This window comes from Balaenoptera borealis (assembly GCF_965194805.1).
Source record: "Balaenoptera borealis genome assembly, chromosome: 4".
NCBI classification, from domain to species: domain Eukaryota; kingdom Metazoa; phylum Chordata; class Mammalia; order Artiodactyla; family Balaenopteridae; genus Balaenoptera; species Balaenoptera borealis.
In genome coordinates, this window is record NC_138861.1 from 20,899,166 (window position 1) to 21,475,881 (window position 576,716).

At 46.3% G+C, this 576,716-nt stretch overlaps 1 long non-coding RNA gene across 2 annotated transcripts; it reads left to right on the forward strand.

Annotated features, from left to right (window-relative positions):
- Positions 1 to 7,278: 7,278 nt before the first annotated feature.
- On the forward strand, positions 7,279 to 428,543 carry LOC309628131. 2 transcript variants are annotated; one of them, XR_014244192.1, is made up of 2 exons: positions 7,279 to 7,463; positions 428,481 to 428,543. It is a non-coding gene; the product is annotated as an uncharacterized lncRNA (long non-coding RNA). The 2 variants fall into 2 exon arrangements; XR_014244193.1 differs by lacking the exon at positions 7,279 to 7,463 and adding an exon at positions 398,449 to 398,563.
- The last annotated feature ends 148,173 nt before the right edge of the window (positions 428,544 to 576,716 follow it).

Sequence of the window (576,716 nt, forward strand, 5' to 3'; positions counted from 1 at the left end):
CCCGTACCCTAAACCGAGCCCTAACCCTAACCCTAACCCTAACCCTAACCCATACCCTACGCCGTACCCGAACCCCTCCCCGAATCCGTACCCTAAGCTGTACCCTAAGCCTAACCCTCAGCCTAACCCTAACCCTAGGCTACCCTTGACTGCTTCTGCCTCCAATAGATTTCCTAAGCACTAGTGTTTTAAGGAACAGCTGAAAAAGAGAATCCTAATGTTATTTCTTTATAATGGGTGTGTTCCTTATCTTATCCTAGTGTCTAAACTCTTCTCCATGGCTGGACCCCCAAATAATATTCCTTTACGTGCTAAGGGGTATCTAGAGAGTGGGATAGGTTTAAGAACTACCCTAACCCTAACGCGTACCCTAACCCTAACCCCTACCCTAACCCTAACACGTACCCTAATCCTAACCCGTACCCTAAACCGAGCCCTAACCCTAACACTAACCCTAACCCTAACCCATACCCTACGCCGTACCCGAACCCCTCCCCGAACCCGTACCCGAAGCCGTACCCTCAGCCTAACCCTAACCCTAGGCTACCCTTGACTGCTTCTGCCTCCAATAGATTTCCTAAGCACTAGTGTTTTAAGGAACAGCTGAAAAAGAGAATCCTAATGTGATTTCTTTATAATGGGTGTGTTCCTTATCTTATCCTAGTGTCTAAACTCTTCTCCATGGCTGGACCCCCAAATAATATTCCTTTACGTGCTAAGGGGTATCTAGAGAGTGGGATAGGTTTAATAACTACCCTAACCCTAACGCGTACCCTAACCCTAACCCCTACCCTAACCCTACCACGTACCCTTATCCTAACCCGTACCCTAAACCGAGCCCTAACCCTAACCCTAACCCTAACCCTAACCCATACCCTACGCCGTACCCGAACCCCTCCCCGAACCCGTACCCTAAGCTGTACCCTAAGCCTAACCCTCAGCCTAACCCTAACCCTAGGCTACCCTTGACTGCTTCTGCCTCCAATAGATTTCCTAAGCACTAGTGTTTTAAGGAACAGCTGAAAAAGAGAATCCTAATGTGATTTCTTCATAATGGGTGTGTTCCTTATCTTATCCTAGTGTCTAAACTCTTCTCCATGGCTGGACCCCCAAATAATATTCCTTTACGTGCTAAGGGGTATCTAGAGAGTGGGATAGGTTTAATAACTAACCTAAACCTAACGCGTACCCTAACCCTAACCCCTACCCTAACCCTAACACGTACCCTAATCCTAACCCGTACCCTAAACCGAGCCCTAACCCTAACACTAACCCTAAACCTAACCCTAACCCATACCCTACGCCGTACCCGAACCCCTCCCCGAACCCGTACCCTAAGCCGTACCCTAAGCCTAACCCTAAGCCTAACCCTAACCCTAGGCTACCCTTGACTGCTTCTGCCTCCAATAGATTTCCTAAGCACTAGTGTTTTAAGGAACAGCTGAAAAAGAGAATCCTAATGTAATTTCTTTATAATGGGTGTGTTCCTTATCTTATCCTAGTGTCTAAACTCTTCTCCATGGCTGGACCCCCAAATACTATTCCTTTACGTGCTAAGGGGTATCTAGAGAGTGGGATAGGTTTAATAACTACCCTAACCCTAACGCGTACCCTAACCCTAACCCCTACCCTAACCGTAACACGTACCCTAATCCTAACCCGTAACCTAAACCGAGCCCTAACCCTAACACTAACCCTAACCCTAACCCTAACCCATACCCTACGCCGTACCCGACCCCCTCCCCGAAGCCGTACCCTAAGCCGTACCCTAAGCCTAACCCTAAGCCTAACCCTAACCCTAGGCTACCGTTGACTGCTTCTGCCTCCAATAGGTTTCGTAAGCACTAGTGTTTTAAGGAACAGCTTAAAAAGAGAATCCTAAAGTGATTTCTTTATAATGGGTGTGTTCCTTATTTATCCTAGTGTCTAAACTCTTCTCCATGGCTGCACCCCCAAATAATATTCCTTTACGTGCTAAGGGGTATCTAGAGAGTGGGATAGGTTTAATAACTACCCTAACCCTAACGCGTACCCTAACCCTAACGCCTACCCTAACCCTAACACGTACCCTAAACCTAACCCGTAACCTAAACCGAGCCCTAACCCTAACACGAACCCTAACCCTAACAGTAACCCATACCCTACGCTGTACCCGAACCCCTCCCCGATCCCGTACCCTAAGCCGTACCCTAAGCCTAACCCTCAGCCTAACCCTAACCCTAGGCTACCCTTGACTGCTTCTGCCTCCAATAGATTTCCTAAGCACTAGTGTTTTAAGGAACAGCTTAAAAAGAGAATCCTAATGTGATTTCTTTATAATGGGTGTGTTCCTTATCTTATCCTAGTGTCTAAACTCTTCTCCATGGCTGGACCCCCATATAATATTCCTTTACGTGCTAAGGGGTATCTAGAGAGTGGGATAGGTTTAATAACTACCCTAACCCTAACGCGTACCCTAACCCTAACTCCTACCCTAACCGTAACACGTACCCTAATCCTAAACCATACCCTAAACCGAGCCCTAACCCTAACACTAACCCTAACCCTAACCCTAACCCATACCCTACGCCGTACCCGACCCCCTCCCCGAAGCCGTACCCTAAGCCGTACCCTAAGCCTAACCCTAAGCCTAACCCTAACCCTAGGCTTCCGTTGACTGCTTCTGCCTCCTATAGGTTTCCTAAGCACTAGTGTTTTAAGGAACAGCTTAAAAAGAGAATCCTAATGTGATTCCTTTATAATGGGTGTGTTCCTTATCTTATCCTAGTGTCTAAACTCTTCTCCATGGCTGGACCCCCAAATAATATTCCTTTACGTGCTAAGGGGTATCTAGAGAGTGGGATAGGTTTAATAACTACCCTAACCCTAACGCGTACCCTAACCCTAACCCCTACCCTAACCCTACCACGTACCCTTATCCTAACCCGTACCCTAAACCGAGCCCTAACCCTAACCCTAACCCTAACCCTAACCCTAACCCATACCCTACGCCGTACCCGAACCCCTCCCCGAACCCGTACCCTAAGCTGTACCCTAAGCCTAACCCTCAGCCTAACCCTAACCCTAGGCTACCCTTGACTGCTTCTGCCTCCAATAGATTTCCTAAGCACTAGTGTTTTAAGGAACAGCTGAAAAAGAGAATCCTAATGTTATTTCTTTATAATGGGTGTGTTCCTTATCTTATCCTAGTGTCTAAACTCTTCTCCATGGCTGGACCCCCAAATAATATTCCTTTACGTGCTAAGGGGTATCTAGAGAGTGGGATAGGTTTAAGAACTACCCTAACCCTAACGCGTACCCTAACCCTAACCCCTACCCTAACCCTAACACGTACCCTAATCCTAACCCGTACCCTAAACCGAGCCCTAACCCTAACACTAACCCTAACCCTAACCCATACCCTACGCCGTACCCGAACCCCTATCCGAACCCGTACCCGAAGCCGTACCCTCAGCCTAACCCTAACCCTAGGCTACCCTTGACTGCTTCTGCCTCCAATAGATTTCCTAAGCACTAGTGTTTTAAGGAACAGCTTAAAAAGAGAATCCTAATGTGATTTCTTTATAATGGGTGTGTTCCTTATCTTATCCTAGTGTCTAAACTCTTCTCCATGGCTGGACCCCCAAATAATATTCCTTTACGTGCTAAGGGGTATCTAGAGAGTGGGATAGGTTTAATAACTACCCTAACCTTAACGCGTACCCTAACCCTAACCCCTACCCTAACCCTAACACGTTCCCTTATCCTAACCCGTACCCTAAACCGAGCCCTAACCCTAACCCTAACCCTAACCCTAACCCTAACGGTAACCCATACCCTACGCCGTACCAGAACCCCTCCCCGAACCCGTACCCTAAGCTGTACCCTAAGCCTAACCCTCAGCCTAACCCTAACCCTAGGCTACCCTTGACTGCTTCTGCCTCCAATAGATTTCCTGAGCACTAGTGTTTTAAGGAACAGCTGAAAAAGAGAATCCTAATGTGATTTCTTCATAATGGGTGTGTTCCTTATCTTATCCTAGTGTCTAAACTCTTCTCCATGGCTGGACCCCCAAATAATATTCCTTTACGTGCTAAGGGGTATCTAGAGAGTGGGATAGGTTTAATAACTAACCTAAACCTAACGCGTACCCTAACCCTAACCCCTACCCTAACCCTAACACGTACCCTAATCCTAACCCGTACCCTAAACCGAGCCCTAACCCTAACACTAACCCTAAACCTAACCCTAACCCATACCGTACGCCGTACCCGAACCCCTCCCCGAACCCGTACCCTAAGCCGTACCCTAAGCCTAACCCTAAGCCTAACCCTAACCCTAGGCTACCCTTGACTGCTTCTGCCTCCCATAGATTTCCTAAGCACTAGTGTTTTAAGGAACAGCTTAAAAACAGAATCCTAATGTGATTTCTTTATAATGGGTGTGTTCCTTATCTTATCCTAGTGTCTAAACTCTTCTCCATGGCTGGACCCCCAAATAATATTCCTTTACGTGCTAAGGGGTATCTAGAGAGTGGGATAGGTTTAATAACTACCCTAACCCTAACGCGTACCCTAACCCTAACACGTACCCTAACCCTAACACATACCCTAAACCTAACCCATAACCTAAACCGAGCCCTAACCCTAACACTAACCCTAACCCTAACCCTAACCCATACCCTATGCCGTACCTGAACCCCTCCCCAAACCCGTACCCTAAGCCGTACCCTAAGCCTAACCCTAAGCCTAACCCTAACCCTAACCCTAGGCTACCCTTGACTGCTTCTGCCTCCAATAGATTTCCTAAGCACTAGTGTTTTAAGGAACAGCTGAAAAAGAGAATCGTAATGTGATTTCTTTATAATGGGTGTGTTCCTTATCTTATGCTAGTGTCTAAACTCTTCTCCATGGCTGGACCCCCAAATAATATTCCTTTACGTGCTAAGGGGTATCTAGAGAGTGGGATAGGTTTAATAACTACCCTAACCCTAACGCGTACCCTAACCCTAACCCCTACCCTAACCGTAACACGTACCCTAATCCTAACCCGTAACCTAAACCGAGCCCTAACCCTAACACTAACCCTAACCCTAACCCTAACCCATACCCTACGCCGTACCCGACCCCCTCCCCGAAGCCGTACCCTAAGCCGTACCCTAAGCCTAACCCTAAGCCTAACCCTAACCCTAGGCTACCGTTGACTGCTTCTGCCTCCAATAGGTTTCGTAAGCACTAGTGTTTTAAGGAACAGCTTAAAAAGAGAATCCTAAAGTGATTTCTTTATAATGGGTGTGTTCCTTATCTTATCCTAGTGTCTAAACTCTTCTCCATGGCTGCACCCCCAAATAATATTCCTTTACGTGCGAAGGGGTATCTAGAGAGTGGGATAGGTTTAATAACTACCCTAACCCTAACGCGTACCCTAACCCTAACGCCTACCCTAACCCTAACACGTACCCTAAACCTAACCCGTAACCTAAACCGAGCCCTAACCCTAACACGAACCCTAACCCTAACAGTAACCCATACCCTACGCTGTACCCGAACCCCTCCCCGATCCCGTACCCTAAGCCGTACCCTAAGCCTAACCCTCAGCCTAACCCTAACCCTAGGCTACCCTTGACTGCTTCTGCCTCCAATAGATTTCCTAAGCACTAGTGTTTTAAGGAACAGCTTAAAAAGAGAATCCTAATGTGATTTCTTTATAATGGGTGTGTTCCTTATCTTATCCTAGTGTCTAAACTCTTCTCCATGGCTGGACCCCCATATAATATTCCTTTACGTGCTAAGGGGTATCTAGAGAGTGGGATAGGTTTAATAACTACCCTAACCCTAACGCGTACCCTAACCCTAACACGTACCCTAACCCTAACACATACCCTAAACCTAACCCATAACCTAAACCGAGCCCTAACCCTAACACTAACCCTAACCCTAACCCTAACCCATACCCTATGCCGTACCTGAACCCCTCCCCAAACCCGTACCCTAAGCCGTACCCTAAGCCTAACCCTAAGCCTAACCCTAACCCTAGGCTACCCTTGACTGCTTCTGCCTCCAATAGATTTCCTAAGCACTAGTGTTTTAAGGAACAGCTGAAAAAGAGAATCGTAATGTGATTTCTTTATAATGGGTGTGTTCCTTATCTTATGCTAGTGTCTAAACTCTTCTCCATGGCTGGACCCCCAAATAATATTCCTTTACGTGCTAAGGGGTATCTAGAGAGTGGGATAGGTTTAATAACTACCCTAACCCTAACGCGTACCCTAACCCTAACCCCTACCCTAACCGTAACACGTACCCTAATCCTAACCCGTAACCTAAACCGAGCCCTAACCCTAACACTAACCCTAACCCTAACCCTAACCCATACCCTACGCCGTACCCGACCCCCTCCCCGAAGCCGTACCCTAAGCCGTACCCTAAGCCTAACCCTAAGCCTAACCCTAACCCTAGGCTACCGTTGACTGCTTCTGCCTCCAATAGGTTTCGTAAGCACTAGTGTTTTAAGGAACAGCTTAAAAAGAGAATCCTAAAGTGATTTCTTTATAATGGGTGTGTTCCTTATCTTATCCTAGTGTCTAAACTCTTCTCCATGGCTGCACCCCCAAATAATATTCCTTTACGTGCGAAGGGGTATCTAGAGAGTGGGATAGGTTTAATAACTACCCTAACCCTAACGCGTACCCTAACCCTAACGCCTACCCTAACCCTAACACGTACCCTAAACCTAACCCGTAACCTAAACCGAGCCCTAACCCTAACACGAACCCTAACCCTAACAGTAACCCATACCCTACGCTGTACACGAACCCCTCCCCGATCCCGTACCCTAAGCCGTACCCTAAGCCTAACCCTCAGCCTAACCCTAACCCTAGGCTACCCTTGACTGCTTCTGCCTCCAATAGATTTCCTAAGCACTAGTGTTTTAAGGAACAGCTTAAAAAGAGAATCCTAATGTGATTTCTTTATAATGGGTGTGTTCCTTATCTTATCCTAGTGTCTAAACTCTTCTCCATGGCTGGACCCCCATATAATATTCCTTTACGTGCTAAGGGGTATCTAGAGAGTGGGATAGGTTTAATAACTACCCTAACCCTAACGCGTACCCTAACCCTAACACGTACCCTAATCCTAACCCGTACCCTAAACCGAGCCCTAACCCTAACACTAACCGTAACCCTAACCCTAACCCATACCCTACGCCGTACCCGAACCCCTCCCCGAACCCGTACCCGAAGCCGTACCCTAAGCCTAACCCTAAGCCTAACTCTAACCCTAGGCTACCCTTGACTGCTTCTGCCTCCAATAGATTTCCTAAGCACTAGTGTTTTAAGGAACAGCTGAAAAAGAGAATCCTAATGTGATTTCTTTATAATGGGTGTGATCCTTATCTTATCCTAGTGTCTAAACTCTTCTCCATGGCTGGACCCCCAAATAATATTCCTTTACGTGCTAAGGGGTATCTAGAGAGAGGGATAGGTTTAATAACTACCCTAACCCTAACGCGTACCCTAACCCTAACTCCTACCCTAAACCTAACATGTACCCTAATCCTAAACCATACCCTAAACCGAGCCCTAACCCTAACACTAACCCTAACCCTAACCCTAACCCATACCCTACGCCGTACCCGACCCCCTCCCCGAAGCCGTACCCTAAGCCGTACCCTAAGCCTAACCCTAAGCCTAACACTAACCCTAGGCTTCCGTTGACTGCTTCTGCCTCCTATAGGTTTCCTTAGCACTAGTGTTTTAAGGAACAGCTTAAAAAGAGAATCCTAATGTGATTTCTTTATAATGGGTGTGTTCCTTATCTTATCCTAGTGTCTAAACTCTTCTCCATGGCTGGACCCCCAAATAATATTCCTTTACGTGCTAAGGGGTATCTAGAGAGTGGGATAGGTTTAATAACTACCCTAACCCTAACGCGTACCCTAACCCTAACCCCTACCCTAACCCTAACACGTACCCTTATCCTAACCCGTACCCTAAACCGAGCCCTAACCCTAACCCTAACCCTAACCCTAACCCTAACCCATACCTTACGCCGTACCCGAACCCCTCCCCGAACCCGAACCCTAAGCTGTACCCTAAGCCCAACTCTCAGCCTAACCCTAACCCTAGGATACCCTTGACTGCTTCTGCCTCCAATAGATTTCCTAAGCACTAGTGTTTTAAGGAACAGCTGAAAAAGAGAATCCTAATGTTATTTCTTTATAATGGGTGTGTTCCTTATCTTATCCTAGTGTCTAAACTCTTCTCCATGGCTGGACCCCCAAATAATATTCCTTTACGTGCTAAGGGGTATCTAGAGAGTGGGATAGGTTTAAGAACTACCCTAACCCTAACGCGTACCCTAACCCTAACCCCTACCCTAACCCTAACACGTACCCTAATCCTAACCCGTACCCTAAACCGAGCCCTAACCCTAACACTAACCCTAACCCTAACCCTAACCCATACCCTACGCCGTACCCGACCCCCTCCCCGAAGCCGTACCCTAAGCCGTACCCTAAGCCTAACCCTAAGCCTAACCCTAACCCTAGGCTTCCGTTGACTGCTTCTGCCTCCTATAGGTTTCCTAAGCACTAGTGTTTTAAGGAACAGCTTAAAAAGAGAATCCTAATGTGATTTCTTTATAATGGGTGTGTTCCTTATCTTATCCTAGTGTCTAAACTCTTCTCCATGGCTGGACCCCCAAATAATATTCCTTTACGTGCTAAGGGGTATCTAGAGAGTGGGATAGGTTTAATAACTACCCTAACCCTAACGCGTACCCTAACCCTAACCCCTACCCTAACCCTAACACGTACCCTTATCCTAACCCGTACCCTAAACCGAGCCCTAACCCTAACCCTAACCCTAACCCTAACCCTAACCCATACCCTACGCCGTACCCGAACCCCTCCCCGAACCCGTACCCTAAGCTGTACCCTAAGCCTAACCCTCAGCCTAACCCTAACCCTAGGCTACCCTTGACTGCTTCTGCCTCCAATAGATTTCCTAAGCACTAGTGTTTTAAGGAACAGCTGAAAAAGAGAATCCTAATGTTATTTCTTTATAATGGGTGTGTTCCTTATCTTATCCTAGTGTCTAAACTCTTCTCCATGGCTGGACCCCCAAATAATATTCCTTTACGTGCTAAGGGGTATCTAGAGAGTGGGATAGGTTTAAGAACTACCCTAACCCTAACGCGTACCCTAACCCTAACCCCTACCCTAACCCTAACACGTACCCTAATCCTAACCCGTACCCTAAACCGAGCCCTAACCCTAACACTAACCCTACCCCTAACCCATACCCTACGCCGTACCCGAACCCCTCCCCGAACCCGTACCCGAAGCCGTACCCTCAGCCTAACCCTAACCCTAGGCTACCCTTGACTGCTTCTGCCTCCAATAGATTTCCTAAGCACTAGTGTTTTAAGGAACAGCTGAAAAAGAGAATCCTAATGTGATTTCTTTATAATGGGTGTGTTCCTTATCTTATCCTAGTGTCTAAACTCTTCTCCATGGCTGGACCCCCAAATAATATTCCTTTACGTGCTAAGGGGTATCTAGAGAGTGGGATAGGTTTAATAACTACCCTAACCCTAACGCGTACCCTAACCCTAACCCCTACCCTAACCCTACCACGTACCCTTATCCTAACCCGTACCCTAAACCGAGCCCTAACCCTAACCCTAACCCTAACCCTAACCCTAACCCATACCCTACGCCGTACCCGAACCCCTCCCCGAACCCGTACCCTAAGCTGTACCCTAAGCCTAACCCTCAGCCTAACCCTAACCCTAGGCTACCCTTGACTGCTTCTGCCTCCAATAGATTTCCTAAGCACTAGTGTTTTAAGGAACAGCTGAAAAAGAGAATCCTAATGTGATTTCTTCATAATGGGTGTGTTCCTTATCTTATCCTAGTGTCTAAACTCTTCTCCATGGCTGGACCCCCAAATAATATTCCTTTACGTGCTAAGGGGTATCTAGAGAGTGGGATAGGTTTAATAACTAACCTAAACCTAACGCGTACCCTAACCCTAACCCCTACCCTAACCCTAACACGTACCCTAATCCTAACCCGTACCCTAAACCGAGCCCTAACCCTAACACTAACCCTAAACCTAACCCTAACCCATACCGTACGCCGTACCCGAACCCCTCCCCGAACCCGTACCCTAAGCCGTACCCTAAGCCTAACCCTAAGCCTAACCCTAACCCTAGGCTACCCTTGACTGCTTCTGCCTCCCATAGATTTCCTAAGCACTAGTGTTTTAAGGAACAGCTTAAAAACAGAATCCTAATGTGATTTCTTTATAATGGGTGTGTTCCTTATCTTATCCTAGTGTCTAAACTCTTCTCCATGGCTGGACCCCCAAATAATATTCCTTTACGTGCTAAGGGGTATCTAGAGAGTGGGATAGGTTTAATAACTACCCTAACCCTAACGCGTACCCTAACCCTAACACGTACCCTAATCCTAACCCGTACTTTAAACCGAGCCCTAACCCTAACACTAACCGTATCCCTAACCCTAACCCATACCCTACGCCGTACCCGAACCCCTCCCCGAACGCGTACCCGAAGCCGTACCCTAAGCTTAACCCTAAGCCTAACCCTAACCCTAGGCTACCCTTGACTGCTTCTGTCTCCAATACATTTCCTAAGCACTAGTGTTTTAAGGAACAGCTGAAAAAGAGAATCCTAATGTGATTTCTTTATAATGGGTGTGTTCCTTATCTTATCCTAGTGTCTAAACTCTTCTCCATGGCTGGACCCCCAAATAATATTCCTTTACGTGCTAAGGGGTATCTAGAGAGTGGGATAGGTTTAATAACTACTCTAACGCTAACGCGTACCCTAACCCTAACCCCTACCCTAACCCTAACACGTACCCTAATCCTAACCCGTACCCTAAACTGAGCCCTAACCCTAACACTAACCCTAACCCTAACACATACCCTACGCCGTACCCGAACCCCTCCCCGAACCCGTACCCGAAGCCGTACCCTAAGCCTAACCCTAAGCCTAACCCTAACCCTAGGCTACCCTTGACTGCTTCTGCCTCCAATAGATTTCCTAAGCACTAGTGTTTTAAGGAACAGCTTAAAAAGAGAATCCTAATGTGATTTCTTAATAGTGGGTGTGTTCCTTATCTTATTCTAGTGTCTAAACTCTTCTCCATGGCTGGACCCCCAAATAATATTCCTTTACGTGCTAAGGGGTATCTAGAGAGTGGGATAGGTTTAATAACTACCCTAAACCTAAAGCGTACCCTAACCCTAACCCCTACCCTAACCCTAACACGTACCCTAATCCTAACCCGTACCCTAAACCGAGCCCTAACCCTAACACTAACCCTAACCCTAACACTAACCCATACCCTACGCCGTACCCGAACCCCTCCCCGAACCCGTACCCGAAGCCGTACCCTAAGCCTAACCCTAAGCCTAACCCTAACCCTAGGCTACCCTTGACTGCTTCTGCCTCCAATAGATTTCCTAAGCACTAGTGTTTTAAGGAACAGCTTAAAAAGAGAATCCTAATGTGATTTCTTTATAATGGGTGTGTTCCTTATCTTATCCTAATGTCTAAACTCTTCTCCATGGCTGGACCCCCAAATAATATTCCTTTACGTGCTAAGGGGTATCTAGAGAGTGGGATAGGTTTAATAACTACCCTAACCCTAACGCGTACCCTAACCCTAACCCCTACCCTAACACTAACACGTACCATAACCATAACCTGTTCCGTAAACCGAGCCCTAACCCTAACACTAACCCTAACCCTAACCCATACCCTACGCCGTACCCGAACCCCTCCCCGAACCCATACCGTAAGCCGTACCCTAAGCCTAACCCTAAGCCTAACCCTAACCATAGGCTACCCTTGACTGCTTCTGTCTCCAATATATTTCCTAAGCACTAGTGTTTTAAAGACCAGCTTAAAAAGAGAATCCTATTGTGATTTCTTTATAATGGGTGTGTTCCTTATCTTATCCTAGTGTCTAAACTCTTCCCCATGGCTGAACGCCCAAATAATATTCCTTTACCTGCTAAGGGGTATCTAGAGAGTGGGATAGGTTTAATAACTACCCTAACTCTAACGCGTACCCTAACCCTAACCCCTACCCTAACCCTAACACGTACCCTAATCCTAACCCGTAACCTAAACCGAGCCCTAGCCCTAACACTAACCCTAACCCTAACCCTAACCCATACCCTACGCCGTACCGGAACCCCTCCCCGAACCCGTACCCTAAGCCGTACCCTAAGCCTAACCCTAAGCCTAACCATAACCCTAGGCTACCCTTGTCTGCTTCTGCCTCCAATAGATTTCCTAAGCACTAGTGTTTTAAGGAACAGCTGAAAAACAGAATCCTAATGTGATTTCTTTATAATGGGTGTGTTCCTTATCTTATCCTAGTGTCTAAACTCTTCTCCATGGCTGGACCCCCAAATAATATTCCTTTACGTGCTAAGGGGTATCTAGAGAGTGGGATAGGTTTAATAACTACCCTAAACCTAACGCGTACCCTAACCCTAACCCCTACCCTAACCCTAACACGTACCCTAATCCTAACCCGTACCCTAAACCGAGCCCTAACCCTAACACTAACCCTAACCCTAACAGTAACCCATACCCTACGCTGTACCCGAACCCCTCCCCGAACCCGTACCCTAAGCCTAACCCTAAGCCTAACCCTAACCCTAGGCTACCCTTGACTACTTCTGCCTCCCATAGATTTCCTAAGCACTAGTGTTTTAAGGAACAGCTTAAAAAGAGAATCCTAATGTGATTTCTTTATAATGGGTGTGTTCCTTATCTTATCCTAGTGTCTAAACTCTTCTCCATGGCTGGACCACGAAATAATATTCCTTTACGTGCTAAGGGGTATCTAGAGAGTGGGATAGGTTTAATAACTACCCTAACCCCAACGCGTACCCTAACCCTAACCCCTACCCTAACCCTAACACGTACCCTAATCCTAACCCGTACCCTAAACCGAACCCTAACCCTAACACTAACCCTAACCCTAACCCATACCCTACTCCGTACCCGAACCCCTCCCCAAACCCGTACCCTAAGCCGTACCCTAAGCCTAACCCTAAGCCTAACCCTAACCCTAGGCTACCCTTGACTGCTTCTGCCTCCAATAGATTTCCTAAGCACTAGTGTTTTAAGGAACAGCTGAAAAAGAGAATCCTAATGTGATTTCTTTATAATGGGTGTGTTCCTTATCTTATCCTAGTGTCTAAACTCTTCTCCATGGCTGGACCCCCAAATAATATTCCTTTACGTGCTAAGGGGTATCTAGAGAGTGGGATAGGTTTAATAACTACCCTAACCCTAACGCGTACCCTAACCCTAACCCCTACCCTAACACTAACACGTACCATAACCATAACCTGTTCCGTAAACCGAGCCCTAACCCTAACACTAACCCTAACCCTAACCCATACCCTACGCCGTATCCGAACCCCTCCCCGAACCCATACCGTAAGCCGTACCCTAAGCCTAACCCTAAGCCTAACCCTAACCCTAGGCTACCCTTGACTGCTTCTGTCTCCAATATATTTCCTAAGCACTAGTGTTTTAAAGAACAGCTTAAAAAGAGAATCCTATTGTGATTTCTTTATAATGGGTGTGTTCCTTATCTTATCCTAGTGTCTAAACTCTTCCCCATGGCTGAACGCCCAAATAATATTCCTTTACCTGCTAAGGGGTATCTAGAGAGTGGGATAGGTTTAATAACTACCCTAAACCTAACGCGTACCCTAAACCTAACCCCTACCCTAACCCTAACACGTACCCTAATCCTAACCCGTAACCTAAACCGAGCCCTAGCCCTAACACTAACCCTAACCCTAACCCTAACCCATACCCTACGCCGTACCCGAACCCCTCCCCGAACCCGTACCCTAAGCCGTACCCTAAGCCTAACCCTAAGCCTAACCCTAACCCTAGGCTACCCTTGTCTGCTTCTGCCTCCAATAGATTTCCTAAGCACTAGTGTTTTAAGGAACAGCTGAAAAACAGAATCCTAATGTGATTTCTTTATAATGGGTGTGTTCCTTATCTTATCCTAGTGTCTAAACTCTTCTCCATGGCTGGACCCCCAAATAATATTCCTTTACGTGCTAAGGGGTATCTAGAGAGTGGGATAGGTTTAATAACTACCCTAACCCTAACGCGTACCCTAACCCTAACCCCTACCCTAACCCTAACACGTACCCTAATCCTAACCCGTACCCTAAACCGAGCCCTAACCCTAACACTAACCCTAACCCTAACAGTAACCCATACCCTACGCTGTACCCGAACCCCTCCCCGAACCCGTACCCTAAGCCTAACCCTAAGCCTAACCCTAACCCTAGGCTACCCTTGACTACTTCTGCCTCCCATAGATTTCCTAAGCACTAGTGTTTTAAGGAACAGCTTAAAAAGAGAATCCTAATGTGATTTCTTTATAATGGGTGTGTTCCTTATCTTATCCTAGTGTCTAAACTCTTCTCCATGGCTGGACCACGAAATAATATTCCTTTACGTGCTAAGGGGTATCTAGAGAGTGGGATAGGTTTAATAACTACCCTAACCCCAACGCGTACCCTAACCCTAACCCCTAACCTAACCCTAACACGTACCCTAATCCTAACCCGTACCCTAAACCGAGCCCTAACCCTAACACTAACCCTAACCCTAACCCTAACCCATACCCTACGCCATACCCGAACCCCTCCCCGAACCCGTACCCTAAGCCGTACCCTAAGCCTAACCCTAAGCCTAACCCTAACCCTAGGCTACCCTTGACTGCTTCTGCCTCCCATAGATTTCCTAAGCACTAGTGTTTTAAGGAACAGCTGAAAAAGAGAATCCTAATGTGATTTCTTTATAATGGATGTGTTCCTTATCTTATCCTAGTGTCTAAACTCTACTCCATGGCTGGACCCCCAAATAATATTCCTTTACGTGCTAAGGGGTATCTAGAGAGTGGGATAGGTTTAATAACTACCCTAACCCTAATGCGTACCCTAACCCTAACCCCTACCCTAACCCTAACACGTACCCTAATCCTAACCCGTACCCTAAACCGAGCCCTAACCCTAACACTAACCCTAACCCTAACCCTAACCCATACCCTCTGCCGTACCCGAACCCCTCCCCGAACCCATACACTAAGCGGTACCCTAAGCCTAACACCAAGCCTAACACTTACCCTAGGCTACCCTTGACTGCTTCGGCCTCCCATAGATTTCCTAAGCACTAGTGTTTTAAGGAACAGCTTAAAAAGAGAATCCTAATGTGATTTCTTTATAATGGGTGTGTTCCTTATCTTATCCTAGTGTCTAAACTCTTCTCCATGGCTGGACCACGAAATAATATTCCTTTACGTGCTAAGGGGTATCTAGAGAGTGGGATAGGTTTAATAACTACCCTAACCCCAACGCGTACCCTAACCCTAACCCCTAACCTAACCCTAACACGTACCCTAATCCTAACCCGTAACCTAAACCGAGCCCTAACCCTAACACTAACCCTAACCCTAACCCTAACCCATACCCTACGCCATACCCGAAACCCTCCCCGAACCCGTACCCTAAGCCGTACCCTAAGCCTAACCCTAAGCCTAACCCTAACCCTAGGCTACCCTTGACTGCTTCTGTCTCCAATAGATTTCCTAAGCACTAGTGTTTTAAAGAACAGCTTAAAAAGAGAATCCTATTGTGATTTCTTTATAATGGGTGTGTTCCTTATCTTATCCTAGTGTCTAAACTCTTCTCCATGGCTGAACCCCCAAATAATATTCCTTAACGTGCTAAGGGGTATCTAGAGAATGGGATAGGTTTAATAACTACCCAGCCCTAACGCGTACCCTAACCCTAACCCCTACCCTAACCCTAACACGTACCCTAATCCTAACCCGTACCCTAAACCGACCCCTAACCCTAACACTAACCCTAACCCTAACCCTAACCCATACCCTACGCCGTACCCGAACCCCTCCCCGAACCCGTACCCGAAGCCGTACCCTAAGCCTAACCCTAAGCCTAACCCCAACCCTAGGCTACCCTTGACTGCTTCTGCCTCCAATAGATTTCCTAAGCACTAGTGTTTTAAGGAACAGCTTAAAAAGAGAATCCTAATGTGATTTCTTTATAATGGGTGTGTTCCTTATCTTATCCTAGTGTCTAAACTCTTCTCCATGGCTGAACGCCCAAATAATATTCCTTTACCTGCTAAGGGGTATCTAGAGAGTGGGATAGGTTTAATAACTACCCTAAACCTAACGCGTACCCTAAACCTAACCCCTACCCTAACCCTAACACGTACCCTAATCCTAACCCGTAACCTAAACCGAGCCCTAGCCCTAACACTAACCCTAACCCTAACCCTAACCCATACCCTACGCCGTACCCGAACCCTTCCCCGAACCCGTACCCTAAGCCGTACCCTAAGCCTAACCCTAAGCCTAACCCTAACCCTAGGCTACCCTTGTCTGCTTCTGCCTCCAATAGATTTCCTAAGCACTAGTGTTTTAAGGAACAGCTGAAAAACAGAATCCTAATGTGATTTCTTTATAATGGGTGTGTTCCTTATCTTATCCTAGTGTCTAAACTCTTCTCCATGGCTGGACCCCCAAATAATATTCCTTTACGTGCTAAGGGGTATCTAGAGAGTGGGATAGGTTTAATAACTACCCTAAACCTAAAGCGTACCCTAACCCTAACCCCTACCCTAACCCTAACACGTACCCTAATCCTAACCCGTACCCTAAACCGAGCCCTAACCCTAACACTAACCCTAACCCTAACACTAACCCATACCCTACGCCGTACCCGAACCCCTCCCCGAACCCGTACCCGAAGCCGTACCCTAAGCCTAACCCTAAGCCTAACCCTAACCCTAGGCTACCCTTGACTGCTTCTGCCTCCAATAGATTTCCTAAGCACTAGTGTTTTAAGGAACAGCTTAAAAAGAGAATCCTAATGTGATTTCTTTATAATGGGTGTGTTCCTTATCTTATCCTAATGTCTAAACTCTTCTCCATGGCTGGACCCCCAAATAATATTCCTTTACGTGCTAAGGGGTATCTAGAGAGTGGGATAGGTTTAATAACTACCCTAACCCTAACGCGTACCCTAACCCTAACCCCTACCCTAACACTAACACGTACCATAACCATAACCTGTTCCGTAAACCGAGCCCTAACCCTAACACTAACCCTAACCCTAACCCATACCCTACGCCGTACCCGAACCCCTCCCCGAACCCATACCGTAAGCCGTACCCTAAGCCTAACCCTAAGCCTAACCCTAACCATAGGCTACCCTTGACTGCTTCTGTCTCCAATATATTTCCTAAGCACTAGTGTTTTAAAGAACAGCTTAAAAAGAGAATCCTATTGTGATTTCTTTATAATGGGTGTGTTCCTTATCTTATCCTAGTGTCTAAACTCTTCCCCATGGCTGAACGCCCAAATAATATTCCTTTACCTGCTAAGGGGTATCTAGAGAGTGGGATAGGTTTAATAACTACCCTAAACCTAACGCGTACCCTAACCCTAACCCCTACCCTAACCCTAACACGTACCCTAATCCTAACCCGTAACCTAAACCGAGCCCTAGCCCTAACACTAACCCTAACCCTAACCCTAACCCATACCCTACGCCGTACCCGAACCCCTCCCCGAACCCGTACCCTAAGCCGTAACCTAAGCCTAACCCTAAGCCTAACCATAACCCTAGGCTACCCTTGTCTGCTTCTGCCTCCAATAGATTTCCTAAGCACTAGTGTTTTAAGGAACAGCTGAAAAACAGAATCCTAATGTGATTTCTTTATAATGGGTGTGTTCCTTATCTTATCCTAGTGTCTAAACTCTTCTCCATGGCTGGACCCCCAAATAATATTCCTTTACGTGCTAAGGGGTATCTAGAGAGTGGGATAGGTTTAATAACTACCCTAACCCTAACGCGTACCCTAACCCTAACCCCTACCCTAACCCTAACACGTACCCTAATCCTAACCCGTACCCTAAACCGAGCCCTAACCCTAACACTAACCCTAACCCTAACAGTAACCCATACCCTACGCTGTACCCGAACCCCTCCCCGAACCCGTACCCTAAGCCTAACCCTAAGCCTAACCCTAACCCTAGGCTACCCTTGACTACTTCTGCCTCCCATAGATTTCCTAAGCACTAGTGTTTTAAGGAACAGCTTAAAAAGAGAATCCTAATGTGATTTCTTTATAATGGGTGTGTTCCTTATCTTATCCTAGTGTCTAAACTCTTCTCCATGGCTGGACCACGAAATAATATTCCTTTACGTGCTAAGGGGTATCTAGAGAGTGGGATAGGTTTAATAACTACCCTAACCCCAACGCGTACCCTAACCCTAACCCCTAACCTAACCCTAACACGTACCCTAATCCTAACCCGTACCCTAAACCGAGCCCTAACCCTAACACTAACCCTAACCCTAACCCTAACCCATACCCTACGCCATACCCGAACCCCTCCCCGAACCCGTACCCTAAGCCGTACCCTAAGCCTAACCCTAAGCCTAACCCTAACCCTAGGCTACCCTTGACTGCTTCTGCCTCCCATAGATTTCCTAAGCACTAGTGTTTTAAGGAACAGCTGAAAAAGAGAATCCTAATGTGATTTCTTTATAATGGATGTGTTCCTTATCTTATCCTAGTGTCTAAACTCTACTCCATGGCTGGACCCCCAAATAATATTCCTTTACGTGCTAAGGGGTATCTAGAGAGTGGGATAGGTTTAATAACTACCCTAACCCTAATGCGTACCCTAACCCTAACCCCTACCCTAACCCTAACACGTACCCTAATCCTAACCCGTACCCTAAACCGAGCCCTAACCCTAACACTAACCCTAACCCTAACCCTAACCCATACCCTCTGCCGTACCCGAACCCCTCCCCGAACCCATACACTAAGCGGTACCCTAAGCCTAACACCAAGCCTAACACTTACCCTAGGCTACCCTTGACTGCTTCGGCCTCCCATAGATTTCCTAAGCACTAGTGTTTTAAGGAACAGCTTAAAAAGAGAATCCTAATGTGATTTCTTTATAATGGGTGTGTTCCTTATCTTATCCTAGTGTCTAAACTCTTCTCCATGGCTGGACCACGAAATAATATTCCTTTACGTGCTAAGGGGTATCTAGAGAGTGGGATAGGTTTAATAACTACCCTAACCCCAACGCGTACCCTAACCCTAACCCCTAACCTAACCCTAACACGTACCCTAATCCTAACCCGTAACCTAAACCGAGCCCTAACCCTAACACTAACCCTAACCCTAACCCTAACCCATACCCTACGCCATACCCGAAACCCTCCCCGAACCCGTACCCTAAGCCGTACCCTAAGCCTAACCCTAAGCCTAACCCTAACCCTAGGCTACCCTTGACTGCTTCTGTCTCCAATAGATTTCCTAAGCACTAGTGTTTTAAAGAACAGCTTAAAAAGAGAATCCTATTGTGATTTCTTTATAATGGGTGTGTTCCTTATCTTATCCTAGTGTCTAAACTCTTCTCCATGGCTGAACCCCCAAATAATATTCCTTAACGTGCTAAGGGGTATCTAGAGAATGGGATAGGTTTAATAACTACCCAGCCCTAACGCGTACCCTAACCCTAACCCCTACCCTAACCCTAACACGTACCCTAATCCTAACCCGTACCCTAAACCGACCCCTAACCCTAACACTAACCCTAACCCTAACCCTAACCCATACCCTACGCCGTACCCGAACCCCTCCCCGAACCCGTACCCGAAGCCGTACCCTAAGCCTAACCCTAAGCCTAACCCCAACCCTAGGCTACCCTTGACTGCTTCTGCCTCCAATAGATTTCCTAAGCACTAGTGTTTTAAGGAACAGCTTAAAAAGAGAATCCTAATGTGATTTCTTTATAATGGGTGTGTTCCTTATCTTATCCTAGTGTCTAAACTCTTCTCCATGGCTGAACGCCCAAATAATATTCCTTTACCTGCTAAGGGGTATCTAGAGAGTGGGATAGGTTTAATAACTACCCTAAACCTAACGCGTACCCTAAACCTAACCCCTACCCTAACCCTAACACGTACCCTAATCCTAACCCGTAACCTAAACCAAGCCCTAGCCCTAACACTAACCCTAACCCTAACCCTAACCCATACCCTACGCCGTACCCGAACCCCTCCCCGAACCCGTACCCTAAGCCGTACCCTAAGCCTAACCCTAAGCCTAACCCTAACCCTAGGCTACCCTTGTCTGCTTCTGCCTCCAATAGATTTCCTAAGCACTAGTGTTTTAAGGAACAGCTGAAAAACAGAATCCTAATGTGATTTCTTTATAATGGGTGTGTTCCTTATCTTATCCTAGTGTCTAAACTCTTCTCCATGGCTGGACCCCCAAATAATATTCCTTTACGTGCTAAGGGGTATCTAGAGAGTGGGATAGGTTTAATAACTACCCTAAACCTAAAGCGTACCCTAACCCTAACCCCTACCCTAACCCTAACACGTACCCTAATCCTAACCCGTACCCTAAACCGAGCCCTAACCCTAACACTAACCCTAACCCTAACACTAACCCATACCCTACGCCGTACCCGAACCCCTCCCCGAACCCGTACCCGAAGCCGTACCCTAAGCCTAACCCTAAGCCTAACCCTAACCCTAGGCTACCCTTGACTGCTTCTGCCTCCAATAGATTTCCTAAGCACTAGTGTTTTAAGGAACAGCTTAAAAAGAGAATCCTAATGTGATTTCTTTATAATGGGTGTGTTCCTTATCTTATCCTAATGTCTAAACTCTTCTCCATGGCTGGACCCCCAAATAATATTCCTTTACGTGCTAAGGGGTATCTAGAGAGTGGGATAGGTTTAATAACTACCCTAACCCTAACGCGTACCCTAACCCTAACCCCTACCCTAACACTAACACGTACCATAACCATAACCTGTTCCGTAAACCGAGCCCTAACCCTAACACTAACCCTAACCCTAACCCATACCCTACGCCGTACCCGAACCCCTCCCCGAACCCATACCGTAAGCCGTACCCTAAGCCTAACCCTAAGCCTAACCCTAACCATAGGCTACCCTTGACTGCTTCTGTCTCCAATATATTTCCTAAGCACTAGTGTTTTAAAGAACAGCTTAAAAAGAGAATCCTATTGTGATTTCTTTATAATGGGTGTGTTCCTTATCTTATCCTAGTGTCTAAACTCTTCCCCATGGCTGAACGCCCAAATAATATTCCTTTACCTGCTAAGGGGTATCTAGAGAGTGGGATAGGTTTAATAACTACCCTAAACCTAACGCGTACCCTAACCCTAACCCCTACCCTAACCCTAACACGTACCCTAATCCTAACCCGTAACCTAAACCGAGCCCTAGCCCTAACACTAACCCTAACCCTAACCCTAACCCATACCCTACGCCGTACCCGAACCCCTCCCCGAACCCGTACCCTAAGCCGTAACCTAAGCCTAACCCTAAGCCTAACCATAACCCTAGGCTACCCTTGTCTGCTTCTGCCTCCAATAGATTTCCTAAGCACTAGTGTTTTAAGGAACAGCTGAAAAACAGAATCCTAATGTGATTTCTTTATAATGGGTGTGTTCCTTATCTTATCCTAGTGTCTAAACTCTTCTCCATGGCTGGACCCCCAAATAATATTCCTTTACGTGCTAAGGGGTATCTAGAGAGTGGGATAGGTTTAATAACTACCCTAACCCTAACGCGTACCCTAACCCTAACCCCTACCCTAACCCTAACACGTACCCTAATCCTAACCCGTACCCTAAACCGAGCCCTAACCCTAACACTAACCCTAACCCTAACAGTAACCCATACCCTACGCTGTACCCGAACCCCTCCCCGAACCCGTACCCTAAGCCTAACCCTAAGCCTAACCCTAAGCCTAACCCTAACCCTAGGCTACCCTTGACTGCTTCTGCCTCCCATAGATTTCCTAAGCACTAGTGTTTTAAGGAACAGCTGAAAAAGAGAATCCTAATGTGATTTCTTTATAATGGGTGTGTTCCTTATCTTATCCTAGTGTCTAAACTCTTCTCCATGGCTGGACCACGAAATAATATTCCTTTACGTGCTAAGGGGTATCTAGAGAGTGGGATAGGTTTAATAACTACCCTAACCCCAACGCGTACCCTAACCCTAACCCCTAACCTAACCCTAACACGTACCCTAATCCTAACCCGTACCCTAAACCGAGCCCTAACCCTAACACTAACCCTAACCCTAACCCTAACCCATACCCTACGCCATACCCGAACCCCTCCCCGAACCCGTACCCTAAGCCGTACCCTAAGCCTAACCCTAAGCCTAACCCTAACCCTAGGCTACCCTTGACTGCTTCTGCCTCCCATAGATTTCCTAAGCACTAGTGTTTTAAGGAACAGCTGAAAAAGAGAATCCTAATGTGATTTCTTTATAATGGATGTGTTCCTTATCTTATCCTAGTGTCTAAACTCTACTCCATGGCTGGACCCCCAAATAATATTCCTTTACGTGCTAAGGGGTATCTAGAGAGTGGGATAGGTTTAATAACTACCCTAACCCTAATGCGTACCCTAACCCTAACCCCTACCCTAACCCTAACACGTACCCTAATCCTAACCCGTACCCTAAACCGAGCCCTAACCCTAACACTAACCCTAACCCTAACACTAACCCATACCCTACGCCGTACCCGAACCCCTCCCCGAACCCGTACCCGAAGCCGTACCCTAAGCCTAACACCAAGCCTAACACTTACCCTAGGCTACCCTTGACTGCTTCGGCCTCCCATAGATTTCCTAAGCACTAGTGTTTTAAGGAACAGCTTAAAAAGAGAATCCTAATGTGATTTCTTTATAATGGGTGTGTTCCTTATCTTATCCTAGTGTCTAAACTCTTCTCCATGGCTGGACCACGAAATAATATTCCTTTACGTGCTAAGGGGTATCTAGAGAGTGGGATAGGTTTAATAACTACCCTAACCCCAACGCGTACCCTAACCCTAACCCCTAACCTAACCCTAACACGTACCCTAATCCTAACCCGTAACCTAAACCGAGCCCTAACCCTAACACTAACCCTAACCCTAACCCTAACCCATACCCTACGCCATACCCGAAACCCTCCCCGAACCCGTACCCTAAGCCGTACCCTAAGCCTAACCCTAAGCCTAACCCTAACCCTAGGCTACCCTTGACTGCTTCTGTCTCCAATAGATTTCCTAAGCACTAGTGTTTTAAAGAACAGCTTAAAAAGAGAATCCTATTGTGATTTCTTTATAATGGGTGTGTTCCTTATCTTATCCTAGTGTCTAAACTCTTCTCCATGGCTGAACCCCCAAATAATATTCCTTAACGTGCTAAGGGGTATCTAGAGAATGGGATAGGTTTAATAACTACCCAGCCCTAACGCGTACCCTAACCCTAACCCCTACCCTAACCCTAACACGTACCCTAATCCTAACCCGTACCCTAAACCGACCCCTAACCCTAACACTAACCCTAACCCTAACCCTAACCCATACCCTACGCCGTACCCGAACCCCTCCCCGAACCCGTACCCGAAGCCGTACCCTAAGCCTAACCCTAAGCCTAACCCCAACCCTAGGCTACCCTTGACTGCTTCTGCCTCCAATAGATTTCCTAAGCACTAGTGTTTTAAGGAACAGCTTAAAAAGAGAATCCTAATGTGATTTCTTTATAATGGGTGTGTTCCTTATCTTATCCTAGTGTCTAAACTCTTCTCCATGGCTGGACCACGAAATAATATTCCTTTACGTGCTAAGGGGTATCTAGAGAGTGGGATAGGTTTAATAACTACCCTAACCCCAACGCGTACCCTAACCCTAACCCCTACCCTAACCCTAACACGTAACCTAACCATAACCCGTTCCCTAAACCGAGCCCTAACCCTAACACTAACCCTAACCCTAACCCATACCCTACGCCGTACCCGAACCCCTCCCCGAACCCGTTCCCTAAGCCATACCCTAAGCCTAACCCTAAGCCTAACCCTAAACCTAGGCTACCCTTGACTGCTTCTGCCTCCAATAGGTTTCCTAAGCACTAGTGTTTTAAGGAACAGCTTAAAAAGAGAATCCTAATGTGATTTCTTTAAAATGGGTGTGTTCCTTATCTTATCCTAGTGTCTAAACTCTTCTCCATGGTTGGACCCCCAAATAATATTCCTTTACGTGCTAAGGGGTATCTAGAGAGTGGGATAGGTTTAATAACTACCCTAACGCTAACGCGTACCCTAACCCTAACCCCTACCCTAACCCTAACACGTACCCTAAACCTAACCCGTACCCTAAACCGAGCCCTAACCCTAACACTAACCCTAACCCTAACAGTAACCCATACCCTACGCTGTACCCGAACCCCTCCCCGAACCCGTACCCTAAGCCGTACCCTAAGCCTAACCCTAAGCCTAACCCTAACCCTAGGCTACCCTTGACTACTTCTGCCTCCCATAGATTTCCTAAGCACTAGTGTTTTAAGGAACAGCTTAAAAAGAGAATCCTAATGTGATTTCTTTATAATGGGTGTGTTCCTTATCTTATCCTAGTGTCTAAACTCTTCTCCATGGCTGGACCACGAAATAATATTCCTTTACGTGCTAAGGGGTATCTAGAGAGTGGGATAGGTTTAATAACTACCCTAACCCCAACGCGTACCCTAACCCTAACCCCTAACCTAACCCTAACACGTACCCTAATCCTAACCCGTACCCTAAACCGAGCCCTAACCCTAACACTAACCCTAACCCTAACCCTAACCCATACCCTACGCCATACCCGAACCCCTCCCCGAACCCGTACCCTAAGCCGTACCCTAAGCCTAACCCTAAGCCTAACCCTAACCCTAGGCTACCCTTGACTGCTTCTGCCTCCCATAGATTTCCTAAGCACTAGTGTTTTAAGGAACAGCTGAAAAAGAGAATCCTAATGTGATTTCTTTATAATGGATGTGTTCCTTATCTTATCCTAGTGTCTAAACTCTTCTCCATGGCTGGACCCCCAAATAATATTCCTTTACGTGCTAAGGGGTATCTAGAGAGTGGGATAGGTTTAATAACTACCCTAACCCTAACGCGTACCCTAACCCTAACCCCTACCCTAACACTAACACGTACCATAACCATAACCTGTTCCGTAAACCGAGCCCTAACCCTAACACTAACCCTAACCCTAACAGTAACCCATACCCTACGCTGTACCCGAACCCCTCCCCGAACCCGTACCCTAAGCCTAACCCTAAGCCTAACCCTAACCCTAGGCTACCCTTGACTACTTCTGCCTCCCATAGATTTCCTAAGCACTAGTGTTTTAAGGAACAGCTTAAAAAGAGAATCCTAATGTGATTTCTTTATAATGGGTGTGTTCCTTATCTTATCCTAGTGTCTAAACTCTTCTCCATGGCTGGACCACGAAATAATATTCCTTTACGTGCTAAGGGGTATCTAGAGAGTGGGATAGGTTTAATAACTACCCTAACCCCAACGCGTACCCTAACCCTAACCCCTACCCTAACCCTAACACGTACCCTAATCCTAACCCGTACCCTAAACCGAACCCTAACCCTAACACTAACCCTAACCCTAACCCATACCCTACTCCGTACCCGAACCCCTCCCCAAACCCGTACCCTAAGCCGTACCCTAAGCCTAACCCTAAGCCTAACCCTAACCCTAGGCTACCCTTGACTGCTTCTGCCTCCAATAGATTTCCTAAGCACTAGTGTTTTAAGGAACAGCTGAAAAAGAGAATCCTAATGTGATTTCTTTATAATGGGTGTGTTCCTTATCTTATCCTAGTGTCTAAACTCTTCTCCATGGCTGGACCCCCAAATAATATTCCTTTACGTGCTAAGGGGTATCTAGAGAGTGGGATAGGTTTAATAACTACCCTAACCCTAACGCGTACCCTAACCCTAACCCCTACCCTAACACTAACACGTACCATAACCATAACCTGTTCCGTAAACCGAGCCCTAACCCTAACACTAACCCTAACCCTAACCCATACCCTACGCCGTATCCGAACCCCTCCCCGAACCCATACCGTAAGCCGTACCCTAAGCCTAACCCTAAGCCTAACCCTAACCCTAGGCTACCCTTGACTGCTTCTGTCTCCAATATATTTCCTAAGCACTAGTGTTTTAAAGAACAGCTTAAAAAGAGAATCCTATTGTGATTTCTTTATAATGGGTGTGTTCCTTATCTTATCCTAGTGTCTAAACTCTTCCCCATGGCTGAACGCCCAAATAATATTCCTTTACCTGCTAAGGGGTATCTAGAGAGTGGGATAGGTTTAATAACTACCCTAAACCTAACGCGTACCCTAAACCTAACCCCTACCCTAACCCTAACACGTACCCTAATCCTAACCCGTAACCTAAACCGAGCCCTAGCCCTAACACTAACCCTAACCCTAACCCTAACCCATACCCTACGCCGTACCCGAACCCCTCCCCGAACCCGTACCCTAAGCCGTACCCTAAGCCTAACCCTAAGCCTAACCCTAACCCTAGGCTACCCTTGTCTGCTTCTGCCTCCAATAGATTTCCTAAGCACTAGTGTTTTAAGGAACAGCTGAAAAACAGAATCCTAATGTGATTTCTTTATAATGGGTGTGTTCCTTATCTTATCCTAGTGTCTAAACTCTTCTCCATGGCTGGACCCCCAAATAATATTCCTTTACGTGCTAAGGGGTATCTAGAGAGTGGGATAGGTTTAATAACTACCCTAAACCTAAAGCGTACCCTAACCCTAACCCCTACCCTAACCCTAACACGTACCCTAATCCTAACCCGTACCCTAAACCGAGCCCTAACCCTAACACTAACCCTAACCCTAACACTAACCCATACCCTACGCCGTACCCGAACCCCTCCCCGAACCCGTACCCGAAGCCGTACCCTAAGCCTAACCCTAAGCCTAACCCTAACCCTAGGCTACCCTTGACTGCTTCTGCCTCCAATAGATTTCCTAAGCACTAGTGTTTTAAGGAACAGCTTAAAAAGAGAATCCTAATGTGATTTCTTTATAATGGGTGTGTTCCTTATCTTATCCTAATGTCTAAACTCTTCTCCATGGCTGGACCCCCAAATAATATTCCTTTACGTGCTAAGGGGTATCTAGAGAGTGGGATAGGTTTAATAACTACCCTAACCCTAACGCGTACCCTAACCCTAACCCCTACCCTAACACTAACACGTACCATAACCATAACCTGTTCCGTAAACCGAGCCCTAACCCTAACACTAACCCTAACCCTAACCCATACCCTACGCCGTACCCGAACCCCTCCCCGAACCCATACCGTAAGCCGTACCCTAAGCCTAACCCTAAGCCTAACCCTAACCATAGGCTACCCTTGACTGCTTCTGTCTCCAATATATTTCCTAAGCACTAGTGTTTTAAAGAACAGCTTAAAAAGAGAATCCTATTGTGATTTCTTTATAATGGGTGTGTTCCTTATCTTATCCTAGTGTCTAAACTCTTCCCCATGGCTGAACGCCCAAATAATATTCCTTTACCTGCTAAGGGGTATCTAGAGAGTGGGATAGGTTTAATAACTACCCTAAACCTAACGCGTACCCTAACCCTAACCCCTACCCTAACCCTAACACGTACCCTAATCCTAACCCGTAACCTAAACCGAGCCCTAGCCCTAACACTAACCCTAACCCTAACCCTAACCCATACCCTACGCCGTACCCGAACCCCTCCCCGAACCCGTACCCTAAGCCGTAACCTAAGCCTAACCCTAAGCCTAACCATAACCCTAGGCTACCCTTGTCTGCTTCTGCCTCCAATAGATTTCCTAAGCACTAGTGTTTTAAGGAACAGCTGAAAAACAGAATCCTAATGTGATTTCTTTATAATGGGTGTGTTCCTTATCTTATCCTAGTGTCTAAACTCTTCTCCATGGCTGGACCCCCAAATAATATTCCTTTACGTGCTAAGGGGTATCTAGAGAGTGGGATAGGTTTAATAACTACCCTAACCCTAACGCGTACCCTAACCCTAACCCCTACCCTAACCCTAACACGTACCCTAATCCTAACCCGTACCCTAAACCGAGCCCTAACCCTAACACTAACCCTAACCCTAACAGTAACCCATACCCTACGCTGTACCCGAACCCCTCCCCGAACCCGTACCCTAAGCCTAACCCTAAGCCTAACCCTAACCCTAGGCTACCCTTGACTACTTCTGCCTCCCATAGATTTCCTAAGCACTAGTGTTTTAAGGAACAGCTTAAAAAGAGAATCCTAATGTGATTTCTTTATAATGGGTGTGTTCCTTATCTTATCCTAGTGTCTAAACTCTTCTCCATGGCTGGACCACGAAATAATATTCCTTTACGTGCTAAGGGGTATCTAGAGAGTGGGATAGGTTTAATAACTACCCTAACCCCAACGCGTACCCTAACCCTAACCCCTAACCTAACCCTAACACGTACCCTAATCCTAACCCGTACCCTAAACCGAGCCCTAACCCTAACACTAACCCTAACCCTAACCCTAACCCATACCCTACGCCATACCCGAACCCCTCCCCGAACCCGTACCCTAAGCCGTACCCTAAGCCTAACCCTAAGCCTAACCCTAACCCTAGGCTACCCTTGACTGCTTCTGCCTCCCATAGATTTCCTAAGCACTAGTGTTTTAAGGAACAGCTGAAAAAGAGAATCCTAATGTGATTTCTTTATAATGGATGTGTTCCTTATCTTATCCTAGTGTCTAAACTCTACTCCATGGCTGGACCCCCAAATAATATTCCTTTACGTGCTAAGGGGTATCTAGAGAGTGGGATAGGTTTAATAACTACCCTAACCCTAATGCGTACCCTAACCCTAACCCCTACCCTAACCCTAACACGTACCCTAATCCTAACCCGTACCCTAAACCGAGCCCTAACCCTAACACTAACCCTAACCCTAACCCTAACCCATACCCTCTGCCGTACCCGAACCCCTCCCCGAACCCATACACTAAGCGGTACCCTAAGCCTAACACCAAGCCTAACACTTACCCTAGGCTACCCTTGACTGCTTCGGCCTCCCATAGATTTCCTAAGCACTAGTGTTTTAAGGAACAGCTTAAAAAGAGAATCCTAATGTGATTTCTTTATAATGGGTGTGTTCCTTATCTTATCCTAGTGTCTAAACTCTTCTCCATGGCTGGACCACGAAATAATATTCCTTTACGTGCTAAGGGGTATCTAGAGAGTGGGATAGGTTTAATAACTACCCTAACCCCAACGCGTACCCTAACCCTAACCCCTAACCTAACCCTAACACGTACCCTAATCCTAACCCGTAACCTAAACCGAGCCCTAACCCTAACACTAACCCTAACCCTAACCCTAACCCATACCCTACGCCATACCCGAAACCCTCCCCGAACCCGTACCCTAAGCCGTACCCTAAGCCTAACCCTAAGCCTAACCCTAACCCTAGGCTACCCTTGACTGCTTCTGTCTCCAATAGATTTCCTAAGCACTAGTGTTTTAAAGAACAGCTTAAAAAGAGAATCCTATTGTGATTTCTTTATAATGGGTGTGTTCCTTATCTTATCCTAGTGTCTAAACTCTTCTCCATGGCTGAACCCCCAAATAATATTCCTTAACGTGCTAAGGGGTATCTAGAGAATGGGATAGGTTTAATAACTACCCAGCCCTAACGCGTACCCTAACCCTAACCCCTACCCTAACCCTAACACGTACCCTAATCCTAACCCGTACCCTAAACCGACCCCTAACCCTAACACTAACCCTAACCCTAACCCTAACCCATACCCTACGCCGTACCCGAACCCCTCCCCGAACCCGTACCCGAAGCCGTACCCTAAGCCTAACCCTAAGCCTAACCCCAACCCTAGGCTACCCTTGACTGCTTCTGCCTCCAATAGATTTCCTAAGCACTAGTGTTTTAAGGAACAGCTTAAAAAGAGAATCCTAATGTGATTTCTTTATAATGGGTGTGTTCCTTATCTTATCCTAGTGTCTAAACTCTTCTCCATGGCTGGACCACGAAATAATATTCCTTTACGTGCTAAGGGGTATCTAGAGAGTGGGATAGGTTTAATAACTACCCTAACCCCAACGCGTACCCTAACCCTAACCCCTACCCTAACCCTAACACGTAACCTAACCATAACCCGTTCCCTAAACCGAGCCCTAACCCTAACACTAACCCTAACCCTAACCCATACCCTACGCCGTACCCGAACCCCTCCCCGAACCCGTTCCCTAAGCCATACCCTAAGCCTAACCCTAAGCCTAACCCTAAACCTAGGCTACCCTTGACTGCTTCTGCCTCCAATAGATTTCCTAAGCACTAGTGTTTTAAGGAACAGCTTAAAAAGAGAATCCTAATGTGATTTCTTTAAAATGGGTGTGTTCCTTATCTTATCCTAGTGTCTAAACTCTTCTCCATGGTTGGACCCCCAAATAATATTCCTTTACGTGCTAAGGGGTATCTAGAGAGTGGGATAGGTTTAATAACTACCCTAACGCTAACGCGTACCCTAACCCTAACCCCTACCCTAACCCTAACACGTACCCTAAACCTAACCCGTACCCTAAACCGAGCCCTAACCCTAACACTAACCCTAACCCTAACAGTAACCCATACCCTACGCTGTACCCGAACCCCTCCCCGAACCCGTACCCTAAGCCGTACCCTAAGCCTAACCCTAAGCCTAACCCTAACCCTAGGCTACCCTTGACTACTTCTGCCTCCCATAGATTTCCTAAGCACTAGTGTTTTAAGGAACAGCTTAAAAAGAGAATCCTAATGTGATTTCTTTATAATGGGTGTGTTCCTTATCTTATCCTAGTGTCTAAACTCTTCTCCATGGCTGGACCACGAAATAATATTCCTTTACGTGCTAAGGGGTATCTAGAGAGTGGGATAGGTTTAATAACTACCCTAACCCCAACGCGTACCCTAACCCTAACCCCTAACCTAACCCTAACACGTACCCTAATCCTAACCCGTACCCTAAACCGAGCCCTAACCCTAACACTAACCCTAACCCTAACCCTAACCCATACCCTACGCCATACCCGAACCCCTCCCCGAACCCGTACCCTAAGCCGTACCCTAAGCCTAACCCTAAGCCTAACCCTAACCCTAGGCTACCCTTGACTGCTTCTGCCTCCCATAGATTTCCTAAGCACTAGTGTTTTAAGGAACAGCTGAAAAAGAGAATCCTAATGTGATTTCTTTATAATGGATGTGTTCCTTATCTTATCCTAGTGTCTAAACTCTTCTCCATGGCTGGACCCCCAAATAATATTCCTTTACGTGCTAAGGGGTATCTAGAGAGTGGGATAGGTTTAATAACTACCCTAACCCTAACGCGTACCCTAACCCTAACCCCTACCCTAACACTAACACGTACCATAACCATAACCTGTTCCGTAAACCGAGCCCTAACCCTAACACTAACCCTAACCCTAACAGTAACCCATACCCTACGCTGTACCCGAACCCCTCCCCGAACCCGTACCCTAAGCCTAACCCTAAGCCTAACCCTAACCCTAGGCTACCCTTGACTACTTCTGCCTCCCATAGATTTCCTAAGCACTAGTGTTTTAAGGAACAGCTTAAAAAGAGAATCCTAATGTGATTTCTTTATAATGGGTGTGTTCCTTATCTTATCCTAGTGTCTAAACTCTTCTCCATGGCTGGACCACGAAATAATATTCCTTTACGTGCTAAGGGGTATCTAGAGAGTGGGATAGGTTTAATAACTACCCTAACCCCAACGCGTACCCTAACCCTAACCCCTACCCTAACCCTAACACGTACCCTAATCCTAACCCGTACCCTAAACCGAACCCTAACCCTAACACTAACCCTAACCCTAACCCATACCCTACTCCGTACCCGAACCCCTCCCCAAACCCGTACCCTAAGCCGTACCCTAAGCCTAACCCTAAGCCTAACCCTAACCCTAGGCTACCCTTGACTGCTTCTGCCTCCAATAGATTTCCTAAGCACTAGTGTTTTAAGGAACAGCTGAAAAAGAGAATCCTAATGTGATTTCTTTATAATGGGTGTGTTCCTTATCTTATCCTAGTGTCTAAACTCTTCTCCATGGCTGGACCCCCAAATAATATTCCTTTACGTGCTAAGGGGTATCTAGAGAGTGGGATAGGTTTAATAACTACCCTAACCCTAACGCGTACCCTAACCCTAACCCCTACCCTAACACTAACACGTACCATAACCATAACCTGTTCCGTAAACCGAGCCCTAACCCTAACACTAACCCTAACCCTAACCCATACCCTACGCCGTATCCGAACCCCTCCCCGAACCCATACCATAAGCCGTACCCTAAGCCTAACCCTAAGCCTAACCCTAACCCTAGGCTACCCTTGACTGCTTCTGTCTCCAATATATTTCCTAAGCACTAGTGTTTTAAAGAACAGCTTAAAAAGAGAATCCTATTGTGATTTCTTTATAATGGGTGTGTTCCTTATCTTATCCTAGTGACTAAACTCTTCCCCATGGCTGAACGCCCAAATGATATTCCTTTACGTGCTAAGGGGTATCTAGAGAGTGGGATAGGTTTAATAACTACCCTAACCCTAACGCGTACCCTAACCCTAACCCCTAACCTAACCCTAACACGTACCCTAATCCTAACCCGTAACCTAAACCGAGCCCTAGCCCTAACACTAACCCTAACCCTAACCCTAACCCATACCCTACGCCGTACCCGAACCCCTCCCCGAACCCGTACCCTAAGCCGTACCCTAAGCCTAACCCTAAGCCTAACCATAACCCTAGGCTACCCTTGTCTGCTTCTGCCTCCAATAGATTTCCTAAGCACTAGTGTTTTAAGGAACAGCTGAAAAACAGAATCCTAATGTGATTTCTTTATAATGGGTGTGTTCCTTATCTTATCCTAGTGTCTAAACTCTTCTCCATGGCTGGACCCCCAAATAATATTCCTTTACGTGCTAAGGGGTATCTAGAGAGTGGGATAGGTTTAATAACTACCCTAAACCTAAAGCGTACCCTAACCCTAACCCCTACCCTAACCCTAACACGTACCCTAATCCTAACCCGTACCCTAAACCGAGCCCTAACCCTAACACTAACCCTAACCCTAACACTAACCCATACCCTACGCCGTACCCGAACCCCTCCCCGAACCCGTACCCGAAGCCGTACCCTAAGCCTAACCCTAAGCCTAACCCTAACCCTAGGCTACCCTTGACTGCTTCTGCCTCCAATAGATTTCCTAAGCACTAGTGTTTTAAGGAACAGCTTAAAAAGAGAATCCTAATGTGATTTCTTTATAATGGGTGTGTTCCTTATCTTATCCTAATGTCTAAACTCTTCTCCATGGCTGGACCCCCAAATAATATTCCTTTACGTGCTAAGGGGTATCTAGAGAGTGGGATAGGTTTAATAACTACCCTAACCCTAACGCGTACCCTAACCCTAACCCCTACCCTAACACTAACACGTACCATAACCATAACCTGTTCCGTAAACCGAGCCCTAACCCTAACACTAACCCTAACCCTAACCCATACCCTACGCCGTACCCGAACCCCTCCCCGAACCCATACCGTAAGCCGTACCCTAAGCCTAACCCTAAGCCTAACCCTAACCATAGGCTACCCTTGACTGCTTCTGTCTCCAATATATTTCCTAAGCACTAGTGTTTTAAAGACCAGCTTAAAAAGAGAATCCTATTGTGATTTCTTTATAATGGGTGTGTTCCTTATCTTATCCTAGTGTCTAAACTCTTCCCCATGGCTGAACGCCCAAATAATATTCCTTTACCTGCTAAGGGGTATCTAGAGAGTGGGATAGGTTTAATAACTACCCTAACCCTAACGCGTACCCTAACCCTAACCCCTACCCTAACCCTAACACGTACCCTAATCCTAACCCGTACCCTAAACCAAGCCCTAACCCTAACACTAACCCTAACCCTAACCCATACCCTACGCCGTACCCGAACCCCTCCCCGAACCCGTACCCTAAGCCGTACCCTAAGCCTTACCCTAAGCCTAACCCTAAACCTAGGCTACCCTTGACTGCTTCTGCCTCCAATAGATTTCCTAAGCACTAGTGTTTTAAGGAACAGCTGAAAAAGAGAATCGTAATGTGATTTCTTTATAATGGGTGTGTTCCTTATCTTATCCTAGTGTCTAAACTCTTCTCCATGGCTGGACCACCAAATAATATTCCTTTACGTGCTAAGGGGTATCTAGAGAGTGGGATAGGTTTAATAACTACCCTAACCCCAACGCGTACCCTAACCCTAACCCCTAACCTAACCCTAACACGTACCCTAATCCTAACCCGTAACCTAAACCGAGCCCTAACCCTAACACTAACCCTAACCCTAACTCTATCCCATACCCTACGCCATACCCGAACCCCTCCCCGAACCCGTACCCTAAGCCGTACCCTAATCCTAACCCTAAGCCTAACCCTAACCCTAGGCTACCCTTGACTGCTTCTGTCTCCAATAGATTTCCTAAGCACTAGTGTTTTAAAGAACAGCTTAAAAAGAGAATCCTATTGTGATTTCTTTATAATGGGTGTGTTCCTTATCTTATCCTAGTGTCTAAACTCTTCCCCATGGCTGAACCCCCAAATAATATTCCTTTACGTGCTAAGGGGTATCTAGAGAATGGGATAGGTTTAATAACTACCCTAACCCTAACGCGTACCCTAACCCTAACCCCTACCCTAACCCTAACACGTACCCTAATCCTAACCCGTACCCTAAACCGAACCCTAACCCTAACACTAACCCTAACCCTAACCCATACCCTACTCCGTACCCGAACCCCTCCCCAAACCCGTACCCTAAGCCGTACCCTAAGCCTAACCCTAAGCCTAACCCTAACCCTAGGCTACCCTTGACTGCTTCTGCCTCCAATAGATTTCCTAAGCACTAGTGTTTTAAGGAACAGCTGAAAAAGAGAATCCTAATGTGATTTCTTTATAATGGGTGTGTTCCTTATCTTATCCTAGTGTCTAAACTCTTCTCCATGGCTGGACCCCAAAATAATATTCCTTTACGTGCTAAGGGGTATCTAGAGAGTGGGATAGGTTTAATAACTACCCTAACCCTAACGCGTACCCTAACCCTAACCCCTACCCTAACACTAACACGTACCATAACCATAACCTGTTCCCTAAACCGAGCCCTAACCCTAACACTAACCCTAACCCTAACCCATACCCTACGCCGTATCCGAACCCCTCCCCGAACCCATACCGTAAGCCGTACCCTAAGCCTAACCCTAAGCCTAACCCTAACCCTAGGCTACCCTTGACTGCTTCTGTCTCCAATATATTTCCTAAGCACTAGTGTTTTAAAGAACAGCTTAAAAAGAGAATCCTATTGTGATTTCTTTATAATGGGTGTGTTCCTTATCTTATCCTAGTGTCTAAACTCTTCCCCATGGCTGAACGCCCAAATAATATACCTTTACGTGCTAAGGGGTATCTAGAGAGTGGGATAGGTTTAATAACTACCCTAACCCTAACGCGTACCCTAACCCTAACCCCTACCCTAACCCTAACACGTACCCTAATCCTAACCCGTAACCTAAACCGAGCCCTAGCCCTAACACTAACCCTAACCCTAACCCTAACCCATACCCTACGCCGTACCCGAACCCCTCCCCGAACCCGTACCCTAAGCCGTACCCTAAGCCTAACCCTAAGCCTAACCATAACCCTAGGCTACCCTTGTCTGCTTCTGCCTCCAATAGATTTCCTAAGCACTAGTGTTTTAAGGAACAGCTGAAAAACAGAATCCTAATGTGATTTCTTTATAATGGGTGTGTTCCTTATCTTATCCTAGTGTCTAAACTCTTCTCCATGGCTGGACCCCCAAATAATATTCCTTTACGTGCTAAGGGGTATCTAGAGAGTGGGATAGGTTTAATAACTATCCTAAACCTAAAGCGTACCCTAACCCTAACCCCTACCCTAACCCTAACACGTACCCTAATCCTAACCCGTACCCTAAACCGAGCCCTAACCCTAACACTAACCCTAACCCTAACACTAAACCATACCCTACGCCGTACCCGAACCCCTCCCCGAACCCATACCGTAAGCCGTACCCTAAGCCTAACCCTAAGCCTAACCCTAACCATAGGCTACCCTTGACTGCTTCTGTCTCCAATATATTTCCTAAGCACTAGTGTTTTAAAGACCAGCTTAAAAAGAGAATCCTATTGTGATTTCTTTATAATGGGTGTGTTCCTTATCTTATCCTAGTGTCTAAACTCTTCCCCATGGCTGAACGCCCAAATAATATTCCTTTACCTGATAAGGGGTATCTAGAGAGTGGGATAGGTTTAATAACTACCCTAACCCTAACGCGTACCCTAACCCTAACCCCTACCCTAACCCTAACACGTACCCTAATCCTAACCCGTAACCTAAACCGAGCCCTAGCCCTAACACTAACCCTAACCCTAACCCTAACCCATACCCTACGCCGTACCCGAACCCCTCCCCGAACCCGTACCCTAAGCCGTAACCTAAGCCTAACCCTAAGCCTAACCATAACCCTAGGCTACCCTTGTCTGCTTCTGCCTCCAATAGATTTCCTAAGCACTAGTGTTTTAAGGAACAGCTGAAAAACAGAATCCTAATGTGATTTCTTTATAATGGGTGTGTTCCTTATCTTATCCTAGTGTCTAAACTCTTCTCCATGGCTGGACCCCCAAATAATATTCCTTTACGTGCTAAGGGGTATCTAGAGAGTGGGATAGGTTTAATAACTACCCTAACCCTAACGCGTACCCTAACCCTAACCCCTACCCTAACCCTAACACGTACCCTAATCCTAACCCCTTACCCTAAACCGAACCCTAACCCTAACACTAACCCTAACCCTAACCCATACCCTACACCGTACCCGAACCCCTCCCCGAACCCGTACCCGAAGCCGTACCCTAAGCCTAACCCTAAGCCTAACCCTAACCCTAGGCTACCCTTGACTGCATCTGCCTCCAATAGATATCCTAAGCACTAGTGTTTTAAGGAACAGCTGAAAAAGAGAATCCTAATGTGATTTCTTTATAATGGGTGTGTTCCTTATCTTATCTTAGTGTCTAAACTCTTCTCCATGGCTGGACCCCCAAATAATATTCCTTTACGTGCTAAGGGGTATCTAGAGAGTGGGATAGGTTTAATAACTACCCTAACCCTAATGCGTACCCTAACCCTAACCCCTACCCTAACCCTAACACGTACCCTAATCCTAACCCGTACCCTAAACCGAGCCCTAACCCTAACACTAACCCTAACCCTAACCCATACCCTACGCCGTACCCGAACCCCTCCCCGAACCCGTACCCTAAGCCGTACCCTAAGCCTTACCCTAAGCCTAACCCTAAACCTAGGCTACCCTTGACTGCTTCTGCCTCCAATAGATTTCCTAAGCACTAGTGTTTTAAGGAACAGCTGAAAAAGAGAATCGTAATGTGATTTCTTTATAATGGGTGTGTTCCTTATCTTATCCTAGTGTCTAAACTCTTCTCCATGGCTGGACCACCAAATAATATTCCTTTACGTGCTAAGGGGTATCTAGAGAGTGGGATAGGTTTAATAACTACCCTAACCCCAACGCGTACCCTAACCCTAACCCCTAACCTAACCCTAACACGTACCCTAATCCTAACCCGTAACCTAAACCGAGCCCTAACCCTAACACTAACCCTAACCCTAACTCTATCCCATACCCTACGCCATACCCGAACCCCTCCCCGAACCCGTACCCTAAGCCGTACCCTAATCCTAACCCTAAGCCTAACCCTAACCCTAGGCTACCCTTGACTGCTTCTGTCTCCAATAGATTTCCTAAGCACTAGTGTTTTAAAGAACAGCTTAAAAAGAGAATCCTATTGTGATTTCTTTATAATGGGTGTGTTCCTTATCTTATCCTAGTGTCTAAACTCTTCCCCATGGCTGAACCCCCAAATAATATTCCTTTACGTGCTAAGGGGTATCTAGAGAATGGGATAGGTTTAATAACTACCCTAACCCTAACGCGTACCCTAACCCTAACCCCTACCCTAACCCTAACACGTACCCTAATCCTAACCCGTACCCTAAACCGAACCCTAACCCTAACACTAACCCTAACCCTAACCCATACCCTACTCCGTACCCGAACCCCTCCCCAAACCCGTACCCTAAGCCGTACCCTAAGCCTAACCCTAAGCCTAACCCTAACCCTAGGCTACCCTTGACTGCTTCTGCCTCCAATAGATTTCCTAAGCACTAGTGTTTTAAGGAACAGCTGAAAAAGAGAATCCTAATGTGATTTCTTTATAATGGGTGTGTTCCTTATCTTATCCTAGTGTCTAAACTCTTCTCCATGGCTGGACCCCCAAATAATATTCCTTTACGTGCTAAGGGGTATCTAGAGAGTGGGATAGGTTTAATAACTACCCTAACCCTAACGCGTACCCTAACCCTAACCCCTACCCTAACACTAACACGTACCATAACCATAACCTGTTCCGTAAACCGAGCCCTAACCCTAACACTAACCCTAACCCTAACCCATACCCTACGCCGTATCCGAACCCCTCCCCGAACCCATACCGTAAGCCGTACCCTAAGCCTAACCCTAAGCCTAACCCTAACCCTAGGCTACCCTTGACTGCTTCTGTCTCCAATATATTTCCTAAGCACTAGTGTTTTAAAGAACAGCTTAAAAAGAGAATCCTATTGTGATTTCTTTATAATGGGTGTGTTCCTTATCTTATCCTAGTGTCTAAACTCTTCCCCATGGCTGAACGCCCAAATAATATTCCTTTACGTGCTAAGGGGTATCTAGAGAGTGGGATAGGTTTAATAACTACCCTAACCCTAACGCGTACCCTAACCCTAACCCCTACCCTAACCCTAACACGTACCCTAATCCTAACCCGTAACCTAAACCGAGCCCTAGCCCTAACACTAACCCTAACCCTAACCCTAACCCATACCCTACGCCGTACCCGAACCCCTCCCCGAACCCGTACCCTAAGCCGTACCCTAAGCCTAACCCTAAGCCTAACCATAACCCTAGGCTACCCTTGTCTGCTTCTGCCTCCAATAGATTTCCTAAGCACTAGTGTTTTAAGGAACAGCTGAAAAACAGAATCCTAATGTGATTTCTTTATAATGGGTGTGTTCCTTATCTTATCCTAGTGTCTAAACTCTTCTCCATGGCTGGACCCCCAAATAATATTCCTTTACGTGCTAAGGGGTATCTAGAGAGTGGGATAGGTTTAATAACTACCCTAAACCTAAAGCGTACCCTAACCCTAACCCCTACCCTAACCCTAACACGTACCCTAATCCTAACCCGTACCCTAAACCGAGCCCTAACCCTAACACTAACCCTAACCCTAACACTAACCCATACCCTACGCCGTACCCGAACCCCTCCCCGAACCCGTACCCGAAGCCGTACCCTAAGCCTAACCCTAAGCCTAACCCTAACCCTAGGCTACCCTTGACTGCTTCTGCCTCCAATAGATTTCCTAAGCACTAGTGTTTTAAGGAACAGCTTAAAAAGAGAATCCTAATGTGATTTCTTTATAATGGGTGTGTTCCTTATCTTATCCTAATGTCTAAACTCTTCTCCATGGCTGGACCCCCAAATAATATTCCTTTACGTGCTAAGGGGTATCTAGAGAGTGGGATAGGTTTAATAACTACCCTAACCCTAACGCGTACCCTAACCCTAACCCCTACCCTAACACTAACACGTACCATAACCATAACCTGTTCCGTAAACCGAGCCCTAACCCTAACACTAACCCTAACCCTAACCCCTACCCTAACCCTAACACGTACCCTAATCCTAACCCGTACCCTAAACCGAGCCCTAACCCTAACACTAACCCTAACCCTAACAGTAACCCATACCCTACGCTGTACCCGAACCCCTCCCCGAACCCGTACCCTAAGCGTAACCCTAAGCCTAACCCTAACCCTAGGCTACCCTTGACTACTTCTGCCTCCCATAGATTTCCTAAGCACTAGTGTTTTAAGGAACAGCTTAAAAAGAGAATCCTAATGTGATTTCTTTATAATGGGTGTGTTCCTTATCTTATCCTAGTGTCTAAACTCTTCTCCATGGCTGGACCACGAAATAATATTCCTTTACGTGCTAAGGGGTATCTAGAGAGTGGGATAGGTTTAATAACTACCCTAACCCCAACGCATACCCTAACCCTAACCCCTACCCTAACCCTAACACGTACCCTAATCCTAACCCGTACCCTAAACCGAACCCTAACCCTAACACTAACCCTAACCCTAACCCATACCCTACTCCGTACCCGAACCCCTCCCCAAACCCGTACCCTAAGCCGTACCCTAAGCCTAACCCTAAGCCTAACCCTAACCCTAGGCTACCCTTGACTGCTTCTGCCTCCAATAGATTTCCTAAGCACTAGTGTTTTAAGGAACAGCTGAAAAAGAGAATCCTAATGTGATTTCTTTATAATGGGTGTGTTCCTTATCTTATCCTAGTGTCTAAACTCTTCTCCATGGCTGGACCCCCAAATAATATTCCTTTACGTGCTAAGGGGTATCTAGAGAGTGGGATAGGTTTAATAACTACCCTAACCCTAACGCGTACCCTAACCCTAACCCCTACCCTAACACTAACACGTACCATAACCATAACCTGTTCCGTAAACCGAGCCCTAACCCTAACACTAACCCTAACCCTAACCCATACCCTACGCCGTATCCGAACCCCTCCCCGAACCCATACCGTAAGCCGTACCCTAAGCCTAACCCTAAGCCTAACCCTAACCCTAGGCTACCCTTGACTGCTTCTGTCTCCAATATATTTCCTAAGCACTAGTGTTTTAAAGAACAGCTTAAAAAGAGAATCCTATTGTGATTTCTTTATAATGGGTGTGTTCCTTATCTTATCCTAGTGTCTAAACTCTTCCCCATGGCTGAACGCCCAAATAATATTCCTTTACGTGCTAAGGGGTATCTAGAGAGTGGGATAGGTTTAATAACTACCCTAACCCCAACGCGTACCCTAACCCTAACCCCTACCCTAACCCTAACACGTACCCTAATCCTAACCCGTACCCTAAACCGAGCCCTAACCCTAACACTAACCCTAACCCTAACACTAACCCATACCCTACGCCGTACCCGAACCCCTCCCCGAACCCGTACCCGAAGCCGTACCCTAAGCCTAACCCTAAGCCTAACCCTAACCCTAGGCTACCCTTGACTGCTTCTGCCTCCAATAGATTTCCTAAGCACTAGTGTTTTAAGGAACAGCTTAAAAAGAGAATCCTAATGTGATTTCTTTATAATGGGTGTGTTCCTTATCTTATCCTAATGTCTAAACTCTTCTCCATGGCTGGACCCCCAAATAATATTCCTTTACGTGCTAAGGGGTATCTAGAGAGTGGGATAGGTTTAATAACTACCCTAACCCTAACGCGTACCCTAACCCTAACCCCTACCCTAACACTAACACGTACCATAACCATAACCTGTTCCGTAAACCGAGCCCTAACCCTAACACTAACCCTAACCCTAACCCATACCCTACGCCGTACCCGAACCCCTCCCCGAACCCATACCGTAAGCCGTACCCTAAGCCTAACCCTAAGCCTAACCCTAACCATAGGCTACCCTTGACTGCTTCTGTCTCCAATATATTTCCTAAGCACTAGTGTTTTAAAGAACAGCTTAAAAAGAGAATCCTATTGTGATTTCTTTATAATGGGTGTGTTCCTTATCTTATCCTAGTGTCTAAACTCTTCCCCATGGCTGAACGCCCAAATAATATTCCTTTACCTGCTAAGGGGTATCTAGAGAGTGGGATAGGTTTAATAACTACCCTAAACCTAACGCGTACCCTAACCCTAACCCCTACCCTAACCCTAACACGTACCCTAATCCTAACCCGTAACCTAAACCGAGCCCTAGCCCTAACACTAACCCTAACCCTAACCCTAACCCATACCCTACGCCGTACCCGAACCCCTCCCCGAACCCGTACCCTAAGCCGTAACCTAAGCCTAACCCTAAGCCTAACCATAACCCTATGCTACCCTTGTCTGCTTCTGCCTCCAATAGATTTCCTAAGCACTAGTGTTTTAAGGAACAGCTGAAAAACAGAATCCTAATGTGATTTCTTTATAATGGGTGTGTTCCTTATCTTATCCTAGTGTCTAAACTCTTCTCCATGGCTGGACCCCCAAATAATATTCCTTTACGTGCTAAGGGGTATCTAGAGAGTGGGATAGGTTTAATAACTACCCTAACCCTAACGCGTACCCTAACCCTAACCCCTACCCTAACCCTAACACGTACCCTAATCCTAACCCGTACCCTAAACCGAGCCCTAACCCTAACACTAACCCTAACCCTAACAGTAACCCATACCCTACGCTGTACCCGAACCCCTCCCCGAACCCGTACCCTAAGCCTAACCCTAAGCCTAACCCTAACCCTAGGCTACCCTTGACTACTTCTGCCTCCCATAGATTTCCTAAGCACTAGTGTTTTAAGGAACAGCTTAAAAAGAGAATCCTAATGTGATTTCTTTATAATGGGTGTGTTCCTTATCTTATCCTAGTGTCTAAACTCTTCTCCATGGCTGGACCACGAAATAATATTCCTTTACGTGCTAAGGGGTATCTAGAGAGTGGGATAGGTTTAGTAACTACCCTAACCCCAACGCGTACCCTAACCCTAACCCCTAACCTAACCCTAACACGTACCCTAATCCTAACCCGTACCCTAAACCGAGCCCTAACCCTAACACTAACCCTAACCCTAACCCTAACCCATACCCTACGCCATACCCGAACCCCTCCCCGAACCCGTACCCTAAGCCGTACCCTAAGCCTAACCCTAAGCCTAACCCTAACCCTAGGCTACCCTTGACTGCTTCTGCCTCCCATAGATTTCCTAAGCACTAGTGTTTTAAGGAACAGCTGAAAAAGAGAATCCTAATGTGATTTCTTTATAATGGATGTGTTCCTTATCTTATCCTAGTGTCTAAACTCTTCTCCATGGCTGGACCCCCAAATAATATTCCTTTACGTGCTAAGGGGTATCTAGAGAGTGGGATAGGTTTAATAACTACCCTAACCCTAATGCGTACCCTAACCCTAACCCCTACCCTAACCCTAACACGTACCCTAATCCTAACCCGTACCCTAAACCGAGCCCTAACCCTAACACTAACCCTAACCCTAACCCTAACCCATACCCTCTGCCGTACCCGAACCCCTCCCCGAACCCATACACTAAGCGGTACCCTAAGCCTAACACCAAGCCTAACACTTACCCTAGGCTACCCTTGACTGCTTCGGCCTCCCATAGATTTCCTAAGCACTAGTGTTTTAAGGAACAGCTTAAAAAGAGAATCCTAATGTGATTTCTTTATAATGGGTGTGTTCCTTATCTTATCCTAGTGTCTAAACTCTTCTCCATGGCTGGACCACGAAATAATATTCCTTTACGTGCTAAGGGGTATCTAGAGAGTGGGATAGGTTTAATAACTACCGTAACCCCAACGCGTACCCTAACCCTAACCCCTAACCTAACCCTAACACGTACCCTAATCCTAACCCGTAACCTAAATCGAGCCCTAACCCTAACACTAACCCTAACCCTAACCCTAACCCATACCCTACGCCATACCCGAAACCCTCCCCGAACCCGTACCCTAAGCCGTACCCTAAGCCTAACCCTAAGCCTAACCCTAACCCTAGGCTACCCTTGACTGCTTCTGTCTCCAATAGATTTCCTAAGCACTAGTGTTTTAAAGAACAGCTTAAAAAGAGAATCCTATTGTGATTTCTTTATAATGGGTGTGTTCCTTATCTTATCCTAGTGTCTAAACTCTTCTCCATGGCTGAACCCCCAAATAATATTCCTTAACGTGCTAAGCGGTATCTAGAGAATGGGATAGGTTTAATAACTACCCTAACCCTAACGCGTACCCTAACCCTAACCCCTACCCTAACCCTAACACGTACCCTAATCCTAACCCGTACCCTAAACCGACCCCTAACCCTAACACTAACCCTAACCCTAACCCTAACCCATACCCTACGCCGTACCCGAACCCCTCCCCGAACCCGTACCCGAAGCCGTACCCTAAGCCTAACCCTAAGCCTAACCCCAACCCTAGGCTACCCTTGACTGCTTCTGCCTCCAATAGATTTCCTAAGCACTAGTGTTTTAAGGAACAGCTTAAAAAGAGAATCCTAATTTGATTTCTTTATAATGGGTGTGTTCCTTATCTTATCCTAGTGTCTAAACTCTTCTCCATGGCTGGACCACGAAATAATATTCCTTTACGTGCTAAGGGGTATCTAGAGAGTGGGATAGGTTTAATAACTACCCTAACCCCAACGCGTACCCTAACCCTAACCCCTACCCTAACCCTAACACGTAACCTAACCATAACCCGTTCCCTAAACCGAGCCCTAACCCTAACACTAACCCTAACCCTAACCCATACCCTACGCCGTACCCGAACCCCTCCCCGAACCCGTTCCCTAAGCCATACCCTAAGCCTAACCCTAAGCCTAACCCTAAACCTAGGCTACCCTTGACTGCTTCTGCCTCCAATAGATTTCCTAAGCACTAGTGTTTTAAGGAACAGCTTAAAAAGAGAATCCTAATGTGATTTCTTTAAAATGGGTGTGTTCCTTATCTTATCCTAGTGTCTAAACTCTTCTCCATGGTTGGACCCCCAAATAATATTCCTTTACGTGCTAAGGGGTATCTAGAGAGTGGGATAGGTTTAATAACTACCCTAACGCTAACGCGTACCCTAACCCTAACCCCTACCCTAACCCTAACACGTACCCTAAACCTAACCCGTACCCTAAACCGAGCCCTAACCCTAACACTAACCCTAACCCTAACAGTAACCCATACCCTACGCTGTACCCGAACCCCTCCCCGAACCCGTACCCTAAGCCATACCCTAAGCCTAACCCTAAGCCTAACCCTAACCCTAGGCTACCCTTGACTACTTCTGCCTCCCATAGATTTCCTAAGCACTAGTGTTTTAAGGAACAGCTTAAAAAGAGAATCCTAATGTGATTTCTTTATAATGGGTGTGTTCCTTATCTTATCCTAGTGTCTAAACTCTTCTCCATGGCTGGACCACGAAATAATATTCCTTTACGTGCTAAGGGGTATCTAGAGAGTGGGATAGGTTTAATAACTACCCTAACCCCAACGCGTACCCTAACCCTAACCCCTAACCTAACCCTAACACGTACCCTAATCCTAACCCGTACCCTAAACCGAGCCCTAACCCTAACACTAACCCTAACCCTAACCCTAACCCATACCCTACGCCATACCCGAACCCCTCCCCGAACCCGTACCCTAAGCCGTACCCTAATCCTAACCCTAAGCCTAACCCTAACCCTAGGCTACCCTTGACTGCTTCTGTCTCCAATAGATTTCCTAAGCACTAGTGTTTTAAAGAACAGCTTAAAAAGAGAATCCTATTGTGATTTCTTTATAATGGGTGTGTTCCTTATCTTATCCTAGTGTCTAAACTCTTCCCCATGGCTGAACCCCCAAATAATATTCCTTTACGTGCTAAGGGGTATCTAGAGAATGGGATAGGTTTAATAACTACCCTAACCCTAACGCGTACCCTAACCCTAACCCCTACCCTAACCCTAACACGTACCCTAATCCTAACCCGTACCCTAAACCGAACCCTAACCCTAACACTAACCCTAACCCTAACCCATACCCTACTCCGTACCCGAACCCCTCCCCAAGCCCGTACCCTAAGCCGTACCCTAAGCCTAACCCTAAGCCTAACCCTAACCCTAGGCTGCCCTTGACTGCTTCTGCCTCCAATAGATTTCCTAAGCACTAGTGTTTTAAGGAACAGCTGAAAAAGAGAATCCTAATGTGATTTCTTTATAATGGGTGTGTTCCTTATCTTATCCTAGTGTCTAAACTCTTCTCCATGGCTGGACCCCCAAATAATATTCCTTTACGTGCTAAGGGGTATCTAGAGAGTGGGATAGGTTTAATAACTACCCTAACCCTAACGCGTACCCTAACCCTAACCCCTACCCTAACACTAACACGTAACATAACCATAACCTGTTCCGTAAACCGAGCCCTAACCCTAACACTAACCCTAACCCTAATCCATACCCTACGCCGTATCCGAACCCCTCCCCGAACCCATACCGTAAGCCGTACCCTAAGCCTAACCCTAAGCCTAACCCTAACCCTAGGCTACCCTTGACTGCTTCTGTCTCCAATATATTTCCTAAGCACTAGTGTTTTAAAGAACAGCTTAAAAAGAGAATCCTATTGTGATTTCTTTATAATGGGTGTGTTCCTTATCTTATCCTAGTGTCTAAACTCTTCCCCATGGCTGAACGCCCAAATAATATTCCTTTACGTGCTAAGGGGTATCTAGAGAGTGGGATAGGTTTAATAACTACCCTAACCCTAACGCGTACCCTAACCCTAACCCCTACCCTAACCCTAACACGTACCCTAATCCTAACCCGTAACCTAAACCGAGCCCTAGCCCTAACACTAACCCTAACCCTAACCCTAACCCATACCCTACGCCGTACCCGAACCCCTCCCCGAACCCGTACCCTAAGCCGTACCCTAAGCCTAACCCTAAGCCTAACCATAACCCTAGGCTACCCTTGTCTGCTTCTGCCTCCAATAGATTTCCTAAGCACTAGTGTTTTAAGGAACAGCTGAAAAACAGAATCCTAATGTGATTTCTTTATAATGGGTGTGTTCCTTATCTTATCCTAGTGTCTAAACTCTTCTCCATGGCTGGACCCCCAAATAATATTCCTTTACGTGCTAAGGGGTATCTAGAGAGTGGGATAGGTTTAATAACTACCCTAAACCTAAAGCGTACCCTAACCCTAACCCCTACCCTAACCCTAACACGTACCCTAATCCTAACCCGTACCCTAAACCGAGCCCTAACCCTAACACTAACCCTAACCCTAACACTAACCCATACCCTACGCCGTACCCGAACCCCTCCCCGAACCCGTACCCGAAGCCGTACCCTAAGCCTAACCCTAAGCCTAACCCTAACCCTAGGCTACCCTTGACTGCTTCTGCCTCCAATAGATTTCCTAAGCACTAGTGTTTTAAGGAACAGCTTAAAAAGAGAATCCTAATGTGATTTCTTTATAATGGGTGTGTTCCTTATCTTATCCTAATGTCTAAACTCTTCTCCATGGCTGGACCCCCAAATAATATTCCTTTACGTGCTAAGGGGTATCTAGAGAGTGGGATAGGTTTAATAACTACCCTAACCCTAACGCGTACCCTAACCCTAACCCCTACCCTAACACTAACACGTACCATAACCATAACCTGTTCCGTAAACCGAGCCCTAACCCTAAAACTAACCCTAACCCTAACCCATACCCTACGCCGTACCCGAACCCCTCCCCGAACCCATACCGTAAGCCGTACCCTAAGCCTAACCCTAAGCCTAACCCTAACCATAGGCTACCCTTGACTGCTTCTGTCTCCAATATATTTCCTAAGCACTAGTGTTTTAAAGAACAGCTTAAAAAGAGAATCCTATTGTGATTTCTTTATAATGGGTGTGTTCCTTATCTTATCCTAGTGTCTAAACTCTTCCCCATGGCTGAACGCCCAAATAATATTCCTTTACCTGCTAAGGGGTATCTAGAGAGTGGGATAGGTTTAATAACTACCCTAACTCTAACGCGTACCCTAACCCTAACCCCTACCCTAACCCTAACACGTACCCTAATCCTAACCCGTAACCTAAACCGAGCCCTAGCCCTAACACTAACCCTAACCCTAACCCTAACCCATACCCTACGCCGTACCCGAACCCCTCCCCGAACCCGTACCCTAAGCCGTACCCTAAGCCTAACCCTAAGCCTAACCATAACCCTAGGCTACCCTTGTCTGCTTCTGCCTCCAATAGATTTCCTAAGCACTAGTGTTTTAAGGAACAGCTGAAAAACAGAATCCTAATGTGATTTCTTTATAATGGGTGTGTTCCTTATCTTATCCTAGTGTCTAAACTCTTCTCCATGGCTGGACCCCCAAATGATATTCCTTTACGTGCTAAGGGGTATCTAGAGAGTGGGATAGGTTTAATAACTACCCTAAACCTAACGCGTACCCTAACCCTAACCCCTACCCTAACCCTAACACGTACCCTAATCCTAACCCGTACCCTAAACCGAGCCCTAACCCTAACACTAACCCTAACCCTAACAGTAACCCATACCCTATGCTGTACCCGAACCCCTCCCCGAACCCGTACCCTAAGCCTAACCCTAAGCCTAACCCTAACCCTAGGCTACCCTTGACTACTTCTGCCTCCCATAGATTTCCTAAGCACTAGTGTTTTAAGGAACAGCTTAAAAAGAGAATCCTAATGTGATTTCTTTATAATGGGTGTGTTCCTTATCTTATCCTAGTGTCTAAACTCTTCTCCATGGCTGGACCACGAAATAATATTCCTTTACGTGCTAAGGGGTATCTAGAGAGTGGGATAGGTTTAATAACTACCCTAACCCCAACGCGTACCCTAACCCTAACCCCTACCCTAACCCTAACACGTACCCTAATCCTAACCCGTACCCTAAACCGAGCCCTAACCCTAACACTAACCCTAACCCTAACACTAACCCATACCCTACGCCGTACCCGAACCCCTCCCCGAACCCGTACCCGAAGCCGTACCCTAAGCCTAACCCTAAGCCTAACCCTAACCCTAGGCTACCCTTGACTGCTTCTGCCTCCAATAGATTTCCTAAGCACTAGTGTTTTAAGGAACAGCTTAAAAAGAGAATCCTAATGTGATTTCTTTATAATGGGTGTGTTCCTTATCTTATCCTAATGTCTAAACTCTTCTCCATGGCTGGACCCCCAAATAATATTCCTTTACGTGCTAAGGGGTATCTAGAGAGTGGGATAGGTTTAATAACTACCCTAACCCTAACGCGTACCCTAACCCTAACCCCTACCCTAACACTAACACGTACCATAACCATAACCTGTTCCGTAAACCGAGCCCTAACCCTAACACTAACCCTAACCCTAACCCATACCCTACGCCGTACCCGAACCCCTCCCCGAACCCATACCGTAAGCCGTACCCTAAGCCTAACCCTAAGCCTAACCCTAACCATAGGCTACCCTTGACTGCTTCTGTCTCCAATATATTTCCTAAGCACTAGTGTTTTAAAGACCAGCTTAAAAAGAGAATCCTATTGTGATTTCTTTATAATGGGTGTGTTCCTTATCTTATCCTAGTGTCTAAACTCTTCCCCATGGCTGAACGCCCAAATAATATTCCTTTACCTGCTAAGGGGTATCTAGAGAGTGGGATAGGTTTAATAACTACCCTAACTCTAACGCGTACCCTAACCCTAACCCCTACCCTAACCCTAACACGTACCCTAATCCTAACCCGTAACCTAAACCGAGCCCTAGCCCTAACACTAACCCTAACCCTAACCCTAACCCATACCCTACGCCGTACCCGAACCCCTCCCCGAACCCGTACCCTAAGCCGTACCCTAAGCCTAACCCTAAGCCTAACCATAACCCTAGGCTACCCTTGTCTGCTTCTGCCTCCAATAGATTTCCTAAGCACTAGTGTTTTAAGGAACAGCTGAAAAACAGAATCCTAATGTGATTTCTTTATAATGGGTGTGTTCCTTATCTTATCCTAGTGTCTAAACTCTTCTCCATGGCTGGACCCCCAAATGATATTCCTTTACGTGCTAAGGGGTATCTAGAGAGTGGGATAGGTTTAATAACTACCCTAAACCTAACGCGTACCCTAACCCTAACCCCTACCCTAACCCTAACACGTACCCTAATCCTAACCCGTACCCTAAACCGAGCCCTAACCCTAACACTAACCCTAACCCTAACAGTAACCCATACCCTACGCTGTACCCGAACCCCTCCCCGAACCCGTACCCTAAGCCTAACCCTAAGCCTAACCCTAACCCTAGGCTACCCTTGACTACTTCTGCCTCCCATAGATTTCCTAAGCACTAGTGTTTTAAGGAACAGCTTAAAAAGAGAATCCTAATGTGATTTCTTTATAATGGGTGTGTTCCTTATCTTATCCTAGTGTCTAAACTCTTCTCCATGGCTGGACCACGAAATAATATTCCTTTACGTGCTAAGGGGTATCTAGAGAGTGGGATAGGTTTAATAACTACCCTAACCCCAACGCGTACCCTAACCCTAACCCCTACCCTAACCCTAACACGTACCCTAATCCTAACCCGTACCCTAAACCGAACCCTAACCCTAACACTAACCCTAACCCTAACCCATACCCTACTCCGTACCCGAACCCCTCCCCAAACCCGTACCCTAAGCCGTACCCTAAGCCTAACCCTAAGCCTAACCCTAACCCTAGGCTACCCTTGACTGCTTCTGCCTCCAATAGATTTCCTAAGCACTAGTGTTTTAAGGAACAGCTGAAAAAGAGAATCCTAATGTGATTTCTTTATAATGGGTGTGTTCCTTATCTTATCCTAGTGTCTAAACTCTTCTCCATGGCTGGACCCGCAAATAATATTCCTTTACGTGCTAAGGGGTATCTAGAGAGTGGGATAGGTTTAATAACTACCCTAACCCTAACGCGTACCCTAACCCTAACCCCTACCCTAACACTAACACGTACCATAACCATAACCTGTTCCGTAAACCGAGCCCTAACCCTAACACTAACCCTAACCCTAACCCATACCCTACGCCGTATCCGAACCCCTCCCCGAACCCATACCGTAAGCCGTACCCTAAGCCTAACCCTAAGCCTAACCCTAACCCTAGGCTACCCTTGACTGCTTCTGTCTCCAATATATTTCCTAAGCACTAGTGTTTTAAAGAACAGCTTAAAAAGAGAATCCTATTGTGATTTCTTTATAATGGGTGTGTTCCTTATCTTATCCTAGTGTCTAAACTCTTCCCCATGGCTGAACGCCCAAATAATATTCCTTTACCTGCTAAGGGGTATCTAGAGAGTGGGATAGGTTTAATAACTACCCTAACCCTAACGCGTACCCTAACCCTAACCCCTACCCTAACCCTAACACGTACCCTAATCCTAACCCGTACCCTAAACCGAGCCCTAACCCTAACACTAACCCTAACCCTAACACTAACCCATACCCTACGCCGTACCCGAACCCCTCCCCGAACCCGTACCCGAAGCCGTACCCTAAGCCTAACCCTAAGCCTAACCCTAACCCTAGGCTACCCTTGACTGCTTCTGCCTCCAATAGATTTCCTAAGCACTAGTGTTTTAAGGAACAGCTTAAAAAGAGAATCCTAATGTGATTTCTTTATAATGGGTGTGTTCCTTATCTTATCCTAATGTCTAAACTCTTCTCCATGGCTGGACCCCCAAATAATATTCCTTTACGTGCTAAGGGGTATCTAGAGAGTGGGATAGGTTTAATAACTACCCTAACCCTAACGCGTACCCTAACCCTAACCCCTACCCTAACACTAACACGTACCATAACCATAACCTGTTCCGTAAACCGAGCCCTAACCCTAACACTAACCCTAACCCTAACCCATACCCTACGCCGTACCCGAACCCCTCCCCGAACCCATACCGTAAGCCGTACCCTAAGCCTAACCCTAAGCCTAACCCTAACCCTAGGCTACCCTTGACTGCTTCTGCCTCCAATATATTTCCTAAGCACTAGTGTTTTAAAGACCAGCTTAAAAAGAGAATCCTATTGTGATTTCTTTATAATGGGTGTGTTCCTTATCTTATCCTAGTGTCTAAACTCTTCCCCATGGCTGAACGCCCAAATAATATTCCTTTACCTGCTAAGGGGTATCTAGAGAGTGGGATAGGTTTAATAACTACCCTAACTCTAACGCGTACCCTAACCCTAACCCCTACCCTAACCCTAACACGTACCCTAATCCTAACCCGTAACCTAAACCGAGCCCTAGCCCTAACACTAACCCTAACCCTAACCCTAACCCATACCCTACGCCGTACCCGAACCCCTCCCCGAACCCGTACCCTAAGCCGTACCCTAAGCCTAACCCTAAGCCTAACCATAACCCTAGGCTACCCTTGTCTGCTTCTGCCTCCAATAGATTTCCTAAGCACTAGTGTTTTAAGGAACAGCTGAAAAACAGAATCCTAATGTGATTTCTTTATAATGGGTGTGTTCCTTATCTTATCCTAGTGTCTAAACTCTTCTCCATGGCTGGACCCCCAAATGATATTCCTTTACGTGCTAAGGGGTATCTAGAGAGTGGGATAGGTTTAATAACTACCCTAAACCTAACGCGTACCCTAACCCTAACCCCTACCCTAACCCTAACACGTACCCTAATCCTAACCCGTACCCTAAACCGAGCCCTAACCCTAACACTAACCCTAACCCTAACAGTAACCCATACCCTACGCTGTACCCGAACCCCTCCCCGAACCCGTACCCTAAGCCTAACCCTAAGCCTAACCCTAACCCTAGGCTACCCTTGACTACTTCTGCCTCCCATAGATTTCCTAAGCACTAGTGTTTTAAGGAACAGCTTAAAAAGAGAATCCTAATGTGATTTCTTTATAATGGGTGTGTTCCTTATCTTATCCTAGTGTCTAAACTCTTCTCCATGGCTGGACCACGAAATAATATTCCTTTACGTGCTAAGGGGTATCTAGAGAGTGGGATAGGTTTAATAACTACCCTAACCCCAACGCGTACCCTAACCCTAACCCCTACCCTAACCCTAACACGTACCCTAATCCTAACCCGTACCCTAAACCGAACCCTAACCCTAACACTAACCCTAACCCTAACCCATACCCTACTCCGTACCCGAACCCCTCCCCAAACCCGTACCCTAAGCCGTACCCTAAGCCTAACCCTAAGCCTAACCCTAACCCTAGGCTACCCTTGACTGCTTCTGCCTCCAATAGATTTCCTAAGCACTAGTGTTTTAAGGAACAGCTGAAAAAGAGAATCCTAATGTGATTTCTTTATAATGGGTGTGTTCCTTATCTTATCCTAGTGTCTAAACTCTTCTCCATGGCTGGACCCGCAAATAATATTCCTTTACGTGCTAAGGGGTATCTAGAGAGTGGGATAGGTTTAATAACTACCCTAACCCTAACGCGTACCCTAACCCTAACCCCTACCCTAACACTAACACGTACCATAACCATAACCTGTTCCGTAAACCGAGCCCTAACCCTAACACTAACCCTAACCCTAACCCATACCCTACGCCGTATCCGAACCCCTCCCCGAACCCATACCGTAAGCCGTACCCTAAGCCTAACCCTAAGCCTAACCCTAACCCTAGGCTACCCTTGACTGCTTCTGTCTCCAATATATTTCCTAAGCACTAGTGTTTTAAAGAACAGCTTAAAAAGAGAATCCTATTGTGATTTCTTTATAATGGGTGTGTTCCTTATCTTATCCTAGTGTCTAAACTCTTCCCCATGGCTGAACGCCCAAATAATATTCCTTTACCTGCTAAGGGGTATCTAGAGAGTGGGATAGGTTTAATAACTACCCTAACCCTAACGCGTACCCTAACCCTAACCCCTACCCTAACCCTAACACGTACCCTAATCCTAACCCGTAACCTAAACCGAGCCCTAGCCCTAACACTAACCCTAACCCTAACCCTAACCCATACCCTACGCCGTACCCGAACCCCTCCCCGAACCCGTACCCTAAGCCGTACCCTAAGCCTAACCCTAAGCCTAACCCTAACCCTAGGCTACCCTTGTCTGCTTCTGCCTCCAATAGATTTCCTAAGCACTAGTGTTTTAAGGAACAGCTGAAAAACAGAATCCTAATGTGATTTCTTTATAATGGGTGTGTTCCTTATCTTATCCTAGTGTCTAAACTCTTCTCCATGGCTGGACCCCCAAATAATATTCCTTTACGTGCTAAGGGGTATCTAGAGAGTGGGATAGGTTTAATAACTACCCTAAACCTAAAGCGTACCCTAACCCTAACCCCTACCCTAACCCTAACACGTACCCTAATCCTAACCCGTACCCTAAACCGAGCCCTAACCCTAACACTAACCCTAACCCTAACACTAACCCATACCCTACGCCGTACCCGAACCCCTCCCCGAACCCGTACCCGAAGCCGTACCCTAAGCCTAACCCTAAGCCTAACCCTAACCCTAGGCTACCCTTGACTGCTTCTGCCTCCAATAGATTTCCTAAGCACTAGTGTTTTAAGGAACAGCTTAAAAAGAGAATCCTAATGTGATTTCTTTATAATGGGTGTGTTCCTTATCTTATCCTAATGTCTAAACTCTTCTCCATGGCTGGACCCCCAAATAATATTCCTTTACGTGCTAAGGGGTATCTGGAGAGTGGGATAGGTTTAATAACTACCCTAACCCTAACGCGTACCCTAACCCTAACCCCTACCCTAACACTAACACGTACCATAACCATAACCTGTTCCGTAAACCGAGCCCTAACCCTAACACTAACCCTAACCCTAACCCATACCCTACGCCGTACCCGAACCCCTCCCCGAACCCATACCGTAAGCCGTACCCTAAGCCTAACCCTAAGCCTAACCCTAACCATAGGCTACCCTTGACTGCTTCTGTCTCCAATATATTTCCTAAGCACTAGTGTTTTAAAGAACAGCTTAAAAAGAGAATCCTATTGTGATTTCTTTATAATGGGTGTGTTCCTTATCTTATCCTAGTGTCTAAACTCTTCCCCATGGCTGAACGCCCAAATAATATTCCTTTACCTGCTAAGGGGTATCTAGAGAGTGGGATAGGTTTAATAACTACCCTAACTCTAACGCGTACCCTAACCCTAACCCCTACCCTAACCCTAACACGTACCCTAATCCTAACCCGTAACCTAAACCGAGCCCTAGCCCTAACACTAACCCTAACCCTAACCCTAACCCATACCCTACGCCGTACCCGAACCCCTCCCCGAACCCGTACCCTAAGCCGTACCCTAAGCCTAACCCTAAGCCTAACCATAACCCTAGGCTACCCTTGTCTGCTTCTGCCTCCAATAGATTTCCTAAGCACTAGTGTTTTAAGGAACAGATGAAAAACAGAATCCTAATGTGATTTCTTTATAATGGGTGTGTTCCTTATCTTATCCTAGTGTCTAAACTCTTCTCCATGGCTGGACCCCCAAATGATATTCCTTTACGTGCTAAGGGGTATCTAGAGAGTGGGATAGGTTTAATAACTACCCTAAACCTAACGCGTACCCTAACCCTAACCCCTACCCTAACCCTAACACGTACCCTAATCCTAACCCGTACCCTAAACCGAGCCCTAACCCTAACACTAACCCTAACCCTAACAGTAACCCATACCCTACGCTGTACCCGAACCCCTCCCCGAACCCGTACCCTAAGCCTAACCCTAAGCCTAACCCTAACCCTAGGCTACCCTTGACTACTTCTGCCTCCCATAGATTTCCTAAGCACTAGTGTTTTAAGGAACAGCTTAAAAAGAGAATCCTAATGTGATTTCTTTATAATGGGTGTGTTCCTTATCTTATCCTAGTGTCTAAACTCTTCTCCATGGCTGGACCACGAAATAATATTCCTTTACGTGCTAAGGGGTATCTAGAGAGTGGGATAGGTTTAATAACTACCCTAACCCCAACGCGTACCCTAACCCTAACCCCTACCCTAACCCTAACACGTACCCTAATCCTAACCCGTACCCTAAACCGAACCCTAACCCTAACACTAACCCTAACCCTAACCCATACCCTACTCCGTACCCGAACCCCTCCCCAAACCCGTACCCTAAGCCGTACCCTAAGCCTAACCCTAAGCCTAACCCTAACCCTAGGCTACCCTTGACTGCTTCTGCCTCCAATAGATTTCCTAAGCACTAGTGTTTTAAGGAACAGCTGAAAAAGAGAATCCTAATGTGATTTCTTTATAATGGGTGTGTTCCTTATCTTATCCTAGTGTCTAAACTCTTCTCCATGGCTGGACCCGCAAATAATATTCCTTTACGTGCTAAGGGGTATCTAGAGAGTGGGATAGGTTTAATAACTACCCTAACCCTAACGCGTACCCTAACCCTAACCCCTACCCTAACACTAACACGTACCATAACCATAACCTGTTCCGTAAACCGAGCCCTAACCCTAACACTAACCCTAACCCTAACCCATACCCTACGCCGTATCCGAACCCCTCCCCGAACCCATACCGTAAGCCGTACCCTAAGCCTAACCCTAAGCCTAACCCTAACCCTAGGCTACCCTTGACTGCTTCTGTCTCCAATATATTTCCTAAGCACTAGTGTTTTAAAGAACAGCTTAAAAAGAGAATCCTATTGTGATTTCTTTATAATGGGTGTGTTCCTTATCTTATCCTAGTGTCTAAACTCTTCCCCATGGCTGAACGCCCAAATAATATTCCTTTACGTGCTAAGGGGTATCTAGAGAGTGGGATAGGTTTAATAACTACCCTAACCCTAACGCGTACCCTAACCCTAACCCCTACCCTAACCCTAACACGTACCCTAATCCTAACCCGTAACCTAAACCGAGCCCTAGCCCTAACACTAACCCTAACCCTAACCCTAACCCATACCCTACGCCGTACCCGAACCCCTCCCCGAACCCGTACCCTAAGCCGTACCCTAAGCCTAACCCTAAGCCTAACCCTAACCCTAGGCTACCCTTGTCTGCTTCTGCCTCCAATAGATTTCCTAAGCACTAGTGTTTTAAGGAACAGCTGAAAAACAGAATCCTAATGTGATTTCTTTATAATGGGTGTGTTCCTTATCTTATCCTAGTGTCTAAACTCTTCTCCATGGCTGGACCCCCAAATAATATTCCTTTACGTGCTAAGGGGTATCTAGAGAGTGGGATAGGTTTAATAACTACCCTAAACCTAAAGCGTACCCTAACCCTAACCCCTACCCTAACCCTAACACGTACCCTAATCCTAACCCGTACCCTAAACCGAGCCCTAACCCTAACACTAACCCTAACCCTAACACTAACCCATACCCTACGCCGTAACCGAACCCCTCCCCGAACCCGTACCCGAAGCCGTACCCTAAGCCTAACCCTAAGCCTAACCCTAACCCTAGGCTACCCTTGACTGCTTCTGCCTCCAATAGATTTCCTAAGCACTAGTGTTTTAAGGAACAGCTTAAAAAGAGAATCCTAATGTGATTTCTTTATAATGGGTGTGTTCCTTATCTTATCCTAATGTCTAAACTCTTCTCCATGGCTGGACCCCCAAATAATATTCCTTTACGTGCTAAGGGGTATCTGGAGAGTGGGATAGGTTTAATAACTACCCTAACCCTAACGCGTACCCTAACCCTAACCCCTACCCTAACACTAACACGTACCATAACCATAACCTGTTCCGTAAACCGAGCCCTAACCCTAACACTAACCCTAACCCTAACCCATACCCTACGCCGTACCCGAACCCCTCCCCGAACCCATACCGTAAGCCGTACCCTAAGCCTAACCCTAAGCCTAACCCTAACCATAGGCTACCCTTGACTGCTTCTGTCTCCAATATATTTCCTAAGCACTAGTGTTTTAAAGAACAGCTTAAAAAGAGAATCCTATTGTGATTTCTTTATAATGGGTGTGTTCCTTATCTTATCCTAGTGTCTAAACTCTTCCCCATGGCTGAACGCCCAAATAATATTCCTTTACCTGCTAAGGGGTATCTAGAGAGTGGGATAGGTTTAATAACTACCCTAACTCTAACGCGTACCCTAACCCTAACCCCTACCCTAACCCTAACACGTACCCTAATCCTAACCCGTAACCTAAACCGAGCCCTAGCCCTAACACTAACCCTAACCCTAACCCTAACCCATACCCTACGCCGTACCCGAACCCCTCCCCGAACCCGTACCCTAAGCCGTACCCTAAGCCTAACCCTAAGCCTAACCATAACCCTAGGCTACCCTTGTCTGCTTCTGCCTCCAATAGATTTCCTAAGCACTAGTGTTTTAAGGAACAGATGAAAAACAGAATCCTAATGTGATTTCTTTATAATGGGTGTGTTCCTTATCTTATCCTAGTGTCTAAACTCTTCTCCATGGCTGGACCCCCAAATGATATTCCTTTACGTGCTAAGGGGTATCTAGAGAGTGGGATAGGTTTAATAACTACCCTAAACCTAACGCGTACCCTAACCCTAACCCCTACCCTAACCCTAACACGTACCCTAATCCTAACCCGTACCCTAAACCGAGCCCTAACCCTAACACTAACCCTAACCCTAACAGTAACCCATACCCTACGCTGTACCCGAACCCCTCCCCGAACCCGTACCCTAAGCCTAACCCTAAGCCTAACCCTAACCCTAGGCTACCCTTGACTACTTCTGCCTCCCATAGATTTCCTAAGCACTAGTGTTTTAAGGAACAGCTTAAAAAGAGAATCCTAATGTGATTTCTTTATAATGGGTGTGTTCCTTATCTTATCCTAGTGTCTAAACTCTTCTCCATGGCTGGACCACGAAATAATATTCCTTTACGTGCTAAGGGGTATCTAGAGAGTGGGATAGGTTTAATAACTACCCTAACCCCAACGCGTACCCTAACCCTAACCCCTACCCTAACCCTAACACGTACCCTAATCCTAACCCGTACCCTAAACCGAACCCTAACCCTAACACTAACCCTAACCCTAACCCATACCCTACTCCGTACCCGAACCCCTCCCCAAACCCGTACCCTAAGCCGTACCCTAAGCCTAACCCTAAGCCTAACCCTAACCCTAGGCTACCCTTGACTGCTTCTGCCTCCAATAGATTTCCTAAGCACTAGTGTTTTAAGGAACAGCTGAAAAATAGAATCCTAATGTGATTTCTTTATAATGGGTGTGTTCCTTATCTTATCCTAGTGTCTAAACACTTCTCCATGGCTGGACCCCCAAATAATATTCCTTTACGTGCTAAGGGGTATCTAGAGAGTGGGATAGGTTTAATAACTACCCTAACCCTAACGCGTACCCTAACCCTAACCCCTACCCTAACACTAACACGTACCATAACCATAACCTGTTCCGTAAACCGAGCCCTAACCCTAACACTAACCCTAACCCTAACCCATACCCTACGCCGTATCCGAACCCCTCCCCAAACCCGTACCCTAAGCCGTACCCTAAGCCTAACCCTAAGCCTAACCCTAACCCTAGGCTACCCTTGACTGCTTCTGTCTCCAATATATTTCCTAAGCACTAGTGTTTTAAAGAACAGCTTAAAAAGAGAATCCTATTGTGATTTCTTTATAATGGGTGTGTTCCTTATCTTATCCTAGTGTCTAAACTCTTCCCCATGGCTGAACGCCCAAATAATATTCCTTTACCTGCTAAGGGGTATCTAGAGAGTGGGATAGGTTTAATAACTACCCTAACCCTAACGCGTACCCTAACCCTAACCCCTACCCTAACCCTAACACGTACCCTAATCCTAACCCGTAACCTAAACCGAGCCCTAGCCCTAACACTAACCCTAACCCTAACCCTAACCCATACCCTACGCCGTACCCGAACCCCTCCCCGAACCCGTACCCTAAGCCGTACCCTAAGCCTAACCCTAAGCCTAACCATAACCCTAGGCTACCCTTGTCTGCTTCTGCCTCCAATAGATTTCCTAAGCACTAGTGTTTTAAGGAACAGCTGAAAAACAGAATCCTAATGTGATTTCTTTATAATGGGTGTGTTCCTTATCTTATCCTAGTGTCTAAACTCTTCTCCATGGCTGGACCCCCAAATAATATTCCTTTACGTGCTAAGGGGTATCTAGAGAGTGGGATAGGTTTAATAACTACCCTAAACCTAAAGCGTACCCTAACCCTAACCCCTACCCTAACCCTAACACGTACCCTAATCCTAACCCGTACCCTAAACCGAGCCCTAACCCTAACACTAACCCTAACCCTAACACTAACCCATACCCTACGCCGTACCCGAACCCCTCCCCGAACCCGTACCCGAAGCCGTACCCTAAGCCTAACCCTAAGCCTAACCCTAACCCTAGGCTACCCTTGACTGCTTCTGCCTCCAATAGATTTCCTAAGCACTAGTGTTTTAAGGAACAGCTTAAAAAGAGAATCCTAATGTGATTTCTTTATAATGGGTGTGTTCCTTATCTTATCCTAATGTCTAAACTCTTCTCCATGGCTGGACCCCCAAATAATATTCCTTTACGTGCTAAGGGGTATCTAGAGAGTGGGATAGGTTTAATAACTACCCTAACCCTAACGCGTACCCTAACCCTAACCCCTACCCTAACACTAACACGTACCATAACCATAACCTGTTCCGTAAACCGAGCCCTAACCCTAACACTAACCCTAACCCTAACCCATACCCTACGCCGTACCCGAACCCCTCCCCGAACCCATACCGTAAGCCGTACCCTAAGCCTAACCCTAAGCCTAACCCTAACCATAGGCTACCCTTGACTGCTTCTGTCTCCAATATATTTCCTAAGCACTAGTGTTTTAAAGAACAGCTTAAAAAGAGAATCCTATTGTGATTTCTTTATAATGGGTGTGTTCCTTATCTTATCCTAGTGTCTAAACTCTTCCCCATGGCTGAACGCCCAAATAATATTCCTTTACCTGCTAAGGGGTATCTAGAGAGTGGGATAGGTTTAATAACTACCCTAACTCTAACGCGTACCCTAACCCTAACCCCTACCCTAACCCTAACACGTACCCTAATCCTAACCCGTAACCTAAACTGAGCCCTAGCCCTAACACTAACCCTAACCCTAACCCTAACCCATACCCTACGCCGTACCCGAACCCCTCCCCGAACCCGTACCCTAAGCCGTACCCTAAGCCTAACCCTAAGCCTAACCATAACCCTAGGCTACCCTTGTCTGCTTCTGCCTCCAATAGATTTCCTAAGCACTAGTGTTTTAAGGAACAGCTGAAAAACAGAATCCTAATGTGATTTCTTTATAATGGGTGTGTTCCTTATCTTATCCTAGTGTCTAAACTCTTCTCCATGGCTGGACCCCCAAATAATATTCCTTTACGTGCTAAGGGGTATCTAGAGAGTGGGATAGGTTTAATAACTACCCTAAACCTAACGCGTACCCTAACCCTAACCCCTACCCTAACCCTAACACGTACCCTAATCCTAACCCGTACCCTAAACCGAGCCCTAACCCTAACACTAACCCTAACCCTAACAGTAACCCATACCCTACGCTGTACCCGAACCCCTCCCCGAACCCGTACCCTAAGCCTAACCCTAAGCCTAACCCTAACCCTAGGCTACCCTTGACTACTTCTGCCTCCCATAGATTTCCTAAGCACTAGTGTTTTAAGGAACAGCTTAAAAAGAGAATCCTAATGTGATTTCTTTATAATGGGTGTGTTCCTTATCTTATCCTAGTGTCTAAACTCTTCTCCATGGCTGGACCACGAAATAATATTCCTTTACGTGCTAAGGGGTATCTAGAGAGTGGGATAGGTTTAATAACTACCCTAACCCCAACGCGTACCCTAACCCTAACCCCTACCCTAACCCTAACACGTACCCTAATCCTAACCCGTACCCTAAACCGAACCCTAACCCTAACACTAACCCTAACCCTAACCCATACCCTACTCCGTACCCGAACCCCTCCCCAAACCCGTACCCTAAGCCGTACCCTAAGCCTAACCCTAAGCCTAACCCTAACCCTAGGCTACCCTTGACTGCTTCTGCCTCCAATAGATTTCCTAAGCACTAGTGTTTTAAGGAACAGCTGAAAAAGAGAATCCTAATGTGATTTCTTTATAATGGGTGTGTTCCTTATCTTATCCTAGTGTCTAAACTCTTCTCCATGGCTGGACCCGCAAATAATATTCCTTTACGTGCTAAGGGGTATCTAGAGAGTGGGATAGGTTTAATAACTACCCTAACCCTAACGCGTACCCTAACCCTAACCCCTACCCTAACCCTAACACGTACCCTAATCCTAACCCGTAACCTAAACCGAGCCCTAGCCCTAACACTAACCCTAACCCTAACCCTAACCCATACCCTACGCCGTACCCGAACCCCTCCCCGAACCCGTACCCTAAGCCGTACCCTAAGCCTAACCCTAAGCCTAACCATAACCCTAGGCTACCCTTGTCTGCTTCTGCCTCCAATAGATTTCCTAAGCACTAGTGTTTTAAGGAACAGCTGAAAAACAGAATCCTAATGTGATTTCTTTATAATGGGTGTGTTCCTTATCTTATCCTAGTGTCTAAACTCTTCTCCATGGCTGGACCCCCAAATAATATTCCTTTACGTGCTAAGGGGTATCTAGAGAGTGGGATAGGTTTAATAACTACCCTAAACCTAAAGCGTACCCTCACCCTAACCCCTACCCTAACCCTAACACGTACCCTAATCCTAACCCGTACCCTAAACCGAGCCCTAACCCTAACACTAACCCTAACCCTAACACTAACCCATACCCTACGCCGTACCCGAACCCCTCCCCGAACCCGTACCCGAAGCCGTACCCTAAGCCTAACCCTAAGCCTAACCCTAACCCTAGGCTACCCTTGACTGCTTCTGCCTCCAATAGATTTCCTAAGCACTAGTGTTTTAAGGAACAGCTTAAAAAGAGAATCCTAATGTGATTTCTTTATAATGGGTGTGTTCCTTATCTTATCCTAATGTCTAAACTCTTCTCCATGGCTGGACCCCCAAATAATATTCCTTTACGTGCTAAGGGGTATCTAGAGAGTGGGATAGGTTTAATAACTACCCTAACCCTAACGCGTACCCTAACCCTAACCCCTACCCTAACACTAACACGTACCATAACCATAACCTGTTCCGTAAACCGAGCCCTAACCCTAACACTAACCCTAACCCTAACCCATACCCTACGCCGTACCCGAACCCCTCCCCGAACCCATACCGTAAGCCGTACCCTAAGCCTAACCCTAAGCCTAACCCTAACCATAGGCTACCCTTGACTGCTTCTGTCTCCAATATATTTCCTAAGCACTAGTGTTTTAAAGAACAGCTTAAAAAGAGAATCCTATTGTGATTTCTTTATAATGGGTGTGTTCCTTATCTTATCCTAGTGTCTAAACTCTTCCCCATGGCTGAACGCCCAAATAATATTCCTTTACCTGCTAAGGGGTATCTAGAGAGTGGGATAGGTTTAATAACTACCCTAACTCTAACGCGTACCCTAACCCTAACCCCTACCCTAACCCTAACACGTACCCTAATCCTAACCCGTAACCTAAACCGAGCCCTAGCCCTAACACTAACCCTAACCCTAACCCTAACCCATACCCTACGCCGTACCCGAACCCCTCCCCGAACCCGTACCCTAAGCCGTACCCTAAGCCTAACCCTAAGCCTAACCATAACCCTAGGCTACCCTTGTCTGCTTCTGCCTCCAATAGATTTCCTAAGCACTAGTGTTTTAAGGAACAGCTGAAAAACAGAATCCTAATGTGATTTCTTTATAATGGGTGTGTTCCTTATCTTATCCTAGTGTCTAAACTCTTCTCCATGGCTGGACCCCCAAATGATATTCCTTTACGTGCTAAGGGGTATCTAGAGAGTGGGATAGGTTTAATAACTACCCTAAACCTAACGCGTACCCTAACCCTAACCCCTACCCTAACCCTAACACGTACCCTAATCCTAACCCGTACCCTAAACCGAGCCCTAACCCTAACACTAACCCTAACCCTAACAGTAACCCATACCCTATGCTGTACCCGAACCCCTCCCCGAACCCGTACCCTAAGCCTAACCCTAAGCCTAACCCTAACCCTAGGCTACCCTTGACTACTTCTGCCTCCCATAGATTTCCTAAGCACTAGTGTTTTAAGGAACAGCTTAAAAAGAGAATCCTAATGTGATTTCTTTATAATGGGTGTGTTCCTTATCTTATCCTAGTGTCTAAACTCTTCTCCATGGCTGGACCACGAAATAATATTCCTTTACGTGCTAAGGGGTATCTAGAGAGTGGGATAGGTTTAATAACTACCCTAACCCCAACGCGTACCCTAACCCTAACCCCTACCCTAACCCTAACACGTACCCTAATCCTAACCCGTACCCTAAACCGAGCCCTAACCCTAACACTAACCCTAACCCTAACACTAACCCATACCCTACGCCGTACCCGAACCCCTCCCCGAACCCGTACCCGAAGCCGTACCCTAAGCCTAACCCTAAGCCTAACCCTAACCCTAGGCTACCCTTGACTGCTTCTGCCTCCAATAGATTTCCTAAGCACTAGTGTTTTAAGGAACAGCTTAAAAAGAGAATCCTAATGTGATTTCTTTATAATGGGTGTGTTCCTTATCTTATCCTAATGTCTAAACTCTTCTCCATGGCTGGACCCCCAAATAATATTCCTTTACGTGCTAAGGGGTATCTAGAGAGTGGGATAGGTTTAATAACTACCCTAACCCTAACGCGTACCCTAACCCTAACCCCTACCCTAACACTAACACGTACCATAACCATAACCTGTTCCGTAAACCGAGCCCTAACCCTAACACTAACCCTAACCCTAACCCATACCCTACGCCGTACCCGAACCCCTCCCCGAACCCATACCGTAAGCCGTACCCTAAGCCTAACCCTAAGCCTAACCCTAACCATAGGCTACCCTTGACTGCTTCTGTCTCCAATATATTTCCTAAGCACTAGTGTTTTAAAGACCAGCTTAAAAAGAGAATCCTATTGTGATTTCTTTATAATGGGTGTGTTCCTTATCTTATCCTAGTGTCTAAACTCTTCCCCATGGCTGAACGCCCAAATAATATTCCTTTACCTGCTAAGGGGTATCTAGAGAGTGGGATAGGTTTAATAACTACCCTAACTCTAACGCGTACCCTAACCCTAACCCCTACCCTAACCCTAACACGTACCCTAATCCTAACCCGTAACCTAAACCGAGCCCTAGCCCTAACACTAACCCTAACCCTAACCCTAACCCATACCCTACGCCGTACCCGAACCCCTCCCCGAACCCGTACCCTAAGCCGTACCCTAAGCCTAACCCTAAGCCTAACCATAACCCTAGGCTACCCTTGTCTGCTTCTGCCTCCAATAGATTTCCTAAGCACTAGTGTTTTAAGGAACAGCTGAAAAACAGAATCCTAATGTGATTTCTTTATAATGGGTGTGTTCCTTATCTTATCCTAGTGTCTAAACTCTTCTCCATGGCTGGACCCCCAAATGATATTCCTTTACGTGCTAAGGGGTATCTAGAGAGTGGGATAGGTTTAATAACTACCCTAAACCTAACGCGTACCCTAACCCTAACCCCTACCCTAACCCTAACACGTACCCTAATCCTAACCCGTACCCTAAACCGAGCCCTAACCCTAACACTAACCCTAACCCTAACAGTAACCCATACCCTACGCTGTACCCGAACCCCTCCCCGAACCCGTACCCTAAGCCTAACCCTAAGCCTAACCCTAACCCTAGGCTACCCTTGACTACTTCTGCCTCCCATAGATTTCCTAAGCACTAGTGTTTTAAGGAACAGCTTAAAAAGAGAATCCTAATGTGATTTCTTTATAATGGGTGTGTTCCTTATCTTATCCTAGTGTCTAAACTCTTCTCCATGGCTGGACCACGAAATAATATTCCTTTACGTGCTAAGGGGTATCTAGAGAGTGGGATAGGTTTAATAACTACCCTAACCCCAACGCGTACCCTAACCCTAACCCCTACCCTAACCCTAACACGTACCCTAATCCTAACCCGTACCCTAAACCGAACCCTAACCCTAACACTAACCCTAACCCTAACCCATACCCTACTCCGTACCCGAACCCCTCCCCAAACCCGTACCCTAAGCCGTACCCTAAGCCTAACCCTAAGCCTAACCCTAACCCTAGGCTACCCTTGACTGCTTCTGCCTCCAATAGATTTCCTAAGCACTAGTGTTTTAAGGAACAGCTGAAAAAGAGAATCCTAATGTGATTTCTTTATAATGGGTGTGTTCCTTATCTTATCCTAGTGTCTAAACTCTTCTCCATGGCTGGACCCGCAAATAATATTCCTTTACGTGCTAAGGGGTATCTAGAGAGTGGGATAGGTTTAATAACTACCCTAACCCTAATGCGTACCCTAACCCTAACCCCTACCCTAACCCTAACACGTACCCTAATCCTAACCCGTACCCTAAACCGAGCCCTAACCCTAACACTAACCCTAACCCTAACACTAACCCATACCCTACGCCGTACCCGAACCCCTCCCCGAACCCGTACCCGAAGCCGTACCCTAAGCCTAACCCTAAGCCTAACCCTAACCCTAGGCTACCCTTGACTGCTTCTGCCTCCAATAGATTTCCTAAGCACTAGTGTTTTAAGGAACAGCTTAAAAAGAGAATCCTAATGTGATTTCTTTATAATGGGTGTGTTCCTTATCTTATCCTAATGTCTAAACTCTTCTCCATGGCTGGACCCCCAAATAATATTCCTTTACGTGCTAAGGGGTATCTAGAGAGTGGGATAGGTTTAATAACTACCCTAACCCTAACGCGTACCCTAACCCTAACCCCTACCCTAACACTAACACGTACCATAACCATAACCTGTTCCGTAAACCGAGCCCTAACCCTAACACTAACCCTAACCCTAACCCATACCCTACGCCGTACCCGAACCCCTCCCCGAACCCATACCGTAAGCCGTACCCTAAGCCTAACCCTAAGCCTAACCCTAACCATAGGCTACCCTTGACTGCTTCTGTCTCCAATATATTTCCTAAGCACTAGTGTTTTAAAGACCAGCTTAAAAAGAGAATCCTATTGTGATTTCTTTATAATGGGTGTGTTCCTTATCTTATCCTAGTGTCTAAACTCTTCCCCATGGCTGAACGCCCAAATAATATTCCTTTACCTGCTAAGGGGTATCTAGAGAGTGGGATAGGTTTAATAACTACCCTAACTCTAACGCGTACCCTAACCCTAACCCCTACCCTAACCCTAACACGTACCCTAATCCTAACCCGTAACCTAAACCGAGCCCTAGCCCTAACACTAACCCTAACCCTAACCCTAACCCATACCCTACGCCGTACCCGAACCCCTCCCCGAACCCGTACCCTAAGCCGTACCCTAAGCCTAACCCTAAGCCTAACCATAACCCTAGGCTACCCTTGTCTGCTTCTGCCTCCAATAGATTTCCTAAGCACTAGTGTTTTAAGGAACAGCTGAAAAACAGAATCCTAATGTGATTTCTTTATAATGGGTGTGTTCCTTATCTTATCCTAGTGTCTAAACTCTTCTCCATGGCTGGACCCCCAAATGATATTCCTTTACGTGCTAAGGGGTATCTAGAGAGTGGGATAGGTTTAATAACTACCCTAAACCTAACGCGTACCCTAACCCTAACCCCTACCCTAACCCTAACACGTACCCTAATCCTAACCTGTACCCTAAACCGAGCCCTAACCCTAACACTAACCCTAACCCTAACAGTAACCCATACCCTACGCTGTACCCGAACCCCTCCCCGAACCCGTACCCTAAGCCTAACCCTAAGCCTAACCCTAACCCTAGGCTACCCTTGACTACTTCTGCCTCCCATAGATTTCCTAAGCACTAGTGTTTTAAGGAACAGCTTAAAAAGAGAATCCTAATGTGATTTCTTTATAATGGGTGTGTTCCTTATCTTATCCTAGTGTCTAAACTCTTCTCCATGGCTGGACCACGAAATAATATTCCTTTACGTGCTAAGGGGTATCTAGAGAGTGGGATAGGTTTAATAACTACCCTAACCCCAACGCGTACCCTAACCCTAACCCCTACCCTAACCCTAACACGTACCCTAATCCTAACCCGTACCCTAAACCGAACCCTAACCCTAACACTAACCCTAACCCTAACCCATACCCTACTCCGTACCCGAACCCCTCCCCAAACCCGTACCCTAAGCCGTACCCTAAGCCTAACCCTAAGCCTAACCCTAACCCTAGGCTACCCTTGACTGCTTCTGCCTCCAATAGATTTCCTAAGCACTAGTGTTTTAAGGAACAGCTGAAAAAGAGAATCCTAATGTGATTTCTTTATAATGGGTGTGTTCCTTATCTTATCCTAGTGTCTAAACTCTTCCCCATGGCTGAACCCGCAAATAATATTCCTTTACGTGCTAAGGGGTATCTAGAGAGTGGGATAGGTTTAATAACTACCCTAACCCTAACGCGTACCCTAACCCTAACCCCTACCCTAACCCTAACACGTACCCTAATCCTAACCCGTAACCTAAACCGAGCCCTAGCCCTAACACTAACCCTAACCCTAACCCTAACCCATACCCTACGCCGTACCCGAACCCCTCCCCGAACCCGTACCCTAAGCCGTACCCTAAGCCTAACCCTAAGCCTAACCCTAACCCTAGGCTACCCTTGTCTGCTTCTGCCTCCAATAGATTTCCTAAGCACTAGTGTTTTAAGGAACAGCTGAAAAACAGAATCCTAATGTGATTTCTTTATAATGGGTGTGTTCCTTATCTTATCCTAGTGTCTAAACTCTTCTCCATGGCTGGACCCCCAAATAATATTCCTTTACGTGCTAAGGGGTATCTAGAGAGTGGGATAGGTTTAATAACTACCCTAAACCTAAAGCGTACCCTAACCCTAACCCCTACCCTAACCCTAACACGTACCCTAATCCTAACCCGTACCCTAAACCGAGCCCTAACCCTAACACTAACCCTAACCCTAACACTAACCCATACCCTACGCCGTACCCGAACCCCTCCCCGAACCCGTACCCGAAGCCGTACCCTAAGCCTAACCCTAAGCCTAACCCTAACCCTAGGCTACCCTTGACTGCTTCTGCCTCCAATAGATTTCCTAAGCACTAGTGTTTTAAGGAACAGCTTAAAAAGAGAATCCTAATGTGATTTCTTTATAATGGGTGTGTTCCTTATCTTATCCTAATGTCTAAACTCTTCTCCATGGCTGGACCCCCAAATAATATTCCTTTACGTGCTAAGGGGTATCTAGAGAGTGGGATAGGTTTAATAACTACCCTAACCCTAACGCGTACCCTAACCCTAACCCCTACCCTAACACTAACACGTACCATAACCATAACCTGTTCCGTAAACCGAGCCCTAACCCTAACACTAACCCTAACCCTAACCCATACCCTACGCCGTACCCGAACCCCTCCCCGAACCCATACCGTAAGCCGTACCCTAAGCCTAACCCTAAGCCTAACCCTAACCATAGGCTACCCTTGACTGCTTCTGTCTCCAATATATTTCCTAAGCACTAGTGTTTTAAAGAACAGCTTAAAAAGAGAATCCTATTGTGATTTCTTTATAATGGGTGTGTTCCTTATCTTATCCTAGTGTCTAAACTCTTCCCCATGGCTGAACGCCCAAATAATATTCCTTTACCTGCTAAGGGGTATCTAGAGAGTGGGATAGGTTTAATAACTACCCTAACTCTAACGCGTACCCTAACCCTAACCCCTACCCTAACCCTAACACGTACCCTAATCCTAACCCGTAACCTAAACCGAGCCCTAGCCCTAACACTAACCCTAACCCTAACCCTAACCCATACCCTACGCCGTACCCGAACCCCTCCCCGAACCCGTACCCTAAGCCGTACCCTAAGCCTAACCCTAAGCCTAACCATAACCCCAGGCTACCCTTGTCTGCTTCTGCCTCCAATAGATTTCCTAAGCACTAGTGTTTTAAGGAACAGATGAAAAACAGAATCCTAATGTGATTTCTTTATAATGGGTGTGTTCCTTATCTTATCCTAGTGTCTAAACTCTTCTCCATGGCTGGACCCCCAAATGATATTCCTTTACGTGCTAAGGGGTATCTAGAGAGTGGGATAGGTTTAATAACTACCCTAAACCTAACGCGTACCCTAACCCTAACCCCTACCCTAACCCTAACACGTACCCTAATCCTAACCCGTACCCTAAACCGAGCCCTAACCCTAACACTAACCCTAACCCTAACAGTAACCCATACCCTACGCTGTACCCGAACCCCTCCCCGAACCCGTACCCTAAGCCTAACCCTAAGCCTAACCCTAACCCTAGGCTACCCTTGACTACTTCTGCCTCCCATAGATTTCCTAAGCACTAGTGTTTTAAGGAACAGCTTAAAAAGAGAATCCTAATGTGATTTCTTTATAATGGGTGTGTTCCTTATCTTATCCTAGTGTCTAAACTCTTCTCCATGGCTGGACCACGAAATAATATTCCTTTACGTGCTAAGGGGTATCTAGAGAGTGGGATAGGTTTAATAACTACCCTAACCCCAACGCGTACCCTAACCCTAACCCCTACCCTAACCCTAACACGTACCCTAATCCTAACCCGTACCCTAAACCGAACCCTAACCCTAACACTAACCCTAACCCTAACCCATACCCTACTCCGTACCCGAACCCCTCCCCAAACCCGTACCCTAAGCCGTACCCTAAGCCTAACCCTAAGCCTAACCCTAACCCTAGGCTACCCTTGACTGCTTCTGCCTCCAATAGATTTCCTAAGCACTAGTGTTTTAAGGAACAGCTGAAAAAGAGAATCCTAATGTGATTTCTTTATAATGGGTGTGTTCCTTATCTTATCCTAGTGTCTAAACTCTTCTCCATGGCTGGACCCCCAAATAATATTCCTTTACGTGCTAAGGGGTATCTAGAGAGTGGGATAGGTTTAATAACTACCCTAACCCTAACGCGTACCCTAACCCTAACCCCTACCCTAACACTAACACGTACCATAACCATAACCTGTTCCGTAAACCGAGCCCTAACCCTAACACTAACCCTAACCCTAACCCATACCCTACGCCGTATCCGAACCCCTCCCCAAACCCGTACCCTAAGCCGTACCCTAAGCCTAACCCTAAGCCTAACCCTAACCCTAGGCTACCCTTGACTGCTTCTGTCTCCAATATATTTCCTAAGCACTAGTGTTTTAAAGAACAGCTTAAAAAGAGAATCCTATTGTGATTTCTTTATAATGGGTGTGTTCCTTATCTTATCCTAGTGTCTAAACTCTTCCCCATGGCTGAACGCCCAAATAATATTCCTTTACCTGCTAAGGGGTATCTAGAGAGTGGGATAGGTTTAATAACTACCCTAAACCTAACGCGTACCCTAACCCTAACCCCTACCCTAACCCTAACACGTACCCTAATCCTAACCCGTAACCTAAACCGAGCCCTAGCCCTAACACTAACCCTAACCCTAACCCTAACCCATACCCTACGCCGTACCCGAACCCCTCCCCGAACCCGTACCCTAAGCCGTACCCTAAGCCTAACCCTAAGCCTAACCCTAACCCTAGGCTACCCTTGTCTGCTTCTGCCTCCAATAGATTTCCTAAGCACTAGTGTTTTAAGGAACAGCTGAAAAACAGAATCCTAATGTGATTTCTTTATAATGGGTGTGTTCCTTATCTTATCCTAGTGTCTAAACTCTTCTCCATGGCTGGACCCCCAAATAATATTCCTTTACGTGCTAAGGGGTATCTAGAGAGTGGGATAGGTTTAATAACTACCCTAAACCTAAAGCGTACCCTAACCCTAACCCCTACCCTAACCCTAACACGTACCCTAATCCTAACCCGTACCCTAAACCGAGCCCTAACCCTAACACTAACCCTAACCCTAACACTAACCCATACCCTACGCCGTACCCGAACCCCTCCCCGAACCCGTACCCGAAGCCGTACCCTAAGCCTAACCCTAAGCCTAACCCTAACCCTAGGCTACCCTTGACTGCTTCTGCCTCCAATAGATTTCCTAAGCACTAGTGTTTTAAGGAACAGCTTAAAAAGAGAATCCTAATGTGATTTCTTTATAATGGGTGTGTTCCTTATCTTATCCTAATGTCTAAACTCTTCTCCATGGCTGGACCCCCAAATAATATTCCTTTACGTGCTAAGGGGTATCTAGAGAGTGGGATAGGTTTAATAACTACCCTAACCCTAACGCGTACCCTAACCCTAACCCCTACCCTAACACTAACACGTACCATAACCATAACCTGTTCCGTAAACCGAGCCCTAACCCTAACACTAACCCTAACCCTAACCCATACCCTACGCCGTACCCGAACCCCTCCCCGAACCCATACCGTAAGCCGTACCCTAAGCCTAACCCTAAGCCTAACCCTAACCATAGGCTACCCTTGACTGCTTCTGTCTCCAATATATTTCCTAAGCACTAGTGTTTTAAAGAACAGCTTAAAAAGAAAATCCTATTGTGATTTCTTTATAATGGGTGTGTTCCTTATCTTATCCTAGTGTCTAAACTCTTCCCCATGGCTGAACGCCCAAATAATATTCCTTTACCTGCTAAGGGGTATCTAGAGAGTGGGATAGGTTTAATAACTTCCCTAAACCTAACGCGTACCCTAACCCTAACCCCTACCCTAACCCTAACACGTACCCTAATCCTAACCCGTAACCTAAACCGAGCCCTAGCCCTAACACTAACCCTAACCCTAACCCTAACCCATACCCTACGCCGTACCCGAACCCCTCCCCGAACCCGTACCCTAAGCCGTACCCTAAGCCTAACCCTAAGCCTAACCATAACCCTAGGCTACCCTTGTCTGCTTCTGCCTCCAATAGATTTCCTAAGCACTAGTGTTTTAAGGAACAGCTGAAAAACAGAATCCTAATGTGATTTCTTTATAATGGGTGTGTTCCTTATCTTATCCTAGTGTCTAAACTCTTCTCCATGGCTGGACCCCCAAATAATATTCCTTTACGTGCTAAGGGGTATCTAGAGAGTGGGATAGGTTTAATAACTACCCTAACCCTAACGCGTACCCTAACCCTAACCCCTACCCTAACCCTAACACGTACCCTAATCCTAACCCGTACCCTAAACCGAGCCCTAACCCTAACACTAACCCTAACCCTAACAGTAACCCATACCCTACGCTGTACCCGAACCCCTCCCCGAACCCGTACCCTAAGCCTAACCCTAAGCCTAACCCTAACCCTAGGCTACCCTTGACTACTTCTGCCTCCCATAGATTTCCTAAGCACTAGTGTTTTAAGGAACAGCTTAAAAAGAGAATCCTAATGTGATTTCTTTATAATGGGTGTGTTCCTTATCTTATCCTAGTGTCTAAACTCTTCTCCATGGCTGGACCACGAAATAATATTCCTTTACGTGCTAAGGGGTATCTAGAGAGTGGGATAGGTTTAATAACTACCCTAACCCCAACGCGTACCCTAACCCTAACCCCTAACCTAACCCTAACACGTACCCTAATCCTAACCCGTACCCTAAACCGAGCCCTAACCCTAACACTAACCCTAACCCTAACCCTAACCCATACCCTACGCCATACCCGAACCCCTCCCCGAACCCGTACCCTAAGCCGTACCCTAAGCCTAACCCTAAGCCTAACCCTAACCCTAGGCTACCCTTGACTGCTTCTGCCTCCCATAGATTTCCTAAGCACTAGTGTTTTAAGGAACAGCTTAAAAAGAGAATCCTAATGTGATTTCTTTATAATGGATGTGTTCCTTATCTTATCCTAGTGTCTAAACTCTACTCCATGGCTGGACCCCCAAATAATATTCCTTTACGTGCTAAGGGGTATCTAGAGAGTGGGATAGGTTTAATAACTACCCTAACCCTAATGCGTACCCTAACCCTAACCCCTACCCTAACCCTAACACGTACCCTAATCCTAACCCGTACCCTAAACCGAGCCCTAACCCTAACACTAACCCTAACCCTAACCCTAACCCATACCCTCTGCCGTACCCGAACCCCTCCCCGAACCCATACACTAAGCGGTACCCTAAGCCTAACACCAAGCCTAACACTTACCCTAGGCTACCCTTGACTGCTTCGGCCTCCCATAGATTTCCTAAGCACTAGTGTTTTAAGGAACAGCTTAAAAAGAGAATCCTAATGTGATTTCTTTATAATGGGTGTGTTCCTTATCTTATCCTAGTGTCTAAACTCTTCTCCATGGCTGGACCACGAAATAATATTCCTTTACGTGCTAAGGGGTATCTAGAGAGTGGGATAGGTTTAATAACTACCCTAACCCCAACGCGTACCCTAACCCTAACCCCTAACCTAACCCTAACACGTACCCTAATCCTAACCCGTAACCTAAACCGAGCCCTAACCCTAACACTAACCCTAACCCTAACCCTAACCCATACCCTACGCCATACCCGAAACCCTCCCCGAACCCGTACCCTAAGCCGTACCCTAAGCCTAACCCTAAGCCTAACCCTAACCCTAGGCTACCCTTGACTGCTTCTGTCTCCAATAGATTTCCTAAGCACTAGTGTTTTAAAGAACAGCTTAAAAAGAGAATCCTATTGTGATTTCTTTATAATGGGTGTGTTCCTTATCTTATCCTAGTGTCTAAACTCTTCTCCATGGCTGAACCCCCAAATAATATTCCTTAACGTGCTAAGGGGTATCTAGAGAATGGGATAGGTTTAATAACTACCCAGCCCTAACGCGTACCCTAACCCTAACCCCTACCCTAACCCTAACACGTACCCTAATCCTAACCCGTACCCTAAACCGACCCCTAACCCTAACACTAACCCTAAACCTAACCCTAACCCATACCCTACGCCGTACCCGAACCCCTCCCCGAACCCGTACCCGAAGCCGTACCCTAAGCCTAACCCTAAGCCTAACCCCAACCCTAGGCTACCCTTGACTGCTTCTGCCTCCAATAGATTTCCTAAGCACTAGTGTTTTAAGGAACAGCTTAAAAAGAGAATCCTAATGTGATTTCTTTATAATGGGTGTGTTCCTTATCTTATCCTAGTGTCTAAACTCTTCTCCATGGCTGGACCACGAAATAATATTCCTTTACGTGCTAAGGGGTATCTAGAGAGTGGGATAGGTTTAATAACTACCCTAACCCCAACGCGTACCCTAACCCTAACCCCTACCCTAACCCTAACACGTAACCTAACCATAACCCGTTCCCTAAACCGAGCCCTAACCCTAACACTAACCCTAACCCTAACCCATACCCTACGCCGTACCCGAACCCCTCCCCGAACCCGTTCCCTAAGCCATACCCTAAGCCTAACCCTAAGCCTAACCCTAAACCTAGGCTACCCTTGACTGCTTCTGCCTCCAATAGATTTCCTAAGCACTAGTGTTTTAAGGAACAGCTGAAAAAGAGAATCCTAATGTGATTTCTTTAAAATGGGTGTGTTCCTTATCTTATCCTAGTGTCTACACTCTTCTCCATGGTTGGACCCCCAAATAATATTCCTTTACGTGCTAAGGGGTATCTAGAGAGTGGGATAGGTTTAATAACTACCCTAACGCTAACGCGTACCCTAACCCTAACCCCTACCCTAACCCTAACACGTACCCTAAACCTAACCCGTACCCTAAACCGAGCCCTAACCCTAACACTAACCCTAACCCTAACAGTAACCCATACCCTACGCTGTACCCGAACCCCTCCCCGAACCCGTACCCTAAGCCGTACCCTAAGCCTAACCCTAAGCCTAACCATAACCCTAGGCTACCCTTGACTACTTCTGCCTCCCATAGATTTCCTAAGCACTAGTGTTTTAAGGAACAGCTTAAAAAGAGAATCCTAATGTGATTTCTTTATAATGGGTGTGTTCCTTATCTTATCCTAGTGTCTAAACTCTTCTCCATGGCTGGACCACGAAATAATATTCCTTTACGTGCTAAGGGGTATCTAGAGAGTGGGATAGGTTTAATAACTACCCTAACCCCAACGCGTACCCTAACCCTAACCCCTAACCTAACCCTAACACGTACCCTAATCCTAACCCGTACCCTAAACCGAGCCCTAACCCTAACACTAACCCTAACCCTAACCCTAACCCATACCCTACGCCATACCCGAACCCCTCCCCGAACCCGTACCCTAAGCCGTACCCTAAGCCTAACCCTAAGCCTAACCCTAACCCTAGGCTACCCTTGACTGCTTCTGCCTCCCATAGATTTCCTAAGCACTAGTGTTTTAAGGAACAGCTGAAAAAGAGAATCCTAATGTGATTTCTTTATAATGGATGTGTTCCTTATCTTATCCTAGTGTCTAAACTCTTCTCCATGGCTGGACCCCCAAATAATATTCCTTTACGTGCTAAGGGGTATCTAGAGAGTGGGATAGGTTTAATAACTACCCTAACCCTAACGCGTACCCCAACCCTAACCCCTACCCTAACACTAACACGTACCATAACCATAACCTGTTCCGTAAACCGAGCCCTAACCCTAACACTAACCCTAACCCTAACCCATACCCTACGCCGTACCCGAACCCCTCCCCGAACCCATACCGTAAGCCGTAACCTAAGCCTAACCCTAAGCCTAACCCTAACCATAGGCTACCCTTGACTGCTTCTGTCTCCAATATATTTCCTAAGCACTAGTGTTTTAAAGAACAGCTTAAAAAGAGAATCCTATTGTGATTTCTTTATAATGGGTGTGTTCCTTATCTTATCCTAGTGTCTAAACTCTTCCCCATGGCTGAACGCCCAAATAATATTCCTTTACCTGCTAAGGGGTATCTAGAGAGTGGGATAGGTTTAATAACTACCCTAACTCTAACGCGTACCCTAACCCTAACCCCTACCCTAACCCTAACACGTACCCTAATCCTAACCCGTAACCTAAACCGAGCCCTAGCCCTAACACTAACCCTAACCCTAACCCTAACCCATACCCTACGCCGTACCCGAACCCCTCCCCGAACCCGTACCCTAAGCCGTACCCTAAGCCTAACCCTAAGCCTAACCATAACCCCAGGCTACCCTTGTCTGCTTCTGCCTCCAATAGATTTCCTAAGCACTAGTGTTTTAAGGAACAGCTGAAAAACAGAATCCTAATGTGATTTCTTTATAATGGGTGTGTTCCTTATCTTATCCTAGTGTCTAAACTCTTCTCCATGGCTGGACCCCCAAATGATATTCCTTTACGTGCTAAGGGGTATCTAGAGAGTGGGATAGGTTTAATAACTACCCTAAACCTAACGCGTACCCTAACCCTAACCCCTACCCTAACCCTAACACGTACCCTAATCCTAACCCGTACCCTAAACCGAGCCCTAACCCTAACACTAACCCTAACCCTAACAGTAACCCATACCCTACGCTGTACCCGAACCCCTCCCCGAACCCGTACCCTAAGCCGTACCCTAAGCCTAACCCTAAGCCTAACCCTAACCCTAGGCTACCCTTGACTACTTCTGCCTCCCATAGATTTCCTAAGCACTAGTGGTTTAAGGAACAGCTTAAAAAGAGAATCCTAATGTGATTTCTTTATAATGGGTGTGTTCCTTATCTTATCCTAGTGTCTAAACTCTTCTCCATGGCTGGACCACGAAATAATATTCCTTTACGTGCTAAGGGGTATCTAGAGAGTGGGATAGGTTTAATAACTACCCTAACCCCAACGCGTACCCTAACCCTAACCCCTACCCTAACCCTAACACGTACCCTAATCCTAACCCGTACCCTAAACCGAACCCTAACCCTAACACTAACCCTAACCCTAACCCATACCCTACTCCGTACCCGAACCCCTCCCCAAACCCGTACCCTAAGCCGTACCCTAAGCCTAACCCTAAGCCTAACCCTAACCCTAGGCTACCCTTGACTGCTTCTGCCTCCAATAGATTTCCTAAGCACTAGTGTTTTAAGGAACAGCTGAAAAAGAGAATCCTAATGTGATTTCTTTATAATGGGTGTGTTCCTTAACTTATCCTAGTGTCTAAACTCTTCTCCATGGCTGGACCCCCAAATAATATTCCTTTACGTGCTAACGGGTATCTAGAGAGTGGGATAGGTTTAATAACTACCCTAACCCTAACGCGTACCCTAACCCTAACCCCTACCCTAACACTAACACGTACCATAACCATAACCTGTTCCGTAAACCGAGCCCTAACCCTAACACTAACCCTAACCCTAACCCATACCCTACGCCGTATCCGAACCCCTCCCCGAACCCATACCGTAAGCCGTACCCTAAGCCTAACCCTAAGCCTAACCCTAACCCTAGGCTACCCTTGACTGCTTCTGTCTCCAATATATTTCCTAAGCACTAGTGTTTTAAAGAACAGCTTAAAAAGAGAATCCTATTGTGATTTCTTTATAATGGGTGTGTTCCTTATCTTATCCTAGTGTCTAAACTCTTCCCCATGGCTGAACGCCCAAATAATATTCCTTTACGTGCTAAGGGGTATCTAGAGAGTGGGATAGGTTTAATAACTACCCTAACCCTAACGCGTACCCTAACCCTAACCCCTACCCTAACCCTAACACGTACCCTAATCCTAACCCGTAACCTAAACCGAGCCCTAGCCCTAACCCTAACCCTAACCCTAACCCATACCCTACGCCGTACCCGAACCCCTCCCCGAACCCGTACCCTAAGCCGTACCCTAAGCCTAACCCTAAGCCTAACCATAACCCTAGGCTACCCTTGTCTGCTTCTGCCTCCAATAGATTTCCTAAGCACTAGTGTTTTAAGGAACAGCTGAAAAACAGAATCCTAATGTGATTTCTTTATAATGGGTGTGTTCCTTATCTTATCCTAGTGTCTAAACTCTTCTCCATGGCTGGACCCCCAAATAATATTCCTTTACGTGCTAAGGGGTATCTAGAGAGTGGGATAGGTTTAATAACTACCCTAAACCTAAAGCGTACCCTAACCCTAACCCCTACCCTAACCCTAACACGTACCCTAATTCTAACCCGTACCCTAAACCGAGCCCTAACCCTAACACTAACCCTAACCCTAACACTAACCCATACCCTACGCCGTACCCGAACCCCTCCCCGAACCCGTACCCGAAGCCGTACCCTAAGCCTAACCCTAAGCCTAACCCTAACCCTAGGCTACCCTTGACTGCTTCTGCCTCCAATAGATTTCCTAAGCACTAGTGTTTTAAGGAACAGCTTAAAAAGAGAATCCTAATGTGATTTCTTTATAATGGGTGTGTTCCTTATCTTATCCTAATGTCTAAACTCTTCTCCATGGCTGGACCCCCAAATAATATTCCTTTACGTGCTAAGGGGTATCTAGAGAGTGGGATAGGTTTAATAACTACCCTAACCCTAACGCGTACCCTAACCCTAACCCCTACCCTAACACTAACACGTACCATAACCATAACCTGTTCCGTAAACCGAGCCCTAACCCTAACACTAACCCTAACCCTAACCCATACCCTACGCCGTACCCGAACCCCTCCCCGAACCCATACCGTAAGCCGTACCCTAAGCCTAACCCTAAGCCTAACCCTAACCATAGGCTACCCTTGACTGCTTCTGTCTCCAATATATTTCCTAAGCACTAGTGTTTTAAAGAACAGCTTAAAAAGAGAATCCTATTGTGATTTCTTTATAATGGGTGTGTTCCTTATCTTATCCTAGTGTCTAAACTCTTCCCCATGGCTGAACGCCCAAATAATATTCCTTTACCTGCTAAGGGGTATCTAGAGAGTGGGATAGGTTTAATAACTACCCTAACCCTAACGCGTACCCTAACCCTAACCCCTACCCTAACCCTAACACGTACCCTAATCCTAACACGTAACCTAAACCGAGCCCTAGCCCTAACACTAACCCTAACCCTAACCCTAACCCATACCCTACGCCGTACCCGAACCCCTCCCCGAACCCGTACCCTAAGCCGTAACCTAAGCCTAACCCTAAGCCTAACCATAACCCTAGGCTACCCTTGTCTGCTTCTGCCTCCAATAGATTTCCTAAGCACTAGTGTTTTAAGGAACAGCTGAAAAACAGAATCCTAATGTGATTTCTTTATAATGGGTGTGTTCCTTATCTTATCCTAGTGTCTAAACTCTTCTCCATGGCTGGACCCCCAAATAATATTCCTTTACGTGCTAAGGGGTATCTAGAGAGTGGGATAGGTTTAATAACTACCCTAACCCTAACGCGTACCCTAACCCTAACCCCTACCCTAACCCTAACACGTACCCTAATCCTAACCCGTACCCTAAACCGAACCCTAACCCTAACACTAACCCTAACCCTAACCCATACCCTACACCGTACCCGAACCCCTCCCCGAACCCGTACCCGAAGCCGTACCCTAAGCCTAACCCTAAGCCTAACCCTAACCCTAGGCTACCCTTGACTGCTTCTGCCTCCAATAGGTATCCTAAGCACTAGTGTTTTAAGGAACAGCTGAAAAAGAGAATCCTAATGTGATTTCTTTATAATGGGTGTGTTCCTTATCTTATCTTAGTGTCTAAACTCTTCTCCATGGCTGGACCCCCAAATAATATTCCTTTACGTGCTAAGGGGTATCTAGAGAGTGGGATAGGTTTAATAACTACCCTAACCCTAACACGTACCCTAACCCTAACCCCTACCCTAACCCTAACACGTACCCTAATCCTAACCCGTACCCTAAACCAAGCCCTAACCCTAACACTAACCCTAACCCTAACCCATACCCTACGCCGTACCCGAACCCCTCCCCGAACCCGTACCCTAAGCCGTACCCTAAGCCTTACCCTAAGCCTAACCCTAAACCTAGGCTACCCTTGACTGCTTCTGCCTCCAATAGATTTCCTAAGCACTAGTGTTTTAAGGAACAGCTGAAAAAGAGAATCGTAATGTGATTTCTTTATAATGGGTGTGTTCCTTATCTTATCCTAGTGTCTAAACTCTTCTCCATGGCTGGACCACCAAATAATATTCCTTTACGTGCTAAGGGGTATCTAGAGAGTGGGATAGGTTTAATAACTACCCTAACCCCAACGCGTACCCTAACCCTAACCCCTAACCTAACCCTAACACGTACCCTAATCCTAACCCGTAACCTAAACCGAGCCCTAACCCTAACACTAACCCTAACCCTAACTCTATCCCATACCCTACGCCATACCCGAACCCCTCCCCGAACCCGTACCCTAAGCCATACCCTAATCCTAACCCTAAGCCTAACCCTAACCCTAGGCTACCCTTGACTGCTTCTGTCTCCAATAGATTTCCTAAGCACTAGTGTTTTAAAGAACAGCTTAAAAAGAGAATCCTATTGTGATTTCTTTATAATGGGTGTGTTCCTTATCTTATCCTAGTGTCTAAACTCTTCCCCATGGCTGAACCCCCAAATAATATTCCTTTACGTGCTAAGGGGTATCTAGAGAATGGGATAGGTTTAATAACTACCCTAACCCTAACGCGTACCCTAACCCTAACCCCTACCCTAACCCTAACACGTACCCTAATCCTAACCCGTACCCCAAACCGAACCCTAACCCTAACACTAACCCTAACCCTAACCCATACCCTACTCCGTACCCGAACCCCTCCCCAAACCCGTACCCTAAGCCGTACCCTAAGCCTAACCCTAAGCCTAACCCTAACCCTAGGCTACCGTTGACTGCTTCTGCCTCCAATAGATTTCCTAAGCACTAGTGTTTTAAGGAACAGCTGAAAAAGAGAATCCTAATGTGATTTCTTTATAATGGGTGTGTTCCTTATCTTATCCTAGTGTCTAAACTCTTCTCCATGGCTGGACCCCCAAATAATATTCCTTTACGTGCTAAGGGGTATCTAGAGAGTGGGATAGGTTTAATAACTACCCTAACCCTAACGCGTACCCTAACCCTAACCCCTACCCTAACACTAACACGTACCATAACCATAACCTGTTCCGTAAACCGAGCCCTAACCCTAACACTAACCCTAACCCTAACCCTAACCCATACCCTACGCCGTATCCGAACCCCTCCCCGAACCCATACCGTAAGCCGTACCCTAAGCCTAACCCTAAGCCTAACCCTAACCCTAGGCTACCCTTGACTGCTTCTGTCTCCAATATCTTTCCTAAGCACTAGTGTTTTAAAGAACAGCTTAAAAAGAGAATCCTATTGTGATTTCTTTATAATGGGTGTGTTCCTTATCTTATCCTAGTGTCTAAACTCTTCCCCATGGCTGAACGCCCAAATAATATTCCTTTACGTGCTAAGGGGTATCTAGAGAGTGGGATAGGTTTAATAACTACCCTAACCCTAACGCGTACCCTAACCCTAAGCCCTACCCTAACCCTAACACGTACCCTAATCCTAACCCGTAACCTAAACCGAGCCCTAGCCCTAACACTAACCCTAACCCTAACCCTAACCCATACCCTACGCCGTACCCGAACCCCTCCCCGAACCCGTACCCTAAGCCGTACCCTAAGCCTAACCCTAAGCCTAACCATAACCCTAGGCTACCCTTGTCTGCTTCTGCCTCCAATAGATTTCCTAAGCACTAGTGTTTTAAGGAACAGCTGAAAAACAGAATCCTAATGTGATTTCTTTATAATGGGTGTGTTCCTTATCTTATCCTAGGGTCTAAACTCTTCTCCATGGCTGGACCCCCAAATAATATTCCTTTACGTGCTAAGGGGTATCTACAGAGTGGGATAGGTTTAATAACTACCCTAAACCTAAAGCGTACCCTAACCCTAACCCCTACCCTAACCCTAACACGTACCCTAATCCTAACCCGTACCCTAAACCGAGCCCTAACCCTAACACTAACCCTAACCCTAACACTAACCCATACCCTACGCCGTACCCGAACCCCTCCCCGAACCCGTACCCGAAGCCGTACCCTAAGCCTAACCCTAAGCCTAACCCTAACCCTAGGCTACCCTTGACTGCTTCTGCCTCCAATAGATTTCCTAAGCACTAGTGTTTTAAGGAACAGCTTAAAAAGAGAATCCTAATGTGATTTCTTTATAATGGGTGTGTTCCTTATCTTATCCTAATGTCTAAACTCTTCTCCATGGCTGGACCCCCAAATAATATTCCTTTACGTGCTAAGGGGTATCTAGAGAGTGGGATAGGTTTAATAACTACCCTAACCCTAACGCGTACCCTAACCCTAACCCCTACCCTAACACTAACACGTACCATAACCATAACCTGTTCCGTAAACCGAGCCCTAACCCTAACACTAACCCTAACCCTAACCCATACCCTACGCCGTACCCGAACCCCTCCCCGAACCCATACCGTAAGCCATACCCTAAGCCTAACCCTAAGCCTAACCCTAACCATAGGCTACCCTTGACTGCTTCTGTCTCCAATATATTTCCTAAGCACTAGTGTTTTAAAGAACAGCTTAAAAAGAGAATCCTATTGTGATTTCTTTATAATGGGTGTGTTCCTTATCTTATCCTAGTGTCTAAACTCTTCCCCATGGCTGAACGCCCAAATAATATTCCTTTACCTGCTAAGGGGTATCTAGAGAGTGGGATAGGTTTAATAACTACCCTAACTCTAACGCGTACCCTAACCCTAACCCCTACCCTAACCCTAACACGTACCCTAATCCTAACCCGTAACCGAAACCGAGCCCTAGCCCTAACACTAACCCTAACCCTAACCCTAACCCATACCCTACGCCGTACCCGAACCCCTCCCCGAACCCGTACCCTAAGCCGTACCCTAAGCCTAACCCTAAGCCTAACCCTAACCCTAGGCTACCCTTGTCTGCTTCTGCCTCCAATAGATTTCCTAAGCACTAGTGTTTTAAGGAACAGCTGAAAAACAGAATCCTAATGTGATTTCTTTATAATGGGTGTGTTCCTTATCTTATCCTAGTGTCTAAACTCTTCTCCATGGCTGGACCCCCAAATAATATTCCTTTACGTGCTAAGGGGTATCTAGAGAGTGGGATAGGTTTAATAACTACCCTAAACCTAACGCGTACCCTAACCCTAACCCCTACCCTAACCCTAACACGTACCCTAATCCTATCCCGTACCCTAAACCGAGCCCTAACCCTAACACTAACCCTAACCCTAACAGTAACCCATACCCTACGCTGTACCCGAACCCCTCCCCGAACCCGTACCCTAAGCCTAACCCTAAGCCTAACCCTAACCCTAGGCTACCCTTGACTACTTCTGCCTCCCATAGATTTCCTAAGCACTAGTGTTTTAAGGAACAGCTTAAAAAGAGAATCGTAATGTGATTTCTTTATAATGGGTGTGTTCCTTATCTTATCCTAGTGTCTAAACTCTTCTCCATGGCTGGACCCCCAAATAATATTCCTTTACGTGCTAAGGGGTATCTAGAGAGTGGGATAGGTTTAATAACTACCCTAACCCTAACGCGTACCCTAACCCTAACCCCTACCCTAACACTAACACGTACCATAACCATAACCTGTTCCGTAAACCGAGCCCTAACCCTAACACTAACCCTAACCCTAACCCATACCCTACGCCGTATCCGAACCCCTCCCCGAACCCATACCGTAAGCCGTACCCTAAGCCTAACCCTAAGCCTAACCCTAACCCTAGGCTACCCTTGACTGCTTCTGTCTCCAATATATTTCCTAAGCACTAGTGTTTTAAAGAACAGCTTAAAAAGAGAATCCTATTGTGATTTCTTTATAATGGGTGTGTTCCTTATCTTATCCTAGTGTCTAAACTCTTCCCCATGGCTGAACGCCCAAATAATATTCCTTTACGTGCTAAGGGGTATCTAGAGAGTGGGATAGGTTTAATAACTACCCTAACCCTAACGCGTACCCTAACCCTAACCCCTACCCTAACCCTAACACGTACCCTAATCCTAACCCGTAACCTAAACCGAGCCCTAGCCCTAACACTAACCCTAACCCTAACCCTAACCCATACCCTACGCCGTACCCGAACCCCTCCCCGAACCCGTACCCTAAGCCGTACCCTAAGCCTAACCCTAAGCCTAACCATAACCCTAGGCTACCCTTGTCTGCTTCTGCCTCCAATAGATTTCCTAAGCACTAGTGTTTTAAGGAACAGCTGAAAAACAGAATCCTAATGTGATTTCTTTATAATGGGTGTGTTCCTTATCTTATCCTAGTGTCTAAACTCTTCTCCATGGCTGGACCCCCAAATAATATTCCTTTACGTGCTAAGGGGTATCTAGAGAGTGGGATAGGTTTAATAACTACCCTAAACCTAAAGCGTACCCTAACCCTAACCCCTACCCTAACCCTAACACGTACCCTAATCCTAACCCGTACCCTAAACCGAGCCCTAACCCTAACACTAACCCTAACCCTAACACTAACCCATACCCTACGCCGTACCCGAACCCCTCCCCGAACCCGTACCCGAAGCCGTACCCTAAGCCTAACCCTAAGCCTAACCCTAACCCTAGGCTACCCTTGACTGCTTCTGCCTCCAATAGATTTCCTAAGCACTAGTGTTTTAAGGAACAGCTTAAAAAGAGAATCCTAATGTGATTTCTTTATAATGGGTGTGTTCCTTATCTTATCCTAATGTCTAAACTCTTCTCCATGGCTGGACCCCCAAATAATATTCCTTTACGTGCTAAGGGGTATCTAGAGAGTGGGATAGGTTTAATAACTACCCTAACCCTAACGCGTACCCTAACCCTAACCCCTACCCTAACACTAACACGTACCATAACCATAACCTGTTCCGTAAACCGAGCCCTAACCCTAACACTAACCCTAACCCTAACCCATACCCTACGCCGTACCCGAACCCCTCCCCGAACCCATACCGTAAGCCGTACCCTAAGCCTAACCCTAAGCCTAACCCTAACCATAGGCTACCCTTGACTGCTTCTGTCTCCAATATATTTCCTAAGCACTAGTGTTTTAAAGACCAGCTTAAAAAGAGAATCCTATTGTGATTTCTTTATAATGGGTGTGTTCCTTATCTTATCCTAGTGTCTAAACTCTTCCCCATGGCTGAACGCCCAAATAATATTCCTTTACCTGCTAAGGGGTATCTAGAGAGTGGGATAGGTTTAATAACTACCCTAACTCTAACGCGTACCCTAACCCTAACCCCTACCCTAACCCTAACACGTACCCTAATCCTAACCCGTAACCTAAACCGAGCCCTAGCCCTAACACTAACCCTAACCCTAACCCTAACCCATACCCTACGCCGTACCCGAACCCCTCCCCGAACCCGTACCCTAAGCCGTACCCTAAGCCTAACCCTAAGCCTAACCCTAACCCTAGGCTACCCTTGTCTGCTTCTGCCTCCAATAGATTTCCTAAGCACTAGTGTTTTAAGGAACAGCTGAAAAACAGAATCCTAATGTGATTTCTTTATAATGGGTGTGTTCCTTATCTTATCCTAGTGTCTAAACTCTTCTCCATGGCTGGACCCCCAAATAATATTCCTTTACGTGCTAAGGGGTATCTAGAGAGTGGGATAGGTTTAATAACTACCCTAAACCTAACGCGTACCCTAACCCTAACCCCTACCCTAACCCTAACACGTACCCTAATCCTAACCCGTACCCTAAACCGAGCCCTAACCCTAACACTAACCCTAACCCTAACAGTAACCCATACCCTACGCTGTACCCGAACCCCTCCCCGAACCCGTACCCTAAGCCTAACCCTAAGCCTAACCCTAACCCTAGGCTACCCTTGACTACTTCTGCCTCCCATAGATTTCCTAAGCACTAGTGTTTTAAGGAACAGCTTAAAAAGAGAATCCTAATGTGATTTCTTTATAATGGGTGTGTTCCTTATCTTATCCTAGTGTCTAAACTCTTCTCCATGGCTGGACCACGAAATAATATTCCTTTACGTGCTAAGGGGTATCTAGAGAGTGGGATAGGTTTAATAACTACCCTAACCCCAACGCGTACCCTAACCCTAACCCCTACCCTAACCCTAACACGTACCCTAATCCTAACCCGTACCCTAAACCGAACCCTAACCCTAACACTAACCCTAACCCTAACCCATACCCTACTCCGTACCCGAACCCCTCCCCAAACCCGTACCCTAAGCCGTACCCTAAGCCTAACCCTAAGCCTAACCCTAACCCTAGGCTACCCTTGACTGCTTCTGCCTCCAATAGATTTCCTAAGCACTAGTGTTTTAAGGAACAGCTGAAAAAGAGAATCCTAATGTGATTTCTTTATAATGGGTGTGTTCCTTATCTTATCCTAGTGTCTAAACTCTTCTCCATGGCTGGACCCCCAAATAATATTCCTTTACGTGCTAAGGGGTATCTAGAGAGTGGGATAGGTTTAATAACTACCCTAACCCTAACACGTACCCTAACCCTAACCCCTACCCTAACCCTAACACGTACCCTAATCCTAACCCGTACCCTAAACCAAGCCCTAACCCTAACACTAACCCTAACCCTAACCCATACCCTACGCCGTACCCGAACCCCTCCCCGAACCCGTACCCTAAGCCGTACCCTAAGCCTTACCCTAAGCCTAACCCTAAACCTAGGCTACCCTTGACTGCTTCTGCCTCCAATAGATTTCCTAAGCACTAGTGTTTTAAGGAACAGCTGAAAAAGAGAATCGTAATGTGATTTCTTTATAATGGGTGTGTTCCTTATCTTATCCTAGTGTCTAAACTCTTCTCCATGGCTGGACCACCAAATAATATTCCTTTACGTGCTAAGGGGTATCTAGAGAGTGGGATAGGTTTAATAACTACCCTAACCCCAACGCGTACCCTAACCCTAACCCCTAACCTAACCCTAACACGTACCCTAATCCTAACCCGTAACCTAAACCGAGCCCTAACCCTAACACTAACCCTAACCCTAACTCTATCCCATACCCTACGCCATACCCGAACCCCTCCCCGAACCCGTACCCTAAGCCGTACCCTAATCCTAACCCTAAGCCTAACCCTAACCCTAGGCTACCCTTGACTGCTTCTGTCTCCAATAGATTTCCTAAGCACTAGTGTTTTAAAGAACAGCTTAAAAAGAGAATCCTATTGTGATTTCTTTATAATGGGTGTGTTCCTTATCTTATCCTAGTGTCTAAACTCTTCCCCATGGCTGAACCCCCAAATAATATTCCTTTACGTGCTAAGGGGTATCTAGAGAATGGGATAGGTTTAATAACTACCCTAACCCTAACGCGTACCCTAACCCTAACCCCTACCCTAACCCTAACACGTACCCTAATCCTAACCCGTACCCTAAACCGAACCCTAACCCTAACACTAACCCTAACCCTAACCCATACCCTACTCCGTACCCGAACCCCTCCCCAAACCCGTACCCTAAGCCGTACCCTAAGCCTAACCCTAAGCCTAACCCTAACCCTAGGCTACCCTTGACTGCTTCTGCCTCCAATAGATTTCCTAAGCACTAGTGTTTTAAGGAACAGCTGAAAAAGAGAATCCTAATGTGATTTCTTTATAATGGGTGTGTTCCTTATCTTATCCTAGTGTCTAAACTCTTCTCCATGGCTGGACCCCCAAATAATATTCCTTTACGTGCTAAGGGGTATCTAGAGAGTGGGATAGGTTTAATAACTACCCTCACCCTAACGCGTACCCTAACCCTAACCCCTACCCTAACACTAACACGTACCATAACCATAACCTGTTCCGTAAACCGAGCCCTAACCCTAACACTAACCCTAACCCTAACCCATACCCTACGCCGTATCCGAACCCCTCCCCGAACCCATACCGTAAGCCGTACCCTAAGCCTAACCCTAAGCCTAACCCTAACCCTAGGCTACCCTTGACTGCTTCTGTCTCCAATATATTTCCTAAGCACTAGTGTTTTAAAGACCAGCTTAAAAAGAGAATCCTATTGTGATTTCTTTATAATGGGTGTGTTCCTTATCTTATCCTAGTGTCTAAACTCTTCCCCATGGCTGAACGCCCAAATAATATTCCTTTACGTGCTAAGGGGTATCTAGAGAGTGGGATAGGTTTAATAACTACCCTAACCCTAACGCGTACCCTAACCCTAACCCCTACCCTAACCCTAACACGTACCCTAATCCTAACCCGTAACCTAAACCGAGCCCTAGCCCTAACACTAACCCTAACCCTAACCCTAACCCATACCCTACGCCGTACCCGAACCCCTCCCCGAACCCGTACCCTAAGCCGTACCCTAAGCCTAACCCTAAGCCTAACCATAACCCTAGGCTACCCTTGTCTGCTTCTGCCTCCAATAGATTTCCTAAGCACTAGTGTTTTAAGGAACAGCTGAAAAACAGAATCCTAATGTGATTTCTTTATAATGGGTGTGTTCCTTATCTTATCCTAGTGTCTAAACTCTTCTCCATGGCTGGACCCCCAAATAATATTCCTTTACGTGCTAAGGGGTATCTAGAGAGTGGGATAGGTTTAATAACTACCCTAACCCTAACGCGTACCCTAACCCTAACCCCTACCCTAACCCTAACACGTACCCTAATCCTAACCCGTACCCTAAACCGAGCCCTAACCCTAACACTAACCCTAACCCTAACAGTAACCCATACCCTACGCTGTACCCGAACCCCTCCCCGAACCCGTACCCTAAGCCTAACCCTAAGCCTAACCCTAACCCTAGGCTACCCTTGACTACTTCTGCCTCCCATAGATTTCCTAAGCACTAGTGTTTTAAGGAACAGCTTAAAAAGAGAATCCTAATGTGATTTCTTTATAATGGGTGTGTTCCTTATCTTATCCTAGGGTCTAAACTCTTCTCCATGGCTGGACCCCCAAATAATATTCCTTTACGTGCTAAGGGGTATCTACAGAGTGGGATAGGTTTAATAACTACCCTAAACCTAAAGCGTACCCTAACCCTAACCCCTACCCTAACCCTAACACGTACCCTAATCCTAACCCGTACCCTAAACCGAGCCCTAACCCTAACACTAACCCTAACCCTAACACTAACCCATACCCTACGCCGTACCCGAACCCCTCCCCGAACCCGTACCCGAAGCCGTACCCTAAGCCTAACCCTAAGCCTAACCCTAACCCTAGGCTACCCTTGACTGCTTCTGCCTCCAATAGATTTCCTAAGCACTAGTGTTTTAAGGAACAGCTTAAAAAGAGAATCCTAATGTGATTTCTTTATAATGGGTGTGTTCCTTATCTTATCCTAATGTCTAAACTCTTCTCCATGGCTGGACCCCCAAATAATATTCCTTTACGTGCTAAGGGGTATCTAGAGAGTGGGATAGGTTTAATAACTACCCTAACCCTAACGCGTACCCTAACCCTAACCCCTACCCTAACACTAACACGTACCATAACCATAACCTGTTCCGTAAACCGAGCCCTAACCCTAACACTAACCCTAACCCTAACCCATACCCTACGCCGTACCCGAACCCCTCCCCGAACCCATACCGTAAGCCATACCCTAAGCCTAACCCTAAGCCTAACCCTAACCATAGGCTACCCTTGACTGCTTCTGTCTCCAATATATTTCCTAAGCACTAGTGTTTTAAAGAACAGCTTAAAAAGAGAATCCTATTGTGATTTCTTTATAATGGGTGTGTTCCTTATCTTATCCTAGTGTCTAAACTCTTCCCCATGGCTGAACGCCCAAATAATATTCCTTTACCTGCTAAGGGGTATCTAGAGAGTGGGATAGGTTTAATAACTACCCTAACTCTAACGCGTACCCTAACCCTAACCCCTACCCTAACCCTAACACGTACCCTAATCCTAACCCGTAACCGAAACCGAGCCCTAGCCCTAACACTAACCCTAACCCTAACCCTAACCCATACCCTACGCCGTACCCGAACCCCTCCCCGAACCCGTACCCTAAGCCGTACCCTAAGCCTAACCCTAAGCCTAACCCTAACCCTAGGCTACCCTTGTCTGCTTCTGCCTCCAATAGATTTCCTAAGCACTAGTGTTTTAAGGAACAGCTGAAAAACAGAATCCTAATGTGATTTCTTTATAATGGGTGTGTTCCTTATCTTATCCTAGTGTCTAAACTCTTCTCCATGGCTGGACCCCCAAATAATATTCCTTTACGTGCTAAGGGGTATCTAGAGAGTGGGATAGGTTTAATAACTACCCTAAACCTAACGCGTACCCTAACCCTAACCCCTACCCTAACCCTAACACGTACCCTAATCCTATCCCGTACCCTAAACCGAGCCCTAACCCTAACACTAACCCTAACCCTAACAGTAACCCATACCCTACGCTGTACCCGAACCCCTCCCCGAACCCGTACCCTAAGCCTAACCCTAAGCCTAACCCTAACCCTAGGCTACCCTTGACTACTTCTGCCTCCCATAGATTTCCTAAGCACTAGTGTTTTAAGGAACAGCTTAAAAAGAGAATCGTAATGTGATTTCTTTATAATGGGTGTGTTCCTTATCTTATCCTAGTGTCTAAACTCTTCTCCATGGCTGGACCCCCAAATAATATTCCTTTACGTGCTAAGGGGTATCTAGAGAGTGGGATAGGTTTAATAACTACCCTAACCCTAACGCGTACCCTAACCCTAACCCCTACCCTAACACTAACACGTACCATAACCATAACCTGTTCCGTAAACCGAGCCCTAACCCTAACACTAACCCTAACCCTAACCCATACCCTACGCCGTATCCGAACCCCTCCCCGAACCCATACCGTAAGCCGTACCCTAAGCCTAACCCTAAGCCTAACCCTAACCCTAGGCTACCCTTGACTGCTTCTGTCTCCAATATATTTCCTAAGCACTAGTGTTTTAAAGAACAGCTTAAAAAGAGAATCCTATTGTGATTTCTTTATAATGGGTGTGTTCCTTATCTTATCCTAGTGTCTAAACTCTTCCCCATGGCTGAACGCCCAAATAATATTCCTTTACGTGCTAAGGGGTATCTAGAGAGTGGGATAGGTTTAATAACTACCCTAACCCTAACGCGTACCCTAACCCTAACCCCTACCCTAACCCTAACACGTACCCTAATCCTAACCCGTAACCTAAACCGAGCCCTAGCCCTAACACTAACCCTAACCCTAACCCTAACCCATACCCTACGCCGTACCCGAACCCCTCCCCGAACCCGTACCCTAAGCCGTACCCTAAGCCTAACCCTAAGCCTAACCATAACCCTAGGCTACCCTTGTCTGCTTCTGCCTCCAATAGATTTCCTAAGCACTAGTGTTTTAAGGAACAGCTGAAAAACAGAATCCTAATGTGATTTCTTTATAATGGGTGTGTTCCTTATCTTATCCTAGTGTCTAAACTCTTCTCCATGGCTGGACCCCCAAATAATATTCCTTTACGTGCTAAGGGGTATCTAGAGAGTGGGATAGGTTTAATAACTACCCTAACCCTAACGCGTACCCTAACCCTAACCCCTACCCTAACCCTAACACGTACCCTAATCCTAACCCGTACCCTAAACCGAGCCCTAACCCTAACACTAACCCTAACCCTAACAGTAACCCATACCCTACGCTGTACCCGAACCCCTCCCCGAACCCGTACCCTAAGCCTAACCCTAAGCCTAACCCTAACCCTAGGCTACCCTTGACTACTTCTGCCTCCCATAGATTTCCTAAGCACTAGTGTTTTAAGGAACAGCTTAAAAAGAGAATCCTAATGTGATTTCTTTATAATGGGTGTGTTCCTTATCTTATCCTAGTGTCTAAACTCTTCTCCATGGCTGGACCACGAAATAATATTCCTTTACGTGCTAAGGGGTATCTAGAGAGTGGGATAGGTTTAATAACTACCCTAACCCCAACGCGTACCCTAACCCTAACCCCTAACCTAACCCTAACACATACCCTAATCCTAACCCGTACCCTAAACCGAGCCCTAACCCTAACACTAACCCTAACCCTAACCCTAACCCATACCCTACGCCATACCCGAACCCCTCCCCGAACCCGTACCCTAAGCCGTACCCTAAGCCTAACCCTAAGCCTAACCCTAACCCTAGGCTACCCTTGACTGCTTCTGCCTCCCATAGATTTCCTAAGCACTAGTGTTTTAAGGAACAGCTGAAAAAGAGAATCCTAATGTGATTTCTTTATAATGGATGTGTTCCTTATCTTATCCTAGTGTCTAAACTCTTCTCCATGGCTGGACCCCCAAATAATATTCCATAACGTGCTAAGGGGTATCTAGAGAGTGGGATAGGTTTAATAACTACCCTAACCCTAATGCGTACCCTAACCCTAACCCCTACCCTAACCCTAACACGTACCCTAATCCTAACCCGTACCCTAAACCGAGCCCTAACCCTAACACTAACCCTAACCCTAACCCATACCCTACGCCGTATCCGAACCCCTCCCCGAACCCATACCGTAAGCCGTACCCTAAGCCTAACCCTAAGCCTAACCCTAACCCTAGGCTACCCTTGACTGCTTCTGTCTCCAATATATTTCCTAAGCACTAGTGTTTTAAAGAACAGCTTAAAAAGAGAATCCTATTGTGATTTCTTTATAATGGGTGTGTTCCTTATCTTATCCTAGTGTCTAAACTCTTCCCCATTGCTGAACGCCCAAATAATATTCCTTTACGTGCTAAGGGGTATCTAGAGAGTGGGATAGGTTTAATAACTACCCTAACCCTAACGCGTACCCTAACCCTAACCCCTACCCTAACCCTAACACGTACCCTAATCCTAACCCGTAACCTAAACCGAGCCCTAGCCCTAACACTAACCCTAACCCTAACCCTAACCCATACCCTACGCCGTACCCGAACCCCTCCCCGAACCCGTACCCTAAGCCGTACCCTAAGCCTAACCCTAAGCCTAACCATAACCCTAGGCTACCCTTGTCTGCTTCTGCCTCCAATAGATTTCCTAAGCACTAGTGTTTTAAGGAACAGCTGAAAAAGAGAATCCTAATGTGATTTCTTTATAATGGGTGTGTTCCTTATCTTATCCTAATGTCTAAACTCTTCTCCATGGCTGGACCCCCAAATAATATTCCTTTACGTGCTAAGGGGTATCTAGAGAGTGGGATAGGTTTAATAACTACCCTAACCCTAACGCGTACCCTAACCCTAACCCCTACCCTAACACTAACACGTACCATAACCATAACCTGTTCCGTAAACCGAGCCCTAACCCTAACACTAACCCTAACCCTAACCCATACCCTACGCCGTACCCGAACCCCTCCCCGAACCCATACCGTAAGCCATACCCTAAGCCTAACCCTAAGCCTAACCCTAACCATAGGCTACCCTTGACTGCTTCTGTCTCCAATATATTTCCTAAGCACTAGTGTTTTAAAGACCAGCTTAAAAAGAGAATCCTATTGTGATTTCTTTATAATGGGTGTGTTCCTTATCTTATCCTAGTGTCTAAACTCTTCCCCATGGCTGAACGCCCAAATAATATTCCTTTACCTGCTAAGGGGTATCTAGAGAGTGGGATAGGTTTAATAACTACCCTAACTCTAACGCGTACCCTAACCCTAACCCCTACCCTAACCCTAACACGTACCCTAATCCTAACCCGTAACCTAAACCGAGCCCTAGCCCTAACACTAACCCTAACCCTAACCCTAACCCATACCCTACGCCGTACCCGAACCCCTCCCCGAACCCGTACCCTAAGCCGTACCCTAAGCCTAACCCTAAGCCTAACCATAACCCTAGGCTACCCTTGTCTGCTTCTGCCTCCAATAGATTTCCTAAGCACTAGTGTTTTAAGGAACAGCTGAAAAACAGAATCCTAATGTGATTTCTTTATAATGGGTGTGTTCCTTATCTTATCCTAGTGTCTAAACTCTTCTCCATGGCTGGACCCCCAAATAATATTCCTTTACGTGCTAAGGGGTATCTAGAGAGTGGGATAGGTTTAATAACTACCCTAAACCTAACGCGTACCCTAACCCTAACCCCTACCCTAACCCTAACACGTACCCTAATCCTAACCCGTACCCTAAACCGAGCCCTAACCCTAACACTAACCCTAACCCTAACAGTAACCCATACCCTACGCTGTACCCGAACCCCTCCCCGAACCCGTACCCTAAGCCTAACCCTAAGCCTAACCCTAACCCTAGGCTACCCTTGACTACTTCTGCCTCCCATAGATTTCCTAAGCACTAGTGTTTTAAGGAACAGCTTAAAAAGAGAATCCTAATGTGATTTCTTTATAATGGGTGTGTTCCTTAACTTATCCTAGTGTCTAAACTCTTCTCCATGGCTGGACCACGAAATAATATTCCTTTACGTGCTAAGGGGTATCTAGAGAGTGGGATAGGTTTAATAACTACCCTAACCCCAACGCGTACCCTAACCCTAACCCCTACCCTAACCCTAACACGTACCCTAATCCTAACCCGTACCCTAAACCGAACCCTAACCCTAACACTAACCCTAACCCTAACCCATACCCTACTCCGTACCCGAACCCCTCCCCAAACCCGTACCCTAAGCCGTACCCTAAGCCTAACCCTAAGCCTAACCCTAACCCTAGGCTACCCTTGACTGCTTCTGCCTCCAATAGATTTCCTAAGCACTAGTGTTTTAAGGAACAGCTGAAAAAGAGAATCCTAATGTGATTTCTTTATAATGGGTGTGTTCCTTATCTTATCCTAGTGTCTAAACTCTTCTCCATGGCTGGACCCCCAAATAATATTCCTTTACGTGCTAAGGGGTATCTAGAGAGTGGGATAGGTTTAATAACTACCCTAACCCTAACGCGTACCCTAACCCTAACCCCTACCCTAACACTAACACGTACCATAACCATAAACTGTTCCGTAAACCGAGCCCTAACCCTAACACTAACCCTAACCCTAACCCATACCCTACGCCGTATCCGAACCCCTCCCCGAACCCATACCGTAAGCCGTACCCTAAGCCTAACCCTAAGCCTAACCCTAACCCTAGGCTACCCTTGACTGCTTCTGTCTCCAATATATTTCCTAAGCACTAGTGTTTTAAAGAACAGCTTAAAAAGAGAATCCTATTGTGATTTCTTTATAATGGGTGTGTTCCTTATCTTATCCTAGTGTCTAAACTCTTCCCCATGGCTGAACGCCCAAATAATATTCCTTTACGTGCTAAGGGGTATCTAGAGAGTGGGATAGGTTTAATAACTACCCTAACCCCAATGCGTACGCTAACCCTAACCCCTACCCTAACCCTAACACGTACCCTAATCCTAACCCGTACCCTAAACCGAGCCCTAACCCTAACACTAACCCTAACCCTAACACTAACCCATACCCTACGCCGTACCCGAACCCCTCCCCGAACCCGTACCCGAAGCCGTACCCTAAGCCTAACCCTAAGCCTAACCCTAACCCTAGGCTACCCTTGACTGCTTCTGCCTCCAATAGATTTCCTAAGCACTAGTGTTTTAAGGAACAGCTTAAAAAGAGAATCCTAATGTGATTTCTTTATAATGGGTGTGTTCCTTATCTTATCCTAATGTCTAAACTCTTCTCCATGGCTGGACCCCCAAATAATATTCCTTTACGTGCTAAGGGGTATCTAGAGAGTGGGATAGGTTTAATAACTACCCTAACCCTAACGCGTACCCTAACCCTAACCCCTACCCTAACACTAACACGTACCATAACCATAACCTGTTCCGTAAACCGAGCCCTAACCCTAACACTAACCCTAACCCTAACCCATACCCTACGCCGTACCCGAACCCCTCCCCGAACCCATACCGTAAGCCGTACCCTAAGCCTAACCCTAAGCCTAACCCTAACCATAGGCTACCCTTGACTGCTTCTGTCTCCAATATATTTCCTAAGCACTAGTGTTTTAAAGAACAGCTTAAAAAGAGAATCCTATTGTGATTTCTTTATAATGGGTGTGTTCCTTATCTTATCCTAGTGTCTAAACTCTTCCCCATGGCTGAACGCCCAAATAATATTCCTTTACCTGCTAAGGGGTATCTAGAGAGTGGGATAGGTTTAATAACTACCCTAACCCTAACGCGTACCCTAACCCTAACCCCTACCCTAACCCTAACACGTACCCTAATCCTAACCCGTAACCTAAACCGAGCCCTAGCCCTAACACTAACCCTAACCCTAACCCTAACCCATACCCTACGCCGTACCCGAACCCCTCCCCGAACCCGTACCCTAAGCCGTAACCTAAGCCTAACCCTAAGCCTAACCATAACCCTAGGCTACCCTTGTCTGCTTCTGCCTCCTATAGATTTCCTAAGCACTAGTGTTTTAAGGAACAGCTGAAAAACAGAATCCTAATGTGATTTCTTTATAATGGGTGTGTTCCTTATCTTATCCTAGTGTCTAAACTCTTCTCCATGGCTGGACCCCCAAATAATATTCCTTTACGTGCTAAGGGGTATCTAGAGAGTGGGATAGGTTTACTAACTACCCTAACCCTAACGCGTACCCTAACCCTAACCCCTACCCTAACCCTAACACGTACCCTAATCCTAACCCGTACCCTAAACCGAGCCCTAACCCTAACACTAACCCTAACCCTAACAGTAACCCATACCCTACGCTGTACCCGAACCCCTCCCCGAACCCGTACCCTAAGCCGTACCCTAAGCCTAACCCTAACCCTAGGCTACCCTTGACTACTTCTGCCTCCCATAGATTTCCTAAGCACTAGTGTTTTAAGGAACAGCTTAAAAAGAGAATCCTAATGTGATTTCTTTATAATGGGTGTGTTCCTTATCTTATCCTAGTGTCTAAACTCTTCTCCATGGCTGGACCACGAAATAATATTCCTTTACGTGCTAAGGGGTATCTAGAGAGTGGGATAGGTTTAATAACTACCCTAACCCCAACGCGTACCCTAACCCTAACCCCTAACCTAACCCTAACACATACCCTAATCCTAACCCGTACCCTAAACCGAGCCCTAACCCTAACACTAACCCTAACCCTAACCCTAACCCATACCCTACGCCATACCCGAACCCCTCCCCGAACCCGTACCCTAAGCCGTACCCTAAGCCTAACCCTAAGCCTAACCCTAACCCTAGGCTACCCTTGACTGCTTCTGCCTCCCATAGATTTCCTAAGCACTAGTGTTTTAAAGAACAGCTTAAAAAGAGAATCCTATTGTGATTTCTTTATAATGGGTGTGTTCCTTATCTTATCCTAGTGTCTAAACTCTTCTCCATGGCTGAACCCCCAAATAATATTCCTTAACGTGCTAAGGGGTATCTAGAGAATGGGATAGGTTAAATAACTACCCTAACCCTAACGCGTACCCTAACCCTAACCCCTACCCTAACCCTAACACGTACCCTAATCCTAACCCGTACCCTAAACCGACCCCTAACCCTAACACTAACCCTAACCCTAACCCTAACCCATACCCTACGCCGTACCCGAACCCCTCCCCGAACCCGTACCCGAAGCCGTACCCTAAGCCTAACCCTAAGCCTAACCCCAACCCTAGGCTACCCTTGACTGCTTCTGCCTCCAATAGATTTCCTAAGCACTAGTGTTTTAAGGAACAGCTTAAAAAGAGAATCCTAATGTGATTTCTTTATAATGGGTGTGTTCCTTATCTTATCCTAGTGTCTAAACTCTTCTCCATGGCTGGACCACGAAATAATATTCCTTTACGTGCTAAGGGGTATCTAGAGAGTGGGATAGGTTTAATAACTACCCTAACCCCAACGCGTACCCTAACCCTAACCCCTACCCTAACCCTAACACGTAACCTAACCATAACCCGTTCCCTAAACCGAGCCCTAACCCTAACACTAACCCTAACCCTAACCCATACCCTACGCCGTACCCGAACCCCTCCCCGAACCCGTTCCCTAAGCCATACCCTAAGCCTAACCCTAAGCCTAACCCTAACCCTAGGCTACCCTTGACTGCTTCTGCCTCCAATAGATTTCCTAAGCACTAGTGTTTTAAGGAACAGCTTAAAAAGAGAATCCTAATGTGATTTCTTTAAAATGGGTGTGTTCCTTATCTTATCCTAGTGTCTAAACTCTTCTCCATGGCTGGACCACGAAATAATATTCCTTTACGTGCTAAGGGGTATCTAGAGAGTGGGATAGGTTTAATAACTACCCTAACGCTAACGCGTACCCTAACCCTAACCCCTACCCTAACCCTAACACGTACCCTAAACCTAACCCGTACCCTAAACCGAGCCCTAACCCTAACACTAACCCTAACCCTAACAGTAACCCATACCCTACGCTGTACCCGAACCCCTCCCCGAACCCGTACCCTAAGCCTAACCCTAAGCCTAACCCTAACCCTAGGCTACCCTTGACTACTTCTGCCTCCCATAGATTTCCTAAGCACTAGTGTTTTAAGGAACAGCTTAAAAAGAGTATCCTAATGTGATTTCTTTATAATGGGTGTGTTCCTTATCTTATCCTAGTGTCTAAACTCTTCTCCATGGCTGGACCACGAAATAATATTCCTTTACGTGCTAAGGGGTATCTAGAGAGTGGGATAGGTTTAATAACTACCCTAACCCCAACGCGTACCTTAACCCTAACCCCTAACCTAACCCTAACACGTACCCTAATCCTAACCCGTACCCTAAACCGAGCCCTAACCCTAACACTAACCCTAACCCTAACCCTAACCCATACCCTACGCCATACCCGAACCCCTCCCCGAACCCGTACCCTAAGCCGTACCCTAAGCCTAACCCTAAGCCTAACCCTAACCCTAGGCTACCCTTGACTGCTTCTGCCTCCCATAGATTTCCTAAGCACTAGTGTTTTAAGGAACAGCTGAAAAAGAGAATCCTAATGTGATTTCTTTATAATGGGTGTGTTCCTTATCTTATCCTAGTGTCTAAACTCTTCTCCATGGCTGGACCCCCAAATAATATTCCTTTACGTGCTAAGGGGTATCTAGAGAGTGGGATAGGTTTAATAACTACCCTAAACCTAACGCGTACCCTAACCCTAACCCCTACCCTAACCCTAACACGTACCCTAATCCTAACCCGTACCCTAAACCGAGCCCTAACCCTAACACTAACCCTAACCCTAACCCTAAACCATACCCTACGCCGTACCCGAACCCCTCCCCGAACCCGTACCCGAAGCCGTACCCTAAGCCTAACCCTAAGCCTAACCCTAACTCTAGGCTACCCTTGACTGCTTCTGCCTCCAATAGATTTTCTAAGCACTAGTGTTTTAAGGAACAGCTTAAAAAGAGAATCCTAATGTGATTTCTTTATAATGGGTGTGTTCCTTATCTTATCCTAGTGTCTAAACTCTTCTCCATGGCTGGACCACGAAATAATATTCCTTTACGTGCTAAGGGGTATCTAGAGAGTGGGATAGGTTTAATAACTTCCCTAACCCCAACGCGTACCCTAACCCTAACCCCTAACCTAACCCTAACACGTACCCTAATCCTAACCCGTACCCTAAACCGAGCCCTAACCCTAACACTAAACCTAACCCTAACCCTAACCCATACCCTACGCCGTACCCGAACCCCTCCCCGAACCCGTACCATAAGCCGTACCCTAAGTCTAACCCTAAGCCTAACCCTAACCCTAGGCTACCCTTGACTGCTTCTGCCTCCCATAGATTTCCTAAGCACTAGTGTTTTAAGGAACAGCTTAAAAAGAGAATCCTAATGTGATTTCTTTATAATGGGTGTGTTCCTTATCTTATCCTAGTGTCTAAACTCTTCTCCATGGCTGGACCCCCAAATAATATTCCTTTACGTGCTAAGGGGTATCTAGAGAGTGGGATAGGTTTAATAACTACCCTAACGCTAACGCGTACCCTAACGTTAACCCCTACCCTAACCCTAACACGTACCCTAATCCTAACCCGTACCCTAAACCGAGCCCTAACCCTAACACTAACCCTAACCCTAACACTAACCCATACCCTACGCCGTACCCGAACCCCTCCCCGAACCCGTACCCTAAGCCGTACCCTAAGCCTAACCCTAAGCGTAACCCTAACCTTAGGCTACCCTTGACTGCTTCTGCCTCCAATAGATTTCCTAAGCACTAGTGTTTTAAGGAACAGCTGAAAAAGAGAATCCTAATGTGATTTCTTTATAATGGGTGTGTTCCTTATCTTATCCTAGTGTCTAAACTCTTCTCCATGGCTGGACCCCCAAATAATATTCCTTTACGTGCTAAGGGGTATCTAGAGAGTGGGATAGGTTTAATAACTACCCTAACCCTAACGCGTACCCTAACCCTAACCCCTACCCTAACCCTAACATGTACCCTAACCATAACCCGTTCCGTAAATCGAGCCCTAACCCTAACACTAACCCTAACCCTAACCCATACCCTACGCTGTACCCGAACCCCTCCCCGAACCCGTACACTAAGCGTTACCCTAAGCCTAACCCTAAGCCTAACCCTAACCCTAGGCTACCCTTGACTGCTTCTTCCTCCCATAGATTTCCTAAGCACTAGTGTTTTAAGGAACAGCTGAAAAAGAGAATCCTAATGTGATTTATTTATAATGGGTGTGTTCCTTATCTTATCCTAGTGTCTAAACTCTTCTCCATGGCTGGACCACGAAATAATATTCCTTTACGTGCTAAGGGGTATCTAGAGAGTGGGATAGGTTTAATAATTACCCTAACCCCAACGCGTACCCTAACCCTAACCCCTAACCTAACCCTAACACGTACCCTAAACCTAACCCGTACCCTAAACCGAGCCCTAACCCTAACACTAACCCTAACCCTAACCCTAACCCATACCCTACGCCATACCCGAACCCCTCCCCGAACCCGTACCCTAAGCCGTACCCTAAGCCTAACCCTAAGCCTAAACCTAACCCTAGGCTACCCTTGACTGCTTCTGCCTCCAATAGATTTCCTAAGCACTAGTGTTTTAAGGAACAGCTGAAAAAGAGAATCCTAATGTGATTTCTTTATAATGGGTGTGTTCCTTATCTTATCCTAGTGTCTAAACTCTTCTCCATGGCTGGACCCCCAAATAATATTCCTTTACGTGCTAAGGGGTATCTAGAGAGTGGGATAGGTTTAATAACTACCCTAACGCTAACGCGTACCCTAACGCTAACGCCTACCCTAACCCTAACATGTACCCTAATCCTAACCCGTACCCTAAACCGAGCCCTAACCCTAACACTAACCCTAACCCTAACCCTAACCCATACACTACGCCGTACCCGAACCCCTCCCCGAACCCGTACTCTAAGCGGTACCCTAAGCCTAACCCTAAGCCTAACCCTAACCCTAGGCTACCCTTGACTGCTTCGGCCTCCCATAGATTTCCTAAGCACAAGTGTTTTAAGGAACAGCTTAAAAAGTGAATCCTAATGCGATTTCTTTATAATGGGTGTGTTCCTTAACTTATCCTAGTGTCTAAACTCTTCTCCATGGCTGGTCCCCCAAATAATATTCCTTTACGTGCTAAGGGGTATCTAGAGAGTGGGATAGGTTTAATAACTACCCGAACGCTAACGCGTACCCTAACCCTAACCCCTACCCTAACCCTAACACGTACCCTAAACCTAACCCGTACCCTAAACCGAGCCCTAACACTAACCCTAACCCTAACCCATACCCTACGCCATACCCGAACCCCTCCCCGAACCCGTACCCTAAGCCGTACCCTAAGCCTAACCCTAAGCCTAACCCTAACCCTAGTCTACCCTTGACTGCTTCTGCCTCCAATAGATTTCCTAAGCACTAGTGTTTTAAGGAACAGCTGAAAAAGAGAATCCTAATGTGATTTCTTTATAATGGGTGTGTTCCTTATCTTATCCTAGTGTCTTAAACTCTTCTCCATGGCTGGACCCCCAAATATTATTCCTTTACGTGCTAAGGGGTATCTAGAGAGTGGGATAGGTTTAATAACTACCCTAACCCTAATGCGTACCCTAACCCTAACCCCTACCCTAACCCTAACACGTACCCTAATCCTAACCCGTACCCTAAACCGAGCCCTAACCCTAACACTAACCCTAACCCTAACCCTAAGCCATACCATAAGCCGTACCCGAACACCTCCCCAAACCCGTACCCTAAGCCGTACCCTAAGCCTAACCCTAAGCCTAACCCTAACCCTAGGCTACCCTTGACTGCTTCTGCCTCCAATAGATTTCCTAAGCACTAGTGTTTTAAGGAACAGCTGAAAAATAGAATCCTAATGTGATTTCTTTATAATGGGTGTGTTCCTTACCTTATCCTAGTGTCTAAACTCTTCTCCATGGCTGGATCCCCAAATAATATTCCTTTACGTGCTAAGGGGTATCTAGAGAGTGGGATAGGTTTAATAACTACCCTAACGCTAACGCGTACCCTAACGCTAACCCCTACCCTAACCCTAACACTTACCCTAATCCTAACCCGTACCCTAAACCGAGCCCTAACCCTAACACTAACCCTAACCCTAACCCTAACCCACACCCTACGCCGTACCCGAACCCCTCACCGAACCCGTACCCTAAGTCGTACCCTAAGCTGAACCCTAAGCCTAACCCTAACCCTAGGCTACCCTGGACTGCTTCTGTCTCCAATATATTTCCTAAGCACTAGTGTTTTAAGGAACAGCTGAAAAAGAGAATCCTAATGTGATTTCTTTATAATGGGTGTGTTCCTTATCTTATCCTAGTGTCTAAACTCTTCCCCATGGCTGAACGCCCAAATAATATTCCTTTACGTGCTAAGGGGTATCTAGAGAGTGGGATAGGTTTAATAACTACCCTAACCCCAATGCGTACCCTAACCCTAACCCCTACCCTAACCCTAACACGTACCCTAATCCTAACCCGTACCCTAAACCGAGCCCTAACCCTAACACTAACCCTAACCCTAACACTAACCCATACCCTACGCCGTACCCGAACCCCTCCCCGAACCCGTACCCGAAGCCGTACCCTAAGCCTAACCCTAAGCCTAACCCTAACCCTAGGCTACCCTTGACTGCTTCTGCCTCCAATAGATTTCCTAAGCACTAGTGTTTTAAGGAACAGCTTAAAAAGAGAATCCTAATGTGATTTCTTTATAATGGGTGTGTTCCTTATCTTATCCTAATGTCTAAACTCTTCTCCATGGCTGGACCCCCAAATAATATTCCTTTACGTGCTAAGGGGTATCTAGAGAGTGGGATAGGTTTAATAACTACCCTAACCCTAACGCGTACCCTAACCCTAACCCCTACCCTAACACTAACACGTACCATAACCATAACCTGTTCCGTAAACCGAGCCCTAACCCTAACACTAACCCTAACCCTAACCCATACCCTACGCCGTACCCGAACCCCTCCCCGAACCCATACCGTAAGCCGTACCCTAAGCCTAACCCTAAGCCTAACCCTAACCATAGGCTACCCTTGACTGCTTCTGTGTCCAATATATTTCCTAAGCACTAGTGTTTTAAAGAACAGCTTAAAAAGAGAATCCTATTGTGATTTCTTTATAATGGGTGTGTTCCTTATCTTATCCTAGTGTCTAAACTCTTCCCCATGGCTGAACGCCCAAATAATATTCCTTTACCTGCTAAGGGGTATCTAGAGAGTGGGATAGGTTTAATAACTACCCTAACCCTAACGCGTACCCTAACCCTAACCCCTACCCTAACCCTAACACGTACCCTAATCCTAACCCGTAACCTAAACCGAGCCCTAGCCCTAACACTAACCCTAACCCTAACCCTAACCCATACCCTACGCCGTACCCGAACCCCTCCCCGAACCCGTACCCTAAGCCGTACCCTAAGCCTAACCCTAAGCCTAACCATAACCCTAGGCTACCCTTGTCTGCTTCTGCCTCCAATAGATTTCCTAAGCACTAGTGTTTTAAGGAACAGCTGAAAAACAGAATCCTAATGTGATTTCTTTATAATGGGTGTGTTCCTTATCTTATCCTAGTGTCTAAACTCTTCTCCATGGCTGGACCCCCAAATAATATTCCTTTACGTGCTAAGGGGTATCTAGAGAGTGGGATAGGTTTAATAACTACCCTAAACCTAACGCGTACCCTAACCCTAACCCCTACCCTAACCCTAACACGTACCCTAATCCTAACCCGTACCCTAAACCGAGCCCTAACCCTAACACTAACCCTAACCCTAACAGTAACCCATACCCTACGCTGTACCCGAACCCCTCCCCGAACCCGTACCCTAAGCCTAACCCTAAGCCTAACCCTAACCCTAGGCTACCCTTGACTACTTCTGCCTCCCATAGATTTCCTAAGCACTAGTGTTTTAAGGAACAGCTTAAAAAGAGAATCCTAATGTGATTTCTTTATAATGGGTGTGTTCCTTAACTTATCCTAGTGTCTAAACTCTTCTCCATGGCTGGACCACGAAATAATATTCCTTTACGTGCTAAGGGGTATCTAGAGAGTGGGATAGGTTTAATAACTACCCTAACCCCAACGCGTACCCTAACCCTAACCCCTACCCTAACCCTAACACGTACCCTAATCCTAACCCGTACCCTAAACCGAACCCTAACCCTAACACTAACCCTAACCCTAACCCATACCCTACTCCGTACCCGAACCCCTCCCCAAACCCGTACCCTAAGCCGTACCCTAAGCCTAACCCTAAGCCTAACCCTAACCCTAGGCTACCCTTGACTGCTTCTGCCTCCAATAGATTTCCTAAGCACTAGTGTTTTAAGGAACAGCTGAAAAAGAGAATCCTAATGTGATTTCTTTATAATGGGTGTGTTCCTTATCTTATCCTAGTGTCTAAACTCTTCTCCATGGCTGGACCCCCAAATAATATTCCTTTACGTGCTAAGGGGTATCTAGAGAGTGGGATAGGTTTAATAACTACCCTAACCCTAACGCGTACCCTAACCCTAACCCCTACCCTAACACTAACACGTACCATAACCATAAACTGTTCCGTAAACCGAGCCCTAACCCTAACACTAACCCTAACCCTAACCCATACCCTACGCCGTATCCGAACCCCTCCCCGAACCCATACCGTAAGCCGTACCCTAAGCCTAACCCTAAGCCTAACCCTAACCCTAGGCTACCCTTGACTGCTTCTGTCTCCAATATATTTCCTAAGCACTAGTGTTTTAAAGAACAGCTTAAAAAGAGAATCCTATTGTGATTTCTTTATAATGGGTGTGTTCCTTATCTTATCCTAGTGTCTAAACTCTTCCCCATGGCTGAACGCCCAAATAATATTCCTTTACGTGCTAAGGGGTATCTAGAGAGTGGGATAGGTTTAATAACTACCCTAACCCCAATGCGTACGCTAACCCTAACCCCTACCCTAACCCTAACACGTACCCTAATCCTAACCCGTACCCTAAACCGAGCCCTAACCCTAACACTAACCCTAACCCTAACACTAACCCATACCCTACGCCGTACCCGAACCCCTCCCCGAACCCGTACCCGAAGCCGTACCCTAAGCCTAACCCTAAGCCTAACCCTAACCCTAGGCTACCCTTGACTGCTTCTGCCTCCAATAGATTTCCTAAGCACTAGTGTTTTAAGGAACAGCTTAAAAAGAGAATCCTAATGTGATTTCTTTATAATGGGTGTGTTCCTTATCTTATCCTAATGTCTAAACTCTTCTCCATGGCTGGACCCCCAAATAATATTCCTTTACGTGCTAAGGGGTATCTAGAGAGTGGGATAGGTTTAATAACTACCCTAACCCTAACGCGTACCCTAACCCTAACCCCTACCCTAACACTAACACGTACCATAACCATAACCTGTTCCGTAAACCGAGCCCTAACCCTAACACTAACCCTAACCCTAACCCATACCCTACGCCGTACCCGAACCCCTCCCCGAACCCATACCGTAAGCCGTACCCTAAGCCTAACCCTAAGCCTAACCCTAACCATAGGCTACCCTTGACTGCTTCTGTCTCCAATATATTTCCTAAGCACTAGTGTTTTAAAGAACAGCTTAAAAAGAGAATCCTATTGTGATTTCTTTATAATGGGTGTGTTCCTTATCTTATCCTAGTGTCTAAACTCTTCCCCATGGCTGAACGCCCAAATAATATTCCTTTACCTGCTAAGGGGTATCTAGAGAGTGGGATAGGTTTAATAACTACCCTAACCCTAACGCGTACCCTAACCCTAACCCCTACCCTAACCCTAACACGTACCCTAATCCTAACCCGTAACCTAAACCGAGCCCTAGCCCTAACACTAACCCTAACCCTAACCCTAACCCATACCCTACGCCGTACCCGAACCCCTCCCCGAACCCGTACCCTAAGCCGTAACCTAAGCCTAACCCTAAGCCTAACCATAACCCTAGGCTACCCTTGTCTGCTTCTGCCTCCTATAGATTTCCTAAGCACTAGTGTTTTAAGGAACAGCTGAAAAACAGAATCCTAATGTGATTTCTTTATAATGGGTGTGTTCCTTATCTTATCCTAGTGTCTAAACTCTTCTCCATGGCTGGACCCCCAAATAATATTCCTTTACGTGCTAAGGGGTATCTAGAGAGTGGGATAGGTTTACTAACTACCCTAACCCTAACGCGTACCCTAACCCTAACCCCTACCCTAACCCTAACACGTACCCTAATCCTAACCCGTACCCTAAACCGAGCCCTAACCCTAACACTAACCCTAACCCTAACAGTAACCCATACCCTACGCTGTACCCGAACCCCTCCCCGAACCCGTACCCTAAGCCGTACCCTAAGCCTAACCCTAACCCTAGGCTACCCTTGACTACTTCTGCCTCCCATAGATTTCCTAAGCACTAGTGTTTTAAGGAACAGCTTAAAAAGAGAATCCTAATGTGATTTCTTTATAATGGGTGTGTTCCTTATCTTATCCTAGTGTCTAAACTCTTCTCCATGGCTGGACCACGAAATAATATTCCTTTACGTGCTAAGGGGTATCTAGAGAGTGGGATAGGTTTAATAACTACCCTAACCCCAACGCGTACCCTAACCCTAACCCCTAACCTAACCCTAACACATACCCTAATCCTAACCCGTACCCTAAACCGAGCCCTAACCCTAACACTAACCCTAACCCTAACCCTAACCCATACCCTACGCCATACCCGAACCCCTCCCCGAACCCGTACCCTAAGCCGTACCCTAAGCCTAACCCTAAGCCTAACCCTAACCCTAGGCTACCCTTGACTGCTTCTGCCTCCCATAGATTTCCTAAGCACTAGTGTTTTAAAGAACAGCTTAAAAAGAGAATCCTATTGTGATTTCTTTATAATGGGTGTGTTCCTTATCTTATCCTAGTGTCTAAACTCTTCTCCATGGCTGAACCCCCAAATAATATTCCTTAACGTGCTAAGGGGTATCTAGAGAATGGGATAGGTTAAATAACTACCCTAACCCTAACGCGTACCCTAACCCTAACCCCTACCCTAACCCTAACACGTACCCTAATCCTAACCCGTACCCTAAACCGACCCCTAACCCTAACACTAACCCTAACCCTAACCCTAACCCATACCCTACGCCGTACCCGAACCCCTCCCCGAACCCGTACCCGAAGCCGTACCCTAAGCCTAACCCTAAGCCTAACCCCAACCCTAGGCTACCCTTGACTGCTTCTGCCTCCAATAGATTTCCTAAGCACTAGTGTTTTAAGGAACAGCTTAAAAAGAGAATCCTAATGTGATTTCTTTATAATGGGTGTGTTCCTTATCTTATCCTAGTGTCTAAACTCTTCTCCATGGCTGGACCACGAAATAATATTCCTTTACGTGCTAAGGGGTATCTAGAGAGTGGGATAGGTTTAATAACTACCCTAACCCCAACGCGTACCCTAACCCTAACCCCTACCCTAACCCTAACACGTAACCTAACCATAACCCGTTCCCTAAACCGAGCCCTAACCCTAACACTAACCCTAACCCTAACCCATACCCTACGCCGTACCCGAACCCCTCCCCGAACCCGTTCCCTAAGCCATACCCTAAGCCTAACCCTAAGCCTAACCCTAACCCTAGGCTACCCTTGACTGCTTCTGCCTCCCATAGATTTCCTAAGCACTAGTGTTTTAAGGAACAGCTTAAAAAGAGAATCCTAATGTGATTTCTTTATAATGGGTGTGTTCCTTATCTTATCCTAGTGTCTAAACTCTTCTCCATGGCTGGACCCCCAAATAATATTCCTTTACGTGCTAAGGGGTATCTAGAGAGTGGGATAGGTTTAATAACTACCCTAACGCTAACGCGTACCCTAACGTTAACCCCTACCCTAACCCTAACACGTACCCTAATCCTAACCCGTACCCTAAACCGAGCCCTAACCCTAACACTAACCCTAACCCTAACACTAACCCATACCCTACGCCGTACCCGAACCCCTCCCCGAACCCGTACCCTAAGCCGTACCCTAAGCCTAACCCTAAGCGTAACCCTAACCTTAGGCTACCCTTGACTGCTTCTGCCTCCAATAGATTTCCTAAGCACTAGTGTTTTAAGGAACAGCTGAAAAAGAGAATCCTAATGTGATTTCTTTATAATGGGTGTGTTCCTTATCTTATCCTAGTGTCTAAACTCTTCTCCATGGCTGGACCCCCAAATAATATTCCTTTACGTGCTAAGGGGTATCTAGAGAGTGGGATAGGTTTAATAACTACCCTAACCCTAACGCGTACCCTAACCCTAACCCCTACCCTAACCCTAACATGTACCCTAACCATAACCCGTTCCGTAAATCGAGCCCTAACCCTAACACTAACCCTAACCCTAACCCATACCCTACGCTGTACCCGAACCCCTCCCCGAACCCGTACACTAAGCGTTACCCTAAGCCTAACCCTAAGCCTAACCCTAACCCTAGGCTACCCTTGACTGCTTCTTCCTCCCATAGATTTCCTAAGCACTAGTGTTTTAAGGAACAGCTGAAAAACAGAATCCTAATGTGATTTCTTTATAATGGGTGTGTTCCTTATCTTATCCTAGTGTCTAAACTCTTCTCCATGGCTGGACCACGAAATAATATTCCTTTACGTGCTAAGGGGTATCTAGAGAGTGGGATAGGTTTAATAATTACCCTAACCCCAACGCGTACCCTAACCCTAACCCCTAACCTAACCCTAACACGTACCCTAAACCTAACCCGTACCCTAAACCGAGCCCTAACCCTAACACTAACCCTAACCCTAACCCTAACCCATACCCTACGCCATACCCGAACCCCTCCCCGAACCCGTACCCTAAGCCGTACCCTAAGCCTAACCCTAAGCCTAAACCTAACCCTAGGCTACCCTTGACTGCTTCTGCCTCCAATAGATTTCCTAAGCACTAGTGTTTTAAGGAACAGCTGAAAAAGAGAATCCTAATGTGATTTCTTTATAATGGGTGTGTTCCTTATCTTATCCTAGTGTCTAAACTCTTCTCCATGGCTGGACCCCCAAATAATATTCCTTTACGTGCTAAGGGGTATCTAGAGAGTGGGATAGGTTTAATAACTACCCTAACGCTAACGCGTACCCTAACGCTAACGCCTACCCTAACCCTAACATGTACCCTAATCCTAACCCGTACCCTAAACCGAGCCCTAACCCTAACACTAACCCTAACCCTAACCCTAACCCATACACTACGCCGTACCCGAACCCCTCCCCGAACCCGTACTCTAAGCGGTACCCTAAGCCTAACCCTAAGCCTAACCCTAACCCTAGGCTACCCTTGACTGCTTCGGCCTCCCATAGATTTCCTAAGCACAAGTGTTTTAAGGAACAGCTTAAAAAGTGAATCCTAATGCGATTTCTTTATAATGGGTGTGTTCCTTAACTTATCCTAGTGTCTAAACTCTTCTCCATGGCTGGTCCCCCAAATAATATTCCTTTACGTGCTAAGGGGTATCTAGAGAGTGGGATAGGTTTAATAACTACCCGAACGCTAACGCGTACCCTAACCCTAACCCCTACCCTAACCCTAACACGTACCCTAAACCTAACCCGTACCCTAAACCGAGCCCTAACACTAACCCTAACCCTAACCCATACCCTACGCCATACCCGAACCCCTCCCCGAACCCGTACCCTAAGCCGTACCCTAAGCCTAACCCTAAGCCTAACCCTAACCCTAGTCTACCCTTGACTGCTTCTGCCTCCAATAGATTTCCTAAGCACTAGTGTTTTAAGGAACAGCTGAAAAAGAGAATCCTAATGTGATTTCTTTATAATGGGTGTGTTCCTTATCTTATCCTAGTGTCTTAAACTCTTCTCCATGGCTGGACCCCCAAATATTATTCCTTTACGTGCTAAGGGGTATCTAGAGAGTGGGATAGGTTTAATAACTACCCTAACCCTAATGCGTACCCTAACCCTAACCCCTACCCTAACCCTAACACGTACCCTAATCCTAACCCGTACCCTAAACCGAGCCCTAACCCTAACACTAACCCTAACCCTAACCCTAACCCATACCCTATGCTGTACCCGAACCCGTACACTAAGCGGTACCCTAAGCCTAACCCTAAGCCTAACCCTAAGCCTAACCCTAACCCTAGGCTACCCTTGACTGCTTCTGCCTCCCATAGATTTCCTAAGCACTAGTGTTTTAAGAAACAGCTTAAAAAGAGAATCCTAATGTGATTTCTTTATAATGGGTGTGTTCCTTATCTTATCCTAGTGTCTAAACTCTTCTCCATGGCTGGACCCCCAAATACTATTCCTTTACGTGCTAAGGGGTATCTAGAGAGTGGGATAGGTTTAATAACTACCCTAACCCTAATGCGTAGCCTAACCCTAACCCCTACCCTAACCCTAACACGTACCCTAATCCTAACCCGTACCCTAAACCAAGCCCTAACCCTAACACTAACCCTAACCCTAACCCTAAGCCATACCATAAGCCGTACCCGAACACCTCCCCAAACCCGTACCCTAAGCCGTACCCTAAGCCTAACCCTAAGCCTAACCCTAACCCTAGGCTACCCTTGACTGCTTCTGCCTCCAATAGATTTCCTAAGCACTAGTGTTTTAAGGAACAGCTGAAAAATAGAATCCTAATGTGATTTCTTTATAATGGGTGTGTTCCTTACCTTATCCTAGTGTCTAAACTCTTCTCCATGGCTGGATCCCCAAATAATATTCCTTTACGTGCTAAGGGGTATCTAGAGAGTGGGATAGGTTTAATAACTACCCTAACGCTAACGCGTACCCTAACGCTAACCCCTACCCTAACCCTAACACTTACCCTAATCCTAACCCGTACCCTAAACCGAGCCCTAACCCTAACACTAACCCTAACCCTAACCCTAACCCACACCCTACGCCGTACCCGAACCCCTCACCGAACCCGTACCCTAAGTCGTACCCTAAGCTGAACCCTAAGCCTAACCCTAACCCTAGGCTACCCTGGACTGCTTCTGTCTCCAATATATTTCCTAAGCACTAGTGTTTTAAGGAACAGCTGAAAAAGAGAATCCTAATGTGATTTCTTTATAATGGGTGTGTTCCTTATCTTATCCTAGTGTCTAAACTCTTCCCCATGGCTGAACGCCCAAATAATATTCCTTTACGTGCTAAGGGGTATCTAGAGAGTGGGATAGGTTTAATAACTACCCTAACCCCAATGCGTACCCTAACCCTAACCCCTACCCTAACCCTAACACGTACCCTAATCCTAACCCGTACCCTAAACCGAGCCCTAACCCTAACACTAACCCTAACCCTAACACTAACCCATACCCTACGCCGTACCCGAACCCCTCCCCGAACCCGTACCCGAAGCCGTACCCTAAGCCTAACCCTAAGCCTAACCCTAACCCTAGGCTACCCTTGACTGCTTCTGCCTCCAATAGATTTCCTAAGCACTAGTGTTTTAAGGAACAGCTTAAAAAGAGAATCCTAATGTGATTTCTTTATAATGGGTGTGTTCCTTATCTTATCCTAATGTCTAAACTCTTCTCCATGGCTGGACCCCCAAATAATATTCCTTTACGTGCTAAGGGGTATCTAGAGAGTGGGATAGGTTTAATAACTACCCTAACCCTAACGCGTACCCTAACCCTAACCCCTACCCTAACACTAACACGTACCATAACCATAACCTGTTCCGTAAACCGAGCCCTAACCCTAACACTAACCCTAACCCTAACCCATACCCTACGCCGTACCCGAACCCCTCCCCGAACCCATACCGTAAGCCGTACCCTAAGCCTAACCCTAAGCCTAACCCTAACCATAGGCTACCCTTGACTGCTTCTGTGTCCAATATATTTCCTAAGCACTAGTGTTTTAAAGAACAGCTTAAAAAGAGAATCCTATTGTGATTTCTTTATAATGGGTGTGTTCCTTATCTTATCCTAGTGTCTAAACTCTTCCCCATGGCTGAACGCCCAAATAATATTCCTTTACCTGCTAAGGGGTATCTAGAGAGTGGGATAGGTTTAATAACTACCCTAACCCTAACGCGTACCCTAACCCTAACCCCTACCCTAACCCTAACACGTACCCTAATCCTAACCCGTAACCTAAACCGAGCCCTAGCCCTAACACTAACCCTAACCCTAACCCTAACCCATACCCTACGCCGTACCCGAACCCCTCCCCGAACCCGTACCCTAAGCCGTAACCTAAGCCTAACCCTAAGCCTAACCATAACCCTAGGCTACCCTTGTCTGCTTCTGCCTCCAATAGATTTCCTAAGCACTAGTGTTTTAAGGAACAGCTGAAAAACAGAATCCTAATGTGATTTCTTTATAATGGGTGTGTTCCTTATCTTATCCTAGTGTCTAAACTCTTCTCCATGGCTGGACCCCCAAATAATATTCCTTTACGTGCTAAGGGGTATCTAGAGAGTGGGATAGGTTTAATAACTACCCTAACCCTAACGCGTACCCTAACCCTAACCCCTACCCTAACCCTAACACGTACCCTAATCCTAACCCGTACCCTAAACCGAGCCCTAACCCTAACACTAACCCTAACCCTAACAGTAACCCATACCCTACGCTGTACCCGAACCCCTCCCCGAACCCGTACCCTAAGCCTAACCCTAAGCCTAACCCTAACCCTAGGCTACCCTTGACTACTTCTGCCTCCCATAGATTTCCTAAGCACTAGTGTTTTAAGGAACAGCTTAAAAAGAGAATCCTAATGTGATTTCTTTATAATGGGTGTGTTCCTTATCTTATCCTAGTGTCTAAACTCTTCTCCATGGCTGAACCCCCAAATAATATTCCTTAACGTGCTAAGGGGTATCTAGAGAATGGGATAGGTTTAATAACTACCCTAACCCTAACGCGTACCCTAACCCTAACCCCTACCCTAACCCTAACACGTACCCTAATCCTAACCCGTACCCTAAACCGACCCCTAACCCTAACACTAACCCTAACCCTAACCCTAACCCATACCCTACGCCGTACCCGAACCCCTCCCCGAACCCGTACCCGAAGCCGTACCCTAAGCCTAACCCTAAGCCTAACCCCAACCCTAGGCTACCCTTGACTGCTTCTGCCTCCAATAGATTTCCTAAGCACTAGTGTTTTAAGGAACAGCTTAAAAAGAGAATCCTAATGTGATTTCTTTATAATGGGTGTGTTCCTTATCTTATCCTAGTGTCTAAACTCTTCTCCATGGCTGGACCACGAAATAATATTCCTTTACGTGCTAAGGGGTATCTAGAGAGTGGGATAGGTTTAATAACTACCCTAACCCCAACGCGTACCCTAACCCTAACCCCTACCCTAACCCTAACACGTAACCTAACCATAACCCGTTCCCTAAACCGAGCCCTAACCCTAACACTAACCCTAACCCTAACCCATACCCTACGCCGTACCCGAACCCCTCCCCGAACCCGTTCCCTAAGCCATACCCTAAGCCTAACCCTAAGCCTAACCCTAACCCTAGGCTACCCTTGACTGCTTCTGCCTCCAATAGATTTCCTAAGCACTAGTGTTTTAAGGAACAGCTTAAAAAGAGAATCCTAATGTGATTTCTTTAAAATGGGTGTGTTCCTTATCTTATCCTAGTGTCTAAACTCTTCTCCATGGTTGGACCCCCAAATAATATTCCTTTACGTGCTAAGGGGTATCTAGAGAGTGGGATAGGTTTAATAACTACCCTAACGCTAACGCGTACCCTAACCCTAACCCCTACCCTAACCCTAACACGTACCCTAAACCTAACCCGTACCCTAAACCGAGCCCTAACCCTAACACTAACCCTAACCCTAACAGTAACCCATACCCTACGCTGTACCCGAACCCCTCCCCGAACCCGTACCCTAAGCCGTACCCTAAGCCTAACCCTAAGCCTAACCCTAACCCTAGGCTACCCTTGACTACTTCTGCCTCCCATAGATTTCCTAAGCACTAGTGTTTTAAGGAACAGCTTAAAAAGAGAATCCTAATGTGATTTCTTTATAATGGGTGTGTTCCTTATCTTATCCTAGTGTCTAAACTCTTCTCCATGGCTGGACCACGAAATAATATTCCTTTACGTGCTAAGGGGTATCTAGAGAGTGGGATAGGTTTAATAACTACCCTAACCCCAACGCGTACCCTAACCCTAACCCCTAACCTAACCCTAACACGTACCCTAATCCTAACCCGTACCCTAAACCGAGCCCTAACCCTAACACTAACCCTAACCCTAACCCTAACCCATACCCTACGCCATACCCGAACCCCTCCCCGAACCCGTACCCTAAGCCGTACCCTAAGCCTAACCCTAAGCCTAACCCTAACCCTAGGCTACCCTTGACTGCTTCTGCCTCCCATAGATTTCCTAAGCACTAGTGTTTTAAGGAACAGCTGAAAAAGAGAATCCTAATGTGATTTCTTTATAATGGATGTGTTCCTTATCTTATCCTAGTGTCTAAACTCTTCTCCATGGCTGGACCCCCAAATAATATTCCTTTACGTGCTAAGGGGTATCTAGAGAGTGGGATAGGTTTAATAACTACCCTAACCCTAATGCGTACCCTAACCCTAACCCCTACCCTAACCCTAACACGTACCCTAATCCTAACCCGTACCCTAAACCGAGCCCTAACCCTAACACTAACCCTAACCCTAACCCTAACCCATACCCTCTGCCGTACCCGAACCCCTCCCCGAACCCATACACTAAGCGGTACCCTAAGCCTAACACAAAACCTAACAATTACCCTAGGCTACCCTTGACTGCTTCGGCCTCCCATAGATTTCCTAAGCACTAGTGTTTTAAGGAACAGCTTAAAAAGAGAATCCTAATGTGATTTCTTTATAATGGGTGTGTTCCTTATCTTATCCTAGTGTCTAAACTCTTCTCCATGGCTGGACCACGAAATAATATTCCTTTACGTGCTAAGGGGTATCTAGAGAGTGGGATAGGTTTAATAACTACCCTAACCCCAACGCGTACCCTAACCCTAACCCCTACCCTAACCCTAACACGTAACCTAACCATAACCCGTTCCCTAAACCGAGCCCTAACCCTAACACTAACCCTAACCCTAACCCATACCCTACGCCGTACCCGAACCCCTCCCCGAACCCGTTCCCTAAGCCATACCCTAAGCCTAACCCTAAGCCTAACCCTAAACCTAGGCTACCCTTGACTGCTTCTGCCTCCAATAGATTTCCTAAGCACTAGTGTTTTAAGGAACAGCTTAAAAAGAGAATCCTAATGTGAATTCTTTAAAATGGGTGTGTTCCTTATCTTATCCTAGTGTCTAAACTCTTCTCCATGGTTGGACCCCCAAATAATATTCCTTTACGTGCTAAGGGGTATCTAGAGAGTGGGATAGGTTTAATAACTACCCTAACCCTAACGCGTACCCTAACCCTAACCCCTACCCTAACCCTAACACGTACCCTAAACCTAACCCGTACCCTAAACCGAGCCCTAACCCTAACACTAACCCTAACCCTAACAGTAACCCATACCCTACGCTGTACCCGAACCCCTCCCCGAACCCGTACCCTAAGCCGTACCCTAAGCCTAACCCTAAGCCTAACCCTAACCCTAGGCTACCCCTGACTACTTCTGCCTCCCATAGATTTCCTAAGCACTAGTGTTTTAAGGAACAGCTTAAAAAGAGTATCCTAATGTGATTTCTTTATAATGGGTGTGTTCCTTATCTTATCCTAGTGTCTAAACTCTTCTCCATGGCTGGACCACGAAATAATATTCCTTTACGTGCTAAGGGGTATCTAGAGAGTGGGATAGGTTTAATAACTACCCTAACCCCAACGCGTACCTTAACCCTAACCCCTAACCTAACCCTAACACGTACCCTAATCCTAACCCGTACCCTAAACCGAGCCCTAACCCTAACACTAACCCTAACCCTAACCCTAACCCATACCCTACGCCATACCCGAACCCCTCCCCGAACCCGTACCCTAAGCCGTACCCTAAGCCTAACCCTAAGCCTAACCCTAACCCTAGGCTACCCTTGACTGCTTCTGCCTCTCATAGATTTCCTAAGCACTAGTGTTTTAAGGAACAGCTGAAAAAGAGAATCCTAATGTGATTTCTTTATAATGGGTGTGTTCCTTATCTTATCCTAGTGTCTAAACTCTTCTCCATGGCTGGACCCCCAAATAATATTCCTTTACGTGCTAAGGGGTATCTAGAGAGTGGGATAGGTTTAATAACTACCCTAAACCTAACGCGTACCCTAACCCTAACCCCTACCCTAACCCTAACACGTACCCTAATCCTAACCCGTACCCTAAACCGAGCCCTAACCCTAACACTAACCCTAACCCTAACCCTAAACCATACCCTACGCCGTACCCGAACCCCTCCCCGAACCCGTACCCGAAGCCGTACCCTAAGCCTAACCCTAAGCCTAACCCTAACTCTAGGCTACCCTTGACTGCTTCTGCCTCCAATAGATTTTCTAAGCACTAGTGTTTTAAGGAACAGCTTAAAAAGAGAATCCTAATGTGATTTCTTTATAATGGGTGTGTTCCTTATCTTATCCTAGTGTCTAAACTCTTCTCCATGGCTGGACCACGAAATAATATTCCTTTACGTGCTAAGGGGTATCTAGAGAGTGGGATAGGTTTAATAACTTCCCTAACCCCAACGCGTACCCTAACCCTAACCCCTAACCTAACCCTAACACGTACCCTAATCCTAACCCGTACCCTAAACCGAGCCCTAACCCTAACACTAAACCTAACCCTAACCCTAACCCATACCCTACGCCGTACCCGAACCCCTCCCCGAACCCGTACCATAAGCCGTACCCTAAGTCTAACCCTAAGCCTAACCCTAACCCTAGGCTACCCTTGACTGCTTCTGCCTCCCATAGATTTCCTAAGCACTAGTGTTTTAAGGAACAGCTTAAAAAGAGAATCCTAATGTGATTTCTTTATAATGGGTGTGTTCCTTATCTTATCCTAGTGTCTAAACTCTTCTCCATGGCTGGACCCCCAAATAATATTCCTTTACGTGCTAAGGGGTATCTAGAGAGTGGGATAGGTTTAATAACTACCCTAACGCTAACGCGTACCCTAACGTTAACCCCTACCCTAACCCTAACACGTACCCTAATCCTAACCCGTACCCTAAACCGAGCCCTAACCCTAACACTAACCCTAACCCTAACACTAACCCATACCCTACGCCGTACCCGAACCCCTCCCCGAACCCGTACCCTAAGCCGTACCCTAAGCCTAACCCTAAGCGTAACCCTAACCTTAGGCTACCCTTGACTGCTTCTGCCTCCAATAGATTTCCTAAGCACTAGTGTTTTAAGGAACAGCTGAAAAAGAGAATCCTAATGTGATTTCTTTATAATGGGTGTGTTCCTTATCTTATCCTAGTGTCTAAACTCTTCTCCATGGCTGGACCCCCAAATAATATTCCTTTACGTGCTAAGGGGTATCTAGAGAGTGGGATAGGTTTAATAACTACCCTAACCCTAACGCGTACCCTAACCCTAACCCCTACCCTAACCCTAACATGTACCCTAACCATAACCCGTTCCGTAAATCGAGCCCTAACCCTAACACTAACCCTAACCCTAACCCATACCCTACGCTGTACCCGAACCCCTCCCCGAACCCGTACACTAAGCGTTACCCTAAGCCTAACCCTAAGCCTAACCCTAACCCTAGGCTACCCTTGACTGCTTCTGCCTCCCATAGATTTCCTAAGCACTAGTGTTTTAAGGAACAGCTTAAAAAGAGAATCCTAATGTGATTTATTTATAATGGGTGTGTTCCTTATCTTATCCTAGTGTCTAAACTCTTCTCCATGGCTGGACCACGAAATAATATTCCTTTACGTGCTAAGGGGTATCTAGAGAGTGGGATAGGTTTAATAATTACCCTAACCCCAACGCGTACCCTAACCCTAACCCCTAACCTAACCCTAACACGTACCCTAAACCTAACCCGTACCCTAAACCGAGCCCTAACCCTAACACTAACCCTAACCCTAACCCTAACCCATACCCTACGCCATACCCGAACCCCTCCCCGAACCCGTACCCTAAGCCGTACCCTAAGCCTAACCCTAAGCCTAAACCTAACCCTAGGCTACCCTTGACTGCTTCTGCCTCCAATAGATTTCCTAAGCACTAGTGTTTTAAGGAACAGCTGAAAAAGAGAATCCTAATGTGATTTCTTTATAATGGGTGTGTTCCTTATCTTATCCTAGTGTCTAAACTCTTCTCCATGGCTGGACCCCCAAATAATATTCCTTTACGTGCTAAGGGGTATCTAGAGAGTGGGATAGGTTTAATAACTACCCTAACGCTAACGCGTACCCTAACGCTAACGCCTACCCTAACCCTAACATGTACCCTAATCCTAACCCGTACCCTAAACCGAGCCCTAACCCTAACACTAACCCTAACCCTAACCCTAACCCATACACTACGCCGTACCCGAACCCCTCCCCGAACCCGTACTCTAAGCGGTACCCTAAGCCTAACCCTAAGCCTAACCCTAACCCTAGGCTACCCTTGACTGCTTCGGCCTCCCATAGATTTCCTAAGCACAAGTGTTTTAAGGAACAGCTTAAAAAGTGAATCCTAATGCGATTTCTTTATAATGGGTGTGTTCCTTAACTTATCCTAGTGTCTAAACTCTTCTCCATGGCTGGTCCCCCAAATAATATTCCTTTACGTGCTAAGGGGTATCTAGAGAGTGGGATAGGTTTAATAACTACCCGAACGCTAACGCGTACCCTAACCCTAACCCCTACCCTAACCCTAACACGTACCCTAAACCTAACCCGTACCCTAAACCGAGCCCTAACACTAACCCTAACCCTAACCCATACCCTACGCCATACCCGAACCCCTCCCCGAACCCGTACCCTAAGCCGTACCCTAAGCCTAACCCTAAGCCTAACCCTAACCCTAGTCTACCCTTGACTGCTTCTGCCTCCAATAGATTTCCTAAGCACTAGTGTTTTAAGGAACAGCTGAAAAAGAGAATCCTAATGTGATTTCTTTATAATGGGTGTGTTCCTTATCTTATCCTAGTGTCTTAAACTCTTCTCCATGGCTGGACCCCCAAATATTATTCCTTTACGTGCTAAGGGGTATCTAGAGAGTGGGATAGGTTTAATAACTACCCTAACCCTAATGCGTACCCTAACCCTAACCCCTACCCTAACCCTAACACGTACCCTAATCCTAACCCGTACCCTAAACCGAGCCCTAACCCTAACACTAACCCTAACCCTAACCCTAACCCATACCCTATGCTGTACCCGAACCCGTACACTAAGCGGTACCCTAAGCCTAACCCTAAGCCTAACCCTAAGCCTAACCCTAACCCTAGGCTACCCTTGACTGCTTCTGCCTCCCATAGATTTCCTAAGCACTAGTGTTTTAAGAAACAGCTTAAAAAGAGAATCCTAATGTGATTTCTTTATAATGGGTGTGTTCCTTATCTTATCCTAGTGTCTAAACTCTTCTCCATGGCTGGACCCCCAAATACTATTCCTTTACGTGCTAAGGGGTATCTAGAGAGTGGGATAGGTTTAATAACTACCCTAACCCTAATGCGTACCCTAACCCTAACCCCTACCCTAACCCTAACACGTACCCTAATCCTAACCCGTACCCTAAACCAAGCCCTAACCCTAACACTAACCCTAACCCTAACCCTAAGCCATACCATAAGCCGTACCCGAACACCTCCCCAAACCCGTACCCTAAGCCGTACCCTAAGCCTAACCCTAAGCCTAACCCTAACCCTAGGCTACCCTTGACTGCTTCTGCCTCCAATAGATTTCCTAAGCACTAGTGTTTTAAGGAACAGCTGAAAAATAGAATCCTAATGTGATTTCTTTATAATGGGTGTGTTCCTTACCTTATCCTAGTGTCTAAACTCTTCTCCATGGCTGGATCCCCAAATAATATTCCTTTACGTGCTAAGGGGTATCTAGAGAGTGGGATAGGTTTAATAACTACCCTAACGCTAACGCGTACCCTAACGCTAACCCCTACCCTAACCCTAACACTTACCCTAATCCTAACCCGTACCCTAAACCGAGCCCTAACCCTAACACTAACCCTAACCCTAACCCTAACCCACACCCTACGCCGTACCCGAACCCCTCACCGAACCCGTACCCTAAGTCGTACCCTAAGCTGAACCCTAAGCCTAACCCTAACCCTAGGCTACCCTGGACTGCTTCTGTCTCCAATATATTTCCTAAGCACTAGTGTTTTAAGGAACAGCTGAAAAAGAGAATCCTAATGTGATTTCTTTATAATGGGTGTGTTCCTTATCTTATCCTAGTGTCTAAACTCTTCCCCATGGCTGAACGCCCAAATAATATTCCTTTACGTGCTAAGGGGTATCTAGAGAGTGGGATAGGTTTAATAACTACCCTAACCCCAATGCGTACCCTAACCCTAACCCCTACCCTAACCCTAACACGTACCCTAATCCTAACCCGTACCCTAAACCGAGCCCTAACCCTAACACTAACCCTAACCCTAACACTAACCCATACCCTACGCCGTACCCGAACCCCTCCCCGAACCCGTACCCGAAGCCGTACCCTAAGCCTAACCCTAAGCCTAACCCTAACCCTAGGCTACCCTTGACTGCTTCTGCCTCCAATAGATTTCCTAAGCACTAGTGTTTTAAGGAACAGCTTAAAAAGAGAATCCTAATGTGATTTCTTTATAATGGGTGTGTTCCTTATCTTATCCTAATGTCTAAACTCTTCTCCATGGCTGGACCCCCAAATAATATTCCTTTACGTGCTAAGGGGTATCTAGAGAGTGGGATAGGTTTAATAACTACCCTAACCCTAACGCGTACCCTAACCCTAACCCCTACCCTAACACTAACACGTACCATAACCATAACCTGTTCCGTAAACCGAGCCCTAACCCTAACACTAACCCTAACCCTAACCCATACCCTACGCCGTACCCGAACCCCTCCCCGAACCCATACCGTAAGCCGTACCCTAAGCCTAACCCTAAGCCTAACCCTAACCATAGGCTACCCTTGACTGCTTCTGTCTCCAATATATTTCCTAAGCACTAGTGTTTTAAAGAACAGCTTAAAAAGAGAATCCTATTGTGATTTCTTTATAATGGGTGTGTTCCTTATCTTATCCTAGTGTCTAAACTCTTCCCCATGGCTGAACGCCCAAATAATATTCCTTTACCTGCTAAGGGGTATCTAGAGAGTGGGATAGGTTTAATAACTACCCTAACCCTAACGCGTACCCTAACCCTAACCCCTACCCTAACCCTAACACGTACCCTAATCCTAACCCGTAACCTAAACCGAGCCCTAGCCCTAACACTAACCCTAACCCTAACCCTAACCCATACCCTACGCCGTACCCGAACCCCTCCCCGAACCCGTACCCTAAGCCGTAACCTAAGCCTAACCCTAAGCCTAACCATAACCCTAGGCTACCCTTGTCTGCTTCTGCCTCCAATAGATTTCCTAAGCACTAGTGTTTTAAGGAACAGCTGAAAAACAGAATCCTAATGTGATTTCTTTATAATGGGTGTGTTCCTTATCTTATCCTAGTGTCTAAACTCTTCTCCATGGCTGGACCCCCAAATAATATTCCTTTACGTGCTAAGGGGTATCTAGAGAGTGGGATAGGTTTAATAACTACCCTAACCCTAACGCGTACCCTAACCCTAACCCCTACCCTAACCCTAACACGTACCCTAATCCTAACCCGTACCCTAAACCGAGCCCTAACCCTAACACTAACCCTAACCCTAACAGTAACCCATACCCTACGCTGTACCCGAACCCCTCCCCGAACCCGTACCCTAAGCCTAACCCTAAGCCTAACCCTAACCCTAGGCTACCCTTGACTACTTCTGCCTCCCATAGATTTCCTAAGCACTAGTGTTTTAAGGAACAGCTTAAAAAGAGAATCCTAATGTGATTTCTTTATAATGGGTGTGTTCCTTATCTTATCCTAGTGTCTAAACTCTTCTCCATGGCTGAACCCCCAAATAATATTCCTTAACGTGCTAAGGGGTATCTAGAGAATGGGATAGGTTTAATAACTACCCTAACCCTAACGCGTACCCTAACCCTAACCCCTACCCTAACCCTAACACGTACCCTAATCCTAACCCGTACCCTAAACCGACCCCTAACCCTAACACTAACCCTAACCCTAACCCTAACCCATACCCTACGCCGTACCCGAACCCCTCCCCGAACCCGTACCCGAAGCCGTACCCTAAGCCTAACCCTAAGCCTAACCCCAACCCTAGGCTACCCTTGACTGCTTCTGCCTCCAATAGATTTCCTAAGCACTAGTGTTTTAAGGAACAGCTTAAAAAGAGAATCCTAATGTGATTTCTTTATAATGGGTGTGTTCCTTATCTTATCCTAGTGTCTAAACTCTTCTCCATGGCTGGACCACGAAATAATATTCCTTTACGTGCTAAGGGGTATCTAGAGAGTGGGATAGGTTTAATAACTACCCTAACCCCAACGCGTACCCTAACCCTAACCCCTACCCTAACCCTAACACGTAACCTAACCATAACCCGTTCCCTAAACCGAGCCCTAACCCTAACACTAACCCTAACCCTAACCCATACCCTACGCCGTACCCGAACCCCTCCCCGAACCCGTTCCCTAAGCCATACCCTAAGCCTAACCCTAAGCCTAACCCTAACCCTAGGCTACCCTTGACTGCTTCTGCCTCCAATAGATTTCCTAAGCACTAGTGTTTTAAGGAACAGCTTAAAAAGAGAATCCTAATGTGATTTCTTTAAAATGGGTGTGTTCCTTATCTTATCCTAGTGTCTAAACTCTTCTCCATGGTTGGACCCCCAAATAATATTCCTTTACGTGCTAAGGGGTATCTAGAGAGTGGGATAGGTTTAATAACTACCCTAACGCTAACGCGTACCCTAACCCTAACCCCTACCCTAACCCTAACACGTACCCTAAACCTAACCCGTACCCTAAACCGAGCCCTAACCCTAACACTAACCCTAACCCTAACAGTAACCCATACCCTACGCTGTACCCGAACCCCTCCCCGAACCCGTACCCTAAGCCGTACCCTAAGCCTAACCCTAAGCCTAACCCTAACCCTAGGCTACCCTTGACTACTTCTGCCTCCCATAGATTTCCTAAGCACTAGTGTTTTAAGGAACAGCTTAAAAAGAGAATCCTAATGTGATTTCTTTATAATGGGTGTGTTCCTTATCTTATCCTAGTGTCTAAACTCTTCTCCATGGCTGGACCACGAAATAATATTCCTTTACGTGCTAAGGGGTATCTAGAGAGTGGGATAGGTTTAATAACTACCCTAACCCCAACGCGTACCCTAACCCTAACCCCTAACCTAACCCTAACACGTACCCTAATCCTAACCCGTACCCTAAACCGAGCCCTAACCCTAACACTAACCCTAACCCTAACCCTAACCCATACCCTACGCCATACCCGAACCCCTCCCCGAACCCGTACCCTAAGCCGTACCCTAAGCCTAACCCTAAGCCTAACCCTAACCCTAGGCTACCCTTGACTGCTTCTGCCTCCCATAGATTTCCTAAGCACTAGTGTTTTAAGGAACAGCTGAAAAAGAGAATCCTAATGTGATTTCTTTATAATGGATGTGTTCCTTATCTTATCCTAGTGTCTAAACTCTTCTCCATGGCTGGACCCCCAAATAATATTCCTTTACGTGCTAAGGGGTATCTAGAGAGTGGGATAGGTTTAATAACTACCCTAACCCTAATGCGTACCCTAACCCTAACCCCTACCCTAACCCTAACACGTACCCTAATCCTAACCCGTACCCTAAACCGAGCCCTAACCCTAACACTAACCCTAACCCTAACCCTAACCCATACCCTCTGCCGTACCCGAACCCCTCCCCGAACCCATACACTAAGCGGTACCCTAAGCCTAACACCAAACCTAACAATTACCCTAGGCTACCCTTGACTGCTTCGGCCTCCCATAGATTTCCTAAGCACTAGTGTTTTAAGGAACAGCTTAAAAAGAGAATCCTAATGTGATTTCTTTATAATGGGTGTGTTCCTTATCTTATCCTAGTGTCTAAACTCTTCTCCATGGCTGGACCACGAAATAATATTCCTTTACGTGCTAAGGGGTATCTAGAGAGTGGGATAGGTTTAATAACTACCCTAACCCCAACGCGTACCCTAACCCTAACCCCTACCCTAACCCTAACACGTAACCTAACCATAACCCGTTCCCTAAACCGAGCCCTAACCCTAACACTAACCCTAACCCTAACCCATACCCTACGCCGTACCCGAACCCCTCCCCGAACCCGTTCCCTAAGCCATACCCTAAGCCTAACCCTAAGCCTAACCCTAAACCTAGGCTACCCTTGACTGCTTCTGCCTCCAATAGATTTCCTAAGCACTAGTGTTTTAAGGAACAGCTTAAAAAGAGAATCCTAATGTGAATTCTTTAAAATGGGTGTGTTCCTTATCTTATCCTAGTGTCTAAACTCTTCTCCATGGTTGGACCCCCAAATAATATTCCTTTACGTGCTAAGGGGTATCTAGAGAGTGGGATAGGTTTAATAACTACCCTAACCCTAACGCGTACCCTAACCCTAACCCCTACCCTAACCCTAACACGTACCCTAAACCTAACCCGTACCCTAAACCGAGCCCTAACCCTAACACTAACCCTAACCCTAACAGTAACCCATACCCTACGCTGTACCCGAACCCCTCCCCGAACCCGTACCCTAAGCCGTACCCTAAGCCTAACCCTAAGCCTAACCCTAACCCTAGGCTACCCTTGACTACTTCTGCCTCCCATAGATTTCCTAAGCACTAGTGTTTTAAGGAACAGCTTAAAAAGAGTATCCTAATGTGATTTCTTTATAATGGGTGTGTTCCTTATCTTATCCTAGTGTCTAAACTCTTCTCCATGGCTGGACCACGAAATAATATTCCTTTACGTGCTAAGGGGTATCTAGAGAGTGGGATAGGTTTAATAACTACCCTAACCCCAACGCGTACCTTAACCCTAACCCCTAACCTAACCCTAACACGTACCCTAATCCTAACCCGTACCCTAAACCGAGCCCTAACCCTAACACTAACCCTAACCCTAACCCTAACCCATACCCTACGCCATACCCGAACCCCTCCCCGAACCCGTACCCTAAGCCGTACCCTAAGCCTAACCCTAAGCCTAACCCTAACCCTAGGCTACCCTTGACTGCTTCTGCCTCCCATAGATTTCCTAAGCACTAGTGTTTTAAGGAACAGCTGAAAAAGAGAATCCTAATGTGATTTCTTTATAATGGATGTGTTCCTTATCTTATCCTAGTGTCTAAACTCTTCTCCATGGCTGGACCCCCAAATAATATTCCTTTACGTGCTAAGGGGTATCTAGAGAGTGGGATAGGTTTAATAACTACCCTAACCCCAACGCGTACCCTAACCCTAACCCCTAACCTAACCCTAACACGTACCCTAATCCTAACCCGTACCCTAAACCGAGCCCTAACCCTAACACTAACCCTAACCCTAACCCTAACCCATACCCTACGCCATACCCGAAACCCTCCCCGAACCCGTACCCTAAGCCGTACCCTAAGCCTAACCCTAAGCCTAACCCTAACCCTAGGCTACCCTTGACTGCTTCTGTCTCCAATAGATTTCCTAAGCACTAGTGTTTTAAAGAACAGCTTAAAAAGAGAATCCTATTGTAATTTCTTTATAATGGGTGTGTTCCTTATCTTATCCTAGTGTCTAAACTCTTCCCCATGGCTGAACGCCCAAATAATATTCCTTTACGTGCTAAGGGGTATCTAGAGAGTGGGATAGGTTTAATAACTACCCTAACCCTAACGCGTACCCTAACCCTAACCCCTACGCTAACCCTAACACGTACCCTAATCCTAACCCATAACCTAAACCGAGCCCTAGCCCTAACACTAACCCTAACCCTAACCCTAACCCATACCCTACGCCGTACCCGAACCCCTCCCCGAACCCGTAACCTAAGCCGTACCCTAAGCCTAACCCTAAGCCTAACCATAACCCTAGGCTACCCTTGTCTGCTTCTGCCTCCAATAGATTTCCTAAGCACTAGTGTTTTAAGGAACAGCTGAAAAAGAGAATCCTAATGTGATTTCTTTATAATGGGTGTGTTCCTTATCTTATCCTAGTGTCTAAACTCTTCTCCATGGCTGGACCCCCAAATAATATTCCTTTACGTGCTAAGGGGTATCTAGAGAGTGGGATAGGTTTAATAACTACCCTAAACCTAACGCGTACCCTAACCCTAACCCCTACCCTAACCCTAACACGTACCCTAATCCTAACCCGTACCCTAAACCGAGCCCTAACCCTAACACTAACCCTCACCCTAACCCTAAACCATACCCTACGCCGTGCCCGAACCCCTCCCCGAACCCGTACCCGAAGCCGTACCCTAAGCCTAACCCTAAGCCTAACCCTAACTCTAGGCTACCCTTGACTGCTTCTGCCTCCAATAGATTTTCTAAGCACTAGTGTTTTAAGGAACAGCTTAAAAAGAGAATCCTAATGTGATTTCTTTATAATGGGTGTGTTCCTTATCTTATCCTAGTGTCTAAACTCTTCTCCATGGCTGGACCACGAAATAATATTCCTTTACGTGCTAAGGGGTATCTAGAGAGTGGGATAGGTTTAATAACTTCCCTAACCCCAACGCGTACCCTAACCCTAACCCCTAACCTAACCCTAACACGTACCCTAATCCTAACCCGTACCCTAAACCGAGCCCTAACCCTAACACTAACCCTAACCCTAACACTAACCCATACCCTACGCCGTACCCGAACCCCTCCCCGAACCCGTACCATAAGCCGTACCCTAAGTCTAACCCTAAGCCTAACCCTAACCCTAGGCTACCCTTGACTGCTTCTGCCTCCCATAGATTTCCTAAGCACTAGTGTTTTAAGGAACAGCTTAAAAAGAGAATCCTAATGTGATTTCTTTATAATGGGTGTGTTCCTTATCTTATCCTAGTGTCTAAACTCTTCTCCATGGCTGGACCCCAAATAATATTCCTTTACGTGCTAAGGGGTATCTAGAGAGTGGGATAGGTTTAATAACTACCCTAACGCTAACGCGTACCCTAACGTTAACCCCTACCCTAACCCTAACACGTACCCTAATCCTAACCCGTACCCTAAACCGAGCCCTAACCCTAACACTAACCCTAACACTAACACTAACCCATACCCTACGCCGTACCCGAACCCCTCCCCGAACCCGTACCCTAAGCCGTACCCTAAGCCTAACCCTAAGCGTAACCCTAACCTTAGGCTACCCTTGACTGCTTCTGCCTCCAATAGATTTCCTAAGCACTAGTGTTTTAAGGAACAGCTGAAAAAGAGAATCCTAATGTGATTTCTTTATAATGGGTGTGTTCCTTATCTTATCCTAGTGTCTAAACTCTTCTCCATGGCTGGACCCCCAAATAATATTCCTTTACGTGCTAAGGGGTATCTAGAGAGTGGGATAGGTTTAATAACTACCCTAACCCTAACGCGTACCCTAACCCTAACCCCTACCCTAACCCTAACATGTACCCTAACCATAACCCGTTCCGTAAATCGAGCCCTAACCCTAACACTAACCCTAACCCTAACCCATACCCTACGCTGTACCCGAACCCCTCCCCGAACCCGTACACTAAGCGTTACCCTAAGCCTAACCCTAAGCCTAACCCTAACCCTAGGCTACCCTTGACTGCTTCTGCCTCCCATAGATTTCCTAAGCACTAGTGTTTTAAGGAACAGCTTAAAAAGAGAATCCTAATGTGATTTATTTATAATGGGTGTGTTCCTTATCTTATCCTAGTGTCTAAACTCTTCTCCATGGCTGGACCACGAAATAATATTCCTTTACGTGCTAAGGGGTATCTAGAGAGTGGGATAGGTTTAATAATTACCCTAACCCCAACGCGTACCCTAACCCTAACCCCTAACCTAACCCTAACACGTACCCTAAACCTAACCCGTACCCTAAACCGAGCCCTAACCCTAACACTAACCCTAACCCTAACCCTAACCCATACCCTACGCCATACCCGAACCCCTCCCCGAACCCGTACCCTAAGCCGTACCCTAAGCCTAACCCTAAGCCTAAACCTAACCCTAGGCTACCCTTGACTGCTTCTGCCTCCAATAGATTTCCTAAGCACTAGTGTTTTAAGGAACAGCTGAAAAAGAGAATCCTAATGTGATTTCTTTATAATGGGTGTGTTCCTTATCTTATCCTAGTGTCTAAACTCTTCTCCATGGCTGGACCCCCAAATAATATTCCTTTACGTGCTAAGGGGTATCTAGAGAGTGGGATAGGTTTAATAACTACCCTAACGCTAACGCGTACCCTAACGCTAACGCCTACCCTAACCCTAACATGTACCCTAATCCTAACCCGTACCCTAAACCGAGCCCTAACCCTAACACTAACCCTAACCCTAACCCTAACCCATACACTACGCCGTACCCGAACCCCTCCCCGAACCCGTACTCTAAGCGGTACCCTAAGCCTAACCCTAAGCCTAACCCTAACCCTAGGCTACCCTTGACTGCTTCTGCCTCCAATAGATTTCCTAAGCACAAGTGTTTTAAGGAACAGCTTAAAAAGTGAATCCTAATGCGATTTCTTTATAATGGGTGTGTTCCTTAACTTATCCTAGTGTCTAAACTCTTCTCCATGGCTGGTCCCCCAAATAATATTCCTTTACGTGCTAAGGGGTATCTAGAGAGTGGGATAGGTTTAATAACTACCCGAACGCTAACGCGTACCCTAACCCTAACCCCTACCCTAACCCTAACACGTACCCTAAACCTAACCCGTACCCTAAACCGAGCCCTAACACTAACCCTAACCCTAACCCATACCCTACGCCATACCCGAACCCCTCCCCGAACCCGTACCCTAAGCCGTACCCTAAGCCTAACCCTAAGCCTAACCCTAACCCTAGTCTACCCTTGACTGCTTCTGCCTCCAATAGATTTCCTAAGCACTAGTGTTTTAAGGAACAGCTGAAAAAGAGAATCCTAATGTGATTTCTTTATAATGGGTGTGTTCCTTATCTTATCCTAGTGTCTTAAACTCTTCTCCATGGCTGGACCCCCAAATATTATTCCTTTACGTGCTAAGGGGTATCTAGAGAGTGGGATAGGTTTAATAACTACCCTAACCCTAATGCGTACCCTAACCCTAACCCCTAACCTAACCCTAACACGTACCCTAATCCTAACCCGTACCCTAAACCGAGCCCTAACCCTAACACTAACCCTAACCCTAACCCTAACCCATACCCTATGCTGTACCCGAACCCGTACACTAAGCGGTACCCTAAGCCTAACCCTAAGCCTAACCCTAAGCCTAACCCTAACCCTAGGCTACCCTTGACTGCTTCTGCCTCCCATAGATTTCCTAAGCACTAGTGTTTTAAGAAACAGCTTAAAAAGAGAATCCTAATGTGATTTCTTTATAATGGGTGTGTTCCTTATCTTATCCTAGTGTCTAAACTCTTCTCCATGGCTGGACCCCCAAATACTATTCCTTTACGTGCTAAGGGGTATCTAGAGAGTGGGATAGGTTTAATAACTACCCTAACCCTAATGCGTACCCTAACCCTAACCCCTACCCTAACCCTAACACGTACCCTAATCCTAACCCGTACCCTAAACCAAGCCCTAACCCTAACACTAACCCTAACCCTAACCCTAAGCCATACCATAAGCCGTACCCGAACACCTCCCCAAACCCGTACCCTAAGCCGTACCCTAAGCCTAACCCTAAGCCTAACCCTAACCCTAGGCTACCCTTGACTGCTTCTGCCTCCAATAGATTTCCTAAGCACTAGTGTTTTAAGGAACAGCTGAAAAATAGAATCCTAATGTGATTTCTTTATAATGGGTGTGTTCCTTACCTTATCCTAGTGTCTAAACTCTTCTCCATGGCTGGATCCCCAAATAATATTCCTTTACGTGCTAAGGGGTATCTAGAGAGTGGGATAGGTTTAATAACTACCCTAACGCTAACGCGTACCCTAACGCTAACCCCTACCCTAACCCTAACACTTACCCTAATCCTAACCCGTACCCTAAACCGAGCCCTAACCCTAACACTAACCCTAACCCTAACCCTAACCCACACCCTACGCCGTACCCGAACCCCTCACCGAACCCGTACCCTAAGTCGTACCCTAAGCTGAACCCTAAGCCTAACCCTAACCCTAGGCTACCCTGGACTGCTTCTGTCTCCAATATATTTCCTAAGCACTAGTGTTTTAAGGAACAGCTGAAAAAGAGAATCCTAATGTGATTTCTTTATAATGGGTGTGTTCCTTATCTTATCCTAGTGTCTAAACTCTTCTCCATGGCTGGACCCCCAAATAATATTCCTTTACGTGCTAAGGGGTATCTAGAGAGTGGGATAGGTTTAATAACTAACCTAACACTAACGCGTACCCTAACCCTAACCCCTACCCTAACCCTAACACGTAAGCTAACCATAACCCGTTCCCTAAACCGAGCCCTAACCCTAACACTAACCCGAACACTAACCCATACCCTACGCCGTACCCGAACCCCTCCCCGAACCCGTACCCTAAGCCGTACCCTAAGCCTAACCCTAAGCCTAACCCTAACCCTAGGCTACCCTTGACTGCTTCTGCCTCCCATAGATTTCCTAAGCACTAGTGTTTTAAGGAAAAGCTTAAAAAGAGAATCCTAATGTGATTTCTTTATAATGGGTGTGTTCCTTATCTTATCCTAGTGTCTAAACTCTTCTCCATGGCTGGACCCCCAAATAATATTCCTTTACGTGCTAAGGGGTATCTAGAGAGTGGGATAGGTTTAATAACTACCCTAACCCTAACGCGTACCCTAACCCTAACCCCTACCCTAACCCTAACACGTACCCTAACCATAACCCGTTCCGTAAACCGAGCCCTAACCCTAACACTAACCCTAACCCTAACCCTAACCCATACCCTATGCTGTACCCGAACCCCTCCCCGAACCCATACACTAAGCGGTACCCTAAGCCTAACCCTAAGCCTAACCCTAACCCTAGTCTACCCTTGACTGCTTCTGCCTCCCATAGATTTCCTAAGCACTAGTGTTTTAAGGAACAGATTAAAAAGGGAATCCTAATGTGATTTCTTTATAATGGGTGTGTTCCTTATCTTATCCTAGTGTCTAAACTCTTCTCCATGGCTGGACCCCCAAATAATATTCCTTTACGTGCTAAGGGGTATCTAGAGAGTGGGATAGGTTTAATAACTACCCTAACCCTAATGCGTACCCTAACCCTAACCCCTACTCTAACCCTAACACGTACCCTAATCCTAACCCGTACCCTAAACCGAGCCCTAACCCTAACACTAACCCTAACCCTAACCCTAACCCATACCCTACGCTGTACCCGAACCCGTACACTAAGCGGTACCCTAAGCCTAACCCTAAGCCTAACCCTAAGCCTAACCCTAACCCTAACCCTAACCCTAACCCTAACCCTAACCCTAACCCTAAGCCATACCCTAAGCCTAACCCTAAGCATAACCCTAAACCTAGGCTACCCTTGACTGCTTCTGCCTCCAATAGATTTCCTAAGCACTAGTGTTTTAAGGAACAGCTTAAAAAGAGAATCCTAATGTGATTTCTTTAAAATGGGTGTGTTCCTTATCTTATCCTAGTGTCTAAACTCTTCTCCATGGTTGGACCCCCAAATAATATTCCTTTACGTGCTAAGGGGTATCTAGAGAGTGGGATAGGTTTAATAACTACCCTAACGCTAACGCGTACCCTAACCCTAACCCCTACCCTAACCCTAACACGTACCCTAAACCTAACCCGTACCCTAAACCGAGCCCTAACCCTAACACTAACCCTAACCCTAACAGTAACCCATACCCTACGCTGTACCCGAACCCCTCCCCGAACCCGTACCCTAAGCCGTACCCTAAGCCTAACCCTAAGCCTAACCCTAACCCTAGGCTACCCTTGACTACTTCTGCCTCCCATAGATTTCCTAAGCACTAGTGTTTTAAGGAACAGCTTAAAAAGAGAATCCTAATGTGATTTCTTTATAATGGGTGTGTTCCTTATCTTATCCTAGTGTCTAAACTCTTCTCCATGGCTGGACCACGAAATAATATTCCTTTACGTGCTAAGGGGTATCTAGAGAGTGGGATAGGTTTAATAACTACCCTAACCCCAACGCGTACCTTAACCCTAACCCCTAACCTAACCCTAACACGTACCCTAATCCTAACCCGTACCCTAAACCGAGCCCTAACCCTAACACTAACCCTAACCCTAACCCTAACCCATACCCTACGCCATACCCGAACCCCTCCCCGAACCCGTACCCTAAGCCGTACCCTAAGCCTAACCCTAAGCCTAACCCTAACCCTAGGCTACCCTTGACTGCTTCTGCCTCCCATAGATTTCCTAAGCACTAGTGTTTTAAGGAACAGCTGAAAAAGAGAATCCTAATGTGATTTCTTTATAATGGATGTGTTCCTTATCTTATCCTAGTGTCTAAACTCTTCTCCATGGCTGGACCCCCAAATAATATTCCTTTACGTGCTAAGGGGTATCTAGAGAGTGGGATAGGTTTAATAACTACCCTAACCCTAATGCGTACCCTAACCCTAACCCCTACCCTAACCCTAACACGTACCCTAATCCTAACCCGTACCCTAAACCGAGCCCTAACCCTAACACTAACCCTAACCCTAACCCTAACCCATACCCTCTGCCGTACCCGAACCCCTCCCCGAACCCATACACTAAGCGGTACCCTAAGCCTAACACCAAGCCTAACACTTACCCTAGGCTACCCTTGACTGCTTCGGCCTCCCATAGATTTCCTAAGCACTAGTGTTTTAAGGAACAGCTTAAAAAGAGAATCCTAATGTGATTTCTTTATAATGGGTGTGTTCCTTATCTTATCCTAGTGTCTAAACTCTTCTCCATGGCTGGACCACGAAATAATATTCCTTTACGTGCTAAGGGGTATCTAGAGAGTGGGATAGGTTTAATAACTACCCTAACCCCAACGCGTACCCTAACCCTAACCCCTACCCTAACCCTAACACGTAACCTAACCATAACCCGTTCCCTAAACCGAGCCCTAACCCTAACACTAACCCTAACCCTAACCCATACCCTACGCCGTACCCGAACCCCTCCCCGAACCCGTTCCCTAAGCCATACCCTAAGCCTAACCCTAAGCCTAACCCTAAACCTAGGCTACCCTTGACTGCTTCTGCCTCCAATAGATTTCCTAAGCACTAGTGTTTTAAGGAACAGCTTAAAAAGAGAATCCTAATGTGATTTCTTTAAAATGGGTGTGTTCCTTATCTTATCCTAGTGTCTAAACTCTTCTCCATGGTTGGACCCCCAAATAATATTCCTTTACGTGCTAAGGGGTATCTAGAGAGTGGGATAGGTTTAATAACTACCCTAACGCTAACGCGTACCCTAACCCTAACCCCTACCCTAACCCTAACACGTACCCTAAACCTAACCCGTACCCTAAACCGAGCCCTAACCCTAACACTAACCCTAACCCTAACAGTAACCCATACCCTACGCTGTACCCGAACCCCTCCCCGAACCCGTACCCTAAGCCGTACCCTAAGCCTAACCCTAAGCCTAACCCTAACCCTAGGCTACCCTTGACTACTTCTGCCTCCCATAGATTTCCTAAGCACTAGTGTTTTAAGGAACAGCTTAAAAAGAGTATCCTAATGTGATTTCTTTATAATGGGTGTGTTCCTTATCTTATCCTAGTGTCTAAACTCTTCTCCATGGCTGGACCACGAAATAATATTCCTTTACGTGCTAAGGGGTATCTAGAGAGTGGGATAGGTTTAATAACTACCCTAACCCCAACGCGTACCTTTAACCCTAACCCCTAACCTAACCCTAACACGTACCCTAATCCTAACCCGTACCCTAAACCGAGCCCTAACCCTAACACTAACCCTAACCCTAACCCTAACCCATACCCTACACCATACCCGAACCCCTCCCCGAACCCGTACCCTAAGCCGTACCCTAAGCCTAACCCTAAGCCTAACCCTAACCCTAGGCTACCCTTGACTGCTTCTGCCTCCCATAGATTTCCTAAGCACTACTGTTTTAAGGAACAGCTGAAAAAGAGAATCCTAATGTGATTTCTTTATAATGGATGTGTTCCTTATCTTATCCTAGTGTCTAAACTCTTCTCCATGGCTGGACCCCCAAATAATATTCCTTTACGTGCTAAGGGGTATCTAGAGAGTGGGATAGGTTTAATAACTACCCTAACCCTAATGCGTACCCTAACCCTAACCACTACCCTAACCCTAACACGTACCCTAATCCTAACCCGTACCCTAAACCGAGCCCTAACCCTAACACTAACCCTAACCCTAACCCTAACCCATACCCTCCGCCGTACCCGAACCCCTCCCCGAACCCATACACTAAGCGGTACCCTAAGCCTAACACCAAGCCTAACACTTACCCTAGGCTACCCTTGACTGCTTCGGCCTCCCATAGATTTCCTAAGCACTAGTGTTTTAAGGAACAGCTTAAAAAGAGAATCCTAATGTGATTTCTTTATAATGGGTGTGTTCCTTATCTTATCCTAGTGTCTAAACTCTTCTCCATGGCTGGACCACGAAATAATATTCCTTTACGTGCTAAGGGGTATCTAGAGAGTGGGATAGGTTTAATAACTTCCCTAACCCCAACGCGTACCCTAACCCTAACCCCTAACCTAACCCTAACACGTACCCTAATCCTAACCCGTACCCTAAACCGAGCCCTAACCCTAACACTAAACCTAACCCTAACCCTAACCCATACCCTACGCCGTACCCGAACCCCTCCCCGAACCCGTACCATAAGCCGTACCCTAAGTCTAACCCTAAGCCTAACCCTAACCCTAGGCTACCCTTGACTGCTTCTGCCTCCCATAGATTTCCTAAGCACTAGTGTTTTAAGGAACAGCTTAAAAAGAGAATCCTAATGTGATTTCTTTATAATGGGTGTGTTCCTTATCTTATCCTAGTGTCTAAACTCTTCTCCATGGCTGGACCCCAAATAATATTCCTTTACGTGCTAAGGGGTATCTAGAGAGTGGGATAGGTTTAATAACTACCCTAACGCTAACGCGTACCCTAACGTTAACCCCTACCCTAACCCTAACACGTACCCTAATCCTAACCCGTACCCTAAACCGAGCCCTAACCCTAACACTAACCCTAACCCTAACACTAACCCATACCCTACGCCGTACCCGAACCCCTCCCCGAACCCGTACCCTAAGCCGTACCCTAAGCCTAACCCTAAGCGTAACCCTAACCTTAGGCTACCCTTGACTGCTTCTGCCTCCAATAGATTTCCTAAGCACTAGTGTTTTAAGGAACAGCTGAAAAAGAGAATCCTAATGTGATTTCTTTATAATGGGTGTGTTCCTTATCTTATCCTAGTGTCTAAACTCTTCTCCATGGCTGGACCCCCAAATAATATTCCTTTACGTGCTAAGGGGTATCTAGAGAGTGGGATAGGTTTAATAACTACCCTAACCCTAACGCGTACCCTAACCCTAACCCCTACCCTAACCCTAACATGTACCCTAACCATAACCCGTTCCGTAAATCGAGCCCTAACCCTAACACTAACCCTAACCCTAACCCATACCCTACGCTGTACCCGAACCCCTCCCCGAACCCGTACACTAAGCGTTACCCTAAGCCTAACCCTAAGCCTAACCCTAACCCTAGGCTACCCTTGACTGCTTCTGCCTCCCATAGATTTCCTAAGCACTAGTGTTTTAAGGAACAGCTTAAAAAGAGAATCCTAATGTGATTTATTTATAATGGGTGTGTTCCTTATCTTATCCTAGTGTCTAAACTCTTCTCCATGGCTGGACCACGAAATAATATTCCTTTACGTGCTAAGGGGTATCTAGAGAGTGGGATAGGTTTAATAATTACCCTAACCCCAACGCGTACCCTAACCCTAACCCCTAACCTAACCCTAACACGTACCCTAAACCTAACCCGTACCCTAAACCGAGCCCTAACCCTAACACTAACCCTAACCCTAACCCTAACCCATACCCTACGCCATACCCGAACCCCTCCCCGAACCCGTACCCTAAGCCGTACCCTAAGCCTAACCCTAAGCCTAAACCTAACCCTAGGCTACCCTTGACTGCTTCTGCCTCCAATAGATTTCCTAAGCACTAGTGTTTTAAGGAACAGCTGAAAAAGAGAATCCTAATGTGATTTCTTTATAATGGGTGTGTTCCTTATCTTATCCTAGTGTCTAAACTCTTCTCCATGGCTGGACCCCCAAATAATATTCCTTTACGTGCTAAGGGGTATCTAGAGAGTGGGATAGGTTTAATAACTACCCTAACGCTAACGCGTACCCTAACGCTAACGCCTACCCTAACCCTAACATGTACCCTAATCCTAACCCGTACCCTAAACCGAGCCCTAACCCTAACACTAACCCTAACCCTAACCCTAAGCCATACACTACGCCGTACCCGAACCCCTCCCCGAACCCGTACTCTAAGCGGTACCCTAAGCCTAACCCTAAGCCTAACCCTAACCCTAGGCTACCCTTGACTGCTTCTGCCTCCAATAGATTTCCTAAGCACAAGTGTTTTAAGGAACAGCTTAAAAAGTGAATCCTAATGCGATTTCTTTATAATGGGTGTGTTCCTTAACTTATCCTAGTGTCTAAACTCTTCTCCATGGCTGGTCCCCCAAATAATATTCCTTTACGTGCTAAGGGGTATCTAGAGAGTGGGATAGGTTTAATAACTACCCGAACGCTAACGCGTACCCTAACCCTAACCCCTACCCTAACCCTAACACGTACCCTAAACCTAACCCGTACCCTAAACCGAGCCCTAACACTAACCCTAACCCTAACCCATACCCTACGCCATACCCGAACCCCTCCCCGAACCCGTACCCTAAGCCGTACCCTAAGCCTAACCCTAAGCCTAACCCTAACCCTAGTCTACCCTTGACTGCTTCTGCCTCCAATAGATTTCCTAAGCACTAGTGTTTTAAGGAACAGCTGAAAAAGAGAATCCTAATGTGATTTCTTTATAATGGGTGTGTTCCTTATCTTATCCTAGTGTCTTAAACTCTTCTCCATGGCTGGACCCCCAAATATTATTCCTTTACGTGCTAAGGGGTATCTAGAGAGTGGGATAGGTTTAATAACTACCCTAACCCTAATGCGTACCCTAACCCTAACCCCTACCCTAACCCTAACACGTACCCTAATCCTAACCCGTACCCTAAACCGAGCCCTAACCCTAACACTAACCCTAACCCTAACCCTAACCCATACCCTATGCTGTACCCGAACCCGTACACTAAGCGGTACCCTAAGCCTAACCCTAAGCCTAACCCTAAGCCTAACCCTAACCCTAGGCTACCCTTGACTGCTTCTGCCTCCCATAGATTTCCTAAGCACTAGTGTTTTAAGAAACAGCTTAAAAAGATAATCCTAATGTGATTTCTTTATAATGGGTGTGTTCCTTATCTTATCCTAGTGTCTAAACTCTTCTCCATGGCTGGACCCCCAAATACTATTCCTTTACGTGCTAAGGGGTATCTAGAGAGTGGGATAGGTTTAATAACTACCCTAACCCTAATGCGTACCCTAACCCTAACCCCTACCCTAACCCTAACACGTACCCTAATCCTAACCCGTACCCTAAACCAAGCCCTAACCCTAACACTAACCCTAACCCTAACCCTAAGCCATACCATAAGCCGTACCCGAACACCTCCCCAAACCCGTACCCTAAGCCGTACCCTAAGCCTAACCCTAAGCCTAACCCTAACCCTAGGCTACCCTTGACTGCTTCTGCCTCCAATAGATTTCCTAAGCACTAGTGTTTTAAGGAACAGCTGAAAAATAGAATCCTAATGTGATTTCTTTATAATGGGTGTGTTCCTTACCTTATCCTAGTGTCTAAACTCTTCTCCATGGCTGGATCCCCAAATAATATTCCTTTACGTGCTAAGGGGTATCTAGAGAGTGGGATAGGTTTAATAACTACCCTAACGCTAACGCGTACCCTAACGCTAACCCCTACCCTAACCCTAACACTTACCCTAATCCTAACCCGTACCCTAAACCGAGCCCTAACCCTAACACTAACCCTAACCCTAACCCTAACCCACACCCTACGCCGTACCCGAACCCCTCACCGAACCCGTACCCTAAGTCGTACCCTAAGCTGAACCCTAAGCCTAACCCTAACCCTAGGCTACCCTGGACTGCTTCTGTCTCCAATATATTTCCTAAGCACTAGTGTTTTAAGGAACAGCTGAAAAAGAGAATCCTAATGTGATTTCTTTATAATGGGTGTGTTCCTTATCTTATCCTAGTGTCTAAACTCTTCTCCATGGCTGGACCCCCAAATAATATTCCTTTACGTGCTAAGGGGTATCTAGAGAGTGGGATAGGTTTAATAACTAACCTAACACTAACGCGTACCCTAACCCTAACCCCTACCCTTACCCTAACACGTAAGCTAACCATAACCCGTTCCCTAAACCGAGCCCTAACCCTAACACTAACCCGAACACTAACCCATACCCTACGCCGTACCCGAACCCCTCCCCGAACCCGTACCCTAAGCCGTACCCTAAGCCTAACCCTAAGCCTAACCCTAACCCTAGGCTACCCTTGACTGCTTCTGCCTCCCATAGATTTCCTAAGCACTAGTGTTTTAAGGAAAAGCTTAAAAAGAGAATCCTAATGTGATTTCTTTATAATGGGTGTGTTCCTTATCTTATCCTAGTGTCTAAACTCTTCTCCATGGCTGGACCCCCAAATAATATTCCTTTACGTGCTAAGGGGTATCTAGAGAGTGGGATAGGTTTAATAACTACCCTAACCCTAACGCGTACCCTAACCCTAACCCCTACCCTAACCCTAACACGTACCCTAACCATAACCCGTTCCGTAAACCGAGCCCTAACCCTAACACTAACCCTAACCCTAACCCTAACCCATACCCTATGCTGTACCCGAACCCCTCCCCGAACCCATACACTAAGCGGTACCCTAAGCCTAACCCTAAGCCTAACCCTAACCCTAGTCTACCCTTGACTGCTTCTGCCTCCCATAGATTTCCTAAGCACTAGTGTTTTAAGGAACAGCTTAAAAAGGGAATCCTAATGTGATTTCTTTATAATGGGTGTGTTCCTTATCTTATCCTAGTGTCTAAACTCTTCTCCATGGCTGGACCCCCAAATAATATTCCTTTACGTGCTAAGGGGTATCTAGAGAGTGGGATAGGTTTAATAACTACCCTAACCCTAATGCGTACCCTAACCCTAACCCCTACCCTAACCCTAACACGTACCCTAATCCTAACCCGTACCCTAAACCGAGCCCTAACCCTAACACTAACCCTAACCCTAACCCTAACCCATACCCTACGCTGTACCCGAACCCGTACACTAAGCGGTACCCTAAGCCTAACCCTAAGCCTAACCCTAAGCCTAACCCTAACCCTAACCCTAACCCTAACCCTAACCCTAACCCTAACCCTAAGCCATACCCTAAGCCTAACCCTAAGCCTAACCCTAAACCTAGGCTACCCTTGACTGCTTCTGCCTCCAATAGATTTCCTAAGCACTAGTGTTTTAAGGAACAGCTTAAAAAGAGAATCCTAATGTGATTTCTTTAAAATGGGTGTGTTCCTTATCTTATCCTAGTGTCTAAACTCTTCTCCATGGTTGGACCCCCAAATAATATTCCTTTACGTGCTAAGGGGTATCTAGAGAGTGGGATAGGTTTAATAACTACCCTAACGCTAACGCGTACCCTAACCCTAACCCCTACCCTAACCCTAACACGTACCCTAAACCTAACCCGTACCCTAAACCGAGCCCTAACCCTAACACTAACCCTAACCCTAACAGTAACCCATACCCTACGCTGTACCCGAACCCCTCCCCGAACCCGTACCCTAAGCCGTACCCTAAGCCTAACCCTAAGCCTAACCCTAACCCTAGGCTACCCTTGACTACTTCTGCCTCCCATAGATTTCCTAAGCACTAGTGTTTTAAGGAACAGCTTAAAAAGAGAATCCTAATGTGATTTCTTTATAATGGGTGTGTTCCTTATCTTATCCTAGTGTCTAAACTCTTCTCCATGGCTGGACCACGAAATAATATTCCTTTACGTGCTAAGGGGTATCTAGAGAGTGGGATAGGTTTAATAACTACCCTAACCCCAACGCGTACCCTAACCCTAACCCCTAACCTAACCCTAACACGTACCCTAATCCTAACCCGTACCCTAAACCGAGCCCTAACCCTAACACTAACCCTAACCCTAACCCTAACCCATACCCTACGCCATACCCGAACCCCTCCCCGAACCCGTACCCTAAGCCGTACCCTAAGCCTAACCCTAAGCCTAACCCTAACCCTAGGCTACCCTTGACTGCTTCTGCCTCCCATAGATTTCCTAAGCACTAGTGTTTTAAGGAACAGCTGAAAAAGAGAATCCTAATGTGATTTCTTTATAATGGATGTGTTCCTTATCTTATCCTAGTGTCTAAACTCTTCTCCATGGCTGGACCCCCAAATAATATTCCTTTACGTGCTAAGGGGTATCTAGAGAGTGGGATAGGTTTAATAACTACCCTAACCCTAATGCGTACCCTAACCCTAACCCCTACCCTAACCCTAACACGTACCCTAATCCTAACCCGTACCCTAAACCGAGCCCTAACCCTAACACTAACCCTAACCCTAACCCTAACCCATACCCTCTGCCGTACCCGAACCCCTCCCCGAACCCATACACTAAGCGGTACCCTAAGCCTAACACCAAGCCTAACACTTACCCTAGGCTACCCTTGACTGCTTCGGCCTCCCATAGATTTCCTAAGCACTAGTGTTTTAAGGAACAGCTTAAAAAGAGAATCCTAATGTGATTTCTTTATAATGGGTGTGTTCCTTATCTTATCCTAGTGTCTAAACTCTTCTCCATGGCTGGACCACGAAATAATATTCCTTTACGTGCTAAGGGGTATCTAGAGAGTGGGATAGGTTTAATAACTACCCTAACCCCAACGTGTACCCTAACCCTAACCCCTACCCTAACCCTAACACGTAACCTAACCATAAACCGTTCCCTAAACCGAGCCCTAACCCTAACACTAACCCTAACCCTAACCCATACCCTACGCCGTACCCGAACCCCTCCCCGAACCCGTTCCCTAAGCCATACCCTAAGCCTAACCCTAAACCTAACCCTAAACCTAGGCTACCCTTGACTGCTTCTGCCTCCAATAGATTTCCTAAGCACTAGTGTTTTAAGGAACAGCTTAAAAAGAGAATCCTAATGTGATTTCTTTAAAATGGGTGTGTTCCTTATCTTATCCTAGTGTCTAAACTCTTCTCCATGGTTGGACCCCCAAATAATATTCCTTTACGTGCTAAGGGGTATCTAGAGAGTGGGATAGGTTTAATAACTACCCTAACGCTAACGCGTACCCTAACCCTAACCCCTACCCTAACCCTAACACGTACCCTAAACCTAACCCGTACCCTAAACCGAGCCCTAACCCTAACACTAACCCTAACCCTAACAGTAACCCATACCCTACGCTGTACCCGAACCCCTCCCCGAACCCGTACCCTAAGCCGTACCCTAAGCCTAACCCTAAGCCTAACCCTAACCCTAGGCTACCCTTGACTACTTCTGCCTCCCATAGATTTCCTAAGCACTAGTGTTTTAAGGAACAGCTTAAAAAGAGTATCCTAATGTGATTTCTTTATAATGGGTGTGTTCCTTATCTTATCCTAGTGTCTAAACTCTTCTCCATGGCTGGACCACGAAATAATATTCCTTTACGTGCTAAGGGGTATCTAGAGAGTGGGATAGGTTTAATAACTACCCTAACCCCAACGCGTACCTTAACCCTAACCCCTAACCTAACCCTAACACGTACCCTAATCCTAACCCGTACCCTAAACCGAGCCCTAACCCTAACACTAACCCTAACCCTAACCCTAACCCATACCCTACGCCATACCCGAACCCCTCCCCGAACCCGTACCCTAAGCCTAACCCTAAGCCTAACCCTAACCCTAGGCTACCCTTGACTGCTTCTGCCTCCCATAGATTTCCTAAGCACTAGTGTTTTAAGGAACAGCTGAAAAAGAGAATCCTAATGTGATTTCTTTATAATGGATGTGTTCCTTATCTTATCCTAGTGTCTAAACTCTTCTCCATGGCTGGACCCCCAAATAATATTCCTTTACGTGCTAAGGGGTATCTAGAGAGTGGGATAGGTTTAATAACTACCCTAACCCTAATGCGTACCCTAACCCTAACCACTACCCTAACCCTAACACGTACCCTAATCCTAACCCGTACCCTAAACCGAGCCCTAACCCTAACACTAACCCTAACCCTAACCCTAACCCATACCCTCCGCCGTACCCGAACCCCTCCCCGAACCCATACACTAAGCGGTACCCTAAGCCTAACACCAAGCCTAACACTTACCCTAGGCTACCCTTGACTGCTTCGGCCTCCCATAGATTTCCTAAGCACTAGTGTTTTAAGGAACAGCTTAAAAAGAGAATCCTAATGTGATTTCTTTATAATGGGTGTGTTCCTTATCTTATCCTAGTGTCTAAACTCTTCTCCATGGCTGGACCACGAAATAATATTCCTTTACGTGCTAAGGGGTATCTAGAGAGTGGGATAGGTTTAATAACTACCCTAACCCCAACGCGTACCCTAACCCTAACCCCTAACCTAACCCTAACACGTACCCTAATCCTAACCCGTACCCTAAACCGAGCCCTAACCCTAACACTAACCCTAACCCTAACCCTAACCCATACCCTACGCCATACCCGAACCCCTCCCCGAACCCGTACCCTAAGCCGTACCCTAAGCCTAACCCTAAGCCTAACCCTAACCCTAGGCTACCCTTGACTGCTTCTGTCTCCAATAGATTTCCTAAGCACTAGTGTTTTAAAGAACAGCTTAAAAAGAGAATCCTATTGTGATTTCTTTATAATGGGTGTGTTCCTTATCTTATCCTAGTGTCTAAACTCTTCCCCATGGCTGAACCCCCAAATAATATTCCTTAACGTGCTAAGGGGTATCTAGAGAATGGGATAGGTTTAATAACTACCCTAACCCTAACGCGTACCCTAACCCTAACCCCTACCCTAACCCTAACACGTACCCTAATCCAAACCCGTACCCTAAACCGAGCCCTAACCCTAACACTAACCCTAACCCTAACCCTAACCCATACCCTACGCCGTACCCGAACCCCTCCCCGAACCCGTACCCTAAGCCGTACCCTAAGCCTAACCCTAAGCCTAACCCTAACCCTAGGCTATCCTTGACTGCTTCTGCCTCCAATAGATTTCCTAAGCACTAGTGTTTTAAGGAACAGCTGAAAAAGAGAATCCTAATGTGATTTCTTTATAATGGGTGTGTTCCTTATCTTATCCTAGTGTCTAAACTCTTCTCCATGGCTGGACCCCCAAATAATATTCCTTTACGTGCTAAGGGGTATCTAGAGAGTGGGATAGGTTTAATAACTACCCTAACCCTAACGCGTACCCTAACCCTAACCCTTACCCTAACACTAACACGTACCATAACCATAACCTGTTCCGTAAACCGAGCCCTAACCCTAACACTAACCCTAACCCTAACCCATACCCTACGCCGTACCCGAACCCCTCCCCGAACCCATACCGTAAGCCGTACCCTAAGCCTAACCCTAAGCCTAACCCTAACCCTAGGCTACCCTTGACTGCTTCTGTCTCCAATATATTTCCTAAGCACTAGTGTTTTAAAGAACAGCTTAAAAAGAGAATCCTATTGTGATTTCTTTATAATGGGTGTGTTCCTTATCTTATCCTAGTGTCTAAACTCTTCCCCATGGCTGAACGCCCAAATAATATTCCTTTACGTGCTAAGGGGTATCTAGAGAGTGGGATAGGTTTAATAACTACCCTAACCCTAACGCGTACCCTAACCCTAACCCCTACGCTAACCCTAACACGTACCCTAATCCTAACCCATAACCTAAACCGAGCCCTAGCCCTAACACTAACCCTAACCCTAACCCTAACCCATACCCTACGCCGTACCCGAACCCCTCCCCGAACCCGTAACCTAAGCCGTACCCTAAGCCTAACCCTAAGCCTAACCATAACCCTAGGCTACCCTTGTCTGCTTCTGCCTCCAATAGATTTCCTAAGCACTAGTGTTTTAAGGAACAGCTGAAAAAGAGAATCCTAATGTGATTTCTTTATAATGGGTGTGTTCCTTATCTTATCCTAGTGTCTAAACTCTTCTCCATGGCTGGACCCCCAAATAATATTCCTTTACGTGCTAAGGGGTATCTAGAGAGTGGGATAGGTTTAATAACTACCCTAAACCTAACGCGTACCCTAACCCTAACCCCTACCCTAACCCTAACACGTACCCTAATCCTAACCCGTACCCTAAACCGAGCCCTAACCCTAACACTAACCCTAACCCTAACCCTAAACCATACCCTACGCCGTACCCGAACCCCTCCCCGAACCCGTACCCGAAGCCGTACCCTAAGCCTAACCCTAAGCCTAACCCTAACTCTAGGCTACCCTTGACTGCTTCTGCCTCCAATAGATTTTCTAAGCACTAGTGTTTTAAGGAACAGCTTAAAAAGAGAATCCTAATGTGATTTCTTTATAATGGGTGTGTTCCTTATCTTATCCTAGTGTCTAAACTCTTCTCCATGGCTGGACCACGAAATAATATTCCTTTACGTGCTAAGGGGTATCTAGAGAGTGGGATAGGTTTAATAACTTCCCTAACCCCAACGCGTACCCTAACCCTAACCCCTAACCTAACCCTAACACGTACCCTAATCCTAACCCGTACCCTAAACCGAGCCCTAACCCTAACACTAAACCTAACCCTAACCCTAACCCATACCCTACGCCGTACCCGAACCCCTCCCCGAACCCGTACCATAAGCCGTACCCTAAGTCTAACCCTAAGCCTAACCCTAACCCTAGGCTACCCTTGACTGCTTCTGCCTCCCATAGATTTCCTAAGCACTAGTGTTTTAAGGAACAGCTTAAAAAGACAATCCTAATGTGATTTCTTTATAATGGGTGTGTTCCTTATCTTATCCTAGTGTCTAAACTCTTCTCCATGGCTGGACCCCCAAATAATATTCCTTTACGTGCTAAGGGGTATCTAGAGAGTGGGATAGGTTTAATAACTACCCTAACGCTAACGCGTACCCTAACGTTAACCCCTACCCTAACCCTAACACGTACCCTAATCCTAACCCGTACCCTAAACCGAGCCCTAACCCTAACACTAACCCTAACCCTAACACTAACCCATACCCTACGCCGTACCCGAACCCCTCCCCGAACCCGTACCCTAAGCCATACCCTAAGCCTAACCCTAAGCGTAACCCTAACCTTAGGCTACCCTTGACTGCTTCTGCCTCCAATAGATTTCCTAAGCACTAGTGTTTTAAGGAACAGCTGAAAAAGAGAATCCTAATGTGATTTCTTTATAATGGGTGTGTTCCTTATCTTATCCTAGTGTCTAAACTCTTCTCCATGGCTGGACCCCCAAATAATATTCCTTTACGTGCTAAGGGGTATCTAGAGAGTGGGATAGGTTTAATAACTACCCTAACCCTAACGCGTACCCTAACCCTAACCCCTACCCTAACCCTAACATGTACCCTAACCATAACCCGTTCCGTAAATCGAGCCCTAACCCTAACACTAACCCTAACCCTAACCCATACCCTACGCTGTACCCGAACCCCTCCCCGAACCCGTACACTAAGCGTTACCCTAAGCCTAACCCTAAGCCTAACCCTAACCCTAGGCTACCCTTGACTGCTTCTGCCTCCCATAGATTTCCTAAGCACTAGTGTTTTAAGGAACAGCTTAAAAAGAGAATCCTAATGTGATTTATTTATAATGGGTGTGTTCCTTATCTTATCCTAGTGTCTAAACTCTTCTCCATGGCTGGACCACGAAATAATATTCCTTTACGTGCTAAGGGGTATCTAGAGAGTGGGATAGGTTTAATAATTACCCTAACCCCAACGCGTACCCTAACCCTAACCCCTAACCTAACCCTAACACGTACCCTAAACCTAACCCGTACCCTAAACCGAGCCCTAACCCTAACACTAACCCTAACCCTAACCCTAACCCATACCCTACGCCATACCCGAACCCCTCCCCGAACCCGTACCCTAAGCCGTACCCTAAGCCTAACCCTAAGCCTAAACCTAACCCTAGGCTACCCTTGACTGCTTCTGCCTCCAATAGATTTCCTAAGCACTAGTGTTTTAAGGAACAGCTGAAAAAGAGAATCCTAATGTGATTTCTTTATAATGGGTGTGTTCCTTATCTTATCCTAGTGTCTTAAACTCTTCTCCATGGCTGGACCCCCAAATATTATTCCTTTACGTGCTAAGGGGTATCTAGAGAGTGGGATAGGTTTAATAACTACCCTAACCCTAATGCGTACCCTAACCCTAACCCCTACCCTAACCCTAACACGTACCCTAATCCTAACCCGTACCCTAAACCGAGCCCTAACCCTAACACTAACCCTAAACCTAACCCTAACCCATACCCTATGCTGTACCCGAACCCGTACACTAAGCGGTACCCTAAGCCTAACCCTAAGCCTAACCCTAAGCCTAACCCTAACCCTAGGCTACCCTTGACTGCTTCTGCCTCCCATAGATTTCCTGAGCACTAGTGTTTTAAGAAACAGCTTAAAAAGAGAATCCTAATGTGATTTCTTTATAATGGGTGTGTTCCTTATCTTATCCTAGTGTCTAAACTCTTCTCCATGGCTGGACCCCCAAATACTATTCCTTTACGTGCTAAGGGGTATCTAGAGAGTGGGATAGGTTTAATAACTACCCTAACCCTAATGCGTACCCTAACCCTAACCCCTACGCTAACCCTAACACGTACCCTAATCCTAACCCGTACCCTAAACCAAGCCCTAACCCTAACACTAACCCTAACCCTAACCCTAAGCCATACCATAAGCCGTACCCGAACACCTCCCCAAACCCGTACCCTAAGCCGTACCCTAAGCCTAACCCTAAGCCTAACCCTAACCCTAGTCTACCCTTGACTGCTTCTGCCTCCAATAGATTTCCTAAGCACTAGTGTTTTAAGGAACAGCTGAAAAATAGAATCCTAATGTGATTTCTTTATAATGGGTGTGTTCCTTACCTTATCCTAGTGTCTAAACTCTTCTCCATGGCTGGATCCCCAAATAATATTCCTTTACGTGCTAAGGGGTATCTAGAGAGTGGGATAGGTTTAATAACTACCCTAACGCTAACGCGTACCCTAACGCTAACCCCTACCCTAACCCTAACACTTACCCTAATCCTAACCCGTACCCTAAACCGAGCCCTAACCCTAACACTAACCCTAACCCTAACCCTAACCCACACCCTACGCCGTACCCGAACCCCTCACCGAACCCGTACCCTAAGTCGTACCCTAAGCTGAACCCTAAGCCTAACCCTAACCCTAGGCTACCCTGGACTGCTTCTGTCTCCAATATATTTCCTAAGCACTAGTGTTTTAAGGAACAGCTGAAAAAGAGAATCCTAATGTGATTTCTTTATAATGGGTGTGTTCCTTATCTTATCCTAGTGTCTAAACTCTTCTCCATGGCTGGACCCCCAAATAATATTCCTTTACGTGCTAAGGGGTATCTAGAGAGTGGGATAGGTTTAATAACTACCCTAACCCTAACGCGTACCCTAACCCTAACCCCTACCCTAACCCTAACACGTCCCCTAACCATAACCCGTTCCGTATACCGAGCCCTAACCCTAACACTAACCCTAACCCTAACCCTAACCCATACCCTATGCTGTACCCGAACCCCTCCCCGAACCCATACACTAAGCGGTACCCTAAGCCTAACCCTAAGCCTAACCCTAACCCTAGTCTACCCTTGACTGCTTCTGCCTCCCATAGATTTCCTAAGCACTAGTGTTTTAAGGAACAGCTTAAAAAGGGAATCCTAATGTGATTTCTTTATAATGGGTGTGTTCCTTATCTTATCCTAGTGTCTAAACTCTTCTCCATGGCTGGACCCCCAAATATTATTCCTTTACGTGCTAAGGGGTATCTAGAGAGTGGGATAGGTTTAATAACTACCCTAACCCTAATGCGTACCCTAACCCTAACCCCTACCCTAACCCTAACACGTACCCTAATCCTAACCCGTACCCTAAACCGAGCCCTAACCCTAACACTAACCCTAACCCTAACCCTAACCCATACCCTACGCTGTACCCGAACCCGTACACTAAGCGGTACCCTAAGCCTAACCCTAAGCCTAACCCTAAGCCTAACCCTAACCCTAACCCTAACCCTAACCCTAACCCTAACCCTAACCCTAACCCTAACCCTAAGCCATACCCTAAGCCTAACCCTAAGCCTAACCCTAAACCTAGGCTACCCTTGACTGCTTCTGCCTCCAATAGATTTCCTAAGCACTAGTGTTTTAAGGAACAGCTTAAAAAGAGAATCCTAATGTGATTTCTTTAAAATGGGTGTGTTCCTTATCTTATCCTAGTGTCTAAACTCTTCTCCATGGTTGGACCCCCAAATAATATTCCTTTACGTGCTAAGGGGTATCTAGAGAGTGGGATAGGTTTAATAACTACCCTAACGCTAACGCGTACCCTAACCCTAACCCCTACCCTAACCCTAACACGTACCCTAAACCTAACCCGTACCCTAAACCGAGCCCTAACCCTAACACTAACCCTAACCCTAACAGTAACCCATACCCTACGCTGTACCCGAACCCCTCCCCGAACCCGTACCCTAAGCCGAACCCTAAGCCTAACCCTAAGCCTAACCCTAACCCTAGGCTACCCTTGACTACTTCTGCCTCCCATAGATTTCCTAAGCACTAGTGTTTTAAGGAACAGCTTAAAAAGAGAATCCTAATGTGATTTCTTTATAATGGGTGTGTTCCTTATCTTATCCTAGTGTCTAAACTCTTCTCCATGGCTGGACCACGAAATAATATTCCTTTACGTGCTAAGGGGTATCTAGAGAGTGGGATAGGTTTAATAACTACCCTAACCCCAACGCGTACCCTAACCCTAACCCCTAACCTAACCCTAACACGTACCCTAATCCTAACCCGTACCCTAAACCGAGCCCTAACCCTAACACTAACCCTAACCCTAACCCTAACCCATACCCTACGCCATACCCGAACCCCTCCCCGAACCCGTACCCTAAGCCGTACCCTAAGCCTAACCCTAAGCCTAACCCTAACCCTAGGCTACCCTTGACTGCTTCTGCCTCCCATAGATTTCCTAAGCACTAGTGTTTTAAGGAACAGCTGAAAAAGAGAATCCTAATGTGATTTCTTTATAATGGAGGTGTTCCTTATCTTATCCTAGTGTCTAAACTCTTCTCCATGGCTGGACCTCCAAATAATATTCCTTTACGTGCTAAGGGGTATCTAGAGAGTGGGATAGGTTTAATAACTACCCTAACCCTAATGCGTACCCTAACCCTAACCCCTACCCTAACCCTAACACGTACCCTAATCCTAACCCGTACCCTAAACCGAGCCCTAACCCTAACACTAACCCTAACCCTAACCCTAACCCATACCCTCTGCCGTACCCGAACCCCTCCCCGAACCCATACACTAAGCGGTACCCTAAGCCTAACACCAAGCCTAACACTTACCCTAGGCTACCCTTGACTGCTTCGGCCTCCCATAGATTTCCTAAGCACTAGTGTTTTAAGGAACAGCTTAAAAAGGGAATCCTAATGTGATTTCTTTATAATGGGTGTGTTCCTTATCTTATCCTAGTGTCTAAACTCTTCTCCATGGCTGGATCCCCAAATATTATTCCTTTACGTGCTAAGGGGTATCTAGAGAGTGGGATAGGTTTAATAACTACCCTAACCCTAATGCGTACCCTAACCCTAACCCCTACCCTAACCCTAACACGTACCCTAATCCTAACCCGTACCCTAAACCGAGCCCTAACCCTAACACTAACCCTAACCCTAACCCTAACCCATACCCTACGCTGTACCCGAACCCGTACACTAAGCGGTACCCTAAGCCTAACCCTAAGCCTAACCCTAAGCCTAACCCTAACCCTAACCCTAACCCTAACCCTAACCCTAACCCTAACCCTAACCCTAACCCTAAGCCATACCCTAAGCCTAACCCTAAGCCTAACCCTAAACCTAGGCTACCCTTGACTGCTTCTGCCTCCAATAGATTTCCTAAGCACTAGTGTTTTAAGGAACAGCTTAAAAAGAGAATCCTAATGTGATTTCTTTAAAATGGGTGTGTTCCTTATCTTATCCTAGTGTCTAAACTCTTCTCCATGGTTGGACCCCCAAATAATATTCCTTTACGTGCTAAGGGGTATCTAGAGAGTGGGATAGGTTTAATAACTACCCTAACGCTAACGCGTACCCTAACCCTAACCCCTACCCTAACCCTAACACGTACCCTAAACCTAACCCGTACCCTAAACCGAGCCCTAACCCTAACACTAACCCTAACCCTAACAGTAACCCATACCCTACGCTGTACCCGAACCCCTCCCCGAACCCGTACCCTAAGCCGAACCCTAAGCCTAACCCTAAGCCTAACCCTAACCCTAGGCTACCCTTGACTACTTCTGCCTCCCATAGATTTCCTAAGCACTAGTGTTTTAAGGAACAGCTTAAAAAGAGAATCCTAATGTGATTTCTTTATAATGGGTGTGTTCCTTATCTTATCCTAGTGTCTAAACTCTTCTCCATGGCTGGACCACGAAATAATATTCCTTTACGTGCTAAGGGGTATCTAGAGAGTGGGATAGGTTTAATAACTACCCTAACCCCAACGCGTACCCTAACCCTAACCCCTAACCTAACCCTAACACGTACCCTAATCCTAACCCGTACCCTAAACCGAGCCCTAACCCTAACACTAACCCTAACCCTAACCCTAACCCATACCCTACGCCATACCCGAACCCCTCCCCGAACCCGTACCCTAAGCCGTACCCTAAGCCTAACCCTAAGCCTAACCCTAACCCTAGGCTACCCTTGACTGCTTCTGCCTCCCATAGATTTCCTAAGCACTAGTGTTTTAAGGAACAGCTGAAAAAGAGAATCCTAATGTGATTTCTTTATAATGGATGTGTTCCTTATCTTATCCTAGTGTCTAAACTCTTCTCCATGGCTGGACCTCCAAATAATATTCCTTTACGTGCTAAGGGGTATCTAGAGAGTGGGATAGGTTTAATAACTACCCTAACCCTAATGCGTACCCTAACCCTAACCCCTACCCTAACCCTAACACGTAACCTAATCCTAACCCGTACCCTAAACCGAGCCCTAACCCTAACACTAACCCTAACCCTAACCCTAACCCATACCCTCTGCCGTACCCGAACCCCTCCCCGAACCCATACACTAAGCGGTACCCTAAGCCTAACACCAAGCCTAACACTTACCCTAGGCTACCCTTGACTGCTTCGGCCTCCCATAGATTTCCTAAGCACTAGTGTTTTAAGGAACAGCTTAAAAAGAGAATCCTAATGTGATTTCTTTATAATGGGTGTGTTCCTTATCTTATCCTAGTGTCTAAACTCTTCTCCATGGCTGGACCACGAAATAATATTCCTTTACGTGCTAAGGGGTATCTAGAGAGTGGGATAGGTTTAATAACTACCCTAACCCCAACGCGTACCCTAACCCTAACCCCTAACCTAACCCTAACACGTACCCTAATCCTAACCCGTAACCTAAACCGAGCCCTAACCCTAACACTAACCCTAACCCTAACCCTAACCCATACCCTACGCCATACCCGAAAACCTCCCCGAACCCGTACCCTAAGCCGTACCCTAAGCCTAACCCTAAGCCTAACCCTAACCCTAGGCTACCCTTAACTGCTTCTGTCTCCAATAGATTTCCTAAGCACTAGTGTTTTAAAGAACAGCTTAAAAAGAGAATCCTATTGTGATTTCTTTATAATGGGTGTGTTCCTTATCTTATCCTAGTGTCTAAACTCTTCTCCATGGCTGAACCCCCAAATAATATTCCTTAACGTGCTAAGGGGTATCTAGAGAATGGGATAGGTTTAATAACTACCCTAACCCTAACGCGTACCCTAACCCTAACCCCTACCCTAACCCTAACACGTACCCTAAACCTAACCCGTACCCTAAACCGAGCCCTAACACTAACCCTAACCCTAACCCATACCCTACGCCATACCCGAACCCCTCCCCGAACCCGTACCCTAAGCCGTACCCTAAGCCTAACCCTAAGCCTAACCCTAACCCTAGTCTACCCTTGACTGCTTCTGCCTCCAATAGATTTCCTAAGCACTAGTGTTTTAAGGAACAGCTGAAAAAGAGAATCCTAATGTGATTTCTTTATAATGGGTGTGTTCCTTATCTTATCCTAGTGTCTTAAACTCTTCTCCATGGCTGGACCCCCAAATATTATTCCTTTACGTGCTAAGGGGTATCTAGAGAGTGGGATAGGTTTAATAACTACCCTAACCCTAATGCGTACCCTAACCCTAACCCCTACCCTAACCCTAACACGTACCCTAATCCTAACCCGTACCCTAAACCGAGCCCTAACCCTAACACTAACCCTAACCCTAACCCTAACCCATACCCTATGCTGTACCCGAACCCGTACACTAAGCGGTACCCTAAGCCTAACCCTAAGCCTAACCCTAAGCCTAACCCTAACCCTAGGCTACCCTTGACTGCTTCTGCCTCCCATAGATTTCCTAAGCACTAGTGTTTTAAGAAACAGCTTAAAAAGAGAATCCTAATGTGATTTCTTTATAATGGGTGTGTTCCTTATCTTATCCTAGTGTCTAAACTCTTCTCCATGGCTGGACCCCCAAATACTATTCCTTTACGTGCTAAGGGGTATCTAGAGAGTGGGATAGGTTTAATAACTACCCTAACCCTAATGCGTACCCTAACCCTAACCCCTACCCTAACCCTAACACGTACCCTAATCCTAACCCGTACCCTAAACCAAGCCCTAACCCTAACACTAACCCTAACCCTAACCCTAAGCCATACCATAAGCCGTACCCGAACACCTCCCCAAACCCGTACCCTAAGCCGTACCCTAAGCCTAACCCTAAGCCTAACCCTAACCCTAGGCTACCCTTGACTGCTTCTGCCTCCAATAGATTTCCTAAGCACTAGTGTTTTAAGGAACAGCTGAAAAATAGAATCCTAATGTGATTTCTTTATAATGGGTGTGTTCCTTACCTTATCCTAGTGTCTAAACTCTTCTCCATGGCTGGATCCCCAAATAATATTCCTTTACGTGCTAAGGGGTATCTAGAGAGTGGGATAGGTTTAATAACTACCCTAACGCTAACGCGTACCCTAACGCTAACCCCTACCCTAACCCTAACACTTACCCTAATCCTAACCCGTACCCTAAACCGAGCCCTAACCCTAACACTAACCCTAACCCTAACCCTAACCCACACCCTACGCCGTACCCGAACCCCTCACCGAACCCGTACCCTAAGTCGTACCCTAAGCTGAACCCTAAGCCTAACCCTAACCCTAGGCTACCCTGGACTGCTTCTGTCTCCAATATATTTCCTGAGCACTAGTGTTTTAAGGAACAGCTGAAAAAGAGAATCCTAATGTGATTTCTTTATAATGGGTGTGTTCCTTACCTTATCCTAGTGTCTAAACTCTTCTCCATGGCTGGACCCCCAAATAATATTCCTTTACGTGCTAAGGGGTATCTAGAGAGTGGGATAGGTTTAATAACTAACCTAACACTAACGCGTACCCTAACCCTAACCCCTACCCTAACCCTAACACGTAAGCTAACCATAACCCGTTCCCTAAACCGAGCCCTAACCCTAACACTAACCCGAACCCTAACCCATACCCTACGCCGTACCCGAACCCCTCCCCGAACCCGTACCCTAAGCCGTACCCTAAGCCTAACCCTAAGCCTAACCCTAACCCTAGGCTACCCTTGACTGCTTCTGCCTCCCATAGATTTCCTAAGCACTAGTGTTTTAAGGAAAAGCTTAAAAAGAGAATCCTAATGTGATTTCTTTATAATGGGTGTGTTCCTTATCTTATCCTAGTGTCTAAACTCTTCTCCATGGCTGGACCCCCAAATAATATTCCTTTACGTGCTAACGGGTATCTAGAGAGTGGGATAGGTTTAATAACTACCCTAACCCTAACGCGTACCCTAACCCTAACCCCTACCCTAACCCTAACACGTACCCTAACCATAACCCGTTCCGTAAACCGAGCCCTAACCCTAACACAAACCCTAACCCTAACCCTAACCCATACCCTATGCTGTACCCGAACCCCTCCCCGAACCCATACACTAAGCGGTACCCTAAGCCTAACCCTAAGCCTAACCCTAACCCTAGTCTACCCTTGACTGCTTCTGCCTCCCATAGATTTCCTAAGCACTAGTGTTTTAAGGAACAGCTTAAAAAGGGAATCCTAATGTGATTTCTTTATAATGGGTGTGTTCCTTATCTTATCCTAGTGTCTAAACTCTTCTCCATGGCTGGACCCCCAAATATTATTCCTTTACGTGCTAAGGGGTATCTAGAGAGTGGGATAGGTTTAATAACTACCCTAACCCTAATGCGTACCCTAACCCTAACCCCTACCCTAACCCTAACACGTACCCTAATCCTAACCCGTACCCTAAACCGAGCCCTAACCCTAACACTAACCCTAACCCTAACCCTAACCCATACCCTATGCTGTACCCGAACCCGTACACTAAGCGGTACCCTAAGCCTAACCCTAAGCCTAACCCTAAGCCTAACCCTAACCCTAGGCTACCCTTGACTGCTTCTGCCTCCCATAGATTTCCTAAGCACTAGTGTTTTAAGAAACAGCTTAAAAAGAGAATCCTAATGTGATTTCTTTATAATGGGTGTGTTCCTTATCTTATCCTAGTGTCTAAACTCTTCTCCATGGCTGGACCCCCAAATACTATTCCTTTACGTGCTAAGGGGTATCTAGAGAGTGGGATAGGTTTAATAACTACCCTAACCCTAATGCGTACCCTAACCCTAACCCCTACCCTAACCCTAACACGTACCCTAATCCTAACCCGTACCCTAAACCAAGCCCTAACCCTAACACTAACCCTAACCCTAACCCTAAGCCATACCATAAGCCGTACCCGAACACCTCCCCAAACCCGTACCCTAAGCCGTACCCTAAGCCTAACCCTAAGCCTAACCCTAACCCTAGGCTACCCTTGACTGCTTCTGCCTCCAATAGATTTCCTAAGCACTAGTGTTTTAAGGAACAGCTGAAAAATAGAATCCTAATGTGATTTCTTTATAATGGGTGTGTTCCTTACCTTATCCTAGTGTCTAAACTCTTCTCCATGGCTGGATCCCCAAATAATATTCCTTTACGTGCTAAGGGGTATCTAGAGAGTGGGATAGGTTTAATAACTACCCTAACGCTAACGCGTACCCTAACGCTAACCCCTACCCTAACCCTAACACTTACCCTAATCCTAACCCGTACCCTAAACCGAGCCCTAACCCTAACACTAACCCTAACCCTAACCCTAACCCATACCCTACGCCGTACCCGAACCCCTCACCGAACCCGTACCCTAAGTCGTACCCTAAGCTGAACCCTAAGCCTAACCCTAACCCTAGGCTACCCTGGACTGCTTCTGTCTCCAATATATTTCCTAAGCACTAGTGTTTTAAGGAACAGCTGAAAAAGAGAATCCTAATGTGATTTCTTTATAATGGGTGTGTTCCTTATCTTATCCTAGTGTCTAAACTCTTCTCCATGGCTGGACCCCCAAATAATATTCCTTTACGTGCTAAGGGGTATCTAGAGAGTGGGATAGGTTTAATAACTACCCTAACACTAACGCGTACCCTAACCCTAACCCCTACCCTAACCCTAACACGTAACCTAACCATAACCCGTTCCCTAAACCGAGCCCTAACCCTAACACTAACCCGAACCCTAACCCATACCCTACGCCGTACCCGAACCCCTCCCCGAACCCGTACCCTAAGCCGTACCCTAAGCCTAACCCTAACCCTAGGCTACCCTTGACTGCTTCTGCCTCCCATAGATTTCCTAAGCACTAGTGTTTTAAGGAAAAGCTTAAAAAGAGAATCCTAATGTGATTTCTTTATAATGGGTGTGTTCCTTATCTTATCCTAGTGTCTAAACTCTTCTCCATGGCTGGACCCCCAAATAATATTCCTTTACGTGCTAAGGGGTATCTAGAGAGTGGGATAGGTTTAATAACTACCCTAACCCTAACGCGTACCCTAACCCTAACCCCTACCCTAACCCTAACACGTACCCTAACCATAACCCGTTCCGTAAACCGAGCCCTAACCCTAACACTAACCCTAACCCTAACCCTAACGCATACCCTATGCTGTACCCGAACCCCTCCCCGAACCCATACACTAAGCGGTACCCTAAGCCTAACCCTAAGCCTAACCCTAACCCTAGTCTACCCTTGACTGCTTCTGCCTCCCATAGATTTCCTAAGCACTAGTGTTTTAAGGAACAGCTTAAAAAGGGAATCCTAATGTGATTTCTTTATAATGGGTGTGTTCCTTATCTTATCCTAGTGTCTAAACTCTTCTCCATGGCTGGACCCCCAAATAATATTCCTTTACGTGCTAAAGGGTATCTAGAGAGTGGGATAGGTTTAATAACTACGCTAACGCTAACGCGTACCCTAACCCTAACCCCGACCCTAACCCTAACACGTACCCTAAACCTAACCCGTACCCTAAACCGAGCCCTAACCCTAACACTAACCCTAACCCTAACCCTAAGCCATACCATAAGCCGTACCAGAACACCTCCCCAAACCCGTACCCTAAGCCGTACCCTAAGCCTAACCCTAAGCCTAACCCTAACCCTAGGCTACCCTTGACTGCTTCTGCCTCCAATAGATTTCCTAAGCACTAGTGTTTTAAGGAACAGCTGAAAAATAGAATCCTAATGTGATTTCTTTATAATGGGTGTGTTCCTTACCTTATCCTAGTGTCTAAACTCTTCTCCATGGCTGGATCCCCAAATAATATTCCTTTACGTGCTAAGGGGTATCTAGAGAGTGGGATAGGTTTAATAACTACCCTAACGTTAACACGTACCCTAACGCTAACCCCTACCCTAACCCTAACACTTACCCTAATCCTAACCCGTACCCTAAACCGAGCCCTAACCCTAACACTAACCCTAACCCTAACCCTAACCCATACCCTACGCCGTACCCGAACCCCTCACCGAACCCGTACCCTAAGTCGTACCCTAAGCTGAACCCTAAGCCTAACCCTAACCCTAGGCTACCCTTGACTGCTTCTGTCTCCAATATATTTCCTAAGCACTAGTGTTTTAAGGAACAGCTGAAAAAGAGAATCCTAATGTGATTTCTTTATAATGGGTGTGTTCCTTATCTTATCCTAATGTCTAAACTCTTCTCCATGGCTGGACCCCCAAATAATATTCCTTTACGTGCTAAGGGGTATCTAGAGAGTGGGATAGGTTTAATAACTACCCTAACCCTAACGCGTACCCTAACCCTAACCCCTACCCTAACACTAACACGTACCATAACCATAACCTGTTCCGTAAACCGAGCCCTAACCCTAACACTAACCCTAACCCTAACCCATACCCTACGCCGTACCCGAACCCCTCCCCGAACCCATACCGTAAGCCATACCCTAAGCCTAACCCTAAGCCTAACCCTAACCATAGGCTACCCTTGACTGCTTCTGTCTCCAATATATTTCCTAAGCACTAGTGTTTTAAAGAACAGCTTAAAAAGAGAATCCTATTGTGATTTCTTTATAATGGGTGTATTCCTTATCTTATCCTAGTGTCTAAACTCTTCCCCATGGCTGAACGCCCAAATAATATTCCTTTACCTGCTAAGGGGTATCTAGAGAGTGGGATAGGTTTAATAACTACCCTAACTCTAACGCGTACCCTAACCCTAACCCCTACCCTAACCCTAACACGTACCCTAATCCTAACCCGTAACCGAAACCGAGCCCTAGCCCTAACACTAACCCTAACCCTAACCCTAACCCATACCCTACGCCGTACCCGAACCCCTCCCCGAACCCGTACCCTAAGCCGTACCCTAAGCCTAACCCTAAGCCTAACCATAACCCTAGGCTACCCTTGTCTGCTTCTGCCTCCAATAGATTTCCTAAGCACTAGTGTTTTAAGGAACAGCTGAAAAACAGAATCCTAATGTGATTTCTTTATAATGGGTGTGTTCCTTATCTTATCCTAGTGTCTAAACTCTTCTCCATGGCTGGACCCCCAAATAATATTCCTTTACGTGCTAAGGGGTATCTAGAGAGTGGGATAGGTTTAATAACTACCCTAAACCTAACGCGTACCCTAACCCTAACCCCTACCCTAACCCTAACACGTACCCTAATCCTAACCCGTACCCTAAACCGAGCCCTAACCCTAACACTAACCCTAACCCTAACAGTAACCCATACCCTACGCTGTACCCGAACCCCTCCCCGAACCCGTACCCTAAGCCTAACCCTAAGCCTAACCCTAACCCTAGGCTACCCTTGACTACTTCTGCCTCCCATAGATTTCCTAAGCACTAGTGTTTTAAGGAACAGCTTAAAAAGAGAATCCTAATGTGATTTCTTTATAATGGGTGTGTTCCTTATCTTATCCTAGTGTCTAAACTCTTCTCCATGGCTGGACCACGAAATAATATTCCTTTACGTGCTAAGGGGTATCTAGAGAGTGGGATAGGTTTAATAACTACCCTAACCCCAACGCGTACCCTAACCCTAACCCCTACCCTAACCCTAACACGTACCCTAATCCTAACCCGTACCCTAAACCGAACCCTAACCCTAACACTAACCCTAACCCTAACCCATACCCTACTCCGTACCCGAACCCCTCCCCAAACCCGTACCCTAAGCCGTACCCTAAGCCTAACCCTAAGCCTAACCCTAACCCTAGGCTACCCTTGACTGCTTCTGCCTCCAATAGATTTCCTAAGCACTAGTGTTTTAAGGAACAGCTGAAAAAGAGAATCCTAATGTGATTTCTTTATAATGGGTGTGTTCCTTATCTTATCCTAGTGTCTAAACTCTTCTCCATGGCTGGACCCCCAAATAATATTCCTTTACGTGCTAAGGGGTATCTAGAGAGTGGGATAGGTTTAATAACTACCCTAACCCTAACGCGTACCCTAACCCTAACCCCTACCCTAACACTAACACGTACCATAACCATAACCTGTTCCGTAAACCGAGCCCTAACCCTAACACTAACCCTAACCCTAACCCATACCCTACGCCGTATCCGAACCCCTCCCCGAACCCATACCGTAAGCCGTACCCTAAGCCTAACCCTAAGCCTAACCCTAACCCTAGGCTACCCTTGACTGCTTCTGTCTCCAATATATTTCCTAAGCACTAGTGTTTTAAAGAACAGCTGAAAAATAGAATCCTAATGTGATTTCTTTATAATGGGTGTGTTCCTTATCTTATCCTAGTGTCTTAAACTCTTCTCCATGGCTGGACCCCCAAATATTATTCCTTTACGTGCTAAGGGGTATCTAGAGAGTGGGATAGGTTTAATAACTACCCTAACCCTAATGCGTACCCTAACCCTAACCCCTACCCTAACCCTAACACGTACCCTAATCCTAACCCGTACCCTAAACCGAGCCCTAACCCTAACACTAACCCTAACCCTAACCCTAACCCATACCCTATGCTGTACCCGAACCCGTACACTAAGCGGTACCCTAAGCCTAACCCTAAGCCTAACCCTAAGCCTAACCCTAACCCTAGGCTACCCTTGACTGCTTCTGCCTCCCATAGATTTCCTAAGCACTAGTGTTTTAAGAAACAGCTTAAAAAGAGAATCCTAATGTGATTTCTTTATAATGGGTGTGTTCCTTATCTTATCCTAGTGTCTAAACTCTTCTCCATGGCTGGACCCCCAAATACTATTCCTTTACGTGCTAAGGGGTATCTAGAGAGTGGGATAGGTTTAATAACTACCCTAACCCTAATGCGTACCCTAACCCTAACCCCTACCCTAACCCTAACACGTACCCTAATCCTAACCCGTACCCTAAACCAAGCCCTAACCCTAACACTAACCCTAACCCTAACCCTAAGCCATACCATAAGCCGTACCCGAACACCTCCCCAAACCCGTACCCTAAGCCGTACCCTAAGCCTAACCCTAAGCCTAACCCTAACCCTAGGCTACCCTTGACTGCTTCTGCCTCCAATAGATTTCCTAAGCACTAGTGTTTTAAGGAACAGCTGAAAAATAGAATCCTAATGTGATTTCTTTATAATGGGTGTGTTCCTTACCTTATCCTAGTGTCTAAACTCTTCTCCATGGCTGGATCCCCAAATAATATTCCTTTACGTGCTAAGGGGTATCTAGAGAGTGGGATAGGTTTAATAACTACCCTAACGCTAACGCGTACCCTAACGCTAACCCCTACCCTAACCCTAACACTTACCCTAATCCTAACCCGTACCCTAAACCGAGCCCTAACCCTAACACTAACCCTAACCCTAACCCTAACCCACACCCTACGCCGTACACGAACCCCTCACCGAACCCGTACCCTAAGTCGTACCCTAAGCTGAACCCTAAGCCTAACCCTAACCCTAGGCTACCCTGGACTGCTTCTGTCTCCAATATATTTCCTAAGCACTAGTGTTTTAAGGAACAGCTGAAAAAGAGAATCCTAATGTGATTTCTTTATAATGGGTGTGTTCCTTATCTTATCCTAATGTCTAAACTCTTCTCCATGGCTGGACCCCCAAATAATATTCCTTTACGTGCTAAGGGGTATCTAGAGAGTGGGATAGGTTTAATAACTAACCTAACACTAACGCGTACCCTAACCCTAACCCCTACCCTAACACGTAAGCTAACCATAACCCGTTCCCTAAACCGAGCCCTAACCCTAACACTAACCCGAACCCTAACCCATACCCTACGCCGTACCCGAACCCCTCCCCGAACCCGTACCCTAAGCCGTACCCTAAGCCTAACCCTAAGCCTAACCCTAACCCTAGGCTACCCTTGACTGCTTCTGCCTCCCATAGATTTCCTAAGCACTAGTGTTTTAAGGAAAAGCTTAAAAAGAGAATCCTAATGTGATTTCTTTATAATGGGTGTGTTCCTTATCTTATCCTAGTGTCTAAACTCTTCTCCATGGCTGGACCCCCAAATAATATTCCTTTACGTGCTAAGGGGTATCTAGAGAGTGGGATAGGTTTAATAACTACCCTAACCCTAACGCGTACCCTAACCCTAACCCCTACCCTAACCCTAACACGTACCCTAACCATAACCCGTTCCGTAAACCGAGCCCTAACCCTAACACTAACCCTAACCCTAACCCTAACCCATACCCTATGCTGTACCCGAACCCCTCCCCGAACCCATACACTAAGCGGTACCCTAAGCCTAACCCTAAGCCTAACCCTAACCCTAGTCTACCCTTGACTGCTTCTGCCTCCCATAGATTTCCTAAGCACTAGTGTTTTAAGGAACAGCTTAAAAAGGGAATCCTAATGTGATTTCTTTATAATGGGTGTGTTCCTTATCTTATCCTAGTGTCTAAACTCTTCTCCATGGCTGGACCCCCAAATATTATTCCTTTACGTGCTAAGGGGTATCTAGAGAGTGGGATAGGTTTAATAACTACCCTAACCCTAATGCGTACCCTAACCCTAACCCCTACCCTAACCCTAACACGTACCCTAATCCTAACCCGTACCCTAAACCGAGCCCTAACCCTAACACTAACCCTAACCCTAACCCTAACCCATACCCTACGCTGTACCCGAACCCGTACACTAAGCGGTACCCTAAGCCTAACCCTAAGCCTAACCCTAAGCCTAACCCTAACCCTAACCCTAACCCTAACCCTAACCCTAACCCTAACCCTAACCCTAACCCTAAGCCATACCCTAAGCCTAACCCTAAGCCTAACCCTAAACCTAGGCTACCCTTGACTGCTTCTGCCTCCAATAGATTTCCTAAGCACTAGTGTTTTAAGGAACAGCTTAAAAAGAGAATCCTAATGTGATTTCTTTAAAATGGGTGTGTTCCTTATCTTATCCTAGTGTCTAAACTCTTCTCCATGGTTGGACCCCCAAATAATATTCCTTTACGTGCTAAGGGGTATCTAGAGAGTGGGATAGGTTTAATAACTACCCTAACGCTAACGCGTACCCTAACCCTAACCCCTACCCTAACCCTAACACGTACCCTAAACCTAACCCGTACCCTAAACCGAGCCCTAACCCTAACACTAACCCTAACCCTAACAGTAACCCATACCCTACGCTGTACCCGAACCCCTCCCCGAACCCGTACCCTAAGCCGTACCCTAAGCCTAACCCTAAGCCTAACCCTAACCCTAGGCTACCCTTGACTACTTCTGCCTCCCATAGATTTCCTAAGCACTAGTGTTTTAAGGAACAGCTTAAAAAGAGAATCCTAATGTGATTTCTTTATAATGGGTGTGTTCCTTATCTTATCCTAGTGTCTAAACTCTTCTCCATGGCTGGACCACGAAATAATATTCCTTTACGTGCTAAGGGGTATCTAGAGAGTGGGATAGGTTTAATAACTACCCTAACCCCAACGCGTACCCTAACCCTAACCCCTAACCTAACCCTAACACGTACCCTAATCCTAACCCGTACCCTAAACCGAGCCCTAACCCTAACACTAACCCTAACCCTAACCCTAACCCATACCCTACGCCATACCCGAACCCCTCCCCGAACCCGTACCCTAAGCCGTACCCTAAGCCTAACCCTAAGCCTAACCCTAACCCTAGGCTACCCTTGACTGCTTCTGCCTCCCATAGATTTCCTAAGCACTAGTGTTTTAAGGAACAGCTGAAAAAGAGAATCCTAATGTGATTTCTTTATAATGGATGTGTTCCTTATCTTATCCTAGTGTCTAAACTCTTCTCCATGGCTGGACCCCCAAATAATATTCCTTTACGTGCTAAGGGGTATCTAGAGAGTGGGATAGGTTTAATAACTACCCTAACCCTAATGCGTACCCTAACCCTAACCCCTACCCTAACCCTAACACGTACCCTAATCCTAACCCGTACCCTAAACCGAGCCCTAACCCTAAAACTAACCCTAACCCTAACCCTAACCCATACCCTCTGCCGTACCCGAACCCCTCCCCGAACCCATACACTAAGCGGTACCCTAAGCCTAACACCAAGCCTAACACTTACCCTAGGCTACCCTTGACTGCTTCGGCCTCCAATAGATTTCCTAAGCACTAGTGTTTTAAGGAACAGCTTAAAAAGAGAATCCTAATGTGATTTCTTTATAATGGGTGTGTTCCTTATCTTATCCTAGTGTCTAAACTCTTCTCCATGGCTGGACCACGAAATAATATTCCTTTACGTGCTAAGGGGTATCTAGAGAGTGGGATAGGTTTAATAACTACCCTAACCCCAACGCGTACCCTAACCCTAACCCCTAAACTAACCCTAACACGTACCCTAATCCTAACCCGTAACCTAAACCGAGCCCTAACCCTAACACTAACCCTAACCCTAACCCTAACCCATACCCTACGCCATACCCGAAACCCTCCCCGAACCCGTACCCTAAGCCGTACCCTAAGCCTAACCCTAAGCCTAACCCTAACCCTAGGCTACCCTTGACTGCTTCTGTCTCCAATAGATTTCCTAAGCACTAGTGTTTTAAAGAACAGCTTAAAAAGAGAATCCTATTGTGATTTCTTTATAATGGGTGTGTTCCTTATCTTATCCTAGTGTCTAAACTCTTCTCCATGGCTGAACCCCCAAATAATATTCCTTAACGTGCTAAGGGGTATCTAGAGAATGGGATAGGTTTAATAACTACCCTAACCCTAACGCGTACCCTAACCCTAACCCATACCCTAACCCTAACACGTACCCTAATCCTAACCCATACCCTAAACCGACCCCTAACCCTAACACTAACCCTAACCCTAACCCTAACCCATACCCTACGCCGTACCCGAACCCCTCCCCGAACCCGTACCCGAAGCCGTACCCTAAGCCTAACCCTAAGCCTAACCCCAACCCTAGGCTACCCTTGACTGCTTCTGCCTCCAATAGATTTCCTAAGCACTAGTGTTTTAAGGAACAGCTTAAAAAGAGAATCCTAATGTGATTTCTTTATAATGGGTGTGTTCCTTATCTTATCCTAGTGTCTAAACTCTTCTCCATGGCTGGACCACGAAATAATATTCCTTTACGTGCTAAGGGGTATCTAGAGAGTGGGATAGGTTTAATAACTACCCAAACCCCAACGCGTACCCTAACCCTAACCCCTACCCTAACCCTAACACGTAACCTAACCATAACCCGTTCCCTAAACCGAGCCCTAACCCTAACACTAACCCTAACCCTAACCCATACCCTACGCCGTACCCGAACCCCTCCCCGAACCCGTTCCCTAAGCCATACCCTAAGCCTAACCCTAAGCCTAACCCTAAACCTAGGCTACCCTTGACTGCTTCTGCCTCCAATAGATTTCCTAAGCACTAGTGTTTTAAGGAACAGCTTAAAAAGAGAATCCTAATGTGATTTCTTTAAAATTGGTGTGTTCCTTATCTTATCCTAGTGTCTAAACTCTTCTCCATGGTTGGACCCCCAAATAATATTCCTTTACGTGCTAAGGGGTATCTAGAGAGTGGGATAGGTTTAATAACTACCCTAACGCTAACGCGTACCCTAACCCTAACCCCTACGCTAACCCTAACACGTACCCTAAACCTAACCCGTACCCTAAACCGAGCCCTAACCCTAACACTAACCCTAACCCTAACAGTAACCCATACCCTACGCTGTACCCGAACCCCTCCCCGAACCCGTACCCTAAGCCGTACCCTAAGCCTAACCCTAAGCCTAACCCTAACCCTAGGCTACCCTTGACTACTTCTGCCTCCCATAGATTTCCTAAGCACTAGTGTTTTAAGGAACAGCTTAAAAAGAGAATCCTAATGTGATTTCTTTATAATGGGTGTGTTCCTTATCTTATCCTAGTGTCTAAACTCTTCTCCATGGCTGGACCACGAAATAATATTCCTTTACGTGCTAAGGGGTATCTAGAGAGTGGGATTGGTTTAATAACTACCCTAACCCCAACGCGTACCTTAACCCTAACCCCTAACCTAACCCTAACACGTACCCTAATCCTAACCCGTACCCTAAACCGAGCCCTAACCCTAACACTAACCCTAACCCTAACCCTAACCCCTACCCTACGCCATACCCGAACCCCTCCCCGAACCCGAACCCTAAGCCGTACCCTAAGCCTAACCCTAAGCCTAACCCTAACCCTAGGCTACCCTTGACTGCTTCTGCCTCCCATAGATTTCCTAAGCACTAGTGTTTTAAGGAACAGCTGAAAAAGAGAATCCTAATGTGATTTCTTTATAATGGATGTGTTCCTTATCTTATCCTAGTGTCTAAACTCTTCTCCATGGCTGGACCCCCAAATAATATTCCTTTACGTGCTAAGGGGTATCTAGAGAGTGGGATAGGTTTAATAACTACCCTAACCCTAATGCGTACCCTAACCCTAACCACTACCCTAACCCTAACACGTACCCTAATCCTAACCCGTACCCTAAACCGAGCCCTAACCCTAACACTAACCCTAACCCTAACCCTAACCCATACCCTCCGCCGTACCCGAACCCCTCCCCGAACCCATACACTAAGCGGTACCCTAAGCCTAACACCAAGCCTAACACTTACCCTAGGCTACCCTTGACTGCTTCGGCCTCCCATAGATTTCCTAAGCACTAGTGTTTTAAGGAACAGCTTAAAAAGAGAATCCTAATGTGATTTCTTTATAATGGGTGTGTTCCTTATCTTATCCTAGTGTCTAAACTCTTCTCCATGGCTGGACCACGAAATAATATTCCTTTACGTGCTAAGGGGTATCTAGAGAGTGGGATAGGTTTAATAACTACCCTAACCCCAACGCGTACCCTAACCCTAACCCCTAACCTAACCCTAACACGTACCCTAATCCTAACCCGTACCCTAAACCGAGCCCTAACCCTAACACTAACCCTAACCCTAACCCTAACCCATACCCTACGCCATACCCGAACCCCTCCCCGAACCCGTACCCTAAGCCGTACCCTAAGCCTAACCCTAAGCCTAACCCTAACCCTAGGCTACCCTTGACTGCTTCTGCCTCCAATAGATTTCCTAAGCACTAGTGTTTTAAGGAACAGCTGAAAAAGAGAATCCTAATGTGATTTCTTTATAATGGGTGTGTTCCTTATCTTATCCTAGTGTCTAAACTCTTCTCCATGGCTGGACCCCCAAATAATATTCCTTTACGTGCTAAGGGGTATCTAGAGAGTGGGATAGGTTTAATAACTACCCTAACCCTAACGCGTACCCTAACCCTAACCCTTACCCTAACACTAACACGTACCATAACCATAACCTGTTCCGTAAACCGAGCCCTAACCCTAACACTAACCCTAACCCTAACCCATACCCTACGCCGTACCCGAACCCCTCCCCGAACCCATACCGTAAGCCGTACCCTAAGCCTAACCCTAACCCTAGGCTACCCTTGACTGCTTCTGTCTCCAATATATTTCCTAAGCACTAGTGTTTTAAAGAACAGCTTAAAAAGAGAATCCTATTGTGATTTCTTTATAATGGGTGTGTTCCTTATCTTATCCTAGTGTCTAAACTCTTCCCCATGGCTGAACGCCCAAATAATATTCCTTTACGTGCTAAGGGGTATCTAGAGAGTGGGATAGGTTTAATAACTACCCTAACCCTAACGCGTACCCTAACCCTAACCCCTACGCTAACCCTAACACGTACCCTAATCCTAACCCATAACGTAAACCGATCCCTAGCCCTAACACTAACCCTAACCCTAACCCTAACCCATACCCTACGCCGTACCCGAAACCCTCCCCGAACCCGTAACCTAAGCCGTACCCTAAGCCTAACCCTAAGCCTAACCATAACCCTAGGCTACCCTTGTCTGCTTCTGCCTCCAATAGATTTCCTAAGCACTAGTGTTTTAAGGAACAGCTGAAAAAGAGAATCCTAATGTGATTTCTTTATAATGGGTGTGTTCCTTATCTTATCCTAGTGTCTAAACTCTTCTCCATGGCTGGACCCCCAAATAATATTCCTTTACGTGCTAAGGGGTATCTAGAGAGTGGGATAGGTTTAATAACTACCCTAAACCTAACGCGTACCCTAACCCTAACCCCTACCCTAACCCTAACACGTACCCTAATCCTAACCCGTACCCTAAACCGAGCCCTAACCCTAACACTAACCCTAACCCTAACCCTAAACCATACCCTACGCCGTACCCGAACCCCTCCCCGAACCCGTACCCGAAGCCGTACCCTAAGCCTAACCCTAAGCCTAACCCTAACTCTAGGCTACCCTTGACTGCTTCTGCCTCCAATAGATTTTCTAAGCACTAGTGTTTTAAGGAACAGCTTAAAAAGAGAATCCTAATGTGATTTCTTTATAATGGGTGTGTTCCTTATCTTATCCTAGTGTCTAAACTCTTCTCCATGGCTGGACCACGAAATAATATTCCTTTACGTGCTAAGGGGTATCTAGAGAGTGGGATAGGTTTAATTACTTCCCTAACCCCAACGCGTACCCTAACCCTAACCCCTAACCTAACCCTAACACGTACCCTAATCCTAACCCGTACCCTAAACCGAGCCCTAACCCTAACACTAAACCTAACCCTAACCCTAACCCATACCCTACGCCGTACCCGAACCCCTCCCCGAACCCGTACCATAAGCCGTACCCTAAGTCTAACCCTAAGCCTAACCCTAACCCTAGGCTACCCTTGACTGCTTCTGCCTCCCATAGATTTCCTAAGCACTAGTGTTTTAAGGAACAGCTTAAAAAGAGAATCCTAATGTGATTTCTTTATAATGGGTGTGTTCCTTATCTTATCCTAGTGTCTAAACTCTTCTCCATGGCTGGACCCCCAAATAATATTCCTTTACGTGCTAAGGGGTATCTAGAGAGTGGGATAGGTTTAATAACTACCCTAACGCTAACGCGTACCCTAACGTTAACCCCTACCCTAACCCTAACACGTACCCTAATCCTAACCCGTACCCTAAACCGAGCCCTAACCCTAACACTAACCCTAACCCTAACACTAACCCATACCCTACGCCGTACCCGAACCCCTCCCCGAACCCGTACCCTAAGCCGTACCCTAAGCCTAACCCTAAGCGTAACCCTAACCTTAGGCTACCCTTGACTGCTTCTGCCTCCAATAGATTTCCTAAGCACTAGTGTTTTAAGGAACAGCTGAAAAAGAGAATCCTAATGTGATTTCTTTATAATGGGTGTGTTCCTTATCTTATCCTAGTGTCTAAACTCTTCTCCATGGCTGGACCCCCAAATAATATTCCTTTACGTGCTAAGGGGTATCTAGAGAGTGGGATAGGTTTAATAACTACCCTAACCCTAACGCGTACCCTAACCCTAACCCCTACCCTAACCCTAACATGTACCCTAACCATAACCCGTTCCGTAAATCGAGCCCTAACCCTAACACTAACCCTAACCCTAACCCATACCCTACGCTGTACCCGAACCCCTCCCCGAACCCGTACACTAAGCGTTACCCTAAGCCTAACCCTAAGCCTAACCCTAACCCTAGGCTACCCTTGACTGCTTCTGCCTCCCATAGATTTCCTAAGCACTAGTGTTTTAAGGAACAGCTTAAAAAGAGAATCCTAATGTGATTTATTTATAATGGGTGTGTTCCTTATCTTATCCTAGTGTCTAAACTCTTCTCCATGGCTGGACCACGAAATAATATTCCTTTACGTGCTAAGGGGTATCTAGAGAGTGGGATAGGTTTAATAATTACCCTAACCCCAACGCGTACCCTAACCCTAACCCCTAACCTAACCCTAACACGTACCCTAAACCTAACCCGTACCCTAAACCGAGCCCTAACCCTAACACTAACCCTAACCCTAACCCTAACCCATACCCTACGCCATACCCGAACCCCTCCCCGAACCCGTACCCTAAGCCGTACCCTAAGCCTAACCCTAAGCCTAAACCTAACCCTAGGCTACCCTTGACTGCTTCTGCCTCCAATAGATTTCCTAAGCACTAATGTTTTAAGGAACAGCTGAAAAAGAGAATCCTAATGTGATTTCTTTATAATGGGTGTGTTCCTTATCTTATCCTAGTGTCTAAACTCTTCTCCATGGCTGGACCCCCAAATAATATTCCTTTACGTGCTAAGGGGTATCTAGAGAGTGGGATAGGTTTAATAACTACCCTAACGCTAACGCGTACCCTAACCCTAACGCCTACCCTAACCCTAACATGTACCCTAATCCTAACCCGTACCCTAAACCGAGCCCTAACCCTAACACTAACCCTAACCCTAACCCTAACCCATACACTACGCCGTACCCGAACCCCTCCCCGAACCCGTACTCTAAGCGGTACCCTAAGCCTAACCCTAAGCCTAACCCTAACCCTAGGCTACCCTTGACTGCTTCTGCCTCCAATAGATTTCCTAAGCACAAGTGTTTTAAGGAACAGCTTAAAAAGTGAATCCTAATGCGATTTCTTTATAATGGGTGTGTTCCTTAACTTATCCTAGTGTCTAAACTCTTCTCCATGGCTGGTCCCCCAAATAATATTCCTTTACGTGCTAAGGGGTATCTAGAGAGTGGGATAGGTTTAATAACTACCCGAACGCTAACGCGTACCCTAACCCTAACCCCTACCCTAACCCTAACACGTACCCTAAACCTAACCCGTACCCTAAACCGAGCCCTAACACTAACCCTAACCCTAACCCATACCCTACGCCATACCCGAACCCCTCCCCGAACCCGTACCCTAAGCCGTACCCTAAGCCTAACCCTAAACCTAACCCTAACCCTAGTCTACCCTTGACTGCTTCTGCCTCCAATAGATTTCCTAAGCACTAGTGTTTTAAGGAACAGCTGAAAAAGAGAATCCTAATGTGATTTCTTTATAATGGGTGTGTTCCTTATCTTATCCTAGTGTCTTAAACTCTTCTCCATGGCTGGACCCCCAAATATTATTCCTTTACGTGCTAAGGGGTATCTAGAGAGTGGGATAGGTTTAATAACTACCCTAACCCTAATGCGTACCCTAACCCTAACCCCTACCCTAACCCTAACACGTACCCTAATCCTAACCCGTACCCTAAACCGAGCCCTAACCCTAACACTAACCCTAACCCTAACCCTAACCCATACCCTATGCTGTACCCGAACCCGTACACTAAGCGGTACCCTAAGCCTAACCCTAAGCCTAACCCTAAGCCTAACCCTAACCCTAGGCTACCCTTGACTGCTTCTGCCTCCCATAGATTTCCTAAGCACTAGTGTTTTAAGAAACAGCTTAAAAAGAGAATCCTAATGTGATTTCTTTATAATGGGTGTGTTCCTTATCTTATCCTAGTGTCTAAACTCTTCTCCATGGCTGGACCCCCAAATACTGTTCCTTTACGTGCTAAGGGGTATCTAGAGAGTGGGATAGGTTTAATAACTACCCTAACCCTAATGCGTACCCTAACCCTAACCCCTACCCTAACCCTAACACGTACCCTAATCCTAACCCGTACCCTAAACCAAGCCCTAACCCTAACACTAACCCTAACCCTAACCCTAAGCCATACCATAAGCCGTACCCGAACACCTCCCCAAACCCGTACCCTAAGCCGTACCCTAAGCCTAACCCTAAGCCTAACCCTAACCCTAGGCTACCCTTGACTGCTTCTGCCTCCAATAGATTTCCTAAGCACTAGTGTTTTAAGGAACAGCTGAAAAATAGAATCCTAATGTGATTTCTTTATAATGGGTGTGTTCCTTACCTTATCCTAGTGTCTAAACTCTTCTCCATGGCTGGATCCCCAAATAATATTCCTTTACGTGCTAAGGGGTATCTAGAGAGTGGGATAGGTTTAATAACTACCCTAACGCTAACGCGTACCCTAACGCTAACCCCTACCCTAACCCTAACACTTACCCTAATCCTAACCCGTACCCTAAACCGAGCCCTAACCCTAACACTAACCCTAACCCTAACCCTAACCCACACCCTACGCCGTACCCGAACCCCTCACCGAACCCGTACCCTAAGTCGTACCCTAAGCTGAACCCTAAGCCTAACCCTAACCCTAGGCTACCCTGGACTGCTTCTGTCTCCAATATATTTCCTAAGCACTAGTGTTTTAAGGAACAGCTGAAAAAGAGAATCCTAATGTGATTTCTTTATAATGGGTGTGTTCCTTACCTTATCCTAGTGTCTAAACTCTTCTCCATGGCTGGACCCCCAAATAATATTCCTTTACGTGCTAAGGGGTATCTAGAGAGTGGGATAGGTTTAATAACTAACCTAACACTAACGCGTACCCTAACCCTAACCCCTACCCTAACCCTAACACGTAAGCTAACCATAACCCGTTCCCTAAACCGAGCCCTAACCCTAACACTAACCCGAACCCTAACCCATACCCTACGCCGTACCCGAACCCCTCCCCGAACCCGTACCCTAAGCCGTACCCTAAGCCTAACCCTAAGCCTAACCCTAACCCTAGGCTACCCTTGACTGCTTCTGCCTCCCATAGATTTCCTAAGCACTAGTGTTTTAAGGAAAAGCTTAAAAAGAGAATCCTAATGTGATTTCTTTATAATGGGTGTGTTCCTTATCTTATCCTAGTGTCTAAACTCTTCTCCATGGCTGGACCCCCAAATAATATTCCTTTACGTGCTAAGGGGTATCTAGAGAGTGGGATAGGTTTAATAACTACCCTAACCCTAACGCGTAACCTAACCCTAACCCCTACCCTAACCCTAACACGTACCCTAACCATAACCCGTTCCGTAAACCGAGCCCTAACCCTAACACAAACCCTAACCCTAACCCTAACCCATACCCTATGCTGTACCCGAACCCCTCCCCGAACCCATACACTAAGCGGTACCCTAAGCCTAACCCTAAGCCTAACCCTAACCCTAGTCTACCCTTGACTGCTTCTGCCTCCCATAGATTTCCTAAGCACTAGTGTTTTAAGGAACAGCTTAAAAAGGGAATCCTAATGTGATTTCTTTATAATGGGTGTGTTCCTTATCTTATCCTAGTGTCTAAACTCTTCTCCATGGCTGGACCCCCAAATATTATTCCTTTACGTGCTAAGGGGTATCTAGAGAGTGGGATAGGTTTAATAACTACCCTAACCCTAATGCGTACCCTAACCCTAACACCTACCCTAACCCTAACACGTACCCTAATCCTAACCCGTACCCTAAACCGAGCCCTAACCCTAACACTAACCCTAACCCTAACCCTAACCCATACCCTACGCTGTACCCGAACCCGTACACTAAGCGGTACCCTAAGCCTAACCCTAAGCCTAACCCTAAGCCTAACCCTAACCCTAGGCTACCCTTGACTGCTTCTGCCTCCCATAGATTTCCTAAGCACTAGTGTTTTAAGAAACAGCTTAAAAAGAGAATCCTAATGTGATTTCTTTATAATGGGTGTGTTCCTTATCTTATCCTAGTGTCTAAACTCTTCTCCATGGCTGGACCCCCAAATACTATTCCTTTACGTGCTAAGGGGTATCTAGAGAGTGGGATAGGTTTAATAACTACCCTAACCCTAATGCGTACCCTAACCCTAACCCCTACCCTAACCCTAACACGTACCCTAATCCTAACCCGTACCCTAAACCAAGCCCTAACCCTAACACTAACCCTAACCCTAACCCTAAGCCATACCATAAGCCGTACCCGAACACCTCCCCAAACCCGTACCCTAAGCCGTACCCTAAGCCTAACCCTAAGCCTAACCCTAACCCTAGGCTACCCTTGACTGCTTCTGCCTCCAATAGATTTCCTAAGCACTAGTGTTTTAAGGAACAGCTGAAAAATAGAATCCTAATGTGATTTCTTTATAATGGGTGTGTTCCTTACCTTATCCTAGTGTCTAAACTCTTCTCCATGGCTGGATCCCCAAATAATATTCCTTTACGTGCTAAGGGGTATCTAGAGAGTGGGATAGGTTTAATAACTACCCTAACGCTAACGCGTACCCTAACGCTAACCCCTACCCTAACCCTAACACTTACCCTAATCCTAACCCGTACCCTAAACCGAGCCCTAACCCTAACACTAACCCTAACCCTAACCCTAACCCATACCCTACGCCGTACCCGAACCCCTCACCGAACCCGTACCCTAAGTCGTACCCTAAGCTGAACCCTAAGCCTAACCCTAACCCTAGGCTACCCTGGACTGCTTCTGTCTCCAATATATTTCCTAAGCACTAGTGTTTTAAGGAACAGCTGAAAAAGAGAATCCTAATGTGATTTCTTTATAATGGGTGTGTTCCTTATCTTATCCTAGTGTCTAAACTCTTCTCCATGGCTGGACCCCCAAATAATATTCCTTTACGTGCTAAGGGGTATCTAGAGAGTGGGATAGGTTTAATAACTACCCTAACACTAACGCGTACCCTAACCCTAACCCCTACCCTAACCCTAACACGTAACCTAACCATAACCCGTTCCCTAAACCGAGCCCTAACCCTAACACTAACCCGAACCCTAACCCATACCCTACGCCGTACCCGAACCCCTCCCCGAACCCGTACCCTAAGCCGTACCCTAAGCCTAACCCTAAGCCTAACCCTAACCCTAGGCTACCCTTGACTGCTTCTGCCTCCCATAGATTTCCTAAGCACTAGTGTTTTAAGGAAAAGCTTAAAAAGAGAATCCTAATGTGATTTCTTTATAATGGGTGTGTTCCTTATCTTATCCTAGTGTCTAAACTCTTCTCCATGGCTGGACCCCCAAATAATATTCCTTTACGTGCTAAGGGGTATCTAGAGAGTGGGATAGGTTTAATAACTACCCTGACCCTAACGCGTACCCTAACCCTAACCCCTACCCTAACCCTAACACGTACCCTAACCATAACCCGTTCCGTAAACCGAGCCCTAACCCTAACACTAACCCTAACCCTAACCCTAACCCATACCCTATGCTGTACCCGAACCCCTCCCCGAACCCATACACTAAGCGGTACCCTAAGCCTAACCCTAAGCCTAACCCTAACCCTAGTCTACCCTTGACTGCTTCTGCCTCCCATAGATTTCCTAAGCACTAGTGTTTTAAGGAACAGCTTAAAAAGGGAATCCTAATGTGATTTCTTTATAATGGGTGTGTTCCTTATCTTATCCTAGTGTCTAAACTCTTCTCCATGGCTGGACCCCCAAATAATATTCCTTTACGTGCTAAAGGGTATCTAGAGAGTGGGATAGGTTTAATAACTACCCTAACGCTAACGCGTACCCTAACCCTAACCCCGACCCTAACCCTAACACGTACCCTAAACCTAACCCGTACCCTAAACCGAGCCCTAACCCTAACACTAACCCTAACCCTAACCCTAAGCCATACCATAAGCCGTACCAGAACACCTCCCCAAACCCGTACCCTAAGCCGTACCCTAAGCCTAACCCTAAGCCTAACCATAACCCTAGGCTACCCTTGACTGCTTCTGCCTCCAATAGATTTCCTAAGCACTAGTGTTTTAAGGAACAGCTGAAAAATAGAATCCTAATGTGATTTCTTTATAATGGGTGTGTTCCTTACCTTATCCTAGTGTCTAAACTCTTCTCCATGGCTGGATCCCCAAATAATATTCCTTTACGTGCTAAGGGGTATCTAGAGAGTGGGATAGGTTTAATAACTACCCTAACGCTAACACGTACCCTAACGCTAAACCCTACCCTAACCCTAACACTTACCCTAATCCTAACCCGTACCCTAAACCGAGCCCTAACCCTAACACTAACCCTAACCCTAACCCTAACCCATACCCTACGCCGTACCCGAACCCCTCACCGAACCCGTACCCTAAGTCGTACCCTAAGCTGAACCCTAAGCCTAACCCTAACCCTAGGCTACCCTTGACTGCTTCTGTCTCCAATATATTTCCTAAGCACTAGTGTTTTAAGGAACAGCTGAAAAAGAGAATCCTAATGTGATTTCTTTATAATGGGTGTGTTCCTTATCTTATCCTAGTGTCTAAACTCTTCTCCATGGCTGGACCCCCAAATAATATTCCTTTACGTGCTAAGGGGTATCTAGAGAGTGGGATAGGTTTAATAACTACCCTAACACTAACGCGTACCCTAACCCTAACCCCTACCCTAACCCTAACACGTAACGTAACCATAACCCGTTCCCTAAACCGAGCCCTAACCCTAACACTAACCCTAACCCTAACCCATACCCTACGCCGTATCCGAACCCCTCCCCGAACCCATACCGTAAGCCGTACCCTAAGCCTAACCCTAAGCCTAACCCTAACCCTAGGCTACCCTTGACTGCTTCTGTCTCCAATATATTTCCTAAGCACTAGTGTTTTAAAGAACAGCTTAAAAAGAGAATCCTATTGTGATTTCTTTATAATGGGTGTGTTCCTTATCTTATCCTAGTGTCTAAACTCTTCCCCATGGCTGAACGCCCAAATAATATTCCTTTACGTGCTAAGGGGTATCTAGAGAGTGGGATAGGTTTAATAACTACCCTAACCCTAACGTGTACCCTAACCCTAACCCCTACCCTAACCCTAACACGTACCCTAATCCTAACCCGTAACCTAAACCGAGCCCTAGCCCTAACACTAACCCTAACCCTAACCCTAACCCATACCCTACGCCGTACCCGAACCCCTCCCCGAACCCGTACCCTAAGCCGTACCCTAAGCCTAACCCTAAGCCTAACCATAACCCTAGGCTACCCTTGTCTGCTTCTGCCTCCAATAGATTTCCTAAGCACTAGTGTTTTAAGGAACAGCTGAAAAACAGAATCCTAATGTGATTTCTTTATAATGGGTGTGTTCCTTATCTTATCCTAGTGTCTAAACTCTTCTCCATGGCTGGACCCCCAAATAATATTCCTTTACGTGCTAAGGGGTATCTAGAGAGTGGGATAGGTTTAATAACTACCCTAAACCTAAAGCGTACCCTAACCCTAACCCCTACCCTAACCCTAACACGTACCCTAATCCTAACCCGTACCCTAAACCGAGCCCTAACCCTAACACTAACCCTAACCCTAACACTAACCCATACCCTACGCCGTACCCGAACCCCTCCCCGAACCCGTACCCGAAGCCGTACCCTAAGCCTAACCCTAAGCCTAACCCTAACCCTAGGCTACCCTTGACTGCTTCTGCCTCCAATAGATTTCCTAAGCACTAGTGTTTTAAGGAACAGCTTAAAAAGAGAATCCTAATGTGATTTCTTTATAATGGGTGTGTTCCTTATCTTATCCTAATGTCTAAACTCTTCTCCATGGCTGGACCCCCAAATAATATTCCTTTACGTGCTAAGGGGTATCTAGAGAGTGGGATAGGTTTAATAACTACCCTAACCCTAACGCGTACCCTAACCCTAACCCCTACCCTAACACTAACACGTACCATAACCATAACCTGTTCCGTAAACCGAGCCCTAACCCTAACACTAACCCTAACCCTAACCCATACCCTACGCCGTACACGAACCCCTCCCCGAACCCATACCGTAAGCCATACCCTAAGCCTAACCCTAAGCCTAACCCTAACCATAGGCTACCCTTGACTGCTTCTGTCTCCAATATATTTCCTAAGCACTAGTGTTTTAAAGAACAGCTTAAAAAGAGAATCCTATTGTGATTTCTTTATAATGGGTGTGTTCCTTATCTTATCCTAGTGTCTAAACTCTTCCCCATGGCTGAACGCCCAAATAATATTCCTTTACCTGCTAAGGGGTATCTAGAGAGTGGGATAGGTTTAATAACTACCCTAACTCTAACGCGTACCCTAACCCTAACCCCTACCCTAACCCTAACACGTACCCTAATCCTAACCCGTAACCGAAACCGAGCCCTAGCCCTAACACTAACCCTAACCCTAACCCTAACCCATACCCTACGCCGTACCCGAACCCCTCCCCGAACCCGTACCCTAAGCCGTACCCTAAGCCTAACCCTAAGCCTAACCATAACCCTAGGCTACCCTTGTCTGCTTCTGCCTCCAATAGATTTCCTAAGCACTAGTGTTTTAAGGAACAGCTGAAAAACAGAATCCTAATGTGATTTCTTTATAATGGGTGTGTTCCTTATCTTATCCTAGTGTCTAAACTCTTCTCCATGGCTGGACCCCCAAATAATATTCCTTTACGTGCTAAGGGGTATCTAGAGAGTGGGATAGGTTTAATAACTACCCTAAACCTAACGCGTACCCTAACCCTAACCCCTACCCTAACCCTAACACGTACCCTAATCCTAACCCGTACCCTAAACCGAGCCCTAACCCTAACACTAACCGTAACCCTAACAGTAACCCATACCCTACGCTGTACCCGAACCCCTCCCCGAACCCGTACCCTAAGCCTAACCCTAAGCCTAACCCTAACCCTAGGCTACCCTTGACTACTTCTGCCTCCCATAGATTTCCTAAGCACTAGTGTTTTAAGGAACAGCTTAAAAAGAGAATCCTAATGTGATTTCTTTATAATGGGTGTGTTCCTTATCTTATCCTAGTGTCTAAACTCTTCTCCATGGCTGGACCACGAAATAATATTCCTTTACGTGCTAAGGGGTATCTAGAGAGTGGGATAGGTTTAATAACTACCCTAACCCCAACGCGTACCCTAACCCTAACCCCTACCCTAACCCTAACACGTACCCTAATCCTAACCCGTACCCTAAACCGAACCCTAACCCTAACACTAACCCTAACCCTAACCCATACCCTACTCCGTACCCGAACCCCTCCCCAAACCCGTACCCTAAGCCGTACCCTAAGCCTAACCCTAAGCCTAACCCTAACCCTAGGCTACCCTTGACTGCTTCTGCCTCCAATAGATTTCCTAAGCACTAGTGTTTTAAGGAACAGCTGAAAAAGAGAATCCTAATGTGATTTCTTTATAATGGGTGTGTTCCTTATCTTATCCTAGTGTCTAAACTCTTCTCCATGGCTGGACCCCCAAATAATATTCCTTTACGTGCTAAGGGGTATCTAGAGAGTGGGATAGGTTTAATAACTACCCTAACCCTAACGCGTACCCTAACCCTAACCCCTACCCTAACACTAACACGTACCATAACCATAACCTGTTCTGTAAACCGAGCCCTAACCCTAACACTAACCCTAACCCTAACCCATACCCTACGCCGTATCCGAACCCCTCCCCGAACCCATACCGTAAGCCGTACCCTAAGCCTAACCCTAAGCCTAACACTAACCCTAGGCTACCCTTGACTGCTTCTGTCTCCAATATATTTCCTAAGCACTAGTGTTTTAAAGAACAGCTTAAAAAGAGAATCCTATTGTGATTTCTTTATAATGGGTGTGTTCCTTATCTTATCCTAGTGTCTAAACTCTTCCCCATGGCTGAACGCCCAAATAATATTCCTTTACGTGCTAAGGGGTATCTAGAGAGTGGGATAGGTTTAATAACTACCCTAACCCCAACGCGTACCCTAACCCTAACCCCTACCCTAACCCTAACACGTACCCTAATCCTAACACGTACCCTAAACCGAGCCCTAACCCTAACACTAACCCTAACCCTAACACTAACCCATACCCTACGCCGTACCCGAACCCCTCCCCGAACCCGTACCCGAAGCCGTACCCTAAGCCTAACCCTAAGCCTAACCCTAACCCTAGGCTACCCTTGACTGCTTCTGCCTCCAATAGATTTCCTAAGCACTAGTGTTTTAAGGAACAGCTTAAAAAGAGAATCCTAATGTGATTTCTTTATAATGGGTGTGTTCCTTATCTTATCCTAATGTCTAAACTCTTCTCCATGGCTGGACCCCCAAATAATATTCCTTTACGTGCTAAGGGGTATCTAGAGAGTGGGATAGGTTTAATAACTACCCTAACCCTAACGCGTACCCTAACCCTAACCCCTACCCTAACACTAACACGTACCATAACCATAACCTGTTCCGTAAACCGAGCCCTAACCCTAACACTAACCCTAACCCTAACCCATACCCTACGCCGTACCCGAACCCCTCCCCGAACCCATACCGTAAGCCGTACCCTAAGCCTAACCCTAAGCCTATCCCTAACCATAGGCTACCCTTGACTGCTTCTGTCTCCAATATATTTCCTAACCACTAGTGTTTTAAAGACCAGCTTAAAAAGAGAATCCTATTGTGATTTCTTTATAATGGGTGTGTTCCTTATCTTATCCTAGTGTCTAAACTCTTCCCCATGGCTGAACGCCCAAATAATATTCCTTTACCTGCTAAGGGGTATCTAGAGAGTGGGATAGGTTTAATAACTACCCTAAACCTAACGCGTACCCTAACCCTAACCCCTACCCTAACCCTAACACGTACCCTAATCCTAACCCGTAACCTAAACCGAGCCCTAGCCCTAACACTAACCCTAACCCTAACCCTAACCCATACCCTACGCCGTACCCGAACCCCTCCCCGAACCCGTACCCTAAGCCGTAACCTAAGCCTAACCCTAAGCCTAACCATAACCCTAGGCTACCCTTGTCTGCTTCTGCCTCCAATAGATTTCCTAAGCACTAGTGTTTTAAGGAACAGCTGAAAAACAGAATCCTAATGTGATTTCTTTATAATGGGTGTGTTCCTTATCTTATCCTAGTGTCTAAACTCTTCTCCATGGCTGGACCCCCAAATAATATTCCTTTACGTGCTAAGGGGTATCTAGAGAGTGGGATAGGTTTAATAACTACCCTAACCCTAACGCGTACCCTAACCCTAACCCCTACCCTAACCCTAACACGTACCCTAATCCTAACCCGTACCCTACACCGAGCCCTAACCCTAACACTAACCCTAACCCTAACAGTAACCCATACCCTACGCTGTACCCGAACCCCTCCCCGAACCCGTACCCTAAGCCTAACCCTAAGCCTAACCCTAACCCTAGGCTACCCTTGACTACTTCTGCCTCCCATAGATTTCCTAAGCACTAGTGTTTTAAGGAACAGCTTAAAAAGAGAATCCTAATGTGATTTCTTTATAATGGGTGTGTTCCTTATCTTATCCTAGTGTCTAAACTCTTCTCCATGGCTGGACCACGAAATAATATTCCTTTACGTGCTAAGGGGTATCTAGAGAGTGGGATAGGTTTAATAACTACCCTAACCCCAACGCGTACCCTAACCCTAACCCCTAACCTAACCCTAACACGTACCCTAATCCTAACCCGTACCCTAAACCGAGCCCTAACCCTAACACTAACCCTAACCCTAACCCTAACCCATACCCTACGCCATACCCGAACCCCTCCCCGAACCCGTACCCTAAGCCGTACCCTAAGCCTAACCCTAAGCCTAACCCTAACCCTAGGCTACCCTTGACTGCTTCTGCCTCCCATAGATTTCCTAAGCACTAGTGTTTTAAGGAACAGCTGAAAAAGAGAATCCTAATGTGATTTCTTTATAATGGATGTGTTCCTTATCTTATCCTAGTGTCTAAACTCTTCTCCATGGCTGGACCCCCAAATAATATTCCTTTACGTGCTAAGGGGTATCTAGAGAGTGGGATAGGTTTAATAACTACCCTAACCCTAATGCGTACCCTAACCCTAACCCCTACCCTAACCCTAACACGTACCCTAATCCTAACCCGTACCCTAAACCGAGCCCTAACCCTAACACTAACCCTAACCCTAACCCTAACCCATACCCTCTGCCGTACCCGAACCCCTCCCCGAACCCATACACTAAGCGGTACCCTAAGCCTAACACCAAGCCTAACACTTACCCTAGGCTACCCTTGACTGCTTCGGCCTCCCATAGATTTCCTAAGCACTAGTGTTTTAAGGAACAGCTTAAAAAGAGAATCCTAATGTGATTTCTTTATAATGGGTGTGTTCCTTATCTTATCCTAGTGTCTAAACTCTTCTCCATGGCTGGACCACGAAATAATATTCCTTTACGTGCTAAGGGGTATCTAGAGAGTGGGATAGGTTTAATAACTACCCTAACCCCAACGCGTACCCTAACCCTAACCCCTAACCTAACCCTAACACGTACCCTAATCCTAACCCGTAACCTAAACCGAGCCCTAACCCTAACACTAACCCTAACCCTAACCCTAACCCATACCCTACGCCATACCCGAAACCCTCCCCGAACCCGTACCCTAAGCCGTACCCTAAGCCTAACCCTAAGCCTAACCCTAACCCTAGGCTACCCTTGACTGCTTCTGTCTCCAATAGATTTCCTAAGCACTAGTGTTTTAAAGAACAGCTTAAAAAGAGAATCCTATTGTGATTTCTTTATAATGGGTGTGTTCCTTATCTTATCCTAGTGTCTAAACTCTTCTCCATGGCTGAACCCCCAAATAATATTCCTTAACGTGCTAAGGGGTATCTAGAGAATGGGATAGGTTTAATAACTACCCTAACCCTAACGCGTACCCTAACCCTAACCCCTACCCTAACCCTAACACGTACCCTAATCCTAACCCGTACCCTAAACCGACCCCTAACCCTAACACTAACCCTAACCCTAACCCTAACCCATACCCTACGCCGTACCCGAACCCCTCCCCGAACCCGTACCCGAAGCCGTACCCTAAGCCTAACCCTAAGCCTAACCCCAACCCTAGGCTACCCTTGACTGCTTCTGCCTCCAATAGATTTCCTAAGCACTAGTGTTTTAAGGAACAGCTTAAAAAGAGAATCCTAATGTGATTTCTTTATAATGGGTGTGTTCCTTATCTTATCCTAGTGTCTAAACTCTTCTCCATGGCTGGACCACGAAATAATATTCCTTTACGTGCTAAGGGGTATCTAGAGAGTGGGATAGGTTTAATAACTACCCTAACCCCAACGCGTACCCTAACCCTAACCCCTACCCTAACCCTAACACGTAACCTAACCATAACCCGTTCCCTAAACCGAGCCCTAACCCTAACACTAACCCTAACCCTAACCCATACCCTACGCCGTACCCGAACCCCTCCCCGAACCCGTTCCCTAAGCCATACCCTAAGCCTAACCCTAAGCCTAACCCTAAACCTAGGCTACCCTTGACTGCTTCTGCCTCCCATAGATTTCCTAAGCACTAGTGTTTTAAGGAACAGCTTAAAAAGAGAATCCTAATGTGATTTCTTTAAAATGGGTGTGTTCCTTATCTTATCCTAGTGTCTAAACTCTTCTCCATGGTTGGACCCCCAAATAATATTCCTTTACGTGCTAAGGGGTATCTAGAGAGTGGGATAGGTTTAATAACTACCCTAACGCTAACGCGTACCCTAACCCTAACCCCTACCCTAACCCTAACACGTACCCTAAACCTAACCCGTACCCTAAACCGAGCCCTAACCCTAACACTAACCCTAACCCTAACAGTAACCCATACCCTACGCTGTACCCGAACCCCTCCCCGAACCCGTACCCTAAGCCGTACCCTAAGCCTAACCCTAAGCCTAACCCTAACCCTAGGCTACCCTTGACTACTTCTGCCTCCCATAGATTTCCTAAGCACTAGTGTTTTAAGGAACAGCTTAAAAAGAGAATCCTAATGTGATTTCTTTATAATGGGTGTGTTTCTTATCTTATCCTAGTGTCTAAACTCTTCTCCATGGCTGGACCACGAAATAATATTCCTTTACGTGCTAAGGGGTATCTAGAGAGTGGGATAGGTTTAATAACTACCCTAACCCCAACGCGTACCCTAACCCTAACCCCTAACCTAACCCTAACACGTACCCTAATCCTAACCCGTACCCTAAACCGAGCCCTAACCCTAACACTAACCCTAACCCTAACCCTAACCCATACACTACGCCATACCCGAACCCCTCCCCGAACCCGTACCCTAAGCCGTACCCTAAGCCTAACCCTAAGCCTAACCCTAACCCTAGGCTACCCTTGACTGCTTCTGCCTCCCATAGATTTCCTAAGCACTAGTGTTTTAAGGAACAGCTGAAAAAGAGAATCCTAATGTGATTTCTTTATAATGGATGTGTTCCTTATCTTATCCTAGTGTCTAAACTCTTCTCCATGGCTGGACCCCCAAATAATATTCCTTTACGTGCTAAGGGGTATCTAGAGAGTGGGATAGGTTTAATAACTACCCTAACCCTAATGCGTACCCTAACCCTAACCCCTACCCTAACCCTAACACGTACCCTAATCCTAACCCGTACCCTAAACCGAGCCCTAACCCTAACACTAACCCTAACCCTAACCCTAACCCATACCCGCTGCCGTACCCGAACCCCTCCCCGAACCCATACACTAAGCGGTACCCTAAGCCTAACACCAAGCCTAACACTTACCCTAGGCTACCCTTGACTGCTTCGGCCTCCCATAGATTTCCTAAGCACTAGTGTTTTAAGGAACAGCTTAAAAAGAGAATCCTAATGTGATTTCTTTATAATGGGTGTGTTCCTTATCTTATCCTAGTGTCTAAACTCTTCTCCATGGCTGGACCACGAAATAATATTCCTTTACGTGCTAAGGGGTATCTAGAGAGTGGGATAGGTTTAATAACTACCCTAACCCCAACGCGTACCCTAACCCTAACCCCTAACCTAACCCTAACACGTACCCTAATCCTAACCCGTAACCTAAACCGAGCCCTAACCCTAACACTAACCCTAACCCTAACCCATACCCTACGCCATACCCGAAACCCTCCCCGAACCCGTACCCTAAGCCGTACCCTAAGCCTAACCCTAAGCCTAACCCTAACCCTAGGCTACCCTTGACTGCTTCTGTCTCCAATAGATTTCCTAAGCACTAGTGTTTTAAAGAACAGCTTAAAAAGAGAATCCTATTGTGATTTCTTTATAATGGGTGTGTTCCTTATCTTATCCTAGTGTCTAAACTCTTCTCCATGGCTGAACCCCCAAATAATATTCCTTAACGTGCTAAGGGGTATATAGAGAATGGGATAGGTTTAATAACTACCCTAACCCTAACGCGTACCCTAACCCTAACCCCTACCCTAACCCTAACACGTACCCTAATCCTAACCCGTACCCTAAACCGACCCCTAACCCTAACACTAACCCTAACCCTAACCCTAACCCATACCCTACGCCGTACCCGAACCCCTCCCCGAACCCGTACCCGAAGCCGTACCCTAAGCCTAACCCTAAGCCTAACCCCAACCCTAGGCTACCCTTGACTGCTTCTGCCTCCAATAGATTTCCTAAGCACTAGTGTTTTAAGGAACAGCTTAAAAAGAGAATCCTAATGTGATTTCTTTATAATGGGTGTGTTCCTTATCTTATCCTAATGTCTAAACTCTTCTCCATGGCTGGACCACGAAATAATATTCCTTTACGTGCTAAGGGGTATCTAGAGAGTGGGATAGGTTTAATAACTACCCTAACCCCAACGCGTACCCTAACCCTAACACCTACCCTAACCCTAACACGTAACCTAACCATAACCCGTTCCCTAAACCGAGCCCTAACCCTAACACTAACCCTAACCCTAACCCATACCCTACGCCGTACCCGAACCCCTCCCCGAACCCGTTCCCTAAGCCATACCCTAAGCCTAACCCTAAGCCTAACCCTAAACCTAGGCTACCCTTGACTGCTTCTGCCTCCAATAGATTTCCTAAGCACTAGTGTTTTAAGGAACAGCTGAAAAAGAGAATCCTAATGTGATTTCTTTAAAATGGGTGTGTTCCTTATCTTATCCTAGTGTCTAAACTCTTCTCCATGGTTGGACCCCCAAATAATATTCCTTTACGTGCTAAGGGGTATCTAGAGAGTGGGATAGGTTTAATAACTACCCTAACGCTAACGCGTACCCTAACCCTAACCCCTACCCTAACCCTAACACGTACCCTAAACCTAACCCGTACCCTAAACCGAGCCCTAACCCTAACACTAACCCTAACCCTAACAGTAACCCATACCCTACGCTGTACCCGAACCCCTCCCCGAACCCGTACCCTAAGCCGTACCCTAAGCCTAACCCTAAGCCTAACCCTAACCCTAGGCTACCCTTGACTACTTCTGCCTCCCATAGATTTCCTAAGCACTAGTGTTTTAAGGAACAGCTTAAAAAGAGAATCCTAATGTGATTTCTTTATAATGGGTGTGTTCCTTATCTTATCCTAGTGTCTAAACTCTTCTCCATGGCTGGACCACGAAATAATATTCCTTTACGTGCTAAGGGGTATCTAGAGAGTGGGATAGGTTTAATAACTACCCTAACCCCAACGCGTACCTTAACCCTAACCCCTAACCTAACCCTAACACGTACCCTAATCCTAACCCGTACCCTAAACCGAGCCCTAACCCTAACACTAACCCTAACCCTAACCCTAACCCATACCCTACGCCATACCCGAACCCCTCCCCGAACCCGTACCCTAAGCCGTACCCTAAGCCTAACCCTAAGCCTAACCCTAACCCTAGGCTACCCTTGACTGCTTCTGCCTCCCATAGATTTCCTAAGCACTAGTGTTTTAAGGAACAGCTGAAAAAGAGAATCCTAATGTGATTTCTTTATAATGGATGTGTTCCTTATCTTATCCTAGTGTCTAAACTCTTCTCCATGGCTGGACCCCCAAATAATATTCCTTTACGTGCTAAGGGGTATCTAGAGAGTGGGATAGGTTTAATAACTACCCTAACCCTAATGCGTACCCTAACCCTAACCACTACCCTAACCCTAACACGTACCCTAATCCTAACCCGTACCCTAAACCGAGCCCTAACCCTAACACTAACCCTAACCCTAACCCTAACCCATACCCTCCGCCGTACCCGAACCCCTCCCCGAACCCATACACTAAGCGGTACCCTAAGCCTAACACCAAGCCTAACACTTACCCTAGGCTACCCTTGACTGCTTCGGCCTCCCATAGATTTCCTAAGCACTAGTGTTTTAAGGAACAGCTTAAAAAGAGAATCCTAATGTGATTTCTTTATAATGGGTGTGTTCCTTATCTTATCCTAGTGTCTAAACTCTTCTCCATGGCTGGACCACGAAATAATATTCCTTTACGTGCTAAGGGGTATCTAGAGAGTGGGATAGGTTTAATAACTACCCTAACCCCAACGCGTACCCTAACCCTAACCCCTAACCTAACCCTAACACGTACCCTAATCCTAACCCGTACCCTAAACCGAGCCCTAACCCTAACACTAACCCTAACCCTAACCCTAACCCATACCCTACGCCATACCCGAACCCCTCCCCGAACCCGTACCCTAAGCCGTACCCTAAGCCTAACCCTAAGCCTAACCCTAACCCTAGGCTACCCTTGACTGCTTCTGTCTCCAATAGATTTCCTAAGCACTAGTGTTTTAAAGAACAGCTTAAAAAGAGAATCCTATTGTGATTTCTTTATAATGGGTGTGTTCCTTATCTTATCCTAGTGTCTAAACTCTTCCCCATGGCTGAACCCCCAAATAATATTCCTTAACGTGCTAAGGGGTATCTAGAGAATGGGATAGGTTTAATAACTACCCTAACCCTAACGCGTACCCTAACCCTAACCCCTACCCTAACCCTAACACGTACCCTAATCCTAACCCGTACTCTAAACCGAGCCCTAACCCTAACACTAACCCTAACCCTAACCCTAACCCATACCCTACGCCGTACCCGAACCCCTCCCCGAACCCGTACCCTAAGCCGTACCCTAAGCCTAACCCTAAGCCTAACCCTAACCCTAGGCTACCCTTGACTGCTTCTGCCTCCAATAGATTTCCTAAGCACTAGTGTTTTAAGGAACAGCTGAAAAAGAGAATCCTAATGTGATTTCTTTATAATGGGTGTGTTCCTTATCTTATCCTAGTGTCTAAACTCTTCTCCATGGCTGGACCCCCAAATAATATTCCTTTACGTGCTAAGGGGTATCTAGAGAGTGGGATAGGTTTAATAACTACCCTAACCCTAACGCGTACCCTAACCCTAACCCTTACCCTAACACTAACACGTACCATAACCATAACCTGTTCCGTAAACCGAGCCCTAACCCTAACACTAACCCTAACCCTAACCCATACCCTACGCCGTACCCGAACCCCTCCCCGAACCCATACCGTAAGCCGTACCCTAAGCCTAACCCTAAGCCTAACCCTAACCCTAGGCTACCCTTGACTGCTTCTGTCTCCAATATATTTCCTAAGCACTAGTGTTTTAAAGAACAGCTTAAAAAGAGAATCCTATTGTGATTTCTTTATAATGGGTGTGTTCCTTATCTTATCCTAGTGTCTAAACTCTTCCCCATGGCTGAACGCCCAAATAATATTCCTTTACGTGCTAAGGGGTATCTAGAGAGTGGGATAGGTTTAATAACTACCCTAACCCTAACGCGTACCCTAACCCTAACCCCTACGCTAACCCTAACACGTACCCTAATCCTAACCCATTACCTAAACCGAGCCCTAGCCCTAACACTAACCCTAACCCTAACCCTAACCCATACCCTACGCCGTACCCGAACCCCTCCCCGAACCCGTAACCTAAGCCGTACCCTAAGCCTAACCCTAAGCCTAACCATAACCCTAGGCTACCCTTGTCTGCTTCTGCCTCCAATAGATTTCCTAAGCACTAGTGTTTTAAGGAACAGCTGAAAAAGAGAATCCTAATGTGATTTCTTTATAATGGGTGTGTTCCTTATCTTATCCTAGTGTCTAAACTCTTCTCCATGGCTGGACCCCCAAATAATATTCCTTTACGTGCTAAGGGGTATCTAGAGAGTGGGATAGGTTTAATAACTACCCTAAACCTAACGCGTACCCTAACCCTAACCCCTACCCTAACCCTAACACGTACCCTAATCCTAACCCGTACCCTAAACCGAGCCCTAACCCTAACACTAACCCTAACCCTAACCCTAAACCATACCCTACGCCGTACCCGAACCCCTCCCCGAACCCGTACCCGAAGCCGTACCCTAAGCCTAACCCTAAGCCTAACCCTAACTCTAGGCTACCCTTGACTGCTTCTGCCTCCAATAGATTTTCTAAGCAATAGTGTTTTAAGGAACAGCTTAAAAAGAGAATCCTAATGTGATTTCTTTATAATGGGTGTGTTCCTTATCTTATCCTAGTGTCTAAACTCTTCTCCATGGCTGGACCACGAAATAATATTCCTTTACGTGCTAAGGGGTATCTAGAGAGTGGGATAGGTTTAATAACTTCCCTAACCCCAACGCGTACCCTAACCCTAACCCCTAACCTAACCCTAACACGTACCCTAATCCTAACCCGTACCCTAAACCGAGCCCTAACCCTAACACTAAACCTAACCCTAACCCTAACCCATACCCTACGCCGTACCCGAACCCCTCCCCGAACCCGTACCATAAGCCGTACCCTAAGTCTAACCCTAAGCCTAACCCTAACCCTAGGCTACCCTTGACTGCTTCTGCCTCCCATAGATTTCCTAAGCACTAGTGTTTTAAGGAACAGCTTAAAAAGAGAATCCTAATGTGATTTCTTTATAATGGGTGTGTTCCTTATCTTATCCTAGTGTCTAAACTCTTCTCCATGGCTGGACCCCCAAATAATATTCCTTTACGTGCTAAGGGGTATCTAGAGAGTGGGATAGGTTTAATAACTACCCTAACGCTAACGCGTACCCTAACGTTAACCCCTACCCTAACCCTAACACGTACCCTAATCCTAACCCGTACCCTAAACCGAGCCCTAACCCTAACACTAACCCTAACCCTAACACTAACCCATACCCTACGCCGTACCCGAACCCCTCCCCGAACCCGTACCCTAAGCCGTACCCTAAGCCTAACCCTAAGCGTAACCCTAACCTTAGGCTACCCTTGACTGCTTCTGCCTCCAATAGATTTCCTAAGCACTAGTGTTTTAAGGAACAGCTGAAAAAGAGAATCCTAATGTGATTTCTTTATAATGGGTGTGTTCCTTATCTTATCCTAGTGTCTAAACTCTTCTCCATGGCTGGACCCCCAAATAATATTCCTTTACGTGCTAAGGGGTATCTAGAGAGTGGGATAGGTTTAATAACTACCCTAACCCTAACGCGTACCCTAACCCTAACCCCTACCCTAACCCTAACATGTACCCTAACCATAACCCGTTCCGTAAATCGAGCCCTAACCCTAACACTAACCCTAACCCTAACCCATACCCTACGCTGTACCCGAACCCCTCCCCGAACCCGTACACTAAGCGTTACCCTAAGCCTAACCCTAAGCCTAACCCTAACCCTAGGCTACCCTTGACTGCTTCTGCCTCCCATAGATTTCCTAAGCACTAGTGTTTTAAGGAACAGCTTAAAAAGAGAATCCTAATGTGATTTATTTATAATGGGTGTGTTCCTTATCTTATCCTAGTGTCTAAACTCTTCTCCATGGCTGGACCACGAAATAATATTCCTTTACGTGCTAAGGGGTATCTAGAGAGTGGGATAGGTTTAATAATTACCCTAACCCCAACGCGTACCCTAACCCTAACCCCTAACCTAACCCTAACACGTACCCTAAACCTAACCCGTACCCTAAACCGAGCCCTAACCCTAACACTAACCCTAACCCTAACCCTAACCCATACCCTACGCCATACCCGAACCCCTCCCCGAACCCGTACCCTAAGCCGTACCCTAAGCCTAACCCTAAGCCTAAACCTAACCCTAGGCTACCCTTGACTGCTTCTGCCTCCAATAGATTTCCTAAGCACTAGTGTTTTAAGGAACAGCTGAAAAAGAGAATCCTAATGTGATTTCTTTATAATGGGTGTGTTCCTTATCTTATCCTAGTGTCTAAACTCTTCTCCATGGCTGGACCCCCAAATAATATTCCTTTACGTGCTAAGGGGTATCTAGAGAGTGGGATAGGTTTAATAACTACCCTAACGCTAACGCGTACCCTAACGCTAACGCCTACCCTAACCCTAACATGTACCCTAATCCTAACCCGTACCCTAAACCGAGCCCTAACCCTAACACTAACCCTAACCCTAACCCTAACCCATACACTACGCCGTACCCGAACCCCTCCCCGAACCCGTACTCTAAGCGGTACCCTAAGCCTAACCCTAAGCCTAACCCTAACCCTAGGCTACCCTTGACTGCTTCTGCCTCCAATAGATTTCCTAAGCACAAGTGTTTTAAGGAACAGCTTAAAAAGTGAATCCTAATGCGATTTCTTTATAATGGGTGTGTTCCTTAACTTATCGTAGTGTCTAAACTCTTCTCCATGGCTGGTCCCCCAAATAATATTCCTTTACGTGCTAAGGGGTATCTAGAGAGTGGGATAGGTTTAATAACTACCCGAACGCTAACGCGTACCCTAACCCTAACCCCTACCCTAACCCTAACACGTACCCTAAACCTAACCCGTACCCTAAACCGAGCCCTAACACTAACCCTAACCCTAACCCATACCCTACGCCATACCCGAACCCCTCCCCGAACCCGTACCCTAAGCCGTACCCTAAGCCTAACCCTAAGCCTAACCCTAACCCTAGTCTACCCTTGACTGCTTCTGCCTCCAATAGATTTCCTAAGCACTAGTGTTTTAAGGAACAGCTGAAAAAGAGAATCCTAATGTGATTTCTTTATAATGGGTGTGTTCCTTATCTTATCCTAGTGTCTTAAACTCTTGTCCATGGCTGGACCCCCAAATATTATTCCTTTACGTGCTAAGGGGTATCTAGAGAGTGGGATAGGTTTAATAACTACCCTAACCCTAATGCGTACCCTAACCCTAACCCCTACCCTAACCCTAACACGTACCCTAATCCTAACCCGTACCCTAAACCGAGCCCTAACCCTAACACTAACCCTAACCCTAACCCTAACCCATACCCTATGCTGTACCCGAACCCGTACACTAAGCGGTACCCTAAGCCTAACCCTAAGCCTAACCCTAAGCCTAACCCTAACCCTAGGCTACCCTTGACTGCTTCTGCCTCCCATAGATTTCCTAAGCACTAGTGTTTTAAGAAACAGCTTAAAAAGAGAATCCTAATGTGATTTCTTTATAATGGGTGTGTTCCTTATCTTATCCTAGTGTCTAAACTCTTCTCCATGGCTGGACCCCCAAATACTATTCCTTTACGTGCTAAGGGGTATCTAGAGAGTGGGATAGGTTTAATAACTACCCTAACCCTAATGCGTACCCTAACCCTAACCCCTACCCTAACCCTAACACGTACCCTAATCCTAACCTGTACCCTAAACCAAGCCCTAACCCTAACACTAACCCTAACCCTAACCCTAAGCCATACCATAAGCCGTACCCGAACACCTCCCCAAACCCGTACCCTAAGCCGTACCCTAAGCCTAACCCTAAGCCTAACCCTAACCCTAGGCTACCCTTGACTGCTTCTGCCTCCAATAGATTTCCTAAGCACTAGTGTTTTAAGGAACAGCTGAAAAATAGAATCCTAATGTGATTTCTTTATAATGGGTGTGTTCCTTACCTTATCCTAGTGTCTAAACTCTTCTCCATGGCTGGATCCCCAAATAATATTCCTTTACGTGCTAAGGGGTATCTAGAGAGTGGGATAGGTTTAATAACTACCCTAACGCTAACGCGTACCCTAACGCTAACCCCTACCCTAACCCTAACACTTACCCTAATCCTAACCCGTACCCTAAACCGAGCCCTAACCCTAACACTAACCCTAACCCTAACCCTAACCCATACCCTACGCCGTACCCGAACCCCTCACCGAACCCGTACCCTAAGTCGTACCCTAAGCCTAACCCTAAGCCTAACCCTAACCCTAGGCTACCCTTGACTGCTTCTGTCTCCAATAGATTTCCTAAGCACTAGTGTTTTAAAGAACAGCTTAAAAAGAGAATCCTATTGTGATTTCTTTATAATGGGTGTGTTCCTTATCTTATCCTAGTGTCTAAACTCTTCTCCATGGCTGGACCCCCAAATAATATTCCTTTACGTGCTAAGGGGTATCTAGAGAGTGGGATAGGTTTAATAACTACCCTAACCCTAACGCGTACCCTAACCCTAACCCCTACCCTAACCCTAACACGTACCCTAACCATAACCCGTTCCGTAAACCGAGCCCTAACCCTAACACTAACCCTAACCCTAACCCTAACCCATACCCTATGCTGTACCCGAACCCCTCCCCGAACCCATACACTAAGCGGTACCCTAAGCCTAACCCTAAGCCTAACCCTAACCCTAGTCTACCCTTGACTGCTTCTGCCTCCCATAGATTTCCTAAGCACTAGTGTTTTAAGGAACAGCTTAAAAAGAGAATCCTAATGTGATTTCTTTATAATGGGTGTGTTCCTTATCTTATCCTAGTGTCTAAACTCTTCTCCATGGCTGGACCCCCAAATAATATTCCTTTACGTGCTAAAGGGTATCTAGAGAGTGGGATAGGTTTAATAACTACCCTAACGCTAACGCGTACCCTAACCCTAACCCCGACCCTAACCCTAACACGTACCCTAAACCTAACCCGTACCCTAAACCGAGCCCTAACCCTAACACTAACCCTAACCCTAACCCTAAGCCATACCATAAGCCGTACCAGAACACCTCCCCAAACCCGTACCCTAAGCCGTACCCTAAGCCTAACCCTAAGCCTAACCCTAACCCTAGGCTACCCTTGACTGCTTCTGCCTCCAATAGATTTCCTAAGCACTAGTGTTTTAAGGAACAGCTGAAAAATAGAATCCTAATGTGATTTCTTTATAATGGGTGTGTTCCTTACCTTATCCTAGTGTCTAAACTCTTCTCCATGGCTGGATCCCCAAATAATATTCCTTTACGTGCTAAGGGGTATCTAGAGAGTGGGATAGGTTTAATAACTACCCTAACGCTAACACGTACCCTAACGCTAACCCCTACCCTAACCCTAACACTTACCCTAATCCTAACCCGTACCCTAAACCGAGCCCTAACCCTAACACTAACCCTAACCCTAACCCTAACCCATACCCTACGCCGTACCCGAACCCCTCACCGAACCCGTACCCTAAGTCGTACCCTAAGCTGAACCCTAAGCCTAACCCTAACCCTAGGCTACCCTTGACTGCTTCTGTCTCCAATATATTTCCTAAGCACTAGTGTTTTAAGGAACAGCTGAAAAAGAGAATCCTAATGTGATTTCTTTATAATGGGTGTGTTCCTTATCTTATCCTAGTGTCTAAACTCTTCTCCATGGCTGGACCCCCAAATAATATTCCTTTACGTGCTAAGGGGTATCTAGAGAGTGGGATAGGTTTAATAACTACCCTAACACTAACGCGTACCCTAACCCTAACCCCTACCCTAACCCTAACACGTAACGTAACCATAACCCGTTCCCTAAACCGAGCCCTAACCCTAACACTAACCCGAATCCCTAACCCATACCCTACGCCGTACCCGAACCCCTCCCCGAACCCGTACCCTAAGCCGTACCCTAAGCCTAACCCTAAGCCTAACCCTAACCCTAGGCTACCCTTGACTGCTTCTGCCTCCCATAGATTTCCTAAGCACTAGTGTTTTAAGGAAAAGCTTAAAAAGAGAATCCTAATGTGATTTCTTTATAATGGGTGTGTTCCTTATCTTATCCTAGTGTCTAAACTCTTCTCCATGGCTGGACCCCCAAATAATATTCCTTTACGTGCTAAGGGGTATCTAGAGAGTGGGATAGGTTTAATAACTACCCTAACCCTAACGCGTACCCTAACCCTAACCCCTACCCTAACCCTAACACGTACCCTAACCATAACCCGTTCCGTAAACCGAGCCCTAACCCTAACACTAACCCTAACCCTAACCCTAACCCATACCCTATGCTGTACCCAAACCCCTCCCCGAACCCATACACTAAGCGGTACCCTAAGCCTAACCCTAAGCCTAACCCTAACCCTAGTCTACCCTTGACTGCTTCTGCCTCCCATAGATTTCCTAAGCACTAGTGTTTTAAGGAACAGCTTAAAAAGGGAATCCTAATGTGATTTCTTTATAATGGGTGTGTTCCTTATCTTATCCTAGTGTCTAAACTCTTCTCCATGGCTGGACCCCCAAATAATATTCCTTTACGTGCTAAGGGGTATCTAGAGAGTGGGATAGGTTTAATAACTACCCTAACGCTAACGCGTACCCTAACCCTAACCCCGACCCTAACCCTAACACGTACCCTAAACCTAACCCGTACCCTAAACCGAGCCCTAACCCTAACACTAACCCTAACCCTAACCCTAAGCCATACCATAAGCCGTACCCGAACACCTCCCCAAACCCGTACCCTAAGCCGTACCCTAAGCCTAACCCTAAGCCTAACCCTAACCCTAGGCTACCCTTGACTGCTTCTGCCTCCAATAGATTTCCTAAGCACTAGTGTTTTAAGGAACAGCTGAAAAATAGAATCCTAATGTGATTTCTTTATAATGGGTGTGTTCCTTATCTTATCCTAGTGTCTAAACTCTTCTCCATGGCTGGACCCCCAAATAATATTCCTTTACGTACTAAGGGGTATCTAGAGAGTGGGATAGGTTTAATAACTACCCTAACCCTAATGCGTACCCTAACCCTAACCCCTACCCTAACCCTAACACGTACCCTAATCCTAACCCGTACCCTAAACCGAGCCCTAACCCTAACACTAACCCTAACCCTAACCCTAACCCATACCCTATGCTGTACCCGAACCCGTACACTAAGCGGTACCCTAAGCCTAACCCTAAGCCTAACCCTAACCCTAGGCTACCCTTGACTGCTTCTGCCTCCCATAGATTTCCTAAGCACTAGTGTTTTAAGGAACAGCTTAAAAAGAGAATCCTAATGTGATTTCTTTATAATGGGTGTGTTCCTTATCTTATCCTAGTGTCTAAACTCTTCTCCATGGCTGGACCCCCAAATACTATTCCTTTACGTGCTAAGGGGTATCTAGAGAGTGGGATAGGTTTAATAACTACCCTAACCCTAATGCGTACCCTAACCCTAACCCCTACCCTAACCCTAACACGTACCCTAATCCTAACCCGTACCCTAAACCAAGCCCTAACCCTAACACTAACCCTAACCCTAACCCTAAGCCATACCATAAGCCGTACCCGAACACCTCCCCAAACCCGTACCCTAAGCCGTACCCTAAGCCTAACCCTAAGCCTAACCCTAACCCTAGGCTACCCTTGACTGCTTCTGCCTCCAATAGATTTCCTAAGCACTAGTGTTTTAAGGAACAGCTGAAAAATAGAATCCTAATGTGATTTCTTTATAATGGGTGTGTTCCTTACCTTATCCTAGTGTCTAAACTCTTCTCCATGGCTGGATCCCCAAATAATATTCCTTTACGTGCTAAGGGGTATCTAGAGAGTGGGATAGGTTTAATAACTACCCTAACGCTAACGCGTACCCTAACGCTAACCCCTACCCTAACCCTAACACTTACCCTAATCCTAACCCGTACCCTAAACCGAGCCCTAACCCTAACACTAACCCTAACCCTAACCCTAACCCACACCCTACGCCGTACCCGAACCCCTCACCGAACCCGTACCCTAAGTCGTACCCTAAGCTGAACCCTAAGCCTAACCCTAAACCTAGGCTACCCTGGACTGCTTCTGTCTCCAATATATTTCCTAAGCACTAGTGTTTTAAGGAACAGCTGAAAAAGAGAATCCTAATGTGATTTCTTTATAATGGGTGTGTTCCTTACCTTATCCTAGTGTCTAAACTCTTCTCCATGGCTGGACCCCCAAATAATATTCCTTTACGTGCTAAGGGGTATCTAGAGAGTGGGATAGGTTTAATAACTAACCTAACACTAACGCGTACCCTAACCCTAACCCCTACCCTAACCCTAACACGTAAGCTAACCATAACCCGTTCCCTAAACCGAGCCCTAACCCTAACACTAACCCGAACCCTAACCCATACCCTACGCCGTACCCGAACCCCTCCCCGAACCCGTACCCTAAGCCGTACCCTAAGCCTAACCCTAAGCCTAACCCTAACCCTAGGCTACCCTTGACTGCTTCTGCCTCCCATAGATTTCCTAAGCACTAGTGTTTTAAGGAAAAGCTTAAAAAGAGAATCCTAATGTGATTTCTTTATAATGGGTGTGTTCCTTATCTTATCCTAGTGTCTAAACTCTTCTCCATGGCTGGACCCCCAAATAATATTCCTTTACGTGCTAAGGGGTATCTAGAGAGTGGGATAGGTTTAATAACTACCCTAACCCTAACGCGTAACCTAACCCTAACCCCTACCCTAACCCTAACACGTACCCTAACCATAACCCGTTCCGTAAACCGAGCCCTAACCCTAACACAAACCCTAACCCTAACCCTAACCCATACCCTATGCTGTACCCGAACCCCTCCCCGAACCCATACACTAAGCGGTACCCTAAGCCTAACCCTAAGCCTAACCCTAACCCTAGTCTACCCTTGACTGCTTCTGCCTCCCATAGATTTCCTAAGCACTAGTGTTTTAAGGAACAGCTTAAAAAGGGAATCCTAATGTGATTTCTTTATAATGGGTGTGTTCCTTATCTTATCCTAGTGTCTAAACTCTTCTCCATGGCTGGACCCCCAAATATTATTCCTTTACGTGCTAAGGGGTATCTAGAGAGTGGGATAGGTTTAATAACTACCCTAACCCTAATGCGTACCCTAACCCTAACCCCTACCCTAACCCTAACACGTACCCTAATCCTAACCCGTACCCTAAACCGAGCCCTAACCCTAACACTAACCCTAACCCTAACCCTAACCCATACCCTACGCTGTACCCGAACCCGTACACTAAGCGGTACCCTAAGCCTAACCCTAAGCCTAACCCTAAGCCTAACCCTAACCCTAGGCTACCCTTGACTGCTTCTGCCTCCCATAGATTTCCTAAGCACTAGTGTTTTAAGAAACAGCTGAAAAAGAGAATCCTAATGTGATTTCTTTATAATGGGTGTGTTCCTTATCTTATCCTAGTGTCTAAACTCTTCTCCATGGCTGGACCCCCAAATAATATTCCTTTACGTGCTAAGGGGTATCTAGAGAGTGGGATAGGTTTAATAACTACCCTAACACTAACGCGTACCCTAACCCTAACCCCTACCCTAACCCTAACACGTAACGTAACCATAACCCGTTCCCTAAACCGAGCCCTAACCCTAACACTAACCCTAACCCTAACCCATACCCTACGCCGTATCCGAACCCCTCCCCGAACCCATACCGTAAGCCGTACCCTAAGCCTAACCCTAAGCCTAACCCTAACCCTAGGCTACCCTTGACTGCTTCTGTCTCCAATATATTTCCTAAGCACTAGTGTTTTAAAGAACAGCTTAAAAAGAGAATCCTATTGTGATTTCTTTATAATGGGTGTGTTCCTTATCTTATCCTAGTGTCTAAACTCTTCCCCATGGCTGAACGCCCAAATAATATTCCTTTACGTGCTAAGGGGTATCTAGAGAGTGGGATAGGTTTAATAACTACCCTAACCCTAACGCGTACCCTAACCCTAACCCCTACCCTAACCCTAACACGTACCCTAATCCTAACCCGTAACCTAAACCGAGCCCTAGCCCTAACACTAACCCTAACCCTAACCCATACCCTACGCCGTACCCGAACCCCTCCCCGAACCCGTACCCTAAGCCGTACCCTAAGCCTAACCCTAAGCCTAACCATAACCCTAGGCTACCCTTGTCTGCTTCTGCCTCCAATAGATTTCCTAAGCACTAGTGTTTTAAGGAACAGCTGAAAAACAGAATCCTAATGTGATTTCTTTATAATGGGTGTGTTCCTTATCTTATCCTAGTGTCTAAACTCTTCTCCATGGCTGGACCCCCAAATAATATTCCTTTACGTGCTAAGGGGTATCTAGAGAGTGGGATAGGTTTAATAACTACCCTAAACCTAAAGCGTACCCTAACCCTAACCCCTACCCTAACCCTAACACGTACCCTAATCCTAACCCGTACCCTAAACCGAGCCCTAACCCTAACACTAACCCTAACCCTAACACTAACCCATACCCTACGCCGTACCCGAACCCCTCCCCGAACCCGTACCCGAAGCCGTACCCTAAGCCTAACCCTAAGCCTAACCCTAACCCTAGGCTACCCTTGACTGCTTCTGCCTCCAATAGATTTCCTAAGCACTAGTGTTTTAAGGAACAGCTTAAAAAGAGAATCCTAATGTGATTTCTTTATAATGGGTGTGTTCCTTATCTTATCCTAATGTCTAAACTCTTCTCCATGGCTGGACCCCCAAATAATATTCCTTTACGTGCTAAGGGGTATCTAGAGAGTGGGATAGGTTTAATAACTACCCTAACCCTAACGCGTACCCTAACCCTAACCCCTACCCTAACCCTAACACGTACCCTAACCATAACCCGTTCCGTAAACCGAGCCCTAACCCTAACACTAACCCTAACCCTAACCCTAACCCATACCCTATGCTGTACCCGAACCCCTCCCCGAACCCATACACTAAGCGGTACCCTAAGCCTAACCCTAACCCTAGTCTACCCTTGACTGCTTCTGCCTCCCATAGATTTCCTAAGCACTAGTGTTTTAAGGAACAGCTTAAAAAGGGAATCCTAATGTGATTTCTTTATAATGGGTGTCTTCCTTATCTTATCCTAGTGTCTAAACTCTTCTCCATGGCTGGACCCCCAAATAATATTCCTTTACGTGCTAAAGGGTATCTAGAGAGTGGGATAGGTTTAATAACTACCCTAACGCTAACGCGTACCCTAACCCTAACCCCGACCCTAACCCTAACACGTACCCTAAACCTAACCCGTACCCTAAACCGAGCCCTAACCGTAACACTAACCCTAACCCTAACCCTAAGCCATACCATAAGCCGTACCAGAACACCTCCCCAAACCCGTACCCTAAGCCGTACCCTAAGCCTAACCCTAAGCCTAACCCTAACCCTAGGCTACCCTTGACTGCTTCTGCCTCCAATAGATTTCCTAAGCACTAGTGTTTTAAGGAACAGCTGAAAAATAGAATCCTAATGTGATTTCTTTATAATGGGTGTGTTCCTTACCTTATCCTAGTGTCTAAACTCTTCTCCATGGCTGGATCCCCAAATAATATTCCTTTACGTGCTAAGGGGTATCTAGAGAGTGGGATAGGTTTAATAACTACCCTAACGCTAACACGTACCCTAACGCTAACCCCTACCCTAACCCTAACACTTACCCTAATCCTAACCCATACCCTAAACCGAGCCCTAACCCTAACACTAACCCTAACCCTAACCCTAACCCATACCCTACGCCGTACCCGAACCCCTCACCGAACCCGTACCCTAAGTCGTACCCTAAGCTGAACCCTAAGCCTAACCCTAACCCTAGGCTACCCTTGACTGCTTCTGTCTCCAATATATTTCCTAAGCACTACTGTTTTAAGGAACAGCTGAAAAAGAGAATCCTAATGTGATTTCTTTATAATGGGTGTGTTCCTTATCTTATCCTAGTGTCTAAACTCTTCTCCATGGCTGGACCCCCAAATAATATTCCTTTACGTGCTAAGGGGTATCTAGAGAGTGGGATAGGTTTAATAACTACCCTAACACTAACGCGTACCCTAACCCTAACCCCTACCCTAACCCTAACACGTAACGTAACCATAACCCGTTCCCTAAACCGAGCCCTAACCCTAACACTAACCCTAACCCTAACCCATACCCTACGCCGTATCCGAACCCCTCCCCGAACCCATACCGTAAGCCGTACCCTAAGCCTAACCCTAAGCCTAACCCTAACCCTAGGCTACCCTTGACTGCTTCTGTCTCCAATATATTTCCTAAGCACTAGTGTTTTAAAGAACAGCTTAAAAAGAGAATCCTATTGTGATTTCTTTATAATGGGTGTGTTCCTTATCTTATCCTAGTGTCTAAACTCTTCCCCATGGCTGAACGCCCAAATAATATTCCTTTACGTGCTAAGGGGTATCTAGAGAGTGGGATAGGTTTAATAACTACCCTAACCCTAACGCGTACCCTAACCCTAACCCCTACCCTAACCCTAACACGTACCCTAATCCTAACCCGTAACCTAAACCGAGCCCTAGCCCTAACACTAACCCTAACCCTAACCCTAACCCATACCCTACGCCGTACCCGAACCCCTCCCCGAACCCGTACCCTAAGCCGTACCCTAAGCCTAACCCTAAGCCTAACCATAACCCTAGGCTACCCTTGTCTGCTTCTGCCTCCAATAGATTTCCTAAGCACTAGTGTTTTAAGGAACAGCTGAAAAACAGAATCCTAATGTGATTTCTTTATAATGGGTGTGTTCCTTATCTTATCCTAGTGTCTAAACTCTTCTCCATGGCTGGACCCCCAAATAATATTCCTTTACGTGCTAAGGGGTATCTAGAGAGTGGGATAGGTTTAATAACTACCCTAAACCTAAAGCGTACCCTAACCCTAACCCCTACCCTAACCCTAACACGTACCCTAATCCTAACCCGTACCCTAAACCGAGCCCTAACCCTAACACTAACCCTAACCCTAACACTAACCCATACCCTACGCCGTACCCGAACCCCTCCCCGAACCCGTACCCGAAGCCGTACCCTAAGCCTAACCCTAAGCCTAACCCTAACCCTAGGCTACCCTTGACTGCTTCTGCCTCCAATAGATTTCCTAAGCACTAGTGTTTTAAGGAACAGCTTAAAAAGAGAATCCTAATGTGATTTCTTTATAATGGGTGTGTTCCTTATCTTATCCTAATGTCTAAACTCTTCTCCATGGCTGGACCCCCAAATAATATTCCTTTACGTGCTAAGGGGTATCTAGAGAGTGGGATAGGTTTAATAACTACCCTAACCCTAACGCGTACCCTAACCCTAACCCCTACCCTAACACTAACACGTACCATAACCATAACCTGTTCCGTAAACCGAGCCCTAACCCTAACACTAACCCTAACCCTAACCCATACCCTACGCCGTACCCGAACCCCTCCCCGAACCCATACCGTAAGCCATACCCTAAGCCTAACCCTAAGCCTAACCCTAACCATAGGCTACCCTTGACTGCTTCTGTCTCCAATATATTTCCTAAGCACTAGTGTTTTAAAGAACAGCTTAAAAAGAGAATCCTATTGTGATTTCTTTATAATGGGTGTGTTCCTTATCTTATCCTAGTGTCTAAACTCTTCCCCATGGCTGAACGCCCAAATAATATTCCTTTACCTGCTAAGGGGTATCTAGAGAGTGGGATAGGTTTAATAACTACCCTAACTCTAACGCGTACCCTAACCCTAACCCCTACCCTAACCCTAACACGTACCCTAATCCTAACCCGTAACCGAAACCGAGCCCTAGCCCTAACACTAACCCTAACCCTAACCCTAACCCATACCCTACGCCGTACCTGAACCCCTCCCCGAACCCGTACCCTAAGCCGTACCCTAAGCCTAACCCTAAGCCTAACCATAACCCTAGGCTACCCTTGTCTGCTTCTGCCTCCAATAGATTTCCTAAGCACTAGTGTTTTAAGGAACAGCTGAAAAACAGAATCCTAATGTGATTTCTTTATAATGGGTGTGTTCCTTATCTTATCCTAGTGTCTAAACTCTTCTCCATGGCTGGACCCCCAAATAATATTCCTTTACATGCTAAGGGGTATCTAGAGAGTGGGATAGGTTTAATAACTACCCTAAACCTAACGCGTACCCTAACCCTAACCCCTACCCTAACCCTAACACGTACCCTAATCCTAACCCGTACCCTAAACCGAGCCCTAACCCTAACACTAACCCTAACCCTAACAGTAACCCATACCCTACGCTGTACCCGAACCCCTCCCCGAACCCGTACCCTAAGCCTAACCCTAAGCCTAACCCTAACCCTAGGCTACCCTTGACTACTTCTGCCTCCCATAGATTTCCTAAGCACTAGTGTTTTAAGGAACAGCTTAAAAAGAGAATCCTAATGTGATTTCTTTATAATGGGTGTGTTCCTTATCTTATCCTAGTGTCTAAACTCTTCTCCATGGCTGGACCACGAAATAATATTCCTTTACGTGCTAAGGGGTATCTAGAGAGTGGGATAGGTTTAATAACTACCCTAACCCCAACGCGTACCCTAACCCTAACCCCTACCCTAACCCTAACACGTACCCTAATCCTAACCCGTACCCTAAACCGAACCCTAACCCTAACACTAACCCTAACCCTAACCCATACCCTACTCCGTACCCGAACCCCTCCCCAAACCCGTACCCTAAGCCGTACCCTAAGCCTAACCCTAAGCCTAACCCTAACCCTAGGCTACCCTTGACTGCTTCTGCCTCCAATAGATTTCCTAAGCACTAGTGTTTTAAGGAACAGCTGAAAAAGAGAATCCTAATGTGATTTCTTTATAATGGGTGTGTTCCTTATCTTATCCTAGTGTCTAAACTCTTCTCCATGGCTGGACCCCCAAATAATATTCCTTTACGTGCTAAGGGGTATCTAGAGAGTGGGATAGGTTTAATAACTACCCTAACCCTAACGCGTACCCTAACCCTAACCCCTACCCTAACACTAACACGTACCATAACCATAACCTGTTCTGTAAACCGAGCCCTAACCCTAACACTAACCCTAACCCTAACCCATACCCTACGCCGTATCCGAACCCCTCCCCGAACCCATACCGTAAGCCGTACCCTAAGCCTAACCCTAAGCCTAACCCTAACCCTAGGCTACCCTTGACTGCTTCTGTCTCCAATATATTTCCTAAGCACTAGTGTTTTAAAGAACAGCTTAAAAAGAGAATCCTAATGTGATTTCTTTATAATGGGTGTGTTCCTTATCTTATCCTAGTGTCTAAACTCTTCTCCATGGCTGGTCCCCCAAATAATATTCCTTTACGTGCTAAGGGGTATCTAGAGAGTGGGATAGGTTTAATAACTACCCGAACGCTAACGCGTACCCTAACCCTAACCCCTACCCTAACCCTAACACGTACCCTAAACCTAACCCGTACCCTAAACCGAGCCCTAACACTAACCCTAACCCTAACCCATACCCTACGCCATACCCGAACCCCTCCCCGAACCCGTACCCTAAGCCGTACCCTAAGCCTAACCCTAAACCTAACCCTAACCCTAGTCTACCCTTGACTGCTTCTGCCTCCAATAGATTTCCTAAGCACTAGTGTTTTAAGGAACAGCTGAAAAAGAGAATCCTAATGTGATTTCTTTATAATGGGTGTGTTCCTTATCTTATCCTAGTGTCTTAAACTCTTCTCCATGGCTGGACCCCCAAATATTATTCCTTTACGTGCTAAGGGGTATCTAGAGAGTGGGATAGGTTTAATAACTACCCTAACCCTAATGCGTACCCTAACCCTAACCCCTACCCTAACCCTAACACGTACCCTAATCCTAACCCGTACCCTAAACCGAGCCCTAACCCTAACACTAACCCTAACCCTAACCCTAACCCATACCCTATGCTGTACCCGAACCCGTACACTAAGCGGTACCCTAAGCCTAACCCTAAGCCTAACCCTAAGCCTAACCCTAACCCTAGGCTACCCTTGACTGCTTCTGCCTCCCATAGATTTCCTAAGCACTAGTGTTTTAAGAAACAGCTTAAAAAGAGAATCCTAATGTGATTTCTTTATAATGGGTGTGTTCCTTATCTTATCCTAGTGTCTAAACTCTTCTCCATGGCTGGACCCCCAAATACTATTCCTTTACGTGCTAAGGGGTATCTAGAGAGTGGGATAGGTTTAATAACTACCCTAACCCTAATGCGTACCCTAACCCTAACCCCTACCCTAACCCTAACACGTACCCTAATCCTAACCCGTACCCTAAACCAAGCCCTAACCCTAACACTAACCCTAACCCTAACCCTAAGCCATACCATAAGCCGTACCCGAACACCTCCCCAAACCCGTACCCTAAGCCGTACCCTAAGCCTAACCCTAAGCCTAACCCTAACCCTAGGCTACCCTTGACTGCTTCTGCCTCCAATAGATTTCCTAAGCACTAGTGTTTTAAGGAACAGCTGAAAAATAGAATCCTAATGTGATTTCTTTATAATGGGTGTGTTCCTTACCTTATCCTAGTGTCTAAACTCTTCTCCATGGCTGGATCCCCAAATAATATTCCTTTACGTGCTAAGGGGTATCTAGAGAGTGGGATAGGTTTAATAACTACCCTAACGCTAACGCGTACCCTAACGCTAACCCCTACCCTAACCCTAACACTTACCCTAATCCTAACCCGTACCCTAAACCGAGCCCTAACCCTAACACTAACCCTAACCCTAACCCTAACCCACACCCTACGCCGTACCCGAACCCCTCACCGAACCCGTACCCTAAGTCGTACCCTAAGCTGAACCCTAAGCCTAACCCTAAACCTAGGCTACCCTGGACTGCTTCTGTCTCCAATATATTTCCTAAGCACTAGTGTTTTAAGGAACAGCTGAAAAAGAGAATCCTAATGTGATTTCTTTATAATGGGTGTGTTCCTTACCTTATCCTAGTGTCTAAACTCTTCTCCATGGCTGGACCCCCAAATAATATTCCTTTACGTGCTAAGGGGTATCTAGAGAGTGGGATAGGTTTAATAACTAACCTAACACTAACGCGTACCCTAACCCTAACCCCTACCCTAACCCTAACACGTAAGCTAACCATAACCCGTTCCCTAAACCGAGCCCTAACCCTAACACTAACCCGAACCCTAACCCATACCCTACGCCGTACCCGAACCCCTCCCCGAACCCGTACCCTAAGCCGTACCCTAAGCCTAACCCTAAGCCTAACCCTAACCCTAGGCTACCCTTGACTGCTTCTGCCTCCCATAGATTTCCTAAGCACTAGTGTTTTAAGGAAAAGCTTAAAAAGAGAATCCTAATGTGATTTCTTTATAATGGGTGTGTTCCTTATCTTATCCTAGTGTCTAAACTCTTCTCCATGGCTGGACCCCCAAATAATATTCCTTTACGTGCTAAGGGGTATCTAGAGAGTGGGATAGGTTTAATAACTACCCTAACCCTAACGCGTAACCTAACCCTAACCCCTACCCTAACCCTAACACGTACCCTAACCATAACCCGTTCCGTAAACCGAGCCCTAACCCTAACACAAACCCTAACCCTAACCCTAACCCATACCCTATGCTGTACCCGAACCCCTCCCCGAACCCATACACTAAGCGGTACCCTAAGCCTAACCCTAAGCCTAACCCTAACCCTAGTCTACCCTTGACTGCTTCTGCCTCCCATAGATTTCCTAAGCACTAGTGTTTTAAGGAACAGCTTAAAAAGGGAATCCTAATGTGATTTCTTTATAATGGGTGTGTTCCTTATCTTATCCTAGTGTCTAAACTCTTCTCCATGGCTGGACCCCCAAATATTATTCCTTTACGTGCTAAGGGGTATCTAGAGAGTGGGATAGGTTTAATAACTACCCTAACCCTAATGCGTACCCTAACCCTAACCCCTACCCTAACCCTAACACGTACCCTAATCCTAACCCGTACCCTAAACCGAGCCCTAACCCTAACACTAACCCTAACCCTAACCCTAACCCATACCCTACGCTGTACCCGAACCCGTACACTAAGCGGTACCCTAAGCCTAACCCTAAGCCTAACCCTAAGCCTAACCCTAACCCTAGGCTACCCTTGACTGCTTCTGCCTCCCATAGATTTCCTAAGCACTAGTGTTTTAAGAAACAGCTTAAAAAGAGAATCCTAATGTGATTTCTTTATAATGGGTGTGTTCCTTATCTTATCCTAGTGTCTAAACTCTTCTCCATGGCTGGACCCCCAAATACTATTCCTTTACGTGCTAAGGGGTATCTAGAGAGTGGGATAGGTTTAATAACTACCCTAACCCTAATGCGTACCCTAACCCTAACCCCTACCCTAACCCTAACACGTACCCTAATCCTAACCCGTACCCTAAACCAAGCCCTAACCCTAACACTAACCCTAACCCTAACCCTAAGCCATACCATAAGCCGTACCCGAACACCTCCCCAAACCCGTACCCTAAGCCGTACCCTAAGCCTAACCCTAAGCCTAACCCTAACCCTAGGCTACCCTTGACTGCTTCTGCCTCCAATAGATTTCCTAAGCACTAGTGTTTTAAGGAACAGCTGAAAAATAGAATCCTAATGTGATTTCTTTATAATGGGTGTGTTCCTTACCTTATCCTAGTGTCTAAACTCTTCTCCATGGCTGGATCCCCAAATAATATTCCTTTACGTGCTAAGGGGTATCTAGAGAGTGGGATAGGTTTAATAACTACCCTAACGCTAACGCGTACCCTAACGCTAACCCCTACCCTAACCCTAACACTTACCCTAATCCTAACCCGTACCCTAAACCGAGCCCTAACCCTAACACTAACCCTAACCCTAACCCTAACCCATACCCTACGCCGTACCCGAACCCCTCACCGAACCCGTACCCTAAGTCGTACCCTAAGCTGAACCCTAAGCCTAACCCTAACCCTAGGCTACCCTGGACTGCTTCTGTCTCCAATATATTTCCTAAGCACTAGTGTTTTAAGGAACAGCTGAAAAAGAGAATCCTAATGTGATTTCTTTATAATGGGTGTGTTCCTTATCTTATCCTAGTGTCTAAACTCTTCTCCATGGCTGGACCCCCAAATAATATTCCTTTACGTGCTAAGGGGTATCTAGAGAGTGGGATAGGTTTAATAACTACCCTAACACTAACGCGTACCCTAACCCTAACCCCTACCCTAACCCTAACACGTAACCTAACCATAACCCGTTCCCTAAACCGAGCCCTAACCCTAACACTAACCCGAACCCTAACCCATACCCTACGCCGTACCCGAACCCCTCCCCGAACCCGTACCCTAAGCCGTACCCTAAGCCTAACCCTAAGCCTAACCCTAACCCTAGGCTACCCTTGACTGCTTCTGCCTCCCATAGATTTCCTAAGCACTAGTGTTTTAAGGAAAAGCTTAAAAAGAGAATCCTAATGTGATTTCTTTATAATGGGTGTGTTCCTTATCTTATCCTAGTGTCTAAACTCTTCTCCATGGCTGGACCCCCAAATAATATTCCTTTACGTGCTAAGGGGTATCTAGAGAGTGGGATAGGTTTAATAACTACCCTAACCCTAACGCGTACCCTAACCCTAACCCCTACCCTAACCCTAACACGTACCCTAACCATAACCCGTTCCGTAAACCGAGCCCTAACCCTAACACTAACCCTAACCCTAACCCTAACCCATACCCTACGCTGTACCCGAACCCCTCCCCGAACCCATACACTAAGCGGTACCCTAAGCCTAACCCTAAGCCTAACCCTAACCCTAGTCTACCCTTGACTGCTTCTGCCTCCCATAGATTTCCTAAGCACTAGTGTTTTAAGGAACAGCTTAAAAAGGGAATCCTAATGTGATTTCTTTATAATGGGTGTGTTCCTTATCTTATCCTAGTGTCTAAACTCTTCTCCATGGCTGGACCCCCAAATAATATTCCTTTACGTGCTAAAGGGTATCTAGAGAGTGGGATAGGTTTAATAACTACCCTAACGCTAACGCGTACCCTAACCCTAACCCCGACCCTAACCCTAACACGTACCCTAAACCTAACCCGTACCCTAAACCGAGCCCTAACCCTAACACTAACCCTAACCCTAACCCTAAGCCATACCATAAGCCGTACCAGAACACCTCCCCAAACCCGTACCCTAAGCCGTACCCTAAGCCTAACCCTAAGCCTAACCCTAACCCTAGGCTACCCTTGACTGCTTCTGCCTCCAATAGATTTCCTAAGCACTAGTGTTTTAAGGAACAGCTGAAAAATAGAATCCTAATGTGATTTCTTTATAATGGGTGTGTTCCTTACCTTATCCTAGTGTCTAAACTCTTCTCCATGGCTGGATCCCCAAATAATATTCCTTTACGTGCTAAGGGGTATCTAGAGAGTGGGATAGGTTTAATAACTACCCTAACGCTAACACGTACCCTAACGCTAACCCCTACCCTAACCCTAACACTTACCCTAATCCTAACCCGTACCCTAAACCGAGCCCTAACCCTAACACTAACCCTAACCCTAACCCTAACCCATACCCTACGCCGTACCCGAACCCCTCACCGAACCCGTACCCTAAGTCGTACCCTAAGCTGAACCCTAAGCCTAACCCTAACCCTAGGCTACCCTTGACTGCTTCTGTCTCCAATATATTTCCTAAGCACTAGTGTTTTAAGGAACAGCTGAAAAAGAGAATCCTAATGTGATTTCTTTATAATGGGTGTGTTCCTTATCTTATCCTAGTGTCTAAACTCTTCTCCATGGCTGGACCCCCAAATAATATTCCTTTACGTGCTAAGGGGTATCTAGAGAGTGGGATAGGTTTAATAACTACCCTAACACTAACGCGTACCCTAACCCTAACCCCTACCCTAACCCTAACACGTAACGTAACCATAACCCGTTCCCTAAACCGAGCCCTAACCCTAACACTAACCCTAACCCTAACCCATACCCTACGCCGTATCCGAACCCCTCCCCGAACCCATACCGTAAGCCGTACCCTAAGCCTAACCCTAAGCCTAACCCTAACCCTAGGCTACCCTTGACTGCTTCTGTCTCCAATATATTTCCTAAGCACTAGTGTTTTAAAGAACAGCTTAAAAAGAGAATCCTATTGTGATTTCTTTATAATGGGTGTGTTCCTTATCTTATCCTAGTGTCTAAACTCTTCCCCATGGCTGAACGCCCAAATAATATTCCTTTACGTGCTAAGGGGTATCTAGAGAGTGGGATAGGTTTAATAACTACCCTAACCCTAACGCGTACCCTAACCCTAACCCCTACCCTAACCCTAACACGTACCCTAATCCTAACCCGTAACCTAAACCGAGCCCTAGCCCTAACACTAACCCTAACCCTAACCCTAACCCATACCCTACGCCGTACCCGAACCCCTCCCCGAACCCGTACCCTAAGCCGTACCCTAAGCCTAACCCTAAGCCTAACCATAACCCTAGGCTACCCTTGTCTGCTTCTGCCTCCAATAGATTTCCTAAGCACTAGTGTTTTAAGGAACAGCTGAAAAACAGAATCCTAATGTGATTTCTTTATAATGGGTGTGTTCCTTATCTTATCCTAGTGTCTAAACTCTTCTCCATGGCTGGACCCCCAAATAATATTCCTTTACGTGCTAAGGGGTATCTAGAGAGTGGGATAGGTTTAATAACTACCCTAAACCTAAAGCGTACCCTAACCCTAACCCCTACCCTAACCCTAACACGTACCCTAATCCTAACCCGTACCCTAAACCGAGCCCTAACCCTAACACTAACCCTAACCCTAACACTAACCCATACCCTACGCCGTACCCGAACCCCTCCCCGAACCCGTACCCGAAGCCGTACCCTAAGCCTAACCCTAAGCCTAACCCTAACCCTAGGCTACCCTTGACTGCTTCTGCCTCCAATAGATTTCCTAAGCACTAGTGTTTTAAGGAACAGCTTAAAAAGAGAATCCTAATGTGATTTCTTTATAATGGGTGTGTTCCTTATCTTATCCTAATGTCTAAACTCTTCTCCATGGCTGGACCCCCAAATAATATTCCTTTACGTGCTAAGGGGTATCTAGAGAGTGGGATAGGTTTAATAACTACCCTAACCCTAACGCGTACCCTAACCCTAACCCCTACCCTAACACTAACACGTACCATAACCATAACCTGTTCCGTAAACCGAGCCCTAACCCTAACACTAACCCTAACCCTAACCCATACCCTACGCCGTACCCGAACCCCTCCCCGAACCCATACCGTAAGCCATACCCTAAGCCTAACCCTAAGCCTAACCCTAACCATAGGCTACCCTTGACTGCTTCTGTCTCCAATATATTTCCTAAGCACTAGTGTTTTAAAGAACAGCTTAAAAAGAGAATCCTATTGTGATTTCTTTATAATGGGTGTGTTCCTTATCTTATCCTAGTGTCTAAACTCTTCCCCATGGCTGAACGCCCAAATAATATTCCTTTACCTGCTAAGGGGTATCTAGAGAGTGGGATAGGTTTAATAACTACCCTAACTCTAACGCGTACCCTAACCCTAACCCCTACCCTAACCCTAACACGTACCCTAATCCTAACCCGTAACCGAAACCGAGCCCTAGCCCTAACACTAACCCTAACCCTAACCCTAACCCATACCCTACGCCGTACCCGAACCCCTCCCCGAACCCGTACCCTAAGCCGTACCCTAAGCCTAACCCTAAGCCTAACCATAACCCTAGGCTACCCTTGTCTGCTTCTGCCTCCAATAGATTTCCTAAGCACTAGTGTTTTAAGGAACAGCTGAAAAACAGAATCCTAATGTGATTTCTTTATAATGGGTGTGTTCCTTATCTTATCCTAGTGTCTAAACTCTTCTCCATGGCTGGACCCCCAAATAATATTCCTTTACGTGCTAAGGGGTATCTAGAGAGTGGGATAGGTTTAATAACTACCCTAAACCTAACGCGTACCCTAACCCTAACCCCTACCCTAACCCTAACACGTACCCTAATCCTAACCCGTACCCTAAACCGAGCCCTAACCCTAACACTAACCCTAACCCTAACAGTAACCCATACCCTACGCTGTACCCGAACCCCTCCCCGAACCCGTACCCTAAGCCTAACCCTAAGCCTAACCCTAACCCTAGGCTACCCTTGACTACTTCTGCCTCCCATAGATTTCCTAAGCACTAGTGTTTTAAGGAACAGCTTAAAAAGAGAATCCTAATGTGATTTCTTTATAATGGGTGTGTTCCTTATCTTATCCTAGTGTCTAAACTCTTCTCCATGGCTGGACCACGAAATAATATTCCTTTACGTGCTAAGGGGTATCTAGAGAGTGGGATAGGTTTAATAACTACCCTAACCCCAACGCGTACCCTAACCCTAACCCCTACCCTAACCCTAACACGTACCCTAATCCTAACCCGTACCCTAAACCGAACCCTAACCCTAACACTAACCCTAACCCTAACCCATACCCTACTCCGTACCCGAACCCCTCCCCAAACCCGTACCCTAAGCCGTACCCTAAGCCTAACCCTAAGCCTAACCCTAACCCTAGGCTACCCTTGACTGCTTCTGCCTCCAATAGATTTCCTAAGCACTAGTGTTTTAAGGAACAGCTGAAAAAGAGAATCCTAATGTGATTTCTTTATAATGGGTGTGTTCCTTATCTTATCCTAGTGTCTAAACTCTTCTCCATGGCTGGACCCCCAAATAATATTCCTTTACGTGCTAAGGGGTATCTAGAGAGTGGGATAGGTTTAATAACTACCCTAACCCTAACGCGTACCCTAACCCTAACCCCTACCCTAACACTAACACGTACCATAACCATAACCTGTTCTGTAAACCGAGCCCTAACCCTAACACTAACCCTAACCCTAACCCATACCCTACGCCGTATCCGAACCCCTCCCCGAACCCATACCGTAAGCCGTACCCTAAGCCTAACCCTAAGCCTAACCCTAACCCTAGGCTACCCTTGACTGCTTCTGTCTCCAATATATTTCCTAAGCACTAGTGTTTTAAAGAACAGCTTAAAAAGAGAATCCTATTGTGATTTCTTTATAATGGGTGTGTTCCTTATCTTATCCTAGTGTCTAAACTCTTCCCCATGGCTGAACGCCCAAATAATATTCCTTTACGTGCTAAGGGGTATCTAGAGAGTGGGATAGGTTTAATAACTACCCTAACCCCAACGCGTACCCTAACCCTAACCCCTACCCTAACCCTAACACGTACCCTAATCCTAACACGTACCCTAAACCGAGCCCTAACCCTAACACTAACCCTAACCCTAACACTAACCCATACCCTACGCCGTACCCGAACCCCTCCCCGAACCCGTACCCGAAGCCGTACCCTAAGCCTAACCCTAAGCCTAACCCTAACCCTAGGCTACCCTTGACTGCTTCTGCCTCCAATAGATTTCCTAAGCACTAGTGTTTTAAGGAACAGCTTAAAAAGAGAATCCTAATGTGATTTCTTTATAATGGGTGTGTTCCTTATCTTATCCTAATGTCTAAACTCTTCTCCATGGCTGGACCCCCAAATAATATTCCTTTACGTGCTAAGGGGTATCTAGAGAGTGGGATAGGTTTAATAACTACCCTAACCCTAACGCGTACCCTAACCCTAACCCCTACCCTAACACTAACACGTACCATAACCATAACCTGTTCCGTAAACCGAGCCCTAACCCTAACACTAACCCTAACCCTAACCCATACCCTACGCCGTACCCGAACCCCTCCCCGAACCCATACCGTAAGCCGTACCCTAAGCCTAACCCTAAGCCTAACCCTAACCATAGGCTACCCTTGACTGCTTCTGTCTCCAATATATTTCCTAAGCACTAGTGTTTTAAAGAACAGCTTAAAAAGAGAATCCTATTGTGATTTCTTTATAATGGGTGTGTTCCTTATCTTATCCTAGTGTCTAAACTCTTCCCCATGGCTGAACGCCCAAATAATATTCCTTTACCTGCTAAGGGGTATCTAGAGAGTGGGATAGGTTTAATAACTACCCTAAACCTAACGCGTACCCTAACCCTAACCCCTACCCTAACCCTAACACGTACCCTAATCCTAACCCGTAACCTAAACCGAGCCCTAGCCCTAACACTAACCCTAACCCTAACCCTAACCCATACCCTACGCCGTACCCGAACCCCTCCCCGAACCCGTACCCTAAGCCGTAACCTAAGCCTAACCCTAAGCCTAACCATAACCCTAGGCTACCCTTGTCTGCTTCTGCCTCCAATAGATTTCCTAAGCACTAGTGTTTTAAGGAACAGCTGAAAAACAGAATCCTAATGTGATTTCTTTATAATGGGTGTGTTCCTTATCTTATCCTAGTGTCTAAACTCTTCTCCATGGCTGGACCCCCAAATAATATTCCTTTACGTGCTAAGGGGTATCTAGAGAGTGGGATAGGTTTAATAACTACCCTAACCCTAACGCGTACCCTAACCCTAACCCCTACCCTAACCCTAACACGTACCCTAATCCTAACCCGTACCCTACACCGAGCCCTAACCCTAACACTAACCCTAACCCTAACAGTAACCCATACCCTACGCTGTACCCGAACCCCTCCCCGAACCCGTACCCTAAGCCTAACCCTAAGCCTAACCCTAACCCTAGGCTACCCTTGACTACTTCTGCCTCCCATAGATTTCCTAAGCACTAGTGTTTTAAGGAACAGCTTAAAAAGAGAATCCTAATGTGATTTCTTTATAATGGGTGTGTTCCTTATCTTATCCTAGTGTCTAAACTCTTCTCCATGGCTGGACCACGAAATAATATTCCTTTACGTGCTAAGGGGTATCTAGAGAGTGGGATAGGTTTAATAACTACCCTAACCCCAACGCGTACCCTAACCCTAACCCCTAACCTAACCCTAACACGTACCCTAATCCTAACCCGTACCCTAAACCGAGCCCTAACCCTAACACTAACCCTAACCCTAACCCTAACCCATACCCTACGCCATACCCGAACCCCTCCCCGAACCCGTACCCTAAGCCGTACCCTAAGCCTAACCCTAAGCCTAACCCTAACCCTAGGCTACCCTTGACTGCTTCTGCCTCCCATAGATTTCCTAAGCACTAGTGTTTTAAGGAACAGCTGAAAAAGAGAATCCTAATGTGATTTCTTTATAATGGATGTGTTCCTTATCTTATCCTAGTGTCTAAACTCTTCTCCATGGCTGGACCCCCAAATAATATTCCTTTACGTGCTAAGGGGTATCTAGAGAGTGGGATAGGTTTAATAACTACCCTAACCCTAATGCGTACCCTAACCCTAACCCCTACCCTAACCCTAACACATACCCTAATCCTAACCCGTACCCTAAACCGAGCCCTAACCCTAACACTAACCCTAACCCTAACCCTAACCCATACCCTCTGCCGTACCCGAACCCCTCCCCGAACCCATACACTAAGCGGTACCCTAAGCCTAACACCAAGCCTAACACTTACCCTAGGCTACCCTTGACTGCTTCGGCCTCCCATAGATTTCCTAAGCACTAGTGTTTTAAGGAACAGCTTAAAAAGAGAATCCTAATGTGATTTCTTTATAATGGGTGTGTTCCTTATCTTATCCTAGTGTCTAAACTCTTCTCCATGGCTGGACCACGAAATAATATTCCTTTACGTGCTAAGGGGTATCTAGAGAGTGGGATAGGTTTAATAACTACCCTAACCCCAACGCGTACCCTAACCCTAACCCCTAACCTAACCCTAACACGTACCCTAATCCTAACCCGTAACCTAAACCGAGCCCTAACCCTAACACTAACCCTAACCCTAACCCTAACCCATACCCTACACCATACCCGAAACCCTCCCCGAACCCGTACCCTAAGCCGTACCCTAAGCCTAACCCTAAGCCTAACCCTAACCCTAGGCTACCCTTGACTGCTTCTATCTCCAATAGATTTCCTAAGCACTAGTGTTTTAAAGAACAGCTTAAAAAGAGAATCCTATTGTGATTTCTTTATAATGGGTGTGTTCCTTATCTTATCCTAGTGTCTAAACTCTTCTCCATGGCTGAACCCCCAAATAATATTCCTTAACGTGCTAAGGGGTATCTAGAGAATGGGATAGGTTTAATAACTACCCTAACCCTAACGCGTACCCTAACCCTAACCCCTACCCTAACCCTAACACGTACCCTAATCCTAACCCGTACCCTAAACCGACCCCTAACCCTAACACTAACCCTAACCCTAACCCTAACCCATACCCTACGCCGTACCCGAACCCCTCCCCGAACCCGTACCCGAAGCCGTACCCTAAGCCTAACCCTAAGCCTAACCCCAACCCTAGGCTACCCTTGACTGCTTCTGCCTCCAATAGATTTCCTAAGCACTAGTGTTTTAAGGAACAGCTTAAAAAGAGAATCCTAATGTGATTTCTTTATAATGGGTGTGTTCCTTATCTTATCCTAGTGTCTAAACTCTTCTCCATGGCTGGACCACGAAATAATATTCCTTTACGTGCTAAGGGGTATCTAGAGAGTGGGATAGGTTTAATAACTACCCTAACCCCAACGCGTACCCTAACCCTAACCCCTACCCTAACCCTAACACGTAACCTAACCATAACCCGTTCCCTAAACCGAGCCCTAACCCTAACACTAACCCTAACCCTAACCCATACCCTACGCCGTACCCGAACCCCTCCCCGAACCCGTTCCCTAAGCCATACCCTAAGCGTAACCCTAAGCCTAACCCTAAACCTAGGCTACCCTTGACTGCTTCTGCCTCCAATAGATTTCCTAAGCACTAGTGTTTTAAGGAACAGCTTAAAAAGAGAATCCTAATGTGATTTCTTTAAAATGGGTGTGTTCCTTATCTTATCCTAGTGTCTAAACTCTTCTCCATGGTTGGACCCCCAAATAATATTCCTTTACGTGCTAAGGGGTATCTAGAGAGTGGGATAGGTTTAATAACTACCCTAACGCTAACGCGTACCCTAACCCTAACCCCTACCCTAACCCTAACACGTACCCTAAACCTAACCCGTACCCTAAACCGAGCCCTAACCCTAACACTAACCCTAACCCTAACAGTAACCCATACCCTACGCTGTACCCGAACCCCTCCCCGAACCCGTACCCTAAGCCGTACCCTAAGCCTAACCCTAAGCCTAACCCTAACCCTAGGCTACCCTTGACTACTTCTGCCTCCCATAGATTTCCTAAGCACTAGTGTTTTAAGGAACAGCTGAAAAAGAGAATCCTAATGTGATTTCTTTATAATGGATGTGTTCCTTATCTTATCCTAGTGTCTAAACTCTTCTCCATGGCTGGACCCCCAAATAATATTCCTTTACGTGCTAAGGGGTATCTAGAGAGTGGGATAGGTTTAATAACTACCCTAACCCTAATGCGTACCCTAACCCTAACCCCTACCCTAACCCTAACACGTACCCTAATCCTAACCCGTACCCTAAACCGAGCCCTAACCCTAACACTAACACTAACCCTAACCCTAACCCTAACCCTAACCCTAACCCATACCCGCTGCCGTACCCGAACCCCTCCCCGAACCCATACACTAAGCGGTACCCTAAGCCTAACACCAAGCCTAACACTTACCCTAGGCTACCCTTGACTGCTTCGGCCTCCCATAGATTTCCTAAGCACTAGTGTTTTAAGGAACAGCTTAAAAAGAGAATCCTAATGTGATTTCTTTATAATGGGTGTGTTCCTTATCTTATCCTAGTGTCTAAACTCTTCTCCATGGCTGGACCACGAAATAATATTCCTTTACGTGCTAAGGGGTATCTAGAGAGTGGGATAGGTTTAATAACTACCCTAACCCCAACGCGTACCCTAACCCTAACCCCTAACCTAACCCTAACACGTACCCTAATCCTAACCCGTAACCTAAACCGAGCCCAACCCTAACACTAACCCTAACCCTAACCCATACCCTACGCCGTACCCGAACCCCTCCCCGAACCCGTTCCCTAAGCCATACCCTAAGCCTAACCCTAAGCCTAACCCTAAACCTAGGCTACCCTTGACTGCTTCTGCCTCCAATAGATTTCCTAAGCACTAGTGTTTTAAGGAACAGCTGAAAAAGAGAATCCTAATGTGATTTCTTTAAAATGGGTGTGTTCCTTATCTTATCCTAGTGTCTAAACTCTTCTCCATGGTTGGACCCCCAAATAATATTCCTTTACGTGCTAAGGGGTATCTAGAGAGTGGGATAGGTTTAATAACTACCCTAACGCTAACGCGTACCCTAACCCTAACCCCTACCCTAACCCTAACACGTACCCTAAACCTAACCCGTACCCTAAACCGAGCCCTAACCCTAACACTAACCCTAACCCTAACAGTAACCCATACCCTACGCTGTACCCGAACCCCTCCCCGAACCCGTACCCTAAGCCGTACCCTAAGCCTAACCCTAAGCCTAACCCTAACCCTAGGCTACCCTTGACTACTTCTGCCTCCCATAGATTTCCTAAGCACTAGTGTTTTAAGGAACAGCTTAAAAAGAGAATCCTAATGTGATTTCTTTATAATGGGTGTGTTCCTTATCTTATCCTAGTGTCTAAACTCTTCTCCATGGCTGGACCACGAAATAATATTCCTTTACGTGCTAAGGGGTATCTAGAGAGTGGGATAGGTTTAATAACTACCCTAACCCCAACGCGTACCTTAACCCTAACCCCTAACCTAACCCTAACACGTACCCTAATCCTAACCCGTACCCTAAACCGAGCCCTAACCCTAACACTAACCCTAACCCTAACCCTAACCCATACCCTACGCCATACCCGAACCCCTCCCCGAACCCGTACCCTAAGCCGTACCCTAAGCCTAACCCTAAGCCTAACCCTAACCCTAGGCTACCCTTGACTGCTTCTGCCTCCCATAGATTTCCTAAGCACTAGTGTTTTAAGGAACAGCTGAAAAAGAGAATCCTAATGTGATTTCTTTATAATGGATGTGTTCCTTATCTTATCCTAGTGTCTAAACTCTTCTCCATGGCTGGACCCCCAAATAATATTCCTTTACGTGCTAAGGGGTATCTAGAGAGTGGGATAGGTTTAATAACTACCCTAACCCTAATGCGTACCCTAACCCTAACCACTACCCTAACCCTAACACGTACCCTAATCCTAACCCGTACCCTAAACCGAGCCCTAACCCTAACACTAACCCTAACCCTAACCCTAACCCATACCCTCCGCCGTACCCGAACCCCTCCCCGAACCCATACACTAAGCGGTACCCTAAGCCTAACACCAAGCCTAACACTTACCCTAGGCTACCCTTGACTGCTTCGGCCTCCCATAGATTTCCTAAGCACTAGTGTTTTAAGGAACAGCTTAAAAAGAGAATCCTAATGTGATTTCTTTATAATGGGTGTGTTCCTTATCTTATCCTAGTGTCTAAACTCTTCTCCATGGCTGGACCACGAAATAATATTCCTTTACGTGCTAAGGGGTATCTAGAGAGTGGGATAGGTTTAATAACTACCCTAACCCCAACGCGTACCCTAACCCTAACCCCTAACCTAACCCTAACACGTACCCTAATCCTAACCCGTACCCTAAACCGAGCCCTAACCCTAACACTAACCCTAACCCTAACCCTAACCCATACCCTACGCCATACCCGAACCCCTCCCCGAACCCGTACCCTAAGCCGTACCCTAAGCCTAACCCTAAGCCTAACCCTAACCCTAGGCTACCCTTGACTGCTTCTGTCTCCAATAGATTTCCTAAGCACTAGTGTTTTAAAGAACAGCTTAAAAAGAGAATCCTATTGTGATTTCTTTATAATGGGTGTGTTCCTTATCTTATCCTAGTGTCTAAACTCTTCCCCATGGCTGAACCCCCAAATAATATTCCTTAACGTGCTAAGGGGTATCTAGAGAATGGGATAGGTTTAATAACTACCCTAACCCTAACGCGTACCCTAACCCTAACCCCTACCCTAACCCTAACACGTACCCTAATCCTAACCCGTACCCTAAACCGAGCCCTAACCCTAACACTAACCCTAACCCTAACCCTAACCCATACCCTACGCCGTACCCGAACCCCTCCCCGAACCCGTACCCTAAGCCGTACCCTAAGCCTAACCCTAAGCCTAACCCTAACCCTAGGCTACCCTTGACTGCTTCTGCCTCCAATAGATTTCCTAAGCACTAGTGTTTTAAGGAACAGCTGAAAAAGAGAATCCTAATGTGATTTCTTTATAATGGGTGTGTTCCTTATCTTATCCTAGTGTCTAAACTCTTCTCCATGGCTGGACCCCCAAATAATATTCCTTTACGTGCTAAGGGGTATCTAGAGAGTGGGATAGGTTTAATAACTACCCTAACCCTAACGCGTACCCTAACCCTAACCCTTACCCTAACACTAACACGTACCATAACCATAAACTGTTCCGTAAACCGAGCCCTAACCCTAACACTAACCCTAACCCTAACCCATACCCTACGCCGTACCCGAACCCCTCCCCGAACCCATACCGTAAGCCGTACCCTAAGCCTAACCCTAAGCCTAACCCTAACCCTAGGCTACCCTTGACTGCTTCTGTCTCCAATATATTTCCTAAGCACTAGTGTTTTAAAGAACAGCTTAAAAAGAGAATCCTATTGTGATTTCTTTATAATGGGTGTGTTCCTTATCTTATCCTAGTGTCTAAACTCTTCCCCATGGCTGAACGCCCAAATAATATTCCTTTACGTGCTAAGGGGTATCTAGAGAGTGGGATAGGTTTAATAACTACCCTAACCCTAACGCGTACCCTAACCCTAACCCCTACGCTAACCCTAACACGTACCCTAATCCTAACCCATAACCTAAACCGAGCCCTAGCCCTAACACTAACCCTAACCCTAACCCTAACCTATACCCTACGCCGTACCCGAACCCCTCCCCGAACCCGTAACCTAAGCCGTACCCTAAGCCTAACCCTAAGCCTAACCATAACCCTAGGCTACCCTTGTCTGCTTCTGCCTCCAATAGATTTCCTAAGCACTAGTGTTTTAAGGAACAGCTGAAAAAGAGAATCCTAATGTGATTTCTTTATAATGGGTGTGTTCCTTATCTTATCCTAGTGTCTAAACTCTTCTCCATGGCTGGACCCCCAAATAATATTCCTTTACGTGCTAAGGGGTATCTAGAGAGTGGGATAGGTTTAATAACTACCCTAAACCTAACGCGTACCCTAACCCTAACCCCTACCCTAACCCTAACACGTACCCTAATCCTAACCCGTACCCTAAACCGAGCCCTAACCCTAACACTAACCCTAACCCTAACCCTAAACCATACCCTACGCCGTACCCGAACCCCTCCCCGAACCCGTACCCGAAGCCGTACCCTAAGCCTAACCCTAAGCCTAACCCTAACTCTAGGCTACCCTTGACTGCTTCTGCCTCCAATAGATTTTCTAAGCACTAGTGTTTTAAGGAACAGCTTAAAAAGAGAATCCTAATGTGATTTCTTTATAATGGGTGTGTTCCTTATCTTATCCTAGTGTCTAAACTCTTCTCCATGGCTGGACCACGAAATAATATTCCTTTACGTGCTAAGGGGTATCTAGAGAGTGGGATAGGTTTAATAACTTCCCTAACCCCAACGCGTACCCTAACCCTAACCCCTAACCTAACCCTAACACGTACCCTAATCCTAACCCGTACCCTAAACCGAGCCCTAACCCTAACACTAAACCTAACCCTAACCCTAACCCATACCCTACGCCGTACCCGAACCCCTCCCCGAACCCGTACCATAAGCCGTACCCTAAGTCTAACCCTAAGCCTAACCCTAACCCTAGGCTACCCTTGACTGCTTCTGCCTCCCATAGATTTCCTAAGCACTAGTGTTTTAAGGAACAGCTGAAAAAGAGAATCCTAATGTGATTTCTTTATAATGGGTGTGTTCCTTATCTTATCCTAGTGTCTAAACTCTTCTCCATGGCTGGACCCCCAAATAATATTCCTTTACGTGCTAAGGGGTATCTAGAGAGTGGGATAGGTTTAATAACTACCCTAACGCTAACGCGTACCCTAACGTTAACCCCTACCCTAACCCTAACACGTACCCTAATCCTAACCCGTACCCTAAACCGAGCCCTAACCCTAACACTAACCCTAACCCTAACACTAACCCATACCCTACGCCGTACCCGAACCCCTCCCCGAACCCGTACCCTAAGCCGTACCCTAAGCCTAACCCTAAGCGTAACCCTAACCTTAGGCTACCCTTGACTGCTTCTGCCTCCAATAGATTTCCTAAGCACTAGTGTTTTAAGGAACAGCTGAAAAAGAGAATCCTAATGTGATTTCTTTATAATGGGTGTGTTCCTTATCTTATCCTAGTGTCTAAACTCTTCTCCATGGCTGGACCCCCAAATAATATTCCTTTACGTGCTAAGGGGTATCTAGAGAGTGGGATAGGTTTAATAACTACCCTAACCCTAACGCGTACCCTAACCCTAACCCCTACCCTAACCCTAACATGTACCCTAACCATAACCCGTTCCGTAAATCGAGCCCTAACCCTAACACTAACCCTAACCCTAACCCATACCCTACGCTGTACCCGAACCCCTCCCCGAACCCGTACACTAAGCGTTACCCTAAGCCTAACCCTAAGCCTAACCCTAACCCTAGGCTACCCTTGACTGCTTCTGCCTCCCATAGATTTCCTAAGCACTAGTGTTTTAAGGAACAGCTTAAAAAGAGAATCCTAATGTGATTTATTTATAATGGGTGTGTTCCTTATCTTATCCTAGTGTCTAAACTCTTCTCCATGGCTGGACCACGAAATAATATTCCTTTACGTGCTAAGGGGTATCTAGAGAGTGGGATAGGTTTAATAATTACCCTAACCCCAACGCGTACCCTAACCCTAACCCCTAACCTAACCCTAACACGTACCCTAAACCTAACCCGTACCCTAAACCGAGCCCTAACCCTAACACTAACCCTAACCCTAACCCTAACCCATACCCTACGCCATACCCGAACCCCTCCCCGAACCCGTACCCTAAGCCGTACCCTAAGCCTAACCCTAAGCCTAAACCTAACCCTAGGCTACCCTTGACTGCTTCTGCCTCCAATAGATTTCCTAAGCACTAGTGTTTTAAGGAACAGCTGAAAAAGAGAATCCTAATGTGATTTCTTTATAATGGGTGTGTTCCTTATCTTATCCTAGTGTCTAAACTCTTCTCCATGGCTGGACCCCCAAATAATATTCCTTTACGTGCTAAGGGGTATCTAGAGAGTGGGATAGGTTTAATAACTACCCTAACGCTAACGCGTACCCTAACGCTAACGCCTACCCTAACCCTAACATGTACCCTAATCCTAACCCGTACCCTAAACCGAGCCCTAACCCTAACACTAACCCTAACCCTAACCCTAACCCATACACTACGCCGTACCCGAACCCCTCCCCGAACCCGTACTCTAAGCGGTACACTAAGCCTAACCCTAAGCCTAACCCTAACCCTAGGCTACCCTTGACTGCTTCTGCCTCCAATAGATTTCCTAAGCACAAGTGTTTTAAGGAACAGCTTAAAAAGTGAATCCTAATGCGATTTCTTTATAATGGGTGTGTTCCTTAACTTATCCTAGTGTCTAAACTCTTCTCCATGGCTGGTCCCCCAAATAATATTCCTTTACGTGCTAAGGGGTATCTAGAGAGTGGGATAGGTTTAATAACTACCCGAACGCTAACGCGTACCCTAACCCTAACCCCTACCCTAACCCTAACACGTACCCTAAACCTAACCCGTACCCTAAACCGAGCCCTAACACTAACCCTAACCCTAACCCATACCCTACGCCATACCCGAACCCCTCCCCGAACCCGTACCCTAAGCCGTACCCTAAGCCTAACCCTAAGCCTAACCCTAACCCTAGTCTACCCTTGACTGCTTCTGCCTCCAATAGATTTCCTAAGCACTAGTGTTTTAAGGAACAGCTGAAAAAGAGAATCCTAATGTGATTTCTTTATAATGGGTGTGTTCCTTATCTTATCCTAGTGTCTTAAACTCTTGTCCATGGCTGGACCCCCAAATATTATTCCTTTACGTGCTAAGGGGTATCTAGAGAGTGGGATAGGTTTAATAACTACCCTAACCCTAATGCGTACCCTAACCCTAACCCCTACCCTAACCCTAACACGTACCCTAATCCTAACCCGTACCCTAAACCGAGCCCTAACCCTAACACTAACCCTAACCCTAACCCTAACCCATACCCTATGCTGTACCCGAACCCGTACACTAAGCGGTACCCTAAGCCTAACCCTAAGCCTAACCCTAAGCCTAACCCTAACCCTAGGCTACCCTTGACTGCTTCTGCCTCCCATAGATTTCCTAAGCACTAGTGTTTTAAGAAACAGCTTAAAAAGAGAATCCTAATGTGATTTCTTTATAATGGGTGTGTTCCTTATCTTATCCTAGTGTCTAAACTCTTCTCCATGGCTGGACCCCCAAATACTATTCCTTTACGTGCTAAGGGGTATCTAGAGAGTGGGATAGGTTTAATAACTACCCTAACCCTAATGCGTACCCTAACCCTAACCCCTACCCTAACCCTAACACGTACCCTAATCCTAACCCGTACCCTAAACCAAGCCCTAACCCTAACACTAACCCTAACCCTAACCCTAAGCCATACCATAAGCCGTACCCGAACACCTCCCCAAACCCGTACCCTAAGCCGTACCCTAAGCCTAACCCTAAGCCTAACCCTAACCCTAGGCTACCCTTGACTGCTTCTGCCTCCAATAGATTTCCTAAGCACTAGTGTTTTAAGGAACAGCTGAAAAATAGAATCCTAATGTGATTTCTTTATAATGGGTGTGTTCCTTACCTTATCCTAGTGTCTAAACTCTTCTCCATGGCTGGATCCCCAAATAATATTCCTTTACGTGCTAAGGGGTATCTAGAGAGTGGGATAGGTTTAATAACTACCCTAACGCTAACGCGTACCCTAACGCTAACCCCTACCCTAACCCTAACACTTACCCTAATCCTAACCCGTACCCTAAACCGAGCCCTAACCCTAACACTAACCCTAACCCTAACCCTAACCCATACCCTACGCCGTACCCGAACCCCTCACCGAACCCGTACCCTAAGTCGTACCCTAAGCTGAACCCTAAGCCTAACCCTAACCCTAGGCTACCCTGGACTGCTTCTGTCTCCAATATATTTCCTAAGCACTAGTGTTTTAAGGAACAGCTGAAAAAGAGAATCCTAATGTGATTTCTTTATAATGGGTGTGTTCCTTACCTTATCCTAGTGTCTAAACTCTTCTCCATGGCTGGACCCCCAAATAATATTCCTTTACGTGCTAAGGGGTATCTAGAGAGTGGGATAGGTTTAATAACTAACCTAACACTAACGCGTACCCTAACCCTAACCCCTACCCTAACCCTAACACGTAAGCTAACCATAACCCGTTCCCTAAACCGAGCCCTAACCCTAACACTAACCCGAACCCTAACCCATACCCTACGCCGTACCCGAACCCCTCCCCGAACCCGTACCCTAAGCCGTACCCTAAGCCTAACCCTAAGCCTAACCCTAACCCTAGGCTACCCTTGACTGCTTCTGCCTCCCATAGATTTCCTAAGCACTAGTGTTTTAAGGAAAAGCTTAAAAAGAGAATCCTAATGTGATTTCTTTATAATGGGTGTGTTCCTTATCTTATCCTAGTGTCTAAACTCTTCTCCATGGCTGGACCCCCAAATAATATTCCTTTACGTGCTAAGGGGTATCTAGAGAGTGGGATAGGTTTAATAACTACCCTAACCCTAACGCGTACCCTAACCCTAACCCCTACCCTAACCCTAACACGTACCCTAACCATAACCCGTTCCGTAAACCGAGCCCTAACCCTAACACTAACCCTAACCCTAACCCTAACCCATACCCTATGCTGTACCCGAACCCCTCCCCGAACCCATACACTAAGCGGTACCCTAAGCCTAACCCTAAGCCTAACCCTAACCCTAGTCTACCCTTGACTGCTTCTGCCTCCCATAGATTTCCTAAGCACTAGTGTTTTAAGGAACAGCTTAAAAAGAGAATCCTAATGTGATTTCTTTATAATGGGTGTGTTCCTTATCTTATCCTAGTGTCTAAACTCTTCTCCATGGCTGGACCCCCAAATAATATTCCTTTACGTGCTAAAGGGTATCTAGAGAGTGGGATAGGTTTAATAACTACCCTAACGCTAACGCGTACCCTAACCCTAACCCCGACCCTAACCCTAACACGTACCCTAAACCTAACCCGTACCCTAAACCGAGCCCTAACCCTAACACTAACCCTAACCCTAACCCTAAGCCATACCATAAGCCGTACCAGAACACCTCCCCAAACCCGTACCCTAAGCCGTACCCTAAGCCTAACCCTAAGCCTAACCCTAACCCTAGGCTACCCTTGACTGCTTCTGCCTCCAATAGATTTCCTAAGCACTAGTGTTTTAAGGAACAGCTGAAAAATAGAATCCTAATGTGATTTCTTTATAATGGGTGTGTTCCTTACCTTATCCTAGTGTCTAAACTCTTCTCCATGGCTGGATCCCCAAATAATATTCCTTTACGTGCTAAGGGGTATCTAGAGAGTGGGATAGGTTTAATAACTACCCTAACGCTAACACGTACCCTAACGCTAACCCCTACCCTAACCCTAACACTTACCCTAATCCTAACCCGTACCCTAAACCGAGCCCTAACCCTAACACTAACCCTAACCCTAACCCTAACCCATACCCTACGCCGTACCCGAACCCCTCACCGAACCCGTACCCTAAGTCGTACCCTAAGCTGAACCCTAAGCCTAACCCTAACCCTAGGCTACCCTTGACTGCTTCTGTCTCCAATATATTTCCTAAGCACTAGTGTTTTAAGGAACAGCTGAAAAAGAGAATCCTAATGTGATTTCTTTATAATGGGTGTGTTCCTTATCTTATCCTAGTGTCTAAACTCTTCTCCATGGCTGGACCCCCAAATAATATTCCTTTACGTGCTAAGGGGTATCTAGAGAGTGGGATAGGTTTAATAACTACCCTAACACTAACGCGTACCCTAACCCTAACCCCTACCCTAACCCTAACACGTAACGTAACCATAACCCGTTCCCTAAACCGAGCCCTAACCCTAACACTAACCCGAATCCCTAACCCATACCCTACGCCGTACCCGAACCCCTCCCCGAACCCGTACCCTAAGCCGTACCCTAAGCCTAACCCTAAGCCTAACCCTAACCCTAGGCTACCCTTGACTGCTTCTGCCTCCCATAGATTTCCTAAGCACTAGTGTTTTAAGGAAAAGCTTAAAAAGAGAATCCTAATGTGATTTCTTTATAATGGGTGTGTTCCTTATCTTATCCTAGTGTCTAAACTCTTCTCCATGGCTGGACCCCCAAATAATATTCCTTTACGTGCTAAGGGGTATCTAGAGAGTGGGATAGGTTTAATAACTACCCTAACGCTAACGCGTACCCTAACCCTAACCCCGACCCTAACCCTAACACGTACCCTAAACCTAACCCGTACCCTAAACCGAGCCCTAACCCTAACACTAACCCTAACCCTAACCCTAAGCCATACCATAAGCCGTACCCGAACACCTCCCCAAACCCGTACCCTAAGCCGTACCCTAAGCCTAACCCTAAGCCTAACCCTAACCCTAGGCTACCCTTGACTGCTTCTGCCTCCAATAGATTTCCTAAGCACTAGTGTTTTAAGGAACAGCTTAAAAAGGGAATCCTAATGTGATTTCTTTATAATGGGTGTGTTCCTTATCTTATCCTAGTGTCTAAACTCTTCTCCATGGCTGGACCCCCAAATAATATTCCTTTACGTACTAAGGGGTATCTAGAGAGTGGGATAGGTTTAATAACTACCCTAACCCTAATGCGTACCCTAAACCTAACCCCTACCCTAACCCTAACACGTACCCTAATCCTAACCCGTACCCTAAACCGAGCCCTAACCCTAACACTAACCGTAACCCTAACCCTAACCCATACCCTACGCCGTACCCGAACCCCTCCCCGAACCCGTACCCTAAGCCTAACCCTAAGCCTAACCCTAACCCTAGGCTAACCTTGACTGCTTCTGCCTCCCATAGATTTCCTAAGCACTAGTGTTTTAAGGAACAGCTTAAAAAGAGAATCCTAATGTGATTTCTTTATAATGGGTGTGTTCCTTATCTTATCCTAGTGTCTAAACTCTTCTCCATGGCTGGACCCCCAAATAATATTCCTTTACGTGCTAAGGGGTATCTAGAGAGTGGGATAGGTTTAATAACTACCCTAACACTAACGCGTACCCTAACCCTAACCCCTACCCTAACCCTAACACGTAACGTAACCATAACCCGTTCCCTAAACCGAGCCCTAACCCTAACACTAACCCGAATCCCTAACCCATACCCTACGCCGTACCCGAACCCCTCCCCGAACCCGTACCCTAAGCCGTACCCTAAGCCTAACCCTAAGCCTAACCCTAACCCTAGGCTACCCTTGACTGCTTCTGCCTCCCATAGATTTCCTAAGCACTAGTGTTTTAAGGAAAAGCTTAAAAAGAGAATCCTAATGTGATTTCTTTATAATGGGTGTGTTCCTTATCTTATCCTAGTGTCTAAACTCTTCTCCATGGCTGGACTCCCAAATAATATTCCTTTACGTGCTAAGGGGTATCTAGAGAGTGGGATAGGTTTAATAACTACCCTAACCCTAACGTGTACCCTTACCCTAACCCCTACCCTAACCCTAACACGTACCCTAACCATAACCCGTTCCGTAAACCGAGCCCTAACCCTAACACTAACCCTAACCCTAACCCTAACCCATACCCTATGCTGTACCCGAACCCCTCCCCGAACCCATACTGTAAGCGGTACCCTAAGCCTAACCCTTAGCCTAACCCTAACCCTAGTCTACCCTTGACTGCTTCTGCCTCCCATAGATTTCCTAAGCACTAGTGTTTTAAGGAACAGCTTAAAAAGGGAATCCTAATGTGATTTCTTTATAATGGGTGTGTTCCTTATCTTATCCTAGTGTCTAAACTCTTCTCCATGGCTGGACCCCCAAATAATATTCCTTTACGTGCTAAGGGGTATCTAGAGAGTGTTATAGGTTTAATAACTACCCTAACGCTAACGCGTACCCTAACCCTAACCCCGACCCTAACCCTAACACGTACCCTAAACCTAACCCGTACCCTAAACCGAGCCCTAACCCTAACACTAACCCTAACCCTAACCCTAAGCCATACCATAAGCCGTACCCGAACACCTCCCCAAACCCGTACCCTAAGCCGTACCCTAAGCCTAACCCTAAGCCTAACCCTAACCCTAGGCTACCCTTGACTGCTTCTGCCTCCAATAGATTTCCTAAGCACTAGTGTTTTAAGGAACAGCTGAAAAATAGAATCCTAATGTGATTTCTTTATAATGGGTGTGTTCCTTATCTTATCCTAGTGTCTAAACTCTTCTCCATGGCTGGACCCCCAAATAATATTCCTTTACGTACTAAGGGGTATCTAGAGAGTGGGATAGGTTTAATAACTACCCTAACCCTAATGCGTACCCTAAACCTAACCCCTACCCTAACCCTAACACGTACCCTAATCCTAACCCGTACCCTAAACCGAGCCCTAACCCTAACACTAACCGTAACCCTAACCCTAACCCATACCCTACGCCGTACCCGAACCCCTCCCCGAACCCGTACCCTAAGCCTAACCCTAAGCCTAACCCTAACCCTAGGCTAACCTTGACTGCTTCTGCCTCCCATAGATTTCCTAAGCACTAGTGTTTTAAGGAACAGCTTAAAAAGAGAATCCTAATGTGATTTCTTTATAATGGGTGTATTCCTTATCTTATCCTAGTGTCTAAACTCTTCTCCATGGCTGGACCACGAAATAATATTCCTTTACGTGCTAAGGGGTATCTAGAGAGTGGGATAGGTTTAATAACTACCCTAACGCTAACGCGTACCCTAACCCTAACCCCTACCCTAACACTAACACGTACCCTAAACCTAACCCGTACCCTAAACCGAGCCCTAACCCTAACACTAACCCTAACCCTAACAGTAACCCAAACCCTACGCTGTACGCGAACCCCTCCCCGAACCCGTACCCTAAGCCGTACCCTAAGCCTAACCCTAAGCCTAACCCTAACCCTAGGCTACCCTTGAATGCTTCTGCCTCCAATAGATTTCCTAAGCACTAGTGTTTTAAGGAACAGCTGAAAAAGAGAATCCTAATGTGATTTCTTTATAATGGGTGTGTTCCTTATCTTATCCTAGTGTCTAAACTCTTCTCCATGGCTGGACCACGAAATAATATTCCTTTACGTGCTAAGGGGTATCTAGAGAGTGGGATAGGTTTAATAACTACCCTAACCCTAACGCGTACCCTAACCCTAACCCCTACCCTAACCCTAACACGTACCCTAACCATAACCCGTTCCGTAAACCGAGCCCTAACCCTAACACTAACCCTAACCCTAACCCTAACCCATACCCTATGCTGTACCCGAACCCCTCCCCGAACCCATACACTAAGCGGTACCCTAAGCCTAACCCTAAGCCTAACCCTAACCCTAGTCTACCCTTGACTGCTTCTGCCTCCCATAGATTTCCTAAGCACTAGTGTTTTAAGGAACAGCTTAAAAAGGGAATCCTAATGTGATTTCTTTATAATGTGTGTGTTCCTTATCTTATCCTAGTGTCTAAACTCTTCTCCATGGCTGGACCACGAAATAATATTCCTTTACGTGCTAAGGGGTATCTAGAGAGTTGGATAGGTTTAATAACTACCCTAACCCCAACGCGTACCCTAACACTAACCCGTAACCTAACCCTAACACGTATCCTAATCCTAACCCTTAACCTAAACCGAGCCCTAACCCTAACACTAACGCTAACATTAACCCTAACCCATACCCTACGCCATACCCGAACCCCTCCCCGAACCCGTACCCTAAGCCGTACCCTAAGCCTAACCCTAACCCTAGGCTACCCTTGACTGCTTCTGCCTCCAATAGATTTCCTAAGCACTAGTGTTTTAAGGAACAGCTGAAAAAGAGAATCCTAATGTGATTTCTTTATAATGGGTGTGTTCCTTATCTTATCCTAGTGTCTAAACTCTTCTCCATGGCTGGACCCCCAAATAATATTCCTTTACGTGCTAAGGGGTATCTAGAGAGTGGGATAGGTTTAATAACTACCCTAACCCTAACGCGTACCCTAACCCTAACCCCTACCCTAACACTAACACGTACCATAACCATAACCTGTTCCGTAAACCGAGCCCTAACCCTAACACTAACCCTAACCCTAACCCATACCCTATGCCGTACCCGAACCCCTCCCCGAACCCATACCGTAAGCCGTACCCTAAGCCTAACCCTAAGCCTAACCCTAACCCTAGGCTACCCTTGACTGCTTCTGTCTCCAATAGATTTCCTAAGCACTAGTGTTTTAAGGAACAGCTGAAAAAGAGAATCCTAATGTGATTTCTTTATAATGGGTGTGTTCCTTATCTTATCCTAGTGTCTAAACTCTTCTCCATGGCTGGACCCCCAAATAATATTCCTTTACGTGCTAAGGGGTATCTAGAGAGTGGGATAGGTTTAATAACTACCCTAAACCTAACGCGTACCCTAACCCTAACCCCTACCCTAACCCTAACACGTACCCTAATCCTAACCCATAACCTAAACCGAGCCCTAGCCCTAACACTAACCCTAACCCTAACCCTAACCCATACCCTACGCCGTACCCGAACCCCTCCCCGAACCCGTACCCTAAGCCGTACCCTAAGCCTAACCCTAAGCCTAACCATAACCCTAGGCTACCCTTGTCTGCTTCTGCCTCCAATAGATTTCCTAAGCACTAGTGTTTTAAGGAACAGCTGAAAAAGAGAATCCTAATGTGATTTCTTTATAATGGGTGTGTTCCTTATCTTATCCTAGTGTCTAAACTCTTCTCCATGGCTGGACCCCCAAATAATATTCCTTTACGTGCTAAGGGGTATCTAGAGAGTGGGATAGGTTTAATAACTACCCTAAACCTAACGCGTACCCTAACCCTAACCCCTACCCTAACCCTAACACGTACCCTAATCCTAACCCGTACCCTAAACCGAGCCCTAACCCTAACACTAACCCTAACCCTAACCCTAACCCATACCCTACGCCGTACCCGAACCCCTCCCCGAACCCGTACCCGAAGCCGTACCCTAAGCCTAACCCTAAGCCTAACCCTAACCCTAGGCTACCCTTGACTGCTTCTGCCTCCAATAGATTTCCTAAGCACTAGTGTTTTAAGGAACAGCTTAAAAAGAGAATCCTAATGTGATTTCTTTATAATGGGTGTGTTCCTTATCTTATCCTAGTGTCTAAACTCTTCTCCATGGCTGGACCACGAAATAATATTCCTTTACGTGCTAAGGGGTATCTAGAGAGTGGGATAGGTTTAATAACTACCCTAACCCCAATGCGTACCCTAACCCTAACCCCTAACCTAACCCTAACACGTACCCTAATCCTAACCCGTACCCTAACCCTAACCCTAACCCTAACACTAAACCTAACCCTAACCCTAACCCATACCCTACGCCGTACCCGAACCCCTCCCCGAACCCGTACCATAAGCCGTACCCTAAGTCTAACCCTAAGCCTAACCCTAACCCTAGGCTACCCTTGACTGCTTCTGCCTCCAATAGATTTCCTAAGCACTAGTGTTTTAAGGAACAGCTTAAAAAGAGAATCCTAATGTGATTTCTTTATAATGGGTGTGTTCCTTATCTTATCCTAATGTCTAAACTCTTCTCCATGGCTGGACCCCCAAATAATATTCCTTTACGTGCTAAGGGGTATCTAGAGAGTGGGATAGGTTTAATAACTACCCTAACCCTAACGCGTACCCTAACCCTAACCCCTACCCTAACACTAACACGTACCATAACCATAACCTGTTCCGTAAACCGAGCCCTAACCCTAACACTAACCCTAACCCTAACCCATACCCTACGCCGTACCCGAACCCCTCCCCGAACCCATACCGTAAGCCGTACCCTAAGCCTAACCCTAAGCCTAACCCTAACCATAGGCTACCCTTGACTGCTTCTGTCTCCAATATATTTCCTAAGCACTAGTGTTTTAAAGAACAGCTTAAAAAGAGAATCCTATTGTGATTTCTTTATAATGGGTGTGTTCCTTATCTTATCCTAGTGTCTAAACTCTTCCCCATGGCTGAACGCCCAAATAATATTCCTTTACCTGCTAAGGGGTATCTAGAGAGTGGGATAGGTTTAATAACTACCCTAACTCTAACGCGTACCCTAACCCTAACCCCTACCCTAACCCTAACACGTACCCTAATCCTAACCCGTAACCTAAACCGAGCCCTAGCCCTAACACTAACCCTAACCCTAACCCTAACCCATACCCTACGCCGTACCCGAACCCCTCCCCGAACCCGTACCCTAAGCCGTACCCTAAGCCTAACCCTAAGCCTAACCATAACCCTAGGCTACCCTTGTCTGCTTCTGCCTCCAATAGATTTCCTAAGCACTAGTGTTTTAAAGAACAGCTGAAAAACAGAATCCTAATGTGATTTCTTTATAATGGGTGTGTTCCTTATCTTATCCTAGTGTCTAAACTCTTCTCCATGGCTGGACCCCCAAATAATATTCCTTTACGTGCTAAGGGGTATCTAGAGAGTGGGATAGGTTTAATAACTACCCTAAACCTAACGCGTACCCTAACCCTAACCCCTACCCTAACCCTAACACGTACCCTAATCCTAACCCGTACCCTAAACCGAGCCCTAACCCTAACACTAACCCTAACCCTAACAGTAACCCATACCCTACGCTGTACCCGAACCCCTCCCCGAACCCGTACCCTAAGCCTAACCCTAAGCCTAACCCTAACCCTAGGCTACCCTTGACTACTTCTGCCTCCCATAGATTTCCTAAGCACTAGTGTTTTAAGGAACAGCTTAAAAAGAGAATCCTAATGTGATTTCTTTATAATGGGTGTGTTCCTTATCTTATCCTAGTGTCTAAACTCTTCTCCATGGCTGGACCACGAAATAATATTCCTTTACGTGCTAAGGGGTATCTAGAGAGTGGGATAGGTTTAATAACTACCCTAACCCCAACGCGTACCCTAACCCTAACCCCTACCCTAACCCTAACACGTACCCTAATCCTAACCCGTACCCTAAACCGAACCCTAACCCTAACACTAACCCTAACCCTAACCCATACCCTACTCCGTACCCGAACCCCTCCCCAAACCCGTACCCTAAGCCGTACCCTAAGCCTAACCCTAAGCCTAACCCTAACCCTAGGCTACCCTTGACTGCTTCTGCCTCCAATAGATTTCCTAAGCACTAGTGTTTTAAGGAACAGCTGAAAAAGAGAATCCTAATGTGATTTCTTTATAATGGGTGTGTTCCTTATCTTATCCTAGTGTCTAAACTCTTCTCCATGGCTGGACCCCCAAATAATATTCCTTTACGTGCTAAGGGGTATCTAGAGAGTGGGATAGGTTTAATAACTACCCTAACCCCAACGCGTACCCTAACCCTAACCCCTACCCTAACACTAACACGTACCATAACCATAACCTGTTCCGTAAACCGAGCCCTAAACCTAACACTAACCCTAACCCTAACCCATACCCTACGCCGTATCCGAACCCCTCCCCGAACCCATACCGTAAGCCGTACCCTAAGCCTAACCCTAAGCCTAACCCTAACCCTAGGCTACCCTTGACTGCTTCTGTCTCCAATATATTTCCTAAGCACTAGTGTTTTAAAGAACAGCTTAAAAAGAGAATCCTATTGTGATTTCTTTATAATGGGTGTGTTCCTTATCTTATCCTAGTGTCTAAACTCTTCCCCATGGCTGAACGCCCAAATAATATTCCTTTACGTGCTAAGGGGTATCTAGAGAGTGGGATAGGTTTAATAACTACCCTAACCCTAACGCGTACCCTAACCCTAACCCCTACCCTAACCCTAACACGTACCCTAATCCTAACCCGTAACCTAAACCGAGCCCTAGCCCTAACACTAACCCTAACCCTAACCCTAACCCATACCCTACGCCGTACCCGAACCCCTCCCCGAACCCGTACCCTAAGCCGTACCCTAAGCCTAACCCTAAGCCTAACCATAACCCTAGGCTACCCTTGTCTGCTTCTGCCTCCAGTAGATTTCCTAAGCACTAGTGTTTTAAGGAACAGCTGAAAAACAGAATCCTAATGTGATTTCTTTATAATGGGTGTGTTCCTTATCTTATCCTAGTGTCTAAACTCTTCTCCATGGCTGGACCCCCAAATAATATTCCTTTACGTGCTAAGGGGTATCTAGAGAGTGGGATAGGTTTAATAACTACCCTAAACCTAAAGCGTACCCTAACCCTAACCCCTACCCTAACCCTAACACGTACCCTAATCCTAACCCGTACCCTAAACCGAGCCCTAACCCTAACACTAACCCTAACCCTAACACTAACCCATACCCTACGCCGTACCCGAACCCCTCCCCGAACCCGTACCCGAAGCCGTACCCTAAGCCTAACCCTAAGCCTAACCCTAACCCTAGGCTACCCTTGACTGCTTCTGCCTCCAATAGATTTCCTAAGCACTAGTGTTTTAAGGAACAGCTTAAAAAGAGAATCCTAATGTGATTTCTTTATAATGGGTGTGTTCCTTATCTTATCCTAATGTCTAAACTCTTCTCCATGGCTGGACCCCCAAATAATATTCCTTTACGTGCTAAGGGGTATCTAGAGAGTGGGATAGGTTTAATAACTACCCTAACCCTAACGCGTACCCTAACCCTAACCCCTACCCTAACACTAACACGTACCATAACCATAACCTGTTCCGTAAACCGAGCCCTAACCCTAACACTAACCCTAACCCTAACCCATACCCTACGCCGTACCCGAACCCCTCCCCGAACCCATACCGTAAGCCGTACCCTAAGCCTAACCCTAAGCCTAACCCTAACCATAGGCTACCCTTGACTGCTTCTGTCTCCAATATATTTCCTAAGCACTAGTGTTTTAAACAACAGCTTAAAAAGAGAATCCTATTGTGATTTCTTTATAATGGGTGTGTTCCTTATCTTATCCTAGTGTCTAAACTCTTCCCCATGGCTGAACGCCCAAATAATATTCCTTTACCTGCTAAGGGGTATCTAGACAGTGGGATAGGTTTAATAACTACCCAAACCCTAACGCGTACCCTAACCCTAACCCCTACCCTAACCCTAACACGTACCCTAATCCTAACCCGTAACCTAAACCGAGCCCTAGCCCTAACACTAACACTAACCCTAACCCTAACCCATACCCTACGCCGTACCCGAACCCCTCCCCGAACCCGTACCCTAAGCCGTAACCTAAGCCTAACCCTAAGCCTAACCATAACCCTAGGCTACCCTTGTCTGCTTCTGCCTCCAATAGATTTCCTAAGCACTAGTGTTTTAAGGAACAGCTGAAAAACAGAATCCTAATGTGATTTCTTTATAATGGGTGTGTTCCTTATCTTATCCTAGTGTCTAAACTCTTCTCCATGGCTGGACCCCCAAATAATATTCCTTTACGTGCTAAGGGGTATCTAGAGAGTGGGATAGGTTTAATAACTACCCTAACCCTAACGCGTACCCTAACCCTAACCCCTACCCTAACCCTAACACGTACCCTAATCCTAACCCGTACCCTAAACCGAGCCCTAACCCTAACACTAACCCTAACCCTAACAGTAACCCATACCCTACGCTGTACCCGAACCCCTCCCCGAACCCGTACCCTAAGCCTAACCCTAAGCCTAACCCTAACCCTAGGCTACCCTTGACTACTTCTGCCTCCCATAGATTTCCTAAGCACTAGTGTTTTAAGGAACAGCTTAAAAAGAGAATCCTAATGTGATTTCTTTATAATGGGTGTGTTCCTTATCTTATCCTAGTGTCTAAACTCTTCTCCATGGCTGGACCACGAAATAATATTCCTTTACGTGCTAAGGGGTATCTAGAGAGTGGGATAGGTTTAATAACTACCCTAACCCCAACGCGTACCCTAACCCTAACCCCTAACCTAACCCTAACACGTACCCTAATCCTAACCCGTACCCTAAACCGAGCCCTAACCCTAACACTAACCCTAACCCTAACCCTAACCCATACCCTACGCCATACCCGAACCCCTCCCCGAACCCGTACCCTAAGCCGTACCCTAAGCCTAACCCTAAGCCTAACCCTAACCCTAGGCTACCCTTGACTGCTTCTGCCTCCCATAGATTTCCTAAGCACTAGTGTTTTAAGGAACAGCTGAAAAAGAGAATCCTAATGTGATTTCTTTATAATGGATGTGTTCCTTATCTTATCCTAGTGTCTAAACTCTTCTCCATGGCTGGACCCCCAAATAATATTCCTCTACGTGCTAAGGGGTATCTAGAGAGTGGGATAGGTTTAATAACTACCCTAACCCTAATGCGTACCCTAACCCTAACCCCTACCCTAACCCTAACACGTACCCTAATCCTAACCCGTACCCTAAACCGAGCCCTAACCCTAACACTAACCCTAACCCTAACCCTAACCCATACCCTCTGCCGTACCCGAACCCCTCCCCGAACCCATACACTAAGCGGTACCCTAAGCCTAACACCAAGCCTAACACTTACCCTAGGCTACCCTTGACTGCTTCGGCCTCCCATAGATTTCCTAAGCACTAGTGTTTTAAGGAACAGCTTAAAAAGAGAATCCTAATGTGATTTCTTTATAATGGGTGTGTTCCTTATCTTATCCTAGTGTCTAAACTCTTCTCCATGGCTGGACCACGAAATAATATTCCTTTACGTGCTAAGGGGTATCTAGAGAGTGGGATAGGTTTAATAACTACCCTAACCCCAACGCGTACCCTAACCCTAACCCCTAACCTAACCCTAACACGTACCCTAATCCTAACCCGTACCCTAAACCGAGCCCTAACCCTAACACTAACCCTAACCCTAACCCTAACCCATACCCTACGCCATACCCGAAACCCTCCCCGAACCCGTACCCTAAGCCGTACCCTAAGCCTAACCCTAAGCCTAACCCTAACCCTAGGCTACCCTTGACTGCTTCTGTCTCCAATAGATTTCCTAAGCACTAGTGTTTTAAAGAACAGCTTAAAAAGAGAATCCTATTGTGATTTCTTTATAATGGGTGTGTTCCTTATCTTATCCTAGTGTCTAAACTCTTCTCCATGGCTGAACCCCCAAATAATATTCCTTAACGTGCTAAGGGGTATCTAGAGAATGGGATAGGTTTAATAACTACCCTAACCCTAACGCGTACCCTAACCCTAACCCCTACCCTAACCCTAACACGTACCCTAATCCTAACCCGTACCCTAAACCGACCCCTAACCCTAACACTAACCCTAACCCTAACCCTAACCCATACCCTACGCCGTACCCGAACCCCTCCCCGAACCCGTACCCGAAGCCGTACCCTAAGCCTAACCCTAAGCCTAACCCCAACCCTAGGCTACCCTTGACTGCTTCTGCCTCCAATAGATTTCCTAAGCACTAGTGTTTTAAGGAACAGCTTAAAAAGAGAATCCTAATGTGATTTCTTTATAATGGGTGTGTTCCTTATCTTATCCTAGTGTCTAAACTCTTCTCCATGGCTGGACCACGAAATAATATTCCTTTATGTGCTAAGGGGTATCTAGAGAGTGGGATAGGTTTAATAACTACCCTAACCCCAACGCGTACCCTAACCCTAACCCCTACCCTAACCCTAACACGTAACCTAACCATAACCCGTTCCCTAAACCGAGCCCTAACCCTAACACTAACCCTAACCCTAACCCATACCCTACGCCGTACCCGAACCCCTCCCCGAACCCGTTCCCTAAGCCATACCCTAAGCCTAACCCTAAGCCTAACCCTAAACCTAGGCTACCCTTGACTGCTTCTGCCTCCAATAGATTTCCTAAGCACTAGTGTTTTAAGGAACAGCTTAAAAAGAGAATCCTAATGTGATTTCTTTAAAATGGGTGTGTTCCTTATCTTATCCTAGTGTCTAAACTCTTCTCCATGGTTGGACCCCCAAATAATATTCCTTTACGTGCTAAGGGGTATCTAGAGAGTGGGATAGGTTTAATAACTACCCTAACGCTAACGCGTACCCTAACCCTAACCCCTACCCTAACCCTAACACGTACCCTAAACCTAACCCGTACCCTAAACCGAGCCCTAACCCTAACACTAACCCTAACCCTAACAGTAACCCATACCCTACGCTGTACCCGAACCCCTCCCCGAACCCGTACCCTAAGCCGTACCCTAAGCCTAACCCTAAGCCTAACCCTAACCCTAGGCTACCCTTGACTACTTCTGCCTCCCATAGATTTCCTAAGCACTAGTGGTTTAAGGAACAGCTTAAAAAGAGAATCCTAATGTGATTTCTTTATAATGGGTGTGTTCCTTATCTTATCCTAGTGTCTAAACTCTTCTCCATGGCTGGACCACGAAATAATATTCCTTTACGTGCTAAGGGGTATCTAGAGAGTGGGATAGGTTTAATAACTACCCTAACCACAACGCGTACCCTAACCCTAACCCCTAACCTAACCCTAACACGTACCCTAATCCTAACCCGTACCCTAAACCGAGCCCTAACCCTAACACTAACCCTAACCCTAACCCTAACCCATACCCTACGCCATACCCGAACCCCTCCCCGAACCCGTACCCTAAGCCGTACCCTAAGCCTAACCCTAAGCCTAACCCTAACCCTAGGCTACCCTTGACTGCTTCTGCCTCCCATAGATTTCCTAAGCACTAGTGTTTTAAGGAACAGCTGAAAAAGAGAATCCTAATGTGATTTCTTTATAATGGATGTGTTCCTTATCTTATCCTAGTGTCTAAACTCTTCTCCATGGCTGGACCCCCAAATAATATTCCTTTACGTGCTAAGGGGTATCTAGAGAGTGGGATAGGTTTAATAACTACCCTAACCCTAATGCGTACCCTAACCCTAACCACTACCCTAACCCTAACACGTACCCTAATCCTAACCCGTACCCTAAACCGAGCCCTAACCCTAACACTAACCCTAACCCTAACCCTAACCCATACCCTCCGCCGTACCCGAACCCCTCCCCGAACCCATACACTAAGCGGTACCCTAAGCCTAACACCAAGCCTAACACTTACCCTAGGCTACCCTTGACTGCTTCGGCCTCCCATAGATTTCCTAAGCACTAGTGTTTTAAGGAACAGCTTAAAAAGAGAATCCTAATGTGATTTCTTTATAATGGGTGTGTTCCTTATCTTATCCTAGTGTCTAAACTCTTCTCCATGGCTGGACCACGAAATAATATTCCTTTACGTGCTAAGGGGTATCTAGAGAGTGGGATAGGTTTAATAACTACCCTAACCCCAACGCGTACCCTAACCCTAACCCCTAACCTAACCCTAACACGTACCCTAATCCTAACCCGTACCCTAAACCGAGCCCTAACCCTAACACTAACCCTAAACCTAACCCTAACCCATACCCTACGCCATACCCGAACCCCTCCCCGAACCCGTACCCTAAGCCGTACCCTAAGCCTAACCCTAAGCCTAACCCTAACCCTAGGCTACCCTTGACTGCTTCTGTCTCCAATAGATTTCCTAAGCACTAGTGTTTTAAAGAACAGCTTAAAAAGAGAATCCTATTGTGATTTCTTTATAATGGGTGTGTTCCTTATCTTATCCTAGTGTCTAAACTCTTCCCCATGGCTGAACCCCCAAATAATATTCCTTAACGTGCTAAGGGGTATCTAGAGAATGGGATAGGTTTAATAACTACCCTAACCCTAACGCGTACCCTAACACTAACCCCTACCCTAACCCTAACACGTACCCTAATCCTAACCCGTACCCTAAACCGAGCCCTAACCCTAACACTAACCCTAACCCTAACCCTAACCCATACCCTACGCCGTACCCGAACCCCTCCCCGAACCCGTACCCTAAGCCGTACCCTAAGCCTAACCCTAAGCCTAACCATAACCCTAGGCTACCCTTGTCTGCTTCTGCCTCCAATAGATTTCCTAAGCACTAGTGTTTTAAGGAACAGCTGAAAAAGAGAATCCTAATGTGATTTCTTTATAATGGGTGTGTTCCTTATCTTATCCTAGTGTCTAAACTCTTCTCCATGGCTGGACCCCCAAATAATATTCCTTTACGTGCTAAGGGGTATCTAGAGAGTGGGATAGGTTTAATAACTACCCTAAACCTAACGCGTACCCTAACCCTAACCCCTACCCTAACCCTAACACGTACCCTAATCCTAACCCGTACCCTAAACCGAGCCCTAACCCTATCACTAACCCTAACCCTAACCCTAAACCATACCCTACGCCGTACCCGAACCCCACCCCGAACCCGTACCCGAAGCCGTACCCTAAGCCTAACCCTAAGCCTAACCCTAACTCTTGGCTACCCTTGACTGCTTCTGCCTCCAATAGATTTTCTAAGCACTAGTGTTTTAAGGAACAGCTTAAAAAGAGAATCCTAATGTGATTTCTTTATAATGGGTGTGTTCCTTATCTTATCCTAGTGTCTAAACTCTTCTCCATGGCTGGACCACGAAATAATATTCCTTTACGTGCTAAGGGGTATCTAGAGAGTGGGATAGGTTTAATAACTTCCCTAACCCCAACGCGTACCCTAACCCTAACCCCTAACCTAACCCTAACACGTACCCTAATCCTAACCCGTACCCTAAACCGAGCCCTAACCCTAACACTAAACCTAACCCTAACCCTAACCCATACCCTACGCCGTACCCGAACACCTCCCCGAACCCGTACCATAAGCCGTACCCTAAGTCTAACCCTAAGCCTAACCCTAACCCTAGGCTACCCTTGACTGCTTCTGCCTCCCATAGATTTCCTAAGCACTAGTGTTTTAAGGAACAGCTGAAAAAGAGAATCCTAATGTGATTTCTTTATAATGGGTGTGTTCCTTATCTTATCCTAGTGTCTAAACTCTTCTCCATGGCTGGACCCCCAAATAATATTCCTTTACGTGCTAAGGGGTATCTAGAGAGTGGGATAGGTTTAATAACTACCCTAACGCTAACGCGTACCCTAACGTTAACCCCTACCCTAACCCTAACACGTACCCTAATCCTAACCCGTACCCTAAACCGAGCCCTAACCCTAACACTAACCCTAACCCTAACACTAACCCATACCCTACGCCGTACCCGAACCCCTCCCCGAACCCGTACCCTAAGCCGTACCCTAAGCCTAACCCTAAGCGTAACCCTAACCTTAGGCTACCCTTGACTGCTTCTGCCTCCAATAGATTTCCTAAGCACTAGTGTTTTAAGGAACAGCTGAAAAAGAGAATCCTAATGTGATTTCTTTATAATGGGTGTGTTCCTTATCTTATCCTAGTGTCTAAACTCTTCTCCATGGCTGGACCCCCAAATAATATTCCTTTACGTGCTAAGGGGTATCTAGAGAGTGGGATAGGTTTAATAACTACCCTAACCCTAACGCGTACCCTAACCCTAACCCCTACCCTAACCCTAACATGTACCCTAACCATAACCCGTTCCGTAAATCGAGCCCTAACCCTAACACTAACCCTAACCCTAACCCATACCCTACGCTGTACCCGAACCCCTCCCCGAACCCGTACACTAAGCGTTACCCTAAGCCTAACCCTAAGCCTAACCCTAACCCTAGGCTACCCTTGACTGCTTCTGCCTCCCATAGATTTCCTAAGCACTAGTGTTTTAAGGAACAGCTTAAAAAGAGAATCCTAATGTGATTTATTTATAATGGGTGTGTTCCTTATCTTATCCTAGTGTCTAAACTCTTCTCCATGGCTGGACCACGAAATAATATTCCTTTACGTGCTAAGGGGTATCTAGAGAGTGGGATAGGTTTAATAATTACCCTAACCCCAACGCGTACCCTAACCCTAACCCCTAACCTAACCCTAACACGTACCCTAAACCTAACCCGTACCCTAAACCGAGCCCTAACCCTAACACTAACCCTAACCCTAACCCTAACCCATACCCTACGCCATACCCGAACCCCTCCCCGAACCCGTACCCTAAGCCGTACCCTAAGCCTAACCCTAAGCCTAAACCTAACCCTAGGCTACCCTTGACTGCTTCTGCCTCCAATAGATTTCCTAAGCACTAGTGTTTTAAGGAACAGCTGAAAAAGAGAATCCTAATGTGATTTCTTTATAATGGGTGTGTTCCTTATCTTATCCTAGTGTCTAAACTCTTCTCCATGGCTGGACCCCCAAATAATATTCCTTTACGTGCTAAGGGGTATCTAGAGAGTGGGATAGGTTTAATAACTACCCTAACGCTAACGCGTACCCTAACGCTAACGCCTACCCTAACCCTAACATGTACCCTAATCCTAACCCGTACCCTAAACCGAGCCCTAACCCTAACACTAACCCTAACCCTAACCCTAACCCATACACTACGCCGTACCCGAACCCCTCCCCGAACCCGTACTCTAAGCGGTACCCTAAGCCTAACCCTAAGCCTAACCCTAACCCTAGGCTACCCTTGACTGCTTCTGCCTCCAATAGATTTCCTAAGCACAAGTGTTTTAAGGAACAGCTTAAAAAGTGAATCCTAATGCGATTTCTTTATAATGGGTGTGTTCCTTAACTTATCCTAGTGTCTAAACTCTTCTCCATGGCTGGTCCCCCAAATAATATTCCTTTACGTGCTAAGGGGTATCTAGAGAGTGGGATAGGTTTAATAACTACCCGAACGCTAACGCGTACCCTAACCCTAACCCCTACCCTAACCCTAACACGTACCCTAAACCTAACCCGTACCCTAAACCGAGCCCTAACACTAACCCTAACCCTAACCCATACCCTACACCATACCCGAACCCCTCCCCGAACCCGTACCCTAAGCCGTACCCTAAGCCTAACCCTAAGCCTAACCCTAACCCTAGTCTACCCTTGACTGCTTCTGCCTCCAATAGATTTCCTAAGCACTAGTGTTTTAAGGAACAGCTGAAAAAGAGAATCCTAATGTGATTTCTTTATAATGGGTGTGTTCCTTATCTTATCCTAGTGTCTTAAACTCTTGTCCATGGCTGGACCCCCAAATATTATTCCTTTACGTGCTAAGGGGTATCTAGAGAGTGGGATAGGTTTAATAACTACCCTAACCCTAATGCGTACCCTAACCCTAACCCCTACCCTAACCCTAACACGTACCCTAATCCTAACCCGTACCCTAAACCGAGCCCTAACCCTAACACTAACCCTAACCCTAACCCTAACCCATACCCTATGCTGTACCCGAACCCGTACACTAAGCGGTACCCTAAGCCTAACCCTAAGCCTAACCCTAAGCCTAACCCTAACCCTAGGCTACCCTTGACTGCTTCTGCCTCCCATAGATTTCCTAAGCACTAGTGTTTTAAGAAACAGCTTAAAAAGATAATCCTAATGTGATTTCTTTATAATGGGTGTGTTCCTTATCTTATCCTAGTGTCTAAACTCTTCTCCATGGCTGGACCCCCAAATACTATTCCTTTACGTGCTAAGGGGTATCTAGAGAGTGGGATAGGTTTAATAACTACCCTAACCCTAATGCGTACCCTAACCCTAACCCCTACCCTAACCCTAACACGTACCCTAATCCTAACCCGTACCCTAAACCAAGCCCTAACCCTAACACTAACCCTAACCCTAACCCTAAGCCATACCATAAGCCGTACCCGAACACCTCCCCAAACCCGTACCCTAAGCCGTACCCTAAGCCTAACCCTAAGCCTAACCCTAACCCTAGGCTACCCTTGACTGCTTCTGCCTCCAATAGATTTCCTAAGCACTAGTGTTTTAAGGAACAGCTGAAAAATAGAATCCTAATGTGATTTCTTTATAATGGGTGTGTTCCTTACCTTATCCTAGTGTCTAAACTCTTCTCCATGGCTGGATCCCCAAATAATATTCCTTTACGTGCTAAGGGGTATCTAGAGAGTGGGATAGGTTTAATAACTACCCTAACGCTAACGCGTACCCTAACGCTAACCCCTACCCTAACCCTAACACTTACCCTAATCCTAACCCGTACCCTAAACCGAGCCCTAACCCTAACACTAACCCTAACCCTAACCCTAACCCATACCCTACGCCGTACCCGAACCCCTCACCGAACCCGTACCCTAAGTCGTACCCTAAGCTGAACCCTAAGCCTAACCCTAACCCTAGGCTACCCTGGACTGCTTCTGTCTCCAATATATTTCGTAAGCACTAGTGTTTTAAGGAACAGCTGAAAAAGAGAATCCTAATGTGATTTCTTTATAATGGGTGTGTTCCTTACCTTATCCTAGTGTCTAAACTCTTCTCCATGGCTGGACCCCCAAATAATATTCCTTTACGTGCTAAGGGGTATCTAGAGAGTGGGATAGGTTTAATAACTAACCTAACACTAACGCGTACCCTAACCCTAACCCCTACCCTAACCCTAACACGTAAGCTAACCATAACCCGTTCCCTAAACCGAGCCCTAACCCTAACACTAACCCGAACCCTAACCCATACCCTACGCCGTACCCGAACCCCTCCCCGAACCCGTACCCTAAGCCGTACCCTAAGCCTAACCCTAAGCCTAACCCTAACCCTAGGCTACCCTTGACTGCTTCTGCCTCCCATAGATTTCCTAAGCACTAGTGTTTTAACGAAAAGCTTAAAAAGAGAATCCTAATGTGATTTCTTTATAATGGGTGTGTTCCTTATCTTATCCTAGTGTCTAAACTCTTCTCCATGGCTGGACCCCCAAATAATATTCCTTTACGTGCTAAGGGGTATCTAGAGAGTGGGATAGGTTTAATAACTACCCTAACCCTAACGCGTACCCTAACCCTAACCCCTACCCTAACCCTAACACGTACCCTAACCATAACCCGTTCCGTAAACCGAGCCCTAACCCTAACACTAACCCTAACCCTAACCCTAACCCATACCCTATGCTGTACCCGAACCCCTCCCCGAACCCATACACTAAGCGGTACCCTAAGCCTAACCCTAAGCCTAACCCTAACCCTAGTCTACCCTTGACTGCTTCTGCCTCCCATAGATTTCCTAAGCACTAGTGTTTTAAGGAACAGCTTAAAAAGAGAATCCTAATGTGATTTCTTTATAATGGGTGTGTTCCTTATCTTATCCTAGTGTCTAAACTCTTCTCCATGGCTGGACCCCCAAATAATATTCCTTTACGTGCTAAAGGGTATCTAGAGAGTGGGATAGGTTTAATAACTACCCTAACGCTAACGCGTACCCTAACCCTAACCCCGACCCTAACCCTAACACGTACCCTAAACCTAACCCGTACCCTAAACCGAGCCCTAACCCTAACACTAACCCTAACCCTAACCCTAAGCCATACCATAAGCCGTACCAGAACACCTCCCCAAACCCGTACCCTAAGCCGTACCCTAAGCCTAACCCTAAGCCTAACCCTAACCCTAGGCTACCCTTGACTGCTTCTGCCTCCAATAGATTTCCTAAGCACTAGTGTTTTAAGGAACAGCTGAAAAATAGAATCCTAATGTGATTTCTTTATAATGGGTGTGTTCCTTACCTTATCCTAGTGTCTAAACTCTTCTCCATGGCTGGATCCCCAAATAATATTCCTTTACGTGCTAAGGGGTATCTAGAGAGTGGGATAGGTTTAATAACTACCCTAACGCTAACACGTACCCTAACGCTAACCCCTACCCTAACCCTAACACTTACCCTAATCCTAACCCGTACCCTAAACCGAGCCCTAACCCTAACACTAACCCTAACCCTAACCCTAACCCATACCCTACGCCGTACCCGAACCCCTCACCGAACCCGTACCCTAAGTCGTACCCTAAGCTGAACCCTAAGCCTAACCCTAACCCTAGGCTACCCTTGACTGCTTCTGTCTCCAATATATTTCCTAAGCACTAGTGTTTTAAGGAACAGCTGAAAAAGAGAATCCTAATGTGATTTCTTTATAATGGGTGTGTTCCTTATCTTATCCTAGTGTCTAAACTCTTCTCCATGGCTGGACCCCCAAATAATATTCCTTTACGTGCTAAGGGGTATCTAGAGAGTGGGATAGGTTTAATAACTACCCTAACACTAACGCGTACCCTAACCCTAACCCCTACCCTAACCCTAACACGTAACGTAACCATAACCCGTTCCCTAAACCGAGCCCTAACCCTAACACTAACCCGAATCCCTAACCCATACCCTACGCCGTACCCGAACCCCTCCCCGAACCCGTACCCTAAGCCGTACCCTAAGCCTAACCCTAAGCCTAACCCTAACCCTAGGCTACCCTTGACTGCTTCTGCCTCCCATAGATTTCCTAAGCACTAGTGTTTTAAGGAAAAGCTTAAAAAGAGAATCCTAATGTGATTTCTTTATAATGGGTGTGTTCCTTATCTTATCCTAGTGTCTAAACTCTTCTCCATGGCTGGACCCCCAAATAATATTCCTTTACGTGCTAAGGGGTATCTAGAGAGTGGGATAGGTTTAATAACTACCCTAACGCTAACGCGTACCCTAACCCTAACCCCGACCCTAACCCTAACACGTACCCTAAACCTAACCCGTACCCTAAACCGAGCCCTAACCCTAACACTAACCCTAACCCTAACTCTAAGCCATACCATAAGCCGTACCCGAACACCTCCCCAAACCCGTACCCTAAGCCGTACCCTAAGCCTAACCCTAAGCCTAACCCTAACCCTAGGCTACCCTTGACTGCTTCTGCCTCCAATAGATTTCCTAAGCACTAGTGTTTTAAGGAACAGCTTAAAAAGGGAATCCTAATGTGATTTCTTTATAATGGGTGTGTTCCTTATCTTATCCTAGTGTCTAAACTCTTCTCCATGGCTGGACCCCCAAATAATATTCCTTTACGTACTAAGGGGTATCTAGAGAGTGGGATAGGTTTAATAACTACCCTAACCCTAATGCGTACCCTAAACCTAACCCCTACCCTAACCCTAACACGTACCCTAATCCTAACCCGTACCCTAAACCGAGCCCTAACCCTAACACTAACCGTAACCCTAACCCTAACCCATACCCTACGCCGTACCCGAACCCCTCCCCGAACCCGTACCCTAAGCCTAACCCTAAGCCTAACCCTAACCCTAGGCTAACCTTGACTGCTTCTGCCTCCCATAGATTTCCTAAGCACTAGTGTTTTAAGGAACAGCTTAAAAAGAGAATCCTAATGTGATTTCTTTATAATGGGTGTGTTCCTTATCTTATCCTAGTGTCTAAACTCTTCTCCATGGCTGGACCCCCAAATAATATTCCTTTACGTGCTAAGGGGTATCTAGAGAGTGGGATAGGTTTAATAACTACCCTAACACTAACGCGTACCCTAACCCTAACCCCTACCCTAACCCTAACACGTAACGTAACCATAACCCGTTCCCTAAACCGAGCCCTAACCCTAACACTAACCCGAATCCCTAACCCATACCCTACGCCGTACCCGAACCCCTCCCCGAACCCGTACCCTAAGCCGTACCCTAAGCCTAACCCTAAGCCTAACCCTAACCCTAGGCTACCCTTGACTGCTTCTGCCTCCCATAGATTTCCTAAGCACTAGTGTTTTAAGGAAAAGCTTAAAAAGAGAATCCTAATGTGATTTCTTTATAATGGGTGTGTTCCTTATCTTATCCTAGTGTCTAAACTCTTCTCCATGGCTGGACTCCCAAATAATATTCCTTTACGTGCTAAGGGGTATCTAGAGAGTGGGATAGGTTTAATAACTACCCTAACCCTAACGTGTACCCTTACCCTAACCCCTACCCTAACCCTAACACGTACCCTAACCATAACCCGTTCCGTAAACCGAGCCCTAACCCTAACACTAACCCTAACCCTAACCCTAACCCATACCCTATGCTGTACCCGAACCCCTCCCCGAACCCATACTGTAAGCGGTACCCTAAGCCTAACCCTTAGCCTAACCCTAACCCTAGTCTACCCTTGACTGCTTCTGCCTCCCATAGATTTCCTAAGCACTAGTGTTTTAAGGAACAGCTTAAAAAGGGAATCCTAATGTGATTTCTTTATAATGGGTGTGTTCCTTATCTTATCCTAGTGTCTAAACTCTTCTCCATGGCTGGACCCCCAAATAATATTCCTTTACGTGCTAAGGGGTATCTAGAGAGTGTTATAGGTTTAATAACTACCCTAACGCTAACGCGTACCCTAACCCTAACCCCGACCCTAACCCTAACACGTACCCTAAACCTAACCCGTACCCTAAACCGAGCCCTAACCCTAACACTAACCCTAACCCTAACCCTAAGCCATACCATAAGCCGTACCCGAACACCTCCCCAAACCCGTACCCTAAGCCGTACCCTAAGCCTAACCCTAAGCCTAACCCTAACCCTAGGCTACCCTTGACTGCTTCTGCCTCCAATAGATTTCCTAAGCACTAGTGTTTTAAGGAACAGCTGAAAAATAGAATCCTAATGTGATTTCTTTATAATGGGTGTGTTCCTTATCTTATCCTAGTGTCTAAACTCTTCTCCATGGCTGGACCCCCAAATAATATTCCTTTACGTACTAAGGGGTATCTAGAGAGTGGGATAGGTTTAATAACTACCCTAACCCTAATGCGTACCCTAAACCTAACCCCTACCCTAACCCTAACACGTACCCTAATCCTAACCCGTACCCTAAACCGAGCCCTAACCCTAACACTAACCGTAACCCTAACCCTAACCCATACCCTACGCCGTACCCGAACCCCTCCCCGAACCCGTACCCTAAGCCTAACCCTAAGCCTAACCCTAACCCTAGGCTAACCTTGACTGCTTCTGCCTCCCATAGATTTCCTAAGCACTAGTGTTTTAAGGAACAGCTTAAAAAGAGAATCCTAATGTGATTTCTTTATAATGGGTGTATTCCTTATCTTATCCTAGTGTCTAAACTCTTCTCCATGGCTGGACCACGAAATAATATTCCTTTACGTGCTAAGGGGTATCTAGAGAGTGGGATAGGTTTAATAACTACCCTAACGCTAACGCGTACCCTAACCCTAACCCCTACCCTAACACTAACACGTACCCTAAACCTAACCCGTACCCTAAACCGAGCCCTAACCCTAACACTAACCCTAACCCTAACAGTAACCCAAACCCTACGCTGTACGCGAACCCCTCCCCGAACCCGTACCCTAAGCCGTACCCTAAGCCTAACCCTAAGCCTAACCCTAACCCTAGGCTACCCTTGAATGCTTCTGCCTCCAATAGATTTCCTAAGCACTAGCGTTTTAAGGAACAGCTGAAAAAGAGAATCCTAATGTGATTTCTTTATAATGGGTGTGTTCCTTATCTTATCCTAGTGTCTAAACTCTTCTCCATGGCTGGACCACGAAATAATATTCCTTTACGTGCTAAGGGGTATCTAGAGAGTGGGATAGGTTTAATAACTACCCTAACCCTAACGCGTACCCTAACCCTAACCCCTACCCTAACCCTAACACGTACCCTAACCATAACCCGTTCCGTAAACCGAGCCCTAACCCTAACACTAACCCTAACCCTAACCCTAACCCATACCCTATGCTGTACCCGAACCCCTCCCCGAACCCATACACTAAGCGGTACCCTAAGCCTAACCCTAAGCCTAACCCTAACCCTAGTCTACCCTTGACTGCTTCTGCCTCCCATAGATTTCCTAAGCACTAGTGTTTTAAGGAACAGCTTAAAAAGGGAATCCTAATGTGATTTCTTTATAATGTGTGTGTTCCTTATCTTATCCTAGTGTCTAAACTCTTCTCCATGGCTGGACCACGAAATAATATTCCTTTACGTGCTAAGGGGTATCTAGAGAGTTGGATAGGTTTAATAACTACCCTAACCCCAACGCGTACCCTAACACTAACCCGTAACCTAACCCTAACACGTATCCTAATCCTAACCCTTAACCTAAACCGAGCCCTAACCCTAACACTAACGCTAACATTAACCCTAACCCATACCCTACGCCATACCCGAACCCCTCCCCGAACCCGTACCCTAAGCCGTACCCTAAGCCTAACCCTAACCCTAGGCTACCCTTGACTGCTTCTGCCTCCAATAGATTTCCTAAGCACTAGTGTTTTAAGGAACAGCTGAAAAAGAGAATCCTAATGTGATTTCTTTATAATGGGTGTGTTCCTTATCTTATCCTAGTGTCTAAACTCTTCTCCATGGCTGGACCCCCAAATAATATTCCTTTACGTGCTAAGGGGTATCTAGAGAGTGGGATAGGTTTAATAACTACCCTAACCCTAACGCGTACCCTAACCCTAACCCCTACCCTAACACTAACACGTACCATAACCATAACCTGTTCCGTAAACCGAGCCCTAACCCTAACACTAACCCTAACCCTAACCCATACCCTATGCCGTACCCGAACCCCTCCCCGAACCCATACCGTAAGCCGTACCCTAAGCCTAACCCTAAGCCTAACCCTAACCCTAGGCTACCCTTGACTGCTTCTGTCTCCAATAGATTTCCTAAGCACTAGTGTTTTAAGGAACAGCTGAAAAAGAGAATCCTAATGTGATTTCTTTATAATGGGTGTGTTCCTTATCTTATCCTAGTGTCTAAACTCTTCTCCATGGCTGGACCCCCAAATAATATTCCTTTACGTGCTAAGGGGTATCTAGAGAGTGGGATAGGTTTAATAACTACCCTAAACCTAACGCGTACCCTAACCCTAACCCCTACCCTAACCCTAACACGTACCCTAATCCTAACCCATAACCTAAACCGAGCCCTAGCCCTAACACTAACCCTAACCCTAACCCTAACCCATACCCTACGCCGTACCCGAACCCCTCCCCGAACCCGTACCCTAAGCCGTACCCTAAGCCTAACCCTAAGCCTAACCATAACCCTAGGCTACCCTTGTCTGCTTCTGCCTCCAATAGATTTCCTAAGCACTAGTGTTTTAAGGAACAGCTGAAAAAGAGAATCCTAATGTGATTTCTTTATAATGGGTGTGTTCCTTATCTTATCCTAGTGTCTAAACTCTTCTCCATGGCTGGACCCCCAAATAATATTCCTTTACGTGCTAAGGGGTATCTAGAGAGTGGGATAGGTTTAATAACTACCCTAAACCTAACGCGTACCCTAACCCTAACCCCTACCCTAACCCTAACACGTACCCTAATCCTAACCCGTACCCTAAACCGAGCCCTAACCCTAACACTAACCCTAACCCTAACCCTAACCCATACCCTACGCCGTACCCGAACCCCTCCCCGAACCCGTACCCGAAGCCGTACCCTAAGCCTAACCCTAAGCCTAACCCTAACCCTAGGCTACCCTTGACTGCTTCTGCCTCCAATAGATTTCCTAAGCACTAGTGTTTTAAGGAACAGCTTAAAAAGAGAATCCTAATGTGATTTCTTTATAATGGGTGTGTTCCTTATCTTATCCTAGTGTCTAAACTCTTCTCCATGGCTGGACCACGAAATAATATTCCTTTACGTGCTAAGGGGTATCTAGAGAGTGGGATAGGTTTAATAACTACCCTAACCCCAATGCGTACCCTAACCCTAACCCCTAACCTAACCCTAACACGTACCCTAATCCTAACCCGTACCCTAACCCTAACCCTAACCCTAACACTAAACCTAACCCTAACCCTAACCCATACCCTACGCCGTACCCGAACCCCTCCCCGAACCCGTACCATAAGCCGTACCCTAAGTCTAACCCTAAGCCTAACCCTAACCCTAGGCTACCCTTGACTGCTTCTGCCTCCAATAGATTTCCTAAGCACTAGTGTTTTAAGGAACAGCTTAAAAAGAGAATCCTAATGTGATTTCTTTATAATGGGTGTGTTCCTTATCTTATCCTAATGTCTAAACTCTTCTCCATGGCTGGACCCCCAAATAATATTCCTTTACGTGCTAAGGGGTATCTAGAGAGTGGGATAGGTTTAATAACTACCCTAACCCTAACGCGTACCCTAACCCTAACCCCTACCCTAACACTAACACGTACCATAACCATAACCTGTTCCGTAAACCGAGCCCTAACCCTAACACTAACCCTAACCCTAACCCATACCCTACGCCGTACCCGAACCCCTCCCCGAACCCATACCGTAAGCCGTACCCTAAGCCTAACCCTAAGCCTAACCCTAACCATAGGCTACCCTTGACTGCTTCTGTCTCCAATATATTTCCTAAGCACTAGTGTTTTAAAGAACAGCTTAAAAAGAGAATCCTATTGTGATTTCTTTATAATGGGTGTGTTCCTTATCTTATCCTAGTGTCTAAACTCTTCCCCATGGCTGAACGCCCAAATAATATTCCTTTACCTGCTAAGGGGTATCTAGAGAGTGGGATAGGTTTAATAACTACCCTAACTCTAACGCGTACCCTAACCCTAACCCCTACCCTAACCCTAACACGTACCCTAATCCTAACCCGTAACCTAAACCGAGCCCTAGCCCTAACACTAACCCTAACCCTAACCCTAACCCATACCCTACGCCGTACCCGAACCCCTCCCCGAACCCGTACCCTAAGCCGTACCCTAAGCCTAACCCTAAGCCTAACCATAACCCTAGGCTACCCTTGTCTGCTTCTGCCTCCAATAGATTTCCTAAGCACTAGTGTTTTAAGGAACAGCTGAAAAACAGAATCCTAATGTGATTTCTTTATAATGGGTGTGTTCCTTATCTTATCCTAGTGTCTAAACTCTTCTCCATGGCTGGACCCCCAAATAATATTCCTTTACGTGCTAAGGGGTATCTAGAGAGTGGGATAGGTTTAATAACTACCCTAAACCTAACGCGTACCCTAACCCTAACCCCTACCCTAACCCTAACACGTACCCTAATCCTAACCCGTACCCTAAACCGAGCCCTAACCCTAACACTAACCCTAACCCTAACAGTAACCCATACCCTACGCTGTACCCGAACCCCTCCCCGAACCCGTACCCTAAGCCTAACCCTAAGCCTAACCCTAACCCTAGGCTACCCTTGACTACTTCTGCCTCCCATAGATTTCCTAAGCACTAGTGTTTTAAGGAACAGCTTAAAAAGAGAATCCTAATGTGATTTCTTTATAATGGGTGTGTTCCTTATCTTATCCTAGTGTCTAAACTCTTCTCCATGGCTGGACCACGAAATAATATTCCTTTACGTGCTAAGGGGTATCTAGAGAGTGGGATAGGTTTAATAACTACCCTAACCCCAACGCGTACCCTAACCCTAACCCCTACCCTAACCCTAACACGTACCCTAATCCTAACCCGTACCCTAAACCGAACCCTAACCCTAACACTAACCCTAACCCTAACCCATACCCTACTCCGTACCCGAACCCCTCCCCAAACCCGTACCCTAAGCCGTACCCTAAGCCTAACCCTAAGCCTAACCCTAACCCTAGGCTACCCTTGACTGCTTCTGCCTCCAATAGATTTCCTAAGCACTAGTGTTTTAAGGAACAGCTGAAAAAGAGAATCCTAATGTGATTTCTTTATAATGGGTGTGTTCCTTATCTTATCCTAGTGTCTAAACTCTTCTCCATGGCTGGACCCCCAAATAATATTCCTTTACGTGCTAAGGGGTATCTAGAGAGTGGGATAGGTTTAATAACTACCCTAACCCCAACGCGTACCCTAACCCTAACCCCTACCCTAACACTAACACGTACCATAACCATAACCTGTTCCGTAAACCGAGCCCTAAACCTAACACTAACCCTAACCCTAACCCATACCCTACGCCGTATCCGAACCCCTCCCCGAACCCATACCGTAAGCCGTACCCTAAGCCTAACCCTAAGCCTAACCCTAACCCTAGGCTACCCTTGACTGCTTCTGTCTCCAATATATTTCCTAAGCACTAGTGTTTTAAAGAACAGCTTAAAAAGAGAATCCTATTGTGATTTCTTTATAATGGGTGTGTTCCTTATCTTATCCTAGTGTCTAAACTCTTCCCCATGGCTGAACGCCCAAATAATATTCCTTTACGTGCTAAGGGGTATCTAGAGAGTGGGATAGGTTTAATAACTACCCTAACCCTAACGCGTACCCTAACCCTAACCCCTACCCTAACCCTAACACGTACCCTAATCCTAACCCGTAACCTAAACCGAGCCCTAGCCCTAACACTAACCCTAACCCTAACCCTAACCCATACCCTACGCCGTACCCGAACCCCTCCCCGAACCCGTACCCTAAGCCGTACCCTAAGCCTAACCCTAAGCCTAACCATAACCCTAGGCTACCCTTGTCTGCTTCTGCCTCCAGTAGATTTCCTAAGCACTAGTGTTTTAAGGAACAGCTGAAAAACAGAATCCTAATGTGATTTCTTTATAATGGGTGTGTTCCTTATCTTATCCTAGTGTCTAAACTCTTCTCCATGGCTGGACCCCCAAATAATATTCCTTTACGTGCTAAGGGGTATCTAGAGAGTGGGATAGGTTTAATAACTACCCTAAACCTAAAGCGTACCCTAACCCTAACCCCTACCCTAACCCTAACACGTACCCTAATCCTAACCCGTACCCTAAACCGAGCCCTAACCCTAACACTAACCCTAACCCTAACACTAACCCATACCCTACGCCGTACCCGAACCCCTCCCCGAACCCGTACCCGAAGCCGTACCCTAAGCCTAACCCTAAGCCTAACCCTAACCCTAGGCTACCCTTGACTGCTTCTGCCTCCAATAGATTTCCTAAGCACTAGTGTTTTAAGGAACAGCTTAAAAAGAGAATCCTAATGTGATTTCTTTATAATGGGTGTGTTCCTTATCTTATCCTAATGTCTAAACTCTTCTCCATGGCTGGACCCCCAAATAATATTCCTTTACGTGCTAAGGGGTATCTAGAGAGTGGGATAGGTTTAATAACTACCCTAACCCTAACGCGTACCCTAACCCTAACCCCTACCCTAACACTAACACGTACCATAACCATAACCTGTTCCGTAAACCGAGCCCTAACCCTAACACTAACCCTAACCCTAACCCATACCCTACGCCGTACCCGAACCCCTCCCCGAACCCATACCGTAAGCCGTACCCTAAGCCTAACCCTAAGCCTAACCCTAACCATAGGCTACCCTTGACTGCTTCTGTCTCCAATATATTTCCTAAGCACTAGTGTTTTAAAGAACAGCTTAAAAAGAGAATCCTATTGTGATTTCTTTATAATGGGTGTGTTCCTTATCTTATCCTAGTGTCTAAACTCTTCCCCATGGCTGAACGCCCAAATAATATTCCTTTACCTGCTAAGGGGTATCTAGAGAGTGGGATAGGTTTAATAACTACCCTAACTCTAACGCGTACCCTAACCCTAACCCCTACCCTAACCCTAACACGTACCCTAATCCTAACCCGTAACCTAAACCGAGCCCTAGCCCTAACACTAACCCTAACCCTAACCCTAACCCATACCCTACGCCGTACCCGAACCCCTCCCCGAACCCGTACCCTAAGCCGTACCCTAAGCCTAACCCTAAGCCTAACCATAACCCTAGGCTACCCTTGTCTGCTTCTGCCTCCAATAGATTTCCTAAGCACTAGTGTTTTAAGGAACAGCTGAAAAACAGAATCCTAATGTGATTTCTTTATAATGGGTGTGTTCCTTATCTTATCCTAGTGTCTAAACTCTTCTCCATGGCTGGACCCCCAAATAATATTCCTTTACGTGCTAAGGGGTATCTAGAGAGTGGGATAGGTTTAATAACTACCCTAAACCTAACGCGTACCCTAACCCTAACCCCTACCCTAACCCTAACACGTACCCTAATCCTAACCCGTACCCTAAACCGAGCCCTAACCCTAACACTAACCCTAACCCTAACAGTAACCCATACCCTACGCTGTACCCGAACCCCTCCCCGAACCCGTACCCTAAGCCTAACCCTAAGCCTAACCCTAACCCTAGGCTACCCTTGACTACTTCTGCCTCCCATAGATTTCCTAAGCACTAGTGTTTTAAGGAACAGCTTAAAAAGAGAATCCTAATGTGATTTCTTTATAATGGGTGTGTTCCTTATCTTATCCTAATGTCTAAACTCTTCTCCATGGCTGGACCCCCAAATAATATTCCTTTACGTGCTAAGGGGTATCTAGAGAGTGGGATAGGTTTAATAACTACCCTAACCCTAACGCGTACCCTAACCCTAACCCCTACCCTAACACTAACACGTACCATAACCATAACCTGTTCCGTAAACCGAGCCCTAACCCTAACACTAACCCTAACCCTAACCCATACCCTACGCCGTACCCGAACCCCTCCCCGAACCCATACCGTAAGCCGTACCCTAAGCCTAACCCTAAGCCTAACCCTAACCATAGGCTACCCTTGACTGCTTCTGTCTCCAATATATTTCCTAAGCACTAGTGTTTTAAACAACAGCTTAAAAAGAGAATCCTATTGTGATTTCTTTATAATGGGTGTGTTCCTTATCTTATCCTAGTGTCTAAACTCTTCCCCATGGCTGAACGCCCAAATAATATTCCTTTACCTGCTAAGGGGTATCTAGACAGTGGGATAGGTTTAATAACTACCCAAACCCTAACGCGTACCCTAACCCTAACCCCTACCCTAACCCTAACACGTACCCTAATCCTAACCCGTAACCTAAACCGAGCCCTAGCCCTAACACTAACACTAACCCTAACCCTAACCCATACCCTACGCCGTACCCGAACCCCTCCCCGAACCCGTACCCTAAGCCGTAACCTAAGCCTAACCCTAAGCCTAACCATAACCCTAGGCTACCCTTGTCTGCTTCTGCCTCCAATAGATTTCCTAAGCACTAGTGTTTTAAGGAACAGCTGAAAAACAGAATCCTAATGTGATTTCTTTATAATGGGTGTGTTCCTTATCTTATCCTAGTGTCTAAACTCTTCTCCATGGCTGGACCCCCAAATAATATTCCTTTACGTGCTAAGGGGTATCTAGAGAGTGGGATAGGTTTAATAACTACCCTAACCCTAACGCGTACCCTAACCCTAACCCCTACCCTAACCCTAACACGTACCCTAATCCTAACCCGTACCCTAAACCGAGCCCTAACCCTAACACTAACCCTAACCCTAACAGTAACCCATACCCTACGCTGTACCCGAACCCCTCCCCGAACCCGTACCCTAAGCCTAACCCTAAGCCTAACCCTAACCCTAGGCTACCCTTGACTACTTCTGCCTCCCATAGATTTCCTAAGCACTAGTGTTTTAAGGAACAGCTTAAAAAGAGAATCCTAATGTGATTTCTTTATAATGGGTGTGTTCCTTATCTTATCCTAGTGTCTAAACTCTTCTCCATGGCTGGACCACGAAATAATATTCCTTTACGTGCTAAGGGGTATCTAGAGAGTGGGATAGGTTTAATAACTACCCTAACCCCAACGCGTACCCTAACCCTAACCCCTAACCTAACCCTAACACGTACCCTAATCCTAACCCGTACCCTAAACCGAGCCCTAACCCTAACACTAACCCTAACCCTAACCCTAACCCATACCCTACGCCATACCCGAACCCCTCCCCGAACCCGTACCCTAAGCCGTACCCTAAGCCTAACCCTAAGCCTAACCCTAACCCTAGGCTACCCTTGACTGCTTCTGCCTCCCATAGATTTCCTAAGCACTAGTGTTTTAAGGAACAGCTGAAAAAGAGAATCCTAATGTGATTTCTTTATAATGGATGTGTTCCTTATCTTATCCTAGTGTCTAAACTCTTCTCCATGGCTGGACCCCCAAATAATATTCCTCTACGTGCTAAGGGGTATCTAGAGAGTGGGATAGGTTTAATAACTACCCTAACCCTAATGCGTACCCTAACCCTAACCCCTACCCTAACCCTAACACGTACCCTAATCCTAACCCGTACCCTAAACCGAGCCCTAACCCTAACACTAACCCTAACCCTAACCCTAACCCATACCCTCTGCCGTACCCGAACCCCTCCCCGAACCCATACACTAAGCGGTACCCTAAGCCTAACACCAAGCCTAACACTTACCCTAGGCTACCCTTGACTGCTTCGGCCTCCCATAGATTTCCTAAGCACTAGTGTTTTAAGGAACAGCTTAAAAAGAGAATCCTAATGTGATTTCTTTATAATGGGTGTGTTCCTTATCTTATCCTAGTGTCTAAACTCTTCTCCATGGCTGGACCACGAAATAATATTCCTTTACGTGCTAAGGGGTATCTAGAGAGTGGGATAGGTTTAATAACTACCCTAACCCCAACGCGTACCCTAACCCTAACCCCTAACCTAACCCTAACACGTACCCTAATCCTAACCCGTACCCTAAACCGAGCCCTAACCCTAACACTAACCCTAACCCTAACCCTAACCCATACCCTACGCCATACCCGAAACCCTCCCCGAACCCGTACCCTAAGCCGTACCCTAAGCCTAACCCTAAGCCTAACCCTAACCCTAGGCTACCCTTGACTGCTTCTGTCTCCAATAGATTTCCTAAGCACTAGTGTTTTAAAGAACAGCTTAAAAAGAGAATCCTATTGTGATTTCTTTATAATGGGTGTGTTCCTTATCTTATCCTAGTGTCTAAACTCTTCTCCATGGCTGAACCCCCAAATAATATTCCTTAACGTGCTAAGGGGTATCTAGAGAATGGGATAGGTTTAATAACTACCCTAACCCTAACGCGTACCCTAACCCTAACCCCTACCCTAACCCTAACACGTACCCTAATCCTAACCCGTACCCTAAACCGACCCCTAACCCTAACACTAACCCTAACCCTAACCCTAACCCATACCCTACGCCGTACCCGAACCCCTCCCCGAACCCGTACCCGAAGCCGTACCCTAAGCCTAACCCTAAGCCTAACCCCAACCCTAGGCTACCCTTGACTGCTTCTGCCTCCAATAGATTTCCTAAGCACTAGTGTTTTAAGGAACAGCTTAAAAAGAGAATCCTAATGTGATTTCTTTATAATGGGTGTGTTCCTTATCTTATCCTAGTGTCTAAACTCTTCTCCATGGCTGGACCACGAAATAATATTCCTTTATGTGCTAAGGGGTATCTAGAGAGTGGGATAGGTTTAATAACTACCCTAACCCCAACGCGTACCCTAACCCTAACCCCTACCCTAACCCTAACACGTAACCTAACCATAACCCGTTCCCTAAACCGAGCCCTAACCCTAACACTAACCCTAACCCTAACAGTAACCCATACCCTACGCTGTACCCGAACCCGTACACTAAGCGGTACCCTAAGCCTAACCCTAAGCCTAAACCTAAGCCTAACCCTAACCCTAGGCTACCCTTGACTGCTTCTGCCTCCCATAGATTTCCTAAGCATTAGTGTTTTAAGAAACAGCTTAAAAAGAGAATCCTAATGTGATTTCTTTATAATGGGTGTGTTCCTTATCTTATCCTAGTGTCTAAACTCTTCTCCATGGCTGGACCCCCAAATACTATTCCTTTACGTGCTAAGGGGTATCTAGAGAGTGGGATAGGTTTAATAACTACCCTAACCCTAATGCGTACCCTAACCCTAACCCCTACCCTAACCCTAACACGTACCCTAATCCTAACCCGTACCCTAAACCGAGCCCTAACCCTAACACTAACCCTAACCCTAACCCTAAGCCATACCATAAGCCGTACCCGAACACCTCCCCAAACCCGTACCCTAAGCCGTACCCTAAGCCTAACCCTAAGCCTAACCCTAACCCTAGTCTACCCTTGACTGCTTCTGCCTCCCATAGATTTCCTAAGCACTAGTGTTTTAAGGAACAGCTTAAAAAGGGAATCCTATTGTGATTTCTTTATAATGGGTGTGTTCCTTACCTTATCCTAGTGTCTAAACTCTTCTCCATGGCTGGATCCCCAAATAATATTCCTTTACGTGCTAAGGGGTATCTAGAGAGTGGGATAGGTTTAATAACTACCCTAACGCTAACGCGTACCCTAACGCTAACCCCTACCCTAACCCTAACACTTACCCTAATCCTAACCCGTACCCTAAACCGAGCCCTAACCCTAACACTAACCCTAACCCTAACCCTAACCCATACCCTACGCCGTACCCGAACCCCTCCCCGAACCCGTACCCTAAGCCGTACCCTAAGCCTAACCCTAAGCCTAACCATAACCCTAGGCTACCCTTGACTGCTTCTGCCTCCAATAGATTTCCTAAGCACTAGTGTTTTAAGGAACAGCTGAAAAAGAGAATCCTAATGTGATTTCTTTATAATGGGTGTGTTCCTTATCTTATCCTAGTGTCTAAACTCTTCTCCATGGCTGGACCCCCAAATAATATTCCTTTACGTGCTAAGGGGTATCTAGAGAGTGGGATAGGTTTAATAACTACCCTAACCCTAACGCGTACCCTAACCCTAACCCCTACCCTAACACTAACACGTACCATAACCATAACCTGTTCCGTAAACCGAGCCCTAACCCTAACACTAACCCTAACCCTAACCCATACCCTACGCCGTATCCGAACCCCTCCCCGAACCCATACCGTAAGCCGTACCCTAAGCCTAACCCTAAGCCTAACCCTAACCCTAGGCTACCCTTGACTGCTTCTGTCTCCAATATATTTCCTAAGCACTAGTGTTTTAAAGAACAGCTTAAAAAGAGAATCCTATTGTGATTTCTTTATAATGGGTGTGTTCCTTATCTTATCCTAGTGTCTAAACTCTTCCCCATGGCTGAACGCCCAAATAATATTCCTTTACGTGCTAAGGGGTATCTAGAGAGTGGGATAGGTTTAATAACTACCCTAACCCTAACGCGTACCCTAACCCTAACCCCTAACCTATCCCTAACACGTACCCTAATCCTAACCCGTAACCTAAACCGAGCCCTAGCCCTAACACTAACCCTAACCCTAACCCTAACCCATACCCTACGCCGTACCCGAACCCCTCCCCGAACCCGTACCCTAAGCCGTACCCTAAGCCTAACCCTAAGCCTAACCATAACCCTAGGCTACCCTTGTCTGCTTCTGCCTCCAGTAGATTTCCTAAGCACTAGTGTTTTAAGCAACAGCTGAAAAACAGAATCCTAATGTGATTTCTTTATAATGGGTGTGTTCCTTATCTTATCCTAGTGTCTAAACTCTTCTCCATGGCTGGACCCCCAAATAATATTCCTTTACGTGCTAAGGGGTATCTAGAGAGTGGGATAGGTTTAATAACTACCCTAAACCTAAAGCGTACCCTAACCCTAACCCCTACCCTAACCCTAACACGTACCCTAATCCTAACCCGTACCCTAAACCGAGCCCTAACCCTAACACTAACCCTAACCCTAACACTAACCCATACCCTACGCCGTACCCGAACCCCTCCCCGAACCCGTACCCGAAGCCGTACCCTAAGCCTAACCCTAAGCCTAACCCTAACCCTAGGCTACCCTTGACTGCTTCTGCCTCCAATAGATTTCCTAAGCACTAGTGTTTTAAGGAACAGCTTAAAAAGAGAATCCTAATGTGATTTCTTTATAATGGGTGTCTTCCTTATCTTATCCTAATGTCTAAACTCTTCTCCATGGCTGGACCCCCAAATAATATTCCTTTACGTGCTAAGGGGTATCTAGAGAGTGGGATAGGTTTAATAACTACCCTAACCCTAACGCGTACCCTAACCCTAACCCCTACCCTAACACTAACACGTACCATAACCATAACCTGTTCCGTAAACCGAGCCCTAACCCTAACACTAACCCTAACCCTAACCCATACCCTACGCCGTACCCGAACCCCTCCCCGAACCCATACCGTAAGCCGTACCCTAAGCCTAACCCTAAGCCTAACCCTAACCCTAGGCTACCCTTGACTGCTTCTGTCTCCAATAGATTTCCTAAGCACTAGTGTTTTAAGGAACAGCTGAAAAAGAGAATCCTAATGTGATTTCTTTATAATGGGTGTGTTCCTTATCTTATCCTAGTGTCTAAACTCTTCTCCATGGCTGGACCCCCAAATAATATTCCTTTACGTGCTAAGGGGTATCTAGAGAGTGGGATAGGTTTAATAACTACCCTAAACCTAACACGTACCCTAACCCTAACCCCTACCCTAACCCTAACACGTACCCTAATCCTAACCCATAACCTAAACCGAGCCCTAGCCCTAACACTAACCCTAACCCTAACCCTAACCCATACCCTACGCCGTACCCGAACCCCTCCCCGAACCCGTACCCTAAGCCGTACCCTAAGCCTAACCCTAAGCCTAACCATAACCCTAGGCTACCCTTGTCTGCTTCTGCCTCCAATAGATTTCCTAAGCACTAGTGTTTTAAGGAACAGCTGAAAAAGAGAATCCTAATGTGATTTCTTTATAATGGGTGTGTTCCTTATCTTATCCTAGTGTCTAAACTCTTCTCCATGGCTGGACCCCCAAATAATATTCCTTTACGTGCTAAGGGGTATCTAGAGAGTGGGATAGGTTTAATAACTACCCTAAACCTAACGCGTACCCTAACCCTAACCCCTACCCTAACCCTAACACGTACCCTAATCCTAACCCGTACCCTAAACCGAGCCCTAACCCTAACACTAACCCTAACCCTAACCCTAACCCATACCCTACGCCGTACCCGAACCCCTCCCCGAACCCGTACCCGAAGCCGTACCCTAAGCCTAACCCTAAGCCTAACCCTAACCCTAGGCTACCCTTGACTGCTTCTGCCTCCAATAGATTTCCTAAGCACTAGTGTTTTAAGGAACAGCTTAAAAAGAGAATCCTAATGTGATTTCTTTATAATGGGTGTGTTCCTTATCTTATCCTAGTGTCTAAACTCTTCTCCATGGCTGGACCACGAAATAATATTCCTTTACGTGCTAAGGGGTATCTAGAGAGTGGGATAGGTTTAATAACTACCCTAACCCCAACGCGTACCCTAACCCTAACCCCTAACCTAACCCTAACACGTACCCTAATCCTAACCCGTACCCTAACCCTAACCCTAACCCTAACACTAAACCTAACCCTAACCCTAACCCATACCCTACGCCGTACCCGAACCCCTCCCCGAACCCGTACCATAAGCCGTACCCTAAGTCTAACCCTAAGCCTAACCCTAACCCTAGGCTACCCTTGACTGCTTCTGCCTCCAATAGATTTCCTAAGCACTAGTGTTTTAAGGAACAGCTTAAAAAGAGAATCCTAATGTGATTTCTTTATAATGGGTGTGTTCCTTATCTTATCCTAATGTCTAAACTCTTCTCCATGGCTGGACCCCCAAATAATATTCCTTTACGTGCTAAGGGGTATCTAGAGAGTGGGATAGGTTTAATAAGTACCCTAACCCTAACGCGTACCCTAACCCTAACCCCTACCCTAACACTAACACGTACCATAACCATAACCTGTTCCGTAAACCGAGCCCTAACCCTAACACTAACCCTAACCCTAACCCATACCCTACGCCGTACCCGAACCCCTCCCCGAACCCATACCGTAAGCCGTACCCTAAGCCTAACCCTAAGCCTAACCCTAACCATAGGCTACCCTTGACTGCTTCTGTCTCCAATATATTTCCTAAGCACTAGTGTTTTAAAGAACAGCTTAAAAAGAGAATCCTATTGTGATTTCTTTATAATGGGTGTGTTCCTTATCTTATCCTAGTGTCTAAACTCTTCCCCATGGCTGAACGCCCAAATAATATTCCTTTACCTGCTAAGGGGTATCTAGAGAGTGGGATAGGTTTAATAACTACCCTAACTCTAACGCGTACCCTAACCCTAACCCCTACCCTAACCCTAACACGTACCCTAATCCTAACCCGTAACCTAAACCGAGCCCTAGCCCTAACACTAACCCTAACCCTAACCCTAACCCATACCCTACGCCGTACCCGAACCCCTGCCCGAACCCGTACCCTAAGCCGTACCCTAAGCCTAACCCTAAGCCTAACCATAACCCTAGGCTACCCTTGTCTGCTTCTGCCTCCAATAGATTTCCTAAGCACTAGTGTTTTAAGGAACAGCTGAAAAACAGAATCCTAATGTGATTTCTTTATAATGGGTGTGTTCCTTATCTTATCCTAGTGTCTAAACTCTTCTCCATGGCTGGACCCCCAAATAATATTCCTTTACGTGCTAAGGGGTATCTAGAGAGTGGGATAGGTTTAATAACTACCCTAAACCTAACGCGTACCCTAACCCTAACCCCTACCCTAACCCTAACACGTACCCTAATCCTAACCCGTACCCTAAACCGAGCCCTAACCCTAACACTAACCCTAACCCTAACAGTAACCCATACCCTACGCTGTACCCGAACCCCTCCCCGAACCCGTACCCTAAGCCTAACCCTAAGCCTAACCCTAACCCTAGGCTACCCTTGACTACTTCTGCCTCCCATAGATTTCCTAAGCACTAGTGTTTTAAGGAACAGCTGAAAAAGAGAATCCTAATGTGATTTCTTTATAATGGGTGTGTTCCTTATCTTATCCTAGTGTCTAAACTCTTCTCCATGGCTGGACCACGAAATAATATTCCTTTACGTGCTAAGGGGTATCTAGAGAGTGGGATAGGTTTAATAACTACCCTAACCCCAACGCGTACCCTAACCCTAACCCCTACCCTAACCCTAACACGTACCCTAATCCTAACCCGTACCCTAAACCGAACCCTAACCCTAACACTAACCCTAACCCTAACCTATACCCTACTCCGTACCCGAACCCCTCCCCAAACCCGTACCCTAAGCCGTACCCTAAGCCTAACCCTAAGCCTAACCCTAACCCTAGGCTACCCTTGACTGCTTCTGCCTCCAATAGATTTCCTAAGCACTAGTGTTTTAAGGAACAGCTGAAAAAGAGAATCCTAATGTGATTTCTTTATAATGGGTGTGTTCCTTATCTTATCCTAGTGTCTAAACTCTTCTCCATGGCTGGACCCCCAAATAATATTCCTTTACGTGCTAAGGGGTATCTAGAGAGTGGGATAGGTTTAATAACTACCCTAACCCTAACGCGTACCCTAACCCTAACCCCTACCCTAACACTAACACGTACCATAACCATAAGCTGTTCCGTAAACCGAGCCCTAACCCTAACACTAACCCTAACCCTAACCCATACCCTACGCCGTATCCGAACCCCTCCCCGAACCCATACCGTAAGCCGTACCCTAAGCCTAACCCTAAGCCTAACCCTAACCCTAGGCTACCCTTGACTGCTTCTGTCTCCAATATATTTCCTAAGCACTAGTGTTTTAAAGAACAGCTTAAAAAGAGAATCCTATTGTGATTTCTTTATAATGGGTGTGTTCCTTATCTTATCCTAGTGTCTAAACTCTTCCCCATGGCTGAACGCCCAAATAATATTCCTTTACGTGCTAAGGGGTATCTAGAGAGTGGGATAGGTTTAATAACTACCCTAACCCTAACGCGTACCCTAACCCTAACCCCTACCCTAACCCTAACACGTACCCTAATCCTAACCCGTAACCTAAACCGAGCCCTAGCCCTAACACTAACCCTAACCCTAACCCTAACCCATACCCTACGCCGTACCCGAACCCCTCCCCGAACCCGTACCCTAAGCCGTACCCTAAGCCTAACCCTAAGCCTAACCATAACCCTAGGCTACCCTTGTCTGCTTCTGCCTCCAGTAGATTTCCTAAGCACTAGTGTTTTAAGGAACAGCTGAAAAACAGAATCCTAATGTGATTTCTTTATAATGGGTGTGTTCCTTATCTTATCCTAGTGTCTAAACTCTTCTCCATGGCTGGACCCCCAAATAATATTCCTTTACGTGCTAAGGGGTATCTAGAGAGTGGGATAGGTTTAATAACTACCCTAAACCTAAAGCGTACCCTAACCCTAACCCCTACCCTAACCCTAACACGTACCCTAATCCTAACCCGTACCCTAAACCGAGCCCTAACCCTAACACTAACCCTAACCCTAACACTAACCCATACCCTACGCCGTACCCGAACCCCTCCCCGAACCCGTACCCGAAGCCGTACCCTAAGCCTAACCCTAAGCCTAACCCTAACCCTAGGCTACCCTTGACTGCTTCTGCCTCCAATAGATTTCCTAAGCACTAGTGTTTTAAGGAACAGCTTAAAAAGAGAATCCTAATGTGATTTCTTTATAATGGGTGTGTTCCTTATCTTATCCTAATGTCTAAACTCTTCTCCATGGCTGGACCCCCAAATAATATTCCTTTACGTGCTAAGGGGTATCTAGAGAGTGGGATAGGTTTAATAACTACCCTAACCCTAACGCGTACCCTAACCCTAACCCCTACCCTAACACTAACACGTACCATAACCATAACCTGTTCCGTAAACCGAGCCCTAACCCTAACACTAACCCTAACCCTAACCCATACCCTACGCCGTACCCGAACCCCTCCCCGAACCCATACCGTAAGCCGTACCCTAAGCCTAACCCTAAGCCTAACCCTAACCATAGGCTACCCTTGACTGCTTCTGTCTCCAATATATTTCCTAAGCACTAGTGTTTTAAAGAACAGCTTAAAAAGAGAATCCTATTGTGATTTCTTTATAATGGGTGTGTTCCTTATCTTATCCTAGTGTCTAAACTCTTCCCCATGGCTGAACGCCCAAATAATATTCCTTTACCTGCTAAGGGGTATCTAGAGAGTGGGATAGGTTTAATAACTACCCAAACCCTAACGCGTACCCTAACCCTAACCCCTACCCTAACCCTAACACGTACCCTAATCCTAACCCGTAACCTAAACCGAGCCCTAGCCCTAACACTAACACTAACCCTAACACTAACCCATACCCTACGCCGTACCCGAACCCCTCCCCGAACCCGTACCCTAAGCCGTAACCTAAGCCTAACCCTAAGCCTAACCATAACCCTAGGCTACCCTTGTCTGCTTCTGCCTCCAATAGATTTCCTAAGCACTAGTGTTTTAAGGAACAGCTGAAAAACAGAATCCTAATGTGATTTCTTTATAATGGGTGTGTTCCTTATCTTATCCTAGTGTCTAAACTCTTCTCCATGGCTGGACCCCCAAATAATATTCCTTTACGTGCTAAGGGGTATCTAGAGAGTGGGATAGGTTTAATAACTACCCTAACCCTAACGCGTACCCTAACCCTAACCCCTACCCTAACCCTAACACGTACCCTAATCCTAACCCGTACCCTAAACCGAGCCCTAACCCTAACACTAACCCTAACCCTAACAGTAACCCATACCCTACGCTGTACCCGAACCCCTCCCCGAACCCGTACCCTAAGCCTAACCCTAAGCCTAACCCTAACCCTAGGCTACCCTTGACTACTTCTGCCTCCCATAGATTTCCTAAGCACTAGTGTTTTAAGGAACAGCTTAAAAAGAGAATCCTAATGTGATTTCTTTATAATGGGTGTGTTCCTTATCTTATCCTAGTGTCTAAACTCTTCTCCATGGCTGGACCACGAAATAATATTCCTTTACGTGCTAAGGGGTATCTAGAGAGTGGGATAGGTTTAATAACTACCCTAACCCCAACGCGTTCCCTAACCCTAACCCCTAACCTAACCCTAACACGTACCCTAATCCTAACCCGTACCCTAAACCGAGCCCTAACCCTAACACTAACCCTAACCCTAACCCTAACCCATACCCTACGCCATACCCGAACCCCTCCCCGAACCCGTACCCTAAGCCGTACCCTAAGCCTAACCCTAAGCCTAACCCTAACCCTAGGCTACCCTTGACTGCTTCTGCCTCCCATAGATTTCCTAAGCACTAGTGTTTTAAGGAACAGCTGAAAAAGAGAATCCTAATGTGATTTCTTTATAATGGATGTGTTCCTTATCTTATCCTAGTGTCTAAACTCTTCTCCATGGCTGGACCCCCAAATAATATTCCTTTACGTGCTAAGGGGTATCTAGAGAGTGGGATAGGTTTAATAACTACCCTAACCCTAATGCGTACCCTAACCCTAACCCCTACCCTAACCCTAACACGTACCCTAATCCTAACCCGTACCCTAAACCGAGCCCTAACCCTAACACTAACCCTAACCCTAACCCTAACCCATACCCTCTGCCGTACCCGAACCCCTCCCCGAACCCATACACTAAGCGGTACCCTAAGCCTAACACCAAGCCTAACACTTACCCTAGGCTACCCTTGACTGCTTCGGCCTCCCATAGATTTCCTAAGCACTAGTGTTTTAAGGAACAGCTTAAAAAGAGAATCCTAATGTGATTTCTTTATAATGGGTGTGTTCCTTATCTTATCCTAGTGTCTAAACTCTTCTCCATGGCTGGACCACGAAATAATATTCCTTTACGTGCTAAGGGGTATCTAGAGAGTGGGATAGGTTTAATAACTACCCTAACCCCAACGCGTACCCTAACCCTAACCCCTAACCTAACCCTAACACGTACCCTAATCCTAACCCGTAACCTAAACCGAGCCCTAACCCTAACACTAACCCTAACCCTAACCCTAACCCATACCCTACGCCATACCCGAAACCCTCCCCGAACCCGTACCCTAAGCCGTACCCTAAGCCTAACCCTAAGCCTAACCCTAACCCTAGGCTACCCTTGACTGCTTCTGTCTCCAATAGATTTCCTAAGCACTAGTGTTTTAAAGAACAGCTTAAAAAGAGAATCCTATTGTGATTTCTTTATAATGGGTGTGTTCCTTATCTTATCCTAGTGTCTAAACTCTTCTCCATGGCTGAACCCCCAAATAATATTCCTTAACGTGCTAAGGGGTATCTAGAGAATGGGATAGGTTTAATAACTACCCTAACCCTAACGCGTACCCTAACCCTAACCCCTACCCTAACCCTAACACGTACCCTAATCCTAACCCGTACCCTAAACCGACCCCTAACCCTAACACTAACCCTAACCCTAACCCTAACCCATACCCTACGCCGTACCCGAACCCCTCCCCGAACCCGTACCCGAAGCCGTACCCTAAGCCTAACCCTAAGCCTAACCCCAACCCTAGGCTACCCTTGACTGCTTCTGCCTCCAATAGATTTCCTAAGCACTAGTGTTTTAAGGAACAGCTTAAAAAGAGAATCCTAATGTGATTTCTTTATAATGGGTGTGTTCCTTATCTTATCCTAGTGTCTAAACTCTTCTCCATGGCTGGACCACGAAATAATATTCCTTTACGTGCTTAGGGGTATCTAGAGAGTGGGATAGGTTTAATAACTACCCTAACCCCAACGCGTACCCTAACCCTAACCCCTACCCTAACCCTAACACGTAACCTAACCATAACCCGTTCCCTAAACCGAGCCCTAACCCTAACACTAACCCTAACCCTAACCCATACCCTACGCCGTACCCGAACCCCTCCCCGAACCCGTTCCCTAAGCCATACCCTAAGCCTAACCCTAAGCCTAACCCTAAACCTAGGCTACCCTTGACTGCTTCTGCCTCCAATAGATTTCCTAAGCACTAGTGTTTTAAGGAACAGCTTAAAAAGAGAATCCTAATGTGATTTCTTTAAAATGGGTGTGTTCCTTATCTTATCCTAGTGTCTAAACTCTTCTCCATGGTTGGACCCCCAAATAATATTCCTTTACGTGCTAAGGGGTATCTAGAGAGTGGGATAGGTTTAATAACTACCCTAACGCTAACGCGTACCCTAACCCTAACCCCTACCCTAACCCTAACACGTACCCTAAACCTAACCCGTACCCTAAACCGAGCCCTAACCCTAACACTAACCCTAACCCTAACAGTAACCCATACCCTACGCTGTACCCGAACCCCTCCCCGAACCCGTACCCTAAGCCGTACCCTAAGCCTAACCCTAAGCCTAACCCTAACCCTAGGCTACCCTTGACTACTTCTGCCTTCCATAGATTTCCTAAGCACTAGTGTTTTAAGGAACAGCTTAAAAAGAGAATCCTAATGTGATTTCTTTATAATGGGTGTGTTCCTTATCTTATCCTAGTGTCTAAACTCTTCTCCATGGCTGGACCACGAAATAATATTCCTTTACGTGCTAAGGGGTATCTAGAGAGTGGGATAGGTTTAATAACTACCCTAACCACAACGCGTACCCTAACCCTAACCCCTAACCTAACCCTAACACGTACCCTAATCCTAACCCGTACCCTAAACCGAGCCCTAACCCTAACACTAACCCTAACCCTAACCCTAACCCATACCCTACGCCATACCCGAACCCCTCCCCGAACCCGTACCCTAAGCCGTACCCTAAGCCTAACCCTAAGCCTAACCCTAACCCTAGGCTACCCTTGACTGCTTCTGCCTCCCATAGATTTCCTAAGCACTAGTGTTTTAAGGAACAGCTGAAAAAGAGAATCCTAATGTGATTTCTTTATAATGGATGTGTTCCTTATCTTATCCTAGTGTCTAAACTCTTCTCCATGGCTGGACCCCCAAATAATATTCCTTTACGTGCTAAGGGGTATCTAGAGAGTGGGATAGGTTTAATAACTACCCTAACCCTAATGCGTACCCTAACCCTAACCACTACCCTAACCCTAACACGTACCCTAATCCTAACCCGTACCCTAAACCGAGCCCTAACCCTAACACTAACCCTAACCCTAACCCTAACCCATACCCTCCGCCGTACCCGAACCCCTCCCCGAACCCATACACTAAGCGGTACCCTAAGCCTAACACCAAGCCTAACACTTACCCTAGGCTACCCTTTACTGCTTCGGCCTCCCATAGATTTCCTAAGCACTAGTGTTTTAAGGAACAGCTTAAAAAGAGAATCCTAATGTGATTTCTTTATAATGGGTGTGTTCCTTATCTTATCCTAGTGTCTAAACTCTTCTCCATGGCTGGACCACGAAATAATATTCCTTTACGTGCTAAGGGGTATCTAGAGAGTGGGATAGGTTTAATAACTACCCTAACCCCAACGCGTACCCTAACCCTAACCCCTAACCTAACCCTAACACGTACCCTAATCCTAACCCGTACCCTAAACCGAGCCCTAACCCTAACACTAACCCTAAACCTAACCCTAACCCATACCCTACGCCATACCCGAACCCCTCCCCGAACCCGTACCCTAAGCCGTACCCTAAGCCTAACCCTAAGCCTAACCCTAACCCTAGGCTACCCTTGACTGCTTCTGTCTCCAATAGATTTCCTAAGCACTAGTGTTTTAAAGAACAGCTTAAAAAGAGAATCCTATTGTGATTTCTTTATAATGGGTGTGTTCCTTATCTTATCCTAGTGTCTAAACTCTTCCCCATGGCTGAACCCCCAAATAATATTCCTTAACGTGCTAAGGGGTATCTAGAGAATGGGATAGGTTTAATAACTACCCTAACCCTAACGCGTACCCTAACACTAACCCCTACCCTAACCCTAACACGTACCCTAATCCTAACCCGTACCCTAAACCGAGCCCTAACCCTAACACTAACCCTAACCCTAACCCTAACCCATACCCTACGCCGTACCCGAACCCCTCCCCGAACCCGTACCCTAAGCCGTACCCTAAGCCTAACCCTAAGCCTAACCCTAACCCTAGGCTACCCTTGACTGCTTCTGCCTCCAATAGATTTCCTAAGCACTAGTGTTTTAAGGAACAGCTGAAAAAGAGAATCCTAATGTGATTTCTTTATAATGGGTGTGTTCCTTATCTTATCCTAGTGTCTAAACTCTTCTCCATGGCTGGACCCCCAAATAATATTCCTTTACGTGCTAAGGGGTATCTAGAGAGTGGGATAGGTTTAATAACTACCCTAACCCTAACGCGTACCCTAACCCTAACCCCTACCCTAACACTAACACGTACCATAACCATAACCTGTTCCGTAAACCGAGCCCTAACCCTAACACTAACCCTAACCCTAACCCATACCCTACGCCGTACCCGAACCCCTCCCCGAACCCATACCGTAAGCCGTACCCTAAGCCTAACCCTAAGCCTAACCCTAACCCTAGGCTACCCTTGACTGCTTCTGTCTCCAATATATTTCCTAAGCACTAGTGTTTTAAAGAACAGCTTAAAAAGAGAATCCTATTGTGATTTCTTTATAATGGGTGTGTTCCTTATCTTATCCTAGTGTCTAAACTCTTCCCCATGGCTGAACGCCCAAATAATATTCCTTTACGTGCTAAGGGGTATCTAGAGAGTGGGATAGGTTTAATAACTACCCTAACCCTAACGCGTACCCTAACCCTAACCCCTACGCTAACCCTAACACGTACCCTAATCCTAACCCATAACCTAAACCGAGCCCTAGCCCTAACACTAACCCTAACCCTAACCCTAACCCATACCCTACGCCGTACCCGAACCCCTCCCCGAACCCGTAACCTAAGCCGTACCCTAAGCCTAACCCTAAGCCTAACCATAACCCTAGGCTACCCTTGTCTGCTTCTGCCTCCAATAGATTTCCTAAGCACTAGTGTTTTAAGGAACAGCTGAAAAAGAGAATCCTAATGTGATTTCTTTATAATGGGTGTGTTCCTTATCTTATCCTAGTGTCTAAACTCTTCTCCATGGCTGGACCCCCAAATAATATTCCTTTACGTGCTAAGGGGTATCTAGAGAGTGGGATAGGTTTAATAACTACCCTAAACCTAACGCGTACCCTAACCCTAACCCCTACCCTAACCCTAACACGTACCCTAATCCTAACCCGTACCCTAAACCGAGCCCTAACCCTAACACTAACCCTAACCCTAACCCTAAACCATACCCTACGCCGTACCCGAACCCCACCCCGAACCCGTACCCGAAGCCGTACCCTAAGCCTAACCCTAAGCCTAACCCTAACTCTTGGCTACCCTTGACTGCTTCTGCCTCCAATAGATTTTCTAAGCACTAGTGTTTTAAGGAACAGCTTAAAAAGAGAATCCTAATGTGATTTCTTTATAATGGGTGTGTTCCTTATCTTATCCTAGTGTCTAAACTCTTCTCCATGGCTGGACCACGAAATAATATTCCTTTACGTGCTAAGGGGTATCTAGAGAGTGGGATAGGTTTAATAACTTCCCTAACCCCAACGCGTACCCTAACCCTAACCCCTAACCTAACCCTAACACGTACCCTAATCCTAACCCGTACCCTAAACCGAGCCCTAACCCTAACACTAAACCTAACCCTAACCCTAACCCATACCCTACGCCGTACCCGAACCCCTCCCCGAACCCGTACCATAAGCCGTACCCTAAGTCTAACCCTAAGCCTAACCCTAACCCTAGGCTACCCTTGACTGCTTCTGCCTCCCATAGATTTCCTAAGCACTAGTGTTTTAAGGAACAGCTTAAAAAGAGAATCCTAATGTGATTTCTTTATAATGGGTGTGTTCCTTATCTTATCCTAGTGTCTAAACTCTTCTCCATGGCTGGACCCCCAAATAATATTCCTTTACGTGCTAAGGGGTATCTAGAGAGTGGGATAGGTTTAATAACTACCCTAACGCTAACGCGTACCCTAACGTTAACCCCTACCCTAACCCTAACACGTACCCTAATCCTAACCCGTACCCTAAACCGAGCCCTAACCCTAACACTAACCCTAACCCTAACACTAACCCATACCCTACGCCGTACCCGAACCCCTCCCCGAACCCGTACCCTAAGCCGTACCCTAAGCCTAACCCTAAGCGTAACCCTAACCTTAGGCTACCCTTGACTGCTTCTGCCTCCAATAGATTTCCTAAGCACTAGTGTTTTAAGGAACAGCTGAAAAAGAGAATCCTAATGTGATTTCTTTATAATGGGTGTGTTCCTTATCTTATCCTAGTGTCTAAACTCTTCTCCATGGCTGGACCCCCAAATAATATTCCTTTACGTGCTAAGGGGTATCTAGAGAGTGGGATAGGTTTAATAACTACCCTAACCCTAACGCGTACCCTAACCCTAACCCCTACCCTAACCCTAACATGTACCCTAACCATAACCCGTTCCGTAAATCGAGCCCTAACCCTAACACTAACCCTAACCCTAACCCATACCCTACGCTGTACCCGAACCCCTCCCCGAACCCGTACACTAAGCGTTACCCTAAGCCTAACCCTAAGCCTAACCCTAACCCTAGGCTACCCTTGACTGCTTCTGCCTCCCATAGATTTCCTAAGCACTAGTGTTTTAAGGAACAGCTTAAAAAGAGAATCCTAATGTGATTTATTTATAATGGGTGTGTTCCTTATCTTATCCTAGTGTCTAAACTCTTCTCCATGGCTGGACCACGAAATAATATTCCTTTACGTGCTAAGGGGTATCTAGAGAGTGGGATAGGTTTAATAATTACCCTAACCCCAACGCGTACCCTAACCCTAACCCCTACCCTAACCCTAACACATAACCTAACCATAACCCGTACCCTAAACCGAGCCCTAACCCTAACACTAAACCTAACCCTAACCCTAACCCATACCCTATGCTGTACCCGAACCCGTACACCAAGCGGTACCCTAAGCCTAACCCTAAGCCTAACCCTAAGCCTAACCCTAACCCTAGGCTACCCTTGACTGCTTCTGCCTCCCATAGATTTCCTAAGCACTAGTGTTTTAAGAAACAGCTTAAAAAGAGAATCCTAATGTGATTTCTTTATAATGGGTGTGTTCCTTATCTTATCCTAGTGTCTAAACTCTTCTCCATGGCTGGACCCCCAAATACTATTCCTTTACGTGCTAAGGGGTATCTAGAGAGTGGGATAGGTTTAATAACTACCCTAACCCTAATGCGTACCCTAACCCTAACCCCTACCCTAACCCTAACACGTACCCTAATCCTAACCCGTACCCTAAACCAAGCCCTAACCCTAACACTAACCCTAACCCTAACCCTAAGCCATACCATAAGCCGTACCCGAACACCTCCCCAAACCCGTACCCTAAGCCTAACCCTAAGCCTAACCCTAACCCTAGGCTACCCTTGACTGCTTCTGCCTCCAATAGATTTCCTAAGCACTAGTGTTTTAAGGAACAGCTGAAAAATAGAATCCTAATGTGATTTCTTTATAATGGGTGTGTTCCTTACCTTATCCTAGTGTCTAAACTCTTCTCCATGGCTGGATCCCCAAATAATATTCCTTTACGTGCTAAGGGGTATCTAGAGAGTGGGATAGGTTTAATAACTACCCTAACGCTAACGCGTACCCTAACGCTAACCCCTACCCTAACCCTAACACTTACCCTAATCCTAACCCGTACCCTAAACCGAGCCCTAACCCTAACACTAACCCTAACCCTAACCCTAACCCACACCCTACGCCGTACCCGAACCCCTCACCGAACCCGTACCCTAAGTCGTACCCTAAGCTGAACCCTAAGCCTAACCCTAACCCTAGGCTACCCTGGACTGCTTCTGTCTCCAATATATTTCCTAAGCACTAGTGTTTTAAGGAACAGCTGAAAAAGAGAATCCTAATGTGATTTCTTTATAATGGGTGTGTTCCTTACCTTATTCTAGTGTCTAAACTCTTCTCCATGGCTGGACCCCCAAATAATATTCCTTTACGTGCTAAGGGGTATCTAGAGAGTGGGATAGGTTTAATAACTACCCTAACACTAACGCGTACCCTAACCCTAACCCCTACCCTAACCCTAACACGTAACCTAACCATAAGCCGTTCCCTAAACCGAGCCCTAACCCTAACACTAACCCGAACCCTAACCCATACCCTACGCCGTACCCGAACCCCTCCCCGAACCCGTACCCTAAGCCGTACCCTAAGCCTAACCCTAAGCCTAACCCTAACCCTAGGCTACCCTTGACTGCTTCTGCCTCCCATAGATTTCCTAAGCACTAGTGTTTTAAGGAAAAGCTTAAAAAGAGAATCCTAATGTGATTTCTTTATAATGGGTGTGTTCCTTATCTTATCCTAGTGTCTAAACTCTTCTCCATGGCTGGACCCCCAAATAATATTCCTTTACGTGCTAAGGGGTATCTAGAGAGTGGGATAGGTTTAATAACTACCCTAACCCTAACGCGTACCCTAACCCTAACCCCTACCCTAACCCTAACACGTACCCTAACCATAACCCGTTCCGTAAACCGAGCCCTAACCCTAACACTAACCCTAACCCTAACCCTAACCCATACCCTATTCTGTACCCGAACCCCTCCCCGAACCCATACACTAAGCGGTACCCTAAGCCTAACCCTAAGCCTAACCCTAACCCTAGTCTACCCTTGACTGCTTCTGCCTCCCATAGATTTCCTAAGCACTAGTGTTTTAAGGAACAGCTTAAAAAGGGAATCCTAATGTGATTTCTTTATAATGGGTGTGTTCCTTATCTTATCCTAGTGTCTAAACTCTTCTCCATGGCTGGACCCCCAAATATTATTCCTTTACGTGCTAAGGGGTATCTAGAGAGTGGGATAGGTTTAATAACTACCCTAACCCTAATGCGTACCCTAACCCTAACCCCTACCCTAACCCTAACACGTACCCTAATCCTAACCCGTACCCTAAACCGAGCCCTAACCCTAACACTAACCCTAACCCTAACCCTAACCCATACCCTACGCTGTACCCGAACCCGTACACTAAGCGGTACCCTAAGCCTAACCCTAAGCCTAAACCTAAGCCTAACCCTAACCCTAGGCTACCCTTGACTGCTTCTGCCTCCCATAGATTTCCTAAGCATTAGTGTTTTAAGAAACAGCTTAAAAAGAGAATCCTAATGTGATTTCTTTATAATGGGTGTGTTCCTTATCTTATCCTAGTGTCTAAACTCTTCTCCATGGCTGGACCCCCAAATACTATTCCTTTACGTGCTAAGGGGTATCTAGAGAGTGGGATAGGTTTAATAACTACCCTAACCCTAATGCGTACCCTAACCCTAACCCCTACCCTAACCCTAACACGTACCCTAATCCTAACCCGTACCCTAAACCAAGCCCTAACCCTAACACTAACCCTAACCCTAACCCTAAGCCATACCATAAGCCGTACCCGAACACCTCCCCAAACCCGTACCCTAAGCCGTACCCTAAGCCTAACCCTAAGCCTAACCCTAACCCTAGGCTACCCTTGACTGCTTCTGCCTCCAATAGATTTCCTAAGCACTAGTGTTTTAAGGAACAGCTTAAAAAGAGAATCCTATTGTGATTTCTTTATAATGGGTGTGTTCCTTACCTTATCCTAGTGTCTAAACTCTTCTCCATGGCTGGATCCCCAAATAATATTCCTTTACGTGCTAAGGGGTATCTAGAGAGTGGGATAGGTTTAATAACTACCCTAACGCTAACGCGTACCCTAACGCTAACCCCTACCCTAACCCTAACACTTACCCTAATCCTAACCCGTACCCTAAACCGAGCCCTAACCCTAACACTAACCCTAACCCTAACCCTAACCCATACCCTACGCCGTACCCGAACCCCTCCCCGAACCCGTACCCTAAGCCGTACCCTAAGCCTAACCCTAAGCCTAACCATAACCCTAGGCTACCCTTGTCTGCTTCTGCCTCCAATAGATTTCCTAAGCACTAGTGTTTTAAAGAACAGCTGAAAAACAGAATCCTAATGTGATTTCTTTATAATGGGTGTGTTCCTTATCTTATCCTAGTGTCTAAACTCTTCTCCATGGCTGGACCCCCAAATAATATTCCTTTACGTGCTAAGGGGTATCTAGAGAGTGGGATAGGTTTAATAACTACCCTAAACCTAAAGCGTACCCTAACCCTAACCCCTACCCTAACCCTAACACGTACCCTAATCCTAACCCGTACCCTAAACCGAGCCCTAACCCTAACACTAACCCTAACCCTAACACTAACCCATACCCTACGCCGTACCCGAACCCCTCCCCGAACCCGTACCCGAAGCCGTACCCTAAGCCTAACCCTAAGCCTAACCCTAACCCTAGGCTACCCTTGACTGCTTCTGCCTCCAATAGATTTCCTAAGCACTAGTGTTTTAAGGAACAGCTTAAAAAGAGAATCCTAATGTGATTTCTTTATAATGGGTGTGTTCCTTATCTTATCCTAATGTCTAAACTCTTCTCCATGGCTGGACCCCCAAATAATATTCCTGTACGTGCTAAGGGGTATCTAGAGAGTGGGATAGGTTTAATAACTACCCTAACCCTAACGCGTACCCTAACCCTAACCCCTACCCTAACACTAACACGTACCATAACCATAACCTGTTCCGTAAACCGAGCCCTAACCCTAACACTAACCCTAACCCTAACCCATACCCTACGCCGTACCCGAACCCCTCCCCGAACCCATACCGTAAGCCGTACCCTAAGCCTAACCCTAAGCCTAACCCTAACCATAGGCTACCCTTGACTGCTTCTGTCTCCAATATATTTCCTAAGCAGTAGTGTTTTAAAGAACAGCTTAAAAAGAGAATCCTATTGTGATTTCTTTATAATGGGTGTGTTCCTTATCTTATCCTAGTGTCTAAACTCTTCCCCATGGCTGAACGCCCAAATAATATTCCTTTACCTGCTAAGGGGTATCTAGAGAGTGGGATAGGTTTAATAACTACCCTAACTCTAACGCGTACCCTAACCCTAACCCCTACCCTAACCCTAACACGTACCCTAATCCTAACCCGTAACCTAAACCGAGCCCTAGCCCTAACACTAACCCTAACCCTAACCCTAACCCATACCCTACGCCGTACCCGAACCCCTCCCCGAACCCGTACCCTAAGCCGTACCCTAAGCCTAACCCTAAGCCTAACCATAACCCTAGGCTACCCTTGTCTGCTTCTGCCTCCAATAGATTTCCTAAGCACTAGTGTTTTAAGGAACAGCTGAAAAACAGAATCCTAATGTGATTTCTTTATAATGGGTGTGTTCCTTATCTTATCCTAGTGTCTAAACTCTTCTCCATGGCTGGACCCCCAAATAATATTCCTTTACGTGCTAAGGGGTATCTAGAGAGTGGGATAGGTTTAATAACTACCCTAAACCTAACGCGTACCCTAACCCTAACCCCTACCCTAACCCTAACACGTACCCTAATCCTAACCCGTACCCTAAACCGAGCCCTAACCCTAACACTAACCCTAACCCTAACAGTAACCCATACCCTACGCTGTACCCGAACCCCTCCCCGAACCCGTACCCTAAGCCTAACCCTAAGCCTAACCCTAACCCTAGGCTACCCTTGACTACTTCTGCCTCCCATAGATTTCCTAAGCACTAGTGTTTCAAGGAACAGCTTAAAAAGAGAATCCTAATGTGATTTCTTTATAATGGGTGTGTTCCTTATCTTATCCTAGTGTCTAAACTCTTCTCCATGGCTGGACCACGAAATAATATTCCTTTACGTGCTAAGGGGTATCTAGAGAGTGGGATAGGTTTAATAACTACCCTAACCCCAACGCGTACCCTAACCCTAACCCCTACCCTAACCCTAACACGTACCCTAATCCTAACCCGTACCCTAAACCGAACCCTAACCCTAACACTAACCCTAACCCTAACCCATACCCTACTCCGTACCCGAACCCCTCCCCAAACCCGTACCCTAAGCCGTACCCTAAGCCTAACCCTAAGCCTAACCCTAACCCTAGGCTACCCTTGACTGCTTCTGCCTCCAATAGATTTCCTAAGCACTAGTGTTTTAAGGAACAGCTGAAAAAGAGAATCCTAATGTGATTTCTTTATAATGGGTGTGTTCCTTATCTTATCCTAGTGTCTAAACTCTTCTCCATGGCTGGACCCCCAAATAATATTCCTTTACGTGCTAAGGGGTATCTAGAGAGTGGGATAGGTTTAATAACTACCCTAACCCTAACGCGTACCCTAACCCTAACCCCTACCCTAACACTAACACGTACCATAACCATAACCTGTTCCGTAAACCGAGCCCTAACCCTAACACTAACCCTAACCCTAACCCATACCCTACGCCGTATCCGAACCCCTCCCCGAACCCATACCGTAAGCCGTACCCTAAGCCTAACCCTAAGCCTAACCCTAACCCTAGGCTACCCTTGACTGCTTCTGTCTCCAATATATTTCCTAAGCACTAGTGTTTTAAAGAACAGCTTAAAAAGAGAATCCTATTGTGATTTCTTTATAATGGGTGTGTTCCTTATCTTATCCTAGTGTCTAAACACTTCCCCATGGCTGAACGCCCAAACAATATTCCTTTACGTGCTAAGGGGTATCTAGAGAGTGGGATAGGTTTAATAACTACCCTAACCCTAACGCGTACCCTAACCCTAACCCCTACCCTAACCCTAACACGTACCCTAATCCTAACCCGTAACCTAAACCGAGCCCTAGCCCTAACACTAACCCTAACCCTAACCCTAACCCATACCCTACGCCGTACCCGAACCCCTCCCCGAACCCGTACCCTAAGCCGTACCCTAAGCCTAACCCTAAGCCTAACCATAACCCTAGGCTACCCTTGTCTGCTTCTGCCTCCAGTAGATTTCCTAAGCACTAGTGTTTTAAGGAACAGCTGAAAAACAGAATCCTAATGTGATTTCTTTATAATGGGTGTGTTCCTTATCTTATCCTAGTGTCTAAACTCTTCTCCATGGCTGGACCCCCAAATAATATTCCTTTACGTGCTAAGGGGTATCTAGAGAGTGGGATAGGTTTAATAACTACCCTAAACCTAAAGCGTACTCTAACCCTAACCCCTACCCTAACCCTAACACGTACCCTAATCCTAACCCGTACCCTAAACCGAGCCCTAACCCTAACACTAACCCTAACCCTAACACTAACCCATACCCTACGCCGTACCCGAACCCCTCCCCGAACCCGTACCCGAAGCCGTACCCTAAGCCTAACCCTAAGCCTAACCCTAACCCTAGGCTACCCTTGACTGCTTCTGCCTCCCATAGATTTCCTAAGCACTAGTGTTTTAAGGAACAGCTTAAAAAGAGAATCCTAATGTGATTTCTTTATAATGGGTGTCTTCCTTATCTTATCCTAATGTCTAAACTCTTCTCCATGGCTGGACCCCCAAATAATATTCCTTTACGTGCTAAGGGGTATCTAGAGAGTGGGATAGGTTTAATAACTACCCTAACCCTAACGCGTACCCTAACCCTAACCCCTACCCTAACACTAACACGTACCATAACCATAACCTGTTCCGTAAACCGAGCCCTAACCCTAACACTAACCCTAACCCTAACCCATACCCTACGCCGTACCCGAACCCCTCCCCGAACCCATACCGTAAGCCGTACCCTAAGCCTAACCCTAAGCCTAACCCTAACCATAGGCTACCCTTGACTGCTTCTGTCTCCAATATATTTCCTAAGCACTAGTGTTTTAAAGAACAGCTTAAAAAGAGAATCCTATTGTGATTTCTTTATAATGGGTGTGTTCCTTATCTTATCCTAGTGTCTAAACTCTTCCCCATGGCTGAACGCCCAAATAATATTCCTTTACCTGCTAAGGGGTATCTAGAGAGTGGGATAGGTTTAATAACTACCCTAACCCTAACGCGTACCCTAACCCTAACCCCTACCCTAACCCTAACACGTACCCTAATCCTAACCCGTAACCTAAACCGAGCCCTAGCCCTAACACTAACCCTAACCCTAACCCTAACCCATACCCTACGCCGTACCCGAACCCCTCCCCGAACCCGTACCCTAAGCCGTAACCTAAGCCTAACCCTAAGCCTAACCATAACCCTAGGCTACCCTTGTCTGCTTCTGCCTCCAATAGATTTCCTAAGCACTAGTGTTTTAAGGAACAGCTGAAAAACAGAATCCTAATGTGATTTCTTTATAATGGGTGTGTTCCTTATCTTATCCTAGTGTCTAAACTCTTCTCCATGGCTGGACCCCCAAATAATATTCCTTTACGTGCTAAGGGGTATCTAGAGAGTGGGATAGGTTTAATAACTACCCTAACCCTAACGCGTACCCTAACCCTAACCCCTACCCTAACCCTAACACGTACCCTAATCCTAACCCGTACCCTAAACCGAGCCCTAACCCTAACACTAACCCTAACCCTAACAGTAACCCATACCCTACGCTGTACCTGAACCCCTCCCCGAACCCGTACCCTAAGCCTAACCCTAAGCCTAACCCTAACCCTAGGCTACCCTTGACTACTTCTGCCTCCCATAGATTTCCTAAGCACTAGTGTTTTAAAGAACAGCTTAAAAAGAGAATCCTATTGTGATTTCTTTATAATGGGTGTGTTCCTTATCTTATCCTAGTGTCTAAACTCTTCTCCATGGCTGGACCACGAAATAATATTCCTTTACGTGCTAAGGGGTATCTAGAGAGTGGGATAGGTTTAATAACTACCCTAACCCCAACGCGTACCCTAACCCTAACCCCTAACCTAACCCTAACACGTACCCTAATCCTAACCCGTACCCTAAACCGAGCCCTAACCCTAACACTAACCCTAATCCTAACCCTAACCCATACCCTACGCCATACCCAAACCCCTCCCCGAACCCGTACCCTAAGCCGTACCCTAAGCCTAACCCTAAGCCTAACCCTAACCCTAGGCTACCCTTGACTGCTTCTGCCTCCCATAGATTTCCTAAGCACTAGTGTTTTAAGGAACAGCTGAAAAAGAGAATCCTAATGTGATTTCTTTATAATGGATGTGTTCCTTATCTTATCCTAGTGTCTAAACTCTTCTCCATGGCTGGACCCCCAAATAATATTCCTTTACGTGCTAAGGGGTATCTAGAGAGTGGGATAGGTTTAATAACTACCCTAACCCTAATGCGTACCCTAACCCTAACCCCTACCCTAACCCTAACACGTACCCTAATCCTAACCCGTACCCTAAACCGAGCCCTAACCCTAACACTAACCCTAACCCTAACCCTAACCCATACCCTACGCCGTACCCGAACCCCTCCCCGAACCCGTACCCGAAGCCGTACCCTAAGCCTAACCCTAAGCCTAACCCCAACCCTAGGCTACCCTTGACTGCTTCTGCCTCCAATAGATTTCCTAAGCACTAGTGTTTTAAGGAACAGCTTAAAAATAGAATCCTAATGTGATTTCTTTATAATGGGTGTGTTCCTTATCTTATCCTAGTGTCTAAACTCTTCTCCATGGCTGGACCACGAAATAATATTCCTTTACGTGCTAAGGGGTATCTAGAGAGTGGGATAGGTTTAATAACTACCCTAACCCCAACGCGTACCCTAACCCTAACCCCTACCCTAACCCTAACCCCTACCCTAACCCTAACACGTAACCTAACCATAACCCGTTCCCTAAACCGAGCCCTAACCCTAACACTAACCCTAACCCTAACCCATACCCTACGCCGTACCCGAACCCCTCCCCGAACCCGTTCCCTAAGCCATACCCTAAGCCTAACCCTAAGCCTAACCCTAAACCTAGGCTACCCTTGACTGCTTCTGCCTCCAATAGATTTCCTAAGCACTAGTGTTTTAAGGAACAGCTTAAAAAGAGAATCCTAATGTGATTTCTTTAAAATGGGTGTGTTCCTTATCTTATCCTAGTGTCTAAACTCTTCTCCATGGTTGGACCCCCAAATAATATTCCTTTACGTGCTAAGGGGTATCTAGAGAGTGGGATAGGTTTAATAACTACCCTAACGCTAACGCGTACCCTAACCCTAACCCCTACCCTAACCCTAACACGTACCCTAAACCTAACCCGTACCCTAAACCGAGACCTAACCCTAACACTAACCCTAACCCTAACAGTAACCCATACCCTACGCTGTACCCGAACCCCTCCCCGAACCCGTACCCTAAGCCGTACCCTAAGCCTAACCCTAAGCCTAACCCTAACCCTAGGCTACCCTTGACTACTTCTGCCTCCCATAGATTTCCTAAGCACTAGTGTTTTAAGGAACAGCTTAAAAAGAGAATCCTAATGTGATTTCTTTATAATGGGTGTGTTCCTTATCTTATCCTAGTGTCTAAACTCTTCTCCATGGCTGGACCACGAAATAATATTCCTTTACGTGCTAAGGGGTATCTAGAGAGTGGGATAGGTTTAATAACTACCCTAACCACAACGCGTACCCTAACCCTAACCCCTAACCTAACCCTAACACGTACCCTAATCCTAACCCGTACCCTAAACCGAGCCCTAACCCTAACCCTAACCCTAACCCTAACCCTAACCCATACCCTACGCCATACCCGAACCCCTCCCCGAACCCGTACCCTAAGCCGTACCCTAAGCCTAACCCTAAGCCTAACCCTAACCCTAGGCTACCCTTGACTGCTTCTGCCTCCCATAGATTTCCTAAGCACTAGTGTTTTAAGGAACAGCTGAAAAAGAGAATCCTAATGTGATTTCTTTATAATGGATGTGTTCCTTATCTTATCCTAGTGTCTAAACTCTTCTCCATGGCTGGACCCCCAAATAATATTCCTTTACGTGCTAAGGGGTATCTAGAGAGTGGGATAGGTTTAATAACTACCCTAACCCTAATGCGTACCCTAACCCTAACCACTACCCTAACCCTAACACGTACCCTAATCCTAACCCGTACCCTAAACCGAGCCCTAACCCTAACACTAACCCTAACCCTAACCCTAACCCATACCCTCCGCCGTACCCGAACCCCTCCCCGAACCCATACACTAAGCGGTACCCTAAGCCTAACACCAAGCCTAACACTTACCCTAGGCTACCCTTGACTGCTTCGGCCTCCCATAGATTTCCTAAGCACTAGTGTTTTAAGGAACAGCTTAAAAAGAGAATCCTAATGTGATTTCTTTATAATGGGTGTGTTCCTTATCTTATCCTAGTGTCTAAACTCTTCTCCATGGATGGACCACGAAATAATATTCCTTTACGTGCTAAGGGGTATCTAGAGAGTGGGATAGGTTTAATAACTACCCTAACCCCAACGCGTACCCTAACCCTAACCCCTAACCTAACCCTAACACGTACCCTAATCCTAACCCGTACCCTAAACCGAGCCCTAACCCTAACACTAACCCTAACCCTAACCCTAACCCATACCCTACGCCATACCCGAACCCCTCCCCGAACCCGTACCCTAAGCCGTACCCTAAGCCTAACCCTAAGCCTAACCCTAACCCTAGGCTACCCTTGACTGCTTCTGTCTCCAATAGATTTCCTAAGCACTAGTGTTTTAAAGAACAGCTTAAAAAGAGAATCCTATTGTGATTTCTTTATAATGGGTGTGTTCCTTATCTTATCCTAGTGTCTAAACTCTTCCCCATGGCTGAACCCCCAAATAATATTCCTTAACGTGCTAAGGGGTATCTAGAGAATGGGATAGGTTTAATAACTACCCTAACCCTAACGCGTACCCTAACACTAACCCCTACCCTAACCCTAACACGTACCCTAATCCTAACCCGTACCCTAAACCGAGCCCTAACCCTAACACTAACCCTAACCCTAACCCATACCCTACGCCGTACCCGAACCCCTCCCCGAACCCATACCGTAAGCCGTACCCTAAGCCTAACCCTAAGCCTAACCCTAACCCTAGGCTACCCTTGACTGCTTCTGTCTCCAATATATTTCCTAAGCACTAGTGTTTTAAAGAACAGCTTAAAAAGAGAATCCTATTGTGATTTCTTTATAATGGGTGTGTTCCTTATCTTATCCTAGTGTCTAAACTCTTCCCCATGGCTGAACGCCCAAATAATATTCCTTTACGTGCTAAGGGGTATCTAGAGAGTGGGATAGGTTTAATAACTACCCTAACCCTAACGCGTACCCTAACCCTAACCCCTACGCTAACCCTAACACGTACCCTAATCCTAACCCATAACCTAAACCGAGCCCTAGCCCTAACACTAACCCTAACCCTAACCCTAACCCATATCCTACGCCGTACCCGAACCCCTCCCCGAACCCGTACCATAAGCCGTACCCTAAGTCTAACCCTAAGCCTAACCCTAACCCTAGGCTACCCTTGACTGCTTCTGCCTCCCATAGATTTCCTAAGCACTAGTGTTTTAAGGAACAGCTTAAAAAGAGAATCCTAATGTGATTTCTTTATAATGGGTGTGTTCCTTATCTTATCCTAGTGTCTAAACTCTTCTCCATGGCTGGACCCCCAAATAATATTCCTTTACGTGCTAAGGGGTATCTAGAGAGTGGGATAGGTTTAATAACTACCCTAACGCTAACGCGTACCCTAACGTTAACCCCTACCCTAACCCTAACACGTACCCTAATCCTAACCCGTACCCTAAACCGAGCCCTAACCCTAACACTAACCCTAACCCTAACACTAACCCATACCCTACGCCGTACCCGAACCCCTCCCCGAACCCGTACCCTAAGCCGTACCCTAAGCCTAACCCTAAGCGTAACCCTAACCTTAGGCTACCCTTGACTGCTTCTGCCTCCAATAGATTTCCTAAGCACTAGTGTTTTAAGGAACAGCTGAAAAAGAGAATCCTAATGTGATTTCTTTATAATGGGTGTGTTCCTTATCTTATCCTAGTGTCTAAACTCTTCTCCATGGCTGGACCCCCAAATAATAATCCTTTACGTGCTAAGGGGTATCTAGAGAGTGGGATAGGTTTAATAACTACCCTAACCCTAACGCGTACCCTAACCCTAACCCCTACCCTAACCCTAACATGTACCCTAACCATAACCCGTTCCGTAAATCGAGCCCTAACCCTAACACTAACCCTAACCCTAACCCATACCCTACGCTGTACCCGAACCCCTCCCCGAACCCGTACACTAAGCGTTACCCTAAGCCTAACCCTAAGCCTAACCCTAACCCTAGGCTACCCTTGACTGCTTCTGCCTCCCATAGATTTCCTAAGCACTAGTGTTTTAAGGAACAGCTTAAAAAGAGAATCCTAATGTGATTTATTTATAATGGGTGTGTTCCTTATCTTATCCTAGTGTCTAAACTCTTCTCCATGGCTGGACCACGAAATAATATTCCTTTACGTGCTAAGGGGTATCTAGAGAGTGGGATAGGTTTAATAATTACCCTAACCCCAACGCGTACCCTAACCCTAACCCCTACCCTAACCCTAACACATAACCTAACCATAACCCGTACCCTAAACCGAGCCCTAACCCTAACACTAAACCTAACCCTAACCCTAACCCATACCCTATGCTGTACCCGAACCCGTACACCAAGCGGTACCCTAAGCCTAACCCTAAGCCTAACCCTAAGCCTAACCCTAACCCTAGGCTACCCTTGACTGCTTCTGCCTCCCATAGATTTCCTAAGCACTAGTGTTTTAAGAAACAGCTTAAAAAGAGAATCCTAATGTGATTTCTTTATAATGGGTGTGTTCCTTATCTTATCCTAGTGTCTAAACTCTTCTCCATGGCTGGACCCCCAAGTACTATTCCTTTACGTGCTAAGGGGTATCTAGAGAGTGGGATAGGTTTAATAACTACCCTAACCCTAATGCGTACCCTAACCCTAACCCCTACCCTAACCCTAACACGTACCCTAATCCTAACCCGTACCCTAAACCAAGCCCTAACCCTAACACTAACCCTAACCCTAACCCTAAGCCATACCATAAGCCGTACCCGAACACCTCCCCAAACCCGTACCCTAAGCCGTACCCTAAGCCTAACCCTAAGCCTAACCCTAACCCTAGGCTACCCTTGACTGCTTCTGCCTCCAATAGATTTCCTAAGCACTAGTGTTTTAAGGAACAGCTGAAAAATAGAATCCTAATGTGATTTCTTTATAATGGGTGTGTTCCTTACCTTATCCTAGTGTCTAAACTCTTCTCCATGTCTGGATCCCCAAATAATATTCCTTTACGTGCTAAGGGGTATCTAGAGAGTGGGATAGGTTTAATAACTACCCTAACGCTAACGCGTACCCTAACGCTAACCCCTACCCTAACCCTAACACTTACCCTAATCCTAACCCGTACCCTAAACCGAGCCCTAACCCTAACACTAACCCTAACCCTAACCCTAACCCACACCCTACGCCGTACCCGAACCCCTCACCGAACCCGTACCCTAAGTCGTACCCTAAGCTGAACCCTAAGCCTAACCCTAACCCTAGGCTACCCTGGACTGCTTCTGTCTCCAATATATTTCCTAAGCACTAGTGTTTTAAGGAACAGCTGAAAAAGAGAATCCTAATGTGATTTCTTTATAATGGGTGTGTTCCTTACCTTATCCTAGTGTCTAAACTCTTCTCCATGGCTGGACCCCCAAATAATATTCCTTTACGTGCTAAGGGGTATCTAGAGAGTGGGATAGGTTTAATAACTACCCTAACACTAACGCGTACCCTAACCCTAACCCCTACCCTAACCCTAACACGTAACCTAACCATAAGCCGTTCCCTAAACCGAGTCCTAACCCTAACACTAACCCGAACCCTAACCCATACCCTACGCCGTACCCGAACCCCTCCCCGAACCCGTACCCTAAGCCGTACCCTAAGCCTAACCCTAAGCCTAACCCTAACCCTAGGCTACCCTTGACTGCTTCTGCCTCCCATAGATTTCCTAAGCACTAGTGTTTTAAGGAAAAGCTTAAAAAGAGAATCCTAATGTGATTTCTTTATAATGGGTGTGTTCCTTATCTTATCCTAGTGTCTAAACTCTTCTCCATGGCTGGACCCCCAAATAATATTCCTTTACGTGCTAAGGGGTATCTAGAGAGTGGGATAGGTTTAATAACTACCCTAACCCTAACGCGTACCCTAACCCTAACCCCTACCCTAACCCTAACACGTACCCTAACCATAACCCGTTCCGTAAACCGAGCCCTAACCCTAACACTAACCCTAACCCTAACCCTAACCCATACCCTATGCTGTACCCGAACCCCTCCCCGAACCCATACACTAAGCGGTACCCTAAGCCTAACCCTAAGCCTAACCCTAACCCTAGTCTACCCTTGACTGCTTCTGCCTCCCATAGATTTCCTAAGCACTAGTGTTTTAAGGAACAGCTTAAAAAGGGAATCCTAATGTGATTTCTTTATAATGGGTGTGTTCCTTATCTTATCCTAGTGTCTAAACTCTTCTCCATGGCTGGACCCCCAAATATTATTCCTTTACGTGCTAAGGGGTATCTAGAGAGTGGGATAGGTTTAATAACTACCCTAACCCTAATGCGTACCCTAACCCTAACCCCTACCCTAACCCTAACACGTACCCTAATCCTAACCCGTACCCTAAACCGAGCCCTAACCCTAACACTAACCCTAACCCTAACCCTAACCCATACCCTACGCTGTACCCGAACCCGTACACTAAGCGGTACCCTAAGCCTAACCCTAAGCCTAAACCTAAGCCTAACCCTAACCCTAGGCTACCCCTGACTGCTTCTGCCTCCCATAGATTTCCTAAGCACTAGTGTTTTAAGAAACAGCTTAAAAAGAGAATCCTAATGTGATTTCTTTATAATGGGTGTGTTCCTTATCTTATCCTAGTGTCTAAACTCTTCTCCATGGCTGGACCCCCAAATACTATTCCTTTACGTGCTAAGGGGTATCTAGAGAGTGGGATAGGTTTAATAACGACCCTAACCCTAATGCGTACCCTAACCCTAACCCCTACCCTAACCCTAACACGTACCCTAATCCTAACCCGTACCCTAAACCAAGCCCTAACCCTAACACTAACCCTAACCCTAACCCTAAGCCATACCATAAGCCGTACCCGAACACCTCCCCAAACTCGTACCCTAAGCCGTACCCTAAGCCTAACCCTAAGCCTAACCCTAACCCTAGGCTACCCTTGACTGCTTCTGCCTCCAATAGATTTCCTAAGCACTAGTGTTTTAAGGAACAGCTTAAAAAGAGAATCCTATTGTGATTTCTTTATAATGGGTGTGTTCCTTACCTTATCCTAGTGTCTAAACTCTTCTCCATGGCTGGATCCCCAAATAATATTCCTTTACGTGCTAAGGGGTATCTAGAGAGTGGGATAGGTTTAATAACTACCCTAACGCTAACGCGTACCCTAACGCTAACCCCTACCCTAACCCTAACACTTACCCTAATCCTAACCCGTACCCTAAACCGAGCCCTAACCCTAACACTAACCCTAACCCTAACCCTAACCCATACCCTACGCCGTACCCGAACCCCTCCCCGAAGCCGTACCCTAAGCCGTACCCTAAGCCTAACCCTAAGCCTAACCCTAACCCTAGGCTACCCTTGACTGCTTCTGCCTCCCATGGATTTCCTAAGCACTAGTGTTTTAAGGAAAAGCTTAAAAAGAGAATCCTAATGTGATTTCTTTATAATGGGTGTGTTCCTTATCTTATCCTAGTGTCTAAACTCTTCTCCATGGCTGGACCCCCAAATAATATTCCTTTACGTGCTAAGGGGTATCTAGAGAGTGGGATAGGTTTAATAACTACCCTAACCCTAACGCGTACCCTAACCCTAACCCCTACCCTAACCCTAACACGTACCCTAACCATAACCCGTTCCGTAAACCGAGCCCTAACCCTAACACTAACCCTAACCCTAACCCTAACCCATACCCTATGCTGTACCCGAACCCCTCCCCGAACCCATACACTAAGCGGTACCCTAAGCCTAACCCTAAGCCTAACCCTAACCCTAGTCTACCCTTGACTGCTTCTGCCTCCCATAGATTTCCTAAGCACTAGTGTTTTAAGGAACAGCTTAAAAAGAGAATCCTAATGTGATTTCTTTATAATGGGTGTGTTCCTTATCTTATCCTAGTGTCTAAACTCTTCTCCATGGCTGGACCCCCAAATACTATTCCTTTACGTGCTAAGGGGTATCTAGAGAGTGGGATAGGTTTAATAACGACCCTAACCCTAATGCGTACCCTAACCCTAACCCCTACCCTAACCCTAACACGTACCCTAATCCTAACCCGTACCCTAAACCAAGCCCTAACCCTAACACTAACCCTAACCCTAACCCTAAGCCATACCATAAGCCGTACCCGAACACCTCCCCAAACTCGTACCCTAAGCCGTACCCTAAGCCTAACCCTAAGCCTAACCCTAACCCTAGGCTACCCTTGACTGCTTCTGCCTCCAATAGATTTCCTAAGCACTAGTGTTTTAAGGAACAGCTTAAAAAGAGAATCCTATTGTGATTTCTTTATAATGGGTGTGTTCCTTACCTTATCCTAGTGTCTAAACTCTTCTCCATGGCTGGATCCCCAAATAATATTCCTTTACGTGCTAAGGGGTATCTAGAGAGTGGGATAGGTTTAATAACTACCCTAACGCTAACGCGTACCCTAACGCTAACCCCTACCCTAACCCTAACACTTACCCTAATCCTAACCCGTACCCTAAACCGAGCCCTAACCCTAACACTAACCCTAACCCTAACCCTAACCCATACCCTACGCCGTACCCGAACCCCTCCCCGAAGCCGTACCCTAAGCCGTACCCTAAGCCTAACCCTAAGCCTAACCCTAACCCTAGGCTACCCTTGACTGCTTCTGCCTCCCATGGATTTCCTAAGCACTAGTGTTTTAAGGAAAAGCTTAAAAAGAGAATCCTAATGTGATTTCTTTATAATGGGTGTGTTCCTTATCTTATCCTAGTGTCTAAACTCTTCTCCATGGCTGGACCCCCAAATAATATTCCTTTACGTGCTAAGGGGTATCTAGAGAGTGGGATAGGTTTAATAACTACCCTAACCCTAACGCGTACCCTAACCCTAACCCCTACCCTAACCCTAACACGTACCCTAACCATAACCCGTTCCGTAAACCGAGCCCTAACCCTAACACTAACCCTAACCCTAACCCTAACCCATACCCTATGCTGTACCCGAACCCCTCCCCGAACCCATACACTAAGCGGTACCCTAAGCCTAACCCTAAGCCTAACCCTAACCCTAGTCTACCCTTGACTGCTTCTGCCTCCCATAGATTTCCTAAGCACTAGTGTTTTAAGGAACAGCTTAAAAAGAGAATCCTAATGTGATTTCTTTATAATGGGTGTGTTCCTTATCTTATCCTAGTGTCTAAACTCTTCTCCATGGCTGGACCCCCAAATACTATTCCTTTACGTGCTAAGGGGTATCTAGAGAGTGGGATAGGTTTAATAACTACCCTAACGCTAACGCGTACCCTAACCCTAACCCCGACCCTAACCCTAACACGTACCCTAAACCTAACCCGTACCCTAAACCGAGCCCTAACCCTAACACTAACCCTAACCCTAACCCTAAGCCATACCATAAGCCGTACCAGAACACCTCCCCAAACCCGTACCCTAAGCCGTACCCTAAGCCTAACCCTAAGGCTAACCCTAACCCTAGGCTACCCTTGACTGCTTCTGCCTCCAATAGATTTCCTAAGCACTAGTGTTTTAAGGAACAGCTGAAAAAGAGAATCCTAATGTGATTTCTTTATAATGGGTGTGTTCCTTACCTTATCCTAGTGTCTAAACTCTTCTCCATGGCTGGATCCCCAAATAATATTCCTTTACGTGCTAAGGGGTATCTAGAGAGTGGGATAGGTTTAATAACTACCCTAACGCTAACGCGTACCCTAACGCTAACCCCTACCCTAACCCTAACACTTACCCTAATCCTAACCCGTACCCTAAACCGAGCCCTAACCCTAACACTAACCCTAACCCTAACCCTAACCCATACCCTACGCCGTACCCGAACCCCTCACCGAACCCGTACCCTAAGTCGTATCCTAAGCTGAACCCTAAGCCTAACCCTAACCCTAGGCTACCCTTGACTGCTTCTGTCTCCAATATATTTCCTAAGCACTAGTGTTTTAAGGAACAGCTGAAAAAGAGAATCCTAATGTGATTTCTTTATAATGGGTGTGTTCCTTATCTTATCCTAGTGTCTAAACTCTTCTCCATGTCTGGACCCCCAAATAATATTCCTTTACGTGCTAAGGGGTATCTAGAGAGTGGGATAGGTTTAATAACTACCCTAACACTAACGCGTACCCTAACCCTAACCCCTACCCTAACCCTAACACGTAACGTAACCATAACCCGTTCCCTAAACCGAGCCCTAACCCTAACACTAACCCGAATCCCTAACCCATACCCTACGCCGTACCCGAACCCCTCCCCGAACCCGTACCCTAAGCCGTACCCTAAGCCTAACCCTAAGCCTAACCCTAACCCTAGGCTACCCTTGACTGCTTCTGCCTCCCATAGATTTCCTAAGCACTAGTGTTTTAAGGAAAAGCTTAAAAAGAGAATCCTAATGTGATTTCTTTATAATGGGTGTGTTCCTTATCTTATCCTAGTGTCTAAACTCTTCTCCATGGCTGGACCCCCAAATAATATTCCTTTACGTGCTAAGGGGTATCTAGAGAGTGGGATAGGTTTAATAACTACCCTAACCCTAACGCGTACCCTAACCTTAACCCCTACCCTAACCCTAACACGTATCCTAACCCTAACCCGTTCCGTAAACCGAGCCCTAACCCTAACACTAACCCTAACCCTAACCCTAACCCATACCCTATGCTGTACCCAAACCCCTCCCCGAACCCATACACTAAGCGGTACCCTAAGCCTAACCCTAAGCCTAACCCTAACCCTAGTCTACCCTTGACTGCTTCTGCCTCCCATAGATTTCCTAAGCACTAGTGTTTTAAGGAACAGCTTAAAAAGGGAATCCTAATGTGATTTCTTTATAATGGGTGTGTTCCTTATCTTATCCTAGTGTCTAAACTCTTCTCCATGGCTGGACCCCCAAATAATATTCCTTTACGTGCTAAGGGGTATCTAGAGAGTGGGATAGGTTTAATAACTACCCTAACGCTAACGCGTACCCTAACCCTAACCCCGACCCTAACCCTAACACGTACCCTAAACCTAACCCGTACCCTAAACCGAGCCCTAACCCTAACACTAACCCTAACCCTAACCCTAAGCCATACCATAAGCCGTACCCGAACACCTCCCCAAACCCGTACCCTAAGCCGTACCCTAACCCTAACCCTAACCCTAACCCATACCCTACGCCGTACCAGAACCCCTCACTGAACCCGTACCCTAAGTCGTACCCTAAGCTGAACCCTAAGCCTAACCCTAACCCTAGGCTACCCTTGACTGCTTCTGTCTCCAATATATTTCCTAAGCACTACTGTTTTAAGGAACAGCTGAAAAAGAGAATCCTAATGTGATTTCTTTATAATGGGTGTGTTCCTTACCTTATCCTAGTGTCTAAACTCTTCTCCATGGCTGGATCCCCAAATAATATTCCTTTACGTGCTAAGGGGTATCTAGAGAGTGGGATAGGTTTAATAACTACCCTAACGCTAACGCGTACCCTAACGCTAACCCCTACCCTAACCCTAACACTTACCCTAATCCTAACCCGTACCCTAAACCGAGCCCTAACCCTAACACTAACCCTAACCCTAACCCTAACCCATACCCTACGCCGTACCCGAACCCCTCACCGAACCCGTACCCTAAGTCGTATCCTAAGCTGAACCCTAAGCCTAACCCTAACCCTAGGCTACCCTTGACTGCTTCTGTCTCCAATATATTTCCTAAGCACTAGTGTTTTAAGGAACAGCTGAAAAAGAGAATCCTAATGTGATTTCTTTATAATGGGTGTGTTCCTTATCTTATCCTAGTGTCTAAACTCTTCTCCATGTCTGGACCCCCAAATAATATTCCTTTACGTGCTAAGGGGTATCTAGAGAGTGGGATAGGTTTAATAACTACCCTAACACTAACGCGTACCCTAACCCTAACCCCTACCCTAACCCTAACACGTAACGTAACCATAACCCGTTCCCTAAACCGAGCCCTAACCCTAACACTAACCCGAATCCCTAACCCATACCCTACGCCGTACCCGAACCCCTCCCCGAACCCGTACCCTAAGCCGTACCCTAAGCCTAACCCTAAGCCTAACCCTAACCCTAGGCTACCCTTGACTGCTTCTGCCTCCCATAGATTTCCTAAGCACTAGTGTTTTAAGGAAAAGCTTAAAAAGAGAATCCTAATGTGATTTCTTTATAATGGGTGTGTTCCTTATCTTATCCTAGTGTCTAAACTCTTCTCCATGGCTGGACCCCCAAATAATATTCCTTTACGTGCTAAGGGGTATCTAGAGAGTGGGATAGGTTTAATAACTACCCTAACCCTAACGCGTACCCTAACCTTAACCCCTACCCTAACCCTAACACGTATCCTAACCCTAACCCGTTCCGTAAACCGAGCCCTAACCCTAACACTAACCCTAACCCTAACCCTAACCCATACCCTATGCTGTACCCAAACCCCTCCCCGAACCCATACACTAAGCGGTACCCTAAGCCTAACCCTAAGCCTAACCCTAACCCTAGTCTACCCTTGACTGCTTCTGCCTCCCATAGATTTCCTAAGCACTAGTGTTTTAAGGAACAGCTTAAAAAGGGAATCCTAATGTGATTTCTTTATAATGGGTGTGTTCCTTATCTTATCCTAGTGTCTAAACTCTTCTCCATGGCTGGACCCCCAAATAATATTCCTTTACGTGCTAAGGGGTATCTAGAGAGTGGGATAGGTTTAATAACTACCCTAACGCTAACGCGTACCCTAACCCTAACCCCGACCCTAACCCTAACACGTACCCTAAACCTAACCCGTACCCTAAACCGAGCCCTAACCCTAACACTAACCCTAACCCTAACCCTAAGCCATACCATAAGCCGTACCCGAACACCTCCCCAAACCCGTACCCTAAGCCGTACCCTAACCCTAACCCTAACCCTAAGCCATACCCTACGCCGTACCAGAACCCCTCACTGAACCCGTACCCTAAGTCGTACCCTAAGCTGAACCCTAAGCCTAACCCTAACCCTAGGCTACCCTTGACTGCTTCTGTCTCCAATATATTTCCTAAGCACTACTGTTTTAAGGAACAGCTGAAAAAGAGAATCCTAATGTGATTTCTTTATAATGGGTGTGTTCCTTATCTTATCCTAGTGTCTAAACTCTTCTCCATGGCTGGACCCCCAAATAATATTCCTTTACGTGCTAAGGGGTATCTAGAGAGTGGGATAGGTTTAATAACTACCCTAACACTAACGCGTACCCTAACCCTAACCCCTACCCTAACCCTAACACGTAACCTAACCATAACCCGTTCCCTAAACCGAGCCCTAACCCTAACACTAACCCGAACCCTAACCCATAACCTACGCCGTACCCGAACCCCTCCCCGAACCCGTACCCTAAGCCGTACCCTAAGCCTAACCCTAAGCCTAACCCTAACCCTAGGCTACCCTTGACTGCTTCTGCCTCCCATAGATTTCCTAAGCACTAGTGTTTTAAGGAAAAGCTTAAAAAGAGAATCCTAATGTGATTTCTTTATAATGGGTGTGTTCCTTATCTTATCCTAGTGTCTAAACTCTTCTCCATGGCTGGACCCCCAAATAATATTCCTTTACGTGCTAAGGGGTATCTAGAGAGTGGGATAGGTTTAATAACTACCCTAACCCTAACGCGTACCCTAACCCTAACCCCTACCCTAACCCTAACACGTACCCTAACCATAACCCGTTCCGTAAACCGAGCCCTAACCCTAACACTAACCCTAACCCTAACCCTAACCCATACCCTATGCTGTACTCGAACCCCTCCCCGAACCCATACACTAAGCGGTACCCTAAGCCTAACCCTAAGCCTAACCCTAACCCTAGTCTACCCTTGACTGCTTCTGCCTCCCATAGATTTCCTAAGCACTAGTGTTTTAAGGAACAGCTTAAAAAGGGAATCCTAATGTGATTTCTTTATAATGGGTGTGTTCCTTATCTTATCCTAGTGTCTAAACTCTTCTCCATGGCTGGACCACGAAATAATATTCCTTTACGTGCTAAGGGGTATCTAGAGAGTTGGATAGGTTTAATAACTACCCTAACCCCAACGCGTACCCTAACACTAACCCGTAACCTAACCCTAACACGTATCCTAATCCTAACCCTTAACCTAAACCGAGCCCTAACCCTAACACTAACGCTAACATTAACCCTAACCCATACCCTACGCCATACCCGAACCCCTCCCCGAACCTGTACCCTAAGCCGTACCCTAAGCCTAACCCTAACCCTAGGCTACCCTTGACTGCTTCTGCCTCCAATAGATTTCCTAAGCACTAGTGTTTTAAGGAACAGCTGAAAAAGAGAATCCTAATGTGATTTCTTTATAATGGGTGTGTTCCTTATCTTATCCTAGTGTCTAAACTCTTCTCCATGGCTGGACCCCCAAATAATATTCCTTTACGTACTAAGGGGTATCTAGAGAGTGGGATAGGTTTAATAACTACCCTAACCCTAATGCGTACCCTAAACCTAACCCCTACCCTAACCCTAACACGTACCCTAATCCTAACCCGTACCCTAAACCGAGCCCTAACCCTAACACTAACCGTAACCCTAACCCTAACCCATACCCTACGCCGTACCCGAACCCCTTCCCGAACCCGTACCCTAAGCCTAACCCTAAGCCTAACCCTAACCCTAGGCTAACCTTGACTGCTTCTGCCTCCCATAGATTTCCTAAGCACTAGTGTTTTAAGGAACAGCTTAAAAAGAGAATCCTAATGTGATTTCTTTATAATGGGTGTGTTCCTTATCTTATCCTAGTGTCTAAACTCTTCTCCATGGCTGGACCACGAAATAATATTCCTTTACGTGCTAAGGGGTATCTAGAGAGTGGGATAGGTTTAATAACTACCCTAACGCTAACGCGTACCCTAACCCTAACCCCTACCCTAACACTAACACGTACCCTAAACCTAACCCGTACCCTAAACCGAGCCCTAACCCTAACACTAACCCTAACCCTAACAGTAACCCATACCCTACGCTGTACGCGAACCCCTCCCCGAACCCGTACCCTAAGCCGTACCCTAAGCCTAACCCTAAGCCTAACCCTAACCCTAGGCTACCCTTGAATGCTTCTGCCTCCAATAGATTTCCTAAGCACTAGTGTTTTAAGGAACAGCTGAAAAAGAGAATCCTAATGTGATTTCTTTATAATGGGTGTGTTCCTTATCTTATCCTAGTGTCTAAACTCTTCTCCATGGCTGGACCACGAAATAATATTCCTTTACGTGCTAAGGGGTATCTAGAGAGTGGGATAGGTTTAATAACTACCCTAACCCTAACGCGTACCCTAACCCTAACCCCTACCCTAACCCTAACACGTACCCTAACCATAACCCGTTCCGTAAACCGAGCCCTAACCCTAACACTAACCCTAACCCTAACCCTAACCCATACCCTATGCTGTACCCGAACCCCTCCCCGAACCCATACACTAAGCGGTACCCTAAGCCTAACCCTAAGCCTAACCCTAACCCTAGTCTACCCTTGACTGCTTCTGCCTCCCATAGATTTCCTAAGCACTAGTGTTTTAAGGAACAGCTTAAAAAGGGAATCCTAATGTGATTTCTTTATAATGGGTGTGTTCCTTATCTTATCCTAGTGTCTAAACTCTTCTCCATGGCTGGACCACGAAATAATATTCCTTTACGTGCTAAGGGGTATCTAGAGAGTTGGATAGGTTTAATAACTACCCTAACCCCAACGCGTACCCTAACACTAACCCGTAACCTAACCCTAACACGTATCCTAATCCTAACCCTTAACCTAAACCGAGCCCTAACCCTAACACTAACGCTAACATTAACCCTAACCCATACCCTACGCCATACCCGAACCCCTCCCCGAACCCGTACCCTAAGCCGTACCCTAAGCCTAACCCTAACCCTAGGCTACCCTTGACTGCTTCTGCCTCCAATAGATTTCCTAAGCACTAGTGTTTTAAGGAACAGCTGAAAAAGAGAATCCTAATGTGATTTCTTTATAATGGGTGTGTTCCTTATCTTATCCTAGTGTCTAAACTCTTCTCCATGGCTGGACCCCCAAATAATATTCCTTTACGTACTAAGGGGTATCTAGAGAGTGGGATAGGTTTAATAACTACCCTAACCCTAATGCGTACCCTAAACCTAACCCCTACCCTAACCCTAACACGTACCCTAATCCTAACCCGTACCCTAAACCGAGCCCTAACCCTAACACTAACCGTAACCCTAACCCTAACCCATACCCTACGCCGTACCCGAACCCCTTCCCGAACCCGTACCCTAAGCCTAACCCTAAGCCTAACCCTAACCCTAGGCTAACCTTGACTGCTTCTGCCTCCCATAGATTTCCTAAGCACTAGTGTTTTAAGGAACAGCTTAAAAAGAGAATCCTAATGTGATTTCTTTATAATGGGTGTGTTCCTTATCTTATCCTAGTGTCTAAACTCTTCTCCATGGCTGGACCACGAAATAATATTCCTTTACGTGCTAAGGGGTATCTAGAGAGTGGGATAGGTTTAATAACTACCCTAACCCTAACGCGTACCCTAACCCTAACCCCTACCCTAACCCTAACACGTACCCTAACCATAACCCGTTCCGTAAACCGAGCCCTAACCCTAACACTAACCCTAACCCTAACCCTAACCCATACCCTATGCTGTACTCGAACCCCTCCCCGAACCCATACACTAAGCGGTACCCTAAGCCTAACCCTAAGCCTAACCCTAACCCTAGTCTACCCTTGACTGCTTCTGCCTCCCATAGATTTCCTAAGCACTAGTGTTTTAAGGAACAGCTTAAAAAGGGAATCCTAATGTGATTTCTTTATAATGGGTGTGTTCCTTATCTTATCCTAGTGTCTAAACTCTTCTCCATGGCTGGACCACGAAATAATATTCCTTTACGTGCTAAGGGGTATCTAGAGAGTTGGATAGGTTTAATAACTACCCTAACCCCAACGCGTACCCTAACACTAACCCGTAACCTAACCCTAACACGTATCCTAATCCTAACCCTTAACCTAAACCGAGCCCTAACCCTAACACTAACGCTAACATTAACCCTAACCCATACCCTACGCCATACCCGAACCCCTCCCCGAACCTGTACCCTAAGCCGTACCCTAAGCCTAACCCTAACCCTAGGCTACCCTTGACTGCTTCTGCCTCCAATAGATTTCCTAAGCACTAGTGTTTTAAGGAACAGCTGAAAAAGAGAATCCTAATGTGATTTCTTTATAATGGGTGTGTTCCTTATCTTATCCTAGTGTCTAAACTCTTCTCCATGGCTGGACCCCCAAATAATATTCCTTTACGTACTAAGGGGTATCTAGAGAGTGGGATAGGTTTAATAACTACCCTAACCCTAATGCGTACCCTAAACCTAACCCCTACCCTAACCCTAACACGTACCCTAATCCTAACCCGTACCCTAAACCGAGCCCTAACCCTAACACTAACCGTAACCCTAACCCTAACCCATACCCTACGCCGTACCCGAACCCCTTCCCGAACCCGTACCCTAAGCCTAACCCTAAGCCTAACCCTAACCCTAGGCTAACCTTGACTGCTTCTGCCTCCCATAGATTTCCTAAGCACTAGTGTTTTAAGGAACAGCTTAAAAAGAGAATCCTAATGTGATTTCTTTATAATGGGTGTGTTCCTTATCTTATCCTAGTGTCTAAACTCTTCTCCATGGCTGGACCACGAAATAATATTCCTTTACGTGCTAAGGGGTATCTAGAGAGTGGGATAGGTTTAATAACTACCCTAACGCTAACGCGTACCCTAACCCTAACCCCTACCCTAACACTAACACGTACCCTAAACCTAACCCGTACCCTAAACCGAGCCCTAACCCTAACACTAACCCTAACCCTAACAGTAACCCATACCCTACGCTGTACGCGAACCCCTCCCCGAACCCGTACCCTAAGCCGTACCCTAAGCCTAACCCTAAGCCTAACCCTAACCCTAGGCTACCCTTGAATGCTTCTGCCTCCAATAGATTTCCTAAGCACTAGTGTTTTAAGGAACAGCTGAAAAAGAGAATCCTAATGTGATTTCTTTATAATGGGTGTGTTCCTTATCTTATCCTAGTGTCTAAACTCTTCTCCATGGCTGGACCACGAAATAATATTCCTTTACGTGCTAAGGGGTATCTAGAGAGTGGGATAGGTTTAATAACTACCCTAACCCTAACGCGTACCCTAACCCTAACCCCTACCCTAACCCTAACACGTACCCTAACCATAACCCGTTCCGTAAACCGAGCCCTAACCCTAACACTAACCCTAACCCTAACCCTAACCCATACCCTATGCTGTACCCGAACCCCTCCCCGAACCCATACACTAAGCGGTACCCTAAGCCTAACCCTAAGCCTAACCCTAACCCTAGTCTACCCTTGACTGCTTCTGCCTCCCATAGATTTCCTAAGCACTAGTGTTTTAAGGAACAGCTTAAAAAGGGAATCCTAATGTGATTTCTTTATAATGGGTGTGTTCCTTACCTTATCCTAGTGTCTAAACTCTTCTCCATGGCTGGATCCCCAAATAATATTCCTTTACGTGCTAAGGGGTATCTAGAGAGTGGGATAGGTTTAATAACTACCCTAACGCTAACACGTACCCTAACGCTAACCCCTACCCTAACCCTAACACTTACCCTAATCCTAACCCGTACCCTAAACCGAGCCCTAACCCTAACACTAACCCTAACCCTAACCCTAACCCATACCCTACGCCGTACCCGAACCCCTCACCGAACCCGTACCCTAAGTCGTACCCTAAGCTGAACCCTAAGCCTAACCCTAACCCTAGGCTACCCTTGACTGCTTCTGTCTCCAATATATTTCCTAAGCACTAGTGTTTTAAGGAACAGCTGAAAAAGAGAATCCTAATGTGATTTCTTTATAATGGGTGTGTTCCTTATCTTATCCTAGTGTCTAAACTCTTCTCCATGGCTGGACCCCCAAATAATATTCCTTTACGTGCTAAGGGGTATCTAGAGAGTGGGATAGGTTTAATAACTACCCTAACACTAACGCGTACCCTAACCCTAACCCCTACCCTAACCCTAACACGTAACGTAACCATAACCCGTTCCCTAAACCGAGCCCTAACCCTAACACTAACCCGAATCCCTAACCCATACCCTACGCCGTACCCGAACCCCTCCCCGAACCCGTACCCTAAGCCGTACCCTAAGCCTAACCCTAAGCCTAACCCTAACCCTAGGCTACCCTTGACTGCTTCTGCCTCCCATAGATTTCCTAAGCACTAGTGTTTTAAGGAAAAGCTTAAAAAGAGAATCCTAATGTGATTTCTTTATAATGGGTGTGTTCCTTATCTTATCCTAGTGTCTAAACTCTTCTCCATGGCTGGACCCCCAAATAATATTCCTTTACGTGCTAAGGGGTATCTAGAGAGTGGGATAGGTTTAATAACTACCCTAACGCTAACGCGTACCCTAACCCTAACCCCGACCCTAACCCTAACACGTACCCTAAACCTAACCCGTACCCTAAACCGAGCCCTAACCCTAACACTAACCCTAACCCTAACTCTAAGCCATACCATAAGCCGTACCCGAACACCTCCCCAAACCCGTACCCTAAGCCGTACCCTAAGCCTAACCCTAAGCCTAACCCTAACCCTAGGCTACCCTTGACTGCTTCTGCCTCCAATAGATTTCCTAAGCACTAGTGTTTTAAGGAACAGCTTAAAAAGGGAATCCTAATGTGATTTCTTTATAATGGGTGTGTTCCTTATCTTATCCTAGTGTCTAAACTCTTCTCCATGGCTGGACCCCCAAATAATATTCCTTTACGTACTAAGGGGTATCTAGAGAGTGGGATAGGTTTAATAACTACCCTAACCCTAATGCGTACCCTAAACCTAACCCCTACCCTAACCCTAACACGTACCCTAATCCTAACCCGTACCCTAAACCGAGCCCTAACCCTAACACTAACCGTAACCCTAACCCTAACCCATACCCTACGCCGTACCCGAACCCCTCCCCGAACCCGTACCCTAAGCCTAACCCTAAGCCTAACCCTAACCCTAGGCTAACCTTGACTGCTTCTGCCTCCCATAGATTTCCTAAGCACTAGTGTTTTAAGGAACAGCTTAAAAAGAGAATCCTAATGTGATTTCTTTATAATGGGTGTGTTCCTTATCTTATCCTAGTGTCTAAACTCTTCTCCATGGCTGGACCCCCAAATAATATTCCTTTACGTGCTAAGGGGTATCTAGAGAGTGGGATAGGTTTAATAACTACCCTAACACTAACGCGTACCCTAACCCTAACCCCTACCCTAACCCTAACACGTAACGTAACCATAACCCGTTCCCTAAACCGAGCCCTAACCCTAACACTAACCCGAATCCCTAACCCATACCCTACGCCGTACCCGAACCCCTCCCCGAACCCGTACCCTAAGCCGTACCCTAAGCCTAACCCTAAGCCTAACCCTAACCCTAGGCTACCCTTGACTGCTTCTGCCTCCCATAGATTTCCTAAGCACTAGTGTTTTAAGGAAAAGCTTAAAAAGAGAATCCTAATGTGATTTCTTTATAATGGGTGTGTTCCTTATCTTATCCTAGTGTCTAAACTCTTCTCCATGGCTGGACTCCCAAATAATATTCCTTTACGTGCTAAGGGGTATCTAGAGAGTGGGATAGGTTTAATAACTACCCTAACCCTAACGTGTACCCTTACCCTAACCCCTACCCTAACCCTAACACGTACCCTAACCATAACCCGTTCCGTAAACCGAGCCCTAACCCTAACACTAACCCTAACCCTAACCCTAACCCATACCCTATGCTGTACCCGAACCCCTCCCCGAACCCATACTGTAAGCGGTACCCTAAGCCTAACCCTTAGCCTAACCCTAACCCTAGTCTACCCTTGACTGCTTCTGCCTCCCATAGATTTCCTAAGCACTAGTGTTTTAAGGAACAGCTTAAAAAGGGAATCCTAATGTGATTTCTTTATAATGGGTGTGTTCCTTATCTTATCCTAGTGTCTAAACTCTTCTCCATGGCTGGACCCCCAAATAATATTCCTTTACGTGCTAAGGGGTATCTAGAGAGTGTTATAGGTTTAATAACTACCCTAACGCTAACGCGTACCCTAACCCTAACCCCGACCCTAACCCTAACACGTACCCTAAACCTAACCCGTACCCTAAACCGAGCCCTAACCCTAACACTAACCCTAACCCTAACCCTAAGCCATACCATAAGCCGTACCCGAACACCTCCCCAAACCCGTACCCTAAGCCGTACCCTAAGCCTAACCCTAAGCCTAACCCTAACCCTAGGCTACCCTTGACTGCTTCTGCCTCCAATAGATTTCCTAAGCACTAGTGTTTTAAGGAACAGCTGAAAAATAGAATCCTAATGTGATTTCTTTATAATGGGTGTGTTCCTTATCTTATCCTAGTGTCTAAACTCTTCTCCATGGCTGGACCCCCAAATAATATTCCTTTACGTACTAAGGGGTATCTAGAGAGTGGGATAGGTTTAATAACTACCCTAACCCTAATGCGTACCCTAAACCTAACCCCTACCCTAACCCTAACACGTACCCTAATCCTAACCCGTACCCTAAACCGAGCCCTAACCCTAACACTAACCGTAACCCTAACCCTAACCCATACCCTACGCCGTACCCGAACCCCTCCCCGAACCCGTACCCTAAGCCTAACCCTAAGCCTAACCCTAACCCTAGGCTAACCTTGACTGCTTCTGCCTCCCATAGATTTCCTAAGCACTAGTGTTTTAAGGAACAGCTTAAAAAGAGAATCCTAATGTGATTTCTTTATAATGGGTGTATTCCTTATCTTATCCTAGTGTCTAAACTCTTCTCCATGGCTGGACCACGAAATAATATTCCTTTACGTGCTAAGGGGTATCTAGAGAGTGGGATAGGTTTAATAACTACCCTAACGCTAACGCGTACCCTAACCCTAACCCCTACCCTAACACTAACACGTACCCTAAACCTAACCCGTACCCTAAACCGAGCCCTAACCCTAACACTAACCCTAACCCTAACAGTAACCCAAACCCTACGCTGTACGCGAACCCCTCCCCGAACCCGTACCCTAAGCCGTACCCTAAGCCTAACCCTAAGCCTAACCCTAACCCTAGGCTACCCTTGAATGCTTCTGCCTCCAATAGATTTCCTAAGCACTAGTGTTTTAAGGAACAGCTGAAAAAGAGAATCCTAATGTGATTTCTTTATAATGGGTGTGTTCCTTATCTTATCCTAGTGTCTAAACTCTTCTCCATGGCTGGACCACGAAATAATATTCCTTTACGTGCTAAGGGGTATCTAGAGAGTGGGATAGGTTTAATAACTACCCTAACCCTAACGCGTACCCTAACCCTAACCCCTACCCTAACCCTAACACGTACCCTAACCATAACCCGTTCCGTAAACCGAGCCCTAACCCTAACACTAACCCTAACCCTAACCCTAACCCATACCCTATGCTGTACCCGAACCCCTCCCCGAACCCATACACTAAGCGGTACCCTAAGCCTAACCCTAAGCCTAACCCTAACCCTAGTCTACCCTTGACTGCTTCTGCCTCCCATAGATTTCCTAAGCACTAGTGTTTTAAGGAACAGCTTAAAAAGGGAATCCTAATGTGATTTCTTTATAATGTGTGTGTTCCTTATCTTATCCTAGTGTCTAAACTCTTCTCCATGGCTGGACCACGAAATAATATTCCTTTACGTGCTAAGGGGTATCTAGAGAGTTGGATAGGTTTAATAACTACCCTAACCCCAACGCGTACCCTAACACTAACCCGTAACCTAACCCTAACACGTATCCTAATCCTAACCCTTAACCTAAACCGAGCCCTAACCCTAACACTAACGCTAACATTAACCCTAACCCATACCCTACGCCATACCCGAACCCCTCCCCGAACCCGTACCCTAAGCCGTACCCTAAGCCTAACCCTAACCCTAGGCTACCCTTGACTGCTTCTGCCTCCAATAGATTTCCTAAGCACTAGTGTTTTAAGGAACAGCTGAAAAAGAGAATCCTAATGTGATTTCTTTATAATGGGTGTGTTCCTTATCTTATCCTAGTGTCTAAACTCTTCTCCATGGCTGGACCCCCAAATAATATTCCTTTACGTGCTAAGGGGTATCTAGAGAGTGGGATAGGTTTAATAACTACCCTAACCCTAACGCGTACCCTAACCCTAACCCCTACCCTAACACTAACACGTACCATAACCATAACCTGTTCCGTAAACCGAGCCCTAACCCTAACACTAACCCTAACCCTAACCCATACCCTATGCCGTACCCGAACCCCTCCCCGAACCCATACCGTAAGCCGTACCCTAAGCCTAACCCTAAGCCTAACCCTAACCCTAGGCTACCCTTGACTGCTTCTGTCTCCAATAGATTTCCTAAGCACTAGTGTTTTAAGGAACAGCTGAAAAAGAGAATCCTAATGTGATTTCTTTATAATGGGTGTGTTCCTTATCTTATCCTAGTGTCTAAACTCTTCTCCATGGCTGGACCCCCAAATAATATTCCTTTACGTGCTAAGGGGTATCTAGAGAGTGGGATAGGTTTAATAACTACCCTAAACCTAACGCGTACCCTAACCCTAACCCCTACCCTAACCCTAACACGTACCCTAATCCTAACCCATAACCTAAACCGAGCCCTAGCCCTAACACTAACCCTAACCCTAACCCTAACCCATACCCTACGCCGTACCCGAACCCCTCCCCGAACCCGTACCCTAAGCCGTACCCTAAGCCTAACCCTAAGCCTAACCATAACCCTAGGCTACCCTTGTCTGCTTCTGCCTCCAATAGATTTCCTAAGCACTAGTGTTTTAAGGAACAGCTGAAAAAGAGAATCCTAATGTGATTTCTTTATAATGGGTGTGTTCCTTATCTTATCCTAGTGTCTAAACTCTTCTCCATGGCTGGACCCCCAAATAATATTCCTTTACGTGCTAAGGGGTATCTAGAGAGTGGGATAGGTTTAATAACTACCCTAAACCTAACGCGTACCCTAACCCTAACCCCTACCCTAACCCTAACACGTACCCTAATCCTAACCCGTACCCTAAACCGAGCCCTAACCCTAACACTAACCCTAACCCTAACCCTAACCCATACCCTACGCCGTACCCGAACCCCTCCCCGAACCCGTACCCGAAGCCGTACCCTAAGCCTAACCCTAAGCCTAACCCTAACCCTAGGCTACCCTTGACTGCTTCTGCCTCCAATAGATTTCCTAAGCACTAGTGTTTTAAGGAACAGCTTAAAAAGAGAATCCTAATGTGATTTCTTTATAATGGGTGTGTTCCTTATCTTATCCTAGTGTCTAAACTCTTCTCCATGGCTGGACCACGAAATAATATTCCTTTACGTGCTAAGGGGTATCTAGAGAGTGGGATAGGTTTAATAACTACCCTAACCCCAATGCGTACCCTAACCCTAACCCCTAACCTAACCCTAACACGTACCCTAATCCTAACCCGTACCCTAACCCTAACCCTAACCCTAACACTAAACCTAACCCTAACCCTAACCCATACCCTACGCCGTACCCGAACCCCTCCCCGAACCCGTACCATAAGCCGTACCCTAAGTCTAACCCTAAGCCTAACCCTAACCCTAGGCTACCCTTGACTGCTTCTGCCTCCAATAGATTTCCTAAGCACTAGTGTTTTAAGGAACAGCTTAAAAAGAGAATCCTAATGTGATTTCTTTATAATGGGTGTGTTCCTTATCTTATCCTAATGTCTAAACTCTTCTCCATGGCTGGACCCCCAAATAATATTCCTTTACGTGCTAAGGGGTATCTAGAGAGTGGGATAGGTTTAATAACTACCCTAACCCTAACGCGTACCCTAACCCTAACCCCTACCCTAACACTAACACGTACCATAACCATAACCTGTTCCGTAAACCGAGCCCTAACCCTAACACTAACCCTAACCCTAACCCATACCCTACGCCGTACCCGAACCCCTCCCCGAACCCATACCGTAAGCCGTACCCTAAGCCTAACCCTAAGCCTAACCCTAACCATAGGCTACCCTTGACTGCTTCTGTCTCCAATATATTTCCTAAGCACTAGTGTTTTAAAGAACAGCTTAAAAAGAGAATCCTATTGTGATTTCTTTATAATGGGTGTGTTCCTTATCTTATCCTAGTGTCTAAACTCTTCCCCATGGCTGAACGCCCAAATAATATTCCTTTACCTGCTAAGGGGTATCTAGAGAGTGGGATAGGTTTAATAACTACCCTAACTCTAACGCGTACCCTAACCCTAACCCCTACCCTAACCCTAACACGTACCCTAATCCTAACCCGTAACCTAAACCGAGCCCTAGCCCTAACACTAACCCTAACCCTAACCCTAACCCATACCCTACGCCGTACCCGAACCCCTCCCCGAACCCGTACCCTAAGCCGTACCCTAAGCCTAACCCTAAGCCTAACCATAACCCTAGGCTACCCTTGTCTGCTTCTGCCTCCAATAGATTTCCTAAGCACTAGTGTTTTAAGGAACAGCTGAAAAACAGAATCCTAATGTGATTTCTTTATAATGGGTGTGTTCCTTATCTTATCCTAGTGTCTAAACTCTTCTCCATGGCTGGACCCCCAAATAATATTCCTTTACGTGCTAAGGGGTATCTAGAGAGTGGGATAGGTTTAATAACTACCCTAAACCTAACGCGTACCCTAACCCTAACCCCTACCCTAACCCTAACACGTACCCTAATCCTAACCCGTACCCTAAACCGAGCCCTAACCCTAACACTAACCCTAACCCTAACAGTAACCCATACCCTACGCTGTACCCGAACCCCTCCCCGAACCCGTACCCTAAGCCTAACCCTAAGCCTAACCCTAACCCTAGGCTACCCTTGACTACTTCTGCCTCCCATAGATTTCCTAAGCACTAGTGTTTTAAGGAACAGCTTAAAAAGAGAATCCTAATGTGATTTCTTTATAATGGGTGTGTTCCTTATCTTATCCTAGTGTCTAAACTCTTCTCCATGGCTGGACCACGAAATAATATTCCTTTACGTGCTAAGGGGTATCTAGAGAGTGGGATAGGTTTAATAACTACCCTAACCCCAACGCGTACCCTAACCCTAACCCCTACCCTAACCCTAACACGTACCCTAATCCTAACCCGTACCCTAAACCGAACCCTAACCCTAACACTAACCCTAACCCTAACCCATACCCTACTCCGTACCCGAACCCCTCCCCAAACCCGTACCCTAAGCCGTACCCTAAGCCTAACCCTAAGCCTAACCCTAACCCTAGGCTACCCTTGACTGCTTCTGCCTCCAATAGATTTCCTAAGCACTAGTGTTTTAAGGAACAGCTGAAAAAGAGAATCCTAATGTGATTTCTTTATAATGGGTGTGTTCCTTATCTTATCCTAGTGTCTAAACTCTTCTCCATGGCTGGACCCCCAAATAATATTCCTTTACGTGCTAAGGGGTATCTAGAGAGTGGGATAGGTTTAATAACTACCCTAACCCCAACGCGTACCCTAACCCTAACCCCTACCCTAACACTAACACGTACCATAACCATAACCTGTTCCGTAAACCGAGCCCTAAACCTAACACTAACCCTAACCCTAACCCATACCCTACGCCGTATCCGAACCCCTCCCCGAACCCATACCGTAAGCCGTACCCTAAGCCTAACCCTAAGCCTAACCCTAACCCTAGGCTACCCTTGACTGCTTCTGTCTCCAATATATTTCCTAAGCACTAGTGTTTTAAAGAACAGCTTAAAAAGAGAATCCTATTGTGATTTCTTTATAATGGGTGTGTTCCTTATCTTATCCTAGTGTCTAAACTCTTCCCCATGGCTGAACGCCCAAATAATATTCCTTTACGTGCTAAGGGGTATCTAGAGAGTGGGATAGGTTTAATAACTACCCTAACCCTAACGCGTACCCTAACCCTAACCCCTACCCTAACCCTAACACGTACCCTAATCCTAACCCGTAACCTAAACCGAGCCCTAGCCCTAACACTAACCCTAACCCTAACCCTAACCCATACCCTACGCCGTACCCGAACCCCTCCCCGAACCCGTACCCTAAGCCGTACCCTAAGCCTAACCCTAAGCCTAACCATAACCCTAGGCTACCCTTGTCTGCTTCTGCCTCCAGTAGATTTCCTAAGCACTAGTGTTTTAAGGAACAGCTGAAAAACAGAATCCTAATGTGATTTCTTTATAATGGGTGTGTTCCTTATCTTATCCTAGTGTCTAAACTCTTCTCCATGGCTGGACCCCCAAATAATATTCCTTTACGTGCTAAGGGGTATCTAGAGAGTGGGATAGGTTTAATAACTACCCTAAACCTAAAGCGTACCCTAACCCTAACCCCTACCCTAACCCTAACACGTACCCTAATCCTAACCCGTACCCTAAACCGAGCCCTAACCCTAACACTAACCCTAACCCTAACACTAACCCATACCCTACGCCGTACCCGAACCCCTCCCCGAACCCGTACCCGAAGCCGTACCCTAAGCCTAACCCTAAGCCTAACCCTAACCCTAGGCTACCCTTGACTGCTTCTGCCTCCAATAGATTTCCTAAGCACTAGTGTTTTAAGGAACAGCTTAAAAAGAGAATCCTAATGTGATTTCTTTATAATGGGTGTGTTCCTTATCTTATCCTAATGTCTAAACTCTTCTCCATGGCTGGACCCCCAAATAATATTCCTTTACGTGCTAAGGGGTATCTAGAGAGTGGGATAGGTTTAATAACTACCCTAACCCTAACGCGTACCCTAACCCTAACCCCTACCCTAACACTAACACGTACCATAACCATAACCTGTTCCGTAAACCGAGCCCTAACCCTAACACTAACCCTAACCCTAACCCATACCCTACGCCGTACCCGAACCCCTCCCCGAACCCATACCGTAAGCCGTACCCTAAGCCTAACCCTAAGCCTAACCCTAACCATAGGCTACCCTTGACTGCTTCTGTCTCCAATATATTTCCTAAGCACTAGTGTTTTAAAGAACAGCTTAAAAAGAGAATCCTATTGTGATTTCTTTATAATGGGTGTGTTCCTTATCTTATCCTAGTGTCTAAACTCTTCCCCATGGCTGAACGCCCAAATAATATTCCTTTACCTGCTAAGGGGTATCTAGAGAGTGGGATAGGTTTAATAACTACCCTAACTCTAACGCGTACCCTAACCCTAACCCCTACCCTAACCCTAACACGTACCCTAATCCTAACCCGTAACCTAAACCGAGCCCTAGCCCTAACACTAACCCTAACCCTAACCCTAACCCATACCCTACGCCGTACCCGAACCCCTCCCCGAACCCGTACCCTAAGCCGTACCCTAAGCCTAACCCTAAGCCTAACCATAACCCTAGGCTACCCTTGTCTGCTTCTGCCTCCAATAGATTTCCTAAGCACTAGTGTTTTAAGGAACAGCTGAAAAACAGAATCCTAATGTGATTTCTTTATAATGGGTGTGTTCCTTATCTTATCCTAGTGTCTAAACTCTTCTCCATGGCTGGACCCCCAAATAATATTCCTTTACGTGCTAAGGGGTATCTAGAGAGTGGGATAGGTTTAATAACTACCCTAAACCTAACGCGTACCCTAACCCTAACCCCTACCCTAACCCTAACACGTACCCTAATCCTAACCCGTACCCTAAACCGAGCCCTAACCCTAACACTAACCCTAACCCTAACAGTAACCCATACCCTACGCTGTACCCGAACCCCTCCCCGAACCCGTACCCTAAGCCTAACCCTAAGCCTAACCCTAACCCTAGGCTACCCTTGACTACTTCTGCCTCCCATAGATTTCCTAAGCACTAGTGTTTTAAGGAACAGCTTAAAAAGAGAATCCTAATGTGATTTCTTTATAATGGGTGTGTTCCTTATCTTATCCTAATGTCTAAACTCTTCTCCATGGCTGGACCCCCAAATAATATTCCTTTACGTGCTAAGGGGTATCTAGAGAGTGGGATAGGTTTAATAACTACCCTAACCCTAACGCGTACCCTAACCCTAACCCCTACCCTAACACTAACACGTACCATAACCATAACCTGTTCCGTAAACCGAGCCCTAACCCTAACACTAACCCTAACCCTAACCCATACCCTACGCCGTACCCGAACCCCTCCCCGAACCCATACCGTAAGCCGTACCCTAAGCCTAACCCTAAGCCTAACCCTAACCATAGGCTACCCTTGACTGCTTCTGTCTCCAATATATTTCCTAAGCACTAGTGTTTTAAACAACAGCTTAAAAAGAGAATCCTATTGTGATTTCTTTATAATGGGTGTGTTCCTTATCTTATCCTAGTGTCTAAACTCTTCCCCATGGCTGAACGCCCAAATAATATTCCTTTACCTGCTAAGGGGTATCTAGACAGTGGGATAGGTTTAATAACTACCCAAACCCTAACGCGTACCCTAACCCTAACCCCTACCCTAACCCTAACACGTACCCTAATCCTAACCCGTAACCTAAACCGAGCCCTAGCCCTAACACTAACACTAACCCTAACCCTAACCCATACCCTACGCCGTACCCGAACCCCTCCCCGAACCCGTACCCTAAGCCGTAACCTAAGCCTAACCCTAAGCCTAACCATAACCCTAGGCTACCCTTGTCTGCTTCTGCCTCCAATAGATTTCCTAAGCACTAGTGTTTTAAGGAACAGCTGAAAAACAGAATCCTAATGTGATTTCTTTATAATGGGTGTGTTCCTTATCTTATCCTAGTGTCTAAACTCTTCTCCATGGCTGGACCCCCAAATAATATTCCTTTACGTGCTAAGGGGTATCTAGAGAGTGGGATAGGTTTAATAACTACCCTAACCCTAACGCGTACCCTAACCCTAACCCCTACCCTAACCCTAACACGTACCCTAATCCTAACCCGTACCCTAAACCGAGCCCTAACCCTAACACTAACCCTAACCCTAACAGTAACCCATACCCTACGCTGTACCCGAACCCCTCCCCGAACCCGTACCCTAAGCCTAACCCTAAGCCTAACCCTAACCCTAGGCTACCCTTGACTACTTCTGCCTCCCATAGATTTCCTAAGCACTAGTGTTTTAAGGAACAGCTTAAAAAGAGAATCCTAATGTGATTTCTTTATAATGGGTGTGTTCCTTATCTTATCCTAGTGTCTAAACTCTTCTCCATGGCTGGACCACGAAATAATATTCCTTTACGTGCTAAGGGGTATCTAGAGAGTGGGATAGGTTTAATAACTACCCTAACCCCAACGCGTACCCTAACCCTAACCCCTAACCTAACCCTAACACGTACCCTAATCCTAACCCGTACCCTAAACCGAGCCCTAACCCTAACACTAACCCTAACCCTAACCCTAACCCATACCCTACGCCATACCCGAACCCCTCCCCGAACCCGTACCCTAAGCCGTACCCTAAGCCTAACCCTAAGCCTAACCCTAACCCTAGGGTACCCTTGACTGCTTCTGCCTCCCATAGATTTCCTAAGCACTAGTGTTTTAAGGAACAGCTGAAAAAGAGAATCCTAATGTGATTTCTTTATAATGGATGTGTTCCTTATCTTATCCTAGTGTCTAAACTCTTCTCCATGGCTGGACCCCCAAATAATATTCCTCTACGTGCTAAGGGGTATCTAGAGAGTGGGATAGGTTTAATAACTACCCTAACCCTAATGCGTACCCTAACCCTAACCCCTACCCTAACCCTAACACGTACCCTAATCCTAACCCGTACCCTAAACCGAGCCCTAACCCTAACACTAACCCTAACCCTAACCCTAACCCATACCCTCTGCCGTACCCGAACCCCTCCCCGAACCCATACACTAAGCGGTACCCTAAGCCTAACACCAAGCCTAACACTTACCCTAGGCTACCCTTGACTGCTTCGGCCTCCCATAGATTTCCTAAGCACTAGTGTTTTAAGGAACAGCTTAAAAAGAGAATCCTAATGTGATTTCTTTATAATGGGTGTGTTCCTTATCTTATCCTAGTGTCTAAACTCTTCTCCATGGCTGGACCACGAAATAATATTCCTTTACGTGCTAAGGGGTATCTAGAGAGTGGGATAGGTTTAATAACTACCCTAACCCCAACGCGTACCCTAACCCTAACCCCTAACCTAACCCTAACACGTACCCTAATCCTAACCCGTACCCTAAACCGAGCCCTAACCCTAACACTAACCCTAACCCTAACCCTAACCCATACCCTACGCCATACCCGAAACCCTCCCCGAACCCGTACCCTAAGCCGTACCCTAAGCCTAACCCTAAGCCTAACCCTAACCCTAGGCTACCCTTGACTGCTTCTGTCTCCAATAGATTTCCTAAGCACTAGTGTTTTAAAGAACAGCTTAAAAAGAGAATCCTATTGTGATTTCTTTATAATGGGTGTGTTCCTTATCTTATCCTAGTGTCTAAACTCTTCTCCATGGCTGAACCCCCAAATAATATTCCTTAACGTGCTAAGGGGTATCTAGAGAATGGGATAGGTTTAATAACTACCCTAACCCTAACGCGTACCCTAACCCTAACCCCTACCCTAACCCTAACACGTACCCTAATCCTAACCCGTACCCTAAACCGACCCCTAACCCTAACACTAACCCTAACCCTAACCCTAACCCATACCCTACGCCGTACCCGAACCCCTCCCCGAACCCGTACCCGAAGCCGTACCCTAAGCCTAACCCTAAGCCTAACCCCAACCCTAGGCTACCCTTGACTGCTTCTGCCTCCAATAGATTTCCTAAGCACTAGTGTTTTAAGGAACAGCTTAAAAAGAGAATCCTAATGTGATTTCTTTATAATGGGTGTGTTCCTTATCTTATCCTAGTGTCTAAACTCTTCTCCATGGCTGGACCACGAAATAATATTCCTTTATGTGCTAAGGGGTATCTAGAGAGTGGGATAGGTTTAATAACTACCCTAACCCCAACGCGTACCCTAACCCTAACCCCTACCCTAACCCTAACACGTAACCTAACCATAACCCGTTCCCTAAACCGAGCCCTAACCCTAACACTAACCCTAACCCTAACCCATACCCTACGCCGTACCCGAACCCCTCCCCGAACCCGTTCCCTAAGCCATACCCTAAGCCTAACCCTAAGCCTAACCCTAAACCTAGGCTACCCTTGACTGCTTCTGCCTCCAATAGATTTCCTAAGCACTAGTGTTTTAAGGAACAGCTTAAAAAGAGAATCCTAATGTGATTTCTTTAAAATGGGTGTGTTCCTTATCTTATCCTAGTGTCTAAACTCTTCTCCATGGTTGGACCCCCAAATAATATTCCTTTACGTGCTAAGGGGTATCTAGAGAGTGGGATAGGTTTAATAACTACCCTAACGCTAACGCGTACCCTAACCCTAACCCCTACCCTAACCCTAACACGTACCCTAAACCTAACCCGTACCCTAAACCGAGCCCTAACCCTAACACTAACCCTAACCCTAACAGTAACCCATACCCTACGCTGTACCCGAACCCCTCCCCGAACCCGTACCCTAAGCCGTACCCTAAGCCTAACCCTAAGCCTAACCCTAACCCTAGGCTACCCTTGACTACTTCTGCCTCCCATAGATTTCCTAAGCACTAGTGGTTTAAGGAACAGCTTAAAAAGAGAATCCTAATGTGATTTCTTTATAATGGGTGTGTTCCTTATCTTATCCTAGTGTCTAAACTCTTCTCCATGGCTGGACCACGAAATAATATTCCTTTACGTGCTAAGGGGTATCTAGAGAGTGGGATAGGTTTAATAACTACCCTAACCACAACGCGTACCCTAACCCTAACCCCTAACCTAACCCTAACACGTACCCTAATCCTAACCCGTACCCTAAACCGAGCCCTAACCCTAACACTAACCCTAACCCTAACCCTAACCCATACCCTACGCCATACCCGAACCCCTCCCCGAACCCGTACCCTAAGCCGTACCCTAAGCCTAACCCTAAGCCTAACCCTAACCCTAGGCTACCCTTGACTGCTTCTGCCTCCCATAGATTTCCTAAGCACTAGTGTTTTAAGGAACAGCTGAAAAAGAGAATCCTAATGTGATTTCTTTATAATGGATGTGTTCCTTATCTTATCCTAGTGTCTAAACTCTTCTCCATGGCTGGACCCCCAAATAATATTCCTTTACGTGCTAAGGGGTATCTAGAGAGTGGGATAGGTTTAATAACTACCCTAACCCTAATGCGTACCCTAACCCTAACCACTACCCTAACCCTAACACGTACCCTAATCCTAACCCGTACCCTAAACCGAGCCCTAACCCTAACACTAACCCTAACCCTAACCCTAACCCATACCCTCCGCCGTACCCGAACCCCTCCCCGAACCCATACACTAAGCGGTACCCTAAGCCTAACACCAAGCCTAACACTTACCCTAGGCTACCCTTGACTGCTTCGGCCTCCCATAGATTTCCTAAGCACTAGTGTTTTAAGGAACAGCTTAAAAAGAGAATCCTAATGTGATTTCTTTATAATGGGTGTGTTCCTTATCTTATCCTAGTGTCTAAACTCTTCTCCATGGCTGGACCACGAAATAATATTCCTTTACGTGCTAAGGGGTATCTAGAGAGTGGGATAGGTTTAATAACTACCCTAACCCCAACGCGTACCCTAACCCTAACCCCTAACCTAACCCTAACACGTACCCTAATCCTAACCCGTACCCTAAACCGAGCCCTAACCCTAACACTAACCCTAAACCTAACCCTAACCCATACCCTACGCCATACCCGAACCCCTCCCCGAACCCGTACCCTAAGCCGTACCCTAAGCCTAACCCTAAGCCTAACCCTAACCCTAGGCTACCCTTGACTGCTTCTGTCTCCAATAGATTTCCTAAGCACTAGTGTTTTAAAGAACAGCTTAAAAAGAGAATCCTATTGTGATTTCTTTATAATGGGTGTGTTCCTTATCTTATCCTAGTGTCTAAACTCTTCCCCATGGCTGAACCCCCAAATAATATTCCTTAACGTGCTAAGGGGTATCTAGAGAATGGGATAGGTTTAATAACTACCCTAACCCTAACGCGTACCCTAACACTAACCCCTACCCTAACCCTAACACGTACCCTAATCCTAACCCGTACCCTAAACCGAGCCCTAACCCTAACACTAACCCTAACCCTAACCCTAACCCATACCCTACGCCGTACCCGAACCCCTCCCCGAACCCGTACCCTAAGCCGTACCCTAAGCCTAACCCTAAGCCTAACCATAACCCTAGGCTACCCTTGTCTGCTTCTGCCTCCAATAGATTTCCTAAGCACTAGTGTTTTAAGGAACAGCTGAAAAAGAGAATCCTAATGTGATTTCTTTATAATGGGTGTGTTCCTTATCTTATCCTAGTGTCTAAACTCTTCTCCATGGCTGGGCCCCCAAATAATATTCCTTTACGTGCTAAGGGGTATCTAGAGAGTGGGATAGGTTTAATAACTACCCTAAACCTAACGCGTACCCTAACCCTAACCCCTACCCTAACCCTAACACGTACCCTAATCCTAACCCGTACCCTAAACCGAGCCCTAACCCTAACACTAACCCTAACCCTAACCCTAAACCATACCCTACGCCGTACCCGAACCCCACCCCGAACCCGTACCCGAAGCCGTACCCTAAGCCTAACCCTAAGCCTAACCCTAACTCTTGGCTACCCTTGACTGCTTCTGCCTCCAATAGATTTTCTAAGCACTAGTGTTTTAAGGAACAGCTTAAAAAGAGAATCCTAATGTGATTTCTTTATAATGGGTGTGTTCCTTATCTTATCCTAGTGTCTAAACTCTTCTCCATGGCTGGACCACGAAATAATATTCCTTTACGTGCTAAGGGGTATCTAGAGAGTGGGATAGGTTTAATAACTTCCCTAACCCCAACGCGTACCCTAACCCTAACCCCTAACCTAACCCTAACACGTACCCTAATCCTAACCCGTACCCTAAACCGAGCCCTAACCCTAACACTAAACCTAACCCTAACCCTAACCCATACCCTACGCCGTACCCGAACACCTCCCCGAACCCGTACCATAAGCCGTACCCTAAGTCTAACCCTAAGCCTAACCCTAACCCTAGGCTACCCTTGACTGCTTCTGCCTCCCATAGATTTCCTAAGCACTAGTGTTTTAAGGAACAGCTTAAAAAGAGAATCCTAATGTGATTTCTTTATAATGGGTGTGTTCCTTATCTTATCCTAGTGTCTAAACTCTTCCCCATGGCTGAACCCCCAAATAATATTCCTTAACGTGCTAAGGGGTATCTAGAGAATGGGATAGGTTTAATAACTACCCTAACGCTAACGCGTACCCTAACGTTAACCCCTACCCTAACCCTAACACTTACCCTAATCCTAACCCGTACCCTAAACCGAGCCCTAACCCTAACACTAACCCTAACCCTAACCCTAACCCACACCCTACGCCGTACCCGAACCCCTCACCGAACCCGTACCGTAAGTCGTACCCTAAGCTGAACCCTAAGCCTAACCCTAACCCTAGGCTACCCTGGACTGCTTCTGTCTCCAATATATTTCCTAAGCACTAGTGTTTTAAGGAACAGCTGAAAAAGAGAATCCTAATGTGATTTCTTTATAATGGGTGTGTTCCTTACCTTATTCTAGTGTCTAAACTCTTCTCCATGGCTGGACCCCCAAATAATATTCCTTTACGTGCTAAGGGGTATCTAGAGAGTGGGATAGGTTTAATAACTACCCTAACACTAACGCGTACCCTAACCCTAACCCCTACCCTAACCCTAACACGTAACCTAACCATAAGCCGTTCCCTAAACCGAGCCCTAACCCTAACACTAACCCGAACCCTAACCCATACCCTACGCCGTACCCGAACCCCTCCCCGAACCCGTACCCTAAGCCGTACCCTAAGCCTAACCCTAAGCCTAACCCTAACCCTAGGCTACCCTTGACTGCTTCTGCCTCCCATAGATTTCCTAAGCACTAGTGTTTTAAGGAAAAGCTTAAAAAGAGAATCCTAATGTGATTTCTTTATAATGGGTGTGTTCCTTATCTTATCCTAGTGTCTAAACTCTTCTCCATGGCTGGACCACGAAATAATATTCCTTTATGTGCTAAGGGGTATCTAGAGAGTGGGATAGGTTTAATAACTACCCTAACCCTAACGCGTACCCTAACCCTAACCCCTACCCTAACCCTAACACGTACCCTAACCATAACCCGTTCCGTAAACCGAGCCCTAACCCTAACACTAACCCTAACCCTAACCCTAACCCATACCCTATTCTGTACCCGAACCCCTCCCCGAACCCATACACTAAGCGGTACCCTAAGCCTAACCCTAAGCCTAACCCTAACCCTAGTCTACCCTTGACTGCTTCTGCCTCCCATAGATTTCCTAAGCACTAGTGTTTTAAGGAACAGCTTAAAAAGGGAATCCTAATGTGATTTCTTTATAATGGGTGTGTTCCTTATCTTATCCTAGTGTCTAAACTCTTCTCCATGGCTGGACCCACAAATATTATTCCTTTACGTGCTAAGGGGTATCTAGAGAGTGGGATAGGTTTAATAACTACCCTAACCCTAATGCGTACCCTAACCCTAACCCCTACCCTAACCCTAACACGTACCCTAATCCTAACCCGTACCCTAAACCGAGCCCTAACCCTAACACTAACCCTAACCCTAACCCTAACCCATACCCTACGCTGTACCCGAACCCGTACACTAAGCGGTACCCTAAGCCTAACCCTAAGCCTAAACCTAAGCCTAACCCTAACCCTAGGCTACCCTTGACTGCTTCTGCCTCCCATAGATTTCCTAAGCATTAGTGTTTTAAGAAACAGCTTAAAAAGAGAATCCTAATGTGATTTCTTTATAATGGGTGTGTTCCTTATCTTATCCTAGTGTCTAAACTCTTCTCCATGGCTGGACCCCCAAATACTATTCCTTTACGTGCTAAGGGGTATCTAGAGAGTGGGATAGGTTTAATAACTACCCTAACCCTAATGCGTACCCTAACCCTAACCCCTACCCTAACCCTAACACGTACCCTAATCCTAACCCGTACCCTAAACCAAGCCCTAACCCTAACACTAACCCTAACCCTAACCCTAAGCCATACCATAAGCCGTACCCGAACACCTCCCCAAACCCGTACCCTAAGCCGTACCCTAAGCCTAACCCTAAGCCTAACCCTAACCCTAGTCTACCCTTGACTGCTTCTGCCTCCCATAGATTTCCTAAGCACTAGTGTTTTAAGGAACAGCTTAAAAAGGGAATCCTATTGTGATTTCTTTATAATGGGTGTGTTCCTTACCTTATCCTAGTGTCTAAACTCTTCTCCATGGCTGGATCCCCAAATAATATTCCTTTACGTGCTAAGGGGTATCTAGAGAGTGGGATAGGTTTAATAACTACCCTAACGCTAACGCGTACCCTAACGCTAACCCCTACCCTAACCCTAACACTTACCCTAATCCTAACCCGTACCCTAAACCGAGCCCTAACCCTAACACTAACCCTAACCCTAACCCTAACCCATACCCTACGCCGTACCCGAACCCCTCCCCGAACCCGTACCCTAAGCCGTACCCTAAGCCTAACCCTAAGCCTAACCATAACCCTAGGCTACCCTTGACTGCTTCTGCCTCCAATAGATTTCCTAAGCACTAGTGTTTTAAGGAACAGCTGAAAAAGAGAATCCTAATGTGATTTCTTTATAATGGGTGTGTTCCTTATCTTATCCTAGTGTCTAAACTCTTCTCCATGGCTGGACCCCCAAATAATATTCCTTTACGTGCTAAGGGGTATCTAGAGAGTGGGATAGGTTTAATAACTACCCTAACCCTAACGCGTACCCTAACCCTAACCCCTACCCTAACACTAACACGTACCATAACCATAACCTGTTCCGTAAACCGAGCCCTAACCCTAACACTAACCCTAACCCTAACCCATACCCTACGCCGTATCCGAACTCCTCCCCGAACCCATACCGTAAGCCGTACCCTAAGCCTAACCCTAAGCCTAACCCTAACCCTAGGCTACCCTTGACTGCTTCTGTCTCCAATATATTTCCTAAGCACTAGTGTTTTAAAGAACAGCTTAAAAAGAGAATCCTATTGTGATTTCTTTATAATGGGTGTGTTCCTTATCTTATCCTAGTGTCTAAACTCTTCCCCATGGCTGAACGCCCAAATAATATTCCTTTACGTGCTAAGGGGTATCTAGAGAGTGGGATAGGTTTAATAACTACCCTAACCCTAACGCGTACCCTAACCCTAACCCCTACCCTATCCCTAACACGTACCCTAATCCTAACCCGTAACCTAAACCGAGCCCTAGCCCTAACACTAACCCTAACCCTAACCCTAACCCATACCCTACGCCGTACCCGAACCCCTCCCCGAACCCGTACCCTAAGCCGTACCCTAAGCCTAACCCTAAGCCTAACCATAACCCTAGGCTACCCTTGTCTGCTTCTGCCTCCAGTAGATTTCCTAAGCACTAGTGTTTTAAGGAACAGCTGAAAAACAGAATCCTAATGTGATTTCTTTATAATGGGTGTGTTCCTTATCTTATCCTAGTGTCTAAACTCTTCTCCATGGCTGGACCCCCAAATAATATTCCTTTACGTGCTAAGGGGTATCTAGAGAGTGGGATAGGTTTAATAACTACCCTAAACCTAAAGCGTACCCTAACCCTAACCCCTACCCTAACCCTAACACGTACCCTAATCCTAACCCGTACCCTAAACCGAGCCCTAACCCTAACACTAACCCTAACCCTAACACTAACCCATACCCTACGCCGTACCCGAACCCCTCCCCGAACCCGTACCCGAAGCCGTACCCTAAGCCTAACCCTAAGCCTAACCCTAACCCTAGGCTACCCTTGACTGCTTCTGCCTCCAATAGATTTCCTAAGCACTAGTGTTTTAAGGAACAGCTTAAAAAGAGAATCCTAATGTGATTTCTTTATAATGGGTGTCTTCCTTATCTTATCCTAATGTCTAAACTCTTCTCCATGGCTGGACCCCCAAATAATATTCCTTTACGTGCTAAGGGGTATCTAGAGAGTGGGATAGGTTTAATAACTACCCTAACCCTAACGCGTACCCTAACCCTAACCCCTACCCTAACACTAACACGTACCATAACCATAACCTGTTCCGTAAACCGAGCCCTAACCCTAACACTAACCCTAACCCTAACCCATACCCTACGCCGTACCCGAACCCCTCCCCGAACCCATACCGTAAGCCGTACCCTAAGCCTAACCCTAAGCCTAACCCTAACCCTAGGCTACCCTTGACTGCTTCTGTCTCCAATAGATTTCCTAAGCACTAGTGTTTTAAGGAACAGCTGAAAAAGAGAATCCTAATGTGATTTCTTTATAATGGGTGTGTTCCTTATCTTATCCTAGTGTCTAAACTCTTCTCCATGGCTGGACCCCCAAATAATATTCCTTTACGTGCTAAGGGGTATCTAGAGAGTGGGATAGGTTTAATAACTACCCTAAACCTAACACGTACCCTAACCCTAACCCCTACCCTAACCCTAACACGTACCCTAATCCTAACCCATAACCTAAACCGAGCCCTAGCCCTAACACTAACCCTAACCCTAACCCTAACCCATACCCTACGCCGTACCCGAACCCCTCCCCGAACCCGTACCCTAAGCCGTACCCTAAGCCTAACCCTAAGCCTAACCATAACCCTAGGCTACCCTTGTCTGCTTCTGCCTCCAATAGATTTCCTAAGCACTAGTGTTTTAAGGAACAGCTGAAAAAGAGAATCCTAATGTGATTTCTTTATAATGGGTGTGTTCCTTATCTTATCCTAGTGTCTAAACTCTTCTCCATGGCTGGACCCCCAAATAATATTCCTTTACGTGCTAAGGGGTATCTAGAGAGTGGGATAGGTTTAATAACTACCCTAAACCTAACGCGTACCCTAACCCTAACCCCTACCCTAACCCTAACACGTACCCTAATCCTAACCCGTACCCTAAACCGAGCCCTAACCCTAACACTAACCCTAACCCTAACCCTAACCCATACCCTACGCCGTACCCGAACCCCTCCCCGAACCCGTACCCGAAGCCGTACCCTAAGCCTAACCCTAAGCCTAACCCTAACCCTAGGCTACCCTTGACTGCTTCTGCCTCCAATAGATTTCCTAAGCACTAGTGTTTTAAGGAACAGCTTAAAAAGAGAATCCTAATGTGATTTCTTTATAATGGGTGTGTTCCTTATCTTATCCTAGTGTCTAAACTCTTCTCCATGGCTGGACCACGAAATAATATTCCTTTACGTGCTAAGGGGTATCTAGAGAGTGGGATAGGTTTAATAACTACCCTAACCCCAACGCGTACCCTAACCCTAACCCCTAACCTAACCCTAACACGTACCCTAATCCTAACCCGTACCCTAACCCTAACCCTAACCCTAACACTAAACCTAACCCTAACCCTAACCCATACCCTACGCCGTACCCGAACCCCTCCCCGAACCCGTACCATAAGCCGTACCCTAAGTCTAACCCTAAGCCTAACCCTAACCCTAGGCTACCCTTGACTGCTTCTGCCTCCAATAGATTTCCTAAGCACTAGTGTTTTAAGGAACAGCTTAAAAAGAGAATCCTAATGTGATTTCTTTATAATGGGTGTGTTCCTTATCTTATCCTAATGTCTAAACTCTTCTCCATGGCTGGACCCCCAAATAATATTCCTTTACGTGCTAAGGGGTATCTAGAGAGTGGGATAGGTTTAATAAGTACCCTAACCCTAACGCGTACCCTAACCCTAACCCCTACCCTAACACTAACACGTACCATAACCATAACCTGTTCCGTAAACCGAGCCCTAACCCTAACACTAACCCTAACCCTAACCCATACCCTACGCCGTACCCGAACCCCTCCCCGAACCCATACCGTAAGCCGTACCCTAAGCCTAACCCTAAGCCTAACCCTAACCATAGGCTACCCTTGACTGCTTCTGTCTCCAATATATTTCCTAAGCACTAGTGTTTTAAAGAACAGCTTAAAAAGAGAATCCTATTGTGATTTCTTTATAATGGGTGTGTTCCTTATCTTATCCTAGTGTCTAAACTCTTCCCCATGGCTGAACGCCCAAATAATATTCCTTTACCTGCTAAGGGGTATCTAGAGAGTGGGATAGGTTTAATAACTACCCTAACTCTAACGCGTACCCTAACCCTAACCCCTACCCTAACCCTAACACGTACCCTAATCCTAACCCGTAACCTAAACCGAGCCCTAGCCCTAACACTAACCCTAACCCTAACCCTAACCCATACCCTACGCCGTACCCGAACCCCTGCCCGAACCCGTACCCTAAGCCGTACCCTAAGCCTAACCCTAAGCCTAACCATAACCCTAGGCTACCCTTGTCTGCTTCTGCCTCCAATAGATTTCCTAAGCACTAGTGTTTTAAGGAACAGCTGAAAAACAGAATCCTAATGTGATTTCTTTATAATGGGTGTGTTCCTTATCTTATCCTAGTGTCTAAACTCTTCTCCATGGCTGGACCCCCAAATAATATTCCTTTACGTGCTAAGGGGTATCTAGAGAGTGGGATAGGTTTAATAACTACCCTAAACCTAACGCGTACCCTAACCCTAACCCCTACCCTAACCCTAACACGTACCCTAATCCTAACCCGTACCCTAAACCGAGCCCTAACCCTAACACTAACCCTAACCCTAACAGTAACCCATACCCTACGCTGTACCCGAACCCCTCCCCGAACCCGTACCCTAAGCCTAACCCTAAGCCTAACCCTAACCCTAGGCTACCCTTGACTACTTCTGCCTCCCATAGATTTCCTAAGCACTAGTGTTTTAAGGAACAGCTGAAAAAGAGAATCCTAATGTGATTTCTTTATAATGGGTGTGTTCCTTATCTTATCCTAGTGTCTAAACTCTTCTCCATGGCTGGACCACGAAATAATATTCCTTTACGTGCTAAGGGGTATCTAGAGAGTGGGATAGGTTTAATAACTACCCTAACCCCAACGCGTACCCTAACCCTAACCCCTACCCTAACCCTAACACGTACCCTAATCCTAACCCGTACCCTAAACCGAACCCTAACCCTAACACTAACCCTAACCCTAACCTATACCCTACTCCGTACCCGAACCCCTCCCCAAACCCGTACCCTAAGCCGTACCCTAAGCCTAACCCTAAGCCTAACCCTAACCCTAGGCTACCCTTGACTGCTTCTGCCTCCAATAGATTTCCTAAGCACTAGTGTTTTAAGGAACAGCTGAAAAAGAGAATCCTAATGTGATTTCTTTATAATGGGTGTGTTCCTTATCTTATCCTAGTGTCTAAACTCTTCTCCATGGCTGGACCCCCAAATAATATTCCTTTACGTGCTAAGGGGTATCTAGAGAGTGGGATAGGTTTAATAACTACCCTAACCCTAACGCGTACCCTAACCCTAACCCCTACCCTAACACTAACACGTACCATAACCATAAGCTGTTCCGTAAACCGAGCCCTAACCCTAACACTAACCCTAACCCTAACCCATACCCTACGCCGTATCCGAACCCCTCCCCGAACCCATACCGTAAGCCGTACCCTAAGCCTAACCCTAAGCCTAACCCTAACCCTAGGCTACCCTTGACTGCTTCTGTCTCCAATATATTTCCTAAGCACTAGTGTTTTAAAGAACAGCTTAAAAAGAGAATCCTATTGTGATTTCTTTATAATGGGTGTGTTCCTTATCTTATCCTAGTGTCTAAACTCTTCCCCATGGCTGAACGCCCAAATAATATTCCTTTACGTGCTAAGGGGTATCTAGAGAGTGGGATAGGTTTAATAACTACCCTAACCCTAACGCGTACCCTAACCCTAACCCCTACCCTAACCCTAACACGTACCCTAATCCTAACCCGTAACCTAAACCGAGCCCTAGCCCTAACACTAACCCTAACCCTAACCCTAACCCATACCCTACGCCGTACCCGAACCCCTCCCCGAACCCGTACCCTAAGCCGTACCCTAAGCCTAACCCTAAGCCTAACCATAACCCTAGGCTACCCTTGTCTGCTTCTGCCTCCAGTAGATTTCCTAAGCACTAGTGTTTTAAGGAACAGCTGAAAAACAGAATCCTAATGTGATTTCTTTATAATGGGTGTGTTCCTTATCTTATCCTAGTGTCTAAACTCTTCTCCATGGCTGGACCCCCAAATAATATTCCTTTACGTGCTAAGGGGTATCTAGAGAGTGGGATAGGTTTAATAACTACCCTAAACCTAAAGCGTACCCTAACCCTAACCCCTACCCTAACCCTAACACGTACCCTAATCCTAACCCGTACCCTAAACCGAGCCCTAACCCTAACACTAACCCTAACCCTAACACTAACCCATACCCTACGCCGTACCCGAACCCCTCCCCGAACCCGTACCCGAAGCCGTACCCTAAGCCTAACCCTAAGCCTAACCCTAACCCTAGGCTACCCTTGACTGCTTCTGCCTCCAATAGATTTCCTAAGCACTAGTGTTTTAAGGAACAGCTTAAAAAGAGAATCCTAATGTGATTTCTTTATAATGGGTGTGTTCCTTATCTTATCCTAATGTCTAAACTCTTCTCCATGGCTGGACCCCCAAATAATATTCCTTTACGTGCTAAGGGGTATCTAGAGAGTGGGATAGGTTTAATAACTACCCTAACCCTAACGCGTACCCTAACCCTAACCCCTACCCTAACACTAACACGTACCATAACCATAACCTGTTCCGTAAACCGAGCCCTAACCCTAACACTAACCCTAACCCTAACCCATACCCTACGCCGTACCCGAACCCCTCCCCGAACCCATACCGTAAGCCGTACCCTAAGCCTAACCCTAAGCCTAACCCTAACCATAGGCTACCCTTGACTGCTTCTGTCTCCAATATATTTCCTAAGCACTAGTGTTTTAAAGAACAGCTTAAAAAGAGAATCCTATTGTGATTTCTTTATAATGGGTGTGTTCCTTATCTTATCCTAGTGTCTAAACTCTTCCCCATGGCTGAACGCCCAAATAATATTCCTTTACCTGCTAAGGGGTATCTAGAGAGTGGGATAGGTTTAATAACTACCCAAACCCTAACGCGTACCCTAACCCTAACCCCTACCCTAACCCTAACACGTACCCTAATCCTAACCCGTAACCTAAACCGAGCCCTAGCCCTAACACTAACACTAACCCTAACACTAACCCATACCCTACGCCGTACCCGAACCCCTCCCCGAACCCGTACCCTAAGCCGTAACCTAAGCCTAACCCTAAGCCTAACCATAACCCTAGGCTACCCTTGTCTGCTTCTGCCTCCAATAGATTTCCTAAGCACTAGTGTTTTAAGGAACAGCTGAAAAACAGAATCCTAATGTGATTTCTTTATAATGGGTGTGTTCCTTATCTTATCCTAGTGTCTAAACTCTTCTCCATGGCTGGACCCCCAAATAATATTCCTTTACGTGCTAAGGGGTATCTAGAGAGTGGGATAGGTTTAATAACTACCCTAACCCTAACGCGTACCCTAACCCTAACCCCTACCCTAACCCTAACACGTACCCTAATCCTAACCCGTACCCTAAACCGAGCCCTAACCCTAACACTAACCCTAACCCTAACAGTAACCCATACCCTACGCTGTACCCGAACCCCTCCCCGAACCCGTACCCTAAGCCTAACCCTAAGCCTAACCCTAACCCTAGGCTACCCTTGACTACTTCTGCCTCCCATAGATTTCCTAAGCACTAGTGTTTTAAGGAACAGCTTAAAAAGAGAATCCTAATGTGATTTCTTTATAATGGGTGTGTTCCTTATCTTATCCTAGTGTCTAAACTCTTCTCCATGGCTGGACCACGAAATAATATTCCTTTACGTGCTAAGGGGTATCTAGAGAGTGGGATAGGTTTAATAACTACCCTAACCCCAACGCGTTCCCTAACCCTAACCCCTAACCTAACCCTAACACGTACCCTAATCCTAACCCGTACCCTAAACCGAGCCCTAACCCTAACACTAACCCTAACCCTAACCCTAACCCATACCCTACGCCATACCCGAACCCCTCCCCGAACCCGTACCCTAAGCCGTACCCTAAGCCTAACCCTAAGCCTAACCCTAACCCTAGGCTACCCTTGACTGCTTCTGCCTCCCATAGATTTCCTAAGCACTAGTGTTTTAAGGAACAGCTGAAAAAGAGAATCCTAATGTGATTTCTTTATAATGGATGTGTTCCTTATCTTATCCTAGTGTCTAAACTCTTCTCCATGGCTGGACCCCCAAATAATATTCCTTTACGTGCTAAGGGGTATCTAGAGAGTGGGATAGGTTTAATAACTACCCTAACCCTAATGCGTACCCTAACCCTAACCCCTACCCTAACCCTAACACGTACCCTAATCCTAACCCGTACCCTAAACCGAGCCCTAACCCTAACACTAACCCTAACCCTAACCCTAACCCATACCCTCTGCCGTACCCGAACCCCTCCCCGAACCCATACACTAAGCGGTACCCTAAGCCTAACACCAAGCCTAACACTTACCCTAGGCTACCCTTGACTGCTTCGGCCTCCCATAGATTTCCTAAGCACTAGTGTTTTAAGGAACAGCTTAAAAAGAGAATCCTAATGTGATTTCTTTATAATGGGTGTGTTCCTTATCTTATCCTAGTGTCTAAACTCTTCTCCATGGCTGGACCACGAAATAATATTCCTTTACGTGCTAAGGGGTATCTAGAGAGTGGGATAGGTTTAATAACTACCCTAACCCCAACGCGTACCCTAACCCTAACCCCTAACCTAACCCTAACACGTACCCTAATCCTAACCCGTAACCTAAACCGAGCCCTAACCCTAACACTAACCCTAACCCTAACCCTAACCCATACCCTACGCCATACCCGAAACCCTCCCCGAACCCGTACCCTAAGCCGTACCCTAAGCCTAACCCTAAGCCTAACCCTAACCCTAGGCTACCCTTGACTGCTTCTGTCTCCAATAGATTTCCTAAGCACTAGTGTTTTAAAGAACAGCTTAAAAAGAGAATCCTATTGTGATTTCTTTATAATGGGTGTGTTCCTTATCTTATCCTAGTGTCTAAACTCTTCTCCATGGCTGAACCCCCAAATAATATTCCTTAACGTGCTAAGGGGTATCTAGAGAATGGGATAGGTTTAATAACTACCCTAACCCTAACGCGTACCCTAACCCTAACCCCTACCCTAACCCTAACACGTACCCTAATCCTAACCCGTACCCTAAACCGACCCCTAACCCTAACACTAACCCTAACCCTAACCCTAACCCATACCCTACGCCGTACCCGAACCCCTCCCCGAACCCGTACCCGAAGCCGTACCCTAAGCCTAACCCTAAGCCTAACCCCAACCCTAGGCTACCCTTGACTGCTTCTGCCTCCAATAGATTTCCTAAGCACTAGTGTTTTAAGGAACAGCTTAAAAAGAGAATCCTAATGTGATTTCTTTATAATGGGTGTGTTCCTTATCTTATCCTAGTGTCTAAACTCTTCTCCATGGCTGGACCACGAAATAATATTCCTTTACGTGCTTAGGGGTATCTAGAGAGTGGGATAGGTTTAATAACTACCCTAACCCCAACGCGTACCCTAACCCTAACCCCTACCCTAACCCTAACACGTAACCTAACCATAACCCGTTCCCTAAACCGAGCCCTAACCCTAACACTAACCCTAACCCTAACCCATACCCTACGCCGTACCCGAACCCCTCCCCGAACCCGTTCCCTAAGCCATACCCTAAGCCTAACCCTAAGCCTAACCCTAAACCTAGGCTACCCTTGACTGCTTCTGCCTCCAATAGATTTCCTAAGCACTAGTGTTTTAAGGAACAGCTTAAAAAGAGAATCCTAATGTGATTTCTTTAAAATGGGTGTGTTCCTTATCTTATCCTAGTGTCTAAACTCTTCTCCATGGTTGGACCCCCAAATAATATTCCTTTACGTGCTAAGGGGTATCTAGAGAGTGGGATAGGTTTAATAACTACCCTAACGCTAACGCGTACCCTAACCCTAACCCCTACCCTAACCCTAACACGTACCCTAAACCTAACCCGTACCCTAAACCGAGCCCTAACCCTAACACTAACCCTAACCCTAACAGTAACCCATACCCTACGCTGTACCCGAACCCCTCCCCGAACCCGTACCCTAAGCCGTACCCTAAGCCTAACCCTAAGCCTAACCCTAACCCTAGGCTACCCTTGACTACTTCTGCCTTCCATAGATTTCCTAAGCACTAGTGTTTTAAGGAACAGCTTAAAAAGAGAATCCTAATGTGATTTCTTTATAATGGGTGTGTTCCTTATCTTATCCTAGTGTCTAAACTCTTCTCCATGGCTGGACCACGAAATAATATTCCTTTACGTGCTAAGGGGTATCTAGAGAGTGGGATAGGTTTAATAACTACCCTAACCACAACGCGTACCCTAACCCTAACCCCTAACCTAACCCTAACACGTACCCTAATCCTAACCCGTACCCTAAACCGAGCCCTAACCCTAACACTAACCCTAACCCTAACCCTAACCCATACCCTACGCCATACCCGAACCCCTCCCCGAACCCGTACCCTAAGCCGTACCCTAAGCCTAACCCTAAGCCTAACCCTAACCCTAGGCTACCCTTGACTGCTTCTGCCTCCCATAGATTTCCTAAGCACTAGTGTTTTAAGGAACAGCTGAAAAAGAGAATCCTAATGTGATTTCTTTATAATGGATGTGTTCCTTATCTTATCCTAGTGTCTAAACTCTTCTCCATGGCTGGACCCCCAAATAATATTCCTTTACGTGCTAAGGGGTATCTAGAGAGTGGGATAGGTTTAATAACTACCCTAACCCTAATGCGTACCCTAACCCTAACCACTACCCTAACCCTAACACGTACCCTAATCCTAACCCGTACCCTAAACCGAGCCCTAACCCTAACACTAACCCTAACCCTAACCCTAACCCATACCCTCCGCCGTACCCGAACCCCTCCCCGAACCCATACACTAAGCGGTACCCTAAGCCTAACACCAAGCCTAACACTTACCCTAGGCTACCCTTGACTGCTTCGGCCTCCCATAGATTTCCTAAGCACTAGTGTTTTAAGGAACAGCTTAAAAAGAGAATCCTAATGTGATTTCTTTATAATGGGTGTGTTCCTTATCTTATCCTAGTGTCTAAACTCTTCTCCATGGCTGGACCACGAAATAATATTCCTTTACGTGCTAAGGGGTATCTAGAGAGTGGGATAGGTTTAATAACTACCCTAACCCCAACGCGTACCCTAACCCTAACCCCTAACCTAACCCTAACACGTACCCTAATCCTAACCCGTACCCTAAACCGAGCCCTAACCCTAACACTAACCCTAAACCTAACCCTAACCCATACCCTACGCCATACCCGAACCCCTCCCCGAACCCGTACCCTAAGCCGTACCCTAAGCCTAACCCTAAGCCTAACCCTAACCCTAGGCTACCCTTGACTGCTTCTGTCTCCAATAGATTTCCTAAGCACTAGTGTTTTAAAGAACAGCTTAAAAAGAGAATCCTATTGTGATTTCTTTATAATGGGTGTGTTCCTTATCTTATCCTAGTGTCTAAACTCTTCCCCATGGCTGAACCCCCAAATAATATTCCTTAACGTGCTAAGGGGTATCTAGAGAATGGGATAGGTTTAATAACTACCCTAACCCTAACGCGTACCCTAACACTAACCCCTACCCTAACCCTAACACGTACCCTAATCCTAACCCGTACCCTAAACCGAGCCCTAACCCTAACACTAACCCTAACCCTAACCCTAACCCATACCCTACGCCGTACCCGAACCCCTCCCCGAACCCGTACCCTAAGCCGTACCCTAAGCCTAACCCTAAGCCTAACCCTAACCCTAGGCTACCCTTGACTGCTTCTGCCTCCAATAGATTTCCTAAGCACTAGTGTTTTAAGGAACAGCTGAAAAAGAGAATCCTAATGTGATTTCTTTATAATGGGTGTGTTCCTTATCTTATCCTAGTGTCTAAACTCTTCTCCATGGCTGGACCCCCAAATAATATTCCTTTACGTGCTAAGGGGTATCTAGAGAGTGGGATAGGTTTAATAACTACCCTAACCCTAACGCGTACCCTAACCCTAACCCCTACCCTAACACTAACACGTACCATAACCATAACCTGTTCCGTAAACCGAGCCCTAACCCTAACACTAACCCTAACCCTAACCCATACCCTACGCCGTACCCGAACCCCTCCCCGAACCCATACCGTAAGCCGTACCCTAAGCCTAACCCTAAGCCTAACCCTAACCCTAGGCTACCCTTGACTGCTTCTGTCTCCAATATATTTCCTAAGCACTAGTGTTTTAAAGAACAGCTTAAAAAGAGAATCCTATTGTGATTTCTTTATAATGGGTGTGTTCCTTATCTTATCCTAGTGTCTAAACTCTTCCCCATGGCTGAACGCCCAAATAATATTCCTTTACGTGCTAAGGGGTATCTAGAGAGTGGGATAGGTTTAATAACTACCCTAACCCTAACGCGTACCCTAACCCTAACCCCTACGCTAACCCTAACACGTACCCTAATCCTAACCCATAACCTAAACCGAGCCCTAGCCCTAACACTAACCCTAACCCTAACCCTAACCCATACCCTACGCCGTACCCGAACCCCTCCCCGAACCCGTAACCTAAGCCGTACCCTAAGCCTAACCCTAAGCCTAACCATAACCCTAGGCTACCCTTGTCTGCTTCTGCCTCCAATAGATTTCCTAAGCACTAGTGTTTTAAGGAACAGCTGAAAAAGAGAATCCTAATGTGATTTCTTTATAATGGGTGTGTTCCTTATCTTATCCTAGTGTCTAAACTCTTCTCCATGGCTGGACCCCCAAATAATATTCCTTTACGTGCTAAGGGGTATCTAGAGAGTGGGATAGGTTTAATAACTACCCTAAACCTAACGCGTACCCTAACCCTAACCCCTACCCTAACCCTAACACGTACCCTAATCCTAACCCGTACCCTAAACCGAGCCCTAACCCTAACACTAACCCTAACCCTAACCCTAAACCATACCCTACGCCGTACCCGAACCCCACCCCGAACCCGTACCCGAAGCCGTACCCTAAGCCTAACCCTAAGCCTAACCCTAACTCTTGGCTACCCTTGACTGCTTCTGCCTCCAATAGATTTTCTAAGCACTAGTGTTTTAAGGAACAGCTTAAAAAGAGAATCCTAATGTGATTTCTTTATAATGGGTGTGTTCCTTATCTTATCCTAGTGTCTAAACTCTTCTCCATGGCTGGACCACGAAATAATATTCCTTTACGTGCTAAGGGGTATCTAGAGAGTGGGATAGGTTTAATAACTTCCCTAACCCCAACGCGTACCCTAACCCTAACCCCTAACCTAACCCTAACACGTACCCTAATCCTAACCCGTACCCTAAACCGAGCCCTAACCCTAACACTAAACCTAACCCTAACCCTAACCCATACCCTACGCCGTACCCGAACCCCTCCCCGAACCCGTACCATAAGCCGTACCCTAAGTCTAACCCTAAGCCTAACCCTAACCCTAGGCTACCCTTGACTGCTTCTGCCTCCCATAGATTTCCTAAGCACTAGTGTTTTAAGGAACAGCTTAAAAAGAGAATCCTAATGTGATTTCTTTATAATGGGTGTGTTCCTTATCTTATCCTAGTGTCTAAACTCTTCTCCATGGCTGGACCCCCAAATAATATTCCTTTACGTGCTAAGGGGTATCTAGAGAGTGGGATAGGTTTAATAACTACCCTAACGCTAACGCGTACCCTAACGTTAACCCCTACCCTAACCCTAACACGTACCCTAATCCTAACCCGTACCCTAAACCGAGCCCTAACCCTAACACTAACCCTAACCCTAACACTAACCCATACCCTACGCCGTACCCGAACCCCTCCCCGAACCCGTACCCTAAGCCGTACCCTAAGCCTAACCCTAAGCGTAACCCTAACCTTAGGCTACCCTTGACTGCTTCTGCCTCCAATAGATTTCCTAAGCACTAGTGTTTTAAGGAACAGCTGAAAAAGAGAATCCTAATGTGATTTCTTTATAATGGGTGTGTTCCTTATCTTATCCTAGTGTCTAAACTCTTCTCCATGGCTGGACCCCCAAATAATATTCCTTTACGTGCTAAGGGGTATCTAGAGAGTGGGATAGGTTTAATAACTACCCTAACCCTAACGCGTACCCTAACCCTAACCCCTACCCTAACCCTAACATGTACCCTAACCATAACCCGTTCCGTAAATCGAGCCCTAACCCTAACACTAACCCTAACCCTAACCCATACCCTACGCTGTACCCGAACCCCTCCCCGAACCCGTACACTAAGCGTTACCCTAAGCCTAACCCTAAGCCTAACCCTAACCCTAGGCTACCCTTGACTGCTTCTGCCTCCCATAGATTTCCTAAGCACTAGTGTTTTAAGGAACAGCTTAAAAAGAGAATCCTAATGTGATTTATTTATAATGGGTGTGTTCCTTATCTTATCCTAGTGTCTAAACTCTTCTCCATGGCTGGACCACGAAATAATATTCCTTTACGTGCTAAGGGGTATCTAGAGAGTGGGATAGGTTTAATAATTACCCTAACCCCAACGCGTACCCTAACCCTAACCCCTACCCTAACCCTAACACATAACCTAACCATAACCCGTACCCTAAACCGAGCCCTAACCCTAACACTAAACCTAACCCTAACCCTAACCCATACCCTATGCTGTACCCGAACCCGTACACCAAGCGGTACCCTAAGCCTAACCCTAAGCCTAACCCTAAGCCTAACCCTAACCCTAGGCTACCCTTGACTGCTTCTGCCTCCCATAGATTTCCTAAGCACTAGTGTTTTAAGAAACAGCTTAAAAAGAGAATCCTAATGTGATTTCTTTATAATGGGTGTGTTCCTTATCTTATCCTAGTGTCTAAACTCTTCTCCATGGCTGGACCCCCAAATACTATTCCTTTACGTGCTAAGGGGTATCTAGAGAGTGGGATAGGTTTAATAACTACCCTAACCCTAATGCGTACCCTAACCCTAACCCCTACCCTAACCCTAACACGTACCCTAATCCTAACCCGTACCCTAAACCAAGCCCTAACCCTAACACTAACCCTAACCCTAACCCTAAGCCATACCATAAGCCGTACCCGAACACCTCCCCAAACCCGTACCCTAAGCCTAACCCTAAGCCTAACCCTAACCCTAGGCTACCCTTGACTGCTTCTGCCTCCAATAGATTTCCTAAGCACTAGTGTTTTAAGGAACAGCTGAAAAATAGAATCCTAATGTGATTTCTTTATAATGGGTGTGTTCCTTACCTTATCCTAGTGTCTAAACTCTTCTCCATGGCTGGATCCCCAAATAATATTCCTTTACGTGCTAAGGGGTATCTAGAGAGTGGGATAGGTTTAATAACTACCCTAACGCTAACGCGTACCCTAACGCTAACCCCTACCCTAACCCTAACACTTACCCTAATCCTAACCCGTACCCTAAACCGAGCCCTAACCCTAACACTAACCCTAACCCTAACCCTAACCCACACCCTACGCCGTACCCGAACCCCTCACCGAACCCGTACCCTAAGTCGTACCCTAAGCTGAACCCTAAGCCTAACCCTAACCCTAGGCTACCCTGGACTGCTTCTGTCTCCAATATATTTCCTAAGCACTAGTGTTTTAAGGAACAGCTGAAAAAGAGAATCCTAATGTGATTTCTTTATAATGGGTGTGTTCCTTACCTTATTCTAGTGTCTAAACTCTTCTCCATGGCTGGACCCCCAAATAATATTCCTTTACGTGCTAAGGGGTATCTAGAGAGTGGGATAGGTTTAATAACTACCCTAACACTAACGCGTACCCTAACCCTAACCCCTACCCTAACCCTAACACGTAACCTAACCATAAGCCGTTCCCTAAACCGAGCCCTAACCCTAACACTAACCCGAACCCTAACCCATACCCTACGCCGTACCCGAACCCCTCCCCGAACCCGTACCCTAAGCCGTACCCTAAGCCTAACCCTAAGCCTAACCCTAACCCTAGGCTACCCTTGACTGCTTCTGCCTCCCATAGATTTCCTAAGCACTAGTGTTTTAAGGAAAAGCTTAAAAAGAGAATCCTAATGTGATTTCTTTATAATGGGTGTGTTCCTTATCTTATCCTAGTGTCTAAACTCTTCTCCATGGCTGGACCCCCAAATAATATTCCTTTACGTGCTAAGGGGTATCTAGAGAGTGGGATAGGTTTAATAACTACCCTAACCCTAACGCGTACCCTAACCCTAACCCCTACCCTAACCCTAACACGTACCCTAACCATAACCCGTTCCGTAAACCGAGCCCTAACCCTAACACTAACCCTAACCCTAACCCTAACCCATACCCTATTCTGTACCCGAACCCCTCCCCGAACCCATACACTAAGCGGTACCCTAAGCCTAACCCTAAGCCTAACCCTAACCCTAGTCTACCCTTGACTGCTTCTGCCTCCCATAGATTTCCTAAGCACTAGTGTTTTAAGGAACAGCTTAAAAAGGGAATCCTAATGTGATTTCTTTATAATGGGTGTGTTCCTTATCTTATCCTAGTGTCTAAACTCTTCTCCATGGCTGGACCCCCAAATATTATTCCTTTACGTGCTAAGGGGTATCTAGAGAGTGGGATAGGTTTAATAACTACCCTAACCCTAATGCGTACCCTAACCCTAACCCCTACCCTAACCCTAACACGTACCCTAATCCTAACCCGTACCCTAAACCGAGCCCTAACCCTAACACTAACCCTAACCCTAACCCTAACCCATACCCTACGCTGTACCCGAACCCGTACACTAAGCGGTACCCTAAGCCTAACCCTAAGCCTAAACCTAAGCCTAACCCTAACCCTAGGCTACCCTTGACTGCTTCTGCCTCCCATAGATTTCCTAAGCATTAGTGTTTTAAGAAACAGCTTAAAAAGAGAATCCTAATGTGATTTCTTTATAATGGGTGTGTTCCTTATCTTATCCTAGTGTCTAAACTCTTCTCCATGGCTGGACCCCCAAATACTATTCCTTTACGTGCTAAGGGGTATCTAGAGAGTGGGATAGGTTTAATAACTACCCTAACCCTAATGCGTACCCTAACCCTAACCCCTACCCTAACCCTAACACGTACCCTAATCCTAACCCGTACCCTAAACCAAGCCCTAACCCTAACACTAACCCTAACCCTAACCCTAAGCCATACCATAAGCCGTACCCGAACACCTCCCCAAACCCGTACCCTAAGCCGTACCCTAAGCCTAACCCTAAGCCTAACCCTAACCCTAGGCTACCCTTGACTGCTTCTGCCTCCAATAGATTTCCTAAGCACTAGTGTTTTAAGGAACAGCTTAAAAAGAGAATCCTATTGTGATTTCTTTATAATGGGTGTGTTCCTTACCTTATCCTAGTGTCTAAACTCTTCTCCATGGCTGGATCCCCAAATAATATTCCTTTACGTGCTAAGGGGTATCTAGAGAGTGGGATAGGTTTAATAACTACCCTAACGCTAACGCGTACCCTAACGCTAACCCCTACCCTAACCCTAACACTTACCCTAATCCTAACCCGTACCCTAAACCGAGCCCTAACCCTAACACTAACCCTAACCCTAACCCTAACCCATACCCTACGCCGTACCCGAACCCCTCCCCGAACCCGTACCCTAAGCCGTACCCTAAGCCTAACCCTAAGCCTAACCATAACCCTAGGCTACCCTTGTCTGCTTCTGCCTCCAATAGATTTCCTAAGCACTAGTGTTTTAAAGAACAGCTGAAAAACAGAATCCTAATGTGATTTCTTTATAATGGGTGTGTTCCTTATCTTATCCTAGTGTCTAAACTCTTCTCCATGGCTGGACCCCCAAATAATATTCCTTTACGTGCTAAGGGGTATCTAGAGAGTGGGATAGGTTTAATAACTACCCTAAACCTAAAGCGTACCCTAACCCTAACCCCTACCCTAACCCTAACACGTACCCTAATCCTAACCCGTACCCTAAACCGAGCCCTAACCCTAACACTAACCCTAACCCTAACACTAACCCATACCCTACGCCGTACCCGAACCCCTCCCCGAACCCGTACCCGAAGCCGTACCCTAAGCCTAACCCTAAGCCTAACCCTAACCCTAGGCTACCCTTGACTGCTTCTGCCTCCAATAGATTTCCTAAGCACTAGTGTTTTAAGGAACAGCTTAAAAAGAGAATCCTAATGTGATTTCTTTATAATGGGTGTGTTCCTTATCTTATCCTAATGTCTAAACTCTTCTCCATGGCTGGACCCCCAAATAATATTCCTGTACGTGCTAAGGGGTATCTAGAGAGTGGGATAGGTTTAATAACTACCCTAACCCTAACGCGTACCCTAACCCTAACCCCTACCCTAACACTAACACGTACCATAACCATAACCTGTTCCGTAAACCGAGCCCTAACCCTAACACTAACCCTAACCCTAACCCATACCCTACGCCGTACCCGAACCCCTCCCCGAACCCATACCGTAAGCCGTACCCTAAGCCTAACCCTAAGCCTAACCCTAACCATAGGCTACCCTTGACTGCTTCTGTCTCCAATATATTTCCTAAGCAGTAGTGTTTTAAAGAACAGCTTAAAAAGAGAATCCTATTGTGATTTCTTTATAATGGGTGTGTTCCTTATCTTATCCTAGTGTCTAAACTCTTCCCCATGGCTGAACGCCCAAATAATATTCCTTTACCTGCTAAGGGGTATCTAGAGAGTGGGATAGGTTTAATAACTACCCTAACTCTAACGCGTACCCTAACCCTAACCCCTACCCTAACCCTAACACGTACCCTAATCCTAACCCGTAACCTAAACCGAGCCCTAGCCCTAACACTAACCCTAACCCTAACCCTAACCCATACCCTACGCCGTACCCGAACCCCTCCCCGAACCCGTACCCTAAGCCGTACCCTAAGCCTAACCCTAAGCCTAACCATAACCCTAGGCTACCCTTGTCTGCTTCTGCCTCCAATAGATTTCCTAAGCACTAGTGTTTTAAGGAACAGCTGAAAAACAGAATCCTAATGTGATTTCTTTATAATGGGTGTGTTCCTTATCTTATCCTAGTGTCTAAACTCTTCTCCATGGCTGGACCCCCAAATAATATTCCTTTACGTGCTAAGGGGTATCTAGAGAGTGGGATAGGTTTAATAACTACCCTAAACCTAACGCGTACCCTAACCCTAACCCCTACCCTAACCCTAACACGTACCCTAATCCTAACCCGTACCCTAAACCGAGCCCTAACCCTAACACTAACCCTAACCCTAACAGTAACCCATACCCTACGCTGTACCCGAACCCCTCCCCGAACCCGTACCCTAAGCCTAACCCTAAGCCTAACCCTAACCCTAGGCTACCCTTGACTACTTCTGCCTCCCATAGATTTCCTAAGCACTAGTGTTTTAAGGAACAGCTTAAAAAGAGAATCCTAATGTGATTTCTTTATAATGGGTGTGTTCCTTATCTTATCCTAGTGTCTAAACTCTTCTCCATGGCTGGACCACGAAATAATATTCCTTTACGTGCTAAGGGGTATCTAGAGAGTGGGATAGGTTTAATAACTACCCTAACCCCAACGCGTACCCTAACCCTAACCCCTACCCTAACCCTAACACGTACCCTAATCCTAACCCGTACCCTAAACCGAACCCTAACCCTAACACTAACCCTAACCCTAACCCATACCCTACTCCGTACCCGAACCCCTCCCCAAACCCGTACCCTAAGCCGTACCCTAAGCCTAACCCTAAGCCTAACCCTAACCCTAGGCTACCCTTGACTGCTTCTGCCTCCAATAGATTTCCTAAGCACTAGTGTTTTAAGGAACAGCTGAAAAAGAGAATCCTAATGTGATTTCTTTATAATGGGTGTGTTCCTTATCTTATCCTAGTGTCTAAACTCTTCTCCATGGCTGGACCCCCAAATAATATTCCTTTACGTGCTAAGGGGTATCTAGAGAGTGGGATAGGTTTAATAACTACCCTAACCCTAACGCGTACCCTAACCCTAACCCCTACCCTAACACTAACACGTACCATAACCATAACCTGTTCCGTAAACCGAGCCCTAACCCTAACACTAACCCTAACCCTAACCCATACCCTACGCCGTATCCGAACCCCTCCCCGAACCCATACCGTAAGCCGTACCCTAAGCCTAACCCTAAGCCTAACCCTAACCCTAGGCTACCCTTGACTGCTTCTGTCTCCAATATATTTCCTAAGCACTAGTGTTTTAAAGAACAGCTTAAAAAGAGAATCCTATTGTGATTTCTTTATAATGGGTGTGTTCCTTATCTTATCCTAGTGTCTAAACACTTCCCCATGGCTGAACGCCCAAACAATATTCCTTTACGTGCTAAGGGGTATCTAGAGAGTGGGATAGGTTTAATAACTACCCTAACCCTAACGCGTACCCTAACCCTAACCCCTACCCTAACCCTAACACGTACCCTAATCCTAACCCGTAACCTAAACCGAGCCCTAGCCCTAACACTAACCCTAACCCTAACCCTAACCCATACCCTACGCCGTACCCGAACCCCTCCCCGAACCCGTACCCTAAGCCGTACCCTAAGCCTAACCCTAAGCCTAACCATAACCCTAGGCTACCCTTGTCTGCTTCTGCCTCCAGTAGATTTCCTAAGCACTAGTGTTTTAAGGAACAGCTGAAAAACAGAATCCTAATGTGATTTCTTTATAATGGGTGTGTTCCTTATCTTATCCTAGTGTCTAAACTCTTCTCCATGGCTGGACCCCCAAATAATATTCCTTTACGTGCTAAGGGGTATCTAGAGAGTGGGATAGGTTTAATAACTACCCTAAACCTAAAGCGTACTCTAACCCTAACCCCTACCCTAACCCTAACACGTACCCTAATCCTAACCCGTACCCTAAACCGAGCCCTAACCCTAACACTAACCCTAACCCTAACACTAACCCATACCCTACGCCGTACCCGAACCCCTCCCCGAACCCGTACCCGAAGCCGTACCCTAAGCCTAACCCTAAGCCTAACCCTAACCCTAGGCTACCCTTGACTGCTTCTGCCTCCCATAGATTTCCTAAGCACTAGTGTTTTAAGGAACAGCTTAAAAAGAGAATCCTAATGTGATTTCTTTATAATGGGTGTCTTCCTTATCTTATCCTAATGTCTAAACTCTTCTCCATGGCTGGACCCCCAAATAATATTCCTTTACGTGCTAAGGGGTATCTAGAGAGTGGGATAGGTTTAATAACTACCCTAACCCTAACGCGTACCCTAACCCTAACCCCTACCCTAACACTAACACGTACCATAACCATAACCTGTTCCGTAAACCGAGCCCTAACCCTAACACTAACCCTAACCCTAACCCATACCCTACGCCGTACCCGAACCCCTCCCCGAACCCATACCGTAAGCCGTACCCTAAGCCTAACCCTAAGCCTAACCCTAACCATAGGCTACCCTTGACTGCTTCTGTCTCCAATATATTTCCTAAGCACTAGTGTTTTAAAGAACAGCTTAAAAAGAGAATCCTATTGTGATTTCTTTATAATGGGTGTGTTCCTTATCTTATCCTAGTGTCTAAACTCTTCCCCATGGCTGAACGCCCAAATAATATTCCTTTACCTGCTAAGGGGTATCTAGAGAGTGGGATAGGTTTAATAACTACCCTAACCCTAACGCGTACCCTAACCCTAACCCCTACCCTAACCCTAACACGTACCCTAATCCTAACCCGTAACCTAAACCGAGCCCTAGCCCTAACACTAACCCTAACCCTAACCCTAACCCATACCCTACGCCGTACCCGAACCCCTCCCCGAACCCGTACCCTAAGCCGTAACCTAAGCCTAACCCTAAGCCTAACCATAACCCTAGGCTACCCTTGTCTGCTTCTGCCTCCAATAGATTTCCTAAGCACTAGTGTTTTAAGGAACAGCTGAAAAACAGAATCCTAATGTGATTTCTTTATAATGGGTGTGTTCCTTATCTTATCCTAGTGTCTAAACTCTTCTCCATGGCTGGACCCCCAAATAATATTCCTTTACGTGCTAAGGGGTATCTAGAGAGTGGGATAGGTTTAATAACTACCCTAACCCTAACGCGTACCCTAACCCTAACCCCTACCCTAACCCTAACACGTACCCTAATCCTAACCCGTACCCTAAACCGAGCCCTAACCCTAACACTAACCCTAACCCTAACAGTAACCCATACCCTACGCTGTACCCGAACCCCTCCCCGAACCCGTACCCTAAGCCTAACCCTAAGCCTAACCCTAACCCTAGGCTACCCTTGACTACTTCTGCCTCCCATAGATTTCCTAAGCACTAGTGTTTTAAGGAACAGCTTAAAAAGAGAATCCTAATGTGATTTCTTTATAATGGGTGTGTTCCTTATCTTATCCTAGTGTCTAAACTCTTCTCCATGGCTGGACCACGAAATAATATTCCTTTACGTGCTAAGGGGTATCTAGAGAGTGGGATAGGTTTAATAACTACCCTAACCCCAACGCGTACCCTAACCCTAACCCCTAACCTAACCCTAACACGTACCCTAATCCTAACCCGTACCCTAAACCGAACCCTAACCCTAACACTAACCCTAATCCTAACCCTAACCCATACCCTACGCCATACCCAAACCCCTCCCCGAACCCGTACCCTAAGCCGTACCCTAAGCCTAACCCTAAGCCTAACCCTAACCCTAGGCTACCCTTGACTGCTTCTGCCTCCCATAGATTTCCTAAGCACTAGTGTTTTAAGGAACAGCTGAAAAAGAGAATCCTAATGTGATTTCTTTATAATGGATGTGTTCCTTATCTTATCCTAGTGTCTAAACTCTTCTCCATGGCTGGACCCCCAAATAATATTCCTTTACGTGCTAAGGGGTATCTAGAGAGTGGGATAGGTTTAATAACTACCCTAACCCTAATGCGTACCCTAACCCTAACCCCTACCCTAACCCTAACACGTACCCTAATCCTAACCCGTACCCTAAACCGAGCCCTAACCCTAACACTAACCCTAACCCTAACCCTAACCCATACCCTACGCCGTACCCGAACCCCTCCCCGAACCCGTACCCGAAGCCGTACCCTAAGCCTAACCCTAAGCCTAACCCCAACCCTAGGCTACCCTTGACTGCTTCTGCCTCCAATAGATTTCCTAAGCACTAGTGTTTTAAGGAACAGCTTAAAAATAGAATCCTAATGTGATTTCTTTATAATGGGTGTGTTCCTTATCTTATCCTAGTGTCTAAACTCTTCTCCATGGCTGGACCACGAAATAATATTCCTTTACGTGCTAAGGGGTATCTAGAGAGTGGGATAGGTTTAATAACTACCCTAACCCCAACGCGTACCCTAACCCTAACCCCTACCCTAACCCTAACCCCTACCCTAACCCTAACACGTAACCTAACCATAACCCGTTCCCTAAACCGAGCCCTAACCCTAACACTAACCCTAACCCTAACCCATACCCTACGCCGTACCCGAACCCCTCCCCGAACCCGTTCCCTAAGCCATACCCTAAGCCTAACCCTAAGCCTAACCCTAAACCTAGGCTACCCTTGACTGCTTCTGCCTCCAATAGATTTCCTAAGCACTAGTGTTTTAAGGAACAGCTTAAAAAGAGAATCCTAATGTGATTTCTTTAAAATGGGTGTGTTCCTTATCTTATCCTAGTGTCTAAACTCTTCTCCATGGTTGGACCCCCAAATAATATTCCTTTACGTGCTAAGGGGTATCTAGAGAGTGGGATAGGTTTAATAACTACCCTAACGCTAACGCGTACCCTAACCCTAACCCCTACCCTAACCCTAACACGTACCCTAAACCTAACCCGTACCCTAAACCGAGACCTAACCCTAACACTAACCCTAACCCTAACAGTAACCCATACCCTACGCTGTACCCGAACCCCTCCCCGAACCCGTACCCTAAGCCGTACCCTAAGCCTAACCCTAAGCCTAACCCTAACCCTAGGCTACCCTTGACTACTTCTGCCTCCCATAGATTTCCTAAGCACTAGTGTTTTAAGGAACAGCTTAAAAAGAGAATCCTAATGTGATTTCTTTATAATGGGTGTGTTCCTTATCTTATCCTAGTGTCTAAACTCTTCTCCATGGCTGGACCACGAAATAATATTCCTTTACGTGCTAAGGGGTATCTAGAGAGTGGGATAGGTTTAATAACTACCCTAACCACAACGCGTACCCTAACCCTAACCCCTAACCTAACCCTAACACGTACCCTAATCCTAACCCGTACCCTAAACCGAGCCCTAACCCTAACCCTAACCCTAACCCTAACCCTAACCCATACCCTACGCCATACCCGAACCCCTCCCCGAACCCGTACCCTAAGCCGTACCCTAAGCCTAACCCTAAGCCTAACCCTAACCCTAGGCTACCCTTGACTGCTTCTGCCTCCCATAGATTTCCTAAGCACTAGTGTTTTAAGGAACAGCTGAAAAAGAGAATCCTAATGTGATTTCTTTATAATGGATGTGTTCCTTATCTTATCCTAGTGTCTAAACTCTTCTCCATGGCTGGACCCCCAAATAATATTCCTTTACGTGCTAAGGGGTATCTAGAGAGTGGGATAGGTTTAATAACTACCCTAACCCTAATGCGTACCCTAACCCTAACCACTACCCTAACCCTAACACGTACCCTAATCCTAACCCGTACCCTAAACCGAGCCCTAACCCTAACACTAACCCTAACCCTAACCCTAACCCATACCCTCCGCCGTACCCGAACCCCTCCCCGAACCCATACACTAAGCGGTACCCTAAGCCTAACACCAAGCCTAACACTTACCCTAGGCTACCCTTGACTGCTTCGGCCTCCCATAGATTTCCTAAGCACTAGTGTTTTAAGGAACAGCTTAAAAAGAGAATCCTAATGTGATTTCTTTATAATGGGTGTGTTCCTTATCTTATCCTAGTGTCTAAACTCTTCTCCATGGATGGACCACGAAATAATATTCCTTTACGTGCTAAGGGGTATCTAGAGAGTGGGATAGGTTTAATAACTACCCTAACCCCAACGCGTACCCTAACCCTAACCCCTAACCTAACCCTAACACGTACCCTAATCCTAACCCGTACCCTAAACCGAGCCCTAACCCTAACACTAACCCTAACCCTAACCCTAACCCATACCCTACGCCATACCCGAACCCCTCCCCGAACCCGTACCCTAAGCCGTACCCTAAGCCTAACCCTAAGCCTAACCCTAACCCTAGGCTACCCTTGACTGCTTCTGTCTCCAATAGATTTCCTAAGCACTAGTGTTTTAAAGAACAGCTTAAAAAGAGAATCCTATTGTGATTTCTTTATAATGGGTGTGTTCCTTATCTTATCCTAGTGTCTAAACTCTTCCCCATGGCTGAACCCCCAAATAATATTCCTTAACGTGCTAAGGGGTATCTAGAGAATGGGATAGGTTTAATAACTACCCTAACCCTAACGCGTACCCTAACACTAACCCCTACCCTAACCCTAACACGTACCCTAATCCTAACCCGTACCCTAAACCGAGCCCTAACCCTAACACTAACCCTAACCCTAACCCATACCCTACGCCGTACCCGAACCCCTCCCCGAACCCATACCGTAAGCCGTACCCTAAGCCTAACCCTAAGCCTAACCCTAACCCTAGGCTACCCTTGACTGCTTCTGTCTCCAATATATTTCCTAAGCACTAGTGTTTTAAAGAACAGCTTAAAAAGAGAATCCTATTGTGATTTCTTTATAATGGGTGTGTTCCTTATCTTATCCTAGTGTCTAAACTCTTCCCCATGGCTGAACGCCCAAATAATATTCCTTTACGTGCTAAGGGGTATCTAGAGAGTGGGATAGGTTTAATAACTACCCTAACCCTAACGCGTACCCTAACCCTAACCCCTACGCTAACCCTAACACGTACCCTAATCCTAACCCATAACCTAAACCGAGCCCTAGCCCTAACACTAACCCTAACCCTAACCCTAACCCATATCCTACGCCGTACCCGAACCCCTCCCCGAACCCGTACCATAAGCCGTACCCTAAGTCTAACCCTAAGCCTAACCCTAACCCTAGGCTACCCTTGACTGCTTCTGCCTCCCATAGATTTCCTAAGCACTAGTGTTTTAAGGAACAGCTTAAAAAGAGAATCCTAATGTGATTTCTTTATAATGGGTGTGTTCCTTATCTTATCCTAGTGTCTAAACTCTTCTCCATGGCTGGACCCCCAAATAATATTCCTTTACGTGCTAAGGGGTATCTAGAGAGTGGGATAGGTTTAATAACTACCCTAACGCTAACGCGTACCCTAACGTTAACCCCTACCCTAACCCTAACACGTACCCTAATCCTAACCCGTACCCTAAACCGAGCCCTAACCCTAACACTAACCCTAACCCTAACACTAACCCATACCCTACGCCGTACCCGAACCCCTCCCCGAACCCGTACCCTAAGCCGTACCCTAAGCCTAACCCTAAGCGTAACCCTAACCTTAGGCTACCCTTGACTGCTTCTGCCTCCAATAGATTTCCTAAGCACTAGTGTTTTAAGGAACAGCTGAAAAAGAGAATCCTAATGTGATTTCTTTATAATGGGTGTGTTCCTTATCTTATCCTAGTGTCTAAACTCTTCTCCATGGCTGGACCCCCAAATAATAATCCTTTACGTGCTAAGGGGTATCTAGAGAGTGGGATAGGTTTAATAACTACCCTAACCCTAACGCGTACCCTAACCCTAACCCCTACCCTAACCCTAACATGTACCCTAACCATAACCCGTTCCGTAAATCGAGCCCTAACCCTAACACTAACCCTAACCCTAACCCATACCCTACGCTGTACCCGAACCCCTCCCCGAACCCGTACACTAAGCGTTACCCTAAGCCTAACCCTAAGCCTAACCCTAACCCTAGGCTACCCTTGACTGCTTCTGCCTCCCATAGATTTCCTAAGCACTAGTGTTTTAAGGAACAGCTTAAAAAGAGAATCCTAATGTGATTTATTTATAATGGGTGTGTTCCTTATCTTATCCTAGTGTCTAAACTCTTCTCCATGGCTGGACCACGAAATAATATTCCTTTACGTGCTAAGGGGTATCTAGAGAGTGGGATAGGTTTAATAATTACCCTAACCCCAACGCGTACCCTAACCCTAACCCCTACCCTAACCCTAACACATAACCTAACCATAACCCGTACCCTAAACCGAGCCCTAACCCTAACACTAAACCTAACCCTAACCCTAACCCATACCCTATGCTGTACCCGAACCCGTACACCAAGCGGTACCCTAAGCCTAACCCTAAGCCTAACCCTAAGCCTAACCCTAACCCTAGGCTACCCTTGACTGCTTCTGCCTCCCATAGATTTCCTAAGCACTAGTGTTTTAAGAAACAGCTTAAAAAGAGAATCCTAATGTGATTTCTTTATAATGGGTGTGTTCCTTATCTTATCCTAGTGTCTAAACTCTTCTCCATGGCTGGACCCCCAAGTACTATTCCTTTACGTGCTAAGGGGTATCTAGAGAGTGGGATAGGTTTAATAACTACCCTAACCCTAATGCGTACCCTAACCCTAACCCCTACCCTAACCCTAACACGTACCCTAATCCTAACCCGTACCCTAAACCAAGCCCTAACCCTAACACTAACCCTAACCCTAACCCTAAGCCATACCATAAGCCGTACCCGAACACCTCCCCAAACCCGTACCCTAAGCCGTACCCTAAGCCTAACCCTAAGCCTAACCCTAACCCTAGGCTACCCTTGACTGCTTCTGCCTCCAATAGATTTCCTAAGCACTAGTGTTTTAAGGAACAGCTGAAAAATAGAATCCTAATGTGATTTCTTTATAATGGGTGTGTTCCTTACCTTATCCTAGTGTCTAAACTCTTCTCCATGGCTGGATCCCCAAATAATATTCCTTTACGTGCTAAGGGGTATCTAGAGAGTGGGATAGGTTTAATAACTACCCTAACGCTAACGCGTACCCTAACGCTAACCCCTACCCTAACCCTAACACTTACCCTAATCCTAACCCGTACCCTAAACCGAGCCCTAACCCTAACACTAACCCTAACCCTAACCCTAACCCACACCCTACGCCGTACCCGAACCCCTCACCGAACCCGTACCCTAAGTCGTACCCTAAGCTGAACCCTAAGCCTAACCCTAACCCTAGGCTACCCTGGACTGCTTCTGTCTCCAATATATTTCCTAAGCACTAGTGTTTTAAGGAACAGCTGAAAAAGAGAATCCTAATGTGATTTCTTTATAATGGGTGTGTTCCTTACCTTATCCTAGTGTCTAAACTCTTCTCCATGGCTGGACCCCCAAATAATATTCCTTTACGTGCTAAGGGGTATCTAGAGAGTGGGATAGGTTTAATAACTACCCTAACACTAACGCGTACCCTAACCCTAACCCCTACCCTAACCCTAACACGTAACCTAACCATAAGCCGTTCCCTAAACCGAGTCCTAACCCTAACACTAACCCGAACCCTAACCCATACCCTACGCCGTACCCGAACCCCTCCCCGAACCCGTACCCTAAGCCGTACCCTAAGCCTAACCCTAAGCCTAACCCTAACCCTAGGCTACCCTTGACTGCTTCTGCCTCCCATAGATTTCCTAAGCACTAGTGTTTTAAGGAAAAGCTTAAAAAGAGAATCCTAATGTGATTTCTTTATAATGGGTGTGTTCCTTATCTTATCCTAGTGTCTAAACTCTTCTCCATGGCTGGACCCCCAAATAATATTCCTTTACGTGCTAAGGGGTATCTAGAGAGTGGGATAGGTTTAATAACTACCCTAACCCTAACGCGTACCCTAACCCTAACCCCTACCCTAACCCTAACACGTACCCTAACCATAACCCGTTCCGTAAACCGAGCCCTAACCCTAACACTAACCCTAACCCTAACCCTAACCCATACCCTATGCTGTACCCGAACCCCTCCCCGAACCCATACACTAAGCGGTACCCTAAGCCTAACCCTAAGCCTAACCCTAACCCTAGTCTACCCTTGACTGCTTCTGCCTCCCATAGATTTCCTAAGCACTAGTGTTTTAAGGAACAGCTTAAAAAGGGAATCCTAATGTGATTTCTTTATAATGGGTGTGTTCCTTATCTTATCCTAGTGTCTAAACTCTTCTCCATGGCTGGACCCCCAAATATTATTCCTTTACGTGCTAAGGGGTATCTAGAGAGTGGGATAGGTTTAATAACTACCCTAACCCTAATGCGTACCCTAACCCTAACCCCTACCCTAACCCTAACACGTACCCTAATCCTAACCCGTACCCTAAACCGAGCCCTAACCCTAACACTAACCCTAACCCTAACCCTAACCCATACCCTACGCTGTACCCGAACCCGTACACTAAGCGGTACCCTAAGCCTAACCCTAAGCCTAAACCTAAGCCTAACCCTAACCCTAGGCTACCCCTGACTGCTTCTGCCTCCCATAGATTTCCTAAGCACTAGTGTTTTAAGAAACAGCTTAAAAAGAGAATCCTAATGTGATTTCTTTATAATGGGTGTGTTCCTTATCTTATCCTAGTGTCTAAACTCTTCTCCATGGCTGGACCCCCAAATACTATTCCTTTACGTGCTAAGGGGTATCTAGAGAGTGGGATAGGTTTAATAACGACCCTAACCCTAATGCGTACCCTAACCCTAACCCCTACCCTAACCCTAACACGTACCCTAATCCTAACCCGTACCCTAAACCAAGCCCTAACCCTAACACTAACCCTAACCCTAACCCTAAGCCATACCATAAGCCGTACCCGAACACCTCCCCAAACTCGTACCCTAAGCCGTACCCTAAGCCTAACCCTAAGCCTAACCCTAACCCTAGGCTACCCTTGACTGCTTCTGCCTCCAATAGATTTCCTAAGCACTAGTGTTTTAAGGAACAGCTTAAAAAGAGAATCCTATTGTGATTTCTTTATAATGGGTGTGTTCCTTACCTTATCCTAGTGTCTAAACTCTTCTCCATGGCTGGATCCCCAAATAATATTCCTTTACGTGCTAAGGGGTATCTAGAGAGTGGGATAGGTTTAATAACTACCCTAACGCTAACGCGTACCCTAACGCTAACCCCTACCCTAACCCTAACACTTACCCTAATCCTAACCCGTACCCTAAACCGAGCCCTAACCCTAACACTAACCCTAACCCTAACCCTAACCCATACCCTACGCCGTACCCGAACCCCTCCCCGAAGCCGTACCCTAAGCCGTACCCTAAGCCTAACCCTAAGCCTAACCCTAACCCTAGGCTACCCTTGACTGCTTCTGCCTCCCATGGATTTCCTAAGCACTAGTGTTTTAAGGAAAAGCTTAAAAAGAGAATCCTAATGTGATTTCTTTATAATGGGTGTGTTCCTTATCTTATCCTAGTGTCTAAACTCTTCTCCATGGCTGGACCCCCAAATAATATTCCTTTACGTGCTAAGGGGTATCTAGAGAGTGGGATAGGTTTAATAACTACCCTAACCCTAACGCGTACCCTAACCCTAACCCCTACCCTAACCCTAACACGTACCCTAACCATAACCCGTTCCGTAAACCGAGCCCTAACCCTAACACTAACCCTAACCCTAACCCTAACCCATACCCTATGCTGTACCCGAACCCCTCCCCGAACCCATACACTAAGCGGTACCCTAAGCCTAACCCTAAGCCTAACCCTAACCCTAGTCTACCCTTGACTGCTTCTGCCTCCCATAGATTTCCTAAGCACTAGTGTTTTAAGGAACAGCTTAAAAAGAGAATCCTAATGTGATTTCTTTATAATGGGTGTGTTCCTTATCTTATCCTAGTGTCTAAACTCTTCTCCATGGCTGGACCCCCAAATACTATTCCTTTACGTGCTAAGGGGTATCTAGAGAGTGGGATAGGTTTAATAACGACCCTAACCCTAATGCGTACCCTAACCCTAACCCCTACCCTAACCCTAACACGTACCCTAATCCTAACCCGTACCCTAAACCAAGCCCTAACCCTAACACTAACCCTAACCCTAACCCTAAGCCATACCATAAGCCGTACCCGAACACCTCCCCAAACTCGTACCCTAAGCCGTACCCTAAGCCTAACCCTAAGCCTAACCCTAACCCTAGGCTACCCTTGACTGCTTCTGCCTCCAATAGATTTCCTAAGCACTAGTGTTTTAAGGAACAGCTTAAAAAGAGAATCCTATTGTGATTTCTTTATAATGGGTGTGTTCCTTACCTTATCCTAGTGTCTAAACTCTTCTCCATGGCTGGATCCCCAAATAATATTCCTTTACGTGCTAAGGGGTATCTAGAGAGTGGGATAGGTTTAATAACTACCCTAACGCTAACGCGTACCCTAACGCTAACCCCTACCCTAACCCTAACACTTACCCTAATCCTAACCCGTACCCTAAACCGAGCCCTAACCCTAACACTAACCCTAACCCTAACCCTAACCCATACCCTACGCCGTACCCGAACCCCTCCCCGAAGCCGTACCCTAAGCCGTACCCTAAGCCTAACCCTAAGCCTAACCCTAACCCTAGGCTACCCTTGACTGCTTCTGCCTCCCATGGATTTCCTAAGCACTAGTGTTTTAAGGAAAAGCTTAAAAAGAGAATCCTAATGTGATTTCTTTATAATGGGTGTGTTCCTTATCTTATCCTAGTGTCTAAACTCTTCTCCATGGCTGGACCCCCAAATAATATTCCTTTACGTGCTAAGGGGTATCTAGAGAGTGGGATAGGTTTAATAACTACCCTAACCCTAACGCGTACCCTAACCCTAACCCCTACCCTAACCCTAACACGTACCCTAACCATAACCCGTTCCGTAAACCGAGCCCTAACCCTAACACTAACCCTAACCCTAACCCTAACCCATACCCTATGCTGTACCCGAACCCCTCCCCGAACCCATACACTAAGCGGTACCCTAAGCCTAACCCTAAGCCTAACCCTAACCCTAGTCTACCCTTGACTGCTTCTGCCTCCCATAGATTTCCTAAGCACTAGTGTTTTAAGGAACAGCTTAAAAAGAGAATCCTAATGTGATTTCTTTATAATGGGTGTGTTCCTTATCTTATCCTAGTGTCTAAACTCTTCTCCATGGCTGGACCCCCAAATACTATTCCTTTACGTGCTAAGGGGTATCTAGAGAGTGGGATAGGTTTAATAACTACCCTAACGCTAACGCGTACCCTAACCCTAACCCCGACCCTAACCCTAACACGTACCCTAAACCTAACCCGTACCCTAAACCGAGCCCTAACCCTAACACTAACCCTAACCCTAACCCTAAGCCATACCATAAGCCGTACCAGAACACCTCCCCAAACCCGTACCCTAAGCCGTACCCTAAGCCTAACCCTAAGGCTAACCCTAACCCTAGGCTACCCTTGACTGCTTCTGCCTCCAATAGATTTCCTAAGCACTAGTGTTTTAAGGAACAGCTGAAAAAGAGAATCCTAATGTGATTTCTTTATAATGGGTGTGTTCCTTACCTTATCCTAGTGTCTAAACTCTTCTCCATGGCTGGATCCCCAAATAATATTCCTTTACGTGCTAAGGGGTATCTAGAGAGTGGGATAGGTTTAATAACTACCCTAACGCTAACGCGTACCCTAACGCTAACCCCTACCCTAACCCTAACACTTACCCTAATCCTAACCCGTACCCTAAACCGAGCCCTAACCCTAACACTAACCCTAACCCTAACCCTAACCCATACCCTACGCCGTACCCGAACCCCTCACCGAACCCGTACCCTAAGTCGTATCCTAAGCTGAACCCTAAGCCTAACCCTAACCCTAGGCTACCCTTGACTGCTTCTGTCTCCAATATATTTCCTAAGCACTAGTGTTTTAAGGAACAGCTGAAAAAGAGAATCCTAATGTGATTTCTTTATAATGGGTGTGTTCCTTATCTTATCCTAGTGTCTAAACTCTTCTCCATGTCTGGACCCCCAAATAATATTCCTTTACGTGCTAAGGGGTATCTAGAGAGTGGGATAGGTTTAATAACTACCCTAACACTAACGCGTACCCTAACCCTAACCCCTACCCTAACCCTAACACGTAACGTAACCATAACCCGTTCCCTAAACCGAGCCCTAACCCTAACACTAACCCGAATCCCTAACCCATACCCTACGCCGTACCCGAACCCCTCCCCGAACCCGTACCCTAAGCCGTACCCTAAGCCTAACCCTAAGCCTAACCCTAACCCTAGGCTACCCTTGACTGCTTCTGCCTCCCATAGATTTCCTAAGCACTAGTGTTTTAAGGAAAAGCTTAAAAAGAGAATCCTAATGTGATTTCTTTATAATGGGTGTGTTCCTTATCTTATCCTAGTGTCTAAACTCTTCTCCATGGCTGGACCCCCAAATAATATTCCTTTACGTGCTAAGGGGTATCTAGAGAGTGGGATAGGTTTAATAACTACCCTAACCCTAACGCGTACCCTAACCTTAACCCCTACCCTAACCCTAACACGTATCCTAACCCTAACCCGTTCCGTAAACCGAGCCCTAACCCTAACACTAACCCTAACCCTAACCCTAACCCATACCCTATGCTGTACCCAAACCCCTCCCCGAACCCATACACTAAGCGGTACCCTAAGCCTAACCCTAAGCCTAACCCTAACCCTAGTCTACCCTTGACTGCTTCTGCCTCCCATAGATTTCCTAAGCACTAGTGTTTTAAGGAACAGCTTAAAAAGGGAATCCTAATGTGATTTCTTTATAATGGGTGTGTTCCTTATCTTATCCTAGTGTCTAAACTCTTCTCCATGGCTGGACCCCCAAATAATATTCCTTTACGTGCTAAGGGGTATCTAGAGAGTGGGATAGGTTTAATAACTACCCTAACGCTAACGCGTACCCTAACCCTAACCCCGACCCTAACCCTAACACGTACCCTAAACCTAACCCGTACCCTAAACCGAGCCCTAACCCTAACACTAACCCTAACCCTAACCCTAAGCCATACCATAAGCCGTACCCGAACACCTCCCCAAACCCGTACCCTAAGCCGTACCCTAACCCTAACCCTAACCCTAACCCATACCCTACGCCGTACCAGAACCCCTCACTGAACCCGTACCCTAAGTCGTACCCTAAGCTGAACCCTAAGCCTAACCCTAACCCTAGGCTACCCTTGACTGCTTCTGTCTCCAATATATTTCCTAAGCACTACTGTTTTAAGGAACAGCTGAAAAAGAGAATCCTAATGTGATTTCTTTATAATGGGTGTGTTCCTTATCTTATCCTAGTGTCTAAACTCTTCTCCATGGCTGGACCCCCAAATAATATTCCTTTACGTGCTAAGGGGTATCTAGAGAGTGGGATAGGTTTAATAACTACCCTAACACTAACGCGTACCCTAACCCTAACCCCTACCCTAACCCTAACACGTAACCTAACCATAACCCGTTCCCTAAACCGAGCCCTAACCCTAACACTAACCCGAACCCTAACCCATAACCTACGCCGTACCCGAACCCCTCCCCGAACCCGTACCCTAAGCCGTACCCTAAGCCTAACCCTAAGCCTAACCCTAACCCTAGGCTACCCTTGACTGCTTCTGCCTCCCATAGATTTCCTAAGCACTAGTGTTTTAAGGAAAAGCTTAAAAAGAGAATCCTAATGTGATTTCTTTATAATGGGTGTGTTCCTTATCTTATCCTAGTGTCTAAACTCTTCTCCATGGCTGGACCCCCAAATAATATTCCTTTACGTGCTAAGGGGTATCTAGAGAGTGGGATAGGTTTAATAACTACCCTAACCCTAACGCGTACCCTAACCCTAACCCCTACCCTAACCCTAACACGTACCCTAACCATAACCCGTTCCGTAAACCGAGCCCTAACCCTAACACTAACCCTAACCCTAACCCTAACCCATACCCTATGCTGTACTCGAACCCCTCCCCGAACCCATACACTAAGCGGTACCCTAAGCCTAACCCTAAGCCTAACCCTAACCCTAGTCTACCCTTGACTGCTTCTGCCTCCCATAGATTTCCTAAGCACTAGTGTTTTAAGGAACAGCTTAAAAAGGGAATCCTAATGTGATTTCTTTATAATGGGTGTGTTCCTTATCTTATCCTAGTGTCTAAACTCTTCTCCATGGCTGGACCACGAAATAATATTCCTTTACGTGCTAAGGGGTATCTAGAGAGTTGGATAGGTTTAATAACTACCCTAACCCCAACGCGTACCCTAACACTAACCCGTAACCTAACCCTAACACGTATCCTAATCCTAACCCTTAACCTAAACCGAGCCCTAACCCTAACACTAACGCTAACATTAACCCTAACCCATACCCTACGCCATACCCGAACCCCTCCCCGAACCTGTACCCTAAGCCGTACCCTAAGCCTAACCCTAACCCTAGGCTACCCTTGACTGCTTCTGCCTCCAATAGATTTCCTAAGCACTAGTGTTTTAAGGAACAGCTGAAAAAGAGAATCCTAATGTGATTTCTTTATAATGGGTGTGTTCCTTATCTTATCCTAGTGTCTAAACTCTTCTCCATGGCTGGACCCCCAAATAATATTCCTTTACGTACTAAGGGGTATCTAGAGAGTGGGATAGGTTTAATAACTACCCTAACCCTAATGCGTACCCTAAACCTAACCCCTACCCTAACCCTAACACGTACCCTAATCCTAACCCGTACCCTAAACCGAGCCCTAACCCTAACACTAACCGTAACCCTAACCCTAACCCATACCCTACGCCGTACCCGAACCCCTCCCCGAACCCGTACCCTAAGCCTAACCCTAAGCCTAACCCTAACCCTAGGCTAACCTTGACTGCTTCTGCCTCCCATAGATTTCCTAAGCACTAGTGTTTTAAGGAACAGCTTAAAAAGAGAATCCTAATGTGATTTCTTTATAATGGGTGTGTTCCTTATCTTATCCTAGTGTCTAAACTCTTCTCCATGGCTGGACCCCCAAATAATATTCCTTTACGTGCTAAGGGGTATCTAGAGAGTGGGATAGGTTTAATAACTACCCTAACACTAACGCGTACCCTAACCCTAACCCCTACCCTAACCCTAACACGTAACGTAACCATAACCCGTTCCCTAAACCGAGCCCTAACCCTAACACTAACCCGAATCCCTAACCCATACCCTACGCCGTACCCGAACCCCTCCCCGAACCCGTACCCTAAGCCGTACCCTAAGCCTAACCCTAAGCCTAACCCTAACCCTAGGCTACCCTTGACTGCTTCTGCCTCCCATAGATTTCCTAAGCACTAGTGTTTTAAGGAAAAGCTTAAAAAGAGAATCCTAATGTGATTTCTTTATAATGGGTGTGTTCCTTATCTTATCCTAGTGTCTAAACTCTTCTCCATGGCTGGACTCCCAAATAATATTCCTTTACGTGCTAAGGGGTATCTAGAGAGTGGGATAGGTTTAATAACTACCCTAACCCTAACGTGTACCCTTACCCTAACCCCTACCCTAACCCTAACACGTACCCTAACCATAACCCGTTCCGTAAACCGAGCCCTAACCCTAACACTAACCCTAACCCTAACCCTAACCCATACCCTATGCTGTACCCGAACCCCTCCCCGAACCCATACTGTAAGCGGTACCCTAAGCCTAACCCTTAGCCTAACCCTAACCCTAGTCTACCCTTGACTGCTTCTGCCTCCCATAGATTTCCTAAGCACTAGTGTTTTAAGGAACAGCTTAAAAAGGGAATCCTAATGTGATTTCTTTATAATGGGTGTGTTCCTTATCTTATCCTAGTGTCTAAACTCTTCTCCATGGCTGGACCCCCAAATAATATTCCTTTACGTGCTAAGGGGTATCTAGAGAGTGTTATAGGTTTAATAACTACCCTAACGCTAACGCGTACCCTAACCCTAACCCCGACCCTAACCCTAACACGTACCCTAAACCTAACCCGTACCCTAAACCGAGCCCTAACCCTAACACTAACCCTAACCCTAACCCTAAGCCATACCATAAGCCGTACCCGAACACCTCCCCAAACCCGTACCCTAAGCCGTACCCTAAGCCTAACCCTAAGCCTAACCCTAACCCTAGGCTACCCTTGACTGCTTCTGCCTCCAATAGATTTCCTAAGCACTAGTGTTTTAAGGAACAGCTGAAAAATAGAATCCTAATGTGATTTCTTTATAATGGGTGTGTTCCTTATCTTATCCTAGTGTCTAAACTCTTCTCCATGGCTGGACCCCCAAATAATATTCCTTTACGTACTAAGGGGTATCTAGAGAGTGGGATAGGTTTAATAACTACCCTAACCCTAATGCGTACCCTAAACCTAACCCCTACCCTAACCCTAACACGTACCCTAATCCTAACCCGTACCCTAAACCGAGCCCTAACCCTAACACTAACCGTAACCCTAACCCTAACCCATACCCTACGCCGTACCCGAACCCCTCCCCGAACCCGTACCCTAAGCCTAACCCTAAGCCTAACCCTAACCCTAGGCTAACCTTGACTGCTTCTGCCTCCCATAGATTTCCTAAGCACTAGTGTTTTAAGGAACAGCTTAAAAAGAGAATCCTAATGTGATTTCTTTATAATGGGTGTATTCCTTATCTTATCCTAGTGTCTAAACTCTTCTCCATGGCTGGACCACGAAATAATATTCCTTTACGTGCTAAGGGGTATCTAGAGAGTGGGATAGGTTTAATAACTACCCTAACGCTAACGCGTACCCTAACCCTAACCCCTACCCTAACACTAACACGTACCCTAAACCTAACCCGTACCCTAAACCGAGCCCTAACCCTAACACTAACCCTAACCCTAACAGTAACCCAAACCCTACGCTGTACGCGAACCCCTCCCCGAACCCGTACCCTAAGCCGTACCCTAAGCCTAACCCTAAGCCTAACCCTAACCCTAGGCTACCCTTGAATGCTTCTGCCTCCAATAGATTTCCTAAGCACTAGTGTTTTAAGGAACAGCTGAAAAAGAGAATCCTAATGTGATTTCTTTATAATGGGTGTGTTCCTTATCTTATCCTAGTGTCTAAACTCTTCTCCATGGCTGGACCACGAAATAATATTCCTTTACGTGCTAAGGGGTATCTAGAGAGTGGGATAGGTTTAATAACTACCCTAACCCTAACGCGTACCCTAACCCTAACCCCTACCCTAACCCTAACACGTACCCTAACCATAACCCGTTCCGTAAACCGAGCCCTAACCCTAACACTAACCCTAACCCTAACCCTAACCCATACCCTATGCTGTACCCGAACCCCTCCCCGAACCCATACACTAAGCGGTACCCTAAGCCTAACCCTAAGCCTAACCCTAACCCTAGTCTACCCTTGACTGCTTCTGCCTCCCATAGATTTCCTAAGCACTAGTGTTTTAAGGAACAGCTTAAAAAGGGAATCCTAATGTGATTTCTTTATAATGTGTGTGTTCCTTATCTTATCCTAGTGTCTAAACTCTTCTCCATGGCTGGACCACGAAATAATATTCCTTTACGTGCTAAGGGGTATCTAGAGAGTTGGATAGGTTTAATAACTACCCTAACCCCAACGCGTACCCTAACACTAACCCGTAACCTAACCCTAACACGTATCCTAATCCTAACCCTTAACCTAAACCGAGCCCTAACCCTAACACTAACGCTAACATTAACCCTAACCCATACCCTACGCCATACCCGAACCCCTCCCCGAACCCGTACCCTAAGCCGTACCCTAAGCCTAACCCTAACCCTAGGCTACCCTTGACTGCTTCTGCCTCCAATAGATTTCCTAAGCACTAGTGTTTTAAGGAACAGCTGAAAAAGAGAATCCTAATGTGATTTCTTTATAATGGGTGTGTTCCTTATCTTATCCTAGTGTCTAAACTCTTCTCCATGGCTGGACCCCCAAATAATATTCCTTTACGTGCTAAGGGGTATCTAGAGAGTGGGATAGGTTTAATAACTACCCTAACCCTAACGCGTACCCTAACCCTAACCCCTACCCTAACACTAACACGTACCATAACCATAACCTGTTCCGTAAACCGAGCCCTAACCCTAACACTAACCCTAACCCTAACCCATACCCTATGCCGTACCCGAACCCCTCCCCGAACCCATACCGTAAGCCGTACCCTAAGCCTAACCCTAAGCCTAACCCTAACCCTAGGCTACCCTTGACTGCTTCTGTCTCCAATAGATTTCCTAAGCACTAGTGTTTTAAGGAACAGCTGAAAAAGAGAATCCTAATGTGATTTCTTTATAATGGGTGTGTTCCTTATCTTATCCTAGTGTCTAAACTCTTCTCCATGGCTGGACCCCCAAATAATATTCCTTTACGTGCTAAGGGGTATCTAGAGAGTGGGATAGGTTTAATAACTACCCTAAACCTAACGCGTACCCTAACCCTAACCCCTACCCTAACCCTAACACGTACCCTAATCCTAACCCATAACCTAAACCGAGCCCTAGCCCTAACACTAACCCTAACCCTAACCCTAACCCATACCCTACGCCGTACCCGAACCCCTCCCCGAACCCGTACCCTAAGCCGTACCCTAAGCCTAACCCTAAGCCTAACCATAACCCTAGGCTACCCTTGTCTGCTTCTGCCTCCAATAGATTTCCTAAGCACTAGTGTTTTAAGGAACAGCTGAAAAAGAGAATCCTAATGTGATTTCTTTATAATGGGTGTGTTCCTTATCTTATCCTAGTGTCTAAACTCTTCTCCATGGCTGGACCCCCAAATAATATTCCTTTACGTGCTAAGGGGTATCTAGAGAGTGGGATAGGTTTAATAACTACCCTAAACCTAACGCGTACCCTAACCCTAACCCCTACCCTAACCCTAACACGTACCCTAATCCTAACCCGTACCCTAAACCGAGCCCTAACCCTAACACTAACCCTAACCCTAACCCTAACCCATACCCTACGCCGTACCCGAACCCCTCCCCGAACCCGTACCCGAAGCCGTACCCTAAGCCTAACCCTAAGCCTAACCCTAACCCTAGGCTACCCTTGACTGCTTCTGCCTCCAATAGATTTCCTAAGCACTAGTGTTTTAAGGAACAGCTTAAAAAGAGAATCCTAATGTGATTTCTTTATAATGGGTGTGTTCCTTATCTTATCCTAGTGTCTAAACTCTTCTCCATGGCTGGACCACGAAATAATATTCCTTTACGTGCTAAGGGGTATCTAGAGAGTGGGATAGGTTTAATAACTACCCTAACCCCAATGCGTACCCTAACCCTAACCCCTAACCTAACCCTAACACGTACCCTAATCCTAACCCGTACCCTAACCCTAACCCTAACCCTAACACTAAACCTAACCCTAACCCTAACCCATACCCTACGCCGTACCCGAACCCCTCCCCGAACCCGTACCATAAGCCGTACCCTAAGTCTAACCCTAAGCCTAACCCTAACCCTAGGCTACCCTTGACTGCTTCTGCCTCCAATAGATTTCCTAAGCACTAGTGTTTTAAGGAACAGCTTAAAAAGAGAATCCTAATGTGATTTCTTTATAATGGGTGTGTTCCTTATCTTATCCTAATGTCTAAACTCTTCTCCATGGCTGGACCCCCAAATAATATTCCTTTACGTGCTAAGGGGTATCTAGAGAGTGGGATAGGTTTAATAACTACCCTAACCCTAACGCGTACCCTAACCCTAACCCCTACCCTAACACTAACACGTACCATAACCATAACCTGTTCCGTAAACCGAGCCCTAACCCTAACACTAACCCTAACCCTAACCCATACCCTACGCCGTACCCGAACCCCTCCCCGAACCCATACCGTAAGCCGTACCCTAAGCCTAACCCTAAGCCTAACCCTAACCATAGGCTACCCTTGACTGCTTCTGTCTCCAATATATTTCCTAAGCACTAGTGTTTTAAAGAACAGCTTAAAAAGAGAATCCTATTGTGATTTCTTTATAATGGGTGTGTTCCTTATCTTATCCTAGTGTCTAAACTCTTCCCCATGGCTGAACGCCCAAATAATATTCCTTTACCTGCTAAGGGGTATCTAGAGAGTGGGATAGGTTTAATAACTACCCTAACTCTAACGCGTACCCTAACCCTAACCCCTACCCTAACCCTAACACGTACCCTAATCCTAACCCGTAACCTAAACCGAGCCCTAGCCCTAACACTAACCCTAACCCTAACCCTAACCCATACCCTACGCCGTACCCGAACCCCTCCCCGAACCCGTACCCTAAGCCGTACCCTAAGCCTAACCCTAAGCCTAACCATAACCCTAGGCTACCCTTGTCTGCTTCTGCCTCCAATAGATTTCCTAAGCACTAGTGTTTTAAGGAACAGCTGAAAAACAGAATCCTAATGTGATTTCTTTATAATGGGTGTGTTCCTTATCTTATCCTAGTGTCTAAACTCTTCTCCATGGCTGGACCCCCAAATAATATTCCTTTACGTGCTAAGGGGTATCTAGAGAGTGGGATAGGTTTAATAACTACCCTAAACCTAACGCGTACCCTAACCCTAACCCCTACCCTAACCCTAACACGTACCCTAATCCTAACCCGTACCCTAAACCGAGCCCTAACCCTAACACTAACCCTAACCCTAACAGTAACCCATACCCTACGCTGTACCCGAACCCCTCCCCGAACCCGTACCCTAAGCCTAACCCTAAGCCTAACCCTAACCCTAGGCTACCCTTGACTACTTCTGCCTCCCATAGATTTCCTAAGCACTAGTGTTTTAAGGAACAGCTTAAAAAGAGAATCCTAATGTGATTTCTTTATAATGGGTGTGTTCCTTATCTTATCCTAGTGTCTAAACTCTTCTCCATGGCTGGACCACGAAATAATATTCCTTTACGTGCTAAGGGGTATCTAGAGAGTGGGATAGGTTTAATAACTACCCTAACCCCAACGCGTACCCTAACCCTAACCCCTACCCTAACCCTAACACGTACCCTAATCCTAACCCGTACCCTAAACCGAACCCTAACCCTAACACTAACCCTAACCCTAACCCATACCCTACTCCGTACCCGAACCCCTCCCCAAACCCGTACCCTAAGCCGTACCCTAAGCCTAACCCTAAGCCTAACCCTAACCCTAGGCTACCCTTGACTGCTTCTGCCTCCAATAGATTTCCTAAGCACTAGTGTTTTAAGGAACAGCTGAAAAAGAGAATCCTAATGTGATTTCTTTATAATGGGTGTGTTCCTTATCTTATCCTAGTGTCTAAACTCTTCTCCATGGCTGGACCCCCAAATAATATTCCTTTACGTGCTAAGGGGTATCTAGAGAGTGGGATAGGTTTAATAACTACCCTAACCCCAACGCGTACCCTAACCCTAACCCCTACCCTAACACTAACACGTACCATAACCATAACCTGTTCCGTAAACCGAGCCCTAAACCTAACACTAACCCTAACCCTAACCCATACCCTACGCCGTATCCGAACCCCTCCCCGAACCCATACCGTAAGCCGTACCCTAAGCCTAACCCTAAGCCTAACCCTAACCCTAGGCTACCCTTGACTGCTTCTGTCTCCAATATATTTCCTAAGCACTAGTGTTTTAAAGAACAGCTTAAAAAGAGAATCCTATTGTGATTTCTTTATAATGGGTGTGTTCCTTATCTTATCCTAGTGTCTAAACTCTTCCCCATGGCTGAACGCCCAAATAATATTCCTTTACGTGCTAAGGGGTATCTAGAGAGTGGGATAGGTTTAATAACTACCCTAACCCTAACGCGTACCCTAACCCTAACCCCTACCCTAACCCTAACACGTACCCTAATCCTAACCCGTAACCTAAACCGAGCCCTAGCCCTAACACTAACCCTAACCCTAACCCTAACCCATACCCTACGCCGTACCCGAACCCCTCCCCGAACCCGTACCCTAAGCCGTACCCTAAGCCTAACCCTAAGCCTAACCATAACCCTAGGCTACCCTTGTCTGCTTCTGCCTCCAGTAGATTTCCTAAGCACTAGTGTTTTAAGGAAAAGCTGAAAAACAGAATCCTAATGTGATTTCTTTATAATGGGTGTGTTCCTTATCTTATCCTAGTGTCTAAACTCTTCTCCATGGCTGGACCCCCAAATAATATTCCTTTACGTGCTAAGGGGTATCTAGAGAGTGGGATAGGTTTAATAACTACCCTAAACCTAAAGCGTACCCTAACCCTAACCCCTACCCTAACCCTAACACATACCCTAATCCTAACCCGTACCCTAAACCGAGCCCTAACCCTAACACTAACCCTAACCCTAACACTAACCCATACCCTACGCCGTACCCGAACCCCTCCCCGAACCCGTACCCGAAGCCGTACCCTAAGCCTAACCCTAAGCCTAACCCTAACCCTAGGCTACCCTTGACTGCTTCTGCCTCCAATAGATTTCCTAAGCACTAGTGTTTTAAGGAACAGCTTAAAAAGAGAATCCTAATGTGATTTCTTTATAATGGGTGTGTTCCTTATCTTATCCTAATGTCTAAACTCTTCTCCATGGCTGGACCCCCAAATAATATTCCTTTACGTGCTAAGGGGTATCTAGAGAGTGGGATAGGTTTAATAACTACCCTAACCCTAACGCGTACCCTAACCCTAACCCCTACCCTAACACTAACACGTACCATAACCATAACCTGTTCCGTAAACCGAGCCCTAACCCTAACACTAACCCTAACCCTAACCCATACCCTACGCCGTACCCGAACCCCTCCCCGAACCCATACCGTAAGCCGTACCCTAAGCCTAACCCTAAGCCTAACCCTAACCATAGGCTACCCTTGACTGCTTCTGTCTCCAATATATTTCCTAAGCACTAGTGTTTTAAAGAACAGCTTAAAAAGAGAATCCTATTGTGATTTCTTTATAATGGGTGTGTTCCTTATCTTATCCTAGTGTCTAAACTCTTCCCCATGGCTGAACGCCCAAATAATATTCCTTTACCTGCTAAGGGGTATCTAGAGAGTGGGATAGGTTTAATAACTACCCTAACTCTAACGCGTACCCTAACCCTAACCCCTACCCTAACCCTAACACGTACCCTAATCCTAACCCGTAACCTAAACCGAGCCCTAGCCCTAACACTAACCCTAACCCTAACCCTAACCCATACCCTACGCCGTACCCGAACCCCTCCCCGAACCCGTACCCTAAGCCGTACCCTAAGCCTAACCCTAAGCCTAACCATAACCCTAGGCTACCCTTGTCTGCTTCTGCCTCCAATAGATTTCCTAAGCACTAGTGTTTTAAGGAACAGCTGAAAAACAGAATCCTAATGTGATTTCTTTATAATGGGTGTGTTCCTTATCTTATCCTAGTGTCTAAACTCTTCTCCATGGCTGGACCCCCAAATAATATTCCTTTACGTGCTAAGGGGTATCTAGAGAGTGGGATAGGTTTAATAACTACCCTAAACCTAACGCGTACCCTAACCCTAACCCCTACCCTAACCCTAACACGTACCCTAATCCTAACCCGTACCCTAAACCGAGCCCTAACCCTAACACTAACCCTAACCCTAACAGTAACCCATACCCTACGCTGTACCCGAACCCCTCCCCGAACCCGTACCCTAAGCCTAACCCTAAGCCTAACCCTAACCCTAGGCTACCCTTGACTACTTCTGCCTCCCATAGATTTCCTAAGCACTAGTGTTTTAAGGAACAGCTTAAAAAGAGAATCCTAATGTGATTTCTTTATAATGGGTGTGTTCCTTATCTTATCCTAATGTCTAAACTCTTCTCCATGGCTGGACCCCCAAATAATATTCCTTTACGTGCTAAGGGGTATCTAGAGAGTGGGATAGGTTTAATAACTACCCTAACCCTAACGCGTACCCTAACCCTAACCCCTACCCTAACACTAACACGTACCATAACCATAACCTGTTCCGTAAACCGAGCCCTAACCCTAACACTAACCCTAACCCTAACCCATACCCTACGCCGTACCCGAACCCCTCCCCGAACCCATACCGTAAGCCGTACCCTAAGCCTAACCCTAAGCCTAACCCTAACCATAGGCTACCCTTGACTGCTTCTGTCTCCAATATATTTCCTAAGCACTAGTGTTTTAAACAACAGCTTAAAAAGAGAATCCTATTGTGATTTCTTTATAATGGGTGTGTTCCTTATCTTATCCTAGTGTCTAAACTCTTCCCCATGGCTGAACGCCCAAATAATATTCCTTTACCTGCTAAGGGGTATCTAGACAGTGGGATAGGTTTAATAACTACCCAAACCCTAACGCGTACCCTAACCCTAACCCCTACCCTAACCCTAACACGTACCCTAATCCTAACCCGTAACCTAAACCGAGCCCTAGCCCTAACACTAACACTAACCCTAACCCTAACCCATACCCTACGCCGTACCCGAACCCCTCCCCGAACCCGTACCCTAAGCCGTAACCTAAGCCTAACCCTAAGCCTAACCATAACCCTAGGCTACCCTTGTCTGCTTCTGCCTCCAATAGATTTCCTAAGCACTAGTGTTTTAAGGAACAGCTGAAAAACAGAATCCTAATGTGATTTCTTTATAATGGGTGTGTTCCTTATCTTATCCTAGTGTCTAAACTCTTCTCCATGGCTGGACCCCCAAATAATATTCCTTTACGTGCTAAGGGGTATCTAGAGAGTGGGATAGGTTTAATAACTACCCTAACCCTAACGCGTACCCTAACCCTAACCCCTACCCTAACCCTAACACGTACCCTAATCCTAACCCGTACCCTAAACCGAGCCCTAACCCTAACACTAACCCTAACCCTAACAGTAACCCATACCCTACGCTGTACCCGAACCCCTCCCCGAACCCGTACCCTAAGCCTAACCCTAAGCCTAACCCTAACCCTAGGCTACCCTTGACTACTTCTGCCTCCCATAGATTTCCTAAGCACTAGTGTTTTAAGGAACAGCTTAAAAAGAGAATCCTAATGTGATTTCTTTATAATGGGTGTGTTCCTTATCTTATCCTAGTGTCTAAACTCTTCTCCATGGCTGGACCACGAAATAATATTCCTTTACGTGCTAAGGGGTATCTAGAGAGTGGGATAGGTTTAATAACTACCCTAACCCCAACGCGTACCCTAACCCTAACCCCTAACCTAACCCTAACACGTACCCTAATCCTAACCCGTACCCTAAACCGAGCCCTAACCCTAACACTAACCCTAACCCTAACCCTAACCCATACCCTACGCCATACCCGAACCCCTCCCCGAACCCGTACCCTAAGCCGTACCCTAAGCCTAACCCTAAGCCTAACCCTAACCCTAGGCTACCCTTGACTGCTTCTGCCTCCCATAGATTTCCTAAGCACTAGTGTTTTAAGGAACAGCTGAAAAAGAGAATCCTAATGTGATTTCTTTATAATGGATGTGTTCCTTATCTTATCCTAGTGTCTAAACTCTTCTCCATGGCTGGACCCCCAAATAATATTCCTCTACGTGCTAAGGGGTATCTAGAGAGTGGGATAGGTTTAATAACTACCCTAACCCTAATGCGTACCCTAACCCTAACCCCTACCCTAACCCTAACACGTACCCTAATCCTAACCCGTACCCTAAACCGAGCCCTAACCCTAACACTAACCCTAACCCTAACCCTAACCCATACCCTCTGCCGTACCCGAACCCCTCCCCGAACCCATACACTAAGCGGTACCCTAAGCCTAACACCAAGCCTAACACTTACCCTAGGCTACCCTTGACTGCTTCGGCCTCCCATAGATTTCCTAAGCACTAGTGTTTTAAGGAACAGCTTAAAAAGAGAATCCTAATGTGATTTCTTTATAATGGGTGTGTTCCTTATCTTATCCTAGTGTCTAAACTCTTCTCCATGGCTGGACCACGAAATAATATTCCTTTACGTGCTAAGGGGTATCTAGAGAGTGGGATAGGTTTAATAACTACCCTAACCCCAACGCGTACCCTAACCCTAACCCCTAACCTAACCCTAACACGTACCCTAATCCTAACCCGTACCCTAAACCGAGCCCTAACCCTAACACTAACCCTAACCCTAACCCTAACCCATACCCTACGCCATACCCGAAACCCTCCCCGAACCCGTACCCTAAGCCGTACCCTAAGCCTAACCCTAAGCCTAACCCTAACCCTAGGCTACCCTTGACTGCTTCTGTCTCCAATAGATTTCCTAAGCACTAGTGTTTTAAAGAACAGCTTAAAAAGAGAATCCTATTGTGATTTCTTTATAATGGGTGTGTTCCTTATCTTATCCTAGTGTCTAAACTCTTCTCCATGGCTGAACCCCCAAATAATATTCCTTAACGTGCTAAGGGGTATCTAGAGAATGGGATAGGTTTAATAACTACCCTAACCCTAACGCGTACCCTAACCCTAACCCCTACCCTAACCCTAACACGTACCCTAATCCTAACCCGTACCCTAAACCGACCCCTAACCCTAACACTAACCCTAACCCTAACCCTAACCCATACCCTACGCCGTACCCGAACCCCTCCCCGAACCCGTACCCGAAGCCGTACCCTAAGCCTAACCCTAAGCCTAACCCCAACCCTAGGCTACCCTTGACTGCTTCTGCCTCCAATAGATTTCCTAAGCACTAGTGTTTTAAGGAACAGCTTAAAAAGAGAATCCTAATGTGATTTCTTTATAATGGGTGTGTTCCTTATCTTATCCTAGTGTCTAAACTCTTCTCCATGGCTGGACCACGAAATAATATTCCTTTATGTGCTAAGGGGTATCTAGAGAGTGGGATAGGTTTAATAACTACCCTAACCCCAACGCGTACCCTAACCCTAACCCCTACCCTAACCCTAACACGTAACCTAACCATAACCCGTTCCCTAAACCGAGCCCTAACCCTAACACTAACCCTAACCCTAACCCATACCCTACGCCGTACCCGAACCCCTCCCCGAACCCGTTCCCTAAGCCATACCCTAAGCCTAACCCTAAGCCTAACCCTAAACCTAGGCTACCCTTGACTGCTTCTGCCTCCAATAGATTTCCTAAGCACTAGTGTTTTAAGGAACAGCTTAAAAAGAGAATCCTAATGTGATTTCTTTAAAATGGGTGTGTTCCTTATCTTATCCTAGTGTCTAAACTCTTCTCCATGGTTGGACCCCCAAATAATATTCCTTTACGTGCTAAGGGGTATCTAGAGAGTGGGATAGGTTTAATAACTACCCTAACGCTAACGCGTACCCTAACCCTAACCCCTACCCTAACCCTAACACGTACCCTAAACCTAACCCGTACCCTAAACCGAGCCCTAACCCTAACACTAACCCTAACCCTAACAGTAACCCATACCCTACGCTGTACCCGAACCCCTCCCCGAACCCGTACCCTAAGCCGTACCCTAAGCCTAACCCTAAGCCTAACCCTAACCCTAGGCTACCCTTGACTACTTCTGCCTCCCATAGATTTCCTAAGCACTAGTGGTTTAAGGAACAGCTTAAAAAGAGAATCCTAATGTGATTTCTTTATAATGGGTGTGTTCCTTATCTTATCCTAGTGTCTAAACTCTTCTCCATGGCTGGACCACGAAATAATATTCCTTTACGTGCTAAGGGGTATCTAGAGAGTGGGATAGGTTTAATAACTACCCTAACCACAACGCGTACCCTAACCCTAACCCCTAACCTAACCCTAACACGTACCCTAATCCTAACCCGTACCCTAAACCGAGCCCTAACCCTAACACTAACCCTAACCCTAACCCTAACCCATACCCTACGCCATACCCGAACCCCTCCCCGAACCCGTACCCTAAGCCGTACCCTAAGCCTAACCCTAAGCCTAACCCTAACCCTAGGCTACCCTTGACTGCTTCTGCCTCCCATAGATTTCCTAAGCACTAGTGTTTTAAGGAACAGCTGAAAAAGAGAATCCTAATGTGATTTCTTTATAATGGATGTGTTCCTTATCTTATCCTAGTGTCTAAACTCTTCTCCATGGCTGGACCCCCAAATAATATTCCTTTACGTGCTAAGGGGTATCTAGAGAGTGGGATAGGTTTAATAACTACCCTAACCCTAATGCGTACCCTAACCCTAACCACTACCCTAACCCTAACACGTACCCTAATCCTAACCCGTACCCTAAACCGAGCCCTAACCCTAACACTAACCCTAACCCTAACCCTAACCCATACCCTCCGCCGTACCCGAACCCCTCCCCGAACCCATACACTAAGCGGTACCCTAAGCCTAACACCAAGCCTAACACTTACCCTAGGCTACCCTTGACTGCTTCGGCCTCCCATAGATTTCCTAAGCACTAGTGTTTTAAGGAACAGCTTAAAAAGAGAATCCTAATGTGATTTCTTTATAATGGGTGTGTTCCTTATCTTATCCTAGTGTCTAAACTCTTCTCCATGGCTGGACCACGAAATAATATTCCTTTACGTGCTAAGGGGTATCTAGAGAGTGGGATAGGTTTAATAACTACCCTAACCCCAACGCGTACCCTAACCCTAACCCCTAACCTAACCCTAACACGTACCCTAATCCTAACCCGTACCCTAAACCGAGCCCTAACCCTAACACTAACCCTAAACCTAACCCTAACCCATACCCTACGCCATACCCGAACCCCTCCCCGAACCCGTACCCTAAGCCGTACCCTAAGCCTAACCCTAAGCCTAACCCTAACCCTAGGCTACCCTTGACTGCTTCTGTCTCCAATAGATTTCCTAAGCACTAGTGTTTTAAAGAACAGCTTAAAAAGAGAATCCTATTGTGATTTCTTTATAATGGGTGTGTTCCTTATCTTATCCTAGTGTCTAAACTCTTCCCCATGGCTGAACCCCCAAATAATATTCCTTAACGTGCTAAGGGGTATCTAGAGAATGGGATAGGTTTAATAACTACCCTAACCCTAACGCGTACCCTAACACTAACCCCTACCCTAACCCTAACACGTACCCTAATCCTAACCCGTACCCTAAACCGAGCCCTAACCCTAACACTAACCCTAACCCTAACCCTAACCCATACCCTACGCCGTACCCGAACCCCTCCCCGAACCCGTACCCTAAGCCGTACCCTAAGCCTAACCCTAAGCCTAACCATAACCCTAGGCTACCCTTGTCTGCTTCTGCCTCCAATAGATTTCCTAAGCACTAGTGTTTTAAGGAACAGCTGAAAAAGAGAATCCTAATGTGATTTCTTTATAATGGGTGTGTTCCTTATCTTATCCTAGTGTCTAAACTCTTCTCCATGGCTGGGCCCCCAAATAATATTCCTTTACGTGCTAAGGGGTATCTAGAGAGTGGGATAGGTTTAATAACTACCCTAAACCTAACGCGTACCCTAACCCTAACCCCTACCCTAACCCTAACACGTACCCTAATCCTAACCCGTACCCTAAACCGAGCCCTAACCCTAACACTAACCCTAACCCTAACCCTAAACCATACCCTACGCCGTACCCGAACCCCACCCCGAACCCGTACCCGAAGCCGTACCCTAAGCCTAACCCTAAGCCTAACCCTAACTCTTGGCTACCCTTGACTGCTTCTGCCTCCAATAGATTTTCTAAGCACTAGTGTTTTAAGGAACAGCTTAAAAAGAGAATCCTAATGTGATTTCTTTATAATGGGTGTGTTCCTTATCTTATCCTAGTGTCTAAACTCTTCTCCATGGCTGGACCACGAAATAATATTCCTTTACGTGCTAAGGGGTATCTAGAGAGTGGGATAGGTTTAATAACTTCCCTAACCCCAACGCGTACCCTAACCCTAACCCCTAACCTAACCCTAACACGTACCCTAATCCTAACCCGTACCCTAAACCGAGCCCTAACCCTAACACTAAACCTAACCCTAACCCTAACCCATACCCTACGCCGTACCCGAACACCTCCCCGAACCCGTACCATAAGCCGTACCCTAAGTCTAACCCTAAGCCTAACCCTAACCCTAGGCTACCCTTGACTGCTTCTGCCTCCCATAGATTTCCTAAGCACTAGTGTTTTAAGGAACAGCTTAAAAAGAGAATCCTAATGTGATTTCTTTATAATGGGTGTGTTCCTTATCTTATCCTAGTGTCTAAACTCTTCCCCATGGCTGAACCCCCAAATAATATTCCTTAACGTGCTAAGGGGTATCTAGAGAATGGGATAGGTTTAATAACTACCCTAACGCTAACGCGTACCCTAACGTTAACCCCTACCCTAACCCTAACACTTACCCTAATCCTAACCCGTACCCTAAACCGAGCCCTAACCCTAACACTAACCCTAACCCTAACCCTAACCCACACCCTACGCCGTACCCGAACCCCTCACCGAACCCGTACCGTAAGTCGTACCCTAAGCTGAACCCTAAGCCTAACCCTAACCCTAGGCTACCCTGGACTGCTTCTGTCTCCAATATATTTCCTAAGCACTAGTGTTTTAAGGAACAGCTGAAAAAGAGAATCCTAATGTGATTTCTTTATAATGGGTGTGTTCCTTACCTTATTCTAGTGTCTAAACTCTTCTCCATGGCTGGACCCCCAAATAATATTCCTTTACGTGCTAAGGGGTATCTAGAGAGTGGGATAGGTTTAATAACTACCCTAACACTAACGCGTACCCTAACCCTAACCCCTACCCTAACCCTAACACGTAACCTAACCATAAGCCGTTCCCTAAACCGAGCCCTAACCCTAACACTAACCCGAACCCTAACCCATACCCTACGCCGTACCCGAACCCCTCCCCGAACCCGTACCCTAAGCCGTACCCTAAGCCTAACCCTAAGCCTAACCCTAACCCTAGGCTACCCTTGACTGCTTCTGCCTCCCATAGATTTCCTAAGCACTAGTGTTTTAAGGAAAAGCTTAAAAAGAGAATCCTAATGTGATTTCTTTATAATGGGTGTGTTCCTTATCTTATCCTAGTGTCTAAACTCTTCTCCATGGCTGGACCCCCAAATAATATTCCTTTACGTGCTAAGGGGTATCTAGAGAGTGGGATAGGTTTAATAACTACCCTAACCCTAACGCGTACCCTAACCCTAACCCCTACCCTAACCCTAACACGTACCCTAACCATAACCCGTTCCGTAAACCGAGCCCTAACCCTAACACTAACCCTAACCCTAACCCTAACCCATACCCTATTCTGTACCCGAACCCCTCCCCGAACCCATACACTAAGCGGTACCCTAAGCCTAACCCTAAGCCTAACCCTAACCCTAGTCTACCCTTGACTGCTTCTGCCTCCCATAGATTTCCTAAGCACTAGTGTTTTAAGGAACAGCTTAAAAAGGGAATCCTAATGTGATTTCTTTATAATGGGTGTGTTCCTTATCTTATCCTAGTGTCTAAACTCTTCTCCATGGCTGGACCCACAAATATTATTCCTTTACGTGCTAAGGGGTATCTAGAGAGTGGGATAGGTTTAATAACTACCCTAACCCTAATGCGTACCCTAACCCTAACCCCTACCCTAACCCTAACACGTACCCTAATCCTAACCCGTACCCTAAACCGAGCCCTAACCCTAACACTAACCCTAACCCTAACCCTAACCCATACCCTACGCTGTACCCGAACCCGTACACTAAGCGGTACCCTAAGCCTAACCCTAAGCCTAAACCTAAGCCTAACCCTAACCCTAGGCTACCCTTGACTGCTTCTGCCTCCCATAGATTTCCTAAGCATTAGTGTTTTAAGAAACAGCTTAAAAAGAGAATCCTAATGTGATTTCTTTATAATGGGTGTGTTCCTTATCTTATCCTAGTGTCTAAACTCTTCTCCATGGCTGGACCCCCAAATACTATTCCTTTACGTGCTAAGGGGTATCTAGAGAGTGGGATAGGTTTAATAACTACCCTAACCCTAATGCGTACCCTAACCCTAACCCCTACCCTAACCCTAACACGTACCCTAATCCTAACCCGTACCCTAAACCAAGCCCTAACCCTAACACTAACCCTAACCCTAACCCTAAGCCATACCATAAGCCGTACCCGAACACCTCCCCAAACCCGTACCCTAAGCCGTACCCTAAGCCTAACCCTAAGCCTAACCCTAACCCTAGTCTACCCTTGACTGCTTCTGCCTCCCATAGATTTCCTAAGCACTAGTGTTTTAAGGAACAGCTTAAAAAGGGAATCCTATTGTGATTTCTTTATAATGGGTGTGTTCCTTACCTTATCCTAGTGTCTAAACTCTTCTCCATGGCTGGATCCCCAAATAATATTCCTTTACGTGCTAAGGGGTATCTAGAGAGTGGGATAGGTTTAATAACTACCCTAACGCTAACGCGTACCCTAACGCTAACCCCTACCCTAACCCTAACACTTACCCTAATCCTAACCCGTACCCTAAACCGAGCCCTAACCCTAACACTAACCCTAACCCTAACCCTAACCCATACCCTACGCCGTACCCGAACCCCTCCCCGAACCCGTACCCTAAGCCGTACCCTAAGCCTAACCCTAAGCCTAACCATAACCCTAGGCTACCCTTGACTGCTTCTGCCTCCAATAGATTTCCTAAGCACTAGTGTTTTAAGGAACAGCTGAAAAAGAGAATCCTAATGTGATTTCTTTATAATGGGTGTGTTCCTTATCTTATCCTAGTGTCTAAACTCTTCTCCATGGCTGGACCCCCAAATAATATTCCTTTACGTGCTAAGGGGTATCTAGAGAGTGGGATAGGTTTAATAACTACCCTAACCCTAACGCGTACCCTAACCCTAACCCCTACCCTAACACTAACACGTACCATAACCATAACCTGTTCCGTAAACCGAGCCCTAACCCTAACACTAACCCTAACCCTAACCCATACCCTACGCCGTATCCGAACCCCTCCCCGAACCCATACCGTAAGCCGTACCCTAAGCCTAACCCTAAGCCTAACCCTAACCCTAGGCTACCCTTGACTGCTTCTGTCTCCAATATATTTCCTAAGCACTAGTGTTTTAAAGAACAGCTTAAAAAGAGAATCCTATTGTGATTTCTTTATAATGGGTGTGTTCCTTATCTTATCCTAGTGTCTAAACTCTTCCCCATGGCTGAACGCCCAAATAATATTCCTTTACGTGCTAAGGGGTATCTAGAGAGTGGGATAGGTTTAATAACTACCCTAACCCTAACGCGTACCCTAACCCTAACCCCTACCCTATCCCTAACACGTACCCTAATCCTAACCCGTAACCTAAACCGAGCCCTAGCCCTAACACTAACCCTAACCCTAACCCTAACCCATACCCTACGCCGTACCCGAACCCCTCCCCGAACCCGTACCCTAAGCCGTACCCTAAGCCTAACCCTAAGCCTAACCATAACCCTAGGCTACCCTTGTCTGCTTCTGCCTCCAGTAGATTTCCTAAGCACTAGTGTTTTAAGGAACAGCTGAAAAACAGAATCCTAATGTGATTTCTTTATAATGGGTGTGTTCCTTATCTTATCCTAGTGTCTAAACTCTTCTCCATGGCTGGACCCCCAAATAATATTCCTTTACGTGCTAAGGGGTATCTAGAGAGTGGGATAGGTTTAATAACTACCCTAAACCTAAAGCGTACCCTAACCCTAACCCCTACCCTAACCCTAACACGTACCCTAATCCTAACCCGTACCCTAAACCGAGCCCTAACCCTAACACTAACCCTAACCCTAACACTAACCCATACCCTACGCCGTACCCGAACCCCTCCCCGAACCCGTACCCGAAGCCGTACCCTAAGCCTAACCCTAAGCCTAACCCTAACCCTAGGCTACCCTTGACTGCTTCTGCCTCCAATAGATTTCCTAAGCACTAGTGTTTTAAGGAACAGCTTAAAAAGAGAATCCTAATGTGATTTCTTTATAATGGGTGTCTTCCTTATCTTATCCTAATGTCTAAACTCTTCTCCATGGCTGGACCCCCAAATAATATTCCTTTACGTGCTAAGGGGTATCTAGAGAGTGGGATAGGTTTAATAACTACCCTAACCCTAACGCGTACCCTAACCCTAACCCCTACCCTAACACTAACACGTACCATAACCATAACCTGTTCCGTAAACCGAGCCCTAACCCTAACACTAACCCTAACCCTAACCCATACCCTACGCCGTACCCGAACCCCTCCCCGAACCCATACCGTAAGCCGTACCCTAAGCCTAACCCTAAGCCTAACCCTAACCCTAGGCTACCCTTGACTGCTTCTGTCTCCAATAGATTTCCTAAGCACTAGTGTTTTAAGGAACAGCTGAAAAAGAGAATCCTAATGTGATTTCTTTATAATGGGTGTGTTCCTTATCTTATCCTAGTGTCTAAACTCTTCTCCATGGCTGGACCCCCAAATAATATTCCTTTACGTGCTAAGGGGTATCTAGAGAGTGGGATAGGTTTAATAACTACCCTAAACCTAACACGTACCCTAACCCTAACCCCTACCCTAACCCTAACACGTTCCCTAATCCTAACCCATAACCTAAACCGAGCCCTAGCCCTAACACTAACCCTAACCCTAACCCTAACCCATACCCTACGCCGTACCCGAACCCCTCCCCGAACCCGTACCCTAAGCCGTACCCTAAGCCTAACCCTAAGCCTAACCATAACCCTAGGCTACCCTTGTCTGCTTCTGCCTCCAATAGATTTCCTAAGCACTAGTGTTTTAAGGAACAGCTGAAAAAGAGAATCCTAATGTGATTTCTTTATAATGGGTGTGTTCCTTATCTTATCCTAGTGTCTAAACTCTTCTCCATGGCTGGACCCCCAAATAATATTCCTTTACGTGCTAAGGGGTATCTAGAGAGTGGGATAGGTTTAATAACTACCCTAAACCTAACGCGTACCCTAACCCTAACCCCTACCCTAACCCTAACACGTACCCTAATCCTAACCCGTACCCTAACCCTAACCCTAACCCTAACACTAAACCTAACCCTAACCCTAACCCATACCCTACGCCGTACCCGAACCCCTCCCCGAACCCGTACCATAAGCCGTACCCTAAGTCTAACCCTAAGCCTAACCCTAACCCTAGGCTACCCTTGACTGCTTCTGCCTCCAATAGATTTCCTAAGCACTAGTGTTTTAAGGAACAGCTTAAAAAGAGAATCCTAATGTGATTTCTTTATAATGGGTGTGTTCCTTATCTTATCCTAATGTCTAAACTCTTCTCCATGGCTGGACCCCCAAATAATATTCCTTTACGTGCTAAGGGGTATCTAGAGAGTGGGATAGGTTTAATAAGTACCCTAACCCTAACGCGTACCCTAACCCTAACCCCTACCCTAACACTAACACGTACCATAACCATAACCTGTTCCGTAAACCGAGCCCTAACCCTAACACTAACCCTAACCCTAACCCATACCCTACGCCGTACCCGAACCCCTCCCCGAACCCATACCGTAAGCCGTACCCTAAGCCTAACCCTAAGCCTAACCCTAACCATAGGCTACCCTTGACTGCTTCTGTCTCCAATATATTTCCTAAGCACTAGTGTTTTAAAGAACAGCTTAAAAAGAGAATCCTATTGTGATTTCTTTATAATGGGTGTGTTCCTTATCTTATCCTAGTGTCTAAACTCTTCCCCATGGCTGAACGCCCAAATAATATTCCTTTACCTGCTAAGGGGTATCTAGAGAGTGGGATAGGTTTAATAACTACCCTAACTCTAACGCGTACCCTAACCCTAACCCCTACCCTAACCCTAACACGTACCCTAATCCTAACCCGTAACCTAAACCGAGCCCTAGCCCTAACACTAACCCTAACCCTAACCCTAACCCATACCCTACGCCGTACCCGAACCCCTGCCCGAACCCGTACCCTAAGCCGTACCCTAAGCCTAACCCTAAGCCTAACCATAACCCTAGGCTACCCTTGTCTGCTTCTGCCTCCAATAGATTTCCTAAGCACTAGTGTTTTAAGGAACAGCTGAAAAACAGAATCCTAATGTGATTTCTTTATAATGGGTGTGTTCCTTATCTTATCCTAGTGTCTAAACTCTTCTCCATGGCTGGACCCCCAAATAATATTCCTTTACGTGCTAAGGGGTATCTAGAGAGTGGGATAGGTTTAATAACTACCCTAAACCTAACGCGTACCCTAACCCTAACCCCTACCCTAACCCTAACACGTACCCTAATCCTAACCCGTACCCTAAACCGAGCCCTAACCCTAACACTAACCCTAACCCTAACAGTAACCCATACCCTACGCTGTACCCGAACCCCTCCCCGAACCCGTACCCTAAGCCTAACCCTAAGCCTAACCCTAACCCTAGGCTACCCTTGACTACTTCTGCCTCCCATAGATTTCCTAAGCACTAGTGTTTTAAGGAACAGCTGAAAAAGAGAATCCTAATGTGATTTCTTTATAATGGGTGTGTTCCTTATCTTATCCTAGTGTCTAAACTCTTCTCCATGGCTGGACCACGAAATAATATTCCTTTACGTGCTAAGGGGTATCTAGAGAGTGGGATAGGTTTAATAACTACCCTAACCCCAACGCGTACCCTAACCCTAACCCCTACCCTAACCCTAACACGTACCCTAATCCTAACCCGTACCCTAAACCGAACCCTAACCCTAACACTAACCCTAACCCTAACCTATACCCTACTCCGTACCCGAACCCCTCCCCAAACCCGTACCCTAAGCCGTACCCTAAGCCTAACCCTAAGCCTAACCCTAACCCTAGGCTACCCTTGACTGCTTCTGCCTCCAATAGATTTCCTAAGCACTAGTGTTTTAAGGAACAGCTGAAAAAGAGAATCCTAATGTGATTTCTTTATAATGGGTGTGTTCCTTATCTTATCCTAGTGTCTAAACTCTTCTCCATGGCTGGACCCCCAAATAATATTCCTTTACGTGCTAAGGGGTATCTAGAGAGTGGGATAGGTTTAATAACTACCCTAACCCTAACGCGTACCCTAACCCTAACCCCTACCCTAACACTAACACGTACCATAACCATAAGCTGTTCCGTAAACCGAGCCCTAACCCTAACACTAACCCTAACCCTAACCCATACCCTACGCCGTATCCGAACCCCTCCCCGAACCCATACCGTAAGCCGTACCCTAAGCCTAACCCTAAGCCTAACCCTAACCCTAGGCTACCCTTGACTGCTTCTGTCTCCAATATATTTCCTAAGCACTAGTGTTTTAAAGAACAGCTTAAAAAGAGAATCCTATTGTGATTTCTTTATAATGGGTGTGTTCCTTATCTTATCCTAGTGTCTAAACTCTTCCCCATGGCTGAACGCCCAAATAATATTCCTTTACGTGTTAAGGGGTATCTAGAGAGTGGGATAGGTTTAATAACTACCCTAACCCTAACGCGTACCCTAACCCTAACCCCTACCCTAACCCTAACACGTACCCTAATCCTAACCCGTAACCTAAACCGAGCCCTAGCCCTAACACTAACCCTAACCCTAACCCTAACCCATACCCTACGCCGTACCCGAACCCCTCCCCGAACCCGTACCCTAAGCCGTACCCTAAGCCTAACCCTAAGCCTAACCATAACCCTAGGCTACCCTTGTCTGCTTCTGCCTCCAGTAGATTTCCTAAGCACTAGTGTTTTAAGGAACAGCTGAAAAACAGAATCCTAATGTGATTTCTTTATAATGGGTGTGTTCCTTATCTTATCCTAGTGTCTAAACTCTTCTCCATGGCTGGACCCCCAAATAATATTCCTTTACGTGCTAAGGGGTATCTAGAGAGTGGGATAGGTTTAATAACTACCCTAAACCTAAAGCGTACCCTAACCCTAACCCCTACCCTAACCCTAACACGTACCCTAATCCTAACCCGTACCCTAAACCGAGCCCTAACCCTAACACTAACCCTAACCCTAATACTAACCCATACCCTACGCCGTACCCGAACCCCTCCCCGAACCCGTACCCGAAGCCGTACCCTAAGCCTAACCCTAAGCCTAACCCTAACCCTAGGCTACCCTTGACTGCTTCTGCCTCCAATAGATTTCCTAAGCACTAGTGTTTTAAGGAACAGCTTAAAAAGAGAATCCTAATGTGATTTCTTTATAATGGGTGTGTTCCTTATCTTATCCTAATGTCTAAACTCTTCTCCATGGCTGGACCCCCAAATAATATTCCTTTACGTGCTAAGGGGTATCTAGAGAGTGGGATAGGTTTAATAACTACCCTAACCCTAACGCGTACCCTAACCCTAACCCCTACCCTAACACTAACACGTACCATAACCATAACCTGTTCCGTAAACCGAGCCCTAACCCTAACACTAACCCTAACCCTAACCCATACCCTACGCCGTACCCGAACCCCTCCCCGAACCCATACCGTAAGCCGTACCCTAAGCCTAACCCTAAGCCTAACCCTAACCATAGGCTACCCTTGACTGCTTCTGTCTCCAATATATTTCCTAAGCACTAGTGTTTTAAAGAACAGCTTAAAAAGAGAATCCTATTGTGATTTCTTTATAATGGGTGTGTTCCTTATCTTATCCTAGTGTCTAAACTCTTCCCCATGGCTGAACGCCCAAATAATATTCCTTTACCTGCTAAGGGGTATCTAGAGAGTGGGATAGGTTTAATAACTACCCAAACCCTAACGCGTACCCTAACCCTAACCCCTACCCTAAACCTAACACGTATCCTAATCCTAACCCGTAACCTAAACCGAGCCCTAGCCCTAACACTAACACTAACCCTAACACTAACCCATACCCTACGCCGTACCCGAACCCCTCCCCGAACCCGTACCCTAAGCCGTAACCTAAGCCTAACCCTAAGCCTAACCATAACCCTAGGCTACCCTTGTCTGCTTCTGCCTCCAATAGATTTCCTAAGCACTAGTGTTTTAAGGAACAGCTGAAAAACAGAATCCTAATGTGATTTCTTTATAATGGGTGTGTTCCTTATCTTATCCTAGTGTCTAAACTCTTCTCCATGGCTGGACCCCCAAATAATATTCCTTTACGTGCTAAGGGGTATCTAGAGAGTGGGATAGGTTTAATAACTACCCTAACCCTAACGCGTACCCTAACGCTAACCCCTACCCTAACCCTAACACGTACCCTAATCCTAACCCGTACCCTAAACCGAGCCCTAACCCTAACACTAACCCTAACCCTAACCCTAACCCATACCCTACGCCGTACCCGAACCCCTCCCCGAACCCGTACCCTAAGCCGTACCCTAAGCCTAACCCTAAGCCTAACCATAACCCTAGGCTACCCTTGACTGCTTCTGCCTCCAATAGATTTCCTAAGCACTAGTGTTTTAAGGAACAGCTGAAAAAGAGAATCCTAATGTGATTTCTTTATAATGGGTGTGTTCCTTATCTTATCCTAGTGTCTAAACTCTTCTCCATGGCTGGACCCCCAAATAATATTCCTTTACGTGCTAAGGGGTATCTAGAGAGTGGGATAGGTTTAATAACTACCCTAACCCTAACGCGTACCCTAACCCTAACCCCTACCCTAACACTAACACGTACCATAACCATAACCTGTTCCGTAAACCGAGCCCTAACCCTAACACTAACCCTAACCCTAACCCATACCCTACGCCGTATCCGAACCCCTCCCCGAACCCATACCGTAAGCCGTACCCTAAGCCTAACCCTAAGCCTAACCCTAACCCTAGGCTACCCTTGACTGCTTCTGTCTCCAATATATTTCCTAAGCACTAGTGTTTTAAAGAACAGCTTAAAAAGAGAATCCTATTGTGATTTCTTTATAATGGGTGTGTTCCTTATCTTATCCTAGTGTCTAAACTCTTCCCCATGGCTGAACGCCCAAATAATATTCCTTTACGTGCTAAGGGGTATCTAGAGAGTGGGATAGGTTTAATAACTACCCTAACCCTAACGCGTACCCTAACCCTAACCCCTACCCTATCCCTAACACGTACCCTAATCCTAACCCGTAACCTAAACCGAGCCCTAGCCCTAACACTAACCCTAACCCTAACCCTAACCCATACCCTACGCCGTACCCGAACCCCTCCCCGAACCCGTACCCTAAGCCGTACCCTAAGCCTAACCCTAAGCCTAACCATAACCCTAGGCTACCCTTGTCTGCTTCTGCCTCCAGTAGATTTCCTAAGCACTAGTGTTTTAAGGAACAGCTGAAAAACAGAATCCTAATGTGATTTCTTTATAATGGGTGTGTTCCTTATCTTATCCTAGTGTCTAAACTCTTCTCCATGGCTGGACCCCCAAATAATATTCCTTTACGTGCTAAGGGGTATCTAGAGAGTGGGATAGGTTTAATAACTACCCTAAACCTAAAGCGTACCCTAACCCTAACCCCTACCCTAACCCTAACACGTACCCTAATCCTAACCCGTACCCTAAACCGAGCCCTAACCCTAACACTAACCCTAACCCTAACACTAACCCATACCCTACGCCGTACCCGAACCCCTCCCCGAACCCGTACCCGAAGCCGTACCCTAAGCCTAACCCTAAGCCTAACCCTAACCCTAGGCTACCCTTGACTGCTTCTGCCTCCAATAGATTTCCTAAGCACTAGTGTTTTAAGGAACAGCTTAAAAAGAGAATCCTAATGTGATTTCTTTATAATGGGTGTCTTCCTTATCTTATCCTAATGTCTAAACTCTTCTCCATGGCTGGACCCCCAAATAATATTCCTTTACGTGCTAAGGGGTATCTAGAGAGTGGGATAGGTTTAATAACTACCCTAACCCTAACGCGTACCCTAACCCTAACCCCTACCCTAACACTAACACGTACCATAACCATAACCTGTTCCGTAAACCGAGCCCTAACCCTAACACTAACCCTAACCCTAACCCATACCCTACGCCGTACCCGAACCCCTCCCCGAACCCATACCGTAAGCCGTACCCTAAGCCTAACCCTAAGCCTAACCCTAACCCTAGGCTACCCTTGACTGCTTCTGTCTCCAATAGATTTCCTAAGCACTAGTGTTTTAAGGAACAGCTGAAAAAGAGAATCCTAATGTGATTTCTTTATAATGGGTGTGTTCCTTATCTTATCCTAGTGTCTAAACTCTTCTCCATGGCTGGACCCCCAAATAATATTCCTTTACGTGCTAAGGGGTATCTAGAGAGTGGGATAGGTTTAATAACTACCCTAAACCTAACACGTACCCTAACCCTAACCCCTACCCTAACCCTAACACGTTCCCTAATCCTAACCCATAACCTAAACCGAGCCCTAGCCCTAACACTAACCCTAACCCTAACCCTAACCCATACCCTACGCCGTACCCGAACCCCTCCCCGAACCCGTACCCTAAGCCGTACCCTAAGCCTAACCCTAAGCCTAACCATAACCCTAGGCTACCCTTGTCTGCTTCTGCCTCCAATAGATTTCCTAAGCACTAGTGTTTTAAGGAACAGCTGAAAAAGAGAATCCTAATGTGATTTCTTTATAATGGGTGTGTTCCTTATCTTATCCTAGTGTCTAAACTCTTCTCCATGGCTGGACCCCCAAATAATATTCCTTTACGTGCTAAGGGGTATCTAGAGAGTGGGATAGGTTTAATAACTACCCTAAACCTAACGCGTACCCTAACCCTAACCCCTACCCTAACCCTAACACGTACCCTAATCCTAACCCGTACCCTAAACCGAGCCCTAACCCTAACACTAACCCTAACCCTAACCCTAACCCATACCCTACGCCGTACCCGAACCCCTCCCCGAACCCGTACCCGAAGCCGTACCCTAAGCCTAACCCTAAGCCTAACCCTAACACTAGGCTACCCTTGACTGCTTCTGCCTCCAATAGATTTCCTAAGCACTAGTGTTTTAAGGAACAGCTTAAAAAGAGAATCCTAATGTGATTTCTTTATAATGGGTGTGTTCCTTATCTTATCCTAGTGTCTAAACTCTTCTCCATGGCTGGACCACGAAATAATATTCCTTTACGTGCTAAGGGGTATCTAGAGAGTGGGATAGGTTTAATAACTACCCTAACCCCAACGCGTACCCTAACCCTAACCCCTAACCTAACCCTAACACGTACCCTAATCCTAACCCGTACCCTAACCCTAACCCTAACCCTAACACTAAACCTAACCCTAACCCTAACCCATACCCTACGCCGTACCCGAACCCCTCCCCGAACCCGTACCATAAGCCGTACCCTAAGTCTAACCCTAAGCCTAACCCTAACCCTAGGCTACCCTTGACTGCTTCTGCCTCCAATAGATTTCCTAAGCACTAGTGTTTTAAGGAACAGCTTAAAAAGAGAATCCTAATGTGATTTCTTTATAATGGGTGTGTTCCTTATCTTATCCTAATGTCTAAACTCTTCTCCATGGCTGGACCCCCAAATAATATTCCTTTACGTGCTAAGGGGTATCTAGAGAGTGGGATAGGTTTAATAAGTACCCTAACCCTAACGCGTACCCTAACCCTAACCCCTACCCTAACACTAACACGTACCATAACCATAACCTGTTCCGTAAACCGAGCCCTAACCCTAACACTAACCCTAACCCTAACCCATACCCTACGCCGTACCCGAACCCCTCCCCGAACCCATACCGTAAGCCGTACCCTAAGCCTAACCCTAAGCCTAACCCTAACCATAGGCTACCCTTGACTGCTTCTGTCTCCAATATATTTCCTAAGCACTAGTGTTTTAAAGAACAGCTTAAAAAGAGAATCCTATTGTGATTTCTTTATAATGGGTGTGTTCCTTATCTTATCCTAGTGTCTAAACTCTTCCCCATGGCTGAACGCCCAAATAATATTCCTTTACCTGCTAAGGGGTATCTAGAGAGTGGGATAGGTTTAATAACTACCCTAACTCTAACGCGTACCCTAACCCTAACCCCTACCCTAACCCTAACACGTACCCTAATCCTAACCCGTAACCTAAACCGAGCCCTAGCCCTAACACTAACCCTAACCCTAACCCTAACCCATACCCTACGCCGTACCCGAACCCCTGCCCGAACCCGTACCCTAAGCCGTACCCTAAGCCTAACCCTAAGCCTAACCATAACCCTAGGCTACCCTTGTCTGCTTCTGCCTCCAATAGATTTCCTAAGCACTAGTGTTTTAAGGAACAGCTGAAAAACAGAATCCTAATGTGATTTCTTTATAATGGGTGTGTTCCTTATCTTATCCTAGTGTCTAAACTCTTCTCCATGGCTGGACCCCCAAATAATATTCCTTTACGTGCTAAGGGGTATCTAGAGAGTGGGATAGGTTTAATAACTACCCTAAACCTAACGCGTACCCTAACCCTAACCCCTACCCTAACCCTAACACGTACCCTAATCCTAACCCGTACCCTAAACCGAGCCCTAACCCTAACACTAACCCTAACCCTAACAGTAACCCATACCCTACGCTGTACCCGAACCCCTCCCCGAACCCGTACCCTAAGCCTAACCCTAAGCCTAACCCTAACCCTAGGCTACCCTTGACTACTTCTGCCTCCCATAGATTTCCTAAGCACTAGTGTTTTAAGGAACAGCTGAAAAAGAGAATCCTAATGTGATTTCTTTATAATGGGTGTGTTCCTTATCTTATCCTAGTGTCTAAACTCTTCTCCATGGCTGGACCACGAAATAATATTCCTTTACGTGCTAAGGGGTATCTAGAGAGTGGGATAGGTTTAATAACTACCCTAACCCCAACGCGTACCCTAACCCTAACCCCTACCCTAACCCTAACACGTACCCTAATCCTAACCCGTACCCTAAACCGAACCCTAACCCTAACACTAACCCTAACCCTAACCTATACCCTACTCCGTACCCGAACCCCTCCCCAAACCCGTACCCTAAGCCGTACCCTAAGCCTAACCCTAAGCCTAACCCTAACCCTAGGCTACCCTTGACTGCTTCTGCCTCCAATAGATTTCCTAAGCACTAGTGTTTTAAGGAACAGCTGAAAAAGAGAATCCTAATGTGATTTCTTTATAATGGGTGTGTTCCTTATCTTATCCTAGTGTCTAAACTCTTCTCCATGGCTGGACCCCCAAATAATATTCCTTTACGTGCTAAGGGGTATCTAGAGAGTGGGATAGGTTTAATAACTACCCTAACCCTAACGCGTACCCTAACCCTAACCCCTACCCTAACACTAACACGTACCATAACCATAAGCTGTTCCGTAAACCGAGCCCTAACCCTAACACTAACCCTAACCCTAACCCATACCCTACGCCGTATCCGAACCCCTCCCCGAACCCATACCGTAAGCCGTACCCTAAGCCTAACCCTAAGCCTAACCCTAACCCTAGGCTACCCTTGACTGCTTCTGTCTCCAATATATTTCCTAAGCACTAGTGTTTTAAAGAACAGCTTAAAAAGAGAATCCTATTGTGATTTCTTTATAATGGGTGTGTTCCTTATCTTATCCTAGTGTCTAAACTCTTCCCCATGGCTGAACGCCCAAATAATATTCCTTTACGTGCTAAGGGGTATCTAGAGAGTGGGATAGGTTTAATAACTACCCTAACCCTAACGCGTACCCTAACCCTAACCCCTACCCTAACCCTAACACGTACCCTAATCCTAACCCGTAACCTAAACCGAGCCCTAGCCCTAACACTAACCCTAACCCTAACCCTAACCCATACCCTACGCCGTACCCGAACCCCTCCCCGAACCCGTACCCTAAGCCGTACCCTAAGCCTAACCCTAAGCCTAACCATAACCCTAGGCTACCCTTGTCTGCTTCTGCCTCCAGTAGATTTCCTAAGCACTAGTGTTTTAAGGAACAGCTGAAAAACAGAATCCTAATGTGATTTCTTTATAATGGGTGTGTTCCTTATCTTATCCTAGTGTCTAAACTCTTCTCCATGGCTGGACCCCCAAATAATATTCCTTTACGTGCTAAGGGGTATCTAGAGAGTGGGATAGGTTTAATAACTACCCTAAACCTAAAGCGTACCCTAACCCTAACCCCTACCCTAACCCTAACACGTACCCTAATCCTAACCCGTACCCTAAACCGAGCCCTAACCCTAACACTAACCCTAACCCTAATACTAACCCATACCCTACGCCGTACCCGAACCCCTCCCCGAACCCGTACCCGAAGCCGTACCCTAAGCCTAACCCTAAGCCTAACCCTAACCCTAGGCTACCCTTGACTGCTTCTGCCTCCAATAGATTTCCTAAGCACTAGTGTTTTAAGGAACAGCTTAAAAAGAGAATCCTAATGTGATTTCTTTATAATGGGTGTGTTCCTTATCTTATCCTAATGTCTAAACTCTTCTCCATGGCTGGACCCCCAAATAATATTCCTTTACGTGCTAAGGGGTATCTAGAGAGTGGGATAGGTTTAATAACTACCCTAACCCTAACGCGTACCCTAACCCTAACCCCTACCCTAACACTAACACGTACCATAACCATAACCTGTTCCGTAAACCGAGCCCTAACCCTAACACTAACCCTAACCCTAACCCATACCCTACGCCGTACCCGAACCCCTCCCCGAACCCATACCGTAAGCCGTACCCTAAGCCTAACCCTAAGCCTAACCCTAACCATAGGCTACCCTTGACTGCTTCTGTCTCCAATATATTTCCTAAGCACTAGTGTTTTAAAGAACAGCTTAAAAAGAGAATCCTATTGTGATTTCTTTATAATGGGTGTGTTCCTTATCTTATCCTAGTGTCTAAACTCTTCCCCATGGCTGAACGCCCAAATAATATTCCTTTACCTGCTAAGGGGTATCTAGAGAGTGGGATAGGTTTAATAACTACCCAAACCCTAACGCGTACCCTAACCCTAACCCCTACCCTAAACCTAACACGTATCCTAATCCTAACCCGTAACCTAAACCGAGCCCTAGCCCTAACACTAACACTAACCCTAACACTAACCCATACCCTACGCCGTACCCGAACCCCTCCCCGAACCCGTACCCTAAGCCGTAACCTAAGCCTAACCCTAAGCCTAACCATAACCCTAGGCTACCCTTGTCTGCTTCTGCCTCCAATAGATTTCCTAAGCACTAGTGTTTTAAGGAACAGCTGAAAAACAGAATCCTAATGTGATTTCTTTATAATGGGTGTGTTCCTTATCTTATCCTAGTGTCTAAACTCTTCTCCATGGCTGGACCCCCAAATAATATTCCTTTACGTGCTAAGGGGTATCTAGAGAGTGGGATAGGTTTAATAACTACCCTAACCCTAACGCGTACCCTAACCCTAACCCCTACCCTAACCCTAACACGTACCCTAATCCTAACCCGTACCCTAAACCGAGCCCTAACCCTAACACTAACCCTAACCCTAACAGTAACCCATACCCTACGCTGTACCCGAACCCCTCCCCGAACCCGTACCCTAAGCCTAACCCTAAGCCTAACCCTAACCCTAGGCTACCCTTGACTACTTCTGCCTCCCATAGATTTCCTAAGCACTAGTGTTTTAAGGAACAGCTTAAAAAGAGAATCCTAATGTGATTTCTTTATAATGGGTGTGTTCCTTATCTTATCCTAGTGTCTAAACTCTTCTCCATGGCTGGACCACGAAATAATATTCCTTTACGTGCTAAGGGGTATCTAGAGAGTGGGATAGGTTTAATAACTACCCTAACCCCAACGCGTTCCCTAACCCTAACCCCTAACCTAACCCTAACACGTACCCTAATCCTAACCCGTACCCTAAACCGAGCCCTAACCCTAACACTAACCCTAACCCTAACCCTAACCCATACCCTACGCCATACCCGAACCCCTCCCCGAACCCGTACCCTAAGCCGTACCCTAAGCCTAACCCTAAGCCTAACCCTAACCCTAGGCTACCCTTGACTGCTTCTGCCTCCCATAGATTTCCTAAGCACTAGTGTTTTAAGGAACAGCTGAAAAAGAGAATCCTAATGTGATTTCTTTATAATGGATGTGTTCCTTATCTTATCCTAGTGTCTAAACTCTTCTCCATGGCTGGACCCCCAAATAATATTCCTTTACGTGCTAAGGGGTATCTAGAGAGTGGGATAGGTTTAATAACTACCCTAACCCTAATGCGTACCCTAACCCTAACCCCTACCCTAACCCTAACACGTACCCTAATCCTAACCCGTACCCTAAACCGAGCCCTAACCCTAACACTAACCCTAACCCTAACCCTAACCCATACCCTCTGCCGTACCCGAACCCCTCCCCGAACCCATACACTAAGCGGTACCCTAAGCCTAACACCAAGCCTAACACTTACCCTAGGCTACCCTTGACTGCTTCGGCCTCCCATAGATTTCCTAAGCACTAGTGTTTTAAGGAACAGCTTAAAAAGAGAATCCTAATGTGATTTCTTTATAATGGGTGTGTTCCTTATCTTATCCTAGTGTCTAAACTCTTCTCCATGGCTGGACCACGAAATAATATTCCTTTACGTGCTAAGGGGTATCTAGAGAGTGGGATAGGTTTAATAACTACCCTAACCCCAACGCGTACCCTAACCCTAACCCCTAACCTAACCCTAACACGTACCCTAATCCTAACCCGTAACCTAAACCGAGCCCTAACCCTAACACTAACCCTAACCCTAACCCTAACCCATACCCTACGCCATACCCGAAACCCTCCCCGAACCCGTACCCTAAGCCGTACCCTAAGCCTAACCCTAAGCCTAACCCTAACCCTAGGCTACCCTTGACTGCTTCTGTCTCCAATAGATTTCCTAAGCACTAGTGTTTTAAAGAACAGCTTAAAAAGAGAATCCTATTGTGATTTCTTTATAATGGGTGTGTTCCTTATCTTATCCTAGTGTCTAAACTCTTCTCCATGGCTGAACCCCCAAATAATATTCCTTAACGTGCTAAGGGGTATCTAGAGAATGGGATAGGTTTAATAACTACCCTAACCCTAACGCGTACCCTAACCCTAACCCCTACCCTAACCCTAACACGTACCCTAATCCTAACCCGTACCCTAAACCGACCCCTAACCCTAACACTAACCCTAACCCTAACCCTAACCCATACCCTACGCCGTACCCGAACCCCTCCCCGAACCCGTACCCGAAGCCGTACCCTAAGCCTAACCCTAAGCCTAACCCCAACCCTAGGCTACCCTTGACTGCTTCTGCCTCCAATAGATTTCCTAAGCACTAGTGTTTTAAGGAACAGCTTAAAAAGAGAATCCTAATGTGATTTCTTTATAATGGGTGTGTTCCTTATCTTATCCTAGTGTCTAAACTCTTCTCCATGGCTGGACCACGAAATAATATTCCTTTACGTGCTTAGGGGTATCTAGAGAGTGGGATAGGTTTAATAACTACCCTAACCCCAACGCGTACCCTAACCCTAACCCCTACCCTAACCCTAACACGTAACCTAACCATAACCCGTTCCCTAAACCGAGCCCTAACCCTAACACTAACCCTAACCCTAACCCATACCCTACGCCGTACCCGAACCCCTCCCCGAACCCGTTCCCTAAGCCATACCCTAAGCCTAACCCTAAGCCTAACCCTAAACCTAGGCTACCCTTGACTGCTTCTGCCTCCAATAGATTTCCTAAGCACTAGTGTTTTAAGGAACAGCTTAAAAAGAGAATCCTAATGTGATTTCTTTAAAATGGGTGTGTTCCTTATCTTATCCTAGTGTCTAAACTCTTCTCCATGGTTGGACCCCCAAATAATATTCCTTTACGTGCTAAGGGGTATCTAGAGAGTGGGATAGGTTTAATAACTACCCTAACGCTAACGCGTACCCTAACCCTAACCCCTACCCTAACCCTAACACGTACCCTAAACCTAACCCGTACCCTAAACCGAGCCCTAACCCTAACACTAACCCTAACCCTAACAGTAACCCATACCCTACGCTGTACCCGAACCCCTCCCCGAACCCGTACCCTAAGCCGTACCCTAAGCCTAACCCTAAGCCTAACCCTAACCCTAGGCTACCCTTGACTACTTCTGCCTTCCATAGATTTCCTAAGCACTAGTGTTTTAAGGAACAGCTTAAAAAGAGAATCCTAATGTGATTTCTTTATAATGGGTGTGTTCCTTATCTTATCCTAGTGTCTAAACTCTTCTCCATGGCTGGACCACGAAATAATATTCCTTTACGTGCTAAGGGGTATCTAGAGAGTGGGATAGGTTTAATAACTACCCTAACCACAACGCGTACCCTAACCCTAACCCCTAACCTAACCCTAACACGTACCCTAATCCTAACCCGTACCCTAAACCGAGCCCTAACCCTAACACTAACCCTAACCCTAACCCTAACCCATACCCTACGCCATACCCGAACCCCTCCCCGAACCCGTACCCTAAGCCGTACCCTAAGCCTAACCCTAAGCCTAACCCTAACCCTAGGCTACCCTTGACTGCTTCTGCCTCCCATAGATTTCCTAAGCACTAGTGTTTTAAGGAACAGCTGAAAAAGAGAATCCTAATGTGATTTCTTTATAATGGATGTGTTCCTTATCTTATCCTAGTGTCTAAACTCTTCTCCATGGCTGGACCCCCAAATAATATTCCTTTACGTGCTAAGGGGTATCTAGAGAGTGGGATAGGTTTAATAACTACCCTAACCCTAATGCGTACCCTAACCCTAACCACTACCCTAACCCTAACACGTACCCTAATCCTAACCCGTACCCTAAACCGAGCCCTAACCCTAACACTAACCCTAACCCTAACCCTAACCCATACCCTCCGCCGTACCCGAACCCCTCCCCGAACCCATACACTAAGCGGTACCCTAAGCCTAACACCAAGCCTAACACTTACCCTAGGCTACCCTTGACTGCTTCGGCCTCCCATAGATTTCCTAAGCACTAGTGTTTTAAGGAACAGCTTAAAAAGAGAATCCTAATGTGATTTCTTTATAATGGGTGTGTTCCTTATCTTATCCTAGTGTCTAAACTCTTCTCCATGGCTGGACCACGAAATAATATTCCTTTACGTGCTAAGGGGTATCTAGAGAGTGGGATAGGTTTAATAACTACCCTAACCCCAACGCGTACCCTAACCCTAACCCCTAACCTAACCCTAACACGTACCCTAATCCTAACCCGTACCCTAAACCGAGCCCTAACCCTAACACTAACCCTAAACCTAACCCTAACCCATACCCTACGCCATACCCGAACCCCTCCCCGAACCCGTACCCTAAGCCGTACCCTAAGCCTAACCCTAAGCCTAACCCTAACCCTAGGCTACCCTTGACTGCTTCTGTCTCCAATAGATTTCCTAAGCACTAGTGTTTTAAAGAACAGCTTAAAAAGAGAATCCTATTGTGATTTCTTTATAATGGGTGTGTTCCTTATCTTATCCTAGTGTCTAAACTCTTCCCCATGGCTGAACCCCCAAATAATATTCCTTAACGTGCTAAGGGGTATCTAGAGAATGGGATAGGTTTAATAACTACCCTAACCCTAACGCGTACCCTAACACTAACCCCTACCCTAACCCTAACACGTACCCTAATCCTAACCCGTACCCTAAACCGAGCCCTAACCCTAACACTAACCCTAACCCTAACCCTAACCCATACCCTACGCCGTACCCGAACCCCTCCCCGAACCCGTACCCTAAGCCGTACCCTAAGCCTAACCCTAAGCCTAACCCTAACCCTAGGCTACCCTTGACTGCTTCTGCCTCCAATAGATTTCCTAAGCACTAGTGTTTTAAGGAACAGCTGAAAAAGAGAATCCTAATGTGATTTCTTTATAATGGGTGTGTTCCTTATCTTATCCTAGTGTCTAAACTCTTCTCCATGGCTGGACCCCCAAATAATATTCCTTTACGTGCTAAGGGGTATCTAGAGAGTGGGATAGGTTTAATAACTACCCTAACCCTAACGCGTACCCTAACCCTAACCCCTACCCTAACACTAACACGTACCATAACCATAACCTGTTCCGTAAACCGAGCCCTAACCCTAACACTAACCCTAACCCTAACCCATACCCTACGCCGTACCCGAACCCCTCCCCGAACCCATACCGTAAGCCGTACCCTAAGCCTAACCCTAAGCCTAACCCTAACCCTAGGCTACCCTTGACTGCTTCTGTCTCCAATATATTTCCTAAGCACTAGTGTTTTAAAGAACAGCTTAAAAAGAGAATCCTATTGTGATTTCTTTATAATGGGTGTGTTCCTTATCTTATCCTAGTGTCTAAACTCTTCCCCATGGCTGAACGCCCAAATAATATTCCTTTACGTGCTAAGGGGTATCTAGAGAGTGGGATAGGTTTAATAACTACCCTAACCCTAACGCGTACCCTAACCCTAACCCCTACGCTAACCCTAACACGTACCCTAATCCTAACCCATAACCTAAACCGAGCCCTAGCCCTAACACTAACCCTAACCCTAACCCTAACCCATACCCTACGCCGTACCCGAACCCCTCCCCGAACCCGTAACCTAAGCCGTACCCTAAGCCTAACCCTAAGCCTAACCATAACCCTAGGCTACCCTTGTCTGCTTCTGCCTCCAATAGATTTCCTAAGCACTAGTGTTTTAAGGAACAGCTGAAAAAGAGAATCCTAATGTGATTTCTTTATAATGGGTGTGTTCCTTATCTTATCCTAGTGTCTAAACTCTTCTCCATGGCTGGACCCCCAAATAATATTCCTTTACGTGCTAAGGGGTATCTAGAGAGTGGGATAGGTTTAATAACTACCCTAAACCTAACGCGTACCCTAACCCTAACCCCTACCCTAACCCTAACACGTACCCTAATCCTAACCCGTACCCTAAACCGAGCCCTAACCCTAACACTAACCCTAACCCTAACCCTAAACCATACCCTACGCCGTACCCGAACCCCACCCCGAACCCGTACCCGAAGCCGTACCCTAAGCCTAACCCTAAGCCTAACCCTAACTCTTGGCTACCCTTGACTGCTTCTGCCTCCAATAGATTTTCTAAGCACTAGTGTTTTAAGGAACAGCTTAAAAAGAGAATCCTAATGTGATTTCTTTATAATGGGTGTGTTCCTTATCTTATCCTAGTGTCTAAACTCTTCTCCATGGCTGGACCACGAAATAATATTCCTTTACGTGCTAAGGGGTATCTAGAGAGTGGGATAGGTTTAATAACTTCCCTAACCCCAACGCGTACCCTAACCCTAACCCCTAACCTAACCCTAACACGTACCCTAATCCTAACCCGTACCCTAAACCGAGCCCTAACCCTAACACTAAACCTAACCCTAACCCTAACCCATACCCTACGCCGTACCCGAACCCCTCCCCGAACCCGTACCATAAGCCGTACCCTAAGTCTAACCCTAAGCCTAACCCTAACCCTAGGCTACCCTTGACTGCTTCTGCCTCCCATAGATTTCCTAAGCACTAGTGTTTTAAGGAACAGCTTAAAAAGAGAATCCTAATGTGATTTCTTTATAATGGGTGTGTTCCTTATCTTATCCTAGTGTCTAAACTCTTCTCCATGGCTGGACCCCCAAATAATATTCCTTTACGTGCTAAGGGGTATCTAGAGAGTGGGATAGGTTTAATAACTACCCTAACGCTAACGCGTACCCTAACGTTAACCCCTACCCTAACCCTAACACGTACCCTAATCCTAACCCGTACCCTAAACCGAGCCCTAACCCTAACACTAACCCTAACCCTAACACTAACCCATACCCTACGCCGTACCCGAACCCCTCCCCGAACCCGTACCCTAAGCCGTACCCTAAGCCTAACCCTAAGCGTAACCCTAACCTTAGGCTACCCTTGACTGCTTCTGCCTCCAATAGATTTCCTAAGCACTAGTGTTTTAAGGAACAGCTGAAAAAGAGAATCCTAATGTGATTTCTTTATAATGGGTGTGTTCCTTATCTTATCCTAGTGTCTAAACTCTTCTCCATGGCTGGACCCCCAAATAATATTCCTTTACGTGCTAAGGGGTATCTAGAGAGTGGGATAGGTTTAATAACTACCCTAACCCTAACGCGTACCCTAACCCTAACCCCTACCCTAACCCTAACATGTACCCTAACCATAACCCGTTCCGTAAATCGAGCCCTAACCCTAACACTAACCCTAACCCTAACCCATACCCTACGCTGTACCCGAACCCCTCCCCGAACCCGTACACTAAGCGTTACCCTAAGCCTAACCCTAAGCCTAACCCTAACCCTAGGCTACCCTTGACTGCTTCTGCCTCCCATAGATTTCCTAAGCACTAGTGTTTTAAGGAACAGCTTAAAAAGAGAATCCTAATGTGATTTATTTATAATGGGTGTGTTCCTTATCTTATCCTAGTGTCTAAACTCTTCTCCATGGCTGGACCACGAAATAATATTCCTTTACGTGCTAAGGGGTATCTAGAGAGTGGGATAGGTTTAATAATTACCCTAACCCCAACGCGTACCCTAACCCTAACCCCTACCCTAACCCTAACACATAACCTAACCATAACCCGTACCCTAAACCGAGCCCTAACCCTAACACTAAACCTAACCCTAACCCTAACCCATACCCTATGCTGTACCCGAACCCGTACACCAAGCGGTACCCTAAGCCTAACCCTAAGCCTAACCCTAAGCCTAACCCTAACCCTAGGCTACCCTTGACTGCTTCTGCCTCCCATAGATTTCCTAAGCACTAGTGTTTTAAGAAACAGCTTAAAAAGAGAATCCTAATGTGATTTCTTTATAATGGGTGTGTTCCTTATCTTATCCTAGTGTCTAAACTCTTCTCCATGGCTGGACCCCCAAATACTATTCCTTTACGTGCTAAGGGGTATCTAGAGAGTGGGATAGGTTTAATAACTACCCTAACCCTAATGCGTACCCTAACCCTAACCCCTACCCTAACCCTAACACGTACCCTAATCCTAACCCGTACCCTAAACCAAGCCCTAACCCTAACACTAACCCTAACCCTAACCCTAAGCCATACCATAAGCCGTACCCGAACACCTCCCCAAACCCGTACCCTAAGCCTAACCCTAAGCCTAACCCTAACCCTAGGCTACCCTTGACTGCTTCTGCCTCCAATAGATTTCCTAAGCACTAGTGTTTTAAGGAACAGCTGAAAAATAGAATCCTAATGTGATTTCTTTATAATGGGTGTGTTCCTTACCTTATCCTAGTGTCTAAACTCTTCTCCATGGCTGGATCCCCAAATAATATTCCTTTACGTGCTAAGGGGTATCTAGAGAGTGGGATAGGTTTAATAACTACCCTAACGCTAACGCGTACCCTAACGCTAACCCCTACCCTAACCCTAACACTTACCCTAATCCTAACCCGTACCCTAAACCGAGCCCTAACCCTAACACTAACCCTAACCCTAACCCTAACCCACACCCTACGCCGTACCCGAACCCCTCACCGAACCCGTACCCTAAGTCGTACCCTAAGCTGAACCCTAAGCCTAACCCTAACCCTAGGCTACCCTGGACTGCTTCTGTCTCCAATATATTTCCTAAGCACTAGTGTTTTAAGGAACAGCTGAAAAAGAGAATCCTAATGTGATTTCTTTATAATGGGTGTGTTCCTTACCTTATTCTAGTGTCTAAACTCTTCTCCATGGCTGGACCCCCAAATAATATTCCTTTACGTGCTAAGGGGTATCTAGAGAGTGGGATAGGTTTAATAACTACCCTAACACTAACGCGTACCCTAACCCTAACCCCTACCCTAACCCTAACACGTAACCTAACCATAAGCCGTTCCCTAAACCGAGCCCTAACCCTAACACTAACCCGAACCCTAACCCATACCCTACGCCGTACCCGAACCCCTCCCCGAACCCGTACCCTAAGCCGTACCCTAAGCCTAACCCTAAGCCTAACCCTAACCCTAGGCTACCCTTGACTGCTTCTGCCTCCCATAGATTTCCTAAGCACTAGTGTTTTAAGGAAAAGCTTAAAAAGAGAATCCTAATGTGATTTCTTTATAATGGGTGTGTTCCTTATCTTATCCTAGTGTCTAAACTCTTCTCCATGGCTGGACCCCCAAATAATATTCCTTTACGTGCTAAGGGGTATCTAGAGAGTGGGATAGGTTTAATAACTACCCTAACCCTAACGCGTACCCTAACCCTAACCCCTACCCTAACCCTAACACGTACCCTAACCATAACCCGTTCCGTAAACCGAGCCCTAACCCTAACACTAACCCTAACCCTAACCCTAACCCATACCCTATTCTGTACCCGAACCCCTCCCCGAACCCATACACTAAGCGGTACCCTAAGCCTAACCCTAAGCCTAACCCTAACCCTAGTCTACCCTTGACTGCTTCTGCCTCCCATAGATTTCCTAAGCACTAGTGTTTTAAGGAACAGCTTAAAAAGGGAATCCTAATGTGATTTCTTTATAATGGGTGTGTTCCTTATCTTATCCTAGTGTCTAAACTCTTCTCCATGGCTGGACCCCCAAATATTATTCCTTTACGTGCTAAGGGGTATCTAGAGAGTGGGATAGGTTTAATAACTACCCTAACCCTAATGCGTACCCTAACCCTAACCCCTACCCTAACCCTAACACGTACCCTAATCCTAACCCGTACCCTAAACCGAGCCCTAACCCTAACACTAACCCTAACCCTAACCCTAACCCATACCCTACGCTGTACCCGAACCCGTACACTAAGCGGTACCCTAAGCCTAACCCTAAGCCTAAACCTAAGCCTAACCCTAACCCTAGGCTACCCTTGACTGCTTCTGCCTCCCATAGATTTCCTAAGCATTAGTGTTTTAAGAAACAGCTTAAAAAGAGAATCCTAATGTGATTTCTTTATAATGGGTGTGTTCCTTATCTTATCCTAGTGTCTAAACTCTTCTCCATGGCTGGACCCCCAAATACTATTCCTTTACGTGCTAAGGGGTATCTAGAGAGTGGGATAGGTTTAATAACTACCCTAACCCTAATGCGTACCCTAACCCTAACCCCTACCCTAACCCTAACACGTACCCTAATCCTAACCCGTACCCTAAACCAAGCCCTAACCCTAACACTAACCCTAACCCTAACCCTAAGCCATACCATAAGCCGTACCCGAACACCTCCCCAAACCCGTACCCTAAGCCGTACCCTAAGCCTAACCCTAAGCCTAACCCTAACCCTAGGCTACCCTTGACTGCTTCTGCCTCCAATAGATTTCCTAAGCACTAGTGTTTTAAGGAACAGCTTAAAAAGAGAATCCTATTGTGATTTCTTTATAATGGGTGTGTTCCTTACCTTATCCTAGTGTCTAAACTCTTCTCCATGGCTGGATCCCCAAATAATATTCCTTTACGTGCTAAGGGGTATCTAGAGAGTGGGATAGGTTTAATAACTACCCTAACGCTAACGCGTACCCTAACGCTAACCCCTACCCTAACCCTAACACTTACCCTAATCCTAACCCGTACCCTAAACCGAGCCCTAACCCTAACACTAACCCTAACCCTAACCCTAACCCATACCCTACGCCGTACCCGAACCCCTCCCCGAACCCGTACCCTAAGCCGTACCCTAAGCCTAACCCTAAGCCTAACCATAACCCTAGGCTACCCTTGTCTGCTTCTGCCTCCAATAGATTTCCTAAGCACTAGTGTTTTAAAGAACAGCTGAAAAACAGAATCCTAATGTGATTTCTTTATAATGGGTGTGTTCCTTATCTTATCCTAGTGTCTAAACTCTTCTCCATGGCTGGACCCCCAAATAATATTCCTTTACGTGCTAAGGGGTATCTAGAGAGTGGGATAGGTTTAATAACTACCCTAAACCTAAAGCGTACCCTAACCCTAACCCCTACCCTAACCCTAACACGTACCCTAATCCTAACCCGTACCCTAAACCGAGCCCTAACCCTAACACTAACCCTAACCCTAACACTAACCCATACCCTACGCCGTACCCGAACCCCTCCCCGAACCCGTACCCGAAGCCGTACCCTAAGCCTAACCCTAAGCCTAACCCTAACCCTAGGCTACCCTTGACTGCTTCTGCCTCCAATAGATTTCCTAAGCACTAGTGTTTTAAGGAACAGCTTAAAAAGAGAATCCTAATGTGATTTCTTTATAATGGGTGTGTTCCTTATCTTATCCTAATGTCTAAACTCTTCTCCATGGCTGGACCCCCAAATAATATTCCTGTACGTGCTAAGGGGTATCTAGAGAGTGGGATAGGTTTAATAACTACCCTAACCCTAACGCGTACCCTAACCCTAACCCCTACCCTAACACTAACACGTACCATAACCATAACCTGTTCCGTAAACCGAGCCCTAACCCTAACACTAACCCTAACCCTAACCCATACCCTACGCCGTACCCGAACCCCTCCCCGAACCCATACCGTAAGCCGTACCCTAAGCCTAACCCTAAGCCTAACCCTAACCATAGGCTACCCTTGACTGCTTCTGTCTCCAATATATTTCCTAAGCAGTAGTGTTTTAAAGAACAGCTTAAAAAGAGAATCCTATTGTGATTTCTTTATAATGGGTGTGTTCCTTATCTTATCCTAGTGTCTAAACTCTTCCCCATGGCTGAACGCCCAAATAATATTCCTTTACCTGCTAAGGGGTATCTAGAGAGTGGGATAGGTTTAATAACTACCCTAACTCTAACGCGTACCCTAACCCTAACCCCTACCCTAACCCTAACACGTACCCTAATCCTAACCCGTAACCTAAACCGAGCCCTAGCCCTAACACTAACCCTAACCCTAACCCTAACCCATACCCTACGCCGTACCCGAACCCCTCCCCGAACCCGTAACCTAAGCCGTACCCTAAGCCTAACCCTAAGCCTAACCATAACCCTAGGCTACCCTTGTCTGCTTCTGCCTCCAATAGATTTCCTAAGCACTAGTGTTTTAAGGAACAGCTGAAAAACAGAATCCTAATGTGATTTCTTTATAATGGGTGTGTTCCTTATCTTATCCTAGTGTCTAAACTCTTCTCCATGGCTGGACCCCCAAATAATATTCCTTTACGTGCTAAGGGGTATCTAGAGAGTGGGATAGGTTTAATAACTACCCTAAACCTAACGCGTACCCTAACCCTAACCCCTACCCTAACCCTAACACGTACCCTAATCCTAACCCGTACCCTAAACCGAGCCCTAACCCTAACACTAACCCTAACCCTAACAGTAACCCATACCCTACGCTGTACCCGAACCCCTCCCCGAACCCGTACCCTAAGCCTAACCCTAAGCCTAACCCTAACCCTAGGCTACCCTTGACTACTTCTGCCTCCCATAGATTTCCTAAGCACTAGTGTTTTAAGGAACAGCTTAAAAAGAGAATCCTAATGTGATTTCTTTATAATGGGTGTGTTCCTTATCTTATCCTAGTGTCTAAACTCTTCTCCATGGCTGGACCACGAAATAATATTCCTTTACGTGCTAAGGGGTATCTAGAGAGTGGGATAGGTTTAATAACTACCCTAACCCCAACGCGTACCCTAACCCTAACCCCTACCCTAACCCTAACACGTACCCTAATCCTAACCCGTACCCTAAACCGAACCCTAACCCTAACACTAACCCTAACCCTAACCCATACCCTACTCCGTACCCGAACCCCTCCCCAAACCCGTACCCTAAGCCGTACCCTAAGCCTAACCCTAAGCCTAACCCTAACCCTAGGCTACCCTTGACTGCTTCTGCCTCCAATAGATTTCCTAAGCACTAGTGTTTTAAGGAACAGCTGAAAAAGAGAATCCTAATGTGATTTCTTTATAATGGGTGTGTTCCTTATCTTATCCTAGTGTCTAAACTCTTCTCCATGGCTGGACCCCCAAATAATATTCCTTTACGTGCTAAGGGGTATCTAGAGAGTGGGATAGGTTTAATAACTACCCTAACCCTAACGCGTACCCTAACCCTAACCCCTACCCTAACACTAACACGTACCATAACCATAACCTGTTCCGTAAACCGAGCCCTAACCCTAACACTAACCCTAACCCTAACCCATACCCTACGCCGTATCCGAACCCCTCCCCGAACCCATACCGTAAGCCGTACCCTAAGCCTAACCCTAAGCCTAACCCTAACCCTAGGCTACCCTTGACTGCTTCTGTCTCCAATATATTTCCTAAGCACTAGTGTTTTAAAGAACAGCTTAAAAAGAGAATCCTATTGTGATTTCTTTATAATGGGTGTGTTCCTTATCTTATCCTAGTGTCTAAACACTTCCCCATGGCTGAACGCCCAAACAATATTCCTTTACGTGCTAAGGGGTATCTAGAGAGTGGGATAGGTTTAATAACTACCCTAACCCTAACGCGTACCCTAACCCTAACCCCTACCCTAACCCTAACACGTACCCTAATCCTAACCCGTAACCTAAACCGAGCCCTAGCCGTAACACTAACCCTAACCCTAACCCTAACCCATACCCTACGCCGTACCCGAACCCCTCCCCGAACCCGTACCCTAAGCCGTACCCTAAGCCTAACCCTAAGCCTAACCATAACCCTAGGCTACCCTTGTCTGCTTCTGCCTCCAGTAGATTTCCTAAGCACTAGTGTTTTAAGGAACAGCTGAAAAACAGAATCCTAATGTGATTTCTTTATAATGGGTGTGTTCCTTATCTTATCCTAGTGTCTAAACTCTTCTCCATGGCTGGACCCCCAAATAATATTCCTTTACGTGCTAAGGGGTATCTAGAGAGTGGGATAGGTTTAATAACTACCCTAAACCTAAAGCGTACTCTAACCCTAACCCCTACCCTAACCCTAACACGTACCCTAATCCTAACCCGTACCCTAAACCGAGCCCTAACCCTAACACTAACCCTAACCCTAACACTAACCCATACCCTACGCCGTACCCGAACCCCTCCCCGAACCCGTACCCGAAGCCGTACCCTAAGCCTAACCCTAAGCCTAACCCTAACCCTAGGCTACCCTTGACTGCTTCTGCCTCCCATAGATTTCCTAAGCACTAGTGTTTTAAGGAACAGCTTAAAAAGAGAATCCTAATGTGATTTCTTTATAATGGGTGTCTTCCTTATCTTATCCTAATGTCTAAACTCTTCTCCATGGCTGGACCCCCAAATAATATTCCTTTACGTGCTAAGGGGTATCTAGAGAGTGGGATAGGTTTAATAACTACCCTAACCCTAACGCGTACCCTAACCCTAACCCCTACCCTAACACTAACACGTACCATAACCATAACCTGTTCCGTAAACCGAGCCCTAACCCTAACACTAACCCTAACCCTAACCCATACCCTACGCCGTACCCGAACCCCTCCCCGAACCCATACCGTAAGCCGTACCCTAAGCCTAACCCTAAGCCTAACCCTAACCATAGGCTACCCTTGACTGCTTCTGTCTCCAATATATTTCCTAAGCACTAGTGTTTTAAAGAACAGCTTAAAAAGAGAATCCTATTGTGATTTCTTTATAATGGGTGTGTTCCTTATCTTATCCTAGTGTCTAAACTCTTCCCCATGGCTGAACGCCCAAATAATATTCCCTTACCTGCTAAGGGGTATCTAGAGAGTGGGATAGGTTTAATAACTACCCTAACCCTAACGCGTACCCTAACCCTAACCCCTACCCTAACCCTAACACGTACCCTAATCCTAACCCGTAACCTAAACCGAGCCCTAGCCCTAACACTAACCCTAACCCTAACCCTAACCCATACCCTACGCCGTACCCGAACCCCTCCCCGAACCCGTACCCTAAGCCGTAACCTAAGCCTAACCCTAAGCCTAACCATAACCCTAGGCTACCCTTGTCTGCTTCTGCCTCCAATAGATTTCCTAAGCACTAGTGTTTTAAGGAACAGCTGAAAAACAGAATCCTAATGTGATTTCTTTATAATGGGTGTGTTCCTTATCTTATCCTAGTGTCTAAACTCTTCTCCATGGCTGGACCCCCAAATAATATTCCTTTACGTGCTAAGGGGTATCTAGAGAGTGGGATAGGTTTAATAACTACCCTAACCCTAACGCGTACCCTAACCCTAACCCCTACCCTAACCCTAACACGTACCCTAATCCTAACCCGTACCCTAAACCGAGCCCTAACCCTAACACTAACCCTAACCCTAACAGTAACCCATACCCTACGCTGTACCCGAACCCCTCCCCGAACCCGTACCCTAAGCCTAACCCTAAGCCTAACCCTAACCCTAGGCTACCCTTGACTACTTCTGCCTCCCATAGATTTCCTAAGCACTAGTGTTTTAAGGAACAGCTTAAAAAGAGAATCCTAATGTGATTTCTTTATAATGGGTGTGTTCCTTATCTTATCCTAGTGTCTAAACTCTTCTCCATGGCTGGACCACGAAATAATATTCCTTTACGTGCTAAGGGGTATCTAGAGAGTGGGATAGGTTTAATAACTACCCTAACCCCAACGCGTACCCTAACCCTAACCCCTAACCTAACCCTAACACGTACCCTAATCCTAACCCGTACCCTAAACCGAGCCCTAACCCTAACACTAACCCTAATCCTAACCCTAACCCATACCCTACGCCATACCCAAACCCCTCCCCGAACCCGTACCCTAAGCCGTACCCTAAGCCTAACCCTAAGCCTAACCCTAACCCTAGGCTACCCTTGACTGCTTCTGCCTCCCATAGATTTCCTAAGCACTAGTGTTTTAAGGAACAGCTGAAAAAGAGAATCCTAATGTGATTTCTTTATAATGGATGTGTTCCTTATCTTATCCTAGTGTCTAAACTCTTCTCCATGGCTGGACCCCCAAATAATATTCCTTTACGTGCTAAGGGGTATCTAGAGAGTGGGATAGGTTTAATAACTACCCTAACCCTAATGCGTACCCTAACCCTAACCCCTACCCTAACCCTAACACGTACCCTAATCCTAACCCGTACCCTAAACCGAGCCCTAACCCTAACACTAACCCTAACCCTAACCCTAACCCATACCCTACGCCGTACCCGAACCCCTCCCCGAACCCGTACCCGAAGCCGTACCCTAAGCCTAACCCTAAGCCTAACCCCAACCCTAGGCTACCCTTGACTGCTTCTGCCTCCAATAGATTTCCTAAGCACTAGTGTTTTAAGGAACAGCTTAAAAATAGAATCCTAATGTGATTTCTTTATAATGGGTGTGTTCCTTATCTTATCCTAGTGTCTAAACTCTTCTCCATGGCTGGACCACGAAATAATATTCCTTTACGTGCTAAGGGGTATCTAGAGAGTGGGATAGGTTTAATAACTACCCTAACCCCAACGCGTACCCTAACCCTAACCCCTACCCTAACCCTAACCCCTACCCTAACCCTAACACGTAACCTAACCATAACCCGTTCCCTAAACCGAGCCCTAACCCTAACACTAACCCTAACCCTAACCCATACCCTACGCCGTACCCGAACCCCTCCCCGAACCCGTTCCCTAAGCCATACCCTAAGCCTAACCCTAAGCCTAACCCTAAACCTAGGCTACCCTTGACTGCTTCTGCCTCCAATAGATTTCCTAAGCACTAGTGTTTTAAGGAACAGCTTAAAAAGAGAATCCTAATGTGATTTCTTTAAAATGGGTGTGTTCCTTATCTTATCCTAGTGTCTAAACTCTTCTCCATGGTTGGACCCCCAAATAATATTCCTTTACGTGCTAAGGGGTATCTAGAGAGTGGGATAGGTTTAATAACTACCCTAACGCTAACGCGTACCCTAACCCTAACCCCTACCCTAACCCTAACACGTACCCTAAACCTAACCCGTACCCTAAACCGAGACCTAACCCTAACACTAACCCTAACCCTAACAGTAACCCATACCCTACGCTGTACCCGAACCCCTCCCCGAACCCGTACCCTAAGCCGTACCCTAAGCCTAACCCTAAGCCTAACCCTAACCCTAGGCTACCCTTGACTACTTCTGCCTCCCATAGATTTCCTAAGCACTAGTGTTTTAAGGAACAGCTTAAAAAGAGAATCCTAATGTGATTTCTTTATAATGGGTGTGTTCCTTATCTTATCCTAGTGTCTAAACTCTTCTCCATGGCTGGACCACGAAATAATATTCCTTTACGTGCTAAGGGGTATCTAGAGAGTGGGATAGGTTTAATAACTACCCTAACCACAACGCGTACCCTAACCCTAACCCCTAACCTAACCCTAACACGTACCCTAATCCTAACCCGTACCCTAAACCGAGCCCTAACCCTAACCCTAACCCTAACCCTAACCCTAACCCATACCCTACGCCATACCCGAACCCCTCCCCGAACCCGTACCCTAAGCCGTACCCTAAGCCTAACCCTAAGCCTAACCCTAACCCTAGGCTACCCTTGACTGCTTCTGCCTCCCATAGATTTCCTAAGCACTAGTGTTTTAAGGAACAGCTGAAAAAGAGAATCCTAATGTGATTTCTTTATAATGGATGTGTTCCTTATCTTATCCTAGTGTCTAAACTCTTCTCCATGGCTGGACCCCCAAATAATATTCCTTTACGTGCTAAGGGGTATCTAGAGAGTGGGATAGGTTTAATAACTACCCTAACCCTAATGCGTACCCTAACCCTAACCACTACCCTAACCCTAACACGTACCCTAATCCTAACCCGTACCCTAAACCGAGCCCTAACCCTAACACTAACCCTAACCCTAACCCTAACCCATACCCTCCGCCGTACCCGAACCCCTCCCCGAACCCATACACTAAGCGGTACCCTAAGCCTAACACCAAGCCTAACACTTACCCTAGGCTACCCTTGACTGCTTCGGCCTCCCATAGATTTCCTAAGCACTAGTGTTTTAAGGAACAGCTTAAAAAGAGAATCCTAATGTGATTTCTTTATAATGGGTGTGTTCCTTATCTTATCCTAGTGTCTAAACTCTTCTCCATGGATGGACCACGAAATAATATTCCTTTACGTGCTAAGGGGTATCTAGAGAGTGGGATAGGTTTAATAACTACCCTAACCCCAACGCGTACCCTAACCCTAACCCCTAACCTAACCCTAACACGTACCCTAATCCTAACCCGTATCCTAAACCGAGCCCTAACCCTAACACTAACCCTAACCCTAACCCTAACCCATACCCTACGCCATACCCGAACCCCTCCCCGAACCCGTACCCTAAGCCGTACCCTAAGCCTAACCCTAAGCCTAACCCTAACCCTAGGCTACCCTTGACTGCTTCTGTCTCCAATAGATTTCCTAAGCACTAGTGTTTTAAAGAACAGCTTAAAAAGAGAATCCTATTGTGATTTCTTTATAATGGGTGTGTTCCTTATCTTATCCTAGTGTCTAAACTCTTCCCCATGGCTGAACCCCCAAATAATATTCCTTAACGTGCTAAGGGGTATCTAGAGAATGGGATAGGTTTAATAACTACCCTAACCCTAACGCGTACCCTAACACTAACCCCTACCCTAACCCTAACACGTACCCTAATCCTAACCCGTACCCTAAACCGAGCCCTAACCCTAACACTAACCCTAACCCTAACCCATACCCTACGCCGTACCCGAACCCCTCCCCGAACCCATACCGTAAGCCGTACCCTAAGCCTAACCCTAAGCCTAACCCTAACCCTAGGCTACCCTTGACTGCTTCTGTCTCCAATATATTTCCTAAGCACTAGTGTTTTAAAGAACAGCTTAAAAAGAGAATCCTATTGTGATTTCTTTATAATGGGTGTGTTCCTTATCTTATCCTAGTGTCTAAACTCTTCCCCATGGCTGAACGCCCAAATAATATTCCTTTACGTGCTAAGGGGTATCTAGAGAGTGGGATAGGTTTAATAACTACCCTAACCCTAACGCGTACCCTAACCCTAACCCCTACGCTAACCCTAACACGTACCCTAATCCTAACCCATAACCTAAACCGAGCCCTAGCCCTAACACTAACCCTAACCCTAACCCTAACCCATATCCTACGCCGTACCCGAACCCCTCCCCGAACCCGTACCATAAGCCGTACCCTAAGTCTAACCCTAAGCCTAACCCTAACCCTAGGCTACCCTTGACTGCTTCTGCCTCCCATAGATTTCCTAAGCACTAGTGTTTTAAGGAACAGCTTAAAAAGAGAATCCTAATGTGATTTCTTTATAATGGGTGTGTTCCTTATCTTATCCTAGTGTCTAAACTCTTCTCCATGGCTGGACCCCCAAATAATATTCCTTTACGTGCTAAGGGGTATCTAGAGAGTGGGATAGGTTTAATAACTACCCTAACGCTAACGCGTACCCTAACGTTAACCCCTACCCTAACCCTAACACGTACCCTAATCCTAACCCGTACCCTAAACCGAGCCCTAACCCTAACACTAACCCTAACCCTAACACTAACCCATACCCTACGCCGTACCCGAACCCCTCCCCGAACCCGTACCCTAAGCCGTACCCTAAGCCTAACCCTAAGCGTAACCCTAACCTTAGGCTACCCTTGACTGCTTCTGCCTCCAATAGATTTCCTAAGCACTAGTGTTTTAAGGAACAGCTGAAAAAGAGAATCCTAATGTGATTTCTTTATAATGGGTGTGTTCCTTATCTTATCCTAGTGTCTAAACTCTTCTCCATGGCTGGACCCCCAAATAATAATCCTTTACGTGCTAAGGGGTATCTAGAGAGTGGGATAGGTTTAATAACTACCCTAACCCTAACGCGTACCCTAACCCTAACCCCTACCCTAACCCTAACATGTACCCTAACCATAACCCGTTCCGTAAATCGAGCCCTAACCCTAACACTAACCCTAACCCTAACCCATACCCTACGCTGTACCCGAACCCCTCCCCGAACCCGTACACTAAGCGTTACCCTAAGCCTAACCCTAAGCCTAACCCTAACCCTAGGCTACCCTTGACTGCTTCTGCCTCCCATAGATTTCCTAAGCACTAGTGTTTTAAGGAACAGCTTAAAAAGAGAATCCTAATGTGATTTATTTATAATGGGTGTGTTCCTTATCTTATCCTAGTGTCTAAACTCTTCTCCATGGCTGGACCACGAAATAATATTCCTTTACGTGCTAAGGGGTATCTAGAGAGTGGGATAGGTTTAATAATTACCCTAACCCCAACGCGTACCCTAACCCTAACCCCTACCCTAACCCTAACACATAACCTAACCATAACCCGTACCCTAAACCGAGCCCTAACCCTAACACTAAACCTAACCCTAACCCTAACCCATACCCTATGCTGTACCCGAACCCGTACACCAAGCGGTACCCTAAGCCTAACCCTAAGCCTAACCCTAAGCCTAACCCTAACCCTAGGCTACCCTTGACTGCTTCTGCCTCCCATAGATTTCCTAAGCACTAGTGTTTTAAGAAACAGCTTAAAAAGAGAATCCTAATGTGATTTCTTTATAATGGGTGTGTTCCTTATCTTATCCTAGTGTCTAAACTCTTCTCCATGGCTGGACCCCCAAGTACTATTCCTTTACGTGCTAAGGGGTATCTAGAGAGTGGGATAGGTTTAATAACTACCCTAACCCTAATGCGTACCCTAACCCTAACCCCTACCCTAACCCTAACACGTACCCTAATCCTAACCCGTACCCTAAACCAAGCCCTAACCCTAACACTAACCCTAACCCTAACCCTAAGCCATACCATAAGCCGTACCCGAACACCTCCCCAAACCCGTACCCTAAGCCGTACCCTAAGCCTAACCCTAAGCCTAACCCTAACCCTAGGCTACCCTTGACTGCTTCTGCCTCCAATAGATTTCCTAAGCACTAGTGTTTTAAGGAACAGCTGAAAAATAGAATCCTAATGTGATTTCTTTATAATGGGTGTGTTCCTTACCTTATCCTAGTGTCTAAACTCTTCTCCATGGCTGGATCCCCAAATAATATTCCTTTACGTGCTAAGGGGTATCTAGAGAGTGGGATAGGTTTAATAACTACCCTAACGCTAACGCGTACCCTAACGCTAACCCCTACCCTAACCCTAACACTTACCCTAATCCTAACCCGTACCCTAAACCGAGCCCTAACCCTAACACTAACCCTAACCCTAACCCTAACCCACACCCTACGCCGTACCCGAACCCCTCACCGAACCCGTACCCTAAGTCGTACCCTAAGCTGAACCCTAAGCCTAACCCTAACCCTAGGCTACCCTGGACTGCTTCTGTCTCCAATATATTTCCTAAGCACTAGTGTTTTAAGGAACAGCTGAAAAAGAGAATCCTAATGTGATTTCTTTATAATGGGTGTGTTCCTTACCTTATCCTAGTGTCTAAACTCTTCTCCATGGCTGGACCCCCAAATAATATTCCTTTACGTGCTAAGGGGTATCTAGAGAGTGGGATAGGTTTAATAACTACCCTAACACTAACGCGTACCCTAACCCTAACCCCTACCCTAACCCTAACACGTAACCTAACCATAAGCCGTTCCCTAAACCGAGTCCTAACCCTAACACTAACCCGAACCCTAACCCATACCCTACGCCGTACCCGAACCCCTCCCCGAACCCGTACCCTAAGCCGTACCCTAAGCCTAACCCTAAGCCTAACCCTAACCCTAGGCTACCCTTGACTGCTTCTGCCTCCCATAGATTTCCTAAGCACTAGTGTTTTAAGGAAAAGCTTAAAAAGAGAATCCTAATGTGATTTCTTTATAATGGGTGTGTTCCTTATCTTATCCTAGTGTCTAAACTCTTCTCCATGGCTGGACCCCCAAATAATATTCCTTTACGTGCTAAGGGGTATCTAGAGAGTGGGATAGGTTTAATAACTACCCTAACCCTAACGCGTACCCTAACCCTAACCCCTACCCTAACCCTAACACGTACCCTAACCATAACCCGTTCCGTAAACCGAGCCCTAACCCTAACACTAACCCTAACCCTAACCCTAACCCATACCCTATGCTGTACCCGAACCCCTCCCCGAACCCATACACTAAGCGGTACCCTAAGCCTAACCCTAAGCCTAACCCTAACCCTAGTCTACCCTTGACTGCTTCTGCCTCCCATAGATTTCCTAAGCACTAGTGTTTTAAGGAACAGCTTAAAAAGGGAATCCTAATGTGATTTCTTTATAATGGGTGTGTTCCTTATCTTATCCTAGTGTCTAAACTCTTCTCCATGGCTGGACCCCCAAATATTATTCCTTTACGTGCTAAGGGGTATCTAGAGAGTGGGATAGGTTTAATAACTACCCTAACCCTAATGCGTACCCTAACCCTAACCCCTACCCTAACCCTAACACGTACCCTAATCCTAACCCGTACCCTAAACCGAGCCCTAACCCTAACACTAACCCTAACCCTAACCCTAACCCATACCCTACGCTGTACCCGAACCCGTACACTAAGCGGTACCCTAAGCCTAACCCTAAGCCTAAACCTAAGCCTAACCCTAACCCTAGGCTACCCCTGACTGCTTCTGCCTCCCATAGATTTCCTAAGCACTAGTGTTTTAAGAAACAGCTTAAAAAGAGAATCCTAATGTGATTTCTTTATAATGGGTGTGTTCCTTATCTTATCCTAGTGTCTAAACTCTTCTCCATGGCTGGACCCCCAAATACTATTCCTTTACGTGCTAAGGGGTATCTAGAGAGTGGGATAGGTTTAATAACGACCCTAACCCTAATGCGTACCCTAACCCTAACCCCTACCCTAACCCTAACACGTACCCTAATCCTAACCCGTACCCTAAACCAAGCCCTAACCCTAACACTAACCCTAACCCTAACCCTAAGCCATACCATAAGCCGTACCCGAACACCTCCCCAAACTCGTACCCTAAGCCGTACCCTAAGCCTAACCCTAAGCCTAACCCTAACCCTAGGCTACCCTTGACTGCTTCTGCCTCCAATAGATTTCCTAAGCACTAGTGTTTTAAGGAACAGCTTAAAAAGAGAATCCTATTGTGATTTCTTTATAATGGGTGTGTTCCTTACCTTATCCTAGTGTCTAAACTCTTCTCCATGGCTGGATCCCCAAATAATATTCCTTTACGTGCTAAGGGGTATCTAGAGAGTGGGATAGGTTTAATAACTACCCTAACGCTAACGCGTACCCTAACGCTAACCCCTACCCTAACCCTAACACTTACCCTAATCCTAACCCGTACCCTAAACCGAGCCCTAACCCTAACACTAACCCTAACCCTAACCCTAACCCACACCCTACGCCGTACCCGAACCCCTCACCGAACCCGTACCCTAAGTCGTACCCTAAGCTGAACCCTAAGCCTAACCCTAACCCTAGGCTACCCTGGACTGCTTCTGTCTCCAATATATTTCCTAAGCACTAGTGTTTTAAGGAACAGCTGAAAAAGAGAATCCTAATGTGATTTCTTTATAATGGGTGTGTTCCTTACCTTATCCTAGTGTCTAAACTCTTCTCCATGGCTGGACCCCCAAATAATATTCCTTTACGTGCTAAGGGGTATCTAGAGAGTGGGATAGGTTTAATAACTACCCTAACACTAACGCGTACCCTAACCCTAACCCCTACCCTAACCCTAACACGTAACCTAACCATAAGCCGTTCCCTAAACCGAGTCCTAACCCTAACACTAACCCGAACCCTAACCCATACCCTACGCCGTACCCGAACCCCTCCCCGAACCCGTACCCTAAGCCGTACCCTAAGCCTAACCCTAAGCCTAACCCTAACCCTAGGCTACCCTTGACTGCTTCTGCCTCCCATAGATTTCCTAAGCACTAGTGTTTTAAGGAAAAGCTTAAAAAGAGAATCCTAATGTGATTTCTTTATAATGGGTGTGTTCCTTATCTTATCCTAGTGTCTAAACTCTTCTCCATGGCTGGACCCCCAAATAATATTCCTTTACGTGCTAAGGGGTATCTAGAGAGTGGGATAGGTTTAATAACTACCCTAACCCTAACGCGTACCCTAACCCTAACCCCTACCCTAACCCTAACACGTACCCTAACCATAACCCGTTCCGTAAACCGAGCCCTAACCCTAACACTAACCCTAACCCTAACCCTAACCCATACCCTATGCTGTACCCGAACCCCTCCCCGAACCCATACACTAAGCGGTACCCTAAGCCTAACCCTAAGCCTAACCCTAACCCTAGTCTACCCTTGACTGCTTCTGCCTCCCATAGATTTCCTAAGCACTAGTGTTTTAAGGAACAGCTTAAAAAGGGAATCCTAATGTGATTTCTTTATAATGGGTGTGTTCCTTATCTTATCCTAGTGTCTAAACTCTTCTCCATGGCTGGACCCCCAAATATTATTCCTTTACGTGCTAAGGGGTATCTAGAGAGTGGGATAGGTTTAATAACTACCCTAACCCTAATGCGTACCCTAACCCTAACCCCTACCCTAACCCTAACACGTACCCTAATCCTAACCCGTACCCTAAACCGAGCCCTAACCCTAACACTAACCCTAACCCTAACCCTAACCCATACCCTACGCTGTACCCGAACCCGTACACTAAGCGGTACCCTAAGCCTAACCCTAAGCCTAAACCTAAGCCTAACCCTAACCCTAGGCTACCCCTGACTGCTTCTGCCTCCCATAGATTTCCTAAGCACTAGTGTTTTAAGAAACAGCTTAAAAAGAGAATCCTAATGTGATTTCTTTATAATGGGTGTGTTCCTTATCTTATCCTAGTGTCTAAACTCTTCTCCATGGCTGGACCCCCAAATACTATTCCTTTACGTGCTAAGGGGTATCTAGAGAGTGGGATAGGTTTAATAACGACCCTAACCCTAATGCGTACCCTAACCCTAACCCCTACCCTAACCCTAACACGTACCCTAATCCTAACCCGTACCCTAAACCAAGCCCTAACCCTAACACTAACCCTAACCCTAACCCTAAGCCATACCATAAGCCGTACCCGAACACCTCCCCAAACTCGTACCCTAAGCCGTACCCTAAGCCTAACCCTAAGCCTAACCCTAACCCTAGGCTACCCTTGACTGCTTCTGCCTCCAATAGATTTCCTAAGCACTAGTGTTTTAAGGAACAGCTTAAAAAGAGAATCCTATTGTGATTTCTTTATAATGGGTGTGTTCCTTACCTTATCCTAGTGTCTAAACTCTTCTCCATGGCTGGATCCCCAAATAATATTCCTTTACGTGCTAAGGGGTATCTAGAGAGTGGGATAGGTTTAATAACTACCCTAACGCTAACGCGTACCCTAACGCTAACCCCTACCCTAACCCTAACACTTACCCTAATCCTAACCCGTACCCTAAACCGAGCCCTAACCCTAACACTAACCCTAACCCTAACCCTAACCCATACCCTACGCCGTACCCGAACCCCTCCCCGAAGCCGTACCCTAAGCCGTACCCTAAGCCTAACCCTAAGCCTAACCCTAACCCTAGGCTACCCTTGACTGCTTCTGCCTCCCATGGATTTCCTAAGCACTAGTGTTTTAAGGAAAAGCTTAAAAAGAGAATCCTAATGTGATTTCTTTATAATGGGTGTGTTCCTTATCTTATCCTAGTGTCTAAACTCTTCTCCATGGCTGGACCCCCAAATAATATTCCTTTACGTGCTAAGGGGTATCTAGAGAGTGGGATAGGTTTAATAACTACCCTAACCCTAACGCGTACCCTAACCCTAACCCCTACCCTAACCCTAACACGTACCCTAACCATAACCCGTTCCGTAAACCGAGCCCTAACCCTAACACTAACCCTAACCCTAACCCTAACCCATACCCTATGCTGTACCCGAACCCCTCCCCGAACCCATACACTAAGCGGTACCCTAAGCCTAACCCTAAGCCTAACCCTAACCCTAGTCTACCCTTGACTGCTTCTGCCTCCCATAGATTTCCTAAGCACTAGTGTTTTAAGGAACAGCTTAAAAAGAGAATCCTAATGTGATTTCTTTATAATGGGTGTGTTCCTTATCTTATCCTAGTGTCTAAACTCTTCTCCATGGCTGGACCCCCAAATACTATTCCTTTACGTGCTAAGGGGTATCTAGAGAGTGGGATAGGTTTAATAACGACCCTAACCCTAATGCGTACCCTAACCCTAACCCCTACCCTAACCCTAACACGTACCCTAATCCTAACCCGTACCCTAAACCAAGCCCTAACCCTAACACTAACCCTAACCCTAACCCTAAGCCATACCATAAGCCGTACCCGAACACCTCCCCAAACTCGTACCCTAAGCCGTACCCTAAGCCTAACCCTAAGCCTAACCCTAACCCTAGGCTACCCTTGACTGCTTCTGCCTCCAATAGATTTCCTAAGCACTAGTGTTTTAAGGAACAGCTTAAAAAGAGAATCCTATTGTGATTTCTTTATAATGGGTGTGTTCCTTACCTTATCCTAGTGTCTAAACTCTTCTCCATGGCTGGATCCCCAAATAATATTCCTTTACGTGCTAAGGGGTATCTAGAGAGTGGGATAGGTTTAATAACTACCCTAACGCTAACGCGTACCCTAACGCTAACCCCTACCCTAACCCTAACACTTACCCTAATCCTAACCCGTACCCTAAACCGAGCCCTACCCCTAACACTAACCCTAACCCTAACCCTAACCCATACCCTACGCCGTACCCGAACCCCTCCCCGAAGCCGTACCCTAAGCCGTACCCTAAGCCTAACCCTAAGCCTAACCCTAACCCTAGGCTACCCTTGACTGCTTCTGCCTCCCATGGATTTCCTAAGCACTAGTGTTTTAAGGAAAAGCTTAAAAAGAGAATCCTAATGTGATTTCTTTATAATGGGTGTGTTCCTTATCTTATCCTAGTGTCTAAACTCTTCTCCATGGCTGGACCCCCAAATAATATTCCTTTACGTGCTAAGGGGTATCTAGAGAGTGGGATAGGTTTAATAACTACCCTAACCCTAACGCGTACCCTAACCCTAACCCCTACCCTAACCCTAACACGTACCCTAACCATAACCCGTTCCGTAAACCGAGCCCTAACCCTAACACTAACCCTAACCCTAACCCTAACCCATACCCTATGCTGTACCCGAACCCCTCCCCGAACCCATACACTAAGCGGTACCCTAAGCCTAACCCTAAGCCTAACCCTAACCCTAGTCTACCCTTGACTGCTTCTGCCTCCCATAGATTTCCTAAGCACTAGTGTTTTAAGGAACAGCTTAAAAAGAGAATCCTAATGTGATTTCTTTATAATGGGTGTGTTCCTTATCTTATCCTAGTGTCTAAACTCTTCTCCATGGCTGGACCCCCAAATACTATTCCTTTACGTGCTAAGGGGTATCTAGAGAGTGGGATAGGTTTAATAACTACCCTAACGCTAACGCGTACCCTAACCCTAACCCCGACCCTAACCCTAACACGTACCCTAAACCTAACCCGTACCCTAAACCGAGCCCTAACCCTAACACTAACCCTAACCCTAACCCTAAGCCATACCATAAGCCGTACCAGAACACCTCCCCAAACCCGTACCCTAAGCCGTACCCTAAGCCTAACCCTAAGGCTAACCCTAACCCTAGGCTACCCTTGACTGCTTCTGCCTCCAATAGATTTCCTAAGCACTAGTGTTTTAAGGAACAGCTGAAAAAGAGAATCCTAATGTGATTTCTTTATAATGGGTGTGTTCCTTACCTTATCCTAGTGTCTAAACTCTTCTCCATGGCTGGATCCCCAAATAATATTCCTTTACGTGCTAAGGGGTATCTAGAGAGTGGGATAGGTTTAATAACTACCCTAACGCTAACGCGTACCCTAACGCTAACCCCTACCCTAACCCTAACACTTACCCTAATCCTAACCCGTACCCTAAACCGAGCCCTAACCCTAACACTAACCCTAACCCTAACCCTAACCCATACCCTACGCCGTACCCGAACCCCTCACCGAACCCGTACCCTAAGTCGTATCCTAAGCTGAACCCTAAGCCTAACCCTAACCCTAGGCTACCCTTGACTGCTTCTGTCTCCAATATATTTCCTAAGCACTAGTGTTTTAAGGAACAGCTGAAAAAGAGAATCCTAATGTGATTTCTTTATAATGGGTGTGTTCCTTATCTTATCCTAGTGTCTAAACTCTTCTCCATGTCTGGACCCCCAAATAATATTCCTTTACGTGCTAAGGGGTATCTAGAGAGTGGGATAGGTTTAATAACTACCCTAACACTAACGCGTACCCTAACCCTAACCCCTACCCTAACCCTAACACGTAACGTAACCATAACCCGTTCCCTAAACCGAGCCCTAACCCTAACACTAACCCGAATCCCTAACCCATACCCTACGCCGTACCCGAACCCCTCCCCGAACCCGTACCCTAAGCCGTACCCTAAGCCTAACCCTAAGCCTAACCCTAACCCTAGGCTACCCTTGACTCCTTCTGCCTCCCATAGATTTCCTAAGCACTAGTGTTTTAAGGAAAAGCTTAAAAAGAGAATCCTAATGTGATTTCTTTATAATGGGTGTGTTCCTTATCTTATCCTAGTGTCTAAACTCTTCTCCATGGCTGGACCCCCAAATAATATTCCTTTACGTGCTAAGGGGTATCTAGAGAGTGGGATAGGTTTAATAACTACCCTAACCCTAACGCGTACCCTAACCTTAACCCCTACCCTAACCCTAACACGTATCCTAACCCTAACCCGTTCCGTAAACCGAGCCCTAACCCTAACACTAACCCTAACCCTAACCCTAACCCATACCCTATGCTGTACCCAAACCCCTCCCCGAACCCATACACTAAGCGGTACCCTAAGCCTAACCCTAAGCCTAACCCTAACCCTAGTCTACCCTTGACTGCTTCTGCCTCCCATAGATTTCCTAAGCACTAGTGTTTTAAGGAACAGCTTAAAAAGGGAATCCTAATGTGATTTCTTTATAATGGGTGTGTTCCTTATCTTATCCTAGTGTCTAAACTCTTCTCCATGGCTGGACCCCCAAATAATATTCCTTTACGTGCTAAGGGGTATCTAGAGAGTGGGATAGGTTTAATAACTACCCTAACGCTAACGCGTACCCTAACCCTAACCCCGACCCTAACCCTAACACGTACCCTAAACCTAACCCGTACCCTAAACCGAGCCCTAACCCTAACACTAACCCTAACCCTAACCCTAAGCCATACCATAAGCCGTACCCGAACACCTCCCCAAACCCGTACCCTAAGCCGTACCCTAACCCTAACCCTAACCCTAACCCATACCCTACGCCGTACCAGAACCCCTCACTGAACCCGTACCCTAAGTCGTACCCTAAGCTGAACCCTAAGCCTAACCCTAACCCTAGGCTACCCTTGACTGCTTCTGTCTCCAATATATTTCCTAAGCACTACTGTTTTAAGGAACAGCTGAAAAAGAGAATCCTAATGTGATTTCTTTATAATGGGTGTGTTCCTTATCTTATCCTAGTGTCTAAACTCTTCTCCATGGCTGGACCCCCAAATAATATTCCTTTACGTGCTAAGGGGTATCTAGAGAGTGGGATAGGTTTAATAACTACCCTAACACTAACGCGTACCCTAACCCTAACCCCTACCCTAACCCTAACACGTAACCTAACCATAACCCGTTCCCTAAACCGAGCCCTAACCCTAACACTAACCCGAACCCTAACCCATAACCTACGCCGTACCCGAACCCCTCCCCGAACCCGTACCCTAAGCCGTACCCTAAGCCTAACCCTAAGCCTAACCCTAACCCTAGGCTACCCTTGACTGCTTCTGCCTCCCATAGATTTCCTAAGCACTAGTGTTTTAAGGAAAAGCTTAAAAAGAGAATCCTAATGTGATTTCTTTATAATGGGTGTGTTCCTTATCTTATCCTAGTGTCTAAACTCTTCTCCATGGCTGGACCCCCAAATAATATTCCTTTACGTGCTAAGGGGTATCTAGAGAGTGGGATAGGTTTAATAACTACCCTAACCCTAACGCGTACCCTAACCCTAACCCCTACCCTAACCCTAACACGTACCCTAACCATAACCCGTTCCGTAAACCGAGCCCTAACCCTAACACTAACCCTAACCCTAACCCTAACCCATACCCTATGCTGTACCCGAACCCCTCCCCGAACCCATACACTAAGCGGTACCCTAAGCCTAACCCTAAGCCTAACCCTAACCCTAGTCTACCCTTGACTGCTTCTGCCTCCCATAGATTTCCTAAGCACTAGTGTTTTAAGGAACAGCTTAAAAAGAGAATCCTAATGTGATTTCTTTATAATGGGTGTGTTCCTTATCTTATCCTAGTGTCTAAACTCTTCTCCATGGCTGGACCCCCAAATACTATTCCTTTACGTGCTAAGGGGTATCTAGAGAGTGGGATAGGTTTAATAACTACCCTAACGCTAACGCGTACCCTAACCCTAACCCCGACCCTAACCCTAACACGTACCCTAAACCTAACCCGTACCCTAAACCGAGCCCTAACCCTAACACTAACCCTAACCCTAACCCTAAGCCATACCATAAGCCGTACCAGAACACCTCCCCAAACCCGTACCCTAAGCCGTACCCTAAGCCTAACCCTAAGGCTAACCCTAACCCTAGGCTACCCTTGACTGCTTCTGCCTCCAATAGATTTCCTAAGCACTAGTGTTTTAAGGAACAGCTGAAAAAGAGAATCCTAATGTGATTTCTTTATAATGGGTGTGTTCCTTACCTTATCCTAGTGTCTAAACTCTTCTCCATGGCTGGATCCCCAAATAATATTCCTTTACGTGCTAAGGGGTATCTAGAGAGTGGGATAGGTTTAATAACTACCCTAACGCTAACGCGTACCCTAACGCTAACCCCTACCCTAACCCTAACACTTACCCTAATCCTAACCCGTACCCTAAACCGAGCCCTAACCCTAACACTAACCCTAACCCTAACCCTAACCCATACCCTACGCCGTACCCGAACCCCTCACCGAACCCGTACCCTAAGTCGTATCCTAAGCTGAACCCTAAGCCTAACCCTAACCCTAGGCTACCCTTGACTGCTTCTGTCTCCAATATATTTCCTAAGCACTAGTGTTTTAAGGAACAGCTGAAAAAGAGAATCCTAATGTGATTTCTTTATAATGGGTGTGTTCCTTATCTTATCCTAGTGTCTAAACTCTTCTCCATGTCTGGACCCCCAAATAATATTCCTTTACGTGCTAAGGGGTATCTAGAGAGTGGGATAGGTTTAATAACTACCCTAACACTAACGCGTACCCTAACCCTAACCCCTACCCTAACCCTAACACGTAACGTAACCATAACCCGTTCCCTAAACCGAGCCCTAACCCTAACACTAACCCGAATCCCTAACCCATACCCTACGCCGTACCCGAACCCCTCCCCGAACCCGTACCCTAAGCCGTACCCTAAGCCTAACCCTAAGCCTAACCCTAACCCTAGGCTACCCTTGACTGCTTCTGCCTCCCATAGATTTCCTAAGCACTAGTGTTTTAAGGAAAAGCTTAAAAAGAGAATCCTAATGTGATTTCTTTATAATGGGTGTGTTCCTTATCTTATCCTAGTGTCTAAACTCTTCTCCATGGCTGGACCCCCAAATAATATTCCTTTACGTGCTAAGGGGTATCTAGAGAGTGGGATAGGTTTAATAACTACCCTAACCCTAACGCGTACCCTAACCTTAACCCCTACCCTAACCCTAACACGTATCCTAACCCTAACCCGTTCCGTAAACCGAGCCCTAACCCTAACACTAACCCTAACCCTAACCCTAACCCATACCCTATGCTGTACCCAAACCCCTCCCCGAACCCATACACTAAGCGGTACCCTAAGCCTAACCCTAAGCCTAACCCTAACCCTAGTCTACCCTTGACTGCTTCTGCCTCCCATAGATTTCCTAAGCACTAGTGTTTTAAGGAACAGCTTAAAAAGGGAATCCTAATGTGATTTCTTTATAATGGGTGTGTTCCTTATCTTATCCTAGTGTCTAAACTCTTCTCCATGGCTGGACCCCCAAATAATATTCCTTTACGTGCTAAGGGGTATCTAGAGAGTGGGATAGGTTTAATAACTACCCTAACGCTAACGCGTACCCTAACCCTAACCCCGACCCTAACCCTAACACGTACCCTAAACCTAACCCGTACCCTAAACCGAGCCCTAACCCTAACACTAACCCTAACCCTAACCCTAAGCCATACCATAAGCCGTACCCGAACACCTCCCCAAACCCGTACCCTAAGCCGTACCCTAACCCTAACCCTAACCCTAACCCATACCCTACGCCGTACCAGAACCCCTCACTGAACCCGTACCCTAAGTCGTACCCTAAGCTGAACCCTAAGCCTAACCCTAACCCTAGGCTACCCTTGACTGCTTCTGTCTCCAATATATTTCCTAAGCACTACTGTTTTAAGGAACAGCTGAAAAAGAGAATCCTAATGTGATTTCTTTATAATGGGTGTGTTCCTTATCTTATCCTAGTGTCTAAACTCTTCTCCATGGCTGGACCCCCAAATAATATTCCTTTACGTGCTAAGGGGTATCTAGAGAGTGGGATAGGTTTAATAACTACCCTAACACTAACGCGTACCCTAACCCTAACCCCTACCCTAACCCTAACACGTAACCTAACCATAACCCGTTCCCTAAACCGAGCCCTAACCCTAACACTAACCCGAACCCTAACCCATAACCTACGCCGTACCCGAACCCCTCCCCGAACCCGTACCCTAAGCCGTACCCTAAGCCTAACCCTAAGCCTAACCCTAACCCTAGGCTACCCTTGACTGCTTCTGCCTCCCATAGATTTCCTAAGCACTAGTGTTTTAAGGAAAAGCTTAAAAAGAGAATCCTAATGTGATTTCTTTATAATGGGTGTGTTCCTTATCTTATCCTAGTGTCTAAACTCTTCTCCATGGCTGGACCCCCAAATAATATTCCTTTACGTGCTAAGGGGTATCTAGAGAGTGGGATAGGTTTAATAACTACCCTAACCCTAACGCGTACCCTAACCCTAACCCCTACCCTAACCCTAACACGTACCCTAACCATAACCCGTTCCGTAAACCGAGCCCTAACCCTAACACTAACCCTAACCCTAACCCTAACCCATACCCTATGCTGTACTCGAACCCCTCCCCGAACCCATACACTAAGCGGTACCCTAAGCCTAACCCTAAGCCTAACCCTAACCCTAGTCTACCCTTGACTGCTTCTGCCTCCCATAGATTTCCTAAGCACTAGTGTTTTAAGGAACAGCTTAAAAAGGGAATCCTAATGTGATTTCTTTATAATGGGTGTGTTCCTTATCTTATCCTAGTGTCTAAACTCTTCTCCATGGCTGGACCACGAAATAATATTCCTTTACGTGCTAAGGGGTATCTAGAGAGTTGGATAGGTTTAATAACTACCCTAACCCCAACGCGTACCCTAACACTAACCCGTAACCTAACCCTAACACGTATCCTAATCCTAACCCTTAACCTAAACCGAGCCCTAACCCTAACACTAACGCTAACATTAACCCTAACCCATACCCTACGCCATACCCGAACCCCTCCCCGAACCTGTACCCTAAGCCGTACCCTAAGCCTAACCCTAACCCTAGGCTACCCTTGACTGCTTCTGCCTCCAATAGATTTCCTAAGCACTAGTGTTTTAAGGAACAGCTGAAAAAGAGAATCCTAATGTGATTTCTTTATAATGGGTGTGTTCCTTATCTTATCCTAGTGTCTAAACTCTTCTCCATGGCTGGACCCCCAAATAATATTCCTTTACGTACTAAGGGGTATCTAGAGAGTGGGATAGGTTTAATAACTACCCTAACCCTAATGCGTACCCTAAACCTAACCCCTACCCTAACCCTAACACGTACCCTAATCCTAACCCGTACCCTAAACCGAGCCCTAACCCTAACACTAACCGTAACCCTAACCCTAACCCATACCCTACGCCGTACCCGAACCCCTTCCCGAACCCGTACCCTAAGCCTAACCCTAAGCCTAACCCTAACCCTAGGCTAACCTTGACTGCTTCTGCCTCCCATAGATTTCCTAAGCACTAGTGTTTTAAGGAACAGCTTAAAAAGAGAATCCTAATGTGATTTCTTTATAATGGGTGTGTTCCTTATCTTATCCTAGTGTCTAAACTCTTCTCCATGGCTGGACCACGAAATAATATTCCTTTACGTGCTAAGGGGTATCTAGAGAGTGGGATAGGTTTAATAACTACCCTAACGCTAACGCGTACCCTAACCCTAACCCCTACCCTAACACTAACACGTACCCTAAACCTAACCCGTACCCTAAACCGAGCCCTAACCCTAACACTAACCCTAACCCTAACAGTAACCCATACCCTACGCTGTACGCGAACCCCTCCCCGAACCCGTACCCTAAGCCGTACCCTAAGCCTAACCCTAAGCCTAACCCTAACCCTAGGCTACCCTTGAATGCTTCTGCCTCCAATAGATTTCCTAAGCACTAGTGTTTTAAGGAACAGCTGAAAAAGAGAATCCTAATGTGATTTCTTTATAATGGGTGTGTTCCTTATCTTATCCTAGTGTCTAAACTCTTCTCCATGGCTGGACCACGAAATAATATTCCTTTACGTGCTAAGGGGTATCTAGAGAGTGGGATAGGTTTAATAACTACCCTAACCCTAACGCGTACCCTAACCCTAACCCCTACCCTAACCCTAACACGTACCCTAACCATAACCCGTTCCGTAAACCGAGCCCTAACCCTAACACTAACCCTAACCCTAACCCTAACCCATACCCTATGCTGTACCCGAACCCCTCCCCGAACCCATACACTAAGCGGTACCCTAAGCCTAACCCTAAGCCTAACCCTAACCCTAGTCTACCCTTGACTGCTTCTGCCTCCCATAGATTTCCTAAGCACTAGTGTTTTAAGGAACAGCTTAAAAAGGGAATCCTAATGTGATTTCTTTATAATGGGTGTGTTCCTTATCTTATCCTAGTGTCTAAACTCTTCTCCATGGCTGGACCACGAAATAATATTCCTTTACGTGCTAAGGGGTATCTAGAGAGTTGGATAGGTTTAATAACTACCCTAACCCCAACGCGTACCCTAACACTAACCCGTAACCTAACCCTAACACGTATCCTAATCCTAACCCTTAACCTAAACCGAGCCCTAACCCTAACACTAACGCTAACATTAACCCTAACCCATACCCTACGCCATACCCGAACCCCTCCCCGAACCCGTACCCTAAGCCGTACCCTAAGCCTAACCCTAACCCTAGGCTACCCTTGACTGCTTCTGCCTCCAATAGATTTCCTAAGCACTAGTGTTTTAAGGAACAGCTGAAAAAGAGAATCCTAATGTGATTTCTTTATAATGGGTGTGTTCCTTATCTTATCCTAGTGTCTAAACTCTTCTCCATGGCTGGACCCCCAAATAATATTCCTTTACGTACTAAGGGGTATCTAGAGAGTGGGATAGGTTTAATAACTACCCTAACCCTAATGCGTACCCTAAACCTAACCCCTACCCTAACCCTAACACGTACCCTAATCCTAACCCGTACCCTAAACCGAGCCCTAACCCTAACACTAACCGTAACCCTAACCCTAACCCATACCCTACGCCGTACCCGAACCCCTTCCCGAACCCGTACCCTAAGCCTAACCCTAAGCCTAACCCTAACCCTAGGCTAAACTTGACTGCTTCTGCCTCCCATAGATTTCCTAAGCACTAGTGTTTTAAGGAACAGCTTAAAAAGAGAATCCTAATGTGATTTCTTTATAATGGGTGTGTTCCTTATCTTATCCTAGTGTCTAAACTCTTCTCCATGGCTGGACCACGAAATAATATTCCTTTACGTGCTAAGGGGTATCTAGAGAGTGGGATAGGTTTAATAACTACCCTAACCCTAACGCGTACCCTAACCCTAACCCCTACCCTAACCCTAACACGTACCCTAACCATAACCCGTTCCGTAAACCGAGCCCTAACCCTAACACTAACCCTAACCCTAACCCTAACCCATACCCTATGCTGTACTCGAACCCCTCCCCGAACCCATACACTAAGCGGTACCCTAAGCCTAACCCTAAGCCTAACCCTAACCCTAGTCTACCCTTGACTGCTTCTGCCTCCCATAGATTTCCTAAGCACTAGTGTTTTAAGGAACAGCTTAAAAAGGGAATCCTAATGTGATTTCTTTATAATGGGTGTGTTCCTTATCTTATCCTAGTGTCTAAACTCTTCTCCATGGCTGGACCACGAAATAATATTCCTTTACGTGCTAAGGGGTATCTAGAGAGTTGGATAGGTTTAATAACTACCCTAACCCCAACGCGTACCCTAACACTAACCCGTAACCTAACCCTAACACGTATCCTAATCCTAACCCTTAACCTAAACCGAGCCCTAACCCTAACACTAACGCTAACATTAACCCTAACCCATACCCTACGCCATACCCGAACCCCTCCCCGAACCTGTACCCTAAGCCGTACCCTAAGCCTAACCCTAACCCTAGGCTACCCTTGACTGCTTCTGCCTCCAATAGATTTCCTAAGCACTAGTGTTTTAAGGAACAGCTGAAAAAGAGAATCCTAATGTGATTTCTTTATAATGGGTGTGTTCCTTATCTTATCCTAGTGTCTAAACTCTTCTCCATGGCTGGACCCCCAAATAATATTCCTTTACGTACTAAGGGGTATCTAGAGAGTGGGATAGGTTTAATAACTACCCTAACCCTAATGCGTACCCTAAACCTAACCCCTACCCTAACCCTAACACGTACCCTAATCCTAACCCGTACCCTAAACCGAGCCCTAACCCTAACACTAACCGTAACCCTAACCCTAACCCATACCCTACGCCGTACCCGAACCCCTTCCCGAACCCGTACCCTAAGCCTAACCCTAAGCCTAACCCTAACCCTAGGCTAACCTTGACTGCTTCTGCCTCCCATAGATTTCCTAAGCACTAGTGTTTTAAGGAACAGCTTAAAAAGAGAATCCTAATGTGATTTCTTTATAATGGGTGTGTTCCTTATCTTATCCTAGTGTCTAAACTCTTCTCCATGGCTGGACCACGAAATAATATTCCTTTACGTGCTAAGGGGTATCTAGAGAGTGGGATAGGTTTAATAACTACCCTAACGCTAACGCGTACCCTAACCCTAACCCCTACCCTAACACTAACACGTACCCTAAACCTAACCCGTACCCTAAACCGAGCCCTAACCCTAACACTAACCCTAACCCTAACAGTAACCCATACCCTACGCTGTACGCGAACCCCTCCCCGAACCCGTACCCTAAGCCGTACCCTAAGCCTAACCCTAAGCCTAACCCTAACCCTAGGCTACCCTTGAATGCTTCTGCCTCCAATAGATTTCCTAAGCACTAGTGTTTTAAGGAACAGCTGAAAAAGAGAATCCTAATGTGATTTCTTTATAATGGGTGTGTTCCTTATCTTATCCTAGTGTCTAAACTCTTCTCCATGGCTGGACCACGAAATAATATTCCTTTACGTGCTAAGGGGTATCTAGAGAGTGGGATAGGTTTAATAACTACCCTAACCCTAACGCGTACCCTAACCCTAACCCCTACCCTAACCCTAACACGTACCCTAACCATAACCCGTTCCGTAAACCGAGCCCTAACCCTAACACTAACCCTAACCCTAACCCTAACCCATACCCTATGCTGTACCCGAACCCCTCCCCGAACCCATACACTAAGCGGTACCCTAAGCCTAACCCTAAGCCTAACCCTAACCCTAGTCTACCCTTGACTGCTTCTGCCTCCCATAGATTTCCTAAGCACTAGTGTTTTAAGGAACAGCTTAAAAAGGGAATCCTAATGTGATTTCTTTATAATGGGTGTGTTCCTTATCTTATCCTAGTGTCTAAACTCTTCTCCATGGCTGGACCACGAAATAATATTCCTTTACGTGCTAAGGGGTATCTAGAGAGTTGGATAGGTTTAATAACTACCCTAACCCCAACGCGTACCCTAACACTAACCCGTAACCTAACCCTAACACGTATCCTAATCCTAACCCTTAACCTAAACCGAGCCCTAACCCTAACACTAACGCTAACATTAACCCTAACCCATACCCTACGCCATACCCGAACCCCTCCCCGAACCCGTACCCTAAGCCGTACCCTAAGCCTAACCCTAACCCTAGGCTACCCTTGACTGCTTCTGCCTCCAATAGATTTCCTAAGCACTAGTGTTTTAAGGAACAGCTGAAAAAGAGAATCCTAATGTGATTTCTTTATAATGGGTGTGTTCCTTATCTTATCCTAGTGTCTAAACTCTTCTCCATGGCTGGACCACGAAATAATATTCCTTTACGTGCTAAGGGGTATCTAGAGAGTGGGATAGGTTTAATAACTACCCTAACGCTAACGCGTACCCTAACCCTAACCCCTACCCTAACACTAACACGTACCCTAAACCTAACCCGTACCCTAAACCGAGCCCTAACCCTAACACTAACCCTAACCCTAACAGTAACCCATACCCTACGCTGTACGCGAACCCCTCCCCGAACCCGTACCCTAAGCCGTACCCTAAGCCTAACCCTAAGCCTAACCCTAACCCTAGGCTACCCTTGAATGCTTCTGCCTCCAATAGATTTCCTAAGCACTAGTGTTTTAAGGAACAGCTGAAAAAGAGAATCCTAATGTGATTTCTTTATAATGGGGGTGTTCCTTATCTTATCCTAGTGTCTAAACTCTTCTCCATGGCTGGACCCCCAAAATAATATTCCTTTACGTGCTAAGGGGTATCTAGAGAGTGGGATAGGTTTAATAACTACCCTAACCCTAACGCGTACCCTAAACCTAACCCCTACCCTAACCCTAACACGTACCCTTACCATAACACGTTCCGTAAACCGAGCCCTAACCCTAACACTAACCCTAACCCTAACCCTAACCCATACCCTACGCTGTACCCGAACCCCTCCCCGAACCCATACACTAAGCGGTACCCTAAGCCTAACCCTAAGCCTAACCCTAACCCTAGTCTACCCTTGACTGCTTCTGCCTCCCATAGATTTCCTAAGCACTAGTGTTTTAAGGAACAGCTTAAAAAGAGAATCCTAATGTGATTTCTTTATAATGGGTGTGTTCCTTATCTTATCCTAGTGTCTAAACTCTTCTCCATGGCTGGACCACGAAATAATATTCCTTTACGTGCTAAGGGGTATCTAGAGAGTTGGATAGGTTTAATAACTACCCTAACCCCAACGCGTACCCTAACACTAACCCGTAACCTAACCCTAACACGTATCCTAATCCTAACCCTTAACCTAAACCGAGCCCTAACCCTAACACTAACGCTAACATTAACCCTAACCCATACCCTACGCCATACCCGAACCCCTCCCCGAACCCGTACCCTAAGCCGTACCCTAAGCCTAACCCTAACCCTAGGATACCCTTGACTGCTTCTGCCTCCAATAGATTTCCTAAGCACTAGTGTTTTAAGGAACAGCTGAAAAAGAGAATCCTAATGTGATTTCTTTATAATGGGTGTGTTCCTTATCTTATCCTAGTGTCTAAACTCTTCTCCATGGCTGGACCCCCAAATAATATTCCTTTACATACTAAGGGGTATCTAGAGAGTGGGATAGGTTTAATAACTACCCTAACCCTAATGCGTACCCTAAACCTAACCCCTACCCTAACCCTAACACGTACCCTAATCCTAACCCGTACCCTAAACCGAGCCCTAACCCTAACACTAACCGTAACCCTAACCCTAACCCATACCCTACGCCGTACCCGAACCCCTTCCCGAAACCGTACCCTAAGCCTAACCCTAAGCCTAACCCTAACCCTAGGCTAACCTTGACTGCTTCTGCCTCCCATAGATTTCCTAAGCACTAGTGTTTTAAGGAACAGCTTAAAAAGAGAATCCTAATGTGATTTCTTTATAATGGGTGTGTTCCTTATCTTATCCTAGTGTCTAAACTCTTCTCCATGGCTGGACCACGAAATAATATTCCTTTACGTGCTAAGGGGTATCTAGAGAGTGGGATAGGTTTAATAACTACCCTAACGCTAACGCGTACCCTAACCCTAACCCCTACCCTAACACTAACACGTACCCTAAACCTAACCCGTACCCTAAACCGAGCCCTAACCCTAACACTAACCCTAACCCTAACAGTAACCCATACCCTACGCTGTACGCGAACCCCTCCCCGAACCCGTACCCTAAGCCGTACCCTAAGCCTAACCCTAAGCCTAACCCTAACCCTAGGCTACCCTTGAATGCTTCTGCCTCCAATAGATTTCCTAAGCACTAGTGTTTTAAGGAACAGCTGAAAAAGAGAATCCTAATGTGATTTCTTTATAATGGGTGTGTTCCTTATCTTATCCTAGTGTCTAAACTCTTCTCCATGGCTGGACCACGAAATAATATTCCTTTACGTGCTAAGGGGTATCTAGAGAGTGGGATAGGTTTAATAACTACCCTAACCCTAACGCGTACCCTAACCCTAACCCCTACCCTAACCCTAACACGTACCCTAACCATAACCCGTTCCGTAAACCGAGCCCTAACCCTAACACTAACCCTAACCCTAACCCTAACCCATACCCTATGCTGTACCCGAACCCCTCCCCGAACCCATACACTAAGCGGTACCCTAAGCCTAACCCTAAGCCTAACCCTAACCCTAGTCTACCCTTGACTGCTTCTGCCTCCCATAGATTTCCTAAGCACTAGTGTTTTAAGGAACAGCTTAAAAAGGGAATCCTAATGTGATTTCTTTATAATGGGTGTGTTCCTTATCTTATCCTAGTGTCTAAACTCTTCTCCATGGCTGGACCACGAAATAATATTCCTTTACGTGCTAAGGGGTATCTAGAGAGTTGGATAGGTTTAATAACTACCCTAACCCCAACGCGTACCCTAACACTAACCCGTAACCTAACCCTAACACGTATCCTAATCCTAACCCTTAACCTAAACCGAGCCCTAACCCTAACACTAACGCTAACATTAACCCTAACCCATACCCTACGCCATACCCGAACCCCTCCCCGAACCCGTACCCTAAGCCGTACCCTAAGCCTAACCCTAACCCTAGGCTACCCTTGACTGCTTCTGCCTCCAATAGATTTCTTAAGCACTAGTGTTTTAAGGAACAGCTGAAAAAGAGAATCCTAATGTGATTTCTTTATAATGGGTGTGTTCCTTATCTTATCCTAGTGTCTAAACTCTTCTCCATGGCTGGACCACGAAATAATATTTCTTTACGTGCTAAGGGGTATCTAGAGAGTGGGATAGGTTTAATAACTACCCTCACGCTAACGCGTACCCTAACCCTAACCCCTACCCTAACACTAACACGTACCCTAAACCTAACCCGTACCCTAAACCGAGCCCTAACCCTAACACTAACCCTAACCCTAACAGTAACCCATACCCTACGCTGTACGCGAACCCCTCCCCGAACCCGTACCCTAAGCCGTACCCTAAGCCTAACCCTAAGCCTAACCCTAACCCTAGGCTACCCTTGACTGCTTCTGTCTCCAATAGATTTCCTAAGCACTAGTGTTTTAAGGAACAGCTGAAAAAGAGAATCCTAATGTGATTTCTTTATAATGGGGGTGTTCCTTATCTTATCCTAGTGTCTAAACTCTTCTCCATGGCTGGACCCCCAAAATAATATTCCTTTACGTGCTAAGGGGTATCTAGAGAGTGGGATAGGTTTAATAACTACCCTAACCCTAACGCGTACCCTAAACCTAACCCCTACCCTAACCCTAACACGTACCCTTACCATAACACGTTCCGTAAACCGAGCCCTAACCCTAACACTAACCCTAACCCTAACCCTAACCCATACCCTACGCTGTACCCGAACCCCTCCCCGAACCCATACACTAAGCGGTACCCTAAGCCTAACCCTAAGCCTAACCCTAACCCTAGTCTACCCTTGACTGCTTCTGCCTCCCATAGATTTCCTAAGCACTAGTGTTTTAAGGAACAGCTTAAAAAGAGAATCCTAATGTGATTTCTTTATAATGGGTGTGTTCCTTATCTTATCCTAGTGTCTAAACTCTTCTCCATGGCTGGACCACGAAATAATATTCCTTTACGTGCTAAGGGGTATCTAGAGAGTGGGATAGGTTTAATAACTACCCTAACCCCAATGCGTACCCTAACCCTAACCCCTAACCTAACCCTAACACGTACCCGAATCCCAACCCGTAACCTAAACCGATCCCTAACCCTAACACTTACCCTAACCGTAACCCTAACCCATACCCTACGCCATACCCGAACCCCTCCCCGAACCCGTACCCTAAGCCGTACCCTAAGCCTAACCCTAAGCCTAACCCTAACCCTAGGCTACCCTTGACTGCTTCTGCCTCCAATAGATTTCCTAAGCACTAGTGTTTTAAGGAACAGCTGAAAAAGAGAATCCTAATGTGATTTCTTTATAATGGGTGTGTTCCTTATCTTATCCTAGTGTCTAACCTCTTCTCCATGGCTGGACCCCCAAATAATATTCCTTTACGTGCTAAGGGGTATCTAGAGAGTGGGATAGGTTTAATAACTACCCTAACCCTAACGCGTACCCTAACCCTAACCCCTACCCTAACCCTAACATGTACCCTAACCATACCCCGTTCCGTAAACCGAGCCCTAACCCTAACCCTAACCCATATCCTACGCTGTACCCGAACCCCTCCCCGAACCCATACACTAAGCGGTACCCTAAGCCTAACCCTAAGCCTAACCCTCACCTTAGGCTACCCTTGACTGCTTCTGCCTCCCATAGATTTCCTAAGCACTAGTGTTTTAAGGAACAGCTTAAAAAGAGAATGCTAACGTGATTTCTTTATAATGGGTGTGTTCCTTATCTTATCCTAGTGTCTAAACTCTTCTCCATGGCTGGACCACGAAATAATATTCCTTTACTTGCTAAGGGGTATCTAGAGAGTGGGATAGGTTTAATAACTACCCTAACCCCAACGCGTACCCTAACCCTAACCCCTAACCTAACCCTAACAGGTACCCTAATCCTAACCCGTACCCTAAACCGAGCCCTAACCCTAACACTAACCCTAACCCTAACCCTAAACCATACCCTACGCCACACCCGAACCCCTCCCCGAACCCGTACCCTAAGCCGTACCCTAAGCCTAACCCTAAGCCTAACCCTAACCCTAGGCTACACTTGACTGCTTCTGCCTCCAATAGATTTCCTAAGCACTAGTGTTTTAAGGAACAGCTGAAAAAGAGAATCCTAATGTGATTTCTTTATAATGGGTGTGTTCCTTATCTTATCTTAGTGTCTAAACTCTTCTCCATGGCTGGACCCCCAAATAATATTCCTTTACGTGCTAAGGGGTATCTAGAGAGTGGGATAGGTTTAATAACTACCCTAACCCTAACGCGTACCCTCACCCTAACCCCTACCCTAACCCTAACACGTAACCTAACCATAACCCGTTCCCTAAACCGAGCCCTAACCCTAACACTAACCCTAACCCTAACCCTAACCCATACCCTACGCCGTACACGAACCCCTCCCCGAACCCGTACCCTAAGCCGTACCCTAAGCCTAACCCTAAGCCTAACCCTAAACCTAGGCTACCCTTGACTGCTTCTGCCTCCAATAGATTTCCTAAGCACTAGTGTTTTAAGGAACAGCTTAAAAAGAGAATCCTAATGTGATTTCTTTATAATGGGTGTGTTCCTTATCTTATCCTAGTGTCTAAACTCTTCTCCATGGCTGGACCCCCAAATAATATTCCTTTACGTGCTAAGGGGTATCTAGAGAGTGGGATAGGTTTAATAACTACCCTAACGCTAACGCGTACCCTAACCCTAACCCGTACCCTAACCCTAACACGTACCCTAAACCTAACCCGTACCCTAAACCGAGCCCTAACCCTAACACTAACCCTAACCCTAACAGTAACCCATACCCTACGCTGTACCCGAACCCCTCCCCGAACCCGTACCCTAAGCCGTACCCTAAGCCTAACCCTAAGCCTAACCCTAACCCTAGGCTACCCTTGACTGCTTCTGCCTCCCATAGATTTCCTAAGCACTAGTGTTTTAAGGAAAAGCTTAAAAAGAGTATCCTAATGTGATTTCTTTATAATGGGTGTGTTCCTTATCTTATCCTAGTGTCTAAACTCTTCTCCATGGCTGGACCCCCAAATAATATTCCTTTACGTGCTAAGGGGTATCTAGAGAGTGGGATAGGTTTAATAACTACCCTAACCCTAACGCGTACCCTAACCCTAACCCCTACCCTAACCCTAACACGTACCCTAACCATAACCCGTTCCGTAAACCGAGCCCTAACCCTAACACTAACCCTAACCCTAACCCTAACCCATACCCTATGCTGTACCCGAACCCCTCCCCGAACCCATACACTAAGCGGTACCCTAAGCCTAACCCTAAGCCTAACCTTAACCCTAGTCTACCCTTGACTGCTTCTGCCTCCCATAGATTTCCTAAGCACTAGTGTTTTAAGGAACAGCTTAAAAAGGGAATCCTAATGTGATTTCTTTATAATGGGTGTGTTCCTTATCTTATCCTAGTGTCTAAACTCTTCTCCATGGCTGGACCACGAAATAATATTCCTTTACGTGCTAAGGGGTATCTAGAGAGTTGGAAAGGTTTAATGACTACCCTAACCCCAACGCGTACCCTAACACTAACCCGTAACCTAACCCTAACACGTATCCTAATCCTAACCCTTAACCTAAACCGAGCCCTAACCCTAACACTAACGCTAACATTAACCCTAACCCATACCCTACGCCATACCCGAACCCCTCCCCGAACCCGTACCCTAAGCCGTACCCTAAGCCTAACTCTAACCCTAGGCTACCCTTGACTGCTTCTGCCTCCAATAGATTTCCTAAGCACTAGTGTTTTAAGGAACAGCTGAAAAAGAGAATGCTAATGTGATTTCTTTATAATGGGTGTGTTCCTTATCTTATCCTAGTGTCTAAACTCTTCTCCATGGCTGGACCCCCAAATAATATTCCTTTACGTGCTAAGGGGTATCTAGAGAGTGGGATAGGTTTAATAACTACCCAAACCCTAATGCGTACCCTAAACCTAACCCCTACCCTAACCCTAACACGTACCCTAATCCTAACCCGTACCCTAAACCGAGCCCTAACCCTAACACTAACCGTAACCCTAACCCTAACCCATACCCTACGCCGTACCCGAACCCCTCCCCGAACCCGTACCCTAAGCCTAACCCTAAGCCTAACCCTAACCCTAGGCTAACCTTGACTGCTTCTGCCTCCCATAGATTTCCTAAGCACTAGTGTTTTAAGGAACAGCTTAAAAAGAGAATCCTAATGTGATTTCTTTATAATGGGTGTGTTCCTTATCTTATCCTAGTGTCTAAACTCTTCTCCATGGCTGGACCCCCAAATAATATTCCTTTACGTGCTAAGGGGTATCTAGAGAGTGGGATAGGTTTAATAACTACCCTAACGCTAACGCGTACCCTAACCCTAACCCCTACCCTAACACTAACACGTACCCTAAACCTAACCCGTACCCTAAACCGAGCCCTAACCCTAACACTAACCCTAACCCTAACAGTAACCCATACCCTACGCTGTACGCGAACCCCTCCCCGAACCCGTACCCTAAGCCGTACCCTAAGCCTAACCCTAAGCCTAACCCTAACCCTAGGCTACCCTTGAATGCTTCTGCCTCCAATAGATTTCCTAAGCACTAGTGTTTTAAGGAACAGCTGAAAAAGAGAATCCTAATGTGATTTCTTTATAATGGGGGTGTTCCTTATCTTATCCTAGTGTCTAAACTCTTCTCCATGGCTGGACCCCCAAAATAATATTCCTTTACGTGCTAAGGGGTATCTAGAGAGTGGGATAGGTTTAATAACTACCCTAACCCTAACGCGTACCCTAAACCTAACCCCTACCCTAACCCTAACACGTACCCTTACCATAACACGTTCCGTAAACCGAGCCCTAACCCTAACACTAACCCTAACCCTAACCCTAACCCATACCCTACGCTGTACCCGAACCCCTCCCCGAACCCATACACTAAGCGTTACCCTAAGCCTAACCCTAAGCCTAACCCTAACCCTAGTCTACCCTTGACTGCTTCTGCCTCCCATAGATTTCCTAAGCACTAGTGTTTTAAGGAACAGCTTAAAAAGAGAATCCTAATGTGATTTCTTTATAATGGGTGTGTTCCTTATCTTATCCTAGTGTCTAAACTCTTCTCCATGGCTGGACCACGAAATAATATTCCTTTACGTGCTAAGGGGTATCTAGAGAGTGGGATAGGTTTAATAACTACCCTAACCCCAATGCGTACCCTAACCCTAACCCCTAACCTAACCCTAACACGTACCCGAATCCCAACCCGTAACCTAAACCGATCCCTAACCCTAACACTTACCCTAACCGTAACCCTAACCCATACCCTACGCCATACCCGAACCCCTCCCCGAACCCGTACCCTAAGCCGTACCCTAAGCCTAACCCTAAGCCTAACCCTAACCCTAGGCTACCCTTGACTGCTTCTGCCTCCAATAGATTTCCTAAGCACTAGTGTTTTAAGGAACAGCTGAAAAAGAGAATCCTAATGTGATTTCTTTATAATGGGTGTGTTCCTTATCTTATCCTAGTGTCTAACCTCTTCTCCATGGCTGGACCCCCAAATAATATTCCTTTACGTGCTAAGGGGTATCTAGAGAGTGGGATAGGTTTAATAACTACCCTAACCCTAACGCGTACCCTAACCCTAACCCCTACCCTAACCCTAACATGTACCCTAACCATACCCCGTTCCGTAAACCGAGCCCTAACCCTAACCCTAACCCATACCCTACGCTGTACCCGAACCCCTCCCCGAACCCATACACTAAGCGGTACCCTAAGCCTAACCCTAAGCCTAACCCTCACCTTAGGCTACCCTTGACTGCTTCTGCCTCCCATAGATTTCCTAAGCACTAGTGTTTTAAGGAACAGCTTAAAAAGAGAATGCTAATGTGATTTCTTTATAATGGGTGTGTTCCTTATCTTATCCTAGTGTCTAAACTCTTCTCCATGGCTGGACCACGAAATAATATTCCTTTACATGCTAAGGGGTATCTAGAGAGTGGGATAGGTTTAATAACTACCCTAACCCCAACGCGTACCCTAACCCTAACCCCTAACCTAACCCTAACAGGTACCCTAATCCTAACCCGTACCCTAAACCGAGCCCTAACCCTAACACTAACCCTAACCCTAACCCTAAACCATACCCTACGCCACACCCGAACCCCTCCCCGAACCCGTACCCTAAGCCGTACCCTAAGCCTAACCCTAAGCCTAACCCTAACCCTAGGCTACACTTGACTGCTTCTGCCTCCAATAGATTTCCTAAGCACTAGTGTTTTAAGGAACAGCTGAAAAAGAGAATCCTAATGTGATTTCTTTATAATGGGTGTGTTCCTTATCTTATCTTAGTGTCTAAACTCTTCTCCATGGCTGGACCCCCAAATAATATTCCTTTACGTGCTAAGGGGTATCTAGAGAGTGGGATAGGTTTAATAACTACCCTAACCCTAACGCGTACCCTCACCCTAACCCCTACCCTAACCCTAACACGTAACCTAACCATAACCCGTTCCCTAAACCGAGCCCTAACCCTAACACTAACCCTAACCCTAACCCTAACCCATACCCTACGCCGTACACGAACCCCTCCCCGAACCCGTACCCTAAGCCGTACCCTAAGCCTAACCCTAAGCCTAACCCTAAACCTAGGCTACCCTTGACTGCTTCTGCCTCCAATAGATTTCCTAAGCACTAGTGTTTTAAGGAACAGCTTAAAAATAGAATCCTAATGTGATTTCTTTATAATGGGTGTGTTCCTTATCTTATCCTAGTGTCTAAACTCTTCTCCATGGCTGGACCCCCAAATAATATTCCTTTACGTGCTAAGGGGTATCTAGAGAGTGGGATAGGTTTAATAAGTACCCTAACGCTAACGCGTACCCTAACCCTAACCCGTACCCTAACCCTAACACGTACCCTAAACCTAACCCGTACCCTAAACCGAGCCCTAACCCTAACACTAACCCTAACCCTAACAGTAACCCATACCCTACGCTGTACCCGAACCCCTCCCCGAACCCGTACCCTAAGCCGTACCCTAAGCCTAACCCTAAGCCTAACACTAACCCGTAACCTAACCCTAACACGTATCCTAATCCTAACCCTTAACCTAAACCGAGCCCTAACCCTAACACTAACGCTAACATTAACCCTAACCCATACCCTACGCCATACCCGAAACCCTCCCCGAACCCGTACCCTAAGCCGTACCCTAAGCCTAACCCTAACCCTAGGCTACCCTTGACTGCTTCTGCCTCCAATAGATTTCCTAAGCACTAGTGTTTTAAGGAACAGCTGAAAAAGAGAATCCTAATGTGATTTCTTTATAATGGGTGTGTTCCTTATCTTATCCTAGTGTCTAAACTCTTCTCCATGGCTGGACCCCCAAATAATATTCCTTTACGTGCTAAGGGGTATCTAGAGAGTGGGATAGGTTTAATAACTACCCTAACCCTAATGCGTACCCTAAACCTAACCCCTACCCTAACCCTAACACGTACCCTAATCCTAACCCATACCCTAAACCGAGCCCTAACCCTAACACTAACCGTAACCCTAACCCTAACCCATACCCTACGCCGTACCCGAACCCCTCCCCGAACCCGTACCCTAAGCCTAACCCTAAGCCTAACCCTAACCCTAGGCTACCCTTGACTGCTTCTGCCTCCCATAGATTTCCTAAGCACTAGTGTTTTAAGGAACAGCTTAAAAAGAGAATCCTAATGTGATTTATTTATAATGGGTGTGTTCCTTATCTTATCCTAGTGTCTAAACTCTTCTCCATGGCTGGACCACGAAATAATATTCCTTTACGTGCTAAGGGGTATCTAGAGAGTGGGATAGGTTTAATAACTACCCTAACGCTAACGCGTACCCTAACCCTAACCCCTACCCTAACACTAACCCGTACCCTAAACCTAACCCGAACCCTAAACCGAGCCCTAACCCTAACACTAACCCTAACCCTAACAGTAACCCATACCCTACGCTGTACGCGAACCCCTCCCCGAACCCGTACCCTAAGCCGTACCCTAAGCCTAACCCTAAGCCTAACCCTAACCCTAGGCTACCCTTGAATGCTTCTGCCTCCAATAGATTTCCTAAGCACTAGTGTTTTAAGGAACAGCTGAAAAAGAGAATCCTAATGTGATTTCTTTATAATGGGTGTGTTCTTTATCTTATCCTAGTGTCTAAACTCTTCTCCATGGCTGGACCCCCAAAATAATATTCCTTTACGTGCTAAGGGGTATCTAGAGAGTGGGATAGGTTTAATAACTACCCTAACCCTAACGCGTACCCTAACCCTAACCCCTACCCTAACCCTAACACGTACCCTTACCATAACACGTTCCGTAAACCGAGCCCTAACCCTAACACTAACCCCAACCCTAACCCTAACCCATACCCTACGCTGTACCCGAACCCCTCCCCGAACCCATACACTAAGCGGTACCCTAAGCCTAACCCTAAGCCTAACCCTAACCCTAGTCTACCCTTGACTGCTTCTGCCTCCCATAGATTTCCTAAGCACTAGTGTTTTAAGGAACAGCTTAAAAAGAAAATCCTAATGTGATTTCTTTATAATGGGTGTGTTCCTTATCTTATCCTAGTGTCTAAACTCTTCTCCATGGCTGGACCACGAAATAATATTCCTTTACGTGCTAAGGGGTATCTAGAGAGTGGGATAGGTTTAATAACTACCCTAACCCCAACGCGTACCCTAACCCTAACCCCTAACCTAACCCTAACACGTACCCGAATCCCAACCCGTAACCTAAACCGATCCCTAACCCTAACACTAACCCTAACCCTAACCCTAACCCTAACCCTAACCCTAACCCTAACCCGTTCCCTAAACCGAGCCCTAACCCTAACACTAACCCTAACCCTAACCCTAACCCATACCCTATGCCGTACACGAACCCCTCCCCGAACCCGTACCCTAAGCCGTACCCTAAGCCTAACCCTAAGCCTAACCCTAAACCTAGGCTACCCTTGACTGCTTCTGCCTCCAATAGATTTCCTAAGCACTAGTGTTTTAAGGAACAGCTTAAAAAGAGAATCCTAATGTGATTTCTTTATAATGGGTGTGTTCCTTATCTTATCCTAGTGTCTAAACTCTTCTCCATGGCTGGACCCCCAAATAATATTCCTTTACGTGCTAAGGGGTATCTAGAGAGTGGGATAGGTTTAATAACTACCCTAACGCTAACGCGTACCCTAACCCTAACCCGTACCCTAACCCTAACACGTACCCTAAACCTAACCCGTACCCTAAACCGAGCCCTAACCCTAACACTAAACCTAACCCTAACAGTAACCCATACCCTACGCTGTACCCGAACCCCTCCCCGAACCCGTACCCTAAGCCGTACCCTAAGCCTATCCCTAAGCCTAACCCTAACCCTAGGCTACCCTTGACAGCTTCTGCCTCCCATCGATTTCCTAAGCACTAGTGTTTTAAGGAACAGCTTAAAAAGAGAATCCTAATGTGATTTCTTTATAATGGGTGTGTTCCTTATCTTATCCTAGTGTCTAAACTCTTCTCCATGGCTGGACCACGAAATAATATTCCTTTACGTGCTAAGGGGTATCTAGAGAGTGGGATAGGTTTAATAACTACCCTAACGCTAACGCGTACCCTAACCCTAACCCCTACCCTAACACTAACACGTACCCTAAACCTAACCCGAACCCTAAACCGAGCCCTAACCCTAACACTAACCCTAACCCTAACAGTAACCCATACCCTACGCTGTACGCGAACCCCTCCCCGAACCCGTACCCTAAGCCGTACCCTAAGCCTAACCCTAAGCCTAACCCTAACCCTAGGCTACCCTTGAATGCTTCTGCCTCCAATAGATTTCCTAAGCACTAGTGTTTTAAGGAACAGCTGAAAAAGAGAATCCTAATGTGATTTCTTTATAATGGGTGTGTTCCTTATCTTATCCTAGTGTCTAAACTCTTCTCCATGGCTGGACCCCCAAAATAATATTCCTTTACGTGCTAAGGGGTATCTAGAGAGTGGGATAGGTTTAATAACTACCCTAACCCTAACGCGTACCCTAACCCTAACCCCTACCCTAACCCTAACACGTACCCTTACCATAACACGTTCCGTAAACCGAGCCCTAACCATAACACTAACCCTAACCCTAACCCTAACCCATACCCTACGCTGTACCCGAACCTCTCCCCGAACCCATACACTAAGCGGTACCCTAAGCCTAACCCTAAGCCTAACCCTAACCCTAGTCTACCCTTGACTGCTTCTGCCTCCCATAGATTTCCTAAGCACTAGTGTTTTAAGGAACAGCTTAAAAAGAAAATCCTAATGTGATTTCTTTATAATGGGTGTGTTCCTTATCTTATCCTAGTGTCTAAACTCTTCTCCATGGCTGGACCACGAAATAATATTCCTTTACGTGCTAAGGGGTATCTAGAGAGTGGGATAGGTTTAATAACTACCCTAACCCCAACGCGTACCCTAACCCTAACCCCTAACCTAACCCTAACACGTACCCGAATCCCAACCCGTAACCTAAACCGATCCCTAACCCTAACACTAACCCTAACCCTAACCCTAACCCTAACCCTAACCCTAACCCTAACCCGTTCCCTAAACCGAGCCCTAACCCTAACACTAACCCTAACCCTAACCCTAACCCATACCCTACGCCGTACACGAACCCCTCCCCGAACCCGTACCCTAAGCCGTACCATAAGCCTAACCCTAAGCCTAACCCTAAACCTAGGCTACCCTTGACTGCTTCTGCCTCCAATAGATTTCCTAAGCACTAGTGTTTTAAGGAACAGCTTAAAAAGAGAATCCTAATGTGATTTCTTTATAATGGGTGTGTTCCTTATCTTATCCTAGTGTCTAAACTCTTCTCCATGGCTGGACCACGAAATAATATTCCTTTACGTGCTAAGGGGTATATAGAGAGTGGGATAGGTTTAATAACTACCCTAACGCTAACGCGTACCCTAACCCTAACCCCTACCCTAACCCTAACACGTACCCTAAAACTAACCCGTACCCTAAACCGAGCCCTAACCCTAACACTAACCCTAACCCTAACATTAACCCATACCCTACGCTGTACCCGAACCCCTCCCCGAACCCGTACCCTAAGCCGTACCCTAAGCCTAACCCTAAGCCTAACCCTAACCCTAGGCTACCCTTGACTGCTTCTGCCTCCCATAGATTTCCTAAGCACTAGTGTTTTAAGGAACAGCTTAAAAAGAGAATCCTAATGTGATTTCTTTATAATGGGTGTGTTCCTTATCTTATCCTAGTTTCTAAACTCTTCTCCATGGCTGGACCCCCAAATAATATTCCTTTACGTGCTAAGGGGTATCTAGAGAGTGGGATAGGTTTAATAACTACCCTAACCCCAACGCGTACCCTAACCCTAACCCCTAACCTAACCCTAACACGTACCCTAATCCTAACCCGTACCCTAAACCGAGCCCTAACCCTAACACTAACCCTAACCCTAACCCTAACCCATACCCTACGCCATACCCGAACCCCTCCCCGAACCCGTACCCTAAGCCGTACCCTAAGCCTAACCCTAAGCCTAACCCTAACCCTAGGCTACCCTTGACTGCTTCTGTCTCCAATAGATTTCCTAAGCACTAGTGTTTTAAAGAACAGCTTAAAAAGAGAATCCTATTGTGATTTCTTTATAATGGGTGTGTTCCTTATCTTATCCTAGTGTCTAAACTCTTCCCCATGGCTGAACCCCCAAATAATATTCCTTAACGTGCTAAGGGGTATCTAGAGAATGGGATAGGTTTAATAACTACCCTAACCCTAACGCGTACCCTAACCCTAACCCCTACCCTAACCCTAACACGTACCCTAATCCTAACCCGTAACCTAAACCGAGCCCTAACCCTAACACTAACCCTAACCCTAACCCTAACCCCTACCCTATGCCGTACCCGAACCCCTCCCCGAACCCGTACCCTAAGCCGTACCCTAAGCCTAACCCTAAGCCTAACCCTAACCCTAGGCTACCCTTGACTGCTTCTGCCTCCAATAGATTTCCTAAGCACTAGTGTTTTAAGGAACAGCTGAAAAAGAGAATCCTAATGTGATTTCTTTATAATGGGTGTGTTCCTTATCTTATCCTAGTGTCTAAACTCTTCCCCATGGCTGAACCCCCAAATAATATTCCTTTACGTGCTAAGGGGTATCTAGAGAGTGGGATAGGTTTAATAACTACCCTAACCCTAACGCGTACCCTAACCCTAACCCCTACCTTAACCCTAACATGTACCCTAACCATAACCCGTTCCGTAAACCGAGCCATAACCCTAACCCTAACCCATACCCTACGCTGTACCCGAACCCCTCCCCGAACCCGTACACTAAGCGGTACCCTAAGCCTAACCCTAAGCCTAACCCTCACCCTAGGCTACCCTTGACTGCTTCTGCCTCCCATAGATTTCCTAAGCACTAGTGTTTTAAGGAACAGCTTAAAAAGAGAATCCTAATGTGATTTCTTTATAATGGGTGTGTTCCTTATCTTATCCTAGTGTCTAAACTCTTCTCCATGGCTGGACCACGAAATAATATTCCTTTACGTGCTAAGGGGTATCTAGAGAGTGGGATAGGTTTAATAACTACCCTAACCCCAACACGTACCCTAACCCTAACCCCTAACCTAACCCTAACAGGTACCCTAATCCTAACCCGTACCCTAAACCGAGCCCTAACCCTAACACTAACCCTAACCCTAACCCTAAACCATACCCTACGCCACACCCGAACCCCTCCCCGATCCCGTACCCTAAGCCGTACCCTAAGCCTAACCCTAAGCCTAACCCTAACCCTAGGCTACACTTGACTGCTTCTGCCTCCAGTAGATTTCCTAAGCACTAGTGTTTTAAGGAACAGCTGAAAAAGAGAATCCTAATGTGATTTCTTTATAATGGGTGTGTTCCTTATCTTATCTTAGTGTCTAAACTCTTCTCCATGGCTGGACCCCCAAATAATATTCCTTTACGTGCTAAGGGGTATCTAGAGAGTGGGATAGGTTTAATAACTACCCTAACCCTAACGCGTACCCTAACCCTAACCCCTACCCTAACCCTAACACGTAACCTAACCATAACCCGTTCCCTAAACCGAGCCCTAACCCTAAAACTAACCCTAAACCTAACCCTAACCCATACCCTACGCCGTACACGAACCCCTCCCCGAACCCGTACCCTAAGCCGTACCCTAAGCCTAACCCTAAGCCTAACCCTAAACCTAGGCTACCCATGACTGCTTCTGCCTCCAATAGATTTCCTAAGCACTAGTGTTTTAAGGAACAGCTTAAAAAGAGAATCCTAATGTGATTTCTTTATAATGGGTGTGTTCCTTATCTTATCCTAGTGTCTAAACTCTTCTCCATGGCTGGACCCCCAAATAATATTCCTTTACGTGCTAAGGGGTATCTAGAGAGTGGGATAGGTTTAATAACTACCCTAACGCTAACGCGTACCCTAACCCTAACCCGTACCCTAACCCTAACACGTACCCTAAACCTAACCCGTACCCTAAACCGAGCCCTAACCCTAACACTAACCCTAACCCTAACAGTAACCCATACCCTACGCTGTACCCGAACCCCTCCCCGAACCCGTACCCTAAGCCGTACCCTAAGCCTAACCTTACGCCTAACCCTAACCCTAGGCTACCCTTGACAGCTTCTGCCTCCCATAGATTTCCTAAGCACTAGTGTTTTAAGGAACAGCTTAAAAAGAGAATCCTAATGTGATTTCTTTATAATGGGTGTGTTCCTTATCTTATCCTAGTGTCTAAACTCTTCTCCATGGCTGGACCCCCAAATAATATTCCTTTACGTGCTAAGGGGTATCTAGAGAGTGGGATAGGTTTAATAACTACCCTAACCCCAACGCGTACCCTAACCCTAACCCCTAACCTAACCCTAACACGTACCCTAATCCTAACCCGTACCCTAAACCGAGCCCTAACCCTAACACTAACCCTAACCCTAACCCTAACCCATACCCTACGCCATACCCGAACCCCTCCCTGAACCCGTACCCTAAGCCGTACCCTAAGCCTAACCCTAAGCCTAACCCTAACCCTAGGCTACCCTTGACTGCTTCTGCCTCCCATAGATTTCCTAAGCACTAGTGTTTTAAGGAACAGCTGAAAAAGAGAATCCTAATGTGATTTCTTTATAATGGATGTGTTCCTTATCTTATCCTAGTGTCTAAACTCTTCTCCATGGCTGGACCCCCAAATACTATTCCTTTACGTGCTAAGGGGTATCTAGAGAGTGGGATAGGTTTAATAACTACCCTAACCCTAATGCGTACCCTAACCCTAACCCCTACCCTAACCCTAACACGTACCCTAATCCTAACCCGTACCCTAAACCGAGCCCTAACCCTAACACTAACCCTAACCCTAACCCTAACCCATACCCTACGCCGTACCCGAACCCCTCCCCGAACCCATACACTAAGCGGTACCCTAAGCCTAACACCAAGCCTAACACTTACCCTAGGCTACCCTTGACTGCTTCTGCCTCCCATAGATTTCCTAAGCACTAGTGTTTTAAGGAACAGCTTAAAAAGAGAATCCTAATGTGATTTCTTTATAATGGGTGTGTTCCTTATCTTATCCTAGTGTCTAAACTCTTCTCCATGGCTGGACCACGAAATAATATTCCTTTACGTGCTAAGGGGTATCTAGATCGTGGGATAGGTTTAATAACTACCCTAACCCTAACGCGTACCCTAACCCTAACCCCTACCCTAACCCTAACATGTACCCTAACCATAACCCGTTCCGTAAACCGAGCCATAACCCTAACCCTAACCCATACCCTACGCTGTACCCGAACCCCTCCCCGAACCCGTACACTAAGCGGTACCCTAAGCCTAACCCTAAGCCTAACCCTCACCGTAGGCTACCCTTGACTGCTTCTGCCTCCCATAGATTTCCTAAGCACTAGTGTTTTAAGGAACAGCTTAAAAAGAGAATCCTAATGTGATTTCTTTATAATGGGTGTGTTCCTTATCTTATCCTAGTGTCTAAACTCTTCTCCATGGCTGGACCACGAAATAATATTCCTTTACGTGCTAAGGGGTATCTAGAGAGTGGGATAGGTTTAATAACTACCCTAACCCCAACACGTACCCTAACCCTAACCCCTAACCTAACCCTAACAGGTACCCTAATCCTAACCCGTACCCTAAACCGAGCCCTAACCCTAACACTAACCCTAACCCTAACCCTAAACCATACCCTACGCCACACCCGAACCCCTCCCCGATCCCGTACCCTAAGCCGTACCCTAAGCCTAACCCTAAGCCTAACCCTAACCCTAGGCTACACTTGACTGCTTCTGCCTCCAGTAGATTTCCTAAGCACTAGTGTTTTAAGGAACAGCTGAAAAAGAGAATCCTAATGTGATTTCTTTATAATGGGTGTGTTCCTTATCTTATCTTAGTGTCTAAACTCTTCTCCATGGCTGGACCCCCAAATAATATTCCTTTACGTGCTAAGGGGTATCTAGAGAGTGGGATAGGTTTAATAACTACCCTAACCCTAACGCGTACCCTAACCCTAACCCCTACCCTAACCCTAACACGTAACCTAACCATAACCCGTTCCCTAAACCGAGCCCTAACCCTAAAACTAACCCTAAACCTAACCCTAACCCATACCCTACGCCGTACACGAACCCCTCCCCGAACCCGTACCCTAAGCCGTACCCTAAGCCTAACCCTAAGCCTAACCCTAAACCTAGGCTACCCATGACTGCTTCTGCCTCCAATAGATTTCCTAAGCACTAGTGTTTTAAGGAACAGCTTAAAAAGAGAATCCTAATGTGATTTCTTTATAATGGGTGTGTTCCTTATCTTATCCTAGTGTCTAAACTCTTCTCCATGGCTGGACCCCCAAATAATATTCCTTTACGTGCTAAGGGGTATCTAGAGAGTGGGATAGGTTTAATAACTACCCTAACGCTAACGCGTACCCTAACCCTAACCCGTACCCTAACCCTAACACGTACCCTAAACCTAACCCGTATCCTAAACCGAGCCCTAACCCTAACACTAACCCTAACCCTAACAGTAACCCATACCCTACGCTGTACCCGAACCCCTCCCCGAACCCGTACCCTAAGCCGTACCCTAAGCCTAACCTTACGCCTAACCCTAACCCTAGGCTACCCTTGACAGCTTCTGCCTCCCATAGATTTCCTAAGCACTAGTGTTTTAAGGAACAGCTTAAAAAGAGAATCCTAATGTGATTTCTTTATAATGGGTGTGTTCCTTATCTTATCCTAGTGTCTAAACTCTTCTCCATGGCTGGACCCCCAAATAATATTCCTTTACGTGCTAAGGGGTATCTAGAGAGTGGGATAGGTTTAATAACTACCCTAACCCCAACGCGTACCCTAACCCTAACCCCTAACCTAACCCTAACACGTACCCTAATCCTAACCCGTACCCTAAACCGAGCCCTAACCCTAACACTAACCCTAACCCTAACCCTAACCCATACCCTACGCCATACCCGAACCCCTCCCTGAACCCGTACCCTAAGCCGTACCCTAAGCCTAACCCTAAGCCTAACCCTAACCCTAGGCTACCCTTGACTGCTTCTGCCTCCCATAGATTTCCTAAGCACTAGTGTTTTAAGGAACAGCTGAAAAAGAGAATCCTAATGTGATTTCTTTATAATGGATGTGTTCCTTATCTTATCCTAGTGTCTAAACTCTTCTCCATGGCTGGACCCCCAAATACTATTCCTTTACGTGCTAAGGGGTATCTAGAGAGTGGGATAGGTTTAATAACTACCCTAACCCTAATGCGTACCCTAACCCTATCCCCTACCCTAACCCTAACACGTACCCTAATCCTAACCCGTACCCTAAACCGAGCCCTAACCCTAACACTAACCCTAACCCTAACCCTAACCCATACCCTACGCCGTACCCGAACCCCTCCCCGAACCCATACACTAAGCGGTACCCTAAGCCTAACACCAAGCCTAACACTTACCCTAGGCTACCCTTGACTGCTTCTGCCTCCCATAGATTTCCTAAGCACTAGTGTTTTAAGGAACAGCTTAAAAAGAGAATCCTAATGTGATTTCTTTATAATGGGTGTGTTCCTTATCTTATCCTAGTGTCTAAACTCTTCTCCATGGCTGGACCACGAAATAATATTCCTTTACGTGCTAAGGGGTATCTAGAGAGTGGGATAGGTTTAATAACTACCCTAACCCTAACGCGTACCCTAACCCTAACCCCTACCCTAACCCTAACACGTAACCTAACCATAACCCGTTCCCTAAACCGAGCCCTAACCCTAAAACTAACCCTAAACCTAACCCTAACCCATACCCTACGCCGTACACGAACCCCTCCCCGAACCCGTACCCTAAGCCGTACCCTAAGCCTAACCCTAAGCCTAACCCTAAACCTAGGCTACCCATGACTGCTTCTGCCTCCAATAGATTTCCTAAGCACTAGTGTTTTAAGGAACAGCTTAAAAAGAGAATCCTAATGTGATTTCTTTATAATGGGTGTGTTCCTTATCTTATCCTAGTGTCTAAACTCTTCTCCATGGCTGGACCCCCAAATAATATTCCTTTACGTGCTAAGGGGTATCTAGAGAGTGGGATAGGTTTAATAACTACCCTAACGCTAACGCGTACCCTAACCCTAACCCGTACCCTAACCCTAACACGTACCCTAAACCTAACCCGTACCCTAAACCGAGCCCTAACCCTAACACTAACCCTAACCCTAACAGTAACCCATACCCTACGCTGTACCCGAACCCCTCCCCGAACCCGTACCCTAAGCCGTACCCTAAGCCTAACCTTACGCCTAACCCTAACCCTAGGCTACCCTTGACAGCTTCTGCCTCCCATAGATTTCCTAAGCACTAGTGTTTTAAGGAACAGCTTAAAAAGAGAATCCTAATGTGATTTCTTTATAATGGGTGTGTTCCTTATCTTATCCTAGTGTCTAAACTCTTCTCCATGGCTGGACCCCCAAATAATATTCCTTTACGTGCTAAGGGGTATCTAGAGAGTGGGATAGGTTTAATAACTACCCTAACCGCAACGCGTACCCTAACCCTAACCCCTAACCTAACCCTAACACGTACCCTAATCCTAACCCGTACCCTAAACCGAGCCCTAACCCTAACACTAACCCTAACCCTAACCCTAACCCATACCCTACGCCATACCCGAACCCCTCCCTGAACCCGTACCCTAAGCCGTACCCTAAGCCTAACCCTAAGCCTAACCCTAACCCTAGGCTACCCTTGACTGCTTCTGCCTCCCATAGATTTCCTAAGCACTAGTGTTTTAAGGAACAGCTGAAAAAGAGAATCCTAATGTGATTTCTTTATAATGGATGTGTTCCTTATCTTATCCTAGTGTCTAAACTCTTCTCCATGGCTGGACCCCCAAATACTATTCCTTTACGTGCTAAGGGGTATCTAGAGAGTGGGATAGGTTTAATAACTACCCTAACCCTAATGCGTACCCTAACCCTAACCCCTACCCTAACCCTAACACGTACCCTAATCCTAACCCGTACCCTAAACCGAGCCCTAACCCTAACACTAACCCTAACCCTAACCCTAACCCATACCCTACGCCGTACCCGAACCCCTCCCCGAACCCATACACTAAGCGGTACCCTAAGCCTAACACCAAGCCTAACACTTACCCTAGGCTACCCTTGACTGCTTCTGCCTCCCATAGATTTCCTAAGCACTAGTGTTTTAAGGAACAGCTTAAAAAGAGAATCCTAATGTGATTTCTTTATAATGGGTGTGTTCCTTATCTTATCCTAGTGTCTAAACTCTTCTCCATGGCTGGACCACGAAATAATATTCCTTTACGTGCTAAGGGGTATCTAGAGAGTGGGATAGGTTTAATAACTACCCTAACCCCAACGCGTACCCTAACCCTAACCCCTAACCTAACCCTAACACGTACCCTAATCCTAACCCGTAACCTAAACCGAGCCCTAACCCTAACACTAACCCTAACCCTAACCCTAACCCATACCCTACGCCATACCCGAAACCCTCCCCGAACCCGTACCCTAAGCCGTACCCTAAGCCTAACCCTAAGCCTAACCCTAACCCTAGGCTACCCTTGACTGCTTCTGTCTCCAATAGATTTCCTAAGCACTAGTGTTTTAAAGAACAGCTTAAAAAGAGAATCCTATTGTGATTTCTTTATAATGGGTGTGTTCCTTATCTTATCCTAGTGTCTAAACTCTTCCCCATGGCTGAACCCCCAAATAATATTCCTTAACGTGCTAAGGGGTATCTAGAGAATGGGATAGGTTTAATAACTACCCTAACCCTAACGCGTACCCTAACCCTAACCCCTACCCTAACCCTAACACGTACCCTAATCCTAACCCGTACCCTAAACCGAGCCCTAACCCTAACACTAACCCTAACCCTAACCCTAACCCATACCCTACGCCGTACCCGAACCCCTCCCCGAACCCGTACCCTAAGCCGTACCCTAAGCCTAACCCTAAGCCTAACCCTAACCCTAGGCTACCCTTGACTGCTTCTGCCTCCAATAGATTTCCTAAGCACTAGTGTTTTAAGGAACAGCTGAAAAAGAGAATCCTAATGTGATTTCTTTATAATGGGTGTGTTCCTTATCTTATCCTAGTGTCTAAACTCTTCTCCATGGCTGGACCCCCAAATAATATTCCTTTACGTGCTAAGGGGTATCTAGAGAGTGGGATAGGTTTAATAACTACCCTAACCCTAACGCGTACCCTAACCCTAACCCCTACCCTAACACTAACACGTACCATAACCATAACCTGTTCCGTAAACCGAGCCCTAACCCTAACACTAACCCTAACCCTAAACCATACCCTACGCCGTACCCGAACCCCTCCCCGAACCCATACCGTAAGCCGTACCCTAAGCCTAACCCTAAGCCTAACCCTAACCCTAGGCTACCCTTGACTGCTTCTGTCTCCAATAGATTTCCTAAGCACTAGTGTTTTAAAGAACAGCTTAAAAAGAGAATCCTATTGTGATTTCTTTATAATGGGTGTGTTCCTTATCTTATCTTAGTGTCTAAACTCTTCCCCATGGCTGAACGCCCAAATAATATTCCTTTACGTGCTAAGGGGTATCTAGAGAGTGGGATAGGTTTAATAACTACCCTAACCCTAACGCGTACCCTAACCCTAACCCCTACGCTAACCCTAACACGTACCCTAATCCTCACCCGTAACCTAAACCGAGCCCTAGCCCTAACACTAACCCTAACCCTAACCCTAACCCATACGCTACGCCGTACCCGAACCCCTCCCCGAACCCGTACCCTAAGCCGTACCCTAAGCCTAACCCTAAGCCTAACCATAACCCTAGGCTACCCTTGTCTGCTTCTGCCTCCAATAGATTTCCTAAGCACTAGTGTTTTGAGGAACAGCTGAAAAACAGAATCCTAATGTGATTTCTTTATAATGGGTGTGTTCCTTATCTTATCCTAGTGTCTAAACTCTTCTCCATGACTGGACCCCCAAATAATATTCCTTTACGTGCTAAGGGGTATCTAGAGAGTGGGATAGGTTTAATAACTACCCTAAACCTAACGCGTACCCTAACCCTAACCCCTACCCTAACCCTAACACGTACCCTAATCCTAACCCGTACCCTAAACCGAGCCCTAACCCTAACACTAACCCTAACCCTAACCCTAACCCATACCCTACGCCGTACCCGAACCCCTCCCCGAACCCGTACCCGAAGCCGTACCCTAAGCCTAACCCTAACCCTAGGCTACCCTTGACTGCTTCTGCCTCCAATAGATTTCCTAAGCACTAGTGTTTTAAGGAACAGCTTAAAAAGAGAATCCTAATGTGATTTCTTTATAATGGGTGTGTTCCTTATCTTATCCTAGTGTCTAAACACTTCTCCATGGCTGGACCACGAAATAATATTCCTTTACGTGCTAAGGGGTATCTAGAGAGTGGGATAGGTTTAATAACTACCCTAACCCCAACGCGTACCCTAACCCTAACCCCTAACCTAACCCTAACACGTACCCTAATCCTAACCCGTACCCTAAACCGAGCCCTAACCCTAACACTAACCCTAACCCTAACCCTAACCCATACCCTACGCCATACCCGAACCCCTCCCCGAACCCGTACCCTAAGCCGTACCCTAAGCCTAACCCTAAGCCTAACCCTAACCCTAGGCTACCCTTGACTGCTTCTGTCTCCAATAGATTTCCTAAGCACTAGTGTTTTAAAGAACAGCTTAAAAAGAGAATCCTATTGTGATTTCTTTATAATGGGTGTGTTCCTTATCTTATCCTAGTGTCTAAACTCTTCCCCATGGCTGAACCCCCAAATAATATTCCTTAACGTGCTAAGGGGTATCTAGAGAATGGGATAGGTTTAATAACTACCCTAACCCTAACGCGTACCCTAACCCTAACCCCTACCCTAACCCTAACACGTACCCTAATCCTAACCCGTACCCTAAACCGAGCCCTAACCCTAACACTAACCCTAACCCTAACCCTAACCCATACCCTACGCCGTACCCGAACCCCTCCCCGAACCCGTACCCTAAGCCGTACCCTAAGCCTAACCCTAAGCCTAACCCTAACCCTAGGCTACCCTTGACTGCTTCTGCCTCCAATAGATTTCCTAAGCACTAGTGTTTTAAGGAACAGCTGAAAAAGAGAATCCTAATGTGATTTCTTTATAATGGGTGTGTTCCTTATCTTATCCTAGTGTCTAAACTCTTCTCCATGGCTGGACCCCCAAATAATATTCCTTTACGTGCTAAGGGGTATCTAGAGAGTGGGATAGGTTTAATAACTACCCTAACCCTAACGCGTACCCTAACCCTAACCCTTACCCTAACACTAACACGTACCATAACCATAACCTGTTCCGTAAACCGAGCCCTAACCCTAACACTAACCCTAACCCTAACCCATACCCTACGCCGTACCCGAACCCCTCCCCGAACCCATACCGTAAGCCGTACCCTAAGCCTAACCCTAAGCCTAACCCTAACCCTAGGCTACCCTTGACTGCTTCTGTCTCCAATATATTTCCTAAGCACTAGTGTTTTAAAGAACAGCTTAAAAAGAGAATCCTATTGTGATTTCTTTATAATGGGTGTGTTCCTTATCTTATCCTAGTGTCTAAACTCTTCCCCATGGCTGAACGCCCAAATAATATTCCTTTACGTGCTAAGGGGTATCTAGAGAGTGGGATAGGTTTAATAACTACCCTAACCCTAACGCGTACCCTAACCCTAACCCCTACGCTAACCCTAACACGTACCCTAATCCTAACCCATAACCTAAACCGAGCCCTAGCCCTAACACTAACCCTAACCCTAACCCTAACCCATACCCTACGCCGTACCCGAACCCCTCCCCGAACCCGTAACCTAAGCCGTACCCTAAGCCTAACCCTAAGCCTAACCATAACCCTAGGCTACCCTTGTCTGCTTCTGCCTCCAATAGATTTCCTAAGCACTAGTGTTTTAAGGAACAGCTGAAAAAGAGAATCCTAATGTGATTTCTTTATAATGGGTGTGTTCCTTATCTTATCCTAGTGTCTAAACTCTTCTCCATGGCTGGACCCCCAAATAATATTCCTTTACGTGCTAAGGGGTATCTAGAGAGTGGGATAGGTTTAATAACTACCCTAAACCTAACGCGTACCCTAACCCTAACCCCTACCCTAACCCTAACACGTACCCTAATCCTAACCCGTACCCTAAACCGAGCCCTAACCCTAACACTAACCCTAACCCTAACCCTAAACCATACCCTACGCCGTACCCGAACCCCTCCCCGAACCCGTACCCGAAGCCGTACCCTAAGCCTAACCCTAAGCCTAACCCTAACTCTAGGCTACCCTTGACTGCTTCTGCCTCCAATAGATTTTCTAAGCACTAGTGTTTTAAGGAACAGCTTAAAAAGAGAATCCTAATGTGATTTCTTTATAATGGGTGTGTTCCTTATCTTATCCTAGTGTCTAAACTCTTCTCCATGGCTGGACCACGAAATAATATTCCTTTACGTGCTAAGGGGTATCTAGAGAGTGGGATAGGTTTAATAACTTCCCTAACCCCAACGCGTACCCTAACCCTAACCCCTAACCTAACCCTAACACGTACCCTAATCCTAACCCGTACCCTAAACCGAGCCCTAACCCTAACACTAAACCTAACCCTAACCCTAACCCATACCCTACGCCGTACCCGAACCCCTCCCCGAACCCGTACCCTAAGCCGTACCCTAAGCCTAACCCTAAGCCTAACCCTAACCCTAGGCTACCCTTGACTGCTTCTGCCTCCCATAGATTTCCTAAGCACTAGTGTTTTAAGGAACAGCTTAAAAAGAGAATCCTAATGTGATTTCTTTATAATGGGTGTGTTCCTTATCTTATCCTAGTGTCTAAACTCTTCTCCATGGCTGGACCCCCAAATACTCTTCCTTTACGTGCTAAGGGGTATCTAGAGAGTGGGATAGGTTTAATAACTACCCTAACGCTAACGCGTACCCTAACGTTAACCCCTACCCTAACCCTAACACGTACCCTAATCCTAACCCGTACCCTAAACCGAGCCCTAACCCTAACACTAACCCTAACCCTAACACTAACCCATACCCTACGCCGTACCCGAACCCCTCCCCGAACCCGTACCCTAAGCCGTACCCTAAGCCTAACCCTAAGCGTAACCCTAACCTTAGGCTACCCTTGACTGCTTCTGCCTCCAATAGATTTCCTAAGCACTAGTGTTTTAAGGAACAGCTGAAAAAGAGAATCCTAATGTGATTTCTTTATAATGGGTGTGTTCCTTATCTTATCCTAGTGTCTAAACTCTTCTCCATGGCTGGACCCCCAAATAATATTCCTTTACGTGCTAAGGGGTATCTAGAGAGTGGGATAGGTTTAATAACTACCCTAACCCTAACGCGTACCCTAACCCTAACCCCTACCCTAACCCTAACATGTACCCTAACCATAACCCGTTCCGTAAATCGAGCCCTAACCCTAACACTAACCCTAACCCTAACCCATACCCTACGCTGTACCCGAACCCCTCCCCGAACCCGTACACTAAGCGTTACCCTAAGCCTAACCCTAAGCCTAACCCTAACCCTAGGCTACCCTTGACTGCTTCTGCCTCCCATAGATTTCCTAAGCACTAGTGTTTTAAGGAACAGCTTAAAAAGAGAATCCTAATGTGATTTATTTATAATGGGTGTGTTCCTTATCTTATCCTAGTGTCTAAACTCTTCTCCATGGCTGGACCACGAAATAATATTCCTTTACGTGCTAAGGGGTATCTAGAGAGTGGGATAGGTTTAATAATTACCCTAACCCCAACGCGTACCCTAACCCTAACCCCTAACCTAACCCTAACACGTACCCTAAACCTAACCCGTACCCTAAACCGAGCCCTAACCCTAACACTAACCCTAACCCTAACCCTAACCCATACCCTACGCCATACCCGAACCCCTCCCCGAACCCGTACCCTAAGCCGTACCCTAAGCCTAACCCTAAGCCTAAACCTAACCCTAGGCTACCCTTGACTGCTTCTGCCTCCAATAGATTTCCTAAGCACTAGTGTTTTAAGGAACAGCTGAAAAAGAGAATCGTAATGTGATTTCTTTATAATGGGTGTGTTCCTTATCTTATCCTAGTGTCTAAACTCTTCTCCATGGCTGGACCCCCAAATAATATTCCTTTACGTGCTAAGGGGTATCTAGAGAGTGGGATAGGTTTAATAACTACCCTAACGCTAACGCGTACCCTAACGCTAACGCCTACCCTAACCCTAACATGTACCCTAATCCTAACCCGTACCCTAAACCGAGCCCTAACCCTAACACTAACCCTAACCCTAACCCTAACCCATACACTACGCCGTACCCGAACCCCTCCCCGAACCCGTACTCTAAGCGGTACCCTAAGCCTAACCCTAAGCCTAACCCTAACCCTAGGCTACCCTTGACTGCTTCTGCCTCCAATAGATTTCCTAAGCACAAGTGTTTTAAGGAACAGCTTAAAAGGTGAATCCTAATGCGATTTCTTTATAATGGGTGTGTTCCTTAACTTATCCTAGTGTCTAAACTCTTCTCCATGGCTGGTCCCCCAAATAATATTCCTTTACGTGCTAAGGGGTATCTAGAGAGTGGGATAGGTTTAATAACTACCCGAACGCTAACGCGTACCCTAACCCTAACCCCTACCCTAACCCTAACACGTACCCTAAACCTAACCCGTACCCTAAACCGAGCCCTAACACTAACCCTAACCCTAACCCATACCCTACGCCATACCCGAACCCCTCCCCGAACCCGTACCCTAAGCCGTACCCTAAGCCTAACCCTAAGCCTAACCCTAACCCTAGTCTACCCTTGACTGCTTCTGCCTCCAATAGATTTCCTAAGCACTAGTGTTTTAAGGAACAGCTGAAAAAGAGAATCCTAATGTGATTTCTTTATAATGGGTGTGTTCCTTATCTTATCCTAGTGTCTTAAACTCTTGTCCATGGCTGGACCCCCAAATATTATTCCTTTACGTGCTAAGGGGTATCTAGAGAGTGGGATAGGTTTAATAACTACCCTAACCCTAATGCGTACCCTAACCCTAACCCCTACCCTAACCCTAACACGTACCCTAATCCTAACCCGTACCCTAAACCGAGCCCTAACCCTAACACTAACCCTAACCCTAACCCTAACCCATACCCTATGCTGTACCCGAACCCGTACACTAAGCGGTACCCTAAGCCTAACCCTAAGCCTAACCCTAAGCCTAACCCTAACCCTAGGCTACCCTTGACTGCTTCTGCCTCCCATAGATTTCCTAAGCACTAGTGTTTTAAGAAACAGCTTAAAAAGAGAATCCTAATGTGATTTCTTTATAATGGGTGTGTTCCTTATCTTATCCTAGTGTCTAAACTCTTCTCCATGGCTGGACCCCCAAATACTATTCCTTTACGTGCTAAGGGGTATCTAGAGAGTGGGATAGGTTTAATAACTACCCTAACCCTAATGCGTACCCTAACCCTAACCCCTACCCTAACCCTAACACGTACCCTAATCCTAACCCGTACCCTAAACCAAGCCCTAACCCTAACACTAACCCTAACCCTAACCCTAAGCCATACCATAAGCCGTACCCGAACACCTCCCCAAACCCGTACCCTAAGCCGTACCCTAAGCCTAACCCTAAGCCTAACCCTAACCCTAGGCTACCCTTGACTGCTTCTGCCTCCAATAGATTTCCTAAGCACTAGTGTTTTAAGGAACAGCTGAAAAATAGAATCCTAATGTGATTTCTTTATAATGGGTGTGTTCCTTACCTTATCCTAGTGTCTAAACTCTTCTCCATGGCTGGATCCCCAAATAATATTCCTTTACGTGCTAAGGGGTATCTAGAGAGTGGGATAGGTTTAATAACTACCCTAACGCTAACGCGTACCCTAACGCTAACCCCTACCCTAACCCTAACACTTACCCTAATCCTAACCCGTACCCTAAACCGAGCCCTAACCCTAACACTAACCCTAACCCTAACCCTAACCCATACCCTACGCCGTACCCGAACCCCTCACCGAACCCGTACCCTAAGTCGTACCCTAAGCCTAACCCTAAGCCTAACCCTAACCCTAGGCTACCCTTGACTGCTTCTGTCTCCAATAGATTTCCTAAGCACTAGTGTTTTAAAGAACAGCTTAAAAAGAGAATCCTATTGTGATTTCTTTATAATGGGTGTGTTCCTTATCTTATCCTAGTGTCTAAACTCTTCTCCATGGCTGGACCCCCAAATAATATTCCTTTACGTGCTAAGGGGTATCTAGAGAGTGGGATAGGTTTAATAACTACCCTAACCCTAACGCGTACCCTAACCCTAACCCCTACCCTAACCCTAACACGTACCCTAACCATAACCCGTTCCGTAAACCGAGCCCTAACCCTAACACTAACCCTAACCCTAACCCTAACCCATACCCTATGCTGTACCCGAACCCCTCCCCGAACCCATACACTAAGCGGTACCCTAAGCCTAACCCTAAGCCTAACCCTAACCCTAGTCTACCCTTGACTGCTTCTGCCTCCCATAGATTTCCTAAGCACTAGTGTTTTAAGGAACAGCTTAAAAAGAGAATCCTAATGTGATTTCTTTATAATGGGTGTGTTCCTTATCTTATCCTAGTGTCTAAACTCTTCTCCATGGCTGGACCCCCAAATAATATTCCTTTACGTGCTAAAGGGTATCTAGAGAGTGGGATAGGTTTAATAACTACCCTAACGCTAACGCGTACCCTAACCCTAACCCCGACCCTAACCCTAACACGTACCCTAAACCTAACCCGTACCCTAAACCGAGCCCTAACCCTAACACTAACCCTAACCCTAACCCTAAGCCATACCATAAGCCGTACCAGAACACCTCCCCAAACCCGTACCCTAAGCCGTACCCTAAGCCTAACCCTAAGCCTAACCCTAACCCTAGGCTACCCTTGACTGCTTCTGCCTCCAATAGATTTCCTAAGCACTAGTGTTTTAAGGAACAGCTGAAAAATAGAATCCTAATGTGATTTCTTTATAATGGGTGTGTTCCTTACCTTATCCTAGTGTCTAAACTCTTCTCCATGGCTGGATCCCCAAATAATATTCCTTTACGTGCTAAGGGGTATCTAGAGAGTGGGATAGGTTTAATAACTACCCTAACGCTAACACGTACCCTAACGCTAACCCCTACCCTAACCCTAACACTTACCCTAATCCTAACCCGTACCCTAAACCGAGCCCTAACCCTAACACTAACCCTAACCCTAACCCTAACCCATACCCTACGCCGTACCCGAACCCCTCACCGAACCCGTACCCTAAGTCGTACCCTAAGCTGAACCCTAAGCCTAACCCTAACCCTAGGCTACCCTTGACTGCTTCTGTCTCCAATATATTTCCTAAGCACTAGTGTTTTAAGGAACAGCTGAAAAAGAGAATCCTAATGTGATTTCTTTATAATGGGTGTGTTCCTTATCTTATCCTAGTGTCTAAACTCTTCTCCATGGCTGGACCCCCAAATAATATTCCTTTACGTGCTAAGGGGTATCTAGAGAGTGGGATAGGTTTAATAACTACCCTAACACTAACGCGTACCCTAACCCTAACCCCTACCCTAACCCTAACACGTAACGTAACCATAACCCGTTCCCTAAACCGAGCCCTAACCCTAACACTAACCCGAATCCCTAACCCATACCCTACGCCGTACCCGAACCCCTCCCCGAACCCGTACCCTAAGCCGTACCCTAAGCCTAACCCTAAGCCTAACCCTAACCCTAGGCTACCCTTGACTGCTTCTGCCTCCCATAGATTTCCTAAGCACTAGTGTTTTAAGGAAAAGCTTAAAAAGAGAATCCTAATGTGATTTCTTTATAATGGGTGTGTTCCTTATCTTATCCTAGTGTCTAAACTCTTCTCCATGGCTGGACCCCCAAATAATATTCCTTTACGTGCTAAGGGGTATCTAGAGAGTGGGATAGGTTTAATAACTACCCTAACCCTAACGCGTACCCTAACCCTAACCCCTACCCTAACCCTAACACATACCCTAACCATAACCCGTTCCGTAAACCGAGCCCTAACCCTAACACTAACCCTAACCCTAACCCTAACCCATACCCTATGCTGTACCCAAACCCCTCCCCGAACCCATACACTAAGCGGTACCCTAAGCCTAACCCTAAGCCTAACCCTAACCCTAGTCTACCCTTGACTGCTTCTGCCTCCCATAGATTTCCTAAGCACTAGTGTTTTAAGGAACAGCTTAAAAAGGGAATCCTAATGTGATTTCTTTATAATGGGTGTGTTCCTTATCTTATCCTAGTGTCTAAACTCTTCTCCATGGCTGGACCCCCAAATAATATTCCTTTACGTGCTAAGGGGTATCTAGAGAGTGGGATAGGTTTAATAACTACCCTAACGCTAACGCGTACCCTAACCCTAACCCCGACCCTAACCCTAACACGTACCCTAAACCTAACCCGTACCCTAAACCGAGCCCTAACCCTAACACTAACCCTAACCCTAACCCTAAGCCATACCATAAGCCGTACCCGAACACCTCCCCAAACCCGTACCCTAAGCCGTACCCTAAGCCTAACCCTAAGCCTAACCCTAACCCTAGGCTACCCTTGACTGCTTCTGCCTCCAATAGATTTCCTAAGCACTAGTGTTTTAAGGAACAGCTGAAAAATAGAATCCTAATGTGATTTCTTTATAATGGGTGTGTTCCTTATCTTATCCTAGTGTCTAAACTCTTCTCCATGGCTGGACCCCCAAATAATATTCCTTTACGTACTAAGGGGTATCTAGAGAGTGGGATAGGTTTAATAACTACCCTAACCCTAATGCGTACCCTAAACCTAACCCCTACCCTAACCCTAACACGTACCCTAATCCTAACCCGTACCCTAAACCGAGCCCTAACCCTAACACTAACCCTAACCCTAACCCTAACCCATACCCTATGCTGTACCCGAACCCGTACACTAAGCGGTACCCTAAGCCTAACCCTAAGCCTAACCCTAACCCTAGGCTACCCTTGACTGCTTCTGCCTCCCATAGATTTCCTAAGCACTAGTGTTTTAAGGAACAGCTTAAAAAGAGAATCCTAATGTGATTTCTTTATAATGGGTGTGTTCCTTATCTTATCCTAGTGTCTAAACTCTTCTCCATGGCTGGACCCCCAAATACTATTCCTTTACGTGCTAAGGGGTATCTAGAGAGTGGGATAGGTTTAATAACTACCCTAACCCTAATGCGTACCCTAACCCTAACCCCTACCCTAACCCTAACACGTACCCTAATCCTAACCCGTACCCTAAACCAAGCCCTAACCCTAACACTAACCCTAACCCTAACCCTAAGCCATACCATAAGCCGTACCCGAACACCTCCCCAAACCCGTACCCTAAGCCGTACCCTAAGCCTAACCCTAAGCCTAACCCTAACCCTAGGCTACCCTTGACTGCTTCTGCCTCCAATAGATTTCCTAAGCACTAGTGTTTTAAGGAACAGCTGAAAAATAGAATCCTAATGTGATTTCTTTATAATGGGTGTGTTCCTTACCTTATCCTAGTGTCTAAACTCTTCTCCATGGCTGGATCCCCAAATAATATTCCTTTACGTGCTAAGGGGTATCTAGAGAGTGGGATAGGTTTAATAACTACCCTAACGCTAACGCGTACCCTAACGCTAACCCCTACCCTAACCCTAACACTTACCCTAATCCTAACCCGTACCCTAAACCGAGCCCTAACCCTAACACTAACCCTAACCCTAACCCTAACCCACACCCTACGCCGTACCCGAACCCCTCACCGAACCCGTACCCTAAGTCGTACCCTAAGCTGAACCCTAAGCCTAACCCTAAACCTAGGCTACCCTGGACTGCTTCTGTCTCCAATATATTTCCTAAGCACTAGTGTTTTAAGGAACAGCTGAAAAAGAGAATCCTAATGTGATTTCTTTATAATGGGTGTGTTCCTTACCTTATCCTAGTGTCTAAACTCTTCTCCATGGCTGGACCCCCAAATAATATTCCTTTACGTGCTAAGGGGTATCTAGAGAGTGGGATAGGTTTAATAACTAACCTAACACTAACGCGTACCCTAACCCTAACCCCTACCCTAACCCTAACACGTAAGCTAACCATAACCCGTTCCCTAAACCGAGCCCTAACCCTAACACTAACCCGAACCCTAACCCATACCCTACGCCGTACCCGAACCCCTCCCCGAACCCGTACCCTAAGCCGTACCCTAAGCCTAACCCTAAGCCTAACCCTAACCCTAGGCTACCCTTGACTGCTTCTGCCTCCCATAGATTTCCTAAGCACTAGTGTTTTAAGGAAAAGCTTAAAAAGAGAATCCTAATGTGATTTCTTTATAATGGGTGTGTTCCTTATCTTATCCTAGTGTCTAAACTCTTCTCCATGGCTGGACCCCCAAATAATATTCCTTTACGTGCTAAGGGGTATCTAGAGAGTGGGATAGGTTTAATAACTACCCTAACCCTAACGCGTAACCTAACCCTAACCCCTACCCTAACCCTAACACGTACCCTAACCATAACCCGTTCCGTAAACCGAGCCCTAACCCTAACACAAACCCTAACCCTAACCCTAACCCATACCCTATGCTGTACCCGAACCCCTCCCCGAACCCATACACTAAGCGGTACCCTAAGCCTAACCCTAAGCCTAACCCTAACCCTAGTCTACCCTTGACTGCTTCTGCCTCCCATAGATTTCCTAAGCACTAGTGTTTTAAGGAACAGCTTAAAAAGGGAATCCTAATGTGATTTCTTTATAATGGGTGTGTTCCTTATCTTATCCTAGTGTCTAAACTCTTCTCCATGGCTGGACCCCCAAATATTATTCCTTTACGTGCTAAGGGGTATCTAGAGAGTGGGATAGGTTTAATAACTACCCTAACCCTAATGCGTACCCTAACCCTAACCCCTACCCTAACCCTAACACGTACCCTAATCCTAACCCGTACCCTAAACCGAGCCCTAACCCTAACACTAACCCTAACCCTAACCCTAACCCATACCCTACGCTGTACCCGAACCCGTACACTAAGCGGTACCCTAAGCCTAACCCTAAGCCTAACCCTAAGCCTAACCCTAACCCTAGGCTACCCTTGACTGCTTCTGCCTCCCATAGATTTCCTAAGCACTAGTGTTTTAAGAAACAGCTGAAAAAGAGAATCCTAATGTGATTTCTTTATAATGGGTGTGTTCCTTATCTTATCCTAGTGTCTAAACTCTTCTCCATGGCTGGACCCCCAAATAATATTCCTTTACGTGCTAAGGGGTATCTAGAGAGTGGGATAGGTTTAATAACTACCCTAACACTAACGCGTACCCTAACCCTAACCCCTACCCTAACCCTAACACGTAACGTAACCATAACCCGTTCCCTAAACCGAGCCCTAACCCTAACACTAACCCTAACCCTAACCCATACCCTACGCCGTATCCGAACCCCTCCCCGAACCCATACCGTAAGCCGTACCCTAAGCCTAACCCTAAGCCTAACCCTAACCCTAGGCTACCCTTGACTGCTTCTGTCTCCAATATATTTCCTAAGCACTAGTGTTTTAAAGAACAGCTTAAAAAGAGAATCCTATTGTGATTTCTTTATAATGGGTGTGTTCCTTATCTTATCCTAGTGTCTAAACTCTTCCCCATGGCTGAACGCCCAAATAATATTCCTTTACGTGCTAAGGGGTATCTAGAGAGTGGGATAGGTTTAATAACTACCCTAACCCTAACGCGTACCCTAACCCTAACCCCTACCCTAACCCTAACACGTACCCTAATCCTAACCCGTAACCTAAACCGAGCCCTAGCCCTAACACTAACCCTAACCCTAACCCTAACCCATACCCTACGCCGTACCCGAACCCCTCCCCGAACCCGTACCCTAAGCCGTACCCTAAGCCTAACCCTAAGCCTAACCATAACCCTAGGCTACCCTTGTCTGCTTCTGCCTCCAATAGATTTCCTAAGCACTAGTGTTTTAAGGAACAGCTGAAAAACAGAATCCTAATGTGATTTCTTTATAATGGGTGTGTTCCTTATCTTATCCTAGTGTCTAAACTCTTCTCCATGGCTGGACCCCCAAATAATATTCCTTTACGTGCTAAGGGGTATCTAGAGAGTGGGATAGGTTTAATAACTACCCTAAACCTAAAGCGTACCCTAACCCTAACCCCTACCCTAACCCTAACACGTACCCTAATCCTAACCCGTACCCTAAACCGAGCCCTAACCCTAACACTAACCCTAACCCTAACACTAACCCATACCCTACGCCGTACCCGAACCCCTCCCCGAACCCGTACCCGAAGCCGTACCCTAAGCCTAACCCTAAGCCTAACCCTAACCCTAGGCTACCCTTGACTGCTTCTGCCTCCAATAGATTTCCTAAGCACTAGTGTTTTAAGGAACAGCTTAAAAAGAGAATCCTAATGTGATTTCTTTATAATGGGTGTGTTCCTTATCTTATCCTAATGTCTAAACTCTTCTCCATGGCTGGACCCCCAAATAATATTCCTTTACGTGCTAAGGGGTATCTAGAGAGTGGGATAGGTTTAATAACTACCCTAACCCTAACGCGTACCCTAACCCTAACCCCTACCCTAACCCTAACACGTACCCTAACCATAACCCGTTCCATAAACCGAGCCCTAACCCTAACACTAACCCTAACCCTAACCCTAACCCATACCCTATGCTGTACCCGAACCCCTCCCCGAACCCATACACTAAGCGGTACCCTAAGCCTAACCCTAAGCCTAACCCTAACCCTAGTCTACCCTTGACTGCTTCTGCCTCCCATAGATTTCCTAAGCACTAGTGTTTTAAGGAACAGCTTAAAAAGGGAATCCTAATGTGATTTCTTTATAATGGGTGTGTTCCTTATCTTATCCTAGTGTCTAAACTCTTCTCCATGGCTGGACCCCCAAATAATATTCCTTTACGTGCTAAAGGGTATCTAGAGAGTGGGATAGGTTTAATAACTACCCTAACGCTAACGCGTACCCTAACCCTAACCCCGACCCTAACCCTAACACGTACCCTAAACCTAACCCGTACCCTAAACCGAGCCCTAACCCTAACACTAACCCTAACCCTAACCCTAAGCCATACCATAAGCCGTACCAGAACACCTCCCCAAACCCGTACCCTAAGCCGTACCCTAAGCCTAACCCTAAGCCTAACCCTAACCCTAGGCTACCCTTGACTGCTTCTGCCTCCAATAGATTTCCTAAGCACTAGTGTTTTAAGGAACAGCTGAAAAATAGAATCCTAATGTGATTTCTTTATAATGGGTGTGTTCCTTACCTTATCCTAGTGTCTAAACTCTTCTCCATGGCTGGATCCCCAAATAATATTCCTTTACGTGCTAAGGGGTATCTAGAGAGTGGGATAGGTTTAATAACTACCCTAACGCTAACACGTACCCTAACGCTAACCCCTACCCTAACCCTAACACTTACCCTAATCCTAACCCGTACCCTAAACCGAGCCCTAACCCTAACACTAACCCTAACCCTAACCCTAACCCATACCCTACGCCGTACCCGAACCCCTCACCGAACCCGTACCCTAAGTCGTACCCTAAGCTGAACCCTAAGCCTAACCCTAACCCTAGGCTACCCTTGACTGCTTCTGTCTCCAATATATTTCCTAAGCACTAGTGTTTTAAGGAACAGCTGAAAAAGAGAATCCTAATGTGATTTCTTTATAATGGGTGTGTTCCTTATCTTATCCTAGTGTCTAAACTCTTCTCCATGGCTGGACCCCCAAATAATATTCCTTTACGTGCTAAGGGGTATCTAGAGAGTGGGATAGGTTTAATAACTACCCTAACACTAACGCGTACCCTAACCCTAACCCCTACCCTAACCCTAACACGTAACGTAACCATAACCCGTTCCCTAAACCGAGCCCTAACCCTAACACTAACCCTAACCCTAACCCATACCCTACGCCGTATCCGAACCCCTCCCCGAACCCATACCGTAAGCCGTACCCTAAGCCTAACCCTAAGCCTAACCCTAACCCTAGGCTACCCTTGACTGCTTCTGTCTCCAATATATTTCCTAAGCACTAGTGTTTTAAAGAACAGCTTAAAAAGAGAATCCTATTGTGATTTCTTTATAATGGGTGTGTTCCTTATCTTATCCTAGTGTCTAAACTCTTCCCCATGGCTGAACGCCCAAATAATATTCCTTTACGTGCTAAGGGGTATCTAGAGAGTGGGATAGGTTTAATAACTACCCTAACCCTAACGCGTACCCTAACCCTAACCCCTACCCTAACCCTAACACGTACCCTAATCCTAACCCGTAACCTAAACCGAGCCCTAGCCCTAACACTAACCCTAACCCTAACCCTAACCCATACCCTACGCCGTACCCGAACCCCTCCCCGAACCCGTACCCTAAGCCGTACCCTAAGCCTAACCCTAAGCCTAACCATAACCCTAGGCTACCCTTGTCTGCTTCTGCCTCCAATAGATTTCCTAAGCACTAGTGTTTTAAGGAACAGCTGAAAAACAGAATCCTAATGTGATTTCTTTATAATGGGTGTGTTCCTTATCTTATCCTAGTGTCTAAACTCTTCTCCATGGCTGGACCCCCAAATAATATTCCTTTACGTGCTAAGGGGTATCTAGAGAGTGGGATAGGTTTAATAACTACCCTAAACCTAAAGCGTACCCTAACCCTAACCCCTACCCTAACCCTAACACGTACCCTAATCCTAACCCGTACCCTAAACCGAGCCCTAACCCTAACACTAACCCTAACCCTAACACTAACCCATACCCTACGCCGTACCCGAACCCCTCCCCGAACCCGTACCCGAAGCCGTACCCTAAGCCTAACCCTAAGCCTAACCCTAACCCTAGGCTACCCTTGACTGCTTCTGCCTCCAATAGATTTCCTAAGCACTAGTGTTTTAAGGAACAGCTTAAAAAGAGAATCCTAATGTGATTTCTTTATAATGGGTGTGTTCCTTATCTTATCCTAATGTCTAAACTCTTCTCCATGGCTGGACCCCCAAATAATATTCCTTTACGTGCTAAGGGGTATCTAGAGAGTGGGATAGGTTTAATAACTACCCTAACCCTAACGCGTACCCTAACCCTAACCCCTACCCTAACACTAACACGTACCATAACCATAACCTGTTCCGTAAACCGAGCCCTAACCCTAACACTAACCCTAACCCTAACCCATACCCTACGCCGTACCCGAACCCCTCCCCGAACCCATACCGTAAGCCATACCCTAAGCCTAACCCTAAGCCTAACCCTAACCATAGGCTACCCTTGACTGCTTCTGTCTCCAATATATTTCCTAAGCACTAGTGTTTTAAAGAACAGCTTAAAAAGAGAATCCTATTGTGATTTCTTTATAATGGGTGTGTTCCTTATCTTATCCTAGTGTCTAAACTCTTCCCCATGGCTGAACGCCCAAATAATATTCCTTTACCTGCTAAGGGGTATCTAGAGAGTGGGATAGGTTTAATAACTACCCTAACTCTAACGCGTACCCTAACCCTAACCCCTACCCTAACCCTAACACGTACCCTAATCCTAACCCGTAACCGAAACCGAGCCCTAGCCCTAACACTAACCCTAACCCTAACCCTAACCCATACCCTACGCCGTACCCGAACCCCTCCCCGAACCCGTACCCTAAGCCGTACCCTAAGCCTAACCCTAAGCCTAACCATAACCCTAGGCTACCCTTGTCTGCTTCTGCCTCCAATAGATTTCCTAAGCACTAGTGTTTTAAGGAACAGCTGAAAAACAGAATCCTAATGTGATTTCTTTATAATGGGTGTGTTCCTTATCTTATCCTAGTGTCTAAACTCTTCTCCATGGCTGGACCCCCAAATAATATTCCTTTACGTGCTAAGGGGTATCTAGAGAGTGGGATAGGTTTAATAACTACCCTAAACCTAACGCGTACCCTAACCCTAACCCCTACCCTAACCCTAACACGTACCCTAATCCTAACCCGTACCCTAAACCGAGCCCTAACCCTAACACTAACCCTAACCCTAACAGTAACCCATACCCTACGCTGTACCCGAACCCCTCCCCGAACCCGTACCCTAAGCCTAACCCTAAGCCTAACCCTAACCCTAGGCTACCCTTGACTACTTCTGCCTCCCATAGATTTCCTAAGCACTAGTGTTTTAAGGAACAGCTTAAAAAGAGAATCCTAATGTGATTTCTTTATAATGGGTGTGTTCCTTATCTTATCCTAGTGTCTAAACTCTTCTCCATGGCTGGACCACGAAATAATATTCCTTTACGTGCTAAGGGGTATCTAGAGAGTGGGATAGGTTTAATAACTACCCTAACCCCAACGCGTACCCTAACCCTAACCCCTACCCTAACCCTAACACGTACCCTAATCCTAACCCGTACCCTAAACCGAACCCTAACCCTAACACTAACCCTAACCCTAACCCATACCCTACTCCGTACCCGAACCCCTCCCCAAACCCGTACCCTAAGCCGTACCCTAAGCCTAACCCTAAGCCTAACCCTAACCCTAGGCTACCCTTGACTGCTTCTGCCTCCAATAGATTTCCTAAGCACTAGTGTTTTAAGGAACAGCTGAAAAAGAGAATCCTAATGTGATTTCTTTATAATGGGTGTGTTCCTTATCTTATCCTAGTGTCTAAACTCTTCTCCATGGCTGGACCCCCAAATAATATTCCTTTACGTGCTAAGGGGTATCTAGAGAGTGGGATAGGTTTAATAACTACCCTAACCCTAACGCGTACCCTAACCCTAACCCCTACCCTAACACTAACACGTACCATAACCATAACCTGTTCTGTAAACCGAGCCCTAACCCTAACACTAACCCTAACCCTAACCCATACCCTACGCCGTATCCGAACCCCTCCCCGAACCCATACCGTAAGCCGTACCCTAAGCCTAACCCTAAGCCTAACCCTAACCCTAGGCTACCCTTGACTGCTTCTGTCTCCAATATATTTCCTAAGCACTAGTGTTTTAAAGAACAGCTTAAAAAGAGAATCCTAATGTGATTTCTTTATAATGGGTGTGTTCCTTATCTTATCCTAGTGTCTAAACTCTTCTCCATGGCTGGTCCCCCAAATAATATTCCTTTACGTGCTAAGGGGTATCTAGAGAGTGGGATAGGTTTAATAACTACCCGAACGCTAACGCGTACCCTAACCCTAACCCCTACCCTAACCCTAACACGTACCCTAAACCTAACCCGTACCCTAAACCGAGCCCTAACACTAACCCTAACCCTAACCCATACCCTACGCCATACCCGAACCCCTCCCCGAACCCGTACCCTAAGCCGTACCCTAAGCCTAACCCTAAACCTAACCCTAACCCTAGTCTACCCTTGACTGCTTCTGCCTCCAATAGATTTCCTAAGCACTAGTGTTTTAAGGAACAGCTGAAAAAGAGAATCCTAATGTGATTTCTTTATAATGGGTGTGTTCCTTATCTTATCCTAGTGTCTTAAACTCTTCTCCATGGCTGGACCCCCAAATATTATTCCTTTACGTGCTAAGGGGTATCTAGAGAGTGGGATAGGTTTAATAACTACCCTAACCCTAATGCGTACCCTAACCCTAACCCCTACCCTAACCCTAACACGTACCCTAATCCTAACCCGTACCCTAAACCGAGCCCTAACCCTAACACTAACCCTAACCCTAACCCTAACCCATACCCTATGCTGTACCCGAACCCGTACACTAAGCGGTACCCTAAGCCTAACCCTAAGCCTAACCCTAAGCCTAACCCTAACCCTAGGCTACCCTTGACTGCTTCTGCCTCCCATAGATTTCCTAAGCACTAGTGTTTTAAGAAACAGCTTAAAAAGAGAATCCTAATGTGATTTCTTTATAATGGGTGTGTTCCTTATCTTATCCTAGTGTCTAAACTCTTCTCCATGGCTGGACCCCCAAATACTATTCCTTTACGTGCTAAGGGGTATCTAGAGAGTGGGATAGGTTTAATAACTACCCTAACCCTAATGCGTACCCTAACCCTAACCCCTACCCTAACCCTAACACGTACCCTAATCCTAACCCGTACCCTAAACCAAGCCCTAACCCTAACACTAACCCTAACCCTAACCCTAAGCCATACCATAAGCCGTACCCGAACACCTCCCCAAACCCGTACCCTAAGCCGTACCCTAAGCCTAACCCTAAGCCTAACCCTAACCCTAGGCTACCCTTGACTGCTTCTGCCTCCAATAGATTTCCTAAGCACTAGTGTTTTAAGGAACAGCTGAAAAATAGAATCCTAATGTGATTTCTTTATAATGGGTGTGTTCCTTACCTTATCCTAGTGTCTAAACTCTTCTCCATGGCTGGATCCCCAAATAATATTCCTTTACGTGCTAAGGGGTATCTAGAGAGTGGGATAGGTTTAATAACTACCCTAACGCTAACGCGTACCCTAACGCTAACCCCTACCCTAACCCTAACACTTACCCTAATCCTAACCCGTACCCTAAACCGAGCCCTAACCCTAACACTAACCCTAACCCTAACCCTAACCCACACCCTACGCCGTACCCGAACCCCTCACCGAACCCGTACCCTAAGTCGTACCCTAAGCTGAACCCTAAGCCTAACCCTAAACCTAGGCTACCCTGGACTGCTTCTGTCTCCAATATATTTCCTAAGCACTAGTGTTTTAAGGAACAGCTGAAAAAGAGAATCCTAATGTGATTTCTTTATAATGGGTGTGTTCCTTACCTTATCCTAGTGTCTAAACTCTTCTCCATGGCTGGACCCCCAAATAATATTCCTTTACGTGCTAAGGGGTATCTAGAGAGTGGGATAGGTTTAATAACTAACCTAACACTAACGCGTACCCTAACCCTAACCCCTACCCTAACCCTAACACGTAAGCTAACCATAACCCGTTCCCTAAACCGAGCCCTAACCCTAACACTAACCCGAACCCTAACCCATACCCTACGCCGTACCCGAACCCCTCCCCGAACCCGTACCCTAAGCCGTACCCTAAGCCTAACCCTAAGCCTAACCCTAACCCTAGGCTACCCTTGACTGCTTCTGCCTCCCATAGATTTCCTAAGCACTAGTGTTTTAAGGAAAAGCTTAAAAAGAGAATCCTAATGTGATTTCTTTATAATGGGTGTGTTCCTTATCTTATCCTAGTGTCTAAACTCTTCTCCATGGCTGGACCCCCAAATAATATTCCTTTACGTGCTAAGGGGTATCTAGAGAGTGGGATAGGTTTAATAACTACCCTAACCCTAACGCGTAACCTAACCCTAACCCCTACCCTAACCCTAACACGTACCCTAACCATAACCCGTTCCGTAAACCGAGCCCTAACCCTAACACAAACCCTAACCATAACCCTAACCCATACCCTATGCTGTACCCGAACCCCTCCCCGAACCCATACACTAAGCGGTACCCTAAGCCTAACCCTAAGCCTAACCCTAACCCTAGTCTACCCTTGACTGCTTCTGCCTCCCATAGATTTCCTAAGCACTAGTGTTTTAAGGAACAGCTTAAAAAGGGAATCCTAATGTGATTTCTTTATAATGGGTGTGTTCCTTATCTTATCCTAGTGTCTAAACTCTTCTCCATGGCTGGACCCCCAAATATTATTCCTTTACGTGCTAAGGGGTATCTAGAGAGTGGGATAGGTTTAATAACTACCCTAACCCTAATGCGTACCCTAACCCTAACCCCTACCCTAACCCTAACACGTACCCTAATCCTAACCCGTACCCTAAACCGAGCCCTAACCCTAACACTAACCCTAACCCTAACCCTAACCCATACCCTACGCTGTACCCGAACCCGTACACTAAGCGGTACCCTAAGCCTAACCCTAAGCCTAACCCTAAGCCTAACCCTAACCCTAGGCTACCCTTGACTGCTTCTGCCTCCCATAGATTTCCTAAGCACTAGTGTTTTAAGAAACAGCTTAAAAAGAGAATCCTAATGTGATTTCTTTATAATGGGTGTGTTCCTTATCTTATCCTAGTGTCTAAACTCTTCTCCATGGCTGGACCCCCAAATACTATTCCTTTACGTGCTAAGGGGTATCTAGAGAGTGGGATAGGTTTAATAACTACCCTAACCCTAATGCGTACCCTAACCCTAACCCCTACCCTAACCCTAACACGTACCCTAATCCTAACCCGTACCCTAAACCAAGCCCTAACCCTAACACTAACCCTAACCCTAACCCTAAGCCATACCATAAGCCGTACCCGAACACCTCCCCAAACCCGTACCCTAAGCCGTACCCTAAGCCTAACCCTAAGCCTAACCCTAACCCTAGGCTACCCTTGACTGCTTCTGCCTCCAATAGATTTCCTAAGCACTAGTGTTTTAAGGAACAGCTGAAAAATAGAATCCTAATGTGATTTCTTTATAATGGGTGTGTTCCTTACCTTATCCTAGTGTCTAAACTCTTCTCCATGGCTGGATCCCCAAATAATATTCCTTTACGTGCTAAGGGGTATCTAGAGAGTGGGATAGGTTTAATAACTACCCTAACGCTAACGCGTACCCTAACGCTAACCCCTACCCTAACCCTAACACTTACCCTAATCCTAACCCGTACCCTAAACCGAGCCCTAACCCTAACACTAACCCTAACCCTAACCCTAACCCATACCCTACGCCGTACCCGAACCCCTCACCGAACCCGTACCCTAAGTCGTACCCTAAGCTGAACCCTAAGCCTAACCCTAACCCTAGGCTACCCTGGACTGCTTCTGTCTCCAATATATTTCCTAAGCACTAGTGTTTTAAGGAACAGCTGAAAAAGAGAATCCTAATGTGATTTCTTTATAATGGGTGTGTTCCTTATCTTATCCTAGTGTCTAAACTCTTCTCCATGGCTGGACCCCCAAATAATATTCCTTTACGTGCTAAGGGGTATCTAGAGAGTGGGATAGGTTTAATAACTACCCTAACACTAACGCGTACCCTAACCCTAACCCCTACCCTAACCCTAACACGTAACCTAACCATAACCCGTTCCCTAAACCGAGCCCTAACCCTAACACTAACCCGAACCCTAACCCATACCCTACGCCGTACCCGAACCCCTCCCCGAACCCGTACCCTAAGCCGTACCCTAAGCCTAACCCTAAGCCTAACCCTAACCCTAGGCTACCCTTGACTGCTTCTGCCTCCCATAGATTTCCTAAGCACTAGTGTTTTAAGGAAAAGCTTAAAAAGAGAATCCTAATGTGATTTCTTTATAATGGGTGTGTTCCTTATCTTATCCTAGTGTCTAAACTCTTCTCCATGGCTGGACCCCCAAATAATATTCCTTTACGTGCTAAGGGGTATCTAGAGAGTGGGATAGGTTTAATAACTACCCTAACCCTAACGCGTACCCTAACCCTAACCCCTACCCTAACCCTAACACGTACCCTAACCATAACCCGTTCCGTAAACCGAGCCCTAACCCTAACACTAACCCTAACCCTAACCCTAACCCATACCCTATGCTGTACCCGAACCCCTCCCCGAACCCATACACTAAGCGGTACCCTAAGCCTAACCCTAAGCCTAACCCTAACCCTAGTCTACCCTTGACTGCTTCTGCCTCCCATAGATTTCCTAAGCACTAGTGTTTTAAGGAACAGCTTAAAAAGGGAATCCTAATGTGATTTCTTTATAATGGGTGTGTTCCTTATCTTATCCTAGTGTCTAAACTCTTCTCCATGGCTGGACCCCCAAATAATATTCCTTTACGTGCTAAAGGGTATCTAGAGAGTGGGATAGGTTTAATAACTACCCTAACGCTAACGCGTACCCTAACCCTAACCCCGACCCTAACCCTAACACGTACCCTAAACCTAACCCGTACCCTAAACCGAGCCCTAACCCTAACACTAACCCTAACCCTAACCCTAAGCCATACCATAAGCCGTACCAGAACACCTCCCCAAACCCGTACCCTAAGCCGTACCCTAAGCCTAACCCTAAGCCTAACCCTAACCCTAGGCTACCCTTGACTGCTTCTGCCTCCAATAGATTTCCTAAGCACTAGTGTTTTAAGGAACAGCTGAAAAATAGAATCCTAATGTGATTTCTTTATAATGGGTGTGTTCCTTACCTTATCCTAGTGTCTAAACTCTTCTCCATGGCTGGATCCCCAAATAATATTCCTTTACGTGCTAAGGGGTATCTAGAGAGTGGGATAGGTTTAATAACTACCCTAACGCTAACACGTACCCTAACCCTAACCCCTACCCTAACCCTAACACGTAACGTAACCATAACCCGTTCCCTAAACCGAGCCCTAACCCTAACACTAACCCTAACCCTAACCCATACCCTACGCCGTATCCGAACCCCTCCCCGAACCCATACCGTAAGCCGTACCCTAAGCCTAACCCTAAACCTAACCCTAACCCTAGGCTACCCTTGACTGCTTCTGTCTCCAATATATTTCCTAAGCACTAGTGTTTTAAAGAACAGCTTAAAAAGAGAATCCTATTGTGATTTCTTTATAATGGGTGTGTTCCTTATCTTATCCTAGTGTCTAAACTCTTCCCCATGGCTGAACGCCCAAATAATATTCCTTTACGTGCTAAGGGGTATCTAGAGAGTGGGATAGGTTTAATAACTACCCTAACCCTAACGCGTACCCTAACCCTAACCCCTACCCTAACCCTAACACGTACCCTAATCCTAACCCGTAACCTAAACCGAGCCCTAGCCCTAACACTAACCCTAACCCTAACCCTAACCCATACCCTACGCCGTACCCGAACCCCTCCCCGAACCCGTACCCTAAGCCGTACCCTAAGCCTAACCCTAAGCCTAACCATAACCCTAGGCTACCCTTGACTGCTTCTGCCTCCAATAGATTTCCTAAGCACTAGTGTTTTAAGGAACAGCTGAAAAACAGAATCCTAATGTGATTTCTTTATAATGGGTGTGTTCCTTATCTTATCCTAGTGTCTAAACTCTTCTCCATGGCTGGACCCCCAAATAATATTCCTTTACGTGCTAAGGGGTATCTAGAGAGTGGGATAGGTTTAATAACTACCCTAAACCTAAAGCGTACCCTAACCCTAACCCCTACCCTAACCCTAACACGTACCCTAATCCTAACCCGTACCCTAAACCGAGCCCTAACCCTAACACTAACCCTAACCCTAACACTAACCCATACCCTACGCCGTACCCGAACCCCTCCCCGAACCCGTACCCGAAGCCGTACCCTAAGCCTAACCCTAAGCCTAACCCTAACCCTAGGCTACCCTTGACTGCTTCTGCCTCCAATAGATTTCCTAAGCACTAGTGTTTTAAGGAACAGCTTAAAAAGAGAATCCTAATGTGATTTCTTTATAATGGGTGTGTTCCTTATCTTATCCTAATGTCTAAACTCTTCTCCATGGCTGGACCCCCAAATAATATTCCTTTACGTGCTAAGGGGTATCTAGAGAGTGGGATAGGTTTAATAACTACCCTAACCCTAACGCGTACCCTAACCCTAACCCCTACCCTAACACTAACACGTACCATAACCATAACCTGTTCCGTAAACCGAGCCCTAACCCTAACACTAACCCTAACCCTAACCCATACCCTACGCCGTACCCGAACCCCTCCCCGAACCCATACCGTAAGCCATACCCTAAGCCTAACCCTAAGCCTAACCCTAACCATAGGCTACCCTTGACTGCTTCTGTCTCCAATATATTTCCTAAGCACTAGTGTTTTAAAGAACAGCTTAAAAAGAGAATCCTATTGTGATTTCTTTATAATGGGTGTGTTCCTTATCTTATCCTAGTGTCTAAACTCTTCCCCATGGCTGAACGCCCAAATAATATTCCTTTACCTGCTAAGGGGTATCTAGAGAGTGGGATAGGTTTAATAACTACCCTAACTCTAACGCGTACCCTAACCCTAACCCCTACCCTAACCCTAACACGTACCCTAATCCTAACCCGTAACCGAAACCGAGCCCTAGCCCTAACACTAACCCTAACCCTAACCCTAACCCATACCCTACGCCGTACCCGAACCCCTCCCCGAACCCGTACCCTAAGCCGTACCCTAAGCCTAACCCTAAGCCTAACCATAACCCTAGGCTACCCTTGTCTGCTTCTGCCTCCAATAGATTTCCTAAGCACTAGTGTTTTAAGGAACAGCTGAAAAACAGAATCCTAATGTGATTTCTTTATAATGGGTGTGTTCCTTATCTTATCCTAGTGTCTAAACTCTTCTCCATGGCTGGACCCCCAAATAATATTCCTTTACGTGCTAAGGGGTATCTAGAGAGTGGGATAGGTTTAATAACTACCCTAAACCTAACGCGTACCCTAACCCTAACCCCTACCCTAACCCTAACACGTACCCTAATCCTAACCCGTACCCTAAACCGAGCCCTAACCCTAACACTAACCCTAACCCTAACAGTAACCCATACCCTACGCTGTACCCGAACCCCTCCCCGAACCCGTACCCTAAGCCTAACCCTAAGCCTAACCCTAACCCTAGGCTACCCTTGACTACTTCTGCCTCCCATAGATTTCCTAAGCACTAGTGTTTTAAGGAACAGCTTAAAAAGAGAATCCTAATGTGATTTCTTTATAATGGGTGTGTTCCTTATCTTATCCTAGTGTCTAAACTCTTCTCCATGGCTGGACCACGAAATAATATTCCTTTACGTGCTAAGGGGTATCTAGAGAGTGGGATAGGTTTAATAACTACCCTAACCCCAACGCGTACCCTAACCCTAACCCCTACCCTAACCCTAACACGTACCCTAATCCTAACCCGTACCCTAAACCGAACCCTAACCCTAACACTAACCCTAACCCTAACCCATACCCTACTCCGTACCCGAACCCCTCCCCAAACCCGTACCCTAAGCCGTACCCTAAGCCTAACCCTAAGCCTAACCCTAACCCTAGGCTACCCTTGACTGCTTCTGCCTCCAATAGATTTCCTAAGCACTAGTGTTTTAAGGAACAGCTGAAAAAGAGAATCCTAATGTGATTTCTTTATAATGGGTGTGTTCCTTATCTTATCCTAGTGTCTAAACTCTTCTCCATGGCTGGACCCCCAAATAATATTCCTTTACGTGCTAAGGGGTATCTAGAGAGTGGGATAGGTTTAATAACTACCCTAACCCTAACGCGTGCCCTAACCCTAACCCCTACCCTAACACTAACACGTACCATAACCATAACCTGTTCTGTAAACCGAGCCCTAACCCTAACACTAACCCTAACCCTAACCCATACCCTACGCCGTATCCGAACCCCTCCCCGAACCCATACCGTAAGCCGTACCCTAAGCCTAACCCTAAGCCTAACCCTAACCCTAGGCTACCCTTGACTGCTTCTGTCTCCAATATATTTCCTAAGCACTAGTGTTTTAAAGAACAGCTTAAAAAGAGAATCCTATTGTGATTTCTTTATAATGGGTGTGTTCCTTATCTTATCCTAGTGTCTAAACTCTTCCCCATGGCTGAACGCCCAAATAATATTCCTTTACGTGCTAAGGGGTATCTAGAGAGTGGGATAGGTTTAATAACTACCCTAACCCCAACGCGTACCCTAACCCTAACCCCTACCCTAACCCTAACACGTACCCTAATCCTAACACGTACCCTAAACCGAGCCCTAACCCTAACACTAACCCTAACCCTAACACTAACCCATACCCTACGCCGTACCCGAACCCCTCCCCGAACCCGTACCCGAAGCCGTACCCTAAGCCTAACCCTAAGCCTAACCCTAACCCTAGGCTACCCTTGACTGCTTCTGCCTCCAATAGATTTCCTAAGCACTAGTGTTTTAAGGAACAGCTTAAAAAGAGAATCCTAATGTGATTTCTTTATAATGGGTGTGTTCCTTATCTTATCCTAATGTCTAAACTCTTCTCCATGGCTGGACCCCCAAATAATATTCCTTTACGTGCTAAGGGGTATCTAGAGAGTGGGATAGGTTTAATAACTACCCTAACCCTAACGCGTACCCTAACCCTAACCCCTACCCTAACACTAACACGTACCATAACCATAACCTGTTCCGTAAACCGAGCCCTAACCCTAACACTAACCCTAACCCTAACCCATACCCTACGCCGTACCCGAACCCCTCCCCGAACCCATACCGTAAGCCGTACCCTAAGCCTAACCCTAAGCCTAACCCTAACCATAGGCTACCCTTGACTGCTTCTGTCTCCAATATATTTCCTAAGCACTAGTGTTTTAAAGAACAGCTTAAAAAGAGAATCCTATTGTGATTTCTTTATAATGGGTGTGTTCCTTATCTTATCCTAGTGTCTAAACTCTTCCCCATGGCTGAACGCCCAAATAATATTCCTTTACCTGCTAAGGGGTATCTAGAGAGTGGGATAGGTTTAATAACTACCCTAAACCTAACGCGTACCCTAACCCTAACCCCTACCCTAACCCTAACACGTACCCTAATCCTAACCCGTAACCTAAACCGAGCCCTAGCCCTAACACTAACCCTAACCCTAACCCTAACCCATACCCTACGCCGTACCCGAACCCCTCCCCGAACCCGTACCCTAAGCCGTAACCTAAGCCTAACCCTAAGCCTAACCATAACCCTAGGCTACCCTTGTCTGCTTCTGCCTCCAATAGATTTCCTAAGCACTAGTGTTTTAAGGAACAGCTGAAAAACAGAATCCTAATGTGATTTCTTTATAATGGGTGTGTTCCTTATCTTATCCTAGTGTCTAAACTCTTCTCCATGGCTGGACCCCCAAATAATATTCCTTTACGTGCTAAGGGGTATCTAGAGAGTGGGATAGGTTTAATAACTACCCTAACCCTAACGCGTACCCTAACCCTAACCCCTACCCTAACCCTAACACGTACCCTAATCCTAACCCGTACCCTACACCGAGCCCTAACCCTAACACTAACCCTAACCCTAACAGTAACCCATACCCTACGCTGTACCCGAACCCCTCCCCGAACCCGTACCCTAAGCCTAACCCTAAGCCTAACCCTAACCCTAGGCTACCCTTGACTACTTCTGCCTCCCATAGATTTCCTAAGCACTAGTGTTTTAAGGAACAGCTTAAAAAGAGAATCCTAATGTGATTTCTTTATAATGGGTGTGTTCCTTATCTTATCCTAGTGTCTAAACTCTTCTCCATGGCTGGACCACGAAATAATATTCCTTTACGTGCTAAGGGGTATCTAGAGAGTGGGATAGGTTTAATAACTACCCTAACCCCAACGCGTACCCTAACCCTAACCCCTAACCTAACCCTAACACGTACCCTAATCCTAACCCGTACCCTAAACCGAGCCCTAACCCTAACACTAACCCTAACCCTAACCCTAACCCATACCCTACGCCATACCCGAGCCCCTCCCCGAACCCGTACCCTAAGCCGTACCCTAAGCCTAACCCTAAGCCTAACCCTAACCCTAGGCTACCCTTGACTGCTTCTGCCTCCCATAGATTTCCTAAGCACTAGTGTTTTAAGGAACAGCTGAAAAAGAGAATCCTAATGTGATTTCTTTATAATGGATGTGTTCCTTATCTTATCCTAGTGTCTAAACTCTTCTCCATGGCTGGACCCCCAAATAATATTCCTTTACGTGCTAAGGGGTATCTAGAGAGTGGGATAGGTTTAATAACTACCCTAAACCTAATGCGTACCCTAACCCTAACCCCTACCCTAACCCTAACACGTACCCTAATCCTAACCCGTACCCTAAACCGAGCCCTAACCCTAACACTAACCCTAACCCTAACCCTAACCCATACCCTCTGCCGTACCCGAACCCCTCCCCGAACCCATACACTAAGCGGTACCCTAAGCCTAACACCAAGCCTAACACTTACCCTAGGCTACCCTTGACTGCTTCGGCCTCCCATAGATTTCCTAAGCACTAGTGTTTTAAGGAACAGCTTAAAAAGAGAATCCTAATGTGATTTCTTTATAATGGGTGTGTTCCTTATCTTATCCTAGTGTCTAAACTCTTCTCCATGGCTGGACCACGAAATAATATTCCTTTACGTGCTAAGGGGTATCTAGAGAGTGGGATAGGTTTAATAACTACCCTAACCCCAACGCGTACCCTAACCCTAACCCCTAACCTAACCCTAACACGTACCCTAATCCTAACCCGTAACCTAAACCGAGCCCTAACCCTAACACTAACCCTAACCCTAACCCTAACCCATACCCTACGCCATACCCGAAACCCTCCCCGAACCCGTACCCTAAGCCGTACCCTAAGCCTAACCCTAAGCCTAACCCTAACCCTAGGCTACCCTTGACTGCTTCTGTCTCCAATAGATTTCCTAAGCACTAGTGTTTTAAAGAACAGCTTAAAAAGAGAATCCTATTGTGATTTCTTTATAATGGGTGTGTTCCTTATCTTATCCTAGTGTCTAAACTCTTCTCCATGGCTGAACCCCCAAATAATATTCCTTAACGTGCTAAGGGGTATCTAGAGAATGGGATAGGTTTAATAACTACCCTAACCCTAACGCGTACCCTAACCCTAACCCCTACCCTAACCCTAACACGTACCCTAATCCTAACCCGTACCCTAAACCGACCCCTAACCCTAACACTAACCCTAACCCTAACCCTAACCCATACCCTACGCCGTACCCGAACCCCTCCCCGAACCCGTTCCCTAAGCCATACCCTAAGCCTAACCCTAAGCCTAACCCTAAACCTAGGCTACCCTTGACTGCTTCTGCCTCCAATAGATTTCCTAAGCACTAGTGTTTTAAGGAACAGCTGAAAAAGAGAATCCTAATGTGATTTCTTTAAAATGGGTGTGTTCCTTATCTTATCCTAGTGTCTAAACTCTTCTCCATGGTTGGACCCCCAAATAATATTCCTTTACGTGCTAAGGGGTATCTAGAGAGTGGGATAGGTTTAATAACTACCCTAACGCTAACGCGTACCCTAACCCTAACCCCTACCCTAACCCTAACACGTACCCTAAACCTAACCCGTACCCTAAACCGAGCCCTAACCCTAACACTAACCCTAACCCTAACAGTAACCCATACCCTACGCTGTACCCGAACCCCTCCCCGAACCCGTACCCTAAGCCGTACCCTAAGCCTAACCCTAAGCCTAACCCTAACCCTAGGCTACCCTTGACTACTTCTGCCTCCCATAGATTTCCTAAGCACTAGTGTTTTAAGGAACAGCTTAAAAAGAGAATCCTAATGTGATTTCTTTATAATGGGTGTGTTCCTTATCTTATCCTAGTGTCTAAACTCTTCTCCATGGCTGGACCACGAAATAATATTCCTTTACGTGCTAAGGGGTATCTAGAGAGTGGGATAGGTTTAATAACTACCCTAACCCCAACGCGTACCTTAACCCTAACCCCTAACCTAACCCTAACACGTACCCTAATCCTAACCCGTACCCTAAACCGAGCCCTAACCCTAACACTAACCCTAACCCTAACCCTAACCCATACCCTACGCCATACCCGAACCCCTCCCCGAACCCGTACCCTAAGCCGTACCCTAAGCCTAACCCTAAGCCTAACCCTAACCCTAGGCTACCCTTGACTGCTTCTGCCTCCCATAGATTTCCTAAGCAGTAGTGTTTTAAGGAACAGCTGAAAAAGAGAATCCTAATGTGATTTCTTTATAATGGATGTGTTCCTTATCTTATCCTAGTGTCTAAACTCTTCTCCATGGCTGGACCCCCAAATAATATTCCTTTACGTGCTAAGGGGTATCTAGAGAGTGGGATAGGTTTAATAACTACCCTAACCCTAATGCGTACCCTAACCCTAACCACTACCCTAACCCTAACACGTACCCTAATCCTAACCCGTACCCTAAACCGAGCCCTAACCCTAACACTAACCCTAACCCTAACCCTAACCCATACCCTCCGCCGTACCCGAACCCCTCCCCGAACCCATACACTAAGCGGTACCCTAAGCCTAACACCAAGCCTAACACTTACCCTAGGCTACCCTTGACTGCTTCGGCCTCCCATAGATTTCCTAAGCACTAGTGTTTTAAGGAACAGCTTAAAAAGAGAATCCTAATGTGATTTCTTTATAATGGGTGTGTTCCTTATCTTATCCTAGTGTCTAAACTCTTCTCCATGGCTGGACCACGAAATAATATTCCTTTACGTGCTAAGGGGTATCTAGAGAGTGGGATAGGTTTAATAACTACCCTAACCCCAACGCGTACCCTAACCCTAACCCCTAACCTAACCCTAACACGTACCCTAATCCTAACCCGTACCCTAAACCGAGCCCTAACCCTAACACTAACCCTAACCCTAACCCTAACCCATACCCTACGCCATACCCGAACCCCTCCCCGAACCCGTACCCTAAGCCGTACCCTAAGCCTAACCCTAAGCCTAACCCTAACCCTAGGCTACCCTTGACTGCTTCTGTCTCCAATAGATTTCCTAAGCACTAGTGTTTTAAAGAACAGCTTAAAAAGAGAATCCTATTGTGATTTCTTTATAATGGGTGTGTTCCTTATCTTATCCTAGTGTCTAAACTCTTCCCCATGGCTGAACCCCCAAATAATATTCCTTAACGTGCTAAGGGGTATCTAGAGAATGGGATAGGTTTAATAACTACCCTAACCCTAACGCGTACCCTAACCCTAACCCCTACCCTAACCCTAACACGTACCCTAATCCTAACCCGTACCCTAAACCGAGCCCTAACCCTAACACTAACCCTAACCCTAACCCTAACCTATACCCTACGCCGTACCCGAACCCCTCCCCGAACCCGTACCCTAAGCCGTACCCTAAGCCTAACCCTAAGCCTAACCCTAACCCTAGGCTACCCTTGACTGCTTCTGCCTCCAATAGATTTCCTAAGCACTAGTGTTTTAAGGAACAGCTGAAAAAGAGAATCCTAATGTGATTTCTTTATAATGGGTGTGTTCCTTATCTTATCCTAGTGTCTAAACTCTTCTCCATGGCTGGACCCCCAAATAATATTCCTTTACGTGCTAAGGGGTATCTAGAGAGTGGGATAGGTTTAATAACTACCCTAACCCTAACGCGTACCCTAACCCTAACCCTTACCCTAACACTAACACGTACCATAACCATAACCTGTTCCGTAAACCGAGCCCTAACCCTAACACTAACCCTAACCCTAACCCATACCCTACGCCGTACCCGAACCCCTCCCCGAACCCATACCGTAAGCCGTACCCTAAGCCTAACCCTAAGCCTAACCCTAACCCTAGGCTACCCTTGACTGCTTCTGTCTCCAATATATTTCCTAAGCACTAGTGTTTTAAAGAACAGCTTAAAAAGAGAATCCTATTGTGATTTCTTTATAATGGGTGTGTTCCTTATCTTATCCTAGTGTCTAAACTCTTCCCCATGGCTGAACGCCCAAATAATATTCCTTTACGTGCTAAGGGGTATCTAGAGAGTGGGATAGGTTTAATAACTACCCTAACCCTAACGCGTACCCTAACCCTAACCCCTACGCTAACCCTAACACGTACCCTAATCCTAACCCATAACCTAAACCGAGCCCTAGCCCTAACACTAACCCTAACCCTAACCCTAACCCATACCCTACGCCGTACCCGAAACCCTCCCCGAACCCGTAACCTAAGCCGTACCCTAAGCCTAACCCTAAGCCTAACCATAACCCTAGGCTACCCTTGTCTGCTTCTGCCTCCAATAGATTTCCTAAGCACTAGTGTTTTAAGGAACAGCTGAAAAAGAGAATCCTAATGTGATTTCTTTATAATGGGTGTGTTCCTTATCTTATCCTAGTGTCTAAACTCTTCTCCATGGCTGGACCCCCAAATAATATTCCTTTACGTGCTAAGGGGTATCTAGAGAGTGGGATAGGTTTAATAACTACCCTAAACCTAACGCGTACCCTAACCCTAACCCCTACCCTAACCCTAACACGTACCCTAATCCTAACCCGTACCCTAAACCGAGCCCTAACCCTAACACTAACCCTAACCCTAACCCTAAACCATACCCTACGCCGTACCCGAACCCCTCCCCGAACCCGTACCCGAAGCCGTACCCTAAGCCTAACCCTAAGCCTAACCCTAACTCTAGGCTACCCTTGACTGCTTCTGCCTCCAATAGATTTTCTAAGCACTAGTGTTTTAAGGAACAGCTTAAAAAGAGAATCCTAATGTGATTTCTTTATAATGGGTGTGTTCCTTATCTTATCCTAGTGTCTAAACTCTTCTCCATGGCTGGACCACGAAATAATATTCCTTTACGTGCTAAGGGGTATCTAGAGAGTGGGATAGGTTTAATAACTTCCCTAACCCCAACGCGTACCCTAACCCTAACCCCTAACCTAACCCTAACACGTACCCTAATCCTAACCCGTACCCTAAACCGAGCCCTAACCCTAACACTAAACCTAACCCTAACCCTAACCCATACCCTACGCCGTACCCGAACCCCTCCCCGAACCCGTACCATAAGCCGTACCCTAAGTCTAACCCTAAGCCTAACCCTAACCCTAGGCTACCCTTGACTGCTTCTGCCTCCCATAGATTTCCTAAGCACTAGTGTTTTAAGGAACAGCTTAAAAAGAGAATCCTAATGTGATTTCTTTATAATGGGTGTGTTCCTTATCTTATCCTAGTGTCTAAACTCTTCTCCATGGCTGGACCCCCAAATAATATTCCTTTACGTGCTAAGGGGTATCTAGAGAGTGGGATAGGTTTAATAACTACCCTAACGCTAACGCGTACCCTAACGTTAACCCCTACCCTAACCCTAACACGTACCCTAATCCTAACCCGTACCCTAAACCGAGCCCTAACCCTAACACTAACCCTAACCCTAACACTAACCCATACCCTACGCCGTACCCGAACCCCTCCCCGAACCCGTACCCTAAGCCGTACCCTAAGCCTAACCCTAAGCGTAACCCTAACCTTAGGCTACCCTTGACTGCTTCTGCCTCCAATAGATTTCCTAAGCACTAGTGTTTTAAGGAACAGCTGAAAAAGAGAATCCTAATGTGATTTCTTTATAATGGGTGTGTTCCTTATCTTATCCTAGTGTCTAAACTCTTCTCCATGGCTGGACCCCCAAATAATATTCCTTTACGTGCTAAGGGGTATCTAGAGAGTGGGATAGGTTTAATAACTACCCTAACCCTAACGCGTACCCTAACCCTAACCCCTACCCTAACCCTAACATGTACCCTAACCATAACCCGTTCCGTAAATCGAGCCCTAACCCTAACACTAACCCTAACCCTAACCCATACCCTACGCTGTACCCGAACCCCTCCCCGAACCCGTACACTAAGCGTTACCCTAAGCCTAACCCTAAGCCTAACCCTAACCCTAGGCTACCCTTGACTGCTTCTGCCTCCCATAGATTTCCTAAGCACTAGTGTTTTAAGGAACAGCTTAAAAAGAGAATCCTAATGTGATTTATTTATAATGGGTGTGTTCCTTATCTTATCCTAGTGTCTAAACTCTTCTCCATGGCTGGACCACGAAATAATATTCCTTTACGTGCTAAGGGGTATCTAGAGAGTGGGATAGGTTTAATAATTACCCTAACCCCAACGCGTACCCTAACCCTAACCCCTAACCTAACCCTAACACGTACCCTAAACCTAACCCGTACCCTAAACCGAGCCCTAACCCTAACACTAACCCTAACCCTAACCCTAACCCATACCCTACGCCATACCCGAACCCCTCCCCGAACCCGTACCCTAAGCCGTACCCTAAGCCTAACCCTAAGCCTAAACCTAACCCTAGGCTACCCTTGACTGCTTCTGCCTCCAATAGATTTCCTAAGCACTAGTGTTTTAAGGAACAGCTGAAAAATAGAATCCTAATGTGATTTCTTTATAATGGGTGTGTTCCTTATCTTATCCTAGTGTCTAAACTCTTCTCCATGGCTGGACCCCCAAATAATATTCCTTTACGTGCTAAGGGGTATCTAGAGAGTGGGATAGGTTTAATAACTACCCTAACGCTAACGCGTACCCTAACGCTAACGCCTACCCTAACCCTAACATGTACCCTAATCCTAACCCGTACCCTAAACCGAGCCCTAACCCTAACACTAACCCTAACCCTAACCCTAACCCATACACTACGCCGTACCCGAACCCCTCCCCGAACCCGTACTCTAAGCGGTACCCTAAGCCTAACCCTAAGCCTAACCCTAACCCTAGGCTACCCTTGACTGCTTCTGCCTCCAATAGATTTCCTAAGCACAAGTGTTTTAAGGAACAGCTTAAAAAGTGAATCCTAATGCGATTTCTTTATAATGGGTGTGTTCCTTAACTTATCCTAGTGTCTAAACTCTTCTCCATGGCTGGTCCCCCAAATAATATTCCTTTACGTGCTAAGGGGTATCTAGAGAGTGGGATAGGTTTAATAACTACCCGAACGCTAACGCGTACCCTAACCCTAACCCCTACCCTAACCCTAACACGTACCCTAAACCTAACCCGTACCCTAAACCGAGCCCTAACACTAACCCTAACCCTAACCCATACCCTACGCCATACCCGAACCCCTCCCCGAACCCGTACCCTAAGCCGTACCCTAAGCCTAACCCTAAGCCTAACCCTAACCCTAGTCTACCCTTGACTGCTTCTGCCTCCAATAGATTTCCTAAGCACTAGTGTTTTAAGGAACAGCTGAAAAAGAGAATCCTAATGTGATTTCTTTATAATGGGTGTGTTCCTTATCTTATCCTAGTGTCTTAAACTCTTGTCCATGGCTGGACCCCCAAATATTATTCCTTTACGTGCTAAGGGGTATCTAGAGAGTGGGATAGGTTTAATAACTACCCTAACCCTAATGCGTACCCTAACCCTAACCCCTACCCTAACCCTAACACGTACCCTAATCCTAACCCGTACCCTAAACCGAGCCCTAACCCTAACACTAACCCTAACCCTAACCCTAACCCATACCCTATGCTGTACCCGAACCCGTACACTAAGCGGTACCCTAAGCCTAACCCTAAGCCTAACCCTAAGCCTAACCCTAACCCTAGGCTACCCTTGACTGCTTCTGCCTCCCATAGATTTCCTAAGCACTAGTGTTTTAAGAAACAGCTTAAAAAGAGAATCCTAATGTGATTTCTTTATAATGGGTGTGTTCCTTATCTTATCCTAGTGTCTAAACTCTTCTCCATGGCTGGACCCCCAAATACTATTCCTTTACGTGCTAAGGGGTATCTAGAGAGTGGGATAGGTTTAATAACTACCCTAACCCTAATGCGTACCCTAACCCTAACCCCTACCCTAACCCTAACACGTACCCTAATCCTAACCCGTACCCTAAACCAAGCCCTAACCCTAACACTAACCCTAACCCTAACCCTAAGCCATACCATAAGCCGTACCCGAACACCTCCCCAAACCCGTACCCTAAGCCGTACCCTAAGCCTAACCCTAAGCCTAACCCTAACCCTAGGCTACCCTTGACTGCTTCTGCCTCCAATAGATTTCCTAAGCACTAGTGTTTTAAGGAACAGCTGAAAAATAGAATCCTAATGTGATTTCTTTATAATGGGTGTGTTCCTTACCTTATCCTAGTGTCTAAACTCTTCTCCATGGCTGGATCCCCAAATAATATTCCTTTACGTGCTAAGGGGTATCTAGAGAGTGGGATAGGTTTAATAACTACCCTAACGCTAACGCGTACCCTAACGCTAACCCCTACCCTAACCCTAACACTTACCCTAATCCTAACCCGTACCCTAAACCGAGCCCTAACCCTAACACTAACCCTAACCCTAACCCTAACCCATACCCTACGCCGTACCCGAACCCCTCACCGAACCCGTACCCTAAGTCGTACCCTAAGCTGAACCCTAAGCCTAACCCTAACCCTAGGCTACCCTGGACTGCTTCTGTCTCCAATATATTTCCTAAGCACTAGTGTTTTAAGGAACAGCTGAAAAAGAGAATCCTAATGTGATTTCTTTATAATGGGTGTGTTCCTTACCTTATCCTAGTGTCTAAACTCTTCTCCATGGCTGGACCCCCAAATAATATTCCTTTACGTGCTAAGGGGTATCTAGAGAGTGGGATAGGTTTAATAACTAACCTAACACTAACGCGTACCCTAACCCTAACCCCTACCCTAACCCTAACACGTAAGCTAACCATAACCCGTTCCCTAAACCGAGCCCTAACCCTAACACTAACCCGAACCCTAACCCATACCCTACGCCGTACCCGAACCCCTCCCCGAACCCGTACCCTAAGCCGTACCCTAAGCCTAACCCTAAGCCTAACCCTAACCCTAGGCTACCCTTGACTGCTTCTGCCTCCCATAGATTTCCTAAGCACTAGTGTTTTAAGGAAAAGCTTAAAAAGAGAATCCTAATGTGATTTCTTTATAATGGGTGTGTTCCTTATCTTATCCTAGTGTCTAAACTCTTCTCCATGGCTGGACCCCCAAATAATATTCCTTTACGTGCTAAGGGGTATCTAGAGAGTGGGATAGGTTTAATAACTACCCTAACCCTAACGCGTACCCGAACCCTAACCCCTACCCTAACCCTAACACGTACCCTAACCATAACCCGTTCCGTAAACCGAGCCCTAACCCTAACACTAACCCTAACCCTAACCCTAACCCATACCCTATGCTGTACCCGAACCCCTCCCCGAACCCATACACTAAGCGGTACCCTAAGCCTAACCCTAAGCCTAACCCTAACCCTAGTCTACCCTTGACTGCTTCTGCCTCCCATAGATTTCCTAAGCACTAGTGTTTTAAGGAACAGCTTAAAAAGAGAATCCTAATGTGATTTCTTTATAATGGGTGTGTTCCTTATCTTATCCTAGTGTCTAAACTCTTCTCCATGGCTGGACCCCCAAATAATATTCCTTTACGTGCTAAAGGGTATCTAGAGAGTGGGATAGGTTTAATAACTACCCTAACGCTAACGCGTACCCTAACCCTAACCCCGACCCTAACCCTAACACGTACCCTAAACCTAACCCGTACCCTAAACCGAGCCCTAACCCTAACACTAACCCTAACCCTAACCCTAAGCCATACCATAAGCCGTACCAGAACACCTCCCCAAACCCGTACCCTAAGCCGTACCCTAAGCCTAACCCTAAGCCTAACCCTAACCCTAGGCTACCCTTGACTGCTTCTGCCTCCAATAGATTTCCTAAGCACTAGTGTTTTAAGGAACAGCTGAAAAATAGAATCCTAATGTGATTTCTTTATAATGGGTGTGTTCCTTACCTTATCCTAGTGTCTAAACTCTTCTCCATGGCTGGATCCCCAAATAATATTCCTTTACGTGCTAAGGGGTATCTAGAGAGTGGGATAGGTTTAATAACTACCCTAACGCTAACACGTACCCTAACGCTAACCCCTACCCTAACCCTAACACTTACCCTAATCCTAACCCGTACCCTAAACCGAGCCCTAACCCTAACACTAACCCTAACCCTAACCCTAACCCATACCCTACGCCGTACCCGAACCCCTCACCGAACACGTACCCTAAGTCGTACCCTAAGCTGAACCCTAAGCCTAACCCTAACCCTAGGCTACCCTTGACTGCTTCTGTCTCCAATATATTTCCTAAGCACTAGTGTTTTAAGGAACAGCTGAAAAAGAGAATCCTAATGTGATTTCTTTATAATGGGTGTGTTCCTTATCTTATCCTAGTGTCTAAACTCTTCTCCATGGCTGGACCCCCAAATAATATTCCTTTACGTGCTAAGGGGTATCTAGAGAGTGGGATAGGTTTAATAACTACCCTAACACTAACGCGTACCCTAACCCTAACCCCTACCCTAACCCTAACACGTAACGTAACCATAACCCGTTCCCTAAACCGAGCCCTAACCCTAACACTAACCCGAATCCCTAACCCATACCCTACGCCGTACCCGAACCCCTCCCCGAACCCGTACCCTAAGCCGTACCCTAAGCCTAACCCTAAGCCTAACCCTAACCCTAGGCTACCCTTGACTGCTTCTGCCTCCCATAGATTTCCTAAGCACTAGTGTTTTAAGGAAAAGCTTAAAAAGAGAATCCTAATGTGATTTCTTTATAATGGGTGTGTTCCTTATCTTATCCTAGTGTCTAAACTCTTCTCCATGGCTGGACCCCCAAATAATATTCCTTTACGTGCTAAGGGGTATCTAGAGAGTGGGATAGGTTTAATAACTACCCTAACCCTAACGCGTACCCTAACCCTAACCCCTACCCTAACCCTAACACGTACCCTAACCATAACCCGTTCCGTAAACCGAGCCGTAACCCTAACACTAACCCTAACCCTAACCCTAACCCATACCCTATGCTGTACCCAAACCCCTCCCCGAACCCATACACTAAGCGGTACCCTAAGCCTAACCCTAAGCCTAACCCTAACCCTAGTCTACCCTTGACTGCTTCTGCCTCCCATAGATTTCCTAAGCACTAGTGTTTTAAGGAACAGCTTAAAAAGGGAATCCTAATGTGATTTCTTTATAATGGGTGTGTTCCTTATCTTATCCTAGTGTCTAAACTCTTCTCCATGGCTGGACCCCCAAATAATATTCCTTTACGTGCTAAGGGGTATCTAGAGAGTGGGATAGGTTTAATAACTACCCTAACGCTAACGCGTACCCTAACCCTAACCCCGACCCTAACCCTAACACGTACCCTAAAGCTAACCCGTACCCTAAACCGAGCCCTAACCCTAACACTAACCCTAACCCTAACCCTAAGCCATACCATAAGCCGTACCCGAACACCTCCCCAAACCCGTACCCTAAGCCGTACCCTAAGCCTAACCCTAAGCCTAACCCTAACCCTAGGCTACCCTTGACTGCTTCTGCCTCCAATAGATTTCCTAAGCACTAGTGTTTTAAGGAACAGCTGAAAAATAGAATCCTAATGTGATTTCTTTATAATGGGTGTGTTCCTTATCTTATCCTAGTGTCTAAACTCTTCTCCATGGCTGGACCCCCAAATAATATTCCTTTACGTACTAAGGGGTATCTAGAGAGTGGGATAGGTTTAATAACTACCCTAACCCTAATGCGTACCCTAACCCTAACCCCTACCCTAACCCTAACACGTACCCTAATCCTAACCCGTACCCTAAACCGAGCCCTAACCCTAACACTAACCCTAACCCTAACCCTAACCCATACCCTATGCTGTACCCGAACCCGTACACTAAGCGGTACCCTAAGCCTAACCCTAAGCCTAACCCTAAGCCTAACCCTAACCCTAGGCTACCCTTGACTGCTTCTGCCTCCCATAGATTTCCTAAGCACTAGTGTTTTAAGAAACAGCTTAAAAAGAGAATCCTAATGTGATTTCTTTATAATGGGTGTGTTCCTTATCTTATCCTAGTGTCTAAACTCTTCTCCATGGCTGGACCCCCAAATACTATTCCTTTACGTGCTAAGGGGTATCTAGAGAGTGGGATAGGTTTAATAACTACCCTAACCCTAATGCGTACCCTAACCCTAACCCCTACCCTAACCCTAACACGTACCCTAATCCTAACCCGTACCCTAAACCAAGCCCTAACCCTAACACTAACCCTAACCCTAACCCTAAGCCATACCATAAGCCGTACCCGAACACCTCCCCAAACCCGTACCCTAAGCCGTACCCTAAGCCTAACCCTAAGCCTAACCCTAACCCTAGGCTACCCTTGACTGCTTCTGCCTCCAATAGATTTCCTAAGCACTAGTGTTTTAAGGAACAGCTGAAAAATAGAATCCTAATGTGATTTCTTTATAATGGGTGTGTTCCTTACCTTATCCTAGTGTCTAAACTCTTCTCCATGGCTGGATCCCCAAATAATATTCCTTTACGTGCTAAGGGGTATCTAGAGAGTGGGATAGGTTTAATAACTACCCTAACGCTAACGCGTACCCTAACGCTAACCCCTACCCTAACCCTAACACTTACCCTAATCCTAACCCGTACCCTAAACCGAGCCCTAACCCTAACACTAACCCTAACCCTAACCCTAACCCATACCCTACGCCGTACCCGAACCCCTCACCGAACCCGTACCCTAAGTCGTACCCTAAGCTGAACCCTAAGCCTAACCCTAACCCTAGGCTACCCTGGACTGCTTCTGTCTCCAATATATTTCCTAAGCACTAGTGTTTTAAGGAACAGCTGAAAAAGAGAATCCTAATGTGATTTCTTTATAATGGGTGTGTTCCTTACCTTATCCTAGTGTCTAAACTCTTCTCCATGGCTGGACCCCCAAATAATATTCCTTTACGTGCTAAGGGGTATCTAGAGAGTGGGATAGGTTTAATAACTAACCTAACACTAACGCGTACCCTAACCCTAACCCCTACCCTAACCCTAACACGTAAGCTAACCATAACCCGTTCCCTAAACCGAGCCCTAACCCTAACACTAACCCGAACCCTAACCCATACCCTACGCCGTACCCGAACCCCTCCCCGAACCCGTACCCTAAGCCGTACCCTAAGCCTAACCCTAAGCCTAACCCTAACCCTAGGCTACCCTTGACTGCTTCTGCCTCCCATAGATTTCCTAAGCACTAGTGTTTTAAGGAAAAGCTTAAAAAGAGAATCCTAATGTGATTTCTTTATAATGGGTGTGTTCCTTATCTTATCCTAGTGTCTAAACTCTTCTCCATGGCTGGACCCCCAAATAATATTCCTTTACGTGCTAAGGGGTATCTAGAGAGTGGGATAGGTTTAATAACTACCCTAACCCTAACGCGTACCCGAACCCTAACCCCTACCCTAACCCTAACACGTACCCTAACCATAACCCGTTCCGTAAACCGAGCCCTAACCCTAACACTAACCCTAACCCTAACCCTAACCCATACCCTATGCTGTACCCGAACCCCTCCCCGAACCCATACACTAAGCGGTACCCTAAGCCTAACCCTAAGCCTAACCCTAACCCTAGTCTACCCTTGACTGCTTCTGCCTCCCATAGATTTCCTAAGCACTAGTGTTTTAAGGAACAGCTTAAAAAGAGAATCCTAATGTGATTTCTTTATAATGGGTGTGTTCCTTATCTTATCCTAGTGTCTAAACTCTTCTCCATGGCTGGACCCCCAAATAATATTCCTTTACGTGCTAAAGGGTATCTAGAGAGTGGGATAGGTTTAATAACTACCCTAACGCTAACGCGTACCCTAACCCTAACCCCGACCCTAACCCTAACACGTACCCTAAACCTAACCCGTACCCTAAACCGAGCCCTAACCCTAACACTAACCCTAACCCTAACCCTAAGCCATACCATAAGCCGTACCAGAACACCTCCCCAAACCCGTACCCTAAGCCGTACCCTAAGCCTAACCCTAAGCCTAACCCTAACCCTAGGCTACCCTTGACTGCTTCTGCCTCCAATAGATTTCCTAAGCACTAGTGTTTTAAGGAACAGCTGAAAAATAGAATCCTAATGTGATTTCTTTATAATGGGTGTGTTCCTTACCTTATCCTAGTGTCTAAACTCTTCTCCATGGCTGGATCCCCAAATAATATTCCTTTACGTGCTAAGGGGTATCTAGAGAGTGGGATAGGTTTAATAACTACCCTAACGCTAACACGTACCCTAACGCTAACCCCTACCCTAACCCTAACACTTACCCTAATCCTAACCCGTACCCTAAACCGAGCCCTAACCCTAACACTAACCCTAACCCTAACCCTAACCCATACCCTACGCCGTACCCGAACCCCTCACCGAACACGTACCCTAAGTCGTACCCTAAGCTGAACCCTAAGCCTAACCCTAACCCTAGGCTACCCTTGACTGCTTCTGTCTCCAATATATTTCCTAAGCACTAGTGTTTTAAGGAACAGCTGAAAAAGAGAATCCTAATGTGATTTCTTTATAATGGGTGTGTTCCTTATCTTATCCTAGTGTCTAAACTCTTCTCCATGGCTGGACCCCCAAATAATATTCCTTTACGTGCTAAGGGGTATCTAGAGAGTGGGATAGGTTTAATAACTACCCTAACACTAACGCGTACCCTAACCCTAACCCCTACCCTAACCCTAACACGTAACGTAACCATAACCCGTTCCCTAAACCGAGCCCTAACCCTAACACTAACCCGAATCCCTAACCCATACCCTACGCCGTACCCGAACCCCTCCCCGAACCCGTACCCTAAGCCGTACCCTAAGCCTAACCCTAAGCCTAACCCTAACCCTAGGCTACCCTTGACTGCTTCTGCCTCCCATAGATTTCCTAAGCACTAGTGTTTTAAGGAAAAGCTTAAAAAGAGAATCCTAATGTGATTTCTTTATAATGGGTGTGTTCCTTATCTTATCCTAGTGTCTAAACTCTTCTCCATGGCTGGACCCCCAAATAATATTCCTTTACGTGCTAAGGGGTATCTAGAGAGTGGGATAGGTTTAATAACTACCCTAACCCTAACGCGTACCCTAACCCTAACCCCCACCCTAACCCTAACACGTACCCTAACCATAACCCGTTCCGTAAACCGAGCCCTAACCCTAACACTAACCCTAACCCTAACCCTAACCCATACCCTATGCTGTACCCAAACCCCTCCCCGAACCCATACACTAAGCGGTACCCTAAGCCTAACCCTAAGCCTAACCCTAACCCTAGTCTACCCTTGACTGCTTCTGCCTCCCATAGATTTCCTAAGCACTAGTGTTTTAAGGAACAGCTTAAAAAGGGAATCCTAATGTGATTTCTTTATAATGGGTGTGTTCCTTATCTTATCCTAGTGTCTAAACTCTTCTCCATGGCTGGACCCCCAAATAATATTCCTTTACGTGCTAAGGGGTATCTAGAGAGTGGGATAGGTTTAATAACTACCCTAACGCTAACGCGTACCCTAACCCTAACCCCGACCCTAACCCTAACACGTACCCTAAAGCTAACCCGTACCCTAAACCGAGCCCTAACCCTAACACTAACCCTAACCCTAACCCTAAGCCATACCATAAGCCGTACCCGAACACCTCCCCAAACCCGTACCCTAAGCCGTACCCTAAGCCTAACCCTAAGCCTAACCCTAACCCTAGGCTACCCTTGACTGCTTCTGCCTCCAATAGATTTCCTAAGCACTAGTGTTTTAAGGAACAGCTGAAAAATAGAATCCTAATGTGATTTCTTTATAATGGGTGTGTTCCTTATCTTATCCTAGTGTCTAAACTCTTCTCCATGGCTGGACCCCCAAATAATATTCCTTTACGTACTAAGGGGTATCTAGAGAGTGGGATAGGTTTAATAACTACCCTAACCCTAATGCGTACCCTAAACCTAACCCCTACCCTAACCCTAACACGTACCCTAATCCTAACCCGTACCCTAAACCGAGCCCTAACCCTAACACTAACCGTAACCCTAACCCTAACCCATACCCTACGCCGTACCCGAACCCCTCCCCGAACCCGTACCCTAAGCCTAACCCTAAGCCTAACCCTAACCCTAGGCTAACCTTGACTGCTTCTGCCTCCCATAGATTTCCTAAGCACTAGTGTTTTAAGGAACAGCTTAAAAAGAGAATCCTAATGTGATTTCTTTATAATGGGTGTGTTCCTTATCTTATCCTAGTGTCTAAACTCTTCTCCATGGCTGGACCCCCAAATAATATTCCTTTACGTGCTAAGGGGTATCTAGAGAGTGGGATAGGTTTAATAACTACCCTAACACTAACGCGTACCCTAACCCTAACCCCTACCCTAACCCTAACACGTAACGTAACCATAACCCGTTCCCTAAACCGAGCCCTAACCCTAACACTAACCCGAATCCCTAACCCATACCCTACGCCGTACCCGAACCCCTCCCCGAACCCGTACCCTAAGCCGTACCCTAAGCCTAACCCTAAGCCTAACCCTAACCCTAGGCTACCCTTGACTGCTTCTGCCTCCCATAGATTTCCTAAGCACTAGTGTTTTAAGGAAAAGCTTAAAAAGAGAATCCTAATGTGATTTCTTTATAATGGGTGTGTTCCTTATCTTATCCTAGTGTCTAAACTCTTCTCCATGGCTGGACTCCCAAATAATATTCCTTTACGTGCTAAGGGGTATCTAGAGAGTGGGATAGGTTTAATAACTACCCTAACCCTAACGTGTACCCTTACCCTAACCCCTACCCTAACCCTAACACGTACCCTAACCATAACCCGTTCCGTAAACCGAGCCCTAACCCTAACACTAACCCTAACCCTAACCCTAACCCATACCCTATGCTGTACCCGAACCCCTCCCCGAACCCATACTGTAAGCGGTACCCTAAGCCTAACCCTTAGCCTAACCCTAACCCTAGTCTACCCTTGACTGCTTCTGCCTCCCATAGATTTCCTAAGCACTAGTGTTTTAAGGAACAGCTTAAAAAGGGAATCCTAATGTGATTTCTTTATAATGGGTGTGTTCCTTATCTTATCCTAGTGTCTAAACTCTTCTCCATGGCTGGACCCCCAAATAATATTCCTTTACGTGCTAAGGGGTATCTAGAGAGTGTTATAGGTTTAATAACTACCCTAACGCTAACGCGTACCCTAACCCTAACCCCGACCCTAACCCTAACACGTACCCTAAACCTAACCCGTACCCTAAACCGAGCCCTAACCCTAACACTAACCCTAACCCTAACCCTAAGCCATACCATAAGCCGTACCCGAACACCTCCCCAAACCCGTACCCTAAGCCGTACCCTAAGCCTAACCCTAAGCCTAACCCTAACCCTAGGCTACCCTTGACTGCTTCTGCCTCCAATAGATTTCCTAAGCACTAGTGTTTTAAGGAACAGCTGAAAAATAGAATCCTAATGTGATTTCTTTATAATGGGTGTGTTCCTTATCTTATCCTAGTGTCTAAACTCTTCTCCATGGCTGGACCCCCAAATAATATTCCTTTACGTACTAAGGGGTATCTAGAGAGTGGGATAGGTTTAATAACTACCCTAACCCTAATGCGTACCCTAAACCTAACCCCTACCCTAACCCTAACACGTACCCTAATCCTAACCCGTACCCTAAACCGAGCCCTAACCCTAACACTAACCGTAACCCTAACCCTAACCCATACCCTACGCCGTACCCGAACCCCTCCCCGAACCCGTACCCTAAGCCTAACCCTAAGCCTAACCCTAACCCTAGGCTAACCTTGACTGCTTCTGCCTCCCATAGATTTCCTAAGCACTAGTGTTTTAAGGAACAGCTTAAAAAGAGAATCCTAATGTGATTTCTTTATAATGGGTGTATTCCTTATCTTATCCTAGTGTCTAAACTCTTCTCCATGGCTGGACCACGAAATAATATTCCTTTACGTGCTAAGGGGTATCTAGAGAGTGGGATAGGTTTAATAACTACCCTAACGCTAACGCGTACCCTAACCCTAACCCCTACCCTAACACTAACACGTACCCTAAACCTAACCCGTACCCTAAACCGAGCCCTAACCCTAACACTAACCCTAACCCTAACAGTAACCCAAACCCTACGCTGTACGCGAACCCCTCCCCGAACCCGTACCCTAAGCCGTACCCTAAGCCTAACCCTAAGCCTAACCCTAACCCTAGGCTACCCTTGAATGCTTCTGCCTCCAATAGATTTCCTAAGCACTAGTGTTTTAAGGAACAGCTGAAAAAGAGAATCCTAATGTGATTTCTTTATAATGGGTGTGTTCCTTATCTTATCCTAGTGTCTAAACTCTTCTCCATGGCTGGACCACGAAATAATATTCCTTTACGTGCTAAGGGGTATCTAGAGAGTGGGATAGGTTTAATAACTACCCTAACCCTAACGCGTACCCTAACCCTAACCCCTACCCTAACCCTAACACGTACCCTAACCATAACCCGTTCCGTAAACCGAGCCCTAACCCTAACACTAACCCTAACCCTAACCCTAACCCATACCCTATGCTGTACCCGAACCCCTCCCCGAACCCATACACTAAGCGGTACCCTAAGCCTAACCCTAAGCCTAACCCTAACCCTAGTCTACCCTTGACTGCTTCTGCCTCCCATAGATTTCCTAAGCACTAGTGTTTTAAGGAACAGCTTAAAAAGGGAATCCTAATGTGATTTCTTTATAATGTGTGTGTTCCTTATCTTATCCTAGTGTCTAAACTCTTCTCCATGGCTGGACCACGAAATAATATTCCTTTACGTGCTAAGGGGTATCTAGAGAGTTGGATAGGTTTAATAACTACCCTAACCCCAACGCGTACCCTAACACTAACCCGTAACCTAACCCTAACACGTATCCTAATCCTAACCCTTAACCTAAACCGAGCCCTAACCCTAACACTAACGCTAACATTAACCCTAACCCATACCCTACGCCATACCCGAACCCCTCCCCGAACCCGTACCCTAAGCCGTACCCTAAGCCTAACCCTAACCCTAGGCTACCCTTGACTGCTTCTGCCTCCAATAGATTTCCTAAGCACTAGTGTTTTAAGGAACAGCTGAAAAAGAGAATCCTAATGTGATTTCTTTATAATGGGTGTGTTCCTTATCTTATCCTAGTGTCTAAACTCTTCTCCATGGCTGGACCCCCAAATAATATTCCTTTACGTGCTAAGGGGTATCTAGAGAGTGGGATAGGTTTAATAACTACCCTAACCCTAACGCGTACCCTAACCCTAACCCCTACCCTAACACTAACACGTACCATAACCATAACCTGTTCCGTAAACCGAGCCCTAACCCTAACACTAACCCTAACCCTAACCCATACCCTATGCCGTACCCGAACCCCTCCCCGAACCCATACCGTAAGCCGTACCCTAAGCCTAACCCTAAGCCTAACCCTAACCCTAGGCTACCCTTGACTGCTTCTGTCTCCAATAGATTTCCTAAGCACTAGTGTTTTAAGGAACAGCTGAAAAAGAGAATCCTAATGTGATTTCTTTATAATGGGTGTGTTCCTTATCTTATCCTAGTGTCTAAACTCTTCTCCATGGCTGGACCCCCAAATAATATTCCTTTACGTGCTAAGGGGTATCTAGAGAGTGGGATAGGTTTAATAACTACCTTAAACCTAACGCGTACCCTAACCCTAACCCCTACCCTAACCCTAACACGTACCCTAATCCTAACCCATAACCTAAACCGAGCCCTAGCCCTAACACTAACCCTAACCCTAACCCTAACCCATACCCTACGCCGTACCCGAACCCCTCCCCGAACCCGTACCCTAAGCCGTACCCTAAGCCTAACCCTAAGCCTAACCATAACCCTAGGCTACCCTTGTCTGCTTCTGCCTCCAATAGATTTCCTAAGCACTAGTGTTTTAAGGAACAGCTGAAAAAGAGAATCCTAATGTGATTTCTTTATAATGGGTGTGTTCCTTATCTTATCCTAGTGTCTAAACTCTTCTCCATGGCTGGACCCCCAAATAATATTCCTTTACGTGCTAAGGGGTATCTAGAGAGTGGGATAGGTTTAATAACTACCCTAAACCTAACGCGTACCCTAACCCTAACCCCTACCCTAACCCTAACACGTACCCTAATCCTAACCCGTACCCTAAACCGAGCCCTAACCCTAACACTAACCCTAACCCTAACCCTAACCCATACCCTACGCCGTACCCGAACCCCTCCCCGAACCCGTACCCGAAGCCGTACCCTAAGCCTAACCCTAAGCCTAACCCTAACCCTAGGCTACCCTTGACTGCTTCTGCCTCCAATAGATTTCCTAAGCACTAGTGTTTTAAGGAACAGCTTAAAAAGAGAATCCTAATGTGATTTCTTTATAATGGGTGTGTTCCTTATCTTATCCTAGTGTCTAAACTCTTCTCCATGGCTGGACCACGAAATAATATTCCTTTACGTGCTAAGGGGTATCTAGAGAGTGGGATAGGTTTAATAACTACCCTAACCCCAATGCGTACCCTAACCCTAACCCCTAACCTAACCCTAACACGTACCCTAATCCTAACCCGTACCCTAACCCTAACCCTAACCCTAACACTAAACCTAACCCTAACCCTAACCCATACCCTACGCCGTACCCGAACCCCTCCCCGAACCCGTACCATAAGCCGTACCCTAAGTCTAACCCTAAGCCTAACCCTAACCCTAGGCTACCCTTGACTGCTTCTGCCTCCAATAGATTTCCTAAGCACTAGTGTTTTAAGGAACAGCTTAAAAAGAGAATCCTAATGTGATTTCTTTATAATGGGTGTGTTCCTTATCTTATCCTAATGTCTAAACTCTTCTCCATGGCTGGACCCCCAAATAATATTCCTTTACGTGCTAAGGGGTATCTAGAGAGTGGGATAGGTTTAATAACTACCCTAACCCTAACGCGTACCCTAACCCTAACCCCTACCCTAACACTAACACGTACCATAACCATAACCTGTTCCGTAAACCGAGCCCTAACCCTAACACTAACCCTAACCCTAACCCATACCCTACGCCGTACCCGAACCCCTCCCCGAACCCATACCGTAAGCCGTACCCTAAGCCTAACCCTAAGCCTAACCCTAACCATAGGCTACCCTTGACTGCTTCTGTCTCCAATATATTTCCTAAGCACTAGTGTTTTAAAGAACAGCTTAAAAAGAGAATCCTATTGTGATTTCTTTATAATGGGTGTGTTCCTTATCTTATCCTAGTGTCTAAACTCTTCCCCATGGCTGAACGCCCAAATAATATTCCTTTACCTGCTAAGGGGTATCTAGAGAGTGGGATAGGTTTAATAACTACCCTAACTCTAACGCGTACCCTAACCCTAACCCCTACCCTAACCCTAACACGTACCCTAATCCTAACCCGTAACCTAAACCGAGCCCTAGCCCTAACACTAACCCTAACCCTAACCCTAACCCATACCCTACGCCGTACCCGAACCCCTCCCCGAACCCGTACCCTAAGCCGTACCCTAAGCCTAACCCTAAGCCTAACCATAACCCTAGGCTACCCTTGTCTGCTTCTGCCTCCAATAGATTTCCTAAGCACTAGTGTTTTAAGGAACAGCTGAAAAACAGAATCCTAATGTGATTTCTTTATAATGGGTGTGTTCCTTATCTTATCCTAGTGTCTAAACTCTTCTCCATGGCTGGACCCCCAAATAATATTCCTTTACGTGCTAAGGGGTATCTAGAGAGTGGGATAGGTTTAATAACTACCCTAAACCTAACGCGTACCCTAACCCTAACCCCTACCCTAACCCTAACACGTACCCTAATCCTAACCCGTACCCTAAACCGAGCCCTAACCCTAACACTAACCCTAACCCTAACAGTAACCCATACCCTACGCTGTACCCGAACCCCTCCCCGAACCCGTACCCTAAGCCTAACCCTAAGCCTAACCCTAACCCTAGGCTACCCTTGACTACTTCTGCCTCCCATAGATTTCCTAAGCACTAGTGTTTTAAGGAACAGCTTAAAAAGAGAATCCTAATGTGATTTCTTTATAATGGGTGTGTTCCTTATCTTATCCTAGTGTCTAAACTCTTCTCCATGGCTGGACCACGAAATAATATTCCTTTACGTGCTAAGGGGTATCTAGAGAGTGGGATAGGTTTAATAACTACCCTAACCCCAACGCGTACCCTAACCCTAACCCCTACCCTAACCCTAACACGTACCCTAATCCTAACCCGTACCCTAAACCGAACCCTAACCCTAACACTAACCCTAACCCTAACCCATACCCTACTCCGTACCCGAACCCCTCCCCAAACCCGTACCCTAAGCCGTACCCTAAGCCTAACCCTAAGCCTAACCCTAACCCTAGGCTACCCTTGACTGCTTCTGCCTCCAATAGATTTCCTAAGCACTAGTGTTTTAAGGAACAGCTGAAAAAGAGAATCCTAATGTGATTTCTTTATAATGGGTGTGTTCCTTATCTTATCCTAGTGTCTAAACTCTTCTCCATGGCTGGACCCCCAAATAATATTCCTTTACGTGCTAAGGGGTATCTAGAGAGTGGGATAGGTTTAATAACTACCCTAACCCCAACGCGTACCCTAACCCTAACCCCTACCCTAACACTAACACGTACCATAACCATAACCTGTTCCGTAAACCGAGCCCTAACCCTAACACTAACCCTAACCCTAACCCATACCCTACGCCGTATCCGAACCCCTCCCCGAACCCATACCGTAAGCCGTACCCTAAGCCTAACCCTAAGCCTAACCCTAACCCTAGGCTACCCTTGACTGCTTCTGTCTCCAATATATTTCCTAAGCACTAGTGTTTTAAAGAACAGCTTAAAAAGAGAATCCTATTGTGATTTCTTTATAATGGGTGTGTTCCTTATCTTATCCTAGTGTCTAAACTCTTCCCCATGGCTGAACGCCCAAATAATATTCCTTTACGTGCTAAGGGGTATCTAGAGAGTGGGATAGGTTTAATAACTACCCTAACCCTAACGCGTACCCTAACCCTAACCCCTACCCTAACCCTAACACGTACCCTAATCCTAACCCGTAACCTAAACCGAGCCCTAGCCCTAACACTAACCCTAACCCTAACCCTAACCCATACCCTACGCCGTACCCGAACCCCTCCCCGAACCCGTACCCTAAGCCGTACCCTAAGCCTAACCCTAAGCCTAACCATAACCCTAGGCTACCCTTGTCTGCTTCTGCCTCCAGTAGATTTCCTAAGCACTAGTGTTTTAAGGAACAGCTGAAAAACAGAATCCTAATGTGATTTCTTTATAATGGGTGTGTTCCTTATCTTATCCTAGTGTCTAAACTCTTCTCCATGGCTGGACCCCCAAATAATATTCCTTTACGTGCTAAGGGGTATCTAGAGAGTGGGATAGGTTTAATAACTACCCTAAACCTAAAGCGTACCCTAACCCTAACCCCTACCCTAACCCTAACACGTACCCTAATCCTAACCCGTACCCTAAACCGAGCCCTAACCCTAACACTAACCCTAACCCTAACACTAACCCATACCCTACGCCGTACCCGAACCCCTCCCCGAACCCGTACCCGAAGCCGTACCCTAAGCCTAACCCTAAGCCTAACCCTAACCCTAGGCTACCCTTGACTGCTTCTGCCTCCAATAGATTTCCTAAGCACTAGTGTTTTAAGGAACAGCTTAAAAAGAGAATCCTAATGTGATTTCTTTATAATGGGTGTGTTCCTTATCTTATCCTAATGTCTAAACTCTTCTCCATGGCTGGACCCCCAAATAATATTCCTTTACGTGCTAAGGGGTATCTAGAGAGTGGGATAGGTTTAATAACTACCCTAACCCTAACGCGTACCCTAACCCTAACCCCTACCCTAACACTAACACGTACCATAACCATAACCTGTTCCGTAAACCGAGCCCTAACCCTAACACTAACCCTAACCCTAACCCATACCCTACGCCGTACCCGAACCCCTCCCCGAACCCATACCGTAAGCCGTACCCTAAGCCTAACCCTAAGCCTAACCCTAACCATAGGCTACCCTTGACTGCTTCTGTCTCCAATATATTTCCTAAGCACTAGTGTTTTAAACAACAGCTTAAAAAGAGAATCCTATTGTGATTTCTTTATAATGGGTGTGTTCCTTATCTTATCCTAGTGTCTAAACTCTTCCCCATGGCTGAACGCCCAAATAATATTCCTTTACCTGCTAAGGGGTATCTAGACAGTGGGATAGGTTTAATAACTACCCAAACCCTAACGCGTACCCTAACCCTAACCCCTACCCTAACCCTAACACGTACCCTAATCCTAACCCGTAACCTAAACCGAGCCCTAGCCCTAACACTAACACTAACCCTAACCCTAACCCATACCCTACGCCGTACCCGAACCCCTCCCCGAACCCGTACCCTAAGCCGTAACCTAAGCCTAACCCTAAGCCTAACCATAACCCTAGGCTACCCTTGTCTGCTTCTGCCTCCAATAGATTTCCTAAGCACTAGTGTTTTAAGGAACAGCTGAAAAACAGAATCCTAATGTGATTTCTTTATAATGGGTGTGTTCCTTATCTTATCCTAGTGTCTAAACTCTTCTCCATGGCTGGACCCCCAAATAATATTCCTTTACGTGCTAAGGGGTATCTAGAGAGTGGGATAGGTTTAATAACTACCCTAACCCTAACGCGTACCCTAACCCTAACCCCTACCCTAACCCTAACACGTACCCTAATCCTAACCCGTACCCTAAACCGAGCCCTAACCCTAACACTAACCGTAACCCTAACCCTAACCCATACCCTACGCCGTACCCGAACCCCTCCCCGAACCCGTACCCTAAGCCTAACCCTAAGCCTAACCCTAACCCTAGGCTAACCTTGACTGCTTCTGCCTCCCATAGATTTCCTAAGCACTAGTGTTTTAAGGAACAGCTTAAAAAGAGAATCCTAATGTGATTTCTTTATAATGGGTGTATTCCTTATCTTATCCTAGTGTCTAAACTCTTCTCCATGGCTGGACCACGAAATAATATTCCTTTACGTGCTAAGGGGTATCTAGAGAGTGGGATAGGTTTAATAACTACCCTAACGCTAACGCGTACCCTAACCCTAACCCCTACCCTAACACTAACACGTACCCTAAACCTAACCCGTACCCTAAACCGAGCCCTAACCCTAACACTAACCCTAACCCTAACAGTAACCCAAACCCTACGCTGTACGCGAACCCCTCCCCGAACCCGTACCCTAAGCCGTACCCTAAGCCTAACCCTAAGCCTAACCCTAACCCTAGGCTACCCTTGAATGCTTCTGCCTCCAATAGATTTCCTAAGCACTAGTGTTTTAAGGAACAGCTGAAAAAGAGAATCCTAATGTGATTTCTTTATAATGGGTGTGTTCCTTATCTTATCCTAGTGTCTAAACTCTTCTCCATGGCTGGACCACGAAATAATATTCCTTTACGTGCTAAGGGGTATCTAGAGAGTGGGATAGGTTTAATAACTACCCTAACCCTAACGCGTACCCTAACCCTAACCCCTACCCTAACCCTAACACGTACCCTAACCATAACCCGTTCCGTAAACCGAGCCCTAACCCTAACACTAACCCTAACCCTAACCCTAACCCATACCCTATGCTGTACCCGAACCCCTCCCCGAACCCATACACTAAGCGGTACCCTAAGCCTAACCCTAAGCCTAACCCTAACCCTAGTCTACCCTTGACTGCTTCTGCCTCCCATAGATTTCCTAAGCACTAGTGTTTTAAGGAACAGCTTAAAAAGGGAATCCTAATGTGATTTCTTTATAATGTGTGTGTTCCTTATCTTATCCTAGTGTCTAAACTCTTCTCCATGGCTGGACCACGAAATAATATTCCTTTACGTGCTAAGGGGTATCTAGAGAGTTGGATAGGTTTAATAACTACCCTAACCCCAACGCGTACCCTAACACTAACCCGTAACCTAACCCTAACACGTATCCTAATCCTAACCCTTAACCTAAACCGAGCCCTAACCCTAACACTAACGCTAACATTAACCCTAACCCATACCCTACGCCATACCCGAACCCCTCCCCGAACCCGTACCCTAAGCCGTACCCTAAGCCTAACCCTAACCCTAGGCTACCCTTGACTGCTTCTGCCTCCAATAGATTTCCTAAGCACTAGTGTTTTAAGGAACAGCTGAAAAAGAGAATCCTAATGTGATTTCTTTATAATGGGTGTGTTCCTTATCTTATCCTAGTGTCTAAACTCTTCTCCATGGCTGGACCCCCAAATAATATTCCTTTACGTGCTAAGGGGTATCTAGAGAGTGGGATAGGTTTAATAACTACCCTAACCCTAACGCGTACCCTAACCCTAACCCCTACCCTAACACTAACACGTACCATAACCATAACCTGTTCCGTAAACCGAGCCCTAACCCTAACACTAACCCTAACCCTAACCCATACCCTATGCCGTACCCGAACCCCTCCCCGAACCCATACCGTAAGCCGTACCCTAAGCCTAACCCTAAGCCTAACCCTAACCCTAGGCTACCCTTGACTGCTTCTGTCTCCAATAGATTTCCTAAGCACTAGTGTTTTAAGGAACAGCTGAAAAAGAGAATCCTAATGTGATTTCTTTATAATGGGTGTGTTCCTTATCTTATCCTAGTGTCTAAACTCTTCTCCATGGCTGGACCCCCAAATAATATTCCTTTACGTGCTAAGGGGTATCTAGAGAGTGGGATAGGTTTAATAACTACCTTAAACCTAACGCGTACCCTAACCCTAACCCCTACCCTAACCCTAACACGTACCCTAATCCTAACCCATAACCTAAACCGAGCCCTAGCCCTAACACTAACCCTAACCCTAACCCTAACCCATACCCTACGCCGTACCCGAACCCCTCCCCGAACCCGTACCCTAAGCCGTACCCTAAGCCTAACCCTAAGCCTAACCATAACCCTAGGCTACCCTTGTCTGCTTCTGCCTCCAATAGATTTCCTAAGCACTAGTGTTTTAAGGAACAGCTGAAAAAGAGAATCCTAATGTGATTTCTTTATAATGGGTGTGTTCCTTATCTTATCCTAGTGTCTAAACTCTTCTCCATGGCTGGACCCCCAAATAATATTCCTTTACGTGCTAAGGGGTATCTAGAGAGTGGGATAGGTTTAATAACTACCCTAAACCTAACGCGTACCCTAACCCTAACCCCTACCCTAACCCTAACACGTACCCTAATCCTAACCCGTACCCTAAACCGAGCCCTAACCCTAACACTAACCCTAACCCTAACCCTAACCCATACCCTACGCCGTACCCGAACCCCTCCCCGAACCCGTACCCGAAGCCGTACCCTAAGCCTAACCCTAAGCCTAACCCTAACCCTAGGCTACCCTTGACTGCTTCTGCCTCCAATAGATTTCCTAAGCACTAGTGTTTTAAGGAACAGCTTAAAAAGAGAATCCTAATGTGATTTCTTTATAATGGGTGTGTTCCTTATCTTATCCTAGTGTCTAAACTCTTCTCCATGGCTGGACCACGAAATAATATTCCTTTACGTGCTAAGGGGTATCTAGAGAGTGGAATAGGTTTAATAACTACCCTAACCCCAATGCGTACCCTAACCCTAACCCCTAACCTAACCCTAACACGTACCCTAATCCTAACCCGTACCCTAACCCTAACCCTAACCCTAACACTAAACCTAACCCTAACCCTAACCCATACCCTACGCCGTACCCGAACCCCTCCCCGAACCCGTACCATAAGCCGTACCCTAAGTCTAACCCTAAGCCTAACCCTAACCCTAGGCTACCCTTGACTGCTTCTGCCTCCAATAGATTTCCTAAGCACTAGTGTTTTAAGGAACAGCTTAAAAAGAGAATCCTAATGTGATTTCTTTATAATGGGTGTGTTCCTTATCTTATCCTAATGTCTAAACTCTTCTCCATGGCTGGACCCCCAAATAATATTCCTTTACGTGCTAAGGGGTATCTAGAGAGTGGGATAGGTTTAATAACTACCCTAACCCTAACGCGTACCCTAACCCTAACCCCTACCCTAACACTAACACGTACCATAACCATAACCTGTTCCGTAAACCGAGCCCTAACCCTAACACTAACCCTAACCCTAACCCATACCCTACGCCGTACCCGAACCCCTCCCCGAACCCATACCGTAAGCCGTACCCTAAGCCTAACCCTAAGCCTAACCCTAACCATAGGCTACCCTTGACTGCTTCTGTCTCCAATATATTTCCTAAGCACTAGTGTTTTAAAGAACAGCTTAAAAAGAGAATCCTATTGTGATTTCTTTATAATGGGTGTGTTCCTTATCTTATCCTAGTGTCTAAACTCTTCCCCATGGCTGAACGCCCAAATAATATTCCTTTACCTGCTAAGGGGTATCTAGAGAGTGGGATAGGTTTAATAACTACCCTAACTCTAACGCGTACCCTAACCCTAACCCCTACCCTAACCCTAACACGTACCCTAATCCTAACCCGTAACCTAAACCGAGCCCTAGCCCTAACACTAACCCTAACCCTAACCCTAACCCATACCCTACGCCGTACCCGAACCCCTCCCCGAACCCGTACCCTAAGCCGTACCCTAAGCCTAACCCTAAGCCTAACCATAACCCTAGGCTACCCTTGTCTGCTTCTGCCTCCAATAGATTTCCTAAGCACTAGTGTTTTAAGGAACAGCTGAAAAACAGAATCCTAATGTGATTTCTTTATAATGGGTGTGTTCCTTATCTTATCCTAGTGTCTAAACTCTTCTCCATGGCTGGACCCCCAAATAATATTCCTTTACGTGCTAAGGGGTATCTAGAGAGTGGGATAGGTTTAATAACTACCCTAAACCTAACGCGTACCCTAACCCTAACCCCTACCCTAACCCTAACACGTACCCTAATCCTAACCCGTACCCTAAACCGAGCCCTAACCCTAACACTAACCCTAACCCTAACAGTAACCCATACCCTACGCTGTACCCGAACCCCTCCCCGAACCCGTACCCTAAGCCTAACCCTAAGCCTAACCCTAACCCTAGGCTACCCTTGACTACTTCTGCCTCCCATAGATTTCCTAAGCACTAGTGTTTTAAGGAACAGCTTAAAAAGAGAATCCTAATGTGATTTCTTTATAATGGGTGTGTTCCTTATCTTATCCTAGTGTCTAAACTCTTCTCCATGGCTGGACCACGAAATAATATTCCTTTACGTGCTAAGGGGTATCTAGAGAGTGGGATAGGTTTAATAACTACCCTAACCCCAACGCGTACCCTAACCCTAACCCCTACCCTAACCCTAACACGTACCCTAATCCTAACCCGTACCCTAAACCGAACCCTAACCCTAACACTAACCCTAACCCTAACCCATACCCTACTCCGTACCCGAACCCCTCCCCAAACCCGTACCCTAAGCCGTACCCTAAGCCTAACCCTAAGCCTAACCCTAACCCTAGGCTACCCTTGACTGCTTCTGCCTCCAATAGATTTCCTAAGCACTAGTGTTTTAAGGAACAGCTGAAAAAGAGAATCCTAATGTGATTTCTTTATAATGGGTGTGTTCCTTATCTTATCCTAGTGTCTAAACTCTTCTCCATGGCTGGACCCCCAAATAATATTCCTTTACGTGCTAAGGGGTATCTAGAGAGTGGGATAGGTTTAATAACTACCCTAACCCCAACGCGTACCCTAACCCTAACCCCTACCCTAACACTAACACGTACCATAACCATAACCTGTTCCGTAAACCGAGCCCTAACCCTAACACTAACCCTAACCCTAACCCATACCCTACGCCGTATCCGAACCCCTCCCCGAACCCATACCGTAAGCCGTACCCTAAGCCTAACCCTAAGCCTAACCCTAACCCTAGGCTACCCTTGACTGCTTCTGTCTCCAATATATTTCCTAAGCACTAGTGTTTTAAAGAACAGCTTAAAAAGAGAATCCTATTGTGATTTCTTTATAATGGGTGTGTTCCTTATCTTATCCTAGTGTCTAAACTCTTCCCCATGGCTGAACGCCCAAATAATATTCCTTTACGTGCTAAGGGGTATCTAGAGAGTGGGATAGGTTTAATAACTACCCTAACCCTAACGCGTACCCTAACCCTAACCCCTACCCTAACCCTAACACGTACCCTAATCCTAACCCGTAACCTAAACCGAGCCCTAGCCCTAACACTAACCCTAACCCTAACCCTAACCCATACCCTACGCCGTACCCGAACCCCTCCCCGAACCCGTACCCTAAGCCGTACCCTAAGCCTAACCCTAAGCCTAACCATAACCCTAGGCTACCCTTGTCTGCTTCTGCCTCCAGTAGATTTCCTAAGCACTAGTGTTTTAAGGAACAGCTGAAAAACAGAATCCTAATGTGATTTCTTTATAATGGGTGTGTTCCTTATCTTATCCTAGTGTCTAAACTCTTCTCCATGGCTGGACCCCCAAATAATATTCCTTTACGTGCTAAGGGGTATCTAGAGAGTGGGATAGGTTTAATAACTACCCTAAACCTAAAGCGTACCCTAACCCTAACCCCTACCCTAACCCTAACACGTACCCTAATCCTAACCCGTACCCTAAACCGAGCCCTAACCCTAACACTAACCCTAACCCTAACACTAACCCATACCCTACGCCGTACCCGAACCCCTCCCCGAACCCGTACCCGAAGCCGTACCCTAAGCCTAACCCTAAGCCTAACCCTAACCCTAGGCTACCCTTGACTGCTTCTGCCTCCAATAGATTTCCTAAGCACTAGTGTTTTAAGGAACAGCTTAAAAAGAGAATCCTAATGTGATTTCTTTATAATGGGTGTGTTCCTTATCTTATCCTAATGTCTAAACTCTTCTCCATGGCTGGACCCCCAAATAATATTCCTTTACGTGCTAAGGGGTATCTAGAGAGTGGGATAGGTTTAATAACTACCCTAACCCTAACGCGTACCCTAACCCTAACCCCTACCCTAACACTAACACGTACCATAACCATAACCTGTTCCGTAAACCGAGCCCTAACCCTAACACTAACCCTAACCCTAACCCATACCCTACGCCGTACCCGAACCCCTCCCCGAACCCATACCGTAAGCCGTACCCTAAGCCTAACCCTAAGCCTAACCCTAACCATAGGCTACCCTTGACTGCTTCTGTCTCCAATATATTTCCTAAGCACTAGTGTTTTAAACAACAGCTTAAAAAGAGAATCCTATTGTGATTTCTTTATAATGGGTGTGTTCCTTATCTTATCCTAGTGTCTAAACTCTTCCCCATGGCTGAACGCCCAAATAATATTCCTTTACCTGCTAAGGGGTATCTAGACAGTGGGATAGGTTTAATAACTACCCAAACCCTAACGCGTACCCTAACCCTAACCCCTACCCTAACCCTAACACGTACCCTAATCCTAACCCGTAACCTAAACCGAGCCCTAGCCCTAACACTAACACTAACCCTAACCCTAACCCATACCCTACGCCGTACCCGAACCCCTCCCCGAACCCGTACCCTAAGCCGTAACCTAAGCCTAACCCTAAGCCTAACCATAACCCTAGGCTACCCTTGTCTGCTTCTGCCTCCAATAGATTTCCTAAGCACTAGTGTTTTAAGGAACAGCTGAAAAACAGAATCCTAATGTGATTTCTTTATAATGGGTGTGTTCCTTATCTTATCCTAGTGTCTAAACTCTTCTCCATGGCTGGACCCCCAAATAATATTCCTTTACGTGCTAAGGGGTATCTAGAGAGTGGGATAGGTTTAATAACTACCCTAACCCTAACGCGTACCCTAACCCTAACCCCTACCCTAACCCTAACACGTACCCTAATCCTAACCCGTACCCTAAACCGAGCCCTAACCCTAACACTAACCCTAACCCTAACAGTAACCCATACCCTACGCTGTACCCGAACCCCTCCCCGAACCCGTACCCTAAGCCTAACCCTAAGCCTAACCCTAACCCTAGGCTACCCTTGACTACTTCTGCCTCCCATAGATTTCCTAAGCACTAGTGTTTTAAGGAACAGCTTAAAAAGAGAATCCTAATGTGATTTCTTTATAATGGGTGTGTTCCTTATCTTATCCTAGTGTCTAAACTCTTCTCCATGGCTGGACCACGAAATAATATTCCTTTACGTGCTAAGGGGTATCTAGAGAGTGGGATAGGTTTAATAACTACCCTAACCCCAACGCGTACCCTAACCCTAACCCCTAACCTAACCCTAACACGTACCCTAATCCTAACCCGTACCCTAAACCGAGCCCTAACCCTAACACTAACCCTAACCCTAACCCTAACCCATACCCTACGCCATACCCGAACCCCTCCCCGAACCCGTACCCTAAGCCGTACCCTAAGCCTAACCCTAAGCCTAACCCTAACCCTAGGCTACCCTTGACTGCTTCTGCCTCCCATAGATTTCCTAAGCACTAGTGTTTTAAGGAACAGCTGAAAAAGAGAATCCTAATGTGATTTCTTTATAATGGATGTGTTCCTTATCTTATCCTAGTGTCTAAACTCTTCTCCATGGCTGGACCCCCAAATAATATTCCTCTACGTGCTAAGGGGTATCTAGAGAGTGGGATAGGTTTAATAACTACCCTAACCCTAATGCGTACCCTAACCCTAACCCCTACCCTAACCCTAACACGTACCCTAATCCTAACCCGTACCCTAAACCGAGCCCTAACCCTAACACTAACCCTAACCCTAACCCTAACCCATACCCTCTGCCGTACCCGAACCCCTCCCCGAACCCATACACTAAGCGGTACCCTAAGCCTAACACCAAGCCTAACACTTACCCTAGGCTACCCTTGACTGCTTCGGCCTCCCATAGATTTCCTAAGCACTAGTGTTTTAAGGAACAGCTTAAAAAGAGAATCCTAATGTGATTTCTTTATAATGGGTGTGTTCCTTATCTTATCCTAGTGTCTAAACTCTTCTCCATGGCTGGACCACGAAATAATATTCCTTTACGTGCTAAGGGGTATCTAGAGAGTGGGATAGGTTTAATAACTACCCTAACCCCAACGCGTACCCTAACCCTAACCCCTAACCTAACCCTAACACGTACCCTAATCCTAACCCGTACCCTAAACCGAGCCCTAACCCTAACACTAACCCTAACCCTAACCCTAACCCATACCCTACGCCATACCCGAAACCCTCCCCGAACCCGTACCCTAAGCCGTACCCTAAGCCTAACCCTAAGCCTAACCCTAACCCTAGGCTACCCTTGACTGCTTCTGTCTCCAATAGATTTCCTAAGCACTAGTGTTTTAAAGAACAGCTTAAAAAGAGAATCCTATTGTGATTTCTTTATAATGGGTGTGTTCCTTATCTTATCCTAGTGTCTAAACTCTTCTCCATGGCTGAACCCCCAAATAATATTCCTTAACGTGCTAAGGGGTATCTAGAGAATGGGATAGGTTTAATAACTACCCTAACCCTAACGCGTACCCTAACCCTAACCCCTACCCTAACCCTAACACGTACCCTAATCCTAACCCGTACCCTAAACCGACCCCTAACCCTAACACTAACCCTAACCCTAACCCTAACCCATACCCTACGCCGTACCCGAACCCCTCCCCGAACCCGTACCCGAAGCCGTACCCTAAGCCTAACCCTAAGCCTAACCCCAACCCTAGGCTACCCTTGACTGCTTCTGCCTCCAATAGATTTCCTAAGCACTAGTGTTTTAAGGAACAGCTTAAAAAGAGAATCCTAATGTGATTTCTTTATAATGGGTGTGTTCCTTATCTTATCCTAGTGTCTAAACTCTTCTCCATGGCTGGACCACGAAATAATATTCCTTTATGTGCTAAGGGGTATCTAGAGAGTGGGATAGGTTTAATAACTACCCTAACCCCAACGCGTACCCTAACCCTAACCCCTACCCTAACCCTAACACGTAACCTAACCATAACCCGTTCCCTAAACCGAGCCCTAACCCTAACACTAACCCTAACCCTAACCCATACCCTACGCCGTACCCGAACCCCTCCCCGAACCCGTTCCCTAAGCCATACCCTAAGCCTAACCCTAAGCCTAACCCTAAACCTAGGCTACCCTTGACTGCTTCTGCCTCCAATAGATTTCCTAAGCACTAGTGTTTTAAGGAACAGCTTAAAAAGAGAATCCTAATGTGATTTCTTTAAAATGGGTGTGTTCCTTATCTTATCCTAGTGTCTAAACTCTTCTCCATGGTTGGACCCCCAAATAATATTCCTTTACGTGCTAAGGGGTATCTAGAGAGTGGGATAGGTTTAATAACTACCCTAACGCTAACGCGTACCCTAACCCTAACCCCTACCCTAACCCTAACACGTACCCTAAACCTAACCCGTACCCTAAACCGAGCCCTAACCCTAACACTAACCCTAACCCTAACAGTAACCCATACCCTACGCTGTACCCGAACCCCTCCCCGAACCCGTACCCTAAGCCGTACCCTAAGCCTAACCCTAAGCCTAACCCTAACCCTAGGCTACCCTTGACTACTTCTGCCTCCCATAGATTTCCTAAGCACTAGTGGTTTAAGGAACAGCTTAAAAAGAGAATCCTAATGTGATTTCTTTATAATGGGTGTGTTCCTTATCTTATCCTAGTGTCTAAACTCTTCTCCATGGCTGGACCACGAAATAATATTCCTTTACGTGCTAAGGGGTATCTAGAGAGTGGGATAGGTTTAATAACTACCCTAACCACAACGCGTACCCTAACCCTAACCCCTAACCTAACCCTAACACGTACCCTAATCCTAACCCGTACCCTAAACCGAGCCCTAACCCTAACACTAACCCTAACCCTAACCCTAACCCATACCCTACGCCATACCCGAACCCCTCCCCGAACCCGTACCCTAAGCCGTACCCTAAGCCTAACCCTAAGCCTAACCCTAACCCTAGGCTACCCTTGACTGCTTCTGCCTCCCATAGATTTCCTAAGCACTAGTGTTTTAAGGAACAGCTGAAAAAGAGAATCCTAATGTGATTTCTTTATAATGGATGTGTTCCTTATCTTATCCTAGTGTCTAAACTCTTCTCCATGGCTGGACCCCCAAATAATATTCCTTTACGTGCTAAGGGGTATCTAGAGAGTGGGATAGGTTTAATAACTACCCTAACCCTAATGCGTACCCTAACGCTAACCACTACCCTAACCCTAACACGTACCCTAATCCTAACCCGTACCCTAAACCGAGCCCTAACCCTAACACTAACCCTAAACCTAACCCTAACCCATACCCTACGCCATACCCGAACCACTCCCCGAACCCGTACCCTAAGCCGTACCCTAAGCCTAACCCTAAGCCTAACCCTAACCCTAGGCTACCCTTGACTGCTTCTGTCTCCAATAGATTTCCTAAGCACTAGTGTTTTAAAGAACAGCTTAAAAAGAGAATCCTATTGTGATTTCTTTATAATGGGTGTGTTCCTTATCTTATCCTAGTGTCTAAACTCTTCCCCATGGCTGAACCCCCAAATAATATTCCTTAACGTGCTAAGGGGTATCTAGAGAATGGGATAGGTTTAATAACTACCCTAACCCTAACGCGTACCCTAACACTAACCCCTACCCTAACCCTAACACGTACCCTAATCCTAACCCGTACCCTAAACCGAGCCCTAACCCTAACACTAACCCTAACCCTAACCCTAACCCATACCCTACGCCGTACCCGAACCCCTCCCCGAACCCGTACCCTAAGCCGTACCCTAAGCCTAACCCTAAGCCTAACCATAACCCTAGGCTACCCTTGTCTGCTTCTGCCTCCAATAGATTTCCTAAGCACTAGTGTTTTAAGGAACAGCTGAAAAAGAGAATCCTAATGTGATTTCTTTATAATGGGTGTGTTCCTTATCTTATCCTAGTGTCTAAACTCTTCTCCATGGCTGGACCCCCAAATAATATTCCTTTACGTGCTAAGGGGTATCTAGAGAGTGGGATAGGTTTAATAACTACCCTAAACCTAACGCGTACCCTAACCCTAACCCCTACCCTAACCCTAACACGTACCCTAATCCTAACCCGTACCCTAAACCGAGCCCTAACCCTAACACTAACCCTAACCCTAACCCTAAACCATACCCTACGCCGTACCCGAACCCCACCCCGAACCCGTACCCGAAGCCGTACCCTAAGCCTAACCCTAAGCCTAACCCTAACTCTTGGCTACCCTTGACTGCTTCTGCCTCCAATAGATTTTCTAAGCACTAGTGTTTTAAGGAACAGCTTAAAAAGAGAATCCTAATGTGATTTCTTTATAATGGGTGTGTTCCTTATCTTATCCTAGTGTCTAAACTCTTCTCCATGGCTGGACCACGAAATAATATTCCTTTACGTGCTAAGGGGTATCTAGAGAGTGGGATAGGTTTAATAACTTCCCTAACCCCAACGCGTACCCTAACCCTAACCCCTAACCTAACCCTAACACGTACCCTAATCCTAACCCGTACCCTAAACCGAGCCCTAACCCTAACACTAAACCTAACCCTAACCCTAACCCATACCCTACGCCGTACCCGAACCCCTCCCCGAACCCGTACCATAAGCCGTACCCTAAGTCTAACCCTAAGCCTAACCCTAACCCTAGGCTACCCTTGACTGCTTCTGCCTCCCATAGATTTCCTAAGCACTAGTGTTTTAAGGAACAGCTTAAAAAGAGAATCCTAATGTGATTTCTTTATAATGGGTGTGTTCCTTATCTTATCCTAGTGTCTAAACTCTTCTCCATGGCTGGACCCCCAAATAATATTCCTTTACGTGCTAAGGGGTATCTAGAGAGTGGGATAGGTTTAATAACTACCCTAACGCTAACGCGTACCCTAACGTTAACCCCTACCCTAACCCTAACACGTACCCTAATCCTAACCCGTACCCTAAACCGAGCCCTAACCCTAACACTAACCCTAACCCTAACACTAACCCATACCCTACGCTGTACCCGAACCCCTCCCCGAACCCGTACCCTAAGCCGTACCCTAAGCCTAACCCTAAGCGTAACCCTAACCTTAGGCTACCCTTGACTGCTTCTGCCTCCAATAGATTTCCTAAGCACTAGTGTTTTAAGGAACAGCTGAAAAAGAGAATCCTAATGTGATTTCTTTATAATGGGTGTGTTCCTTATCTTATCCTAGTGTCTAAACTCTTCTCCATGGCTGGACCCCCAAATAATATTCCTTTACGTGCTAAGGGGTATCTAGAGAGTGGGATAGGTTTAATAACTACCCTAACCCTAACGCATACCCTAACCCTAACCCCTACCCTAACCCTAACATGTACCCTAACCATAACCCGTTCCGTAAATCGAGCCCTAACCCTAACACTAACCCTAACCCTAACCCATACCCTACGCTGTACCCGAACCCCTCCCCGAACCCGTACACTAAGCGTTACCCTAAGCCTAACCCTAAGCCTAACCCTAACCCTAGGCTACCCTTGACTGCTTCTGCCTCCCATAGATTTCCTAAGCACTAGTGTTTTAAGGAACAGCTTAAAAAGAGAATCCTAATGTGATTTATTTATAATGGGTGTGTTCCTTATCTTATCCTAGTGTCTAAACTCTTCTCCATGGCTGGACCACGAAATAATATTCCTTTACGTGCTAAGGGGTATCTAGAGAGTGGGATAGGTTTAATAATTACCCTAACCCCAACGCGTACCCTAACCCTAACCCCTACCCTAACCCTAACACATAACCTAACCATAACCCGTACCCTAAACCGAGCCCTAACCCTAACACTAAACCTAACCCTAACCCTAACCCATACCCTATGCTGTACCCGAACCCGTACACCAAGCGGTACCCTAAGCCTAACCCTAAGCCTAACCCTAAGCCTAACCCTAACCCTAACCCATACCCTACGCCGTACCCGAACCCCTCCCCGAACCCGTACCATAAGCCGTACCCTAAGTCTAACCCTAAGCCTAACCCTAACCCTAGGCTACCCTTGACTGCTTCTGCCTCCAATAGATTTCCTAAGCACTAGTGTTTTAAGGAACAGCTTAAAAAGAGAATCCTAATGTGATTTCTTTATAATGGGTGTGTTCCTTATCTTATCCTAATGTCTAAACTCTTCTCCATGGCTGGACCCCCAAATAATATTCCTTTACGTGCTAAGGGGTATCTAGAGAGTGGGATAGGTTTAATAACTACCCTAACCCTAACGCGTACCCTAACCCTAACCCCTACCCTAACACTAACACGTACCATAACCATAACCTGTTCCGTAAACCGAGCCCTAACCCTAACACTAACCCTAACCCTAACCCATACCCTACGCCGTACCCGAACCCCTCCCCGAACCCATACCGTAAGCCGTACCCTAAGCCTAACCCTAAGCCTAACCCTAACCATAGGCTACCCTTGACTGCTTCTGTCTCCAATATATTTCCTAAGCACTAGTGTTTTAAAGAACAGCTTAAAAAGAGAATCCTATTGTGATTTCTTTATAATGGGTGTGTTCCTTATCTTATCCTAGTGTCTAAACTCTTCCCCATGGCTGAACGCCCAAATAATATTCCTTTACCTGCTAAGGGGTATCTAGAGAGTGGGATAGGTTTAATAACTACCCTAACTCTAACGCGTACCCTAACCCTAACCCCTACCCTAACCCTAACACGTACCCTAATCCTAACCCGTAACCTAAACCGAGCCCTAGCCCTAACACTAACCCTAACCCTAACCCTAACCCATACCCTACGCCGTACCCGAACCCCTCCCCGAACCCGTACCCTAAGCCGTACCCTAAGCCTAACCCTAAGCCTAACCATAACCCTAGGCTACCCTTGTCTGCTTCTGCCTCCAATAGATTTCCTAAGCACTAGTGTTTTAAGGAACAGCTGAAAAACAGAATCCTAATGTGATTTCTTTATAATGGGTGTGTTCCTTATCTTATCCTAGTGTCTAAACTCTTCTCCATGGCTGGACCCCCAAATAATATTCCTTTACGTGCTAAGGGGTATCTAGAGAGTGGGATAGGTTTAATAACTACCCTAAACCTAACGCGTACCCTAACCCTAACCCCTACCCTAACCCTAACACGTACCCTAATCCTAACCCGTACCCTAAACCGAGCCCTAACCCTAACACTAACCCTAACCCTAACAGTAACCCATACCCTACGCTGTACCCGAACCCCTCCCCGAACCCGTACCCTAAGCCTAACCCTAAGCCTAACCCTAACCCTAGGCTACCCTTGACTACTTCTGCCTCCCATAGATTTCCTAAGCACTAGTGTTTTAAGGAACAGCTTAAAAAGAGAATCCTAATGTGATTTCTTTATAATGGGTGTGTTCCTTATCTTATCCTAGTGTCTAAACTCTTCTCCATGGCTGGACCACGAAATAATATTCCTTTACGTGCTAAGGGGTATCTAGAGAGTGGGATAGGTTTAATAACTACCCTAACCCCAACGCGTACCCTAACCCTAACCCCTACCCTAACCCTAACACGTACCCTAATCCTAACCCGTACCCTAAACCGAACCCTAACCCTAACACTAACCCTAACCCTAACCCATACCCTACTCCGTACCCGAACCCCTCCCCAAACCCGTACCCTAAGCCGTACCCTAAGCCTAACCCTAAGCCTAACCCTAACCCTAGGCTACCCTTGACTGCTTCTGCCTCCAATAGATTTCCTAAGCACTAGTGTTTTAAGGAACAGCTGAAAAAGAGAATCCTAATGTGATTTCTTTATAATGGGTGTGTTCCTTATCTTATCCTAGTGTCTAAACTCTTCTCCATGGCTGGACCCCCAAATAATATTCCTTTACGTGCTAAGGGGTATCTAGAGAGTGGGATAGGTTTAATAACTACCCTAACCCCAACGCGTACCCTAACCCTAACCCCTACCCTAACACTAACACGTACCATAACCATAACCTGTTCCGTAAACCGAGCCCTAACCCTAACACTAACCCTAACCCTAACCCATACCCTACGCCGTATCCGAACCCCTCCCCGAACCCATACCGTAAGCCGTACCCTAAGCCTAACCCTAAGCCTAACCCTAACCCTAGGCTACCCTTGACTGCTTCTGTCTCCAATATATTTCCTAAGCACTAGTGTTTTAAAGAACAGCTTAAAAAGAGAATCCTATTGTGATTTCTTTATAATGGGTGTGTTCCTTATCTTATCCTAGTGTCTAAACTCTTCCCCATGGCTGAACGCCCAAATAATATTCCTTTACGTGCTAAGGGGTATCTAGAGAGTGGGATAGGTTTAATAACTACCCTAACCCTAACGCGTACCCTAACCCTAACCCCTACCCTAACCCTAACACGTACCCTAATCCTAACCCGTAACCTAAACCGAGCCCTAGCCCTAACACTAACCCTAACCCTAACCCTAACCCATACCCTACGCCGTACCCGAACCCCTCCCCGAACCCGTACCCTAAGCCGTACCCTAAGCCTAACCCTAAGCCTAACCATAACCCTAGGCTACCCTTGTCTGCTTCTGCCTCCAGTAGATTTCCTAAGCACTAGTGTTTTAAGGAACAGCTGAAAAACAGAATCCTAATGTGATTTCTTTATAATGGGTGTGTTCCTTATCTTATCCTAGTGTCTAAACTCTTCTCCATGGCTGGACCCCCAAATAATATTCCTTTACGTGCTAAGGGGTATCTAGAGAGTGGGATAGGTTTAATAACTACCCTAAACCTAAAGCGTACCCTAACCCTAACCCCTACCCTAACCCTAACACGTACCCTAATCCTAACCCGTACCCTAAACCGAGCCCTAACCCTAACACTAACCCTAACCCTAACACTAACCCATACCCTACGCCGTACCCGAACCCCTCCCCGAACCCGTACCCGAAGCCGTACCCTAAGCCTAACCCTAAGCCTAACCCTAACCCTAGGCTACCCTTGACTGCTTCTGCCTCCAATAGATTTCCTAAGCACTAGTGTTTTAAGGAACAGCTTAAAAAGAGAATCCTAATGTGATTTCTTTATAATGGGTGTGTTCCTTATCTTATCCTAATGTCTAAACTCTTCTCCATGGCTGGACCCCCAAATAATATTCCTTTACGTGCTAAGGGGTATCTAGAGAGTGGGATAGGTTTAATAACTACCCTAACCCTAACGCGTACCCTAACCCTAACCCCTACCCTAACACTAACACGTACCATAACCATAACCTGTTCCGTAAACCGAGCCCTAACCCTAACACTAACCCTAACCCTAACCCATACCCTACGCCGTACCCGAACCCCTCCCCGAACCCATACCGTAAGCCGTACCCTAAGCCTAACCCTAAGCCTAACCCTAACCATAGGCTACCCTTGACTGCTTCTGTCTCCAATATATTTCCTAAGCACTAGTGTTTTAAACAACAGCTTAAAAAGAGAATCCTATTGTGATTTCTTTATAATGGGTGTGTTCCTTATCTTATCCTAGTGTCTAAACTCTTCCCCATGGCTGAACGCCCAAATAATATTCCTTTACCTGCTAAGGGGTATCTAGACAGTGGGATAGGTTTAATAACTACCCAAACCCTAACGCGTACCCTAACCCTAACCCCTACCCTAACCCTAACACGTACCCTAATCCTAACCCGTAACCTAAACCGAGCCCTAGCCCTAACACTAACACTAACCCTAACCCTAACCCATACCCTACGCCGTACCCGAACCCCTCCCCGAACCCGTACCCTAAGCCGTAACCTAAGCCTAACCCTAAGCCTAACCATAACCCTAGGCTACCCTTGTCTGCTTCTGCCTCCAATAGATTTCCTAAGCACTAGTGTTTTAAGGAACAGCTGAAAAACAGAATCCTAATGTGATTTCTTTATAATGGGTGTGTTCCTTATCTTATCCTAGTGTCTAAACTCTTCTCCATGGCTGGACCCCCAAATAATATTCCTTTACGTGCTAAGGGGTATCTAGAGAGTGGGATAGGTTTAATAACTACCCTAACCCTAACGCGTACCCTAACCCTAACCCCTACCCTAACCCTAACACGTACCCTAATCCTAACCCGTACCCTAAACCGAGCCCTAACCCTAACACTAACCCTAACCCTAACAGTAACCCATACCCTACGCTGTACCCGAACCCCTCCCCGAACCCGTACCCTAAGCCTAACCCTAAGCCTAACCCTAACCCTAGGCTACCCTTGACTACTTCTGCCTCCCATAGATTTCCTAAGCACTAGTGTTTTAAGGAACAGCTTAAAAAGAGAATCCTAATGTGATTTCTTTATAATGGGTGTGTTCCTTATCTTATCCTAGTGTCTAAACTCTTCTCCATGGCTGGACCACGAAATAATATTCCTTTACGTGCTAAGGGGTATCTAGAGAGTGGGATAGGTTTAATAACTACCCTAACCCCAACGCGTACCCTAACCCTAACCCCTAACCTAACCCTAACACGTACCCTAATCCTAACCCGTACCCTAAACCGAGCCCTAACCCTAACACTAACCCTAACCCTAACCCTAACCCATACCCTACGCCATACCCGAACCCCTCCCCGAACCCGTACCCTAAGCCGTACCCTAAGCCTAACCCTAAGCCTAACCCTAACCCTAGGCTACCCTTGACTGCTTCTGCCTCCCATAGATTTCCTAAGCACTAGTGTTTTAAGGAACAGCTGAAAAAGAGAATCCTAATGTGATTTCTTTATAATGGATGTGTTCCTTATCTTATCCTAGTGTCTAAACTCTTCTCCATGGCTGGACCCCCAAATAATATTCCTCTACGTGCTAAGGGGTATCTAGAGAGTGGGATAGGTTTAATAACTACCCTAACCCTAATGCGTACCCTAACCCTAACCCCTACCCTAACCCTAACACGTACCCTAATCCTAACCCGTACCCTAAACCGAGCCCTAACCCTAACACTAACCCTAACCCTAACCCTAACCCATACCCTCTGCCGTACCCGAACCCCTCCCCGAACCCATACACTAAGCGGTACCCTAAGCCTAACACCAAGCCTAACACTTACCCTAGGCTACCCTTGACTGCTTCGGCCTCCCATAGATTTCCTAAGCACTAGTGTTTTAAGGAACAGCTTAAAAAGAGAATCCTAATGTGATTTCTTTATAATGGGTGTGTTCCTTATCTTATCCTAGTGTCTAAACTCTTCTCCATGGCTGGACCACGAAATAATATTCCTTTACGTGCTAAGGGGTATCTAGAGAGTGGGATAGGTTTAATAACTACCCTAACCCCAACGCGTACCCTAACCCTAACCCCTAACCTAACCCTAACACGTACCCTAATCCTAACCCGTACCCTAAACCGAGCCCTAACCCTAACACTAACCCTAACCCTAACCCTAACCCATACCCTACGCCATACCCGAAACCCTCCCCGAACCCGTACCCTAAGCCGTACCCTAAGCCTAACCCTAAGCCTAACCCTAACCCTAGGCTACCCTTGACTGCTTCTGTCTCCAATAGATTTCCTAAGCACTAGTGTTTTAAAGAACAGCTTAAAAAGAGAATCCTATTGTGATTTCTTTATAATGGGTGTGTTCCTTATCTTATCCTAGTGTCTAAACTCTTCTCCATGGCTGAACCCCCAAATAATATTCCTTAACGTGCTAAGGGGTATCTAGAGAATGGGATAGGTTTAATAACTACCCTAACCCTAACGCGTACCCTAACCCTAACCCCTACCCTAACCCTAACACGTACCCTAATCCTAACCCGTACCCTAAACCGACCCCTAACCCTAACACTAACCCTAACCCTAACCCTAACCCATACCCTACGCCGTACCCGAACCCCTCCCCGAACCCGTACCCGAAGCCGTACCCTAAGCCTAACCCTAAGCCTAACCCCAACCCTAGGCTACCCTTGACTGCTTCTGCCTCCAATAGATTTCCTAAGCACTAGTGTTTTAAGGAACAGCTTAAAAAGAGAATCCTAATGTGATTTCTTTATAATGGGTGTGTTCCTTATCTTATCCTAGTGTCTAAACTCTTCTCCATGGCTGGACCACGAAATAATATTCCTTTATGTGCTAAGGGGTATCTAGAGAGTGGGATAGGTTTAATAACTACCCTAACCCCAACGCGTACCCTAACCCTAACCCCTACCCTAACCCTAACACGTAACCTAACCATAACCCGTTCCCTAAACCGAGCCCTAACCCTAACACTAACCCTAACCCTAACCCATACCCTACGCCGTACCCGAACCCCTCCCCGAACCCGTTCCCTAAGCCATACCCTAAGCCTAACCCTAAGCCTAACCCTAAACCTAGGCTACCCTTGACTGCTTCTGCCTCCAATAGATTTCCTAAGCACTAGTGTTTTAAGGAACAGCTTAAAAAGAGAATCCTAATGTGATTTCTTTAAAATGGGTGTGTTCCTTATCTTATCCTAGTGTCTAAACTCTTCTCCATGGTTGGACCCCCAAATAATATTCCTTTACGTGCTAAGGGGTATCTAGAGAGTGGGATAGGTTTAATAACTACCCTAACGCTAACGCGTACCCTAACCCTAACCCCTACCCTAACCCTAACACGTACCCTAAACCTAACCCGTACCCTAAACCGAGCCCTAACCCTAACACTAACCCTAACCCTAACAGTAACCCATACCCTACGCTGTACCCGAACCCCTCCCCGAACCCGTACCCTAAGCCGTACCCTAAGCCTAACCCTAAGCCTAACCCTAACCCTAGGCTACCCTTGACTACTTCTGCCTCCCATAGATTTCCTAAGCACTAGTGGTTTAAGGAACAGCTTAAAAAGAGAATCCTAATGTGATTTCTTTATAATGGGTGTGTTCCTTATCTTATCCTAGTGTCTAAACTCTTCTCCATGGCTGGACCACGAAATAATATTCCTTTACGTGCTAAGGGGTATCTAGAGAGTGGGATAGGTTTAATAACTACCCTAACCACAACGCGTACCCTAACCCTAACCCCTAACCTAACCCTAACACGTACCCTAATCCTAACCCGTACCCTAAACCGAGCCCTAACCCTAACACTAACCCTAACCCTAACCCTAACCCATACCCTACGCCATACCCGAACCCCTCCCCGAACCCGTACCCTAAGCCGTACCCTAAGCCTAACCCTAAGCCTAACCCTAACCCTAGGCTACCCTTGACTGCTTCTGCCTCCCATAGATTTCCTAAGCACTAGTGTTTTAAGGAACAGCTGAAAAAGAGAATCCTAATGTGATTTCTTTATAATGGATGTGTTCCTTATCTTATCCTAGTGTCTAAACTCTTCTCCATGGCTGGACCCCCAAATAATATTCCTTTACGTGCTAAGGGGTATCTAGAGAGTGGGATAGGTTTAATAACTACCCTAACCCTAATGCGTACCCTAACGCTAACCACTACCCTAACCCTAACACGTACCCTAATCCTAACCCGTACCCTAAACCGAGCCCTAACCCTAACACTAACCCTAAACCTAACCCTAACCCATACCCTACGCCATACCCGAACCACTCCCCGAACCCGTACCCTAAGCCGTACCCTAAGCCTAACCCTAAGCCTAACCCTAACCCTAGGCTACCCTTGACTGCTTCTGTCTCCAATAGATTTCCTAAGCACTAGTGTTTTAAAGAACAGCTTAAAAAGAGAATCCTATTGTGATTTCTTTATAATGGGTGTGTTCCTTATCTTATCCTAGTGTCTAAACTCTTCCCCATGGCTGAACCCCCAAATAATATTCCTTAACGTGCTAAGGGGTATCTAGAGAATGGGATAGGTTTAATAACTACCCTAACCCTAACGCGTACCCTAACACTAACCCCTACCCTAACCCTAACACGTACCCTAATCCTAACCCGTACCCTAAACCGAGCCCTAACCCTAACACTAACCCTAACCCTAACCCTAACCCATACCCTACGCCGTACCCGAACCCCTCCCCGAACCCGTACCCTAAGCCGTACCCTAAGCCTAACCCTAAGCCTAACCATAACCCTAGGCTACCCTTGTCTGCTTCTGCCTCCAATAGATTTCCTAAGCACTAGTGTTTTAAGGAACAGCTGAAAAAGAGAATCCTAATGTGATTTCTTTATAATGGGTGTGTTCCTTATCTTATCCTAGTGTCTAAACTCTTCTCCATGGCTGGACCCCCAAATAATATTCCTTTACGTGCTAAGGGGTATCTAGAGAGTGGGATAGGTTTAATAACTACCCTAAACCTAACGCGTACCCTAACCCTAACCCCTACCCTAACCCTAACACGTACCCTAATCCTAACCCGTACCCTAAACCGAGCCCTAACCCTAACACTAACCCTAACCCTAACCCTAAACCATACCCTACGCCGTACCCGAACCCCACCCCGAACCCGTACCCGAAGCCGTACCCTAAGCCTAACCCTAAGCCTAACCCTAACTCTTGGCTACCCTTGACTGCTTCTGCCTCCAATAGATTTTCTAAGCACTAGTGTTTTAAGGAACAGCTTAAAAAGAGAATCCTAATGTGATTTCTTTATAATGGGTGTGTTCCTTATCTTATCCTAGTGTCTAAACTCTTCTCCATGGCTGGACCACGAAATAATATTCCTTTACGTGCTAAGGGGTATCTAGAGAGTGGGATAGGTTTAATAACTTCCCTAACCCCAACGCGTACCCTAACCCTAACCCCTAACCTAACCCTAACACGTACCCTAATCCTAACCCGTACCCTAAACCGAGCCCTAACCCTAACACTAAACCTAACCCTAACCCTAACCCATACCCTACGCCGTACCCGAACCCCTCCCCGAACCCGTACCATAAGCCGTACCCTAAGTCTAACCCTAAGCCTAACCCTAACCCTAGGCTACCCTTGACTGCTTCTGCCTCCCATAGATTTCCTAAGCACTAGTGTTTTAAGGAACAGCTTAAAAAGAGAATCCTAATGTGATTTCTTTATAATGGGTGTGTTCCTTATCTTATCCTAGTGTCTAAACTCTTCTCCATGGCTGGACCCCCAAATAATATTCCTTTACGTGCTAAGGGGTATCTAGAGAGTGGGATAGGTTTAATAACTACCCTAACGCTAACGCGTACCCTAACGTTAACCCCTACCCTAACCCTAACACGTACCCTAATCCTAACCCGTACCCTAAACCGAGCCCTAACCCTAACACTAACCCTAACCCTAACACTAACCCATACCCTACGCTGTACCCGAACCCCTCCCCGAACCCGTACCCTAAGCCGTACCCTAAGCCTAACCCTAAGCGTAACCCTAACCTTAGGCTACCCTTGACTGCTTCTGCCTCCAATAGATTTCCTAAGCACTAGTGTTTTAAGGAACAGCTGAAAAAGAGAATCCTAATGTGATTTCTTTATAATGGGTGTGTTCCTTATCTTATCCTAGTGTCTAAACTCTTCTCCATGGCTGGACCCCCAAATAATATTCCTTTACGTGCTAAGGGGTATCTAGAGAGTGGGATAGGTTTAATAACTACCCTAACCCTAACGCATACCCTAACCCTAACCCCTACCCTAACCCTAACATGTACCCTAACCATAACCCGTTCCGTAAATCGAGCCCTAACCCTAACACTAACCCTAACCCTAACCCATACCCTACGCTGTACCCGAACCCCTCCCCGAACCCGTACACTAAGCGTTACCCTAAGCCTAACCCTAAGCCTAACCCTAACCCTAGGCTACCCTTGACTGCTTCTGCCTCCCATAGATTTCCTAAGCACTAGTGTTTTAAGGAACAGCTTAAAAAGAGAATCCTAATGTGATTTATTTATAATGGGTGTGTTCCTTATCTTATCCTAGTGTCTAAACTCTTCTCCATGGCTGGACCACGAAATAATATTCCTTTACGTGCTAAGGGGTATCTAGAGAGTGGGATAGGTTTAATAATTACCCTAACCCCAACGCGTACCCTAACCCTAACCCCTACCCTAACCCTAACACATAACCTAACCATAACCCGTACCCTAAACCGAGCCCTAACCCTAACACTAAACCTAACCCTAACCCTAACCCATACCCTATGCTGTACCCGAACCCGTACACCAAGCGGTACCCTAAGCCTAACCCTAAGCCTAACCCTAAGCCTAACCCTAACCCTAGGCTACCCTTGACTGCTTCTGCCTCCCATAGATTTCCTAAGCACTAGTGTTTTAAGAAACAGCTTAAAAAGAGAATCCTAATGTGATTTCTTTATAATGGGTGTGTTCCTTATCTTATCCTAGTGTCTAAACTCTTCTCCATGGCTGGACCCCCAAATACTATTCCTTTACGTGCTAAGGGGTATCTAGAGAGTGGGATAGGTTTAATAACTACCCTAACCCTAATGCGTACCCTAACCCTAACCCCTACCCTAACCCTAACACGTACCCTAATCCTAACCCGTACCCTAAACCAAGCCCTAACCCTAACACTAACCCTAACCCTAACCCTAAGCCATACCATAAGCCGTACCCGAACACCTCCCCAAACCCGTACCCTAAGCCGTACCCTAAGCCTAACCCTAAGCCTAACCCTAACCCTAGGCTACCCTTGACTGCTTCTGCCTCCAATAGATTTCCTAAGCACTAGTGTTTTAAGGAACAGCTGAAAAATAGAATCCTAATGTGATTTCTTTATAATGGGTGTGTTCCTTACCTTATCCTAGTGTCTAAACTCTTCTCCATGGCTGGATCCCCAAATAATATTCCTTTACGTGCTAAGGGGTATCTAGAGAGTGGGATAGGTTTAATAACTACCCTAACGCTAACGCGTACCCTAACGCTAACCCCTACCCTAACCCTAACACTTACCCTAATCCTAACCCGTACCCTAAACCGAGCCCTAACCCTAACACTAACCCTAACCCTAACCCTAACCCACACCCTACGCCGTACCCGAACCCCTCACCGAACCCGTACCCTAAGTCGTACCCTAAGCTGAACCCTAAGCCTAACCCTAACCCTAGGCTACCCTGGACTGCTTCTGTCTCCAATATATTTCCTAAGCACTAGTGTTTTAAGGAACAGCTGAAAAAGAGAATCCTAATGTGATTTCTTTATAATGGGTGTGTTCCTTACCTTATTCTAGTGTCTAAACTCTTCTCCATGGCTGGACCCCCAAATAATATTCCTTTACGTGCTAAGGGGTATCTAGAGAGTGGGATAGGTTTAATAACTACCCTAACACTAACGCGTACCCTAACCCTAACCCCTACCCTAACCCTAACACGTAACCTAACCATAAGCCGTTCCCTAAACCGAGCCCTAACCCTAACACTAACCCGAACCCTAACCCATACCCTACGCCGTACCCGAACCCCTCCCCGAACCCGTACCCTAAGCCGTACCCTAAGCCTAACCCTAAGCCTAACCCTAACCCTAGGCTACCCTTGACTGCTTCTGCCTCCCATAGATTTCCTAAGCACTAGTGTTTTAAGGAAAAGCTTAAAAAGAGAATCCTAATGTGATTTCTTTATAATGGGTGTGTTCCTTATCTTATCCTAGTGTCTAAACTCTTCTCCATGGCTGGACCCCCAAATAATATTCCTTTACGTGCTAAGGGGTATCTAGAGAGTGGGATAGGTTTAATAACTACCCTAACCCTAACGCGTACCCTAACCCTAACCCCTACCCTAACCCTAACACGTACCCTAACCATAACCCGTTCCGTAAACCGAGCCCTAACCCTAACACTAACCCTAACCCTAACCCTAACCCATACCCTATTCTGTACCCGAACCCCTCCCCGAACCCATACACTAAGCGGTACCCTAAGCCTAACCCTAAGCCTAACCCTAACCCTAGTCTACCCTTGACTGCTTCTGCCTCCCATAGATTTCCTAAGCACTAGTGTTTTAAGGAACAGCTTAAAAAGGGAATCCTAATGTGATTTCTTTATAATGGGTGTGTTCCTTATCTTATCCTAGTGTCTAAACTCTTCTCCATGGCTGGACCCACAAATATTATTCCTTTACGTGCTAAGGGGTATCTAGAGAGTGGGATAGGTTTAATAACTACCCTAACCCTAATGCGTACCCTAACCCTAACCCCTACCCTAACCCTAACACGTACCCTAATCCTAACCCGTACCCTAAACCGAGCCCTAACCCTAACACTAACCCTAACCCTAACCCTAACCCATACCCTACGCTGTACCCGAACCCGTACACTAAGCGGTACCCTAAGCCTAACCCTAAGCCTAAACCTAAGCCTAACCCTAACCCTAGGCTACCCTTGACTGCTTCTGCCTCCCATAGATTTCCTAAGCATTAGTGTTTTAAGAAACAGCTTAAAAAGAGAATCCTAATGTGATTTCTTTATAATGGGTGTGTTCCTTATCTTATCCTAGTGTCTAAACTCTTCTCCATGGCTGGACCCCCAAATACTATTCCTTTACGTGCTAAGGGGTATCTAGAGAGTGGGATAGGTTTAATAACTACCCTAACCCTAATGCGTACCCTAACCCTAACCCCTACCCTAACCCTAACACGTACCCTAATCCTAACCCGTACCCTAAACCAAGCCCTAACCCTAACACTAACCCTAACCCTAACCCTAAGCCATACCATAAGCCGTACCCGAACACCTCCCCAAACCCGTACCCTAAGCCGTACCCTAAGCCTAACCCTAAGCCTAACCCTAACCCTAGTCTACCCTTGACTGCTTCTGCCTCCCATAGATTTCCTAAGCACTAGTGTTTTAAGGAACAGCTTAAAAAGGGAATCCTATTGTGATTTCTTTATAATGGGTGTGTTCCTTACCTTATCCTAGTGTCTAAACTCTTCTCCATGGCTGGATCCCCAAATAATATTCCTTTACGTGCTAAGGGGTATCTAGAGAGTGGGATAGGTTTAATAACTACCCTAACGCTAACGCGTACCCTAACGCTAACCCCTACCCTAACCCTAACACTTACCCTAATCCTAACCCGTACCCTAAACCGAGCCCTAACCCTAACACTAACCCTAACCCTAACCCTAACCCATACCCTACGCCGTACCCGAACCCCTCCCCGAACCCGTACCCTAAGCCGTACCCTAAGCCTAACCCTAAGCCTAACCATAACCCTAGGCTACCCTTGACTGCTTCTGCCTCCAATAGATTTCCTAAGCACTAGTGTTTTAAGGAACAGCTGAAAAAGAGAATCCTAATGTGATTTCTTTATAATGGGTGTGTTCCTTATCTTATCCTAGTGTCTAAACTCTTCTCCATGGCTGGACCCCCAAATAATATTCCTTTACGTGCTAAGGGGTATCTAGAGAGTGGGATAGGTTTAATAACTACCCTAACCCTAACGCGTACCCTAACCCTAACCCCTACCCTAACACTAACACGTACCATAACCATAACCTGTTCCGTAAACCGAGCCCTAACCCTAACACTAACCCTAACCCTAACCCATACCCTACGCCGTATCCGAACCCCTCCCCGAACCCATACCGTAAGCCGTACCCTAAGCCTAACCCTAAGCCTAACCCTAACCCTAGGCTACCCTTGACTGCTTCTGTCTCCAATATATTTCCTAAGCACTAGTGTTTTAAAGAACAGCTTAAAAAGAGAATCCTATTGTGATTTCTTTATAATGGGTGTGTTCCTTATCTTATCCTAGTGTCTAAACTCTTCCCCATGGCTGAACGCCCAAATAATATTCCTTTACGTGCTAAGGGGTATCTAGAGAGTGGGATAGGTTTAATAACTACCCTAACCCTAACGCGTACCCTAACCCTAACCCCTACCCTAACCCTAACACGTACCCTAATCCTAACCCGTAACCTAAACCGAGCCCTAGCCCTAACACTAACCCTAACCCTAACCCTAACCCATACCCTACGCCGTACCCGAACCCCTCCCCGAACCCGTACCCTAAGCCGTACCCTAAGCCTAACCCTAAGCCTAACCATAACCCTAGGCTACCCTTGTCTGCTTCTGCCTCCAGTAGATTTCCTAAGCACTAGTGTTTTAAGGAACAGCTGAAAAACAGAATCCTAATGTGATTTCTTTATAATGGGTGTGTTCCTTATCTTATCCTAGTGTCTAAACTCTTCTCCATGGCTGGACCCCCAAATAATATTCCTTTACGTGCTAAGGGGTATCTAGAGAGTGGGATAGGTTTAATAACTACCCTAAACCTAAAGCGTACCCTAACCCTAACCCCTACCCTAACCCTAACACGTACCCTAATCCTAACCCGTACCCTAAACCGAGCCCTAACCCTAACACTAACCCTAACCCTAACACTAACCCATACCCTACGCCGTACCCGAACCCCTCCCCGAACCCGTACCCGAAGCCGTACCCTAAGCCTAACCCTAAGCCTAACCCTAACCCTAGGCTACCCTTGACTGCTTCTGCCTCCAATAGATTTCCTAAGCACTAGTGTTTTAAGGAACAGCTTAAAAAGAGAATCCTAATGTGATTTCTTTATAATGGGTGTCTTCCTTATCTTATCCTAATGTCTAAACTCTTCTCCATGGCTGGACCCCCAAATAATATTCCTTTACGTGCTAAGGGGTATCTAGAGAGTGGGATAGGTTTAATAACTACCCTAACCCTAACGCGTACCCTAACCCTAACCCCTACCCTAACACTAACACGTACCATAACCATAACCTGTTCCGTAAACCGAGCCCTAACCCTAACACTAACCCTAACCCTAACCCATACCCTACGCCGTACCCGAACCCCTCCCCGAACCCATACCGTAAGCCGTACCCTAAGCCTAACCCTAAGCCTAACCCTAACCATAGGCTACCCTTGAATGCTTCTGTCTCCAATATATTTCCTAAGCACTAGTGTTTTAAAGAACAGCTTAAAAAGAGAATCCTATTGTGATTTCTTTATAATGGGTGTGTTCCTTATCTTATCCTAGTGTCTAAACTCTTCCCCATGGCTGAACGCCCAAATAATATTCCTTTACCTGCTAAGGGGTATCTAGAGAGTGGGATAGGTTTAATAACTACCCTAACCCTAACGCGTACCCTAACCCTAACCCCTACCCTAACCCTAACACGTACCCTAATCCTAACCCGTAACCTAAACCGAGCCCTAGCCCTAACACTAACCCTAACCCTAACCCTAACCCATACCCTACGCCGTACCCGAACCCCTCCCCGAACCCGTACCCTAAGCCGTAACCTAAGCCTAACCCTAAGCCTAACCATAACCCTAGGCTACCCTTGTCTGCTTCTGCCTCCAATAGATTTCCTAAGCACTAGTGTTTTAAGGAACAGCTGAAAAACAGAATCCTAATGTGATTTCTTTATAATGGGTGTGTTCCTTATCTTATCCTAGTGTCTAAACTCTTCTCCATGGCTGGACCCCCAAATAATATTCCTTTACGTGCTAAGGGGTATCTAGAGAGTGGGATAGGTTTAATAACTACCCTAACCCTAACGCGTACCCTAACCCTAACCCCTACCCTAACCCTAACACGTACCCTAATCCTAACCCGTACCCTAAACCGAGCCCTAACCCTAACACTAACCCTAACCCTAACAGTAACCCATACCCTACGCTGTACCCGAACCCCTCCCCGAACCCGTACCCTAAGCCTAACCCTAAGCCTAACCCTAACCCTAGGCTACCCTTGACTACTTCTGCCTCCCATAGATTTCCTAAGCACTAGTGTTTTAAGGAACAGCTTAAAAAGAGAATCCTAATGTGATTTCTTTATAATGGGTGTGTTCCTTATCTTATCCTAGTGTCTAAACTCTTCTCCATGGCTGGACCACGAAATAATATTCCTTTACGTGCTAAGGGGTATCTAGAGAGTGGGATAGGTTTAATAACTACCCTAACCCCAACGCGTACCCTAACCCTAACCCCTAACCTAACCCTAACACGTACCCTAATCCTAACCCGTACCCTAAACCGAGCCCTAACCCTAACACTAACCCTAACCCTAACCCTAACCCATACCCTACGCCATACCCGAACCCCTCCCCGAACCCGTACCCTAAGCCGTACCCTAAGCCTAACCCTAAGCCTAACCCTAACCCTAGGCTACCCTTGACTGCTTCTGTCTCCAATAGATTTCCTAAGCACTAGTGTTTTAAGGAACAGCTGAAAAAGAGAATCCTAATGTGATTTCTTTATAATGGGTGTGTTCCTTATCTTATCCTAGTGTCTAAACTCTTCTCCATGGCTGGACCCCCAAATAATATTCCTTTACGTGCTAAGGGGTATCTAGAGAGTGGGATAGGTTTAATAACTACCCTAAACCTAACGCGTACCCTAACCCTAACCCCTACCCTAACCCTAACCCTAACCCTAATCCTAACCCATAACCTAAACCGAGCCCTAGCCCTAACACTAACCCTAACCCTAACCCTAACCCATACCCTACGCCGTACCCGAACCCCTCCCCGAACCCGTACCCTAAGCCGTACCCTAAGCCTAACCCTAAGCCTAACCATAACCCTAGGCTACCCTTGTCTGCTTCTGCCTCCAATAGATTTCCTAAGCACTAGTGTTTTAAGGAACAGCTGAAAAAGAGAATCCTAATGTGATTTCTTTATAATGGGTGTGTTCCTTATCTTATCCTAGTGTCTAAACTCTTCTCCATGGCTGGACCCCCAAATAATATTCCTTTACGTGCTAAGGGGTATCTAGAGAGTGGGATAGGTTTAATAACTACCCTAAACCTAACGCGTACCCTAACCCTAACCCCTACCCTAACCCTAACACGTACCCTAATCCTAACCCGTACCCTAAACCGAGCCCTAACCCTAACACTAACCCTAACCCTAACCCTAACCCATACCCTACGCCGTACCCGAACCCCTCCCCGAACCCGTACCCGAAGGCGTACCCTAAGCCTAACCCTAAGCCTAACCCTAACCCTAGGCTACCCTTGACTGCTTCTGCCTCCAATAGATTTCCTAAGCACTAGTGTTTTAAGGAACAGCTTAAAAAGAGAATCCTAATGTGATTTCTTTATAATGGGTGTGTTCCTTATCTTATCCTAGTGTCTAAACTCTTCTCCATGGCTGGACCACGAAATAATATTCCTTTACGTGCTAAGGGGTATCTAGAGAGTGGGATAGGTTTAATAACTACCCTAACCCCAACGCGTACCCTAACCCTAACCCCTAACCTAACCCTAACACGTACCCTAATCCTAACCCGTACCCTAACCCTAACCCTAACCCTAACACTAAACCTAACCCTAACCCTAACCCATACCCTACGCCGTACCCGAACCCCTCCCCGAACCCGTACCATAAGCCGTACCCTAAGTCTAACCCTAAGCCTAACCCTAACCCTAGGCTACCCTTGACTGCTTCTGCCTCCAATAGATTTCCTAAGCACTAGTGTTTTAAGGAACAGCTTAAAAAGAGAATCCTAATGTGATTTCTTTATAATGGGTGTGTTCCTTATCTTATCCTAATGTCTAAACTCTTCTCCATGGCTGGACCCCCAAATAATATTCCTTTACGTGCTAAGGGGTATCTAGAGAGTGGGATAGGTTTAATAAGTACCCTAACCCTAACGCGTACCCTAACCCTAACCCCTACCCTAACACTAACACGTACCATAACCATAACCTGTTCCGTAAACCGAGCCCTAACCCTAACACTAACCCTAACCCTAACCCATACCCTACGCCGTACCCGAACCCCTCCCCGAACCCATACCGTAAGCCGTACCCTAAGCCTAACCCTAAGCCTAACCCTAACCATAGGCTACCCTTGACTGCTTCTGTCTCCAATATATTTCCTAAGCACTAGTGTTTTAAAGAACAGCTTAAAAAGAGAATCCTATTGTGATTTCTTTATAATGGGTGTGTTCCTTATCTTATCCTAGTGTCTAAACTCTTCCCCATGGCTGAACGCCCAAATAATATTCCTTTACCTGCTAAGGGGTATCTAGAGAGTGGGATAGGTTTAATAACTACCCTAACTCTAACGCGTACCCTAACCCTAACCCCTACCCTAACCCTAACACGTACCCTAATCCTAACCCGTAACCTAAACCGAGCCCTAGCCCTAACACTAACCCTAACCCTAACCCTAACCCATACCCTACGCCGTACCCGAACCCCTCCCCGAACCCGTACCCTAAGCCGTACCCTAAGCCTAACCCTAAGCCTAACCATAACCCTAGGCTACCCTTGTCTGCTTCTGCCTCCAATAGATTTCCTAAGCACTAGTGTTTTAAGGAACAGCTGAAAAACAGAATCCTAATGTGATTTCTTTATAATGGGTGTGTTCCTTATCTTATCCTAGTGTCTAAACTCTTCTCCATGGCTGGACCCCCAAATAATATTCCTTTACGTGCTAAGGGGTATCTAGAGAGTGGGATAGGTTTAATAACTACCCTAAACCTAACGCGTACCCTAACCCTAACCCCTACCCTAACCCTAACACGTACCCTAATCCTAACCCGTACCCTAAACCGAGCCCTAACCCTAACACTAACCCTAACCCTAACAGTAACCCATACCCTACGCTGTACCCGAACCCCTCCCCGAACCCGTACCCTAAGCCTAACCCTAAGCCTAACCCTAACCCTAGGCTACCCTTGACTACTTCTGCCTCCCATAGATTTCCTAAGCACTAGTGTTTTAAGGAACAGCTGAAAAAGAGAATCCTAATGTGATTTCTTTATAATGGGTGTGTTCCTTATCTTATCCTAGTGTCTAAACTCTTCTCCATGGCTGGACCACGAAATAATATTCCTTTACGTGCTAAGGGGTATCTAGAGAGTGGGATAGGTTTAATAACTACCCTAACCCCAACGCGTACCCTAACCCTAACCCCTACCCTAACCCTAACACGTACCCTAATCCTAACCCGTACCCTAAACCGAACCCTAACCCTAACACTAACCCTAACCCTAACCTATACCCTACTCCGTACCCGAACCCCTCCCCAAACCCGTACCCTAAGCCGTACCCTAAGCCTAACCCTAAGCCTAACCCTAACCCTAGGCTACCCTTGACTGCTTCTGCCTCCAATAGATTTCCTAAGCACTAGTGTTTTAAGGAACAGCTGAAAAAGAGAATCCTAATGTGATTTCTTTATAATGGGTGTGTTCCTTATCTTATCCTAGTGTCTAAACTCTTCTCCATGGCTGGACCCCCAAATAATATTCCTTTACGTGCTAAGGGGTATCTAGAGAGTGGGATAGGTTTAATAACTACCCTAACCCTAACGCGTACCCTAACCCTAACCCCTACCCTAACACTAACACGTACCATAACCATAAGCTGTTCCGTAAACCGAGCCCTAACCCTAACACTAACCCTAACCCTAACCCATACCCTACGCCGTATCCGAACCACTCCCCGAACCCATACCGTAAGCCGTACCCTAAGCCTAACCCTAAGCCTAACCCTAACCCTAGGCTACCCTTGACTGCTTCTGTCTCCAATATATTTCCTAAGCACTAGTGTTTTAAAGAACAGCTTAAAAAGAGAATCCTATTGTGATTTCTTTATAATGGGTGTGTTCCTTATCTTATCCTAGTGTCTAAACTCTTCCCCATGGCTGAACGCCCAAATAATATTCCTTTACGTGCTAAGGGGTATCTAGAGAGTGGGATAGGTTTAATAACTACCCTAACCCTAACGCGTACCCTAACCCTAACCCCTACCCTAACCCTAACACGTACCCTAATCCTAACCCGTAACCTAAACCGAGCCCTAGCCCTAACACTAACCCTAACCCTAACCCTAACCCATACCCTACGCCGTACCCGAACCCCTCCCCGAACCCGTACCCTAAGCCGTACCCTAAGCCTAACCCTAAGCCTAACCATAACCCTAGGCTACCCTTGTCTGCTTCTGCCTCCAGTAGATTTCCTAAGCACTAGTGTTTTAAGGAACAGCTGAAAAACAGAATCCTAATGTGATTTCTTTATAATGGGTGTGTTCCTTATCTTATCCTAGTGTCTAAACTCTTCTCCATGGCTGGACCCCCAAATAATATTCCTTTACGTGCTAAGGGGTATCTAGAGAGTGGGATAGGTTTAATAACTACCCTAACCCTAACGCGTACCCTAACCCTAACCCCTACCCTAACCCTAACACGTACCCTAATCCTAACCCGTACCCTAAACCGAGCCCTAACCCTAACACTAACCCTAACCCTAACAGTAACCCATACCCTACGCTGTACCCGAACCCCTCCCCGAACCCGTACCCTAAGCCTAACCCTAAGCCTAACCCTAACCCTAGGCTACCCTTGACTACTTCTGCCTCCCATAGATTTCCTAAGCACTAGTGTTTTAAGGAACAGCTTAAAAAGAGAATCCTAATGTGATTTCTTTATAATGGGTGTGTTCCTTATCTTATCCTAGTGTCTAAACTCTTCTCCATGGCTGGACCACGAAATAATATTCCTTTACGTGCTAAGGGGTATCTAGAGAGTGGGATAGGTTTAATAACTACCCTAACCCCAACGCGTACCCTAACCCTAACCCCTAACCTAACCCTAACACGTACCCTAATCCTAACCCGTACCCTAAACCGAGCCCTAACCCTAACACTAACCCTAACCCTAACCCTAACCCATACCCTACGCCATACCCGAACCCCTCCCCGAACCCGTACCCTAAGCCGTACCCTAAGCCTAACCCTAAGCCTAACCCTAACCCTAGGCTACCCTTGACTGCTTCTGCCTCCCATAGATTTCCTAAGCACTAGTGTTTTAAGGAACAGCTGAAAAAGAGAATCCTAATGTGATTTCTTTATAATGGATGTGTTCCTTATCTTATCCTAGTGTCTAAACTCTTCTCCATGGCTGGACCCCCAAATAATATTCCTTTACGTGCTAAGGGGTATCTAGAGAGTGGGATAGGTTTAATAACTACCCTAACCCTAATGCGTACCCTAACCCTAACCCCTACCCTAACCCTAACACGTACCCTAATCCTAACCCGTACCCTAAACCGAGCCCTAACCCTAACACTAACCCTAACCCTAACCCATACCCTCTGCCGTACCCGAACCCCTCCCCGAACCCATACACTAAGCGGTACCCTAAGCCTAACACCAAGCCTAACACTTACCCTAGGCTACCCTTGACTGCTTCGGCCTCCCATAGATTTCCTAAGCACTAGTGTTTTAAGGAACAGCTTAAAAAGAGAATCCTAATGTGATTTCTTTATAATGGGTGTGTTCCTTATCTTATCCTAGTGTCTAAACTCTTCTCCATGGCTGGACCACGAAATAATATTCCTTTACGTGCTAAGGGGTATCTAGAGAGTGGGATAGGTTTAATAACTACCCTAACCCCAACGCGTACCCTAACCCTAACCCCTAACCTAACCGTAACACGTACCCTAATCCTAACCCGTAACCTAAACCGAGCCCTAACCCTAACACTAACCCTAACCCTAACCCTAACCCATACCCTACGCCATACCCGAAACCCTCCCCGAACCCGTACCCTAAGCCGTACCCTAAGCCTAACCCTAAGCCTAACCCTAACCCTAGGCTACCCTTGACTGCTTCTGTCTCCAATAGATTTCCTAAGCACTAGTGTTTTAAAGAACAGCTTAAAAAGAGAATCCTATTGTGATTTCTTTATAATGGGTGTGTTCCTTATCTTATCCTAGTGTCTAAACTCTTCTCCATGGCTGAACCCCCAAATAATATTCCTTAACGTGCTAAGGGGTATCTAGAGAATGGGATAGGTTTAATAACTACCCTAACCCTAACGCGTACCCTAACCCTAACCCCTACCCTAACCCTAACACGTACCCTAATCCTAACCCGTACCCTAAACCGACCCCTAACCCTAACACTAACCCTAACCCTAACCCTAACCCATACCCTACGCCGTACCCGAACCCCTCCCCGAACCCGTACCCGAAGCCGTACCCTAAGCCTAACCCTAAGCCTAACCCCAACCCTAGGCTACCCTTGACTGCTTCTGCCTCCAATAGATTTCCTAAGCACTAGTGTTTTAAGGAACAGCTTAAAAAGAGAATCCTAATGTGATTTCTTTATAATGGGTGTGTTCCTTATCTTATCCTAGTGTCTAAACTCTTCTCCATGGCTGGACCACGAAATAATATTCCTTTACGTGCTAAGGGGTATCTAGAGAGTGGGATAGGTTTAATAACTACCCTAACCCCAACGCGTACCCTAACCCTAACCCCTACCCTAACCCTAACACGTAACCTAACCATAACCCGTTCCCTAAACCGAGCCCTAACCCTAACACTAACCCTAACCCTAACCCATACCCTACGCCGTACCCGAACCCCTCCCCGAACCCGTTCCCTAAGCCATACCCTAAGCCTAACCCTAAGCCTAACCCTAAACCTAGGCTACCCTTGACTGCTTCTGCCTCCAATAGATTTCCTAAGCACTAGTGTTTTAAGGAACAGCTTAAAAAGAGAATCCTAATGTGATTTCTTTAAAATGGGTGTGTTCCTTATCTTATCCTAGTGTCTAAACTCTTCTCCATGGTTGGACCCCCAAATAATATTCCTTTACGTGCTAAGGGGTATCTAGAGAGTGGGATAGGTTTAATAACTACCCTAACGCTAACGCGTACCCTAACCCTAACCCCTACCCTAACCCTAACACGTACCCTAAACCTAACCCGTACCCTAAACCGAGCCCTAACCCTAACACTAACCCTAACCCTAACAGTAACCCATACCCTACGCTGTACCCGAACCCCTCCCCGAACCCGTACCCTAAGCCGTACCCTAAGCCTAACCCTAAGCCTAACCCTAACCCTAGGCTACCCTTGACTACTTCTGCCTTCCATAGATTTCCTAAGCACTAGTGTTTTAAGGACCAGCTTAAAAAGAGAATCCTAATGTGATTTCTTTATAATGGGTGTGTTCCTTATCTTATCCTAGTGTCTAAACTCTTCTCCATGGCTGGACCACGAAATAATATTCCTTTACGTGCTAAGGGGTATCTAGAGAGTGGGATAGGTTTAATAACTACCCTAACCACAACGCGTACCCTAACCCTAACCCCTAACCTAACCCTAACACGTACCCTAATCCTAACCCGTACCCTAAACCGAGCCCTAACCCTAACACTAACCCTAACCCTAACCCTAACCCATACCCTACGCCATACCCGAACCCCTCCCCGAACCCGTACCCTAAGCCGTACCCTAAGCCTAACCCTAAGCCTAACCCTAACCCTAGGCTACCCTTGACTGCTTCTGCCTCCCATAGATTTCCTAAGCACTAGTGTTTTAAGGAACAGCTGAAAAAGAGAATCCTAATGTGATTTCTTTATAATGGATGTGTTCCTTATCTTATCCTAGTGTCTAAACTCTTCTCCATGGCTGGACCCCCAAATAATATTCCTTTACGTGCTAAGGGGTATCTAGAGAGTGGGATAGGTTTAATAACTACCCTAACCCTAATGCGTACCCTAACCCTAACCACTACCCTAACCCTAACACGTACCCTAATCCTAACCCGTACCCTAAACCGAGCCCTAACCCTAACACTAACCCTAACCCTAACCCTAACCCATACCCTCCGCCGTACCCGAACCCCTCCCCGAACCCATACACTAAGCGGTACCCTAAGCCTAACACCAAGCCTAACACTTACCCTAGGCTACCCTTGACTGCTTCGGCCTCCCATAGATTTCCTAAGCACTAGTGTTTTAAGGAACAGCTTAAAAAGAGAATCCTAATGTGATTTGTTTATAATGGGTGTGTTCCTTATCTTATCCTAGTGTCTAAACTCTTCTCCATGGCTGGACCACGAAATAATATTCCTTAACGTGCTAAGGGGTATCTAGAGAATGGGATAGGTTTAATAACTACCCTAACCCTAACGCGTACCCTAACACTAACCCCTACCCTAACCCTAACACGTACCCTAATCCTAACCCGTACCCTAAACCGAGCCCTAACCCTAACACTAACCCTAACCCTAACCCTAACCCATACCCTACGCCGTACCCGAACCCCTCCCCGAACCCGTACCCTAAGCCGTACCCTAAGCCTAACCCTAAGCCTAACCCTAACCCTAGGCTACCCTTGACTGCTTCTGCCTCCAATAGATTTCCTAAGCACTAGTGTTTTAAGGAACAGCTGAAAAAGAGAATCCTAATGTGATTTCTTTATAATGGGTGTGTTCCTTATCTTATCCTAGTGTCTAAACTCTTCTCCATGGCTGGACCCCCAAATAATATTCCTTTACGTGCTAAGGGGTATCTAGAGAGTGGGATAGGTTTAATAACTACCCTAACCCTAACGCGTACCCTAACCCTAACCCCTACCCTAACACTAACACGTACCATAACCATAACCTGTTCCGTAAACCGAGCCCTAACCCTAACACTAACCCTAACCCTAACCCATACCCTACGCCGTACCCGAACCCCTCCCCGAACCCATACCGTAAGCCGTACCCTAAGCCTAACCCTAAGCCTAACCCTAACCCTAGGCTACCCTTGACTGCTTCTGTCTCCAATATATTTCCTAAGCACTAGTGTTTTAAAGAACAGCTTAAAAAGAGAATCCTATTGTGATTTCTTTATAATGGGTGTGTTCCTTATCTTATCCTAGTGTCTAAACTCTTCCCCATGGCTGAACGCCCAAATAATATTCCTTTACGTGCTAAGGGGTATCTAGAGAGTGGGATAGGTTTAATAACTACCCTAACCCTAACGCGTACCCTAACCCTAACCCCTACGCTAACCCTAACACGTACCCTAATCCTAACCCATAACCTAAACCGAGCCCTAGCACTAACACTAACCCTAACCCTAACCCTAACCCATACCCTACGCCGTACCCGAACCCCTCCCCGAACCCGTAACCTAAGCCGTACCCTAAGCCTAACCCTAAGCCTAACCATAACCCTAGGCTACCCTTGTCTGCTTCTGCCTCCAATAGATTTCCTAAGCACTAGTGTTTTAAGGAACAGCTGAAAAAGAGAATCCTAATGTGATTTCTTTATAATGGGTGTGTTCCTTATCTTATCCTAGTGTCTAAACTCTTCTCCATGGCTGGACCCCCAAATAATATTCCTTTACGTGCTAAGGGGTATCTAGAGAGTGGGATAGGTTTAATAACTACCCTAAACCTAACGCGTACCCTAACCCTAACCCCTACCCTAACCCTAACACGTACCCTAATCCTAACCCGTACCCTAAACCGAGCCCTAACCCTAACACTAACCCTAACCCTAACCCTAAACCATACCCTACGCCGTACCCGAACCCCACCCCGAACCCGTACCCGAAGCCGTACCCTAAGCCTAACCCTAAGCCTAACCCTAACTCTTGGCTACCCTTGACTGCTTCTGCCTCCAATAGATTTTCTAAGCACTAGTGTTTTAAGGAACAGCTTAAAAAGAGAATCCTAATGTGATTTCTTTATAATGGGTGTGTTCCTTATCTTATCCTAGTGTCTAAACTCTTCTCCATGGCTGGACCACGAAATAATATTCCTTTACGTGCTAAGGGGTATCTAGAGAGTGGGATAGGTTTAATAACTTCCCTAACCCCAACGCGTACCCTAACCCTAACCCCTAACCTAACCCTAACACGTACCCTAATCCTAACCCGTACCCTAAACCGAGCCCTAACCCTAACACTAAACCTAACCCTAACCCTAACCCATACCCTACGCCGTACCCGAACCCCTCCCCGAACCCGTACCATAAGCCGTACCCTAAGTCTAACCCTAAGCCTAACCCTAACCCTAGGCTACCCTTGACTGCTTCTGCCTCCCATAGATTTCCTAAGCACTAGTGTTTTAAGGAACAGCTTAAAAAGAGAATCCTAATGTGATTTCTTTATAATGGGTGTGTTCCTTATCTTATCCTAGTGTCTAAACTCTTCTCCATGGCTGGACCCCCAAATAATATTCCTTTACGTGCTAAGGGGTATCTAGAGAGTGGGATAGGTTTAATAACTACCCTAACGCTAACGCGTACCCTAACGTTAACCCCTACCCTAACCCTAACACGTACCCTAATCCTAACCCGTACCCTAAACCGAGCCCTAACCCTAACACTAACCCTAACCCTAACACTAACCCATACCCTACGCCGTACCCGAACCCCTCCCCGAACCCGTACCCTAAGCCGTACCCTAAGCCTAACCCTAAGCGTAACCCTAACCTTAGGCTACCCTTGACTGCTTCTGCCTCCAATAGATTTCCTAAGCACTAGTGTTTTAAGGAACAGCTGAAAAATAGAATCCTAATGTGATTTCTTTATAATGGGTGTGTTCCTTATCTTATCCTAGTGTCTAAACTCTTCTCCATGGCTGGACCCCCAAATAATATTCCTTTACGTGCTAAGGGGTATCTAGAGAGTGGGATAGGTTTAATAACTACCCTAACCCTAACGCGTACCCTAACCCTAACCCCTACCCTAACCCTAACATGTACCCTAACCATAACCCGTTCCGTAAATCGAGCCCTAACCCTAACACTAACCCTAACCCTAACCCATACCCTACGCTGTACCCGAACCCCTCCCCGAACCCGTACACTAAGCGTTACCCTAAGCCTAACCCTAAGCCTAACCCTAACCCTAGGCTACCCTTGACTGCTTCTGCCTCCCATAGATTTCCTAAGCACTAGTGTTTTAAGGAACAGCTTAAAAAGAGAATCCTAATGTGATTTATTTATAATGGGTGTGTTCCTTATCTTATCCTAGTGTCTAAACTCTTCTCCATGGCTGGACCACGAAATAATATTCCTTTACGTGCTAAGGGGTATCTAGAGAGTGGGATAGGTTTAATAATTACCCTAACCCCAACGCGTACCCTAACCCTAACCCCTACCCTAACCCTAACACATAACCTAACCATAACCCGTACCCTAAACCGAGCCCTAACCCTAACACTAAACCTAACCCTAACCCTAACCCATACCCTATGCTGTACCCGAACCCGTACACCAAGCGGTACCCTAAGCCTAACCCTAAGCCTAACCCTAAGCCTAACCCTAACCCTAGGCTACCCTTGACTGCTTCTGCCTCCCATAGATTTCCTAAGCACTAGTGTTTTAAGAAACAGCTTAAAAAGAGAATCCTAATGTGATTTCTTTATAATGGGTGTGTTCCTTATCTTATCCTAGTGTCTAAACTCTTCTCCATGGCTGGACCCCCAAATACTATTCCTTTACGTGCTAAGGGGTATCTAGAGAGTGGGATAGGTTTAATAACTACCCTAACCCTAATGCGTACCCTAACCCTAACCCCTACCCTAACCCTAACACGTACCCTAATCCTAACCCGTACCCTAAACCAAGCCCTAACCCTAACACTAACCCTAACCCTAACCCTAAGCCATACCATAAGCCGTACCCGAACACCTCCCCAAACCCGTACCCTAAGCCTAACCCTAAGCCTAACCCTAACCCTAGGCTACCCTTGACTGCTTCTGCCTCCAATAGATTTCCTAAGCACTAGTGTTTTAAGGAACAGCTGAAAAATAGAATCCTAATGTGATTTCTTTATAATGGGTGTGTTCCTTACCTTATCCTAGTGTCTAAACTCTTCTCCATGGCTGGATCCCCAAATAATATTCCTTTACGTGCTAAGGGGTATCTAGAGAGTGGGATAGGTTTAATAACTACCCTAACGCTAACGCGTACCCTAACGCTAACCCCTACCCTAACCCTAACACTTACCCTAATCCTAACCCGTACCCTAAACCGAGCCCTAACCCTAACACTAACCCTAACCCTAACCCTAACCCACACCCTACGCCGTACCCGAACCCCTCACCGAACCCGTACCCTAAGTCGTACCCTAAGCTGAACCCTAAGCCTAACCCTAACCCTAGGCTACCCTGGACTGCTTCTGTCTCCAATATATTTCCTAAGCACTAGTGTTTTAAGGAACAGCTGAAAAAGAGAATCCTAATGTGATTTCTTTATAATGGGTGTGTTCCTTACCTTATTCTAGTGTCTAAACTCTTCTCCATGGCTGGACCCCCAAATAATATTCCTTTACGTGCTAAGGGGTATCTAGAGAGTGGGATAGGTTTAATAACTACCCTAACACTAACGCGTACCCTAACCCTAACCCCTACCCTAACCCTAACACGTAACCTAACCATAAGCCGTTCCCTAAACCGAGCCCTAACCCTAACACTAACCCGAACCCTAACCCATACCCTACGCCGTACCCGAACCCCTCCCCGAACCCGTACCCTAAGCCGTACCCTAAGCCTAACCCTAAGCCTAACCCTAACCCTAGGCTACCCTTGACTGCTTCTGCCTCCCATAGATTTCCTAAGCACTAGTGTTTTAAGGAAAAGCTTAAAAAGAGAATCCTAATGTGATTTCTTTATAATGGGTGTGTTCCTTATCTTATCCTAGTGTCTAAACTCTTCTCCATGGCTGGACCCCCAAATAATATTCCTTTACGTGCTAAGGGGTATCTAGAGAGTGGGATAGGTTTAATAACTACCCTAACCCTAACGCGTACCCTAACCCTAACCCCTACCCTAACCCTAACACGTACCCTAACCATAACCCGTTCCGTAAACCGAGCCCTAACCCTAACACTAACCCTAACCCTAACCCTAACCCATACCCTATTCTGTACCCGAACCCCTCCCCGAACCCATACACTAAGCGGTACCCTAAGCCTAACCCTAAGCCTAACCCTAACCCTAGTCTACCCTTGACTGCTTCTGCCTCCCATAGATTTCCTAAGCACTAGTGTTTTAAGGAACAGCTTAAAAAGGGAATCCTAATGTGATTTCTTTATAATGGGTGTGTTCCTTATCTTATCCTAGTGTCTAAACTCTTCTCCATGGCTGGACCCCCAAATATTATTCCTTTACGTGCTAAAGGGTATCTAGAGAGTGGGATAGGTTTAATAACTACCCTAACCCTAATGCGTACCCTAACCCTAACCCCTACCCTAACCCTAACACGTACCCTAATCCTAACCCGTACCCTAAACCGAGCCCTAACCCTAACACTAACCCTAACCCTAACCCTAACCCATACCCTACGCTGTACCCGAACCCGTACACTAAGCGGTACCCTAAGCCTAACCCTAAGCCTAAACCTAAGCCTAACCCTAACCCTAGGCTACCCTTGACTGCTTCTGCCTCCCATAGATTTCCTAAGCATTAGTGTTTTAAGAAACAGCTTAAAAAGAGAATCCTAATGTGATTTCTTTATAATGGGTGTGTTCCTTATCTTATCCTAGTGTCTAAACTCTTCTCCATGGCTGGACCCCCAAATACTATTCCTTTACGTGCTAAGGGGTATCTAGAGAGTGGGATAGGTTTAATAACTACCCTAACCCTAATGCGTACCCTAACCCTAACCCCTACCCTAACCCTAACACGTACCCTAATCCTAACCCGTACCCTAAACCAAGCCCTAACCCTAACACTAACCCTAACCCTAACCCTAAGCCATACCATAAGCCGTACCCGAACACCTCCCCAAACCCGTACCCTAAGCCGTACCCTAAGCCTAACCCTAAGCCTAACCCTAACCCTAGGCTACCCTTGACTGCTTCTGCCTCCAATAGATTTCCTAAGCACTAGTGTTTTAAGGAACAGCTTAAAAAGAGAATCCTATTGTGATTTCTTTATAATGGGTGTGTTCCTTACCTTATCCTAGTGTCTAAAATCTTCTCCATGGCTGGATCCCCAAATAATATTCCTTTACGTGCTAAGGGGTATCTAGAGAGTGGGATAGGTTTAATAACTACCCTAACGCTAACGCGTACCCTAACGCTAACCCCTACCCTAACCCTAACACTTACCCTAATCCTAACCCGTACCCTAAACCGAGCCCTAACCCTAACACTAACCCTAACCCTAACCCTAACCCATACCCTACGCCGTACCCGAACCCCTCCCCGAACCCGTACCCTAAGCCGTACCCTAAGCCTAACCCTAAGCCTAACCATAACCCTAGGCTACCCTTGTCTGCTTCTGCCTCCAATAGATTTCCTAAGCACTAGTGTTTTAAAGAACAGCTGAAAAACAGAATCCTAATGTGATTTCTTTATAATGGGTGTGTTCCTTATCTTATCCTAGTGTCTAAACTCTTCTCCATGGCTGGACCCCCAAATAATATTCCTTTACGTGCTAAGGGGTATCTAGAGAGTGGGATAGGTTTAATAACTACCCTAAACCTAAAGCGTACCCTAACCCTAACCCCTACCCTAACCCTAACACGTACCCTAATCCTAACCCGTACCCTAAACCGAGCCCTAACCCTAACACTAACCCTAACCCTAACACTAACCCATACCCTACGCCGTACCCGAACCCCTCCCCGAACCCGTACCCGAAGCCGTACCCTAAGCCTAACCCTAAGCCTAACCCTAACCCTAGGCTACCCTTGACTGCTTCTGCCTCCAATAGATTTCCTAAGCACTAGTGTTTTAAGGAACAGCTTAAAAAGAGAATCCTAATGTGATTTCTTTATAATGGGTGTGTTCCTTATCTTATCCTAATGTCTAAACTCTTCTCCATGGCTGGACCCCCAAATAATATTCCTGTACGTGCTAAGCGGTATCTAGAGAGTGGGATAGGTTTAATAACTACCCTAACCCTAACGCGTACCCTAACCCTAACCCCTACCCTAACACTAACACGTACCATAACCATAACCTGTTCCGTAAACCGAGCCCTAACCCTAACACTAACCCTAACCCTAACCCATACCCTACGCCGTACCCGAACCCCTCCCCGAACCCATACCGTAAGCCGTACCCTAAGCCTAACCCTAAGCCTAACCCTAACCATAGGCTACCCTTGACTGCTTCTGTCTCCAATATATTTCCTAAGCAGTAGTGTTTTAAAGAACAGCTTAAAAAGAGAATCCTATTGTGATTTCTTTATAATGGGTGTGTTCCTTATCTTATCCTAGTGTCTAAACTCTTCCCCATGGCTGAACGCCCAAATAATATTCCTTTACCTGCTAAGGGGTATCTAGAGAGTGGGATAGGTTTAATAACTACCCTAACTCTAACGCGTACCCTAACCCTAACCCCTACCCTAACCCTAACACGTACCCTAATCCTAACCCGTAACCTAAACCGAGCCCTAGCCCTAACACTAACCCTAACCCTAACCCTAACCCATACCCTACGCCGTACCCGAACCCCTCCCCGAACCCGTACCCTAAGCCGTAACCTAAGCCTAACCCTAAGCCTAACCATAACCCTAGGCTACCCTTGTCTGCTTCTGCCTCCAATAGATTTCCTAAGCACTAGTGTTTTAAGGAACAGCTGAAAAACAGAATCCTAATGTGATTTCTTTATAATGGGTGTGTTCCTTATCTTATCCTAGTGTCTAAACTCTTCTCCATGGCTGGACCCCCAAATAATATTCCTTTACGTGCTAAGGGGTATCTAGAGAGTGGGATAGGTTTAATAACTACCCTAAACCTAACGCGTACCCTAACCCTAACCCCTACCCTAACCCTAACACGTACCCTAATCCTAACCCGTACCCTAAACCGAGCCCTAACCCTAACACTAACCCTAACCCTAACAGTAACCCATACCCTACGCTGTACCCGAACCCCTCCCCGAACCCGTACCCTAAGCCTAACCCTAAGCCTAACCCTAACCCTAGGCTACCCTTGACTACTTCTGCCTCCCATAGATTTCCTAAGCACTAGTGTTTTAAGGAACAGCTTAAAAAGAGAATCCTAATGTGATTTCTTTATAATGGGTGTGTTCCTTATCTTATCCTAGTGTCTAAACTCTTCTCCATGGCTGGACCACGAAATAATATTCCTTTACGTGCTAAGGGGTATCTAGAGAGTGGGATAGGTTTAATAACTACCCTAACCCCAACGCGTACCCTAACCCTAACCCCTACCCTAACCCTAACACGTACCCTAATCCTAACCCGTACCCTAAACCGAACCCTAACCCTAACACTAACCCTAACCCTAACCCATACCCTACTCCGTACCCGAACCCCTCCCCAAACCCGTACCCTAAGCCGTACCCTAAGCCTAACCCTAAGCCTAACCCTAACCCTAGGCTACCCTTGACTGCTTCTGCCTCCAATAGATTTCCTAAGCACTAGTGTTTTAAGGAACAGCTGAAAAAGAGAATCCTAATGTGATTTCTTTATAATGGGTGTGTTCCTTATCTTATCCTAGTGTCTAAACTCTTCTCCATGGCTGGACCCCCAAATAATATTCCTTTACGTGCTAAGGGGTATCTAGAGAGTGGGATAGGTTTAATAACTACCCTAACCCTAACGCGTACCCTAACCCTAACCCCTACCCTAACACTAACACGTACCATAACCATAACCTGTTCCGTAAACCGAGCCCTAACCCTAACACTAACCCTAACCCTAACCCATACCCTACGCCGTATCCGAACCCCTCCCCGAACCCATACCGTAAGCCGTACCCTAAGCCTAACCCTAAGCCTAACCCTAACCCTAGGCTACCCTTGACTGCTTCTGTCTCCAATATATTTCCTAAGCACTAGTGTTTTAAAGAACAGCTTAAAAAGAGAATCCTATTGTGATTTCTTTATAATGGGTGTGTTCCTTATCTTATCCTAGTGTCTAAACACTTCCCCATGGCTGAACGCCCAAACAATATTCCTTTACGTGCTAAGGGGTATCTAGAGAGTGGGATAGGTTTAATAACTACCCTAACCCTAACGCGTACCCTAACCCTAACCCCTACCCTAACCCTAACACGTACCCTAATCCTAACCCGTAACCTAAACCGAGCCCTAGCCCTAACACTAACCCTAACCCTAACCCTAACCCATACCCTACGCCGTACCCGAACCCCTCCCCGAACCCGTACCCTAAGCCGTACCCTAAGCCTAACCCTAAGCCTAACCATAACCCTAGGCTACCCTTGTCTGCTTCTGCCTCCAGTAGATTTCCTAAGCACTAGTGTTTTAAGGAACAGCTGAAAAACAGAATCCTAATGTGATTTCTTTATAATGGGTGTGTTCCTTATCTTATCCTAGTGTCTAAACTCTTCTCCATGGCTGGACCCCCAAATAATATTCCTTTACGTGCTAAGGGGTATCTAGAGAGTGGGATAGGTTTAATAACTACCCTAAACCTAAAGCGTACTCTAACCCTAACCCCTACCCTAACCCTAACACGTACCCTAATCCTAACCCGTACCCTAAACCGAGCCCTAACCCTAACACTAACCCTAACCCTAACACTAACCCATACCCTACGCCGTACCCGAACCCCTCCCCGAACCCGTACCCGAAGCCGTACCCTAAGCCTAACCCTAAGCCTAACCCTAACCCTAGGCTACCCTTGACTGCTTCTGCCTCCCATAGATTTCCTAAGCACTAGTGTTTTAAGGAACAGCTTAAAAAGAGAATCCTAATGTGATTTCTTTATAATGGGTGTCTTCCTTATCTTATCCTAATGTCTAAACTCTTCTCCATGGCTGGACCCCCAAATAATATTCCTTTACGTGCTAAGGGGTATCTAGAGAGTGGGATAGGTTTAATAACTACCCTAACCCTAACGCGTACCCTAACCCTAACCCCTACCCTAACACTAACACGTACCATAACCATAACCTGTTCCGTAAACCGAGCCCTAACCCTAACACTAACCCTAACCCTAACCCATACCCTACGCCGTACCCGAACCCCTCCCCGAACCCATACCGTAAGCCGTACCCTAAGCCTAACCCTAAGCCTAACCCTAACCATAGGCTACCCTTGACTGCTTCTGTCTCCAATATATTTCCTAAGCACTAGTGTTTTAAAGAACAGCTTAAAAAGAGAATCCTATTGTGATTTCTTTATAATGGGTGTGTTCCTTATCTTATCCTAGTGTCTAAACTCTTCCCCATGGCTGAACGCCCAAATAATATTCCTTTACCTGCTAAGGGGTATCTAGAGAGTGGGATAGGTTTAATAACTACCCTAACCCTAACGCGTACCCTAACCCTAACCCCTACCCTAACCCTAACACGTACCCTAATCCTAACCCGTAACCTAAACCGAGCCCTAGCCCTAACACTAACCCTAACCCTAACCCTAACCCATACCCTACGCCGTACCCGAACCCCTCCCCGAACCCGTACCCTAAGCCGTAACCTAAGCCTAACCCTAAGCCTAACCATAACCCTAGGCTACCCTTGTCTGCTTCTGCCTCCAATAGATTTCCTAAGCACTAGTGTTTTAAGGAACAGCTGAAAAACAGAATCCTAATGTGATTTCTTTATAATGGGTGTGTTCCTTATCTTATCCTAGTGTCTAAACTCTTCTCCATGGCTGGACCCCCAAATAATATTCCTTTACGTGCTAAGGGGTATCTAGAGAGTGGGATAGGTTTAATAACTACCCTAACCCTAACGCGTACCCTAACCCTAACCCCTACCCTAACCCTAACACGTACCCTAATCCTAACCCGTACCCTAAACCGAGCCCTAACCCTAACACTAACCCTAACCCTAACAGTAACCCATACCCTACGCTGTACCCGAACCCCTCCCCGAACCCGTACCCTAAGCCTAACCCTAAGCCTAACCCTAACCCTAGGCTACCCTTGACTACTTCTGCCTCCCATAGATTTCCTAAGCACTAGTGTTTTAAGGAACAGCTTAAAAAGAGAATCCTAATGTGATTTCTTTATAATGGGTGTGTTCCTTATCTTATCCTAGTGTCTAAACTCTTCTCCATGGCTGGACCACGAAATAATATTCCTTTACGTGCTAAGGGGTATCTAGAGAGTGGGATAGGTTTAATAACTACCCTAACCCCAACGCGTACCCTAACCCTAACCCCTAACCTAACCCTAACACGTACCCTAATCCTAACCCGTACCCTAAACCGAGCCCTAACCCTAACACTAACCCTAATCCTAACCCTAACCCATACCCTACGCCATACCCGAACCCCTCCCCGAACCCGTACCCTAAGCCGTACCCTAAGCCTAACCCTAAGCCTAACCCTAACCCTAGGCTACCCTTGACTGCTTCTGCCTCCCATAGATTTCCTAAGCACTAGTGTTTTAAGGAACAGCTGAAAAAGAGAATCCTAATGTGATTTCTTTATAATGGATGTGTTCCTTATCTTATCCTAGTGTCTAAACTCTTCTCCATGGCTGGACCCCCAAATAATATTCCTTTACGTGCTAAGGGGTATCTAGAGAGTGGGATAGGTTTAATAACTACCCTAACCCTAATGCGTACCCTAACCCTAACCCCTACCCTAACCCTAACACGTACCCTAATCCTAACCCGTACCCTAAACCGAGCCCTAACCCTAACACTAACCCTAACCCTAACCCTAACCCATACCCTACGCCGTACCCGAACCCCTCCCCGAACCCGTACCCGAAGCCGTACCCTAAGCCTAACCCTAAGCCTAACCCCAACCCTAGGCTACCCTTGACTGCTTCTGCCTCCAATAGATTTCCTAAGCACTAGTGTTTTAAGGAACAGCTTAAAAAGAGAATCCTAATGTGATTTCTTTATAATGGGTGTGTTCCTTATCTTATCCTAGTGTCTAAACTCTTCTCCATGGCTGGACCACGAAATAATATTCCTTTACGTGCTAAGGGGTATCTAGAGAGAGGGATAGGTTTAATAACTACCCTAACCCCAACGCGTACCCTAACCCTAACCCCTACCCTAACCCTAACCCCTACCCTAACCCTAACACGTAACCTAACCATAACCCGTTCCCTAAACCGAGCCCTAACCCTAACACTAACCCTAACCCTAACCCATACCCTACGCCGTACCCGAACCCCTCCCCGAACCCGTTCCCTAAGCCATACCCTAAGCCTAACCCTAAGCCTAACCCTAAACCTAGGCTACCCTTGACTGCTTCTGCCTCCAATAGATTTCCTAAGCACTAGTGTTTTAAGGAACAGCTTAAAAAGAGAATCCTAATGTGATTTCTTTAAAATGGGTGTGTTCCTTATCTTATCCTAGTGTCTAAACTCTTCTCCATGGTTGGACCCCCAAATAATATTCCTTTACGTGCTAAGGGGTATCTAGAGAGTGGGATAGGTTTAATAACTACCCTAACGCTAACGCGTACCCTAACCCTAACCCCTACCCTAACCCTAACACGTACCCTAAACCTAACCCGTACCCTAAACCGAGCCCTAACCCTAACACTAACCCTAACCCTAACAGTAACCCATACCCTACGCTGTACCCGAACCCCTCCCCGAACCCGTACCCTAAGCCGTACCCTAAGCCTAACCCTAAGCCTAACCCTAACCCTAGGCTACCCTTGACTACTTCTGCCTCCCATAGATTTCCTAAGCACTAGTGTTTTAAGGAACAGCTTAAAAAGAGAATCCTAATGTGATTTCTTTATAATGGGTGTGTTCCTTATCTTATCCTAGTGTCTAAACTCTTCTCCATGGCTGGACCACGAAATAATATTCCTTTACGTGCTAAGGGGTATCTAGAGAGTGGGATAGGTTTAATAACTACCGTAACCACAACGCGTACCCTAACCCTAACCCCTAACCTAACCCTAACACGTACCCTAATCCTAACCCGTACCCTAAACCGAGCCCTAACCCTAACACTAACCCTAACCCTAACCCTAACCCATACCCTACGCCATACCCGAACCCCTCCCCGAACCCGTACCCTAAGCCGTACCCTAAGCCTAACCCTAAGCCTAACCCTAACCCTAGGCTACCCTTGACTGCTTCTGCCTCCCATAGATTTCCTAAGCACTAGTGTTTTAAGGAACAGCTGAAAAAGAGAATCCTAATGTGATTTCTTTATAATGGATGTGTTCCTTATCTTATCCTAGTGTCTAAACTCTTCTCCATGGCTGGACCCCCAAATAATATTCCTTTACGTGCTAAGGGGTATCTAGAGAGTGGGATAGGTTTAATAACTACCCTAACCCTAATGCGTACCCTAACCCTAACCACTACCCTAACCCTAACACGTACCCTAATCCTAACCCGTACCCTAAACCGAGCCCTAACCCTAACACTAACCCTAACCCTAACCCTAACCCATACCCTCCGCCGTACCCGAACCCCTCCCCGAACCCATACACTAAGCGGTACCCTAAGCCTAACACCAAGCCTAACACTTACCCTAGGCTACCCTTGACTGCTTCTGCCTCCCATAGATTTCCTAAGCACTAGTGTTTTAAGGAACAGCTTAAAAAGAGAATCCTAATGTGATTTCTTTATAATGGGTGTGTTCCTTATCTTATCCTAGTGTCTAAACTCTTCTCCATGGATGGACCACGAAATAATATTCCTTTACGTGCTAAGGGGTATCTAGAGAGTGGGATAGGTTTAATAACTACCCTAACCCCAACGCGTACCCTAACCCTAACCCCAAACCTAACCCTAACACGTACCCTAATCCTAACCCGTACCCTAAACCGAGCCCTAACCCTAACACTAACCCTAACCCTAACCCTAACCCATACCCTACGCCATACCCGAACCCCTCCCCGAACCCGTACCCTAAGCCGTACCCTAAGCCTAACCCTAAGCCTAACCCTAACCCTAGGCTACCCTTGACTGCTTCTGTCTCCAATAGATTTCCTAAGCACTAGTGTTTTAAAGAACAGCTTAAAAAGAGAATCCTATTGTGATTTCTTTATAATGGGTGTGTTCCTTATCTTATCCTAGTGTCTAAACTCTTCCCCATGGCTGAACCCCCAAATAATATTCCTTAACGTGCTAAGGGGTATCTAGAGAATGGGATAGGTTTAATAACTACCCTAACCCTAACGCGTACCCTAACACTAACCCCTACCCTAACCCTAACACGTACCCTAATCCTAACCCGTACCCTAAACCGAGCCCTAACCCTAACACTAACCCTAACCCTAACCCATACCCTACGCCGTACCCGAACCCCTCCCCGAACCCATACCGTAAGCCGTACCCTAAGCCTAACCCTAAGCCTAACCCTAACCCTAGGCTACCCTTGACTGCTTCTGTCTCCAATATATTTCCTAAGCACTAGTGTTTTAAAGAACAGCTTAAAAAGAGAATCCTATTGTGATTTCTTTATAATGGGTGTGTTCCTTATCTTATCCTAGTGTCTAAACTCTTCCCCATGGCTGAACGCCCAAATAATATTCCTTTACGTGCTAAGGGGTATCTAGAGAGTGGGATAGGTTTAATAACTACCCTAACCCTAACGCGTACCCTAACCCTAACCCCTACGCAAACCCTAACACGTACCCTAATCCTAACCCATAACCTAAACCGAGCCCTAGCCCTAACACTAACCCTAACCCTAACCCTAACCCATATCCTACGCCGTACCCGAACCCCTCCCCGAACCCGTAACCTAAGCCGTACCCTAAGCCTAACCCTAAGCCTAACCATAACCCTAGGCTACCCTTGTCTGCTTCTGCCTCCAATAGATTTCCTAAGCACTAGTGTTTTAAGGAACAGCTGAAAAAGAGAATCCTAATGTGATTTCTTTATAATGGGTGTGTTCCTTATCTTATCCTAGTGTCTAAACTCTTCTCCATGGCTGGACCCCCAAATAATATTCCTTTACGTGCTAAGGGGTATCTAGAGAGTGGGATAGGTTTAATAACTACCCTAAACCTAACGCGTACCCTAACCCTAACCCCTACCCTAACCCTAACACGTACCCTAATCCTAACCCGTACCCTAAACCGAGCCCTAACCCTAACACTAACCCTAACCCTAACCCTAAACCATACCCTACGCCGTACCCGAACCCCACCCCGAACCCGTACCCGAAGCCGTACCCTAAGCCTAACCCTAAGCCTAACCCTAACTCTTGGCTACCCTTGACTGCTTCTGCCTCCAATAGATTTTCTAAGCACTAGTGTTTTAAGGAACAGCTTAAAAAGAGAATCCTAATGTGATTTCTTTATAATGGGTGTGTTCCTTATCTTATCCTAGTGTCTAAACTCTTCTCCATGGCTGGACCACGAAATAATATTCCTTTACGTGCTAAGGGGTATCTAGAGAGTGGGATAGGTTTAATAACTTCCCTAACCCCAACGCGTACCCTAACCCTAACCCCTAACCTAACCCTAACACGTACCCTAATCCTAACCCGTACCCTAAACCGAGCCCTAACCCTAACACTAAACCTAACCCTAACCCTAACCCATACCCTACGCCGTACCCGAACCCCTCCCCGAACCCGTACCATAAGCCGTACCCTAAGTCTAACCCTAAGCCTAACCCTAACCCTAGGCTACCCTTGACTGCTTCTGCCTCCCATAGATTTCCTAAGCACTAGTGTTTTAAGGAACAGCTTAAAAAGAGAATCCTAATGTGATTTCTTTATAATGGGTGTGTTCCTTATCTTATCCTAGTGTCTAAACTCTTCTCCATGGCTGGACCCCCAAATAATATTCCTTTACGTGCTAAGGGGTATCTAGAGAGTGGGATAGGTTTAATAACTACCCTAACGCTAACGCGTACCCTAACGTTAACCCCTACCCTAACCCTAACACGTACCCTAATCCTAACCCGTACCCTAAACCGAGCCCTAACCCTAACACTAACCCTAACCCTAACCCTAACCCATACCCTACGCCGTACCCGAACCCCTCCCCGAACCCGTACCCGAAGCCGTACCCTAAGCCTAACCCTAAGCCTAACCCCAACCCTAGGCTACCCTTGACTGCTTCTGCCTCCAATAGATTTCCTAAGCACTAGTGTTTTAAGGAACAGCTTAAAAAGAGAATCCTAATGTGATTTCTTTATAATGGGTGTGTTCCTTATCTTATCCTAGTGTCTAAACTCTTCTCCATGGCTGGACCACGAAATAATATTCCTTTACGTGCTAAGAGGTATCTAGAGAGAGGGATAGGTTTAATAACTACCCTAACCCCAACGCGTACCCTAACCCTAACCCCTACCCTAACCCTAACCCCTACCCTAACCCTAACACGTAACCTAACCATAACCCGTTCCCTAAACCGAGCCCTAACCCTAACACTAACCCTAACCCTAACCCATACCCTACGCCGTACCCGAACCCCTCCCCGAACCCGTTCCCTAAGCCATACCCTAAGCCTAACCCTAAGCCTAACCCTAAACCTAGGCTACCCTTGACTGCTTCTGCCTCCAATAGATTTCCTAAGCACTAGTGTTTTAAGGAACAGCTTAAAAAGAGAATCCTAATGTGATTTCTTTAAAATGGGTGTGTTCCTTATCTTATCCTAGTGTCTAAACTCTTCTCCATGGTTGGACCCCCAAATAATATTCCTTTACGTGCTAAGGGGTATCTAGAGAGTGGGATAGGTTTAATAACTACCCTAACGCTAACGCGTACCCTAACCCTAACCCCTACCCTAACCCTAACACGTACCCTAAACCTAACCCGTACCCTAAACCGAGCCCTAACCCTAACACTAACCCTAACCCTAACAGTAACCCATACCCTACGCTGTACCCGAACCCCTCCCCGAACCCGTACCCTAAGCCGTACCCTAAGCCTAACCCTAAGCCTAACCCTAACCCTAGGCTACCCTTGACTACTTCTGCCTCCCATAGATTTCCTAAGCACTAGTGTTTTAAGGAACAGCTTAAAAAGAGAATCCTAATGTGATTTCTTTATAATGGGTGTGTTCCTTATCTTATCCTAGTGTCTAAACTCTTCTCCATGGCTGGACCACGAAATAATATTCCTTTACGTGCTAAGGGGTATCTAGAGAGTGGGATAGGTTTAATAACTACCGTAACCACAACGCGTACCCTAACCCTAACCCCTAACCTAACCCTAACACGTACCCTAATCCTAACCCGTACCCTAAACCGAGCCCTAACCCTAACACTAACCCTAACCCTAACCCTAACCCATACCCTACGCCATACCCGAACCCCTCCCCGAACCCGTACCCTAAGCCGTACCCTAAGCCTAACCCTAAGCCTAACCCTAACCCTAGGCTACCCTTGACTGCTTCTGCCTCCCATAGATTTCCTAAGCACTAGTGTTTTAAGGAACAGCTGAAAAAGAGAATCCTAATGTGATTTCTTTATAATGGATGTGTTCCTTATCTTATCCTAGTGTCTAAACTCTTCTCCATGGCTGGACCCCCAAATAATATTCCTTTACGTGCTAAGGGGTATCTAGAGAGTGGGATAGGTTTAATAACTACCCTAACCCTAATGCGTACCCTAACCCTAACCACTACCCTAACCCTAACACGTACCCTAATCCTAACCCGTACCCTAAACCGAGCCCTAACCCTAACACTAACCCTAACCCTAACCCTAACCCATACCCTCCGCCGTACCCGAACCCCTCCCCGAACCCATACACTAAGCGGTACCCTAAGCCTAACACCAAGCCTAACACTTACCCTAGGCTACCCTTGACTGCTTCTGCCTCCCATAGATTTCCTAAGCACTAGTGTTTTAAGGAACAGCTTAAAAAGAGAATCCTAATGTGATTTCTTTATAATGGGTGTGTTCCTTATCTTATCCTAGTGTCTAAACTCTTCTCCATGGATGGACCACGAAATAATATTCCTTTACGTGCTAAGGGGTATCTAGAGAGTGGGATAGGTTTAATAACTACCCTAACCCCAACGCGTACCCTAACCCTAACCCCAAACCTAACCCTAACACGTACCCTAATCCTAACCCGTACCCTAAACCGAGCCCTAACCCTAACACTAACCCTAACCCTAACCCTAACCCATACCCTACGCCATACCCGAACCCCTCCCCGAACCCGTACCCTAAGCCGTACCCTAAGCCTAACCCTAAGCCTAACCCTAACCCTAGGCTACCCTTGACTGCTTCTGTCTCCAATAGATTTCCTAAGCACTAGTGTTTTAAAGAACAGCTTAAAAAGAGAATCCTATTGTGATTTCTTTATAATGGGTGTGTTCCTTATCTTATCCTAGTGTCTAAACTCTTCCCCATGGCTGAACCCCCAAATAATATTCCTTAACGTGCTAAGGGGTATCTAGAGAATGGGATAGGTTTAATAACTACCCTAACCCTAACGCGTACCCTAACACTAACCCCTACCCTAACCCTAACACGTACCCTAATCCTAACCCGTACCCTAAACCGAGCCCTAACCCTAACACTAACCCTAACCCTAACCCATACCCTACGCCGTACCCGAACCCCTCCCCGAACCCATACCGTAAGCCGTACCCTAAGCCTAACCCTAAGCCTAACCCTAACCCTAGGCTACCCTTGACTGCTTCTGTCTCCAATATATTTCCTAAGCACTAGTGTTTTAAAGAACAGCTTAAAAAGAGAATCCTATTGTGATTTCTTTATAATGGGTGTGTTCCTTATCTTATCCTAGTGTCTAAACTCTTCCCCATGGCTGAACGCCCAAATAATATTCCTTTACGTGCTAAGGGGTATCTAGAGAGTGGGATAGGTTTAATAACTACCCTAACCCTAACGCGTACCCTAACCCTAACCCCTACGCAAACCCTAACACGTACCCTAATCCTAACCCATAACCTAAACCGAGCCCTAGCCCTAACACTAACCCTAACCCTAACCCTAACCCATATCCTACGCCGTACCCGAACCCCTCCCCGAACCCGTAACCTAAGCCGTACCCTAAGCCTAACCCTAAGCCTAACCATAACCCTAGGCTACCCTTGTCTGCTTCTGCCTCCAATAGATTTCCTAAGCACTAGTGTTTTAAGGAACAGCTGAAAAAGAGAATCCTAATGTGATTTCTTTATAATGGGTGTGTTCCTTATCTTATCCTAGTGTCTAAACTCTTCTCCATGGCTGGACCCCCAAATAATATTCCTTTACGTGCTAAGGGGTATCTAGAGAGTGGGATAGGTTTAATAACTACCCTAAACCTAACGCGTACCCTAACCCTAACCCCTACCCTAACCCTAACACGTACCCTAATCCTAACCCGTACCCTAAACCGAGCCCTAACCCTAACACTAACCCTAACCCTAACCCTAAACCATACCCTACGCCGTACCCGAACCCCACCCCGAACCCGTACCCGAAGCCGTACCCTAAGCCTAACCCTAAGCCTAACCCTAACTCTTGGCTACCCTTGACTGCTTCTGCCTCCAATAGATTTTCTAAGCACTAGTGTTTTAAGGAACAGCTTAAAAAGAGAATCCTAATGTGATTTCTTTATAATGGGTGTGTTCCTTATCTTATCCTAGTGTCTAAACTCTTCTCCATGGCTGGACCACGAAATAATATTCCTTTACGTGCTAAGGGGTATCTAGAGAGTGGGATAGGTTTAATAACTTCCCTAACCCCAACGCGTACCCTAACCCTAACCCCTAACCTAACCCTAACACGTACCCTAATCCTAACCCGTACCCTAAACCGAGCCCTAACCCTAACACTAAACCTAACCCTAACCCTAACCCATACCCTACGCCGTACCCGAACCCCTCCCCGAACCCGTACCATAAGCCGTACCCTAAGTCTAACCCTAAGCCTAACCCTAACCCTAGGCTACCCTTGACTGCTTCTGCCTCCCATAGATTTCCTAAGCACTAGTGTTTTAAGGAACAGCTTAAAAAGAGAATCCTAATGTGATTTCTTTATAATGGGTGTGTTCCTTATCTTATCCTAGTGTCTAAACTCTTCTCCATGGCTGGACCCCCAAATAATATTCCTTTACGTGCTAAGGGGTATCTAGAGAGTGGGATAGGTTTAATAACTACCCTAACGCTAACGCGTACCCTAACGTTAACCCCTACCCTAACCCTAACACGTACCCTAATCCTAACCCGTACCTTAAACCGAGCCCTAACCCTAACACTAACCCTAACCCTAACACTAACCCATACCCTACGCCGTACCCGAACCCCTCCCCGAACCCGTACCCTAAGCCGTACCCTAAGCCTAACCCTAAGCGTAACCCTAACCTTAGGCTACCCTTGACTGCTTCTGCCTCCAATAGATTTCCTAAGCACTAGTGTTTTAAGGAACAGCTGAAAAAGAGAATCCTAATGTGATTTCTTTATAATGGGTGTGTTCCTTATCTTATCCTAGTGTCTAAACTCTTCTCCATGGCTGGACCCCCAAATAATAATCCTTTACGTGCTAAGGGGTATCTAGAGAGTGGGATAGGTTTAATAACTACCCTAACCCTAACGCGTACCCTAACCCTAACCCCTACCCTAACCCTAACATGTACCCTAACCATAACCCGTTCCGTAAATCGAGCCCTAACCCTAACACTAACCCTAACCCTAACCCATACCCTACGCTGTACCCGAACCCCTCCCCGAACCCGTACACTAAGCGTTACCCTAAGCCTAACCCTAAGCCTAACCCTAACCCTAGGCTACCCTTGACTGCTTCTGCCTCCCATAGATTTCCTAAGCACTAGTGTTTTAAGGAACAGCTTAAAAAGAGAATCCTAATGTGATTTATTTATAATGGGTGTGTTCCTTATCTTATCCTAGTGTCTAAACTCTTCTCCATGGCTGGACCACGAAATAATATTCCTTTACGTGCTAAGGGGTATCTAGAGAGTGGGATAGGTTTAATAATTACCCTAACCCCAACGCGTACCCTAACCCTAACCCCTACCCTAACCCTAACACATAACCTAACCATAACCCGTACCCTAAACCGAGCCCTAACCCTAACACTAAACCTAACCCTAACCCTAACCCATACCCTATGCTGTACCCGAACCCGTACACCAAGCGGTACCCTAAGCCTAACCCTAAGCCTAACCCTAAGCCTAACCCTAACCCTAGGCTACCCTTGACTGCTTCTGCCTCCCATAGATTTCCTAAGCACTAGTGTTTTAAGAAACAGCTTAAAAAGAGAATCCTAATGTGATTTCTTTATAATGGGTGTGTTCCTTATCTTATCCTAGTGTCTAAACTCTTCTCCATGGCTGGACCCCCAAATACTATTCCTTTACGTGCTAAGGGGTATCTAGAGAGTGGGATAGGTTTAATAACTACCCTAACCCTAATGCGTACCCTAACCCTAACCCCTACCCTAACCCTAACACGTACCCTAATCCTAACCCGTACCCTAAACCAAGCCCTAACCCTAACACTAACCCTAACCCTAACCCTAAGCCATACCATAAGCCGTACCCGAACACCTCCCCAAACCCGTACCCTAAGCCGTACCCTAAGCCTAACCCTAAGCCTAACCCTAACCCTAGGCTACCCTTGACTGCTTCTGCCTCCAATAGATTTCCTAAGCACTAGTGTTTTAAGGAACAGCTGAAAAATAGAATCCTAATGTGATTTCTTTATAATGGGTGTGTTCCTTACCTTATCCTAGTGTCTAAACTCTTCTCCATGGCTGGATCCCCAAATAATATTCCTTTACGTGCTAAGGGGTATCTAGAGAGTGGGATAGGTTTAATAACTACCCTAACGCTAACGCGTACCCTAACGCTAACCCCTACCCTAACCCTAACACTTACCCTAATCCTAACCCGTACCCTAAACCGAGCCCTAACCCTAACACTAACCCTAACCCTAACCCTAACCCACACCCTACGCCGTACCCGAACCCCTCACCGAACCCGTACCCTAAGTCGTACCCTAAGCTGAACCCTAAGCCTAACCCTAACCCTAGGCTACCCTGGACTGCTTCTGTCTCCAATATATTTCCTAAGCACTAGTGTTTTAAGGAACAGCTGAAAAAGAGAATCCTAATGTGATTTCTTTATAATGGGTGTGTTCCTTACCTTATCCTAGTGTCTAAACTCTTCTCCATGGCTGGACCCCCAAATAATATTCCTTTACGTGCTAAGGGGTATCTAGAGAGTGGGATAGGTTTAATAACTACCCTAACACTAACGCGTACCCTAACCCTAACCCCTACCCTAACCCTAACACGTAACCTAACCATAAGCCGTTCCCTAAACCGAGTCCTAACCCTAACACTAACCCGAACCCTAACCCATACCCTACGCCGTACCCGAACCCCTCCCCGAACCCGTACCCTAAGCCGTACCCTAAGCCTAACCCTAAGCCTAACCCTAACCCTAGGCTACCCTTGACTGCTTCTGCCTCCCATAGATTTCCTAAGCACTAGTGTTTTAAGGAAAAGCTTAAAAAGAGAATCCTAATGTGATTTCTTTATAATGGGTGTGTTCCTTATCTTATCCTAGTGTCTAAACTCTTCTCCATGGCTGGACCCCCAAATAATATTCCTTTACGTGCTAAGGGGTATCTAGAGAGTGGGATAGGTTTAATAACTACCCTAACCCTAACGCGTACCCTAACCCTAACCCCTACCCTAACCCTAACACGTACCCTAACCATAACCCGTTCCGTAAACCGAGCCCTAACCCTAACACTAACCCTAACCCTAACCCTAACCCATACCCTATGCTGTACCCGAACCCCTCCCCGAACCCATACACTAAGCGGTACCCTAAGCCTAACCCTAAGCCTAACCCTAACCCTAGTCTACCCTTGACTGCTTCTGCCTCCCATAGATTTCCTAAGCACTAGTGTTTTAAGGAACAGCTTAAAAAGGGAATCCTAATGTGATTTCTTTATAATGGGTGTGTTCCTTATCTTATCCTAGTGTCTAAACTCTTCTCCATGGCTGGACCCCCAAATATTATTCCTTTACGTGCTAAGGGGTATCTAGAGAGTGGGATAGGTTTAATAACTACCCTAACCCTAATGCGTACCCTAACCCTAACCCCTACCCTAACCCTAACACGTACCCTAATCCTAACCCGTACCCTAAACCGAGCCCTAACCCTAACACTAACCCTAACCCTAACCCTAACCCATACCCTACGCTGTACCCGAACCCGTACACTAAGCGGTACCCTAAGCCTAACCCTAAGCCTAAACCTAAGCCTAACCCTAACCCTAGGCTACCCCTGACTGCTTCTGCCTCCCATAGATTTCCTAAGCACTAGTGTTTTAAGAAACAGCTTAAAAAGAGAATCCTAATGTGATTTCTTTATAATGGGTGTGTTCCTTATCTTATCCTAGTGTCTAAACTCTTCTCCATGGCTGGACCCCCAAATACTATTCCTTTACGTGCTAAGGGGTATCTAGAGAGTGGGATAGGTTTAATAACGACCCTAACCCTAATGCGTACCCTAACCCTAACCCCTACCCTAACCCTAACACGTACCCTAATCCTAACCCGTACCCTAAACCAAGCCCTAACCCTAACACTAACCCTAACCCTAACCCTAAGCCATACCATAAGCCGTACCCGAACACCTCCCCAAACTCGTACCCTAAGCCGTACCCTAAGCCTAACCCTAAGCCTAACCCTAACCCTAGGCTACCCTTGACTGCTTCTGCCTCCAATAGATTTCCTAAGCACTAGTGTTTTAAGGAACAGCTTAAAAAGAGAATCCTATTGTGATTTCTTTATAATGGGTGTGTTCCTTACCTTATCCTAGTGTCTAAACTCTTCTCCATGGCTGGATCCCCAAATAATATTCCTTTACGTGCTAAGGGGTATCTAGAGAGTGGGATAGGTTTAATAACTACCCTAACGCTAACGCGTACCCTAACGCTAACCCCTACCCTAACCCTAACACTTACCCTAATCCTAACCCGTACCCTAAACCGAGCCCTAACCCTAACACTAACCCTAACCCTAACCCTAACCCATACCCTACGCCGTACCCGAACCCCTCCCCGAAGCCGTACCCTAAGCCGTACCCTAAGCCTAACCCTAAGCCTAACCCTAACCCTAGGCTACCCTTGACTGCTTCTGCCTCCCATGGATTTCCTAAGCACTAGTGTTTTAAGGAAAAGCTTAAAAAGAGAATCCTAATGTGATTTCTTTATAATGGGTGTGTTCCTTATCTTATCCTAGTGTCTAAACTCTTCTCCATGGCTGGACCCCCAAATAATATTCCTTTACGTGCTAAGGGGTATCTAGAGAGTGGGATAGGTTTAATAACTACCCTAACCCTAACGCGTACCCTAACCCTAACCCCTACCCTAACCCTAACACGTACCCTAACCATAACCCGTTCCGTAAACCGAGCCCTAACCCTAACACTAACCCTAACCCTAACCCTAACCCATACCCTATGCTGTACCCGAACCCCTCCCCGAACCCATACACTAAGCGGTACCCTAAGCCTAACCCTAAGCCTAACCCTAACCCTAGTCTACCCTTGACTGCTTCTGCCTCCCATAGATTTCCTAAGCACTAGTGTTTTAAGGAACAGCTTAAAAAGAGAATCCTAATGTGATTTCTTTATAATGGGTGTGTTCCTTATCTTATCCTAGTGTCTAAACTCTTCTCCATGGCTGGACCACGAAATAATATTCCTTTACGTGCTAAGGGGTATCTAGAGAGTGGGATAGGTTTAATAACTACCCTAACGCTAACGCGTACCCTAACCCTAACCCCGACCCTAACCCTAACACGTACCCTAAACCTAACCCGTACCCTAAACCGAGCCCTAACCCTAACACTAACCCTAACCCTAACCCTAAGCCATACCATAAGCCGTACCAGAACACCTCCCCAAACCCGTACCCTAAGCCGTACCCTAAGCCTAACCCTAAGGCTAACCCTAACCCTAGGCTACCCTTGACTGCTTCTGCCTCCAATAGATTTCCTAAGCACTAGTGTTTTAAGGAACAGCTGAAAAAGAGAATCCTAATGTGATTTCTTTATAATGGGTGTGTTCCTTACCTTATCCTAGTGTCTAAACTCTTCTCCATGGCTGGATCCCCAAATAATATTCCTTTACGTGCTAAGGGGTATCTAGAGAGTGGGATAGGTTTAATAACTACCCTAACGCTAACGCGTACCCTAACGCTAACCCCTACCCTAACCCTAACACTTACCCTAATCCTAACCCGTACCCTAAACCGAGCCCTAACCCTAACACTAACCCTAACCCTAACCCTAACCCATACCCTACGCCGTACCCGAACCCCTCACCGAACCCGTACCCTAAGTCGTATCCTAAGCTGAACCCTAAGCCTAACCCTAACCCTAGGCTACCCTTGACTGCTTCTGTCTCCAATATATTTCCTAAGCACTAGTGATTTAAGGAACAGCTGAAAAAGAGAATCCTAATGTGATTTCTTTATAATGGGTGTGTTCCTTATCTTATCCTAGTGTCTAAACTCTTCTCCATGGCTGGACCCCCAAATAATATTCCTTTACGTGCTAAGGGGTATCTAGAGAGTGGGATAGGTTTAATAACTACCCTAACACTAACGCGTACCCTAACCCTAACCCCTACCCTAACCCTAACACGTAACGTAACCATAACCCGTTCCCTAAACCGAGCCCTAACCCTAACACTAACCCGAATCCCTAACCCATACCCTACGCCGTACCCGAACCCCTCCCCGAACCCGTACCCTAAGCCGTACCCTAAGCCTAACCCTAAGCCTAACCCTAACCCTAGGCTACCCTTGACTGCTTCTGCCTCCCATAGATTTCCTAAGCACTAGTGTTTTAAGGAAAAGCTTAAAAAGAGAATCCTAATGTGATTTCTTTATAATGGGTGTGTTCCTTATCTTATCCTAGTGTCTAAACTCTTCTCCATGGCTGGACCCCCAAATAATATTCCTTTACGTGCTAAGGGGTATCTAGAGAGTGGGATAGGTTTAATAACTACCCTAACCCTAACGCGTACCCTAACCTTAACCCCTACCCTAACCCTAACACGTATCCTAACCCTAACCCGTTCCGTAAACCGAGCCCTAACCCTAACACTAACCCTAACCCTAACCCTAACCCATACCCTATGCTGTACCCAAACCCCTCCCCGAACCCATACACTAAGCGGTACCCTAAGCCTAACCCTAAGCCTAACCCTAACCCTAGTCTACCCTTGACTGCTTCTGCCTCCCATAGATTTCCTAAGCACTAGTGTTTTAAGGAACAGCTTAAAAAGGGAATCCTAATGTGATTTCTTTATAATGGGTGTGTTCCTTATCTTATCCTAGTGTCTAAACTCTTCTCCATGGCTGGACCCCCAAATAATATTCCTTTACGTGCTAAGGGGTATCTAGAGAGTGGGATAGGTTTAATAACTACCCTAACGCTAACGCGTACCCTAACCCTAACCCCGACCCTAACCCTAACACGTACCCTAAACCTAACCCGTACCCTAAACCGAGCCCTAACCCTAACACTAACCCTAACCCTAACCCTAAGCCATACCATAAGCCGTACCCGAACACCTCCCCAAACCCGTACCCTAAGCCGTACCCTAACCCTAACCCTAACCCTAACCCATACCCTACGCCGTACCAGAACCCCTCACTGAACCCGTACCCTAAGTCGTACCCTAAGCTGAACCCTAAGCCTAACCCTAACCCTAGGCTACCCTTGACTGCTTCTGTCTCCAATATATTTCCTAAGCACTACTGTTTTAAGGAACAGCTGAAAAAGAGAATCCTAATGTGATTTCTTTATAATGGGTGTGTTCCTTATCTTATCCTAGTGTCTAAACTCTTCTCCATGGCTGGACCCCCAAATAATATTCCTTTACGTGCTAAGGGGTATCTAGAGAGTGGGATAGGTTTAATAACTACCCTAACACTAACGCGTACCCTAACCCTAACCCCTACCCTAACCCTAACACGTAACCTAACCATAACCCGTTCCCTAAACCGAGCCCTAACCCTAACACTAACCCGAACCCTAACCCATAACCTACGCCGTACCCGAACCCCTCCCCGAACCCGTACCCTAAGCCGTACCCTAAGCCTAACCCTAAGCCTAACCCTAACCCTAGGCTACCCTTGACTGCTTCTGCCTCCCATAGATTTCCTAAGCACTAGTGTTTTAAGGAAAAGCTTAAAAAGAGAATCCTAATGTGATTTCTTTATAATGGGTGTGTTCCTTATCTTATCCTAGTGTCTAAACTCTTCTCCATGGCTGGACCCCCAAATAATATTCCTTTACGTGCTAAGGGGTATCTAGAGAGTGGGATAGGTTTAATAACTACCCTAACCCTAACGCGTACCCTAACCCTAACCCCTACCCTAACCCTAACACGTACCCTAACCATAACCCGTTCCGTAAACCGAGCCCTAACCCTAACACTAACCCTAACCCTAACCCTAACCCATACCCTATGCTGTACTCGAACCCCTCCCCGAACCCATACACTAAGCGGTACCCTAAGCCTAACCCTAAGCCTAACCCTAACCCTAGTCTACCCTTGACTGCTTCTGCCTCCCATAGATTTCCTAAGCACTAGTGTTTTAAGGAACAGCTTAAAAAGGGAATCCTAATGTGATTTCTTTATAATGGGTGTGTTCCTTATCTTATCCTAGTGTCTAAACTCTTCTCCATGGCTGGACCACGAAATAATATTCCTTTACGTGCTAAGGGGTATCTAGAGAGTTGGATAGGTTTAATAACTACCCTAACCCCAACGCGTACCCTAACACTAACCCGTAACCTAACCCTAACACGTATCCTAATCCTAACCCTTAACCTAAACCGAGCCCTAACCCTAACACTAACGCTAACATTAACCCTAACCCATACCCTACGCCATACCCCAACCCCTCCCCGAACCTGTACCCTAAGCCGTACCCTAAGCCTAACCCTAACCCTAGGCTACCCTTGACTGCTTCTGCCTCCAATAGATTTCCTAAGCACTAGTGTTTTAAGGAAGAGCTTAAAAAGAGAATCCTAATGTGATTTCTTTATAATGGGTGTGTTCCTTATCTTATCCTAGTGTCTAAACTCTTCTCCATGGCTGGACCACGAAATAATATTCCTTTACGTGCTAAGGGGTATCTAGAGAGTGGGATAGGTTTAATAACTTCCCTAACCCCAACGCGTACCCTAACCCTAACCCCTAACCTAACCCTAACACGTACCCTAATCCTAACCCGTACCCTAAACCGAGCCCTAACCCTAACACTAAACCTAACCCTAACCCTAACCCATACCCTACGCCGTACCCGAACCCCTCCCCGAACCCGTACCATAAGCCGTACCCTAAGTCTAACCCTAAGCCTAACCCTAACCCTAGGCTACCCTTGACTGCTTCTGCCTCCCATAGATTTCCTAAGCACTAGTGTTTTAAGGAACAGCTTAAAAAGAGAATCCTAATGTGATTTCTTTATAATGGGTGTGTTCCTTATCTTATCCTAGTGTCTAAACTCTTCTCCATGGCTGGACCCCCAAATAATATTCCTTTACGTGCTAAGGGGTATCTAGAGAGTGGGATAGGTTTAATAACTACCCTAACGCTAACGCGTACCCTAACGTTAACCCCTACCCTAACCCTAACACGTACCCTAATCCTAACCCGTACCCTAAACCGAGCCCTAACCCTAACACTAACCCTAACCCTAACCCTAACCCATACCCTACGCCGTACCCGAACCCCTCCCCGAACCCGTACCCGAAGCCGTACCCTAAGCCTAACCCTAAGCCTAACCCCAACCCTAGGCTACCCTTGACTGCTTCTGCCTCCAATAGATTTCCTAAGCACTAGTGTTTTAAGGAACAGCTTAAAAAGAGAATCCTAATGTGATTTCTTTATAATGGGTGTGTTCCTTATCTTATCCTAGTGTCTAAACTCTTCTCCATGGCTGGACCACGAAATAATATTCCTTTACGTGCTAAGAGGTATCTAGAGAGAGGGATAGGTTTAATAACTACCCTAACCCCAACGCGTACCCTAACCCTAACCCCTACCCTAACCCTAACCCCTACCCTAACCCTAACACGTAACCTAACCATAACCCGTTCCCTAAACCGAGCCCTAACCCTAACACTAACCCTAACCCTAACCCATACCCTACGCCGTACCCGAACCCCTCCCCGAACCCGTTCCCTAAGCCATACCCTAAGCCTAACCCTAAGCCTAACCCTAAACCTAGGCTACCCTTGACTGCTTCTGCCTCCAATAGATTTCCTAAGCACTAGTGTTTTAAGGAACAGCTTAAAAAGAGAATCCTAATGTGATTTCTTTAAAATGGGTGTGTTCCTTATCTTATCCTAGTGTCTAAACTCTTCTCCATGGTTGGACCCCCAAATAATATTCCTTTACGTGCTAAGGGGTATCTAGAGAGTGGGATAGGTTTAATAACTACCCTAACGCTAACGCGTACCCTAACCCTAACCCCTACCCTAACCCTAACACGTACCCTAAACCTAACCCGTACCCTAAACCGAGCCCTAACCCTAACACTAACCCTAACCCTAACAGTAACCCATACCCTACGCTGTACCCGAACCCCTCCCCGAACCCGTACCCTAAGCCGTACCCTAAGCCTAACCCTAAGCCTAACCCTAACCCTAGGCTACCCTTGACTACTTCTGCCTCCCATAGATTTCCTAAGCACTAGTGTTTTAAGGAACAGCTTAAAAAGAGAATCCTAATGTGATTTCTTTATAATGGGTGTGTTCCTTATCTTATCCTAGTGTCTAAACTCTTCTCCATGGCTGGACCACGAAATAATATTCCTTTACGTGCTAAGGGGTATCTAGAGAGTGGGATAGGTTTAATAACTACCGTAACCACAACGCGTACCCTAACCCTAACCCCTAACCTAACCCTAACACGTACCCTAATCCTAACCCGTACCCTAAACCGAGCCCTAACCCTAACACTAACCCTAACCCTAACCCTAACCCATACCCTACGCCATACCCGAACCCCTCCCCGAACCCGTACCCTAAGCCGTACCCTAAGCCTAACCCTAAGCCTAACCCTAACCCTAGGCTACCCTTGACTGCTTCTGCCTCCCATAGATTTCCTAAGCACTAGTGTTTTAAGGAACAGCTGAAAAAGAGAATCCTAATGTGATTTCTTTATAATGGATGTGTTCCTTATCTTATCCTAGTGTCTAAACTCTTCTCCATGGCTGGACCCCCAAATAATATTCCTTTACGTGCTAAGGGGTATCTAGAGAGTGGGATAGGTTTAATAACTACCCTAACCCTAATGCGTACCCTAACCCTAACCACTACCCTAACCCTAACACGTACCCTAATCCTAACCCGTACCCTAAACCGAGCCCTAACCCTAACACTAACCCTAACCCTAACCCTAACCCATACCCTCCGCCGTACCCGAACCCCTCCCCGAACCCATACACTAAGCGGTACCCTAAGCCTAACACCAAGCCTAACACTTACCCTAGGCTACCCTTGACTGCTTCTGCCTCCCATAGATTTCCTAAGCACTAGTGTTTTAAGGAACAGCTTAAAAAGAGAATCCTAATGTGATTTCTTTATAATGGGTGTGTTCCTTATCTTATCCTAGTGTCTAAACTCTTCTCCATGGATGGACCACGAAATAATATTCCTTTACGTGCTAAGGGGTATCTAGAGAGTGGGATAGGTTTAATAACTACCCTAACCCCAACGCGTACCCTAACCCTAACCCCAAACCTAACCCTAACACGTACCCTAATCCTAACCCGTACCCTAAACCGAGCCCTAACCCTAACACTAACCCTAACCCTAACCCTAACCCATACCCTACGCCATACCCGAACCCCTCCCCGAACCCGTACCCTAAGCCGTACCCTAAGCCTAACCCTAAGCCTAACCCTAACCCTAGGCTACCCTTGACTGCTTCTGTCTCCAATAGATTTCCTAAGCACTAGTGTTTTAAAGAACAGCTTAAAAAGAGAATCCTATTGTGATTTCTTTATAATGGGTGTGTTCCTTATCTTATCCTAGTGTCTAAACTCTTCCCCATGGCTGAACCCCCAAATAATATTCCTTAACGTGCTAAGGGGTATCTAGAGAATGGGATAGGTTTAATAACTACCCTAACCCTAACGCGTACCCTAACACTAACCCCTACCCTAACCCTAACACGTACCCTAATCCTAACCCGTACCCTAAACCGAGCCCTAACCCTAACACTAACCCTAACCCTAACCCATACCCTACGCCGTACCCGAACCCCTCCCCGAACCCATACCGTAAGCCGTACCCTAAGCCTAACCCTAAGCCTAACCCTAACCCTAGGCTACCCTTGACTGCTTCTGTCTCCAATATATTTCCTAAGCACTAGTGTTTTAAAGAACAGCTTAAAAAGAGAATCCTATTGTGATTTCTTTATAATGGGTGTGTTCCTTATCTTATCCTAGTGTCTAAACTCTTCCCCATGGCTGAACGCCCAAATAATATTCCTTTACGTGCTAAGGGGTATCTAGAGAGTGGGATAGGTTTAATAACTACCCTAACCCTAACGCGTACCCTAACCCTAACCCCTACGCAAACCCTAACACGTACCCTAATCCTAACCCATAACCTAAACCGAGCCCTAGCCCTAACACTAACCCTAACCCTAACCCTAACCCATATCCTACGCCGTACCCGAACCCCTCCCCGAACCCGTAACCTAAGCCGTACCCTAAGCCTAACCCTAAGCCTAACCATAACCCTAGGCTACCCTTGTCTGCTTCTGCCTCCAATAGATTTCCTAAGCACTAGTGTTTTAAGGAACAGCTGAAAAAGAGAATCCTAATGTGATTTCTTTATAATGGGTGTGTTCCTTATCTTATCCTAGTGTCTAAACTCTTCTCCATGGCTGGACCCCCAAATAATATTCCTTTACGTGCTAAGGGGTATCTAGAGAGTGGGATAGGTTTAATAACTACCCTAAACCTAACGCGTACCCTAACCCTAACCCCTACCCTAACCCTAACACGTACCCTAATCCTAACCCGTACCCTAAACCGAGCCCTAACCCTAACACTAACCCTAACCCTAACCCTAAACCATACCCTACGCCGTACCCGAACCCCACCCCGAACCCGTACCCGAAGCCGTACCCTAAGCCTAACCCTAAGCCTAACCCTAACTCTTGGCTACCCTTGACTGCTTCTGCCTCCAATAGATTTTCTAAGCACTAGTGTTTTAAGGAACAGCTTAAAAAGAGAATCCTAATGTGATTTCTTTATAATGGGTGTGTTCCTTATCTTATCCTAGTGTCTAAACTCTTCTCCATGGCTGGACCACGAAATAATATTCCTTTACGTGCTAAGGGGTATCTAGAGAGTGGGATAGGTTTAATAACTTCCCTAACCCCAACGCGTACCCTAACCCTAACCCCTAACCTAACCCTAACACGTACCCTAATCCTAACCCGTACCCTAAACCGAGCCCTAACCCTAACACTAAACCTAACCCTAACCCTAACCCATACCCTACGCCGTACCCGAACCCCTCCCCGAACCCGTACCATAAGCCGTACCCTAAGTCTAACCCTAAGCCTAACCCTAACCCTAGGCTACCCTTGACTGCTTCTGCCTCCCATAGATTTCCTAAGCACTAGTGTTTTAAGGAACAGCTTAAAAAGAGAATCCTAATGTGATTTCTTTATAATGGGTGTGTTCCTTATCTTATCCTAGTGTCTAAACTCTTCTCCATGGCTGGACCCCCAAATAATATTCCTTTACGTGCTAAGGGGTATCTAGAGAGTGGGATAGGTTTAATAACTACCCTAACGCTAACGCGTACCCTAACGTTAACCCCTACCCTAACCCTAACACGTACCCTAATCCTAACCCGTACCTTAAACCGAGCCCTAACCCTAACACTAACCCTAACCCTAACACTAACCCATACCCTACGCCGTACCCGAACCCCTCCCCGAACCCGTACCCTAAGCCGTACCCTAAGCCTAACCCTAAGCGTAACCCTAACCTTAGGCTACCCTTGACTGCTTCTGCCTCCAATAGATTTCCTAAGCACTAGTGTTTTAAGGAACAGCTGAAAAAGAGAATCCTAATGTGATTTCTTTATAATGGGTGTGTTCCTTATCTTATCCTAGTGTCTAAACTCTTCTCCATGGCTGGACCCCCAAATAATAATCCTTTACGTGCTAAGGGGTATCTAGAGAGTGGGATAGGTTTAATAACTACCCTAACCCTAACGCGTACCCTAACCCTAACCCCTACCCTAACCCTAACATGTACCCTAACCATAACCCGTTCCGTAAATCGAGCCCTAACCCTAACACTAACCCTAACCCTAACCCATACCCTACGCTGTACCCGAACCCCTCCCCGAACCCGTACACTAAGCGTTACCCTAAGCCTAACCCTAAGCCTAACCCTAACCCTAGGCTACCCTTGACTGCTTCTGCCTCCCATAGATTTCCTAAGCACTAGTGTTTTAAGGAACAGCTTAAAAAGAGAATCCTAATGTGATTTATTTATAATGGGTGTGTTCCTTATCTTATCCTAGTGTCTAAACTCTTCTCCATGGCTGGACCACGAAATAATATTCCTTTACGTGCTAAGGGGTATCTAGAGAGTGGGATAGGTTTAATAATTACCCTAACCCCAACGCGTACCCTAACCCTAACCCCTACCCTAACCCTAACACATAACCTAACCATAACCCGTACCCTAAACCGAGCCCTAACCCTAACACTAAACCTAACCCTAACCCTAACCCATACCCTATGCTGTACCCGAACCCGTACACCAAGCGGTACCCTAAGCCTAACCCTAAGCCTAACCCTAAGCCTAACCCTAACCCTAGGCTACCCTTGACTGCTTCTGCCTCCCATAGATTTCCTAAGCACTAGTGTTTTAAGAAACAGCTTAAAAAGAGAATCCTAATGTGATTTCTTTATAATGGGTGTGTTCCTTATCTTATCCTAGTGTCTAAACTCTTCTCCATGGCTGGACCCCCAAATACTATTCCTTTACGTGCTAAGGGGTATCTAGAGAGTGGGATAGGTTTAATAACTACCCTAACCCTAATGCGTACCCTAACCCTAACCCCTACCCTAACCCTAACACGTACCCTAATCCTAACCCGTACCCTAAACCAAGCCCTAACCCTAACACTAACCCTAACCCTAACCCTAAGCCATACCATAAGCCGTACCCGAACACCTCCCCAAACCCGTACCCTAAGCCGTACCCTAAGCCTAACCCTAAGCCTAACCCTAACCCTAGGCTACCCTTGACTGCTTCTGCCTCCAATAGATTTCCTAAGCACTAGTGTTTTAAGGAACAGCTGAAAAATAGAATCCTAATGTGATTTCTTTATAATGGGTGTGTTCCTTACCTTATCCTAGTGTCTAAACTCTTCTCCATGGCTGGATCCCCAAATAATATTCCTTTACGTGCTAAGGGGTATCTAGAGAGTGGGATAGGTTTAATAACTACCCTAACGCTAACGCGTACCCTAACGCTAACCCCTACCCTAACCCTAACACTTACCCTAATCCTAACCCGTACCCTAAACCGAGCCCTAACCCTAACACTAACCCTAACCCTAACCCTAACCCACACCCTACGCCGTACCCGAACCCCTCACCGAACCCGTACCCTAAGTCGTACCCTAAGCTGAACCCTAAGCCTAACCCTAACCCTAGGCTACCCTGGACTGCTTCTGTCTCCAATATATTTCCTAAGCACTAGTGTTTTAAGGAACAGCTGAAAAAGAGAATCCTAATGTGATTTCTTTATAATGGGTGTGTTCCTTACCTTATCCTAGTGTCTAAACTCTTCTCCATGGCTGGACCCCCAAATAATATTCCTTTACGTGCTAAGGGGTATCTAGAGAGTGGGATAGGTTTAATAACTACCCTAACACTAACGCGTACCCTAACCCTAACCCCTACCCTAACCCTAACACGTAACCTAACCATAAGCCGTTCCCTAAACCGAGTCCTAACCCTAACACTAACCCGAACCCTAACCCATACCCTACGCCGTACCCGAACCCCTCCCCGAACCCGTACCCTAAGCCGTACCCTAAGCCTAACCCTAAGCCTAACCCTAACCCTAGGCTACCCTTGACTGCTTCTGCCTCCCATAGATTTCCTAAGCACTAGTGTTTTAAGGAAAAGCTTAAAAAGAGAATCCTAATGTGATTTCTTTATAATGGGTGTGTTCCTTATCTTATCCTAGTGTCTAAACTCTTCTCCATGGCTGGACCCCCAAATAATATTCCTTTACGTGCTAAGGGGTATCTAGAGAGTGGGATAGGTTTAATAACTACCCTAACCCTAACGCGTACCCTAACCCTAACCCCTACCCTAACCCTAACACGTACCCTAACCATAACCCGTTCCGTAAACCGAGCCCTAACCCTAACACTAACCCTAACCCTAACCCTAACCCATACCCTATGCTGTACCCGAACCCCTCCCCGAACCCATACACTAAGCGGTACCCTAAGCCTAACCCTAAGCCTAACCCTAACCCTAGTCTACCCTTGACTGCTTCTGCCTCCCATAGATTTCCTAAGCACTAGTGTTTTAAGGAACAGCTTAAAAAGGGAATCCTAATGTGATTTCTTTATAATGGGTGTGTTCCTTATCTTATCCTAGTGTCTAAACTCTTCTCCATGGCTGGACCCCCAAATATTATTCCTTTACGTGCTAAGGGGTATCTAGAGAGTGGGATAGGTTTAATAACTACCCTAACCCTAATGCGTACCCTAACCCTAACCCCTACCCTAACCCTAACACGTACCCTAATCCTAACCCGTACCCTAAACCGAGCCCTAACCCTAACACTAACCCTAACCCTAACCCTAACCCATACCCTACGCTGTACCCGAACCCGTACACTAAGCGGTACCCTAAGCCTAACCCTAAGCCTAAACCTAAGCCTAACCCTAACCCTAGGCTACCCCTGACTGCTTCTGCCTCCCATAGATTTCCTAAGCACTAGTGTTTTAAGAAACAGCTTAAAAAGAGAATCCTAATGTGATTTCTTTATAATGGGTGTGTTCCTTATCTTATCCTAGTGTCTAAACTCTTCTCCATGGCTGGACCCCCAAATACTATTCCTTTACGTGCTAAGGGGTATCTAGAGAGTGGGATAGGTTTAATAACGACCCTAACCCTAATGCGTACCCTAACCCTAACCCCTACCCTAACCCTAACACGTACCCTAATCCTAACCCGTACCCTAAACCAAGCCCTAACCCTAACACTAACCCTAACCCTAACCCTAAGCCATACCATAAGCCGTACCCGAACACCTCCCCAAACTCGTACCCTAAGCCGTACCCTAAGCCTAACCCTAAGCCTAACCCTAACCCTAGGCTACCCTTGACTGCTTCTGCCTCCAATAGATTTCCTAAGCACTAGTGTTTTAAGGAACAGCTTAAAAAGAGAATCCTATTGTGATTTCTTTATAATGGGTGTGTTCCTTACCTTATCCTAGTGTCTAAACTCTTCTCCATGGCTGGATCCCCAAATAATATTCCTTTACGTGCTAAGGGGTATCTAGAGAGTGGGATAGGTTTAATAACTACCCTAACGCTAACGCGTACCCTAACGCTAACCCCTACCCTAACCCTAACACTTACCCTAATCCTAACCCGTACCCTAAACCGAGCCCTAACCCTAACACTAACCCTAACCCTAACCCTAACCCATACCCTACGCCGTACCCGAACCCCTCCCCGAAGCCGTACCCTAAGCCGTACCCTAAGCCTAACCCTAAGCCTAACCCTAACCCTAGGCTACCCTTGACTGCTTCTGCCTCCCATGGATTTCCTAAGCACTAGTGTTTTAAGGAAAAGCTTAAAAAGAGAATCCTAATGTGATTTCTTTATAATGGGTGTGTTCCTTATCTTATCCTAGTGTCTAAACTCTTCTCCATGGCTGGACCCCCAAATAATATTCCTTTACGTGCTAAGGGGTATCTAGAGAGTGGGATAGGTTTAATAACTACCCTAACCCTAACGCGTACCCTAACCCTAACCCCTACCCTAACCCTAACACGTACCCTAACCATAACCCGTTCCGTAAACCGAGCCCTAACCCTAACACTAACCCTAACCCTAACCCTAACCCATACCCTATGCTGTACCCGAACCCCTCCCCGAACCCATACACTAAGCGGTACCCTAAGCCTAACCCTAAGCCTAACCCTAACCCTAGTCTACCCTTGACTGCTTCTGCCTCCCATAGATTTCCTAAGCACTAGTGTTTTAAGGAACAGCTTAAAAAGAGAATCCTAATGTGATTTCTTTATAATGGGTGTGTTCCTTATCTTATCCTAGTGTCTAAACTCTTCTCCATGGCTGGACCACGAAATAATATTCCTTTACGTGCTAAGGGGTATCTAGAGAGTGGGATAGGTTTAATAACTACCCTAACGCTAACGCGTACCCTAACCCTAACCCCGACCCTAACCCTAACACGTACCCTAAACCTAACCCGTACCCTAAACCGAGCCCTAACCCTAACACTAACCCTAACCCTAACCCTAAGCCATACCATAAGCCGTACCAGAACACCTCCCCAAACCCGTACCCTAAGCCGTACCCTAAGCCTAACCCTAAGGCTAACCCTAACCCTAGGCTACCCTTGACTGCTTCTGCCTCCAATAGATTTCCTAAGCACTAGTGTTTTAAGGAACAGCTGAAAAAGAGAATCCTAATGTGATTTCTTTATAATGGGTGTGTTCCTTACCTTATCCTAGTGTCTAAACTCTTCTCCATGGCTGGATCCCCAAATAATATTCCTTTACGTGCTAAGGGGTATCTAGAGAGTGGGATAGGTTTAATAACTACCCTAACGCTAACGCGTACCCTAACGCTAACCCCTACCCTAACCCTAACACTTACCCTAATCCTAACCCGTACCCTAAACCGAGCCCTAACCCTAACACTAACCCTAACCCTAACCCTAACCCATACCCTACGCCGTACCCGAACCCCTCACCGAACCCGTACCCTAAGTCGTATCCTAAGCTGAACCCTAAGCCTAACCCTAACCCTAGGCTACCCTTGACTGCTTCTGTCTCCAATATATTTCCTAAGCACTAGTGATTTAAGGAACAGCTGAAAAAGAGAATCCTAATGTGATTTCTTTATAATGGGTGTGTTCCTTATCTTATCCTAGTGTCTAAACTCTTCTCCATGGCTGGACCCCCAAATAATATTCCTTTACGTGCTAAGGGGTATCTAGAGAGTGGGATAGGTTTAATAACTACCCTAACACTAACGCGTACCCTAACCCTAACCCCTACCCTAACCCTAACACGTAACGTAACCATAACCCGTTCCCTAAACCGAGCCCTAACCCTAACACTAACCCGAATCCCTAACCCATACCCTACGCCGTACCCGAACCCCTCCCCGAACCCGTACCCTAAGCCGTACCCTAAGCCTAACCCTAAGCCTAACCCTAACCCTAGGCTACCCTTGACTGCTTCTGCCTCCCATAGATTTCCTAAGCACTAGTGTTTTAAGGAAAAGCTTAAAAAGAGAATCCTAATGTGATTTCTTTATAATGGGTGTGTTCCTTATCTTATCCTAGTGTCTAAACTCTTCTCCATGGCTGGACCCCCAAATAATATTCCTTTACGTGCTAAGGGGTATCTAGAGAGTGGGATAGGTTTAATAACTACCCTAACCCTAACGCGTACCCTAACCTTAACCCCTACCCTAACCCTAACACGTATCCTAACCCTAACCCGTTCCGTAAACCGAGCCCTAACCCTAACACTAACCCTAACCCTAACCCTAACCCATACCCTATGCTGTACCCAAACCCCTCCCCGAACCCATACACTAAGCGGTACCCTAAGCCTAACCCTAAGCCTAACCCTAACCCTAGTCTACCCTTGACTGCTTCTGCCTCCCATAGATTTCCTAAGCACTAGTGTTTTAAGGAACAGCTTAAAAAGGGAATCCTAATGTGATTTCTTTATAATGGGTGTGTTCCTTATCTTATCCTAGTGTCTAAACTCTTCTCCATGGCTGGACCCCCAAATAATATTCCTT